Raw genomic sequence first — 534,711 nt, forward strand, 5'->3', positions numbered from 1 at the left:
AAGAAAAAATGGCTTTGAATGACACACTGGAACACACAGATTTAATGGATACATTTGGAATATTCCATCCTAAAACAGCAGAATACATATTCTTTTCAAGTGTACATGGGACGTTCTCCAGAATATATGACAGATTGCCACACAAAACAAACCTCAAGAAATTCAAGAAGATTGAAATCATACAATGAGTATTTTCTGAACACAATGCTATGAAACTAGAAGTCAACCATGAGAAAAAAATTGGAAAGACCACAAATACATCAAGGTTAAATAACATGCTGCTAAACAATGAATGAGCCAACCAGGAAATAAAAGAAAAAAATAAAAAGGTACATAGAAACAAATGAAAATGAAAACATGGCAATCCAAAACCTCTGGGTTGCATCAAAAGCAGTCCTAAAAGGAAATATATAGCAGTTCAGGCCTGCTTCAAAAAGGAAGAAAAATCTCAAATAAACAACCTAACCTTACAACTAAAGGAGATAGAAAAAGAACAATAACTAAAGGAGAGAGAAAAAGTACAACAAACAAAACCTAAAACTATCAGAAGAATGGAAATAATAAAGATTAGAGCAGAAATAAATGTTATAGAAACTAAAAAAAAAAAAAAGGTTGATGAAATCAGGAGCTGGTTCCTTGAAAATAAATCAACAAAATTGATAAACGGAGGTTTCTCAGTTTATCAGTTTAATCAGACTTATTAGGGAAAAAAAAAGGACTCAATAAAATCACAAATGGGAGAGGAAAAATAACAACCAACACCACAAAAATACAAATAATCATAAGAGAACCTTATGGAAAACTATATGCCAACAAATTGGGCAACCTTGAAGAAATGGATAAATTCCTAGAAACATATAACTACCAAAACTGAAACAGGAAGAAATAGGAAACTCGAACAGACCAATAACCAGCAAAGAAATTGAATCAGTAATCCAAAAAATTCCCAACAAACATAAGTCCAGGACCAGATGGCTTCACAGGTAAATCCTACCAAACATTTAAAAAAGAGTTAATGCTTATTCTTCTAAAACTACTCAAAAAAAAAAAAAAAAAGGAAGGGAAACTTCCCAATTTATTCTATGAGGCCAGTATTACCCTGGTACCAAAATCAGATAAAGACGTCACTAAAAAAGAGAACTACAGGCCAATATCCCTGATGAACATAGATGCAAAAATTCTCAACAAAATGCTAGCAAACAAAATTCAACAAGACTTAAAATTCAACAAGATTTTAAAAAATCATTCACCACAATCAAGTGAGATTTATTCCTGGCTTGCAAATGTGGTTCAATACTTGCAAATCAATCAACGTGATACATCACATCAATAAGAGAAAGGTTAAGAACCATATAATCATTTCAATAGGTGCAGAAGTAGCATTTGACAAAGCACAACATCCATTCATGATTTAAAAAAAAAAAAAAACCTCAACAAAGTAGGTTTAAAGGGTACATACCTCAACATAATAAAGGTCATATATGAAAAACCCACAGCTACCATCATCCTTTTTCCTAAGGCCAGGAAAAAGACAAGGATGTCCACTTTCACCACTTTTATTCAACACAGTACTAGAAGTCCTAGCCACAGCAATCAAACAAGGAAAAGAAATAAAAGGAATCCAAATCAGTAAAGGAGAAGTAAAACTTTTACTATTTGCAGATGGCATGATACTATATATAGAAAACCCAAAAGATTCCACCAAAAAACTGCTAGAACTGATAAACAAATGCAGGAAAGTTGCAGGATACAAAACCATTGTACAGAAATCTGTACACCATACATATAAATAAGTTCAAAATGTATTAAAAACCTAAATGTGAGACCTGAAACCATAATAATCCTAGAAGAGAACACAGGCAGTAACTTCTTTGTCATTGACCATAGCAACTTTTTTCTAGATATGTCTCCTGAGGCAAGGGAAACAACAGCAAAAGTAAACTTGAGACTACCCCAAAATAAAAAGCTTCTGCACAGTGGAGGAAACAATCAACAAAATTAAAAGGCAACCTACAGAATAGGAGAAGATATTTGCAAATGATGTATCTGGTAAAGGTTTAATATTCAAAATATATAAAGAACATAAAACCCAACTTTCAAAAAACAAGTAGTCCAGAAGACATGAACAGACATTTCTCCAAAAAAGACATACAGATGGATAACAGACATATGAAAAGATGCTCACCATCACTTGTCATCAGGTAAATACAAATTAGAACTATAAGGACATATCACTTCACACCTGGCTAAAACCAACAACACCAGAAACAACAGGTGTTGGCAAGGTTGTGGAGAAAAAGGAACATTCTTGCACTCCTGGTGGAAATGCAAACTGGTGCAGTTTGGAAACAGTATAGAGGTTCCTCAAAAAGTTAAAAATAGAACTACCTTAGGATCCAGTAATCACACTACTGGATATTTAGCCAAAGAATACAAGAACACTAATTCAAAAGGATACATGTTTATAGCAGCATTATTTACAATAGCCAAGATATGAAAGCAGCCCAGTGTCCATTGACAGTGTGTGTGTGTGTGTGTGTGTGCGCGCGCGTGCGCACGTGTGTGTATGTGTGTACACATACTGGAATACACACACACACCAGAATATTATTCAGCCATAAAAAGAATGAAATTTTGCCATTTGCAACAATATGGATGGAGCTAGAGAGTATAATAAGCAAAATAAGCCAGTCAGAGAAAGACAAATACTATATGATTTCACTCATATGTGGAATTTATGAAACAAAACAAACCAGCAAAGGGGAAAAATAAAAGAGAGAGGGAGAGAGAAGACAAGAAACAGACTCTTAACTATAGAGAACAAACTGATGGTTACCAGAGGGGAGGTAGGTGAGGGGAAGGGTTAAATAGGTAATGGGGATTAAGGAGTGCACTTGTGATGCACTGTGTGCACTGTGATGAGCACAGTGTGATGTATGAAGGAGTTGAATCACTATGTTGTACACCTGAAACGAACATAAAACTGTGTGTTAACTAACTGGAATTAAAATGAAAACTTAAAATTAAAAAAAGTTTTAATTAAAAATGATTTCTGAAATTGATAAGTGCAATGAGGAAAATACATCAGGGAAATATATTCCAATAGAGAGGTACTGGGGAGTGTGGAACAAGATGGAGAGGTCAGAGGAGGCTGAACTGCGACCCACATGATGGGAAGGAGCCAGCTGCAGAAATGCAGGGAAATGTGCTTGAGGCAGAAGGGATTGGGGTGCAAAGGCCCTAAGCAGAAGGGAGGCTTGGCCCACCTGAGGACCAGAATCAAGGCTTGTGTGGCCAGAGCTTAGTAAATGGAAAGAGATAGGAGGTGAGGTCAGGGCAAGCATGGCCAGATCATGAGGAGTTGGGGTTTTATTCTGAGTGCTGACACTTTTATTTCTGGGTGATGTTGACGTACTCCCACTCAGATAAATTAGCATTCTAGCCTTAGCAGATCATTTGGGTAGAAACAAGAAATGTACTCAGCAGTGCAGAAAGATGAGGAGGGTTCTATGATTTCTCAAGATTCCAAACATGGCACCTTATTTTTCTAAAAAGAAGAAAGCCTTCAAATACACAGAGCCCCAGACTGAAAGTAAGGAAAGGAACAACAGAACATACCAGGTGAAGAGCAGCACCAAGGCAAGAGCAGTTTATCCTGAGCAGAGAGGCTTCAGGGGGTGGAAGTGGGCCCACACAGGTGTGAGAGATGTGTGTGCTGGGAGTTGACCAGGAAGACCAGGGGTAGGGAGTGGGCTGAGGGTGGAGGACGAGAGTAGGAATTATAGTTAAATGGCTGTCATGGACCCCATGTGGCCCCATCAGCTTCTACCCTCCTAGAGAAACCTCAACCCTGGGCCCAGGGTAGGTCAGGGCTGTGACAACCATCAGGTTGGAGGAAGACCGAGTTCCCAGACTTATAGCAAACTACACATCTAGCCCTCAGCCATAACTGCTGTGTTTTTTGGCAGTGGGAAAAACATGAAAGAAGTTCATTTCTCTGTAGCAGTTATAATGATGAGCAGAGAGAAGTAACTGAAAAGGTCGAACATGCCCTTCACCTACTCAGCTCATAAACCAAGGGAGAGGCTGAATGCTGAGACTTAGGGAGGAGAGTAAATCCTCCCCTGTGCTGAGGCCTGCAGAGCTGGGGTCAGGGTCAGCCTATCCTGGGGGGGATGGTTGCTCCTGCCCCAGCTCCCTGGACCCTCTGGCTTAGCTTTCTGTATAGAGTGGGCTAGGAGGCACTATGCCTCTAGAGTTTAAAGTCAAGGCACCTTAGAGAAGCAGAATAGGGTTGCACTGACTGCAGAGAATAGGCTCTGGACTCATAATGACACCAGTTCAAATCCAGGCTGGTTGTCATTCTAACTTAAGGATGGCACTATTGGGGCTGAAACCAACCAATAAAATATTCCAAAAGGAGTCCATCAGCATGAGGAAGGGACTTGTTCTCCCCTGTGCCAGTGCTACAGGGCCACCTCAAGTTTTCCACCATACTAAAAGAACAGACTCTTGGCTGTTACTAAACCCTGAAGCAGGTAAGAGGCGCAGCAGCTTGAGTATCTCAGGTGGGCCTCTTGCTAACAGGCACAAGTCAGTGGCAGAGCCCAAAGGTAAAGTGTTAGTGATTGCTTCCAGCATTATCTAGGACAGAGTGGGATCATCATTCCTGAAAGGGCCTGAATAAAACCTCTAGGAAGTTATATCCCAACAGCAACCACAGTTTGAAGACCATGTCATTAAAACTATCCAAAAAACTCCTTAACTCTAGTTTTGTGCCCACCAACCATTTGTCTGGTTTCAAATTCGTTTCCTATATCATGTGCAACAGGGAGAGAGGGTGTTGACAGAAAAGAGGCCAAGTGACTATTTCCCTTGGCAGGCATGTTTTTTGTTAATAAACCAACCTTCCTTTTCTCTCTCTCTCTCTGTCTCTCTCTGTCTCTCTCTGTCTCTCTCTCTCTCTCTCTCTCTCACACACACACACACACACACACATACACAGAGACATATTCAGAATGCTTCTCACTGTATTCACTGTGGAGGGAGTGAAGGGGATTATTAATTGTCTTTTGGGTGTGGATTAAACCAAACACCAGGGGATGTCTCTATGATTCCAGTCCCCAAGGTAAATGTTGCTGGCCCACAACCACCTCATCTCCTTTCTCTTCTGTTCCCACTCTGCTCCACCCCTCTTGGTACATCAGAGCTCAACAGTATCAGGTGAGAGCTGCAAGGATCCAAGAGTCCATTGAAAACAATGATTCCTGCTCTGATGTTCACAGAAGTAGCACTGGGTTCTGTGAATTCTTGGCAAAAATTCAGAAAACCTAAGGGAATCCACACATTAGCTGATAATGAGGCCACACAGACTAACTAAAGCATCAGCCACCTCATTAAACTGGGAAGCTTAATACTATTTTTATTGCACAATCACTTCTAAATGTCTTTTATTAATAAAATTTGGGGAATGAATTTGTTATTCCTTAATAAGTGCAGTGTGTTTAGTTGACAAAATCATTACAAAAATAGGGATCAATGAGTGTTGAGAAGACTAAAAGGTACTCTTGTTTTACAGGGTTGGAAACAACCAGGCCACCACCCCCCTACCAATCATTTTACAAATGAAGAAACCAGGGGGTTAAAAAACTCATATTTTTACTCAAGCGTCAATTTGTCTTAAACTGTTAGAGTATTCTGTAACCCCATATAGCCAATAGCAGCTTTAGTAATTAGAGTTAATGTCTCTAGAATCTGTTTGCTTTATTCTTTTAATTCACTCAAACCTCAGCAAACAATTGGCCCTTGAAGTCAACATTACAAATAAGTATAAAATTGTCATCAATTTACCTGCTACTCTTGGTAAGAAGGGAAAGGAGAAGGTTCAATATCTGTTAAAAGTGGGGGAGAGGGGGTGTAAAAAAACACCTCACACTTATTACACCAATAGTTTCTCCACATTATTTAATCTCCACAACAATCTCACAAGGCAAGTATAATTTTCCCATTTTACAGATAATAAAATTACCATTGGAGAGGTTAAAATACTTTCCAAGGGAACATATGTTTAGAAGTAAAATCTAGTTCTGTCTAATATTTGAGTCCACTCTGTGAACGCCACTGGTTTCAGCACCACGGACAGAGGCAGAGTCCCTAGAGTCTTCACTGCGGAAGAAATAGGGGCCGCGTGGGTGAAGTATGGGTGCTGAATCCTGGGGGAGAGCTCTAACTACAGAAATGTCTGAACTAATAGGAAGGGGATCAGGGCCAAGGAAGGGCTCACCATCATAATCTCTTCACAATAATATCAAACTGCTCTTTTTAGAATGGATTTCTATCCTCCCACCAACTAGTTAAGCTAGGACAAGCATTTTCATCTGTAAAATGCCATTCCCAGACTGCCACCCAGAGTTTTTGTAAAGAAAAGATGAATGAATAGATGGGAAAGTTATCTGGAAATTCATAAAAATTCACTGGTAAAAAAAAAAAAAACTGTAACAAATAAACCCCAAAATTCCAGTGGTTTAACACAACAGATATTTATTTCTCACTTATGTAGTACTCCCAAGCAGGGACTCCTAATTGTCATGAAGCTCATCTCCAAGAGCGATTCTGGTACCCATAGTCCTTCCTCCTTGTGGCTCTTCCCACTTCCAACATCCAAAATGGCTTTGAAGGTCCTCATGTTTACCTGCATCAAGCTAGAAGAGTAAAAATCATGAAGAATATCTAAGAAGATTTTTTATAAGCCAAGTCTGGAAGTGGAATATATACCTTCTGCTCACATTCTATTGGTTAGAACCCAGCTCATGGCCACACCTACCAGAAAGGGTCCGGGAAGTATAGTCTCCCTGTGGGGACAGGAAGATAAGGAAATGTTTTGATGAACACAGATCAGTCTCTTGCTCCTGTACAAAGCTGAGAAGTCACAATTACATGATTCTTAGCCCCATTTGAGAGCTTGAGAGTGGGAATAAACTAAGGACCAACCATGTAAAATATCTTGACTACTGGGCTTTCACTGGATGCATATGTTGGTAATCTGGAATTCCCCAGCTGAGCATCTTCCATCCTTCCATGGTGCAAAACTGAGTAAGCTTATCACAAGCTAGAGCTGTTAGACCATTAGATTACCCAGAAAGATCTACCTACCTACCTACCTACCTACCTATCACCTCCATATTCCTGGAAATTATAATTCAGTGGACCTAGTAATGTGTTTTTAACACAGGGAAATCAAGATCCTTTCAGTTGCAAGCGACAGAAATCCAATTCACATGGTCTTAAGCACCAAAGGAAATGTACTGGTTCATGTAACTGTGCCAGGGGTAGAATAAGTTGGGGCATAGTTAGATATAGACACAAAAAGTCTCATTGGGTCACCCCCACTCTCCATCTCTCACCTGATCTCCTCAATAGAGGATCCATTTTCAGGCCATCTCCCTCATGGGTCAAGGTGGCCACCAGCAGCTCCAGGCATACTCTTTTATGAACAGCCCCATGAGAACTACTCTTTCTCTGTAAAAGTCCCATAATTTGTCCATCTGGCAGTAATTGTTCTGGCTTGGTTCCTATGCCTATCCCTGAACCAATCACTGTGACCAAAAAGATGGTACCCTCTGATTATCTATGTCTGGGTCATGAGACCATCCTGAATCTAGGGGTGAGGTTCAATCCATACCATGAATATACACCAATGTGCATTAGAGGTGACTCCTCAAGGACAACTAAGGTGCTATTCCCAGGAGAATGGGGACAGGGAAGGGATGTTAGGCAAGCATCAACAACAGGATTCTCATATACTAGGCTATGGGAGGCTCCAAGAGAGGTAGGAGCTCTGAGCTTGAAACTCCCCACAGGACTGGGAAGGAACACTCCTTCAGACATGCAAAGGGGTCTCTGCTCACCAAGCTGCCTGATGCCTCCCACCCCCATCCCAAACCCCAGTGGAGTGCCCCTTGCATTGAACACATGAAGCTGAAGTGACTCTCAGGGCTTTCTTTGTCAGCAGGCCAGGAGTCTACTTGGCCTTTTCACCCAGACCCTCTCAGTGGCTCTACCCCCAGCATGCTTGCACCCTCACCCCCAGCCAAGGCCTAGTGCTTGGCTTCCAATAACATCAAGGACTTAAGCTGATAATGACTTAAAGTTTAGTGACTTGAGGCCCATGAGAAAAAAATGGCCTATGAATCCTTAAATCTGAGTTCAACATTCTGTGTGTGTACACAATACATGTGAGTGCTTCTCCTCTTCACCAAGGAAAAGAAATCCACAACTTTCATCAAATTACCTAAGGACACTTCACCTAAAAAACACTAAGAACCACAAATGTCGATTGTGGCTTCTCTGGGCACCTGTTTCAAGTATTTAGTGGTGAAATTTCATGTTCTGTAATACTCCTTCTGGAGAAGCAGGAAGCTATGTGCCAAACTGAAATGATACTCTTAGATCAGTGTTTCCTGAGATTGGCTCATTGGAAGATGAGTTGATGTGATCTCATGTCCAGTAGGAGAAACAAAAACATTTCCATGTTCAAATAAGTTGGGGAAATGTTGGGTTAAACAAACTTCTTTTCTTCAGGACTTGTCATAATGTTCTTTAATATTCTAACATGTGGAGTGACTCTCCAGGAGGAGTTGTGGTAGGTAGGTGGAGTTTCCCAAAGTTATTTAACACAAGCACTGTCTTGTATGGGGGTTTGCTTTGTTTTCAGCATCCTGTTCAACATTTTCCTGAACACAGATTCATGGGACTAGCAATTTGGGAACGCCTTTGTCCTCAAGGGATGTATATTTGTGGTGGCAACTTTGTGTTTGCAAGCATGAAAAAGCTTCAAAAGGGGCAATATTTAAGAGAAATAATTCCCTGTTCTTTGCTTGAATTAGAACAAATGAGGTGTCTGTATGTTTGCGAGGCTCCAGGGCATCCCTGGGTGTCTTTGAGCTGTGGCATGTCAGGTAGAAAGAGCAAGGGACCGGGGTCAGCATGCCTTGGGGCAGACTCGTGGCTCTGTCACTAACTGGCTATGTAATTAAGGCATGGACTTGACCCCTTTGAGTGTCAGCCAGTTACCTGTAAAAGGGTTTGATGTGAGGATTAAATAAGATTGTGAACTAAATGCACAGTGTCTGGCACTCAGAAATGCTCCTCCATAGCAGCTGAAGCAGAAGACTGTCTTGGTTTGGGGTCTGCAGAGCTTCACCCTTTGTTCTGGCAGCCCCAGGAAATTCTATTGTCCTTACCTGCCTTATCCTCTTGCCTCAACCTTCTCCCACCTGCTCTTGACAGCTCCCCATTCTCTCCTCTTCAAGCTGCTTTGCTGGTGCTCCAAACATGTCCAAACACTACTGACCCTCTTCCCTGCCCTCTGAGTGGGGAGATGGGTGATGGCAATAGGACCACAACCTCCGAGGCTGGCTCCCTCCCACCTGCCTCAGCAACTACCCTGGCACCACCTTGGGCCAACAAACCACAAGGGAATGGATGCAAAGGCCTCACTATCTGCTGACGCTGGCAGACTGTCCTTCAGGTCACCCTTTATGGTATGTCACCAAAAGCGAACAAATCTATGCCACGTCTCTTCTATCAGAGCTTGTTTCTATCTGCATCTGTCATCGCTGATTGCATTTCAATGGGTTTAGTCTCTATTTTAAATAAAAGATTTATGCCTTAGCTGTCAGAGCCTGCTTTTATTTGAAAATTTAATCTTGTTTCTGGGAGTCTAGATTAACTTATTAGATTTAGGCGTCCCTCGTGTGTCTCTGAGAGAAAAGGAGTAGATTCTCCCCTCTCTGCATATGGCCCTGCACATACCACACAGCAGAAGCCAAGAGCTGGATGGACTTCACTGTGAGTAAACCAAGACAGGACAGAGGGACAGAAGCTACCTCTTGGACACCTTTCTTTGGTTACCACATGTCCAGGGAGTGTTTCTCCTGTTTCTGGGCCAGTTTCCAGGCCATTCCCCGGGAGGCCTGTGTTCCCTGCAAGGGCCCTCCACCAAACTTGCCCATTCTCAGGGATTTTGTGGAGGCTCCAGAAGAGGCCCCCATTTGTCAAGCCCAGCTATGCCAAGGAGTTCCCAAGTTTCCTTCATACCTATACTGTATCTTCTACCCCTCTCAGGTCGCTCACTTGACTGATTAAACCATGGGGTCAGAAGACGGGTTTGAGTCTCAGCAATGACCTCAGCCAAGCCACTTAACTTCCCTGACCCTTGGTCTCTTCATTTGAAAGATGAAGATAATGGTAATGCCCATCTAATAGGGTTTCTGAGTGAGGAAATGGCGGGGGGGGGGGGGGGAAGCTCTTGACAGGCCCCTTTCTGTGAATTTGTTGCTGCTTCAGTGTGTATGGGGGTGTGGGGTATACCACTACCCCCTTTGGAGGTGAAGATGTGGCAGTCCAAAGGGAAGAGTGGCTTGCTCAAGGTCCAATAAGGTGAATGGCAAATCTGGCTCAGAACCAGGAATCCCCACCCAGTGCTACAGGCTCTTCCCTTCTCCCCTCACCCCACCCCACCCCTTGCCTCTCTGTCTGTCTCTCCCTTCCTCCTTCCCTCTCTCTCCCCCTTTTCTCCTCTCTCTCTCTCTCTCTCTCTCTCTCTCTCTCTCTCCCTCTCTCTGCACTGGGCTGAAATGTTTCCCCCTAAAATTCGTATTTTGAAGCCCTAACCTCCAATGTAACTGCATTTGATTTCTGGAGAGAGGGTCTTTAGGAAGTAATTAAGGTTAAATAAGGTCATAAAGATGGGGCCCTAATCCAGGAGGACTGGTGGCTTTACAGGAAGATAAGATCTGTCTGTATGTCTCTCCCCTCTCCTCCTCCCCTACATGCTCTGAGGAAAGGTCATGTGAGCACATGGTGAGAAAGCAGCCACCTACAAGCCAAGAGAAGACACCCAGAATGAAGCCTACCTTGCTGGCACCTTGACCTTGGACTTCCTCCCCTCCAGAATTGTGAGAAAGAAATATGTTGTTGAAGACAGCCAGTCAATGGTATTTTGTTATAAAAGCCCAGTGCTTTTGTATCTGTCTGTCTGTCTCTGTTCCTTTCCCCCTCCGCCCCCAGCGATTCTTGACTTTCCCGTAGCATGACTGCCATCTGCTGGTCAGTCTAAGGATAGCAGGCAAGTGCGGGCCTCAGAGAGGCGCAGCCTCCTCCAGGGCACCCCCTCCCCGCCTCATCTATGCCTGCACTCTGCGTGAGCAGCACAAGTACACTCAGCAACCAAGGAGGAGAGCTGGGAGAGCTGAGATGGCTTCTCGCTCCCCTTCGTTTGCCCACTCTCCTACACAATAACTTGGTAGTCCTCAACTCTTATGAACACTTCTTTTTAGTTATAAGTTCCTTAGAGTCAGGGCCACAACTGACCCATCTCATTCCCACCTACTAACTGGCTGGCACACAGTAGGTGCTCACTAAATGTTCCCTGAATGACTAAGGGGAGCCGCTGTCATTTGGGGATTTCATTGGTTCTCATCTTTAAGGGGCTGGGTCTCAGGAACCTCTATTGCTCCTGGTGGGGGCCACTGCACCCAGGCTCACATGTGCTGCACCCAAACTCAGGCTCCTGCACACAGCGACAGGTGCCCACCTGGCTGGGCCAACAGGTCACAGATCAAGAGCATCATCTCCTATCTCATTAGAAAGGCTTCAAACCCAGCTCTGTGGGCCAACCCTTAGTGGGGACATGTGTCTCCTGGTTTGTCACTTGGCAAAACAACTCCAAGGGGAGGAAGACAGTGTCTTCATAAGTCAGCTACCTCGGCCTCCAAAAGAACTGTTATCTGAGGGGGCTAATTAAGATGAATCTGTCCAAGGGGAGAGGAAGCCCCAGCTCCAGCGCGAGCTTTCCAACCTAGAGGCTCCTCTATCACTCCAGTTCCTAAATCAGCCCAGGGTAACAGGGGGAGAGGAGGCTCCCTGGGGCCCAGTATGCTCAGCCAGGCCCCAGTCACCCTCATCAGGGCTAGGACTCCCCATGAGGAAGCGAGGCGCTCACCTGCAGTGCACGATTTAAAGGAGCAGCTTGTGCCAGGTAAGAAATGTACCCCCTCTCTTTGGCCTCAAGAGTCTCATGTGGCTCAGCACAGTGCTGGTCCTGATCTTGTCTTTCCTTAACATTTGGGAAGTTTATTCATCATGGACTTTCTTGCATGAGATTTAGTTGCTATAAAATATTGCGCTAGTGAAAGTGAGGGCTTAAACAGTATCTGTGCACCCATGTCCATAATAGCATTATTCACCATAGCCAAAAGGTAGAAAGCAACCACCCCACGTGTCCGTCGATGGATGAGTGGATAAGCAAAATGTGGTATCTCCACAATGGAATATGAGTCAGCCTTAAAAAGGAAGGAAATTCTGGGGCGCCTGGGTGGCTCAGTCGGTTAAGCGGCCGACTTCGGCTCAGGTCACAATCTCGCGGTCCGTGAGTTCGAGCCCCGCGTCGGGCTCTGTGCTGACAGCTCAGAGCCTGGAGCCTGCTTCCGGTTCTGTGTCTCCCTCTCTCTCTGCCCCTCCCTGACTCATGCTCTGTCTCTCTCTGTCTCAGAAATAAATAAACATTAAAAAAAATTTTTTAAAAAAAGGAAGGAAATTCTGACACCTGCTACATATGCATGAACCTGGAGAACATCACACTAAATGAAATAAATCAGATACAAAAAGAGAAATACTGTATGATTCCCTTTATACAAAGTACTTAGAATAGTCAGAGTCATAGAGATAGAAAGTAGAATGGAGGTTGCCAGGGGCTGGGTGGCGGGAGCAGGGAGTATGGTGTGAATGTTTAATGGGGACAGGGTTTCAGTTGGGGAAGATAAAAAAGTTCTAAAGATGGAGGGTGGGGATGGTGGCACAACAGGGCCAATGTATTTAACACAACTGAACTGAACACTTAAGAATGGTTAAAATGGTAACATTTTATGGTATGTTTCACCACAACAAAAAATCTGCATGAAAATAGTATTGATCTTAATTGCTGAGTTTTTTGGTGTCCTCTGAAATTTTGTGCCTGGGTCGAATGTGTCTTGCCTCACCCTTGCCTGACCTTGAATTCTTTACATTGTCCTTATCCTACTGACCATGGGACCCAGCCTGGGGGATGTTAGAAGTTAACAGGCCTGCTCAAGGTCACCTAGGAGATTATTGGTGAGCCGGAAAGTCAAAAGCCGAGGCCCTGGCTCCCAGCTGAGGACTTCGTTCCATGCAGCTCTTCCTGCCTAGTCATTCCCAAGGTGCTTCTGGGCAGCTCTGTGAACACCACTGTCCTTTTGGAGGCAGCTATTCCTTGGTCAGAATCTTATCCCACAAATAAGATCCTCAGTGGACCCAGCCCTAGCCCACCTCTCCTATTATGGGCCCCCCCCCCCCCCGCTACAGCTACAACTCTCTGCTCCCCTTTCAGAGAAATTTCTAGGCAGGGGCAGGATCATGGGGCCAATAGGGTAGGCAAAGGGGCCAAGTCCATTTTCACACTCCCTAACTATGACCATGGCTGCTACCTTTCCCCCAACATCCATCCGCCCTCCTGCCCAGGAACAGAACCCAATCTTAGCTGGGCACAGGCTGACTGGAATAAAGCTTACATTTCCTAGCTTCCCTTGCTAGCTGGGTGTGCCCACAGACTTTAGATGTAGACACACTAAACCCTACACATGGAAGCCAAAGCCAGTCTATGGTATTTTTGTTATAGCGGCCAGAGCTAAGACAAGGTACTTATTTGTATTATCTGGTGAGTGGCCAATCTGTTAAAACCAAGAGTTCCCCCGAAATCAATGATCATCTCCAAGCTCCAGATATTTATTTCTTTTCCAGCAATTCTGGCTGAGATATTGGGTTCCTCAGACTTTGCTATAGGGAATGTGACCTGAATGTTGTCTATTCAGAGCACAGCTGTGGGGACCAGTCACAGTGGATGAGAACCTGCCCCCATCCTCCCCGGCTCTCCCCACATCACCTCCCCAGGCTCTCTCCCAGTCCCCACCCTGGGGCTTCCTCGGCCAGTCAGATACTTCTGCTGACTGCACATCTCCTCTCCAGGCTGGGGAGAAGGAACCAGGCACTGGGAAAGGCTCTCAAAGTGGCCCCTTTGGCAAGAACACAGACACATGTCTCAGCCCCAAGGGTGGAGGCCGGGAGAAAGCAGGGGAGGAGGCTGGAGGGAGTGCTGATGGTTAGAAGGCCGACAGGCAACTTCCTCCTAAGTCATGACCAGAGATAAAAGTGGTCGCGAATAGCTTCTCCAAGCACTTCACAGTCTCTAAAGCACTTTTCCTTCCATTATGCTCCTTATTCCCAGTGGGGAAACAGGTCAGAGAAGGCAGAGAGCTTGCCCACGGTCACACAACAGTCAGAGATACTGTGTTGACCCACCTTAAACATTCCTCAGAATTTGGAGAACATTCCAGACACTTGGGCCCTTAGCAGTGGGCTTGGGGGCACATGAAGAGACACTCACCTGCTGACTGTTTCTGAGCCTTGGTCTGGCCTTTAGGGAAGGACCTACAGATGTGGGGGTGGAGGGAAGGCATCTTCCTGGGGGTCCGACCTGGCCTCCCCTCACAGGTGTGAACAATAACATGCCTTTCTCAGAAAACCTTGGGTTTATTCACTTAGTGTCCCCTCCTCTCTCCTTTTTTTTTAATGTTTATTTTTGAGAGAGAGAGAGGGAGTGGGACAGGAGCAGAGAGAGAGGGAGTCAGAGAATGTGAAGCAGGCTCCACGCTATCAGCACAGAGCCCAATGTGGGGCTTGAACACAGAAACCATGGATCATGACCTGAACCAAAATCAGATGCTCAACCAGCTGAGCCACCCAGGAGCCATCCTCCCCTCTTCTGATACTAGCACCCCAATAGTGCTTTGGAGAGCCATCCCTCCTCACAGGATACACTCTGAGTCCTTAGTCAAGGGTCCCACCCGGCTTCTTGGCAGAGGGGTGACTGTATAATGGTGGCCCAGACAGCCAACTCTGTTTCCCCTGGAATCTCAGACACACAGATGGCAAGGCCCCAGCAGGCAGACAGCATGGGGGTCTGCCTCCATCTCGGGCTCCGCAAGACTTTATTTTCCACCTTTTCCTCCTACACCGAGAGCTACTCCAGATCCTTCCACTATATGCCTGCCTCATTCAGGTTAGCCAGAGACACTTGTTGGGGCTCCCAACTGAGATGCCTGCCTGATTACCCAGCTGGGCCCAGCAAAGGGAGACTCCCAGGGGTCTCTGTCTAGCAGGAACTGCCCCCCTACCTCAGGGCAAGTCTCTCACTGTGCAGACCACTCCCCAGCCCCTATTGTGTTTTCTGCAATTTCCGATTGATTACTTTCATAGAGTCCTGGATGCAGGTCTATTTCTGGGAACCCGGCCTCCCCTTCACAGACCTTATGATGTCCGGCCGGGTGGCAGCACAGCAGGCCTGAGGCAGGTGAGGTCTCCCACCTTGCACCATGGAGAAATGACACCACCTATGAGCCCTCGCTGCCCTGCTGCTGGGCATGTTACTCATGTCAGCTCACTCCAGCCTCCTCCACTTTGTGCCTGCTGCACAGGCTCCCCCAGCCCCTTCCCATCGTAGGACCCTTCCCAGAGCCACACAAGACTTGCTGCTCTTGTCCACCCTTTGGGTGTGAGTTCCAGCAACGCCTTCTCAGTGAGGGCCTCCAGGACCCTGGAGAGATGGAACTTTACCGAGCCACCCCCGGGGCTGCTTGAAAACCACCACCAGAGACAGATGCAGGTGGAAGGTGTCACCCTGCAGGCTGTACTCTGGAATCAGAGGGGAAGGAGGAGGACGGTAGAGAAAGCAGCTGTGGGGACCTTGGGCAGCATGGACGTAAGGAGAGAGGATCTGGAACAGACTGCGGGGGACATGAAAACCAAGTGAGGATGTGGGAGATGCTCCTGTGGGGTAACTGGGCACCCGGAGACAACATTAAAGAGGGCGAAGTCCCTGGTACTTGCAGTACCATAGGGTCACCCTAATGGGCAGGGTCAGAATCAAGAGCCAGGGCTGGACCCAGGAGCACGACAGAGAGAGTAAAGTGGCAGCTCCTGGGGTGCCAGCTCGGGGCTCTTCAGGGAGACGCATGGAGCTGTTCTTCAGAGCTCCACTTACACAGAGTGCAATTGCAGTGCAGTTTCGCCTGTCTTTCCATGCCTCCCCCAGCCTCCCGGCCCTAAGGCCTCCCCAAGCTTCTTCTAGGGGCAGTGGGGGAGAGGGAGTTCCTGCCACAGTGGAGCCAGACTCACTTCTCAGGGTATCGGCCCTTGTATCTTTCCCAGAGGAAACAGCCCTCTTCTTTGTAAGTTAATAATTTAGTATTAATAGTGTTAATATTTTTCATGTGCTAATTGTGTTAGGGAAACTTCACATGGATGAATCCTGGCTGGTAGGAGTGGGGGGGAGGGAGCGGGTAGGTATGGTTATTAATCCCAGATTTTACAGGGAAGGACACTGGGGCAGGGAGATTGAAATTCATGTCCACGGTCACATGGGCCTTAAAGCGGCAGAGCCATGACTTAACAGCAGTCTGGCTCTACCATGCACCTAACCAGGCACCATGCTGCCCTGAAATGAAGGGGGCTTCCATCCTCCCCCTTGCCACTGAGGTATACCAGGCCCCTGCCCGGTCCCTGTGTCTGGCCCCCTCCCTGCCTACCCAAGGTCCCATCAAGCCCCCACCAAGTGGCTCCCATTCCTGAGAGCCTCCCCTCCCTTCCTTCCAGCCCCACCCGACACCCAGGCCCCCCATCCCCCCCCCCCACAGTGGTTTCCCCATCTTCACCCTCCCACCCGCGTCCCCTTTCAACTGTTTCTCCTAGAAGCTTCAAGCAGGAGAGACAGCTGGGGATCTGCTCTGCAACCTGCTTGGGATGGCCACACTGGGGCCACCCAGGCCTCCTGCTGCCACCGCCGCCCAAAGGCAGACATTCGGAGCTTCTCAGCTGACTCCAGCAGAGAATTCGCCGCACCATCACCGACTGCCATCATGCTGTGATTAGTTAATCACTAAGTGCATGGGGCTTTTAATTAACTGCCAGCCCTGCGCGGGCGGGCAGCTGTTCCACGAACCACATCAGCTCACGGCTCCCCCAGTCCAAGCTGATGGAGCACTTCAATCATGCACTTGATGCTTGGATATTTGGATGCTGCGGAGATGCAGCTGCCCTTTCTGCAACCAGAGGGGGACAGAGCTGCCAGCCACAGGAAGGAGAAAAGAAGGTGACTGTCAGTTGGGGGTGGGGGTGACCTCAGATGTGTAAGTGTGAAAGGGGAAGTCTGCATAAGATCTGTGAGTATGCAGATGTAGCTGTGGTGTTTATGTCAAAAGTAACTCAACTCAAATAAGTGTAGGGAACAAAAAACAAAAACCTATAGGTGCCACATAACCAGAGAGTATGAGACTTCAGGGATGGCTGGATCCAGGAGTATGAATGAAGTTGCCAGGGCAGATGGAGCCTGAACTATCAGTACAGCAGCACTTGTATCCCGGGTGAGTCAACTGAATACAGGGAGCTTATGTGAGGCATGAACAAGATAGCAACGTTGTTGCTCCAAACAGGGATGTCCCCTGCTCCTCTCTGATTCAGTTATTCCCTCTCACCTCTGGGCCTCCAACTAATTCTGGCCCCATTTCTATTACAGCCTTATTACATTTAATTGTAACCATTTGTTCACATGGCTGTGTTGCCCAGTAGACCAAGATTCCCCAACATTAGCACTAGTGACCGTTGGGGTTGGATAATCCTTCAGGGGCTGTCTTGTGCACTGTAGGACGTTTGGCTCTGCACGTGACAGAGGGTGACCAGTGTGGATGTGTCCCCATCTCAAGGGGGAAGATGCTTACCTTGTCATACCACATCCTTCATTTATTAAACAGATCAGAAATCTGAATTTTTTTATGACATGGCCTGACTTCTAAAACACTTAGCAGGCTGAATAAAATACATCTGTGGGCCAAATATCACTGGCACTACTTTGCAACTCTTCATTGAGTCCTATTCACTGTAAGACGAAAGAGGTCAAACAGCAAACCCAAGGTCACAGAGCCAAAAGAAGGAGAACTGCTTGGGCCTCGTACCTGGGCCTCTGGCTCCCTGACCAGCCAAGTCTTCCTAGCTCCATGCTGCTCTGTGTTTTACCTCACCCTCAGAGCCATCCAGCCCTGAGGCCTGGCCCCTGGAAGGCCCTGGCAGCCTCCTTGGGGCCCTGCTGAGCAAAGGAAGGACACTTTCAGGACCAAGGAGACTGCAGGGCCGTGAATATGTAAATCACAGCCCACTCCACAGTACATCCATCCTGCAGCCTAATTGAGACATTTGCTTGGAATGTCCTGGAAAACTAGGGCAGATGTGGTGTTCTGAGAATCAGAGCCACCCTCCTCGGACACCCTGCTGAGACTGGGGACCTATGGCTGTGCTCTGGAACTTGGTTGGGCCAGCCACAGTAAAGCAGTTCTTGCTAATAAGATTATATATATTTTTTAAATGGCCCTTGAGTATTGCAATGATACTGGGTATTAAAATGCCAGAAAGGAGGGCAAAGTAAAAAAGACAGCCCATCACTACATAAACCGTGCAGCACCAGGTGGAAAAATCCGCTGATTTCATCCCCATATATCCCCACCCCCAGCCTAAGCCAGAGAGGTTGGAGGTATGTTCACACTTTTCTTGACACTGGAGGCTTCCTCAACTTGCAATTCATTTCAATAGGTACCACTTGGTGATGGGGGTAGGGAAAACACTGTCCGCAAGGCTTCATTTCTTTCTTGCAACAGAATTCCAGGCCCTACTCTGGACTTGGGATCCCAGCTTATCAGCAGCCGTGGTCTATTCGATGCTGCCTATACGTATGCATGGTGTCTTCCCGGGTCTCTCTGGCTCAGCGTGCCCACTCTCCTCCCCACCCACCCCCATTTCTGCTCACATCACTCAGAGGTACCTGGCTGGTTGGAAGCATTCAAGAGCTGCTTGTTGAATGACTGAATGAGCTTTCTAAAGCAGCAAAACATTTCACCACCTTCATTCTCTGGCTCTGTTCCCTGTCCCCATGCCTCCCTGTCCCCATGCCTCCTCCCTGTACACCTTCATACCTTGGTAGGTGCTGTTACCTCCAAAGAGAATGTAATTCTCCTATTGTCGAAGCCTCTGATTCCTTCAAGACCCAGCTTGACTTCTTTCTCGGTGGAGTCTTCTCTGATGGCCTCCCCACCCCACTCCCCCCACGGCCAGGAGACTTCACCATGCCCTCCATCACTATTACATGTTACCATCTCCCCTGTATTAGCTATTTGTATCACCTGAAAGATTTTTATTGCAAGTAAGAGGAAACACAACTCCAGCTCATTAAAAGTCTGAAAAGTTCAGGGGTGCCTGAGTGCCTCAGTCGGTTAAGCATCAGACTCTTGATATCGGCTCAGGTCATGAGATTGAGCCCCGAGTTGGGCTCTGCACTGAGTGTGGAGCCTGCTTGGGATTCTCTCACCTTCTCTGCCCTCCCCCACTCACACACACACACACACACACACACACACACACAGACTCAGTAAATAAGTAAATAAATAACTTTTTTAAGTCTGGGGGTGCCCAGGTGGCTCAGTCAGTTAAGCTTCCAACTTCAGCTCAGGTCATGATCTCATGGTGCATGAGTTCAAGCCCCGCGTCAGGCTCTGTGCTGACAGCTCAGAGCCTGGAGCCTGCTGTCTCCTCTCTCTGCCCCTTGCCCATTTGCACTCTGTCTCTTTCTCTCTAAAAAATAAATAAACATAAAAAATAATTTAAGTCTGAAAATCTCAGACACTGGCTCAGTTGTTCAGTGAGACTCTTGACTCTTTGAATGGTGTTTTATCTTCACTCTAGCTTCCCTCCCTCACAAGACCAAAATGACCACCACCATTCCAGGCTTCACATCCATACACCCCACCATTCACAGAGGAGTCTTCTTCACATTCCTAATGAAGCTCCCAATTCTATACTGATTGGGCCCTTCTTGCATCAATCACTCTAGCCTGGGGAACTCAGGGTATTGATTGGCTTACACCAACCTGATCCCGTCCCTCAAATTGGAGTGGTGTTTGTTCACCCAAACTACAAGGGGGAACAGTGGAGGGGAGAGTGGGAGACAAAACCATGCTCACAAGGCTTTGCAGGTGTCTCCCCTAGGAAACAATAAGCTCCATGAGAGCAGGAACTGACTATACTTAATTTTTTTAATGTATATTTATTTTTGAGAGAGAAAGAGCATGAGCAGGGAAGGGGCAGAGAGAGAGTGGGACAGAGGATCTGAAGCAGACTCTGCATGGACAGTGGCAAGCCTGATGTGGGGCTCAAACTCACAAACTATGAGATCATGACCTGAGCTGAAGTCAAGATGCTCAACTGACTGAGCCACCCAGGTACCCCAGATTTCTACACCCCCCCCTCCCTCACTGCCCAGGACAGTGCTTGGCACCAGAAACACACCCATAAATGCTCCTTGATTTGAATTATCTCCTGTCCCATGAGATGATCCTCTGGGTCCTGGGTCTCCTAACCTCTGGTCTCTTTTAAGATGGCTGTAGCCGAAAGAGAATGCTAATACTCATGTTCACAAACATAGAGTTCTGGCAACCCAATTTCCACCCCAGAACAGGTCTTCTAGAAACATGTGGACACTGATTTCTACTGCAGATTTGGGGATGAGAAACCTGGGGTGAAGAGGCCCGCATGTGTTGTCCTGTCCATTCACTCTCTCACTCATTCACTTACCTACTCACTGTATCAATGCCTATTAATCATTGCCTCCCACCCTGCACACATAGCCCCTGCTCAATGGGGACAGACCATGTGACTGTACACGGCCTCCACCCAACTACCCTTGATTGATTACAATCGATTTTTTCATTATTTCATTAGAGAGGTTGCAACATTCCCTGAGAGGCATTTGAAAAACTTGGAGGATTTCCTTCTATTTTACTTGTGACCAAGTATTAAAATATTGAGATGTGGCGCACCTGGGTGGCTTAGTTGGTTGAGCATCTGACTCCTGGTTTCAGCTCAGGTCATGATCTCACAGTTTGTGAGTTCGAGCCCTGTTTTGGGCTCTGAGCTGATAGCACAGCCATCTCTTTCTGCCCCTCTCTTTCTGCCCCTCTTCTGCTCCCACTCTCTGTCTCCCAAAATAAATAAATAAACTTTAAAAAATAAAATATTGACATAGACCCAAAGGAAGACTGTATACATTTTAAAAAATTTCTCCCTTATATTAGTTTGGAGGACTAGTATGTGTATGCAAATAGGCTAAATTATATATGAATTTTATGTTAACACAGTAAAGGGGGTCTTACAAAATGTATTATATAAAAGGTGTATTGACAGGGGACTTCCACCTACGGCTGAGGAGGGACATAGCAAATCCTCTCCCCTAAAAGCAATTACAAAGCTGGACAAAATTGATCAAAACAACCACGTAGCACTCCGGACATCATACCACAATTGGAGCAGTATCTGTGCTTGCAAACCAGAAAGTTGGGCAATAACCGTGAACATCTGTGGCATTCCTGCCCAAAGCTGCTCCCGGCCCCTCCTCCCAGCTACAAGCACAGAGGTCCCACCAGTGTGGGGCAGTTTCTCTGCTTTGGCTAAAAGGGAATCACTGGATTGGGGGCAGCAAGCGGCACCCACCCTTGGCAGCCTTGTAGGCTTCAGGGAAAATCTCCAAGGCAGAAAAGCACAAGAGCCACCAGCTCCACCAGACCGAGGCTGCCAGTTGTGCTTGGGGCAAACATACTCCTGGCTAAAGCTGCGTGCACGCAGTGTGCAAACCACAGAAGGCCCAAGCCAGCCACACACTCCAGGCTAACCCCTAGGTTGTGCGTGTGTGCAAAGATGAGAAAGAGTCCAGCGGAAAGTAAACGACAGAAAACACATGAAAATGGCCTGAGTTTTGAGTGGGTTCCTGTTATCAGCTGCTTCTAAAATGGCTCCCTGTGATCCTCACCTCCTCGGATTAGTACCCTATGTAATCCTCCCTTTGGGTGAGGCCAGCACATAGTGACCTGCTTCTAATAAACAGAACTCAGCAGAAGTGATGGGTGTCACTTCCGAGGCTAGGTTTTAAAAAAAATGACTTCCGCCTTGCTCTCATTCTCTCTCTGGTTCTTCTCCCTTGCTGCCCTGATGAAATGAGCTGCCATGTTGTGAGCTTCCCTATGGAGAGTCACATGTCACAAGAGACTGAAGGTCTTTGCTGCCAATGGCCAGCAAAGGAAGAACTCAGGTCAATGAGCTGCAAGGAACCCAGTCCTGCCAAGAACCAGATCAGAAACTTGGAGGTAGAGCCTCCCCCAGTTAGTCCTTCAGATGGTCCACCGTAACCTGGCTCACACCTGATTTTAGCCTGAGTCAGAGGACCCAACCAAGGTACACCCAGAATCCTGACCCACAGGAGCTCTTCAATAATAAACTGTGCAAAAATAAATAATAATAATAAATAAAATAAATAATAAATAAATAAAATAAATAATAATGCAGTCCTAAGAGAGCTGACACAGCCCCCCTGTCCACACACAGATTCCTCAACAGAGGACAGATTGCTTACTGGCTGGAGGTATTTGAGCACAATCTCTGTCCAGTCGGATATGCAGATATGCAGACACAGAAGCAATCAGGAAGCTAGGCTTAAATATAAAAACAAAAATACAAAAAATTTAATCAGAAACTTCAGGGACTTCACACCATCAGGAAGACAGGATTCCCAGATTCCCAGACAGGGATTGTCTGATTCACAGAGCCTAGCTAAGTTATTAAACAGATAAATAAATGGGAAAAAAAGCAACAATAAACTTGGCAGGAATCAGAATCCAAAGTTGCTACAATTTTTCTTAATGTCCAGTTTTCAGTAAAAAATTACAAGATATACAAAGAAACAGGAAAGTGTGACACATACGCAGGAAAACATCTGTCAATAAACACTGTCTCTGAGTGTTTGCAGATGTTGAATTTAGCAAAGGCCTCAAATAGCTACTACAAATATGGCAAAGAATTAAAACAAATCATGTTTAAAATTTTAAATGAAAGTATGACAACAATGAATCAACATAAATTCTAAATAAGGAGACAGAGATTATTTTTTAAAAGATAAGTGAAATTTAATAGAAGAATTTTGCAACAAAGGAATATTATATCAAGAGACTCTTATAATTTTTAAATGAACCAACTGAAGACAGCTAAGTATATTTTTTATTTTTTATTTTATTTTTTCTAACAAAATAACAGTTACTTTAATTTTGTAGAAATGCTAATTTTATCTGTGCGATTTATACAAGTGTGTTTTTTTGTTTATTTTTTTGTTTTCAACATTTACTTATTTATTTTTTTAATATAATTTATTATCAAATTGGTTAACATACAGTGTATAAAGTGTGCTCTTGGTTTTTGGGTTGGTTTTTTGGGGGAGAGGGGAAAATGGGTGATGGGCATTGAGGAGGGCATTGTTGGGATGAGCATTGGGTGTTGTATGTAAGCGATGAACCATGGGAATCTACCCCAAAAGTTATTTATTTAAAAAGGAAAATTCTGGGGTTGAAAGTACAATTGAAATGAAAATACACTATAAAGACTCAACGAAAGATTATATATGGCCAAGGAAAGAATTAGCAAACTTGGAGATAGATTGATAGAAATTATCCAATCTAAGGATCAGGGGGAAAAAATGATGGAAGAAAAATGAACAAAACTTTGGAGCGCAGTGGTACAACATTAAGCATGTCAGCAGATGCGTGATGAGACTCCCAGACATAGAAAGAGAAAGGAACAGAAAAACATTATGGAAAATATGGCCAAGATATTCCAGAATCTGATGAAAAACATTAAATACATTATCCCAAAAGTTCAAGAAGCTTCAAGGAGGATAAATACAAAGAGATCCACACCCAGACACATAATAGCAAACATTTAAAAGACAAAAACAGGGGCTCCTGGGTGGCTCAGTTGGTTAACGTGTTGGACTTCAACTCAGGTCATGATCTCACAATTTGTGAGTTTGAGCCCCACATTGAGCCCTGTGTAGGGCTCTGTGCTGACAGCTCAGAGCCTGGACCCCGCTTCAGATACTGTGTTTCCCTCTCTCTCTGCCCCTCCCCTGTTCACACTCTGTTTCTCTTTCAAAAGTAAAGAAACATTAAAAAAAAATTTTAAGACAAAAACAGAGAGAAAAAAAATCAGCAAAATAATAATAATAATAATAATAATAATAAAAAGACTCATATGTGCAGGGGAGCAATGATGTGATTACCAGATGATTTCCCATATAAAACAGTGGAAAGCAAAAGGCAGTGAAATGGCATATACAAAATCCTGGGGGGAAAACTGTTAACCAAGAATTCTATTATCCAGCAAATGTTTCTCCAAAAATGAAAGTAAAATAAAGACATTTCCACATACACAAAGACTAATAAAATTCATTGCTAAAATCCTGCAAATATATTTGTAAAATGAATGAAGCCAGATATGAAAAACTGTATGTAATATGATTCCATTGATATAAAACTCTAACAGACAAAACAAACCTATGAAATTAGAAGTTAGAATAGTGTTTACCCTCAGAGGGAGACCCTGACCAGCAGGAGCTGTAAGGAGGAATTCTGGGGAAATTGTTATACAGATGTCTTCATTTGTGATTCTGGCACATTTCTTTTCTTTCTTTCTTTCTTTTTTTCTTTTTCTTTCTTTCTTTCTTTCTTTCTTTCTTTCTTTCTTCCTTCTTTCTCTTTTAATTAGATTTCTTTTTTTAATGTTCTTTTTTAAGTTTATTTATTTATTTTGAGAGAGAGAGAGAGTAAGCAAGGGAGGGAGGGGGCAGAGAGACAGGGGAAGAGAGAGAATCCCAAGCAAGCTCCACACTGTCAGTGCAGAGCCTGATGCGGGGCTCAAACTTACAAACCGTGAGATCATGACCTGAGCTGAACTCAGAATCAGATGCTTAACCGACTGAGCCACCCAGATGCCCCTGGTACATTTCTTTATACACAGTTTCCTTCAACAAAAGTTTAGTAACACAAAAAAGGACGCTTGATTGTGTCAGTCCCTCCCCTCTTTTTGAATCGCTTTATTGTTTTCCTCTTCCTTGTGAGTCTGAGCAAACCTGTGACTTCTAAGGTCCTGTCTGGTCTGGCCTTAGCCCACCTCTCCAGCATCATTTCTCACTACCTGGTACTCTAGCCTTTGGGCTTCTGTTATACTTCAAGTCTGCTGTGCTTCCATCCTGCCACAGGGCCTTTGTACATGCTCATCCCTCTGGTCCAGAGCCCCACTGAGACCTATTTACCCTTTAGCTCCATGCTTGAGTCAGTCGCGACCCTCCCACAACCCATCCAAATCTAGTTCTTTCACAGCATTGTATTTCTTTCCTTCAGAGCCCTCATTTTTATTTGCCCTTATGGACTCATAGAACAATTATTTGCTGCTTTGTCTTTCCCACTGGCCCATATGTTTTAGGAGGTCTGGCTATGTCAGTTTGTACTGTATCCCCAGCACCGTGCCTGGCACCTAGTACGCATCTGATAGCTATCTGTTCAATGAACATAAAGTAACTGAGGCTATAAAAAATCTTCATTCTAATTAGAGTACATTGTGGAAAGCCTGGATACCAAACTAAGGAATATAGATTTTTTTTGTAGGCTACAGGGAGCCATTGAAGTTTTGTGAGAAAGGGAGGTATGTGAACTGACCTTTGTTTAAGATCTTCATGGCAGTGGAGGAGGAGAGGCTGTGGCAGAGTCCAGATAAGGGACAGTGCCTGCGGAGAGGCAATGGCCGTGTGTGGAAGCCAGTGCTGCACCCCACCCTGACCCCCCAGGCCAGCCTAACAGTGACCTCACAATCACCCCCTAGACCTCCCACCTTTGAAGGCCAATATCCCAGCTGCTGGCCTATGTTCACATCCGAAAGGCCATACCTTTCCACCTGAGAGGCCTTTCCACCACCAGGCCAGAACCCCACCGGAGACAGGGGGGTTCAACTAAGTGACAGTGCCATCTGCCCACCCCAGGCACAACCAAGACCTCAGAATGACAGAGCCATCCGAGTACTTAAAGGATTCAATGCCCACAGAGAGGAAGTCCATGTGGAGGACCTCGGAGGAGAGGCGGATGTCCGACCTCACGCGGGTGCTGGAGTGGCTGCAACGCAGGCAGGGGAAGAAAAAGCAAACTTTCCAGGTGTGTACTTGGCCGAAAGACTCTCCGGGGAGCCGGACTCAACACTATTACAATAGGGAGACATGGAACTGAGCCTCCCAGGAAACAAAAGGCGGGAGGAGCTTTAAGCACTGGGCCAACTAATAGAGAAGCACTCGGGGCAGAGGGGAGGTTGTCCAGGTGGTTAGGCCGGCTGTGCCAACTGTCACTCAGGTAGTTAGCCTCCCACCCTCCCACAGAGACCCGGAGGAGGGGGTGCTATCTTTCCAGATGATTTCATTTCAAAGGGATGGCTTCCAGGTCCTTGAGAAAAATATTCCTGGATTCTGAAACTGGCAAGAGGCTGGGAGAAGAAGATTTACATCTCAAAGGGGCAGGAAAAGAATTTACAAGTGCTGGTTTTCTGAAGGAAAAGGAAAGAGAGGTCCTGGGCCCAAGAGCCAGGAAGGAACCTCTCTAGTTTCATCGGGGTGAGGAGGGCGTTAAGGTTGTCTTGGTCAGTGTTCTAGAAGAGCTTAGGGACAATAGCTTCTAAGATCTCCAGGGTGGCAGAATGGGCCCTCCCCACTGTCCCCAGAAGCTTGCATCTTTATGATGGCTCCAGGGTCAAAGTGCATTCAGTCTCCACTGTTATCCCACTGGGACTCCTGCTAACATACCTCCTCCTTTCTACCCGGTATCCCAACGAGTTCTAATCTACCCATCTTGGTCCTCTTCAGCTGCTGTGATAGAATACCATAGACTCGGCTTATAAACAACAGAAATTAGTGTCTCCCAGTTTGACAGTCTGGGACGTCCAAGATCAAGGTGCCTGCAGATTCATTGTCTGATGAGGACCCGCTTTCTGCTTCATAGATGGCCACCTTCTCGCTGTGTCCTCACAGGAAGGAAGAGATGGGAGAGCTCTCTGGGGTCTCTTTTATAAGGGCACTAATCCCACTTGTGGAGGCTGCACCCTCATGACCCAATCACCTCCCAAAAGCCTCACCTCCTAACACCCCCATCACACCAGGAGTCAGAATTTCAACATATGAATTGGGGGAGGGGAGGGGAGACACCATTCAGCCTGTAGCACCACTAGCACCACACTCCCTCTCTCTCCAGGAACTATGGCAACCAGTTTTGCCTCAGTTTCCCCCCAGGCCCACCATCTATGGAAAATCAAGCCATGTCCTTAGAAAGTGGTCTCCTCTGTAGAGGACACCCCATGATCTTGAATTTTCCGGCCCCCAGAGAAAAACGGGTGGAAAATGGCATTACGTAGGATGATGCTAATGCTTATTAAGCATTTATTGTGTGCCAGGCCCTGTGCTTAGCCTTGCACTGCCCCCAGCAGGGCCACACGGTGGGCACCATTCTTACCCCTCAGCAGAAGTGACGTAATAAGGAAGCTGAGTGAGGTGCAAGGAAGCAATTTGCTTGAGCTCACAGAATTAATGAAGGGTCAAGCCAGGGCTCAAACTCAGATTAATCCAGTTCTCACTCTCAGGGGCTTTGTCAGGTCAACTCCCCATAACCACCTCCACTTCTCTGCTTCAGCCTCTCTAGCGGCCCCTGCCTTTCCAAAAAGTTCTCGTCTGTGTATGTGCTTGCTCCTCATTCATATGCAGAAAGATCCAGAGTGCCAGTTCCACCAGACATACTAAAACACGTCTGAGAAACATATTTTACATTAAGATGCTAAAGATTTATGGATTGTCTACCCTCCTGGCCCCCCTTTTTGACTGCTGGGCCGCTCAGAACTCAGTATCAATCACAGAGATTTATATTCACTTCTGTGATCAACATGTGTCCCTTCTCATGAAGAGTATATTCCAGTGTTTTCACAGCTTTACCTTTTATGTGGCTTTTTACTGGAAATAATTTTGGACTCAGGGAGGGAACAAATTTAAGTTGAAAATACACTGAAATCTTCAAGCATTCTTATCCTTCCCAGAGGCACGCGGATTTTGAAGAAGCTCCTGAGAAAGCGATGCTTCCGTGGCAGGTCCCAGACAGCACAGATTGAGGGTCGGGGGCGGGGGGGCTTTAGTAAAGGCGGTTGGAGGGGGGCTGTCTGTGGCCTCCCCTCCCTTCCCCTGGCACCACACAGTCATTCATTAAGTTCTCAAAATAACCCTAGGAGATAAATCCTACTACTGCTTCCATCTTCAGATAAGGAAACCAAGCTGCCGAGAGAGCAGTCGCTTGCCCCAGATTGCTCAGCTCCCAGCAATAGAGCAGGATTCCCATGGGCGTCTGACCTGGAAGCCAGCCCCAGCCACCGTGTCCCCACAACCACAAGCAGCACACTGCAGGTGCAGACCCAGCCAATTCAGCTTTCCTTGAGGGGCTCCAGCACCCCTACTCCTTGTAGGCTGGCCTGGATGCCCCTCTGTGGGGCCCTCCCCACTGGACCCCAGAGCTCCCTGTTGTGTCCTCCCCAACGCCCCAGTGGGGGTAGGAGCCTAGGCATGCGCACAAGGAAGTCCACAGCCACCAAGAGGAGCGCCCAGGGAAGGAGAAAGGCGGGATGAAGTCATATGACGGAATGGGGAAGGGTTGGGACAGAAGGGAGATCTGCGGACAGAGGGCATGTTCTGGCTGGACTCCAAGACAAGAAGGCCTTCCTGTGGCTTCAGACTGGAGGCCATGGCAGGAAAGTCACAACTACACAGGTCATTTGGGGGCCAGGAGGAATTCCTACTAGGCTGGAGAGAGGGGCCGTTGTGTAGAGGGTAAGAAGGAGCTAGTGATGGGTTCTGAGGTGGGGGGGACAGCCAGATCCGGGAGTTAGGTCATTCTCTAGGAGCAGAGTGTCGTGGACAGCAGGGCGTGTCTGGAGGCAGAAGGACAATTGTGGGGGGATCCGGGGGGGGAGGGACAGAAGTGGCAGAGTGGGAGCCAGCCAAATCTAGAAGTGGGGAGGGTGCAGCCCGCTCTCCACAGAGCCACCCCTCTGTGGGGGCAGCCACAGTGCAATCCTGTCTGTCTTTTCAAAAACAGAAACCCAACTGGGCGGTACCCCCTAAAACAACTGGGAAGGAAGAAAAGAAAGGCCGAAGCATCCCCAAAAAGCAGAAAGGGAACCACCAGGCAGCCTTCTCTGAGAAGGTAACACGGGTTCCCCGGGTTGAGAAGGGGTATGCGCTCCACCCCTGCACAGTACCTGGCTACATTTTTTTTCAGTTTAAGGTTCTAAAATTCACCCCTGCTCCACACTAACACACAAATGAATCCCCTCCCCCCTCCCCCCTCCAGACCCCACCAGCCCCATGGATGCTGGCACTCCTGTGGTAGAGGGTCATTCTTGCCAGGTGCCTTCCTCTCACTGCCGTCCCCAGACCATTCAGGAATGCCATCTGAGAGGCTGAGAGATGAGAACAGCCAGGCTTAAGTGCCCCCCGTCCCCGACGGCTGTGGCTTCTGTGACCCCTTATGGACTCCCTCTGAGGTAGCAGGGACCAAAAGTCACGTGTGGGTGAGCAGGTGCCAACTTACCACCCCAGCCCCTTCACCTGCCTCAGGCCCAGAGCAGTCTCTCCTTTGGCCCCTTTGCCTACCTTTCTGCGAACCCCTGAAATCACTCATTTTGAGGGTGGAGGAGGCCACGCCAAGCCCTGTTCTTTGTGGAGTGACTTGTCTCCCGCTCCCCTCCAAGACCCCCGAGCAAGGCATCAAGAAGGACAAGGACCATGTCATGTACCAAAAGCTAAAGGGAAAACGCCTCAGCCTATTTCCTGGCAGCTACTCCAGGGACAACCCCAAGAAATCTGGTAAGGGGAGCATCCTACCCTAAGACGGGAAGATGGGATGCCAGAGTCGTCCCTCATAATTGCCCACCTCTCAGAGTTACAGGAAGCCCACACTGTTGTCAAAGCAGCAGGTTCCATGCCAGCCCAGCAGCCCTGGACCGTTGTGGAGCCCCACGTGGCTCTTTAGGGATCACACCACAAAAGGTGCGACGTGGACGGCAAGCGAGTGGATGTCCAGGCTCTGCCCACCCCTGGGGGTTCTCTTCTCAGGGTGCCAGCAGAGTGTACCCCAGGTTCCTAAAAGCCAGTATGATGATGGCAACCTCGTGAACTCCAGATTATCTCACTGGTTTAGGTACTGTGACAATGTCAGTGTGACATACGAGGCACCACTCCTGCTGGCTCAAAACCCGCCAGGTGTCACTCACACCCAGGAAGAAGTCGGCTTAGGTAATGCCAGATCCTCAGTTCCCAAGGCTCCCTGGGTTCTAACAGCTCTGTAGTGAACTTGGAGTTGTATAATCCGGGGTGAGTCTCTCCATCTGCAGGGGCGAGTTTTCATATCTAGAATGTGCAACAGTAACATGACTTGCCTCACAATAGAGTTTTAGTGAGATGAGGCATATAAAGCATGTAGCCTGATACATAGTAGGTGGTCAATAAATGGTGGTGGCAGCGATTTCTAAGGAAAAAAAATGCTAAAATTCTCAGGTGGGCTGTACCACGGTGTTGGAAAAACAGTTGCATTTATTGTGCCTGGCTTCTTGGAGAGGAGGTGTCTGGCAAAAGAAGTGGGAGGAGTGGCCGAAAGCTTTTGAGTAGGGGATGGCAGGCCTCCCGTCCAAAATTACTCCCATCGTGCCCAGCAAAATGCCCTCTTTTCCTTTTCATTGAATACACCAAAGCCGTCGCAACCCAACTGCGCTCACTTGCCTGTCAGGTTTCAATATGATTGGCTCTAGATGCCGTGCAGAATCCTGGACTGAATTCTAGAACAACACTTTGGTGGAAAAACTGGTGAAATCCAAAGAAGCTGTTATGTGCCAAGGTTAACTTGTTAATTATCTTTTGACAAATATTCCCTGCTGGTGTGAGATGTTAACATGAGGAGAAACTGAGCAAGAGTGTACAGGAACTCTGTGTGCCATCTTTGCAACTAGATTGGCATAGGCCCTAGAGTTTTCTGTGACTCCCAGAGTCAAGTCTGGCTCCCGCTGAGCCCCTGAGCATCTGCAGATCTCCATTCCAGTGGTTGTTCCCTTTTCCCTGCCCCTTGCCAGAGCAGACACAGCCCCGTGTCCTTCATTTCCCCCAAAACCTCTCACAGGAAGCCTTTGTGTGTAAACAGACTTTACTGAAGTTTAGGGCAACAAAGGAAAAGAATTTCATGGCAGAATTCTACAGAAAACAAAACGGAAGTTGATTACAAAACCCTCTTAAGGGTTCGTCCAAGTCCTTTGTCCCCAGCCACCAGGAGATGTCCCCTGGCTACCTTTCCCTACTTTTCCCAGCTGTTCCACTCACCCCAGCACTGGAGCTAAAGTGAGCCCAAGTCTGGCCCCCAGATACAAGATTTAAGGAGGCACTCACTCTCTGGTATTGACTCTACACTTGCGGGAGCCTGAGACTGAACACCTCCTTGAATTGCACCCTTGCCCCGGGCACTTTGCTGTCCTCACTCTACTCCTGGGCCTTCCTAGCTCCCCTCTCTTCCTCTGTTTTTCCTCTCCCTCTCCTCCATCCTCTGCTTTCCTCACCCCACAATTCCCATTGGCTTTTTACCTGGAAGGATCGCTTAATTTCCTTTGTTTCACTGTCTTATTCCACACTCAAAAGGAGTCTATCAAGATAATTTCCTAAACAAAGGCAGTTCCTTCCTTAAGAGAAAATCACTACCAGCTAATAAAATAATCCGTTTCATAACACTGCACAAAAATGCAAGCAGTTCTTTGGTTCTTTGCAGTACCCCCGCCCCAGCAAGACAAAATCCACCCACTTCAACGGGGGACATTTTTCTCCCACCTGATGCAATACAACAAGTGGCCACTGGGGGGCAGCAGGTGCTCAGTTGCAGCAGGTGCTCAGAGGCACCCAGGAACCACCTTGGCATCCAGATGTGGCACCCAGGCACTGAATCAGGACTGAGCCTGAGCACAGCAAGGGGAGCTTCCAGAGAAGGCTAGCAAGAGGCCTGAAATGAATGGGCAGGATCTGCTTTTGGAGTCAAGTTCAAGACAAAGCAGCCCCTAGGAAAGAGGTGGAGCCAGTTATGGGCTATGGCAGGAGTCCAAGTGGAGAAAAATATGGATGAGGTAAGGACCAGGACTCCTGGTCCTGGCCTCCCCTGGCCCCACTCAGCACCTGGATCATTGGTGTCCTTGTCAAGAGCCAGATCCCCCGGGTGTCCCGGGTTCCCTATCTGCAGAGTGAGGCCTTTGCACTCTTGTTGCCACATTTCTGTGTGATCTGCTGAGCAAGAGTCTGTGGGGAATGGCCATCAGATGATCCCCACCACCTCCAGAACTAGAATGTGACCACTCTATCTGTACAGATACAACAACTCCCACTCATCCACGTTTTTAGTGTATGGTGGCCACAAAATCAAAATCTGTGACACACAGTGTGTTCCTTTTTTTTTTTTTACGTTTATTTATTTTTGAGACAGAGAGAGACAGAGCATGAACAGGGGAGGGTCAGAAAGAGGGAGACACAGAATCTGAAACAGGCTCCAGGCTCCGGGCTGTCAGCACAGAGCCCGACGCGGGGCTCGAACTCACGGACCACGAGATCATGACCTGAGCTGAAGTCGGATGCCCAACCGACTGAGGCACCCAGGCTCCCCAACACACCATGTGTTCTGAATGAGTGACACAGACCTGCCTCCAGCTCCAGAACCCCACAGCCAATAGAAAACATCAGTGATGACCCCCACGGGGAGCACTGTGCTTTTCAACGCAGACCACTTCATCTTTGTCCGCCTCAATTTCACAAAAGCTCCCATTCACTCCTCCTAACAGCTGAAATGCCACCTCCATCCCACCAATGACCACCACGCTGTCGCACCCAGGAGGCACCGGCCTGCTGCCACGCTGCTGCTGTGGGCCACGGGCCACTCTCTTCTCCCCACACTTGAACTCCCTGAAAACACTCTTTTCTGTTTCCCCTTTCTCACCAACCCCTTGGCCCGCGTGGAGGGCCACTAAGTTGGTTTTGAATTTGTAAAAGGTCATTCTGGCTATGGTCCCATAAAAGACCCTGGGAAAGAAATTGGAGCCCATTTCCAAAGTAAATCTTGGCAAAGTCTGAGCCGGCTAAACTAGAAAAGGGACAGGCGGCTGTCCCTGAATTTATATAACTGTTGGAGGTCTAGACTCATTCCCCCTAGACATAGCCCGGTAAAATTCCCAAACTTTCTTGATGAAATCTTGCAAGCTTACAAGGAGAACAATCTACTTACAAAGGAAAAAAGAAAATGCCCTAGGTGAGAGCAAAGACCCCAAACTAGCAAATAACTGGTTTACAGATCAGAATCTAGATACACTTAAAACTGGGTTTAATATGGAAAGACAACAAAAGAATAAGCCAAGAGATAACAAGAAAGACAAACAAATGAGGTTGGAATTAAGGCTAAAAAGAAACATGTCAGGTAAAAGAGGGATATTTTTAAATGTTAAAGAGAATAAGTAATAAACCTAAACCTACACACACCAAAAAATATAGTAGCTGAATACATAGTTATTGAGAACCACAAAGAGAATCTAACAAAAATACAAGTATAGTGGGAGATTCTAATATGCCTCTTTGATTTCTTTATATGCCTCTTTTTGAATCAAACAGATCAAACAGACTTAACTTTATATTTGAACAGAGAATGCGTTTTTATGTGGCTAAAAAATATCTACAAAACTCATCTGCATTTTCACCTCAAAGAAAACGTTAACATTCACAAAGTAAAGATCCTAGGGCCATGGCATTATCCTAAAGCAATAATTAGAAATAACATTTAAATTAAAAGATACTCCCAACTCAGCAGTCATAAATGAACAAATACACTCCTAAAATACCCTGTATCAGAGGGGGGATAAAAACTCATGAAAATAAGCCCATTTCTTACGAAAACCTATGGGAACAAAGGCGGAATCTAGCCTCAGAAGAAAATTTATTATAAAAACTAAAACTAATAATTCTTACCTTTATAACACAAAAAAAGTAAGAAAAAAACTAATACTTGTAGCAATCCATTATTTACAAGAAGATAGAAGAAACAATTTATGTGAAAAAGAGAGCTTTAATACATTAAATAAATACCAGCTGAGATTAATGAAACCCAAGCTAAAAAATAGTTAAAAGGATCAATCCAAAGCTAGTTTAAAAAAAAAAAAATTTATAATGTTTATTCATTTTGAGGGGGTGGCAAAGGAGGGGCAGAGAGAGTGGGAGACACAGAATCTGAAGCAGGCTCCAAGTTCTGCACTGTCAGCACAGAGCCCGATGCGGGGCTCGAACCCAGGATCCTTGAGATCATGGCCCAAGCTGACGTCGGACGCTTAACTAACTGAGCCACCCAGGCGCCCCCCCCTCGCCCCCCCCCCCGCCCAAGCTAATTTTTTGAAAAAGCAAATGAGTAGTATGAACTTTTCGTGACCATCGTTAAAAAGAGTAGGGGTGCCTGAGTGGCTCAGTCAGGTAAGCGTCCGACTACTCTTGGTTTCTGTCCAGGTCATGATCTCGCAATCGGTAAGATCGAGCTCCCCGTCAGGCTTTGCACTGAGCACGGAGTCTGCTTGGGACTCTCTCTCTCTCCCTCGCTCTGGCCCTTCCCTGCTTGTATGCACACACTCTCTCTCTCTTCAAATAAATAAATAAACTTAAAAAAAAAAAAAGAGCAAAAATGTCGAAGATTTTGTATGGAGAGAATGTATAAGCAAAGATGAGAAATACATGAACTGAGCTGTAATAGAACACTATATACACCTCTCTCTGATACATTTGAAAACCTAGAAGAAATAGATCATTTCCTCTCGTACTTTAAATTATTAAAATTGATATCATAGGCGCCTGGGTGGCTCAGTCAGCTGAGTGTCTGACTTCGGCTCAGGTCATGATCTCACAGTCTGTAAGTTCGAGCCCGGCATCGGGCTCTGTGCTGACAGCTCAGAGCCTGGAGCCTGCTTTGGATTCTGTGTCTCCGTTTCTCTCTGCCCCTCCCCAACTCATGTTCTTTCTCTCTCTCTCTCTAAAAAATAAATAATAAGCATTAAAATTTTTTTAATTGATATAATAAAGAAACATTGAGGAGAGCAATTTCTGAAGTAAAAATTGAAAGGTGGTTGACACTTTCCCACTGAAAAAGTCACCAGGACAAAAGGCTTCACATTTGGTTCTATCTAACCTTTTCAAGAACAAATGATCTCAATATCACTTCAACTATTCTGGACCATATAACATACAGATATTCCTGCATTAATCCCACAAGTCACCATAACCACAATATTAAAATATTTGCAAAGAAGTAATATAGATGCAAAAAATTTAAAAATTTTAGCAAATATGCCAACTGTATGAAAATAGATCAACTATTTCAATGTGTGAAATTAATAACACACCATGACCAAGTGGAATTTCTTGTAGTGGTTAGGAAAGGTTAGATTATCAATATCAGAATATCTAAGAACATAATTTATTCCATTAGTAAAATAAAGGAAAAACCATAGGAGCATGTCAGTAAGTGACAGAAAAGCAGTAAGTAGAGTCAAGCAATAATAAAAACTCTGTGTAACCTAAGAATTATTAAGCTGATAAATATTATAAAGCATATCAAAAATAGTGGCAAGTATCATTCTAAATGACAAAGTGCTAATTATTTTAATTAAAAGCAGGAACAAAATGAGGCATGACTGCTCTCATCATTATTGACATTGTGTTAGAACATCTGTCAAATGCAATATGTCAAGAAGAGTATATACATTTTCTAAATGTTACAAGGAAGCTATTTTCATTGTTCCCCTGGTATGATTACGTACCTCTAAAACTCAAGAAATTCTAGTAAAGAAAGAATAGAATGTAGTTTTGTTGTTACTGGACTAGAAAAAATACATTGTGAAGCAATAGTCTTTTCTCTATACTAGTCATACCAGTCAGAAATGGAAATGGGGAGAATATATTCCCTTCTCATTAGTAAAAAAAAAAAAAAAAGCTACAAAATACTGAGTGGTAAATTTAGCAAGAAGAAAAAAAATTAAATTCTCCAAACACTCGCCCCCACAGTATTTAAATTCAGTCCAAACCACATATTTGGGTAACATCTGACACTCACCATTTAATTTCATACATTTGTTCTTTGTGCATGCTGTTCCTCCTTCCACACATGTTGTTCCTCCTGCTCGCACATGCTGTTCCTCCTGCTGCACATGCTATTCCTCCTGCCACACATGTTGTTCCTCCTGCTCACACATGCTGTTCCTCCTGATGCACATGCTGTTCCTTCTGCCTGCACATGCCGTTTCTCATACCTGCACATGCTGTTCCTCCGGCTCGCACATGCTGTTCCTCCTGCTGCACATGCTGTGCCTCCTGCCTGCAATACTTTTCTCCCCTTTTCATCTAATAATCTGTTTTTCCTTTAAAAACCATGTCAGAGTTGATTTCAGATAGCTTCCCCTACCTCCTCTAGGCTAAGCTTCCCTGTAGGTGAGGAGGGAAAGAAGAGAAGGTCTAGAGGGGGACTAAAGACAAGAGGGAAGGGGAGGGAGCTGGGGGAGGCAGGGAGAAAGGAGGGAGGAAAAGACAAGTGAGAATTCAGCCAATGCCAAGAAGAGACTGCAAACCTTGAAGTGACCTCGTATCTCACAACAGGCAATCGTTTGAAGCCCGTGCAGACTCGCCAGCCTCACCCCTTCCTGTCCGCCCTGCCTCTCACCTCTACCAGGCTCTAACTCCCTGCTGTGCCATCTGTCCAATTTCAGAACTAGACATCAAGGATGCCATCGTCCTGGAGTCCACTCAACGGTCCATGCCATACCATCGACAAAGCATCATCGACCCCATGCTCCAGGACCCTCTCTTTAGCACTCGGAGGTCGACGCTCTTGAGAGACTGGGTGGTAGGCAGGATGCCCGAGGTCTCCTACGAGCGCAAGCTGAAGAGCCTCATGGAGAAGGGCGCCGAGCCCAAGGTGGAGACGGTGAGAATGCTGAAGCCGGAGGAGGTGCTGAGCTGCCGGTGAGTCTCCACAGTCTGGTTCAGACACCGGGGCTAAGCCCGGGGGAGGGGAGGGCGGCGGTGGCAGGACGGGGCTCCATCTTTGTGACCTGAAGGGCTGACCCAGGGCCGAAGCCGCTGGGTTTCCAGCAGCCCCAGCTGCTGGGGTACCAGCTCTTGGATGAGGCACAACATTTAGGTGCTGCCATTTTGATGCCACGCCTCTGGACACCTTCACCACCCCTCCAGTATTTCTGTACGTTTCACAGTACAAACCATGAATTATCCACAATGAAAGAATGAGTTGTCTGTGGCCTGGTTTGAACAGGAAATCCCTCTGAGGGCCTTCACACGGCAGTGTCACGTTGCTGGTGATAGGAGCCACCCTCCCTCCTCAGCTGGCTACCTACTGTATGTTTGGGGTTTTAGACTCCAGAAGGTACTATGAATAGAGTGTGAGCCATTTGCTGTTTACTGTTCTCACTAAAGGTCTTCTTTCTCACTTGTTCTTTGTCACATTTATCAGGACCTGCTGGTTTCCGCCCCCAGATTCAAGCGCCCCTCCCAAGCCCTTTCCTGTAAAGATGTAACTGATAAGATTCAGAAACTTCAGTAGGGGAAACGGACGACAGAATAATGTGGATGTCCTGTAGACTGAACAGCAGTGAACTCATCTGTAGAGTTAAGATTGGCCTCAGATGCCTGGCACGCAGTGACCCCATTCCAAAGTCCTGCTCTGCTCACTGACTGGCTGAGAGATGGATGGGTAGAATGGCAGCCTCCCCCACTGAAGGGGGCTTCTAGCTTGACCTCTCCACGGATGGGTGACTTTGGCTATGGCTTTCAGTCTGACAGGGTGATTCTAGTGGACTCTGGCCAACAGACAGCTACCTGGGCTCAATACTGGGCAGAAAAGAGATTTGGACAGGGCCCCTACCCTCCAAGGAGGGAGAGAGAATATTTGGAGAGATGGCATCCAACAAGCCATCCAAGAAAAAGATGAAACTGTCCATAACGGGATCTTAGTGAGTGCTCACATGTACATTTGTGTGAGATCTTCCAGAGCTGTGCTGGTCACAGACGGAAGGGGCAGACCCTGACTGGTGCTGTCATGGAAAAGTAGTCCCGACATGGGGCTGGAGAGTGGGATCTAAGGTGGCTATAAGACCAGGTAAGCTCTGGGCAGATCTTGAAGGAGAGGGAGACCATTCCCAATGGTTATATCAATATCCAGCTCTTCCCCCATCAACTGTAGCAAAGAAACCAGCAGGTGGCCTGAGTAGGGGGACTACCTCCTTTACTAAAGCTGGGAACAAGGTCAAGATTGCTGGTAGAATACAGAGCTCTCAGGATATGACAATAGAGATACTCTCTAGACCACACAGCATAGATGGGACCAATTCCACTCTCCAGTGTAAGTTAGAATTGTGGAGCTTTAGCTAAGATTTTAAATCAATGGCCAGACTTTTAAATTGTTTGAATGATATTATAAGAAAATACTCCCCTTTCCCACAATTTTACTCAGCTTTTATTGCCACCGTTCTGTATTTGGCCCAGGCTTTGGCATCACTGAGGTTATGCACACCTGGCAGTGATGGAACCCCTGACAATTGGATCTCTCCCCACGTGGCATAATGTATCATGACCACCATATTGCACCTGCTTTCCTAATGGCATGTTAGCTTTGGCAGAAGAGTCCTTGAAATGGATATTCTGTTATTTGCTTAACCATTCCTCTGCTGATGGAATTTCTTCTTTTCCTGTTGTTGCTAACCCCAGAGTGAACACTTTGATTTATATAGCTTTTTATCCCCCTTGGCTTCTCTTCTTGGGATTCGTTGAAGGCCTGAGTGGATGGAGTTCTTGAGTCAAAGATCATGAACTGTTGGCAGGGAGGGACTTGGGGGGACAGGGGCGGAGCTTGGCATCTATGTTGCCAAATTACTTTCCAAGAGTTATACGAATAAAAACTCCCATCAGTTCTGTGGGGTGTCCCACTCTCTCATAAGACCTCTGTCAGCTCCAGAATGTCCACAGAGCCCATTCCCTTTAGAGATCCCACGCTGCCTAAATCTAAGCTCTTGTCAATAAAGTTTGAAGCTAGAGTGACTCCACCCTCAACTGACCTCTTTGGCCCTTGTCTCTCACAGATATCTGAGGTTGTCCAAGAACAACATTCGAACCTTGCTCAAGCTGTGCAAGGATGCAGGCATGAACGTGGACATCCACCCCCACATGGTCGAAGGGGAGATAGACGCTAAAAAGGTGTTCGCGCAAATCCCCAGCGTGGCCCTTTAGGCAGCTCCTCCCCCAGGCCACTGCAAGCTCCCTCTGCTGTTGGATCCCTGCCCACCCCCCAGGTGACATCTTCTGGTACCCCATGCCATCAGACCTGGTGCATCTCTTTTAGACAGTAGTGATCAGAAAACAAGGCCAGACTGCATGAATCATTGTACTGATGTAGCATTTGTCCTTGACCCAAATCAAAACTGATTTGGGAGAGACTGTGGATTTTCTCCCCACCAAAAGAAAACTCTTTGGAAAGGGCTTGTTAGAAAAGGAGTCTTGGAAAAAGTGAGAACTGGAGACCCAGAGTCCCCAGAGGGACATCAGGAGGGACAAAGGGCTGAGGGGCTGGTTGGGGACACACACACATCACAGGTCTTATACACCACCCCCCAACCCCTGCCCTTGTGGAACTTCATTCTGTGGGGAGCTGAATGCTACATCTTCAAGGGACTGCTTGGTGCTCCCAGACCCTCAAGACAGGGGCTACCCTGGGACCCTCACCTCTCAGACCCCAGGTGCTCCAACAGAGGTTGCAAGCTTCCCCTGGGGTTCAACAGGGACTGGAAAAGAGAGGGGTAAATGAATGCAGAGGAGAGGCCTCGCCCCACCCCACAGCTGCTACGGCCACCTGGGTGCTCTTCTGGGGTCCACAGTGCTTTTCTCTGGGAACTCCACAGGCACAGGGAGTCTCCAGTTCAGCTTCTTGACATTCTAACCAAATGAGCTACAGTGAGCCCCAAGATTCACAGACAACATTGAGAAAAGAACATTTATCAGCAGCCCCAAACCAGGGTCCATTGGCAGAGAGTGCCATCTGTAGCACAGTGTATTTTATAAACTGAAGTGGCCTCGCCATTACCTTTTTAACAGTTATCACCAGATACAGAAACACGCACACACCAGCAACAGAGTCACACAGGTACAGCCCCCTGGTTTATGGCAAAGGTGACACTGTGGTGCAGTGGCGAAAAGACAATCTTTTCAATAAATCAGGCTGGTCAATTAAATGTCCATATGGAAAAAAAAATCAACCCTCCGCCTCTCACCAAATGCAAAAATAGGTTCCAGATGGATGCAGATTGTGAAAGCTTTTAGAAGAAACATAGAAGACAATCTCCATAACCTTGGGATAGGCAAAAAAAAAAATAAATAAATAAATAAATAAAATAAAATAAACACAAAAAGCCTCAGTAAGAAAATAAAATATTAATAAATTATATCATATTGAAAGTAGAACTTCCACTCATCAAGACATCAGTGAGAGAGTGAGAAGGCAGGTGACCCATGTGGGAAAATACAGATCTGACAGAGGGCTCACACTCAGATGAGCCCGTATTTTAACTCTGATAAGTCAATGTGAAGAAGGCAGGCAACTCGATCAAAAAATGGGCGAAAGTCTTATGTAGGCACCTTGCAAAAGTGTTAGCTGAGTGACCGATAAACATAAGAAATTGTATTAGTTTTCAGGAATGCAAATGAAAAATACAAGGCAATACCACCAACACCACCAGAATGGATGATCCCAATTATAGTGGAAAGTGTAGAGCAAAGAGAACGCCATTGGGATGGGTACAATCGCTTTGGAAAACTGGCAACATCTACAAAATTTGTTTACACACTGATGCTGTGGTCCAGTATTCATTCCTAGATACGTACTTCACAGGATTGTACAGCTATGTGCACCAAAAGACTGTCCTAGAACGTTCGCAGTGGCTTTATTCAATGCAGACAAATACTGGATTCAACCCAAACATCCATCAGCAGTAGAAAGATTAACTAGCAGTGTATTCATACAATGGAATACTGCATAGAAACGAGAATGAGCAAATACGGATGAACGAAGCACGCAATATCACGCAAAAGTAGCAAGACACAGAAAGGAGGACAGCTGTATGATTCCCCGTATACATCAGCACCCCCCACCCCCACCCCACGCCAGGCAAGACGAATCTACCGTGGTAGAAGCCAGGATAGCGGCGGCCCCTGGAGGAGGGTGTGTAGTGCCTGGAGCGGCACCTGCCGTGCTGGTCACACGGGGGTCCATTCACTGTACACTTCGGAGTGCTGCCTTTTAGGCAGGTATACGTACTTTAATTAAAGTACATTTTTAAAAGTATACGAACAAGAGTTCTGGTTTTGTTTGCTAAAAACAATAACAGCCTCAAAAGCGAAGCAGTTTGGGTCCCCTCCAACTGAGAGGCTAAGGTGACCAGGGGATAGAGGCTTCCAGTCCTGGGGATGTGGTGTACATCTTGGTGACTTTGGTTAATAATGGAGTGCTGTATATTTGGGGGTTGCTGTATGTTTGGATCTTGAAAATTCTCACAAGAAAAGCACCAGAAACTAATATGTGATGTGTTAATCATGTCTCGATACAAAAATAAAATTAGAAAAATTACTTTGAAAAAACAACAGGAGCCTCAAAACTGAGGTGGTTCAGAGTCCCCCGCGTCCCCCTCGCCCTCCCCCTCCCATCCACAGCGGTAGTTCCCTCTCAGCGCCACCAGGTGGAGCTCCACCACAGCAGAAGACCTGCACCCACAGAGTGGGGCGTCTGCGGGGAGAGCCGTCAAGCCCAGGTGAGGGGCAGCAGAACCCCAGGTGACTGCAGCCTGAGCTCAGAGAGGGTGGCAAAGCCCAGCCATGCATACACCAGCTGAGGACCCCCGGGCACGTCACTTCTCTGAAGCGTCCATTCTTCCCCCAAAATGGGGACAAGAAACGCAATTTAAAACAACAATGAGGTATCACTTTATACCTAATTAGACTGGAAAATATTAGTAAGCTGGGGAATGCCAGTGTTGGCCCAGATACAGAAATAAAGGAGTTTCAAGCCTCGCCAGTAGATAGTGCAGGCTGTTGTGGCTTTCTTGGTGAAGTCACACAGATATCAGAGACTGGCAATTCCACTCCTGGGTATATACTCCAAAGAAGTTCCATCACAGGAGACATATTGGAGGGTGTCCCCCCCACACACACACCATGTTGAGAGGTGGTTGGGTGCTGGAGGCAGTCCCATGTGTGGGAAGGTGGACGGCAAAATGTGGTGGATGGAAACAATGGGAAACGGGATGAAATGTTACACACTGACCTTCATACAAAATAAAAATACATGCATGTAAATAATACATTGCTTGTAAGAACATGTGTAAATGTATTAGGACAGCTGAAGTGGGAGAAGGACGGAAGGAAAGGAAGGAGGGAAAGAGAGAAGGAGGGAGGAAGGAAGGAAGGAAGGAAGGGAGAGAGGGAGGAAGGAAAGGAAGGAAAAGAAAATGTGGACAAGAATACCAAGTTTCTAGAGTGGTTGTGAAAGAAGAATCTAAGGGAAGTTTCTATAGCATCTCTAGCATTTTCTGAGCACCCAATTATTTTCTACTTGTGCCTTTATACGTTAATATTTCTTCAATGCCTATTGTGTGTTAGACAATGTACTAGGCTCTGTAATACAACAATAAAACAGACCAAAAAGAAAAATTCCTGCCACTGAGAGCTCTGAGCCTTATTCCACAAACCTGGGTATGGAGAAATGGCACACCTTCCTAAATCAAATTACTGCCAGTCCGATTTTGTGCCCCCACCATGCTGCACTGGTGAGGAATCCAATTTCAGTCATGGGTGGGGCTCCCTCTGTCAGAGCCCCAGGCTCTGGGATATAGGAGCAGTATGCCCAGGGTGTGTAGGATTCCCAGTCCCTCGTGTCAGTCTACACTGGTCACTGCTGAATCACTGTGAGTCACAGCCCACAAGAGCCCAAAGTTCTGGTTCCATTTGGTGAGGCACCAAGCTGGCTCAAGGATTTCTGCAGGGAGGCCCCAAGGCTGTGATCCTGCCTTCTGAGAAGGGCCACATAGCCATGGCTCCCAGGACAGACTGTCATCTCCAGGACGCTGCCAGCATCGGAGATACATCTCCATCACAGCTGTGCTGGCTCTGTTTTCCATGGATTATGCTTCCTCTCCCCCCAGGACCTAGGCTACCAGACCAAGGCAGCTGGGTTGTCCACAGACACCTTCTGCCCCTGGCCTGGCAACAGAAATGTCCTGGGGGTGGTGAGAGAGCTGCTTGCTCTGCGAAGGGAGGGGAGGGAGGGAGAAATTCGGAGAACCAAGCATAAAGAATTCTCAGGCTTTTAAATTCTTCTCCCAGAGTGCAAACAAAACACAAATTTAAATCACAATAAAGAGCCCCTACATCGTTCCTATTTCTGGGTTCTTATGTATTCAACACAGTGGTTGAGTGCTTACTGAATGCTGTGTGTTCTAGGCACTTGGGGGGCCTTCAGTGACTGGTGTGATGGTTGATAGTACAGTGTGGATGGCGATAGGGAAGAGGCTGTCCCAATTCAGTTTATTTGGTTGCCAGAAATAGTTAATAGGCAAAAAAAGAAAACGCATGTCTGTGTGTGTACATGTGTATATAATACCTGCATGTATGTATATGTATATACACATATGCATGTATTTGTTCACACATACATGCATATTGTGTGTATACATGCATGTATACAATGTGTGTGTGCACCTGTATAGAATGCATGCATGTGTGCATATGTTTGTGTGTATGTACATATGTGTGTATGTATACGTGTGTAAATAATGCATGGTGTGTGTAATATCAAGTAGTTTCCAGAATCAGCCTAACCACTTCCTGGACTGTATCTGTTGGAGACACAAATTGCAGGGAGAGGGTCTGATTGCTGCCTCCGGGTCAGGGCCCCATCCCTTGGCCCAGGGAGGACAGAGTGTCATGAGAGGCAGTTCCACCAAAGCCACACAAGGGGAAGCAGGGTAGTCCCCCAAAGGAAACTGAGGTACCTGTTGGTTACCCACCGCCAGGTGAGAATTCTCCCCCAATAACAAGAAACACTGACCATCTCCCATGGTGTCTGTCGGCTGGGGGTGGAGGGGCAGCTTGGCAGGAGGTTCTGGCTTGGGAGGGCTCATGAGGTGACAGTCACGCTGCCTGTCATCTGCAGGCATGGCCAGGCCCAGAGGACACACTGGTTCATCACAGGGGTGGCTAGTTGGCTCTGGCTGTCTGGCTTTGGGGAGGCGGCCTCAGTGCCCCACAGACATGGGCCTGTCCTGATGACATGGCTGCTTCCCCTGAGCAGGCCATCCCAAATACAGCAAGGCGACGCTTCAGGGCCCTCCACGCTCCTGTCTCGAAAGTCCGAGACAAGGTCTCGCCGGTTACACAGCTCAGCCTCATTCAGCGTGACAGGGAATAATGGCACGAAGATCAGGAGTTGACTGTCACTGGGAGCCATCGTGGGGACTGGCCACCACCTGCGCTGGTGGAAAGTGGGTAGGAACCTAAAGATGTAGCGAGTAGCCTTGGCTGAAAGAGTCAGGGGAGGCCCCTCCGAGGAGGTGACATTTGAGTCAGACCTGGAGGGGAAGTAGAAGTTCACCAACAGAGATGGGAGGAAGAGCACTCGGGGCGGCTCAGGGGTCAGTTCCGCTGCAAAGACTGGAAGCCTGGACAGAGAAGGCCTCTGAAGCACCTGAGCACTGCCTGCCTGTGTGGGGCCTGCTCCCAGGCCTGCCCTTGCTTCCTGCCCCCGAACTCCAGTGTCTGGCTGCTAAGGGGGAATGGGCTTGCTGTCTCTGCGGGAAACACCCACTCCCCCAGCTCACTGGCCTCCTGGGAGGGTGAGTCGTGAAGCCTGTCCTTCTAGGAGAAAGGCTGGACTCCTGGAAGACCCTGCCCTGCACCCCCACTGAGGGCCAGGAGGCAGGGTGGAGGGGTGGTGAGCAGGGGCTATCACTATGGCTTTCCATGTCACTGGGCCCAGGCCAACTTCACCACGCCCTGCCCCTTTATGGGGTTGGGGACAGCCGGTCAGAGACTGACAGATCCATTTGATCATCCCTGAGGCCCCCACACCCCGGACACACACAAATTCCCACTGGCTCTGGGCCAGCGGGCTAGGAGCTTCAGCAGGGCCAGGGGAGCTGCCTTGCCTAAGGCATCCGCATCCCCTAGGATGCATTAGGCAGGCTTCACTGGCCAGAGCAGGACGTCTGCAGAGAAACAGACTCATGGGGGCTCAGATCCCCAGAGGGGTGGGGGCCGTCTGGCCCCAGCCGTAGAAGCAACAAGGGGTGCACACAGTGCCCTTCTCCCTCCTCTCCCGTGGTGGAAGACGGTGAAGGAGGAGGGGAATAAGATACGGGCAGCAAAGCCACTGCCGCATCCTAAGTAGTCAAGGCCAGAGACAAGTCCACACCTCCAGCCACAGAACCCAGTGCCACGGAGCCAATGTCCCTGCCCCACGGGCTCCGGGGAGCTACAGAGTCTGTTGCCCAGGACCCAGCTGGGAGGGAGAGTCCTGCAGCTCTGCCCACCATGAGGCCACCAGCTCCAAAGTAAACCACACCCCTCAAGTCCAAAATAAAACTCCTGGTGGCCACCAAGCTCAGAGGTACGGGCTTTGTCCCAGACCTGCTGGGACCTCTGACGTAGGAAGGGAAAAACCCCACTTAAACAGCTCTGGGCACTGGTGTGAAAAACAGGAGGGGCTTGCCCAGCACACCCAGGTGGAAAAGTGCAGAGCCTGGACTCAACCCAGGTATGTCAACAAGGAGACCCAGGTTCTCTCTTTAACTCATTGACTAAAGTGTTAAGTCCATTTGCAGCAAATATTTACTGAGCTCTTCCTGTGTGACCAAGACTGCTCAGCCCCAGAGATTCTGTGATGAGCAAAAACAGACATGATCCCACTGCATGGAACTTACAGGTTAGTTGGGGAAACAGCTCTTGAAGAAGTCTTTAAAAATACAGAATTACTAAGTATGTCGAGTACTATCAAGAAAAGAATGGATTTAGTCATAGACAACCTCCTTTAGAGGGTGGCCAGGGAAGATGCTTCTTAAAAGCAAAGGTGCTTTGAAACCCTGTCCAAGCACAGCAGAAGTGAGTGCAGGGATCGATTAATAATGTCTGCCATGGCCACTGGATTAGCAAGTGGTCGTGGTATGCATGCCAGATACTTGCTTCAACTGGTTTATGCACTCATCTAGGATCCTTGCTACCCAAAGAAGAACTACATATGATCCTTTTCTTTAAATTTTTTTAATGTTTATTTATTTTTAGGGAGGGAGAGACAGAGCATGATCAGGGGAGGGGCAGAGAGACAGGGAGACACAGAATCTGAAGCAGGCTCCAGGCTCTGAGCTGTCAGGACAGAGCCTGATGGGGGGATTGAACCCCGGGACTGCGAGATCATGACCTGAGCCAAAGTTGGACACTTAACTACTGAGCCACCCTGGCACCCTGATCTAGATGTGTTTCTAATTCTCCTGGAATTCATCGTGGGATCATGTGGATGAACATTTGCAGAAGCAGCCATGATACATGACAGCTCACTAGCTTTAATTAGTAGAAAAGCCAAGGAAGTGAAATAGAACCTGTAAGGGAATGACTGGTAGCCACTAGGGTGATGTTAGTGAGGTCTTGAAGGACATGGGACTTGGGAGCCTGTTGAAAAGAAGGCCCTCATTTTAAAGAGCAGAAGGCACTTAGCATCAGAGAGTGTTAGACATTCTCTGGCTATGGCTTCAATGGAGGGACAGCTGATTCCTGCTCTGGTCCCATCCATATTCTTAACAAGTGCATATACAATCCTTGCCTGAAGATATTTCTCACCTATGCTCAGAGAACCAGTCTCACCACAGGCCTTCAGTGAGAGCTGACCTTCTATAGGACCTCCTACCCTCAGCTTTCCATCAGGTGGTCCATCCAAGCATCTCAGGGCTCCCCTCACACACTGCAGTGGGGCAGCCTGTTCAGACCCCACCAAATGGGAAACAAATCCTTGAGAGGCAGTGCTTGCATCTCTCCAAATGCTTTTAGAGCAGCCTACACCTACCCTTCACTGCGTTTATCACAACTGCAATCAATCCTGTTCGTACTTCTTGATTCAGTGTAAGCCTCAAGAGAATGGGGACAATGTCTGGCATATTCACCACCAAATCCCCCATGCCTGGCACATCACGGGTGCTCAGCAACCATTTAATGATTGACTGAGCTGTTATAGAATAGAAAGAGTTGGAACAGCATTGAGAAGCTGAGAAGTTTTGGCCTTTTCCAGGGACCAGTGGTCCTCCAGGTTTTAGAGTGGTTCGCAGAGGGTAATGGCAACATGGCGGCCATTCCTTGTAAGTCCTGCTCCCCAGCTTCAGGGAGGCAAGATCCCCAGAAGAAGGTAGTGAATCCATATCATTCTGTCTCTCTGGTCCACAGCCCGGCTACTTCTCATGGTTTAGAAGAGGCCAATGCTTCGTTCACCCTGGGTCATGTGCCAACACCTACAAGACAGGTGCCCTGGGAAGCTGACAGACCTTTGGGGAGAGTAGGCTAGGCTGTCAGTCAGTGAGGTGGGTCAAATGCACATAGAAGCAGTGTGTGAGAACCCACAACAGGAGCTCGGTGAGGATGGGCTAGTCTCAGAGGCACCCAGGAGCCAGGTCTGTCAGGACAAGTAGACCTTCGACAAGATGAGGAAAGACTTTCAGAGGAGAGGAGAAGAAGAGTACAGCGGAATGATGAAGGAGATGGCTGTGTTGGAAATAGGTGTGGGGACTTAAGTAGGCCAAGTGGAGCCAACCCATGGTAGACCTTGCTTGATAACCTAAGAGTTTGGAGTCATAGTCTCAGCCTATGGACAATGGGAAGCCACCACGACTCTTCCAGACAAAGAGCCCAGGGCTGGCTGTCTGGGGCTTCAGAAGTAATGGGCAGAAGACACATCCATGCCCCCTTGGAGGCCAGATTTTGTAGACAAGGGGAGGAAGGCCTCGGGGAGCCAGCAATGGATGACTCCTCCAGAGCTTGGTTTTCAGAATGTGCCTCATCAAAGGAGCTGGTTGCCTTATTAGTTCTCCAAACAGCACGTCTTCCCCAGATCAAGAGTCCAGTGGAAACACAATGGCCACAAAAGTGGTTTTTGTGCCTTGGTTTTCTGGGTCTCCCCTTCCCCCCCTCCCGCCAATATCTATTCCCCATTATTGGCCAGACAAAGCCCATCCCAAGATGCCCACGACTCTGTTGTCGTGAACATCCGTCTTTCTCACCTGCGCATTTACCCATGTGCGTCTCCACAAAATCTTTCATCGCATCCACACTGTAAGGATTCAAAGTAAGGAGGTTCATGTCGTCAAAGAAGCCTTGAACTGAATGCCTTCCCCCCACTTTCTCCTTAAATGAGTTGTTAGCAGGAACCCAAGTGTCTGTTGAACCTAAAATACTTTTTTTTTTTAAATATAACATTTCAAGGTAACTTACGGCGCGCACTTTAAGAAGCGAGGGCTCAGCGTGTCCCCGCAGATTCCTCCTTGAAGCTCTGGTCTTCAGGGCTGTGGGAGGCATCCAATCAGACAGGCCGCCGCTGAGGGCCAGGGGAGGAGGGCTGTGGTGGTTTTATTTCAGATTTGAGCTAAGACCATGAAATGGAAGGCAGGAGGAAACGTGAGCGAGCGAGCAAATGTGTGTGCGTGTGTGTGTGTCTGTGTGCGCATGGCCAGAATAATGAGTCGCACTAATTCATAGAATTCCATTTTGGCCATCACACACGGCTCCCTTTTCTCTTGAAGGCCACTTTGAAAAATCCCGTTTTCATAAGTCATTTACTTCCCCTAGGAGGGCAGGCCTTCTAAAAATATTCCCCATTTCTTACACCTCAGAAGCAAATTATTTATGTTAAAGCAGCTTCGTTATCCTGGCCCCACTGGGCCAAGCTTGGAAATGGAGGTGACTTTAAGAAGGCACCATTGTCAACAGCAAAGTCCTAGGAGGGGGCCTTTCCGGCCAAGCAAGGCTTTCTGTGGGGCCGAAAGAGCATTTATGGGTCAAGAAGAAGTTGTGTCCTATTTTTCCACAAATATTTACGCACCAGGCACCGCACTAGGCACTGGGGAGACCCCAGTGGACACACAGGTCTGCTCGTGGGAGCTTGTGTTTCAGCGAGGGGAGACCGACACTTGATAAGTACACCAAGAAATGAAAACTGAGACAGTGCCCTCTGAAGGGTGTACTTGGCCTTCTAGAGGGTGGGTCCTCAGGGTCATGGGAAGCAACATCCCGATGACAGGAAGGAGTGAGTCACACAAACGTCTGGGAGTTGGGGTTTGCAGGGAAGGGGAATGGGCAAGAGGGAAGCCCGAGGTGGGGGTGAGCTGGGGTGTTAGGAGGAGGGCGAGGGGGTGAGCAGGGAGGTGAGTTTGACTGGGAGGCAGGAGAGACCAGCACAGTGAATTTTTGTGTTGCTGTTTACGCTTCACTCTGACCTCACGTGCAAATTTACCAAGAATGCAAACCCTGCAAGATGTACGCGCCCCATTGAGAATGGGGTGCCGGGAAAGTGGCTGAGACAGGTTCCTGGTGCTGAGGAAGTCCCTGGCCCCAGGTACCTCTTCCTGATTCTCTCCACCCCAGAAAACACAATTAGAAATCACCTCTGAGAAGTCAGCCAGAGGAAGAGTGGAACCAGGGAGGGTGCAAGCTCTCAGTGTTTGTGGAACCTGTCACGGCCCCCAAGAGGGGGCCCGCCTCCCCCTTTTATCACTCACAAGCTCTGTCATTATCCAATGGGGGAGAGAGAAAGGCAAGGAAACCACTCCCTGGAGGCGCCCCTCCATTCTTTCGGTGTCCATAAGGCAATTAAGTCTTAACGTTTCTAAACCTGAAGGCTTTCAGGGGCTGAGCCAATTGGTGTCTCCGTAATGAGGGGAGGTTTCTGCTCAGAGAGACACATTTCCTTTCCCCAGAGTTTGTCCCAACCCAGCCTCATAGAGAGGCAGAGGGGCAGTGAGGCCCAAGCAGCCCGGGGGCCCCCAGCACTTACATGGCACAGAACGTGCACAGCCTGGACGCCAGAGGAGGCCAGAAGCAGGGTGGGCCTGGCCAGGATGCAGGTGAGGAGCCAGGCCCCCCATTAGCAAAAGTGGGGACTCTGTCACACAGCTGCCAAGGTAGGAGCTCTGGAGCAGTGGGGCCCGTATAAAGGCCTTCTGTGAACAGTCTCGTTACCAATGAGCCTTAGTTTAAGACTCTATTACGGGCCTAATTGGAGAGTTCATTATTAGGTGCCATTGTGTGCTGCTAAGGAGCCAGGATGTTTCACCCAGACACTGGGGCCAGGTTCTACCCTAAAAGTAAGGGATACTGTACCCACCACCCTTGTGAGACCTATAATTTCAGGAGCTGGGAGGATACAGGGGATAAATAACCCCAGGTAACAAAAGATAACACACCAGAGAGGGAATACCTCTGGGCCATGCTGAGGGCAGTGATAAAGACCCCTGCTTCAGACTGGGAGCAGGGACAGCCAGGGAAGGATTTGTAGGAAGAGATGTTGAGATAGAAAGGAGACACGGTGATGGGAAAGGTGCTCCAGGTGGAGGGAACAGCATGTGCAAAGGCCCTGGTGCAAAGGACGTGGAAAATGAGGCTGGAAGGGCTACTGTGCTGGGCGTGAGGGTAAGACCCAGAGACTGGTGGGGAGCAGATTCTGTAGGCCTTGAAGACACGGCAGGGATTTTGAAACTCAAATCCATCCCTGCCACCTGCCCCAAGTCCCTTCCAAGGGCCAAGAGAGCCAGACACACTAGCAAGGACAGAGGACCCACGTTCTCTAAAACCCACCTCCACTTGGCTACTTAGGGCTGGCAAAGAGAGAGGCAGAGAGCCTCTATGGAGCGGACAGACCTCAACTTCCACTGTCAGGGACCTACCTGGAGGAGGTGACAATCAACAGGAGAGAGGCACGATAAGATTTTCCTGGAGCCACCCGAAGACCAACCCCCAGCACCCCAAATTTTCAGTATTCACAGGGACTGAACTTTCACTGGGGCTCAAACCCATGTGTTCCAAGGCAAGGCTAAGTGATCCCAGGAGTCAGCATTGTCTGGGGGTGTTGAGGGACCCTGAAGACCCCAAGGACGCTCCCAGTCCTGGAGTCCGGAACCGCCCTGAGTCCACGGGTTGAAAGTTCTGAGTGGGAGGCAGGCTTGGGACAGCCACTCCCATGACTGGGGAAGCAGCTCTGTGATTGCTTCCCCTTCACAACAGTGGGGACAGCCCTTGGCAGGGAAGGACAGCTTCCAAGCACCAGCTCACGCATCCTGGCGCCCTGAGCTTTCCCGTGACCATTTCCGTGGCAAAATTGGTCATGTTGTTCTTCTGGGACTCCTGGGGTGGAAGCCTGCTCTTCATTAAGGACATTAGTGGCTAACACAGAGAGGCCAGACGTGCTGCTGTCCTCTTCACGGACATCTTCAACCCCATTTTACAGATGAGAACCAGGAAGGGGAAAGGGGCATGAGCTGACAACAGCTACAGAATGATGAAGCCATCTGATGCCAAATGCTAAGCTCTTAGCCTCCTCATTATGCCACCGCAGAGAGATGGCATTCAGTATTTGGTGGCACGTGTGGAAAAGTCAGAGGTGTCCTTGACTGGCATACCCCTGAAGGCAGCAAGGAGCTGGGGCCCCCCCTCAGGTGGTCTTCGCCTGAGAAGCCCCAGGCCTGGCCTCTCCGCAAATCCCCCCACCACGGACCCGGGCTCTCATCTCTCATCACACCCACCAAACACCCCTACCAGGCAGAGGGCGGGGCCGGGCTGGGCTGGGCCTCACGTCTCTAACAAGTTCATCGCAATGGTGGAATGTGTCTCCCCCACTCCCGCCCGGCCCCCCGTCAAAGCAATCCCATAATGACATGGGACCATGAAAGGACATTTGCAGGTGGCTAAATGAGGTTTCTTGCCTTTGCAAGGCAGCGGGGAGGGGAAGGGCTGTTTTGTTTAAGGAAAGCTGCCGAAGCTCATTCTCTCACAGAGCAGATGCTTGTGAGGGGAACCAGTGCCAGAATGGGTAGACGCTCAGAGCATCACTCTCCATGGCAGATGGAGGCAACAGGCAGAGAGACAAGGCGGCAGAGCCAAGTCAGGATGAGTGTGGGCCAGGTTGCTCTCTTGTCTTCCTCGACGTTGTCTGGAGAGAGGTTCAGTGCTTGTCACTCCTCAGCTCCAAAACCTACTATGGCTCCCCATGGCCCCCCAGATGGATTTTCAAACTTCCAAGGAGCAGATATGTTAGAGCAGTTAGGAATCCTTTGGTTGCAAGTGACAAAAACCATAACCCAAAGTGGCTAAACTAAAAGGGCACTATGTTAACTTTTCTCAACGGACAAGTCCATGGCCAGTTTGCCTTCAGATACAGCTTGATCCAGGATCTTAATGGTGTCATCAGGACCCAGGTGATCTCTTCCCACCCCTCAGCTCTCCTTCCTTGGTGGGCTTCGTTCTCTGGCAGATTCTTCTCTCAGGATGGCAAAGTGGCTATAGCTGCTCCAAATTAATCCTCCTGGCTTCCTCCTGGCAGGAGGAAGACCGAATGCCACTTCCTGGTCACTCAGGCAAACACTTGTTGATGGGCTCTAACAGGTGCGGCTTGGATGGCAAGGACCCTCCAAACCAATAACGTTGGCCAGGTCAGTGGGGGCTCCTAAGGGCTTCAGAAGCTTCAGAACTGGGAGCTGAGCTTGGAGCTAACAGCTAGCTCTCTCGTGGGAACGTCCTAAGCCACAGCCAGGCCACGAGTGAGACCGCTCTTAGTAGGGCACCAGGAGGAGACGTCACCTGATGCTAATTGCAAGCCAGTGGATGCTTGCAGCCGGAGCCACTGCACCTGAGGATACTGTGATTTTCCACTGGGTGAGGAGGGGTTCTTTCATGTGTCTTGACTGGTCCTCCTTCCAGCCTCCCAGCGGCGTGGCTCCGGATCTGCAGCAGGCCGGCTTTCATGCTTTTCACTCTCCAAGCTCCTGGGGGACTGACCCCCACAGGCAGAGCGGCCCCTGCAACTTAGCCTAGAAGAGAGAGGACCAGCAGTCGATGGTTCAGACTCCAGGGTCAAGTCTTGGTTGTAGCAGGAAAAGTTATCTCACCCCCAGAAGCCTCAGTTTCCCCGTTTCTAAACTGAGGGTAATCAAAATATCTATTTTACAGCATTGTCAGGAGAACTAAGTAGAGTCACCCACAGAAAGTGCTTCACCCGGCGCTCGCCTGGGTTAAGTTCTCGAAAGCAGTGCCACCGTGGAATACCCTGCCGTGCCTCTCAGCAAAGAGGAGCGGCCGCGGGTCATGGTAGGGGTGGGCTGGCCAGACAGGGCTGGACGTGGGCTCTCCATGGGACAGTGGGCCGCAGGCCAAACAAATGGGAGTGTTTGGCAGATAAGTGTGAAGTCCCCACCCCAAACCAACAGTAATAAGGAACTACTGTCTACCAGGCTCCTAGCATGGGCCAGGCACTGAGCTTGGCATGATACACACATTCCCTCACATCTCCCCACCACGCCTGCTCAAGTGGGTGTATCACAAATCCCACCTTCTAGGTGAGGAAACAGGTTCAGGGAAGCGGCTTGCCCGAGTCACAGAGCCAACGCGTGGCAGAGCGGCATCCCCACCCAGAGCTGTTGGGCTCGTAACCATCAGTGCTTCACTGCCAAACAGGACATCCACACAGAGGTGGCCCTGAGCCGTGTGGGCTGTGTGACAGCCACCTCGCCCTCTGCCCACCCCCAGGACCATCGCCCCCCGCCCCGTGACCCCAGATCACAAATCCTGCCCCTGTGGTTCTGACCTGCAGGGAATTCCAGGTGGCTGGGCCCAGTCCTATTTCACTGGCTTCCTTGGCCCACTGGGGCTCCCTCTGCCCATCTGACCACAGACAAACCTGACGTGCTGGCCTCCCCAGGGTGCCTGGCTCCAGGGCTTGGGATTGCACCAAGCTCCCAGACCTCCTCCACTCAGTGCTGCATGGGCCTCTGCATGCTGCTTCTGGAGCCACCCCTGCCTCCCCTGCCCAGGGCCGGGGCCGTTCCGTGCCCCCCACCCCCAAGCCACCCATAACCGCTGTGCCACGAGTGAGTCCATGTGGCATGGGCTGCTGGACAGGCATTCTAAAAGTTCCCTCTGTTTTCTGCCCTCAAAGCCTGCCTGCTCAGCCCTGCCCGGGGCTCAACCTGGCACCAACAGCAGGGCCAGCACATTCCAGGACCTGTGGAGGGTGATCTGGCCACAGGCGCCTGATGCGGTTCCCCTGTCCTGCCCAGGCCCCGGTGTGGAAGGTGGCCAGCAGAGGGCTGCTATCCAAAGGCATCATCACATCTGTAATTCCCCCTCCGAGTTCAGCGTGCTCCCTCATCCATTTTTATTGATAATTTTGTGAGCTAATAGTACATGTGTACTATGTGCTAGGCTGTGGGCTGAGTGTGTTTTATACACTAGCCATTCACTCACCGATGGGGTCAATAAACATGTCTAACTCTTTGTTACAGAAATGTTCAAACCCACCCAAAAGAAAGAGGATAATATGATTAACCCAAATGCAATCATTTTCTGATTTTAACAGTTATCAACGTTTGGCCACTCTTGCTTTATCAACTCCCACTTTTTTCTTAAACTGGAATATTCTTAAATTTTTTTTTAATGTTTATTTTTTTGAGAGAGAGAAACAGTGAGTGAGCAGGGGAGGAGCAGAGAGAGAGGGAGACACAGAATCTTAAGCAGGCTCCAGGCTCTGAGCTGTCAGTACAGAGCCCAATGCGGGGCTCGAACTCACAAACCATGAGATTACGACCCAAGCTGAAACCAAGACGCTCAACTGACTGAGCCACCCAGGCATTCCTTAAACTGGAATATTCTAAAGAAAATCCCAGGCATGCCACTTTATCCACAAATACTTCAGCTTGTGTCTAGCAGTTAAGGCCTCTTGCTTTTCACCCTAACCTTGATGCCATTATCACACTCAACTGAATTAACAGCGGTTCTTCATGTGGTCTAATCCCCAGTTCTCATTCAGTTCTTCTTAATTCTTGCCAAAATGCCTTTCACAGTCAAGAAACATTTTCAGGCACTAACACATTATTTACACTAGTGAATAAATAAATACTGTAATTTCAGATAGCAATAAGGACATGGAAGAAAAATAAACAAGAGGCAAGGCATGGGACACACAGGGATGTTCCAGGCAAGGGCGACAGCAGCTGCAAAGGTCCTGAGCGGCAAAGGCTCTGTGAACTCCAGGAAAATGTGGCTGGAGGGACTGTGAATGGAGCCAGGGAACATGGTAAGTGAGGACAGAGGAACTTGCAAGCTGCTGTGGGGTGCTAAGTGGGACACGAATCACAGAAAGTTCTGGAACAGAGAAGGGATTTGCCTGGGATGGAAGCAGGATGGGGATATTAAGAGTTTCATTTGGGACAGATTACGTTTTTAATGTCCATTAGTCATGGAGGACGAGGCATCACGTATTTTTCTAATTCACACAGTGGCGCTTGAGGAATATGCATCATGAGCCCATTTCATGGATGAGGAAACAAAGGCTCTGAGTAGTGAAAACCATGGTCGTACAGCAGGTATGCGTTAGAGCCACCCTAACCGTGCTCTGCAAGCTCCCAATAATCTACGAGGCAGGTGGCAGGGTGCCGATGGAACCCTTCTACAGATGGAAAGACAGAAGCTCAGAGGGCTTAGGTGATCACTCAAGCTTACATAGCAAGACAACAGTAGAGACCAGACCAGAACCCGTGCCTGCCGCCTCCTCATCAGCACCTTTGGGAATGGCTGGGATGGCCCACTGTGTGCGTCTACACCAAGAGGTGCTCACAGGTTGGGGCACCGCTTGTTTCCTGGAAAGCCTGATCTGGTCATAGACGGGAATGGATGGGCACCTGGGTTTGTTTCTGTCAATTCTTAAATTCCAGGAAGCTGCCCCTCACTCCAGATGGATTTACAAGAGGCATGAAGCATTATCATGAGGACTGGCGAACGTTCTTTTAGGTCCCTGAATGGCTGGGGCGGTGGGTGTCGGTGGCAGTGCCCGCCCATGGTCCAGCAGTGAGCATGGGGACTCAGAGAGCCCCGGTGGGGATGGTCAACCCAGAGAGACCGGGTTCAGAAGGGAGGCAAGGAATCAGACTCGTCTGGGTTATCCCTGATCAGCACTCTTAACCTGCATCCACCTTTGCATTTTGCACAGATTATGTCAGATCTTCGAGGCGAGACGTCACATCGGGTTTGTTCTCTAATCTCATAACATCCCTTGAGGTCGGTATCACGACCAGGACCTCAATATCAGGAAACTGAGGATCCGTATCCTGGAATCTGTGAACGTGGATAGAAAAACAAACGACATCTTTATTTTTACTCACCTCTACCTAAACTCTACCATCCCTTAAATTATAAATGTGGGCAACAAACCACAGTAGTGTGAGCAGTTCCCGTGGCTGTGTCACCATGAGAAAGCACAGGTATTCTTCCAGTCACGGATGCCCTGTGGCAGATGCCCCGTGACAGGATGTGTCACTACCGTGGAAGATTTAGTCATTCCACCCACCGTGAGCATTGTGCAGTGTGCTAACAGACAAGCATGCCACTGAATCACAAGTGTAAAGAGAAATTTTAATAATTGCACTTCAACATAACTGGCTTCCTTTGCAATGCTGTATTGTGTATTTTGTGCAATTTTAAAGCACTATTCTCAGAGTGCCAAGAGGTCCATGGCACCATAGAGGTTAAGACCCATCCCCCACGAGGTGGGCACAGGGCCTGATGCCAAACTGGAGAGTTCCAGAAGGAAGGGGGAGGAGGGGGAGGACATTGGGGTCGGGCAGGCAAAGGCGTCTACCCTTCAGTGAAGAGACCAGCGGAGCATCCATGAAGCCGGCACTTGCCAGTCCTTTCGCTCATACATCCCGTAATGTTCATAGTCCTCTGACTAAGCATGTGCAGGCCCCCCTTTCCTCCCCTTCACTCTGGGCTTTCCCTTCTATTTCTGTTCTGTTAAAATTACCCGACACTTCCTGTGCTATTAGTTGACCCATATCCTTTTAGGAAAGTGATGGAATCTTTTTTTTTTTTTTAACCAAACTTGTAAAGAGGGAAAGGCGTTTTTAACCTGATTTTACTCAGAAAGGAACTGACAGCCAGGACGTACGAAGTGACTTGGCGAAGACCTCACATCAAGTACGGGCCCCTGCATCTCAGCGCACCTGCTGTTGCGCCCGCCTGGGAGACAGAGGGTCCCTCTGGAAGCAGAACTCCTGTCCAGGGTCTAACTCAAAATAGCATGCTCCATGTGTTCACCAAGGTTGAGGTCCCCAAGCATCTGGGGTGTGAAGAGCCAGCCACCATTCCCACTGCTACCACCAAATTCATCCTCCTGGCTAAAGGATCACATATTTCTAAATCACTTTCCACTTCTCACTTTTAAAAGTCATTGAGGAGATCTGACGTTAAATGCCCTACGGTTCTGGGAGTTATTGTACCTTTTGCCGTACTTTCGCCTGGACTGCGAGGGCAGGTGGGGACACAATGTGAGGATCGGGCATTGGACTAGATTAGGCAGACTAGGACACCCCGAATCGCAAGGGGGCAGAGTATCTGCTTACGAGGGGAGGCATCATCTTCACGAGCATGGTCTCCTAAAAGCTTTGACAATCCCCTCTGTCTGAGCTCACATTGGGGAAGTCTTCTATATTACCAAGATAATACTGTATTAAGAGAGATTTTGTATTTGGTGTATTTAATGAGCAAGCAACTCCCAGAAGACCTTTCAATAAAGCCGGTAAATTTAACAGGAGAAGTGCGTCAATTGGCTTTGCTGCTCTGGTTAAGAGGGCCGCCACTTTCTGCTTTTACAGACCCTGGCATGTATTATGCAAAGAAAACCCTGGAATCAATCTTCGAGAAGAGGGCTAAAAGGTGGGTGCAATTAAGCAGCTAACATTCAGCCCCAGCTGCCCCAGCTGAAATGATTATTTTAATGTAAAAGCAATGAACTTGATGAGAAGTCACCCAAGTTAGGAAACGGCCTGCTCCCCATCAGAACGTCCCTGCTCTGAAGGGTCTCAGAGTGAGGCTGCTCACAAAGGCAGGCCAGAAACCAAATAAAGGACTAAGTACATAAAGGCATGCCGCACCCCGAACACACTGCCCAAAGGACATTGACTAATGGAAAGCAATATTGTGGATTTTGACAAGAAGGGAGAGAATATAAAATATTCATATCCAACATCTCTTCAACATGATGGCGTGCCACCTTGGTCCCCCTGCAGAGAGGACTGGACAGAAGTTACATGTGGGGATAGAGATGAGGGCTGATAGGGAAGACCCGGGTCTGGTCCAGTCTTTACCCATAAAGAATATGGAAGCTCAGCCAGTCACATACCCCACCCGGCCCCCAAAACTCAGCTGGAAGTTCTGGTGGAGTGTGGGTGTATGTGTGTGTGTTGTGTGTTGTGTGTTGTGTGTGTGTGTTGTGTGTGCATGTGTGTGTTGTGTGTGTATGTGTGTGTGTGCTTGTATGTGTGTTGTGTGTGTAGGTGTGTGTTGTGTGTATGTCCAATTAATAAACATTTTAAAGAGAAGGTTTAGGTTCCCAGCAGAATTGAGCAGAAAATATAGAGACTTTCCAGATACCCCCTGCCCCTACATATGCACAACCTGCTCAACTGTCCATATCTCACACCAAAGTGGTACATTGTTACAATCAATAAACTTACATTGACACAACATTATCACCCAAAGCCCACAGTCTGGTGGTATGTTTGTAAACAATGAACTCACTCCGTCTTTCAACACTTACTAAGCACCTACTCCATGCCAAGCCCCAGTTTAGGGGTTAAAGAAACAGAAAGAAATAGTACTTAGTTCCTACCTAAGAGTAGTTATGATCACAGACATTCCAAGAGGAAAATCTCATGAACTCAGGCCTCCAGTACAGACCTGCAGGTAATCTGCTCATTGCTATAAATCTCGTTATATACAGTGTACCACTTAGCTTTTTTTTTTTTCCATAACAAACCACCCCAAAACTTAGTGGCTTAAAAAACCATTCATTTAGTTCATGATTCCATAAGTTGGCATTCTGGGCTGGACTCAGCACGGCAGGTCTTCTGATCTTGGCTGGGCTCCCTCGTGCATCTGTGGTCAGCTGCCGATCGGCAGGGTGGTTCTGCTCCTGGAGGTTGTCTGGCCATTGACCGGGGTGATGGGGAGAGAAGGGGGCAGCTGGCTCTTTCATCACCCAGCAGGCCAGCCCAGGCTCGCACACAGGCTGTCCCAGGGTTCCAAGAGCAGGGAAAGGGCCAGTCCTTTTCCGGTTCCTGCATCAGGTTTGCCCCTATTTCACGGATGAACAAAGTCCAGGGCCAGCCTGATTGGAGAGACAGAGAAAGAGTCTCTGTCTTGTGGAAAGAGCTGCATTTTGGAAGGGTGTGGATACAAAACCAGGAAGGATCTATGGCCCCTTTTGCAATCTGCCACACGTATGCGTCCAGTTTAAGAGAAAACACAGAATGGGCAAAATCAGTGAAACTCCTCTCCTTTGTTCCCCATTTCTTTCTGGCTGCCACCCTTCTCCACATTGCAGATTTCTCACAAACACTTGACGCTTGCTGCCTTTGTCCTGGCTGCTTGCCTGTCCCTGCCATGGGGAGGACAGTGGACATCCACTAACCACCAGCTCTGGATGGTGCTCTTCGGACCTTATCATCCTGATTCTCTCATGTTGGTCTCTCCTTTCTTCTGGAATCTCTATAATCTGTGGTCAAGAGCATAATTGTTCAGTATATCTGTGCCTTCTTTCTGGGGAGGATTTTACTGCCCAGCCTGTTGACCTCAAGCTTGTCCTGGGGCAGACTTTGGCCAAGGAAATGTGAGGAGTGGTGTCTATCACTGGAGTGAAAGTTTCAAGAGGCGGTGCCTGGTTGCAATGTCCCCTTTTACCTCTGCTACGAGACTGGTAAGGTGGGAGGGACAGGCTTCCCCATCAGCTGGGGTCCTGGCAGAGGGCAGTAGCTGACCGAGATGGTTATGTCGTCTATGCTATAAATCTCTGTTGTGGAAGGCACTGAGACTTGGGGGTTGTTTGTTACTGGAGCATAACATAGCATATCCTGACTGATACATGCTTTCCCTGGCTTCCATAGCACCACACTCCTCTTGCTTCCCACCCACCACTCTTATGCTCCTCCCCCTTAGGCTCCTCCTCCCTTTTCCTCTGCCCCATGGTTCTGCCTTTAGCCAACTGTCTCACTCACTGTGCCCCTGGTTTCTCTACCTTTGCAAAGACTCCCAGGTCCATATGATCAGCCCAGGTCTATTACTCAAGCTGCAGTCTCATAAGCTCAGTCACCCACTGGGTATATGCCACTGGATGATCCACTGGGACCCATAACCTACTCCTTCCCTGCACCCTAGGTGTCCACTGGTGGCTCCTTTGTCCATTAAGTCCCCAGGTTGTCCTTAACTTCACACTTTCCCATGATACATCCAACAATCGAGCACCTTAATCAGTACCTTTCATGTCCCCAGTCGATTCCCTCCTCCCTTCTAGTGATTCTGCTGGCACTTCCTTGGTTCCAGCCACCAACCACTGTTCCCTGGATGGTGGCCACAGCCTCTGATAACCTTAACTGTTCCCTCCAGTCTCATTTCCCCACTCTCACCCGCTGTCACCCAGCCCAGACCATAGCTCATTTTAGCATTTGCGAGCTATCAAAATATACATCTGGCCAGGTGGGTCTGCTCATAGCTGCCAAGGCTTCCCATTGTCCACAACACAGTCCAAACCCCTCACTGAGATTTACAAAGTCCCCTGGTGGGGCCCCTACCTACCCTCAGTCCCCCTCATTTGCGCCACTGCACAGACATGCACATGCAGGAACCCTTGTCCATTGTCCATGGCCTCAGAGATTCCACTGAGGCTGGGCCCTCTATTTGGTTTTTTGCCAATACCCTTCCTCCTGTGCCCCAGGCAAGTCCTACTTGCTCTTTAGCACTCAGCCTAGATGTCCTCTCCTCCAGGAAGCCCTACCTTGCCTTACACACACACACACACACACACACACACACACACACACACACACACTGGATTGGACACCCATCCTCCCCAGAGAAATCTCCATATTGCACCCACCTCACTGAAGGCTACTTAGATGCTAAATGCCTTTCTCTCCTTTGAAATGATGAGCTTCCCCTGAGCTCCTGGGGACTTATGATGTGTCTGTCACGTGGTAACTACCATGTAGAGCTTGTTAAATGTATGTCTGAGGGAGTGAATAAAACGATAACCATTTGCTACAATGTCTTGTTTTTGGCCAATCTGTGGACCCGTTTCTGTCTCTACTTACCACTCTTTCCATACTTCAGGCCGTTGTTCCTGCGGGGTGGCAATGCTATGCCAGGATCCCCAAATCCTGTCGGAACCACTCTAATCAATACTTCCAAGCATCCTCACCCACATGGCCGCCAGGACCTGTGACCACACGCACAAATGGCTAGAGAGGCCTCAGCACATGTGTGAGTCCTCCTTCCCACGCAAGTGCTGTCCTCTGCAGGCTGCTGCATCCCGCATGCACATCTGGTGCCTGGTCAGAGCCACATGCATGGAGAGCTTTCTATGGGCAGCATTGTGTGGCTTGTTTCATTGAATCCCAACAATGATCCATTGCACAGGACCTTTTTACAGGTTAGGAAACTAAAGCACAGGGAAGCTAGTTAAATTTCCCCTGGTCACACAGCTTCTAAATGGTTGAGCCTGGGGGCACCTGAGTGGCTCAGTTGGTTGAGCAACCGACTTCGGCTCAGGTCATGATCTCACAGCTTGTGAGTTCGAGTCCCACGTTGGGCTCTGTGCTGACAGCTTGGAGCCTAGAGCCTGCTTCGGATTCTGTGTCTCCCTCTCTCTCTGCCCCTAACCAGCTCGCATTCTGTTTCTGTCTCTCTCAAAAATAAATAAACATTAAAAAATTTAAAAAAAAATGGTTGAGCTGGGATTCCAACCCATGTGGTCAGCCCCCAAAGAATTTGCTCCCCACCATGTCAATGTGCACATGTATAAATGCAGAAAACGTCTGAGGACTCAAGTCAGGGACAGATTGGTTATTTAGACTTGTCCCATCATTGTAGCCTAACATCTAAGCAGATCATTCTTCTAAACCTTTGGCCCCCACGACATGGGTTGTGATGGAAGGACCTGGAACTTGGAGTCAGAAGAGGCAACTCAAGTCTCCACTGGACCAAAGGACCTCTCTGATCCTGGGCTCCTGACCTGTAAGGTGGGCTGTTGCTAGAGATGCCACACAGAGAATTTCCAGAAAGATGTCAGGTGCCCTGTCAGGCACCATGCAGCCCAACCCCGGTTCTCTTGGGAGAGCCACTCTCCATTTCCACTGAAGAAAATGTGGTGGCATAATGCACTCACCTTACCTGCGCTGTGTGTGACGCCCACAGCTAGAAGGCAGCTGAGGAGAACAGTTGACCCGTTGTTCAAGTCGACAGAGCACTGCCAACAGACTTGGCCATTCTGTTTTCTTCCTCGGCTGAAGTGATTGACTGTTTTGGCACCATGAGGACAACCCAGACTGGATGCCAAAATATCTCATCAGTTCCTTCAAACCAGGTGTCAGACTGCCAGCCACCAGCACTCAGATTGTCCCTTTCGTCACGACTGGGTCAGGATATGGTTGAACTGGTTGATCTCAGTAACCAGCCACTCAATGGGAATCAGCTCTTTGGTTGTCGTTTTTCATTCATCTTTGCAAGATATTTTATCATCCCACCTCTGTGCCTTGCACTAAGGATTCAATGTCAAAACCGGTTTCTTTCCCCAAGATGCTCACCGTTCAGGGGGAAATTCAGGCAAATAGAAACGTGGCTGATGTGCAGACAATGGGAAGCATGTGGCCCAGCCTTTCCCAGCTCCAGCCTCCTGCTCTGATCAGCCCGGCATTGACGCTGAGCCCGGACACAGACACATAACCCACGACTCTGCTTTCTGCCCACCTGACAGCCTCTTCCCACTGCACTCAAAGCCTCCTTCTCCTTCCAAGCCTGCCCTGAGTCCACCCCCAACCCAAACATTCCTGGGCCCCTGCCACCCACCTAAGTCACCGTCCTCTTGAACCCTTGGTTCACAGCACCCTGGGTTTGGCCAGTCGTTTAGGAGGAGACACACACTGCCCTGGACCGCAGGCTGTGCTGTATTAAAGCAAACAAAACTTGGGGCACCTGGGTGGCTCAGTCAATTAAACGTCTGACTCTTGATTTTGGCTCAGGTCATGATCTCACAGTTCGTGGAATCGAGCCCCATCTAGGGCTCTGTGCTGACACTGCAGAGCCTGCTTGGGTTTCTCTCTCTCTCCCTCTCTCTGTCCCTCCCCTACTCTCTCTCTCTCTCTCTCTCTCTCTCTCTCAAAAAAAAAAAAAAAATCAAAAAAGATTTAAAAAAAATTTTTAATCTTTTTAATATAACACAAATAATGCATGTTTACATTATAGTATGTAGGTAAGCAAAAAAAAAGTCACCTGTCACTGAACATCTCAGTGTCTATCCCTCCAGTTCATTTTCTTGAAGACACATTGGCCAGTGTGGATATTGTCTTTGTCCTGTTGTTTTGTAACTGCTTCTCGAGGGCAGGAATCCTGCCTTCCCATCTTTACTCTGCACAGGACCTCACCTCGAGCAGGTGTCACGGCCTGCTGGGTGGTTGTTTGCAATGACAAGAGCTCACAAGGCCAAGGACTACCAGATCCCAGGTTCGCTGCCCATTTTGGACTCCAGAACCCTCGTGAAGGAGCTCGTTTTAAGTGGGTGGCACAGGTTACGCCAGTGAGGGGCCTGCTGAAGGCCACTGAGAACCAGTGTCCCAGAAGGTCTCCTCCTGGAAAGACCTCTCCAGGTAGCTGGTCAGTGGGACCCTTAGCTCAGACATCCACTCTGCGCCTGAGCCCATACGGTTGGACTAAATGAATTGTAGCCCTTGATCACCATCTCTCAGGAGACTCACATCTTACAGGTGATGAGAGAAGCTCAAAGGGGGATGCCAAGTGAAAGAGAGAGACCCTCTGGTTTCCACCCATGAGAGAGTGATAGTAAAAATCTACCTGCAGATGCGTCCTGCCTGAGGTCAAGCCCGCTCCTACCTTGCTATCTTACATGGCCTCTTTAGAATCAGATCTTGTTCATTCATTTGTTCTCACTCTACAAATATTCTTGGAGGACCTACTGTGTGCCAGGCATTTTTCTAGGCTCCAGGCATGCAGCAGCGAGCAGCGCAGATAGAAGCCTGCCTTCATGGTGCTTATAGTCTCATGGGACAGAAACAGGCAATGAACAAGTAAATAAGGAAGGAAGTAAATAAACCAAGTTCCAGAGAATAGTATAAACAATAAATGGGGAGACAGGATAGAGGGAGGTTTGGTGGGAATGGGGTAGAGGCTACTCTACTTAGGATGGTCAGAGAAGTGAGATGTGAGCTGAGACCTAAGTAATAAGGAGCATCCAAGCAAAGACCTGGGGCAGAAGGAACAGCAAGTGTAAAGGCCCTGAGGCAGGAACCAGCTTTGTATATTTGAAGAAAAGAAAGCAGACTCCTTTGGCTGGAGTGGCATGGGTGGGGGGCTATAAGAGGGTACCCTGGCATATTAAAAGGTGCCCAACATCACTTACCATCAGGGAAATGCAAATCAAAACCACGATGGGCTATCACCTCACACCTCTCAGAATGGCCAAAATCAACAGCACAAGAAACAACAGCTGTTGGCAAGGATGTACAGAAAGGGGATCCCGCAAGCACCATTGGGAATGCAAACTGGTGCAGCCACTGTGGAAAACAGTATGGAGGTGCCTCAAAAAGTCAAAAATAGAACTGTCCTACAATCCAGCAATCAAACTACTAGGTGTTTACCCAAAGAATATGAAAATACTCATTCAAAGGGATACATGCACCCCAATGTTTATGGCAGCATTATCTATAATAACCAAATTATGGAAACAGCCCAAGTGTCCATCGATAGATGAATACATAAAGAAGATGTGGCATATATTTACAATGGAATATTATTCTGCCATAAAAAGAATGAAATCTTGCCATTTGCAACAACATGGATGGAGCTAGAGAGTATATTGCTAAGTGAAATAAGTCAGAGAAAGACAGATACCATATGATTTCACTTATATGTGGAATTTAAGAAACAAGACAAATGAGCAAAGGGGGAAAAGAGAGAGAGGGAGAGACAGAAACCAAGGAACAGGCTCTTAACTACAGAGAACAAACTGATGGTTACCAGATGGGAGGTGGGAGGGAAAGGGGAAACAGGTGATGGGGATTAAGGAGGGCCCTTGTGATGAGCACCTCGTATTGTATGGAAGTGTTGAATCACTAAATTGTGCACCTGGAACTAATATGACACTGTGTGTTAGCTAACTGGAATTTAAATAAAAACTTTAAAAAAAGAGGGTGTCAGTGGGGTCAGGGACAGTTCTCAGAGGGCTCACAGGCACAGTGAGAACCTGGATTTTATCCTAGGAGACAGAGGACAGGATTGAAGGGTGTCTTTCGCCAGGGTCTTTATGAAGCAGAACATCCTAGAGCTGGGCCAGGGTTGAGTGTGGGCCCGGGACAAGATCGAGGTAAGACAGAAGCGGGGACTGAACAGCTACAATTAGTTCACCAAATACTTTTATTTCCTTCCTTAAAAAATGATACCACAACTAGAAATCTGCAACAGCGTCTTTCCAGAACTGTGCTCGCTGTCCCCCGGAGCGTTCTAACACATGGCTCCCCATTTCTTCCTCTCCCCCACCTCTATGCCACCCACCTCCACTCCGCAGGTCTGGACAGAGGGACTGTAGCTCATCAGGCCAGTGAGTCCTTACTGAGCATCCACAATGGCCAGACCCTGTACAGGGGTCCACAGTGAGGACACACCGTGGCCCCTGACCTCATGGGGTCATGCTTTGGCAAGACAGCCAAATACTGAACAAATGATCACACACATATCACTTCACACTCATTAGAGTGTAAAGAGAAAGATCAGGATGATGGGGGAGTTTTTATGGGGCCTCATGCACATCGGGCCTCAGGAAAGGCAATGAACTAGTTGAGACTAGAGGAGTGGAGGGGGTAGATTCCTACGGAGGACAGGCTGCATCAAGCCCAGAGCCGAAAATGTGTTGAACAAGATACACATTTCCTGCCTTCATGGAGCCCGCATCCTACCAGGAAGAGGAAATGAGCTGAAGTTTGGTCCAAACGCAGCCCGCATACCACCACTGTGGAGGCCCACAGCTGGCCATGATTCAGTCAAGATTCTTAAAAATATATTCCTCAAAACAAAACAAAACAAAACACCAACACGGGTTTTTGTTGGGCAGAGAGCTGCCGCAGCACCGAGAAAAACGTCTCCCAGAGGTTTGACACAGAAGTTTCTTTTCAGGCTCAGGCTTTTCCTTCCACTCAGAAGGTAGCCCTTTCTGGGCCTCAGTCTCCCCGTCTTTCAAATGGATTACCCTGACCTCCTCCACAGGCATTTCATGGGGATCAAATAAAGTAATAGCCACGAACACACTTTGAAAAAGCACACTGTTCACAAACAGCCTGCAGCTGGAACCAGGCACACATGAGATTATGGCTCCCAGATCTTCCTGCCCATATCCACTGAGGAAAGAAACTCCCAATGGAAACAAAAGTCAGAGGTGCCTGGATGGCTCAGTTGGTTAAGCATCTGTCTCTTGATTTCAGCTCGGGTCATGATCTCACATTTGGTGAGTTCAAGCCCCACGTCAGGCTCTGCACTGACAGCGTGGAGCCTGCTTGGGATTCTCTCTCTCTCTCTCTCTCTCTCTCTCTCTCTCTGCCCCTCCCCTGCTTGTGCTTTCTCTGTCTCAAAAATAAAAATAAGCGTTAAAAAAAAAGAAACAAAAATCATTTCAACATAGACCGTTTAGGAGTATAGGTTTTAGAATCAGAACAAGGTGACTTTGGGCAAATGACCCCACCTTTCTGAACCTCAGCTTCTGCATCTGTAAAATGGGAATAGTAACAGTACCGATCTCATGAGGTCCTGGAGTAAATAAGATGATACATGAGGAGCCCTGTGCATTCGGTGAGGACTCATTCATACCGGCCATCACTATTGTGATCTGATTTCCCCCAGATCTGACATTTCTGAGCCTTGCACAGGGGTCAGCCTGGAGCTAGCGAAGTGCTCGCCACCACCTCCCCCGACACTAACCCCCCTGCATCCCAGTGCCACAGGTGAGGTCATCAGGGGTCAGGGTGGGGGTGAGTAAGGGGTTGCAGCAGGGCCCAGGCAACCCAACCTCAAGAAAGCCGGAGGAAAGAGCCCATTCCAAGGTTTGAGCTTATAAAGAGCCTTCATGCACTTCATCTGGCCGAGCCTCATTGTGATACCCCAGGTTCTGGGCTCCCATGGAACCAGCCTCAGGCTAAATCTGCCGCAATAATTCCAGGAGCTGGAACACGGAGAGAAATGGTGGCGGCTGTGGCAGCGGAGCTGGCCCCACGGGTCTGCCTGCGGAGGACTGCCCCAGCCAGCCAGTCGCATGCAAACCCAGCCAAGGCCGCACAGCAGGGGCAGACAGAAAGACTCCAGGACCCAAGTTCCTGTCGTTTGCTGAAATCAAACTAAGAAATGCAAAACTGCATTAAGGAGACTGCACTTGCTCTCCAGACTCTCAGCACATCGGTTTCAAATGCAAATAGCACAAAGGAGGACATGAAGGGAGGGAGGTGAACCTGAGTGTGGGGGACAGGAATGTGACTCAGAGAGGTTGGGGTGCCACGTATATGTGCAAGCACGCTGGCTGGGAGAGTGCTAGGTGTGCCCCAGAAGCAGACTGCACCTTTTATTTTACTTCCCCCTTGGCCTCCTCTCCCCAGGTATGTCTCTGTCTAGTTCTTTCCCCAGTCTGTCCCTTTCTGTGTCTCTAGGTCTTATATTCTCAGTTTGTTTCTGTTGGTCTGTCTCTGCCTCCCTCTGTCTGCCTCTCTCTTTGTGTCTCCCAGTCTCTGCCCCATCTCTGTCTCTCCATCTGTGTGTGTCCCTGTCTCTCCTGGTTCATCTCTGTCTCTTGTGGACTCTGTTGTCTCTCCCTCCAGGGACCTCATCTCATCTCTCCCCCTGACGATGAAGTATCCTCCTCCATCCCCATCGGCTGCCTCCTCCCCCTCTGTGCTGGGAGAGGTGCTGTTTCCAAAAGAGCAGAGCCCTTGGGAGACGCGGGGTTTCCAGCTCTGAATGCTTCATTTCACATTCAGGCTCCACAAGGGCAAAGCTTGCAGCCACGTTGCATTCTGGCTTATCGCACACGCCCCACCAGCCCTGGTTCAGCTGCTCTCCCTTCCTCCCCAAGTAGGGGCTCCGCAGTCCCCCGAGGAAGAGACACATTTCAGTTGTTCTGACCCCCCCTCCACCCCCCCTCCCACAAGGGACACTTGGGGCAGGAAGTCAGGAAATTCCAGGGAAGACCTGTACCCTCTCACCATCCAGACAGTGAGTGAGCCTGGGGCTCGGGAAGGGGAGTCAGCTCAGCTTTTCTGAGACTCACATCCTTGCTATATATTCTATTCTATTCTATTCTATTCTATTCTATTCTATTCTATCCTATTCTGTTCTATTTATTCCATTCCATTCCATTCCATGAACTAGTGCTTACTGGCTTCCAACTGTATTTTGTTCTGTTATAATTTGAAAAAATGAAAACCTGCATGAAACAGGCGAAAGTTCCTTGACCATTCAGGTGAATGAATGCACACGCATAAATCCAAACTGGCTTACTCCTTATAATATATCCCCATTTTACAGATGAGGAAACAGACATGGAGAAGTTAGATGACTTGCCAAAGTCACAGCCTGCCTTCAGGGACACAGGTGCGCCCTGGGCAGAGCCTCCCACCTCAGTATGACACAGAAACACCCCCTGTCGGCTCTTATGTAACAACCTTGCCCTTTCCCTTCCCTGGGAACGTGGACCTGGGCTATATTTCCCTTATGTGTCTGCGGGGCTGCTCCTCTCTGATCCTTTTGGTCTCAGCCCAAACCTCATTCTCAGGCATTCCCTGAGCCCCCTCAGTGCAGGAGCCCCCAAGTACTCCAGGACATCACACTATTTTTTCCTTCCAAAGTTTATCGCTTTGGCTATTTCATTGTTTTTTTTTTTTTAATCTGCATGCTTAGTTACTGTCTCTCTTCCTTCCCCAGCTTAATCCCAATATCCAGAACAGAGTCAGAGCTCCAGAAAGATTTCATAAACAAGTAAATGCAAAAAGAACAAGATTTGGGCTTGTCCAGATACGATGAGCAAGGTGGTCAGGAGTGTTTCGGGAGGAGAGGACAGGTGAGCAAATGCACAGAGGTATAAAAACATGGTGTACCAAGGCACACAGACGTTCTGCACCCTGTGCTTCTGGGTGGTGTTGGCAGGAAGGACTGGGCTGGCTGGCTGGGCTGGAATTAAGCGCCTTGAATGCCAGGTAAGGAGTTTGAACTTTACCAGCAGGCAATGGGGAGCTAGTAAATGAGCCAAAGAAGTGGCAGGACACCCGCTCTGGTTTTGGGAGATTCACCTGGCCAGATGGGGCTGGGGGAGACAGGGAGAGGCGAGGGCAGGAGGCCCCCATAGGACCTATCTGAGGGCTCATCCTGTCAGGGGAGATCCAGGGACCCTCTCTAAGAGGCAGGGGCAAAGGAGGCCCAGTCTTGATCATTAGCTGGCAGTACATGAGTGCAGGGAAAATGCCAGCTGCTCATGGTGGCAGAAGCAAGACTGAGAGAGAAAGAGCCCCCCATGATCTGAAGGAGCCCCCCATGATCTGAAGGAGCCCCCCATGATCTAAAGGAGTAACACATGATCTGAAGGAGACCCCCATAATCTGAAGGACCCTCCCACCCCCACCCCATGATCTGAAATGGCCCAGATGCATTTTCTACAAACCAGAGCAGCTCAGGATCTTTGTTTTCTATTTTTCCCTTGCCCACTTCAGGGCAATGCGGAGCAGATTGTGTTTCCAAACACATCACAAGAATCTGCAGTGGAAGTTGGAAGAATAACCCCAGGCTTCTTGGTCTAATTCTCAAGGTCAACTGATATCATTAGAATAACATGAACTCAATTTGAGTTACAGCAGGGAAATCATGTTAGGAAATATGGGTCACTCATCACTGAGTAATGAAGCTGCTACCTCGCGCGATCGCAAACGCGCTCAGAAACCTGTCAACCGTCCTCGTCCCATGGTCGGGCTGCCTCCTGACAATGGAGTCGCCCACGAAAACCAAAGCCCATCTGGAAAGGGAGGGGGACGTGTGAGTGAGCAGGGACCGACTTCCTTACCTGCAGCCTTGGAGCCAGCCAGAAGGGCGGGGATGTCTGGGAACAAAGGGCAGACTTGTTCCACGTTGGTTTGCATTGAGAATCTTTCTCTGTGATTTTTGAGATTTTCCTTAAAAGCCACAGTGGGACACTGGCAGAGGGAAAGGCCCCCAGATCACTGAACAGGCAAAACCCAGGGGTCCATCTGCTAGAGAGGACTGGGTAAGGGGAGAAACGGCCAGCGCTTGCCCAGAAGTTGGCTCCAGCAGTAGCTTGTGTAGAGAGTAAGAATCTTGACACAGACATGTAACCGAGGGTCGTGGGCCACGTGTATAGCCCGGGAGTGGCAAGACTGTCCGCTCTGTGATGGGGACCCCAGCGGCCCGGCGCCAGCCCCGAGCTGCCCAGCAGGAATGTGACCCACCATTGCACAATATCCCCATGTTTTACTGAAAACTAGAGCTTCAGAGCTTTGTATGAAATCTGCGTGTTGCAGAATGGTGACAACTAATCAAAACAGTTTAGTGCCCTAGCGTCTACACAAAACCTGTCCTGGTGTTGCCAGTTTGTGAGTTATGGGGCTGAGAAAAAGCTAACTCACACTCCGCCGGGGGGTTAAGGCCTGGGGTTAGACCCAGGGCTCCATGGACTCCCCATGTCACAATGAGGGAGGCACTGTGGCTCGGCTCTGGAGCCAATCTGGACAAGCGCTCAGGCCCTCTGTGGTGGGTGCCTCGGTGCCCCCTCTAGAGCTGAAGCACTTGGCAGACAGCAGCTAGGAGAGTTGGGCCTCTGCTCTCCATGGAACTGCTACCAATGCTCACCTACCAAAGAGACATTTCACACACAGACACCCCCTCCCTGGAGCAGCCCACATCTGATGGTTGACGTTGGGGGCCGGTGGTACAATGGCCTGGATTCCTCACCCCAGTTGGGAACATCCCTAATAAACTGTACTGGCCGCGGGGTTCCAGGAGGATCAACGGAGGCCTTTGTTGTGACTGCATTGTGGCTCAGCTTCTCCCCACCCCCAGTCCTGCTTCTCTCCCTCCCTACAAGTGCCCCTGAATGCTACCTCACAGAAAACCCAACTCTGATGCCCTCTGAAACCCCAGTTTCCTCATCTGTCCCACGGAGAGCATCACTCGCCTTACCGTGTCTTATGAAGATGTGCCAGGATGCTGCTGGTGGAGGTGGAGAGGGGGGCCGGCACTGCTCATGCAGCACCATGCGTGAAATTCCATGAGTATGTGCTACCCATCGCAGACTAAGCACTTCGGGAAAGGGGGCCACGTGGAGTTCATGCCCCTGAACCAGGGTTTCTCAACCTCCACACTTGATATTCTGGGCCCGGTGGCTCTCTGTCGTGGAGTAGAAGGGCCTTGTTCCGTGTGTTGTAGGATGTTTAACAGCCTCTACCCACTAGATGCCAGTAGCAACCCCCAGTTGTGACAACCAAAATGGTTTCCAGACATTGCCAAATGTCCCCCAAGAGGCAAAGTTGCTCCCATGTGAGAACCATTGCCCTAAACCATTAAAAGTCCCTTGAGCCACAGCTGGGGGGAGACCCCAGTCTGGATCCAAAAGTTGACTGCATCTGGGCCTCGGTGTCCTCGTATGAAAAATACAGATGTCAATTCTGTTCCTACCAACCTCCCAGGGGGGCTGTGAAAACATTTGGATTTGTGGGTGTGAGAGTACTTTGACAAAAGTGTCGTGCAGAAGTTCAAGAGAATTGATTCATACTTCAGCTAGCTCTTACCCACATTCAGCTAAGTGAGCTCAGCCAGAAAGAAGGACAGAAAAGCAGGCAGACAGACAGAGGGGCCTTTATTCACAATGTCACGCTTGCTGTGCTCCCCTCCCCCCCCACCCACCACCCCAGGGAATGGGAAGCCACAGCTAAAGTGCCCGAGAAACAACATGAAATTCTCAGGACCTACTAGATTCTAATAATTGACAGGATTTTCAAGGTGGTAAAATTTACAGGCGATGTTGCCTTATATGGCAACTTTCCTAACCTTGAGTTGAATGTGACGAGGCTTTTTAAAATTTTTTTACTCCAAAAAAGTGAAGAAAAAGCATATCAAAGAAAGTTATACTAATGCGACAAACGCATTCCACCAGCAGTGGGCAGCAGAAACGGGAGAAGAAAAGTTTGCCTCGGAAACACCTGGTGAAAGCCGACACGCTGGCTCCGCCTTCCTCCGCTGCCTGCCCTCCATCCTTCCCTCCCTGGAACAGACGGGAAGCAGCAAGATCCTGAAATAGCCTTACTCCCAGCGGTGAGGCAGGAAGCCACCAGCCCCACGAATGAAAGCCATCATGCAATTGACACAGAGAGCTCGCCACTGCCCGTGTCATTTACCTTCGGGGGACTGGCAGCCTCCCACACGGCCAGGGAGGGGAGGCTGGCAGGGCTCTGCCAGGGGCGTGCTTCCCAGGGGCATCCCAAAGAAGGCAGGACGAAGCGGGATGATCAGTTGTTCGGGGGCAGCTGGCTTCCTCGTACCCACCCTGAAACGCCTCACTCTGGTCCTTTCATCCCAGACCCATGGGCTCAGCTTGGTTTACCCTGTGGTAAGCAGCGGAATCTACAGATTTTTCAGGGGCCATTAAACAATTTTGAGATCCAAAACAAAAAACAAAAGCCCAGGACATTGGACCAAAACATGAAAAGAGAATTATAAAATCAAAATCACCAATAATCTAATCATTTCAAAGATAGATTCTAAAACCCTTCTAACATTTTTAAAGCAAAATAATTCCACAGAATCATTTCATTCAATGTAAGCTGACTACATTTTAATATATGGATATAATATGGAGGAGGGCATAAAGTCAACCTCAAAACATGCTCCTATCACCTCCTGGGGGAAAAACTCTCTTACTTTGCTGTATCTAAATGGGACATGAAGGCAGAAAATCTCTGAGTCCATACGGCACCCTTCTTGAATCTGCAAGATAGCCCCAGAGACCACAGGGCACACAGTGAAGCCAGTGTTCTGAAGCTATGGAGGGTGTTAGCACAGATCTGAGTTCCTGGGAGCATCTCCGATCGTGCCCCCACCTCATCAGGGCCTGTGTAATCACCTGCTTTCACCTCTGCAAATTTGGTGGAAGGTTCTAGGCTAGGAGTTAGGAGCAGGGTTCCAGCCCAAGCCTCACCCTCTGACTTATAGGCAAAAGAAATGCAATACTTTCTGCCTCAGTGTCACTACAAAAATAGAGAAAAACAGGATAGACTGACAGGGCTGTTTTTATTAAGAAAAAAAAAATGGGAAAGGCGCATTTCCTTGTGAAAGAGGCCCAGTTCTTTGTAAAAGAGAAAACTCTTCTTACTGATCCCAGATGCAAGTAAAGTGTGCCTGAGTCTCCATTCTGACCTCCTGTTTCACTCAGTCCCCTTGCCGGCCAGCCCCAGGGGCACCTGACTCTGCCCTAACCTGGGTGCTTCCCACCTCTGACGCTATGCTTCTCCGAGGTCCCGAGGTCCTCCAGGAAATCACACGTGACCAACGGAGGGCAAATACCGCCAGAACTGAAGGCAGCCCCTGCCACTGCCTGCTGGTTACCCTGGTTGGCAGAAATCTCCTTCCACAGTCGGTGGGCAGGGTTGTGTTTATTTTGCAATTAACAAAGAACAAAGGAAGTGGCAGGGGGGCTTGGGGGGTGGTGCTTGCGACCTGCTTTTGGGGACCAGAATCCCTGTCCTGCCCCTGGTTCTGTTGACTGGAGGTCTGGGGGTGGGAGGAATGTCAACGCCCTCAATCATCTCACAGCCGGCTGCGTCTCTTCTGGCCAGGTCACCAGCTGTGGCAGATGGGCATGCTCTCCAAAAGATGCAAGGGGCAGGGCACTGCTCAGACAGGCCTCTGGGCCTGCTCAGGTGTGGGGTGACGAGTATAGGTGCCCCTTTACCCGTGGGGGTGCCTTTGGGAGACCAACGGACTGGCCTCTGGTTCGGCAAGTCTCAAAGGTCAGCTGGTTCTTTGTCAAGCAGTCTTCAAAGTGGGCCCGGGTCCCTGTGCCCTACATGAGGATGTGGCAGACCCCTGCTTAACGAAAGCAGGGAGATTTGGGGGGTACGGGCGGTGCTGGTACAGAAGATAGGGCTTCAAATTACCCACAGTAAACAAAGCAAATTATATTTACTTCCACGGGAGCCTGAGATTTTGACAGCAAAGAGAGACTTATGCTGGAGTTGTTGCTGCATTTATATTTAATAAAGTTAAGAGAGAGATGAAATAGACTTTAGCAAGGCTAGTGAAATATTTATAAAAGCACACCGAAGCCATGTAAGGGAGAGAGAGGGAAATAAAACAGCTCACATGTGGGATCAAATCGAGCAAGCCAGCTTTTAACCTGACAGCTCCCTAGCACTGCGGGCAAGAAAGCTGCCAACGGGCCACAGATGCACCACACCTGAGCTAGCCGGGAAGCAGAGGGAGGTTCGGGGAGGGGAGGTGGGATGGGACGGTGGTGTGTGCACAAGGCATAGCCAGCTCCATGCGATCCAGGGCATCTGTCACACCTGCCCGGCTGCTCAGGTGCGCCTGGCACCTTGCGATGCCAGCCCGAGCAGGTTCTCCCACCTCTGGCCTGTGTCCAGTCAAGCCTATGGCCCGGTAGGAGCATGCAAGGCCCCCGGGAAGCCCTGGACAGATGGAGGCTGGACATCCTGTGGGCTTGCAACTCTCAGGGAGAGCTGGTCTGTCCTCCACCTACTGTCCCAGAAAGGCCTGGTCTTTTCTTAGGGTAAAGGGAAACGGGGTAGGTTTGTTAGTTTGCAAATTCATAACATTTTTTTGAAATGCACAAGTAATATACACGCGTGGTGAAAAAATCACTAGAAAACACATTAACAAGCTTGCAAACCCTAACACCCATAATCTCAACCACTGTGGGCCTTTCCAAACTGGCCGCATACCATTTTTCAAGCGGCGGTTTTAATATTATTCAGGACCCTTTGGAAGTGAGTTCTACCAAACACTGACATGATACAGAACATTCTGGCCATTGTCTGTCTCATCCCTTACCTACAGCTCGGAGCCTTTCCCTCTGCCTGGAATATCCTTCTTCCCTGTCCTTATCCGAATCTAAATTCATCTGGTAGGCCCATTTCAATCTTCTTTCCCCAAAAAGACGTTCACAGAGACCTTCCCCCTCTGGCCCAGTTTTCCCTCTGCTAACCCCCCGTATCATCTTTTATGTTGCTCCACTGTGGTTCATTCTTAGGCCATCTTGTTTGCTGACCATATTGAATATTGACTTTCCTTGTCTTCTCAGCCCCCGTGCAAGATCCTGCCTTGTCCTTTTGCCCCCTCTCTCTGCCTTCATCGGGTACCCCCAGCACAGCCTAGGCCCACAGTGGGCTCCAGATGATACCCCACTCCCAACCCTGTCCAGGGGATCACAACGCTTGTCAGCTCCTCCCAGGGGCAGCAGGCTGATTTGCAAAAATCAGGTTGGGGAAGATCAGCCCAGTGAATGATCAACTAACTTAGCTACTGAGGGATGTTCTGGAAGTTTTAATTCTCCTATTCTACTCTTTGCCCTGCTTCAGCCCTTCTCATGCAAATGCATGGCTGTCTCAAACTCTGCTTGCTGAGTGCCTCTGCGTCCCCACTCAGCCTTTGCACTTGACATAGCAGCAGAGAACTCTGCTAGATCACTAAGATGTGTGTCCGACAATTCATTCAGCAAATCAGACCTGGTTCTGCAAATTCTCTGCACCTTGGCTTTTGCGAATTGATGAAGACAGATCCCCACGGAGCTGGGAAGGAGTCTCTGAAGCAACTCTGGAACGTGGTCAGGGGTCCATTTCCCTAACCCCCCCAACTAACCCCCTCCAGCCTCTGAATTCATGATGCTGGGCACCTTCCCCCTTCCCCTTCCAGCTGACAGCCTCCTTCCCTCAAGCCCTGCCTGACCATTCCAAACCCCGACCTTCAGGAACGGGCTCACTTGAACATCTCCATGAAATGGCTGAATGTCATGGGAGCCTGGAAGAAGCAGAAAAAACAGGATCACAGTGGGGCAGGCCTGGGTACTGTCCAAAACTTCCCAGAGAGCCTGAAGGAGACACAAAACAAATTATAAGCAGATCACAAGGGACCAATAATCAGCTTCATGTCTCCCCACTCTCAACTTCCTGCCATGTTCTCCAGCCATGCAGAACCTTCTCGCTTCTTAGAACCCCTCCTGTCCTCATCTCTGGCCCTCTGCACAGACTGTTACCTCTGCCTGGAGCACGTTTCTGTCCCTTCTGCCTCACTACCTTCTTTAAAAACACACACACACAACTGCTTTATTGAGGTGTAATTTAGACACAGTAAATCACATACATTTGAAGAGCATATTGTGCTAAGTTTTGACCCACATACACACCTCTGAAACCATCACCACAGTCAAGGTCGTGAGCCCATCCACTGCTCTCAGAAGTTTCCTCCTGACTCTGTACTTCCTCCTACTCACCCCTTGCCCCCGTACCCAGGCAACCACTGATCTGCTTTCTGGCTCCACAGATCAGTTTACAGTTTCTAGAGTTTTGTATACATTGACTCACGTGGGTCTTATCACTCACCTTCTCTTTTTATGTCTGGCTTCTTTCACTCAGCATAATTATTTTGAGACTCATCCATGTTGCCATGTGTATCAGTAGCTCATTCCTTTCTATTGCTAAGTAATTAGCAATTGTCCTATGGATATACCACTATGTGTATCCACTCTCCCCTCCATGGACATTTGCATTGTGGTAGGTCGGTTGCTATTCAACATAAAGCTGCTACGAACATGCAAGTACAGGTTTTTTTGGATGGACATATGCTTTCATTTCCCTAGGAGTAGAATGGCTGGTTTGTACAACAGGTGCATGTTTAAATTTTTAAGAAACTGCTAAACTATTTTTCAAATCAGCAGTGTAACAAGAGTTCTGGTTTTACAACATCCTCACCTACACTTGGTATGGTCAGTCTTGTTCGTTTCGACTATTCTAATGGGTGATTAGTGCTAGCTCGCTGTGGCATTAAGTCCCATTTCCCTAATGACTAATGATGCTGAGCATTTTTTCATGCGCTTATTTGCCATCTGTGTATCTCTTTTGGTGGAATGTCTCTTCAAATTACCTGCATTTTCTATTGGTTGATTTGTGTTTTTATTACTAAAATTTGAAACCTCTATATTCTAGAAACAAAGACTTTATCAGATATGTGATTGAGAGTGCTCTATCATACCCTGTAGTTTGTCTTTTTATTGTTCTAATGGTGTCTCTCAAAGAACAGAAGACTTTAATGCTGATGAAGTCCAATCTATGGGTTGTTTTTGTTTTTTGTTTTTTGTTTTTACTTCTAGGGTTTTGATGTCATTTCTAGAATGACATTTTTTATTGCTCTAATGGTGTCTCTCAGAGAACAGAGGTTTTTAATGTTGATGAAGTCCAGTTTATGGATTTTTTTGCTTCTAGGGTTTTGATATCATTTCTAGAAATCTTTGCCCAAACCAAGTTCACAACTTCCCCCCCTGTGTTTTCTTCCATGTTTTCTTCAGGAATTTGTATGGCTTCATATTTTGCATTCAAGCATGTGATCCATTCTAGGTTACATTTTGTATATGATGAGGGGGATAAATCAGAGTTTTGGTGTTTTTTTGTTTTTTGTTTTTGCTTATGGATATCTGATTAGCAACCCTATTAAAACAACTTATCTTTCCTCCACCTTTGCCTTTTGCCAAAAGTCAGCTGTCCACATATATGGAGAGAGCCCCATTTTGGGGTTCTCTACTCTGTTTCATTCATCCTTGATCTTTACGCCAGTACCACACTCTCTTCATGACTGTGGCTTTTTTTTTAAGTCTTGAAATCAGGTCATCTTAATCCCTAAATCTGCCTTTTGCGAAGTTGTTTTGGCTGTTCTATTTCCCCCTTTGCACTTCTGAATGAATTTTAGAATGAGTCTGTCAATTTCAACAAAAAAATCCCGCAGGGATTTTGATTGGGATTGCTTTGGATCTGTAGGTAAATTTGGGAAGAGCTAACATCTTAAAAATACTGAGTCTTCTGACCCGTGAACAAGGCATAGCTCTCTATTTATTTAGGTCTTCTTTAATTTCTCTCAGCAACATCTTGTAGTTTTCAGCTTTTGCGTGTCTTCGTCAGATTTACCCCTAAGTATTTCACGTTTTCTTGATATTAGTATAAGTGGTATTTTTTAATTTTAGTTTCTTATTGTTCCTTGCCATATAAAAATACAATTAATTTCTGTATATTGATCTTGTATCCTGCAACCCTGCCAAACAGTCTTATTAAGTCTATTGTGGCTGTTTTATAGATTCCATCAGACTTTCTACATAGACAACCATGTCATCTGCAAATAAAGATATTTTTGCTTCTTTCCCAATATAGATGCCCTTTCTTTTTTCTTTCTTTCTTTCTTTCTCTTTCTTTCTTCCTTCCTTCCCTCCTCCTCCCTCCTCCCTTCTCCCTCTTCCTTCCCCTATCCCTCCTCCTCCTCCGTTCCTCCCAATCTTCTTCTTCCTCTCCTCCTCTCTCTCCTCCTCCTCCTTTTCTTCCATTCTCCTGTTTCTTCTCTCTTCCTTCTCTCTTTTCTCTCTCTCTCTCTTTCTCTTTTCCTCCCTTCCTCTTTCTCTCTCTCTCCTTTCCCCACTCTCTTCCCTATTTCACTGGCTGGAACCTCCAGTACAGAATTAAATAGAAGCAGTGAGAGTGGACATCCTTGTCTTCTTCTTTATCTTAGGAGGAATGCATTTAGTCTTTCATCATTAAATGTGATATTAGCTGTAGGTTTTTCAAGTTAAAGAAGTCCCCATCTATGCCTAATTTATTGAGGATTATTTTTTTTAATCATGAAATGATATTGAATTTTATTAAGTGCTTTTTCTGTGTCTGTTAAAGTGATCATATAGAGTTTTATGCCTAGTTCCTGAATATGGTCAATTGCATTGATTAATTTTCAAATGCTAAACCATCTTAATCATGATGTATTATCCTTTGTAAATGTTATTGGATTCAATTTCCTAAAATTTTGCTTAAAATTTTTACATCTAAACTTGAAGGATATTAGTCAATAGCTTTTGCATGTCTGAAAAAGTCTATTTTGCCTTCATTTTTTAATGTGGCAAAATACATATAATTCATGAAGGAATTGGTCGGTAGCCTCCTTTTATTGCAGTGCTTCTCTCTGGTTTTGATATCAGGGTAATGCTAACCTCATAGGATGAGGTGGTAATAATATTCCCTCCTCTTCAATTTTCTAGAAGAGTTGTGTAGAATTGGTGTTATTTCTTTTTTTAATGTTTGATAGAATTCACTAGTGAAGCACCAGGGCCTGCAGTTTTCTTTGTGGGAATGTTTTTAATTACAAATTCAATTATTTTAAAAGATATGGAGAAATTCAGGTTACCTACTTCTTCTTGGATGAGATTTTGTAGCTTGTGACTTTCAAGGATTTTGTTCATTTCATCTGAAATATTGAATGTAATGACAAAGTTGTTCATAAGACTCTTATTGTCTTTTTAACATCTCCAAAGTCTGTAGTGACATTAACACTCTCATTACTGATATTGGCAATTACTGTCCCCCCCTCTTTATTTTTATCAGTCTGATTAGAGGTTTACTATTCTTACTGATCTCTTAAAAGAACTAGCTTTTGGCTTCATTCATTTACTCTATTTCTAGTTCATTGATTTCCACTCTGATGTTTATATTTGCTTTATTCTGCTCACTTTCAGCTTAATTTGCTCTTCTGTTTCTAGTTTTTTAAGGCAAACGAGGAGATCATTGGTTTGGGAACGCTCTTCCTTTCTGACGGAGGCATCTAGTGCTATCAACGTCCCTGTAAGTACAGCTTTGGAGCATCCCACAAGCGGTGATGTAGCATTTCATCATTTTCATTCAAAAAAACACCTTAGTGATTTTTCCCTTTTTGATTTCTTCTGAGGGTTACTTCTAAGTAAGTCATTTTGTTTCCAAATATTTGTGGTCTTTCCAGATATCTTCCTGTTACTCATTCCTAATTTAATTCCATTGTGAGCTGAAAACATGTAGTATGACTTAAATCCTTTTAAGTTTATCCAGACCCAACCTATGGCTCAGAAGATAGATTAGCATGGTCAATATTCCATGTGCACTTGCCCTTGAAAAGCATGTGTATTCTGCCCTTGTTGGGTGGAGTCTTCTGTAAATCTCAATGAGGTCAAGTTGGTTAGCAGTGCTGCTCAAGCCTTCTACACTCTCACTAATGTGTATACCTTTCATTAAGTGCTGACAGAAAGGTATCAGAACCTCTGGCTATAATTGTAGATTTTTCTATTTCTCCTTGTAGTTCTATTAGTTTTTGCTTCATATAATTTGAATCTCAGTTAATAGGTATATAAAAATTTATGATTGTTATATCCTCTTGATGTATTGAACCCTTTCTTATTATAAAAGAACCTTCTTTATAGTTGTGCTCATTTTGGTGTTTAACCTACTTGTGTCTTTGTATTGAAAATGGAGTCCTTAGGCTTTTGTATGTCTAAAAAAAGTCTATTTTTGCCTCCATTTTTTTTATTGTGGTAAAATACCCATAACATGAAATTTACCATCTTAACCATTTTGAGTGTTGAGTGTACAGTTCAGTGATATTGAATACATTCAGGGGTTGTGCAACTGTTTCCACCATCCATCTCCAGAATTCTTCCACCTTGGGAAACTGAAAGTCTACACCATTAAACAATAACCTCCCATCCCCTTCTCCCCGAGGACCTGACAACCCCATTCTACTTTCTGTCTCTGTGAGTTTCATTACTCTAAGTACCTCATATAAGTGGAATCATAGAGTCTTTGTCTTTTTGTGACTGGCTTATTCTACTTAGAATAATGCCCTCAAGGTCCATCCATGTTGTTGTTTATATCAGAATTTCCTTCCTTTTTAAAGCTGAATACTATTCCACTTTATGTATATACCACATTTTGCTTACCCGCTCATCCATTGATAGACCCTTGGATTGCCTCCCTGTTTCAGATACTGTGAATAACTCTGCACTGAACATGCGTGTGCAGATGTCTCTTTGAGATCTTGCTTTCAATTCTTTTGAATATATACCCAGAAATAGAATTGCTGGATCATATGTAATTGTATTCTTAGTTTTTTGAGGAATAACCATACTGTTTTCCACAGTAGCTGAAACACTTTGCATTCCTACCAGTATGCCCAAGGATTACAATTTCTCCACATCCTCACCAACACTAGGTGTTCACTTTCTTTTTTTTACAGTAGCCATCCCAATGGGTGTGAGGTGTATCTCATTGTACTTTCGACTTGCATCCCTCTGATGATTAGTGATGTTGAAACATCTTTTTATGTGCTTATTGGCTATTTGAATACCTTCTTTGGAGAAATAACTATTTGAGCCCTTTGTCCATTTTTTAATTGGGTTCTTTGATTTGGGAGGCTGAGTTCTCTGTTCTGGATATTAATCCCTATCAGACATATGTTTTGAAAATATTTTCTCCCATTCTGTGGGTTGCCTTTTTACACTGTTGACGTTGTGTGTGTGTGTGTGTGTGTGTGTGTGGAATCAACTTCCAAAGAAAAGCATCATTTTATTTATATTGAGTTTTTTATTTTAAGTTCTTATTTTAATTCCAGTTACGTAACATATAGTGTTCTATTAGTTTCAGGTGTACAATATAGTGATTCAACACTTCCGTATATCATCCAGTGCTCACCATGACAAGTGCACTCCTTAATCCCCTGTTGACTGTGTCTTTCAATGCACAAAATTTTTTTAATTTTCATAAAGTCTAAAAGTATCTATTTTTTCTTTTGTTGCTTGTGCCTTTGGTGTGATATCCAAGAAATCATTGCCAAATACAAGGTTGTGAAGCTTTTGTTCTGTTTTCTTCTAAGAGTTTTATTGCTTTAGGTCTTACATGTAGGTCCTTCATCCATTTTGAGTTACTTTTTTTTAATATGGTGTTAGGTAGATGTCCAACTTCATTTTTTATGTGTGAATATCCAGTTTTTCGAGCACCATCTGTTGAAAAGACTGTTTTTCCCTATTGAATAGACTTGGCTCCCTTGTCAAAATTTATTTGAGTATACACGTGAAGGTTTATTTCTGAGCTTTTTATTCTATTCCACTGACTATATGCATTTTTATGCCAACATCACACTGTTTTCATTACCATAGCTTTGTAGTAAGTTTTGAAATAAGGAACTGTGAGTCTTCCAGTTTTTTTCTTCTTTTTCAAGATTGTTTTGGCTACTCAAGGTCCCCTAAGATTCTATATAAATTTTATGATGGGCTTTCTTTTTGTTAAAAATGTCATTTGATGGAGATTGCATTGAATCTGTGGATCATTTTGGTTAGCACTGACATTTTGAGAATATTAAGTCTTCCAACCATGAATACAAGATGTTTTTCAATTTATTTATTCTTTAATTTCTTTCAGCAATGTTTTGTAGTTTTCAGCTATGTTCCTAGCAGTGTTTTGTACCTCCTAAGTATTTTATTCTTTTTGATGCTACTATAAATAGAATGATTTTTTTCATTTCCTTTTTAGGTTATAAATAGCTCGTGCATAGAAAAGCAAGCGATTTTTGTGTGTTGACTTTGTATACTGCTACTTTGCTAAATTCATTTATTAGTTTTAACATTTTTTGTGGAATCTTTAGAGTTTTCTACATATAAGATTGTATCATCTGTGAACAGAGATCATTTTACTTTTCCCTTTCCAGTTTGAGTGTCTTTTAATTTTTTTCTTGTCTAATTGCTCTGGTAACTTCCAGTACTATGTAAAATAGAAGTGGCAAAAGTGGACGTATTTGGCTTCTTCCTGATCTTAGAGGAAAAGCTTTCAGTCTTTCACCATGAATTAAGATGTCCACTATGGATTTTTTATATAAGGCTTTGTACTATGTTGAGATAGTCCCCTTCTATTCCTAGTACAGTATGTTGAATGCTTTTATCCAGAAGCAGTGTTGAATTTTGTTAAAGATTTTTTCAGCATCAGTTGAGACGATCACGCAGCTTTTCCTCTTCATTCTGTTAATGTGGTCTATCACATTGCTTAATTGTCCTATGTTGGATCATCCTTGCAATTCCGAAAATAAATTCCATTTGGTCATAGGGTATAATCCTTCTTATTTGTTGTTAGTGTTGATTTGCAAGTATTTTGTTGAAGATTTTTGCATCAGTGTTCATGAGAGATATTGGCCTATAGTTTTCTTTTCTTGTAGTGTGTGTCTTGTTCTGGTATCAGAGAAGTATTGGTCTCACAGGATAAGTTACGGAAGTGTTCCTCACTTCTTTAATTTTTTGGAACAGTTTGAGAACATTGGTTTTTTTTAAGTATTTGGTGGACTTCACCAGTGAAACCATCAGGTTCAAGCCTCTTATTTGTCAAGAGATTTTTGATTACTGATTCAATCTCCTTACTTGTTATAAGTGTATTCAAAATTTCTTTCTTCATGTTTTAGTCTTGGTAGGTTTGTGTTTCTAAGAGTTTGTCCATTCCACCAAGAGCCAAAAATAAATGAGAATTGAAAAGAAAAAAAAGAGTTTGTCCATTCCATCTAGATTATCCAGTTTGTTGGTATACAATTATTCATAGTTCTCTTATAATCCTTTTTATTTCTGTAAAGTCAATAGTGATGTCCCCATTTTCATTTCTGATTTTAGTAATTTGAGTCTTCTCTCTTTTTTTTCAGTCTATCAGACTAAACTTATCAATTTGTTGATCTTTTCCAAGAACTAACTTTTGGTTTAATTTATTTTCTATATTGTTTTTCTGTTTTCTTCTCTATTTATCTCTGCTGTAATCTTTATTGTTTCCTTCTTTCCTAGATTTGGATTCAATTTCTGTTTCTTTGTTTTTTCTAGTTGCTTAAGGTGTAAAGCTAGGTTGTTGATTTGAGATCTTTCTTGGTTTTTAATGTAAACATTTATAGCTACAAATTCCCCCCTTAATGCTGTTTTCCGTGTGTTCCATAAGTTTTGATTTTTGAGTTTTTATTTTCATTCACCTCTGTTTTCTAATTTCACCTGTGATTTCTTTGTTTTTATGTTTATTTATTGTTGAGAGAGAGAGAAAGAGAGCACAAGCAGGAGAAGAGCAGAAAGAGAAAGAGGGGGACAGAAGATCTGAAGCAGTCTCTGCACTGACAGCAGAAAGCCCGATGTGGGGCTTGAATTTATGAACCACAAGATCATGACAGCCAAAGTCAGACACTCAACCGACTGAGACACCCAGGTGCCTCTCCCCTGTAGTTACTTCCTTGGCCCATTGGTTGTTTAAGAGTATGTTGTTTAATTTCCACAAGTTTGTGAATTTTCCAGTTTTACTTCTGTTGTTGATTTATAATTTCATCTTGTTGTGGTCAGAGAAGATGATTCGTATAACATCCATCTTTTTAAAATCTACTGGATTCAATTTGTGGCCTAACATATGGTCTATCCTAGAAAATTTCCCATGTACACTTGAGAAGAATGTGTATACTATAGTTATTGGGGAAAGTTATTGGGTAAACATGTCTGTTATACCTCATTGGTTTACTGTGTTAAGCTCTAAATTTCCTTACTTATCTTTAGTCTGGTTGTTCTGTCCACTATTGAGAGTGGAGTATTGATATTTCCATCTATTATTGTAAAACTATTTTTCCCTTCAATTCTGTCTGTTTTTACTTTGATATTTTGATGGTCTGTTATTAGTTGAACATGTGTTTATAATTGTTTATCTTCCTGATGTATTGAACATTTTATTAATGTATAATATCCTTCTTCCTCCCTGGATCTTTTTTGTTTTGAAGTCTATTTTTTCTGATATTAGTATAGCCATGACTGCTCTCTTTTGCTTACTATTTGCAAGGAATATCTATTTCCATCCTTTTACTTCAATCTATTTCCATCTTTGGATCTAAAGTGTGTCCCTTGTAGAGCATACATCATGTTTTTATCCATTCTTCCAATTTCTGTCTTTGGATTAGAGAGTTTGATCTATTTACATTTGAAGCAATTACTGATAAGAACGAACTTCTCTTGGCTTGCTATTTGTTTCCTATATTACTTAAAGTTTGTCTCTCATTTCCTGCCCTACTATCTTCTTTTGTGTTTAGTTGTGTCTTCTTTTTTTGTTTTTTGGGTTTTTTTTTGTAGTGAAATGTTTAAGTTCCTTTCCCATTTCCTGGTGTTTATATTCTATAGTTCTTTTCTTTGTGGTTATCATAGGGATTATTTTTAATATCCTCAAGTTCTAACACTCTAGTTTTAACTTATACCAGCTTAACTTCAATCATACAAAAACTGCCATTTTGCAACTCTGTCCCCATCCCTTTTCAGTTGTTGATTTCACAAAATTATATCTTTGAATAGCATAAATTAATTATTCTTTTAACTACACTAGTGTCTCAAGTTATGTAGAATACAAAATGTGAAGTTACAAACTAAAGTTAAAATAACACTTTTAGACTCTTAGTTGTTTTTAATGTACTGATCTTTTAAATCATGTACCAAACAAACAGCTGAGTTAAAAACCATTGATACAGTAATACTAGCTTTTATAATTTCCCATGTATTAACCTTCATTGAGATCTTTATTTCTTCATATGGCTTCAAGTTACTATCTCGGGTCCTTTCATTTCACCTGAGCATTTCTTAGAGGACAGGTCCCGTGGTCACGAACTCACTCAGTTTTTGTTCATCTGAGAATTTCTCCCTCACATTGGAAGAACACTCTTGCCAGATATCAGGTTCTTTGTTGACAGTTTTTCTTTTAGCACTTTGAATATACTGGCCCATTGCCTACTGGCCTCCAAAGCTTCTGATAAGACATATGCTAATATTCTTCTTGAAGATCCCTTGGATCTGATGATTCACTACTTTCTTGCTGCTTTCAAGATTTTCTATTTGTCTTTGGGTTTTTGTAAGTTTGAATACAATATGTCTCTGTGTGGGTCTCTTTGAATTCATCTTACTTGGAGTTTGTTGAGCTTCTTGGTCATTTATATTCATGTATTTCATTAAATTTGGGAAGTTTTCAGCCATTATTTCTTCACCTTTTCTCTCTGCCCCCTCCTCTCTCTCTCTTTCTGGGATTCCCACCCACAATAATTATGCTTGCACTTGATGGTGCTCCACAGGTCCCATAAGCTCTGTTCACTTTCTTGATTCTTTCATCTTTCAGTTCCTCAGACTCAATAATTTCCACTGTCCCATCTTCAAGTTTGCTAATTCTTTCTCCTACCTGCTCAAATATGCCTTTGAATCCATCCAGTGAATTTTTCATTTCAATTATTGTACTTTTCAGCTCCAGAATTTCTTTTTGGTTTTCTTTTTAGGTTTGTTTTGTTTTGTTTTGCTTTAAATATGTGAGGTGATGGATGTGTTAATTAACTAGATGAGGGTTGTCCTCATTTTTTTGTGTTTATGTACCTATTTTTGAAAAAAAGAGAGAGAGCATGAGCAGGGAGGGGCAGAGAGAGAGGGAGAGAAAGAGAATCAATCCCAAGCAGCTTTCACACTGCCAGCACAGAGCCTGATGTGGGGCTCAAACTCATGAACTGTAAGGGGCTCAAACTCATGACCTGAGCCAAAACCAAGAGTCAGACACTTAACAGACTGAGCCACCCAGGCACCCCTCTTTTTAGGGGTATTTGATATTTGATATTTGATATTTCCACTTTCTTCATACATCATTTCCTTGACTTTCTCCACATCTTCTTTTAGTTCTTTGAACACCTTTATGACAGTTGCTTTAAATTCTTTATTTAGTAAATCTGCCTTCATTCCCTTTTAAGGACAGTTTCTGTTTATTTATTTAATTTTCCCTTTGAATGGACCATATATTCCTGTGGTTATTATTTTTTTTTTGTATGCTTTGTGATGTTTTTGTTGAAAACTTGGCATTCAAATCTAATAATGTGGTAATACTAAAAACTAGATTCTCTCTCTTCCTTATGGTTTGCTGTTTGTTGCCATTGTTCTGGTTTTGCTTTTTTAGTATTGTAGACTGTCTTTGTACTAAGCATTAGCCTGAAGTGAAAACTTGATGTCTTTCCAGGTTTTCTTCCAAGCTTATGTCTTTCCCTAGGCAAGTGTTGTCATTTTGTAACTTTCCCTGTATGTCCAGTTGTTGCTTATGGATGTCCTAGACTCTAATGGCTGGCTTCCAAAAGGGGGAAAAGAGAAAAATGAAAAGGTGGGGAAAGTGTGTAAGCTTTTAAATCTCCTGGAAGTAACTTCAGGTAATGGAGGAGGTACTTTTCACAATGAGGAGAGGTGCAACAAAAAATGTTGTCCACTTCTTGTTTGTACCTCTGTGAATAAAATCTGCAATTAGCAATCAGAGCACAGATTCCAATATTTGGAGGACAGGGTCCTGTCTGCCCACCCTGGCTCCCATAAGCTGAGTTCAAGCTGCATTGAAAAACATGGGTATGACTGCCTGCCACAGGGCTGAAAGTGAGAGATGGATAGCTGCTACCATGCTACAAGCTAAACTTGGCCAAAGTTAACTACAATTTACCATCTGAGCCTTCCCTCGGAAGTAGTAAGGCTTCAATAGACTTCAGAGTTCCAAAATAGTTGTATCAGAAAGATTCTGCTGGTGTAATTACCATCTAGGTGGGGAGACAGATTCCTTGTGCTTCCTACTTCACTGTATTTTCAGGATTCATTCTCTCTTGCCTTCATTTTTGAAGAATATTTTCACTAGGTATAGAATTCTGAGTTGACAGTGCTTTCAATTTTCTTTCAATATTGGCATACCTTGTTGTATTGCATTTCACTTTACTGCACTATGCAGATGTTGTGTTGTTTTGCTTTTACAAATTGAAGGTCTGCGACAGCCCTGCATTGAGCACCATTTCCAACTGCATTTCCAACTGCATTTGCTCACTTTGTGTGTCTGTGTCACATGTCACCATATCTCACACCTTTTCATTGTTATTATATTTGTTATGGTGATCCATGATCAGTGATTATGGCTTGCTTAAATTTCAGATGGTAGTTAACAATTTTTAGCAATAAAGTATTTTTAAACTGAGGTATGTGCATAACGCTATTGCACACTTAATAGACTAAACATAACGCTATTGCACACTTAATAACGCTATTACACACTTAATAGACTACAGAACAGTACAAACTTCCAAACACCCTGGGAAACCACAACCTTCCTTTGACTCACTTTATTGTGATATTCCCTTTATTGTAGTGATCTGTACCTGAACCCACAATATCTCTGACTTGTGCCCATTGTTTTGAAAGATGCTGCTCCACTGTCTTCTCATTTGTATTGATTCTTGTGAGAAATCTGCTGTAATCCTTTGTTTCTCTGTACATAATGTCTTTTTTTTTTCCTCTCCTTCTTTAAAACTTTTCTCTTTATGACTGGTTTCGAGAAATTGGGTTATGGTGGTTTTGGAGGTAGTTTTCTTTATGTTTCCTGTGGTTAGAGTTCATTGAGCTTCTTGGATCCATGGGTTTATACCTCTCATAAAGTTTGGGAAAATTTGAGCCATTATTATTTCAAATATGTTCACAGCACACACCCTCTTCTTAAGGCACTCTCATTACAGGTGCATTAGGCCACTGAAGATTGTCCCACAATTCGCTTATGCTATTTACTGTCTTGCTTTCTTTGTATTATTTTTTCCCTCTTTGTTTCATTTTGGATAATTCCTGCTGCTTTGTCTTCAAGTCCACTGGTCTTTCGTCCCACAATGTGTAATGTCCTGTTAACCCCATCCACCATGCTTGTCAGTCTCCATCGCTGGAGCCTTCATTTCTACTAGTTTGATCTGGGTCTTCTTCACGTCTTCAGTGTCTCTAACTTTTTGAACATATGGAATCGGATTGTAAGAACTGGTTTAATGTCCTTGTCTGCTAATTCTAACATCTGCATCAGTTCTAGGTCAGTTCTGACTGAGCCATTTTCCTTCATCCTGGGTCATACTTTCCTGCTTCTTTACACACCTGGTAATTTGTAAATGGATGCCAGACATAATGTATTTTACCTCTCTGGGAGCTGATATTTTTCTGTCTCTCTCTCTTTTTTTTTTTTTTTTTTTTTTTTTTTTTTAGAGAGAGAGAGAGAGAGAGAGAGAGAGAATCCCAAGCAGGCTCTGCAGCATCAGCACGGAGCCTGATGCAGGGCTCAAACTCACGAAGTGTGAGATCATGACCTGAGCCAAAACCAAAAGTTGGACACTTAACCAATTAAGCCACCCAGGGGCCCCTGGATATTTTTCTACTCCTGTAAATATTCTTGTGATTTATTCTGGATGCAGTTACTCTTCACTCTGACCCTTCAGGTGGTTCATTCCTGGGCATCACTTATTTTCCCCACACATGTGGGCTGGCTGATATTCTTTGAATACTTGAGAAGGGTATCCCTTTGCATATCTGCAGAGTTTTCTCGGTGTTGAACTTTCTCCTGTCAGATCCCCTCCCCTGCAAACTCTAGCCACCTAGGTCTCCAGCTTCTCAGCTCTGTCACCTCAACACAGGGGGTCTACCAGTCTCCCCCTACATTCTCCTCCCCAATGCTGTGGCCTGGAAACTCAAAGCAGTGAGCTGGAGCAGTCATAAGGCTCATCCCATCAGATTTCCATTTCTCAGGGAACACTGCCATTCATATCTTGATGTCCAATGTCTCCCAAACAATTGTTTCATATTTTTTTATTGTTTCGGGCAGGAAGGTAGGTCTGGTCCATGCAACTCCATCTTGGCTGGAAGTAAAATCCCCCTCCTTAGCAGCTAATGACTCTTCCCAACTCAACTCCAGGGTCCCCTCCTCGGGTAGGTTTCCTTGATGGTCCATAGACCAGGTTAAACAGCCCCCACAGCCACCAGGCTTCCTCTGCCATAGTTCTTCTTAGTCTGAATTGTTTTTGCTTATTTGCTCACCTTCCCATCTAGACTTCAGGTTCCTAAACGCAGGGATCTAGGTCTCGCTTACTAGACTTTATCTGGCACATAATAGGTGCTTGATTAATGTTGACAATTATGAACATGTTTCAGTTCCAGGAGATGTTATCAGGGATATTCCTCTTGTCCAGTCAGATAATGGGAACGGAGAAGTTTCATCTGGAAAGGTGTGGGTGTAAGATGCACCTGTTAGCATAGGATGCTAACTTACCTGTGTTTATCTCTAGGACCACAGAAATCACAGTTAGTAGCAAGGAGGACAGACAGAACCAGCCAGGAGGTTGAACAGAGACCATGCTTCCCTAGGAAGCAGGGAACCTGTCTCAGAATGAAAGACCTGTGCAGATGCAGCCATGTGGTCCCTCCAAAAGCCCCAGCTCCCCCAGCCTCCAAGGTGCTAGAGAGGACTCCCAACCCTGGGGAAGTTAGGGAGTGAAACAAGTTTGCAAATAGAAGAGATTTCACATGACATTCAAGTCTGCACTTGCTGAGTGGAAAAAAAAAAAAAAAAAAAACCTCACTCTTTTCAAAGAATGAAAAGGCTTCCCCCACCCTCCTCTTCCTTTCTCTTCAATGATGGCATTTCCATAAGAGAAACTGCTTGATAAGCCTGTTCCCTTTAAATTATTTTCTAACGATCCAGGCAGTCACACACGCCGGCTGCCTCTCCTTGCCTCACCTTTCCTTTCAATTACTTTCCTTCTTCAGCCGAACAATGGGAGCGTCACAGCCTCTCCTTGCTGGGACCGCTGCAGCCGGGTGCCTCTGCGGCCAGGTGCCCGGGCTGGGCTCCGGCTTTGTTCCCCTGGCCAGACGGCCGTTGTTTCATCTTCCCGTCTCCCCTTTCTGTGCCATTTAAACTTTAACCTGGTAGTAACTTTGCCCGCCTTGATTCCCGATTCAAAGGCTGGCAGATGAAAAGCCCTCCCCTTGGATGTGGCTTGAAACCTTCATCCCCAGTCTCTCTCTTCTTTGAACTGCCTTGGAGCCTTTTGCCCAGACTCTTTTATTCTCCCTGGTCCTCTAGCTTTCAGGCCTGGGGGCTTGGGAAAGGCAACAATGGAGGCTTCTCAGTTGGGGCCGGAGAGGACCCCAAGTGCCCAGGGTGGGCAACTCTCATGCTCCCCGACATCGGGGAGACTGTCTCTGGCCCTCGGGGCCAGTCCGCTGCCTTCCCCCAGCCCTCCCCCATCCCAGCTTTCCTTCACAAGCCCCAGACCCACAGCACTTCAAGGCTTCTGGCTCCAGGTGCGTCCTCCAGAAACTTTTTCCTTTTCAATGCCAGGCAGGCCACTTGCTGTTTCGGATGTCGGCAAGGCACAATGAGAGAATTCTGTGATCGCAGAAAAATTCAGATAATCAAGACCAAATGGGACAGTGGGGAAATGAAGCAGATAGAGGTTAGAAGTAAACCCAAAAGCAGACCCCACTTTTCCTCCTCCTCCAGGCAGGTCCTGCACAGCCGGTCATGCAGCCTCCTCACCCGCCAAAGCCTCATAGGGACCCTGCTTTGTTAGATGCTCGGTGTCTTGCCTGTTTACCAAGATGAGTTCCCCCACCACCCTCATCTCTGCTGACAGGAGTAAAAAATATTAAAGTGGGTTGAATGTGGCCCTCAAAAAGGTATGTCCACATCCCAACCCTTGGAATCTGTTAATCCACCTTATTTAGAAAAGGGCCATTTATACACATAACTATGTTAAGGAGCTTGAGTTGAGATCATCCTGAATTAAATGCAATGACTAGTGTCCTTACCAGAGACACAGAGGAGAGGTGGAGGCCATGTGACCACACGGGCAGAGTGGAGGGATGTGGCCACAAGCCAAGGAACACTTGGAGCCACTAGAAGCTGGAGGAAGCCAACCAGATTGTCCCCCAGAGCCTTTGGTGGAAGTATGGTCCTGCTGACACCTTGATTCCGGACTTCTGGCCTCCAGAACTGTGCAAGAACACATTTCTGTTGTTGTAAGTCATAAAGTTGGTAGTAATTTGTGACAGCAGCCTCAGGAAACTCATACTAGTATGCGGAGGTGTGGGGGTGTGTGCAATTTTCGGGGATATTCACCCTGGTGCTGGGGGGGCAGCTCAGCCCATCCTCTGCCTCAGAGGATGGGTCACCATAGGTGTCAGCTGATCGCGATTGTCCCATGACCCTCACCAGTGACTTAAAGGTGGGCATTTGACCTTATACTGGCCAGTGAGGTGGGAGGGGAAGTCATGCCATGCCATTCATCAGCAGCATTAATTCAGGTTGAAGCTCCTCCCTTTAACCACCCTGTGTAACCACTTGGTGGTTCTCAACCTTGGTGCATATCAGTGTCACCTGGAGGCCTATAAAAGATGCCCGTGCATGGGCCCCACCCAGATCAGTGACGTTGGGATCACTGCACAGGGCCCAGGCTCACCTTTGTTCAAGGCTGCCCAGGAGAGGCTCATGTGCAGCTGGGGTTGAGAACCACACTCCATCCAGGTGCTCTGTGCCCACCCAGCCAGGAAGCAGGACAGAACCCTGACCTTCTCCCAAACCAGGGAGCCTCCGCTTCCCCAGCTCTAATGTGCGAGGTTGGACTCAGCCGCTTCCCAGGACGTTCTCAGCTCAGCTTTACTGTGGAGCAAAGGGCTGCAGAGCATGAGGTGCGCCCCCACCCCCAGCTGAGCTAGAGAGAGAGGAAGAAGGCCAGGGAGGCGGGGGAAGGCAGGGGGAGGCAGGGGGAGGAAGGGACTGCAAAAGCCCTTCCTCCCAGGCTCTATGGCAGTCACTCCCCATGTCTTCTGACGCGAAGGTTGAACCTCCGTCAGTGTCCCGGCCCTGGGTGGGTGTGGGGAAAAAACATCCCCACCAGGAGGAAGAGTCACCCTGGAGCACGCCTGTGCACCAGCCCAGGAACGGCTAATGGATCTGCACAGTCGTTAGGCAGAGGACAGACCTAGTGGTGCCATCTAAACCCCATTTAACTCATCATTTAAATTTACTAACAGATGTAAACTACCCTCAATGAGAGAGAGATGGGCCATAAGCACCCTTCCTCTGACCCACTCTAAGGAGGCTAGGTTTTCATTTCAGGGTGGATGGCTTTCTGGAAAGCTCTGGGCTCTGTAACAGCCATTGGTAAGTAATGGCTGTTTCCTGATAATGACAGGAAAAATGGAGGGCAGGTGGCCCCATGCTCTCCTCGTGGGAGGCATCCACCATCCAAAGGCTCCCTTGTCCCCTACACAGGTCCCAGTGCCCTTCACCACCCCATGTTTGTGCCTCCTCATGAATCACAGCAACCCCGGGTTCAACAGCTCAGAAAGTTCTCTGGTCCCAAGGCAGAGAGGGTGGCATTCAGCCCTCTGGAGCAGACGCTGAACCATACCTGATGGGAGAACTGAAGGCTCAAGGGAGGCCCAGGGAGGCGGCCTGTCAGCTGTGTCCTCAAGAGGCCTGCTCACTCAGAGACTTGGCCTGTAGCCCCAGGGCCTGATCAGGCAGAACTTTAAGAAGAAGCTCTTTGCAAGCTGCTGAGATGCTTCTCTGTCAAGGTGGAGCCACTAGCCATCTTACAGCCTTCCCTGTTCACAAAAGGGCTTTTTAAGAGGCTTCCTTGAGTGGGCAAATAATCAGCAAGCGGGCACCCATGGCTAGAGGAAGAATATGGCCACACTTCCGGGGACCTGACCAAGTCTGCCTCTCCACAGCCCTCACCCTCACCCCCCTACCTCCCATGCTGTGGACACATTTGTCCTGAAGCCCCGGAACCTCATGGGAGGAAAATTCACACTTGTCCCCTTGCTTACTAAAGCACAGCACTTTGTGAATTGGTAGAGTCTTGACCGCAAGTCCTGGGTGGAAGGGACCCTGAAGGCCCCAAGTGGGCTCACCCTAAGGAAAGGGGAAATCTGGACTGGGGAAGAGTCTTCCTTGTCTGGATGGTCAGGAGGGGAGTTGGCTCTGACACAGCCTGGGCCCACTTCCGGCCCAGCCACGTGGCTTAGAGGGTGGCCTTTGGGAAGCACAATTGGTCCTGTGCTGGAACCAGAAGAGGCCAAACATAGGCAAAGGGTAAGTAGGAACCCTTCTTTGAAGAGCCCTGTCCACCTGCTGGAGCTGAGAACATTTCTACAGCACTCAAGTGGCACAGAAGCCCAGGGAACCTGTTCCCACCAGATTTATTTGTCCTTCTTGCTGGTCCTTTCCCTCCATGGGGGTCCTGTAAAAACAGGTACCTGGTCCTGTTAGCCAACACCTAGCACATAACTGATAATTCATAACTGTGGATTAAGGAAATGAATAAATAATACATCTAAACCCCATTTCATGTGTGGACACACCTTGCTACCCATGTGCTTCCCCACTCTGTGCATTTTCCACAGCAAACACCTCCTCCTGGCTCCTAGCCCTCTTCAGAGCCATCCCACCCTCATTTTCTGTGAGCTCAAGGATTACAAACTAATCCTAATATATTTGCCTGAGCAAAACCTAATTAGGAAGGTAAATCTGAAAAAAATAAAAGGTAATACAATATAAAAACCCAAGGAGTGTGCCCCCTACCCCTCAGAGCAGAAGAGAAGGTGGTTTGTGCTCCCTCATTCTGCAGTGTCTCTCTCTCAGCTTAAAGAGAAGACAGGTCTCCTCTCTCCACCAGGCAAGGTCAAAGGAGGATAATTTGTTTAAAAAGGCAGCTGGGTCTGGGATCCCGCTGTGGAAGGGGCCTTGGGTGGGGGAGGGGGGAGCACTTGACCTGTCTTCCTGCTTCCAGGGCTGGGAATTTCGGATCCACGGGAGGCTCTAACGAATGGTTAGATATTTCTATTGCAAGAGGTGAAAATCCAATTCCAAGTGACTTTTAAAAAAAGAAAGGTAGGGTTATGTGTGTGTGTGTGTGTGTGTGTGTGTGTGCGCGCGCGCGCGCGCGCGCGCGCGCGCTCATGCACGCATGCGCATGCACACACATGCAGCATTCATTGGCTCATGTCACTGAAAGTCCAGAAGTAAGTAGGACTGGCAGAATACAGTGACTTAAACAAAGATCTCTCCATGACCCCTCTGTCCTCCATACTGCAAGCAGGCTGTCCCCAAACAGTGACCCCACCCCCTGACACCCAGTTTCTAATCTCCTCTCTCTAGAGCCAATAGCGGGCAGCGGCTCTTTCTAGTCTATGGAGTGGCAGTTATTGGACCTGATTGGCCTCTCTTTGGCCACATGGATATTCATGAGCCAATCACATGGTCAGAAGGGTTTGATACTCTGATTGGTCAGCCGTGAGTCACATGTTCCATGGCTTCAGGGGTATCTTCCATGCCACTTACTTCCAAGACCTAACCTGAGGGAGGATGTTGTTCCCCAGAGAAAGGTGAGCAGAGTGTGCTTGATCCCATTAAGGAGAATGGAGGCTGCACAAGCAATGGGAGACGTCCACTATTAATTTGAATAATGAAGAGGAGAGGGAGGGTTTTAAGTTCTCTGGGCAGGGCAGATAAGGACTGGAGAGTGAAAGAAGCAACTTGTGCTGGAATGGAACCTAGGGGCTGGGCTGAGTACAGAAGGGACTTTCCAAATGCAGACCCATCGGTATCAGGGGTTAGGCTCCATGGACACATGCTCAGGTGCTCTTGGAGGCCCCAGATGGTGTTGAAAGGCCTGAGCTGGCTGTTGAAAGAAGCACCTGAAAATCCTCACTTTGGGGACACCAAAGTGATGTATTATTAGCCTTATGTTCTGCTTTGTAGGGGGAATAACATTATGCAAAAGGGGAAAAGAGAAGAGGAAGCAGCAGACAGACCATCTGATGGCCAGGAGCTGAGAAGTTGTTACTGTGCATCCCCCCAAAACCCAAACCAACTTTGGGTCTCCTGGGGCAGCTGAGCTTATTTAAAAAAAAAAAAAAAAAAAAAAAAAAAAAAGCATCATGGTAGAGCAGAGAGCTGCCTTAGGCCTCTGGGAACTGGGATTGGCTAAGTTGAGCAGTAGCCCAACCTGGGGCAGCTTTCAAGGGTTGGTCTTCTAAGGATCACTTTTAATTCAGTTCAGGGCGTTCACCAGGCATCTAGTGGGTGTAGGACATGGGCTGTGTCTTGCAGAATCAATGGACAAGAAAAACCTCGAATGGCCTCCGAACCTCCGGTCTGGCCAGTTGCTGCCACGGCATCATCACTGTGTCTCCTGATCCGTCTCCACAGCGAGAGTGCCTGCAAGAGCAGAGATCTCACCCGTTCCTCTGGAGGCCTCGTGCCTGACTCAGGGTCCTGCATATAGGACCACTCCATTCATTGTAATGGATGAGCAAATGAATGTTTCTCGATAATAATGGACATAATAAAGAGGATTGCCATCTATCGAGCACGTTTATACGCCAAGTAGTTAAGAATCCTATCAACCCAGGGGCACCTGGGTGGCTCAGTTGGTTAAGCGTCTGACTCTTGGTTTCAGCTCAGATTATGGTCTCAGGGTTGTGAGGTCGAGCTCCACACTCAGCGTGGAGCCTGTTTGAGATTCTCTCTCTCCCTTTCTCTCTGCCCTTCCCCCACTTGCATAAGCCTTTGCTCTCTCCTTAAAAATAAATAAGTAAATAAATAAATAAATAAATCTCCATTCTAAAAAACTTTTTAAAAAAAGAATCCTTATCAACCCAGTGGTCACCCTTCCTACTAACTTATTTGTTGAGCACCTACTGTGTTCTTCCACTGGAAATACAGCAGAATGTAAGAAACAGACATCCACTCTCTCATGGAGCTCACACTATGGAGGACCTAGCCATCCGCATCTACAGATGAGGAAACTGAGGCTCCCAGGGATTGAGGAGTATGCTCATGGCAGCACAGACAGGAAATGGAAACCCTAGCTTCCCCTGCTTCTAAAGCCAGACCAAAGTCAGCGCTTGCTACATCGCTAAATAAAATAAAAAACCAAATTCAATCATACTCGCACGGAAGAAAGTATGATTAATTTTTATTGGGTTGAGGGAGGTGAAGAAAGATGTCCCAAAGTAGGTGGCAGTGAGCTGACCCTTGAAGGATGCAGGAGACTTCCAGCCTGAGGAGGAGGCTGAAAGAGGGAACAGGGTCAAGAAAGATTCAGAATTGGGAAGGTGCAGGGTGAGTCTTACCACCGGGCAGGTGCTTTGTGGACAGCAGGTGTTTCAAGTAGCTGATGAAGCTGCGTGAGAGATAAGTGCCACCTCTCGGATGTCAGGGAGACCAAGCGTTTGCCCTCTTGTAATAGGTGCCATTTGTGAGTCCTTCACTATGTGCCCGTCACTGAGCTAGGCACTTTTCACGTACCGTCTTACAGTATTACTTATACTATCTCTTTGTAAGTACTTATTGCTAATATCTTAGAATACAAGCAGTGTTCCCAATGTACAGATGTGGCAGCTGAGGCCCAGAGAGTGCAAGTGCCTGCCCAAGGCTGGAACACAGGCAGCCTGCCTCCCACCTCAAGGTCTCCTGCTGTGTGGAGAATGGGGAGTCCCAGGGAGGCAGACGGCTGGGGCCAGGGCCCTGGTCTTCCTTCATCCGTGCTGGCCCAGCCACAGGGGGGCTGAAAAGGCCGCTGCTCCAAGGCCCCAACCCATTCCAAGCCCACGAGCAGAGCAAGGAGCAGATGGGAAGTCGCCCACCCAGGGACCGGCTCCAAACCTTCCAGAAACCTGCAAACATGAAACAATCACAGATGAGAGGAGGCTTGAAAGCCACCGTTTTTAAAATAAAAGGAAATCGCATTGTAAAAGCCCTGGCAAAGATGACAAAAAAAAAAAAAAAGAAAAAGAAAAAACTTGTTAAGATCAAAACTGCAGCCGAACCTCAAAAAAGAGGCTTGGGATAAAGGAAGGGAGCGGGGGTTTACCTGGGGGCTTCCAAGGGGCTTCTGAAGCGGGTGAGGGCGGGGCTGTCCCCAGCCTGAGCTGGGGCAGGGCTGCCCCTCCGCCTCCCCTCCGAGGGCCCCTTTCATGTACCCCCCGACCAGGCCTTCGAGGCTGGACAGCAGCGCTGACACATCGGACACCCATCAACTTCTCCAACTTGAAACTCATTTCTTTCCCTTTAAACTGAGGAAACTTGGAGTCCTTTCAAGACACAGAGAATGGCAGGGATTCCAGTATACCTGAGTCCCAGCCTTCCCACCACACCTCCCCTGATGGGGGTGGAGGGGCTCTTCGGGCCCCCCTGGGAGAAAGTTAACTCTTCACCCAGGTGACAAAGGGCAGGCCTGGTGGGATGGTCTGTGGCCGGGGTCAGTTATCTGCCCCTCAGAACGTTCCTTCTTGTCCTCAGGCCCCTGAGGAACAGATGACCAGACAAGCCCCCAGCACAACTCTGACTTAGAGCAGGTAGTCTATGGGGATTTATGGAAAAACATTTCTCAAAAATAATTTTGTCCTGCCACACAGCAAAAGGGGAGCAGGGAAGGAAGAAAGCAGGCAGCAGCCTCAAGGCTCCCCAAGACTCAGCTCAGCCTTTCAGTGTCCTCTCAGCCCTGCCTGAGAGCCAGAGGGGTGGGCAGGGGTCCCTGTGGCCTCCGGCTTTGATGGCGGACAGGCTCGCTAAGACTTGCATGTCTGTCAGCGCGGAGAGGAGCTTCTGCAACACCCACTCAGGGCCAGGCCCCATGGAGCTGGCTGGAGGGGTCCCAGAGGACACAGGCAGAGTGGAGTTGGGGCCTCCGCTGTGTGTCTGGCTGTAGGAAAGCTGGGGTTCAGTGGCATAGGAGGGGCTGGGAAGGTGTGGCAGGATCCCCCACCTCAGGGCAAACTTGGCCACAAGCACAGGGACCTAGGCACCCACACTCACACAGACCACACGGGCTGGGGTCCTTCCCAGGCTCCTCCTCCTGCAAGCCGGTGACAGCCTGCATGTTAAGGCACACCTCTGGGCCTCAGACTTCCCAGCTGGGGCGGGGACCAGGCCCTGGTCCTGCCTGCTGCACGCAAGGCTGTGAGGGTCACACAGGGCCAAGTCTGCCAAAGCGTGCCACAGACGATGGCACGCTGACCACAGACGATACGTACTCTGACAGGGCTGGAGGGACAGAGATGGGTAGAAAAGGAGAAACAGAACTGAAAGAACATCAGAGAAAGAAAAGGAGGGGGGAAGACAAAGAGAGACAGGGTTAGTGAGAAATAGTAAAACAGGCACACCCTGAAGCAGAGAGAGAGAGGAGCTGAGACCAATGTAGAAGACAAAGGGAGGGTGGGAGAGAGAGAGAGAGAGGGAGAGAGAACTCCAGCAAGAAATAAGGACAGAGACACACAGTAAACAAGAGACAGAGAGAGAAACTGAGGTAAAGGCAGAGAAAGGGAGAGATACAGTCAGAGGGAGGCCCACAAAGACAGAACGACAGAGAGAGAGAGAGGCAGAGCTAGACAGAGATTAAAAAATGAGAGACATCTGAGAGAGAAGGAAATCTAAAGAGACAAAGGAAAACAGAGACAAAAAGACATGGACAGAATGAGCTAGAAATAAAAAAAAAAAAATGGAGAGAAAAAAAGGGATGAGACAGCTAGCCGCAGAGACCCAGAGAGAGAGACAGACCAACTGACAGGAGCAGAGAGAAGGATCCAGACGGCAGGCCTCCCACCCCCAGACACACACTCACGGAGACAAAGGCCCAGGAACACACAACACATGCATGTGCTCAGTGCCCGTCCGTCCAACCATCCGCATACCTGGTCAGGGCGTCCTGGCACAACCTCGCGCCTTCAGGAAGACAGTACTGGTCTGACAGGCCTTTGCTCAGCGAGGTTAGATGCAGAAGCAGCTGCAGGTAAGAGCCCAGGCCCTAGGGTCGGAATGCCCTCATGGAAAACTAGCTGTGAGCCTTGGTTTCCTCACCTTGAAATGGGAATTATAATACAACCCACTTCATGGGGTCACCATGAGCTTCCGGGTGACACTGAAAACCCCTCAACACTGGCCAGTCCCCTATGAACACAGCCTCCTTCCTCAGTGGCCTTTGGCTTCTGTCCCTCCCCATCAAGGCTTCCCTTTCTCCATCTCTTCTCCTCTTCACTAGGTTGCCTTCCAGCTCTGGGACCCCTCTGCCTACTCAAGGGGCACGTTAACACCCAGATTAGCAGCAGTCTCACGGGGACCTGGGCCCTCCCAGCAAGGGACCTTAAGACCTTATTCCCAGGAGAGATACTGGCCCAGGCCGTGACATGCTCCACAGTTCCAGCCTGTCAAAGTCCAAGGAAATAAATGCCAAGATTCATATTTCTTCCCTTTAAAAAAATTCCTACATTAACCGCCAGGAAGTGGGGGGTGAAGTGGGGCGGGGGACGTGTGGAGCAGGTGGGTCTCACTAAAGCTGACAAGCTGCTTTTGCACAGGGATTTCGATGCTCCAGTTACTGGACAGTTGTCAACCTCAGGACTAAAACCTCCCTGGACCCACAGCCAAGGAAAGGGCCAAGAGGTCAGCCTGGCACAAGAGCATAGATTCAAAAAGGTAAGGTCAGTAGTGAGGGCCCTGCAGGAGGTCGCAGCTTAAATGTCACCCCCCGCAGAGAGGCCATCCCTGCCCACTCTCCCCGAGGAGGCCCCATTCCCATCCTTCTCAGAATCGCACTGTTGGAAGCGCATACATTTAGTTACCTACTTGGTAAGTGGACAAGACTCTGACCAGACCGTGGCTGGGACTGCCCTCCACTGTGTTCAGTCTTGATGCTCTGTGCCTGGCATGGCACAGGTACTCTTGTGATACTCTTTGTAAGAAAATGTGAGTTACTTCCAGTTAACAAAGGAGCTGGGCTGGCAGCAGAGGTGGAGATGGGGTTCTGGGAAGGGAGAAGAATTTGGAAGCTGGGGAGGTAGGTTACTCCCCCCCACCAAAAAAAAAGGGCTGGGGTCTCAGCCCTCTGTCACTGCCCATGCAGCCTGGGAAGTTCCCCTCCCCACCTTGTGCCTGTGTCTCCCCACCTGTAGAATAAGGGGGTGACACATAAGTAGCCGTGAGTCACTGGTCACGTTCTGGCAGCTCTGGGGTTGGAGGGACTGTCACAGGTACTATATAATTAAAAAGTAACATTGTGTTGACCCAACTAAAATGGACTTTCTTGTAGATCAGAAATGGCCGAAAATTGGCAATTCATATGGTTTGGCCTAAAAATAGTAAGAACCACAATAATAATAATAATAATAATAATCAAGTTGTAAAGGGACCATGATAACAGAGTGGATCTGAGGCCCATGTAGGACAAATAAATCAGGGGTTGGGGGAAAGGATCCTCGAGTTCCCTGTTCCCGCCTGGTACATTTCGAACCAGGCGTGTGTGACATTAAACAACTCCTCTCCCTCTAGGAGATGGTCTGCACACCCATCTTGGTCCAATGGGCTGTTCCCTGGTGACAAAGGGAGAAGTGCCTAGAAATTAGAAGAGAGGTCTAGGGGCGCCTGGGTGGCGCAGTCGGTTAAGCGTCCGACTTCAGCCAGGTCACGATCTCGCGGTCCGTGAGTTCGAGCCCCGCGTCAGGCTCTGGGCTGATGGCTCGGAGCCTGGAGCCTGTTTCCGATTCTGTGTCTCCCTCTCTCTCTGACCCTCGCCCGTTCATGCTCTGTCTCTCTCTGTCCCAAAAATAAATAAAAAAAAAAAAAAACGTTGAAAAAAAAGAAATTAGAAGAGAGGTCCAAATGTAAGGCAAAGCCACCTTTGTTAAAGGTGAACACCACTAACTCCACCTCAGGGGCAAGCAAAAATTTGGGGGTGCAGCTTAAAGAATTGAGAAACGTGTATTGTACAGGAGAAGAAAGTGAAGTCTCCACCAGCTACCCCAGGCCAGTGCTGCCAAACTCCAACTGTGCTTGCCAAACAGCACCAATTATTACGAAACACACACACACACACACACACACACACACACACCACTAATAAATGAATAAAGAAAGAAAGGACAAATGTGAACAGACTTTTAATGGAAAGAGCACTGGTGTGACTTCGGGGAACTTATTAACCTCTCTGACCCCCGGTTCCCTTACCTGTGAAATAAGAATGAGACCATCCCTTTGGCAGGATTGCACAATACCTTCAAGCCAAAGACCACCAAGAACACACCTGTAGTCCAACAAAGCTGGATTTACTGACAGGTTGCAGTGGTGGAGAATACACATCCATGGGCTATATGTTAGGACAAGGACATTAGAAACTTAATTCTCAGACTTTGACTTGTGTTAAGTGATTCTTCAGGCTTTTTCTCTGGGTCGGATGCTGTCCAGAAGCAGGAGTAATTCTATGAGTGGGCACCTTGATGATTCTTATCTAGAAGGCAGGGAGAACAAAGCAAAACCACAACTACAGTTGGTGAAGAAACAAGTTAGCCAGGATGGAGGATGTTTGGGCAGTTTGTGATTTGGACAAAGTTCACATTCTGTCTGTGTTCAGACACAATTGTGGAGCGGCCTTATCTTTGAGTGCTTTGTGGTGTTGCATGATGTTGGTGTTCTGTGGAACTGTTTATGGCCAAAGGACCCAGCTGACCATCAGGCGGCTCTTTTCTTAGGCTAACGTGCGGTGCCCATACTCAGGAAACCTGAGGCGTGGTTTCAGCTCCACTGGAGCAGTAATGGTCCGGAGGTTGACGCATTATGCGGCGCAGACTGCCTATAGCACAGAGGCTCAAAGGAGGAGGACGCAGGTGTTCACTGGGACACTTCGAGCCACAGTTAGGGCTTGAGCTAGGTTTTTAAGGATGGGTAGAAGATGCAGGGGGGAGGAGGGATGACTCCAAAAGTCAGAGAGCAGGGGCTGGATTAGTCCAGTGTGGTGCCCAGAGATAGGAGCACCCTTCCCCCATAGTCATCTCCCCTGTAGTCATCTGGGATCAACCCCTCCCCTGCCTCAGACCACAGAATCTGCTACACCTGGCTCTGGGAGGAGCACATGACCTGTATTGGCCAATCAGCACATCATATGTGGTGGCCACATGACTGTTTGGGGCAGGCTTTGTGAAGGAGCTGGTCCAATCAGAGAGCATCTCAGAGCTTTGCTGGGGATATGGAGCCAGCCCTCTGTCCTTTTCTGTTTGGGAGCCAGAGCTGCTGGTGGTTATTCGGTGAACTTGAGGGGAACACTTGCAAAAGCCAGGCTCCAGCCCAGGGAAGAGGTCTGAAAAGAGCAAAGGAAGAGAAAGAAGCAGAGCCTCTGTGGCCATCTGACCCCTGTGTTGAGCTGCTTCTGAAGTGACTGGCTGAGAGTCAGGAAGAGTAATGGTTCCCTTTCCCCTGGGCCACTCATCCCCCTTCAGCCCTATCCCAGCACCCTCTATGCCATTAACCTTCCAGTGGCTGGTGCCTAATCCTGTAGGAGGCCTTTGGTGGCTACTTCCCCCCTCCAGCCCCACTGGACCGACCCAGTAGGACTTTAGGTGCCGAACGGACGGGGCAAGAACCCAAGGCAAGGAAGCTGGTACTCTGGGGACTGACCATGCAGGCGCCGCACCCCACAAGCCTCCCTCTGCCTGCCCAGGACCCACTGGAATGGAAGTGCCAGGAGGGTGGGGCTTCTTGACCGTTTGGCTCCTAGACCCATCCCAGCACTTGGGGCAGGGTCTGACAAAGAGCAGATGCTCCATATAGATGTGCTTCATGAATGAAGGAATGACCCTCCCCTCTGGTGGGAAGGGGGCTGTTTAGTAAGATCAAGAGACAGAAATGTTGTTAGCATAGCTGCACACCAGAGTTTTCCCGTGAGAGGCCATCACAAGGTTTGTTTTGCATGTAGAAGACTCTGTGAAGAACTTGAAGTTGCTAAAGCAAAGAGCTCCAAAGCAAATGCCTTCCAGGTAGTGGAAGGGGGCGGGGGGGGGGGGGGTGGCAGGTGTTCACCGAGAAGGATGGGTGGGGACTATGAGCAAACACAAAAGGCCTATCGCGCTTATGGGCATTCAGACCACAAAAGCTCACCACCACTTATGCACACCAGAGAGAGGCCACCTGAAGGCCACATACAGCTCAGGGCCTCCAGTGTGTGGTTCTTGAATCCTGTGTACATCGAAGCCTACAGGGAGGCCTTCTGGGATGATAGTGCCTTTCAAGTGCAAGCCAACCTTTCCAGTGACATCGTGCTCTGTCCATATTCCCTAAAACCCCCTCCACCTTCCTTTTTTATGTTTATTTTTTTAAATTTTTTTAAAGTTTATTTATTTATTTTGGGAGAGAGAGCAAGCAGGGTAGGGGCGGACAGAGAGAATCCCAAGCAGGGATCCCCAGTGCAGGGCTCAAACCCACAAACTGCGAGATCATGACCTGAGCCGAAATCAAGAGTCAGATGCTTAACTGACTGAGCTACCCAGGCGCCCCCATGTTTATTTGTTTTTGAGAGAGTGTAAGTGGGGAAGGAACAGAGAAAGGGAGACAGAGGATCCAAAGCGGGCTCTGTACGGACAGCAGTGAGCCCGATGTGGGGCTTGAACTCATGAACTGTGAGATTATAGCCGAACTCAGACGCTCAACACACTGAGCCACCCAGGTGCCCCCAAACCCTCCATCTTCTGACAAAGGACAGTCCCCTCTTTACTCCTCTTGGCGCCTTCCGCACCTCAGCTGGGTCCTTGGGGCATCTGGTAACATTGTGTCCATGAGACTTGCTTCCAGGTCCACACAAGTGCACTAACTTTTGGGACTGACTGTGCACATACATGTACAGGTATGAGTATCCAGGCACCTGCCCCTAAACACATGCAAAAGGACTCCTGGGCACCTGCTACTCTATTCAGAGATCCCCTACTCCAGGAAGTCCTTCCTGACTGACCACTGCCCGTCATCCTGCAGGCCAAGTCTGCCCTCCCTTCTCCAGACCAGCATCCCACCTGCTCTGACTTGTGGCATCCCCTCCTCTTACGGCAGTTACCCTGGAGGGAGGAATTGCATACGACAACATAAGCACAGGCCCTGGGTTCAAATCGCAGCACTGCTACGGCCCGGCTGCGTGACCTGACTTGAGCACGTTTGCAAACCTCTGTGTCCTCAGTTTCCCCATGTGTGAACTGGCGGTGATCATCATGTCTATGTTGCCAGTCTGGTGAAAATAACCTGCAGGGGAGCTTCCACAGCGTGTTCAGAACTTGGTGGTATGTATGAGTGTTTGCCATTCTTGCTGTACCGGCTCCAGCTGGCCAAGGTAAGACTGAGTAAAGACATGGAATACTCCTTGTGTTCTTTTCGGAGAGATGCTCCAGCTGTGGGGCAAGACAGCCACCTCCCAAGTGTGCTGGCCCGGCCAGCCAGGCTCCTCCAGACTCAGTATTGACCCGCCTGTCCTGGGGCATGTGACCTCTTCTCTGATCAGCGCGTGTGGTGGGGATGGGCAGGCCCCACAGGCCGGATTGATTTTGAAAACTTGTCTCTTACACAGGAAAAGGTCATGTTTGCAGGTGGGCATCCCAAGGCCTCTTTCCAGCGGGGTGCCCTGGCCGAGCAACAGGACTTCCATTAGCATTAACGGGGGGCTTTCGGCAGAGGACTCTGAAGGCCGGACCAAGTGTATGTCAATGTGGAATCACTCCAGAGGAAGTTGCCCAGAGAGCCGGTCTCCAGGACAGGCAGGACCATGGGGGCAGACCCAGCCTGTCGTGCCTGAGCTTGCCAAGAGAAAGTGGGGCTCTGATGGGGGAGGGGGGTCTCAGGCAGCAGCAGGGGCCACAAAAGAGCTGGAGCAAAAGGCCCTCCATCGTCACATTCTCAGGAAGGGCTGCATCTGGCTGACTGGTGGACCCTGTCAGGTGCCAGAAAAAGAGGTCTCCCCCCTCCTTGGAGCGGAACGTAGTTCCTGCCCCTCTCCGCCAGCCTCTCTCTCACTGGGGCAGGCCTGGGAGAGGAGTCCCTGAAGACAGGTATTTGGACTGGCTCTCCATGCCCCTTAAGCTCTTGCCTAAGAGCCCCTTAGGCTCTTGCATCAGAACCGGAGGACCCCCTGGCCCTGCCCAGACCCTCACCCCTGAGCACCTCAGGGCCCCTTCCGGCTGTCCACTAGGGCTGGGATCCATGATTCAAACTCATGCCCAGTTGAAACCCCACAGATAACTGAATGCAAAGCTGCCAACCAGTTGCTCACAGGCTGGATCTGGCCTGTTTTGTTTGGTGTGAGCAGGGCTTTAAAAAATATTTTCACATCAGCTTCCAACACTTCAAAGTTGGAAGATTTCACATTTTAAAAGACCAAGATTTTAGCTTTGCTCGAAACACTAGACGCTCTGGCTGCTCCAGGTCTGCCTTGCCATGTCACCGGCTGGCTGCCTGCTGTAGACCTGCCTTATCTTCCACAGATCTCACCACTCCCTGTGACCTCAGTGATACCGACCTAGTGTCACTTGCATTTGCCATCACACTTGTGCCTGGCTCACCTCTCCTGTGATCATTGCCTGGAGCCACGGGCCGCAGACACTGAAAGTCATGAGCCCTGTTTGTTTCAGTGACTGAGATCTAGAAAGGCCAACCCATTCTTGTCTCAGAGGCTTTGCATGTGCTGTTCCTTCCATCTAGAATGTTCTTCTCCAGGATGGACACACAGTCACACTCATTTTCGTTCAGATCTCTGCTCCAATGTCAGAGAAGCCATTGCTGTCCACTCCCATCTCTCCCTGTGCCATGCCTGGCTTTGTCCTTCTTCATAGCTCTGCTCCCTCCACACATGTAACACATCCACCTGTACATTTGCCCTTTGTTTCCACTCAATCCACCAATAGAGGGTCAGTTCCATGAGAACAGTAGCTTTGTATTTTATTCATTACCTTGTCCTCAGCCCCTGGATAGGACTTGGCACCTGATAGGGGCTCAATAAATATTTTTAAATGAATGAAAAGCAAAAAATGGTAGAGTGCAAGACAAGACTGCAAAAAGCTTTGCATGGAGGACTGAGGAGTAAGAAGGGAGGCCCTCTGGGGGCTGCAGGCAACAAAGTAACGGGGTTGGGTTTGCATTCCTGAAGATCTTCTCTGGGAACTGCTCTCTGGGCGTGTTTATGTGACCTTTGAGGGAACCACATTTGCATACTAGCCACGTGATGGATATAACAAGAGCCACTATGTGGCCGCCATCTTAGGGAGACAAAGGGTACGGCCCCTGCCTTCTGGGGGGGGGGGGGCTTCAGTGAAATTGGGAAACAAAGTACTGCAAAGTACACAAAAACAAGGGTGGGAGGGAGCACGAGGGAGAGAATTACCATGAGATTGTAATATCTGTGAGGACAGGTTCCCCTAAATCACTTAACAAAGATTTATGGAGCACCTACTACATGCCAGGACCCCACCCTAGAGGAGCTCAGTCTGGCAATGGACATAGGCATTTGTCCAACAACCACACAAAGGCTGATGAGGGCTTTGAAGGAAAGCAAAGAGGCTTTGAGGGCCTCTGTCTTCCTCCTCACTGTTTGGCACATAGTAGGTGCTCACATCTATCTTCCGAATGAATGCAGGACTCTCCTGTGGACCCCTTCAGAGGGGGGAGACAGACCTTGGAGAGCTGCAGGAAGGGTGCCTGAAGAGAGCAGAGGAAAGAGGTGGAGGAGCAGAGAGGGTGGCCCTCCCACAATCAGGTTTTGCCGTTACTTGCGTCGGGCACCATGCTGGGTACTGGGTGCCGGTCGCTGGGCAGGACACTTCTTCTCCTTTTTCAGGAATGTGCACTGCCCCTTCCCCAACCCCAGGTGGGCCAGGCGCCACTTGGTCTGCCATTTTGATGCTCTCGGCGGGACCAGGATGCTGTAAACACCCATACGCGACTCTCCTGCAGGGTCTCCGGGTTGCCAACAATCACGGCCATCTGCTCGCATGGCATCGGGCCCAAGCCCAGCGCCCAGGGAACCGTGCCAGGCAGCGATTGGTTCTGAGGCGTGCCCCTTAAACCGGGCGGGGGGCCTCCTCTTCTGAGGGGCCCCTGGGGGAGCAGGAGAACAAAAGACAGATTCTCTTTCCTTAAAAAAAAAAAAAAAGATCAATTTCACTTAAGACTCAGCACAAAACGAGGAGCGGGAGAAGAAACAGAGAACAGAGTCTATGGGGTCCTGAATATTCACGAGCTGGCTTTGCACAGCTCAGAGTCCTGGGTGATGGGGGAGGAACGAGGGCGCGCTCCATATTTAAAACATCCTTCAAAAGTCACCCCTTTCTCCTGCAGGCACCCCCTTCTCTAGCCTGAGGCTTAGGGCAGCAGCGGGAGGGAGGCCAGGAGGCCTCCTGGAGAAAAGCCATAGCTCTGGCCTGGGAGTCAGGGCTGAGATCCCCACCCAATGGGGCTATTCAGGAGCTATGTGGCTTTCGGCAGTCCAGTTGGCTTCTCTGAGACCTCATAAAACAGAGGCAAAGGATAGCTGTGCATATTAGATAGCATGGAGGACACAGGAGCAGGTGTCTCCGGAGCAAGAAAATGTCCCAGCAGTGGGTGATCACTAGGTGCTGTGTGTCTCCTGCACATATGCACACAGTTGTGTGAGTCTAGTGAGCTCAGATCTCTCTGTGTCTCTGGGCATGCGTGTGGTTGACCGTGTCCTCATGTGGGGCCATCTGGGTTTGCACATGAGACTCCAGGAAATTATGTGGGCTAGTCTTGGCTCTTGTGTCAGGCGCATTTGTGCTTGTGGGTACAAGGTTTGAGTGGGCACCGGTGTGTGTGTGTGTGTGTGTGTGTGTGTGCGTGTGCACGCGCGGACAGAGTCAGCCCTGCCCTGGCCTCACCACCTCTGGGAGCCAGGCCCCCAGTGAAGATCGGACTGAGAGCTCTTTTCCAGCCACTCTCCCCTCCGCACCTCCTTGGTGGCTTATCCTCAGCCCACCCCGCCCACTGTCCAGCTGGCCCACACCAGGGGCTGGCACTCGCTTCAGAGTCCACACCGGAAAGGGGCTGTGCATGGTGAAATCATTCTGGACACCCAGCACCAACTAAGCCTAGGTCAAGGGCTCTGGGATTCTCTACACCAGGTCCTCCCTCCTGCTTTGAGCCGAGTGGCAGCCCCATCCCTGTGCTCCCTGGAGCTTTGGAAGGGAGGGGGCTATGGCTCAGGATCCCAAAGGGAGGTCTCAGTAAGAGGAGGGGGGAAGGGGCCGAGCTGCCCTTGTACACAGCACCCAGCACTTTGTCACATTCTTTCCCGTGCAGGAGCCCATTCCATTCTCGCCCCCCTGCCAGGCCAGAGTGACTGGCAACCCCATTCTACAGATGAAGGAATTTGGGGTCGGAGGGGGGTACTGAGATTGCAGTGCGATGTCACTGGCACTGGATCCACAACCTCACCTTCAGCACGTGTATAGACATGGCCCGGGTCACCTTTGTGGGACAGAACCTCACATGCAGGGGGTGGTTAAGTGCTGGCCAGGTAGCTAATGTTTTTGAGCAGGTACTGTTTTAAGGGCCTATTTAATCCCCATAACAGTCCCATGAGACGAGGACACCTATGAGCCCTGGTTCACCCGCAAGGACACTGACACACAGAGGTCACTGACACACTCTGGGTCCCGTAGCTAGCAAGTAGTACCCATGTGGGTGATCTATAGTCACCATACCAGGCTGCCTTCCACAGAGGCCAGAGGAAGTCACAGACCCATTTAAAAGAACAGAGAGAGGGCAAAGTGGAAGCACTTCTTGCCTCCCCTGCCCAGAAGAGGTGAGTACTGTGGCCATTCTGTTGGACAGAAGGCCTCTCCAGCACCCAGAGGCCCTCCTCAGCACCTGAGGCCTCCCAGATGGGAATTTCATCCCCACAGGAGCGGGGGATACATGACTCCTAAGCCACAGGACCACAGGACGGCACAGGGGTCTCCCCAGACCACCTTCCAACCCCCATCCTCCCTCAAGGTCTGACCAAGGGACTCTGTGGCCAAGGGTTCCTCTGTTCTGGAGCCCTAGGCAAGGGGGTGGCTGGAGAATGGCGGGCAGGGAGGGTGCAGGACTAAGAAAGACATCCAGGGCCCTCTTCCCCCAGCCCACCACAGCCACCACTGAGCCCGCGCTGGATTATTCAATGTAACATTTAATTACACTGAGAGTCTAACGAACACAAGGAAAGTCAGATGTGGAACTCGCACCCCCCACTGAGCCTCCTGGAAACCATGGGGGAAGGCAGGGTTGCTCCATATGCTGCTGTGTGGGTGTGTGTGGTTCATGCACGTGTGTGCATGTGTGTCTTGGCGGGGATGGGGGTGGGGGTGGGGCTGTCTCCATGTGTGCACGTACATCTGAACGGGCAGTCTCTGTGTAGCTGCCTGGTGCGTGCCTCTGTGTGTGTGCTTGTGTGCGTGCATGCACATCTGGCTGCATCTGGGCTGTGCGTCTCTGTATGCCTGCCTTTGTCGTGGCTGCAGTTTGCCTCCAATAACAAGTAATGTTTTCAGGCCCCCAGTAAGAGTGGGCTGGTCAGATGTCCTTCTCCAACATCGACCATCCCCCACCTTGGAACTGCCAGGATCCCAAGTAATTCCTTCCAGCCCCAACTCTCTGTGCCAGCCTCCGCAGGTGACAGGCATGTACACGTGCTTCCCCTCGTCCCCTCCTCATCACTTCCCTTCCTTCAGGGCTTCCCTGAGACTTAGGTGGCCCACTTTCTGGTCATTTTTCCCTATATATACTCATTCCAGAATGTTACTTTGGACCTGAACTCCTCCACTGACTTCAGGCTTCAGAGCCAGACGCCCAGCGACCGAGCTCTGTGTCTGTCCCTCCCTGGTGTGTGACCTTAGATGAGTCACTTCACCTTGCTGAGACTGCCTTCCCACATGGTGGAGAGTGCCAAAGCAGATGTGTATTAAGTGTGCTGTGTGCGGCATGGTGCAGCTGGGAGCTCCATCATAATAGGAAGGAAGCACCATGAAGGAAGATACTCTTCAGCCCTTCCCAGAGCCATCCCTCTGTGGGCAAGAAGGGGAGAAGGTGGCAGAGTCCCCAAAACTGACCTCGGGGAAAGACGGCAGTCAGAGGGTGGTGCCTCCTGGACAGCAGGACCAGGCTGGGCCAGGGTCAGCTAAGAGTTTTCCTGAGACCTGGGCAACACCTCTGATATAAACTGGGGCGGTGCTCTCTCTGATCACCCCACCCCACTCCCCCCTCCCCACTCACCGACCATTTATTTCCCCACCCAAATCTTCCACCCTGAGAGCCAACTTCCCTGTGAAATCCAATCTGCTCAGTCATCAAATTCCAGAATTGTTATATACTCCTAGATAGGCACAAAGACCTGTGTATAAAAGCGTTCACAGTAGACCTGTTTATAACACAAAGGCTCTAAACAGCATAAATGCCCGACAACAAAAGGGGGTCAGTTCATTCAATTATCAGTCATTTTTCTAGTGGAATCCTTTGTGGCCATGATAAAAGCAATAGAACTGGGGGACCTCCAGCAAGATGAAGACATATTTTCTCTATTTCTCCTAAGTACTACAACACCACCACCCACAAAAACCCAGATATTATATATTTGTAAAATAGGAAGACTCAGAAAGGTGACAAAGGCAGAGTGGCTAGGGACCTTAGGACCCAGTTCACTGGGTTTTCTTTCTGCTTCATATATCCCAGACTTGGAGCTGAAAAAAGCCACTAACAGGAAACACTAATGGGCAGGAAACACTAATGGGCACAAACCAAAAGAAATAAATAAATAAAAGTCCCCCAATAGCCAAAGAATCAGTAAAGGGGCAGCCTGTTAAGGCAGAAAGCTTTTAGACAAATCACCACTCTACTGCAGCCAAACACCATGGAAAAAACTGTGGCCTCACCCCCACAGTTTAAGGTCCCTAAACTTCCACTCTCCCCGGTCGATGATGACATCCCCTGGTGCTCCTGACAAGGATAAGGAGCTGGAGAAGGCTGCGTAGGAAGGCAGATTTTCATCCTTACTGTTCAGTACAAGGCCTCCTCCACAGTGCTGGGGGAGCTTGGACTTCCATCGGCCAGCCAGCATTACTGAGGCACTCCACCACCTCCCTTCCCACTGGGGTGGTATCAGAGGAGGCCTAGTGGGGAGGCAGGACTTGTGCCCCTGCCCAATGGTAACGAAGCCACCCACTCTTCTGTGTTATCAGTGGACACTATACCGGAAGCAGTAACTAGGCATTCCTACCCTTTCCACTCAAGGTATCATTGTACACCTAGTGGGAAGCCAGAACTCCCACCCTCGCCCACTGTAATAATCCCCTCAAGCATCAGTAAAGGGGAAGTGGGGAACTTGGCATTCCAATCCCACCTGGCATTAATGAGGCAGTGACATGCACTTCCACTTTCCCCTCCGGGGGCAGTATCAAAGGAAGGTAGCTAAGAGAGAAGGCTTAAATGAGATCCAGAGTTTCATTCCTTAATATGCAAAACGTAGAAGTTTCAATAAAGAATCAGTTGTCATACCAAGAACTAGGAAGACATCAAACAGAATGAAAAAAGTCAATCAATAGATGGAAAGTTAAAATGTCAGAGATATTAGAATTATCTGCCTTAATGAGCACTTACAACCTGCTTAAAATAAATGAAAAAAGTAGAATGTCTCAGCAAAGAAATCAAAGCTATAAAGAACCAAGTGGAAATTTTAGAACCGAGAAATACAATAAGTGAAATAAAACATACAATCAATGGGTTCAATAGCAGAATGGAAATGACAGGGGAAAAAATTAGTGAAGTGGAAGTCCAACAATAAAAATTACTGAATCTGAACAAAAAAAAATTTGGAAAAAAAAAAAAAAAGAAAAGAACCATAGAGACCTGTGAGACCATAACAATAGATCTAACACCGGTGTCATCAGAATCCTGGAAAAAGAGGAGAGAGTAGAGTCAAAAAATACTTGACTGAAAAAAATCTGAAATTTAGCAAAATATATGAATGTACAGATTCAAGAGGCTGAGCAAATCTAAAATAGGATACACCCAAAGAAATCCATACCAAGAGACATTATAGTCAAATTTTCAAAAATTAAGGACAAAGGAAAATTCTTGAATGCAGTAAGAGAGGAACAACATCTTACCTATGGGGAGAAGGGGGAGAATTTGAATAAAACTGAATTTCTCGTCAGAAATCATAGAGGTCAGAAGGAAGTGGCACAACATTTTTCAAGTGCTGAAAGAAAACCGTCACCCCAGAATCCTATATCCAATGAAAATATTCTCCAAGGATGAAGAGGAGATCCAGATATTCTTAGATAAAGAAAATCTAAAAGAATTTGTAGCCAGCCAACCTACCCTGAAAAATGGCCAAAGGAAACTCTCTAAACAGATAAGAAGTGACTTAAAAAAAAAAAAAAAAAAAGAAGTCCTGGAAAATGAGGAAAGAAGTGCAACACATAAGCAAAAATATAAATAAAAATACGTTTTCCTTATCATCTTGAATGATAAGGAAATCATCTGGTTGAAGCAAATTTTAACACTGTCTGATGTGGTTCTAAATGTATGTAAAAAGATTTAAGACCATTATAAACAGGAGAGGACAAAGGGGCATAAAGAGAAGTAAGTTTTTTATGTTTCACTAGAACTGGTAAAATGATGACACCAGTTGATTTAACAAGCTTTGTATTAATGTTATTTCCAGAGTCACCACTTTAAAAACTATGCAAGGAGATATACATAAAATTACCATATATAAACCAGAATGAAATTCTAAAAAAAAAAATGTTCAAGGTAGAAAGACAAGGAAAAGAAATCAGAGAAATGAAAAACAGAGCAAATACGAAAACAAAAAAAAACCAAAATGGCCAACACAAACCCTAACACATAAATATTTACATTAAATGTAAATGATATAATACTCCAATTAAAAGGGAAACATTGGCAGAGAGGATGATTCAACATATGTTGTCTACAAGAAACTCATTTCAAGTATGACATAAATCAATTGAAAGTAAAAAGATGGAAAAAGATATATGATGCAAATATTAATCCAAAGAAAACGGAAGTGGCTCTATTAGTATTAGATTAGTATTAGATAAAGTGGACTTCAGAACAAAGAAAATTACCAGAAATAGAGAAAGAGTTTGCATAACAATTTAAGGATCAATCCATTCCATTGTTAAGACACAGAATCCTAAATGTGTGCATGTGCCAAACAACAGAGCTGCAAAATATGTGAAGCAGAAACTAAAAGAAATAGACACATCCACACTTATGTTTGGATACTTCAACAGCATTTTCTCAATAATTGATAGAACAACTAGACTGAAAGTCAGCATAAAAAGAATTCAACAACACCATCAATCAACAGGCATTTATAAAACACTCCATAAAACGATAGTAGAATACACATTATTTTCAAATCCCACAGAACAAGATACTGGGATAAGCCATATTATGGGCCATAAAACACATTTCAACAAATTAAAAATAAATTTAAATTACAGAGTGTGTTCTCCAACCACAATGAATCCAAACCAGAAATCAATCACAGAAAGATAACAGGGAAATCACCAAACACTTGGAATGTAAACAACATTTCTAAATAATCCTTGGTTAAAAAGGAAGTCTCAAGAGAAATTTTAAATATACATTGAACTGAAAGAAAATGAAAAAACAAAAAATTTGGGAACATAGCCAAAGCAGTAGTGAGAAGGAAATGTATAGCCCTGAGGGTATATATTAGAAAAGAGGAAAAGTCTCAAATCAGTACTCTAAGCTTACATCTCAATAACCACGAAAAACAAGAGCAAAACAAATCTAAAGCAAGCAGAAGGATGGAAAAAATAAAGAGCAGAAATGAATGAAAGTGAAAACAAAAAACAACAAAGAAAAATAATGAAATAAAGACTTGGTTCTTTGAAATGATCAAAAAAATTGATGAACCTGTAACCAGACTGACAAAGTGGGGGGGGGGGGGGGGGGGGGGGAAGAGAGAAGACCCAAAGGACCAATATCAGGAATAAAATATCTCTACAGATCCTACAGCCATCAAAAGTATAATAAAGAAATACAGTGAAAAACTCTGCACACACAAATTTTACAAATTAGATGAAATGAACAAATTCCTTGAAAAGCACAGATTACCACAACTCACCCAATATAAAATAGACCATTTGAATAATCTTATATGTAATTTATAACTGTTTAGGAAATTGAACTTGTAATTGAAAAATTCTTCCCCCAAAAGAATGAGAACTGTGTATGTTAACACAAAGAGAAAGGATTAGTATATTACTAAAGGAATGAAAAATATGTCTGAAGACAATGTACCCAATTAACATATTTTTGTGAAGGAAAAATAGGGATATATACAAATGTGTAATTTCATGTGTACAAACCATCTGTAGAAGGAATGAGGCTGGTATACAAAAATAAATTCAAAATGGATCAAAGACTTCAATGTAAGACAGGAAATCATCAAAATCCTGGAGGAGAAAACAGGCAGCAACCTCTATGACCTTGGCCACAGCAACTTCTTACCAGACACGTCTGCTGAGGCAAGGGAAATATAAGCAAAAAATGAACTATTGGGACTACATCAAGATAAAAAGCTCTGCACAGTGAAGGAAAGAATCAACAAAGCTAAAAGGCAACCAACGGAATGGGAGCAGATATTTGCAAATGACATATCCGGTAAAGGGTTAGTATCCAAATGTATAAAGAACTTATCAAACTGAACACCCAAAAAACAAATAATCCAGTGAAGAAACGGGCAGAAGATATGAATAGGCAGTTTTCCAAAGAAGACATCCAGATGGCTAACAGACACATGAAAAGATGCTCAACATCACTCATCATCAGGGAAATACAAATCAAAACCACAATGAGATACCACCTCACACTTGTCAGAACGGCTAAAATTAACAACTCAGGCAACAACAGATGTTGTTGAGGATGTGGAGAAAAAGAAATGATCTTGCACTGTTGGTAGGAATGCAAACTGGTGCAGCCACTGAAAAAACAGTATGGAGGTTCCTCAAAAAGTTAAAAATAGAACTTACCTTATGATCCAGTAATCACATTATTGGGCATTTACCCAAAGGATATAAAGCTACAGATTTGAAGGGGTACATGCACCCTGATATTTATAGCAGCACTATCAACAATAGCAAAACTATGGAGAGGGATCAAGTGTCCATGGACTGATGAATGGATAAAGATGTGATATATATAAAATGGAATATAACTTGGCAATCAAAAAGACTGAAATCTTGCCATTTGCAACAACGTGGATGGAGGTAGAGTGTATTATGCTAAGTGAAATAAGTCAGCCAGAGAAAGACAAATATCATATGATTTCAGGCATATGTAGAATTTAAGAAACAAAACAGAAGAACATAGGGGAAGGGAAGGAAAAATAAGATAAAGACAGAGAGGGAGGCAAACCATAAGAGACTCTTAAATACAGGTAACAAACTGAGGGTTAATGGAGGGGAGGTGGGTGGGGGATGGGCTAAATGGGTGATGGGGGCACCTGGGTGGCTTAGTTAAGCGGTGGAGTCTTGATCTCAGCTCAGGTCATGGTCTCATGGTTCATGGGATGGAGCCTTGCGTCAGGCTCCGTGCTGGCAGTGCGGAGCCTGCTTGGGATTCTCTTTCTCTCGCTCTCTGCCTCTCCCCCTCTCAAAATAAATACATAAAATATACTTTAAAAAATAAACAAACAAGTAAATAAACCAATGGGTGGTGGGCATTAAGGAGGGCACTTGTTGGGATGAGCACCAGTTGTTATATGTAAGTGATGAATCACTAAATTCTAGTCCTGAAACCAACACTACGCTATATATTAACTACCTTGAATTTAAATAAAAAATTTTTTTAAAAAAATAGCAGGAATGAGGCTGGAAAATATGACTATATGTAGGAAGAATAGTTTATATTTTTTAGTGATGTTCATTTCCTATCCTTTTGAATACTTTAAACTTTTTTCTATTATTATTTAATCACTACGTTTTAAAAAAATCATTTTATTTTAAACATCCACATGGTTTGTCTGGCTGGAGCCGAGCCTTACACCTGGCTTCGTGTCTCGACTTCACCACCCACCAGCTGATACAGCCGAGCCCCAGCTTCCCTTGCTGTAAAAGGAGAATGAAGAAAATGAGAAATAACCATCAGGACTGTGAATTCAGCAAGCAGCCCCCGTGTGCCTTCCACTGTGCTAGATGTTGTGGGGATTGAGGAGCAAGGGCAAATCCAGGCAGGTGCCTGAGGAGTGTCAGTGGTGGCATTTGAGCTAAGCCCCAAAGAAGCCTGTAGGCTCTGTTTGGGCCCAGGAGAAGGAAGAATGAGATTCCGGAGATGCCAGGAGGGAGCACAAACCCACGATTCCTAAGGTACAGGGTGCAGGGCAGAGCCAGGAGCCCAGCCAGGAGCCCTCGGGGTGCCAGGGAAGAGGTTCTCCTGGGGTGCCTGAGTGGCTCAGTCGGTTAAGCGTCTGACTCTTGGTTTCGGCTCAGGTCAGGATTTCACACTTAGTGAGTTTGAGCCCTGCATTTGGCTTTACGCTGACAGCACAGCTCTGTGCTGTCCTTTGGTGCAGAGAACCGTCAACTGCAGCATGTCCCCAGATCCTCTTTTTGGCCTCGGGTAGAGTTGTCTTTGTCCCCATTTATGGCTTCAGAAGCCATCCTTGAGCTCTGCTCCAGGCCCCAGCCTTCCCAAGGAAGTTCATAAGCACAGGGAGCTCTAAAAGCAAGATGAACTCAGAGAGCTTCTGATTCAACACTGTATGTCACAGATGGGAAAACTGAGGCCCAGAGTAGGCAAGGAATGGACCCAAAGTCACACACAGAGATGGTGACAGGAGCTCGTGGACTCGAAGCCCAGTGCTTGCTGCCCTGCACGAGAAGCACACAGCAAGGCCCCAATCCATGTGTGCTGTTATGATGCAGGCAGTATCATCCCAGAGCTCTGAAACTCCCTCTATTTCTGGGGTTGTCTGTTCCACATCTGTAGCCCGGTCACCCCTCAGAAATTCAGGGACAAACACTCATTTCCACATGGCCCCTCTCTTTCTATGAGAGTCCTTTTGGTGCCTCTGGAGCCCTCAGCCTGCCTGTAGGGATGAGGTTACCATCCCTTTTTATGCTCACCTTGCACACAACCAGCCAGGAACTGTGCTAAGTGCCTACTGGGTCACCCCATCAAATTCTCACAGCTCCAGGAGAGTTTCTTTATCCCTGTTCTACAGATGAGGAAACTGAGGTGGAGAGAGGCCCTAGAATCCAGCTCTGACTGCCTCCAGGCCCTGACGTGGGAAAGGAAAATAGACAAATCATCTGAGGACGAGAGAAGCAGGGTGTGTTCTCCGAGTTCCATCTCTGGCCCACGACCCAGGACAGGGGCTAAATCCCCCAGCCTTCGAACCAAGTGCTTAGTTCCTCTCCAGCTGATCCATCTCTCTGTGACCTAAGAGGAGTTGATCATACGTTCCCCTCTCTCTTATTTGGTGCCCAAAGATTCAGCCCCTGTGGCATTGTCTCACGTGCTCTCTCATGAGGCCTCAAACCTGTGGCCCCATGACCAAATGTATCCCCCGGAAGTGTTTTCCTTGGCACACATGGATTTTGTGGGGATTTTTGTGTGTGTTTCTATTTTTATTTTGAAAATTTTTAATGTTTATTTTTCAGAGAGAGGGACACAGAGTGCAAGTGGGGGAGAGGCAGAGAGAGAAAGAGAGACAAAGAATCTGAAGCAGGCTCCAGGCTCCGAGCTGTCAGCAGAGAGCCCAATGCGGGACTTGAATTCACGAACCGTGAGATCATGACATGAGCCAAAGTCGAACGCTTAACAGACTGAGCCACCCAGGTGCCCCATTTTGTGTGTGTTTTTAAATTTCACTCTGAGGTAATTACCAACAGGAATAAATTGAGATGTTTTCACAATAAAAGCTGGATTTCTTCCTCCTGAAAAATCAGAAAATCTAGCAACTTGTATCTGCATTCTTGGCCACAAGCAGCTGGACCTCCTTGAGAAGGACATTTACTGCCCTGCCGTCCGACTGGCCCCTCTGCCCCATTCCGCTCATTCACCTGGCCTGCTTGGTCCTTTTGGCCCTGCTGCAGGCCGCAGCCAGTCACTCGATAAATACGCATTGAGCACTTACAAGATGCAAGATAGTGATTTTAAAGGGAGTGGGGGGAGGGGAATTCTCTCCAACTGATCTATCAGAATCTTCTGGGTGTGAGGATAGCTAACGGGCAAATGCAGTTTGAAAAACAATTTTCTTTATTCTGACCGAATTTTACGTTTGGGAAATTAAAAAAAAAAAAATCCTACTGCAATACCACTACTAGTAATAATAATGAAACAATGAAAGTTGCGTCCCCCCTCCCCCATGCACAGTTTTGATTTCTGTGGTTTTAGTCACCTGAAGTCAGCCAGTCAACTGCGTCCGGAAGCAAACGATCCTCCTTCTAAGTACTGTCAGGTCAGGTAGCCTAACGCTGGGTCCCGATGCCTGTCATTCACCTTACCTCATATTTTTCCTCACACAGGCATTTTATCGCCTCATATCATCACAAGAAGAAGCATGAGTACATGGGTACAATAAGATATTTTGAGAGTGTGCGAGAGAAACTATATTCACATACCTTTTATTACCATTATATATTACAATCGTTCTATTTTTATTATTGTTGTTCATCTCTTACTGTGCTTAATTTATAAATTAAACTTTATCATAGGTATGTATGTATAGGGAAAAACCTAGAATATATCTGGTTCATAGGATCTGTGGTTTCAGGCATCCCCCCGCCCAGCGGATAAGGTGGGCCTGCTGGGCCTGCTGTTGTACTGCATTCAGCACTTTTAATCCATTCATTAAATCAATAAATATGTATTGCGCATCAGCTATGTTCAGGCACTGTTCTAGGTGCTGGGGCTACAGCAGAGGCAGACAAAACACTGCTCTCTCCGGGGCAGACCCCCAGGATCCACATTCCATCTTCACAGCTGCTTGGGGTGGGGGGGGTGGAGAGCGGGCAAGAGGAACACAATCTCCACCTTCAGACGGGGGCACCCAAGTCCAGAGAGTCTGAATGGCCTGCCAAAACTCACACTGCCGCTAAAGGCGGGCAGGGATACAGACCAAGGGCCCCTGTTCCTGCCTCTAAGCCCCATACTCCAGGCAGACCACGTGGGACCCCCCCCCCCCCCCCGCAAGCGCATTAGAGGTCTGGGGTGTAGGGCAGGGAATTGGACTACAATACTGGCTCAGCTGAATGTTCTGGAGCCTGCCTTGCTGCGAATCCCTCCAGAGTGAAGTGGGTGGTAGAGAGCGATAAGCAGGCACCTGCAGGTCAGGTGCCTCAGAAGGGAGCCTGAAGGCTGGGCGAAAATGTTATCCGCTGGAGACCCTCCCTAGGTCTCCCAAGAATTCCCAGGCCCTCCCACTAGGGAGCTGTCCCTCTCCTTCCAGTGACCTTGACCGAGGCTGGGCAGGCCCCTCGGGAACTACCTTGCCCGCTACCCTCAGGGCCGTTTCCCAAGGTCGTGGAAAGGCTGGGCTGAGGAGAAGACTGGCCAGCATGGGCGGACAAAGCCTTTGCAAGGATCTGTTTTCCTTCTTTCTGGGCCTGGGGCTGGGTAGGGCCCGTGACTGGGCTTGGCGTTAAACTAGGAGCGGCCAGGGCAGGTGTAAATTATGCATAGCTATTTCTGGAAACTTCTCAGATTTCTCAAGAGAGAGAAATTAATTTGCCTGTTTGGGCAAATAACACCAATTTTTTTTTTCCCCTGCTTAAGGTCATTTTGTTAAGATAAAATTGATTAACGTTCTCTTTAAAGTTTAAGTAGAAACTGCTCAAACATATTTTTATGCACAGAAGCACGGTTTGCGCCCTTCAGTAATTAATAACTCTACAAATAAGTTCACAGCGCGCGGCTCACGCTCAGCCCACTGCCCGAGGCGGAAGCCGGGTGGGCGGGGCCGGCACCCAGTCTGGCCAATCATGGATCAGGGAAGGGAGGGGCGGGCCGAGCCGCCTTGTGTCAGCCTCGGGTCCTAGAGCTGGCTCTTGGAGAACCCGAGCGCGCGGACTTGCCGGGTCCCGACTCCTCCTGACCCGACCCACACCTAGAATCAGCTCCAGGAACGAGAGTTTTAGGTGCCACCATTCCTGTGCGCTCTGCCGAAGTGCATCTGGGGCTGAAAACAGGGCTCTGGAGCCTGACTGCCTGGATTAGAATCGGAGCTAGCAAGTTACTTATGCTCTCTCTGTACGGAGGGGATCACAGTCCCCACGTGATAATGTTGTGTGGACTGAAAGAATTAATACCTGTGCCGGCTGCTTAGAATGCTGTCAGGCACATAATGAATGCTCAAGTGATAGTATTTAATGTCACGGTCATTCTTATCTCATTTCAACTTCACATTAATTTGCGAGGTAAGACTATTTACTATCTGTCCCATTTTGTCAATGAAAACACCGAGTCTCAGAGAAGTTAAGTGCCTTGCTTGGGATCACACAGCGAATAAGTAGTAAAGCTGAGGGTTGATCCAGGTCTGACTTACTCTGCAGCTTTAGGCTGTACTATGTCTTCATATGCATGCTTATCTTCCTCTAGGCCCTTTAAAGTGTCATTTATCCACTTTCACAATTTCTGCATACGTTCAGTGAATACTTGTCTGCTGAAGATCCTGTGCAGGCTGCTGGATATACCCAGATGTACTAAGAGTAAGCCTCTCCCCTCAGAGAGGTTGTATAGTAAAGGATAGGTGGAGAGGAAGACAGTCTGTGGTAGTCATTAGTGTAATTTGCCAAACGTTGCCTGTTCTTAGTTCTGGGCACTGGCAGGGTTGCACTTCCTGGTTCCTTGTGATGGGGTAGGACCATATGACAACTACTGGCCAGTGAGTTGTGAGTTGAAGGGCTCTGTGTGTGTGTGTGTCTGTGTGTGGTGTGTGTGCCTGTGTGTGGTGTGTGTGCACGTGTGTGTGACTCCCAGGGCAGAGTATTGAATTGGCACTATGAGACCCTTCCAAGTTCTCTTTCTCTGGCTTGGTTACAACCACATTTATGGTGGTGGCTGCTCCCAGAGCAGGACTTACTGAGTGATGAGGATAAAGAAAGCTCCTGCAAGATCCAAGATGGCCATGTAATATGAGTGAGAAAGAAATCTTTGTTGTGTTCAACCATTATAATTTGGGTCCTTTTTGTTACTGTGTCACAACCTCACTTATACTGACTGATACACAGTCCAGAGACAGTGGCAAAAGTGTGTAGGTGCCTAGTGATAGGCCTATGCATTGGGTATTATCAAGATTCTTATATCAGAATATTTTACCTGATTGTGGGGGTCAGACTAGGTTGCCTGGAGGATGGATACATATCCAGACCAGGGTACAATGAGTGAAGCAGTTTCCTTGGGCACAAAACTGCAATGAATGCCAAACAACTCAGAATAATCCTTCAATGCAATGTTTTTCAAAAAATCAAAATCGATGCAAAAAGAAGTCCACAAGGAACAAACTAGCAACATTTTTTTTTTTTTTTTAATTTATTTTTGGGACAGAGAGAGACAGAGCATGAACGGGGGAGGGGCAGAGAGAGAGGGAGACACAGAATCGGAAACAGGCTCCAGGCTCCGAGCCATCAGCCCAGAGCCTGACGCGGGGCTCGAACTCACGGACCGCGAGATCGTGACCTGGCTGAAGTCGGCCGCTTAACCGACTGCGCCACCCAGGCGCCCCCAAACTAGCAACATTTTAAAGACAGGATCTAATGCTGCATTTGCATGACCCTACCTCAGTGGCTTCACCCTAACCTAGCCCTGGTTCCTATAAATCTTTTTCAAAAACGGGCAGCTAGCCTGCAGGTCGCAGTTTGACAATTTGATTTTTAAAATATTGCATTAACATATTGTTTATCTTGATTACTGAGCTTTTTGGTTCTCCCTGAAATTTTGCACTCAAGGTGGATGCTTCCCTCACCTCACCTCACCCAGGTCTTAGCCCTGGGAATTAGACACCTAAATTTAATGAGCTTAATGAGTTCAATGAGGTGAGTTTAAACCTTGGGAGCTAACCAGGCAAAACAGAAGGGAGGGGCATTCTAGGAAGAGGTGGCAGCATGGGGAAAAGCATGGAGGAAGGGAACAGCTGGGATGTACATGGCAAACCATAAGCCATTTGATGCTTCTGGAAGGAGATTGCACAAGACTGTGTTGCAAATGTTCAGCTTCTGTTAAGTGTTGTGAGTTTTCTCTCATTCCCTGAAATTGAGAGTGCTGTGCAGAGTGTATAATCCTTGGTCAGTCTACTAGGAAGCCTCGGTGAACCAAATTCAGCCATAAATCATAACAATAGTGGTCCTGTGAACTTGCCTTGATGGATAACAAGCTTTGGGAGACAAATCTTTTTAGGGTGCCTCTCTTCTCCAAAAACAAGGTCCAACAAATCAAGGCTAAGCTGGACAACCTCAATTTGCCCACTTCCAAAACTGTGGTCACAGATGGTACCTATTAATTACCAGGTTTCACTTTGGTAATTAATAGGAAGAGAAGGGGGCCCTTCAGCTCCGTGGTAGATTAGCTATATTAATGACCCTAATTCTCCATCCTTCCCCGAGTCCAGCCCCTTTGTTCTGAGATTTTACAGCTCCTCCCACCAGAAGGTGAAGTGTATTTCCCTGCCCTTGAGTATAAGTTTCACCATGTGATATCCTTTGGTCAATGGCACATGAACAAGCATGATACACAAGCAGAAGCTGGAAAACCACTCCTTATTCTGCTCTTGCCCTTGGCCAATGCCATGAGAAGAACGTGCTTGGCTACCCTGTGAGAGGATAATGAAGAGCAAAGTTGCCCCAGTCATCCCAGCCAGGGCCATCCTACATTAACCAATAGCCAACAACCCAGTGCAGATCAGCCAAGTTAATCCTCCAGCCCAGATCAGCCCAACCCAATGTATTTATTGGCCAAATTGATTACAGTATATCATTGAGGTATATCTCTTAACCTTTAGACATTTTCAACCATCTCATGTCCTTAAATCTTCTAAATTTGCTCTTGCTTGGAAGCTATATATGTATATATTTTAATTTGTAGTAGTTAAGAATTGATTCAACTGCAATAGAAAAACACACATAATAATGGCTTAAGCAAGAAAGAAGTTTATTTCTCTCTCAAGTTCAAGAAACCTATTGGGAAGCAGGACAGAGTTAGTAGGCATTTGGCACAGTTGGAGCCCAGGCTCCTTCTATATTGTTGCTCAACCCATGTATGTCTTCCATTTCCAGGTTACCTCATGGTTCAAAATGGCTTCTGGAACTCCAGCTGTTACATCTACATTCCAGCCATCAGGAAGAGAAAGGGATGAGCTCATTTCATTTAGAATGTACATATACCACCTTCATTTACATCCCATCATCAAAACGGTATAGCTTTCAATAGTAATATGGCTATGCCTAACTTCTAGGAAGGATAGGATGTATAATCTGACCCTCTCCAAAGTAACATTTGCTCAGATAAAAATCACAGTTAATTTATTAAGGAAAAGGAGGAGAGCTAGCAGTCTCTCCTACACAATATGCCATTTTATTCATAATAATAATAGTTATTCAGTTTGACTTTCAACAAATAAAAGGTGGCCACAGAAGGAAATCAGACACCAAGGCTAGAAGGCAGGACACCCAAATTAGAGACTCAATTCTATCCTGAACCATGTGGCCTTGGACAAGACTGACATCCTCTGGGCTTGTTTCAAACCATCTGAAGTTGAAACCCAATACAACTAGAGACCCCTGAGGGTACTTCTGGTTTCCCAATTGAGGCTTCTCATTGCCTGGGTCCCTTCCTTCTTCAGGTGTCATCTGACTTCACTTCCTCAGCACAGCCTTCCTTCCTGCACCCCTGCTTCTGACGTGGTCCCCACTCATCTTACACAGTTCCAGTCCTTGTCCATCACAGCACTTGTGACTGTGTGTGGCTAGGTATTTACTGACAGGCTTGCTTGCTAGGTGGCTGTCACGTGACTGTGAGCTCTGTGAGGGCAGGGGCCACATCGCCTGTCCATCTCTGTACCCCCAGAAATCCCCAGTAAATACGTGCTGGCTGGATGGCTGATGGCTTAAAGTTTGGTTCTACCTACTAAATGCTTGTAGGTGCAGAACCCACCCCCAAGAATGCACGTTTTAGAAGGGAATTAAAAAAAACAGGTGAAAAACTAAATATTAAACATGCTGTGAGTTTAGAAGAGCATCGTCTGTGGCTGGGGGAACTTCAGAAGTTTTTTTCCTACAGCAGCTTCTCCACTGAGACCAAAACCCTTATCCACCTGCTTCCAGAAGCTCTAGGCAGGTACCCAATGACAGGAATCTGTGGCCCAGGTGTCCTAGTCCATTTCTTAGCCTGGGCAGAATTCCTGCACCTACAGAGCCCCTAGAAACCGGTAATTTGTACATGCAAATGCAGCAACAATGAACCTTAGGTTTCCAGTCACCTTGCCCACTCAAGCATCCAAACTGCCAGTGACTGATTCCATCACACCCTCCAGGCTGAAAGGGGGCCCCTCCTGTGTGAGAGGCCTGGCTTCATCATTTTCCTAACAACCACCATTCCACTTCCGGGTCTTCAGCCCTTCAACAGGCATCATGGCATTTAAGCCTCCCAGTGACCCCGCAAGGTCCGCCAGACCTGAGAGGTAAACTGGCTTGTCCCAGCTTCAAATCCTTTGACTGGAGAGAGGTGGGGGCTGGTCTCCAAAGCACAGGCTTATAGCCCTGCACAACCCCCACCCCAGTAGTGTCTGATGGTAATGAATACCAATCCCAGTAAAGGCCCCTGTGTCCCCCTTTGAGCCCCCTCCCCTCAAGAAGTCACGAGGGGCTCTCAGCAGAAGGGCGGGGGCAGAGCCAGCCAGAGAACAATGGGCCCAGGCGAGGGGGGAGTCGGTGGGGTTCCCTGGCTGCCTTGTCATCGCCATAAACCTCATTACCTCCCGGTCCCCTAGGCCGCCTCTCTCCTTACCCAAGGCATCCGCCGGCTTCGCTGCTGATTCCCACATGGCGTGAAAAGCTCTTAAACCCCCCGCTGTATTTTTAATGGGGGCAGTGACTAATTTAGCCCTACGCCACCAACCGTCAAATCAAATCTTCTGTTGGTACTTACTGAGGACTCACCTGGGCTCCATGGGGTTCAGGATAAATCTGGAGCTGGAGAGGGCCCAGAGACGGTGATCTGGCAAGCCCTGGGACATGCTGGTCCTGCCCACAGCCTTTGGTGCTGTCTCCAAGGCAGGCCTGGCTGTGGATGCAGGGCAGACTGTGGCTGGCCACACTTTGGGGAACACTGATACCTACCCTGAGGTCTCCCCACTAAAATGGCCAAGTCTGTAGGGTACTGACAATTGAAGTTTGCTGCCTTGGACTTCCAGGAGGCAAGAACCCCGAATTCTAGGGGCGACTGCTCCATTTTGCCCAGCATTGGCGGGAGTCTGTGTGTCCGTGCAGGTGTGATGTGCATTTTGTAAAACTAAACGTCCCACCCGCTTACATGGGGATGCTTTTTAAAGGGGAACTCTTACAGGTCACCAGAAGCCCCTCGATATGGGAGTCAGAAGATGCTGGGTATAATTGCTACAAATTCCACGCCCGGACTTAGTATTACATTGTAATTAGGTGCAATCTGTCTGCCTGTTTCATTTCCGCTCTGCAGAGGGTAATAACCAATTTTCTTGCCCCTTGTGAAAAGTTAACAAGGAAGGGCTTCCCCGCGCAGGTTCTGAAGCCCTGGCCTCTGATTGGCAAGTCAGCCAGGAACCAGCATGACGGAGGTGTGGGAGCCTGAGGTTGCCGGGTGGGCCCTGGGGTGCCAGCAGGGCCAGGGGGAGGTGAGGAAAGCAAAGCAACCAGGGTGTAGAGTGTCAGGAAACACCCCTTCTTGGGGTTTGCAAGTGCAGGGGTGGGGGGGCCCTGAGATTTTGTGCTGTAGGCACCTCGCTTGCCCCACTAGAGTCCTGGCCCCGGCCACGGGTCTCAGCACTTCCACGTCTCACTGATGTCTGTGATTGGGAACCTGCTGCTCCCACCCGGCTCCACTCTGCAGCCCCCAGCCCTGTTATCTCATGGGGTTGGGGAGTCACCCCTAGCTCCTGTCACATCCTCATGCCGTGGCCACAACTAGAATCCAAGTCCTGCCTGAAGTCCTGGGGAGGTAAGGGTTAACCGTTTGACCACCTGCATGCAGCATGTGGGAGAGCCATCCCCAGGGGGAGAAACAAGGGCCCATCATGGATAAGCCCACTTACGCCTGAGCTTCTCCCATCCACAAATGAAAAGATCAGAGTATTTCATCTTTAAGGATCCCTTCTGTTCTGACTTCTATGACCACTGCCACCTGATCCAGACTGCATGTGTCAGGTTACTATGTGTCCTCCTTCCTGAGGGAAGCTGGGTCTATTGTGCGCAGGTCCCCACAGGCACATGTGATCCCAAGGGGACTCTTGTAGGGACACACCCTATGGGTGACGACAGCCCCCCCCTCCCCCCCAGAGCCCCAAGCTGGGGAGGAGAGAACCAGGCAGCAGATGCTAATCGCATGGATTCCCTTTATTGAACTGTACTAGTTACTGCAGTCAGATTAAGTCACATTTAAAAGCAGACCATCCAGTTGCACTGAAACCGATTATATTCATTACATAGTTTTAATCACTGTCCGGTGAACTGGCAAATCCAATCAAAGCATTAGTCTTTAATTAAAAAATTAAAAGGAAATATTCAGACAATAGCCAAGCAATCACATCACGATGCACAATTACCTAGAATTGCAATTAAAAAGTAGTTAACCAAAGGGGGGGGGGGGGGGGAGGAAAGAAAAACAAGAAAGAAAAAAAAGAAGCAAAGGAAAAAAAAAATCACACTAATCCTTTTTTAAAAACTATCAATATAATACATGAAGGAACAAAGGACAATAGCCTCAAAAAGCGGGTTTCTCTAACTCTAGAAATGTAGTCTTCGGCGGAAACTCTAAAAGCACACTAGCTGTAGCAGGACAATAAAAAATACTGAGCATGGAATACTTTTAATCTCTGCCATTAATATTCATTTCCAGCTGCTTATAATAGCAGCGCCTCATGGCCAAATCATTAGAGTTTTACATCTGGGTTGCAAATGACACTTTGATTGGATGTAATGTTCAAATGGCCCTCCCCACGGCGTCTCCGGCAAGCCTTCTGCGGAGAGGCGTCCTGTCGAGCGGTCCCTCACTGTGCGTGCTGGCTCATCGTGTGGTTCTGCAAAGGCGAAGAAAGGAGACACGCATGAGGGCAGAAGAATGGAGAGCAGGCCCGTCCCCTCCCACTCAGTGCATTTACGCCGGGAGCCACAGAAAAGCGTCTCGATTATTACAAAACAAAATGCAACAAGGAAAAAGTGCTCGGGGGACACAGCTGCCAAGACGCCACGTTGCTCTGGGGCTCGGGGATGAGTTCCTGTTGCTGCCAACCTGGGCTCTCTATAAATTGTTTTTTTAAAGACCGTTCAGGCCTTAACCACGGGGGCTGGCTATAGGGAGGGCGAGGGGACATGCCAGGAGGAGACTGGCAGGAATTAAAACCTTCCTTGCTCACCTCTCTCCGTCTCCCTTTTGCTCTGATGAGGAGGAGCACACTCTTATCTGATTGCCTGCAGGCTTTCCCCAGAACCCCCTGTCGGTCCTCCCGGGGAGCTGCTCCGAGCCTCGCGGAGGGAGACAGCAGATGTGCCGTGCGGCTCTCCGGCCAAGAAACACCCGAGTGGCACAGACGTGCTGAGGCAGTGGGCGGCAGTGGTGCCTGCGGCCGAGGACGGGTCACCCAGCGGGAGGGCGCCGGAGGAGGCAGCCTGCCAGTCGGGTCACGTGACAGCGCTGCGGCCAGAAGAGTGTGCGGTTTGCCCGGATTGCCCGAAACCGCCTGGGCGTCCAGGGTCCAGGTGGGACCCTCTGGCCAAACGCTTCCCTCTCACCATAGCCCGTGGCATTTCTTCCCTGATTCCAGACGGAGCAGGCCAGCGGCGCTGATCTGTTTTCAGAGGAGCCATTGGCCTGGGGCCGGGGGTGGCATTTGGCTTCCAAGTGTGATTTTCTTTTCAATGGTCCCTGTTCTAAATCCAGACCCATCTTATCAAAGCCTCAAGTAGTGTCCAACCTCATGCCACCTGGAGAAAGGAAGCAATATCCACCAGAGGCAGAGGAGCCCCTGCTTGGGGGCAGCACTGGACCTCCAGTCATGAGGAGCAAGGTCTCAGGGGTGCCCCTGCCTCCCCAACAGCTGGGCGCCCCAGCCCGCTCAGGGACTCCTCTGGGGCTGGGAGCCGCCGGCCTGCAGCTCTGCAGATGACCACCAGAGGTCAGACGCAGCGCTGCGTCTCTCTCCCGGGCTCCGGGTCTGAGCTGTGAGGGCCACCAGAGAATGTCGGACGCCCACAGCTTTGCGGGGGGGCCTGGAGCCACCTCTGCTCCCTGGCCCAGGGCCCCCGTGGCAGCCCCCTTCCCACAGTCGGCACTGCTGCCGCCTTGGTGGTGATGTCACCAACCCCTGCGGCAAGCCCACCGCCAGGGAGGGGCAGTGCCCTGTCCGCTCGAAGCAGATGCCTGCTGATGCCCGCAGCACAGAGCGCCAACCACTGCTGTCCTCTTTCCTTGGGCTCCTGGGTACAGGCCACATGGCTGGTGCTTGGCAAGCACACGTGCTCTGTGCTGTTAGAGGTACATTTCTTTCAATCCCCACAATAGCCTTACAAGGTAGGACGTGGTTAAGATGAGGATATGAGGCTCAGAGAGGCTCAGTTACCCGTTCAAGGTCATCCAGCTAGGAATCAGGCAGGGTTGATCCAGGCAACTGGAATCCAAGAAAGCAAGGGCCTTGGGTGGGAAGGCAGGCTTCCCAGCATCCCACAACTCACGGGCATCCCAGTCCACAGATCATCCACACTCCACACCAGGCATGAGGACAGACTCTGCCAGCGAGGCCTGGCACCTCGGTGGGGGTGCCACGGACCCAGAGGCACAAGGCAGGTTGTCTGAGGCCACAGATGGGATGCGGCGGTTTCCATGGGAACGCCCACCCTCCAGCCCAGGCACCTCTCCCTGCACTTGTGCACGGACAGGCAGCCAGTCCTGCAGGGAGCCAAACCCACCCTACAGCAAAACATCCTCCTGGCTTCCAAGCCTTTGCTGATTCACTTCTCACTTCCTCTCTCTTTCCTCCCAACCAGACCATGCTTGAGGTCCTCCGGGCACCTAGTCACTTGCCATCCCTCCCTGCAGCGCCCCCAGGCCTTCTGACCCACCTCCCACACATCTATGTGCTTCCCAAGCGCAAGACTAGCCTCCTCTGCTGAACTGCATCACCTCCTCTCCTAGCCCCACAGTGCTTGGCCCAGGGCTGGGCATGCAGTGCCCAGTGGTGACATGACAGGCACAGCTGCCCAGGAACGATCGGGGGTCTCACTCTGCCACCCTGCCAACAGCCAGTCAATTAACAGTGCCACGTGGCCAGGGTACCTGGGTGTGGTCAGTCCTTTATTTGTGGGGGGATGGGGAGGAGAGAGGGGAGGAGGGAGGTTAGGAGGATAAACATATACAGTTCTTTTTCTGTCCTCAAATTATGGTTCCTGGCACGAAGTAGACACTAAGTAAATATTTTTTAATGAATCAATGGAAGGATAAATAAACGGCTAAGTGTACGGGTAGGATGTTGAAACATGGAAAGGGGAGAGGGCGCTCTGAGTGGAAGACACAGCACAACACAACACAAAAGTGTGGAAGCTGGAATAAGCCTGGCAAATGCAGGCACCAGAGGGATGATCCCAGCAGAGAGGTACATGGAGGACCGGGAGGGATTTAGGCCCTGAATGTCCCTGAATGTAGACTCTGTTCCATAAGCAACAGAAAACCAGACATGATATTTGATCTCTACAAAATCCTCAAGGACCACCCACCACTACCATGGGGGAAAGGGGGGTGTCCAGGGATCTCTGGATAATGAAACAGCCTCTTGTCAGGAGGCAAGCACAGGGCCAAGAACAGGGCCAGTATAACACACGTGGTCCACACTGGCTCATCCACAGGCTGCTGGCACAGAAATCCAGGAGGCAGGAGCCTATGCTTAGGACCACTGGTCAGGAAAATAAGAGAATAAATGCCACCTGTCAGACGAAAACCACAGTGGGCCTTTTCTCTTAAGGAGCAGGAGCAGGTAGTTCTTGAGTGAGACTCAAGAAAGAACTTCCTCAGAGAGAGTTCTGAGACCGAAGGGTAAAACTTCCTTGAAGTTCTACAAGAACAAAAGCCCAGGATGTCATAGCAGATGGAAATGTCGAAACTTGATGCCCCAAGGGGACCGGGCACCAGAATTCATGCGGCACTGCGTTATTAAGTACCTGCTGGATACTCTGCTCTGGGTCAGGCACAGAGCAGGGTAGGGGAAAACTCCAGCTGGGCCCACCCCTCTCAAGGGGCCTGCTGGGGGGGTGGGGATGCTCAAGAACACAGACACCCAAACGTTTGTGCGGGATGAATGGTGCAGATGGTGGCTCAGCGAGGGAGAACAGTCCATGCCACCCAACAAGGGTGTGTGTGCTGGGGGTGCTGAGGAGGCCAGGTGTTTGGCTGGGGAGGGCATGGGCTCCTCCACAGCCTGAGGGCACAGTCTCTGGAAGGGCAGAGGGGGTGGCGGGGACCCGTCACCAGGACTCACCAATCACCCAACACACCTGTGCGCTGAGCGGCTCCTGGCAGAGCCACTGCCGATCGGCACAGGTGAATACCGAAAAGCCTCGGCTCCTTCCCCGAGGCTAGCTGCTGTGGTTCGAGGGGCGGGGGCTTCATCAAGCCGTCTTAAAGAGCCCCTTCCACCCGGCATGGCTCTCACAAGGGCATTTGGCTTAATGTCTATTTCTCTGTTTATGCCTGTACTATATTTAGCCCCTTCAGAGAAGGAAGAAAATCGTTTTTTAAAGATACTACCAACCCTGCAGATAAACACTTCCCAGCACCATAAAGGCCGGGGGTGGGGTGGGGGTGGGAGCCAGGAAGGACTGGAAGGCACCCAGAGGGGAGGCCTGGCATCCACAAGGGCCTTTCTGCCTGCCAGGGAGACGCAGGTGTGGGCAGAGAAGCAGGTGAAAAAAATAAAATGGGGGTGGGGGGAAGGGAGGGAGGGGATAGGGGCACTGGTTTGCAGCTGAGATGCATTCACTCTGCAGAGTGCACGCAGCTCTCAAGGAGAGAGGTTTCTGCTAGGACCTGTTTTGGGTGCCTATGCCTGGTGCACTGGGTCACCTGCCCCGGGCACATAAGTTCCTGATGGGTGAGAGTGTGGCAGGCTGGTGGGTGCTATAGGTGTCGTGTCTGGGGTCCCGCTGAGACCTCTATCCGCGCAAGTTGTCAGCAGAGCGCTTGGGGCCAAGGAACCTTTTGTTACACCCTTGCCTTCATTTGTATGGCCATTCATTCATTCAACAAGCCTTCATTCAATCTGCTGGGTGATAGCCACCTTGCTTGTTGCTGGGATTCAGCAGCCAAATGATCCCAACCTAGAGCCCAAGCCAGGGTGTGTGCCGAGCACAGAGGAGAGTGCTAGGAGCACAGAGCCTGTTGCTGGACCTTCCTCCCTAAAGCACTGACACACACCTAAGTGGTCCAGTCAGAGGTTCTGTCGTGGGCCCCTTCTGGTCTCCCCCAAACCAGGAGGCATCCCTGGCCCAACACACACTGTGCACCTCAACAATCACACACACACATGGACACAGTGTGCCCCTCCCTAATCTGCAACAGGGGTTTCTTCTCAAGGTCTTAGCTCTGCTTTCTGTCCCTTTCTCTGGGACCCTTATTGGTCTCCTTATGGCACCCACCCCCAACAGTGTCAAGTGGGGGAGACCAGAGGCACTGGCTACCTGCTGGCCTGGAGAGTAGTGTCTGTGAAGTAACAAGGGACTTCTCCACACACCCCAAGATGCACAGGCACAGGCTGGAGAGTTCTCTGCACTGCATGTCCCTCTTGGACTGCATTATTAGCTGCAATTCCTGTGCTCCAGCTACTTTGAGGACAAAACGTAAAGTCCTAGCACGTCACCTGGCCCTTAGCAAGTGCCCTGTTCTCAGTCACCACTGCCCGGGGGATCGCAAGTAGCCTTAGTGGGCTGAGACAGGCTGAGTCCTGGGTTTGAATTCTGACTCTGCCACTTGATAGCCATGTGGCCTTGAGCAAGGTCCTTGACCTCTGGACTAGGGGGAGGGGCAGTAATAACAGAACCCTCTTCCCAAGCGGCCCTGAGGACTCCTGAAATCAACATCACGCACAGCTCCCAGGCTTGGCCAAGACAAAGTGCTCCATAAATGGTGTCCAGGAGAGTCTTCCTGAGCAGACAAGGATCTCTGTGAGAGAAGGGCTGTTTGTTCCCTCCTTGGATCCTTGGACCCCCTTGGCACCAAGGGGTTCAGGGCTTGCAGTGTGGGCCACACGGAGTTTGGTGATCCGAACAACTATGCCTCTCCCAGCTCCTCCTCCAAGGGCTGGCAGGATCTGAGGAGTGCCCCAGAGATGTCAGAGTGTAGGAGGCTCCTGTCTCTGGAGCAGCAGAAGGAGCAGCAGAAGTCTGCTAAAGCTACTGTCTCCTCCCCATAACCCCCTGGGTATAGCCTCAGTCCCACAATTCACTGCTCTCCCTCCCGCCCCCCTCCCCCCGGGGGCAGAGTGAGGTATCTGGTGAGGAGGGGAGGCTCAGGGAGACTCTGTGGGGGAGAGAGGTATGCACTCATCCACTCATTCAGCCACTCATTTACTCATTTTTTCCACAGCTGTTCACGGACTCCCTGTGTGTCAGGCCCCCAGCCAGGCACTGGCACACGGAGTTGAAGGCTGGGCCCTCTCTCTTGAGGAGCTCACAGTTCCGTGGGGGCGGGGGAGCCAGACTCACACACCCTCACTCTTAAGGGCCACCAGAGAAGGACTGGTCCCAGGGCTTTGGCCCTCACATCCCTGTGGCAAATTAAGGGTGCAGGAACACTTATCCCCCTAACACCTAGAACGTCTTACCTGCCCTCACCTGCAGAACCCACCTGGTTTCACCTTGACCCCACATCACCTCTCTCTGGCTCTAGGTTGGGAAAGAGGCTGTGGTGGATGGCCTTTCTCCCCACTGCCCACCGCTAGGCCACTCCCTGGCAGGCTGCAGCCACGGTGGCTCTCACAGGCCTGGTCCAAAAATCTGCCTTAACCATGGGAAGATATTCCCTCTGCTTCCAGGGGAAAAGGTAGACACTTCAGGTTAACACTGAAGCCATGTTTCAGCTAAGTGAGATTCTGATGTTTGTTCATTGAACAAACATGGAGCCTGGCCCTGTGCAGTGCAGTAGGCATAAGACAGAGAGAGAATAAGGTACATCTTGGCCATTTACAAGCCCACGGCCAAAGGAGGGGACGAGATTTTGCAAAAAGGGACTACGGAAAGAGGACTTCTGAGAGGCAGGTGCTTAAGGAAGAAGCCAGCCTTCCAGCTGCCCATTTGAGGATGGCCTGGTTAGGGTTTGCACTGTGTGTGTGTGTACGTGTGTGGGTGCATGAGCACAGTTTTCCAAGGAGAATGATCCCCCCGGAGAATGGCACAGAGGTGCCAATAAAACTCATAATGATCACAGCTAACATTTATCATGTGCTCACTGTGTGCCAGGCACTACTCTCAACCCTTGATTATACTAACTCATTTAAACCTCACAACCCTGGGAGTTAAATACAATTGTTATCCCTATTTTACAGATGAGAAAACTGAGGCACGAACACAGAGAGCATGGAGATCCTGCAGCTGGTGACAGCCGAGCCAGATCCGCACCCATGCAGTCTGTGTGCAGAGCACACTCTTACCCATGGCGCCGTTCTGCTTGTGAAATGTGGAAAGCACAGCATATGCTGAGGGAACAATGAATAATTCAGCTTGGCAGAAGCACAGGGTATGTGCCACGGAGACAAGCCTGGAAAGGAAGGTGGGAGCCTTATTGATGAGGCTCCGTGATGCGAGACGAGGCAGTTCGCCCTTAAATCTGGGCCATGGGGAGCCATCGAAGGTATTTGAGCTGTGGAGTTACATGAAAGGGACGGAACAGGGAAAAGCTCACACCTCCAGCCAAAAAGGGGTACCAGCAGGGCCTTCATGCCCCCCACCTCCCTCTGCTCCCTTCCTGGGTTCCACCTCCCCCCTACCCCCAACATTCAAGTTATACTTCTCCCTTTGGTGAGGGTACAGACACAGACAGCCCTGCTTCCCTCTCTGCTGTGTATCACCTGGGCAGCCCCTCTCTGCTAGTGAGCACTTATTTTTAGAAGCGTTTGACAATCGTCCAAAGGTCTAAGACGAACAGATGGCCTGTCTTAAAGGCTCGTATGTTCGCTAGTTTGCACTTCTGACAAACGGTAAGCGCACTCGAGAGCACGCCATAAACAGCACTGAATGAATACTCAGAACACAATTTAGCTAATGCACGTCATTAAAATTAGGAGTGAGTGATGGCCAAGGTTCCCTCTAAATGCCTGCCCGGTGATGCAGCCGCTTCCCCGGGGGGCCCAGGCTGTGACGTGCATGCACCCCGCATCCCCCCCGTGGCCCCCACCCAGCGAGCCACCATTTACACAGACAGCAGATCAAGGTTTGCCGTATGAAGTGATACCCCTCCTTGGCATCAGGGTCCGGGGTGAGGCTAGGGACCCACCGGCCTGGGACAAAGCCCTGGAACATCCTCTGAGGCAAAAGCAAGCCCCCCAGCCCCATGCTCGGGGATGTGTGCAAGGCTTTCCCAGTCCCGTCTCCCAGACAGCGAGACAGGCTGTCGTCTGCCACTCTAGAGCAGCAGGAAGTGAGCGTCGCACCCGCTTAGCCGGGGAAGTCTGTCTCTCGGGTGAGAGCCTCAATCCATCCGGAACTCCTGGCCTGCAGGGAGATTCCAGCTTCCAGGGAGCAGCACGGTTGGCTTTGGCAGGGGGATTTGCCACTTTCTTTCAGAGCCAAGAGCAGGAGCAGATTCAGGGCCCTAAATGTCACCTGAAAGCTTTTGTTGGAGGTGTGACCGTTGGGTTTCCAGAGCCCAGGCGGGGAGGCAAGGGGCCCTCTCTAATGCCCCTCTCGCCAGTGCCCTGCAGCACCCAGAACACAAAAGAGCCCAGCGGGTGGCCTGGCCAACCGCCGGTTCCATGAGGTGGGAAAACATCTTTCTTTGAGTGAAAATGGAGAGAAAAGATTGTTGTAGGGGAAAAAAAAAAAAAGCCCAACGAACTCCCAAAGGGGCAGGTTCTGTACTGCTGTGCTTTGGAAATAAAACCCACCAGAGAATAGATTTTAAGGAGGGAAACTGCAGCCTTCTATTAGGAGTCTGGGCCGTAAACAGGCTCCCATTTGGAGGCACCCAACAAAACAGGGAAACTAATAATACCCGTCTGGAGGGACAGTAGAGTCAGGGGAAGCACACTTCAGAATGCAGTGCTTTCTGCGTGCAGAGTGTCACAGGCCAGCAACCAGGTGACTTCAGGTAGTGGCTGCATGAAAGGCAGCGGGAGTTCTGTGGCTGGCTGCTTAGAGATTTGCCCCACCTTAGCAACAGAGGTCACCCTGACCCCGAGTCCTGCAATAATTGGGCTGAGGCCAATGTTGCTATTTCTCCAAAGGGAGGAGGGGTCCCCCGTGGTTGGGCCCCTTTGGGTTGGGGTTCCTAGCAGACTCGGGACTAAGGAGTGAGAATCAAGGGTTCTGGCAGTGGTGCACCAAGTGACCATAAATCCATCTATGGACCTTGGCTCCCTCCTGGTGAGGACACTGAACTGGCTGGTGTCACCTGTAAGTCCATTCCAACGGCATCAGCCAAGAACCTGCTTGGAACCAGGCCCCTGGGCTATACGTCATCTCGAATAGGAATTAAAACACACCCTCAGGGGCGCCTGGGTGGCTCAGTCAGTTAAGTGTCTGACTCTTGATCTCGGCTCAGGTCATGATCTCACGGTCCGAGAGACGGAGCCCTGCATCAGTCTGTGCTGACAGCGTGGAGCCTGTTTGCGATTCTCTCTCTCCCCCTCTCTCTGCCCCTTCCCTACTCGTGCTCTCAAAATAAAAAAAAAAATAAATAAATAAAACATGCCCTCAAAGAGCCTGAGTCTTTGAGACTCAAAGAACCAGACCCCTAAAAGATATGATTGCAGCCTGATGGACTCAGGGCAGGGCAGGGCAGTAATCCAAGCACGCACCTCAGAGCCTGGGGAGAGATCAACCAGACCCCCTGAAACTCCGGTAGAATGGCACTGGGTGGATAGGTTCCCAAGGCCAGAGAGGGGTTTTTCTCCCCACCTCAAAGTGCATCTGTGGTTCAAAGAGAACACACAGAATACTTTGGGGAGACTGAGGCATCCTATCAGTGTGGGCACCAAATTCACAGTAAATGTAGACGTACTGGAAAAGAACAGCTGAGATCCAGTAGACCCAACTGTGGTGAGCAGGGCTCCTCTGACTGGGAGCAGCAGGGCCTGGACAGGGGCCTCCAGCTCCGGGACCCAGTGCTGTTGAGTCCACCCTGCAAGAGAGTGCAGCCCAGGCCAAGTGCGAGGCAGTCAGGTGTGGTGGGGACTGTGTCATCCCAAGAACCCAAGCCTTGTTGGAAAGGGGTAGTCCTCCTCAGATCCAGGCTAGTGTTTTTTTTTTTTTTTTAAAGAGTATTTATTTATTTCGAGAGACAGAGAGAGCACGAGTGAGGGAGGGGCAGAGAGAGGGGGAGAGAAAGAATCCCAAGCAGGCTCCAAGCTGTCAGCGCAGAGCCTGATGTGAGGCTCGAACTCACAAGCTGTGAGATCGTGACCTGAGCGGAAACCAAGAGTTGGATGCTTAACCTACTGGGCAACCCAGGCGCCCTCAACCTAGTTTTATAATGAAAACTGAAAAGTACATTTAAAAAAAATATATATATATAATGTCTCGATGTTTAAAGCACCATGCAGGCCAATCAAACAATGTTTGCCAGAGCCACACAGGAGCTCCAAAATGGCCATCTCAGACAGAAGGGCCAGCGAGCCCTCCCTCAACCACTTGGAGAGGCCAGACCACGTGTGTCCTATCCATCCTCTGAAGGGTCTAGATAATCATCCCTTCGTACCTTCTTTCTCCCAAAGAACTTAGGAACCCTTCCACCCATCACCCACTGACTGTGTCTCAGGCATTGTGGGGTGGCTGCACCTCGGGGTGCTTGTGAGTGCAACATGGTACACAGAGCTCCTCCTACTTCCCACACCCACCTCCGAACACAGACACACACACACGCACTTCACAGAACCCCTGGTCACACGCACGCACACTCACGCTCACTCACAGATACCCCACAATCCCATGCACACATATACACACACACTCATGGATAACTCTCAGTTACATACGCACACTCATAGCTATCCCATGCGCACGCTCACAGATCCCCCACAATGACTTATACACACATATACATGCACTCATGGAAAATTCACAATTACACACACACACATCTATGAATATCCCATGTACAGACTCACTCATGGATGCCCCATAATCACATGCACACGCACATATACACACTCACGGATACCCTACAATTGCACACACACAGAGTCACATATATTCTATATGCATGCATATACACACACATGCACATACACTCACAGATATCCCACAATCCTCAGCACACACATGTACATACACACTCACAGGCACACACACACACACACACACACATAGACATTACATCGACAACGTGCCACAGAGTGATTGAGAGGTTGTCACATTTGGCATTTTGTCTCCCCTCAGTGTGCAACTAACCTGTCCACACTCACACCACCACTAGGACCCTCTGGAAGCCCCCATCTGCCGATGACCCAGGTTCCCTCCAGGGCTCCCTCTTCCTGGCAATGGAAGCTGAGAAAATAAAGTGCCCATGAGAGGCGCAGCCTGCATTCTGTCCTCGAGGGGCAGGGATCGGCAAACTCTCTGATTAATCTCCCAGCGGGTTCCAAACACACCTAGAAATCCAGACCCCTGGACACTGTCCTGACAGGCCTGCCAGGGCTCCCCAGACCTCCTTTCAGCTCCCCAAATGGGCCAGGCGCTTTCTCATCCTTTCGTGGCTATTCCCGCCGCCCAGCCTGCTCCCCCAGTTTCTCAGGCCCCTTCTCATCTGATCTGAGTCCCCTCAGAAAGGCCTTCCCGCCCACTCAACGAGGGGCTGCCCATCCGGCGCAACGATGCATCTGCACAGCTGTCCTTCCGGCACTTTCCTCAGGCTGCAGACCTGCCTGTCTCCCTGTCATGGCAATGCCTTCACCAGGCCGAGCGCGGCAGGCAAGGCCCCATCTCTCAGTTCGCTGCCGTTCCCCCCACGTCGGCTCAGAGCCTGCACTTGCTACAAACTCGGCGAGCATTTCTGAAATGACAGCCAGCAAGCAACGGTGGCGGAGCAAAGCCTCCACTGACAGGGTCAGGGAGACAAGAGGAAGCAGAGCTGCCCTGCTCCTCCGCGTCCCTTGCCCCGCCCTGCCCAGGGCATGTTACGCTTTTTTCTTAAAAGCGGACGGATCCTTTGAAGATATTATGCTAAGTGCACCCAGGCAGTCACAGAAGCACTAATACTGTGTAATTCCACTTCTGTGAGGTTCCTGGAGTAGTCAAATCCAGAGAGACAGAAAGGAGACTGCTGGTTTCCAGGAGCTGAGCGGGGGGGGGGGGGGGCGGGGGGGGGGGAAGTGTTCAGTGGGGACCGACTTTCTGCGCTGCAGAAAAGTTTCCTGGATGGTGGAGATGGTTGCACAACAAAGCAAACGGAAGTGTTCACTCTGAAATGGTTAAGATGGTAAATTGTACGTTACGTGTATTTTGCCACAATGAGAGAAAACAACAACTGCTTTTACCACCTACAGGCTAGGTGGGCAGGTGGGAAGGAGTGAGGTCCCATTCCACACACACAGCCAAGGTGTCTAGAGCCGTTCCTGAGCTGTTGCCCTCGCACCTCTGGCTTGAGGGTTGGAAGCTGGAGTTTGCACAGGCTGTGGTAGTGAGACACAGCCTGTGGAGGCCTCGGCTGGATGGTGGGGCGGGGGGAGGACGGGGTGGTGAGTTGCGGCACCATCCAGGGGGCACGTCACCTGCCAAGCACCGGCTGGCATTGGACGCCAGACCTTCTCTGCCTCCATGCTGTACGGGGCTTCCCCTGCCGTGACTGAGTCTAGGCTATCGTCAATGGCCCGGTTTCCAGGGCCAGGCCACGGAAGAACACAGGACCTCAGGGGGCTATATAAGCGGGGGCTCTTTCCCCCGAGCAGAAGGGGATGAGGCCTGCTGCGGAAAGGCCTCCCCAGAAATCTCGTCAGAGGATTGGGGCTCTGACAGCTTTCAAACCTTGCTGGATGGAAATGACCATGCTCCCCTGGCTGGGGAGGTAGGAGGGTTAGCGTGAGGCACACTTACAGGCATTAAATATTTTGCCACGTTGGGAAAAAAAAAAGTAGGAGAGAATCGTTCCCTTTAATTTTTCCAAAATCTTTCCAGGCCTTTACAACTTAAATTTTTATTCATTAAAATTTGATGAGAGGGGCGCCTGGGTGGCTCAGTGGGTTAACCCTCCGACTTCGGCTCAGGGCTTGGGTTCACCGTTCATGAGTGCGAGCCCGGCGTCAGGCTCTGTGCTGACAGCTCAGAGCCTGGAGCCTGCTCCGGATTCTGTGTCTCCCTCTCTCTCTCAAAAATAAATAAACATTAAAAAAATTTAAATTTGATGAGAAAACCCAGCTCTAGATATAGTCACATTTCACAAGCCAAAAATCAGGACAAATAGCCAATGACTGGGATGGAATACTTGAAATCCAAGCTGTCCTGGAAAATCTAGGTCACACGGTCACTAATTATACAGAACACATATGTCCAGGTCCCTAAACTAAGCCAGTGCTTGTAGGTTTTATAAATAATATTTTAAGACTTTGATCATGTCCATTTCTACTTTCCTCCAAATTTTTGCTAAATAGGAAACTTTCCTGTGTCATTGAAATTTCTAGAAAATTAACTCCTGTGGATGGAGAGCTGTTCTGGCAGATACTCTGAGAAATATGGCCTATCACCCCACAAAATGACTTCCGGAGCCCACAGAGCCCAGCTCCCCTCACTGACAGACCCCCCAGGCTGCAGGGCCAGCAATTCTGAAGGTGGACCTAATTTGCTGTGATGAATTGTAGGCATGCCCCAGCAATCAAAACTGCAGCTGAGACCGATTATATTTAATGATTGCAATGGTTCTTGTGGAAACATGTGGGTGTATACCTTTGCCCGTTTGAAAAAGTCCAGCCTGGCACAAAGGAAAGGGCAAATGTGATCCCTGCTACCCAGAATGTCAGGGGCTGCCCACTACTCAGGAGCTGGTCCCCCTGATGGGGCTGACGAACGTGGTGGCCCAGCCTGCAATACCTTGTCTGCCCTTCTTGTCTATACTCAGCTTCCAACCAAACTGTGGGCACATCATCACTGCCCACACACCTGCCCCACCATGATCAAGTAGATCCGCGTTATACTTTCGCTCCCACTACCAGGCGGAACTAACTCGCCGGTTTCCATGAGGCAAACCAAGAATCATCTGTATCCCCAATCTGTGTGTGTGTGTGTGTGTGTGTGTGTGTGTGTGTGTGTGTGTGTAAGTCCATTTGCAATTTTAGGGCAGAGGGAGAGGTGGGTAGCAGGTAAATATGGAATTCAGAGCATATCAGGAAGGTGTCATGAAAGCAGTGTAGTTCCTGGCCCTTTCTTAGCACTCGATACTAATGGATGTATAGCTAGCTGGTTCGCTGGCTGGTTGAATGAATAGATGGATGGATAGATGGATGGATGGATGGACAGTTAGAAGATGGATAGCTGACTGGTGGCTGGATACATGGATGGATGGTTGGTTGGTTGGTTGGCTGGATGATGGATGGAAGATGGATGGATGGATGGATGGATGAGGAATGGATGGATGGATGAAAAGATGGATGGATGGGTGGATTAGGAATGGATGGACAGATGGATGGATGGTGAATGGATGGACAAATGAATGTATGGATAAGTAGATGGGTGGCAGATGGATGACTAGTAGGAGAAAGAGGAGAGCATGAATACAGAAGTAGGTAGTTGGGTGGATGGGTTGGTGGAAAGACAATGGGCTTTCAAGTCCAAATCCCACTTTAGTCACTTACTACATATGACAAGTCACTTCACTTCTCTAAGTTCATATTTCCTTGCCTAAAAAGTGGGATGAATGATACCTACCTCATAGACTTGGTATGAGCTCCAAATTAGATAACACATGTAAAAGGTTTTACAACATGTAAAATGATATACAGATGTTCAATATTATCATAATGAATACTAACCATGAAGTTCTGCCATCACTGTCAACTCGAAAGCATGGATGACCCTACATTTTTGATGTGGCACCTTCAGCAGGAAGGATGGGGGAGACTAAGGTAGTGCCCCAGGTCAGGGATGCAGCTGTTGGACTGTGCATCTAGGTCTGGCTTAGGTGGGGACTGGTCCCTGAGCCACACGTGCCTCCCCTGCTCAAACACACAAACCACATAGGTGGAACACACTTCCCATTTCCCCCTGGGCTCCACTTCTTCCTGAGTATTATCCTTTCCCAGCCTCAGCTATCAGGTCTGCAAAATGGCGAGAGTAAAGGGCGCTTCTAGTGGTCCCAGGTTGTTGAGGCACCAGTGGAATAACATTTGCAAAGTGTGATGTGTTGCAGCAGAGGACTCAAACTTGGAGCTCAGAGGGTGAACCAGGTGGGGCAGACCAGGTGTGGTTGTGTTGAGCCAGGGAGCACATCCTTGTGTCTAAAGGGGGTAGCTGATTGCTGTCACCAGAACTATGGTCCAGGGGTTACTGGGTCTGATTTGTAGAAAAATCAAGAATTCTAGTGTAGTGGTAAAGAGGACAGAACCTGGGGCCGATAGCCTGGCTCCAGCATTGACCAGCTCTGTGGTCTGGGGAGTTTGTTAGACTCTTTGTGCCTCAGTTTCTTTATTTTAATAATAGAGGCATTATGAGAATTGAATATTTAATGCTTAAAAGTGCTAAGAACACTGTCTGACACTTAATAAGCACTACCTATATTTAGCCACTATAATTATAGGAAATCTCCATTTTGAAACATAGACCACCATTTAAAGACCCCGATGTCCCTGGCTGTAAGTTTTCACCCTTCACACTATAAAAATGGTCAATGTTACTACGTAATAACTTTTCCTTGTGTGTATCTCCTCCCCTTCACATGACAGGAGACTGGTGGGGTCCTTCTCCATCATTCTGGAGCACCCGATGGGAAGGAAGGAGATGGTATACTCCTGTATCCCACTGGGAAGCCCAAACCCTACCCCAAACAGTTTCAGCATCTTGTGGCCTCCTTACCTTCTACCATACCTCCGATCAATGCTATATTTTATCCAAGACCCACAGAATATAAGATGCTCCAGTATTTGATGTATCACAGCAAACAAACAAATTAAAAAAAGACCAATTACAGCGTAACACATGGGAACTATTCCAATTTAAGAGATGTTATCATGAGAAGTTGTGTATCTAAAACATGTCAGTGAAATACAGTAATACCTAACAATATATTGAGCTCCTACTGTGTGCCCAAACTGGGCCGGCTCTTCTTCATACATACACTATCTTTACATCTCCGATTGTCCCCCGTCTTACTGATGAAGAAATGGAGGTTCAGCAAGGAGAAGCAGCTTGCTACCTCATGCAATGGGTAAGAAGTGGTGCTTGGATTGGTGCCCGAATGGTCCAGTCTTCAGGCGGCTTCCTCCCCTCTTGCTGTCCCCGGCCCACCCCTCTGCCTCCTGGTGCCACCGAAAGGAGACACCAAACCAAAGCTGTCACCTGCCTCCATGCAGAACCTAGTACACAGGGGATCTCACTGCAGCCCTGGACCGGCCCCAGCCAGTCCATGTTTGATTTTGTCTAAACTCCAGAAGCAAAGCGAGTGGGGCCATGTTCATTATTGACACAGCAAAATTAATTTCTGCCATCTCCTCCCTCTCCCCTCCGCGCCCGCCCCCCTCCATCCCTGCCTCTCCTGTGAGTGCGGACGCGCGGCTGCTGCCTGGCGCTCCTGAAATGCCAACTTGCATTTCTCATCATTAATTTCTTTCTAAATGTCATTAGTAATTGTTCCTGCTCGACCAAAGAGTGCAATCCAGGCTCCCGCCAAGAGCACCCGGTTCTTGTCTCTCAGCTGGTGGGGGCCAAGCCTCCCCAGCCATGCCTGGCCCCGGTACCTTTGCAGGAGGCAGCCGGCCTGGCTCCCAACGAGTTGGGAAGACAGACTGCTGCATCAAAGGACAAAGCAGGCCTCATTTTTAACATGGGCGGACTCAACAACAGGAAAAAGCCTGCCCATGGTATTCAGTGGAGTGGTTCAGTACTCAGCCTCTGCAGCCAGGCTGTCTGGGTTCAAGCCCCATCTCTGCCATTGCCTAGCTATGCCTCAGTCTCTTTATCTGCAAAATGGGGAGAACAACAGCATTGGTTTCATATAACTGTCCTGAGAACTAAATAGGATAATCGATGCAGAGGGCTCCCCACAGTACCTGGGGGCTGTTTCTGTCACTGCTGTTCCATACCAGGGTTAGGTCAGCTCTTACTAGACGTGTGACATGACATGATATTGTGTCTCCGTCTGTCAAGGTGGGACAACATCACATCAGTTCTATGTCAACACCATCCCCTCCGTTAGGCCCCCCTTGGCTGGGCACTATGTGCCTTGTTTCATAAACACTATGCTGCACCCCCATAACGAGCCTCCAGGAGAGACAGCACTAGCCCAATGTCCATGGGAGGATGGTGAGTCCCAGGAGAGTCACATGCCCAGGGTCTCAGTTACAGCAAGAAGCAACTCTGAGATTCACACCCTCCAGACCCCAAGGCCCGTGTCTTTCCTGTAAGTCGGGCTGCCTCTTTGTCTAAGTCAGTGGGAGGTGGGGAGGCAGGGCTTTGTAAGGGGTCAACCTCTGGGAGCTCTGGACCAACCCGACACCCCATTATGAGTATTACTATTGTTTCTAAGAAACTGAAGGCATTTGGTCCGGGCTGGGACAGCTCTGGCAAGGGGCTGGGCTCCCGGCACACACAATGGCCGCTGGCTGGAGGCTCCTGGCAGCTCCCCCGTGCCCATCTGTCATGATGGCACGGTGCCCCTCTTAAGTTGGTTGGCCCCCCGCCCTAGGGCATGAATGACAGGCTCTGATGGGCAGACAGGCAGCCTGAGGCCGATTCCAAGTGCCATCTCTGCCCGGAGCCGGGCCTCGGGGGGAGCCCCCCCAGTCCCCACCTGGGCCTCCACACACTTCATTGCTCAAGCGGGCAGAGCCCCAGGTCTCACGAGGGCATCTTCGCGTATCCCGGCACAGGCTCCTCCCAGGGCCTGTTTCTCTTTTGCTCCTTGTACGATGACCACGGTAGCCACTGCTCACCCACCCTGCCCAGAGAGGGACAGTCACTTGCCCTGGACCCACACCACCTATGAGTCATGTTCTAGAACTCTTGCTCTCTTGGGAAGGAAGACTTGCCTGCCCCCAGCACCTGGCCCCTGGCACCCAGCCCCCGGAGGCCTGCGCTTGGCTCCTAAGGGGCGGATAGTCACCTTCAAGCCCACTGCCTCAGCCTTGGAGCTAAGAACACAGATATTAGTGTCAGCCTGCCTCGTTCACAGCTCTGCAACTCTAGCAGCTGTGTGACCCTGGGGAGCCTCAGTTTACCCATCTGTGACATGGAGATCATAGGATCCCACACTTGGGGGTCACTGCGAGGTCTCAAAAGACTACATGTCTGAAGGGAGGGATTCAGGCTCCCAGTAAGCACTCACAAAATGCTGTCTCATTTTTACTATGTTGGGGTGAGGGGCTCAGGCCTGTGCTCCAGGCTCGGGAGGACAAGGAGCCATCTGTGACCACTCCTCAGTCTTCTCCAGATGCAGACCCTGAACTGCCACACACAGTCCCTCAGGAGGCTCAGCCGCCCCAAGTGGTAGCAGTGGTAAGAGATGATGATGATGCGGATACACTTTACTGTGAGCAGGGAAGGCCGTGCCCCCCAGAAGAGTAAATAGATCAAGAGACCCAGTGTGTGGAGGCACAGTGAGAAAGAGGGAGATCCCGGGCCCCCACACCTCCTGTGCATCACAGGGACCCAGTTGGCACAGCAGTCGTGTTAGGTTATGTTTAGTTTACGATAAAATTGAACGACACACAACATGTTACAGTATCTTATGCCGCAAACATATAACAGACATTCTTTCTGTTTGTCCTCATCAGTTCTCTGTTCCTCTCCCCACAACAGGTGAGGGACTTAGACCTCTGTGTGTCTTCGACACCTGCACACACCTGGCACAGAGAAGGGGCTCAGTAAACACTCATGGGCTACACTGAGCACATCCATGCACGACGCACTGAACAAACGAGCGAATGAAGGGGTGAACCAAAAGCCCATGTAGTGCTGATGCTTTTACCAAACCTCAAGCTGGTTCTGGAGGCTTTTCAGGCACCACTGCCTGCACTCTCCCTAACACCCACGGGAAGGGGCTGTCATTACCCCCCATTTACTGAGGCCCAAAAAGGATTAGTGACTCGCTCAAGATCACATAGCTGCTCCCAGGCTGCCTGTCCACAGGTGTGGGCTGCATAGAATTCACACTGAATAGAACTCAAGCTGTGGAGGGCTCTGGTGTCCTGCCCTCGTGGGGAAGGCAGGATACACAAAGCGATCCTACCCTGTGGTTCCTGCAGGAAGCCTTATATTCTAAGTGCTTTTCACACATGAGGTCCCATCTTCACACCCACCCGAGGCAGTGGGTCTTACCCCACTTTACAGATGAGGAAACTGAGGCTGGGAGGTACAAATGTCAGCAATGGAAAATAATGGAACCAACTGGGGGCTACTCCAAGGCAAGCAACAGGTTCTCACTCCCCAGAACTACTGTCACCAGGCACCTCCCTCTCACTCCCCCAGGCCGAGCCCAGCTCAGCCCTGCTCTCCCAGCAGCAGTGAGTGGCAGGGACTGGGCTGTCTTTAAAGTGGGACAGAGGTAGATGCTGCTACTCACAGAAAATTCAGCCAAAGAGTCAAATGCTAAGTATGTGCCTAGAGCACTTTTAATTTTTAATTATTATTAGTTATAATTATCTGGCTGGATCTGACGGCACGAGGACGCAGGCAAGGAAACTGGCTCGTCGGTTACCCATCTTATATCTTATAAGGACCAGGAATTTAAGAACTCAGCTCCTAGACTCTGCAACCCTAGATTGCAACCCTCCTGCTTTTTCTCCCTTCCTTGCTTGTGTTCTCTTTATTTTCCTACTTCCCAGGGGCTCAAAAAATATGGTAAAACATGTGGGGATGGATGGATGGATGGATGGATGGATGGTTGGATGGATGGCAAGCAGAGGAGTTTTCACGTGCCCAAAACTCACATTTGGGTGGGGATTCAGGTGTAGACCTAGTTATTATAATCTGCATTGGCAAAGGGATCAAGGGGTTGAACCCAGGGCCAGAGAAGACAAAGGAGGGGGAATCAGGGAGGGCTTCTCAGAGAAGGGACCACTTAAGTTGGACCCTGAAGCCCAAGAAGAGGAGAAGGGAGTCGAGGTTCTTCTTGAACAGAAGGATCAGCAGGTACAGCACAGACAGGAAGCATCCAACTCACTGAACAGGCTGGATAGGAACAGTCCAGAGAATGAAGCAAGAAGGTGTTCCCCCACCTCCAGCCCCACTGTCCTTTTCTCTGCTCCTTGGACGCCCCAAATCTGTCCATGCTTCTGAGTCCTTACACTGGCTGTTTACACCACCTTTCCTGGAAGGTCCCCAGCCCTTCCCCCCACTGGCTCCTTCTCAACCTTCAGGACTCGGGTGAAATGCCAGCCTTCCTTGGCCACCCAGTCCAATTTCTCATCCTCAGCATTTTCTCACCCTTGCCCGGACACACACACGTGTGAGCACACGTGTGCGTGTGTGCGCGTGCGCGCGCACACACACACACACACACACATTTTCCACCACCATACAGTGTTTTACCGTTCTCAAAATTCTACAGTCTAAAATGACCTGGTTCATGTGTTTATTGACTTATCATTGTTGTCTCCCATAGACCGTCAGTTGGGGGAGAACAGGGACCACGTCTAGGTGTTCACAGTCGCACACTGGGCCCTGGCAGTGGTGCCTACCTATGGTTGGTACTCCATAAATATTCTTAAGTGAAAATGGAATGAGGGTGGGGCACCTGGGTGGCTCAGTCGGCTAAGTGTCTGACCTCAGCTCAGGTTATGATCTCACGATTCGTGGGTATGAGCCCCGCATCAGACTCTGTGCTGACAGCTCAGAGCCTGGAAACTGCTTCAGATTCTGTGTCTCCCTCTCTCTCTCTTCCCCTCCCCACTTGTGCTCTGTCTCTCTCTCTCTCTTTTTCTGAAAACTAAATACACATTTAAAAAAAGAAAAAGAAAAGAAAATGGAATGAGGGGAAGGGTCAACTCAAATGTTCTCATGAGCGAAGGAGGAAGGGTCCCAACGGACCTCAGACCATACCCCTGGCTCACAGACACCTCCCCCTGGCCGGGTACCAGGATTCAGCCTGGCAGGGCCCAGCTCACCCCATTGGAAGGGCTCCAGGTTGCTTGTTAGAATACCTAGCTCTGCTTTTAATCAATTGTAATCATTTAGCTGGAAGCGGCATGATTAGGCACACACAAGCAAACAGCGTGAACTAATCCTTTAAATGCGCCCGCTCGACGCAGGCCTGGCCGCTTTGCCGCTGCAGGCCCCGGCTCACGAAGCGCTTCCTGCGGCCCCTCGCTTTGTCAATAAGGGAGTCTAGATTCCAGGGTGCAGGGCAGGCCCTCCGCTCCCCCGCAGCCCAGCCCAGCCCAGCCCAGCCCCGTCACAGAGGCCTGAGGAATGCCAGACCTTCCTTCACTGAACAGACCCTTCCTCTGGCGCGAGGCTCCCTGTGACAGCACCCGGCAAGGCTGCCGTAAGGGGAGAAAGTGGTGACACTAGGAGGCTTGAGGTCTCCTGAGGTCCCTGTCTCCACAACCAGATCTCATCCTGCCTGTCCCCAAGCCTAGCCTGAGCTGAACGCACCTCCTTGCTTGTCACAAGGTCAGCAGGCCCCTGGCCCCAAGCTCCAACCTCGAGAACACCGCGTAGAACAGGCCCGGCCCCACGGCCCCACACGGGCCCACCTGCGAGCAGGTTCCCTCGAATCCCCTGTTACTGCTACTTGTGCTACCTGCTTGGCCCAACTACTAAAATAGTTTCTGGGTCCCCTGACATGAAGGCTTTTTATAGTTCAGCACTGCAGGCCTCATTTAAATCTATTAGCTCATATAAATGGCAATTCATTTAAACTTTGGAGGGTTTCTGTTTGCCTTGGTGGCAAAGACAATTTGGCTTTGCATGTGTCTCTGCCATTTGCTGGTGACCTTGGACAAACCACTTAAGCTCTTGGAGTCTCAGTTTCCACATCTGTAAACGAGCAGAAGAGTACCTACGTCATGGGGTTGTGTTGAGACAAGCCATGCAGAATGCTTAGGTCATAGAGTGGCCCACGGGAGGGAGCCACCCAGGGCAGGGGGCTGTTAAAACTATTTCTTGGGCAGTCTCGTGGGGAGCTTGCCCTCCATGTCCGAGGCCAGTCCTACACAGCTAGTCATTCATACACTCCCTCATGCATTCTCTCGGTGACAGTGAAGAACAGGACACGGTGAGCCTCAGGAAGGACACGAGGAGGTGCATCCCTGCCCAGTGTCTGTGGGCACAGAGGTGTCCACAGGGATTCAGAGACAGCTGGGCTGGGCAGCTGAGCCTGCACCCTCCACTCGGGTCCACTAACCCTGGCAAGGGGCCCACAGGGCCCCAGGCCCTCATCTGCTGAGGCCTGAGGCTGGAAATGCCAGGCCAGCAGGTCTGACAGTTTTGGGGTCTGTGGCTTACAGAGCTGTCTCACAGCCCCCCCACCAAATGTTCACATTGCCCTCCATGGGGCTAAGGGCAAGGCTGAGGGGAAACCATCCAGAGGAAAGGCCTGGAAAGGCAGTGAAAGGCGGGAAGGGGACTCGAAGCCCTGGCCTCTGTGGCCTTTCCACCTTGCCTCACTGCTCTGCATACCCAGCTCCTCCCGGTGCCCCAGTGTGGGTGTCCTGTGCCCGTGGCCTTCGCACTTGGCTGGCCACCACAGATGGAGGGACCCAGCATCTCACTATGTTCAGACTCAGGCCAGAAATCATGAAATCACAGCAAATCCCTAGCGGAGGAGACCCTGAAAAGTCATCTGACCCTTAAATGCCTAATAATATGCCAATAATAATGCTAAAAATAATGGTAACTGCTAATAATAACAACAAGTAGCACATACTAAGCTCTTCCTATGTGCCAGTCACGGTGCCCAGGGCCTTTCACAATACAACTATGAGGTACAAACTATTAATACTCCCATTTTACAGACAAGAAAGCTGAGGCCTACAGCTGGTAAATGACAAGGCTTCAAATACAGAGCTGCTTCACAAAGACTGTGCTCCCTGCCTCCTGCTCTGCAGCATTTCAGACCCCTCTACTGACAGGGACCTCACTACCTTTCCTTTATTTCCATCTGGACAGTGTTTTCCCACATAGTGGACATATGCAGTGCCTACCAGCCTATGCTCCCTTCCCCACCACAGTTCAGTGGAGCAGGGTGGGGCAGCTGACCATCAACCATCAGAGCTCAACCATCAGATTCCCTCTCCAGGGATCTAGAACCTGTTGCCTGCATGCCCTCTGTTTTCTGCAGTCACTATTTCTGGGTTGGCTGGGTGTTCCATCTGGCTACTTGTGTAACCAAATCCCCACACTAAATCCCCTCTGTTGAAATACCCAGTTGTGTCTGTCTCAGCAAAAATGATAGAAGCCACGGCAACACTGGCCACCTTTTTCCTTGTATGGACAAGCCCAGATAGTCAGGCTTCAGAAAGAAAAAGAACACAGTATGAACCAGGAAGAGGCAGAAGGCACAATGTCACCGCCTTGAGAAAGGAGTACTTGATTCATAAGAACAGGGCCACTGAAAACCCAACAACACTGCCTGCTCTTGGTAACCAAAAGCAACTCCTGTGTCCTTACAACTTAATTCCCCATCCTGCGTGAGCTAACCCCAGAGAGCGATGCCTGAGCCATGGTTCTCAGAGAGCAACGTGCCTGTCCCGAGTTTCTGCCCACTTCCAGAAGTCTTGGGTCCACTGGAATCATGAGAGCAGAGCTTAAAATGCTTGAAGACAACTGTCCCCTCTTTCCACATCTTCTCCTGGCAAATGGTCCCCTGAAAGCTACTTGGAGTCAGGCTGGATCCCCACAGCCTAGCATGCTGCCTGAGCTCCCTGGGTACGTGTGTGTATATGTACACAAACCTTATATTGTCTCCCCCGTCTCTTCCCCCACCTCCAGCCCCTGGCAACCATTGGTGTTTTCCGTTCCAATAGTCTTGCCTTTTTCTGGGACGCCAGGTAATAGAGCCATGTTGTATGGAGCCTTTTTTGAATCTGGCTTCTTTCACTTGGCATTTGTGATTCATCCAAGTTGCTGTGTGAATCAGCGGCTGCTTTTTATTGCCAAGTAGTGTACCACTGCCTGAATGTACCACATCTGTCCACCCGTTCCCAGGTAAGGGACAATTAAGGGGTTTCCAGCGGGGGGCCACCATCCACAGAGGTTTTTGCGGAAGCATGCTTTTAGTGCTCTGGGGTAAACACGGCAACATGTGGGGGTTTCAGCCGCCCCTCCACACCCTGGCCAGCACTCACATTGCTGGCTTTTTGCTTCTGTTTCAATCATCCTGATAGGTGTGCGGTGGCATTGCATTGTGGTTTACGTTTGTGCTTCCCTAACTATAATCGCGTTGAGCACCCCCACATCTTCAGTGTTGATATGTTGTGCTTGTTTTACAGTGGATTTCCCCTCGTTGTTAAGTTCTGAAGGGTTTGTTTTTTTTTTTTACATGCCCTGGATACAAGTTATTCATCAGATATGTGATTTGTACATATTTTCTCCCAGTCTGTGACTTCTTAACAGTCTTTTTTTAATTTTAATTTTTTTAACGTTTATTCATTTTTGAGAGACAGAGAGAGACAAAGTGCAAGCAGGGAAGGGGCAGAGAGAGAGGGAGACATGGAATCTGAAGCAGGCTCCAGCACAGAGCCCAACACGGGGCTCGAACTCACAAACTGCAAGATAATGACCTGAGCCGAAGTCGGTTGCTTAACCGACTGAGCCACCCAGGCGCCCTTTAATAGTGTCTTTCAAAGACCAGACTTCTTAAATTTTGATTCAGGGTGGAAATCAGATAATACCTCTTTCCTGCTTGGATTCCCATCACAATGGGGATAAAATCCAAACTCCTCTGCTGCCTTACAAACCCTGCCATGACCTGGCCTCCACCTGCCGGCCCTCTCCACACCACCCCTCCCCACTCACTGTGCTTTAGCCACCTTCCACTCCCAGCAACACACCCGGATCACACGGCCACAGGGCCTTTGCAGTCATGGCTCTCTTCCACATACTCTCTCCTTCTCACCAGCCAAGTCTCAGCTCAAATGCCACCTCCTCAGAGAGGCCCTCCCTGACCACACTCACCAAGGATTATCCAACCTCACCCCCATCACACTCCCACCTACTACCTGGTTTTATTTTCTTTGTGGTGACCACTACAGGACACTGTCTATCGATCCCTTTAGAATGCAGGCCCTGTGGGTGTTTCTCTGTCTCACTGACCACAGTCTTGTCAGTTCCTGGGTCTCGTGCCTGGCACACAGTGGGACCTCCATACACATACTCTGAACAAATGGATAACAAAGCTGAGTTCCCTCTTCTGCTCCTAATCACTCTGTTATGAATGTGTTCCCGTCTGTCTGAAGTTCTTAAAATTAAGGTCAGTCTTGGCAAAGCCACTTGAACTCAGAACTAAACAGGACTTGCACCTCATCCTGGCAACAGTGCTCCTGTCAATGCATCCTAAAAGAACATTCTCTTTGGAGGTAGACACGTCACTGTGACACAGCCCAAGCCTGCCAGGGCCAGACCCCATCTCTGTCACCTCTGGCATTCCGGTCCTACAATGAAAACAATCCTAGGTCTTATATCTTAAGCCCTCTCTGCCCAGTCACTTGTCCCTACAAACAGTAGTTTCCCTGAGCCTTCCCAGCAGGACTCAAATGACAAATGGCCAGCAGAGCCAGTCAAGGCTCCAAAAAGGACCCTGTCTCCTGCTGTAGACACGAACCCCCACATGTCACCCCTGGGAAACAACATACCTGCCCACTGGCCCCAGATTCTGCGTAATGACCATGAAAACTTCGATGCCTGAAAAACCCTCCTCTTAAAAAAACCCAGATAATTGCTCTTTAAGTTACTTAAGGAGAGCCATTATTTGCATACATTTGGTGTTGCTATAACACTTCCACATTTAAATGGGCTATAATTAAAATCATTAATTGCAGAAAATAGTCACTGGTTAAGGCTGTAATGTAGCGAGGTTCTCAGCATTTGAGGATCTCCCTTAAAGGTTGACGGGATGACCCAGCTCATGTGAACCATTCTTGATGCCCGGGACAGTCTGCAGCCCTGGGTGAGTGCAGCCAAAGCGAGAGCCAGCTTGAAGCCACAGCTCCCTGTGCCTCTGTGTCACGAGGTAGGCCTGTGGCACAGTGACACCGATGAAGTTCAAAAAAGGCAGGACTGGGCAACTTCTCTGGGGAAACCTTCAGGCCAATAAGGGAGGAGAGCATCCATTTCTTGGCACCCAGGACAATGGGGGAGGACCAGAGGGCCAAGCACGTCCCTAGTTCAAGTAAATCAGAGTGTACAGGAGCTAGTGGGTTTAAAAGAAGCCTGCCGTGTTGAGCCATAAAAAGCTTCAGTTATCTGGGGACTCGGGGTCTATTTTGGTAGCTGTGCCAGGCAGGTAAGGCAGGTGGGAGGTAGAGTATGGCGACACACAGGCTGCACACGGAAGGATGCGTGGCCAGTGGACGTGCAAGGGTACTTCCTGGACAGCCCATCGGTCAGGTGCTGGCACTAATGTCCCTTGGTCAGTGGGGAGAGGGGAAGCCAGCCGTCCTTAGCACAGAGGCTCATGCTCAGTTTGTGGATCAAGGTGGGGATAGCGGTGGGCCCTGGGCAGGGTCATCACCTTGCTGGTGGCCCTCGGAAGTGGAATCCCCTCTCGGGTCCTTAACTTTGCCCCACACCGTGACAGGGTGAAGTCAGCTCTGCCCACCTTGGCACGGGGCCAGCCCACAGGAGGGGACCCTGACTGCCTGATGATGAGTCCTTACTGTGTCCTCCATGGCCCCTTTTTAATTTCCTCTGGATGACGGTTGTCACCACCTGTGCAGACAGGATGGGCCCAGGCCCGGCTGTGCGGGTGGGCTGCAGCACAGTGAGAGGCGGTCTGCCCTGCAAAGGCTACCGCTGTGTTCCTTCAACCCCAGAAAAGGGGGACCCCAGTGCTGCCCCGTGACTTTATGACTCAGCCCTGTTGCAGTGGCCTCAGCCTCATCCCCAAGGAAGGGTGTGACTACTGAGGGCAGGGTCCATCTTTGCATGGCTGTGCAGGCAACGCAGGTTTCCAGTGGGCAGATGCACCCTGTGGGTCATGGTGTGCACAGTGCTTGAGGGTGTGGCAAACACCAGCTCTCTTTTCCTTCTGGGCACAGGGCAGATTATCTTCCTTTGTCCCCTTTGAAACTGGGCACGGCCACATGACTGTATCTGGCCAAGACAACATGAGAGGAGATGTGTGTCACTGCCCAGTGGAAGCTTCAAGAGCTGGTGTGTGAGTCCCTCATGCTGTTTATTGAAAATGGTGCTATTTCAATATATGGCGTCTCAGCATGTCTGCGTGTACTACGTGTGGTGTTTCTGGGGATGTCCATGTGGCACTTTTTCTGGGGTATGGTATTGTGTGTGTGTGTGTGTGTGTGTGTGTGTGCACGGTATTTCTGGGTGGACATGTGACCAATCTAGTGTAACAAAAGCCAGCTGGCAAGAAGGCGGCTTCACCTGGACACAGATCTGTGTCCTCAGAAACCAGTAACAGGTGGGACAAGAGGAGTGGCTGCAGGGGCCTACGGAGGACAGCCATCCCTCATGAGGTCCCTCTCAGCCACTGCAGGCCCCGGATGGGGATTTGAGGAAGTTGGTCAAGGCCACCATGCAGCACCTGAGGGCTACATCAGCCTCGGGGCCCGTGGGGGGTATCCCTTCCTCTGAGTTGGGGCCCAGCCCGACTGCTGTCACTTTTCTGGATTTCCTAGGCAGAGCTGGAAGCTCCAAGACCCCAGACCCAGTTCCTGGTCGCATACAGCCCCAGGATTCAGCCCTGTGAGCCACAGGGGCCACCAGCCTCAGATCCAAAGCTCAGTCGAATGCCATCGTGTAAGATAGGTGGAGAAACAGAACCCCCAAGAGGCAAAGGAGCTTGCACAGAAACACCGCAAGTGAGAGCCTTCTGACTCCTCTCCGGACTCAGCTGCTACAGCCCGGCTCATCTGAGAATGCTACCAATGGAGGCCAGGAGACCACCCCCACTCCAGCCTGCAGGAGGGCCACCACCGGCCCCTGTTGCTTTTTTGGTTGGGGTGATGCTAAGTATAAGACCCCACCATCGTGGCTTCACCCCAAGACCCTTGGTGCTGATGGAGGCCCCCAAGAGCAGCAGGAGTGGGGGGTGTGGCGGACAAGCACTCACCTGCAGCTCGGTCTGGAAGAAGAACTTCTGTGGGCACTGTGAGCAGTCGTAGATCTTGTCTTCCTGCCCATGCACAGCAAAGATGTGCTGCTGCAACTTGTTGGCCTGGACAAAGACTGGACACAGACACAGCTGTCAGGGGCCAGACTCCGGGGACACCAGCCCAGCCGCCCGGAGCAGCCGCCCCCACACCATTCACAAGCAGGGATCACCCAACCATGGACACAGCCAGCCCAAAGCAGGCTGTTGGGAGCATCGCTGGCAGCTCCTAGAGGGGGCTCAAGCCAGTGGAGCTGAGCTCTGCCACTTACGGACTGTGCAACATTGGACAAATCACTTAACCTCTCTGGGCTTTATTTTCTCCTCTGAAAAACGAGGGTCATTAAACTCTGTAGCTTACTGGATGGCGGGGAGGATCAAATGGGCTAATACTTGCAAAAATGCTTAAAAGATGGCTTGGCACATAATTAGTCCAGGGAATGTCATTGCCACCACCGCCACCACCACCACCGTCATCATCATCATCAATCATCATTACTTGCCAGCAACTGTCTGTGGGCTCCTGACTCTAGCACAGGCCTGTAAGGCAGGACAACTGTTACCCCCGTTTTACAGAAGAGAAAACTGAGGTACTGGAAATGTTAAATGGCTTGTCCTAAGTCCCACTGCTAGCAAGTGGCAGAGCTCAGATTTGAATTAAATAAACTCAACACATTGTCTGGTACAAGAAGGTGCTCAATAAACACAAATTGCTATTCTTGTTGGGGTTGTTAGCAGCATCCTCACATCTCCACACAGGGGTCCCCGTGTCCTGGATCAGCAGACCTGGCAGCTGAGGCCCCTCGACGCCAGCCTCCACCCAGACTGCAGAGTGTGATGGCAACAGATGGGTGGGGGCTCCCGAGACTGAGGGGGAAGAGGCACCAGGGTGTTCTAAGACTTTCATGCACCCCAGAGAGGTGTGAGTGTGCAGGAACTTTCCCCATAGCAGAGCCCCTTCCTTAGGCCTGTCATGGAGCAGGTCACAGCTCCCGGTGACAACGGTCCGAGGCAGCCCTGGCCCTGGGCACACACAGGAGGTGGTCCTGAGGCAGCTGTGTGTCTGGGAGGTGAGCACTTCAGAAATCCCCTCCCGCCAGGCACCCTCCCCGGGGTGGGCTTCCTGCTGTGGCAGACAACAGATGTCGGGGGAGACAGGGGAAGGCCAGGGCTCCCCCACGCACACCGGCTGCCATCTGGGCAACAGGAGGGGGGATGGCCGAGCCCTTGAGACTCGCCTCAGGCTGGGACAGCCGCTCGCCTGGGCGGGCAGCCAGGCTGGGGGCTGGGGGCCAGGGGCTGGGGACTTGGCCAGCAGAGCTGCCCTTGACCCCTCTAGCCTGGAACACGGATGGAGCATGGACTGGGGCAGACCCAGGAGGAGGGGAAGCCAGGAGGTGTGTACAGAGAGAGCCCACTGTTCTGGACAGGCCTTCCAGCTCAGGGAGCTGAGCCGGGAGCCCACCGAGGGCAACACAGGGGTGAGGCTGAGCTGGAAAAAGCAGTTGTGCACAGAGGTGAGGGGTAGGCTAGGAAAGGGGGCCACTCAACCTGCCTAAGAGGAGGGGCCAGAGAGTAAAGCCTAGGAGGAGTGCCAGGGGGTGGGGTCAGCTCTGCATGGGGCAGGCAGGGTGATGGGCTGTGGGTCCCTTGGGGACTAAGTCTATGTCAAGGCAGGAGGATATGCTGAGGTCCAGCAATTAAAGGGCTACGCCCCTGGATCCCTCCCCCTCCCCCACTGGGCACACTTACCTGTGAAGCACACGGGACATTTAAAGGTGCCGCCCATGCCCTCGAAGCTGTGCTCAATGAGGTGACAGAGGAGCTTGGCTGGGGAGTCGAACATCTGGTTGCACAGCTTACACTCATGGTTGATGCCTTCCTCTGCAAGGAAAACCATGGCCAGTCAGTGACCCTACAAACCCCATCCTCTGGGCAAGAGCCCAAGGGCCTCCACTAGACCACAGGCCAGCCTCTCTCTGGTCCCCAGAACCAGGGCTGGTGTGGGGGCCATAGATTCCGAGACCCATCCCAGCTCCAGATGGTTCAACCCCGGAGGCTTATAGACCCCAGGGGCCAGCACCAAATATCTGGCTCTGGAAGGTATCCTGTGCTGTGATTTCTCTTGCTGGTCAGGCCAGAATGTGCACAGGCCACGACCCACAGCTCGAATCTCTCACCATGTCACAGTGGAGAGGTGCCTAGGATGAGGTCTGCACCAAGAAGGGAGTCCAACCAGAATTTTTAAAAATCCAATAGAATATTTACTGAGCATGTACCTCATGCCAGCAACTTTGAGCTGGGGCTTCTGTGGGGAGCTGAACAGGTAACACGCTTGCCCCCATTCCAATGGTGGGAGAGACAGATAACAAAGACGGCCAACACATAACAGCGTCAGGAGGTGACACGAGAACATGGGGAGCCTCCTAGGTGACAGTCAAGGGCAAAGGCCCTGAGGAGGGCCCGTGCTGGGCTGGCTTGCCAGCAGCAAGGAAGCCGTGGGCCTGAAGCCCGGAGGCCAGGACTGGGGTGGGGTGAAGTCAGAGGGGATGCAGGGATGCACATCACCCAGGGCCTTGCTGGCCACTGGGGGGCTCTGGATTTTACTGTGAGGGTTGAGCAGCCACTAGAAGTTATCGCTAAAACAACAACAAAATGCTCTTTTTTTAAAAGTTTGGAACAGGTGGCCTATGGACAGTGGCTGAGGGGCAAAAGGCAGACACCCTGTCCTTCTTCCAGATCAGAACATGGCTTCATCTCCCCACCTGGGAGCCTCTATGACTCAAACGCTCACTCAAAGGTGCCCGGGGAAGAGAGTGTGTCCGGAGCACCAGCTTCTCAACAGTTTCAAGGGGTGCAGAGTGGAGCTCTGGCACCTCGGCCCAGAGTCGGCAGAGCAGAATTCAAATCCTGGCTTCTCCACACTCTGCGGCCTGGGCATCAGTCCACTCAGAGTAAACGAGGGCACCCTGAGCCCCTGTCCCATGAGGCTGAGTGAGGATGGAAGGGGCCAGCATCTGCCACCAGGGGGACCCACGGGTCAGCAGGGGGTGTGGCGGGGAGCCACCCTGGCTTGAGGGTCACATCATCCAGGGTTGACCAAGCTCTGCACTCACTGCATGATCTTGGGCAAGTTACATAGCCTCTGTGTGCCTCAGTTTCCTCTTTTCTAAAAGACCTGGTCACTGCCTTCCTCACCGCTACACACCCGTGAGAACGGCCCAAATCCAGAACACTGATGACACCAAGTCCTGACAAAGATGTGGAGTGACAGGAATTCTCACCCACTGCTGCTTGGGAACGCAAAATGGCCCAGCCACTTTGGAGGACAGTTTGGCAGTTTGTCGCAAAACTAAACACACTCTTACTATATGATCCGGTAATCTTGCTCCTCGGTATTTAAAACCGGCACACAGATGTTTACGGCAACTTTATCCATAATTTTCAAGCCTTAGAAGCAACCAAGATGTCCTTCAGTTGGTGAATGGACACATAACCTGTGCTACATCCAGATGATGGGTTATTATTCAGCGCTAAAATGAAATGAAGATACAGAGGAATCTTCAATGCATACGACTAAGTGAAAGAAGCCAATCTGAGAAGGCTAGATACACTGTACGATTCCAACTATTCTGGAAAAGGCAAAACAATGAGGACAAGAAAATGATCAGTGGTCGCCTATGGTGGGGGCCAAGATGCACAGGCAGAGAACAGAGAATTTCTGGGCAGGGGAAGCGCTCTGTGATATTACAATAATATAATAATATATAATAATATATAATATAATATATTATATAATAATAATAATAATAACATGTCATTGTACGTTTGTCCAAACCCATAGAATGTGCCACCCCATGAGTGAATGGTCACAGAAACTATAGACTTTAGGTGATTACGATGTTTCACTGAAGGTTCACCTTGGCAAAAAACACACGGACCTGGTCATTCTGGCGAGTGACACTGATAGTGGGAGGACAGGCAGGAAATATAAGGGACATCTGTATCTTCCTTAAATTTATTTTTTAAAAGTTTATTTATTTGTTTTGAGAAAGAGAGAGGGTGCAATTGGGGGAAGGGCAGAGAAAGAGAATCCCCAGCAGGCTCGGCATTATCAGTGCACAGCCCAACGCAGGGCCCGAACTCACAAACCGTGAGAGCATGACCTGAGCCCAAATCAAGAGTGGGAAGTTCAACCAACTGAGCCACCCGGGCGCCCCCTCTCAATTTTATTGTAAACTTAAAACTGCTCTAAAAAGTAAAAGTCTTCCAAAAAATGTCAACTCTCCCCCCGCCAAAATAGTCTTCTTCTTATGGTTAATGTGTCAATTAAATAAGTTAATACGTGAAGTGGGATTTTTGACCAGCCCCTGGCACACAGCAAGTGCTCAATAAGTGTTTGTTGTCAGGTACGCCAGTATCAGTGAGTATTATCTGGGACAGCCGAGGACACAGGCTCCCTCTCGGGCTCCCCCAGGGAACCAGCCTCACCAAAGGTGCCAGGTGCTCTGATTTGCCCTCAAAGGCAAGAATTAGGTAGCAGAGGGGCTCTGCCAGTGGCAAGGCAGGAACACAGATGGGCTGAGGCTCCCAGCGAGTCCCTGGGTCCCCAGGCCCTGGCAGGGGCTGGCAGGGACAGCATGCATCCCCCTGGCCCCCGGGGCACCCCCCGCAGAGGCACACAGACACACGTGCGTGTGCAGGTGGGCCTGCCCCACATAGCCCACTGGCTGGAATCTACCGGGTGTTTGTCGTGCCCCTGGAGCCCCAGCAACTAGGCCACATGCACCCGACAGAGATTCAGGCAGATCTTCCATTTATACTGGCAGAAAAGGAATTCATTGACAAGTTTGGGGACACGGGGCAGGCTCAGCACGCTTGCCACATAGGCTCCACTCACGTCTTCCACTTCCCTTGGGGAGACTTTCATCATAATTAGAGATGGCCTCCTGTGTGGGGGCTGCCTCAGAAGGCCCCCAACATCCCCCCACCCCAACATCCCCTCCACCCCAGCACTGAGAAGCACAAACAATGCTTCTCAGTGCCCGGCACAAAGTAAGGAATGAATGAAGGAATGAGAGATACCACCCTTGTAGATGGCCTCCCTGTTAGAATGTGGACACCTTTTGGACATTAATAAGGCAGACAGTATGTGAAATAACAACTGTACAGAGATTTCTGTTACAGTTTATAATATAACTTAAGTTTAAACTTGTAACATAAATTAACCCTGCTTGGTGGTAAAACCACATTTTCTAGGGAAGGGAATTAGACCACTTGCTAAGGTAACAGAGCCAACTGGGAATGGTTCTCTGAACAGGATACAAAGCCCTCCCTATCTGTATGGATTCCACCTGCACACCACCTCCAGGCAGCCTCCCCTGACTATGCCAGCATGCACAGCTGCACCAGCCTGGGCACGGTGACCCTGGATTCATCTAACCATATCCTATGAGTCTTTCTGATCCTGGCAAGTAAGTGATGGGCACAGATCATGGCTTCTCCTCCTCCAGCCCCCAAAACATCAGGCCCTGTCTGGGTCTACAGAAGGGGCTTGGGAAATGCTCACAGAGGAGAGATGCCCCTGGCTGGGCCCTCTTCCCCCCGTCCAGCCAGAGCCAGCTCCCCAGGCTGGGATGGCTAAAGAGGATTTACTGCTCTCTGCCGAGCGGGGCCTTTATCCACTTGGCTGTGAATGGAGACGTGCCGTCTGATGCACAAACACCAAGAGGACAAAGAAGGCTCCTGCAACTTATAAATCAGAGAAATCATGTCTGACAGTCACTTTCCGTTCTCCGAGTGCCGGGCAATTCATCAGCCGGTCCCCTCTGATTCATAGACGCAGCTACACCCCGCACCCACGTTCATAAATATGTGCACAGTCAGGCAGGCCTGGAGCCGCAAACCGGTTCCAGGCCCTAAACAGCTGCCATTTAAGCAAATCACACCCCCAAACCAGTGTCGATGTGAGGTTGTGGGCTAATTAGATCAAGCGCCCGATAGACACAACTGTGTGCCACTGCTCCCTTTCCTCGCTCCGCCCCCCCACCCCTATGTTAAAGAGAGTCAGACCTGGGGAGACGGGGCGATGGAGGGAAAATAAAACAAGCAGAAAGTGAAAGCAGAGTGAAAAATAAGGAAGCCGGAGGGGTTCCCACAGACCTGAGAATCTCTGTCACTCGGGTCAGGCCTTCTGGTTTGCAAGCCTTCTTTCTGAAGGACGAGGCCCTCTCCCCACCAGAGGGGGTTGGAGATGCTCCCTGGGGTGTCCATAATGTGTACCTCTGCCTAAAAAGCCATCCAGGAAAATGGGGGGCGGGGAGCTGCCCTAGTTAGTGTGCAAACACTCCTCTGCGTGCCGGTGACCCAATACGAGCCAGCCCACGGATATTGACAGGATCGGCTGCCACCATGGTTCTTACCGCACTGACGCTGACAACCTCTCGCTCTGTCCCAAGTCATGGGGTCCGCAGAGAGCGGCACCCACCGAGAATAACTTTCCTGAATTATATTAGATCACAGAGCCTCAGCAGACACCTTGGAGCAGGATGACAAAGCTGTCTGGGAGCCTGCAGGCCCCTCCGCCCCGGCGCGGGGGCTGAAGGGTTTTGTGAGTTAAGACGCAAAATCACTTCCTCTCTTTTCTATTCTTTTTTTTTTATATAGCACATGACAGGCATCCATAAGAGAGACCCACACAACTCCAGTGAATTATGCAGCCCTGCTCATTTGTAAAGTGAAATGCAGATTTTGCCTGCTCGCTGTGCCAGATCTTTCCTCCTAGTCCCCGTAAGTCGTGGCTGGCACGGGGAATCTATTGATTTATTATGATTTTTTAAAAAATAAAAATAAATAAAAACCCAAGCTGCCAAAGAAACAATCCAGCAAGCACGAAAATCCCAGAGTTCCCCCCACCCAATGCTCTTTTTATTTTTTTTCCCTCTGCTCAGGAATAATAAGTGTTAATTTTACACTTCATTTCTCAAAAAAATAATAGGATGTGCTTTTGCTTAAAACCAAGTCAGCCTGCTGGAACCTTTCAGGCTGAAACTGTGTCAGCCCAAAAGAGGAGCAGAGGGCTTTGTGGAAGGGCATCGTGCCGAGATGATAGCTCCCTGTAATGTCCTCGGTACCGACTTTTGTCTCCAAAAGCATTTGATCCTGGCAGACACATACTTATTTCCATACAGGTCTTGGGGGAAGCCAGGAGGAGAGAGAGCTGATTATCAGAATCCTGAAGGTGAAACTCAGGTGGGCCCCACTGATGTCAAAGGCAGGCCTGGGCACACATTCGGAGGCCATAATTTGCTGCCTGGGAGGGAGGGGCAGCAGGCTGCGGCGGGGAGTGGACAGGGCATTGTTCTCGGGCTCTAGTGCGCTGAGTGTGACCCGCTCCCGCCATATCGCTGGGCCTTGCCTGGGCCTTCTCTGAGCAGGGACCGCACTCGGGAAAGCTGACCCAGGAGTGGTATCATTACGCATAGACCCCTCTGAGAGGACAGGACCAGCGACGGCCACCTGTGTTGACAGGGGGCATAATTAGCCACCTCCATTCAGGAAGCAGCAATTAAGGACACAAAAGTGAGCACCAGAAACACTTGACTTTGAGTCGCAGTTCCAGTCATTCGCTGTGTGTACTTGGGTAAGTTACCTAACCTCTCTGAGCTTCAGCTGCTTCTGCTAGAAAATGGGAAGCATCATCACAGGGTTTTTGGAAGGCTGCCAAACAGGCTTCTTCTGCCACAGGATGTCTGCCCTCGGACAAAACTCTCTTCCCCCAGACCACCTTCTTGTCCTCCTTCCCTCACTGCATTCAGAAGTCTGCTTAAATGCTACCTCCTCCCAGAGGCTGTTCTGGATGCCCCCGGCTAAAGCAGCATATACCCACATCCTTTCCGGCACCTCTCACACCTTTAACCTCCTTCACGGTGCTTACCACCACTGAACATAAACATATCAGAGTTGATTGTTGTGTTTTTTTTAACTACTTTACTCTCTCTCCACCCCCCCTCGCACATCTTATGAGCGTGCACATATACACGGAGTAATCCAAGTTCCGAGAGGGATATTTTGCTCATTGCTATGTTATCAGTGCCTAGAACAGGGCCTGGCACACAGCAGGTGCTCAACAAATAGCAAGTGAACGATTTGTGTAAAGCACTTAATACAGTGCTTGGAACACGGGTAAGGTTGCTGGTGAACGCTACTTACCACACAGCAATGGGCCCCCAACTCGTAGGACTGGTGGCTTATAAAATCTGTGCTTGCCTTCAGAAACCTGCAGTTCAGATCCCCACAAAATGGACTGCTCCGGGACTGCAAGCATGGAGGGTCTCCTTCAATGAACAGAAAAGGGGCAGTGCCCCCACCAGCCAAGTGACAAAGCTGGGGGTGGGGTCATGTGGTCACCCCAAGCAGCCCTCTATTCCTTTAGAAAATACCAAATTGGGCCTGGGATTTGAGACCTGGGACCCAGCAAGCCACCTTCTGCTCCTTGATCATCCAGAATTTTTGACTGAGAAGGAGGAGAGACAGACGTAGCCTCCCAGTCTCCACGTTTGGGCCTGGTAGCCCCCTTGTCGGCAGCAGCTCCAGGTGGCAGGATTTCCGGAACTTACCCCAGGTAAGCAGGGGAGGCAGCGCCCACAGTGACAGCATGGGCCAGTCCAAGGCTGCAGCACTGCCCCTGCAACAGCATTTCTGGGAGTGGAAGGAAGGCAGGGGACTGCCTCGCGGAGCTGAAATCCTCTATTCCCAGCTCTGGTAATAAATTCACCAGCCTTCAATTCTATCCCAAGGATCAAGTCAAGTAAAGACCCCTGAGAACCAGGGGCCCGATCAGACACACACGGGGCACACGGAGATAAGGAAGGGGAAGAACAAGGAGCCCAGCATTCATCCAGGTAAATGAGCAGCTAGAGGGGGACCCCGGGAGAGGACCCCTCTGATGCTGCCCTAATAAATAACCAACGCCAAACAGGAAAGAGAAACATAGGCCAATGGGGGACACAGTCCTTTGTTCTCTGTAAGGAACAAAGAGCTTTGGGTAGAATAGAAGAGGGCATAGACTAATATCTGGGCAGCCAGATCAGGCTGTTTACCTATTGATTTGTTATTAAATGCCACAGGGAAATGAACCAAGGCAGACTGTAAGGGAAAGGAGAGGGGGGATATCTGACCTGGGAGTTGGCAAGGGGCAAAGAGGGAAACAGGGTCTGAGGATAAGCCAGAGGCCAGGCAGAAATCAGGGAGCATGGAAGTGAGGGCAAGGGCTGATCGTGGGACCCCCAACACCTTAGGCCCTGGCTGCCCTGAGTATCTACAACCCTGATAAGGAGGGCGTAGTCCCCCAGACCTGCAGCTGTGGCACCCCCTGGGAGCTGGTTAGAAATGCAGGACTCAGGCTCCACTCCAGACCTGCAGAATGAGAATCTGCCTTTTAAAAGTGCTCTGGCAATTAGGGCACACATTCAAGTTTGAGGAGCACTGAGCTCTATCCAAGGCTTTTGGGGATGCCTATCTCCTTGGAAGCCTGATGTCATGAAGCTGTGTGTTCCTAGTGATCGCTTTTCTCAAGATTGTATGCTTCAGTCTCTAAAAAGGAGGAAAGTTTTCTCTAGTCACTTGTTGTCCACATTTTACAGAAGACAGAGAAATACATCCACAGTGGGAAACCGTCCCTCTCCTATTATCACAGCCGGAATGAGAATGGTGTGGGGTATCTTTGGAGGGGCTGTTGGAGACACTGGGGGTGGTGTCTGACATTCCACTGAGGACTCTGGTGGCCCCGCTGCCCCACACCCCAAATGCTGGGCTGCTTAGGGCCCCCCATCACTGAAGAGCACTCAGCTATTGTTGGAAGGTAAGCCCCACCACGGCTGCCCCCACGCCGGGCCCCCATTTTCCTAATTAATCCTGCAGGATGGGTTGTGCCCTTCCTCCTCCCCTCGGGGGCACCTTCCCAGGCCTCGATGGCCAGGAGGGACCCATCTCGTGGTCCCCTGTGTTTCAGAGAGGCTTATAAATGAGTTCTGGCAGCCTGAACCAGGGCCCCACGGGGGACCCAGAGCCTCTTCAAAACAGAGCCTTGACAATTAGGCAGTCTGAGTTTTGAAAGGCTTGGGATTGATGGCGTGGACAGTAAAAATATCACCTGGGGAGCTGGGTGTAGTCCTCTGAGGGTTGCCTGAGGTCAGTTGCCATGGCAACGGAGAATGAGCTCAACCTTGTAACTGACCCTTATCTTTTTTTGATCTGTGGGCCACTTGGGGCCAAGGCTTGAAATCAACTGGAAAATAATCCGGTCACATATCAGAGAGAAAACTATTTATACTTATTTACCCAGGTATCCACCAACATCCCCGTTCGGTGATGATGAGGACGCCACAATAAACCGATATCGCACGTCCAAACGGAGGCTAACGGACCGCAGGAGAGAGGGGAAGACTGAATCCCCCACCTCAGCAGGATGCAGCTCCATCCACGTGTGGGCAGGTGCTCACCGTGGGAAGGGTTCTCGTCCCCCGGCCCCTCACATCACTCCTGCCGGAAGCTCTGGGCCCTCTTGTAGGCCAGCATCCGGTGGACATCCACCAGAGGAGTCAGACTCTGATTTCTTCCCTCATCTGCTGTTCAGGCGTGTCGGTCCAGCCTGGCTTGATCACTAGGCTGCTTGGCTTTATTTCAGGGTCGGATGAGACTCTCCTCTTCCAGAGGCACCTTCCCAGCCGAGAGGCTGCAAAGAGATGCCAGCCAGGCAGGTGTGCATCGGGGAGGTGTGCACGTAGGGTTTAGGGGAGGCAGGCTGACAGGAGGGACAGCTTCAGGCCCTCCCTCCTGGTCCCACACCCCGGGAAGGCCTGGCTGGCTCAGACACCCCCACACTCACCCCGGGGTTCCCATGGTAAGACAGCCATCTGGCCAAGGCCCGTCTCTAGGACACTGCTATCCTAAGTTACAAGTACTCGCACACTCTCTTCTCCTCTGAAACTCAAGTCAGAAGACTCCAGACGGTTCCCTGACTGACTGCTCCCAAGAGCCACGTCACATGAATGTTAGTGAGGGGTCAGTTAAGCTTGAGGATGATTCTGGGTAAACGCCCCTTGAGCTCTGCCATCACTGCAAACAGGACATCTCAACAGACTGCCCCCCGCTCACCCCTGTTCCATCAAGACGAGCTTCTTTGGAATGGAGGGGAAAACATGGCTGAGAACCGGGCAGCCTGTAGGCTATTCCTGGCTCTGCCTCAGACTCCATAGGGTGAGTGGGCTAAGCACGTTCCCTGCGCCCCTCAGTCTTCTCGCCTGTGAAATGGGGAGAAAGTCATCTCCTCACAGGGCTGTTATGAAGAGGGAGTGAGAACAAGATGAAGAATACTGATCATAGCACTATTGCCACAACTGTGGTTACTTTGGACAGGATTCTGCCCCGAGGCTCTACGTCCAAAGCCTGTCATGCGGCGTGCACTGTGGGGGTCACCAGCACAGTGGAGCCCACCCCTGGAAAATGTTTAAAGAGCCCAGACATGGCATCTGGCTTGTTGCAGGTCCTCAATCCATGTCACGTCCACCTGGCAATGCCTCTGTGTCAATTCTCCTTGTCTCCATCCTCCTCCACCTCTTCCCCACTCCCCATACTTGTGATGGCAAAAGTTGTATCCATTTCCCCACCCTTTCTTCAACTGTGGCTCTCTGCAGCTTCCTACTTCCGGCCACAGGAGTGGACTCCTCTCCCCACTCCCACCCCCACCATGCTCCTGCAACCACCGTTTCTTACTTCTTCACGGTTCCTCTCCTTGTTCCTCTCCCTTAAAACTCAGTGGGATTTCCATAGAGGTCCCAACCAAGGCTGGGGACGAGGGTGTGACAGGTTCATGTGTCCCCTGCCCCGGCCTTGGCCTGTACAGGGGGGCTCCACATGAGCACCGTACCCGTGCTCCAAGAATCTCGAATAGAGATCTGTGATGGAGGGAGTCTCCTTCCAACTTCATGACTTGCTTCCACACTGCCAAGGAAGCCTGCCCCGGAGATGCCAGCGGTCCCTGGCGGTTCATGAGAAAACGCACCACCTTTGCCAACAGCTCTGCTTGCAACTTGGGTGATGACAAAGCCATGGGTCCCTCAGCAGTCTGAGCCACCTGGAATCTTTAGGACACGGTGACTAGTTGTCTTTGGTGAAAACAAACTCACCAACCAGGCCCTGGACAGGTCACACCAAGAGACACCTATCTCAGCTGCATAACGGAAAGAGAGTGAATGATCAAATCAACCACAGTGAATGATCAGTGGGTCTCACCGGGGACTAAAGTTCCACAGATTCTAAACTTCTAGAACTCAACACTTTAGGGGCTCGAAACATCCTGCTGATGAAGACATTCCACTGCCGTCCTCACACAGCCCCCCCCCCACCTGAAAAACACAAAAGCCCTAGGAAAATGAAGGACCTGCTGCATCCCCTAGGTGCCCACTAAGTGAAAACAAGGAACCAAACACCTACTGATGTGTATCCCTGATCTTCAGATTCACGTTTTCCACAACAAGGTGACTGCTTAAAAGTCCCTCATGTTAATAATCCTCAGATTAACGGCCTCTAATAACATGCAATTAACGTGACAGGCAGGCTGCAAAACCCTTACTGTCACCGACCCAGCCAGGGACACGTGGATTACCTCTGCTTTTACTACAAGGGTTTTCTCTGCTGCTGACATCATTTCCCCCTACCCATATCATGTTTCTAAAGTCAGCAACAGGGGCGCCTGGGTGGCTCAGTCGGTTAAGCGTCCGACTTCAGCCAGGTCACGATCTCGCGGTCCGTGAGTTCGAGCCCCGCGTCGGGCTCTGGGCTGATGGCTCAGAGACTGGAGCCTGCTTCCAATTCTGTGTCTCCCTCTCTCTCTGCCCCTCCCCCGTTCATGCTCTGTCTCTCTCTGTCTCAAAAATAAATAAACATTAAAAAAAAATAAAGTCAGCAACAGCAATGTGTCAAAAAAAACCCCCAAAAAACAAAAAAACAAGCAGCTATCCACGGCACACCCATGTAGAATGCAGGTAGCACCATTTCTTCAAAAGTTTTCCAACCAGGGAGACACAGATCTGTCCCTGCAGCTCCTAACAAGTTAAAGCTCAGACCAGAAACAGTAATTCACCACTACTTCCTCCCCTCTGACTGCACTAATTGGACACGGGGCATCCCTACTCCTCAGCAACATTCTGAGCAACGATAAATGACAAGACTAGACTGGCTTCTAGGGCAAAGTTATAAAACGTATGCACCTGCTAGATCTGCACAGTCCAATACGGTCATTGCTAGCCAAGTGTGGCTACTTAAGTCTCAATTAATTAAACTTAAATAAAGTTAAAAATGCAGTTCCACATTTCAGGTGCTCAACAGCAATGTGGCTAGTGGCTACTGATTTGGACAGCACGGAATGTTTCCATCACGGCAGAAAGTTCTACCGGACAGTGCTGTGCTAGAATGCATTCAGCTTAAGGGTAAGGGCTCTCCTGGTGTTGTTCAGCACTGTAGTCCCGAGCCTACCACAGCGCGTGGCACACAGCAGGTGCTTAAGAAATGTTTATGGAATTGTGGTATACGTGTTTCGAAACGTTTTAAAGAATGCTTCATTCCTTTTACTGGTTAGCACTTGCTGGGATTGCTCTTCATGGAAAACTGCCCAGATGTGAGCCTCTCTGACCTTTGACTTAAACCTCCAACCCAATAATTATGGGGCAACTCTGCCCGGGGCAGATAAGAATATGGTGAATGCAGGGAACATTCAAGAGTAATGAAATTTCTCTGAAGGGGCATAATCCAAATAATTGGGTAACTTTGGACCAATAGGTTCTAAAGTAGATCAGTAACAATTGGGTCACTAGCTAGTCTAGAAGCCCACTGGCTACACGAATGGGCCACCTCTCACTGAGCTCCCTGAGAGGTTTCGGGATGTCAGCAAACAGGACACCTGCTAGAGGTCAAGGCCAAGAAGAGAGATCAACAGGTCAGGATTTCCCACCTTTAAACTGGCTTAGCCCTGTTGCTTGTGAAGGAAGTAAATGCTTGCATTTGTAATGCTTAGCTAAGTGGTTTGTGTGGTTTCTTATTCTGCTTCTGCTGGCTACGTCTCAAAGAACCACGGGTTTGGCATGACCCAAGTAAAATGAAAATTGAACTAAAATTGAAAAGTCAAATGCAACATGGAATAAATGAATACATTCAAATCAATGATACATCCTTCAAGTTGTCACCTGATCCCAACCATAACACCAGCACTGAGCCTACTCTGAGGGAGAATTTCTTCCTTCAGTTTGGCTCAAAAGCCAGGAGGCAGAGCAAAACTTAGAGCCACACGCCCGGCCCTCCAAGGCGGTTTCTGGGGTCACGCTTTCTTGTGTCCACTCTAGTCTCCAGTCCCTCTCCCTAACCAGCAATCAAAATAGCACCTTCTTGAGGGCTGAGGGCTGCCATCTTGCTTTCTTCCTTCAACACACCCAGGACTGAGACTAAACAAGGCCTACTAGATGCCTCAAGCCCATAGTCAACATGAACTTACTGATTTATTCAGCTCCCAGAGTTGAGTTCTCCCAGATGGTTGTCTAGGATGGCTTGGGCCCGGCACCCAGAGACCAGATGAGGGGGGTCTGCCAACTCGGGGCAGCTTAGACTCCACAGCCAGCTCTGTCCATCCCCTGGCTGTGCCTCTGCCCAGCCACCACCAGGCCTCTGAAATCTGGGGCCCACTCACATCCCACTTACCATTCCTAGCCCAAGGAGGCAGTTCATGGACAGCCATGGACAGGCCCCCACCCTGCACCCACAGAGGACCAGGAGACAAGCAGCCTAAGCCTAGAGGAGGGGGCAGGCTGCCTGGGGGGAGGCTGGAATGGGTGGAGCAGCCCCCATGCAGCCCTCCACTCTCCATGCTGGCTCAGCGAGCAGAATGGCTCCCATTAGCTGGGACGCAATGCAAGCAGTCGAGACCCACGCGCTGTGACAGGAGAAGGCCCTTCCCTACAACTCTGGGGTTGGCTGGCACTTGCCTTTTGCCTTCTTGGGAAACGGCAGCTTCATATACCTTCATGAAAAAGTACATCTAACACCTGGCAATTCACCCTTTGCTGCCTACCTCCTGGCCCCACCTCTCTATGCCTGCTCTCATCTCCCAATCTTCCTCCAGCACACACTGACCAGACGGAGAATACCCTCCAGGCTCTGTGGTCATCATTTCACTCTCTTCCTCGAGAGCCTGCAGTGGCTCCCATTCTCCCACAGTAAAGCTACATCCTTCCGCCACACCTAACCAGCACCCTTGCTTTCAGCCACACCTACTCCCTCCTGCCCCACTGGCTTCCTCAGTCCCAGGACCTTGCTCATTCCTGGCTCTACACCTTTATTCAAACAAGTCTCGGTGCTTTGCCTCTATCCTTCCAACCACTATCTGAGAGACAGTCCTGTGCTGGCATTCAAGGCTCTGGTTCCAGATGCACCTAACGCTATCCAGAGTTACATGAAATAAAAGGCATCTTTCAAAAATTCTCTCTGCTTAAGGGAACTGGACTTTCTGTCATTTGCAACCTAAATGGTCCTACCTAATAAATTCTCTGTGGAAAAAAAGCATTTACTCATCTGTTGTTACTAATAGGTCCAGACAAACATGAGGTGCTCAATAAGTGCTAACAGTTCGATTGGTTAATAGATTCACACCCCCGACCCCACGGCTCGGGACCCCATCCTGGGCATTCAGGCGGGGGGGTTCCAGTGCTCAATGCTGTCCCAGACACAGGAGCTCAGACACGTGGCCCTGGGGCCACAGTCCCCCTAATGTGTTGGATGGTGACAAATAGGACTGAGTCAGCCCTGTGATTCCCCACCCCAAGCAAAATGCTATTCTCAGGGCTGGACCCGGGCCCTTGCTTGGGTACTCACGGCCTTCAGTGCATGGAGAGAAGCACAGCCTCAGGGTCAGGGTTCAAATCCCCCTCCCGCCCCGACCAGCTGTGGCATCTTGGGTCACTGGCTGTCCCCCAAGATGTAAAATGAGAACTGTCACAGTGCCTACCTCATCGGACTGCTGTGGGGTAAGCGGGCCTCAAAGCCTCAGTGCCGTTGTCACCACTGTCACTGTTACTGACTCTGCGCCAGGCACCGGGTGAGGCACTGGGTTGACAGGTCAGTGAGATGCTGTCTGTGGCCCCCAAGTTGCCTAGAGGTGAGAAACCTGGGAGGCCGGGTAAAGGGATATGCTGGGTGTGACAATGTGTGTGACAGTACTGTCACCCAGAAGCTCTGAAAATACCCCAAACTAGACCCTTAAGGACACCCAGGGTGGGCGCAGCAGAGCTCTAGGGAGGACAGATGGTGGGAGGCCCCTGTGGATGAAGGAACCAGCAGGCACCGGGTGCCCAGCAGCCCAGCTGGGCCTATACCAGAGCCCTTGGTCTCTGGGCACCACAGCCTTGCTGACCCAGGGCCCAGGACACAGGAGCCACTCCACTGGAGGGCAGGCAGAAGGGCCAAGGCCCGGTGCGAGGACTCAGGGTCCCTGCTGTCATTGTGAGGGTTGGCCTGGCAGGCTGACACCTCTGACCCCATGGGGCATGACCAGGAGATGGACACACACACACACACACACACACACACACACACACTCCTCTAGAACCCATTTTGAGGTCCTGCAAATTAAAAGAATTTCTCAGTACAGAATCTCTCAGTGGCCCCAATCCCATCCACAATATCAACCTTAGATTCTGGGTAGGGAGGCACCCAAGATGATTTCTCTGTCTCTACTTCATGCTTTAATCATGCCCTGAATGCACAAGGGCTTGAACTTAATGGACATTTAGAAACCAGAAGCCAGATTCTAGTGAATTACCTTGAATTCCAGTTCCAAAATCGAGAGCATGTCTTGGCTTCCCCAGCCAAGGACAGTGCATGGCCCTATCCTAGCCTCCCTCTGGACGACTCCCTTCTCCTTGTCCAGAGTTGAGAAAAGCAGAAATCCCAGGTACCTGCAGAGGGCTGTGTATGTGTTGCTGGGGCTGGGATCCAGCCTGAAAATGGGGGTCCAGGTGGCCTTCTGTCCAGTTCACAACAGAGGATACCTTATGCCTCCCCACAGGCTGAGCCCTCCCCAGAAATGCCCACTGTGCCTTCCTGCCAACAGAGAGATGCCTTTAGAGTACCACTTATACTCCCACCTCAACAGAAACATGTCTTGCCCTCCTGCCCTCATCTCCAGCCCGATAGGGAACCTCTACTCTTCTGCACCCCAAAACTATCCTTCCTGCCCTTGGCATACTCACACCTACTCAGCACCTCTCTCTCACACAGCCGAGGCACTACACAGTGCCCAGCAAGGTGGCCAGCACAGGGTGGGAACTCTATGGAGTTCCACAGAACTCCATGGAAGGGAGCTCTCTAGAGATAAACAATATTTAGTCCCTGCCCACAGGACCAGGTACCGGGGACAAACACCAAGAGGACATGTATAGCTTTACCCCATCAGTCTCCCACCTCACATACAACTAAAGTGGAAATAAAACCAGGTACTCGACTCAATCCTATTGGGGTGTTTCTTAAAAAGAGGGACTGTGTGTAACTCCAAGTGTGTGTGCCTTTTGGAAGAACTGGTGGCAGCCTACACAGGAAGGCAGTAGAGGGTCCTCTCCGGCCAGCAGGGCAGGCTGCTCTCTGTAGCTCAGTAGGACCAGACAAGGCGGCCTGCAAAGCACTGATTTGCAAGCAACCATCAGCCACTATTACAATAATATCATCATTATTCTTCAGTCACACTCATTCTGGCTTGGCTGGATTTTCTAGTTTTCCTGCAATAAGCATGGGCAGCTTTTGAAATCATTACAAGAACAGCTTTCGTTAAAAAAAAAAAAAAAAAAAAAATTTAAGCTACTGATTCACGATGAAGACAATGGCAGCAATGACAGCACGCCCTCTCTGGTGTCCCTGTGGAGAAGGCGAGGTGGCTGGACCGGAGATCTCCATGGCCCCACTCCCTTGCTCTGGGGTTCTTCCCATCAGAGGCTCTGGGTGGCAGCAGCATATGCCACACTTGGCTTCTCGCTGCCTGCCCGTCCCTGCCGGGTCCCCACCTCTGTCCCTGTCACCTGGGCTCAGTTCTGGCATCTGTCAAGTGGGATGGACAGGCCACTTTGCAGGTCTGGGCTCTGCCACTGTGTGTCCTGGAAGGTCACCTCTTGTGTGTCCCTGTCTCCCCTTCTGTCAAATGGGGATGGAGTTATGATCCATGGGCATGTATCACCTCCCGGGCCCTCACGGGCACCAGCTACAAAGCGTGGTTGGGAAGGTGCTCTGGGAAGGTATGAGTGACCGTCCATTCCCACACCGGGTGTCCGGCCGCGTGTGGGCTGGCGGGATTTGTTGCAGGCTCGCGGCTCAGAGGCAAGCGGAACATGCCTGACAGGACCCACGACCGCAAGAGCAGAGGCCAGGAGCTGCGGGGGGATGGAAAGTGAGGTTCCGAGTGGGGGAGAGAGGTCAGGGAGGCCATGACCCCCCGTGAGGAGGTTGGCGTGTGGCGGCCCCACCACCAGCCCAGACGTTCTCAGCCAGCACTGCCTCCGACTGGGTCCAGGCAGGGCCCGGCCCACGGCGGGAGGCAGCAGCTCCAACGGCTTGACAGGCCAGATGCAGTGTGCCCGGATCCGCACCCTCCTCGAGATTGGAGATGACAGGCTCCGGAGGCCGGGAGGAGCTGGGTCACAGGAGACTTGGCAACGAGAAGGGCGGGAGGAGCATCTGGGCTCACAGGACCTGGAGGCCCTCACCCTCTGGAGGGCCCAGCGAGGGGCTCTCCCCTCAACCCCTCAACCCCTCAAGCCTTGAAGTGAGACCTAAGTGCTCCTGGGCCGAGGCTGGGGTCCCACTGCCGCCCCTTCCCATGCCACCGGCTTCCAAAGAGACGGCAGAAGGTGGTCCAAAGACCCAATATTTGTATTTCGCATGCTAATTTGACATAGAGGAGTGGGCATGGGGGAGTGTTTATAATCAGCACTCCAATAAGCCCGCAAATGACGCCAGTATTTTATAAGCTTGTTAGAAACAAATCACCCCTCAGCTGATATTTACTTACTGATGAATCATAAAAGGGCTCAGTACACAAAGGGTACATCCAAAAAGAATGTCTTTCTCCAGTCCCGTCTTCCGCAAGAATGCCGGGAGCCTGAGCCCGCTGTCCCCCGGCACCTGTCCCCAGCACCCCCCACTCCTGCCAGCTTCCCTGGGGTGGCAAATCATTGGCACTTGCCCCCATTCCATGCCCCTCCCCTGCCCCCACCCATCAACTGGCCTAATCGGAGGCTCGATCGGGCGCTCCGGAGGCAGCTCTGTCCTTCTGCCGCCCCCGGAGTCCTCTGCGGGAGCAGATCCAATCCAGCTAATTTGCATAATGATGAAGCCCTCCAGTGCGGGCTGGGTCTTAGGAGGGTTGGGAAGAAATATGCCCTGTCCTTTGGAGAGGCACACAGAAGGCTCGGTGCAGCCCGGGAGGAATGGGGCGCCTGGCAGGTGGGCGGGCGCGGTGAGGAACCGGCAGCTGGCCCGCCAAGGACAGCTCAGCTCTGTTGCCCGCTGAGCCTGTGTCCAGCTGGCCCAGCGAAGGAAGCACTGCCCAGGGCTGTAAACCAGCAGGAAGGAGGTTCAGAGTGCCAGCTCCAGACTCAGGCCGGACAGACCCAGGTCACAGCGACCGCCACTCATGGGCTGGCTGACCTTGGGCAAGCCACTGACCTCTCTCTCTGAGTCTCAGTCGGGCCAGACAAGGCAGCCCGTGGATTCCAAAGCGCTGCTAGAAGGCAGTAACCATCAGCCATTATTTTAGTAACATCATCATCCCTCCATTTGTTTATTGAGCAAATGCCAGGTATCGTGCTAGGAAACCCGGGAGACACAGGGACACATATCCTGCCTTTAAATCACCTCTGGTGGCAAAACCATTCTGCAGGTCCAAAGGTGAGGGAGTGTGGAAAGGGGGCGCGTGGGAGCTACTGGAGGACCATCAGGTTCTGCTTCTTAGTCTGGAGGCGTCCAGTTCCTGAAAACTCATCAAGCTGAACGTCTATGATTTGTGCATTTTTCTGGACATACATCATACTTCAGTAAAGTTTTTAAAAAACCTCATCTACTCGAAGAGATCAGACAGGTGTGTACCTAACACCAGGTGGGAAAGATCAGCTCTTTTAAGAGGGGTGGATAAAATATTAGGGGTGGGAATTGGGGCAACACCAACAGGGAAGAAATTCCTTCTATGCGAGATGAGGTTCACTTTGGCACACGTCTGGCGTGTAGTGGGTGCTCAACAGATACTTGCCGAAAGAATGAGTGAGTGACAAATGACTTCCTGGAGGAGGCAGTCTTGGAGGAACAGGTTCAGATAAAGAAGCAGGGAGGGCATTCGGCAGGGCACCGTCTCCAGAGGCAATGGCTCTGGAGCAGCTTTGCTCCAGTGACAAATATTCACTGGGCGAGGTGCCACCTGCCCCAGCGATCCCGGGCATGGGGCGTCTGCCTTTGACGGGCTCACAGTCTGACGGGAGCCAGACATCCAAGAAGCAGTTCTAGGGGGATCAGATCCTTCTCCTGTTTTGCAAGTACTGACTGGGCGTCCAAGTGCAGAGTATAGTGCTGGGCACTGGTGATACGCAGGTGAAAAGGATGTCAGGGCCCCTGACCTCACAGTGCTTACTGCCTCTTGCAAGAAAGTGGTTTTTTAAAAAGTCCAGTGTGAATAACATATCAAATCTAAAGCTGAGCAGCTTTACACAGAGTTAGTCACTAATCATCACAGCCATGCTATGAGGCTGGTGCTATTTTCATTCCCATTTTACAGATGATGAAATTGACAATGAAGTTAAGCAACTCATCCAAGGTCACAGCGCTTACCGATGAGACTGGCACAGGGCTTATCCTGTGCCATGTAACATGTAACATAGCGCTTACCCTCAGCACCGTCTCTGGGTGCTAGTCAAGGAACCAAAGATGACCTTCCCCCTTGGCCTCTACAGAACATTTTATGCCCATGTTGCTTTCACAGCCCTGGAAGTAAGCTGAATGGAGGCACCATTCTTAGACCCATTTTACAGATGGGAACACTGGTTTTCGAAGTATTGGGCCACAAAAGGTGGTGACAATGGAAGTAAACCCCAGGGCTTCAATTCCTTGTCCGTGCACTTTCCCCTATCCGATGCTGTTGGGCGGGTCAATGAGGTTGTCCAGAAGAGAGGGGCCGGGCCGCCTTGGCAGGGGCCAGCCCAGCATGCTCAGATGCCCCGTGTGCAAGCTGGGGCCCTGGACCCCACAGGACCACCCCATCTCGTCGACCCTGCTCAGAGCCTGCAAGCTACGTGGGCATCATTCCCAGCCCTGCCCACCATGCACCAGCCAGGGGGACCCCCATTCCACCCACTCACTGCCTGCAGCCCCAATGAGAAAAGCAATCACAGCTGGAGCAATGGTTCATGCTGTAACAATTCTCCAAAGCTGCCTGTGAGCAGACATCGCTGCTTTAGATGGCGATTTTTCAGTTTGGGGTGCAAAATTATTTTCCATGGCACACGGGGAGTGGGCAGAATGGATTTGCCTGTGTGGAGCTGAGGTCCTGCATCCCAAGCAAGCCTGTACAGACGCTGGCCATGACTGTGCTCACCGAGCCTCAGCTGCTACAGCTCTGAGCTAGGACAGGAGGACTAATAATTATTACCATTTACTAAGTGCTGACTATGTGCCAGGCATTATGCTAAACACTTTCCATCTGGGATGAGCTCATAAAATCTCTAAGAGGAGATAACAGTAAGTGATGGAGCCCAGGCATTCCAGCCACAGAGCTGTGTTCTTAACCCCTGGGCTGCACTAACTTCCTTACCATTATTAATTATTACCATTGGTAATAGAGGGATAAAGGCAATTAAATTCAATACTTAATTTCGGTTATGTGCAAAAGCATAGAGCCGGGTGTTAGGAATATAAGCACGACTAAGAACTAAACTATCTACGGGAAGTTTCAAATTATTACACCCACCAATACAGCAGTCTTCTCACTGAGATTGTCCTTTTAAGTTTTTTTTTTTTAGTGTTTACTTATTTATTTTGAGGGGGTGGGCAGAGAGAGAGGAAATCAGAATTCCAAGCAGGCTCCATGCTGAGCATGGAACCTGACGTGGGGCTCGATCCCACAACCACGAGATCATGACCTGAGCCAAAATCCAGAGTGAGACACTTAACCAGTTGAGCTACCCAGGCGCCCCTTCACTGAGATTATTATTTTTTTAATATAATTTATTGTCAGTTTGGTTCCCACACAACACCCAGTGCTCATCCCAACAGGTGCCCTCCTCCGTGCCCATCATCCACTTTCCCCTCTCCTCCACTCCCCCATCAACCCTCAGTTTGTTCTCAGTATCTAAGAGTCTCTTATGGTTTGCCTCCCTCCCTCTCTAACTTTTTTTTTCCCTTCCCTTCCCCCATGGTCTTCTGTTAAGTTTCTCAGGATCCACATATGAGTGAAAACATATGGTATCTGTCTTTCTCTGCCTGACTTATTTCACTTAGCATAACACTCTCCAGTTCCATCCACGTTGCTGCAAATGGCAAGCCTTCATTCTTTTTCATTGCCAAGTAGTATTCCATCATATATATAAACCACATCTTCTTTATCCATTCGTCAGTTGATGGGACATTTAGGCTCTTTCCATAATCTGGCTATTGTTGAAAGTGCTGCTATAAACATTGGGGTACAAGTGCCCCTGTGCATCAGCACTCCTGTATCCCTGGGGTAAACTCCTAGCAGTGTTATTGCTGGGTCATAGGGTAGATCTATTTTCAATTTTTTGAGCACCCTCCACACTAGTGCTGCTGCTCAGGAAAACAGTGTGGAGGTCACTGAGATTGTTTTTAATGATCAAGCCCTTGACCAGCCCATAGTAAGTCCACAGCATGTCTCTTTTGACTAAGTTAAAAAAAAAAAAAAAAAAAAAAGGATTTTTTTTCAGGTCATATTTTCCTTCCCTACTGGCTATCTTCCATTCCACTTCAAACCATGCCCCCTAACTAATAAGCACACACCCACTCAAACAGTTACTTCCCCACTTTAAACGGTGACCCTTTAATGAAGAAACCACTGGCAGAGTGACCTGGGGTAAATTGCTCTCCTTCTCTGAGTGCAGAGCCCTCATTTGTGAATGAGGTCCCTCAGGGTCTAGAATATTAGGGCTAAGGGCGAGTCCCCACTCTAATTGTGAAAGCCTTTATCAGACAGTTGGAGGATATAAAGGATATATATAAGCCTGTGAGAATTTCCTTCAAAATTTCAAGATTCAAACCCAAGGGCCAGAAAGAAATACTCATAACGAACACACAGTAGCAACTCGAGAAATGTTTCTTTGGAAGCTCAGGATGTCGGGAGTACACAGAAGTAAATGCCAAAGCTGATAGGCTGTGGGAAAATGCTAAATGTTAATGCTTCTGGAATATTCCCTGCAGTTCCTACCACTCCCTGCTGTTTATATCCATAACCCCACCCTCATCTGCCTGATCTTCAAAGGCAACTGCGTTTGTGACTTCTGTTCAAGAAAATTCATGCTTCGAAGGCAAGAGGGAGGAAAGAGCATATTTGTAACTGCGAGGCATGAATGCCTGATGCCTATAAAGCTGTGTGACTTTAGGAAAATCACCTAACTTCTCTGAGACTCCGTTTCCTTACTACCAATAGGTGGGCACACATCTGTATCTACTTGATGTTCTTTCCAAGAAAAAAATCAACCAGCTTCCCGGCACTCCCAGCACCCTTAAGAAAATTATGAAGGTTGGGGGAACCAACAGAGACCTGTATCAGTCAGGGTAGGAAGGGAAACATGGTGGTAACAAGAAACCCCAAAGCTCAAGGGCTGCAAACAACCAAGGGCTGCAAACAACAAAGGTTTATTTCCCATTCACCCTTTACGTCCATGGCAGGGGGCTCTGCTCATGGAAATCACACAGGCCCCTAAGGTAGGTGAGCCCCTTCATCTCTGATGTTGACATCTGCTGGGCCTAAGGAAAAGACAGGACTCTGAAATGTGTCACCCTGGCAGTTCAGTTCAGTGCTCCTGCCTGGAACTGACACAGACTACCTCCACTCGCGGCTCTCTGGGCAGAATTAGCCACCAGGCCCCACTAAAGACAAAGGGGCCAGGCTGCGGAATCCTACCACATGGCAGAGAAGACACTACCCCCTGCCTCGTTCACAAGAGCAACGAGGCTCACAAGGGAAATCCAAGAATCTCCAGACAGGAGTCAGGAGTATAAGAAATAAAATGCAACCTGAAAACCCTCCATGGTGACCAAGCCTCTCAGAGAAAACGTTCCAGCTCACCAAGGCCCAGGATTTGGAGGGGCGAGAAGCCCATACCACGCTCTCTGTCTCCCCGGGTCTGCTCCAGCGTGGCGAGTGGGCCCCGACAGAGAGTCTCCAGTCCCCACGCCCTCTCCTGAAGGCAGAGGTGATACGCTCCTTCCGGCCACCCGGCTCTCCACAGAGCACACCAGGTAAATGCCATGTGCTGTCCTGGGGCTTTCCGCAAAAGTCGCTCTTGACGATAATGGCTTTAGGAGGCTATGCAGCCGCACGCCTGGCATCTAAAACGTCGTCAGAGGCCAGGTGTTGCATCTCTAATTAGGATGGGGATTTTTTTCACCCCACACAGAATTTACATAATTGGGAAGGAGGTTACAAGGAGGACCCTCCCCGCCAATTGTGCGTTTTCCAGGCCCTCCTTCCACTTCCCCTCGCACACTTCAAATTTAAGGGAGAAATGAATCGATTTGAATTTTTTGAAATTAATTATCATCATCGCCATGGAAAATATATCCGCTGCCTTCCTCCGGGAGTTCGGGGTGGGGGGTGATCTCCTGTGGAGAGGAGCCCTGGGAGGTGATACGCGGGCCCTCCAGTCGTACTCTTAAAGAAAACCCTTGCCTCACCCTGCCTCACCCGGCCGGTTCTCAGAGCACCTCCCAATTTGGTCTGAGCATTCTTCAGAATTTTTTTAGCAACCAAAATTAATGCTTTAAAATGTCACTTGCTACAGTAAAATTTATCAACATTATTATATACCATAGAAACTGCCATCCCAGACAAATGCACGACATTAAAATTTGGTCTAGAGCTCCCCAGAGGAAACGTTTGCTGCAATTTGTATAACAGTTTATATATTTATGCTATTTAATGGTACAAAGCAATAATTATGACTTCATTCACTGATAAGCAACGGCATTCCATAAATCTGATGCGGATTTAGAACATGCCGGCTCTGACACCAGCACACTAGTTGTAAATTATGTTGCCGTTAAAAAAAAAAATCCAAGCAAATATGAAGGAGCAGCGGGAAACTAATAATGCATCTCCAGCTGTTCCAGTTAACCTGCAAATGTGGCCATCTGCACCTCGGGAGAAAGAGAAGGGGAAGGAGACGGGAAGGCGGAGCAGAGAAAAGGGAGAGGGGGAAGTAGGCGCCTTCTGGAAGCACAAAGCGTTCCCCTGACATCCAACCAATGACCTTGCTCCTCGCGACGTGGCAAACTGCGCCCAGATCGGGAAAAGTTCCCCAAGAGTGGAGGGTCCCCTCTCCGCTGCTCCTCTGACACTCACACCCAGCCCCACATGCTTGTCCCCTCCACAAAAATACGTCTCTGGGGTCATCTTTCCTTTCTCTGCCCTTGCAGGAGGCCGGGCTTCCACCTCTGAGTTCCTATTTCTTCCTGTAGCACCAGCCTGACCAGGCAGCTTCCTGGACAACTTTTTTCATTTCATTTCTTCTTTTTTTTTTTTTTTTTAACACTTCTTCATGAACCCATCTTGCGTTGTTAAGAAAAGGCGGGGAGGGGGGAGGGCGGCAGGAGAAGAAGTCATTATTGGCATAGATGTGTGCCCGCTTCACGTGGTCCACCCTGGAGTCACAGGCACAAAGGTTCACACTAGCAAAAAAGATTAAAAAAAGCCTGCAGGTGACAGGTCTGGTGCCCAGTGACCACCGGCCGGGCTTCCGAGGGCTGGGGCATCGTCAGTGGCTCTCAGCCTGCCCAGAGAATGGCAGGCAGCAGAAGCAGCTCTTCGAGCCATGGAAGGTTGACCCACCCATGCCCTGCCCCGGCCGGGCCCACTCCAAGCTCCCCCCACAGAGGTTGGCTGAGGGAGACCCAACCAACTAGCATCTCACCCTCTTCTCCACGTCTAAGCATGTACCAGCTGACAAGGAACATGCACTGCGCACTTGTGGGCTGAACACTTCACAGGATTCCCTCATCAAATCCCCCTAACAGCCCTTTGCACTGGATACTGAATCATCCCCATTTTACAGATAAGAACATTGAGTCATGCAGAGAATATTATAACTTGCCCAAGATCACCCCAGATAGTGAACTATGCTGAAGAACCATAAGGTTTAGGGACGCCCGGGTGACTCAGTCGGCTAAGCGTCTGATTCTGGATTTCGGTCCAGGTCGTGTTCTCGAGGTTCATGGGATCCAGCCCCACATTGGACTCTGCACTGGCGGCACAGAGCCTGTCTGGGATTCTCTCTCTCCCTCTCTCTCTGCACCCCCCAACTCTCTCTCTCAAAATAAATAAATAAAACATTAGAACAAACAAAAAAACACATAAGATTTAGAAGACAGGTTGTCAGCCAACTAACCCGTGCTTTTCAAATTTTTAAGCTGCAACTGACAGCAAGAAATGTCTATGCCATGACGTAGTCACATATTAACACACACACAACACACATGTGAACCCACCCCCAAATTAAGGTAACTACACTTAAGCTTACTAACTGTGATGTGTTCTGGCATTTTGTTTCCTTTTGCATTTTCCTCTCCCTTCCCTTCCCTCTAATCCATTGCATTCCATTCCGTCCATCCCATGCTCTGCTCTGCCTTACTAATTCCTTTTTCATTTTGTTGGCTGTGACCGTCCCAAGTTGATCTTGTGATTTGCTAGTGGGTTACAGCCTATAATTTGAAAATCGCTCGCTGCTTCAACTCCTTCATTTTGCAGAAGGGAAGCTGAGAGTCAGAGAGGGCAGTCTGTTTTGTGAAGATCACACAGGTTTGTAGGCTAGTCAGAACCCAAACCCAGGCCTCCAGCCCTCTCTCCACCAAACCTTGCAGTCTCCGTCATCCCTAAGCCCTTCCTGGGCTTCCCTGTGCTCACTGCTGACTACACTGGGGACAAGTAGGTCCCTGGCCCCTTCGGGTGTCTGCCTGTAGTTGGGCACAGAAAAGGGCACTGTGTGCGGATGAGGTGAGGCATAGGGGACAACAAGGACACAGGAGGAGGACAGAGTCCTCAGATGGGGCTCCCAATTCATTCAGCCAACAATTCTGGAGTGGGGCTGACCCAACCGGTCTACCCCTGAGGGCTACAACCGAACTGCCCCACAGCTGGCAGGGAAGAGTCCATGTGAGAGTCCACAGACAGGGCTGGGCACGCGGCCTGGCACGGCAGGGTCCTCCTCTGTGGTCGGCGCTTCTTCTGGCTCCTGCGGGGAGCCCCTCAGGCCTGGGGATGTGGGGGGCAGGCTGTACCGTCACAGACACCGAGGGAGGACAGAGCGGGGTGCTTCCCGCAGCACCATGAGCAGGATCAGCACAACCTCCCTGAGGCTGGGGCTCTCTGTTGACATCATCACGTTCCCAAGAGAATGGCAATCCCTGTCCAACTGTCAGGTGAGTCCCTAAAAGGAAGGCCCTTCTGTCAGGACTATGGGTGAGAGACATGGTTCCCACCACCCTCCTTCCTGCTCACAGCCTCCCATCTGTGACTAAACAATTTTGTAACTAAGAAAACAGTGTTTCTTGGCTGCTCCAATTTTCACAGACCTTCGACAACCTGAGTTCAAACATCCAACCATCAGCTGCCCCCCCTCCCCCCAAGAGCCCTTCCCTTCAACTCCGGCGCCATCCGTCACTTTGGCAAGCTATGGGGCACCGGTTCCTATCAGGACCTCAAAACAAAACTCCTTCCATCCCCCTGCACATCAGCTTATTCACAAGACAACTCTAAGTATCGAGGACACGGTCTTTTTATTTTTATGGTCTAAGCAGCATCAATTCCAAGAACTAGAAAAACAATCCCTCAGTGGGAACCTATTCAGTGACTCGCCCGGAAGGTCCTGGAGGCCAAGCTAGTAGCTCTGTCTTCTTAACAGCACGGGGACAAAGGACAGCCAGGCCTGAGGGGTGGGGTCAGGCCTGTACACACTTCAAAACGCACAGGGTGCATTTAGGCCGGAATCCAGAGAGCCCGATTGGTTAGGAAAAGCCGGCACTTTCTCCACTGGAAGAGCAAGGAGACCCCTTGAGTAGAGGAAGGGGCTTGAAAACCAGGAACTGGGAGGGAAGAGGGGGGTGGGCCCCTGATTCTGGAACAGAGAGGTGTTCAGACGGGCAGATCAACCGAGTGGCCTCCCACTCTGGCTGGGACACAATGCGTGGCCAGTACCGCCCTCAACCCATAGCTGTGGTTTTCTTTTGGGGATCACATTATGTGGGTGTTTTGTTTTTTTTTTTTTGGTAATTAGTTGCCAACATTTAAAACAACAAGAAATTTTATATTAAAATCTGGATTTCAGGCTTCCGTTGAAAACTCAGAACATCTGGACTCTCCAAGATGTAATCCCCCAGGAGAACAGTGGATGGGCATGGGTTCTCTGCTAGGACACAGTACCCCCGCTGTCCCCATACAGCCTGCTTCACTTGCTTTCATTAGTGCCCAGGCCTTTGTAGACACAGAGTCGGTGGCGCCTGAACAACCAGGTAAGAGAAAGGCAAAGGAGGCCCAGGTTACGGCTCCAACTCCCTGTGTGACCTCGGCCAAGCCCCTGTCCCTTTCTGGGCCTCAGTGAAAGCTGTGTAATGAAGGGGGTAGGAATCCACCCCTCGTGCACTGGGTGCCCCCATGGCCCAACTTTAGGCTCCTTTAAACGGTGAGAAGGCTGGAGGGAGAGGCAGGTGCTGGTGTGCCCTCGCAGCCAGCCCTGCCGCCGTCCCCAAGGCTGTGCTGACGCCACTCCTCGGCAGCTTGATATGAATATTGTGTCAGAGACTGGAGATATTAAGAATGACAATGCATTATTACTGCAGCGGGAAAATCTCCTGAGTCCTAGAGATAGGATTTCGAAATCCTCAGCCAAAAATCAATAGTAATGCCCAAGAATTTATAAAAGAAGCACGTCAGTCTGCATTTGAGAAGACACACTTTCGGCTTCTGGCTAAACCAAAGGGACAAGTGCGAGTGAGCCGTTCTGGAAGGGCAAGAAGAAAAAGAGAAAACCACATACGCGCGATCCCAGGTGATGGAAGGCAGCTGGCAGACTCTCATTCGGAAGCCAGGCCAAGATCCTCCAAGGCAAAAGAGAAACCAGGAGTACCCCCAGCCAAGGGCTCCCTCTGACGCCTCGAGGATGGGACAGGGATGCAGGAGAACCCACTTCCTTGGCCACTCCCGGACCCATTGTGTCCTGGAGAAAACGTTTACAGAGCGTGCAAGGACAAATAGTGTGGGGACCTGAGACACCGTTAGCTCCTCTCCCAGCTATAAAATGGGTAGAAAACAGTGGCTCTCCCTTTCTCTGGGGATTGGCGTGAGGATCAAAGCTCATTTCACAAAAGCAAAGGTACTTAAGGAAGCATTAAGATCAAACACAAAAGGGCATTGGCTCTGAAGGCAGAGGCGCTAGGTTCAAAGCCCATCTCCACCACTGGAAATGGACAAAATTACTTGGTAGGGACATTCTAAGGGTTAGAAATGGTATCTGCCTGGTGCCTGGCACAATCTTGAGTCTCAATAATTGACCGCGGTTTCAATGTTACAGTCATTATTAAAAGTAGAAACAAATACAAGGAATTCTGGCATTACAGTCTGATACCTATTTCTTAATAACAATCACTCTTTGCAGATCACCCGATGGTTTTAAGTCTTCATGAAATCTTGTTTTCCACTGGTACAAAGCTCCTCAGTTTCGAAAATGCTTCCTTAACTTTTTTCTTGAGTGACACTCACAAGATGAAGCAAGAGAAAGATTCCCCATTTGACAGAAAACTGAAGCCCCCAAAGGTGATGGGAATGGACCAAAGTCATGTACCAAACAGCAACAGCAAAGGGTGATGCCTCATCCTGGCACAGTCCCACGCTGGAGGCAGGAGAACCCCCCCGACCTATTCCCGGTGCCCATTCCATTTCTGGGCTTCCTGGTCCCCCCCAAAACAATCCTATCTGGCTCCCAAACCTAAGGCCACAAGTGGGTAGTAGACACATCACCATAATCACCGACTCCAAATTCCCAGCAAGTGACAAAACGTTGCATGGCTTGGCTACTTCTTCCTCTCTTCTCTACTCTCAGACTCCCGCATCCCACAGGTGATGCAGCCCAGCCCAGCACCTTCCCTCAGCTGGGTAAGCAACTTCTTCTATGCGTATCAGAAGGGCAGGACCCATGCCATACATATCAGAAAGGCGGGACCCATGCCACCTCTGACCCCCACAGTCTGCCTCGGTGGCCATGCTCACTGCACATCTCTGAACAGGTGACTGAGGACAGAGCTCCCCAAATCCCAGTTATTTCCCAAACAGGTTGGCTGAACTTCCTCTCCCATGGGCAATTTAATTGACTTTGGATGGGACCCTCCGAGTGCCAAGAATCAACTAGGCAAAGGCTGGTGTGTGCCCGGGTGTCCCCGAGGGCCAGCCATTCAGAAAATACTGACTCAGTGTGGTCCATCTACTTTCAGAGAGTGCAGTTCCATTAGTACGATCCTACGGTATCACTTTGGCTGGCGTAAATGGTGGTTTTTCTTCTTGGCTGTGAGCTCTGTGAGGGCAGGGACTCTGACTTCACTAGATTGTGTTTAGTTGGATTTTCTGATGATATGAAAGCATTGTGTGGTTATTACAGAAAACTTCCAAAGTACAAAAACAGATAAAGATCATCCTCGAATCATCCCTCATGGAAAGCCATTGTCAAGATCTTGGTCTATTCCCCTCTGGAGATAGAAATTTTATGTGAAGTTACACGAGATCTTCAAGACAACAACCACCTAGCACGGTGCCTGGTATACAGCTGGCTCTCAACATGTGCCAGCTGAAGAAATATGCCAGACAACAGTCAAAGAATGAACAAATCAGAATGAAAGTGGTATTGAGTCTGTGTAGTCCAAATGGCATCTTCAAAGTAAGGGCTTTGTCAAGATGGCAGCTGGGGTCTCAGACACTTCACCAAGGAGTTTCGTTTTCTTTGGTATTTTGTATATTAATTTCATAATTAATTGCTAAAAAAATTTAAGAGATCTCATGGATTTGGGGCAAACATGTCCATATTAAAAACAAGGTAGGGACAGATATAGGAGATGGGAATTTCCCTCAAAACAGCAATAGAAGCAAAACACACCGGCCATTCCTTAATAGTCCTTAATGTCCATTCCCTAGGCCCCTCCTGCTCAAATGCCAGCCCTTGCTATGAGACAGAAGCCCCTCGTTCCCAGGAGGAACATCTCCAACCTATGCCTGGGGCACTAACGAGTTCAGTGCACACAGGTGTCACTCAGCAAACAAAACCAACATTTACAGAGGTCTTACCACGTGCCAGACCCTGTGCTAAGCACTTTGCGTGTAGTATCTCATTTAATTTCTGACACACTTTTGCTATCCTCCATTATTTTCCCCCATTCTACAGACGGAAAGGGTTAACTCACAGGTTAAGGAGCTTGCCCAAGGACATAAAGCCAGTAAGTGATGGGAGCTTGGATTTGAATTCAAGAAACCTAACTGTAGAACCTCTGCTTTTAATTCCTACACTAATGTCTCACAGATTACAGATGGATAGATGGTGGATGAACAGTTAACATGGATGGTAGACAGACAGACAGACATATGGTGGATGGTAGACGCACGGCTAAATGAGTAGATAGATGGATAAGTGTATAGGTAACTAGACGGGTTGGTGGGTGGAGGAATGGATGGATGAGAATAAATGAATGGTTAAATGAATGGATGGGGGGGTAGATGAATACTTTACTTTATGGGCTGATGTCAGATGGATCATGGTCATGGCCCCTTCCCTTAACCCAATGCCTCAGCACTGGAGCATAAACCAGGAGATGACCCAAAAGACTGCTCCCATCAAAACTACAATAACATGACAGCCACAGACCGACTCCTCTTTCACCCTCAACTACGAATTATCTTCACCCGACCCACCCCAGGGCTGGGTCTTCAAATCCACCAGGCCATGAACATCTCCCTGCCCCTTGGAGCTTTCCAGTTGTGGGGTGTGAGGGGCCTCAGGGGCATCAGGAAGACAGCAAGCCATGCACAGCAGCCGATTCAGTTTGTTCAGAATATTTGCTTGCCCGCTGAAGACGGACTTGGGTTTTGTTCATTTCCGAATATTCCCTGCGGCTGTTCTCACCCTTCAAGACCGAGTGTAGCATCACCTCTTCTCCAAAGCCCTTCCCTTTCCCCAGACAGAGTGGGACCCCCCCCCTCTTTAGTGCTCCCATACACATCGACTTGCTGGTTGTCCTCTCCTACGGGACTATAAACGTTGAGAGGGCTCTGAGGCCCCCATAGCCCTCAGCTCCCTATGCTGCACATAGAGGGGCTCAATAAATACATGCGCAATTGATTCCAATGCCCCAAAACACAGATTTCCAAGGACTCCTCCCCTCCCTTCCTGGCCTGAAGTAAACAAAAGTCCGGCCACCACCGGGCTGCAGAAACTGGCCGCATGCAGTTACTTCTTTATCCACAAGAGAGCACAGTGTCTTGGAGCTAAACACAAATTCTTTTGTAAATGCCTGGTGTACTTACAGAACACTGTATAACTCAAAAATTATAATTAAAATGTCTTAGCTCCTGTATTTATAGTAACATTTAAACTACTGTGCTTTCTTGAAGTCAGTCATTTACTTGAGAACAGCACACTTTATGGTGAACAGATCTTTGAAACAGTACCGCGGGGATCTAGCCCAGGCACATGTAACTCAATATATGTCAACAGCTGTAAAAATATTGGTGGGAGAAGCCAGGAAAAAAAGCCATGAGCCCAGATCAAGTGCCCTGTCTCTCACATCTGACTGTTTTCAGCTGCTCCCTCCTACTCCAAATAATTGGGCCATTTTGGTGCCCGCTGTCATACAAGGCGGGCCCTCTTTGAGGCCGGATGATCAAAAAGGTTATAAATGAAAATGATTTCGATGTCGGCGGCCTGGAGAGTGACCAGGGCGTGTGCAGCGGCAGAAGGGCCTGTTCTAATCTTACCAACTGCACGCCGCCTTCGGAGAGCATTCCTAGGGCGCGAGCAGCTCCCCAGGGTGAGGCCACGGTAAATTCCGCCTAATCCCTTCTGCATACAAATGAGCGCCTGGCAGGGGGAACGGGGCCAGACACTGCAGCCCAGAGCCCGCTCCTCCTCCCCGGGTTGGCTGTCTTCGCTGAACAAACAATCAGTGACAGAGGAGAGGGCTGCAGGCCGGGTGGAATGAGGCGGAGGAACGGGGCGCTGGGGCGGGTGGGGTCAGGGTGTCGCGCTGGCCCTCTGACCCCATAGCCCGGCAGGGGGTACACAGCAGCTTGGGTGGCCAAGGGTGGCATGGCCAGAGGCTGGGCCTGACGAAGGAACAAGATACTCCCCAACCTATGGGCAGTGGCAGGCACATCCGTTCCAGGGCTGGGGGAGCTGGACAGTGGTGGGGCAGTTGCTGGGCACCCAGTCCTTCCATATGCCCCACACTGGACTCCCCTCATCCCCCAGGAAGAGCACACAGCTCCAGAAGGGCTCCTCCTCACCCAGCGGGATGCACGGAGACCGCAAGCAGGGAAGGTCAGGAGGGAAGAGGTTCTACCCTGATGCCTCCCAGCCCCAGCTTTTCATTACCACTCAGACAGTTCAAGTAAATAAGTCAAGTGCTGGAAGCTAGGTTTGAGGAAAGGGCCTGAGGTTGGGAACCTGGGGGCCCCAAAGCAGGAGAGAGAAGGGGAATCAGCCCAAGGAGGGAAGGGATGTGCATCTGGTCACAGAGAAAAACAGAGCAGCTGGGACCACAGTCACGGTGACGCTCCACAGCACACGGGTCTCTGAAGTCAGTTTGGCCTCCATAAAGTAGAAGCAAGGACTGTTTTTGGAATCAATTCCGAGCCCCACGGTCAACTTTCTAAGGCAGGTGTTCATAACCTGGGCTCATGGATAGATCCCGAGGGACCTGGACCCCTGAAATAGTGGGCACAGCTCACAGCTGCAGTGCATTTGAGGCTTACAACCTTGAGTAGTCCTAAGGAGTGATTTAAATGAGCTAATATATATATATATATATATATATATATATATATATATATATATAGCTAATTTATATACATATATATATAATATAAATATATATATAAAGCACTTAAACTATTCTAAGCACATAGGCCCTCGAGAAGTATTAACTGATGTTGTGATGTTCACTCCGGTGGGGGAGAAAATCCCATGGCATGAGAAATGGTTCACGGTCATTGTTCGGGCTGGTCTGTCAAAGGCTCTCGGTCACTTCTCAGTTTGGGTGATCCAGGATAATAGGAGTAGGCCCAGAAGTGGCTGAGGGGACCGCCCCATATGGAGGGGACATCATGCCCTTTGCTCAAAAGGGTACCTATCAACAGATCAGGCACATGTTCACATCTACACACCTTCAAAAGTTACCATTTGCCCAATTTTCCCAATGATTCTCTCTCTCTCTCTCTCTCTCTCTCTCTCTCTCTCTCTCTCTCACACACACACACACACACACACACACACACACACCCCTTCCATGAAAATCAGCAGGAAATGCACATTTTGAGGACCCAATTAGGCTCAGTGTGTATTTGACAACCTTTCAACCTCCAGAAGACATTTATTTTTACAACGCTCTCCAGCTGAGAAATTACTAGGTTTCTGATGTTCCCTGAATCGTCTTGGCATCGGGAAGCACCAAGGTGTATCTGGGAGTGAGGAAGGGGGACCCACTTGGCCAGGCCCAGCAGTGCCTGTCATGACCACTTGGAAAGTGGGTCTCGGAGGTGAGGACTGTTCAAAGTGGGGCTGAGGAGCCTCAGGAACCCCCTCCCAGCCCAGGCTGCCCCCGGGGTGGATAATTCTGGAGATCCAATAACATCTCCCACTTTTCATCCTCCCCTGTGCCCTTCAGCTCCAAAGGGCCACTTGGAGAGGCAGGTGTGTGTGGGTGGGGGTGCTTCCTGTCTCACACATAGGGCAACCGAGACCCACATATAGAGAAACTGAGATCTACTAACCTCACCTGTAACCTCACCACACAAAATAGCCAAACACAGGGCTGCACCTCTGGGTATTCCTACATCCTGCTTCGTTCCTCCCCACTTGGCCACACTCTGTGTCTGGTCACCTGAGAAAACTAGGCCAGATGAGGTCAGGGGACCAAGCAGAGCATGGGAAATAAAAAGAAAAATAGAAAAGAAAAGGAAGGCTTCTTTGGTAAATAAGGTAAAGTGGGTGCAAGCATCAGCCTGGGGTCACAGGGCAAGAGCTTTCCCCCCAAGTCTTACCCGGAGGCCAAGAGAACTTCCTCATAGGCTCCATCTATCTGCAGAAAGTATTCCAACCCAATCCTATCTCAACATCACTGTCTTATCTCTCTACCAAGAGTGTGAGTCTCCCCCCACTTAAAAGACTAAGACTTAGGACTTCACATCCTTGTCGAGAAAACAGGGTGGACAATGATGTTTTTTCCCACGGACAGCAGACCATGACTCCTGGCTCCGTTGACCTTTGTCAAGCCTGGCCATTTGTGCATCTGAACCAAGGTCTCACAATCTGCATCAACATCATCACGACGTCCTGGGCAACGACACCAAAGATCCTTGAATTGCATGGGTACGTCCTATCATGGTCCCTCATTCGCGAACATCTTTAAACAAAGATAGTGAAATCCAGGCACTATCCCAGCGGAGTGAACTGGTGGACATCCTCCCAACAGAGACAGTGCCACTGCTTGTGGGTTTACCAAGCATACGGCCATGATTTCAATGTCAGCGTCTCTTTGACCTTTGGGCCCCTAAGTGACAGGATGACTTAGCAGGGGGGTGAGAGATGTGCCCAGAACAACACCTCCCTGTCACAGCAGGCTGGGGTACCCAGGGAGCGTCTGCTCTGTGTGGCTTTGCTTGCATATCTGACTTTGCTATCTCACAAGCAGCAGGTTGGCGATTAGCAAAATAGCAATAGCATTGAAGCCGGGCGACAACTGCCATGGTCGTGACAGTGACAATAGCTGTCACCCTGAGCCGTCAAGCCTGTTTCTCCGCCCCCCATGAGAGTCCCCACGTAAGCGGGAGCTCTGAGCATTTTAGGCAACCTTGGCCAATCATTTCTGTGAATCTTTACTGCCTGGACAGATTAAACCCAGGCCCCGAGTGGCTCTCCCAGTTGACAATTTTTCTTTCAAAAAGGCAGAAGTTGCTGTGAGCCAAGTTCTTGCAGCCGAATTCCTGGACACAGTTTCCAACTATTCCAATCAGCCAGCTCTGCGGTTGGGCTGGGATTTCAAGCTTGCCACAGTATGAAGTCCAGTTTGGGCTATATTCCCTTCCCTCTCGCAGCGTGATGAAGGTTTCCCCGCAAAATCAAAAGGCTTACTGTCAAGTTTTCGATTGGTCTGGGCTCCGTGCTATCATGTGTGTGGTGATGGGAAGGAATATGAATGTGGTCCCGGCTCTACCATGGGGCCTTGAGGCCTCGTCCGAGCCGTCCAGGGACCTTATGAAAGTGGAGCGGAACTCTTTTCATGTATATTCCAACTGCTGAAATTCCCCAGACGCGCCACAGTGTGCAAACGCGGTGCAAAAAAGAACAATGGCTGGATAAAAACCGAGGCAAGTCCACCGAGCGCCCTGAAGACGAACCAGAGCTGCTAATATGAGGGGAAGCGGAGCCCGGAATCTGCCCCTCCTTCTTCACCGTCGCTTTTCCACTTCTTTCCCTTTTTCCTCTGGAACTTAATGGAAATCAAGTCACCATGTTTCCAGGGGAGGGGACCTGCTCTTCACTTGCATAAAATATACGTGCAAATTCACCAAAGCAGGTTGACACTTGGCAAAAACACACACGATACTCAGGGCTCAAACTGATGGAGGTAATTTACATCTCCTTCCTCTTTTTCCTTAACCACAATATACGATGTCTACGTAGGTGTACAAAATCATGGTGGTGCAGCCAGCTGGGACTGGCGAGTAGACCGTGGGCCTCTCTTCCCAGCCTCATTCTCAATGAAGTCATATTGGGAGCTCAAAAATCAGCCACGGTGGGAAGCATTTACACCACAGAAATTGGCAAATGCTACAAATAGAATTCTTTTTTTTTTTTTTAGACAGCTAGTTGTTAAATATTTACCAGCACATCGCATCACTCTGCGTGTGTGTGTGTGTGTGTGTGTGTGTGTGTGTGTCTATATAGATGTAGGGAGAAATATACAGGTAAAAATACAAATCTCACAGATACACATATATGCGTGTATACATATATACAGAGAGACATTACATACACACATTATTCACATTTGTATGTTCCCCCTGATTCATGCTTTCTCATTAAATATTTCTTTGAAAGCAAGACTAGAACCAGGGATCCAAGTGAATCTGTATGCTTTGATAATAAGAAAGAAAAAACCAACCTGCTCTCCCCAAATATAATAGCAATAGCTAAATTGATTTCTTTTTGCCAGGCATTAACTTTCTCCTATTATGGCAAATTTGCTGCACTTGTATTTTCTTCCAAACCCAGAATTAAACACACTTCTAATTTCTCACTTCAGGTGCATTAAGTGCAGTATAGGGCACAAATGAATAATTTTATTGATAATAAATTTTATAATCCATGCAGCACTTGCTGAAAATGGATGTGTTCTGGATGCATTCATTATTTCTCCTAATTTGAAGACCACAGGATTGCAGCAGCCCTGCTCGCTGAGCCTCTGGTAATTGCTGGCTGTTTTCTACTGGTTTGAGACCCGACCGACAAATTCAGGCACATGCTCTGCTTTATGTGGATAAATGACAATAACCAGTTTATCAGATTATTACTTTTATTAATTTAAGAGACTATACAACATTAGTGAGTGGTTTCTGTCTCCTGCAGACAGAAGTTATCCGACCAACTTAATGGTGCTGTGAGACCCTGGATATACGTAACACCTTGCTAAAGGAAACAGCCATACATACTCTCCCTAAATCATGCAACTAAAACATCGATGAGAAGAGACCATGGTGGGAAAGTCGGCTCACTGGGGTTGAGAGGGAAGAGGCAGGGAAAAAAGATCAAAGGATTGTTTATTGGTTTCGAGCTTGCTTAGAAAGGATAATGGGTAAGAACAAGGACTTTGACATCAGACAGACCCAACCTCAGCCCCAGCCAGCCCACCTAGATCCATGTGACCCTTAAACAAGTTGACTCTCTGACCGTCTGTTTCCTCTTAGGACTTGGGAAGATGAACGAGATAATGTACAGTCAGCGCTTGGCACAGCGTCTCGCCCCTAGTAAGCACCCAATGGGTTGCATCTATCGACTCTTCTTGGGCCATTAGGGTTCTACATCTCTTGTCAAGCCATTCTAGCTTGAGGAGGAATTTGACCAAACTGCTCACATTCGTCGGGTACTTAAAATGCCCAAATAAAGTTGTAAGCATTTTACACGTCACCTCTTTTCAGCTTCGCGACAGTTCTATGAGACAGCTGCTATCATTATCCTCATTTCATAGAGGAGGAAACAGGGGCACAGGGAGGTTAAACGGCCTGCCCAAGGTCATGCAGGCAACTAGAGACAGAGCCAGGACTCCACCTTAGGTCTACAACCTGCCTCCCAGAGCTGCGTCCTTGGCCGCTGCACCTGTCTGAACTGCTCTCACCTCCATCTGTGGCCCACACCAGCAGCACCTGCCAGCACTCCTGCCTCACCGCCGCCTGCCACTAGCACCCACCCAATCCCACCAGCTGGGCCAGCTCAGGAATCCAAGCAAACACCTAAAACACCTAAAATCTGATTGTGCCCATCTCCATTGCAGCCATCATCTCCACGTTTGCTCAGGAACCTCAAATCATGCCGCCCACAAGCCAACCTCATTTCCCGCCATCCCATGGGCAGAGGGCATGCATGGCAGCTTTAGAAACCATGCCTCTTCCCAAGAGCGTCCCAGTGGATGTGTGACACCAGTGGCATTTATCAGCAGGCTCACTGCCTGCGTTTGTGCCTCCTGAAAAATCAAGTGCACCTGATACGCAAGCTCCCACACACACCGCTGACGGCCAGCCTGAGTGAGAGCACAATAAATGTCTGTGAAATGAATTCACTGTGATATTTACGTATATACACAATTGAAATTGAATCACGGGCACATGCTGTACTATTTATAATTATAACAACAGTAACAATTTAGTTAGATTTAGTCTCCCCCCCTCCCGCCGCCCCCCCCCCCCCCCCCCCCCCCGCAAGGAAAGACTCACCTGGCCCTTCCAGGGGGAAGCATTTTGCTTCTTTGCAAAAATAAGGACATAACCAAAAACAAAAACAAAAACAAAAGAAACAAAAAAACCATACCCAGACTTCTGCCTTGGCATTGTGATTTTTCTAAGAATGGGGTGGTCTAGATGGGCACTCAGGTGGCATCTTTGACAACGGTAAGTGCCCACCCCCCCAATCCCCAAGTCAGACTCATGGGCCAAAGCCAGACCCCCTGCCAAGAGCCTTTCTCATCATAAAAAGAGAAGACATCCCTTAAAATACTCAAAATTGAAGTCGAAAAGCCTGGGCCTCTGTGCTGCGGCTAGGGGGAAATTAAGGTCAGCTGGTGGCAGGTGACTGACAGCTCATTTTTCCTGGGCACAGGTAGACCTGTGCAGTCCCCCAAATCCAAGAGCCACCCTGTTTTTTCAGCCAGGGAACCCTGAGCACTTGGGGCCCTGTGGGCAGAATATGGAAACACCTAGATGTCTTTCTTAGTCCCCCAACTCCCAAGCCAGCTGTCTGAAGCACAGGGAGAGGCCGGACGCCGCGGCCGTCTCTTTGCTCCTGGTCCTAGGAGCCCCAGTTGGGTACAAGGTTCTCGGTCCCGGTGGGACACCCCCAGCCACCCCCTCCCCCTCATCTTCTAAATCTCCAGCATTCCGCCGGTCCCGCTCCCCCGCCTCCTGATTAACAGCCGGCCACCTCATTTAGAAAGCGAACTTTTCTCAGAGTTCCATCCTGTTCTTGAGGCTTCAGTTGGAAACTTGGCCTAGATGACAGCTGTGTGGGCCTCTCCCCAGCTCGACCCAGCAGGAGTTCTAATACACTTCATTCTGGGGCTGGTTGCTGCTTTTAATCTATCAGCACGGTGCCACAGCTGCTGTAAGCTAGCTGAAAATTGTCTGCATACGGGGCAAACTGTTTGTAACCCTTTTTAGTGCAAACGTGCGTTTCTGCCCCTGCCTAGGAAATGTGCCGCCCCAGAGCAGCCGAGGCCTTCCCCTGTCCCGGGAGACTCCCCACTCTGTAAACCTGGAAACGGTCAGAGGCCTAAACAGGTTGCTGGCTTGCAAATTCTACCCTCCTGACTCAACTTCTTCACAAGCTTTGGCCACAACACTGTGGGCCCCCGTAACTAGGGCTTGGCCCCCTCTAACTGGCTCTTTGCTTTGATTCTTGAGAGAGGAGGGACTTTTCTCCCCAAGGCTCAGGTCCGCAGAGGACCTACCAAGGGCTGTCATCCCCAGACCCGAGGAGGGCCTGACCCAAGGCAACACCACCTGACTCGCACATCAGCTGGTGCCATCAACTGTAAGGGGCCTCCAGTGGATCCACTCGACGACATCAGACCCAACGGGGCTCCACCAACATGGTAGGGAGGGGGGAGTTGAAATTCTTCCCAAATATGAACATTTCCAATTCTTACGAAATAACCAGTACCCTTCAGGCATTAAACACAAGTTTAGATGTCAATGGGGAAGGAGAGAAAATGGGAGAAAAATAGCACAAAAAAAGAAAGTCAAAGGATGGAAGGAGAGCAGGAAGGGAAAGGAAGCAGGGAGGGAAGGGGAGGGGAGGAGAGACAAGAACCGGAAAGCACCATCCGCACATCCCTCCCTAATCTGTCCTTGCAAACCCCTTGGTGGTCAGTGGGAGGAGGCCCAGACCTCTCTCCATCTTCAGTGGGCTCTTGCCCCCAGACACCCATCACTAAGGGGGAACAGACTCCCTGGCCTTCCACCTGCCACGGCAGCTCAGACAGCATCCCCAGCCTCCTGTGCCCCCTAGAGCGGGCCCAGAGAGGGGCCTGCCCCTCTACCACCCAAGGAGGGCCCTAGACTCCTCCCTCCCTGCCCATCGGCCATTAGATTTCTGTCTGCGGCACAGCACCGCCAGAGTTGGGGTCACCAGCCAGGGCAGGCCCCCAGCTCTGCTCCTGCACCACATGGATGCAGGCTGCCCGGCCTCTGCACTGCTTAGGGCACATGGGGCTCTGTGGCCTGGAGAAAAGAAGGGCAGCGGTGGGGAGACCCACCTCCCCAAAACAGTCCAACTCCAGACCCAGTCTTCCCTCAGCATTGATCCGGCAGCAGCTGTATCTCTTTCATTTGAGTAATTATCATATAATTAAGTGCATGAATTACAAGAGAGCCAAGGCATTAAATTAAAATATTTAATGCTTGTAAATCTGAAAATGATTACTGTGCTGATGTGCAGCCAGTGAGAAGTGAGGCTAATGGCTCAGCGGCCAGCACGGGGAGGTGGCGGCGGGGACCAGCGTCACCTCAGAAGGCTGGGAGGGTGAGGGGAGGGCTGGGAGTGGGGTGTGGGGGGGGACTGAGGGGGCAGCAACCTGGAAAGGGAGCAGCCAGTCCACAGATCTCAGAGCAGATCTCCCAGCGGAGAGGTGCGAGGTCCTAAAATGAAGGCCACGTGTTCTAAGCGCCTGCCCCCCACCCCCAACAAGGTGACAAAAGGGGTTAAGACCGAGTCAGCTCCCTGGGAAACTTCACACGGAGTCTGAAGTCTCTGGGGGCAGAACAGAATAGGGCCAAAGTTGGTGACATCACTCTTGCGTACACTTTGACCCTTTGGAAAGTATTCACATTCCTGTGTGACAAATGAGGAAACCAAGGCACAGAAAGGAAGGGAAACTTGCTGAGATCATGCAGCAAGTTGAAGCAGTACTGGGCCGGGGGCCAACCTGAACTTCCCACACCTGGGCAGCTGTGACGAGCCAGCTGACTGGGCTTTGGCTGGCTTTGATGTGACCCAGAATGGTATCAGCTGATTCTTTCATTTCCCAAACCAACCTGTCTCCCTCTCGGGACAAAACGGAGGTACAAAGCTCCCAGAGCGATCCCCCACGATGCCGACAAATGGCTCCACAAAGCGGGAACGGGGGCGAGCTTTGGGTTTCTGCCCAGAAAACACCACACACTACCCAGACAGAGGCCGGCCAGACAGATGCCGGGAGGGTTCAAAGGGAAAAGCGAGACCTGCCATCTCAATCACCATTTGTGGTGGCCGAACGGGAATCAGACCACAGGTGGCCTGAAGCAAAAGGCCCCATTCCCGTCCTGGAACGTTCTCAACAGGGACAGCAAAGCGCGAGTGTCCAGGCCAGGTGCACGGAAACCAAGCACATGAGATGCTGGGAAACTGGACAGGATGAGGGGGCCCCTTTGCCCATCCCAGCCTCCACCAGCATTCACATTCCCTTGGCCTAGAAGACCCTTTCCCATACGCCCACCTCTCTGTGGGGAGCCAGCCTCTGTCGTGCAGGAGAAAGCTGTTCCCTTCTGCTGGGGTGGACTTTCGTTTTACACCTGCTGGCAACAACCAGCCAGGTGTCCTTTGTGGAACTTCCACCAGAGGTTGATACCCCTCCTCTCCTTGCCCTAGGTGAGCATGTGACCCAGGTCTGGCCGATCAGAGCCAATCTTCAGACATCTTCAGATGATGGGCTAAAAGACTCTTGCCCCTGGGGTTATTGAGCTAATAGGATGGGAGCCTGGAAGGGCTGCTGGCCATTTTTCCTTAGAGGAGCCCAGGTCCTAATGGCTTGCCCACCTGGGCCTTGAGAACTTCCCATTTCTGGCCCAGTGAACCCGTTCCCTTGGTTCCCTAAGCCAGCTGGAGACAGGGTCCGAGCCCTTGCAACTCAAAAAGTCCCAATAACCGAGCCCTCCTAAATCTTCGATTTGTCCTTTACTGCCCCTCTGTCTCACCCTCTTTCCCTCCCTCTGCTCTCCTGCCCTATCGTATTGAGTACAGTGATGGTTTAAACAAATGCACAAATGGATGACAAATGTTTCCTGCTCAGGACAGTCCTTTGGGTCCGGTGTGGGTTCCCAATCATTCCCACCCCCACTCCTATTTCCGGCAGCCTCTCCTGAGCACCAGAATTTCCAGCCCACCCAACTCTGTGCAATAGCTGGAGTTAGATGTCATTCTACCTGAGCCACTATGGCCCACAGTCCCAAAACACACACTCCTTGAAGTCAGGGACCTCATCACAGGCTCCTCCTGTAGTCCCCATAGCTGGTCACAGGGCTCCCCACCGCCAAACCTTTGCTCTCCATGTCCCCTCTGTCAGAAATGACCCAGGCTTTCCTAGGGACTCAAACCAAGCCCCAGCAGCCCCCACAAGGAAGTCTTCCCAGAATCCTATTCCTTCAAGGACACTGCCCCCTCCTCCAGCACCTACCATGTGCATCACTGGTGATTAATCATGAGTTCTCCAGAATTTGCCCACTGCTTTCCACCCACACTCCCAGCGCCCCCCTTCAGGCCACCATCTTTTCTTGTCTGCATGTCAACAGCCTCCTAACCAGTGTCCCATCTTCCAGGGAGTGTGAGCCTGTCCAGACTGAGCCTTTTCTGGACTCCCAGGGAAAGGGAATCACTAAGGATCAGACTACTCCACTGGGGGTCACCACAGAAACCCTCCCAGACCTGCAGATAATCCAGTGAGAGTGCAGATAGGAAAGCGGCTCACACAGAGCAGAAGACCAACGAGGGTCAGGTTCACAAGGCGCGTCTGCCTGGGCGGTGGCCTGGCAAGTACCAAGATTGTTGCTTTAGATTCCCACAGGCTTGGACACAAACCCCAGCCCTACAACTTTCTAGCTGCCCATATGGCTTCTGCTGGGGGACTTTAAGAGCCTCAGTGCCTTCACCTGAAGTTGAAAGTAACAGCAAGCTTGTTGACAAGTCATAAAAATCGGATGCTAAGCACCTCTTCTGGGTCTTCTATGACACACAGTAGGCACCTGATAAGTGGTACCTGCTGTCACTGTGCTGGTGGCTGGGAACATCCCCAGCCTGATGAGTCAAGTGCCCACAGAAAAGAACTGGCAGCTCAAATGGGCCATTTCTGAGCTGAAACTGTAAATAAATGAAAAACAAAAACCAACATGTTTTGGGAGCCTACTATGTGTCAGCATTGTTGAGCGGCTTGCCAAGACTCACTTCATACTAGGAGCTCAGTAGCAATTCTTATGATCCCCATTTTACAGAACAGAAAACCTACGAAGCAAGAGCTTCAGCAACTTCCCAAGGGACCCAGAGCTGCTGAGGGGCAGGCCAGGATCTGAAGCCAGAGTCCGTGCACACTGCCCCCCTCTCCTGCAGGGCTGCCCTGAGCTGTGGATTATGGATAAGAATGTGAAATCAAGTAGGCGGCTCCTCACCCCTGCTCCTGGGACCTTACAAATATGCGAGGAAGAAAGAATACTGAGATCCTTTTCAGGCCCTACCTTGGTGGAAAAAGGACTTCTGATCTGGCACCAACCAACGGAACATAAATCTTCGAGCCTCAATGTACCTTCATGCCCTGTAGACCCTTTCATGAAGGGCCACTGTGTGCTGGGAGCTGTGTGTTTTCATTCACCATCTCACTTAACCTTCACAGTGGCCCTGTGAGATAGGTATTATTATCCCCATTTTACAGAACAGGCAGCTGAGGCTCAGAGAGGTTAAGTGATTTCACTGTGGTCACATAGCACGAGAGAGCTGGAAATTGAAGTCCGTAATGGTGGCAGTAATCATGCTATCTGAGCAGGAGGCATTTAGCTCCTTCCTTCCTGCCTTCCTTCTTTCCTTCTGTCCTTCCTCCCTTCCTTCTTCCTTTCCATCCTTCCTTCTGTCCTTCCATCCTTCCTTCTGTCCTTCTTTCCTTCCTTTCTCCTTCTCTCTCAGCTCATGGAGAGTCAAGAGAGGTGCCTATTAACGAAGAATGAAATAGTTTGCTACAATTTGCCCCAAAACAGTATGTTTAATTACCACAAACCCTTCCCCAACCAAATCACTTAATTGGATTCAGATAGCATGTCTGATGTTATATATAATATTTTGCAACTTGGCCCTCTTTGGGGAGCGTATTGATTGAGGAGGAAAACAGATGTTCTAGAAGATGTTTTCAGATCAGGGCTGGACCGGATGGCTGCAGAGTTGAAAGAATTATACAGGTGCACAGACAGTTGTGACACCAGGGGCCAGAGGCCAGGGCAGGCTCCATCCTGCTTCCCACCAGAGGACCACCCCAACCCCATGACCACCCCTGACCCCGGCACAACTGTCTGTGTCGACCAGCGGCTTCCAGGGCCACTGTCTCCATCCATCCTCGCACAGCGTCCGGTTGGCGACAGGCAGGCACTGGGGAGAGACGTCTGGCAGAGCAGGGTCTCCTGGAGTTGATGGGTGAGCACAGGAGGGCTGAGGGAATGGATGGGACAGACAGTCTCCCCGGTCTGAAGGGGGCCTAACTGGCCAGAGCTTTCCCAAGAAAGCTCTGAACTCATTTGTTTGTTGATTCAACAAAGATTTGCTAGGCATCTACTGCGTGCCATTCACGTACTCACTCAATAAAATTCACTAGGTGCCTACCATATATCTTTTTTATTTATTCATCATTCAAAAAACAAGTATCAGAGACCTGCCATGTGCAGAGCCCCAGGACTTGGTGGTGCCTGCCCCCTTGGGGCTCACAGTCCAGCAGGGGAGGAAGATAGTCACCACTGGACACAGCCTGAGGGGTGGAGGCACATGAGGGCAGAGAAAAGGCATCATGCTCATATAGTCAGGATAGTTAAGGCAAAACGTCCAACGGGGGACAGGTACCCAGAACAGAGGAAACAGCACGTGCCTGGGAGAGGAGAGAGGGCAGTGTGGCTGGAGCATGGAGGGTGAAGGGCAAGTGCTGGAGACAGAGCTGGTGGCGGGAGGGGAGCACTGACCTTGCAGGGCCTCTGGGTCTCTGAAGGTCTCTACCTCGGGGTGATGGGGAGCCACTGAGGGCTCTGAACGTGGGAGACAGACTCAGAAACCACTTCGAGTCCAACACAGACAACAGACTGGGGGTGCGGGGAGCAGAGTAGGTTCCAGAAAGCAGGAAGGATGCCAGGTTCTGTACTTGGCACTGGGGGTTCAGGAATGTGTAAGACACAGCCCCTGCCCATTAGAACCCACAGGCCACTCCAAAACCATGGACAAGTGAGCAGGCAGCTGCAATCCTACATGACCAGCACCTCATGGGGCAAGTTGATTTTTGAATTTTTAATGTTACTCCTGCTTTATTTGGTCAATATTTATTTGGAAACTATAAACGACATTAAAGGGGAGGGTGAATGTTTTGTTTATTCTTTCATCCAAAAAATATTTGTTAAGCGCCTACTATGTGCCAGGTCCTGTGTGTGCTGTGGAGGAAAAACAATGTTTAAGGCTGGACCCTCATAGACCTTTCTAGGCCGCTCCTTTGTGGCACGTGTGCTAGACACATGTAAATAAGCCCCAAACTTGCCCACCTCAGAAGCAGCACCTACTGTGTGTCAGGCGCTGTGCTGGAACTGGACAGACCTGCGGCTGTCTATAGTGTGGGTGTGAGCCTTGCAAACGAGAGCCAGGTGCATGATAATGTGGGACCAGAGACATCACACGGTTCTGCAGAGGGACATCCCATCCCAGTAGGGACAAGAGCTGAGCTCATTTGTAAGGTTGGGGGAGGGGTTGCACAGAGGAGCAGGCCTATGGAGCAGGCCTTCAACAAGAAGAGTGGGGAGTGTGGGGTGAAGGCATTTTAGACAAGAGGACCACACGAGCAAAGAATGCACAATAACATCTGGGGACGGCAAATCACCTGCTTAGGCTGAAGCATAGGCTGGGAACCACAGGGTCATAAGGTTGATAAATAGGCTGAGAACAAGCCCCGACTGCATCAGATGGCAAAACAAAATTGCAGGCTTTGTTCTGTAGGCAATGAGGAGCCACTGGAGTCTAGGCAGTGAAATGGCACCATCAAGCCCTACACACTTCCAGAATGTGAATTACAGCACCCGAGTTGGGGAAGGTGGGTTGAGGGGTGACCAGGTGATAGGCCACTACTATAGCTCAGAGGAATGGGGATGAAAATGTGGATGCAGGCACACTGAGGAGGGAGCCTGGTGCTGGGGTGGGGGTTGGGGGCACAGGCAGAAGGGCTTAGGCAGAGCTGTGGGTGGACCAGAGTACAGTCATGGTCGTAGCTCAACAGTGTCTTATAGAACATGACTAGTTCACATGACCTGGGTAGCTTAAGCTCCTATCAGTTGAGAAGGACATAAAAATGCCTAATACTTAGTAGGCTCTTTGTAGGGGTGGGAGGGAGAGGGGGGAAGGTTTGGTTAACAAGTGGATGGGCAAATGAGTGAAAAAATAGATGATGCACGGGTTTGGTGGGGGGCAGATGGTGAGTAATGCCCACTTGAATATTTGGATGGATGCACGATGATGTGAGCATAAGGGGGAGTGAGGGTAAGTGGACCGATGGGAGGTGGGATTGAGCAATAGAATGATACAGGGCTGGAGAGCAATAGAATGATACAGGGATGGATGGATGGATGGATGGATGGATGGATGGATGGATGGATGGATAGGTGGGTGGATAGATGGATGGCTAGATGGCTGGATGGCTAGATGAATGCGTAAGTGGGTAGGTCAGTAGGTGGGAAGGTGGGTGGATAGGTGGATAGCTGGATGGCTGGATAGGGGGGTGGATAGATGGATGGATGGGTGGGTAGATGGATGAGCGGGTGGGTGGATGGGTAAATGAATGGGTGGGTAGATACATGGGTGGGTGGATGAGTGGGTGGATGGATGTGTGTGTTGGCAATAACTCCCAGAAGAACATGACTAGAGAATGCTGGCCGACTCCAGGCAGGTAAATATATTCTGGGTTGAACCCTTGGCCCTCTCATTGGCTTACCTCATCACTTGCAACTGAAACCTCTTCTCTCCCAGCCCTGCCCTTAGCATTCAGAAAGATTAGCTAATAGAAAGATCTGCAATCAAGAAAGCTGGCCGATTTACTAATTGCAGTTTTGCTCTAATTTGCTGTGTGGCCTTAGATAAGCCACTTCCCCATTCTGGGCTTCTCTTTGCCACCCAGCACAATGAAGGAATAGAATTAGATCAGGGATGCCTATGTGCTGTTCATCCCCACATCTTCACCCACACCTTACTAACCAAGCTTTACCCATAAGCTAAGGGTTCATTTGCAAGCTGAGCCCCATTTGCCAGGTGACCTGTTAAGATGGTGGTTCTAGAACTAAACAAGCATCAGAATCAGCTAGAGGATCCATTAGAACACAGACTGCTTACTGGTACTCACCCCCAGAGTTTCTGTTTCAGTAGGTTAGGTGGGGCTAAGAATTTGCCATCTCTAACAAGTTCCCAGGTGATGAAAACGCTGCTGGTCCTGGGACCCCACTTTGAGAACCACTGACACAGGCCTCCCCGTCAGCTACTTCTCTGACAGTTTGTGCCCACAGCTGGTCAGTTTCTTTGTATGTGTTGGGGGGAGTGTGGGGGGGTGCAACTCACCCAAGCCCCAGACAGGGGGCCTCCTGGAGCCTGTGTGACCAGAGGGCACAGGGAAACCCCAGACCTGGTTAGAGGGGACATGGGCACCCCTTCGACCGGCCCCACCCCACCGCCCTGTGTCCACCCTCCCTGCACCACGTGCTTCCCCGCCTGCTTTCTTTCTCTTGCAGCCTGTGAGAGCACCGTGCCTTCTGCTGCCTGTGCGCCGCCTGCCCCTGCCGCCCTCGGAACAGCTGTGGGCTTAATTATCAAAATAACATTTTAATAGTCTCATAACTGAACTCCCTTCAAAACATGCCAGCGGAGGAGGCGGGAAGGATTCTTTTTAGCACCTCTTCCCGCCCGACTTGCTAATCGGAGGCATTTAAGCTGCCAGGAGGCCCAGATGCCCGGCCCTGCCCATGGAGCGCCTCCTCCCGCCCACAGTGGCCATGGCCTACCCACAAGGAGCAGCCGGACCCACACCAGAGCCAGGAGCCACCGTGGGGGCCTCGCTGCCCCCTCCCCACAAAAGGAGAAGCCATTCACCCCTGCAAACCCAGTCATCGCTTCCGAAAGTGGATCTGCTAAGAGAACTTAGGCAATTCATTTGCGATCACCAGGGGTTTTACTTGCCTTTAACACTTTTTTTTTCTAATTTAAAAAAAAATTGCTATCACAAGCAGTAACTCTGGCTCCCCCTTTCCCTACTACTCCATGTAATAATTCTACAGGGAGTCCTAGCTGGTATTTAGCTCCTGAGTTAAGCTCCACTAAACAAGCCCCGTGCAAAACTAGCTGCACAAATCACAGTGTTTTTCCCTCCCACTCACTGAAGCCCCCTTCACTCTCCCGTTCTTCAAGCTAGCTAACATCACATTTATCCGGGGCTCGCTCTGCCTGGGCCGTGCGCTAAGTACGGAACATATGTTCTGTGTTATTACATCTAATCCTCGTTCGGCAGCCCAAGGAGAAAGGCCCGACTGTTTCTATGATCCCGCTTCACCCAGGAGGAAACGGAAGCCAGACAGGCTACAACCCCAAGTGTTACCTATGGGGGGAGCCCAGATGGGAAGCCAGGAGGGTGTGTTTTCAGCAAGGGCACCAGCCTACCTTCCTTGGTGCTTGCCTCGGGGAACCCGTCTTTCAGGCTACTGCTTCTCAAACTTCAACAAGTATGTGAATCCCCTGGGGCTTCTGGTTCAGCAGGACCGAGGTCTGGTAGTCCATATTTCTAGCACACTCCCAGGTGATGGGGATGTTGTCAGTCCCTGGGCCACAACGTTGAGGAGCTAGGCTATAGGAGGCAGGGCCTGGACAAGGCCTAGAATGCTGCCACCACCCACCCCCCGCCCCCCGCCCCCAGCATAATTAGATCAGATGGACCATGAGCACCTCCTGCAGCCCAGTCTTGGGCCAGCAGCCCTGGTTCTCCTCTGGCCTGCTCACCACCAGCCCAGGTGGAGTGATGGGAAGAAGTATTATTTCAGAGGCCTACATTCTCAGCCTACCTGTTCATTTGGTTTCTGAAACTCCATACCTAACCATGGAACAACAAGTGGACTTTGCTCTCTGGAGGAAATTGCTAGAACCAGGCAAACTCCTTTGGCCCTCAACATATTCCCTGCTGCCTCCATTGAATACCTCCTATGTACTAAGACAGGCATTGTGGGAATATGCAACGAGACATGGTGGGCGTGACAAGCAGATGTGAGGTCTACCCTCTGAGGCAGCTCACGGTTCCATGCAGGCCCACGGTGGGATTGAGGAGACACACAGAGGCCAGAGCAGAAGCTACGCTGGCTGGGCTCTCTAGTGTCCCCGAGCCCTGGGGAATTCAAGTCTATTTTAGTATTAGCCCACATGCAACTAAATTTACTACCAATAAGAAAGCAGGTCTTCATGCCATCCCCGCACACTGGCGGGGGGCAGGCACTCTGGCACGGACTTGGGGACTCAGTAGTCTGTCACGCTTTTGGAGAAAGGGGCTTGGGCATGGCACCCCACGGTCAGCCCGTAAGTGAAGTGGCCACTGCCCGTCAGAAAACCAGTCCTGTTTGAGAATGCTCAGAGACCACGCAGTTCTGCTCTAGTGGGGGTCAAGAGTTCTGTATTCAAGTCCTGCCTCTGCCCTTCTAGCTGTGTGAACTTGAACAAGTCCATCCTCCTCTGTGAGCCTGATATTGGCATCAGCAGCAGGAACATAACAACAGCACATGACTTGATTCACAGGGTCAAACAAAGCAGACACTGTATATGTACACATCTTATTATCTATTTCATTTATTGAAGGAAAAGGCCTTAACCTTATTTTTTAATGTAGTTTCATATCATTCAATTAAGTGAGGCATTCTGTAAATCCAGACCTGGGGTGGGACTTGGTGGATGGACAAGGTCCCGTTCAGAACTTCACTGAGAAAATGTGCCAAATGCAGATGATGTCGTTAAAGACAGAGGACAGACAATAAGGTAGTAAGTGACTAGGGGTGTCAGACTCCCCAGGGAAGACAGTGAGAGACCCAGGGAGGCAGGGGTGGGGGCAGGCCAGCTGGGAAGGCTCTCTGCAGAAGGGGTGCTTTGGAAGATGTGTAGAACAACAATAACCACGGCAATAATATTATCAAACCTTTACCTGCTCACTACTCCTCTGTGCCAACAGGGTTCTAAGCTCATGTAATTCCCACGACCACCTGAAGGGGAAGGTACCACCCTCACCACTGTTTTCCTGAGGAGGAAACAGATGCAGAGGATCCATGACTTGCTCACAGTCGCCCAGGTCATAGAGGGTGATGCAAGCCCAGAGTCCGTGTTCTCAACCACTTCGTTCTACTGAGGCCAGGACCCCGGGAGGCCAGGCGGGGACCAGCATCTCCCCGCACACGGAGGGAGGAAGGGCTGGTACCTCACGTGGCACATCACGTGCCACGAGCAAGGGCAGTGGGGGCAATACCGGAACTATTGGAGAGGTACTGGCAGGCCAGTCTGGTCACTGCAGAACTGGCCGCAAGTCAGTGCAGGGAGCCAAGACCCCAAAATGACTGGGGGCCCACCAGAAAACCTTGTCAGCAGCCTCCTGGCAGCCCCTGACCCTCTCTGCTTGCAGGGGCAGGCTCTCCCTGCACCCTGCTGGGGGCCCCCCTGTATTTCCCATCTACCATGCAGGCACAAGAGGCCCCTCTGAGGTACAACAAATCCTCTGGTTTCTAGAGACCCAGTTCCGAGCTGCCCTGGACCGGGGCTGGTTCTGAAACCCGGTGCTCACATGGCAGCAAAGATCTGTCCCTGCTTGGCCTGGGAACAGGCCGGGCACACACACACCCTGGGGGGTAAGGGGGGAGAGCAGGAGGGGATGGGTGGCCAGTGCCTGCATTCCAAGGAAAGGCCACAGCAAGAACTACAGAGACAGAATAACAGAGTTCCCAAACTCTAGCCTCTCTAGGCAGGGAGCCGAGCATGCCATTGTCCATGGCCTCTGAAGCCACCCAAGTGGCACTAGTCCCAGCAAACACCCCCAGAGGCAGGACAGGAACCAGAATCTTTGTCTGCAAGTGGCCACCGCCCGGGACCCCTTCTAGCAACAAGCTCCTCTAGCCCAGAGGCGGCCTCTCTCCAGCTTCACCATCCAGCTCGACCGACCGAGGCTCTCTTGTTTCCGGCTGGGGAAGGGCCCCCTTCCATTTGTTAAGGATCTTCATTTCCTCCACTTCTTACAACTGCACTTTTCAGAACAGGATATTAAGGGCAGAGAAACCGAGGGCTTTCGGGGTTTTTAGTCTCCGCTCCAGGGAAAAACAGACACTCATCCCTGTCTGAAATTGCTTCACTCTGCGAGCCTGTGGGCCGCAGGAGCCCTCCCGCCACAGACGAGCAGAAAATAGAGTTTGTTTCTCTATCTCCCAGCCCCCCTGCCCCAGCCTCTCACCAGCTCTCCCTCCTCCCACCCTCCCTCCTCCCGCCTTCTCCCTCCTTTCTGCCTGGCGCGCGGCTGGAGGCTGGGGCCTCGTGGCCCCACGCGGCTGCTGGGCGCCAGGGAGCAGGGCATGTGCTCCCATAGCACCCAGCCCTAGAAAGGGAGGAGAAGCAGCAGAAACCCTTCCAGCTGCCTCCCTTGCCTCCTGGACCGCTCGGCCTTCAAATAACCCTGGACTGAGGCCCTTCTAGGGAAAGCAGACCCAAGGACCTTTTGTTCCCTGAAATATTCAGGTTTCCAGGTCATCCTCTGGCCTTGCCCGAAATGCAGTGTGCTCCTGACTTGAACAAAACACTCTGGTGTTAAAATATTCATCTGGTTTTGGTTGGGACTGAGGTAGGGGTGTGTGTGTGTGTGTGTGTGTGTGTGTGTGTGTGTGTGTGTTTCAGAGAAACAAACACATTGTTTTCCCCTCTTCCTCTGCTCCCTGGCACTTGCCAGGTTCCACCTTGATTTTCACGACAATGTTTTAGATTTCTTGACGGTTCCCCAGAATGCGGAAAGCTAGGGAGAAACACAGATGGATGGATTCAACTAGTTGTTGCCCTTCCAAAGGAAAGAGGAGAGATAGTAGATGTTTTCTTGGAAGCTAATTCAACCCAAAGCTGGGCACTAGGGATATTCCATGCATGCAATTAATCCCTCCCCCCCTCCTACCCACTGCCCACCACCACATCAGCAGAAAGGCTGCCTACCTTCTAACCCGCCAGGTGCACACACGCCCTCTGACCAGGCCCCACTGGGGAGGCCCCCTCTTGGGCCAACTGGACCAGACTGGGGCCCTCAGGATGCTTTAATTATCCATCGCTCCACCTCCTTTCCCTTTGCTCCCCTGTCCCCATCACAGAAACCTGTCAAGCGTCCACCCTGAGGACTGGGAAAATCAGCTACCTACTGGCCCTGGTCTTTAACTAAAGGCTCAAGCTCAATTATGCCACAGACTTTGGGGATCTCTGGAGTGGTGGCTGGAGGAAGGGCTGTCAGTGGGTGTGGGAGGAGGGGAGCAAGGGTCAGACATGCTGAACACACTTCTATCCCCTTTCCAGCAGGATCTGGGGAAACTGAGGCTGGAGAAATGAGTAACATAATGCATGGGGGCAGGGGAGGCAGGACATCCTGCCAGCCCTGCCCCATCCTTCCTCAGGGGACTGCCACAAAGTATTCCAAACATTCTGAGGGGAGAGAAGACAGACACCAGAGGGGGCAGTCCTGGGAAGCCACAGGACACAGGTAGAGGCTGACCAACTAACTGTAGGAAGCAGTGGCACAGACATATTCACGCCCAACACCTCTTCCTGCCTGGCACGTACTTGACCAGAGGGGTAGGTACATCCATCTCCTTTCCAAATGTATCTTGAATCAGCCTGTCACCCACTGCCACCACCATGGACCATCCTCTGTAGCCTGGATAACAGCGGCTGTCCACGGACTCTGACCTTCCACTCTTATGCCCTGATGGTGTCCGATCCCCCCAGCAGGCAAAGCAATCTTTTGACAAGCTTAAAATGGGAAGATGTCATTGGCCACCTAAAGCTCCACACTGGCTTCTTAACTGCAGAGAATAAAATCCCAGCTCTTGACCGCACCCTGCGAGGCCAGACACTGCCAGGCCACAGACACTGCCAGGCCTCTCTCACTTCACTGGAGCCACGGTCCTGGTCCCGTGTCACACCCCAGGCCCCCAGAAGATGCTACAGCATTTCTAACCTCTTCACCGGCCTGGCTCCTTCTCAGCCTTTAAAGCTCAGCTTAACTGACATCCTCCCGATCTTCCTCTCTGTCCCCACACTAGTCACCCATCGCCCCATCTGTAATTACACACTGGCTTGTTTGCCTGTTCAGTCTTGGCTTCCTCATCTGGAAAACTAGCTACGTGAATGCGGGGGAAACACATTCATTCAGGTATTCATTCACCCGAGCCCAGCACAGTGCCTGGAGCAGAGCAGTCTCTCTGGTTGTTTGTTGAATGAATTTAAGCACACACGGCTGTCAGTTAGCTCAAAGCAGAACTTCCCTATAGTCAGAGATGAAGAAAGGAGGGCTCTAAACACTCCAGACCAGTAGAAGCAAATACTCTTCCAACCCACAATGAATATCAAGCTTCCCTGCTCCATCTGAATTCCTGATCACATTTGGATTCAGATATCGAAGAAGCCATAGAAGTCAATGTTATACAATGCCCCGAGAAAGCCCCTGAGGTTCTGTGTTCCAGGGTAGAAAAGTTTCGCTTTCATGAAGTGTAATAAAATCTCGCTTCTACCGAGCAGGCAGTAGAGAACACACCCAGAGAGCCTACGGGCACCCTGGATCCTGAGAGCACCCAAACTCAGCCTGTGACCAGAATACAAGAGTCCAAGGCACCTGCCAGGAGGAGGGCTCCACGCCTGGCTGTCCCGACACATGCCCCGAGAAAGGGCAGATTTACACCACGGCTGGGATATTTATAACAACAAATGATTTCCCCGACTGCCACAGCCCATAGCAGCCCTCCTTAAGATCCGGGGACAAAAAGCAAATGCAAACACACCAAAAAAACAAAAAACAACAACAACACAAACAAACAAAAAACCCAAACCAAAACAAAACGAGAGGGGAGAGCGGCGATCTGTTCCTCCAGCCCCACTGATGAGGGCTTACCCATTACTCTAATGTAATCAGAAGAACATTAAACATTTCTAAAGTCTCCTCTCTTCCATGGCTGATTAAGCAGTTGGGAGCAGAGAGTTTACCGTGAAAAAAGCAAACAATTATGTGCTATCCGAGGTAAACATTACCTTAGGAATGGAAGCTGGGATGTACGGCTCCATTGTCAGTAGGGATTATCATTATAATACTTAAAATAACATTTATAACACTTACTGAAATTACACGAATGAAGTCTGCGGAGACAGGGAAATGAAATCAGCTCAATGTGTTTTTATAAGAATACTGAAATCTCTGTCCCTTGGAGGGAAGTTATAGGCATTAGCAGTTTTTGCTGGGCCTCCATTAGCTGGTAAAATTTGAATACTGTTTCTTAGGTGAGCTCTAATCTTCTTTGAATCCTCCCAATACATTTTATCTGTAAAAAATTGTAGTTAAAAATTTAGTTTGATGGAATGATATTTAAGTGCTTTTCTTCATCTAACTCCCTGAAAGGACCCCAGAGAGTCTCCCTGTAATTTGTTCAAACGAAATAATATTTTCGTTTCCCCGTTTCTCTTTGTTGTCTTGTGTGATGAAAAGTAACATTTCTTTTCTTTCAATCCTATTAGGCGAGGCTCGAGGAATGCCAGCCACTCAATCCAAATGCGATCTGGCAGACAGGCACTCAGCTTAAAAAACGGGGCCTGCCAACCCAGGTTTCCGTCAGGAGTTGACATGTCACCAGGCGTGGGTTCCCAGCAACATTTCCTGAGCAATGACTGGGAAGCAGGCTGAGTGGGTTTGCTCCCCTTCTCGTGCTTTTTTTCCCCCCAGCTGACACACTGGGGTCTTGGCTGGAATATTTGGCCATTTGCATACACCTTGTCTTCCCTCCTGCCGCTCCCCCCTGCTCGCATGGCCCCCTGAGCCTGCCTGACACCTATACTCACCTGCAGACCCAGGAAATCGGCCAATTTTCTGCCTGCAGGACTCCCTGCCTTGAGCAAGCCCCTCCAAACAAGAAGGGACATGGCAAGATCCTGGTCTATTGCCTTCCTGAATCCACTGAGGCTCCCTTTCTCCTCTCATCCTGCACGACTTCCCTCCATAGTGCAGCCATCAACAAAAGCAGCTTTGCAGTACACAAACTCCTACTCACTCTCCAAAACTTATTCTCCAAAGCCCTCCCCAGCATCCCAAGGTACCTGTACTCCAGTCTGGGAAACTGGGGGAGGAGCCAAGAGGAAGGGAGAATGTATATTTAAAGTTCCATGTAATTTGAATCTTTTCTCCATGCCAGGGATTAATTTTGATTTAATAAAATAGTAAAGGGGCGCCTGGGTGGCTCAGTCAGTTAAGCATCCGACTTCAGCTCAGGTCACGATCTCGCGGTCCACGAGTTCGAGCCCCGCGTCGGGCTCTGGGCTGATGGCTCAGAGCCTGGAGCCTGCTTCTGATTCTGTGTCTCCCTCTCTCTCTGCCCCTCCCCCGTTCATGCTGTGTCTCTCTCTGTCTCAAAAATAAATAAACGTTAAAAAAAATTAAAAAAAAAAAAATAAAATAAAATAGTAAAAACATGTTGGTGAAAAAGACTTAGTAGTGCCATCTTGAATTTCTGTATTGACTCACTGCAATGAATCCATCATAAGGACCAACTGCCACCACTAATTATCAGTCTTATCAAACAACTTTCTCAACAACTTTCTCACTCCCTATCTAGATCCATCCTGAATGTCTTGCCAACATTCAGCTATTAATTTACTGTATATTGAGAAATCTTATGAAGACAAAATTATTAGTGTCCTGCTCAAAACAAAGCTCTTACTTCCTCTTTCTTTCCTTAGCTAACTGAAAAACAGAAAGAAAGGCTAGCCAAGAGGAATTACAGTGTGACTTCAGAGGCCATCCCTGGACTACAATCTCAGGCAACAGCAAAGGAGCAGTACCCTTAGGGCCTTACTGGCCTGATGGCAACAAACGGTCTTGTGTTTGGGACATCTGACTTACTCCAGATGATAGGCTTTCTCATTTCCTGTATGTTCCCATCTTTGGAGGAAAGATTAGCTAGAACAAAATGGCCAGGTCCACTGACAGCACACTCACATTGTGCTTTGCATAGAGCTAGTTGATATTGGAAAAACATATTGTGGGACACCGGGTAGCTCAGTTGGTTAAGCAGCCGACTCTTGATTCCAGCTCAGGACATGATCTCACAGTTTATGAGATGGAGCCCCGCATTAGACTCTATGCTAACAGCGCAGAGCCTGCCTGGGATTCTCTCTCCCTCTCTCTCTCTCTCTCTCTGCCCCTCCCTGGCTCGCTCTCTCTCTCAAATAAACATTAAAGAAATTAAAAGACAAAGAAAAACGTAGTGTGATTAGCGAGTCATGCTGTAAGTGGGGAAGGGAAAAGAAGTCACAATGGCCACACACACACCATTTCTGTTCTGTATGAAATGTCAATGGATTTAAAATTATTTGAAAACAAATACATTCAGGCACAGAAACATTTAAATCTCTCAAACTTATTCTAATGACATTACCTGTCTTTACAAATACGTTAGCTGCCAAAAAAAAAAAAAAAAAAAAAAAATTAGCCACCTATAAAAGTGCTCACACACTGTATATACATTTCACACACACCCACATCATCATCATCATCATCCTCCTCCTCCTCCTCCTCCTCAGGCTCAACTGCCCAGACAGGACGGCACTCAAGAGTGAAGAATGCACCAGGTCTACACCCAAGGCGCCAAGCTGCCTAGCATACTGTGACACAGCACCAGTGAATAATCAATAACATATATTGATCGCGTTTAGGCCATTTGCCCCATAACTACATACAGCAACACTGGAAACAGCAACAATTTGCCCAGAAGTTGACAATCCAAATGATTTCTGCTACTTTGTTTTCTAAGTCAAAAGAAAATTGAATTCCCTTACGTTATACACTGGAGGAACGGGCGGGAAGAAGGTAGAGCCTGAGGTGCTAAGGAATGTGTCTGTCACAGACCTGGCTTGTTCACTGAGCAGATATGAGGCCTAAAAGTATGTTGGAATGAACTCAGATGCCCACAGGCGTTGTCTTCCAGGCTTAAAAAAGTCTCTTTCTTTGATGCTGGTTTGCAGGTACCAACACTCACAGGCTCGGTGGAGGCAGACATAGGAATGCAAACCTCTCCCATGCCTGCCGTGGAGACGGGGGCTATGGAGGGTCGGCGCAAGAGGGTAAGAGGCCTCTGTGCAGCCCACTTCAAAGAACAAACGAGACGCTTCCCCCCGTGACTCCTGCATCCCTTAGTAACTAACCATGGGCGTATGGAACAAGGTCTGTTAACACCATTTTAGGACCCAGGTCTCCCCTATGGAATGAACTCTGAGTGGCCATTATCTACTGCATAAACCTGGGGCATCCTTTTCTTGGTCCTAAAACTCTATTTGTCAAGCTTGACAGAGGGCTGCTCACCTTTGGTTTTCTGAGACTTTTCTAACAAGACTGTACCACACACTTACCTCATTCTGACAGAACGAGCCGGCATTCTCTGTATTAGCATGCTCGGGGCCGCCGTGACAAAATACCACAGAAGGCATGGTTTCCATGACAGGAATCTAGCTTGTTCTAGAAGCTAGAAGTTTAAGATCAAGGTGTCCACAGCATTGGTTTCTTCTGAGGCTTCCCTCCTCAACATGCAGATAGCGTGCTTCTCACCATGTCCTCACGTGGCCTTCCCTCTGTGTGCACATGCCTACTGTGTCTAAATTTCCTCTTCTCTTAAGGACATAGTGAATAAGGGCCCACCCTAATGGCTTCATTTTAATATACCTGCCTCTTTAAAGGCCCTATCCCCAAATACAGTCACGTTCTCAGGTAGTGGGGGTAGGGGCTTCAACAGACAAATTTGGGGGAGATGCATTCAGGTCTCTGGCATTCCAGAAGGAAGGAGCTCATCTGTCTCATCCGTGTCAGCCCCTACACAACCCACCATTATGACTTAATTAACGGTGTGCCCCTTCCCCAGGCCTCTCCGGGCACTGGTCATGCCTTTCTCAAGGTGGGGGGATCAGAAACGGTCATGGGATTCCAGGGAGGGATGACACAGTAGCTAGCCACAGCCCCGACCACCCATTTCCAAATTACCTTCCGGCTGTGGCGAAAGAGACTCCAAGATAACCTCACCCAGTCCAACCCGAAGAACCCCTCAGGGTGACAAGGCCCAAATGGAAGACTTAATGCAGAAATAATCTAGTTATGATCAAAAGGCCAGAACCACGAGTGTCCCCCAGACCACAGGCAAGAGGTTGGGTGGGAGGTCACTCAGGACATAGGCAGGAGCTCAGCCTCTCTGTCAGCTCCTCAGAGAAGCAACCAGAACCTTCCCACCCACCCCCAGGTTTTCCCCACATCTCACATCCTTCAGATTCACGCACCCACTACCAACCTGTCGCCCCAAACGGCCAACCATTGCTGTCTAGTCCTGGGGTGGAGGGAAGAATTTGTTGTTGTTGTTTTTTAGTTGAATGCGTTTTTAAAAATCTATTCACGTGTGAAGTGCAGCCTGCCTCTGCCACAGAGGGCATGCTTTGCAATCTGAATCGGCAAATTTGTTAACTGACTGTTGAGCCTAATGTTATACCACTATTCTGCCTCTCGTTAGCAACACAAATTACGGGCAATTAGCCGGCTGACTGTTCAAAGGCAGTTCAATTTCATGTATAAAGAGAACTATATAATGCTTAATGTATCTATCAAATGTAATAGCCCAAACAAAATTAATGATATGAATACAATGAGTGCTTATATGGGATAATTACAAGGTGTCCATCACGAGGAGTGTGCCACGGAGTCAGACACACAATTCAGGCAAACAGTCACCAAAGTTGTCGAGGCTGGCCCAGGCTATTTGGAGAGAAAAGTCACCGTGAGGCAGAAGGCGGCTCAGCCGCTTCCAGCGACAGGGCAGGAAAGGCAGGCCGCTGGGGTGGCTGAACAACACAAGTTGTGGCTTCAAGCCCTGAGTGCAGTGAGACGGTAGACAAGTCCCCGAGACTCCATTTCCTCATCTGTAAAATGGGAACAACGGCATCTACCTCTCAGAGCACTCACATAGCACAACACAAGCAAGTGACAGACAAAGAGCTTGGCGAACTCCGCAGGCCTCGCCCAGAGGAAGGCGGTGATGCTGTTGATGTTACTATGATTACATAAGAATTTCCGAGGTGAGGCCCAGCAGACCTCTTCCCGCCCGCGTCGCTGACTGGAGTCGCGTGGCAGGATACAAATGACACTCCGATTTAATTACCACCTTCTTTTTTTTTTTTTTTTTTTTTTTTCCTCCGGTAACTAAACATTCTCCTCTGCTCAGTATCCCTGGAATGGCAGGGCCATTCCCAGCGTATTACTTGCATATCTATAATTAAATAATTAAGAATTGTTCAAGCCCTTCCAAACACAACAAAAGGCGATGATTATTTCAAACCCACTTTAGGAAAAGTCAAGCCCCTATCAGCTCCATTTTTTGCTAATAGTTATGCAAGGCTGCACCGGCACCATTCCCTCTTGCATGCCAGCACACCAATAAATTAAGATATTCCTGGCCGCATCTGCACGAGGGAAATTAGAGCATTACCTGGTCCCCGCCAGTGTGCCAGCTCCGAGCGGCAGGCGCAGCCCACGCTGGGCGACCAGCTGTCTGTGAATGTGGTGTGTGGATCACAGCTCGGAGCCAGGGGATCTCTTAGGAGGCCTGCGCTAATATCACAACTGCCTCGCTGCAGGACTGTTCCCTTCACCGCACAGTATTCAAACACTCCTTCCGCCTCTTTCTTCCCAGCTCCGGACCAGGGAGAACCAGGACCTGGGGCCTCCGAGCTGCTCCCCGATGCCGATACGTGCTTGGCTGAGTTTTCCTGCTCGCCCTGAGTCCTCACCGGTGGGGAGAGCAGTGAGGCACTTTGTTTGCTGTAAACCCCAGCCCCGGCTGCCCGGGAGGAGGGGTGACCTCATTCCTGGTGGGCGTAACATCGCCAGGCACAGCGTCTTTGGCTTTGATGGGGACAAGTGGCCAACGCCGAGGTTCAAACGCCAAAATGATTCCAAAATCATTTACACGGGCACGAGACGACTGTCCCCAAAGGAGGCGAAGACCTCCTTCAAGGCTTCGGATCCAAGTGTGTGTGCGTCTCAGGAGACGATATTCAGTGTCCGACACGTTCCTTTAAGTCTGAATCCCCCTCCCCCTTCCGAGACCCCGACCACGACAGACAGGCCCTGGAAGCGGTCCCTGGCTTTAGACAAACAAAAGCAAAGAACGGACTGCCGCGGGCCTTCAGTTTGGCAAGTGCATGAGCCATCCAGGATGCAGCCTCTGTGGCAAACAGAGCCTGAGGCGCCGCAGGCCCGGACCAGAGCTGGAGCCTGGCTGGCCAAAAGCTACGGGGGTCCAACAACCGGGTATGGGTTGTGGGGATGGACAGAGGAGGTGCTTCGGGAGCTGCCCTGAGGCAGAGGACTGAGATGTGAGTCCCTGACACCGGGGTGTGGGAGAAGGTGAAGACGTGTTCAGGGCATGTGGAGTTGGATGGCCAGTAGGCAACTGGCTGTGAGGGTGAATGTAAGAGAGAAGGAAGCCGGGCCTGGAGACCACCAATTGGGGGGTGCTTAGATATGCATGCGGACAAGTGTTCAGAGAGTGCTCAGTGGGGTCCAGTGGCCTAGGAGGACCACGAAAGCCACCAGCTTCCACAGTCAGGCGTCACTAGTGACCCCGGCAAGAAGTGTTTCAAGGAGCATCATGCTCTCTTTAACGCCTCCGAGTTCCCGTTGTGCTCACCACCTGGAGGATCTCTCTTCCCTCTCACGAACTCCTACTCATCCTTCAGAGGCCCAGCTCAAATGACCTTCTACTTTCAGACTTCTGTTGACCAGTCTTTAGCCTCACCTACCTACCCTCCCCACACATAACCAGGACAGGAAATCACTCCCTGACCCATTTGTACTACACTTAGGAACCTGCACATCCACATGTCCACCCCTCCCATCAGACTGGATGTTCCTTTAGAGCAGGGGCTTGGTTTGCTCTGGTTAAGGATCCCCTACACTCGACTCAAATCCTGGGACAGAGTTGACAGACAAAGACAGAAGGTGTGAGGGGGAGTCTATTCCAAGTCTGGGGCAGAGTCTGAGATCCATGGATGTTCCCTGTGGCCATGAAGCTGATCCAGAGGTTGTATCTGGGGTCCACTCTCCACACCAAAGGGGCCAGTTACCAGAAGGCCATGGGAGTCCTGCATGATGTACTCGGGGCACTGGGATGAACTCTTCCTACCCTGGGCACACCTGAGGCCTCTGCACAAGTGGGTGGCAGCCAGCTCCGATCTTACACACACGGAGGCTAAGCCCCACCCCCAAAGGACAGAGCTCCCTTAGGGTTCCATGAGAGCCACACAGAGTGAAAACTGGATTCTTCCCCCCTTGCCTCCATCTGGGGACCAGCTGTAAATTGTGCTACACCCTTCTTGGGTTCATGAGCAGGTTAAACTCCACCCAAGCTGCCTTCATCGGTGCTCAAATGTGCTATATTCTTCTGGATATCTTTTCGGATTACTCCATTCCCTGCATTCTCTGTCCTGACCAAAAAGTATACTCTAGCATTAAGCACAAATTGCTTATAACATGAGAGAGGTTTTTTGTAGCTATGTTTTGCTCCAAAATAAACAGAAAGCTTCTAGCAGGCAGAAACAAGTCCTACACCTTTCCAATATCTTCCTTGATCCGGAGCCAAGTACGGGAGCTCAGTGAGCCTATCTGACAGACTAGTGCACTTAAAGCACCAGTTCACCACCCGTGGCAGACATTGCTAATTAAGCACCTATCTGCTCTCTCTGTGATGGATGATTCACTCCTAGAACCTGATTGCTCCTGCCCGTCTTATATGGTGGCTGTTCCCCATCAGCAATGAAGAAGCTGGGAAACGTGAGACTTCCAGGAGGCCCCAAGAAGGGGCTGCTCAGGGTGGCAATGTGCTTGGAGGGGGCCCCTTTCTGAGGCTCTCCCAGCCTCCATCTGTGGAAAGCTGACGAGGTCGCAGAAAATCAAGAGAAACAAAGAGGAGAACCACCATCCCCAGTTCTCAGTGTTTCTTCCAAGAGTCATGGCAACCACTCTTCCCCGCTCACCACCCCAGCCACCAGCCACTCAAAGTCCAGAGCAAAGGGAGAAACCCACTGCCCTACCTACGACATGCCCTTCTCTAGGCTTCTGGCTGCCCACCCAGCAGAAACCAGACAAAGGGATAAGACGAAAAGGTGGGCAACTCGGATGCAGCTCATTGGCTGCTTTTAATATTCCTTTATAAACATTCTTTCTTCCTCCTTTGCTACTTACTCTTCTCTGGGCTAAGAAACGTAGCTCAAGACCTGATCGGGGTATCACTTTTCAAATGCCCAAATCCCTGTAAAGGTTTAGTGTCTGGCTGTGTGCATTTTGCTCAGTATTAACATGTTCAATGGAGTACTTTGATATTTTTTTTATCTAGACGCCAGAAGCTGGTGAATATATGCTTCATAGCTTCAGATAAACCTTTTGTTCTTCTGGGGCTGATCAGCTGGTAGAGCAGCGAGAGGGAGAAGGGGAGGGGAATTCACAGGGGCTCAGCGGTTTCAAAAAGTCAAATTACCTCTGAGCCATAGCAAGGCTGATAATTTAAATGAAAAAATATATATACAGGCTGCAGCACACAACACCGTCTCTGGTAGGACTTTTAATGAAGCCCCAGTTGTGATGACACTGAAGCCGGAACGCTACAGTGGGATAATTACTTGGCTCCCACACAGCTGAGTTCCATAGATGCATTATTAACGGCACATTCCTCGCCATAACGAGAGCTGAACAGAGGTAAGCTCCGCAGACCTGGGCGTCCGCCATTAGCGGCCTGGTGCAAACACAAATGAGTGTTTTCACAAAAGCATGCAAAGGTTGTGAAATTCCAACGAATCCAGGGCTTGGAGGTGGGCATGGGGTGGGGGTGAAAGGGAAGGGAGGAAAGGGTACAATATAAATATAAACATGTGTGTGTGTGCGTGTGTGTGTGTGTGTGTGTATTTGGTCCACGCAGACGTGGCCAGAGATGTCACCTTTCCCTGCACAATGTACTTGGAGTAAGGCAACCTGGGAAATTATGGAGTCAGAACACATTGATTTTCCCGCAACAGATCCAGGCGGCAGCCCTGATGAAGAATTACGGAGGAAATGCGATAACCTAATTCTCCTCCAACCTGGCCCTGCCGCTCCTGCAGCCGGGAGCTTACCTGGCTGGGGCCACGGGGCGGCGCCTCCTGACCTGGGCACGCTGCACAGCCGGGCTCCCATTTGGCACTTCCAGGCTGCCCCCTCCCCCTCCGTTCCCAGCCCCGGTTCCCCTCCCGAGCCCCCCGGCGCTGGCTCAGGCCACATTTTCAGGACATGCAGGATCACCAGCTGCCTCAGAGTCCAAGGGCCTTCCGGAAAGGGGTAAGCCACGGATATGGGTATTCTTGCTCCCAGCTCACCCCAATTAAAGCCAGGGACAAAGACACACGTAGCATTGTTATGCAGGGCCAGAGGGATCCTATGCACGTCCCGTACAGAGGCTCTAGAGCACTGGGGTGACTTAGAGGAGACGGTGGGAAGCCGGTGCCCGGGCCCTGTGCTTCCCCGCGGTCCTCTCCTCGGTTTCGCTTCCCCTGGAAGCGTCTGTTTCAAGGTGACCCTGTTTCGCGAGTTAGCCCCAGCGTCCCCCGCCTGCTCACAGAACCAGGGGCCTCCCAGTAATTAACACCCGTACTTGATGAGGTCCAGCTGGCAAACTGAAGCGATGCCAGCATCCTCCACTCAACAACCTGGGCTCCTCCAGCCGGGCCCCAGTGAGGGCCCCTCCCTCCATGTCCATTCTGGCCACCCTGTCCCTGGAGGACAAGGCAAAAGTCACCCATCTAGCATGGGTGTGCAGTAAGAAGTGGTTTATAACAGTGAAAAGCTGAACACTCCAACGGGTAATTTAAACTGTAGCAGTTCTGAGAACGAATCGGCAAGCAGCCACAGAAAATGATGGTGTAGACGTGTGTGTGCTGACATGGGAAGCTGTCACCATATACTGCTGGAGGGGAAAGGTTACAAAACAGTATGGATATTGTAACTCCATTTAAAACTAAACACTGTGTAAAAGAGTACACAGTGGTTCCATTTGTACGAAGGAACAAAACAGGCGCCAGTATCTTTGCTGTCTGAAGTCAAGATCATGGTTACTCTGGGGGTGGGACTAGCACGGGGTAGGACGTGGTCCCCTGGGGTGCAGGCGATGGCGTGTCACGATCCAGTGCTATCTGCACTGATGGGTTCGGTGTGGGAAAGCTCAGCGAGCTTACGCTTATGACTTTGGAGCTTTTCTGTATGTAAGTTATGCATCAATAACAAGTCATTACATATTTATTGATATGTGTGCTTTTCTGTATAAATATCAAACTTCAATAAAATGTTTTTTAAAACTGTGTTTACACGTGTATGAACACACAGAGTCAGGAAAGGTAAACAACAAATTGTTAACAGCAGTTTCCCCCAGGAGACAAGATTAAGGGTGATTTCTATCTTTCTATTCATCAGCATTTTTTTGGGGGGGGGAAGGAAAATACATTAAGTTGTGTGTGTGCGTGTGTGTGTGCGTGCGCGTGCACGCGTGTGTATGTTTTTAAGATTTTTTAAACAGGGAGGGGCAACTTGCCTGAAATTATAAGGAACACGGTCAATTAGCAAGATGAATAATAACACCCACCACACATCATCATCTATTCAACAAATAAAAGCGCTCAAATGCAATTTAGGACCTGTTCCGCCTGAGCCTTCTGAATGCGGGCTCTCCTAGAAAAACCGAGGCAGAATTCTTCTGCAGGAGTCCCTGGCCCATGAGCAGTGTGAGCCAAAACGTAAACAAACAGCTCTGTGTGGCAGTTCATCTCTGCAAAGCTTAAGAGCGGTCACCCACGCCGCCAGGAACCGGCCACGTGCACCCAGAGAATAGTTAGACAAAAGAAAAGCACGCGAGAAGTTCCGACCCACTCGGAAAAGGTGTGTGATCCCCTCCCAACCTCAGCCACAGCCCACCCACCCACACTGTTCCCCTCCCCTCCCCTCCCCCACACCCTCCTTGCTCATTTCCGATCACTTTCTGACACATCTATCTTAACCCCGCAAATTCCCACTGATGCTCAAAACACAGGTGAGAAGAAATAGAAGGTAAGCAAGATGTCAGAGTGGGAAGAGCTCGTGGGGAAGAAGTTGGTCATCCAGGCAGATTAATCATCTGCCCCCAACCCCAGACCAATATCCTTTAAATACCTAATCTAGATTTATTTAGAGGAGACGGGAAGGTTGTCGGGGGTAGCGAGTAGAAGGGGGGACCCCTGGTGGCGGCTGCAGGCTGTCGGATTCTGTCCCCAGCAATCCAGCTCTGACCCCAGACTCCTCCTGCCACAGCAAAACAAAAGCTCCGCAGGTTTATAGACCCCACCCCTTAAAGAGTGTGCCTCATGTTTGGACCCTGCCCCTGCCGGGCCTCCTTGGAACTGGCCCTCCAAGAAGTCCCGCCTGGAGATACTTCCATGGGGTTGTAGCACCTCCCAAAGGTTTGCTACCAAACTCAACCAAGTCACTGTCCCTCCATGCTTCAGCTTCTTTGAAAAGTGGAAAATCGAAATCTGAGCCCTAGCCTCTTCACAGGGAGCGGGGATGCCCTGGACCTGAGAACCCGTGAGACTGCTGGTGTGGCACCTAGAAGCAGGCCACTTCCTTCTGAAAGGGGACAGAGATTATTTAGCAAAGCACAAGGCAAAAAAACTATTTCCTACCAGAGGGAGGACCAAGAACTTTGCTAGGGGCTTAGGGGCAGCAATTTCTATCTGTGATGCTCTCCTAGGTCCCTGTTGGAGGAGCAGAGAGCTCAGGGCCAGACCAGCAGAGGAAGGAAGGCCTCCCACAGTCACCGAGGGGCCCCAAGATGCAACTCCCTACACCCCTTCAGGAGACCTGGTATGAAATGTCCTAGATTACTGGGGATGGGCCAAGTCAGCAGAATAGACCCCGAAAACAACACCAAAAGCAGAGCAAAGCAAGTTCTTGAAAACTCCCTCCCCCCAAACTGCCCGCCCCTCAGCTGAGGGGTGGGGGCCTCCAGGCAGAGGCCCTGGCACTGGCCTCCCCCAGCCATGAAAAAGGGATGTTTTCTGGATTGAGAAGCAAACTTCCTCTTACAGATTGCTCTGGGTGTTCTGAGACCAGGGTCCAGTTGTCTCTCTCTTTATTAAAAAATACCATACTTCCCTTCCCTTTGGAACCTCTTTCCTGACTCCTCTTTCCTCCTCTTTCATCAGAAAGTTTGGTGGGAAGAAATGGCCATGCACACCTGCACTACCATGGCCAGCAGTCTCTGTGCTGGAGAGCCCCCAGGTCTCTCCCAGTGAAGAGGTCAGCTGTTCTACAGAGAGGATGCTCCTCTGTCCCTCTCTCCAACTCTCTCTCTCTCCTCTCTCTCTCACACACAGATCCAGAAACACACAGGCACATAGAAGAAGGGGCTGCCTGTCACGCACACTCAGACACACCACACACACACACACACACACACACACACACACACACACACATCAGAGACATACACAGAAGTGCACAAAACAGAGAAATAACCCGATAGATCCAAATACATAGAATCAAACAAATATACAAGGCCACAAACACTCCCAAACCCAAACCCAAAACAGACACAAACCCACAAACATCAAATCTAGTGACCCGAAAAAACCCACACACACACAAACACATAAATAGAAGACTCAGCAACAAGCCCACAGGCATGCAAATGTAGAGACGCAAATAAATACAAATTACACACAAACTCCCTGCTACAACAACAACAAATCAAATAGGCAGAAACCCACAGCCAGGCTCAGGGACAAACCCCCAGATAAGGTTGTCAATTCAGATATCTCGGGATTGAGCAAGGAGGGCAGAAACAGGCTGGTTATTGCAAAACTGGACCAAGCATGCAGGCGAGACCAGAACAGACTCTTCCAGAACTCCCTGGCAGCCTCTTTCTGGTTGGGGTCCTTAAACTCCTCCCCCTCCCTCCCAACCCTGGCCACTTCCTGAGACCCCAACAGGACCCTCCGCAACACAGCTGCAGGCTGGAGGGCAGGGAGTGATTCAGGGGTTGGGGGTGGGGGCTCTCTCTCCTGTCTCCTAGAGCTCCTTTTCCTCCCAAATTAGGGCCGTACAAAAAAGGGGCTCAAGAAGTTAGGGTATCCTTGCACCCAAGATTCAGATGGGCTCTCTCAGGGGCAAACCAAGAACAGGACACGCCTCACGGGCTACAGACAGAAGCTGAGCACAGAGGTCAAATCTTTATAAACCCCAGGACTAAACTGCCCTCCCCACAGCCCCTCGTCCTGCTGGTATCTCCATTCTGCAAGGTGCTCAATAGCATCTTCCTGCCACAGACCCCTTCCGCCTGCCTGACTTACACCCAGAGTAGCAACTCTGATATTTAGGATTCACAGCTAAGAATTCCATTTTAAAAATATCGTTATCTACCGATATCCCTACCCAACAATAGGTTAACAAAATATTAATTTTTGCAGCTGACCAGTTCTCAACCAGTAAATTGGGGAGAATAATCTCTAAAACCGAACCCAGCTTCACTAACCTTGAAACGTCCACCAAAATTAGCACCAAACTTTTATACCACACTCGCTTCCTGGAAAATAAACATATCAATTGTCTTTTCAAACCTCTATAGTATTTTGTCAATATTTTTTTATTACAGCAGAGAATGTATAAATATTTTATTATAAACCAAAGGCCTAAAATAAACAGTTTAGTAAATAGTTATTACATTACAAGGAAAAACATCTGTGGAAACTGCTTTCCATGTAATTATTCTTGCTATTTTACATTAGCGCTCAACGTGAATTTCTTTGGCACTAATGTTTCACTTGTTCTAAATCTTCCTCCTTGTTGCTATTATTAAAATCTTAAAAAGGTGCCAAATCTTAAATGAAGAAAAAAAAATGATTCACTAGAAATTATTCATATCACAGTGAGTCGCTACTAAACCTGGCAGGGGTGCAGTATTTTCGGTGAAATTAACATAAAATATACAACTGCAAATTATCCAGGAAATAGCTATGTTCTTTACGGCATGCTTTTACATTCGGAAAAAAATGTTCTCCTTCTCCATCTCACACAAAGCCACAGACAGCCCCACTCCGGCAAGTTTTAAAGGGAAAGTAATAGATTTGTCAAAGGAGCACGGGCTTTGAGAAACAGACTAACAAATAGCTCGTGGGTGGATCAGCCTTAGGTAATTACCAGAGACAACGTCAGAAACGTAGGGAAGGCAAGAAAAACAGCCGGCAGCTTTCTTCCCCCTCGATTCCAGAGAATGTATTTCCTCTCACAGGCCTCAGCTCTGTCTCCTAAACACAAGAAAAACTGTAACACCATGTAAAATGCAAATCTCGCTGTAAATATTTTATAAAATTGTTGCATACATCCCAAAAGCTATAGGTCTTAATTGAGAGCAGGCGATTTTTCTAGTCAATATATGGAAATGGAAAATGCTAATTTGTGTTTTTCTACTTATGAAACACCCTGGAGAACAGCAAGCCACAAATGCACTCACTTTAATATTATAAATATAATTTGGCTCCCTCTTTACCATCCCCACAGCCCTGGCTTTTATCTCCCTGTGGCTGCAGGAGGAGAGATGGAGAATCGCTTTCACAGCATCAGCCCGGGAAGGCGGCCTCGGATGTTGGCAGGGGGGACATGAGGCACAGAGCTGTGTGCCCCCTCCCCTACCATCTTCACCCCCTGGGGAGTGGCAGGCAAGGGCCACAGGCCAGGAGGCACTGCCCAGCGTCTGTTCCCGAAAGGGCCGGAATCAAGAATGAAGGTGGGAGCTGTGGCCACGTGGCTCCTCCCTCCTCCTCTGTTGGGCCTGTTTGGGGTCTGTGCTCCTTCTGACTGCCTCAGAGCTCCCTCTGGGCAAAGGAGACTTCTCTAAGGGCCACCCCTAGAGCAGCCAGGATGAACAGGGGTGACTAGTGACTAGCAAGATGGTCGAGCGATGCAAGTTGGAAATGCCTATTTCCAAACTCCCAAGAGAGATTAAGGCCTCTGCCAAGGATCCTGAGAGCCTACCCCTCCCAGCAAGGGGAGCCCTGCTTCCTCAAGGGCCCACAGGCCGCCCACCCCCACCCCCCTGCACCCCCATCTCACAGTACACTTCCCATCAGGAACACAGGCTTTCCCACCTAGAGCTGCACAACCCTAATCACACGCGGCTACGGAACGCTTGAAATGCGGCTGCTCCACACGCAGCGCAAAATACACATCAGATTCTGCAACCTTAGTAGGAGAAAACAAATATGAAAAATTTTCATTAATTACTTTTTAAGCTGACTGTACAGTGCAATCATAATAGTTTGGATATATTGGGTTAAATAAAAATAGTTCATCTGTTTCCTTCTACTTTTTTTCAGTGCAGCTAGTAACACATTTAAAATTACACATGTGCCTCAAATCTTATGCCCCTTGGACAGCGTGCTCTAGAGTACGCTCTGGTTTGCTGTGCAAAGCCTGCGTCGTGTGAGTGTGTATGAGCATGGTTCTCTTAGACACCGTGCAAATAGGAGGTCCCCAACATTATGATCCCAGAGCTTTTCAGGTCTCAGAGTCTGGGATCCTATGATTCTGTAAATCCATACATCTACAGTTCAAAGAAAGCACTACATGGTAAAGAGATTCTATTACTATTGCTTCCCAGCATTTAACAAAGGTTTTACAATGATAATCATGAAGAAGGCAGGCCCTCTGGCCCTGGTCTTGCCTACTCCTCAATCAAAAAGAGCTCAAATACTTGGTGATCACAGTCCGCTTCTCCCCGCCTCCCCCCCCCCCCCCCACCCACCCACCTCCCCGGCCGCCTGCTGGCTCATGAGCTCAAAACATCTCAGCCCTTCTGACTCCACCACCACCAGGAGGCTCCCCAGTGACTCCTGCCCATGCTGACTCTCCCCCAGCTCAGAATGCAGAAGGGGCCTGTTGAGAGAGCTTGTCAATCATGCACAGCCTTTCTCTGAGTGTTATCCTCTTTCTAGAAACTGTTCTTCAACTTCTCCTCAAATTTGAGTAGCAAGGAAGCAGAGGGACTGGTGAGAAGGACACAGTTAAAGTCGGGTAGCCTGGATGTAACTCCAGGCTGCGCCTCTTCCCAGCTGTCAGAGCTTAGGTAGGTTCCTGAGCCTCTCCTTGCCTCAACTTCCTAATCTGTCAAATGGGAACGACAACACCGACTTTATAAAATTTAGGGGGAGAGTTGAAATAATGCATGTAAGGTGCCTGGATGTACTACACACTCCATAAATAGCAGCTCTTGGTATTTTTACTATTATTGTCATTTTTTGTCATTCCAGAGCCGTCCCATGACTCAAAGCCAAGTCCTTGGGTGTCTGGACCAGCATTCCCGGAGGGGAGAAAGGACAGGGCCTAGAGGACTTTCCAGCCCCTTACTAATGATAGATAAGGCAGCACCTGGGATTGGGTGCCGGGCCAAGCATTCCACTGCACAGAAGTCCAGGGGGTGGGGCCCATCCCCTCCAGAGGTCCAGGCCTTGCACCGCTGCATGTGCAGGCACTCTCTGCAAGTCCAAGGTGAGGGCTGTTTGCTGAACAACCTCCCTGCTTTACCTCCAGGCACTTTTGGTCATGCAAAAAAATATCAGGGGGTGGGTGGACACTGTGAGGACTGGATGGACATTATTTATAATTAACATAGGAACTGTTTACTATAAATGATTGCTTCTCAAGGCCCGAAAATTGTAGGCTGAACCATATGAAACTGCCATTTCTGTAAGCTGAAAACTGGATGCTCAACCTAGTAGCTTTAACACCTCAAAGTAGGGTGGCCCCTCTCTGGAGTACAAGGCTACACTGTGGTTAAGGGAGCCCCAGCTACTGGGGTGCCTGGGTGGCAAATAAACATCTGACTCGGTTTCAGCTCAGGTCATGATCTCATGGTTCATGAGACCGAGCCCACATTGGGCTCTGCGCTGTCAGCACAGAGCCTATTTGGGACTCTCTCTCTCTCTCTCTCTCTCTCTCTCTCTCTCTCTGCCCCTCTCCCCCTTCAAAATAAATAAATATATAAATTTTTAAAATAATAATAAAAAGGAAGCCCCAGCTTCTGAATTCCACCCTGGGCACCTGGGGCTGAGAAGAAACCTCTCCCCAAACATGCACATGGTGTGTGAACACACAGGCATGCACACATACATGCTTCTTTGCCTTTGAATTTGCTTACAAATCAGAAAGAGGAGGTGGGAGGGATGGGAGGACGGAGAGAAAAGAGGAGACAACAGACCCATCCTACCCTGTAAACTTCAATGATCCAAAGAAAAAGACAAATCAAGGGAGTGCTTTCCCATTGCAATCAGTGCACAAAAGTGCCTGTTGGGGAGAAACCGCCTCACAAGGCTGAGCACTTGATCTTAGACACTTTAACCACACACCCGTCCCCCCCCCCCCCCGCCCCTTTCACAGACATGTAAATCAAGACTGAGAGAGAGTGATGAACCACTCACAACAAATGAGTGGCAGAGTCAGATCTGAAGCCAGACTCTGAGACTCCAGAGCCAAGACTCAAAAACAACATGCCAGACAGAATGCGGGAGTCATGCCTGGAGTCAGGGGTCCCGGTCTGGGCTCAACTCTCGTTCAGGCCTCACTGCCTTCACCTGTTAGATGAAGACAGTGATCCTGACCTCATTGTCCTGGCAGGGATGCGGCTAAGATGGATACATGGACATTTGGGCTTGCAAAGCTCCGGTCCGTTCATTCTTCTCATCCCCGAAACCCACTAAGTGCCTGGCTCCGGTCGAGGCACCGGGTGTGCTGGCCAGGACAGGAGAGACAAGGTCCCTGGTCCACTCTGGTGGGAAAGGCAAACACGACACAAAACAAGTGAGTAAGGAGATGGCAGCAGAGGCCGAGAAGCGCTATGAAGGCAATAAAACAGAAAGAGGAAAGAGTGCCGAGGTCGGGGTGGGGTCGTCAGCCCAGCGAGGGGTGACACACGAATGGAAAAAGGCAGCTGAGTGAGAGCTGGAAAAAGAATGTTCCACACACAGAAGGCATGGCTGGGCAAACACCTCAGGATGTTCAACAAGAAACAGATCACGTGGCTAGAGCAGGGCATGCAGGAGGAGTGGGACGTGAGGCCGTGAGGTGGCAGGGCACCGCAGGCAGGTCAGTACAACCACCCGGAAGAACTGTCTGGCTGTACGGCCTCAAGCTGAACAAATCCCTACCCGCTGAGCCAACAATTCCTCTCCGGATGATCAAGCAAAGGCATGGGCACGCACGACCACAGAAGACCCCCCCCACGAGGGTGAGACCCCTCCTCTCCGAGAGTGAGGATCCCCCCCTCGCCGTGGGTCACGGGTGAGACCCCTCCCCCCCCCCCCGCCGTGGGTGACATGCCCTTCGCGGGTGAGACCACCCCCCCCCCCGCCGTGGGTCACGAGTGAGACCCCACCCCACCCCCCTCGGCATGGGTGACATGCCCTTGGCGGGTGAGACCCCTCCTCTCCGAGAGTGAGACCCACCCCCACCACCCCCCGCCGTGGGTCACTGGTGAGACCCTTCCGCGGATGAGATCCCCCCCCACGCTCCGGTGGTGACATGCCCTTCGTGGGTGAGACCCCGCCGCGGGTAAGACCATCCAACACTCCGCGGGGGAGACACTCCCCCTCCTCGGGGGAGACTCCTCTGCAGATGCCCTTCAAAGCGCCATTCACAACAGCCCCAAATCAGGAACGACGGAACAACCGGCAGTGGAAGGACACACAGCAAAGTGGACGGTGCCCATGCAGGAGCATACAACTCGGCGATAAAAAGTAACAAACCACTAGTCCACAGAGGAGATGTACCTCGTGAACATTAACACTGAGCTAGAGAAGCCAGACACAAAGGCGACAGACTGGAACATTTCGTTATTCGACACTCAGAAGCAGGGCAGACTAATCTGGCGGTAGAGGTCAGAGCGTGGCTGCCCTTTGCGGGGTGCTGGCTGGAAGGGAGCATGAGGCAGCTGCAGGGGGCAGGGAAATGGGCTGTTTGTGGATGCTGGTGCTTGTTAGGTGGGTACACATGCATGAAAGTGCCGATCACATACATACGTACTTACACAGACATACTTCTGCGCCCTTATGGAATCCAAGTTCAGCCTCAGTCTACTGGGGGCAAGGCGGACCGATCATCCCCAGTTGTGGAGGCAGCAAAGACCCCTCACCTGGGGCGGCTCTTGCCCTGCCCCTGTGTCATGCAAGTCCCCTCCATGGGGACATGCTGAGTTCATGAAACCCTACAAGAAGACACCCAAAAGCCAAGCCAGCAGGACCCACAGCCCCTAAACCAACCTCAGGCTTCTAAAATCTGGGTCAGATGGAGGAAATTTTGGGCAACAACTTAGCCCCAGTTCTCCCGATGGCGGGGAAGTGGTGAGAAGCCCCAGGGCAGTGGAGACAAGGCCAGGCTGGTCAGAGGCCCAGCAGGCAGTCACGAGCCGCCCCCCCCCCCCCCATGGGGAGCAGGAAGGGAGCCGGCCGACGTTTATTACCCGCCAGCAGCGAGATTGACTGCAGGCCTCCTTTGCCCACACTGAGCCATTAGCTCGTAATGGCCCCGAAGGCTCCCTCGGCCACAGACCCAGGCCCGAGCGCTCGGGCTCCGACACCAAAGATACTAATGACTACCACATTGCCGAAATAAATCATCATCGCTCAGAAGGGGCTCCGGCCGGCCGGCGGCTTCCAAACTTCATTTCACGAATTTCCCCCTTAATACTCAGCTGCCATGGCGAGGGGGTTCTTGGGTGGACACGTCACCAGCCAATTTCTCTGCTATGGTATTTATAAAGAAAAGAAGAAAGAAGAACATGGGGGGATATTAATCTATGCAATGCGATAGGATCTTACATTGGTGGGAATCTGGAGATTGGAGTAAAATCCCGTTTGAGACTCCCTCGAGAGTTTAATGGTCCAGACCTGGCAGCCAAAAACACCCATGAAAGTCAGGTGGAGAGTGTGTTTCAGGGAGCACTGCACCCTCTGGAGAGATGCTTCATGAATACGGGGGCTCCATGACCACGTGGGGGCAAGTTGGTGTGGAGGTTGAGTGCATGGGGCCCAGAGCCACACTGCGCAGGCTCTACCCCTGGCTCTGACTCCTGCTGGCTATGTGACTTTGGGCAGACTGCTCTGCCTCTGTGTTCCTCAATTTCCCCATCCATAAAATGGGAGAATAGGGGAGTTGGTGTGAGAATTAAGTAGGACAGTCAATGCGAAGTGCTTGGACCAAGGCCTGGCACGCAGGTAAGTACCCTGTGATTGATCCCCACAGGAATCGTCAACGGGTCCAATCTCGGTAAAGACGTATAGGAGGAAACCTGGTTAACATGGTGATACGCCCACTTGCTCCCATCCAGCCATGTTATAGTTGGAGTGAGTGATGGAAGGTGAAATGATTTGCTCAAGGTCGACAAGCACATGGGGAAGGACAGGCTGGAATCCAGGCTTTCTGTTTCCCAGGCTGTATCCTTTCCCCATAAAGACCCTAACCCACAGCCTCAAAAGGCAACACTATCTACAAACATCAGCAATACAGGAGCCTGTCCAGGGCAGCTGTGAGAGGGCTTCTGAGTCCCTGGCTAGGAATGCTCCAGGCTTGTGTCTGGACCTGCTGCCCTGTGCGTCCACCCTCAGGCTTTGGACCTAAAGATGACCAGGATCACAGAAGCAGCTGGAGAACATCCTCCCAGCCTGCCTGCCTTCTTGGAGGAGGCAGGAGCCAGAGTCTTGCTCCTTGAGGCTCCTGGGAGCTCCTCTAGGCCCTAGCCTGCTCTCCTCTCCCTCCTTGGCATCCCCTCCCCTGACACTCAACCTACCTCTCTGGCTAATCTAAAGTTCTCATTCCACAAACTTCAGCTCTGGCCATGAAGTCTTGTGCTCGCTCTCAATCAGCTCTGTTCCTGGTAGTGGGTCTTACACACAGTTGGTGTTTAATTATTGTTTGGGTGGGATGAAATTTCCAGCCATAATTTTATCTCTGCATAGGTTTTCCCAGCTTTCTGTCCTGGAATAGAGGTGCTCTGTTTTCAATCTGACTCCCTAGAGGCTCCAAAAATAACAGAGGGAAGGGCTAGAGTCCAGTTCATCACTGCCTCTGCCAGGAAGCCCTCCCTGACTTCTCCAGAATGCCTGTTTCAGTACCCCTTGATCACTGTTCCCTCTGACCACCAATCCCAATCCCGCTGCCTGCACATCAGCCAACCACCCTCACCCCCAGTCCCACTGGGAGGGTCTGATGAGGACCTGCTCATCTTTTTCCCTCCCCTCTGGCATGGGGTATGGAGCTGCGCACTGGGCGAGTCACAAGGCTAGATGCCCAGAAGCGCAGCAGCCCAGGGTTGGATGGGAGATGGAGGTCAGGAGCACTCGTGCAGGACCAGCCAGGTCAGCTGGCAGGCCAGGACCCAGGTCCCCAGACCGTGGCAAACCCAGCAAGGCTCAGGTGGGTGCCAGTTTCAGCTGGACCTTCCCTTTCACCTAACATGGAAGCAGAGGCAAAACCCAGCAGCCCCACCCAAGTGCCACCTGCGCAGGAAAACCAGGCCCCAAGCAGAAGCCTCCTCAGGCTGGGTTTGGACCAAATTCCTTCTCAGCGGCCGTACATTTCCAGCATACAGGAATTGCTCCTGCCGATTCAAAACCAGGTCAGAGAAAACCGTCTCTCGTTTCCGGCAGGGGTGAGCGTTCCTCCCGGGGAAGGGCTCCGCAAAAGTCTCCAAACCGAGCACGAGAGACAAGTGGGAACCAAGCCTCATTCCCTCGGTGGCCCCGCGGCTGCCAAAATTACTGACAAACTGACCTACAAAGAGAGTTTCTATTTTATGAGCAAACCCCAAAGGTTAACAGCGGAGCCGCCGGCAGGCGATGAGCACCGAGGAGCGGAAGCTTCCCCAGCAGCGCCCGCACGGAGCCCGGGCACCTCAGCTTCGCAGAGAAACGTGTCCCTGAAATGCCAAGGAGAAAGGGAGGATGGAAGGGGGAGGTTCCAGAACCCTGGCCAGAGGGAGGAATGGGGACATGAGGACACTGCCCATTGCCAAGTGGCCTCTCTGTCTCAAAGTTCTGGATGACTGCCACTGCCAGGGGCTGGCTGTAGTGACCTCTCTGGCAAGGCTGCCCCGTAGACCACAATGTGCATGGTGTCCCCTACAATTGTGCAGTCTACAACCTGCACAGCCATACCCTGTAAGCCTGAGTCCTATGGGGTTCCTGCCACATAAAGCATCTTGCCCCTCCAGTGCTGGTTTCATGAGCATATGACCAGTGTGGTAGCACGAGGGCCTGAATTTAGAAGGGCCCACGCTTGGTTTGTATCCTGCTATTGCTGTCTTAAAATTCTTTTTTTTTTTTTAATGTTTATTTTTATTTTTGAGAGAGAGAGCATGAGCAGGGAGGAGCAGAGAGAGAGCGAGACAGAGAAATCCAAGCAGGCTCCCAGCTATCAGCACAGAGCCCGATGCGGGGCTTGAACTCATGAACCATGAGATCATGACCGGAGCTAAAATCAAGAGTCAGACGCTTAACCGACTGAGCCACCCAGGTGCCCCAACATCTTGAAATTCTTAATTTTCTAACAAGGGGCCCTGCATTTTCGTTTTGCACAAATTACATAGCTGGTCTTCCCTCCCTGTTTGAGAGCACCAGGCCAGTGTGGACATAGAAAGAAAGGATGAGCAATTATCCAGAGGAATCATCACTGAATAATTTATACAAAAAAGTAAGAAAATTTCCAGCCTCCATCCTTCCTCATCTTCCAAGTCATCCCAATGTGGACCTACTTCTAAGGCCTTCCAGGAACAGGGGGAGGGCTAGAGGGGCCCCAGTGATGGGCAAGGGCATGGGGGTGCCAGAAATCTCCAAGGCTTGCACCCTAATGCAGGAAGCAGCTTTTGATAGCAAGAAACCCACTTGAGACTAAAGGCCCTTGGGTTTTCTCATACTGATGTCGGAGCTGCAAGAAAATCTCCTGAATTTTGGCAGAGGGTAAGTAACAAAAAGCAGGTCAGAGAATACACACAGGCAGGCAGGAAACAAGGCCGCCGTTGGCAACCCAATGACTGGGTCCTCAGGCCCCTCACCACTGACCCTTAACCCAGACCCGAAACACTGATCCGTCGCCAGTGACATCTCATCAGATCTGCCAGCGACCTGGGACAGAGCCTCCGCTCCATCTAGAAGATGAGCCCAAGATTCACAGAGGTCTAGAGACTGCCCAGAACCTCCCACCAGGCCAGGCCTGACCTACAGTTCTAACCCTAACAACAGGGCAAAGTGTGAGGACAGAGGGGACCGGGGCAGCGTCTTCTGCCTTTCCCAGTGAAGTCTCACACAAACACCAACTTACACAGGAGAACACTACAGGGCTGTTCTCAGTCCCCATGTCCCACCTTCTGGGCCTCCCCCCACCATCCAGGTAGCCTAGGGGAACCTGCATGGGATGCCAGGGTGCTCAGATTGCACTCAGAACCAGTGATCTACTGGCCTCTTTTCTACCTTCCATCAATAGTGAATGCCCGTGACACCTCAGGAGGTGTCCTGAGGCTCCCAAGGCTCACTCCATCTCTGCATCCATGCAAGGAGCATCCTGGATTTCTGCAGGGGTTCAGCTGCTTTGAAGGACACATGCTCTTAGTCAGCAGCCCTCTGACCCTGCAATTTGACTTTATCCCGCCATCCTCAAGCCTCAGAACACCGTGTAGCCACTCCCCTATGTCTGACCACCACCACCGGTGAACACAGGGCATCCACCCGATTCCTAGGTGCCCATGACCACTGCACTAAGTGGTCTGCGTAAAGTAGGAGCCTCTCCCCACCACTATCCACCAGCTTCCCTGCTTGTCCTTGTCACCAGTTCCTGGGACGATAAAATCAGAGTAGGAAAGAACAATGAAGGTAAAGCAAAACAAAACCACACGAATGAAAGCAGGGAGAAAGTATTATTAAATGTTTCTGAAAAATTATCATGTTTACCCTGGATGTTGCCTGGCTTGATTTATGCCCGCCCCCCTTCAGTCCCTCAACAGCCCCCTTTTCTCCTGTGCCAGCAGACTGGAAGGTTCCAGACACAGCCCTGGCCCCAGGGCCACAGGCCACAGAGGCCCAGCTCCAAGGTTCCTGCCAGGCTCCTGGACCCACCACCAGTAGAGGCAGTATAGACCAGAATTCCTCCAACTTCTCTGGCGATACAAATCCTAGGGGATGCTCTTCATCGACTACAGACTTCCAGGTCCCTCCCTTGGAAAGTCTCACTCCAGGGGCCAGCTGGGGGGGCTTCATGTGTTAAATGAGTGAGAAGAGTAATGAAGGGAGATGAAACTTGAGTGGACACCAGTCTGGTTTGCATTCACCCCAGCTCTTGGCCATCTGTGTGATGTTGGGCAAGTAGACGTCTGCCCCTCTCTGAGCCTCAGCTTCCTGATGAGCTAAATGCATCAGGTGGTCCAGAAGCTTCCAGCTCTGACCCCTTCTCAGCTTCTGCAGAGTAACAGCAAGATCCCCCTAGACACCATTCCTAACAAAGAGGGAATTCCGTTCGCCCTCCTAAAACAGAACTGAGCCTGCCCCCACTCCTTCCTGGTCCCAGAGCAGACCCTCATGGACCAGGAAAGAACAGACCCACTGGCTCACCCCAGGAAGGTGGTGGGACCACCAGAGGGAAGGGACCACAGACCCTCCCTCGGGACAAGGATGAGATTTTTAAATAAATGAAGCCCTCTGCTCAGCACCAAGCCTGGAAGCCGGGAGCTGGGGCCAAGTGCCTTCCTGCAGACACACACTCGTTAATAAATTGCCATATATCATATCCTGCAAAATAGGGTTCCTGTAGGGCCAGGGTGGCCGCTGGGGGGAGGGGCCGCTGATAGGCTGCAGAAACCAAACTCAGAATTGACCGACAAGTGTCAGTTTTTAGCTCACTGCTTCACACAAGCCCACCTGGCTGTGAAGCAAAGCAGAGATACGCTAATAACAAAACCTCCAAAGCTGCCTCACGCCAAAACCACGAGGAGCGGATTCTCCCGAAAGGTGTTTCCTCAGCCTCCACCCAGTGATGGAATAGATCAGAGAAAACACCGGCAGAATGTGGAGCCGGTGTCATTACCGACCGTGAGGAACGTGAGCAGGGGCCGAATGGGGTCTGAGCGGGGCAGGGGAGGGCTGCCGTCACAGCCAGGGGTTGGGTGCCAGGACACTGGCATGATTGTCACAGCAGCTATGAAAATGGTGGGGGAAACCAAGCAGCTTTTACCCAAGTTGTAAACAGAATGAAAATTACAAATAGTTAAATGTGAGTAACACTTCCTAGAGAAAGTCCCTTCATTTGGGGGGCAGAATAGAGCAACATAAGGCCCTCTTTGAGAGCATGGGTAACACTCAACACCACCACGTCAAGGGGGGTCATGGTGGGGGGACAGGCACAGAAGGAGCCTGAGTCCATGGGGTAATCAGGAAGAAATGAGACCGGACCGAGAGAAGCTGGCTGAGGGGGAAGGGGTGGCATCACGTCAAGCACATGGCTAGAATCCCGTAACTGCTTGCTGCGGGGCGGAGGGAAAGAGAAGGGGTAAAATATATAGTCGCAAGCAGAGCCGATGTGCAAAATGTATTGACAGCTGGTGCACAGGGGCCCCACCAAACTGCGTCATTCCTGGTGTCACCTGGTGGCCCCTGATGGACCAGGAGTTACCTTCTTGTGCACTGGATCCAGAGGAGGGGTCCAGACACAGGGAGAGGATCTGTGGGCAGGGGACTCATGGCAGAAACTCTTGCCAGATGGTTAGGAACATTTCAGTATTTTAACAAACCGCCCGGTGCTATCGGCACATGGCCGCTAAATATCGACTTGCTACCGAGGGCCCTGACACAGGTTGATTTATAGGCCCCCCGGTGCCCTCAACAGCCCCCTCTTCTCTCCCCGTGCCAGCAGACTGCAGGGTTTCAGACAGAGCCCTGGCCCTGGGGCCACAGGCCACAGGCTCCCAAAGGCCCAGCTCCAAGATTCCTGCCAGGCTCCTGGGCCCACCACCAGCAGAGGCAGTGTAGACCAGAACTCCCCAGACTTCTCTGAGGATACAAATCCCGGGGGGGGGTTGGAGAGATGCTCCTTGTCGACTACAGACTTCCAGGCCCCTCCCCTAGGAATTCTCACTCGTGTGTTGAGTGAGTGGAGTAATGAGGGGAGATGGAACTTGAGTGTGCACCGGTCTGGTCTGCACTCACCCCAGCTTTTGGCCATCTGTGTGACATTGGGCAAGTGTCTGCCCCTCTCTGAGCCTCAGCTTCCTGATGAGTTAAATGTGCCGGGTGGTCCAGAGGCTTCCAGGTAAGAAAAGGGTGAGGAATATGCTCTAACTACCTTTTTATTCATCTGTTCATCTATTTGGAGGAGCAATGCTCCCGCCATCCCAGAGTCAAGATTCCCCGAGCCCCTAAGCAGACAAGCAGAGATTGCGCAAATTCTGCTAGCACCGTTCGAACCCGAGCAGGGCCCGGGCAGCGGGGGCCTGCGGTGGGTGCAGGCTGCCAAGAGGTGACCGGAAGGCAGAGCTGAACTGCCCCAGGAGCAGGAGACAGAGGCAGGTATCTGAAACCGGATGTGGATCCTGATTCTGCAGATAAAAGCCCCAAAATGTTTTACACTGAGATGCTAATTTTTTTTTTTTTTTTTTTTTTTGTAAAACAAATCTTCAAGGCACATGCTGAGATAGTTGAAGCTCTTCGTGTAGGCTACAGCTGAGGGGGGTGTGTGTGCATATCTGTGTGTGGGTTTTTAAGGAGGATACCCCTTATTAGAAATCTTTCATGAAAAGCTCACCGGGTGAAGTGCTTCTGCGGCTCGCATACATGTGAAAGGTGCCTTTCGTGGCTCACTGCAGCCCTACGTGTAGTGAACAGGCCACAGAACTCCGAGTCTGTGGACATAGCAAGATAAACTGGGCCTGCGTGGACCTTGACCTCAACCTCAGAATCAATGACAGATGTTACCAATGGAAACATTTTTCCCCCTAAAACTACAGGTCTTTTACAGTATGTGTTAGCATTTGGTAGGAATCCAACCCTAACCGAGACTATGGGTACAGATTATCAAAACCCAAGTGGCTGCAGGGAAACCAGGTTTGTACTATGGTTTCTTGCATTTCCACCAGCCCCTAAAACTTTAAAAGAGCAGCCCATGAAATCTGCTTCCCAGAGAGGAAGGCTTGGGCAGCAGGGCTATTTCAGTCACTGAAAGAAAGAATAATTCTGCATCCTAAGAGGTCCGTAATTAATTCACACATTTAGCTGTTAGGTCCAGAAACATGTTTGTGTTGACAATTTGCATTTGATGCTTTGAAAACAATCTGTCATGTTTTTATTTACCTCCTTATCCCAGAGACACCACCACTTTCCAATATCCATCCAAGTGTTACGATTCCACTACAGTTTCCCGAGACCCTGCCCGTGGCAATGAGGGAGGGGACCCAGAATCCCCACGTGGGAAAAGTGGGGTTTGTGCAAGAGCTGTCCTCCTCTGAAGGGATGAGACAACCTGATGGCCAGTCAAATCTTGGTCTGCCCCCTCCCAATTCCCATGCCAGCTTCTGGCCTTCAGTACACTGATTTGACATCATTCTTCCAGCCGACCTCTCCAGCACCAGACCGCTGTGTCCCTCCTTCACACTGAAGAATCAATACTACTCACAGTACCCCTAGCTGATATGTCAGGTAGGGCCCCACCCTGGCTTGTTGACATCATCAGCCCCTATGAGGATAAATCCAGAGTGAGAAGGATCACTGGAGGGGAGAAAACAAAAAGCAAGGCTAGAAGCAGGGACAAGGCATCGTTAGTATCAACTTTTACATTGCCAGGCTTGGTTGATGTCACCAACGGGTGAGTCAGGGTCTCACAGAGCCACTGTTCTCTCCCCTTGCAAAGAAGAGGAGGGGAGGGAAGGAGGAGGGTCCTCAGAATGGTCCTGACCCAGGTCTGGACTACAAGTCTAAGCTCCAATATCCCCACAAGCCCTTGGACCCAAATAGTATAGAAGTTGCTGGGGAATAAAGCAACTCCAAGTCCCTGAGACCCCTTAGACACCCATTCAGCTTACAGATTTCTCCCCTGGGCATAATTTTCCCTATTCCTCTAGCTAAGTACAACTAAAAACCATGGACATTATAGATGAAAGAAACATAAGAAGATTCTGAAAAGTGGAGAGAAAACGGCGGAATGGCCAGGGACCTTGGGACTCAAGAAATGACATGGCAGTACAGACCCTGGGTTTTCCTTTTGCCTCATACAGCTCAGATTGGAGCTGAAGATGCTGGAAACCAGGAAAAGCCAACAGGTGAGATTTTAAAAGCCCCAAGGAAAGCCTGCTCTCTTCAGCCAAAGGACAAGAAAAGAGACAGCCTGACAAGACAGAAGACTTTGAGACAATAGCAGCTTTGCTCAAGCCAAACCCCAGAGAAAATGCTGTGCCCCCTCGTTCCAGCAGAGGCTGAATGGGGCACCCAGACTTCCATGTTCCCAAGGCTATAACAAGGCACCCAATACCCGCTCCCTACTCCATGTGGAAATGGTGTCAGAGAAAGCCCAGTAGGGAGTGAGGACCTTCAACTTACTGGGCAATAACATAGCTCTCCCCAAGGTGTCAGGAGAGACCATCTGGGGAGGTGGCCTCCCACCCACACCCAGTAGTAGCAAGGCGTCCCTACTCATCTGCCCAGTGTCAGTGGAGGCCATGTGGGGAACAGGAACAAGACACTCCTCTTACCAGTCAGAGAGATATCAGTGGAGATGTGGTAGGAAGACAAAACTAGAACTCTTTCCACTTCAATCAAAAATCATTCATCCCACCAAGAACCAGAAAGATCTCAAACTGAATGCAAAAAGATAATCCACTCATGCCAAGCCCAAGGTGACAGAGATGTCAGAATTATCTGTCAAGGACTCTAAAGGAGCCATCATAAAATACTTCAACCGTTATGGACACATGTTTAACAAATGGAAAAAGAGAAAACCTCAGCAAAGAAATAAAAGATATAAAAAAGCTCTAAATGGAACTTCTAGAAATAAAAAAGTAAACAAAACTTTAAAACTAAGCAATGATGGGCTCAACAGCAGAAAGAAAAAGATGGTGGAAAGAATCAGTGCACTGGAAGATACAACAATAAAAATGACTTAATCTGAACAAAAGAGAAAAAACAGGTTAAGAAGAACAGTGCCTCCGGGGTTGGTGAGACTTTAACATTCATGTGATCAGAGTCCTGGAAAGACAGGAGAAAAAGGACAGGCTAGAAAAGTTCTAAAAAATAAAAGGCAAAAGAAAAATTTTGAGAGCAGTGGGAGAAAAATGGCACCTTACCAGAGTGAAAAACTAATTCAAATGGCAGTGGATTTCCCCTCAGAAACCAAGGAGACCAGAAGAAAGTGGCACAAGAAGTATGAAAGAAAAGAAATGGCAACCTAGAACCTATATCCAGTGAAAATATCCCTCAGGAATGAAGGGGAAATCAACATCCTTGGATGAAAAAGACAAAGAGAATTTGTCACCAGAAGACCTACCCTAAAAGAATGATCAAAGGAACGTCTCTAAACAGAAAGAAAATGATAAAAGAAGGAATCTTAGAAGATTAAGAAGAAAAAAAAGAAAATACGGTAAATACAATAGTTTTTCTACCCCTCTGCGTTTTCTAAATTGTTTGATGGTTGATACAAAAATTTCACACTGATGTGGTTCTAAATATGTATAAAAGTTGGGGCACCTAAGGTGGCTCACTTAGTTAAGCTACTGACTCTTGATTTCAGCTCAGGTCATGATCTCACAGTTGTGGATTCAGGCCCACACTGGGCTCCATGCTAACTGTAGAGCCTGCATGGAATTCTCTCTCTCTCCCTCTCTCTCTCTCTCTCTCTCTCTCTCTGTCCCTTCCACAATTGTGCATTCTCCCTCCCTTCCTCCCCCCCAAAATAAATAAACTTTATATATATATGACATATTTAAAACAATTAGATTATAAATGAGGGAGAATAAAGGAAGGTAAGGTTTCTACACTTCACTCAAACTGGTAAAATGATGACACCAGAAGATTTTGAAATGTATATTTAATGTAATATCTAAATAATCACTTTAAAAGCTGTACAAAGAGAAACAATACAGATAAACCAAAATGAAATTCTTAGAAATGTTCGAGTAACCCACAGAAAGTTAGGGAAAAGAAAACAGAAATAAAAAAAAAAAAACAGAACCAACAGAAAACAAAATACAGAATGGCAGACTTAAGCCCTAACATTTCAGTTACATTCAATATAAATGGTCTAAATACAAATTAAAAGACAGAGATTGGCAGAATGGAGTGGTGAAGGCAAGGGAGAATGATCCACCTATATTCTCTCTATAAGAAATTCACTTAAAATGTAACCACATTGGCATATTAAAAGTAAAAGTATAAAATAAGATATATCTTGCAAACATTAATCAAAAGAAAGCAGAAGGTGTAATATTAGATAAAGCAGGCTTTAGAGAAAAAAATTATGAAATAGACAAGAAAGAAGTTGATCAACCAAGAAGACATAGCAATCTTAAATGTGTAGGCACCAAACAATAGAGCTGTGAAATATATGAAGCAAAAGCTAATAGAACTGAAAGAAGAAACAGACACATCCACAATTATAGTAGAACATTTTAACACCTTTCTCTCAATGATTGATAAATCAATTAGAGAGAAAATCAGCAGGGACTTAGAAGAATTCAACAACACCATCAACCAACAAAGTCTACTTGACATTGATTGAACATATCACCCCAAAAGAGCAGAATATACATTCTTTTCAAATGCCTGGAGAACATATACCAATATGGGCCATATCATGTGTCATAAAACAAATCTCAGCAAATTTAAAAGAATTGACATTTGAAGTCATACACGGTGCTTCTTCCAATCACAATGGAATCAAACTAGTTATTAACAAAAAAGAAAAGAGAAAAACCTCCAGACACTTGAAAACTAAACAAAGCACTTCTAAACAATGAGTCAAAGATGAAGCACAAAGGAAACATTTTATAAAATATAATGAACTAAATGAAAATAAAACTACAGCATATCAAAACTTGTGGAACACAGCTAAATCAATGCTAAGAGGAAAATTTATAACACTAACTATATACATTAGCAAAAAGTTTCAAGGGGCGCCTGGGTGGCTCAGTCGGTTAAGCATCCAACTTCGACTCAGGTCACGATCTCAGTTTGTGAGTTCAAACCCCACATCGGGCTCTGTGCTGACAGCTCAGAGCCTGGAACCTGTTTCAGATTCTGTGTCTCCCTCTCTCTCTGCCCCTCCCCCACTCACGCGCGCACGCTCTCTCTCTCTCTCTCGCTCTCTCTCTCTCTCTCTCTCTCTCAAAGATAAACATTATAAAAATTTTTTTAAAAAAAGAAAAAAGTTTCAAATCAGTCATTAAGCTTCCACCTCAAAGACTCAGAAAAACAGCAGCAAGATAACCCAAAGCAAGCAGAGAGGAGGAAAAAAATAAAGATAAGAGCAGATCATTAAATTGAAAACAGAAAACCAATACTGAAAATCCATTTTTAAAAGTTGGTTCTTTGAGGGGTGCTTGGGTGGCTCATTAAGTTAAGCATTCAACTCTTGATTTCGGCTCAGGTCATGATCTTGCAATCATGGGATCGAGCCCTGCATCAGGCTCTGTGCTGAGTGTGGAGACTGTTTGATCTCTCTCCCTCTCTCTCTCTGCCCCTTCCCCTCTTACTGTCTCTCTATAAATAAACAAACAAATAAATAAATAAACATAACAAAAAATTTTTAAGTTGGTTCTTTGAAGAGATCAATAAAATGGACAAATCTCTAATAAGACTGACAGAGAAAAAAAGTGGGAAGGCGGAAGTTCCCAATATCAGAAACGAACCTGAGGATATCACTATAGACCCTACAGACATCAAAAGAATAAAAAGAGAATATTGCTGTGAAAACTATGCACACATAAATTTGACAAATTACATGAAACAAACCAATTCCTTGCAAAACACAGCCTCTTACAACTCAACCAACATGAAATACACAATTTGAACAGTCCTAAAACTATCAAGGAAATCAAATTCATAATTAAAAACTCCCTAAAAGGAATTCTCCAAACCCAGGTTATTTTACTGGAGTATTCTAACAAATGTTTCAATAAGAATAAACACCAATTATACATAATTTCTTTCAAACTATAGAAGAACCACTTCTCAAACTTATTTTATCAAGTTAATATTGCCCAATATGAAAATCAGTCAGATAGGTCAAAACAAAACTGCAGGCCAATGACCCTTACAAATACAGGCAAAAATATATACATTTAATGAAATATTAGCAAAGAGAATTGAGCAATATTTAAAAAGAATTGTACACTATGGCCAATTGGGGTGTATATCAAGGATGCAAGACTATCTCAATATTCAAAAATCAATATAATCCACTATATTAACAGAAGAAGAAAAATCACATTATCATATAAATAGATTCAGTTTTTTAAAAAAACATGGATTTATTTGATAAAATCCAAAACCCATCCATGATAAAACCTCTTAAAAAAAAAAAAAGAAAGAAATAGAGGGGTAGTTCCTCAACTTGACAGAGTTATCTACAAAAAACCTGCATCTACTATTACACCTAATGATAAAAGACTGAATGTTTTCTCCCTAAATTCAGAAACAAGATAAGGATATCCACTATCACCACTCTTATTCTGCACAATTCTGGAAGTTCTAACCAGAGCAAAAACAAGAAAAGGAAATAAAAGGAACATAGACAGAAATAAAACTGCCTTTATTTGCAGATGACTGGATTGTCTATATAGAAAATTCCATGGAATCTACAAAAATTAAAAAAAAAAACTTCTACAACTGAGTTGAGCAAAGTCAAACAGTACAAAAATCAACATTCAAAAGCCAACTATATTTCTATATACTAGGACACCAATATTAAAAATGAAATCCCATTTATAATCACTAAAAAAAAGAAATATTTAGATGTAAATCTATCAAAATATGGACAGGACTAGCATGTTATAAGCTACAAAAGAGCAATAAAAGAAACTAAAGAAGATCTAAGTACATTGAGAGATATACCATGTTCATGGATTGAAACCCTCAACATAGTAGATGTCAATTCTCCCCAAATCAATATGCAGGTTTACACAATTCTTTTTAAAATTATAGCAAGAGTTTTTGCATGTGTAGATAAGATTATTCTAAAATTTATGTGGAAAGACAAAGGACCTAGGATACCTAAACAATTTTGAAAAAGGATGATAAAATAGAAGGACTCAGTCTATCTGAGTTTAAAACTTATATAGCTACAGTAATCAAGACTATGTCATATGACAGAGGGATAGACACATAGATCAATGGAACCCAGAAATAGATCCCACACAATATGCCTTTTCAACAAATGATGCAAGAGCAGTTGGACATTTGGAGGGTGGGGAGTAGGAAGAGGAGGAGGAGGAGAAGAAGCTCAACCCAAGACTCACAGCTTATGTAAACACGAACTCAAAACAGATCTTAGACTTAAATGCGAAATGTAAAATTATAAAAGTTTTTTGGAAAAAAATAGGCAAAATATCTTTGGGATCTAGGGTTAGGCAAAGAGTTCTTAAACTGGGCACCAAAGGCATGAGCCATATAAGGAAAAAATGATAAACTAACACTTTACCAAATTTTAATCTTTTACCCTGCAAAATACTCTGTCAAGAAGTCTGTCAAGAAGATGAAAAGACAAGCCTCAGACTGAGAGGAAGTATTTGCAAACCATGTAACCAACAAAGGACTAGTATCTAGAATATATAACGTACTCTCAAAACTTAACAGTAAAAAAGCAAACAGTCCAATTAGAAAATAGGCAAAATATATGAAGAAGCATTTCATCAAAAAGGATAAACAAATGGCAAATAAGCCCATGAAAAGAAGTTCAACATCATTAGCCATTAGGGAGATGTAAATTAAAACCACAATAAGATACCACTACAAATCTATCAGATTGGCTAAAATATAAAATAATGCCGAACCAAATGCTGGCAAGGATGAAGAGAAACTGGATGTCTCGTAGGTTGCTGATAGGAATGTAAAATAGCACAGCCACCCTAGGAAACAGTTTGGCAGTTTCTTTAAAAGTCAAACATGCAGGGCATCTGGGTGGCTCAGTCAGTTGAGCATCTGACTCTTGATTTCAGCTCAAGTCATGATCTCAGGGTCATGAGATCAAGCCCTGCATTGGGTTCTGTGCTGAGCATGGAGCCTGCTTAAGATTTGCTCTCTCTCCCCCTCCCTCCCTCCCTCCCCCTCCCCCTCTCTCTCTCTCTCTCTCTGCCCCCCCCCCGCCCCCCACTGCACAGGCTCTCTTGCTTTCTCAAAAAAAAAAATTTTTTTAAGGGGCGCCTGGGTGGCTCAGTCGGTTAAGCGTCCGACTTCAGCTCAGGTCACGATCTCGCAGTCCGTGAGTTCGAGCCCCGCATCGCGCTCTGGGCTGATGGCTCGGAGCCTGGAGCCTGCTTCTGATTCTGTGTCTCCCTCTCTCTCTGCCCCTCCCCCGTTCATGCTCTGTCTCTCTCTGTCTCAAAAATAAATAAACATTAAAAAAAATTTTTAAAAATTGTTTTAATAAAAAATTTAAATTTAAGTTAAAATGAAATACTTTTAAAAAGTCAAACATGCAAGTGCTATAGACCAGCACCTGCATGCCTGGGCATTTATCCCAAAGGTAATGAAAACTTATGTACAATTCCATTCCTATAACAGTCTTGCAATGTCAAAACTACAGAAACGGGGAACAGATTAGTGGTTTCCAGGGGCTGAGGAAGGGGCTGGGGCAGAACAGAAGTGGCTATGGCTATAAAAAGGCAGCATGAAGGTGTCGGTGGTGATGGGAACCCTCTGTAGCCTGAATGCATCTATCTCAATATCCTGGTTGTGCTACAGACTCTCCTTTTGCAAACTATTACCCTTGGGGGAAACTGGGTAGAAGGTACAGGAGATCTCTCTGTGAATCTCCACATCAATCTACAATTAACTCAAAAGGAAAAGTTTAACTTTTTAAGTTAAAAACTCTTTAAAGGATGAAGAAAGAACCATGAAGAGCTTTAAAAGAAGAGAAGGTGGGTGGGAGCACCATGTTCCCCAAGCTAACGCGCTTGAAGCATGGGGAGTGTGGGGAAGGAACAGGGTTGCCACGTAAAATGAGGTATGGCCAGTCACATTTAAATGTCAAATAAACAACAAATAATTTTTTAGTATAAGTATGCCCCATGCAATACTGGAGCCACACTTGGACTAAAAAATTACATGTTCTCTATTTGGAATTCAAATTTAACAAGCCATTCTGTGTTTTTATTTGCAAAATCTGGAAACCCAGTGAGGGAGGGATAGGACACAGGCATCTGGCAGGGTGGGCACAGGGAGTTGTAAAAGAAAGACTGTAGGAGAGAGGTCAGAGGGCAAGCAAAGGGATGCCAGGGACCATAGACACCACAGGTCGGGCAATGCCTTAGGGGAAGGGGAGGCAGAAGTTAGCTCGGAAGGGCCCCCAGCTGCTGGGTTTATGGGCTCCTGCTGGCAAAGTGACCCTCTGTGTGCGGCCCACACAAAATCCAGAAAGAGGCCAAAAGAAAGAACGTTTGAGTCTCCAGGTGCTGTTCCAGGCTGGAGGGAGTCTGATGGCGTATCCAAGAAGGGGCCTCTAAGAGGCACTGGGGGCTCCTCTCACCATGACGTGGTCCTAACCCCTTAAAATCTCCCCTTCCTCTAGGGGACAGACAGGCAGACCAGCGGGCCCCAGCGTGTAGGCCAACGGACTATCACACCTCTGACAGGAGCCAACGCTCTCTAAGCACTCAGCTCGCAGCTCAGAAGTCACCTCCTAGCCAGGCTACCGCCAACCGGGTGTTTTTACCCGGCTCCCACGCACACCACGACTCTCCCTATGTTCCTCATGGAACCTATTACAACTTGAAATAGCCAGGATTTCTTATCTGTTTGCTTCTTTAACACCCATCTGCTCCCCACTAGCTCCAGGACCACAGGACTTTGTTTTGCTTGCTGTGACATCCATGCTTAGTGCATAGCATGCAGATGGAGCTCAAGCAAGAAAAAAAGGGCTGAATGAATGAAGGAGTAAATGAATAAATCATTCCGACTGGAGCTACTCCTTTGGGATCTATCCTGCAGGCACAGCCCCTTAGAGCTTGACAAAGGCAGAGAACCAGTCTTCCTCTTCCAGGAAGCCCTCAGCAGCATCCTCTGAGCTGCCATGGGCCAGCACCTAGGATGTAGGCTTAGCATGGCCACAGAGTGGCTGTTTATCCTTTCTAAACAAGGGCTCTAGTATGATCTTCATTATCTTGAGCATTATCTTTAATGAGTCCCTGCCACAGGGACTACTAATAATATCAATAATATTAATGTTAATAGTTACCACTTACTGAGAACCTACATGTGCCAGGGAGTGTGCCAGGCACTTTTCATATATTTTAATTCATTTAATCCTCCAAAAAGTCCCCCAAAAGTAGGGGTTGTGACCCTTTCTTTTTGTGCCGTCCCCTTCTTGTAGAAATAGATACCTCCTTTCTTTTCAAGAATACCCTCCCTGCTCCCATTCTTGGGGCTCAGGGGACTGACACTGACCCACCCCAGCGCCCAGGAAGGGCAGGTGGGGCTAGCCTGAACGATCAACTACCCCCTCTCCCTGGCTACAGCAATTAGTTCATGGGCAGCTTCATGACCCTCAGGAGGCAGTCAGCCTTGGTCCTGCCTGAGACCTTTTCTGCTGATGAGGAAGCACATGCCCCTCTCTGCTGGGACTGCTGGACCAGGAGCTGCTGGCTGTCATCATGCACCAGGGGATGAAGGCAACAAAGAGGAAGCAGAGCTGAGAGACAGAGAGACTGGTGATGACTTTATTGCAACCCCTGGATCCAGCCATGCCTGAAGGCTCTCACCCAAGGTATCCTGGGACTTGTCAGTTACATGAGCCAAAAATTCTCTTTTTTATGTGTTAGTCAGTATGAGCTGGGTCTGACTTGTCACTGAATGAGTCCTGTCTAAACTACTGCATATCATTAGGATGTGGTTATTTTATAGACAAGGAGCTGAAGCATACAGAGGCAGATAACCGTTAGCTATGAGCTGGGAGTGCTCTTAACCACTGATTGACCGTAGAGTTCTATATTCTGAGTGTGTGTGCATGCTCCCACCTGCGTACTCTGTCTCTCATTATTATTCACAGCTACAGCAGATTGAGCAAACAGTTGGTGCTTAATACAGATCGACTGGATAAACTAAAATCAATAACTTCCAAAAGGAGTTTTTGTTTAGCAAATGCTGCCATCAGTGACTTCGGGTTCTCACTCCGAGTCAGGCTCACAGTACACTGTGTACCTTCGTGGAACCACTTCCCATCTCCCCACACCCCTTCCCCAGGCAGATGAGCTGGAAACCAGAACAGGCTGATCAGCCAGCGAGGGCCACCCCGACTCCCTCAGGAGGGGGGTCTACAGTCAGAAGAGGAGGTCTCCCACTCCCTCCCTACTGGGCCCCAGAGACACATGACGAAGGGGGTCCAGTGTGAGGCTCTAGCACCTACTGGGAGCTCAGGGCAGAGGAGGCCAAGCCCTGGGGCCACACTGGCCACGGGGACACTTGTTTTCTGCCATCACTTCAGTAAGTCTCAGCCAAAATCAGATGGAAGGGAAATCGCTCATGTATCAGCTGCTCCCACACAGCCAAATGACCATAAAGGGCATTCAGTAAAGTCCACCCAACAGTACAGGCCACCAAGCCCATGGCAACGGAGAGCAAGAAGAGGAGGCCGTGCTTGCGGGCTGGTCCACACAAGATGGTGCCCGCGCCCTGGTCCCTGGCCTGGCTGCATTGGTATCTCCTCTCCATCCTTCCTCTTCCTCTCCCCGGTGGTGCTCTCCCGTTAGCCTAGAAACGTACTCTGGTCTCTCCCTCTTAAAAATGAATGCAAAAGCTTCCTGGGATCCTCGGATCCCTCTAGCTCCTGCTTCTCACCCTCCCTTCCAAGCCTGGAGCCTGGCAAGTCGAGGCTACACTGCTGGTCTCCCCTGTCCCCGTAACTCATTCCTCCATCTGATTCCATTGACCCTGCTCTTGCCCAGGACGGTCCAGCAGACCCTCTTCAGCCTCTCTGTGGCTTTTCGCACTGCTGCCCAGAAGCACTGTGCCATCTTGGCGTCAATGACGCCACGCTCCTCCCAGCTGCCTTCAGCAGATATGCTGATGCTTCCAGATCCCTTCTCCAGCCCAGGCCCCTTTTGTGAGCCCTCGGCCCACGTGGCCAACTGCCGGCCAGACGGCAGCCCACAGATCACCTGTGAGCCTCTCGTGCAAGGTCACATAACGCATGAACTTGAGCCCACCAAGTGTGATGAACATTCAGGTATAGGAGTTCAGAGGATTCCAGGCCCTGGAATCACACTGCCTGTGTTCAAATCCCCCCTCTGCAACTTACTGACAACAGACAAGTCCCCTGAATCCCCCATGTGAAAAAGGGGAGAGACAGCAGTGCCCCCTCATCAGCTGTAGGGGTGGGTGTGATAGCAGGTGTAGATATTGTTAGCTGGACCTGGTACTCAGTAAGCCTCACCTCTACGATCGTTATTGGGGCCATCTTCTTTGCCAGTCCCACAGCAGCTAGCTATTCCCCAGGCACAGTCTCATCTTCTACCTGCCACCCAAAACCTGACCCCTTGAGAACTTAAAGTCAGTCCGAACTTCTCCCCTTCCCATAGCCATTCAAATTTGCCCAATCCTGCTAGCTTTGCCTCTTAAATGTTTCTCGAACCACACCCTCCTAACCAACACCTTCATCGTCTCTCACCGACTCCACTGCACTATCTTTTCTATGATCCACCCACCTCCTACCTCATGATTTTTCCTGAAACAACACTGCATTGTCTACAATTTCCCAACATACCACATGGATCTCTTCTCTGTGGATTGGCCTATGCTGTTTTCTCTGTCTGGAATGCCCCTTTCCCCTTACTTCCCAACTTCTTAGGTGTCACCTCCTCCAGGAAGTTTTGCTGGATACCCAGATTGAACAACACACACTTGTCCTTTGCGTTTCCGTATCTCACACTTGTGACATTACATAGAACTTTTCCTTTTGGGTTATTAACTCCCCATCTGGATGAGAGGAGAGGTTCCTCACCAAACCCCCCAAGGATCTCAATCATGTTTACTGAAACGCGGTTATTATCAGAGGAAGCCCCACCTAAAGAGCCTTTCCCTGTCTTTAAAAAAAAAAAAGGGGGGGGGGCGCCTGGGTGGCTCAGTTGGTTAAGCGTCCGACTTCAGCTCAGGTCACGATCTCGCGGTCCGTGAGTTCGAGCCCTGCATCGGGCTCTGGGCTGATGGCTCAGAGCCTGGAGCCTGCTTCTGATTCTGTGTCTTCCTCTCTCTCTGCCCCTCCCCCGTTCATGCTCTGTCTCTCTCTGTCCCAAAAATAAATAAAACATTAAAAAAAAAAAAATTTTAAAAAAAAAAAGGCAAGAAATCTATGAAAACGAAACATTTCAGCTATTTTAAAATCCAGAAGCGATGGGTCCTTCGTAAACCAAAGTGCTTGATCAACAGCTTCCTTAAACCAACCACTGAGGTTCAAAGTGAGGGAAACTGAGTCCTCTCACCCTTAGGGGCTGCTAAGGGGATTGTGCGAAGCTAAAAATTAAAAAGGATGGGATGATAACCTGTCCATATAGGCTTGCTATTCTGACAGAACAGTTCCAGAACTTGAAATGTAATCTCCTGTGGGGAAAGGAAGACATTTTTAACACGTATTAAGGTTAGACAGGTGTTTTAAGTCTGGCATTACCAGATCAAAAGCACCATGGAAGAGCCTAACACAGCCCCGTTCAGCAACATGTGTTCACGGTACACGGCGAACAGGAACCCCTTCTCCTCGTCCTTTTCATATGTTTTTCTCTTCAGTTATATTTGAGGGGTTTTGTATTTCCCTGGTGTGAGGGCGACACACTGATTTCCACCCCAGACCTTCCTTCCCCTCCTAAACACAGGTCTTCACTTGGGTCCTGGGCATGCAAGCAGCCACAGAAAGAGTAAGTACCTGGTCTGCAAGGTGGCTTTTTCAATATGTCTTCAAGGATATGCTTCTTAAAGACTTAGAAGACAGAAGTCCCCCCGCCCCCCCTCCCCACACACACACTCCAGATGGACCAGGGCTTATCCTGCCACAGCAAGGGGAAGGGCTAGGGAGGGGACAATAGACAAGGACCCCAGCCCAGCATGTTGGGGGGTATGTTAAAGGCTTAAGCAGGAGGTGGGAGAGGCTGATCTTCCAGATGTACCTCTGTCCCATTTCTTCACCCCTCGATAGCAAAGCTCAGCCCCTCCAGAGGTACCCAGGGAACAGGGCTGATGTGACCAGGAAAACAACATCCCCAAAATGCCTAATGCCCCACTGGGCCCCAGGCTCTGGCCTGGCTGCCTGCCAGAGGGTCCACAACCACTTTCCAAGGACATAGAGGGTGAATGTTCCTGTCAAGGTTCCCTGAGGACTGTCCCTTCCCAGCGCTGACCCTCCCACAGGGACCCATGATGCCCCGGATAAGGACACAAGGGCCTAGAGGCTGAGTCACTCCGTTAGGGCCGACCTGGGTCAGAGCAAGTTCGTTATTTCAAGGACAAGTTCTCAGACCTCTTATCCAGCCACACCCGGCAGGAACCGAGAGGAGAGACACCCACAGGCAGTTGAGAAGAGGGCAGGCCTGCCCTGGCAAATCAGCTTCCTTGGTGTCTGAGGCCTCAGGTGCCCCAGGAGGGCTACGCACGCTTTGTGCACACATGTTCAACTTATAGAGGAAGACGCTCCTCCCTTCCCAGCCACTGGAAAGGGCCCCTGTCTTTGGGCCAGGCCACAGGAAGCCCAAGGCGGGGGGCCTCCTACAGAGCCATTTTCAGGGAGGGGGGTCACCCTTCCAGATGTGGGGGCAGTGGATGGTGGGCAAGGGCAGCAGGGCTGGGCCAGGTCGTCTCTACAGGAGGCCGCAGAACAGGGCTGTGGCCTGCTCCAAGTTTTTGTTGTGCCTGCTGGGGGAGGGGGCGTCTAAAACCATTTCAAAACCTGGAAGAAGCCCAGTGAAGGGGGCCTCATTCCCTGTGGGGAGGGGGGGGATTTCAAAGGGGACCCTGCTGCTGAAAAGGTTTCAAAAAACCCTTGCCTTTCTATCAGCTCCAAATCACTCCCTCGCCAGCAGCAGCCGGGAGAGGGTGCCGGGAAAATGTTTCCAAGGAGATGTGTCCCTGAGTCATCATAACTGCCAGGGTCTGGAGGCTGCAAAGCCACGAAGAGGCCCCCCGCTATAAAAAGGCCGTTTAGCATCCCCCCAGGGGGAGGTCTCCAATAGTCAGGGTCCCCGGGGAGGCCGGCCTCAGACCCCCCCCCAGTGCCCCGAGTTTATGAGAAGGCCGCCAAGCTGAACAGTGCGACTTCTACCCGCCAAGTCCCCTTGGCGCCACGAAGGGGGGCTTTTATCCCCACCAGCTCCAGGCATCCACTCTGGCCTTGGGATATTTAGCAGGGGAAGCTGTCCACAGGGACACTGGGCCCCAACAGTTTTGACCGGGACTTCACAGCCAGCCCCAGCTGGGGCTCTGGTACCTACCACTCTTCCACTCATATTTCCCACGGTTGCCCTCTGGCACCTTCCCCAAGTCACCAAGGCCAACCAGGCCCACAGCACAGACCAAATCGAAGTTCCTTCACCTCCTTCCTCTTTTTTCTCCCAGCCTCATCCCTCACCTCTGGACCAGACCAGGCGGGTCTCTCTTCTCTTCCATCTTCTTCCTCCTCAACACTGCAGCCAGATTAATCTCCCTAAAGCACTCAGTGACATCCAGGCCATTCTCTGCCCTAAAACCTTCAATGGCTCCCTAGTGCCTAAGCCCAATGTTGCACATTCAGGTGCCCACAGGGATGAGGCTGGGGACACAAATGAACAAAGCACCCTAAAATATAATAAAGATGGGTGGGACCATGGTGCCTGGAAACACACAAACCCAGCTGCTGCCGAGCTCGTCAGCTGTGCCACATGGGAATTCAGGGCCCTGGCTGCCACCTCTTCTGGTCTTCCAAGAGAAGCCCAATAAAACATCAGCCAACGGACCCCCAGACTTGGACCCTGGCCCTCAGGGTCAAGTCTAAACCCAAATCCCTTAACTTGGCATTCAAGGCCCTCTCTGGCTTGGCCCCAAGCTACCTCCCTACCCTCACTGCTCACAATGCTACCACATGCGATGCCTCCATCCCAGCCAGGTTGAGCTCCTCCAACCCTCAAACCCCCTCCTCTGCTTCTGTCTCTGAGCCTTGTTCACCCCACAGTCGTCCCACAGACACTGCTCTCCACCTTCTGGGTCCAACAGCTCATCCTTCAAGGACCTCCTTCTGCTGAGCCCTCCAAGGCCCTTGTCCTCTGGTGACTGTCCTTCCTTGTCAAGGCTGTTCCCTCTGCCAGGGACAGGCCTGCCATGGAGAAAACTCCTCTTCATCCTGTGACACCCAGGCCATTCTGACAGGCCTCTTTGGATCCAGCAGTCCTTGGTCTCTGTTCTCAGTTCTCATCAACCTCCCTGCACCTGGATGCCTTCAGCTTCCCCTGCGGGTAGGGGACCCAAGGGCAGTGCTGGGTCTCTCCCACCACAGACCCTGGCAGGGAACCACACACAGCAGAGAGAGCCCAGCTGTATTCAGACCCTGGTTCTGCTGCTTCCTGCCTGGAAGAATTCGGATAAGTCATTAAAGCTCCTCTATGAGATGAAGGATGAATACCTACACAGAGTGCCTGCCACACGGTGTGGCTCAGTGCATGGTGGCTGCTCTAGTGCTCTCGCCCAGGAGACCCCCCTTCGCTGCGTGATGCGTGTGCTGCGGGGTCTCCCACGGGGTGCCGTAAGGCCTCTGTGGATGGGGACCCTGTCCCCTGCTCCCTCTACCACCTGAGGCACCGCCCCAGCACTCGACACGCAGTAGGTGCTCAGTAGTCAGTATTCTCTGATAGATGGGGGTGATGAGGCCAGGGGAGGGCAAGCAGGTGGGGAGGGCAGGTTAGAGCAAGAGGAGGTACCGCCCCGCCAGAGGCAGGTCTCGCATCGGGGTCCCCAGCCCATGTGGTCCTGCACGATGATACTGTTCGTTGCGTGAACGTCTCACTTGGGACTCCCAGGCTCGGAGACCAACAGCTCCTTGCTGCTTGCTCCCCACATGTCCTGGGAACCAGGCCAGCTCGCAGCGCTGCAGAGTCAGGCTCGGGTGAGGGGCCCTGTCCAGCCACCAGATGGGACTGCCTCTCTCCGGAGCCTGGCCCTCCGCTCACACAAAGGCCCAGATGCCCCTCAACCCCCCCCTTTCCACTGCCCACCTTCTAGTTAGAAGCATCCCCCTCCTCACCTTCCACCTGAGGACACACAGCTTCCGGGCTCAGCACAGAAGGAAAGGTGGAGGGTGGGGGGAGCACCTTTGAAATCACTGTGGTCCAATTAGCCAGGTTCTCGCCCTTCGTGCTTACAAACAGGCACACACATTAACACCTGCTACAAAGGCAAACATTTTTAGATATCTTCATCTTTACCTCCTTGACACTCCCATGAAAGCGCTCTCAGCAGCCAGTGACTGACAGGCTAGTTTCCTTCTTCTACTTCGGCAGGGGGCTTTCAAAGAGAAGAAATTAAAAAGCCACCAATCTCCCTGTCAGGCTGAACTCCCAGGGCCTCACGTGCCCTTCGTCAGCTCCTGGTGTCCCCTCACCACTGGGAGAGCCCCACCACGCACACAGTCAGGGCCAATGTCTTCAGGGGAACCACCCTGAATCACTGGGACACTGGATCCTCACGCCCACAGAGCTCACCAAGGCTGCAGCTAGCTAGGATGGCTGCGGCATCCTCTCCCTGAGCACAGCTTCACTAAAGAAGCATCTCAACAGCGGTCCTTGTTGCAGAGAACGTGGATGGTGGCACGGCTGTGCAGAATTCTCACATTGCCCGCGGGAGCATAATTTCATACGACTACCTGTATCTACTGAAGGTGAACCTACTCGTATTCCATGACCCACCAATTCCACTACCAACATTCCCATTAAAATCATATGCACGTGTTCACCAAAACCCATAGACCAACAATGCCCATAGCAGCACATTATCCGAAACAACTCCAAAATGAAAATGACCAAGATGCCCATCAAAAACAGAATAGACAAGGGGTGCCTGGGTGGCTCGGTCGGTTAAGCGTCCAACTCTTGATTTTGGCTTAGGTCACGATCTCACAGTTGTAAGATCGAGCCGTGCGTCGGGCTCCATTCTGGGCGTGGAACCTGCGTGGGATTCTCTGTCTCCCTCTCCCTCTGTCCCTCCCCTGTTCATGCTCATGCACGCATGCTCTTGTTCGATCTCAAAAAGAAAAGAAAGAAGAAAAAAAAGAGTAGAACAGACAAGATAAATGGTGATGTGTTCACACAACAGAATATCATACACCAGTGAGAAGGGGCGATGTCCGACCACAGGCACTAACGTGAATGAAGGAAAGGCACCCAACACAAAAGAGCAGAGACTGTATGCTCTCATTTATAGAAAGTGCAAAATGGGCAAAAAAAGCCTTATGCCAGCGACATCAGGATGGTGACATTTCATTGCTGGGGGGAGGGGCTGGAGGGGCCAGGAGGGGACTTCTGGGATGCAGAAATGGTCGGCTTCCTCGGCTAGGTGTTGATTACACAGTTGCACTCGGTTCCTGGGAATTCATTGAGTAGCACAGTTAATGGGTGTTTTTGAATGCATGCAATTAAGAGTTTTGTAAAACAGTACTCGGTCCGCAAGACTATAATAAAAAAATGTTAGAGGAAGTGAAGGGTCAGGATGCCCAACACACGCTTGAAGCCTCACTGCTCAGACTGCAAGGGTCTTGGAGAAGGTGATCATACTTCCACCAAAGACCCAGGGCATCAGCATTCCAGAAGCTCCCGAAGCCCTCACTGCCAAATCCTCCACCCACCCTGGGCCAGCTCCACGCTCACCAGAAATCCAGCCGTGCTCCCTCTGACACGTAGGGCATCCCCGGCTGCTGGCAAGACAGCACCCATCCAACGGAAGGCACGTAAGACCTCACAATCACAACTTCCCCTCCCCACCTCGGACCAAGAGGGAACAACACGAAGGCACTTTGAAAGTTCCCCTTCCAGAAAGGCTGAATTTTCCAAAGTCCAAAACCACTTGAAGAAGAATAGGAAAAGTAGTGAAATACCTTTGTAAGCATTCTGTTTTGACAACGTGCCTGAGGAATTCACCACGTTTAGTGGGGAAATGTGAGCAGTTAAATCTATTCAATGTCATGACATATAAAATTGAAGCATAATTGCCCCTGAGTGCTTGACAACTGGAAAGCACTTCGTTTCAGAAATGGAGGGAAATTTATGCTGGGAAATGGAAGAGATTGTCAAAAGTTTGATTGTAATGTGAGTAGAGCTCCAGCTCTTACATTTTACTCCCATTTGAAATGTCTCGGAAACAGCAGCAGTGACTCCATCTTTTGCCCTAAAAGCAGCAAAATGATGATTGGAACCACAAATTTCAAAGCCCGATGAGTGGCCCCAGCATGGGTGGGAGGAAACGCTCTCTTACCAATCATGTGGTTGGCAACATGGATTTGGATCTCTCTCTCGTTCTCAAAGGTCATCTGGCACTTGATGCACTGGTATGTCTTTTTCTGTTTGGAAGCCAAAAAGAAAGGAATTAGATAGTCAGGAAGTGGAAAAGAGCAGAAAGCAAAAGTGCCTGGAGGTCCTCACTCAAGACTTGCCAGAATGGCTCTGGTCCCCTCCCAGGTCTCTTCTGGCCATTCTCTCCTCACCTGCCTCCAAATCCAGCTCTCCAGCCTGGGGCAGGGGACTAGGCTGCATTCCAAAGGAGGTGCTCCTCTGTTACATCTGGGGAAATTGCCATGATGGGAGTCACCATCCCAAGGTGAGAGCACACAGTATAACCATGGAAAAGAAGTTGAAGGAGGCTGCCCTTCTAGGAGCATGCTCAAATCCATCCATCCATCCATCCATCCACCCATCATCCATCCATCTACCTGCTTACTGTCTACACACACACACACACACACACACACACACACACACACCCATCCGTCTACCCATCAATCCATCTAGCTATGTTATCAGCCATCCAGGTAATACACACCTACCCATCCACCTATTCATTCATCCACCCTCCATTTATCCATCCTCTGTCTACTCATCCTTCTGTCTTCTCCTACATCCATCTACCAGTCCAACCATACATCTATCTTTCCACCCATCCAACTACTCTATCTCTTTACATAAGAGATAAGGGCCATGTGGCCGAGCAGGGGATACTGTTCCTGCCAGTCCTGGTGCTTACAAGTAACTGAAGAATTCCTCACTAGGCACACAAGGTTGCTGGTGATCTTACAGCTGGCTTCCACGCACAGGAAGCTAATACCAGCTGCCTTTAGGAGGTAGAAGGAGGAAAATGGAGATCATCAGAAGCTTCAGAGCTTCTTGAAGACCCACTCCAAAGAATCTTCTCAACAACTAAGCCTAGGTGGGTGATTGTGAAAACAGCCCCCTCTGGACAGGGGTGGTATTGCCTGTGTGGGGGAAAGTCTGTGGCTGTGAGTTTTTATGAAGAGGGCAGGGTCGTATTGGGATCCAAAATATCCAAGCTTTTTGAAGACCACTGCAGCTCAGGGATGAAGGGACCTCCCCTGACCTCTGGAAAAGGGGGCAGGGCTTTGGATTTCTTGGTGGAACACTCGGGCCAGACCCTCAAACATGCAGCCAGGATAAACCACCAGGGGGCTCAACTGCCTCAGTTCCCAGGGTGGCTCTGACCACATCTGCAGTTTCCCTCAAGGGCCTGGTCCCACCTCCAGGCCTTTGCCCACACTGTCTCCTCCACTCGGAGTACCCTTTCCATCCTGAGGACTCTGTTCAAATGTCACCTCTGCTGAGAGGCCTCCTCTTCCCACCCCAGGATGAGTTCAGGGGCTCCCCAGGCCCCCAAGCTTATGCTTAAAGCATCTAGTTAATCAGCACATGGATTCGTCGTGGCTAATTGACTTGTTTGCTCCCCCACTGCATCGTGAGCACCCAGAGGGCCAGGATGCGCTTTGTCCACCTGTGAGGTCCCACGGCCAGCAGAGACTAAGTACATGGAAAGCATTTGTTGAACAAATGAGCCAAGTTGCAAATGTTATCTTGCAAAGCACTTTACTAGGGCAGGAGGAGCAAAGAGAACCAAAGATGCCTTCTGTATCCTGGATCCTCACCACCCAGCACAGGACCTGGCCCAGAAGGAGTGCCTAATAATGACTTAACTTTTATTACAATTGTTATTGCTGCTGAGCAAATGCTTGTTGAACGAATCAATGAGGAAACAGCTGTCCTAGCTGGTGCTGGGAGCTTTGGTTCCAGAGGCAGGGTCCCCCCTCAGGTTCCAGAACCCACTCTGATAAGACCAGGGCCCTTTCCCCCAGTGTTTCAGAAAACCTAGGGGTTCAGAACAGTGGCCCAGAGGCAGGCATTCTGCAGGGAAATGCCCAAGAAGTAGGGCGTGAGGCGGGGGGTCGGACAGAGCTGGGGTTTCTGGCCTCACAACAGACAGAGGAGAAATTCAGGCTAGAAGAGACTGTGGGGACTGAGGCCTTCTGGGGGTACACAGTCCCAAAGCCCCCATCTCAGCTCAACTCCACGTCCGTGCTCATGGAGAGCAATGATCTTGGGTCTTCCATTGTCAGAATCATTCATTCCTTCCCACATGTGTCCCCTGCCCTCTTGCCATCACATAGGAAGGGAAAGAAGAAGGAAGAAGTCAATACAAGAACAAAGCACACCCCAGGAAGCTCCATACCAAGGACGCTCAGGGCAGGCCTGCTGGATGGAAGGCTGTGGAGGCCACAGCCATGGCCAGTCCAGACCAGTGCAGAGGACTATCCATGATCAAAGTGATTTTGATTGTTCCTCCTAGGAGCAGGTGAATGAAGTGGGTTGCTGTGCTTGGAAAATAAATCACCAGGGGCTAGGCAGGATGAGAAGTTACCTCCAATACTCCTCCACCACATGGCCACCCCTCAGTGGCAGGAAAAAGACTGCCCGATAATAGGGCCCCTCCTGATGGGGAAAATGCTCCAGGGGATTCCCAAGGGAGGTGACATTGCTGACCACAAGAGCCTGGGTGCGCACACACACACACACACACACACAGACTGCATGCACAGGCATGGACACGCCCATGAGGACACACACAGACATGCAAACAGACACATGTACACTCCCTTGTCGCAACTCACTGTCAACACACAAGACCCCCAACCCCCACCACACACACGGCAATCTGCTCCCTCTAACACAGACACACAGGTGCAACACCCTCAGAGCAGTGGAGGCATCCTCATGGACCACACATTCACACAGGTTGACGTATCCAAATTCATCCCGGGACATGAAGGCTTTCAGCTCTCACTGGATCCATCATGCCCGAATGTACCCACAGCTGCACAAGTAGCTGTGACACAAGCACACGCACAGACCCCACCCCCAATACACACCCTTGGGGACACACGTGTAGACCTCCAAGTGCCCACATGTGCATCCACGCCTTGCCACACACATAGGTTCACCAGCACCAACATTCATTAAGCATGTGTATTATACCCAGAGCCCCCTCCTCCAAAAGACGGCCCTCCCAGCCTTGCATGCAAGGCCATGGGTGCCCAAGGCCCAGGGCAGCAGGCACCCGGCCAGCGCCATCTGGTCCTCCATGTTGGTGGAACATGAGTTCAGGCACAAGCAGGTGAGGGCTCTCTTACTCTGCCTCCCTCCCGCTACAACCTCGTCCTCACCCCAACACCTCCTCTTGGGCTGTCTCCCCTTCTCTGTCCCCCAAAGACCCCCTCCTCCTCTGGAGCTTCAGCCCCCACCAGGAGACATAATTACAGAAAGACAGAACTTGGCATTCAAAGCACCTGCTCTGCCATAAGCCCCTTCTCCAGGGTCCCTCCCATGGTTCTCCTGGGCCTGTGGCCAGGGATGCCTGCCCCTGTGTGGCCCCCAGCAACCTCAGAGAGGAGCCCAGGGTGGAGAGAGAACACGCTTGAGACCAGCAGAGACAGGAGATGAGAAGCGAGGGAGAGACAGGAAAGACAGCCCATAGCTACTGAATTTCCACGATCATGACAGCAGCTCACATTTACTGAGCACCTACTATGTGCAGGCTCTGTTTATTCTGAAGACTCACAATTACTCTGTGAACCCCACTTTAAGGGTGGAGAAAGTGGAATTTGAAGAGGCCAAGCCACTTGGCCAGAGCCCCGCACTACTGGGCAAGGGGACTGGGGTTTGATGCCAGGAGGGCTGCCTCTGGAGCCCGTCTAAGCAGCCTTTCTCAGCCCCGTGTCCCAGAACACATTCGACAGTCCTGGGCCAGGGGACAGAGAGCTGGTGCGGCCTGGCCAAGGCCTCTAACCAGTGTGAGAGCACCCAGTCTGCCCCATCTGGCACTGTGAGGACCTGGGGAGTCAATGGAGGGCTGGTGTCTGCCCACAGTGGCCCAGAGTTGGGGTGATGTTGTTATTACCCATAAGCAGAGCATGGGCGGGGGGGCGGGGGGAGGGAACCTCAATGCTTCACGCTCCAGCCAACAGCAGCCTCAGCCCCACAGGAACCCAGTCCTCCGAGAACTGGTTGCTATGGATACACTCCCGAGGGTCCCAGCCTGCCAGCCCCCAAGCCCTTGCATAGCCCCCAGAGTCTGCTCTTACATGCGTGAGTCCTGGGGGAGGGGGGGTGGGTGAACAGACAGCTGGGCCCCTGCCCCCAGGCGTGCCCAGGCAGGGGGCAAGGCCCCAGAGGCTGGGCCTTCACTGGGGAGGTTCCGGGCTTTGTCTAGCTCCTTTCTGCAAACGGCCCATCTGCCCAGGTCTCTAGATGTGATTGCTCCTCTCTTCTCTCGCAAGGCCTGGGATGGGGAGAGGAAGGTCTGTCGGGCTCCCAGAAAACAAGGCCCCTCGGGTGTGAATCCCTGAGCTGCCATGCACAGCTGTGCATCCCTGAGTATACAGTTCCACCTTTCTGAGCCTGGATACTGCCTTTGCCAAAACAGAGGTCACAGCAAGGCTCCCAGGTTGTTGCCGTGGCCCACACAGTAGGGGCTTTATGAAGTGGTACTGACACAGAATCCAGAGCAGAGACTGTGGAGGAGGAGGAGACTCTAGAAGCAGCCCTGTGGCTGCCAGGAGCCCCAGCGCCGTGGTGGGCAGCGTGGGAAGGCAGGGATGGGGCTGGGAGCACGTGGAAGGAGGGTGTACAGGGCCCCAGTCCCGCCACACTGTCCCGTGGTCTGAACGAGAGGGGTGACCACCCTGGAGCCCACCCCAGCCTGCAACCAGGATGGGCTGCAGAGGTGATAGGCAGAATGTGGGTCAAGAGGTCGGCTGTGGCACCACACTACCTGGGTTCAAATCCCTTCTCTGCCTCTTGAAAGCCGGGGCCTGAGGGCAAACTGTTCTGTATCTCCATTTCTTCATCTGTAAAGGCAGTATCATAGTATAGAGATAAAGTGCTCAGCACATCCTTATCCCCCCGTAAGTGTGAGCTGTGGTTATAAACGGGATAAATACCAAGTGATGTTCACTGTGTGCCCAGCACTTCTTCTGCTCACTTAGGCCTCAGGGCAAAACACAAAGGTCCGCCCAGAAAATAGTCACAATGTTTAACAACGGGAGAGGGGCAGATGCTGAACAATCAGAGCAGATGCTCCTTAAAAACCCAGAATGGGGGGCGCCTGAGTGGCTCAGTCAGTCTTGGTTTCGGCTCAGGTCGTGATCTCACGGTTCATGAGTTTGAGCCTTGCATCGGGGTCTGTGCTGACAGCATGAGCCTGCTTGGGATTCTCTCTCACTCACTCTCCGCACCTCCCCTGCTCACTTTCTCTCTCAAAATAAATCAACAACAACAACAACAACAACAACAACAACAACAACAACAAAACCCAGAATGGCCCCCCAGTGCCTCCCAGGTGATGTCAGCTCTGGAGATAGATACTGTTGCTGCTGCTATTACTACTCTCTGGCTTTACAGGAGAGGGCAGAGGCCTGGAGAGATCAAATCCCTGGGGGGGTCCTGGAAGAAGGAGATTTTAACCCAGCCCGTCTGATTCCAGGGCCCAAAGGCTTCCCGGCCCACCCACACTGGCCAGCCAGCAAGCCGAGGCTGAGCAGAGCCGAGCAGTGGAGACCAGGGCCGGTGCACAGAACCTCTGAGGGGTGACCTATAGGACCCTTCTCCAGACATCCGGTTCGGTCAAAAGGCCTTGAGAGGGTGAGGTGTTATGGGACCAAAAGGGAGCTCTCTGCTCCAGACAGGCCTTTGAGAACAGGCCTCAGACCCCCAGCAGAACACTCCGCTCTGCCCTCATTCAGGTGTTTCTCCAGCCAGGGGGAACATGGACAGGCCGTTGGCCTGTTGGACCTCAGTGGAGAGCGGGCCAGTGGGCCTCAAACGTGTCCCTTCCACTGCAGATTCTCCTTCTACCCTCCTCCAGGCCCCCTTCCCTCTCCTCACCCTCAAAATCCCAGAGTCCCAGGAGCCAGTTCTGATCCCAGCTCTGATCCCACAGTGAAACACCCTCAGCTACACCCCTGTCTTCCAGCAAGCACGCACAGCAGGTGGTCCTTCCCCAAATTCTGCCTTCCGCCCATGGCGCCAGCAGCCGGCCCTCGAGGGAAAGACACTCCCGAGATCTGCTTGGCACCTCCTCAGTCTGGAAACAGACAATAGACTCAGTGGGAACCCCGGGCCCGACTGTCAGACATCCAAAATCCAGGCAGGCCCCGGGCCCACCATCAGGTGGCCCTTGGCCATGGCACCCAGACCCACCTGGACCCTCCCAGAGCCTGAACTTCCCCTGCCTCCCTGAAACCTACTAGTTATGGGCCTGTGGCCTCCCCTAGTCGGGAAGCCCCCAAGGTAGGGTCCGTTTCTGACTCTCCTTGACTGCCAGGCACATAATGAGTGCTCAGGGCAAATCTGATGAACAAATGAATGGAGGAATCAATCCATCAATCAGTCATTAATGAGAACAGCAACTGAATCCATTCTTAGGCTCTTCCATGCACAAGCACCTGCACTAACTATAAAGATGTGCTGTTGATGATAACCTATCAGCCGGTGATTACAGGCTGCATGATCAGGCCCTAACTAAGTGCAGGTCCTGAGCCCTGTATGCGGATATTATCTCTACGGATTACCGAAAAGAATCCTAAACCTGAAGCCCAGAGAGCAAAGGGACTTGCCCAAGGAGACTCAACAAACAAGTGAATGCGTCCACCTCAGATCTGTATGAAAGACGACAGCCACCATTTATGGAGCGTTCGCTGTGTGTCAGCTGGTGCGTCGGGCCCTTTACCCATATGACACCACAGGTCCCTGAAAGCGATCCCATGAAGTCCAGGCAATTGTCATTCCCCTTTTACAGATGAGCACTTGACAAACGAGGCCCGGAGAGATAAACAACGTCTGCCACGTCACACAGCTGGAAGGGAAATGGCAACCCTGGGGATCACCCCGGAGTCTCCCGCAGAGCGGACGTGCCCGGCGGCTGCACGAGAGCGCTGCTTGTCTGGGCTGCTAAAGGGAACGCCACCGGGAGGTACAGAGCTCAGGGGGAGCCCCCAGGAGCAGGGACAGCCTCTTACCCGGGGCACTGGCGACGTCTGGGCGCCTTTCCGGGGCCCACTGGTCTCTGGCGTGAGGTCACGGTGGTCCACCTGCATGTGGCTCTCCAGGTCCTCGGCACTCTCGAACTTGACGCTGCACTCGGGACAGCGGAGGCCGGCGCAGGGCCGGTCGGCAGGCTCGGGCGGGGCCAGGCCGCCCACCTGTCCGTTGGCGCTACGGGCCATGCAGCCGGCACAGAGGCCGTAGGGGAGCCCGTTGACGTCAAGCTTCACCAGGTCCTGCTTGCTGCGGAACTCCTTGAGGCACAGGGCACACTTGTAGAGCTTCTGCAGCCCCTGGCCGTTGGGGGAGGACGCAGCCGAGCTGCCCGCCAGCTTCTGCATGTGGAAGGTGCCGTGGATCTTGAGCTCCAGCGTGGAGGTGACCGTCTGCATGCACACCACGCAGCGGAAGCCCGTGAGCGAGTTGCGCAGGTCGGGGTGCATCTGACAGTGCTCGATAAACTCCTCCTCGCTCTGCAGGGGCATCTTGCAGATGCGACAGGTGCCCGTGTCCAGGCTCTTGCTGTGGGTCACCTTGTGCTCGGTGAGCGTCAACAGGGAGGGGAAGCGCTCACCGCAGATGGGGCACATGTAGTGCTTGGCGGGGCCCCGGTGCGTCTGCAGGTGCTCCCGGAGCCCGTTCTCCGAGAAGAAAGTCCGCGAGCACACGTTGCACTTGTGGCTGCCCTTGATGAACTCAGCCTTCTTGCGCGAGCCGTCGTCCTCCCCGGGCCGGATGTTGTGGTCCCGCAGCCGGTGGTTCTGCAGCAGCACCTCCATGGTGTAGGCCGCCCCGCAGATGTCGCAGCCGTACATGGGCTCCGACGCATCCACGTCGTCCTCGCTGGCCTCGTGACTGTTGGGCGCCTCGGGGTTCTTCAGCAGCATGCCCTGCAGGTCGGCCGGCTCAGCCTTCTTGCCGGCAGCGGGGGGCACCCCGTTGGCCGTGCCGTTCTCGGTGGCGGCGTCGAACACACAGTGCTTCTCCCGCAGGTGCTTCTCCAGCAGGATGATGGCGTGGAAGGCCTTGCTGCAGAACTTGCAGTTGTATTTCTTGCTGTGCGTGGTGATGTGGCACTGCAGCTCCACCTCGGTGCTGAAGGTCTCCCCGCAGAAGATGCACTTGTGCGCCTTGGCCGGGTTGCCCAGGTGGCTGTGTTTGACGTGCACCTGCAGGTCGGCCTCCTTGCGGAAGTCCCAGTTGCAGGCCGTGCAGCGGTACATCTTCTTCTCGTTGCTGTGCTTCACCGCCAGGTGCACCTGGATGGACACCTTGGAGTCGAAGACCTCCTGGCACAGGGTGCAGTGGTACAGCACGAACGTGTGCATGTCCAGCAGGTGTTTCTGCAGGTCGTCCACAGAGGAGAACTGCTTGTCGCAGCTCTCGCACACGTAGTGGGTCGACGTGGTCATGTAGTGCACCGTCAGGTGCTGCAGGAGGGACTCCTGGGAGTCAAAGTCCTCTTTGCACTGTGGGCACGCCTGCTTCCGCAGCAACAGCTCCAGGTGCAGCTTCAGGTGGGTCTGGAAGCTCTCGAAGTTGGAGAACTTGAGGTCGCACTGATTGCAGGGATACTCGCCGTTGGAGATGGAGTTGGCGCTGGCCGAGAGCCGCTGCCGCTTCGGGGAGGACACCTCCACGTCAGACGAGACCGGGCTCTGCTCCGCCTTGGACTTCTTGCTGTGGGCGAGCGGGATGTTCTTGTGGTTCTCCTTGATGTGCTTGGTGAGCTTCAGGATAGAGCCAAAGATGGGCGAGTTCGTGCAGTAGGGACAGGAGTAGACCTCCATGAAGGACTGCGCGGGCTGCACGACCGGGGACTCCAGCTTGGTGCTGCCGACACCGCAGTGGGCCTGCTGGATGTGCTCCGTGAGGGAGGACTCAGTAAGGAAGCCCATGGAGCACTGGTTGCAGAAGAAGGCGTTATTGCCATCAGGCGGGTTGACGTTGGGGCCGCAGTGGGAGACGCGGATGTGCTCCTGCAGGCTGTTGATGTCGGCGAACATCTCGGGGCAATAGTTGCAGTGGAAGGCGGAGATGTTGCCAAACTGCATCACGGGGTAGGCGTGGTTCTTGTGCAGCTTGCGGACGTGCTCGTTGAGGTTGTACAGGGTGGGCATGGAGTCCAGGCAGATCTGGCACGTGTGGCTCTGCTGGGGCTTGTCCGCGTGGATGGTCTTCAGGTGGATCTCCAGCACGGCCAGGCTGTTAAAGTCCCGCTTGGAGCAGTAGGGGCAGCTGTAGACCACCTTGGACCAGCCCTGCCCATCATCCCGCATCTTCTTCTGGCCCCTCAGTGGCTTCAGGGTGGAGTCCGGGGTGGAGCCGCGCTCCACGGAGGCGCTGGAGTCTGGCGTGGCGCTGCTCATGGAGGCCACGCTGCCCAGCACGGGGTCGGGGCTGACGCTGTGGTTGCTGGAGTCGGGCTGCCGGTGGCTGTCCAGGTGGCAGTAGACGCCCTCCACCGAGGAGAACTGCTCGGGGCACATGGGGCACTTGTGTTTCTGGTTGGCGTGGGCTTGGTGGATGTGGGCGAGCAGCGCGTTCTCGTCGACGAAGACCTCCGGGCAGTGGATGCACTGCAGGTCGGCCTTCTCGGAGAGCTGGGGGTGGCGGGTGAGCACGTGCTTCTCCAGCTCCTCGGTCTGGCTGAAGGTGTCCTCGCAGTAGTCGCACATGAAGTCGTCCTTCTTGGCCTCCTTCTCCGACTTGGCCAGGTGCTCCTTGTTCTTCTTGTGCGCCTGCATGTGGCTCTGCAGCGAGCTGGTGGAGGAGAAGCCGCGCTTGCACACGGTGCACTTGAAGGGCTTGCTGGAGCTGTGGGTCTTCAGGTGGATCTTGAGGTGGTCGCTGCGGGAGAAGGCCGCCTCGCACTCGTGACAGTGGTACTTCTTGTCGCCCGTGTGCAGCTTGATGTGCCGGTCGCGGCTCCTCTTGTGCTTGAAGAGGCGGCTGCAGTAGGTGCACTTGAACGGCAGCTTGTCGCTGTGGATCTGCTCGTGCCTCTTCAAGTAGCTCAGGCGGATGAAGGACTTGTCGCAGAACTGGCAAGGGTACGGCAGGCCTGTGCCCCCTTCCTCCTCGCCCAAGCCAAGGTCACACCCATCTCCGATCATCTGCGTGGGTGACGCAACATCCTTGCTGGAGGGAGACGAGGCCACCCAGGAGAGTTGTGGGTCGTCGTCACCATCTGCGGGGGGAAGGCGGAAAGGAGATTAGAGGCAATTCCCAGGGCCGCCGAGAAACAAGGACAGAGCCAGCTTCTCGACAGCTCGCGGGCTGAGGCTGTGCAGCTGGCCAACGGCTGCAGGAGAGTCAGGGGAGGGAGTCCGGGGGGCCGGAAGCAAGTGGACGCGAGGGCCGTCGGTCTGCAGGGGAGTGGCAGGGTGGGGGCGGCAGGATACGGAGCGGACATGCCTTTCTCCTCAGCAACACCTGCCTGGGCCTCGTTGGACGCCATACCCCCCACGGGAGGTGAGATCCCAGGCACTTCCCTGATGGGCCACGGGGATGCAGCCTGGAGGAAGTCACCAGAAATGACCTCACAATCCATCAGTCCCGTAGGCCAAAAGGAGGCAAGTCCTCACCTGATCAAGACGTGGGGATTGACTCCCCCTCCAGCCCCTAGTCCTGGTGGGAAATTCCACTTATCCTTAGGGGCACAGGCAAAACCTTGCAAGAAAATAAAATGCACCTTATTGAATGCTGCTTCACCACATTTGGGGAGGGAGCTGGGTCTGCCGCTTCAGGGAGCAGACAGACTATGAGGCCCAAGTCACGGACACGTGGCATCAGACCCAGCAGCACAAGCAGGAGTAAGCAAAGGGTACTTGAGAAGGATCTGCAGGGTTCCCAGCACAAACCATCCCAAGGTGGGGGTGCGTGCTCTGTTCCCAGGGCCCTGGGAGATAGCCTGATGTGGGGTGATTAGGGGATGGGCCAGGGCCCAGATGGCCCCAGAGCTCAGAGTCCAGTGGGCCCTTCAACCCACCTTGGCAGGTATGGGAGGCCATCCTTGCACAGATGACCCACCCTCCCCGGCCTCCACTGGCCCTGTCCAGCCTCAAAGGAAAACTAAAGAAACAAGGGGCTGGCTGTTTCTGGAAAAACAAAGGCACACAGGACACCGTAAACAGAGCCAGTGAAGTTCCCTGAGCCTCAAGACTCGGTGGGGGTTGGACCGAGCCAGCCCAAGCAGGGAGTGAGTTCCGAGGCTCAAGTTTCGCATCAGGTGGATTTAAAACTTAATAATGAATGAAACGGACCGCAGGCTGCTACGGGCAGGGGAGAGACAAACAAAAGCTCAGATTCGGCTGCACTGACCTTGCTCATGTAACCCTGAGGAAATAAACCACTGCCCCCGCCAGCACAGCTTAGTCTCCAGAAAAAGCCTCACAGACGTAACCCAGAAAGTCTGGCCCGGAGGCAGCCCAGATCGTCCGGAAGGGGAGAGCAGGGGGCCCACGCTCCCAGGCACAGGCACACATAAACACACTCACACACACACACAGGCACCACGGTCCGCACACACACATCCGTTCACACACCATGTTCCCCCCATGGCTCGCACACACGCATACATGCACACATGCTCACTCACCTGCAGACACGTACGCTCACACATGGTCACACTCACCGCAGCCACAGGCATGGCCCTGGCCCCAACGGTCCCGGACCCCCAGGCGCTCCCAGATGCCTCTGCTGTCCCAGGCCAACCCCAAGACTTTAAGAGACCGTAAGCCCAGCGGCAGGGTCTTGAGAGGTCCCTCAGGGCTAGCTCTGAGTCTGTTCCTAGACCCCACCCATCGCCCTGATGTCCACCCTGGCCCCTGGCCCTGGCCCTGACCGTGTGAAGATCTGCCTGACCCCAGCTGGCCGCGTCAGCAAAGCTCTGCCAGGGAGGATGAGGCTCTCTCCAAAGCTCACGGCCCCGAGTCCCATACCTCCTGGCAGCCTCTCCACCCCTGAAGCCCAGCCGCCCAGCCCGGCACAGGGAGCCTCCCAGAACGTCCTCCTGGGGTGAGGGCGCCTGCTCCCCTGGGCGCCTCCCATTTACAGGGCCCTTCGGACGGGAAAGATGCAGCCGCTGCCACGGCTCCTCCGATTAGACGCGGTGGGAGATGCCCCAGCCCCTGCCTGGTGATTCCCAGCTCTTGCCAGCTGGGCTCCGCGGGGCACAGACAAAGGGACCCAAGGGAGGAGACGGCTGGGGCTGGGGCAGCTGGGGGACCTGCTGGGCCCCCGCCCCCTGGCCAGGCTCAACCGGCTTTTTATTATTTTGATGTCTTAGCTCAGACACACTCAAGCTGCCACGGGGCCCTTCCTGTGTGCCTGGTGCTCTGTTAAGTGCTTTTCTCACAACCACCGCTGAGGCAGGAGCCAGGGCCCCTCCCACTGTACCGGCGAGGAAACTAAGGCACAGCCACAGAGACTTTCCCCAGGAAAAGACAGCACGAGGACCGCCCACAGGCGGCCCCTTGCCCAGGACATGGATGTGGATGGATCTCCTGAGGTCAGTTAGAGAAGACTGCCTCTGCATAGGGGAGAAAGTCACAGGCTGGATCTCCATTGAGCCCTTCCGGACAGCATGACCACAACCAGCCCGCTCTCTGCGTTCAGGGAGGGGCCCTCAGAGACCAGAGAGGTGCAGGTGCTCACAGGGCTGATGAGTGGAGGACACAGGCTTGAACCGAGGTCAGCTCAAGGGTGAGTGAGACAGGAAGATGCTTCGCCCAAAAGACCTAGCCAGGACATGTCTTTCTGCCAGCGTTCATTTGCTCCCGAGCCCTGTCCCCCGACCCCCAAAACAGAACGAGAGCAGATTCCTGCATTCAAAGCCCCTCTCCTCCATTTATTCATCAGCCCAGGAGAATTCCTCTTAACCTCTCAGACTCAGTTTCTACATGTGAAAAAAAAGAATCATTGTGAGAAGCAGATGAGAAAAATTAATGTGAAAAAGCACTATTTGGGGCGCCTGGATGGTTCAGTCAGTTAAGCGTCTGACTCTTCATTTTGGCTCAAGTCATGATCTCACAGTTCGTGAGAGGGAGCCCCGCATCGGGTTCTGTGCTGACAGCTCGGAGCCTGGAGCCTGCTTCGGATTCTGTGTCTCCCTCTCTCTCTCGGCCCCTCCCCTGCTGGTGTGCACTCTCTCTCTCAAACAAATAAACAAACTTTTAAAAATGTTTTTAAAAATAAAAAATAAAACTTAACTGTTTAAAAAAAAAAAAGGAAAAGAAAAAGAAAAAGAAAAAGCACTTACATGAAATGTCCAGAAAAGGCACATCTGGAGAGACAGAAAGCAGATTAGTGATTGCCTGAGGCTGGAGCAGGGAGCAAGGATGACTGCAAATGGGCAAGAGGCATCCTTGTAAGATCACGGAAATGCCCTAAAACCAGACCGTGGCAAGCGCTGCACAGCTCTACGAAGTTGCTAATTGCTCGCCTAAAACAAGTTAAGTTTATGGTACGCAAATTACACTTCAACGAAGCCATTGACACAAAAACACTATTTGGCCAATAAGAATAATAATTAGCACTAATTAGTGCCACGAGTGCTAATGACATCAGTAGCTACGCTTCTTGTGCACGCCTCTTGTGCCAACACCGTGTTAAGGGCTTCTATGGCCTCGGTTAATTTCGTTCCATCCTCACGGCCATCGGTGACATCCCATTTTTGAGATGAGGAAGCTGAGGCTCAGAGAGGTGTGTGCCTTGCCCTCGGTCACGTGACCCGATGCCCCAGTTGTGTCTGGCCAGAGCGCCACGTCTCCCGGCAGCCCGGGATCTATTCCCCCAGTGGTAGAGCAGCCCACCCGGTGCCACAGTCCCCAAGGCCCATTGCCGGGCTGCCTGGTGGGCTTTCTTTTTCTGCAAACGAGTTTCAGAATTAAAGCAAAGCACGTTATTCTGGGAGCAACAAACTGCACAACTGCTGAGATTATAATCACCTGACGGGAAATGACAATAAGGCCCCTTACGCTGAAAAGGCCCAATCAGGGGAAGTGTGTATGTTGACATATAAAGTCCCAAATTCAGACCACACTGTTTAAAGCCTTCTGTTCTAAAAACATTTAACCTTGGCTGCTGCCGGCCCACCCCTTCCAGTACACTTTGCTTTGGGGACGCACAGCTTCGTGCTCTAGGAGCAGGCCAGAGAGATGTGCCGGCACCGGAGCGCCCAGGGTGCCGGCAGGGACGCCGGCAGAGGATGAGGGCTCCCTCCCTCATCCACAGCAGTAACGCTCCCCTCGCAGGTGCACACACACCACACACATGCGGCCGGTACAGATGTGCAGAAAGGGAAGGGGTGCAGAAGTGGGGCACAGGCGATCTCAAGAGCCCCTTCGGCTCGGATGGTTCAAAACTCAGGGAGAAGGCAGGTGCAACAAAAGTCCAGTTCAACCTGCTACCTTTTGATTTCCAAGTAAATGCTTGTCCAGACTTTACTATTGCTGGGTATTCTTCTGAGAGCTTTGCATGTGTTAACACATTCGATTCTCTCAACAGCCCAATGAGACGGCGCTATTATTATCCCCATTCACAGGTGAGAAAACGGAGGCCCAGAGAGGCTGAGTAACTGGCCAGCGGCAGTAACAGCTGGCAGGCAGGGGAGCCAGGGTCCAGTTAGCCTGGTTCTGAGTTGGTGCCTTCACCCTCAATTTCCCACTGCTTCTCTCCTTTGGGAGGGATGCTGTCACACGAGAAGATCAAGTGAGAAGGGCAATGACTAATGCAGGCCCTCGGCTTCCCCTCCCCCTAGAATGAGTACAAAGTAGTATGACAAAATGAGTCGAAAAATCACTTACAAAATGAAGATTAAAGTCATTTAAAAATGACTGATCCTGCAAAAAGGCCTGGTAGGAAATGGGTTATATGAGGCTTTTGCTGTCTGCTACAGGAAGAGAACCAAAACAAGCGTAAAAGAGGGGAGAAATTTCGATAAAAATTCAATTAAGTAGCAGAAAGAACATTAACTCGGCTTCAGGACACATCAGTGGCAGAAAGCGCAGGGTGGACCCCAAGCTCACGTGGCCACGCTGGGTGCCAGACTCTGTGGCCGGCAGAGCAGAGTGACTGCCACCAGAGATGGCTGGGAGCCTCGGCCCCAGGGCTCCTCCGGTCACAGAGAATCAAGGTCGCAGCTGCTGAGGAAGTACCCAGACAGAAGAGGGACCATGACCGGCCCACAGGCCACATGACTGAGCAGAAAGGGGGACCTTCTACTGTGGCGGGGAGGAAGGAAGAAGCGAGCCCCTGCTACCAAAGTCTCCAAGAGGAACAAATGGTTCTGAAAAGAGCCCTGGGAGGTGCCCTGCATCATATGGGAAGGGGAAAAGAATGGATATCCAGCAGCTCCAGGTTTCTAGGACATTCCTGGGCTAGACAGAGCCATCCAAGTGGATGAAAATGACCAGATATTCCAGACCACGAAAGAAGGCACCAGCAAGCAAGGTGCCTGGGGGAGAATGTGCTGGGGGCAGAGGAAAGGGAGCAGGACAGAGAAAATTCTAGGCCTTGGCTCCCTGTGCTATAATATGGGAAGCTGGAATTTTGGTCTCCAAGGTCCCTTCAGGATGAATATAAAGGTCATTCGGACAAGATTCCAACCACCCAGATTCTCTCCATGAGAGCCACAAAAAGACCCGACCATTCTTTATGAAGCCCCAGAAGGTCTCCTCGCCACTGCCCCATTTCCTTAGGAAAATGAAAATTGCCAAGGAGACAAGTTCCCCACCGGACAAAGCTCTATGACGCTCCATGGACAGCCTCCCCTGTGCTTCCATCAGGAGCTACAGGAATGAGAACCGTCGTGACCCTTCTGCAGCTCAGAGAAATGGGAACGCAGACTCGGGAACCATTTATGCCAATCCTGCAGGATACCGAAGGACCAGAGAGAAAAGGGAACTTCCAGGGACGATCAATTGGAAGCGGTTGCCAAGGGTACTGTGTTCAGAAGGATTATAAGGCCGTATCTGGGCTCAGAAGAAATAAGTGCTGAAATCAATTGGTGATGTCTGCCATGAGCACAGGTCTGTGCAAGGGCATGCTCAAAGGGCACTGAGCAATTGGAGGAAGGAGTCTCCTGACTCCCAGTGCTACAGAAGAGTCATCTAGGTTTCCTCCTCCAGGAAAGGAGCTGCCCATCCTCTCTGAAAAGGGAGACCTTGGGGCAGGGTCCCAAAAATCCTGTCATTCAAGCAGAGACCACAGGGCTTGCAAGATACTATGGTGCTGTGTTGTGATCTGAAGGTGGTCTCTCACCAGAGAGAAGGGTCAGCTCCACCCCTGGCTGATGAGGAGGCCTGGCCACAGGGGGAAAAAGCAGCCCTGGTGTCCTAGGATTGCAGATCGATGTTCCCAGAGCCCAAGGTGGTAAGAGCGGCAAGACATCTGAACAGACTTCAGTGCACACCACAGACTGCACTCCCCATGGGGCAGCCCGAACCCAAACAGGTGTCTTTCTAGGCCTGCAAGGATACAAAGTCAGCCGAGGGGGCATCTGGCCATATTCCTAATCTCTTCTTGGGAAACTTCAAACCTACCCATCTGTGTCTCTGCACCACCTGGAAGCCCGGTGCAGCACACAGGTACACTGGGCAAACCCTGAGGCCCTCTCCTCGGGCTGCTTCCAGCAAACTGTGATGTGAGCTTCCCCCTCAGCTAGCCCCAGGCCCATGGGGGCCTGGATATCAGAGTGTGAAGGAGACAGAGGCCGTCAGGCCAGAGCTCCCAGGCTGGGTGGGGCATCCTCCCATCTCAGTGCCTACCAGGGACTTGGCCCCCAGAGACACAATCGACCTCAAACCAGGCCTGAGGGAGCAGGGGTCACAGACAACAAGGGGACCAAGTGCCTGCCCTGTTCCTTACCTCCAACCAGGTGCCAGAGCTGGTCATCCATCCCAGAATATTCCTCAACTCAACGACATCCATGCATGTAGAGTCAGCACCAGTGCAAGGGGAAGGGGAGGGAAGCGAGAGGAAGTTAACAGACCATCACTCACCTTATTTCATAGATGGGGAAACTGAGGCCACACAGCAAAGAGCAGACAGATGCAGGACCAAACTCAGAACAACCACAGTACTTACTGTTTATGGAACATTCTCTGCAAGGCATTTTCTCTGCCAGCATTTTCTCATTTGATTCTTGCACATACTAGGAGGTAGGTACTGTTACTGTCCCCTTCTTTGTAACTGCAGACTGAGGCCCCAAGAAGGGAAGCAAGCCCTGGGCACACACAGCTAGCGAGTGGCAGATGTCCCTCCACCCCCATTCCCATTCACTCACTAACCACTAGACTATCCTGCCTCTCCTGCCCCGAATGCTGGTTCAGGCCTGACCCACTGCAGAAGCCGCTCCCTCGTTCGAGGCCCACCATGCGTCAGCGCCAGGATCTATGGCTCAAGGAGAGCCTGCAGGAGCCACACGCTGCAGTCCCACTTGCCACAAAGGCCAAGTCCTGTCCTGAAGTGGAACAGCAGGCCAGGCTGGCTCTGAGGCCAAGCACCAATGAGTGTAGCTGGCCTCTTTCCTCCCTTGAAGGCAGATAATGCAGGCTAGCAGAAGTGTGCAGAGCTAAACCAGGAGGTTGTGGTAAGCAGAAAAACTCCATGTCCTCACCCCCCAAAACCTCTGAATATGTTACATTACAAGGCAAAAGGGAATTAAGGTTATAGGTGGAATTAAAGTGGCTCATTGATCTTAAAATGAAGAGATTATCCTGGATTATCTGGGTCGGCCAAATGTAATTGCAACCGGTCCTTAAAATGTGGAAGAAAGTGACAAAAGAGGAGGTCGAGATGAGGCAATGCCACAAGCCAAGTAATGTGGGCAGCTTCTAAAAACTAGAAAGGCATGGAATCAGACTCTCCCCTACAGCCTCCAGAAAGGAACACAGCCCCGCCGACGCCGTGAGATCCACGTCAGCCTTCGGACCTACAGAACTGTAAGAAATTAATTTTTGTTGTCTTAAGCTACTAAGTGCATGGTAATTTGTTACAGCAGCAATCGGCAACTAATACAGATTTTGCCTCCCAGACAGCTGTTGCTATAACAAATACCTAAGTGTGGAAGTGGCTTTGGAATCGGACACAGAGCAGCAACCAGAATTTCCAGGAGCATGGTAGCAAAAGCCTACACTGCCTTAAAAAGATTGTTCATAGACATAGGGATGTTAATGACTCTGCTAATGATGACGTAGAATGAAGGAGTACGATGAAGAAAACCTAAATCGCCACAGAAAATACCTGAATCATCGTGACCAGACCGTTAAGAGAAATGTGTACATTAAGGGCACGGATGGTGAGGACTTGGAAGAAAATGAGGAACAGGATACTGGAAACTGGAAGGAAGAGATCCCTATTATATAGTGGCAGAAAGCTCGGTGGAATTGTGTCCCACAATTATGCGGAAAGCAAAACTCGTAATGGATAAAAATGGATATTTAGCCGAGGAGATTTCCATGCAAAATGTTGAAGGCATGGCCTGGTTTCATCTCACGGCTTATAGTAGAAAAGAAAGAGCTAAATCAACAGAGCTGTTAAATAGAAAGGAAGCCAAGAATTGATAATTTTGGAAATTCTCAGCCTACCCAGATTGCAAAAGACATTATAATTAAGAGATTCTCTAACAGGAAAGCGCACTCCAGAGAGAAGGCTGAGGGGACGACTGTACATTGTGCTAACATCTCAGAAAAATCAAAAGCTCAGAGTATTCAGTCACATGAAAGGTTCTTTGAAAAGATTAAGGGTGTGACTCACAGATGCCCTACATCAAACCAGAGAGCATCTAGGAAATTGGGGGGGGGGGGGGGGGGGCGGGGATTTCTCTGGAACCATCTCAGTATCTCAGTAGAAGCCAAAAGTAGAGACAGGAGTATCTAGAAAATATCTGCGGAAGAGCCTGATATCTAAGAGTAGATCCCCATGACATACACAGGAGACCCACAAGGTTCTTGAGAACTTTGTATCTGCAGAAACACAGCCAGCTTGGACCAAAAAAGAGATGAAAGAAGGCTGTCAGACTCCCAAAATTCCACAGCAGAACACAGGCTAATAAAACTACTCGGCTGCAAACATGTGCTACCTTTCATTTAAAAAAAAAAGAAAAGAAAAGAAAAGAAAAGATGACTCAGAGGGCGGAACCTCATGTCCAGAAGGCAAAGCCGCAGCCAGAGGGTAAAATTTTGAGGCCAGAGGGTGGGGCTATGAGCCCAGAGCATGAAGCCTTGAGCCACTGAGAATGAGATCATATGGGACTAGGTTCAGATGCTAGCACTGTATAACCACAGGCAAGCACATCCCCTCTTTGTGTTTTCATTTCCCCAACACTTGAGAGAAGGAATCAGATAAATGGGGTCTCTGAGAGCCTTTGTAGCTCTACGAGTCTGTGATCCATTAGTGATGTCTGCCCTGGGCACAGGAATGAGGAATGGCAGATAGTAAGCATCCCAGTTTGCTGCTAGTTTAGGCATTTTTTTCAGTGAGCACATGTTTGTCAAGCCTGCTGCATATGCTTGGTCCTCTGAGGGGTACAGAAAGCACTCAGCATTCTTAGGTGGTGATGCTCTTGTCTGCCCAACTTGTCAATCAGTCACTTGTCTAAAGTTGCAGCTCTAAACCACCACTTTGCCACTTTGAAGCACTTAGAAAGAGAAAAAACGAAAAACCCCTTTGGTCATAGCAATAGTCAGTCCTGCATGCAGATATTTGGTTTTCCTAAAGGGACAGATGGGGGTACGGTGGAAGGGATCGAGGCCCAACCCCTGGGAAATCAAGAGTCCACCCCGGGAAGGAAGGGGACCAGGAAGCTGGAGGGTCTTTCCTCAGAGGTAGGGCAAGGAGCCCCACAGAGGCTACCAGAGGCTGACGTGGCTCCACCTGAAATCTTAAATTAGAACTGTGCTATTAGCAAAGATAATAGCAGCTCATATTCACCCTCCCCTCCTCCAGGGAGCTCAGAGTGCCTTTGTGGATAGGATCTCAGCATCCCCAGTGAGGCAGCATCAAGAGGAAGGGGGATCGTTCTTTCAGTTTGGGGATAAAAACTAAGTGGGTTGGGGCATCAGGGGGTCGGCGGGCAGCATAGGGGCGGGGACTGGCATGCAAAGGTCATGGCCCAACACTGAGAAAAGGGGGAAGGTATTCTTGCCCTCGGGGCTGCTTCTCCAGCTGGGGGGCGAGGAGTGGGCCCCTGTTCTCTGCCCTGCCTCAAAGGGGCACTTAGCACACATCCTCTGAGGGGCTGCAGACTGAAAGCCATTGACCAGGTATGCCTTTGCCAGCTGGCTCTGGGGTGTGCTAAAATACCACCTGACAGCAAACAGTGGCCATCAAAGCCCTTAGTGAAACTTCCGGGAGCCCAGACCATCAGCATGATCATAAAGAGACTCAGTCCGTTGCAGGGAGACATCACCAACAGAGCGACAGCAGAGCCATGGGGAAGAGCATGGGCTCGCTCAGACTGAGCTGCCCGCCGCTCCTTGAGTGCGTGACTGCGGACAGTTTACTGCACCTCTCTGAGCCCCCATTTGCTCATCCACTGGATGGTGATCACAAGAGCAGCGACCTTACAAAATGGGTAATGTGTATGTGCTAAGTACTCAGTGAATGTTGGCTAAAGAAAATAAGGCGATTGCCGGTATAACTTTAGCATGAATTGTAAATGACCTCAAGTGTGTGGCATTTAAAGTTTTGCACGGAAGCTTCACACCCATTATCCCATTCGACACTGAGTAGCTCTGTAAGGTTGTAGAGGTGGTGGTTATTCCCCTACGACAAGCAGGCAGGGTGACAAACACCCAGGTATCCGGAGCGAAGCCCAGCATCCCACCCACTCTCTCATACTCCGAGTAGCCGGGTTTACACGCTAAGCTGCGTGGTCACCCTACGGATGAGGAAACAGAACAGAGAGGTGAGGTCACATCCCGATGTCAGAAAGCAGACAGTAATTAGAAAAGCTGGGGCTGGACACCCAGCCCAGGGCTCTCAGCCAGCTGGACTGATGAGCCACACAGCGGGACACAGATCATCGTGGCTGTCCTCCCCCCGGACGGTCTGGGGGCCACCCAGCTATCAGTTATTTCGTAAAAATGTCAACATTTCTAACTCAACTCAAGAACACCCAAAGTTTTTTAAAACATCTACTTTCACTTCTGGCTTTTCTTTTTTGCTTTTTAGCACTTTTTTTTTTTTTTTTTAAGTTTGTTTAGAGAGAGAGAGCATGAGCAAGGGAGGGGCAGAGAGAGAGGAAGAGAGAGAGAATCCCAAGCAGGCCCCACACATCAGTGAGGAGCCTGATGTGAGGCTCAAACTCACAAACCGCGAGATCATGACCTGAGCCAAAACCAAGAGTTGAATGCTTAACGGACTGAGCCACCCAGGTGCCCCCATTTCTGGCTTTTCTTGCAGCTCTACATCTGGCACATCCACGATGGAGCTGAGCCACAGCTCCCAGCCTGGACCCAGTGTGCTCATTCTCCTGTTTGCCCAGACCTGAAGGGCTCCTTTCCTCAATACAAAGTGTCCTAGGCCAGCAGCTGGCCTTAGATGTTCAGCCCCCTCGGTTTTACAGATGGAGAGACCGACCTCAGTTTCTCCATCTATAAAATGGGAATAATAGTCCCAACTACTGAGATGCTATGCAGACAAAAAAAGTGAATATCAGTAACATGTTACATATGGGAAATCCTCCATAATGTATAAAATAACAATAGTCACTGGCTACTGGCTCCCAGCTCAACATAAGATCACAGGACAGAAAGAGAGAGAGAGAGAGAGAGAGAGGGAGGAGAGGAGGCAACAGCCATGTTGGTTTGAATGGATACAAGACACTGAGTGGTCCCATGTTCCTGAGTCCTGGTAAACTACCAGGAGGGTCTAAGTTAAGGGCCAGCAATTAACCCTATAGAAGATGGTTTTCAAAGCAAAGGACGTTTGACCTGCAGAAAGGCCCACAGGGCCCTACCATTTACAATCCCTGGGCATGAGAGAGAAAGGAGCTTTCCAGAGCAGCCAGCCCACCCTTCTCAAACAGATGGAGAAACTAAGGCACCAGCAGCCTTGCTGGGGCACGGACCTGGGCCTCCAGGCTCATAGAGGGGGTGGGGTATGAGGTCTGACTCCCCTGCACCCACAGGTGCTGCCATCCCAAAGGGCCACCGGCACACAGGACAGGAAGGAGGCATCCACCTTTCCCCTTGAAGTCTATGACCTCACAGAACGCACAGCCGGTCTGGCCGCTCTATCCCTGAGACAAATTTACTCGGCACAGATATTGAAAATCCAACTGAGTTTGAGTTTTATTGCAGAAATTAAACAGACCAGAAAAAAAAGGAAAAAAAAAAAAGAAAGAAAAGAAAAAGCCAGCCTTCATCAGCTCACCCGAGAGTGAACTGTGATCAAACTAACTAGTGTGGAATGGCACGATCAGGTCCTGCCAGGGAAGAAGAGCCCCCCAGTGTGCCCCAGCGAGAGACTCCCCGGAGCTGGGCACTTGTAGCTAGCAGAGGGGCTGTGGAAGCCTCCTCCATCAGCCGCCTGGCCCGCGGCCGCCAGGGCGCCCCGACTCAGCCCTGTCCTCCTCCCAACGCCCCCGGTGGGGAGGACGCGGCGTGTGAAGTCACCTCCGTGAGCGTTCACGAAACAGCACCGCCAAGGGCCAGAGCAAGGGCTCACTGCTCGACTCGAGAGAAGGCAAAATGCTTTCGGGGTTGAATCACTGTTTTTCTTTACTCCCTTTGGAGATCGGCAGAGCCCACATTCGGCCGTGTTCGTGGACCTGGGACTGGAAACAGCTGCGCTCTAATTACATGTAAAGTGTACCAAAACATCCCTTTTATCACAGACTGGAAATCTGTTAGCATCTGTCTCTCCTTTGTTTCTTCCACAAGATACAAGCTTGTTTCTACATTTTTTCTCACCTGTAGCGGTGATTAAAATTCATTATAAATGAAAGGAGTGAACAGAGAAACAAGTTCCTCTGTGTACCGTTCTAAACTCAAATTAGAAACAGCTGTTTGCTAATTCATGCAGCGATGTTTTGCCGTGCTCTGTGAATCAATAATAACTCACCCTATTGCTGCGGAAATTTTGGGATAATCCATATATTTAACTCGGCGTTGGATTCTCCAGGCAGGATTGCCGCGGCGGAACCTCGACCTGCCTTCAGGCTGGCAGGAGGGGACTTGGGTTCGGCACTCTGGAGACAGCCACAGCTGCCACGACAGAGAACCCCCAACTCGAGAGGCGCCCGAAACACGGGCCCTGGCAGGACCAGAAGGAAACCCCGAAACAGTATCCTCGTCTCCTCCCCTCCCCCGGAACCACCACTTTAAAAAAAAAAAAAAAAAAAAAAATCAGCTCTGATTAAACGCAAACCACACACATCCTCCAGCCGCCGGAGGGAACAGCAAAATTAAAAGTCTAATTGGTACCCGGAACAATTTAAAACTATTAAGTATAGGTGAAGCTTTTCTGTAAGAAAATAATCCTTTGATTGGGATTAAGCTTGTTTGGATAGCATTCTTCCCTTCCCTACGTTTTAGCTGTAGAAGTCTGAGCTACGGACTGGAAGTCCTCGGTGCTTCTTAGAAGTGTTCAGCCATCTCCTCCACCAACTTCAGAGAAAAGGGCATCCAGAGCTGTGTCTGCATCTGAGGCTTTGAAAGGGAATGGGTGTTCTTTCTCTTTTGTGGGGAGGGAGGCAAGCAACACCTTTGTATGTGAGCAACGCATACTGTTTCATCAAACCTGCTCTGTCCTGGCTAATAGGCACTGGCCCCTCAAGACACTGCCTCCAGGGAGCCCTCCCTGATTCCCTCTGCCACCATCAGTACCTCTCCCTGACCTCAGGACACTGCCGTGGGGCCACTTGTCACCCTGAACTGTGGCTCTCGGTATCACTACCTATTTCTGAGTCCTTGGGGCACCCCCCTGTCCCTGACATCCTTTCCAGCCTGGGATATGGTCTCATTGAGCCATTCTTGAACTTCACACTGGTATTACCTCCCACCACCCACGTCTCAGCCCCACCATTCAACCACCAACTGCAGGGCCCTCTGTGCGTGCCTGGCATGATGCCTGGCTCTTTGTAAGCTTTAAATCCTCACCTCTATCCTATGTGGTGAACACCACAATTTCTCCCATTTTACAGGGCAGATACCTGAGAATCAGAGAGCATAAGTTCCCCAAGTTTCACAGCACTTTAGTGGAGGGAGTCTGGAGTTATCCTAGGTTTCTCCAGAAAGCCATCAGAGCCACCGCTGTTATCAGAGAGCGTGCCTTGCCCGGCCCAGCCTCTGAGGCGTTCTTCAGGCAACTGTGTTCATCAAGGCTGCCTTCCCCTGGTCACAGCTCACCCAAGCCGAACCCGTTACTCAGGACCCAACTCTGCCCACCTCCCAAGCACCTAGCAGGGCTCTCCTGTGCGGCTAACAGTCAGGCAGGCCCTCATTTTCTGATGTCCATCGGGGTCCAAGAAGATGGCAGTCCAGTGCATCCTGCGGTCTGTAGGGTGTAGGTGAGGACACACAGCTCATGCTCATCTGTACGGTAGGAGGGAGCTTTCCCTCTGGAAAGCCCAGATGGCTCAGTCCTGGGCAGGATCAGGAAAGAGTGAGCACGGTGGAGGTGCCTGGTTGGGAGGCAGGGGGCACTCAAACTGAGCTTTGTGGAAGGAGTCAGATCTCCACTGACCGGTGATACCCCAAACACAGGAAACACACCGTTGCTGGAACCCAGGATGATTTTAGGGGGCACCCAAGTTGGCCTCAAATAACATTGACCCACAAAGCAAAAGAGTCAGTGCCCCCCAAGCCCCTTGCAACCTTGGCACCAGGCCGAGGAGAAAGATTGCATTGGGTGCTGTCTTTAACTTCCAACGTTCCAGCAAGGAGAGAGCAGACCCCAGTCTCAGCGTTTTCAGGATTCCACAGCTTCTGGCTAGAACAGCATGAGTCAGGGGGCTTTCTCCTTACATTCGTTTTTTAATTTACTTTTAAGGGTTACTGTCTATTTACAGCAAAGGATACTGATTTTCCATTTGCAGAATTAAATTAATTAAGTATGAAAACAGACCTGACTAAACAGAAAACACTAGGTAAATCACAGCACCAGGAACACACTCAAATCTCACAAAACTCATGGCAGAGGCTTACGCAGGACCGCAGACCAGCACCCGCCCTCCCAGCGCTGATGTGAGCTTGAAAGCCTTCATGGTGAGGTCACTGCGGGGCTTCACCTGGACCCGCGCCCATGTCTCTCTTCCCTCTTCCCTCTCAGAGTACGTGCAGCTGGAGCCCAGAAAGCCAAGAGGGTGAACGAGGTAGCCCCAGGGGGGTTTCCGTTCATCTGACCCAGGGCAAGTCTCCAGGCCTCCAAGTGCCCCGCTGCACTCCCCGCTACCACCACCCCCAGTTAGCTGGGGCCCTAAACAAAGTCTTCCGACGTGGAACCCCACAGCCATATCCACAGCAAACCCTTCTGACAGGAGACCAAGTAGAACCTGGTCAGACGAAGTGTGGGTAATCAAACCTCCGCCCCATTCTCTCCTCCCCACGATGCCCACATCTGGGGGGTTTTCTGAGCTCTGAATGGGCACAAAGAGCCGGGGCTGGGCCCCTGGTCCTGGCATAGAGTGCACCAGTCCAGGTGTGCCAGGCCCCCCACCCCATGACACCCCATGCCCACACCTAGGGAGCCAGGTCCCCAGGGCCCTGGGAGATGTCACAATGAACTCAGCCTCAGCTCCTCGGAGAGCAGATGTGAGAGAAAGTACCTGAGAGCTGCGGCTGGGGAAACATCTGTCCTAGGAGCCCTACTGCGACACCAGGCCCCGCCTTGGCCGCCCTCCACCCCTCAGCCCTTGCCCCCAGTCCCCAGAGACCATCACTCAACTCCCCGAGCTCATAGCAACCAGGGCAGGTGCAAGGGTCACAGTCAGGGCATCTGGGCGGGGCCTGAGCCAGGTTCAGATGTTTTCTGCAATTCAGTGCTCCCTTAGGAAGGCCCCTTAGAGAATCAGAACTCAGAGCCCAGAGGCTGCCACCCTCCCCTCCCGGTCTGGCTGGCCACAGGCAGAATGCAGCAAAGCCCAAGAGACTGGCCCAGGGCCTCTCGCGGTGGGCAGGACCAGGACTGGACCAGCACCTTGGTTCTGGGGCCGGTTCCAGCCCCCAGCAGCTGTGTGACCTTGGGAAAACTCCTGGCCATGGGCTCCCCTTGCTTCATCTACAGAATGCAGCTGGTGTATGTGACTTTCTTTCTGGAGGTGCGGACACAGGAAGTGCACAATGAAGATAAAGAACGAGCAAGCAAATGAACAGATGACCAGATTTTCACCAAACCCAGTATCAGAGAAAACCACACGGTGCTTCTAACCTAGAACTCTGAGCTTAGAGAAGGCACTGAAAAATGATTAATACACAAGCTATATCTTACATTATATATGTACAGTATATGCTACATGTGCATATAAACTATGGATATAATAAGTGACATATATTATGTGCTAAACATTTCTTGAGGATTTGCTCCATGCCACACATGCGGTCTCAATATTCACAATAGTCTGACAAATCATTACTGCCAACCCCATTTCACAGATGAGAAAATCAAGGCTTACAGAGATTAACACCTCCAGAGGCTTCCGGGTCAGAAATGGCAGAGCTGGGCCTTGACTATGGGTCACCTGACCTCAGAGTCTGTGCTCTTAGCCACGCTGAGATGCTTGTGTGTGAATCATGCCACCTATACCTGCGGGATAGAAACAGTGAGTGACACCAGCTCAGGAGCAAGAACATTTCCCCCATGGAGACGGCTTCACATAGAGCCCAGGCTGCACGCCCAGCCAAGAATCACTGGAGGAGGTCTGGACCATGTCTACATTCTCAGCCCAGACACCTCCACGGACAAGGCACGCACACAGTCCAACCTCGAAGCACAGACCTACTGCTGAGGCTCAGTCCAATCCATCTTAGGCCCAGCTCAAAGGGTCAGCTCAGCCCCCCAGCACTGGAGAGCCAACCGGCCTCCCAGCATCTGGAAGGACCGAGGCATCCCTCAGCAAAGCACTCGCTCTCTTTGCACTGACCTGTGCCAGGTACCCTCTCGGCCACTCTGTGAGATAGTTACGAGCTTGGTTCCATTTTACAGAGGAGGACACTGAGGGTTGGAGAAACCACAGGGCTTGCTGTAACAGGCATTTCTGTTGCGCACAGCACAGCTCAGCCCTGGCACCTGGTTCAGCCACAGCTACAGTGGATGACTGGAGTCCCAAGCCTGAAGGTTCACCTCAAGCTTCCACCCCAGGTCTCCACCTCCAGGTCTCACTCCTGCTCAGCCTAGAGTCAGGGAGCCAATGCCCCCTGGGATGGCCCTCAACTGAAGGGGGACCAGAGCCAGTGGCACCCTGCACATGCATGGAGATCCCGGCAGAATCGAGGCTGGGGTCTGCAGCACTGACCTAGACACCCCTCCCCACTATGGACCTCTCCCCCTTCTGGCCTCAGTCTGTCTCCTATACCTGCTTCCTAGGAGCACCTCCCCATCATATAACCTGGACGCAAATCCCGGCCTCAGGCTCTGCATTCTGTCATGCTTACCTGAGGGGTGGCACCACATTCGGAAGCCAAGTCCATTCAGCCCCTCAGCCCACCTTGTATCCTTGCCAGGGCTTGCCACACTCAGGTCACTGAGAGGCCCCCTTCAAGACCTGTGCCCCAACACTATTACTTCGTCTCGCACTTGCCTTGAACTTGACAACCCTACCTACCCGAGGGTAATCCTGGATAACTGTCTTGACGAAATCATGGGTATGATGTTTTTGTGACACCCGTTAAAATAAGCATAATTACTCAGAAAAAAAAAAGAAAAGACAAGAAGTTCATGAATCACCTAAAATCGGGCTGTGTATCCCTAAAAGTGGCTCAGGTCCTCACTGTGGAGCCCCTGCCGTAACCTAAGCTTCGCACAGGCCTGCAGCTCTCGGTGTGTCCCTCTCGCACCCCAGGCTGCGAGCCTCAGGGGCATGGCAAGCCTTCCCGGCTGTGTGTGCCCAGCACAGCACCTGGCCAGAGGCAGGCTCAGGACAAGAAGTGGACTGAGCCCCGCAGGGAGGGTAGAGCCCTAGGATCCTCGCTGATGTGCTGGTGCCAGAGACGCAGCCACTCTGCGAGTCCCACTCACCCTTTATACTCATCCAAATCTACAACTCAGCAGAGAAAATTTCAATTTTCCCTGGATTTTCATGTTTCAGCCTCCAGAAAAATTGCCATCATGGGCTTTGTTACCGAGCTGTTGAGCCTCAATGACTGAAGGCTGCCCCAGCCCCGCCTGTGGTGGGAAGCAGATTAAAACAACCTGTCAGGACTGGGGAAGGCTCCAGAGGGGCAGCAGCGGGGAGGTGGCCACCTGGCCCAGGACCACAGTGAGAAAGAGGAGCCCCACGCAGTTGGCCTGGCACATCAGGTTCACACCCCCTAGAGGTGGGTATGTGTCCTGGGGGATTCCCCTGCGGGGGGGTGGGGGGGGTGAGGGGAGGGCGCTCAAGTCCTGGATGTCACGATGGGGGTGCGTCCCCTGTTCCCTTCTTGGCATCATTGACCCTTCCCTAGGTTCCCCTACACTGCCGCCTGCCCCCTGCTCCTGCTTTCTCAGACTGAATGGGCCTTCATCTGGCCCCATGCTGTGCCTACTCTAATGCACAGACTTGAAAATCATAAACTAGATTCACTGAGCACTTACTATCCACCATGCTAATTTTTATGTTAATTATTTAGCTACTTAAAGTGTTGGTCATAAATGTTTTGCTTGTATTGATGCATTTTTTAATGTTTATTTATTTTTGAGAGAAAGAGAGAGCAAGTGGGGTAGGGGCAGAGAGAGAGGGAGACAGAGAATCCGAAGCAGGCTCCTTGCTGTTAGCGCAAAGCCCGACATGGGGCTCGAACTCACAAACCATGAGATCACGACCTGAGACAAAGTCGGATGCTCAACTGACTGAGCCACCCAGGCGCCCCTGTATTGATGCATTTAAACCACATATAATCTTTTCACCAGACACACTTTACAGATGAGGAACCGGAGGCTCAGACTGCTGAAACAGACCTCAGGACTGACCAGCTAGCCACTCACTGTGCATGCGGGGACAGTGAGGCCCTTGACATCTAAGAAGGCACTTTTGCCCCAAGACGAAATCCTGCAGAGCCAGTAGGATCACCCTGAGAGCCACGACATCCTCCTCCCAGGGTGACATCTGGAAAGGGGGCGGGGGGCTACACTGCCCCCAACCCAGCTCAGGTGAATGGCACCCTTGAGGATAGTGTTAGGCCCACTGCCAGCCCGGGGCCACCGTCCCCAGCAGGGCTGGGTACCAGCTCATCTCAGTGCTGGACACAGAGTAGTCCCCATGAAGGAATGAATCAATGACAAGAGGTTCCACACTACATCTGAATAGCACTTCCCACATCATTGTTCATCTTCCACAAATGTTATTGGGGTTTCCCCACAGGTGCACTTGGCTTAGAGCTGCCTGGAGACAACTCCAAAAAGCCTCACATTTCTGGATCCCTGGGAGCCTCCACAAGGTGCCCAGTGATAACTATCTGCTTGATAATTGAATGAACGAATGAATGAATGAATGTTGGATGGCTAGATGGATGGGTGGATGGATGGACAAAATATTGAAGCCCCAGGACTTGGGCTAAAGAGGGCACTTTCTGGGGCACCTGAGTGGCTCAGGTCATGATCCCATGGTCATGGGATCAAGCCCCACATCAGGCACCACACTGAGCATGGAGCCTGCTTGAGATTCTCTCTTTCCCTCTGCCCCTCTCCCCTGCTCATGTGTGCTTTCTCTCTAAAAAAATAAATAAATAAAATAAAATAAAGAGGTCACTTCCTAACTGTGGTACAAATGAATACCTGAATAAGAAAATGAATGAATGAACGAATGACAAAGCTAATCACAGAGAAGGTGCAAGGAGCCACTCGAGGAGGCTCCTGTCAGGTGGAAGCCAGGGGTGGTGGGGTAGAGGCTCCAGCTGGAAGCCAAGGAGTTAATGAGCTTGACCACTAGCTTGACCACCTGGGCCCAGAGGGGCTGCCCCCTGCAGAGCCTGTCCAGTGTTACTGAGGTCCCTGGGGTGTCTGCACATTGTGGCAGAATGCAATTATTCCAGTCTCTAGTGCGGCAGGCATTTGTCATTCTTTTATTTGAAAGAACCTCTTGGAACCAGGGGGAGAGCAAGGGTGCGGGGAGGGGCCGGGGGGTGCAAGGATGGAGGCAGAGCTCAGCTACCCTGCCTCGGCCTGCATCCCTGGAGGACTGGCATTACAACAAAGGAGATGCCGGGAGTAGAGGGGAGGGAAGAATTGGGGTGGGGGTGGGGGGCCTCCTATTTATTTAGACCACAGCAGAACACATGGTTAGACTTAATAACATAATAGGCTGAGATTTCACGTTCTTGAAGGTACAGGCTCAGCAATGTGATGTGGGGTGGGGGGATGCATTTTTGTCTGGTAAAACCCCTCCAATGGTCGCCTCTTTCCACACAACACAATGGAGGCTGGGGCTGAGGGCACGTGCCCACACACCCACCACATGCCCACACATGTATGAATGTGCGCACATGTCTTCCCCACCAAGGACCTCCAAAACCTTCCCACTAACTACCAAACACCCGCAAAGCAGTGTGCCCTCCCATTAGGAACACACAGTCAAGCAGTCTCCCTCACAAGTTTTTCTGGGAGGAGGTCACGCCAGCCAAGCACATGTAGGTGTCACCCCTTCCCAGACACCATTGCCCTGGATTTCCCCTTCCCTGCTGCCCAAAGGGGCCAACAATTAAAAGTGATCACTTCCTACTCATCTTAGGAAACTCCTTGCATTCACTGTTTCATTCATTCATTCTCCAAATATTTACTGAGCACCTACTCTGTGCCAGGCTGTCTAAACATGCTGGGGCAGCCAACACACCCAGTGAAACCCCACTCCATGAAGCCTGCATTCCAGGAGCATCAGGCCCACACCCTGGAATGCTCCGGAACCAAGACAGCCTGGGTTCACATCTCAGCTCCACCACTGACCAGCTGTGTTCCTGAACTTCTCTCGGCCTCCTCTGGTTGTGGTGAGGATGACATCAGATAATCCAGGTTAAGCACTTTGGCCCAGGGCCGGGCACACAGGAAATACTCCATGAACATATCACTGCGTATCATTTCCAGACCTGGGGCAGCAGGAGTGGAGGCTGCCAGGAAGCCCCTGGCTCACCGCACGGCTTCCTCGGTGAGCCCTACTGCCCACTCCCAGTTTGCTCATCCCAAGAGCATCCTTAATTTCCTAGGTGCTCACACACCCCTGGGTCTGGGACAAACATGTGACAGAGAGAGCCGAACCCACATCTTACCACTGAGCCCATCACAAAACCCCAAAATAGAAAAGCCTCCAAGGGGACACAATCCACGCTGAAACCAGTACTTAAATCCCTCTGCAACAAGGTCTGTCCCCTTGGTGGGGAACTCATTCCCTCCTCAGCTCCCTTAGCAAGAAGAAAGGATGTCAACATAAGTCCTAAGGGAGGACCTGCTGACCGCCTCTTAGGGACAGGAATAACAGGATTCTCCAATACCCACTGTCCTCCAAGAGGAGAGAGAAACAGTCATCTGTTACATGGTGGCCATTTTTTTAAATGACATTGCAATTTACATTTGTTTAATTCCTTCAATAAATACTACCAAGTGCCCATTCTAACCAGCCCTGTTCCAGGCTGGAAGCATGACAAAGTCCTTGCCCTCAGAGAGCCTATGGTGTGGTGAGAGAAGACTGGTAATAAAGCAATAAATCATCTATAATAAGTCAAGTGACACAATGAAGAAATGTGGAGCAGGATGGGTGAGGTGCCACTCTAGACAGGTGACAAGGTGATACTTGAGCAGAGACCTGGAGCAAGCAAGGAAGCAAGCCAGGGTGAAATCTGGAGGAAAAGCATTGCAGGCAAGGGGACTAGCAGGTGCAAAAGCCCTGAAGCTGGAGGAGGCTAACTTGGGTACATTCCGAATCTCCATTCTCTGAGATGCCAACACGAGGCTGAGACTGAAGGCACTTGTCCTGCCCTCAGAGATCACGGGCTGAGCTACTCATTCCCACAGGGACCTAAAGTCCAACCCCACATTGACTCACTGTGTGACCTGATGCCGGTCTCTCACCCTCTCTGATCCTGGTTTCTTTCGGCAACGGCTACTTGGGGCTGAGCATCCTCCAAGAAGGCACTGCCTCTGGGGTCCTCCCCAGTCTGCCGCTCTGTGCAAAACACACCAACCATTCTCCTCTACCCCACGGCGCCATCCTCACACCCGCGCCAGCAACGCCACGCAGGATTGGTACTCCTGCCAAAATAGCTATTAACCCAGTAGCCAATAATAACACGTTATCCTATCAATTTGCTTCTGAAACGCTGTGTAATTGCAGAACCCAAGTTTGCCACCTCGGTAGCTTGGTTACGACATAAACAGAAAGAAACTCACCAGTTCCTTCCCCAGGAGAACAAGTGGTTGGCCACGACAAACACCCACTTACCACCCAGTCCCCCCACCCCACGGGGCCCCACGGAATCCATCAGGAATCCTAGTCTGCTGATCAATAGTCCGGAGACTTGTCTCCCTGTGCTCTTGGCATGTTATCTCTGTGTTGGAGAGGAGACCAGAGCCTGGGAGGTGATGGCTCGGGGCCATGCTGGCTTTGTGGGTGGCAAGGTCGGGCCCAGAAGCCAGCACTCCGGCAGCCTCCCGGCTCCTGGCTAGAAACCACATGGCAGGAGAAGAGGGGCAGACGTGGGTGGAGGGGGGAGGGAAGGCGGGGAGAGCCTAGGCACCTAGGGGCCAGCAGGCGCTCAGGGTTACACCAGCCCAAGGGACACACCGACCATCATCAGAGACAGACCCAAGCCAGGCCTCCACACAGGAGACAGAGAGGCCAGGAGGCCACCGGGTGGGGCAGGGAGAGAAGGGCAGGGGAACGAAAAGAAAGCCGCGCCAGACCCAGAACTCAGGGTGCTCCCCGAGGAGCCCCCCGCCCCTGACGATGAAGGGCCCGACTCAGATCTGACACACCACCACCGATGCCTCCTAGGCCCTCACTTTTCGTCGTCCACTCCAGGAAAAGTTTCCTTCCTTCTGGATTAGATTCCACTCTGAGCGAACATTCCACTTCCCAGCGAGCTGGAGCCTCTAATGGGACTCTTGGCGGTCAGTACAGACACCAACTGGCCTGTTTTATTCATTCTTCCCCTCCAACCCCACCCCTCCGCTTACCTCTCCCCCTGCTCACCAGGGCACCCCAGGACAAGTTGGTGGATGCCCTTGTTCCCGGCACCCAGCGGCAGGGCAGCTGAGGCTAGAGAGGCACTTCCCGCTGCCCCACTGGTGACCTCAGCCCCAGGACACATCCCCACCCTCGGCCTCAGCCGGGAAAGGATGGGTCGAAAGTGTGCTGCTCCAGCCGCGGTGCTTGGCGGAGCATCCAGCAAGTGGGGAGAGGAAGGGCCTCGGGGAGGGTGGGGAGGAGGAGGCAGAGGAGGCCAAAGGCTCGGCCACTCAGCCAGATGTTGACCCAGTTGAGGGCCCCAGGCCCCAGGGGCGCCGGGAAGCTCTGGCTCCCCACCTCCCACCCCCTGCCGCCAGCTCCAGGATTCTTGCAGAGAGGGGGGCCCGGGACAGCACCGCTCCCATGCCTGTCCCTGAGGTCGGGGTTAAAGAAGGAACACAGAGAGACGCTCAGGGGTTGCCAGGACAGGGTGGGGGACAGCCCCTCAGGGGCCCCTGGGTGGGGTGGGTGGGGTGCCGTCTGCGGGAAGGAGCTCTCAGCAAATGGAAACCAGGCCTCGGAAACTGGCCGGACCACAGCCACTGCACAGCTCCAGGGGAAACCCCGCTGCTCGCTCAAAGGTGCCCCAACCCAGCAAAAGATGGTGTTAAAAATGAAAGGGCAGGGAGGGGGTCAGGCAGCTTAGGAAAGATTAGGGGGTGACAGCTGGAGGCACCCACACAGGCCCTCCTGTTCTGTGCTCTGAACACCCTTCATTGTTGGCACGCTGGCCCCCAAGGCCTGCTTGCCTGTGACTGCTGTAAAAAGTCAACTCCCGGAGCAATTACCCCCCTCTGCTTCCCTCCGTGGGGCCTTCACTCAGGTTTCCAGCAGCGTTGAGCTGAGCTGTGTCCCGGGCCCGGGGCTCAGGCTCACAATGGGCCAGGCAAGCATGAGTCCCCAGCTCCCACGACATTCATTTTGGGGATCCAGCCCTCAACACTGAATCCTCACTGCACATGAGTGAGGAAGAGAGATCGGGGGGTGAGGAGGTGGCCCAGGGCCCCACGGCTACGGCTGACCGTCAGGGATCAGTGGGACCCCTGGGCCCTGACATCAAGAGCTTGGGGTCTAGCAGACTGCACTGAGTGTAAATGCCATCTACCCATTCACTCACTCATTCAGTCATTCATTCGATCGCTGGTTAGGTTATTCGACAGAAGTTGGTGATGCGCTTCTGACCCACCAGGCACTTCAGAGCTTGGGATGCAAGGGGAATAGGCAGGCACAGCTCTTGCCCCACAGGCTTCGTGCAGGAGGCAGAGGTCCTACAATCTGTGATCCTTGCTACGACTAGAGAAGTCCCGTGAGGGAACGGGGCTTCCTAGAACAAGGGAGCTGGAGAATCAGCCAAGGGAAGGAAGCAGGGATGCAAAGAGAGGCTCAAGTAGCAGCACAGCATGTGCAAAGGCCCGAGATGGGACTGAAGTCTGTGGTCGTTTCCATCAAACCTCTGCCCCTCAGCCAGCTCCTCACTCTCAGCAAAGGTGGGCAGCCTGAGCCCAGCAGCCCCGCCCCAGCTCACAGACTCGGGGAGCCCCCCAATGGCACCTCTAGCCACTACGCCCATACTGGAGCATGGCTTTCCCAGCCAAAGTTCTTGTTAAAAATGTTTCATATGTTTATTTTTAAAAGGGGGGGGATGGAAAGAGAAAAGGGAGTCCTGAAGGTCTTTTTCTTTCCAGAAAAAAAAAAAAATTAATAAATAAATAAAACCTCAGGAAAAGGGCATGGAAAGGCCTCTGCATCTGTAACCGCTGAACAAATGAAAATTAGCTCATTTAATCAGCTCCTCATGGCCTGGCTGTCCCGAGTGGGCCCCGGAACACAGCGAACTTCACAGCAGAAACTCGCCAGCCAATGTCAGTTTATCCTACAACAAAGGGATTTTCTAAATAGCGCGATCAAACGCAGTGAAGGCCGCGGAGAGCTGGGGACCCAGAACTCGACCCCCCAGATCCTGGTGGGCCCCCACCTCCCAGCTTCATCCCTTTGAATGGAATTGTTCTTTTGGCTTTTGTTCTAATTATCTAAACATGTGTGTAACTCTGTTCTACAAAGACTGTTTTAACCGGCAAAGAGGGTAACGCCAGCATCCCCTCCCCATCCACTGCTGCGGCCCCTGCCCCAAGCCCCACACCATCAACCCCTCCCCCTCGCCCACCACCACCAGCCTCCAACCCACGCATAAACACACACGCACAGACGCCCGCACACACCGTGGTTATACCACACACGGAATTACACACACACGCAGTTCTGCACACGGTCACACGTTCACACGCAGTTACATACGCATAGTTACACACGCACAGTTGCACGCACGCACAGTCACATACAGGCGCAGTTACCTCCACCACACGCAGGCACACAACACACACAGCTCTGCAGTTCCTGCCTAACAGCTGGAGGTGGGGGAGGCGCAGCTCGCCAGACCCCCAGGGAGGGCCGCTGTGCACACACCTGAGGCCCAGGCTGGTAGCAAGGACTCTTATTTCCCTGGAGTACTTTTTCCACGCAACTTGCCACCTGGGCTAAGTCATTAGGGCAACTGAGGAGGGGGGAGCAAAAGGCCACGGAAGGGGAGCGGGGGGCCAAGGGGAAAAAAGGCACGGGGGTGCACGAGGCCACGGTGAGCACGAGCCAGTGGCCGCTCCGGGGCTCCACCGCCAGTGCTGGGTTCACCTTCCCTTCCCAGTCAGCCCACCTGCAGTGTGTCCAAGCCCTAGGTGCCCAGTCCCACGGGGAAACAAGGCAGGCCGGATTCAAGTCTTGGCTCTAGCCCTCACCAGCTCGGAGACCTCGCCTCCCCTTCTGTAAAATGGGAAATGACGGCAGCCTCGCAGAACGGTCGCGTTGATTAGAGATGCAGGCTGCGTAAAAGTTTGTGCTGGTTCCGTTTGTACGTGCGGACACAGAGGCCCAGAAGGACGGTCACACACACACAGGATCGGTGACACAAGCAGATGACAGCTAGTTGTTCGGTAGCTTTCAATTTCTTACCCAATCCTAATCCCCAGTGTGAAGAAGGGGAACTGAAAAAATGAAAGAAAGAAAGGAAGGAAGGAAGGAAGGAAGGAAGGAAGGAAGGAAGGAAGAAAGAGAGAGAGAGAGAAAGAAAGAAAGAAAGAAAGAAAGAAAGCAAGCAAGCAAGCAAGCAAGCAGGGTGTGAGGAGCAACCGACCAGGATGATGGGAACGTCCAGAAGGTTTCTGACCCAGTCTGATGACATCTTCCAAACGCCTTCTCTATCTGATTTTCACAGCAACACCCTGGCTGAGTGCAGTTATTATTCCCAAGCCACAGACATGGAGACTGAGGCTGAGAGGGCTGAGAAGCCGAGGCTGGTGTCGCAGCGGGGGGTGGGTGGGATGGGGGGTAGGGGGCAAGTGGGCGAGCAGGCTGGCAACGGAGTCTGCTGGGCACGAAGCTGCACACTCGTGCCCTGGCCAACTACGTTGCCCAGCCTGCTCTGTAAACTGCAAGCTTTCCTCTGGCAGGAGGGCAAGCTTTCCTCTGGCAGCAGGGGCTGGGGCTGGGGAGCAGGAGGAAATCCCACCCAAGGAACTCTTACGGTGCACAGGGGCCAGCAGCTTCCCTCTGGCTCCCAGGGGTACAAGAGCCACAGACCACCCAACCCAGACCCAGGAGGAGACCCAGACCCTTTCCCACACAGTGGCTCTCACAGGCCTTAATACCCCACACCTCAGTGCTGGGGAGGCAGTAGGCAGGGACTCATTTCCATTTCAGACTTGGAAACCGAGGCCCACAAGTGGTAGGTGTGGATGGCTCCAGGGGCCACAGCCTTCGGGCCAGCTCTCAATGGGAACAGAGTCTGCGATTCCTGAGTCCTCCCAGGCTGGCAGGCCAGCCAAGACAGAGTCAAGTGGCAGGAGAGTCAGAGCCACCTGAGGTAGCCTTGGTATGTGCAGGGGGACCTGGGGAAATGGCTCCTTTGCTAGCTCATCAATGTCTGCAGATCCCACATCCTGCAGGTTCCCCCAGCCCTGCCCCCAACAAGCACTAGGCCACAGGAGGAAAGAAGCATAGGCAGTGGAGGTTAAGTGCATGGACTTGGATTGAATCTCGACCCTGTCACCTACGTGCTGTGTGACCTAGGGAAAGTAACCTCCCCTCTCTGAGCCACAAACCTCAACTGTAAAATGAAGACAGTAACAATGGATGCCTCCCTCCCGGACTTGAGGGTTGAAGGGGATGATGTCTGGGAAGTATTTAGCTCAGTGCCTGCCCCAGCTCCCCAAATGGGAGCCCTCAGTAAGCACGGGGAATAGGGCAGGAAGAGTGAAGAACGCTCTCAAATCTACCTCATCTCCCCCATAGGCTTCCCTAGAGGCCCAGGCCATCATACCCAGTGGGCAGAATTCCTTCTTCTCTGACTCAGGAGGACCGTTGCCCCGATAGACTCCTTGTAGGCTCACACTCCACTCAGCTGTCCCTGAACCAGCCCAGCAGGCAGCTGATGGGGCAGCTCAGAGCATGTGGAGTGGCCAGACAGACCTAAGAGGGTGCAGAACCTTCCTTACAGTGTCTGGGCCCAGGAGGCAGGAGCTGGACCCGGAAACCCCTCAGAGAGCCCCAAACTTCACTCTTACTAGAAGGATTCAGAAGAGACCACAGAAGGAATCAGTGGTGGTGTTGTCACCCCCCACCCTGGCCATGTCACCCCACACACAGAAGCCTAGGCCACATGGCCCTGTCCAGCCTCGCTCCTGTTCTGAGCCTCAGTTTCCACTCACTGGGGCAGCAGTGAGGGTCAGGGGAGGGCGTGGCTGTGAAATGCTCTGTAAATGCAAGGTTCCCTGGCCACAGGCAGGCTGACTGGGCACGACTGGGTAGGAAGGGGAGGAGATACCAAGGGCAAGCTCGACCCGCCTTCTCCCCTAAATCCGGGCAGTGGCCACAAGGAATAAAGAGGCTCACCCTGGAGCTGGGTGAGCCCCCACCCGCCATGGCGGGAACCCCAGAATGCAGGCAGCGGCTGCTGCCACTGGGCAGCAACCTCCTTTCTCTCCAGCACAGAGAGGGGTGGCCACCCGACATGGCACACGGCGCATAGTAGGTGTCATCAACTGGCTGACGTCTTGCTTTTACAAGACACCAGTGCAGACGCTCACAGATCACAGCCAGGGAGAAAATGATTGCTCGAAAAGAAAGTGGACTGTGTCTGTGCTTGTCAAGCTCCAGCAGTTGGCCCCGCGAGGCATCAGACCCCTCAGTGCCATGGCCCAGGAAGGGTGAGAGGGGGGATCTGCCCATTTCACAGGCCACCAGGGGCTGTCCCCACCTGTCCGAGTGGCCGCAGACAGGCTCCTTCCGAGGCCTGTGGGAGGCACAGGGACACAGAGTCAGGCGCCCTGATTTCCAGTCCCGGCTCACTTCTGCCCCTCTGCCGTCCCCAACAAGGGACTTCCTCTGTCCAGGACCCAGTTTCCCCAAGTGCTCCAACTCCCTCTGCCCCAAATGCTGGGAAACAGAGTGAAATGGCACACTGCCTCACTCTGAGCCAACAGAGGCTACAATTAATCTGAGGCAGGGATTTTCCTAATTGCGGACTTTTACAACCCAAACAGAAAAGATGAAGTACAGCTAGCTAAAATGCTGGCTTGAGGCAAGACATTTAAAGCATCTTTTTAAAAAGTCGGTGTGGTATGAACAAAATTGCTCCTAGAGGACATGAACAGAGTCTTTGCCCAGAAGAGAGTGTCCAGCTCCCTTAGGGGTCAGGCCAGAAACACTGGGAGGCAAACATCTCAAAAGAGATGTCTTAGTGGCGGGCAGGGGGTCAAAAATAAATATATAAATAAAGGGAGGCTCACCTCCGATTTTCCTAATTGCCTTCCTTTGCAGGCAGATGTGGTTCTACACCCCACAGCCCCTCTGGAAGTTGGTGTCGGAGCCAACAGGATTCCCATGACCAGGAAAGCCAAGCATCCCTCACTAGCTGGACCCAGCCACCCAAGGGGAGCGGAGAAATGGTGTCAGCATGCACTGGGTGGTGCCCCTCCAACACAAGGATGCCTGCCCCCTGGAAAGGCAGGACAGGCTTGGCAGCAACCACGTCTGAAGCAGACAAAAACCATGGGCATCGAATTCTAAGGTCAACCCCCAGGGCCCAGCCAGGCGTTGGCCCTTCCTCCATGTCCCAAGTACAAATCAACCTGCCAAGAGGCACCCCACGTCCTGCCCAGGAGGAATGAGACCGTGGATACGCACACATGCACGCGCTTCCCGGGACAGCTTAGAGGCAAATGAAGGGCCCCACCCTGCACAGCCGAGAGACAGGAAGGAAGGAAAAGGCAGCTCGGTGGGGTCAGAGGGCATCTCCACCTAATGTCTACCGCGCATGACCGTGTGAGTCTCCCCAGACGCCTTGCGTTTGCCAGTCCACGACCCCTGCCCTAAAGCCTCAAAGCCAGATGTGTTCCAGAATCCAGACTCTTTCAGCTTCTAGAAAGGTAATACAGTGGATTTGCTGAGTCTCTGGGAGCACCTCAGAAGCAATGAAGCATACTGATGTCAGCAGCAAACACAGATATTCACCAACGTAACTTAAGTAAAGGCTATAAATAGCTTCACATCAGCCAGGTCATATTTTGCTGCCAAATGAGCTACCAGAAAGAAAACAAATTTCAGATTTCAGGCTTTCTGAAATTGAGGACTGTCAATAAGGGATATATGGAACTACACTGTCTCTTTAATCTTCCCAGTGACCGCACAGGGGAGGAAGTTAAGAAGTACTTTCCCTGCAGTCACACAGCACGACTATGGGGGTGGCCGTCTGGCCTGAGGGACTATGCGCTCCGCCCAAGAGTGTCCTGTAGTTGCCCAAAGTACTGAACCGCAGTTTAAGAGCTTCCTGAAGAAACACTCAAGCATCTGTGTCTGACCCCACAGCGTCCACAGCCCACACCACCACATGTGCGGTGTTCAGGCCAATCCCCGCCAGGAGGCGCCCTTCAGACCCACACAGACCCAGGTGGCGTCCCCACACCTGCCTGGGCCCTTTCAGGAGCCCAGAAGCCCAGGGGTGGATTTCCACCAGCAGGTGAGGCTCCCTGCTCCGCCCTGATGCCCAGGTAATTACTCCCCACCTGACACGGTCTGCACAGATTATTTTACCTACAACAAATACGCTCGGCACATCCGCAGTCTGGGAGAACAGGCACAGGTAATCCCATCTGACGGAGGCCAGGGGTTTCCAGCAGGACTCCCGGAGGGCTGGGACCCCATCCTGTCCAAAAGATGTGGGGACCCCACAACTCCTCGGACGTACTCCTGGTCATCCCTAACGTCCCTTCCTCGGCACGTTCTCTTAACTGCAGGGAAAGACTGTGGCATGGGCAAAATCCTGATGCTTCACTACCAAACAATCATACCAATAACTTCATAGGCATCAAGACACTCCCACCAGCCAGAGCAGCAGCGTCCAGCCCTACCAGACATCACCCTGGACCATGACCTTGTTAAGGAGAAGTACAGCATTGAGAAAAACCTCCAGCTGCAGTGCTGGCCCATGCTGTCACTGCTCTGATTTCTAATTAGAACTTGAAGCAGGTGCCTTTCTTCAGAAACCCAATAAGACAGAAGCATCAGGTCGACGGCTCCAAACGTGGGTACGCGTGTGTGCTCACATACATGCCCACACACACCATGCATGCATGTACACGTTCTGCTTCCTACCTTTGCTGCAAATCCCACACTAACACCGGTGAGGACTCACCAAGTTCTGGGCACTGTGTGTGGCCAAGGAGGAACCCAGAACTCTACATCCAGGGTTTATTCTCTGGAGAATAAGAAAAATGCACAAACCAAGGCAGACTATGGTGGGACCACAAAAGGGTCCTCATCAGGTCCAGAATGCCCAGTTCTGGGTGGCCTATGTGGGACACCAAGAGGCAGATACATCTTGTGTTAGGTCTTCATTTACGGTAAAAAATTAAAGGTCAAGGAGAGGGTAGAGAGAGCGTTCTGGGCAGAGGAAATAGCAAGAGCAAAGGCAAGAAAAGGCAGCTAACATGTTAATGGAAATTTTTCCAGTTGATAGATAATAGGTAAATGTGGATACAATGGGAGTTCCATTATGTGCACTTTTAACTTATGCGAATTTAGCTATTCGTTCAGCAAAAGACGGAGAAATGGCTGTTTAAATAATGTCTGTGATTCCCTGGTATTTCCCTTCATGAGCAGGTGTCCGGGAGGAGTATGAAATGAGGAAAGAACTTTGCTTTTCCTTTCACCATTTATGTTCCATTGGCCTCTCCCGCTGCAAGGGTCTCAGCATGCCTAGGGACTTCTAGTGTGTTCTTGGGTGACTGGTAGCCCAGTTTATGCCTCCACAAGAGTCTGTGATTCTGGCCATGTGTAAATGACAAACTGCAGCTGACACGTACACGTACGTTGTCCACTTTATGAGTAAGGAGAATGAGGCTCCCAGACATGACATCACTCTGCTGGAATCATGAAACCAGTAAGGGACCCAGACTACACCTGACCCCATGCAGTGCGGCCCCAGAGCCCACCCCCTGAATCACTAGGAGAGAGATGTGAACACAGCTGTATTTCAGCAAAATAACCAGGCAGGAGCCTTTCAGTGAAATGGGACGAAAAAAAAGCAAAGGCCAGAGGCCCAGTGAGGAAGCCACTGCAGCAACCCCCCTGTGGAGGAGCTAAGGGGTGGACTGTAGCAATGGGTGGCACTCCCAGCCTTGGAACAGACTGGAGGGCCTGGCAGGGGTGCTCCAGAGAGGAAGTCCAGCACTTGAGAGGTTTTCTGTAATAACTCCAACCTGTGAGCTCCTGGCGGCCAAGGGGTCTTGGGAAGGGACAGCCCCAACCCTTCCCATCCTTCATCACCTCCTTCCCCCCACCCCTCTCTACCACTCCAAGAAGCCCTGGCAAGACCATCTTTCCCACCACCCAGTGGGACAGGATGGTGGGTAGACAACTGGAAAAGCACTGAAAGTGGAGGGTGAGGCCCACCACCTGTGGTGTGTATTCGTCTGCTCCCAAAATGATGCAATGCATTTCTTCACGCCAGCATCACAGGGTTGTGGAGAGAGTACCAGGAACAAAATCAAAACTTCCAACTAGTCTACCAGCATGCTGTGAGACTCTGGAGACATCACTTAACCTCTCTGAGCCTTAGTCTCCTCTATCATCTGTTGATTCATCCATGCAACAAACATATACAGAGGCCCCATTATATGCCAGGTGCTGGGGTAGAATAGAGGTCAGTCAGCCAAGCTTGAGTGGTTCAGGGGTCCAAAGCCTGCATGGATGCATGTCAGGAGTTGCACACTCCCACCCATGTGCTGGAACCATTACCCTGGCCACCTTTGACTAGAAGAGGAAGAGTGTTGGGAATTCTAGAGAGTTGAGCCACTCCCAGGATGCCCTGCCTGCCGGGCCTGCCGCCCCACCACTCCACGGTACCATCAGCCCAGACCGGGCCCAGGGAAACTCAGGAGCCTGGCTGCCATGGCCTCCGCCACCACGGCTGCCACCGCCCCGCCCCTCTCCAGCTGCCTTTGAGCCTGCTGCTGCCTCTGCTCATTTCCAGGCAAATGTTCTAGTTAATTAAAACACACCCAAGTGCTCACACGCACATGAAGCCAAGCTACAAAATCGACTCTACCAACAGCAGCTTCTCTCCTCCTGCCCGGGATCCACACAGGCAAGGGAGGTTTCCAAAGCTGTTGCTCCTGGCACCAAGGCTATGCTCGGGCGATCCTACAGTGCACACACGTGTTCATGCACACATATACATACACGAGTGTTCCACACAAATCTGTGTGCAGGTGTGTGACACATATGCCCATGGACACGTGCATGCACACACTCACACACACCACAGTACTCCCTCCTCCAGGCAGTCTTCTCCAGCTACTTTGGCCCTCCAGCTCTGAACATTAGCCAAGATTAGTAAATAAACACTTGCAGCACAAGGGAATTAATGACTTAACAAATGAATCAATTGATCATTGATGCAGTCAGCAAACGGGAACAGCACAGCTCTGGCCCCAGGCCCAATGTCGTATGCTCACTGGATCCACAAAACAGACTGAATTCCCCAGGGAACAGGAAATGCAGGTGCACTGGGAACGGGGTTGACCTCTTGTCCTTCCACCTATGCTGTGGAGCTCCGCCAGGCACTAAGAGGGACACGTACACGTGCAGGTGCGTGTGCACCTGTGATGTGCACTGGTGCATGTAACCAGAAAACTCCCCTTCCCAGATCTGGACATCTTTAACCACCAGTAGCTGGCAGGAGAGGGCCCTGGGCATCGTGGTCAGGAGATGGAAAGCAATCACTTCAATGGGATCCAGCTCCCAGAAGGGAAGCAGAGCATGTCTGATGGTCCACTGGACCTCCTGGCCTTCTTGGCCTAAGACAGATACATAGCCATCGCAGGGCACAAGGCAGGTGACTCTAGGTGATAAAATAGCCAAGAGAAAACAGCTAGCCATCCTGCCCCAGCAAGCATTTCTCACACACTCCATGTCCACCAAGACCAGCAAGATGGTAGGAGCCATGAACAATCATATTCTTGACAAGCATTTGACACCCATGCAAGAATCCAGCCACTCACAGCCCCAGATAAGGCACGGCAAGGATTTCCACTTATGGAGATGGGGGGGAGCTGTGCTGGGCACCTCAAGCTGTATCACACAGACAACTGACCTCTAACTCACGCTGTGGGGCTGGTAAAGTTTTCTGCAGAGAGAGAAAGACGTGGGAAGGGATATTTAGAAAGCAGTAGAGTCAGCGGACTCGGAGACATCCCTGTCACCCACTCAAAAGGCAGTCTTGCACCAGCAGCTCAGCACTGCCTGCGAGTTTGAAAGAAATGAAGAATTTCAGGCCCCACCTGGACCTGCTGACACAGAATCTGCATTTTAACACATTCCGTTAGTAACTGTGATTATTCAAGAATGAAATGAAAATTTTTTTTCTTCGAATTTATGTCTTTTACTTTTCAAAAGCCACTAAGCTGTTAGGACATGTTGTCCGGTTCTTTGGGCCTGATGACTTTAACTTAGGTATTTCTCTTGGCTTAGGGGTGCCCAGAAAAAATCACCAAGGTGTCACGAACCAGGAAAGTTGGGAGCCTCTGAACTCTGTATGAGGCATGGTCTAGGTGACGTGGACACAGCTGAGAATAAGACAAAGTTTGTGTCCTCATGGAACTGACAGTCTGGTGAGGGAGCTGGATAGTAACCAATTAATCAAATGATTACATAAGATGTTAGGTAATCAGAAATGAATGATAAGAATAAAACAGGGTGAGGTAGTTACCGGCCATCCATTGTGTGTGAGCCCTGCACTCCTACTCTGTCTTCTCCATGTAACCCTGTCCCCATGCCAGACACGTTTCCTCCCTTCCACTCCCATATTCGGCTAGTCACCACGTCTTGTCCACCCTGCCATCAGCCAGGTCTCAAGTCTGTCCACCAGACTCCCTTCCTTCACTGCCATCACCTGAGTTCAAGTCACTGTGGTTGTTTGGCTGGTTGACTGACTGGCTGGTTGGTTGGGTGGGTGGGTTTGGACCACTGCTGTCGTCTCCTAACATGTTTCCCCACTCTAGTCTAATCCAGACATAGTAGCCCAAGGGCTTCTTGCAGAACACAGGACTACTCACCTCACTGCCCTGCTTAAAATCTCTTTGAGGCCTTCCCACTGCTCCAAGGTAAAGCCCCTAATCCACCCTATAGGTCTGAAGTCATCTTTCCCTTGGGCAACAGGAGACTTCTCCAACCTTGGAATTAGATTAGATCTACAAGCCTCATTTCTTTTTCCATATTGACTTGCATGTAGTACTTGCTTTTTATCCATAGCAAGCACCAAAACCTCAGTTTTGCAAAGCTATGATGTCATCAAAAGGAATATAGACCAATCTGACGTTGAAATGGTGGACAATCCTGGACTAGCAGTTCACCTCATGTCCAACAGATGCTAAGTATCGCTATGTTTCCCTTGAAATTTTAAAATATATCACAGAGCTCCTGTGGGTTAGCTGTGACGCCCTGAGGTACCTTGACACACAGTTTGGGGGCCAATCTCAATTATATATTGAATGAATGAATGGATGGATGAATGAATAAATAAATGAGAAGCATCATGAGAATCTGACGTGAGACATGAAAATCAATCCTCACTCCACACACATGTCCAGACACCTGGTGAATGCTGCTGGCTCAAGAATACCAGCCCTGAATGCTTCAGAGCCCATTAGGTCCTCTCTTGGGTCTTAGTCTTCCCACAGTATTCAGGTCAGGAGCCATCAGGTACACAGGTCAGGAGCCATCAGTATATAGGCCAGAAACTATTAGTAAGCAGGTCTTGAGCCATCTGCCACTTGTAAAAGCACAACCTTTAAGCCAGACAAGCACCTGGTTCATGAAGGCCAGTGCAGAGAGACAGGGAGGGAGAATTTTCTAAGGAATGTTCATATCCCACTGCACATCAGTCAGCTCCATGGAACCCCAGAATTGGAACAGCAGAGCCTAGTCCAGTGAGGTGACCAAAAGGCTTCCCCAAATTTGAGGGTCAGAGGCTCAGGTCTCAGGTGAGCAACGCAGAACAACCCATGGGGAACCTGGTAGGAGTCCCAGTAGGAAGGGAGGTGAGAAACGAAAAGTACGTTTGGAGGTAATGGCCGAGCACCAAAGGCTTCCTTTGTCCTGAGCAGTAGGGGAGGCTGCACCAGTTTGTGGAAAATGAAACCCACCAGCATCCAGACTAAACCACTTCCAAGTTTAAGTGCAAAATAAAACATGGGTTCTCTTTGGGCAGCTTTCTTCCCCCAGGCAGCAGACGAGCGCTTCTAGGGGTGAGGAAAGGGGAGGAAAAACTCTTGTGTATGAACACTGTCAAGTTTACGTTGGCAAGAGATTTCAGAAAGCAAGCAGGGTAGATTCACAAACCTTGGCATTGGAAGTTTGGACGGGGAGATTAAATGGCAGGGTGTGTGCGGCAAAGCAGAGGCTAAGGAGACCTCAGACCAGATCATTTTTGCCACAAATGTCAGGGACTTCAAAGTAACAGTCCGCCAGTGAGGGGAGCCCGCGGGCACGCCCAGCCCCACAGCCTCCACCACCGCCTCCAAGCACCTGCCTGCTCAGGGTTCCTGGAGGCCCCTTCCACACGTAATCAGCTTCCAACATTGGGATTCCTTCTGTACCTGACACGGGTCCTGTGCCCGCCTCCCATCTCCTCACTGGTCTGCCTCCCCTCCCTTCCTGCTCCTGTTTCTACTAATTCCCACCCCTTCCGCCCCCTTCTCTTTCCTCACCCCCTTCCCAAGTCTGCTTGCTCTTCTTTCCATCTCCTTTTCTCTTTACCCTCAGGGGGTCAATCCACCTCCCTGTCCGCCCCCACCCTCACTCCCCAATCCTGCCTCGTTTCTCTCAATCCCTGTGCTGCCCCACTCCTCAGGCCCCTTGCTCAAATACAAGAAAAAGGAGCCAGGAAACGGCCAAGTTGCTGGGCTTGTTGTGACCCACGGGGCTGACTGAGCAAATCCCATCCCACCCGCACAGGGAAAGGAGGGTGGGCCAGCAGGGGCTCCTCCTGTGCACAGAAGGCCCAGCCACAGGGAAGAGCCTAGGGCTGCCAGACCCTCCCAGGCCGCGGATGCAAAGCCAGGGTTTGGAGCAACGGGGAGACCTGGGAATTCCCTTCACCTCCCTCTGTAGCAACTGCCCCGGCCTGGGGTCCCAGGAGGGGCATTGCATCTGGCCAGAACAGAACCTCTGACAGATGGGATGTCGCTGAGCATGGCAGGAGGGCCCGAGAGATAGGAGGAGAGGGGAGAGCAGGCTTGTGGGGGTGCTGAGCTGACAGAAGCAGTGGAGGTCGGGTCACGGAGAGTGTGAACTCCAAAGGCATGCCACCAGCTACAATATCTCCATCACTTCCTGGCTGTGTGACCGTGAGCAAATTATAACTTCTCTGAGCCCCAGTTTCCTTGTCTGTAAAATGGGAATGATGGTCACTGTACCCACCACACAGGGCTGTTGTGATGAAATGGGGTGCTGCCTGTTGTAAGCACTCTACAGCTATTACTGCTGTGTCCTGTGTGGTGGCTGAGTGGGTATCAGGGCTTCAACAGAGTGGCCACCTGCATGGCCCACCTTAGGATGCCCACCCCTCTGGGAGCACCCCCTCCCACTTGGACACCTATGTCAGGCAAGGGATCTCAGGGCTGAGGGAGCACCCAGCAGCTTGTCTCCGGCTTCTGACCCTGATAAAGAAGGGACCGTTCTCCAGGCCACAGAGCGGCTGTGCCTAGAGGACTGAGGACTTGCCCCCACCACCTTCTGTGCTCCTCACCGATTAGAATCTGTGGACGGGAACAGAGGGAAGCCTGGCACCTCCACTAACTGTGCTCTCTGACCTTTCACTCAACAACACTTAACTGAGCTCTTCTGTGTGCCAGCCAGCAGCAGCTGTGGCTGAGGCCAGGGTGACCCTCATGGACCTGACCATGGCATATAGAATGCAGACAATGATCAGACACACACCGAATACGTGTAACATCACCACTGGGGTAAGAGCTACAAAGAAGAACTTTTTTTTTTAATATGTTTTTAATGTTTGTTTATTTTTGAGAGAGAGACAGAGACAGAGTGCGAGCGGGGAAGGGTCAGAGAGAGAGGCAGACACAGAATCTGAAACAGGCTCCAGGCTCTGAGCCGTCAGCCCAGAGCCCGACACGGGGCTCAAACTCACAGACTCTGAGATCACGACCAGAGCCGAAGTCAGACGCTTAACCGACTGAGCCACCCAGGCATCTCCAAAGAAGAACTTAACATAAGTGTATTCTTGTAAATCATATTCACACTTGATATAAGTAGATTCCTTCTTTTGAATCCCAAGTCTTGGAATGTCAGAGATGGATGAGATCTACCCTCATCTTCAGATGGGGAAACTGACACCCAGAGAAACAAAGGGCCAAGTTCACTCATAGCAGGTCGGTGGCAACCCAGCACTAGGACTCAGTTCTCCCCACCCCAAATTCAGAGCTCCTTCCTCTCTACCACAAGGCACATTGAGAACAGTCCCCCAGGGAGGCCCAGGGTCTGAAGGAAACTTGGAGGAAGAAAAGCCTGGGAAATCCCAGTGTGCTGGGAGTGATGCCGAGTACTTTAGCCACATAAAGTGGATCTTCATGCAGACGTTAAGAGCAGCTATAGGGACCACAGACTCTAAAGGCGAGTCAGACCATGACCTTACTGGACAAGAGAGCAGAGAATAGCAGATTCCCTCTGGTTATAATCCTGTGAACCCACATGTGTGAGGACAAGGACTAAGAGAAAGGATAAAAACAGGAAAATAGGGTGTTTGAATAATGAGGATTTTTTTTCTCAAAATTCAACTAACTGTTGCCTTTCATTCACCTACTGAATTCTCAGGTTATAAAACTATAATAACATGGCTAGATATATCAGGAATATTTATTTATTTATTTATTTATTTATTTATTTATTTGAGAGAGAGAGAGAGAAAGAAAGAGCGCACGCATGAGTGGGGCAGTGGGGGGGGGGGGAGGGGGGAGGAGAGAGAGACAGAGACAGAGAATCCCAAGCAGGCTCCACACACTTGGAGAAGCCTGACATAGGGCTTGATTCCACGACCCTGGGATCATGACCTGAGCTGAAACCAAGAGTCAGATGCTCAATGAACTGAGCCACCAAGGAGCCCCATATTATAGATATTCAAATTCTCCAATTACTCTAGGGTGAATCAAAGGGATTTTTGTAAACTATCATGAGGAAGTTCATGCCATTAATCAGCCCAAAGGTTGGGTGGTGAGAGAAATGGGGCAGAGATGAAAAGACCCCAGGCCGCAAGCAAGAAAATCATCCATATACATGGTACACTGGCCTCCCCATGGTCTGCCCAGACCTGGTCATGCTTCTCTTGGAAACTCTACTTTGGGGATGATGATGAAAAAGAGAAGTTGGGCCTCTCAAGGTGCTGGTCAGGATATGAGTGATCCCTTGACATCGGCTGGACTCCACGGAGCAAATCTGGGGGAGCCATCTTGAACTGACAGCAGAAATTCAGCTTGTGAATAATTGAAACCCATCTGGGAGCCCCGTCTTCCCAGAGGATCCCACTACCCAGAAATCCTTCCGCAACAGGAGCCCCTTCTAGGCCCCGCCCACCAGGCTAAGCAGGATCCCCTCCCACTCCACCCCAACTGCAAGAGGGAGCTGCAGAGAGCAGTGGGTCATAAATGGAGGTGTCCTGTCAGGTGGTGGAGAGTCAAGGGTCGGCCACCAGGCTCTGTACACACCAGGCAAAGCAGATTTGTGTGCAGCTTGGACGGCAGGTGGAAACATACAGCTTTGCTGCATCAGCCCAGAAAGGCACCATCAACCCGGCGGCCTGCTCTCCCCAGCCTCAGAGGCCTGGCCTGGCCCGCCAAGAGGATTTACAAGGGAGCAAGGAAACCTGGACAGGCCGCTCCCATCCGAACACCATGCAGCCCAGCCAGCCAGGTACACAAGCTCAAGGGCCAGCAGTGGGCCTCCCTCTAGAAGGCGGGGAAGGAGGCAGCCCAGGGCGAAGTCTTCGAGGGTCAAGTAGCACCTGGTCCCAACATGTCTGAAGTGCTCTGTGGCCTCCTGGTGCAGGCTCCCCAACACACACTAACTGGGCTCAACTGGGGACAGAGCAGGGGCAGTCCCGGCCCTCAGGCAGGGTGGGGTCTTGCGGGGCAGCCAGCTCTGGCTCCTTGGACTGGCACCACGCTGTCCTCACCAGCTTCGCCTCCAGGACCCTGGCCTGGTCCAGTGCTGCCAGAACAGGGGACAGACCCCTCCACCACAGTCCTGCTCCTCCTCCAGGCCTCCCCACTTCAGGGAAGACCTCTCCGTTCACCCTGCCCAAGCAAGAACCCCAAGAGTCTCCCTAGCACCCCACCCTCCCTTGCCCCCAGCTTCTAGTCCATCCCCAACTCCTGTCGATTTTGCCATCTAAAAAGCTCTCGAATGTGCCCTTTGTTCTGTCTCCACTTCCACCACCTGCACCATCTCCTCGGCTTCCCCACGCAGCCCACACCCATCTTCCTCACCCCCCAGCACCCCTACCTTGGCCCACAAGGCCGTTCAGGGGTCAGCCCCCACCCCTCTCCATAGAGCACCCCATTGCTCACCACGCTTCCCAGTACTGCCTGCCGACGGTCCTCCAACTTCCACACGCCCGCCTGCGTTGGGGTCTTTGCAGCTCCTCTCTGGACTGCCATCCCCGTTATTTCTGTGCACTCTCCCACCTCACTTCAACATCACTTCTTCAGAGAAGCCTCTGCTTCTCTCTCGTGTCTCACACTCTTCCTTCCAGACACCCACATGCCTCTAATGCCACATGTAGCGATGTGACAATTTGTCCATTGTCCTCCCTTGTGCACTAGGCCTGACTTGCTGACCATTGTATGGTCACAGTAGGTGCTCAATAAATATCTATGGAAACATCACTGTCTGAAGAACCTGGGACTTAAGCCTGGGGTAGGTAGGCAGGAAGGCCAGCCACGGACCCTCGGAGGAAATGCACCATGAGCACTGTCCAAAGAACAAGGCAATTCTTACGAGGGTCTGTTCCATGGTAGCAGGATGTGTCCACACCCTCACGAGCACCAAACACTCGGTGGCAGTGACATGCGGCCTCAGACACCGTGTGCAGAACCTGCCCAGCCCAGCGGAGCTCACTGCCAGGAAGGCCTCCTGCAGCCATTCTCAGGCCACCAGCCCCCCAGTCTGTCCCACGAAGAGACTGTGGAACGATGGTCAAGCCCCTCCCCGCCTTTCCGCCTAGCTCTCCGTGTGCTCCTACAGCCCGGTGCCCTGGGCACCCCCTCCCTACCTCTCCACCCAAGGCTGTCCCACCTCCCAGGCTTTGCCTTCACTGTCCTCCGACCAAGAAATTTTCCCATCTCATCTCAACCCGAATTTCAACCCTTGACAACCTGAATTCCTGGCTTCTCTTGGAAATATGGAAGGAAGCTTGGGCAATAGCGGGCCCAGCCCCCAGCCCAGCAGTGAGCACCAGGAGCTGAGGCCCAGCTGTACCCCCAGCGGGCACGCAATCTCCATCGCCCCGTCCCGCCCTGCCCAGCCCCCACCACCACCCCAGCTTGCAATCCCCAACTTAGCCACACGCCAGGCCCCGGCACAGACTTCTCCCAATCAGGGCCATCTCTGCCCTGTTCTCATCTCTGCCCAGCCCACAGGGCCTACTCTGGGAGGTTCTCTGCATCTGCTCAGTGGGAGCTGAGGAGCTGGGATGGGGGTACAGACATTTGAGATGGTGACACCCGCCCCCCCACCCCCCGCCGCCCACCTCCCCCATCTGCCCAGCATCTCCATTTCATCCTGGTTCATATACCTTACTGGTTCATATACCTCCTCCTGCGGCTTGTCCCTTATAGTTTATTAACATCCACTAATAAACAGTGTGTGGGCCTCCCACGGTGTTGCCGAGAGAAGCCCAGCTACGCGGGCTAAGCCTTCCCTGTCCTGCTCACTCTCAGCACATCTCCGGCCATAAGGGAACAATTAGGAAAAACTCCCTCCAGGTTATATTTAGAAAGGGGTGGAGGGGAAAACGCTTCCTCTAGTAATTTTCATTCAGTTGCACAGGACTGCCTGTCCCCACCTACCCCCGGGCCAGCACCGCAGGGCAGGCGACCGCCTCTCCCTGAACACGGGGTAAAATCAAGCCCAGCCTCAGCCCAGCCCTGATTATGCCCGTGTTTAAAAATAAGATGTGAAAGATGCATTATGTAAGACCTGTAACACTCTCCTGCCCACCTCCGACTCTGGAATCAAAGATCATCATTTCTGCCATCAAAAAAGAATGAAAGAAAAGCAGGAACAATGAAAATAGCCGCCCAACATGAGCCAGATCAAAGCCATGGGCACAGAAAATGAGGAGCCAGGGGGGCCTTTAATTACTGCCTGCCTCCTCCGAGTCGTGTGGCGAGAGGGGAGAAGAAAAGTTTTGAAGGCCACCAGGTTCCGTCCTGCTGCGGCTCCTGTTTCCACCACCAGCACCAGTTCCCGACAAACTCACGCCTTTCATTTCCCTCCCTTTTTTCCCTCCTTTTGCTCGGCCCCCCACATGCCAGACAGGACTCCCGGACTCCCCAGGGCTCGCTGTCCACCAGCAGCGAGAGCTCAAAGGGGCTCCTCGGAGACCCCAAGGAAGGGGCACTGGCCCCCTCCGGAGGCCAGAGGCCACAGGGACTCCGGGAGGGACCCAGGGACCCACCGTGGGAGCGGATGCCGTGGACCATGGTGACTTTTTTTTTTTTTTTTTTTTTTTTGCAAGTCTCCCTGGTTGAGAGGGGGAAAAAAAAAAAACTCTTCAAATTCACATTGGGCAGGGCTCCGTGGGGCAGCAGATCAAACCTGAGGACCGGCTGTTTGAGCTCAGCGGCAGAAAAAAGGATTGCCCAGGGACTGAGCTTAAGTAGAAGCTGGATTAGACTTCAAACGCAGACTCCCCCTTTTTCTACACAGCAGACAGTCATGGCTAATATTGCAATATGGACTCTAAAAATGCATTACAAATAACTTACTCTGGACCCAGACTTGGGCCTTTTGTATCGAGGGGAGGAGCTAGGGAGATAATTTCTACAGAAAAGGCACATGGGAACCCGCCCTCTTTCTCAAAAGCGGAGGGAAGTCCATCGAGTCTTGGGCCCAGGAGACCACCTACAGGCCCCATGCGGGAGCCCATTCAGAAGAGGCCTTGCTGGCGGCCCGGGAGGCTCTCTCGGAGGCTGAGGGAGGCTCGGGTCTTCCCCAGTTAGGAGAATCCAGGTGTGTGTCATAAATGAAGAAATGCCAGGACAGGGTGACAAAACAGCGGCACATTTAAAACATCTAATGATTTAAATAAATCACTGACATTCTTAAAACACATACACAAACCATGGGGTGTAACTGTGTTATTCACGTGATAAATGAGTGACTCATTGAAAAAAAAAAAAAACTTGCAAATTCACAGATGGCGGGCATGGGAACAGGAGACAAGTTCGACGTGGTAGGATTTTCTACTTGCAAAGCCTTCAGGATAATCCTGTGGCTCCTGGGGGTCCGGAGGCCTGGGCTGCTGGCAAGGGTGCTCCAGATACCAGGATGAGCCTGGGCTGGGCTGGGCTGGGACGGGCCAGCCCTAACTGGGCTCCCAGGGCCAGCACGGCAGGGACCAAGAGAGATCCTGGCCATGCACACAGGCACAGAGGTAAGGATCTGGAGGCTTGGGTGCAGGATAAGGGGCATACGTTCCTGTTTGTGTACGATGGCGGGGAACACGGGTCCAAGATGGTGAGGTATGACAAAGAATTGGGGCAAGGATATGCTGCTTTCCTAGAGAATTCTCCTAGAGTGTTTCCAGAAACACCCAAAGCCCACCTCCCTAAGATGACACCTCCCTGTGACCGTCAGGGGTTTAGCAATGCCTACTACGTCCGTGACATGGACAACGGGCCTGGGTCCCCTCCCTTCCCTCTAGAATGCCCAAGAAGAGGTCAGTATTCCCTCAAGTGCGCATCCACCATGGGGCACTCATGGGGGTCCCAGAGGCATGTGGCGCCATCGCTGGAACGTCCAGCGTAACTTTACAAAGGGCAGCAATAGGCTGGGTGTTGCCAGGAGGCGGCCTGGCTGGAGATGGGTCTGTGAGGAGCAGCTGGGAGGGCTGTCCTTCCCCAGACAGCTGGGAGGGATCCTCCCTTACAATGGCCACATCTCTGGACCCTACCAGCCCCCAAGGGACTCAGCTCTGTCACACAAGGTAACTCAGCAGTCACAGCACTGTGGGCAGCTCCTCTCCTGTGGCCTGGATGGCTCCATGCAGCTTCACCTACCATCCACTGGTGAAGGTTCTCTCTTCACACCCTACTGTACCCCCCATCTCATCTCTTTGGGGTGACCTGTTCCATGCCAAAGGAAACAGAACCACAATTCACCGACTGCAGCCCCAGTGTGCCAGGCAGGGTGCTGGCCCTTCACACTCACCCCGCTGAATCTCCCATCACCATGCAAGCGAAGCTTCAGCGGCCCCATTTCACAGAGGGATAAACTAAGGCTCACAAATAGGTTAACTGCCAAAGATCACGGACATAGGGCAGAGAAAGAATTTGAACACAGAAGCGTCAAGATCTGAATCATCTGCTCTTGTTTCCATGGTATGACATCATCTCCCAAAGACTCTCTAGAGCTCCCACCCTATCAATAATAACTATTATATTATCAGGGCGCCTGGGTGGTTTAGTTGCTTAAGCATCCGACTTCAGCTCAGGCCAAGATCTCATAGCTCGTGAGTTCGAGCCCCGCATTGGGCTTTGTGCTGACGGCTCAGAGCCTGGAGCCTGCTTCAGATTCTCTGTCTCCCTCTCTCTCTCTGCCCCTCCCCGGCTCGTGCTCTGTCTCTCTGTATTATTATTATTATTATTATTATTATTATTATTATTATTATCTTTGATAAAAAGGTACAAAAAGGTTCCAGAGGAGGCACAATAATGTACTGATGGCTAAGCAAACAAGTTATTCATGCCCCAAAAAGAACTCAAGACCATGCCTATTAGAAGCCTCAATGCAAACAGGGGTCAGGTGGAAGAGGGTGAGAGGGAGAGGGAGACTGTCAAACAAGGAGATCGAAAGATTGTGCCAATTTTCCTCCTTTTCAGAGGACAGGACAGACACATCAGCCACCAGCTTTCAAAGCAGAAAAATAGAAAATCTAGGGGAACTTCCTCCCTACGCTCCCCACGGCCCAAGACTGAATTATGTGGCCGGGTCCAGGCCCAGAGAAGGCCCAGCAGAACTGCAACCAGCTTGGGGGGTGGGGGACAGTCAGCCCCAGGGGTCTGGCCGTGGCAGCACCAGGAGGCTGGAAGTGGCAGGCTGGGGGATGGAGCCATCGGGCAGGGGGAGGAGGCTCCAGAATGGGGCCAGGAGGTCTGCAGGCAAACTTAATGAATTCCTGTGAGCCGATTCCTGTCTGGCTGGACGCAGACCCTGGGGACTGTGTGGAGACGGGGCGGGGGGGGGGGGGGGGGGGGCGACCTTCCCCAGAAGCCATCGGCTCCAGCCTGAGGCACAGGCATCTGATCAGGGTCATTGATTACTTCCTTCTCGAAAACAGGCCCGAGGCTGTTGACTTTGGGCCTCCAGTCACCATGAGGGGGTCTGCAGGGGCCATTCCTTAGTGGGGAAGGATTTGGCCAGACCAAAACAAGGGGGGGTCCTTTAGAAAGGATGAATACAGCTCACAAAGATATACTCAGGGTCGATACATATGTATATAAAGAGTATGTACAAAGATATACTCCAGTCTACCAAGGTTCTTATCTCTTGGCAATTCTGGTCTCTGAAATTTCTAACTTGTAGAAAGAAAATGCCACCTTCTGGGCCTCTCCCCGCTGCAAAGATGCCAGAGTCCGTGCACATCTCACTCTGCGCAACTGAGGGACCACGACCTTGGGTTTCTGCCATGTCCTGGCTACGCCTCGGTTTCTTGATAGGCAAGAGGATCCCCAAAGCATGTATCTAAGACAGACACTGAGGGCATTAAAGGATGAGGTATCTGAGAAAGAGTCAGCAGGGCGGCTGGCACAAGGTGAGTACCAGTAAGTGGCCTTGTAATGATGATTAGCCTGCAGCAGACACAGAACAATTGCTTAGCTTTCTCTTGATGTAAGGAATAGGCACCTGCTGCCCCACTGCCCCATTTCTCATGCAGAGTACGTCACCTGTGAGTATACGCACCCATGGGCCAGAGGGAGACAATAAGGAGGTTTTCTCCCTCCGTATCCGGTCCTCCTGCAGAACGCTGGCATGCATCCTTGGTGCGCAGAGCTGCCAAGCCCAAGACCCCTCAAGAAAGCAAGGCTCAGTGAAGCCAGGGAATAGGAGCCACTGGACCCAGTGGCTCCCACCAAGGACCACCAACACCTGGACCCAAGCATGACCTCCCTCCTCCTCCTGCAGCCAGGGCATAGAAGTCCTGAAGCCACCTCTCCATCTTGCTGGCAAGCAAGTACAGACCAGCCACACAAGGGAGAAGGCTCTAGAAAGGGACACAAGGAGGGGGCTGGGCAAAGTTCGACCCCTGGGGTAGACAAGCCCCGACAAGCAAACAGATACCCACCCACTGGCAATATGCCGGATTAATATGCAGTCTCTCTGCGGAAGATCTTATTATCCCTGCTGTTTAGATGAGAAGCTAAGACTTAGGAAAGGTATCTGATCTTTATGTCCTGAGCACAGCCCAGGACTGTGTCTGGCATATAGTAAGTGCTTGATAAATAGTTCTTGAATAAATGAATAAAAAATAATCGTAGACTCCCTCTGTGAGTTCCATAAGGGCAGAGACCACGACTTACTTATTCACTTCTTGTCTGAGGGCGAGCGTTCAACGGACAAGTGAATGAATTAATGAAAATAGTAACAGCTAACATTTACACAAGTGCTTCTCATGTGCCCAGCATCACTCTGAGCGCCTTACACGGGATCCCTCCCTCGATTCTCACAACAAACTAAGTGGTGTGGACTACTGGCCGTGTCATTTTGCAGATGAGGAAAGTGAGGCACGAAGAGTTAAGTGGCCTGCCCAACATCACACAGTAAGTGTGAAGCGAAACTGAAATTAGAAGCCAGGCAGTCAGGCTCCCGAGCCCATATGACACACGAACAAAGTTCAAAGGATGCTTCCCAATGCTGGAGGTGGAATACATCATGCTTTTCAGCCCGTGCACCGTCCATCCCACCTTCCGTAAAAGCAGTCCTGTCTTCTTCGACTGAACACTCCTCTCTGTGTGATTCAGATACCCCCAGGGCTGGCCAAATGGCATCCCCCAGCCACCAGTCTGGCCTGAGGTGGGCACGTGACCGGTCTGGGCCAACCAGAGTGAATTCAGAGGCTTTCCTAGTAGTAGTCAGAAAAGACAAGCTCTATCTTAGCAAGGAAGATGTGAGGTTGGAGCCACCATGGGGAGGGAGATTAACTGCCCCTCTTAGGAAGAGCCTGGCTCAGAGTGAAGCCAACAAGAGGACAGTGAAGACAAGAGAACATGGGACGTGAACTCTCAAGGATCCATCCACCAAGGTTTGCTCTTGGGCCAGTTTGAAATGTACTTTTGTGCCTCAAACTACTTCGCAAAGCACTTTTTTGCCCACGGGTAAAAGCATCCAATCTCTGCCCCTCTGCAAGCATGTCCCTTGGCATGCCTTTTCTTCCCATCTCCTTACACCCGTCAGATTTCCAAGGGTTGACTGACCTACGCTTTCCTCTCCTGCAAAGGCCACTCCGCACACAAGACCCTAGCTGGCCTCCGAGCCAAGGGAGTGGAGGCCCTGCCCTCGTTCCTTCCAGGAAGGTCGCTGATGCCTTCTCTCCAGGACAGGCACCGCCACCCCCTCCAGGCCACGGTGGCGGTGAAGGGAACCAGGTGGCCAGTTTGGGGTGACCCCAACAGCCTCTTGGGGCAGTGCTGAAAGGGCCTCTGGAAATCCTCATGAACATTTCCAAAATACAAGATATGGTCCAATATCATGTGAAGAAACGAGTCTCCGCAGTTAAGCAAAAGCTGGCAAACACCGCCCACCATGTACGTGCATCCCACACCTGCTGAAGACAGGAGGATACGGCCCTCCGAGGCATGTCTGGCTCCCAGCCGGGCATCCCACACACCCACACCTGCGGCTCAGACCATCCCTTCCCCTCTCTGGGCCTGTTCCCCACTCTACACCAAGCAGGTCGGACCAGTCATCCCTCAGCCACCTTACAGAGTTTTCTTTTGTTTGGGGTAGAAGCAAAAAGAGCACTGGCTTTGGACCCGAGAAGTCCTGGCCCAGACTCCAGACCCGCCGACTTCAGCAAGAACAGCCACTGCTTTATGGGGTGCTTACTGTGCATACTCCAAGCCCTTGACACGGTGTTTCACTGCATTCCCCCCCCCCCCCAGCACTCCCATGAGGTAGGTACTGTCATCAGCCCCGTTTTACAGATGAGGAAACTGAGGCACAAGGATGTTCAGGAACTCCAGAGGAGTCACAGAGTTGGCGAGTGACAAAACCATGTGGTCTCGGAAAGGCTTGCTTGGTGTCTCAGTGGAGTCATCTGTGAAATGGGGACTGACTGATGCCCAGCTCTCAGTGTTAAGGGGAGAAGGCATGGGTCTGCAGGAGAAAAGAGCCAAGCTCTGAGCCCCCAGGACTGGTCTTCCCCTTCCTTCCTCCCACCTATTCATACCTGCTCACCCTCCCACCTCATCAAGCAGATAGAAAAGTCACTCAGGAGTGATGAGGTCCTCATACACAGGATGCCATTTTTGTTGTTGCTGTTATTGATTTGAAAGGCTCTGATTTAAGTAATTGGGCCATATTGAGCTCTGGCTCCAAACAAAGAAAGTGAAACAAGGCTGCCAGAGAAAGACCCCATATGAAGGGCTCCCCACAGCGCCAGATTCCTAAAACCTGACTCCATGACTATGTTCTCAAGGTGTTTTTCCACCTCCAGTGGCAGCGTTGGGAGCAGGAGGCCCAGGCCCGCCTGGCCGGGCTGGCCTCTCCCCTCTGCCCCTTTGAAGTGCCCAGCATGGGGTGGGCTAGAAGGAAACCCTGGGCCGCAGAGGCCGGCTGTGGCGGCACCTACCCGCCCCCACCCGGCCACCTCCCCCCTCATTGTGCAGCCTGACTGGGCCTTTGTTGCAGGAGCCCAGGCAGGGGACAGCCAGGGACCTGGCCTCATTATGTGCCTGACCTCAGGCAAGCCCCCTCCCCCCAGGGTGGAAGGTTAACGTGGCTGCCCGCCATGCAGGCCTGGGCCTCCGGGAGGCCTCCTTCCAGGGACAAAGAACCAGCCCCCTTCCTCCTCTCCAGGCCCCAAAACAGCTGCCGGCCTGCAGAGCCCATTCAGGAGGGGAGCTGAGGGGCCTGGAGGCGTGCTGTCCCAGGCTTTGATGGCTCAGAAGTCACCAGGGGGCCTCCTTTCCAAGCCTCCTTCCTCCGACCCTATAGGGGAGACAAAGCTCTGGGGGAGCTGCCGAGGGCTGATGCAGGAATGCAGCCAGTCTTGGGGGAGGAGGCTGGCTCGGGAAGGCCGGCCCACACCTCTCTCTTGGGCCACACTCAGGGCCCTGTTTCCATGGAAGGCTAACGTCAGCCCCTCACCCAGGCAGGGCAGGATGGACCTGACAGGTCAGAATAAAAGCAGAAGCCTCTCAGTCCTGCCCCACTGGGTCCCTCTGTCACCTGGCTTCTGTCACCTAGCCCGAGATGGGCTGGGAGCAGGGCAGCTCCCAGAGAGACCGAAGGTGAGAAAATGTGTGGGAGTTCCTTTCCTCCCTAACACCTACCAAGTAGGATCCTGGTGTATATACCAAACACAAGGTAGACTGCTCCGAATTGCTTCCCTTATAGGATCTCCAGTTGTTCGGAAGCTTGCACCCACACGCCGGACTGACACGCCGTTTTACTGCACACTGATTTTAATTTCAAAAGACTCCAGGGAAATTTTTTGGAGTGTTTTATTTGCTTACACGATCCTGGAGTCGACAAGGGCGCTCCCTGGGGCACAGCCGAACCCCGGCCGGAACCAGCAAGCCGGGACTGAGCAGCAGAGTGGGTGGGAGCACCAGAGTTGTGCGTTCACGCGTGTCTGCAAGCAGGTGTGTCCCAGCGTGTGCACAACAAAAGGCCAGCCGATGGCCTTACCTACGGAGCAGGCGGGCAGCGTGAGCCTGCGGAAACAGCCTGGCCAGCCTATTGTTGAGAAGGGCTGCCTTTCAAGGGACAAAAGGTAGAGGGGGGCAGGCCGACACGCGCAGAAGAGGCAGGCACATCTGTACGCGGCATAAGCATATAAACTGCTGTCCCATTATCGGCCCAGTCTCCCCGGCAGCACCATGTGGGAGGCGCGTGCGTGCGTGTGCACATGTGTGCGCGTGTGCAGGGACTGGCCCCACTCGCATTGTCCTGCCCAGCCAGGAGACCGGGCGCCCCGCGCTCTTACAAAGACATCGATTTTCCTCCTTGCCTTCCAGAGTAAGATCAGATGAGCTCCCGGAGTGACACATCCCTAACTTTTCAGTGGGGCTTTCTTTTCCGACTTGTTTGTACCATATTTTTTTAAAACGCAGTCTCTCTAATTGTGTCTGTGCCCGGCCGCATCTTCCCGGCTCCCATCCGCCAAAGAGAGGAGGGCATGCTGATTATCTGAGCACACAGGCTGCTCACGGGGCATCCTGGGCTCCGAGAATGCCAGGGGGTTAGGAACAGGGGAGGGGGGAAATTAATTGCCAAGAAAACACAAGGCTGTGTTGTGACTTTGATTCCATCAATTACCATTATCTTTCTCCGCAGGTCCGCCAACCATCCCCCGGAACCGGCCGCGTTTAACTTTCTTTGCCAGTCCTGATACCCCGTCAGATTTCTGGCGGTGCCACACCGCCCGCCTGGGCTCCTTCTGGACCCTTATCAGCCGCTCCCAGTCAGCCTGGCCCGGCACAGCTGTTCCAGGCCCTCAGCCCCTCACTTTATCTGCTCGCGCAGACCTCGGCCTGGCAAGCGGCGGGCCCGGCGCCTGCTCCACATTCCCCAGGAAGCCGGCTGGGAACACAGCCGCCCTGCTCCCAGAATCCTCTGGGAGTTCATTACCAGCCAGGGTACCCCAGCCCGGCAGCCAAGGTGCGGGCCGCGCCGCCCAGCCTCGCCGCCGGCATCATTAAAACTCCAACCTTCTGAAGAGAAGAAAGAACAAAACCACAAATTTAGATTAATAAAGCATTTGTTGATTCTACAGCAATTTAGCAGGCCCCTAAGAAACCCACCAGAGACCCGCGGAGCTCCAGTAATTTTCTGTTATATTATCTTTCTTGTAAAATACTTCCCCAGACAGAGTCCCCAAAGGGGCTCAAATATCACTGTGACTAACCAAAATCAATGTGCACTCACCTATTGACATTTTTACATAGTTTTTGGATTTAGTATCCAGCCGAAAACACAATCAACTCCTCTGCCAAGGAACCGACAGGCACTTAGCTAGTCAGCTATTAGTGTTACAAAGGAAAAAATGCAGGCACCCAGGGGAGCAGGGCGAGGAGGCACTGACGTCAGGGGGTAATTGGGTGTCTGAGAGAAATTGCCAGCGGCTGGCCGGCTCCCCCGGGGCCGCACAAAGCTGAGCTGTAACTCTAATAAAGGAGAGGAAATTCTAGAAAAGGGGGCTTTGCTACAAAGGAGCCCGGGCAGACGCCAAAAATAGCCCTTTGGAAATAAATAAATAAATGTGGCCAAAGCATATAGATCTAAAAAATAAAATAAATCACTGCACAGAGGAGACTTTCTGGCCTCCTCTCCCTGGACATCTGTTCAGGGGCTCAAGGACTCCGCTTCCCCCCAACCCTGCCTTTCTGGAACCACACGGATTTTAGTGCCGGAAGGAGGTTGGCCATCTATTTTGGCAAATAGGGTGGGTTTTCTAGAGAACCTAAGTTTGCCATCCCCTCTTTCCCAAAGGCAGTGTCTTTGCTGTTCACTTTGTGGCACACAAGGAGAAGGAATTTCTATCGTTCGGTTTTGGTTGTCTTCATGGTTTGGGTTTGGGTTTGTTCTTTTCCACACCACCCCCACCCCACCCAGGGACAGGAGGGTGAGGGGGTAGCTCGTATAATGCCACCTCATGCAATGAAAACTGTAGAGGTTCTTGCCACATGGCTTGGGCCTCCCCTGGAAAAAGTCTGTTTTCTTGGAAGTGGGTTGAATTCTCCTCCTCTACTGCTCTCCCACCCATCACCGTGGCTCTGAACCCTGAGGTCGGAGGCTATGAGTGCATCTGAGCAGACTGCACTGCCTCCCCCAAATGAGGCCAAAGTCTCCGAGAGGAAGGAGGACGGGAAAATGGCGGCTTCCACCCTGCAGCTCGGGAACCAGGCCCCAGGCTGGGATACGGCCTCCCATGGGAGTCTGCAGCCCTCAGAAGACCCGAGGAGGGGGCAGGGAGAGGACCGTCTGAGACCCAGAGGCCGCTGGGAAAGTTAGACCTTCTTGGTCAGGCGGGAGAGGGTGGCTTGGGGAAAGAGATGGCAAGAATGGGATCCCCGGGGTCAGACTATTTCATCGCTTTGAGAGAAAAAGGAAAAATAGGCCCAGGATTTAAAAAAAGAAGAAGAAGAAGAAGAAGAAAGGAAGGAAGGAAGAAAAAGAAAAAAGCAGAACGCACTCCAACCCAAAGCTACTTGGAAATTGGTCTGAACAAAGGTCTTCAGCTAAAAATGTCAAATCAGCGCCACGGGGCTCCTTGCCCTCAGTCTCCTGCTGAAGCCCATGGGGCCTGCTGGGAGGAGAAAAGTCCCCTCCTGGGGTCTGCCCAGGGCTGTGAGCCCACAGCCCCACCCATCAAGACACCACAGAAGCCACCAGAGCTTCCTGGCTGGGGGCTGGGGGGTGGCTGACACACAGGGGCTCCAATTCCTCTCCTCACCAAGTGCCCAGTGCGGGCGCAAGGAGGAAATTCCGGCCGGAAAAAAAAAGAAAGGGATCCTACAACTGACAGCCCAGGGGAGGGAAGCAGAGCTCAGGAATGCGCCAGCCAGCGCCCTGGCACCAAATCACAAACCTTGAATCAATGATGCAATTGCTTAATTAATCAGCCCGCTCAGGGTGGGTGCAGAGGATCTCTGTGAGTGTCTGACCCAACCAGCTCCTGATGGGCAAACCCCCCTCCTCGGGCCCTCTCTGCTGGACCCACGGGACCACAGATGGTTGAGCACCGTCTGGGATTCTCACCGAGGGGGGAAAATGTGAGTTCCTGAGTCCCCTGTGTGATCCAGTCACTCTGGCAGAAAGGAGGAGGGAGGAGGGAGAGAGAAGGAGGGAGGAGGAGGGGGGAGGAGGGGGAAGAGGGAGGAGGGCGGGTCTTATCAGCAACTTAGAATTTCTTGGCCTTGGCTGCTGCAAGTTAGCTCTCTCAGTGTTATTTTCTTGTCCCAGTCAATGAGACTGTAATAGAAATAGAGAGAGCGAGAGACCTCTTTTCAGCAAGCCGGTGACTGCCAGATTTAGAAAGGAAAAAAGAAGCTTAAATTAACCCTAAGGCTTAACATGTTGAAGTCTTGTAACTTTTAAAAAAACAATACCGAAGGTGAGTGTACAGACAAGAGAGGCTGGAACCAGTGACACGCAGAAGCTGGTGTGTGTGTGTGTGTGTGTGTGTGTGTGTGTGTGTGTGTGTTGAGGGACAGGAGAACATCCCTTCTGTCTTTTTCTGACTTCGGCAACAAAATGCTTGCAAAAAAGTAACAGGCAACCTCGCTATTTCCTATTCTGCTGGCCCCGACTGGGAGAGAGGGTTTGAAACCAGTTCGCACAGAGGGTTGGACCATCTCCAAGGTTGATTTTCTCATCTTTAATGCACAGAAGGGAGGGGAAGGGATGGGAGGGGACGGGAGGGGAGGGGAAGGGAGGGGAGGGGAGGGGAGGGGAGGGGAGGGGAGGGGAGGACAGCAAGCGGGCCAATATCTCACACCGACCCCAAACGGTTAATGATAATGAGCCGGCGCGCGCCCCAGGAGTTTAACAGGCTCTGAGGAAGAGGGGAGACCTGGGAGAGGGGCACGGCAGAGGTGTTTTCAATTACCAAAAAGAAAAATAATTTATTTTTAAACAATACCCCCTCGACACTGGGTGTTTAAAGAGAATATGCTCTGGCCCCTAAAATATCAAAGTGAGATTTAAAAATAGAAAAGTCATTTCCCCCCTTCCCCGTTGCAGATTTTACTGTAGCGTTCTAGAAGGCAGATTAAATGAAGGAAGCTCAAACACACTCAATTTTGTCCTTTAGCAAATTCTTCTCTTTCACTCTTGCATGAAGAAAAAAAATCTCCCCACAGAGTTTTTCTCTTCTTCCTGGTGTGGATCTGGGCCCCTGCAGTGCCCTGTGTAATTTCCAGTTCCTCAGAATTCAGGTATTAATAAAGACCCCATGGGGACTTCCAACAATATAACCCTACATTTTGAGGCATTATGAAAGGAAACCCCCAGGGGTCTGTGGCTCAAATTTCTGAAATGTAGGCATTGTAAAAGGCACCCCAGGGGATGCCCGCAATAGAAATCTGCTGAATTCAAAGCATTTTGGAAGTCCTGGTGGGAGTCATTACTCCCACTGGAAGCTTTTTACAAAACATGTGTTGCTGACATGTTGACAGATTGCTCAGTGAAGTGTTTAGGTGCCTGCACAAGGCGGGCCTTTGGAGACGCTCAGCGCTGCCAGCGAGTCTCCCAACGCTGGAACCGGTACCATCCATATTTCATAACAGGGGAGGCCGAGGCAGCCGGGGACGGGAGGAGTGTTCTCCGAACCAGCAGCGAGCCTCGCACCCCTCCGCCACGGAGCCACTTCAAGTGGGCCGGCCCAGTCCTTGCCTTTGGAAGCCGGTCTGTGCAGCACAGCTGTGACGGCCCTTGTATCCCTGCCAAGGGCTTTACTGAAGGAATCTTGAGGCGACCTCACTGATCACTGCAAGGCGTCGTCGGGCAGACCGAACCGAGGAGGGGGCCGGGCAGGGGAGGGGGTGGGGGTGGGGGTGGGGGGCTGGCAGGACCCTCACCTCCACCCCCAGCCCTCCAGGAAAGGCTGCGTGGCAGGGAGGGGTTGGATCTGGGGCGCACTGGTCTTGACAGCGTTAAGCTCGCGAAAGTGATCTGTGACTTTAATAAGGCAGAGGGGCTCAGAGGAATTAGCTGCCTAGGTGATGGGGGCCGGAGATGGATGGAAATGTATTCATGGCCTGGTGGGCCAAGGGCCAGGCAGGGGCCCTGGGGAGGTCGGCTCACCCACAGCCCAACAGCCCCACGCGCTCCAAGGCTCTCCTCTCCAAAAGACTTTCTCAGCCACTCGAGGAGCGAGGGCCAGGCAGGGCCCTACGCCTGTACACACACACGTATATATACATGCATGCATGCGAGCGAACACACACACACACACACACACACACACACTCTCTCATAGTCCGTGGCAGGATAATGCACCATATGCCCGTGTTCATAAAATTTTAAAGGTAAAAGCAGATGTAATTTGATGAATGTATACATGTGTTGATAGGAACACACACACCAGTCCATAGGCATGCACATTCCAATGCCGGGTCCTTTCCTTCCTCTGCGGCTCTGCTTTTGCCTTCAGGACCTCCCCACACGTGCACCAGAACGAGAGAGGTGACCTGGCTCCACCACGCCGTGGCCACTGGAACACACAAAGAAACCTTCCCTAGAAATGTTGTCGCTTCTTTCAAAATTCTCTTTGTACCGTGCTATTACATTGCCAGCTTAGGGGTTTTCCTTCACTGATTTTTTTTTAAAGCATGCTAAAAGGTAAGAATCAGTTCTGCTTGGCACAACAGCATTTAGAATCCGGGGTGGGGGGTCATGGGGAATGGCAACCACATGTCTAGCCCAGCCCTACACGTTCCCAGAACTTCACCTCCATGTGAGAAACTGACTTCGGAGTTGGCTTATAGGAAACACACTCTCACCCTGGTGACCTTCCTACTCTTTCGCCTCTTTTCAAAAGCAAACTGCATTTCAACAGACAAATGGCTTTTCCAAGAGAAGGGCCTTTCTCCTTTCTCCCAAGCCCCCTCACAGCCTTCTGGGAACAAAGGCTCCAGAGACGTACTGGCAAGGTGGCCTGCACCCTGGGTGTCAGCCCTGGGGAAGGCCCGCTAGGGATGGATATGGCTCTACTGACTTAATGCAGCCCTTCGAACCAGCAACCCCGGTTGGAACCGGCTGGCTTGGAGACTACCCCAGGCGCTGGGGTGGCGGGGATTTTCTATCTACCAGCTCCTATGTGTCCAGCCCTGGGATCAGTGCATCGCAAAGGCATGTAATAGATGATCAGTAATAACCATGTGTTGAGTGAAGAAGTGAATGAAGAAATGGACGAATGATAAGTAAGCCCAAGTCATGGATGAGGCTGTCTCAAGAGTCAAGCCCAGTAGGTAATGTAACCCCGTAAATAAACTGACAAGTAATCTCCTAGTCCCAAAGGAAAGAATGGGAGCCCTCTTCTTCAAAAGAAAAAAAAAAAACCTTGGTCCTGGAGGCTGAGGAGGCAACTGAACCCAGGCCCCCAGGCATGCCATTTCCAGAGAGCTGCTTTGCCAACACCTGGCTATGCTGTGCCCAAGGAGGACCACCTGGGTAGGGGGAGCGGCACAAGGAACTGAGAAGGAAGGGAAGAATCTTTGGTAGAAACTACTTCTAGGGATGGCACAGATCCATGTAAAGCTCCTACTAAGCATTCTAGGCCTGGAACATGAGATTCCCTCCTTAAGTCCATCCCCCTCCCCCTCCCTCCGTCCCCCTAACTCCCCCAGTCCTGCTCGCAGGGTTCTGTCCACTTCTTAGACAACATCTGACTAGGGTGACCAATTTGCCCCCATCTGTCTGGGACTTTCCCAATTTTAGCACTGAAAATCCAGTGTCCCAGGAAGCCCCTCAGTCTAGGGCAACCTGGGACAGTCGGATACCCTATACCCTTACCCCTAAATTGTGAGCTCCTTGAGGGGAGGGACCAGCATAGAGCCTGCTACATAAGAGGTATGCAACAATCATTTGTTTAATCCATGCATGAATAAATTAAGGCTTTTGATCCTAGGTTCCATTAGGCCTGAGGGGGGTACAAACGTTTGCATCTCATCACAAGGCAGAGCTCCACTCCCAGGTAATCTCAGAGCACGTGCACCAGTTACCCAAGGCCAGCATGCCTTGCTGCACTGGAGGCCTTCAAACATGGCTGCTAGAACTTGGAGGTCGCAGGGACCTCCACGCCCCACTGGAGATCCTCTGCTCTCAACCAGCAGCAGCCCCTGGGCCACCTAGAACCTCCCAGCTCCCTCCAGGCCTGGAAGTCATGTCTGAGCAGGTAGCATCGCTGCTGACCTCCAGGCACTCACTCCAAGCCCAACCCCTCCAGCCTCTTAGGTGCCCAAACCTTTGGGCTTGACTTTTAAAGGTTCAACAACAGCAGGCTGGGTCGTAGAGTGTCCTCTCCAGGAGAAGGTGGGTAGATACTTGAAATGGGGAGAGAAAAAGGCCCAAAGTACAGGCTTCCCTAGTTCTGGCCATGTCAGGAGAAAGAAGAGAAGGCAGGACCATTCATTCGTCTGGCGAACACATCCCATGAACCTCCAATGAAATGCCGGCCCCTGGGTGAACAAAGGTGAAAATCTAAGGTCCTGCCCTTCACAAGACCCGTGGGTAGGATGCTGGCGTGAGGACTATTATACACACCTGAACACAGTGGGGCACTATGAGGCTGGTTAAAGGAAGCTTCAGGACAACATTTAACAGTATGACAAGCTGTTCACAGTCTATAGATAAGTGGTGAGAAAGCAGAATCTGGAAGGAAAAATGCCAAAGGACTACCTTGGCTCTCTGGACTATGGCTAGGTTTTATTTTCTTCCTTTGGCTTGTCTTGATTTAATAGATCTTCTACAACGAATTCATCTAATAAGCATGAAGCAAGAAAAATGTATTTGGAAAATAAGGGCACGGACCAAGTGCTCCTGGGAGTCCCAGAGAAGGAGCCCGGCCTGCCGTCTGCTCAGAGGTCAGAGATGGCTTCCCGGGAAGGATGGAAGGCCGGGTCTGGCTTTGCCAGAGAACCAAACAGGGGAGTGGCGTTCCAGGCAGAGAGAATGGCACGGGCCAGCACACGACAGACTTCGAGGACAAAGGCAAGGTGGAGAGCAGTGATTCAGGCTGGAAGAAATGGACAGACTCAACCACAAATGGCCACTAGAGTAAAGAGCTGAATTTTGGTCTCAAGGGCATCAGAGGCTGGCGTCCCTCAGAGCTCTGGCCCATGACACCACACATCAAATGTGAGGCCACATTTGCCTTTCGAGAACTGGCTTCCATCAAACAGTTAGTTAGCAAGATGGGTGGGGCTGCAGTCCCAACTGAGGTGGAAGCCTCCAGTTCTCACCTCCAAGCCAGCCATTGCTACAGCGTCTGGCCACGCAGACGCTCTGGAACCAGTCCCATCCTGTCCAACAGCCACTGAAACTCTGGCCCCACGTTCTAAGGAGGCTGGCTGTCTTACGAGGGCTAGGGCCGCTGTCTCAGCTGCTCTGTTCCCAGCAGAGCCCGGTGTGAACGGGCCCAGGGCCCCACCGCCTAGAGGTGGACTTCCAGCCGCTAGAGGGACAGCTGCCACTGAACGCAAGGTCCAGGTGTCGGGAGGAAATTAAAACAAACGACCCTGCCGCATTTTTTATCATCCATTCATAAAAAATACAAGAGCAAGATGGGAGAAAAATAGGTCACTTCAGTGAGATTTACAGTGACTTAGAAATCTAAACATCACGCAAAGGTCTTTGGACTCCATCTGGCTTCTGAAGTCCAGGCCTGCCTGACCCAGAAAGGGAAGAGAGAGTCCAGAAGTGCAGCGCACAGTGGGGTTATGACCTGGGCACCAATGACGCAATGGCACCTTCATCCTCACAGCACGAGGGGCTGCAGGCCACATGACTGCTGGCCCCAAGGGAAAAACCCATCAGCAACCCTCCAGGATGACCCACAGATGGATGCACTCTCCACATGGCAGTCACAGTGACCTTTTAAAAACACACACCCAATCATGTCACTCCTTGGCTTAGCCCTTCCAACAGCATCCAAGGCCCTGAAATCACCTGGCCCCAAAACACTCTCAGCCCGATCCCCCACCCTCACGTCACTGTCCACTGAGTACCTACCCTCCTGGCTTCTTTGCTGGTCTTCCAACATTCTGTATCACCTCTGCTTCCCCAGGGCCTTTGCATACACTCTGCTTTCTGTCTGCAGCACTCTCCTCTGGAGTCTTCTCCCACTTATCTCTTACTCATTCCAGATCCAGAGCCAAGACTTTTAGAGGCCCTGCATCTAGAAAAGAGTATGCTCTCCGCTGGCATGATTCAAAATAGAAAAAAAACCACTAAACTCTAAAATAAGAGTAATGAAGTCTCAACAAAACTTTTTTATTGATTCATCTCTACAACCTCTAATGCTTTTTGGAAAATACTTTAAATCCAATTCTTGCAAAAGAATTTCTCTCTCTCAGGTGGGAGTGACCCTGCCTCACTGGTACCCTGAACACTAAGTTGGATGCAATACAGTTGCAGATCTAAGTTGGTTCAGCCCTCAGCCCCAGTTTCACCACCTCTAGAAAGCCCTCCGTGACATCGTATTGCTACCAGCCCCACCACAAAGACCAGATGCTATTTTCACAGCACCACATACCTTCCTCCAGGAGCCCTTACCGCAACTGTGACTTTCCCGTTGTCCGTCTGATTCCCCAAGCACACCATCAGTTCCACCTTGCTCACCATCACGGCCTGCCTCAGCACAGTGCCTGGCACACAGCACGTGTTCAAGCAACAAATCAACAGACTAATAACTGCATCAACGACTCGGATGGGGGGGGGGGGCAGCTCCCATTACAAACACTCTCTCCTCAGAGAACCACGAGGAGCCGTCCCTGAGCTCCTGAGATGGGCCGGTTCCCCCAGTGAATTCAAACCGTTCTTCCAGCAAACAGTGACAAGACGTCTACAACGTGCTGGGCCTCGAGGACACAAGGATGAAGAAGACAGGCCTTAGCCTCCAGCCTCTCTGCCCAGAAAAGGCAGATACATCAAAAACCCGCGAGGAAAGGGAGCCTCAAGGAGGCAGAGATGAACTTCGGAGTGCTCCCTCACTTCCGCGTCTTGTCTCCCCATGCTATCCCTCCGGTCAGGATGCTGCTGTGCTCAGCTGATGCCACCCTGCCGGGTACAGCAGAGGCACACAAAGTGGCTTTTCCTTGAAGTACAGGATTATTAGAACTTGCATCCTCCTTAGTGCCCAGCATGCTATGTTCTTTAATGAAGCACACATTGATCAAGCTCCTGCTCCGTGCCAGGCATGGTGCCAGCTTCTAGGGACATGGAGACCAGGCCACGGTCCCTGCCCTCCACAAGGGCCTTGTCCGGCTCGATGGCCATCAACCAGGCATGGCACCGGCTCTTCAGGGGCATTTTTTCACATGCTACAATATCAGGGAGGTTGCTACTGGCATCTAGTGGGCAAGACCAAGGGTGCTGAATGTCCTGTAAAGTAAGGGATGGTCCCTCAGAATGAAGAATTATCCTACTCAAATGCCACCCAAGGTTGGAAATTCTAGCACAAGTCTATCAGCTGTAAACAAGCCAACAAACTCTGCCTTGACTTGGATATAACAGCTGGACACTGGTGTGCCGAAAGTGCAGAATTAAAATACGTATAATCCCCCAAGGTGAGACCTGCCACGTGTCCAGCCTTGGTGCCAAGCAAACCCCAGCGCCCACCAAAACGCTCCTTCCCCTATCCCCAGGTCCTTCTTGCCTCCACATTTGCTTAGTGATCCCAAAGTCATTGTTACTCAAAGTGCAGTCCAGGAACCGGGAGTATCTGCATCCCAAGAGCTTGTAGCAAATGCAGAATCTTGCCCCTCCCCCCAGACCCACCAAATTAGAATCTGCATTTTCACAAGATCCCAAGTGATGCAGACTCACTCACGTAAAGTTTGAGAAGCACTGCCCGAGGCTGTCCCAGGACACCCCAGGGACACTTTCTGCTCACAAAGTCTCAGGTAGCAGAGTTGGAGACGGAGGCTCCAACCACCTCTGTCACCTCCATCCCCCCACCCCATGCTTCCCACATCCTCAGTGAGAGCTGGCAGAGAACCTTCATGGAGAACAGACCAGGTGTCACAGGACAGGTGGGCAGCTCTTTTCTCCCTACTCAGCTCAAAGGAGGGAAAACAAGAGAAAGACCTTGTCCCCAGAACAATCCAAACACACATCAGCCTTAAGAACACAACTGGGGAAGATTCGTACTCATGCCCCAGATAAGTCAAGGGGTAACATGTCAGTGCAAGGGCATTCTTTTTGTTGTTCCTAAGGTGACTGCTGGCCTGAGAGGACCCAGACCGAGTATAAAATGAGGGCTGAAATGCCTTCCTCAGAACCACACCAACACCTGTGCTACTATACCCAGGCTGAACTTGGGGATGCTCTGGAATTTTGATCCAAGACTCATCTTATGCTTACTCTCCCAGCTAGACAGGATCTGACTCCCTTTTGTAGACACCTCAAACCGCAAAACTGGTCCAGGTACAGTCTCTGATACCAAATAAGTACTGGGGTTATGGGTGAAGGACAGGGTGGGTGGATGGGATGGCATGGATGGTGTGGGATGGGATGGGATGAGATGAGATAGTATGGGATGGTGCGGGATGGGATGGGATGGGGTGGGACAGGGTAGGACAGAATGGCATGGGATGGGGTGGGATGGGATGGGATGACTTTGGATGGGATGGTGCGGGAAGGGATGGTGCGGGATGGGATGGGATGGAATGGGATGAGATGAGATGAGATGGGATGGGATGGGATGGGAGGGGATGGGATAGGGTGGGGTAGGAGAGTTTGGCATGGGATGGGATGGTGTGGGATGGGATGGGATAGTGTGGGATGGGATGGGATGGTGTGGGGTAGAGTGGGATGGGATGGGATGGGGTGGGGTGGGGTGGGGTGGGATGGGGTGGGGTAGGATGGAATGGGATAGAATGGGATGGGATGGAATGGGATGGGATGGGATGGGATGGGATGGGATGGGATGGGGTGGGATGGGTTGGATAGGATGAGACAGAACACATGGAATGAAATAGAATGGAATGCAGGAAAGGATGGGCCCAGCAATGCCTCCTTCTCACTATCAGCCATGGAGAAGGCGCTCATATAGGGAGACATGTACAAGAATGTTTACTGCAGCAAACACCTGGAAACAACCTAAATGCCCATCACCACGGGACCAGCTGCACAAACCATGGTATATCCATGCTACACAGTGCCACGCGGCAGTTAATAAAGAATGAGGGAGGTCTATATACCAACATGCAAAACTCTCCAAGGCATAGTATTATGTGGGGGTGTGTGGGGGAGAAAACAAGTTGCAGAATGATAGATCCAATATGTTATCATTTATTTTTTAATAAAAAATCAATATGACATTGTTTCTATGGATACACATACACCATAGTTCATCAAATCTAAGACAGGATGGTTTGTAAAATGCACCATTATTTTACATACCACACACACAAAACTATCAATTAAACCACGAGCAGCCATTCACTCTAGGATTCATCTCAATTACAGAGATGTTACAGTGTGTCTTAGCATCTATGAAATGTGGTATTAGGTAACTTTGTAGTAGAAGATCTTGAAATATGCAAGCCAAAACAGTGACAGCAAATCAACCGGGGGTGGGTGGTGGTGGCGGGCAGGATTGAGATGTTAGCCTTACCTGTATCTGAGATTTTTACAAGTAGATACATTTATGTGTTAGTGACATTTAATAATCTCTAAAAATGTATTTTACATAAAGAGTAACTGAAAGGCTCATCTGCCCCTCACCAAAAGGTAAAGCAATGCTAACAGTATTGGACCAGTCTGTGAGTCATAGGAGAAACGGGGACTTTCCGAGGTGATAAGTCAGGGTGGGGCTCGGGCGGGTGGGCGAGTGGGATGCCGCAAAGCTTTGTAAAGAGGAGAAGGAAGCGCTTCGGAATGTCCAGTGGGGAAGTGTCATGGAAAAAAGAAACAGCAGGAAGAGAACTGGACTGGGGAAAACAATTCACAGTCTACTCACAGACTAACATCAAGGCTACTTGGGGCCTGGGGGTGTCCCCCAAAACGGCTCCTTCGTCTACCCTTGCTGCTCTCCACAGAAGCAGTCTGGAAAGTCATAATGCCATCCGGAATGCATCACTCACAAGGGATCTCCTTGGACTCAAGCTTCTAATTCCACCTTAATATCCAATTCTGTGTGTCAGGGAGAGCTGCACCTCGGCCTGCAGCAGCCGCGTCACCTTGCCCTGCGCACAAATAAAAATAGCTTTGGTGCTCAGGGCGCAGGTTTCCTTGCCTTATCCTCTGGGGGTCCCGGGAGCGGTGCAGCCGGCGAATGGAAACCACGTGCCATATAAATACATAATGAACAAAGAGGCTCCTCAGAAGCATCCTTGACCTTCCTGCTTTCCTTGACTTCTCCCCTGCCATTGTCCCCAGCGAAGCCATAAATGGAATGACACCGTTGAGGGGGACGACGGCCACAGAGTGCCTTCCTTGCCAATTTCTCCAGTAGTTAAGCAGTAAATGGTGTTAATCGGAACGATAACCTATTCCGTTCTCCATTTATGCAAATGACAAAGTTTTGGCAGCTCGGGCCGTGATCTGAACAGCTATACCTGCCAGGAGTCAGGCGTCATGTCTGACAAATCTGCTCCTCTGTTCCCCTAATCTGTGGCATTACAGCGGAAGACCAAATCACAGACCAGCGCCGCGGCCCGGGGAAAAGAGAAAACCAAACACCGAACCCCCCACCCCCACCCCCACACCCACCCCGCGGCAACCTGACGAGGCCCCAAGCCCCGAGACAAACCTGTGGCTCCAAGACCCCCCAGACAGATTTACACAGGAAACTCCCCCTTTTATACACTGGGGTTAATCTCCAAAATTTGAATTCTTTTTTTTTTTTTATTTTTTTTTAATTTTTTTTTTTTCAACGTTTATTTTATTTTTTGGGACAGAGAGAGACAGAGCATGAACGGGGGAGGGACAGAGAGAGAGGGAGACACAGAATCGGAAACAGGCTCCAGGCTCTGAGCCATCAGCCCAGAGCCTGACGCGGGGCTCGAACTCACGGACCGTGAGATCGTGACCTGGCTGAAGTCGGACGCTTAACCGACTGCGCCACCCAGGCGCCCCCAAAATTTGAATTCTTCAGCAACACCCAAGCCGGCCCCAGGGGCAGGGGTGATACGCAGGGCGTTTATCATCCGCCTTTCCAGATCCTCCCTCCTCCACCCTGCTCTGCACCCTGGGGAGCTGACCGAGAGGCTCCAGTGCTTTGGGGCTCCCGTTAGGTTTAGCCAGTGGCTCCGGCAGAGACTGGAGGTGAGGAGGGGACAGTTGGGGTATTTGTGCTCCTGGCACTCCCTGGGTTACAGCCACAGCTTCCCTCTCACCAGGGCGGTCTCCTGCAGGGCTCCCAGCAAAAACTCCTCCTCCAACGCTGCCAGGATGTCCCCAAAATGCTCCCCCATCCCCACTGGCTTTCCTCCACCCTACCCACCTCTGCCCTATCCACCTCTGCCCTACCCACCTCCATAAAGGGCCCTTTATTAAAAGCTCTTCAATTACCTCATTTGAATGTACCATCTGTTTTCCGTTGGGACCCTCACTAAGGGGGTATCTTTTAAACAATTTTTAAGTAAATGTGTCGACACAAGGTGTTTGTTAAGATGGTGATAAAAAGACTTTAGAGGATGCAGTGGCATCAGAGGCAGTGATGAGAGATTAAAAAGAACAAAAACAAAATCAGTGATGAGGCAAGCGGCCTGCAGCAAAGGTGGTCAGAGGGCAAAGCCTCTTTGGTTACTCACTCCCCTTCCTCCCCAGGCCCCCCAGGCCCTTCCCTCTGTGACCGGACCCCCGCCCCCCCCCACACACACACCGCCCTTCCTTCTGTGACCGGACACCCCCCTTCCGGAGGGCCCTTCCCTCTGTGACCTGGCTGCACAGCTCTCAGCGACTTGCACTTCTCCCTACAACTCTGCCACTCCCTCCGCAGGGAAAACAAACCGCCCTGGCGGACCCCGTGAGATGCAGACACTTCCAGAATCCACCTCTAGGTCTCTCCTTTGCCGCTCCACTGGTGTTCCTCAAATCCCACCCCAGGGACCTTAGGGTCTTCCCATGCTCCACAGGCAGGGGGCCCCTGGGGGCAGCCATTCTCACATGCACCCCAGGCGTCTGTCTGTCTACCACTCTATCATCTCTCCTGCCGGAACAAAAGTTTCTGGACGGCAGGGACCTGCTATATCCCTGACACCTCCTAGCCAGGGCTTGGCACCAAGTGGGGACTTCATAAAAAACTAAAGGTCCAGAACCCAAAACATCCCTATCCCCTGGAAGAGCAAAATACACCCTCTGGTTTGCTTTATGGTCCCAGGAAACAGGTGGGAAACACAGTTTGAGGCAAGAAGGGAGGTGTGGCTCAGTGGCCTTTGAGGAAAGAGGCTCCTCTCCAGGCCTCAGAAGACTTAGCCACCCACAGGAGTGACAAACAGAACAACCAGACACCACCTGGGTCACTGCCAACAAATCATTCAATAAAGATTTCCTGAGTACCTACTATGTGCTAGGCCCTGTGCTAGGCCAGAGACAGACACAGGCATGAGAAAGAGCAGGACATTGTTTTCAAGAGGTCACCCTCTAGTCGCAAAGACAATAAACAAAAAGCAAATCAAAAAGAAAATCTGAAATGACAAGATCTGCCAGGAAGGAAATCAAATGGGATGATTTGATAGACAGCAAAGAAGACCAGCTTTAGCTGGGGAGAGGGAGCGTCCAACTGGGCCACTCCGTGTAAGTGACATCGGAGTTAAGATCCAAAAGGAAATGAAGGAGCTGTCTTTGTGAAAACCTGAAAAAACATCCAGGTGGAGAGGAAAGGTGGAGCAAAGGCCCTGCGGCAGGAATAAGCACAGCCCGTCCAAGACTCAAGAGGAAGAACCGAGCGGGAGTAAGAGAGGCCAGGAGAGGCAGGACTGGGTCAATGCACCCGGACAGGGGCACAGCCAGGCAGAAGCTGCCCTGGGAACAGATGTTGGGCTGCAGCCGGAAGGCCACAGGCAGACGCCAACCATCTCTCCTCCCCAGCCCCCCTACCACCTGCCCTCAGCCACCTTCTTGCCACCTCCTCACCACTCAGCCCCTACCAGCCCTCGGAGGGGTCAGACCCGCTCCAGTGCATCTGACCTTGTCACCCTCCAACATTCGGCAATGCTGACACACACAGCCAACCACGTGGCAAGGCCAAGGCCTTGGTGGCGGGCCTCCAAGGTGGTGGGGTTGGGGAGGGGCTGGCTGTGTGTGTGCTCCCCCTACCCCAAGCCAGTGGCCATCCCCCCCACCTGCACAGCTGCCTCCCAGCCTCAGTCTTCCCAGATGCACCCCCCTCCCCAGAGCAATGATGTCATTTTCAAAGGCAGCCAAATTCTAGCCAGTCAACTCCAAAATAAAACTGTTTAACACAAAATGAAGCATTTTACAATCCCCTGTACGTTTTTTCCCTGAGCTGGCACACACAGGGTTTAAAAACACTGCCAAAACACTCAACCAATAGTTTAGCTTTATTTTAGACCAGTGCCAGAGTTAAATTTCAGATTTCCTTCCTCTTTCCCCCACCAGTTCTGAAACCCCCTCCCCCAGCCCTATCCCACCCCACCTCCTCCCCCACCCCCACTCCATCCCTTCCCTTACCCGCACCCCAAGCCTTTGCCACAGCACCACAAGCAGTTGCTAACTCCCTCTCTAAGGCTGGGCCCGTGGATCCCCTGCTGGCTGCACTCCTTGAACCACACGCCCCAGACAGCAGGAGATACATTTGGTTGATTTCTCATTTTGTTTGGGGACGTTCTTCATTTTTCCATGCTTAGGGTGTCATTTTCAGGATGCCAGTCACAGGATCTCGCGGTTCAGAGGAACCTAAAAACTCACTCGGTGCCGGCCCCACCCCCATATGCCACTGCCCTCCCCTCTTGCCATTTAATGTGTCATCTCCAGCCTTTTAAAGTCTCTTGCCACCAGGAAGTTAGTCCTTATATGTGGGCCAGAATGGGTGTCCCGGGGGCCTCTAGAACCGGTCTTGGCTCTGTCCCTTGGAGTATCAAGACTAATGGAGGGATGGCTTGGGGCGCCTCCTCCTTGCTCCCCCACGGCTTTGGGGCACAGCTTTGACCAGACCTTCTGCTACTCAACCATTCCCCCTCCATTAATACATTTTATCCAAAGGCGACAGTAAAAACATCAACCTCTGGATCACCAGCCTAGGAACGCACACTGGCTGTGTGGGCAGGCCTGGCCAGGCTCAAACCTATCCGAGGTCAGGTCACCTACTCGGGACTCTGGTTAAACGGCATTAACTCATTCCCTCTTTGGGCCGAAGCTGCCTAACAGCATCCATTCCCCCTTTCTTCTGCCGGCAGCACCCTGCTTTCCTCTGGGGAACGGCTCTGGCTCTGCCATTCAGAGCACTTCATTTGGCCTAAGCCTAAAGCCAACACAGCATTCATCAGAGCCAGGAGATGTAGGAAAATCAGGGGCTCCAAGGCCTTCACCAGGGTGCCTGGAGTTAGCCGCACCTGAAGCTAGTGCTGACTACTGGAATTTCTATTGACCTGAGCCACTAAACTCCCCCACTTGACTGAAACAAATTAGGGTTAATTTTCTGAGAGCAGCCACCGAGAATCCTGCAAGTAGGGCTTTGAGGCCTCCCCTCTCCGTCTTCCCCTGAACCCCTCTCCAGCCCTGGTCTCTCCAGCAACACGTAGAACAGAGCGAGCACCTCCCTCATCCTGCTTCTGCTGACACAGACTCTGAGCACACTACCGTTTTGGCAGGAAAGCCACTACGCATTCTCCCCGCTTGTACTGCTCACATGGGCCTTGGCCAGCACTCAGCTACACCACAGAAGGAACCAAGCGGTTCTTTAGAACAAAATCACTACATACAGGTCAGTTTAAGAATCTCGTGACCAAAGCCAGCGAGGGGCGTGATGCTATAAAAGGTAAGCTCCAGAAGGGCAGTAACTATTGTCTGTTTCACTCACTACTCTCTGTTCCACGTCTAAAATAGCTCTGAGCTCATAGTAGGTGCTTTAAAAAGTCATTCTATGAATGAATGAGTGAGTGAATGAGTGAATGAATGAATGAATGAATACCAGGGGATGCTGTGGTTCTAAGGAACACGTTTTCTTTTGACCAGTTGTTGGCTTTGTTCTTTTGGGTGCTGGCAACTGTAGCCTAAGTAAGGGACACAGGAATAGGCCATCAATAGCTTTCAGCTATAATAAAGGACTCTTGGAGAACAATACTTTCTAGTTGCCCCTTTGACCCCAGAACCAGGTCAGGATCCAGCTGGAGGCTATTCCGAACTTCACCTACAGGCATTTCTCAAAGCTTTTCAAACCTCAAATTGGAGGAAACCAAGATTGATGACTCAGGAAACACAATTTTCAGGTCTTTATGGCCACCAGAATGAGGAATGCACAGGCTCACCTCCAGGAGAAAAACAGGGCCTCTCTGAGGGCCTCTGGTCCCTGTGCATCCTGACCATCAGTGACAGACACAGCAGGCAGGGACAGGGACAGCTGGACTAATGGAACTAGAACCTTGAAGGGAAGGGATTGACCAAAGCACCACATAACCGACCCTGCGTTTTCTCGGTAACACTGAGATTTTGGAGCTATACGTGTATACATTGGGGGAAAACACTTATTACAGAAATACCTATAGACGAAAGAAAAACAAAAATCTTGTTTTTGTGATTTTGGAATACTTTATCTGCGCCCCCTCCTTCCCCGTGAAGCTGATGTGGTGGATGATGTGACTTTGGTCACCCTGGGTTTCGCAGGAGCTGGCACAGCACACTGATTTCACAGATGCTTCTCCACACCATCTGGGCACCTCAGCCACTCAGGCCTCAGGGCCAGACCAACCCGATGGTCGCCCAGCCTCGCTCCAGCCTGGGCCCAAGGCCTGGACACGTCATCCTGAAGGCCCAGCAGCTGGGGGATGCCCCCAGGGCATGACTTTCCTCTCCCAGAACTCTGCCCCCAAACCAGGGGGCAGAGGATGGGGGAAGGGTGGGCCAGCCTCTGTGGACCCCCTTAAGGTAGGAGCACAACTGCCATGAAGTTTATAATTCAAGAGTCAGAGTCACTCCTCCCCAAGAAGCAAAGAAAAAGTCCAGTCCAAATGACATGAGGTTTGTGGGCCCGGCACCAGAGCTCTGTCCATCCTGGTTGCTGCACTGCCTCCCCGGTATTACCAGCTACCTCTTCGGGACGGGGGGACAACACCCACTAAGCCACCACTTCCCTGCGTGACTTTGGACTAGTCCCACCTCACTGAAAAGCCTGGCCCAGTTCCGGCTTTCAGACTGCCTGAGGGGCTCCTGAGCAGCTGCTCTGAGGGGCTGAGGGGGTGGGGGGAGAGATGTAGACAGAGTTCAAAATCTGCCAAACCCCATAACAGAGCGCACTACATGTATTGGCCTTATACATGACTTATGTTGAGAATAAGGTTAGAAGGTGCTGCACGAGGTGCTCTTGGAGGAACCTGCTTCCCTAAAATTCTGAAATGAGATGGCTGTATCCTATCAAGAGCCAAGTGAATGGACTTGACCATGGATACCCAGCAATATGGCATTTGATTCAATATTGTACTCCTGCACATTTGTTTTAATGCTTGCTTATTTTTGTGAGAGAGAGCAGGGGAGAGGCAGAGTGGGGGGGGGACAGAAGATCCAAAGCAGACTCTGTGCTGACAGCAGAGAGCCCGTCGCGGGGCTCGAACCCACGAACCATGACATCATGACCTGAGCTGAAGTCGGACGCTTAGCTTAACCCAGTGAGCCACCCAGGTGCCCCTGTACTCCTCCATATTTGCCTGTATGTCACTCCTTCCTCCTGCAGAAGGCATCCACAATTCCTGGTACCGTCTGGGAGCCCCTCCCTCCCCAATTCTCAGTCCCAGTGGTCTGTATGGAGGCGCCCCTGATTCCCATCATTCTGAGCCTAGCTACTATGTACGTCTGTCTCCACACCGCCCCCTCACCCCCCACCCCACCGGCTTCAGTGATGCCTGCGGGAATGAGCCTTGGTCACCTCTGCTCTTTCTCTGCCTCAGGAGGGTAGAAGCCCGGAGGTGGACCTCTGCAGCTGAACACCTGGGGATGGGGTTTGTAAAGACAGCCTTAGAGCATGTCCTCAAAGGGCCATGCTGGCAGCCAGCCTCACTTCTCAGTTCCTTGAGCCGATGACTCTGCTTTTGTTCTGCTTGTCAGCTGGAGTCGAGTATGCAGACAGCACGTTCACTGAGGACCTACTATGTGCCAGGCAATCCAGAGGCTCATGGTGACTTCACTTTCCAGGTAGATTATACATTCCTTGTTAATAGAAACTCTCTCTCAATCTCAATCTCTCTCTCTCTCTCTCTCTCTCTCTCTCTCTCTCCCTCTCTCATACACACACACACACAGCCCCAATCTTAAAGTAGGTATGGTATTACATCTTGCTGGTGTAACATGTGCCTTCTGGAAACTGCCAAGCAGTAATGGATAACAGCAGGCTGGACCCAGAAATACACACTCAACCAACCTGAAGGCCAGCTTGGGGTTTGTGTTTTCCTTCCAGGACCCTGAGGTCCCGCTGGGTGTACATCCTGGTCCTAACAACAGGAAGCCAGCAGAAGGTTTGGCTGCTGCCGGAAAAGGAGTAGAAACCAGAATCCAGACTGCCCCAGTCCCAGGCCAGTCCCCTTCACTCTCAGCCCCAAAGGCTCTCCAGGGTCTCCTCACTAAGGCTCCTCCCAGGACGTGTTTGTAGCAGACACATTCCTGGTGTCAGACACCACACCTGAATTCTGTTCTGGTCCACCCCTAGACACAAAAGAACCCACCGCTGGGCAAGTGATTCAGAAAACCATCAAGGTAGTCAGGCTAGCTGGGGGGGAAAGAAGGAAAAGATCCTCTCCACTTTGGGGAGAGCCAGAATCCTCAGAACACACACATGGACACACCTTTTCCCGTGAAAACCAAGAGAGACGTGGATTCTTCCCACCGCGATCCCTGCCTTCCATCCTGTTAGATTTGGTGTCCAATTTCTAGAGACCTGCAGGCCCCGCAATGTGACGGCAGCATTCGTGCCACATAATCAAGCCAACAGGGACACATTCTATGGACCCGCAGGCTTCATAGGAGGTGGCTAATAACACCAGCATCTGAAAGACAACTCCCCTCCATATGACCACCAGGAGCCAGGGCTCAGCTGCCCGAGCCCAGAGAGAGTCACGGTCCCACACAGCCTACTGGTGTCCCAGGCACCTTCTAATGGGGAACTCGGAGGGCAGGGAGCAGGCAGCTTAAGGGAGGGCTCTGATCTCACCACGGGCCAGGCAGACCCAGATGGACAGTTACTCGTCCAGCCCATCCACTTCCCTCCCAGCACACTAACAGGACATTAGCATCTTCCAGAGATGCTGTGGGGCATGATGTCTCTGTGCATGGAAGCATCTCTGTATTTTTTTTAGTGTTTATTTTTTCGAGAGAGAAAGAAAGAGAGAGAGAGAGAGAGAGAGAGAGAGAGAGAGAGAGAGAGAGAGAACAAGCTGGGGAGGGGCAGAGAGAGAGGGAAACACAGAATCTGAAACAGGCTCCAGGCTCCCAGCTGTCAGCACAGAGCCCGACTCGGGGCTCAAACTCATGAACCGTGAGATCATGACCTGAGCCGAAGTTGGACGTTTAACCAACTGAGCCACCCAGGCGCCCCCCTGGAAGCATCTTTTTAAAGGCAGTGGGGAAGCCAGCTATTTAAAGGCCACCTACGGCATTATTGCCTCACAAGTTACAGAATGCTTCTGTGAAGTGAACACCTTCTCCACTGAGTTACCTTTTATTTAAATCAACAGGTCCCACAACCCCAGCACCCAGAAGGGCCCTTACACAAAGCACATGCTCAATAAATAGTTATTCAATGAATAAACCATCTCTTCTGTAACTCCCCCTTCTGATTATTCATTAATTGAAGACCTACTATGTCCAGACACAGCATGTGCAGCCTTTATTTTTGCTATCTCACAGCTCTTACCTCACAGGGGCTGTGGCCTCCTTGGGGACAAAATAAGCAAACTTTTCTTGAGCACCTACTACATGTTCTAGCCATAGGCCAAGGCCACCCCAAGGACAGAGAGGAGAAGACCCCAAGCCTTGGCATCAAGGATATATATCCTCACGAACACTATGGGCTGGTAAACATTTTGGTCTTTGCCAGTCTGGTCGGTTAAAACTGGTAAGTATTTTCCTGTGATTTAAATTTACAGTTCTCCTACTCTAAAGAAGTTTCTTACCCTTCCCTAAATGTGTGAGATCCCACTAGCATATCTTTTTCTGGTTCCATTTCTGTCCTTTGCACATGGGAGGTATTCCAAATATTTAAAGACCAGTGTGGCACAACCAATCTGAGCAGGTGCTGGCCTCAGGCAGCCCAGACTTTGCCCTGCTTCCCTGTTGATTTATTGGTTATTTTCTTAGTGTTGGTAGGAGCTCCTTACACACTAAGGAAAAATAGCTTTTGCCTGTGATATGTGTCTTTGGTTTGATTTATTGTGGTTTTGGCAATGCAGAAATGTTTTATTTTTATGTGGTTGAATATTTGTCTTTTGTTTTATGGCTTCTGGGTTTAGGGTTATATTTAGAAAAGGTTTCCCCACTCTGATACTATTATGTTTTTTAAAAACTCACTTATGTTTTCTTTTAGTATTTTTAAGTTTTCTTTTTCTGTTTAGATTTCTGATCCATTTGGGATTTGTTCTGACGTTAGGAGGAGAGAGATCCAATTTCCTTTCTTTGAGACGGATGCCGCATCATCCCAGCCCCGGTTACTGAGTGATCCATCTGTGTCCCACGGGCACACAATGACACCTTTCTCATACACTAAATGTCCAGTTCTACTGAGGTCCCATTTCTGTGCCCCTCATCTGTTCCACACCACTTAGATTCCTACAGCTTCAGAATGTGCTTTAAAATCTGATCTGGGGGGTACCTGGGTGGCTCAGTCGGTTAAGCGTCCAACTCTTGATCTCACTCAGGTCTTGATCTCAGGGTCGTGAGTTCAAGCCCCGTGCTGGACTCCGTGTTGGGCGTGAAGCCTACTGTAAAAGTGAATGACTGAGTAAATAAAAATAAAAATAAAAAAATGAAATCTGATCTGGTTACCATCATTCCTCTTGTTCAGAATTTTCTTCCCTTTCCCTGCATGCCTATTTTTCCTTATGAATGTTAGAAATCAGCTTGTCTATTTCTAACCAAATCCCATTGTTACTTTCACAGGCTAACATAAAGTTAACAGTTAATTTAGGGGAAATTGACATATGTACGATATTTAATCTTTCCATCCAAGAATAAGGCCCGCCTTTTCATTTATTGAAATCTCTTATGTGTCCCTCCATAGTTGATTTGGCTTGTTTGTGTGTCCTCTCCAAACATCTGAATGTTGCTTCCTGGGCTTGCTCCCTGGTCTTTATGCATTCTGTGACTACCGTGAGTGGGATCCTTCCTTCCTCCGTGTTTTCTACTGGATGCTGTTTGCATGCAGGAAAGCTCTTGATGTGGGGGTATTAATTGTGCTCAAGCCCCCAAGCCTTTTGCACTGCGAGACAACGGCTGACACCAAGGCGCAGTGCACACTCCCCACGGGCAGAAGGAAACTCGCGCCCTGCACCTGTGCACTTGGCAGTGCAATGCCCAGCGGCTGGCCCGTGCCGACTCCTTTTTGCCCAAATGGAACCAGTACGAGAGGCGCCCCGAGCAGTAAGGCAGGGAGGGCCCCCACCCATGCTGTCGGAGCGAGAAAGGGCCTGAGCCTGCACACAAAGGCAAGATCCCGCCAGCCGGCAGACAGGAACGAGGCTGGCAAAGGTGCCAGCCTTCACGCAGCCCCAGCCCTGTAATTAGGGCCCACAGGTCACTCTGGCCACAGCTGAACAAACCAGGGTGTAATTAACTTTCCACCCGGCTTTTTACACAGCAGCATTTCACCTTCGCCAGAAAAGGCGGGTCTGCCTTTCTGAAGGGGCTAGGGAAACACTCCTCAGTCCCAGTCCTCAGGAAGTGGGGGGCAGCCAAAGGGGGAGCAGCAAAATTAACCCACAGGGAGCACATTTTTTTGCTGTTGTTATTTGAACAAACCCCTCCCCATCTTTTTTTTTTTTTTTTCAGTTGAGCATTCAAAAAAGCTATTTCTGTCTGGAATTTAGGTGGAAATTGCTCACTGTCCCCGGTTTATGTTCTCTCCATGAGCTGTTTGGACCTCAAGTCTTAAATCAAGCTCTGTAACCTTCAGCAAGAACCTGTAACCCTCTGAGCCTCAGCTGCCCAATGTGTAAAATGGGGATGAATGGTTAAAAAAAAAAAAAAAAAAAAAAAAAAAAGGATCTCCATGCTGGGACTGTTATGAGGACTACATAGAATCATTCCTTGATCCAACAAGCACATATTAAGCACTACTGTGTGCCAGGCACTGGGCTAGGACATGACTCTTGTCCTTAGGAAGCTGAACAGTAGTGCGGGAGACCAGCAATAAACACATTAAAAACTATGACAGAGGGGCACCTTGGTGATTCAGTCGGTTTAGCCTCTGGCTCTTGAGTTTGGCTCAGGTCATGATCCCCCACGTCGGGCTCTGCACCGAGTCAGCTCGGGATTCCCTCTCTCTCTGCCCCTCCCCGCCTCAAAAATAAATTAATTGATTAAAAAAAAAAACTACTGCAGAATAACTCCTGAATCTGACCAGTGTTGTGCACTGTCAGGGGTGGGGCTTCAGGGAGAGCAATCAGGGAGGCTGCAGCCCAGACTTGGAGCCCTGGGGGGCAGCAGGGACCCCATGTGCTTCAAGAATGCCTCTCTGTGCTCAGTGAGGAGCATGGTCTGAGTCACAGACCAGGAAATGGCACCTGTAGCCAAGAAACCAATGCTCAGCTCCAACCTGGTCCTACAGGCAATTTCTATAATGGATCAAGTGCCCAGACAGGCCCAGAATCGGAAGCCTCAGTCCTTCTAAAGAGACTCCATCTGCCTCTCCCTACCTACGATGAAAACCCAAACCCCACCAGTGATGCCTATAGCAAAGAGGGTAGGGATCTCCAGAAGCCGTCGGGTGCTCTGGCCCCGGGGACCTGCCACATTCCAGGACTGGCACAGTGCACACCCCTGCTGACAGCCCAGTCCTGTCACAAGGAAGAGCATCCCTATGAAAGTCGGATCTAAAACATTACAACAGCACAGATCCAGCACCCAAATGTCCTCGGGCAGTCAGCCTCATTAATTTGGGCCAAAGCAGCAGTCAGTCTAAATCACAGAGTATCCTTAAAAGGTAGTATTTGTACCAGAAAGCCGTAAAACATTCCACCTGAATCCAGACTGAAGGTCCACAGCTGACCTGCTTCAATGAGCACATAAAAAATTGGAATCAGCCCCTGGGTAAATCAAACCTCTCGTACCTGCTTCCATGGTGCCCCAGGAAGTTCCCAGAGATACTTTCTAAAGCAATTGAAGTCCTCTGGGCTTCTAGAAGATGATGAAAAACACCTGCCTGCAACCGTTTATAGGGTCCAAACGTGCTTGGCCAACACTTCACAAACTGGGTCAACGTAAACTTCGGCTCACTCCCTGTTCTGACATCATTCAAGTTAGTAGGGCCTGAAGTAATGGAGACTTTCTGTCATCAGTGCAGACAGCCACCAAACGTTCTGGACATTTCCTCATCTGTTGCCTACAAATGATGCTCCGTGAGGAACAGGCAAGCCCATCACAGGCATCAAGTCAGCCTTTGTGAACTCTGTTGTAGAAATCCTAGTCTTCTGGCAGACTGGTCTAAATCTAATATTTTTGTAGTATATAGACACAGTACCAGCAACCCAAGTTTTATCTGCCTGAATGCTGCTATGTTAAAAACAGAGGGATTCCCCTACACCTCACCCCCAAAAAAGGGATAATGGAGAAGATCATGTCCCAGCATGGAAATCCATTCAGAAAATGCTCGGTAACAAATGCAGAATACAAAATGGCAAGTGCCCCCGACGCCAAGCCCATGAACATAAGTCACCCTGTGGGCAGGGTCTGGCGGGGAGCAAGCAGGAATCAGTACTTGGGGTGTAAGCATCAGCAGAGTGGATGGCTCTTTGCTGATCTCACTTCGTGTCATAAGGATGCAGTGTTTGATGCCTTGTGGGTTTAAGGCTGGTTTCTCCTTGGACACAAATGAGAGACAATGAGGCAGAAAGATGGAGAGAAAGAGGGAGACAGAAAGAGATCTAGGTTCTTTTTTTTTTTAATTTTTTTTATTAAGTTTATTTATTTATTTTGAGAGATAGTGAGGGGGGAAGGGGCGGAGAGAGAATCCCAAGCAGGCTCTGCACTGTCAGCACAGAGCCCGATGGGGGCTCAACTGATGTACCGTGAGATCACGACCTGAGCTGAAACTGAGTCAGACGTTTAACCAACTGAACCACCCAGGCACCCTGAGGTCTGGGTTCTTGAAGTTCATGCTTCAACAGCCTCTCCTGGTCCCAGCAGAGCCTCTCCTGCTAAGGGACAATGGAGAGGGTGCCTTCTCAAGTTCCAGGATCTCTGCAAGTGAGGGTTCTTCGGTGCAGAGTTCCAGGGGCCTGCTCTCCCTATGAATGCCACCAACGCCATCCTGGCAAGAGGCCCTTCCACCTTCCATGGTGAATTCACAGCCCCCTCAGAAAATCTCCAAACCTCAGCTACTCTCCCAGATTCTGATGGAACAAGTCACTGCCCCAACCCCACCCAAACATCCACAGAAAGACACAGAAAGAGCCAAGAGGCCACCCTGCTAAAGCAGTTTTCAAGAAGAACCACACTCAAGACGCTCCCCCCAAATCCCCCCACCCACTCCACCGCGCCAGACGGACCTGCTTGGCGAGGGGTGTGCAGCCTCCAGGTTCCAGCAGTAACAGCCCTCTTGCAGAACATGAGTGGGGACGAGTGTTGTTCACACCCAAGGCCTAATTCCAGCTCCAGGAGGAGAGGACAGCGGGATTGACAGGTGGCGCTGCCCTGAGGCCCCAAATTCACAAAAGCAGAGAGCGCCCCACCTTCCCTCCAAACAAGACTTGTTTGCTCCCTCAGAAACATCTGCCCAGCACCCAGAGCCCGCCCAGTCTCAGCAGAGCATGGCCATCTCTGAAATGGTCTTCGTTGTCTGTTGAGGGTCCACCTTCCCCTCCAGGATAACAGAGTGGCCACGCTGCCTACCTGCGTCATCGTCCCTAGTGCAGGACTAGAAGACCAATGATGAGCATCCAGCAGACCCGTGAGTCTAGCCTGGGTGGACCTGCTACCACATTTTGGGCCAGTTCAAGCTTTTAAAGCAGAAGCCAATTTTCACACATCTTCTGCTAAAGCCCAATGTATAAAAGACTTTTTAACGTGGACAGCTCTGGCTGGAGTGGGTGTCAGAGCCCCCCTCGGTCAGATGGGCCCCAATACCCACCCCAGGAGCTCCAGAAACTTCTCTGGGGATGCAGTGGGAAACCACTGCAGCTCAGAGAGTGTGCAGGTGGCCTAGAGAGGGACTCGCTTTGAAAAATATGCCCACAATTCCCAGTGATTGATCCTGTCACTGGGTAATCCTCAGAACCTAAGACCTGGGGGAAAATCGTTCCTCACATATTTCTTCCACATCAGGGAGACTCTCCCAGACTGGGTCACACCTTTACTGGGCGGTAATGAATTTCTCAGGGATGCTATTAGGCAAGGTCGTTACCCATACTCTTTTAAGGAATTTCTGACTCCCTTCCAATGCTCCAGGGCTTGGGGATATTCCTGGCTCCCGCGTCCCCGTGGAGGTCGTTAGCGGGGTCCTGTTCAGAAGCAGGCAGGAGTATCGGTGGCTATCTGCAGCATCAGTAAAGATGGCTGAAGACCCTGTAGACAGAGCTACTGTGATGTCAGCCCATCTGAGGCTACGGAGAGAAGAGACAGCCATCGGGAAAAGAATCCTGCCCAGGACCGAAGCACAATTAGCTACTATTTCTAGCACAGATCCCCTATACACAGCCTTGAAGCCTCACATTCGTCCTCTTCCTCCTAGAAACACCACCATTCTCAGAGGTGTGGAGAGAGACAAGAGTACCTCCTTGGTTCTGAAGAATGGAGTAGTGCCCGGGATGGGGCCTCAGTCCACGAGCCACAGAGACTCCACGAAGCAGCACTCTGCAGGGGTCCGCAGGGGGCCTCAGGGGCCCCACATCAATGCTAATTGAGACCCACGTGTTCTTTTACACTTAGCAAATAAAGACAATCACTTTTAATTAGAAGATCAATTAATTGATTGTTTTCAAAGTCAGTGACAATATTTCATCCTCGTATAGTTAACATCCCACCTCAGTTCTTGGCTAAATCAAGAAATACACAGGCATCTGTTGTTTTCTCAAGGATGAGAGAACACAGCCCAGGGTCCCAGAGAGGTCCTGGCTCAGCCACCGACTCACTAGCTGACCTCCATCAGTCACCTTTCCCTCTCAGTGCCTCAGTATTCTCCCTCAGGAAATGAGGGCACTGAAAAGCCAACCCCATACATCCCTTCCAATTCTGATTCTGAGCTTCTAAGGTGGCCATCGCCTCTGCCTATGGTTGAAATACCACAAGTTCCAAATGACTGGCATTTGGTTTGCTTAGCCCCAAAAAGTCCAAAACTGTAAGAGTCCTCTTGGGTCCACTGTTTTTGGGATCTGTTCCCTCCAGAGGTTGAGAACGAGGGACTTGGTCTAATCAAGGCTGTGCAGGTACAGGCGTCACTAGAGGGAAAGTCATAGCTCCCCAAACACTTGGCTTTCAAACTTCTACGAAGGCATGAAAAGTAGAGGAAGCAAGAATTTTGAGTCCCAACATACTTCCTACCAACCAATTTCCCCCCAAAAACAGGTGACAGGCCCCTTTGGAATACTGTCTGAGATTTTAGTTCCTTTCCCCCACAAACCAGCATCCAAAGTGTTTCATCAACATGCATGGTGGAGAGAGATGCCAGGGATAGCTATGTAAGGAACACAGATGCTCTGGAACCCTTGCTCAGGGCCTGGAAATATGTCAACCCCCTACCCCTGGAGCATGGCTGCCACACCCCCATGCAATCCACATGCCCCCATTCTCCCACTCCATCCACCCACATGACCCAGACACACAGACACACATGACTCATGAGGTCTTAAATAGCTCCTGACAAACTGTGGCCTTGGCCACCTTCTCTGAGGCTGCCACAACACAGGAACCAGGGCCACGGTCTTGGCTGACTACAGGTTTGACAGGACAGATCCCAGCCACCCCCGTCCTCCTCAGAGAAGCAGGAGGCCGAGCAAAGAGGTGGAGCTAGATGCCTTTCTGCCTGTGCAGACATTCTGCCTATTGGCCTTTGAAATTCTCCCTGTCCCATACAAGCCCTGCCTCAGAGCACACTCCTTCACGCAGCTTTCCACACTTAAGCTACTTAACTTTGCACTAACAACCTCTTAATTGCTGGGTTTCTAAAAGGCCTTCCAGAAATCCAGGGTGCAGGCCCCACCCACTCATGGCCCATATTCTATAGACTGCAGTTTGGGGAAGCAGAGACAGGGTGTCTCCACCAAATTCCTGACTGCCAGAAAGCTGTTGCTTTTATTTTTAATTTTATTTAAAAGGCGGATACAGGGTACCCAAGGCACCACAATAAAATGACATTAACTGTAAAATTACATTATTAATTCTTTAATCTCACTCGAGGCTTCAAGCTGTTGCTATGTCCAATTATCCGTATAACCACCTGTCAGAATCCCAGTGTTATTTAGCATTACCTCCAGGACAGCGGTGGGCCCGGTGGTCCGTCAGGTCCGCCAGACACTCAAAGTCCTGCTGACAGTGATCGCAGGTGTAAATTGACTCCTCCTCCACGTCTTCATCGTCCTCATTTCTCTCCTCTTGACTTGTCACGCTGTTCCTGTCTTCCAGCGCACGGCTGGTTTTCCGATCACACTCCGGCTCTCCTTCCAGGCCTCCTGCCAACAGGAAGAATACAGTCCATGTCAGCTGACGGGGCCTTGGGAAGGGGTCTTAAAAGGATCGCCCAGCATTTATTAAGATACGTTTAATTACTCTACCTCCCAGGGTCCATTATTCTTGACACCTCTCAGTATATTAATATATGGGGGTTTTTTGTAGCATGTGGTGCCATAATTCTCAACTAGATTCTTTAATTCTTGGTGCAAATCTTCTAGGGGGACGTCCTGTCATCTTCCTCTGTGCACGGATGCTGGGGGTCATGACCTGTCGCAGAGGTGAAGATGCCTTAGCGTTTTGTCTCCTGAAAACCCAATTCTCTTATACACTCCTCCAGAGCCTTCATCAGCTGCTCCTAACGCGCCTGAGCTTTTAGTCTCTCCCAAAGCCTTGCAATTTAAAGCAAGAGAGATCCCTTAGCCAAGTTCACCTTCCACACAGCATGCCTCCCAATGCGGGGATAGTGGCTCGGTTCTTTGCAAAGAGGTCCTGATTCTGGAATCAAGGAAGCACATGTGTTTGTGAGACCACAGATAGTCAAATCACAAGCTAAAATGTATCTGAGCCCTCACCCGTGCCCCAGGATAGGCCTAGACAGTGAGAACCAGCTTTGGAATCACCAACCAAAGTCTTTACTTATTTATTTTTTTATGTTTATATTTTGAGAGAGACAGAGAACATTTTCACACACAAGCGGGGGAGGGGCAGAGAGGGGGCAGGGAACAGAGGATCCAAAGCAGGGTCCTCACTGACAGCAGACAGCCCGATGAGGGGCTCAAACCTGGGAACAGCGAGATCGTCACCTGAGCCGAAGTCGAACACTCAGCTGACTGAGCCACCTAGGTGCCCCCCCCGGCCAATTTCTTTAAAATAAACTGCCTATTCTGCACTTAGCACTGTGCAAATGGCTAAACTGTACAGAAAAGTGAGTTAATGATCATGATAATGTGATGCGTTTCATTTCCTGTAGTGCCATACTTTTTCAAAGCCCTAACTCCATATGCATAGCCCCATTTCACAGTCTCTCCCATCCTACAGCTACAAGGGGGCTCAAGCAATCATGTGGTCCTGCCCACAGACGAGGACAGGCTTTTTATCCCCATGTCATAGGTATGGCATCTGGCCTCCAGCCAGGGGGGCGCAAAATCCCCAGCACCCTACAGATGTTTAACTCCTAGACATCCTAACTCCTGTGTAGTGCACTTCCCCCCACAGCCAGGGAAAATGGAGCACGGCCTCAATCTGAGAGATTAATAGGGCACATCAAGAACTTGTAAATCAAAGTGCAAAAAAAGCATGGTAAATATAACACACAGAATGTATCAGTAATCTCAATAAGTGTCAGTGGATTAAACTTCCTCATTCAAGTACAAAGACTCGAACTGGAAAATCAAAGCATGTGTTATCCCTTCCACGGTCTGTCCTGGAAAACAATCTACCCATCCAGAAACTAGCACCGATTTGAATTAAAGAGAGAAATCTCTGTTATGTGTAAAGACATTGATGCAAACACATACGCAGATGCAAAGATGTGCGTGTGCCCGCATGGGTGCACACGTGCATGTAGCATATAACACTGCAGTTACAGAGAAAGCCTTCAGCACACAACCTTTAAACCCCCGAGGACTAGTCGCCAAAGCCAGAAAGAGAAACGAAGCAAAGAATGCATTCGATTCGAGGTGGAAGCCACAGTCCTATAAATATTTCAATTTAGAACCAGATAATGTTATAAGGGCTCTATTTCTCCCATCTGCACAAAATGCGCACTTCCAAAAGCACCCGACATCAAGAACCTGTGAACACAAATCAGCTCATTGGAGAGCCAGCTGCCGCCTTCCGTGGCGGGGAACGTGGCCTGACACGCTGCTCGCAACTGCTCGGAGGCAGTAAAAATCAATGTTTCCATTTGTGGCCCATCAAAACATCTCTCTTCTTACCAATTAAGGGATGTACAATTTTTAGGTTCTTTTATTATCAGAACATGCCAACTCCCGGCAATACAGAAATCCCATTAAAAGCCAGGCAGCATATTTATCTCAGGAAATCTGATCAGCCGCTGTGGTGGCAACAAGAAATAGAAAGCAAAGAAATGAAAAATATCATTTGGAGCCTTCAATATTATAAGTCATCACACAACCACAGTTACACAGTCAAGCGCCCGTCTCTGAAATTCCTAGTTTACAGTCTCTTTCCTTAAAAAAAAATCTTCTGAAGGGGGGGAAGAAGAGAACTATCACTCGAGCTTTATCTATCACACCAACTCTCCAGATAGTTAAGTTACATTCGGCACCACACTTGTGCTACTTTACTTAACACACAATTTAATAGACATATTTAATTTTGCCATATTTACTTGGCAGCACTTTCCATAATAGCTCATCTAGTCCACAACTGGAGCCACAAACATTACAATGCATTTGATCTCTTTAAATCTGGTACATCCTGTCGACTCAGTAGTAGATAAATCAGAATGTCAACTCTTAGGTTTTTATAAGGCAAAAACCCATAAAGTCATCCAAGAGTATAAATCTGTTTTAAGGAACTGTCACCTCCCCTGCCACTGTCTACTAATGGAAAGGCAAGGTGGCCGCTCACAAAGGGGCAGGGGAGGGGAGGCGGGAAGAGGTGGGGGGCCCCATCCCCTGACGTCCCACGGGGTCACAAGGGCCAGCCAGCCTGGCCCTCAGGAAGCCAGAGAGGAAAGATGACGGCCTGAAGAAGTTGGGGAGCAGGACCCCCCCTGAAGACCCAGTCCTGAAGGGGCCCTCTGCTGTGTCAGCAGATTCAGGACCTCAAAACAGGAAGCCCTCCATCCGGCTTGGGCTTTACTCCCTGTAAGACACTTTCATTGCCCGCAGTCTCTGAACCTCACACTAGGGGAAAAGAGTAAATGATGCTATTTTTCCAAGTGCAGATGAGGAAACAGAGGCTCTGAGGGGTCATCCAAAGCCATGCAGGGGATTGAACCTACAAGTTCTCGTGTTAAGCAGCACACCCTTCCCCCAGACCCAGGGCCTGTCAGAGCCCTAAGCTCTCTAAGGCGCAGGAGGGGAAGAGAACAGAGAGCTCTGAGGGGCCCCGGCCTCTCTGGAGCACTCTTGGGGTCTCCTCATTCCCGGGCACTCTCAGTGCAGCTACTCAGGAAGCCCTGGGGATCGAATGAATGGGCCTTCCCTCCTCCACTGACTCAGCTCTAGCTGGTCAGGGGTGGCCCTGCCTATCCCGTGTCCTGTCTCCATCCAGTCCCGGAGGCCCCGTGAGTCCTTGCCTGAGCGAGCAAGGAGAAGGCAGAGCTCAGAGGCCACCACTAGCCCTGGGTCCCCAACCCAAGCGCTGCCTTAAGTTTCTGACACTGTGATCTCAGTGTCTGCACCTGAACTACAGGTGACCCACTGGTCACTCCAACCAGCCCGGCTGGAGGAAGCAAAGTCAGCAGGCCAAGGAGTGCATTCTTCTCCAGGGAGCCCTCGGGGGGCTGGGAAGGACTTCTAGGAAACAGGCCCTGGAGCCTATCCTCCTGGGGGCCACCTGGAGCAATCAGAAGCCATGCTGGGAAGGCCCTGGCTGAACTGAGCAGTTGTGAATAGGGCCCTCTCCCTGAGGATCACCGAGCTCTGGACTCTCCTCCTGTTGACAAAGCTCCCCACCTCCCCAGCCTCACACACCCCTCTGGACAATTCATAGCCTAGTTGTTTTCAGATGTGCGCACCTGCCTTTTGGCCAGAAGTCCAAGAGCAGCTAGCGTTTACAGAGCACTTGCTGCGTGCCAGAAACCTTCTGGAAGGACACTGGTGCAAAGCAAGGCCACCAGCGGTAGGTTTCAAATACAGTTGGTTCTGACTCTCTAACAGCTCTGCTACACGGTCTCCCCACAGTAGACACTCCATGAAAACGATGTTGAGGAATCTGTAAACCCTTCAAAATCCCATGTGGGGTCCTTGTCCCAGCCCCGAAGGTCCAGGAAAAGTTCTTCTGGCCTCGCCGACTTATCACTTATGTCACGGCCACACAGACCTTCTTTCAAGCCCTCGAACTGCAAGTTTGTTCTGCCAAGGGCTTCATGCTCCCGTTCCCACGTGACTCTTCCCCTGCCTAACAGGTGTCCCCGCGACCCCGAGCACCAATGTCACATGGGTGACACTCCTTCCCCATAGGGCCCTTCCCTTTGCCACCAGTGTGCTTGGCACAATGTTCACTCATGCTTTTGTAGGTTAATTTTTTTTTTTTAATTTTAATGCTTATTTATGTTTGAGAAAGAAAGAGAGAGAGAGAGAGAGGGAGAGAGAGAGACAGGGCACAAGCAGGGAAAGGGCAGAGAGAGAAGGAGGAAGACACAGAATCAGAATCCAAAGCAGGCTCCAGGCTCTGAGCTATCAGCACAAAGCCCGACACGGGGCTCGAACTCACGAACTGTGAGATCATGACCTGAGCCAAAGTTGGACACTTAACTGACTGAGCCACCCAGCGCCCCTGTAGGTTAACTTTTTTCCTCCCTGCGGCTCCCCGCATTTTCACACAGACATCAGCAACACCTTGCATCCCATGTGCTCTTCTGTATTGAGACCCCACACTCACCCATCAAGAAGAGGGGTCTAGGGGCACCTGAGTGGCTCAGTTGGTTTAAGAGTCCTATGGTCTCACAGTTCGTGAGTTCAAGCCCTGCATCGGGCTCTGTGCTGACAGCTCAGAGCCTGGAGCCTGCTTTGGATTCTGTGTCTCCTGCTTTGGATTCTGTGTCTCCTTCTCTCTCTGTCCCTCCCCCAATGGTGTGCCCTTACTCACTCTCGCTCTCTCTCAAAAATAAATAAACATTATAAAAATTAAAAAAAAAAAAAAAAAAGAAGAGGGGTCTAATTCCTGTCCACAATGGCCCTGTTGGGCTGGCTGGCTGCAGTAATTCCCTTGATATTAGAATGTAACGGAAGGAGCTCCTGAGTGGCTCAGTCGGCTGAGCGTGATTTCAGCTCAGGTCATGATCCCAGAGTCATGGGATCGAGCCCCACATCAGGCTCTGTGCTGATTGTGGAATCTGCTTAAGGGTCTCTCATTCTCCCTCTACTCCTTCTCTCCAACTCATATGCTCACTCTCTCTCTCTCTCTCTCAAATAAGAAATAAAGAGAATGCAATGGAAGAATGTTCTGGGATATCTGAGGCTAGTTCAGAAGGACTGCACTTCCACAGGGTCTCCTGATCTCTTGGGACACTACCAGGTAGAACCCAGCTGCTATACCATGGGAAGTCCATGCCAGAGAGAGAATGCAGGTGCTCCAGTGGACAGCCCCAGTGGAGCTCCCAGCTGCCAGCCATGGAGAGCACCAGCTTGGACATCCAACCCCGATGAGCCTTCAGAAGCCAGCAGACTCAACTCACTTGGCAACTACACAAGAAATGCCAAGTGAGACCACCAACCGACTCCACTCAGCCCACAGAGCTGTGTGAAATAGGAATGGTTGCTTTAGGCCACTGAGTTTGGGGGTGGTTTGTCACAGAGCAATAGACAGCTGGAATGCTCCCCTACCAGACCACAAGCTCCATGAGGGCAGGAGCTCGGTCGGTGCTCAGTACTGTCTCCCCAGCCCCTGGTACAGACAGACACATGGCAGGGGGCTCAGTGAACGTTCAATGAATGAACAAATTGGTTTCAAAGAAACATGTCTCTGAACATCAATATGGCGATGATAAGTATTATTAGGTTGAACCACATGAAGTTGCCATCTTCCTAAGTCAAAGAAGTCAACTATTGTCCACCTCAAATGGTTCCACCTAAAATACGATGGGGCCACTCTGTCCTGCCAGCTTCTTCCTCACCTAGACTGGTGGACCCCGCGAGACCACATCTGTATACCTCATAGTCCCTGAGCCCAAGATACGGGTTTGGGGAACTTTCTATGAGCAAAGAGAGGCAGTAACAAAACCCTGTGGATTCACTACTGTTCATTAGAAAGCAAAAATAAAACCTTTTTTAAAAAAAGGTGGGGGGGAGGGGGGGACTCTGGCTGGCTCAGTTGGTAAAACGTGTGACTCTTGATCTCGGAATTATGGGTTTGAGCCCCACACTGGGTGTGGAGATTACTCTAAAAACTAAACTAAAAGCTTTAAAAAAAAGAAAGAAAAGGAAGAAAGTGGTGAATTGTCCCACCCCAGGCCTAAGCAGCCTCACTGAGCCATTGCCCATGAGAAAGGACTTTCAAGGTGATTACACATGAGGGACAGCGGGCCCTGCAGAAAGGGTGTGCAGCAAGAGACGCTTGGCAAGAAAAGTGGCCTCACATCCTCTTGAGGGAAGAGGTGGCTGAAACCTAGCCAGGGATGCAGGGAGGTGACCCCGCCCACCCCCGCGCCCGCCCCCACACCCTGACTGATACCACAGCGGGAGCACTTGCTGGCACTGTTCTATGTTCACAGCCCATGCCCTCCTCACGGTCACCCTGTGCAAAAGGTACAGTTGATGTCCCCACTCTGCGGATGGGGAGGCCAAGGCTCAGGACTACACACGAGCTGTAACACTGGGAAGCGCAGAGGCTGAACTCAAACCCAGGTCTCCTGACTACAGATCTCGACTCTTAACCACTGCATGGGAAGGCAAAAGGGGAATGTCTGTGAAAGAAAGGGCTGAGCAAGGGACAGCTGGCTGAGCCCAGTGCCAGGAAAAAGGGAGAGGGGATCAGCCCCAGGGTGGGGGAGGCTGCCCCACAGGCTGCCAGGGCTGGGAACTGAGCATTTCCTACCTTCTCAGCGAGGCTTCTGGAGCTCATGAGTCAGGGCTGGCGGGGCCTCACCACTCCCAAGGGCCAGCTGAGACAGGCTTAGTCTGAGAACACCAGTGAGGGTCTCCTCCCTCTGGCCCCGGCCCCCAGCCAGCAGGAGAGCCAGCAGGGACCTCAGTGAGAAGGCTGTCCCTTCTCTTCCTGGGAGGGACCATGGGGATCAGCCAGCAGGGAGCCCTGGGCACCCCTCAGAACCGACCCAGGACCACCGGGGGTCCCACTTCTGGGGCCCCAGTGCTGAGGACCTGCCCAGGGGAGGCAGGAAGCCAGGAAACGCCCCATAAGCCCAGGATAGACAGAACAAGGGCAGAGCTTGAAAGGCGAGAGATACACCAGGGCCAATGATCACACACATTGATTCATTCTTCATTCCTCCAACAAATATGTACTGAGGATCTACTTAGTGCCAGGCGTAATATACACTGATTTGCTAAAACATACAGGGTGCTCCGTGGTCTCATTCACCTTGAGAGCCTCAAAGCCCCTACAAGGCCCATACAGAAGGATGCTCAACAAATTCGGGGCTGGTGAATGAGTGAATAGATGAGGCAATGAATGTCAAAAGGGAGGCGTAAGTGGCAAGTGGCAGCAGCCTCAGCCAGCGTCGGTTAGGGACCCAGGTCCCAGTCTTAGCACCAGTACACCCACCACGGCCCCTGAGTGACCTTGAGCAAGTCCCTTCCCCTGTCTGACACTGATTCCTTATTGTCTGTAAAGAGCCTCATCGTGACAGCTGTGACAGGTGGGGGCGAGGCTCCCCCCGAATGGACGGCCATGGATGTAAGGACTGTGCACCCGGCTAGACACGAGATCCACGTGAGGCCAGGAGCCCTGCGGGTGGAGCCCAGAGGCAGCTGCGGCCCCGCAGGCGGGAAGAGGCAAGGGTGCAGGGGAGCAGAGAGCAAAGTGAAAGCCAGGAACGGTGCCGGGGGACAGTGGGGATGCAGCCAAGACAGCCCCTGGAGGGCCGGGGTCTGGGGAACGCCTCCCCCACTCCTCATCTCCTCTCCCCAGCAGACTTGGATGGGAGGCGGCCACATCCGCCTCCGCAGAAATCAGAAGCACCAGACAGTGAACTCTAGGCGCGTCCAGGGCTGGACTGGAGAGCCCGGCTGTACGGGAAGCTCGGGGAACGGCAGTGCACAGGAGTCCAGAGGGGCTGACGGAGCCAAGTTGCTGCAATAAAGGCGGTCATCAAGCAACGACACGCACCAGCAGCAGACAGCTGGAGTCACGTTCCAGGGACTGTCAGGATGACAGACAAAGAACGGAAAAGAATCTCAGACTGTGGAGCCAGCCTGTCTGGGTTCAAATCCGCATGCCACCACTTAACAGCTGGGGGACCTTGGACGAGTCACTTACCCTCTCTGAGAAAAACTGTAGAAAGTTTAAGTATTTTAACGAGGTAATAATAAGCCCGATACCTAGCCTGCAGGCCTTTTTGAGAAAAGCGTAACCACAATGACTATCTTATTTCTGCTGTTATCACTCATTCAAACCAATGCGTGCAGCATCGTGACTTCCACAAGAGTTGGAGATACTGTTCCACAAAGCAAGCTCTAGCGGACCCTCACAGGCTCCTGAGGATGGAGAATGTCCATGCACTATGCCTACCTGAAGGCACGAAAATGTCCATACAGACAAGAAAATCCCCTGGACCAGGAGAAGAAAGTCCTGGGCTCAAGTCCAGGCTCCCCCCTTCCACGCCCTGTGACCCTGACTAAGTGACAAGCCCACCTCCTCCAGGAAACAGCGTGACCTCTGTCGGGGGGTCTGTCTCGGCCAAGCCCCCGGGGCAGACGGTGTAGACATGCTTACTTTATAGCTCACAAGCCAGTTTTCCTGCGCTCTCCCCCTGAATGTAGTCGGGGGGCTCCCCATAGAATTCATAGCCAAGAAGGTGTCTACCATTTCCAAAGCGTTTTTCCTAGAGCGGCGTTTTTCTTTAATAGAGAACGCATACTCTGTCCTAACAGACTGCCTATTTCCTAAAAAAAGGGTTTTACTAGCAGCGTGTTCCCGAGGGCCAGAGTGGGAGGGAGCACTTCCAGAACCTGGGCGCTAGGTCAAACCCCTGGCTTAACCTCAGCTCGGCGTCTGGGCTCTGCCTATAGAGAAGGACACGGCTCTGTGAGCACTTTCGCATGCACGCCTGGGCTGGTGGTATGGAGGACGGGAGGGGCGGGGCCGGGGCTGGGCAAGGAGCCTGCCAACCCCAATTAGACACTCTGCTTGTGCATCCATTGCTGGCCCCAAATTCCACGAGGCAGCCACTATTTATCTTCAGATTTAAAATATCTGCAGTGCAGGCAGCAGGGTAACATTTAACACTCAGCCTAAAGGGTCCCCTTGGCAGCAGACCTGTAGGCAAATATTTTAACACATAATTTGCTGTCCAAGTTCCGTTTCTTAAATAAGGAAACAACTTCCGGATGGCTGGGGGGAGGGGGGCGGGGGTGCCTGTTGCTCCCCTGTCAGCGCTGACGGCTCTGTGAATGGAATCGCAAAGCCATGCTCAGTCAGCCGCTGAACTTGACCTGGGCTGCATCACACAAACCTCACTAGGATGCTCCGCCCTGGCTGATGATCCAGGACGGGGTACAGGGTCTCCCTCTCCACAGGCCCACGGCTGACCGCAGAAATGACTGAATCTTCCAGAGGATGTCTCTTTAGTTGTCAGGAATTCTAGAACTGAGCCCAAAATGATAAGCAGCATAGAGGATGGCAATCCCTTCCGTCAGACCAGACCTTCTAATTCATTTGTACCCCTTACCCATGGCCCCACAGGGGAGATGTTACCATTACACCTATTTTACAGAGGTCAAAACTGAGGCTCAAACAGGTGACACAGCTTACCCACTCTCCCCATCACTCAGCCCATGAATGGACCAAAGCTCACAACTCCAGTGCCCTCTACTGTCCTACAAATGAGTAGGTCAGGTGGGGAGGCTGGGACAGACAGACACCCACCCAAGGGGGTGGCCCCTGCTCAAATCCTCTACATGGTCACCATATGGAAAAGTGAGGCCTGGTACAGATACATCAGCTGACTTTTTTTTTTTTTTTTAAGCTTATTTATTTATTTATTTTGTTTAAAAAAATTTTTTTTAATGTTTATTTATTTTTGAAAGGGACAGAGTGCAAGCTGGGGAGGGCAGAGAGAGAAGGCAACACAGAATCTGGAGCAGGCTCCAGGCTCTGAGCTGTCAGCACAGAGCCAGACGCAGGGCTTGAACCTACGAACTGTGAGATCATGACCTGAGCTGACGTTAGACACTTAACCAACTTAGCCACCCAGGTGCCCCATTGTTTATTTATTTATTTTGAGAGACAGACAGACAGAAAGAGAATACACACACACACACACACACACACACACACACACACACACAAGAAGGGCAGAAAGAAAGAATCCCAAACAGGCTCTGCATGGTCAGCTCAGAGCCCAACTCAGGGCTCAAACTTGCAAACCCTGAGATCATGACCTGAGCTGAAATCAAGAGTCAGATGCCCAACCGACTGAACCACTCAGGTGTCCCTGACTTTCTTTTTCAAAGAATGAAATCCAGGGGCACCTGGGTGGCTTAGTCAGTTAAATGTCCGACTCTTGACTTCAGCTCAGGTCATGATCTCACAGTTCTTGGGTTCAAGCCCCACATCGGACTCTGCTGACCGTGTGGAGCCTGCTTAGGATTCTCTCTCCCTCTCTCTGTGTCCCTCCCCTGCTCACACACACACACACACACACACACACACACACACTCTCTCTCTCTCTCTCTCTCTCTCTCTTGCTCTCTCTCTCTCTCTCTCAAAATAAATTAAAGAAGGAAATCCATATTTTTTTGTGAAATCTCTGGATTTTTAAATGCTGATTTCAAGTTTTAAGAAGTACAACAGAAACAAAACAACAGACCTTGGAGGACTGGATGCGGGGGTGGGGGCCAGGGTGGGGAAGGGGGGTCCTTGCCATGAAGCACGCCCAGCAGGAACCATAGACACACTGAGCCCAGGGCAATCTGCTCGTTCCTCACCAGACAGAAAGGTTAGCTGGGCAGTGATAGAAGTATGAAAGTGTCCCTTCTTTGGAAACTTAGAACCTGCGTTCAAGTCCACTCCTGTGTGACCTCGACTGCTTACATTTCTGGGCCTCTCTTACCTCACCTAGAAAATGAGGATGATATCACCTCCCCCTGCTCAGGCCGCCCCAGGTCCCTGCCACCTGGGCCCCAAGAGCTGGAACACAAATGCTCCACACATCAAGTCAGTCAACAAACACTTCCTGAGTACCTACTACGTGTCAGCGGCTATTCTAGGTGCTACACACACGTCAAAGAACAAAAGCAGAGCTGTTTAACAGGGCGAGGCTGACATTCCATCACAAGCACCTTGCCCTTTACGGGGAAATGTCCACAGAACGGATGCAAGACTACCCTCCCGGAGGGTGTTCAACTGCTGAGCCCAACCCCAGAGGCAGAGAGAGAGGCCGCGGATGCCCCCCTGCCCCAACCCCCAACTACAATGGGTAAGGAAGGAGCAGAAAGAAAAGATGGTAGGGAAGGAGGGAACGAGAGAGGGGTGGAGCAGGAAGGGGAGAAAAAGCAATCACAAACACCCTCACCGAAAGGGGGAAAAAATTATATTTTTGCAGCGAGTCGTTAATGGTGTCACTCCTCTGAGTCTCACCATCTTAATAAAATGGATCTCGCCGCATGCAGTAATGAAGAGCAGTCGGACAAAGCCACCCTGGAACCATGAAAATTGTGTGCTGCTACCTCCTCGTGACCTCCTGAGGCTGTGACCACTCTGCCCTCTCCTTGCTGTCACATTTTGTCTCTGACGGCCGTTGGGAGGGAGGGGATGGAGAAGTGGGGCCAGAGGTAGGCAGGGGAGGGAGGGCGGCAGGGCAGCGTGGGGAGCTCGGTAAATCCAGCTAATTTGTGGCCAGCACCGTGGCCTGGCGTTCCTAATTGCTCCCGAGCCTGGAGCGGGACTCAAGGCAGGGATGCTGGGGCACAAATCACCCCCTGGGGGCCGCGGCAGAAAGAGGAGCCCCTTGTGGGGGAGGGGAGGGGGCAGGGAAAGGCTGTGTACCCCAAAGCCAGGACCAGCGGCCAGGCTGAGCAAGTGACTCAGGGTCAAAGACAAAATCACAAGCGGTACAGACAGAGCCCAGAGCCCTGGGGCCACACTGAGGTCACTGGGGGATCCCAGCAAGTCGCACCCTCCCTGGACCAAAGCTGCCCTCATCTGTAAGCTAAGGCATGGACCGTGGAGCAGTCATTTTCAAAACAGCACACCTTAGTGACTCATCACTGTGCCAGGGGCAGACCCGAGGGCAGAACTCTGACGCAATCAAAGAAGCCCGCTCTTTCCGCCTTGGACCCGGGGACCCCACAGAACGGTGCTCTCTGGGAGGAGTCCCGCTGTAAAACCAGAACATGTGCAAAAAGTTCACCCAGTGATTCCTCCTCACTGTCCACGTCCCAACTCAGTGAACCTTCACCCCCATGCGACCAGCCACCCATAAGCTCGGGGCGCTCCCTGGGCACCTCCCCTTCCTGCTCTGGTCACAACAGCCATGGCCCTTTCGTTGCAGGCCATCTGACCGTCTCCTGTGCCAGTGAGCAGACCCCAAGCGGGCAGGGCCAACACCAGTCTTGCTCATCTTGCTCCCCCTTCCCCCACCCAGCACCCAGCACAGGGGCCGGCACATGGCAGGCGTTCAATAAATATTTGTGGAGTGGACACACCTGGAAAGGCCCTTCCTAATCTCACCCTCAGAGATCCAGCCACAGGTCTGTGCATCTCTGGGGAGGGTTGAAAACGGGCACAAAGCCAGGAACAGGCCCCTGATCCTACCCAACGGCCCAGAATGCAGAGGGCAGCAAGGATTCCCTGCCCTTGGTCTTCAGGAGCTGCCCTCCCAGGCTCCCAGGCTCCCAGGCTGCTATTGTAACCCAGAAGCTGCTGCTCCCCTCCCCAGTGACCCTCCCACTCCAAGCCTCCCATCCGGCCCCGGGAGGCCAGGAGCCACAGTGGAAAGGCTGTGGAAAGCCTTTAAAAATTAACAAGTTTCTGGGCATGGAGACAGCCTGGTGTGCAGTGCGTTCCAGGGAATACTGAAGTAGCGCCTGGAGAACAGGGAGCGTGTCTGATGGAGTGGTTCTCACCATGTTGTTGCTACTGAGGGAGAAGCCAAATGGTGGCAATGCTCGGCTGGCAAGCAGCAGGTTCCCACTGAACCCCCCGTTCAGGCCCCCCACTCCTCCAGGGGCCCATGCGAGCAGTGGGCTTCTTCAGGAGACCAGTGGGTCCCTCCCCGCTTAACCTCATCCACTTGCTAAGGCCTGCCAGCTTTCCACGGATGTCCCTCGGGCCCACAAAAGGGTATCAAGTGCCACAAGTGGGCTGCAAGACATTCCAGAAGTCTCCAGGAAAACCGGATCCTAAGACAGCTGATAGAACAAAGCCAAGGGCCCACACAACACGTTTGAGGGGCCTCAGCATGAATATAGCTAACCCTCAGGCAGGGAGTCCCCCCGACTCAGGAGACAGATTTAAGCGGGCAGTGCACTGGGCCCACACCCGCCAGGGAGAGCGAGGCCTGCCTGGTGCCTGGGACTCGCAGAGAAACCTTCCCACACAATGAGGAACGGAGACCTGGAGAGAATTAACCACAGAGCAAAGGTCAAGTGGGCAGCGCAAAGGAAACTTCCAGACCCACCCCAGGGGCCCGGCTGGCTCCTCCGCCATGGCCAATATCCGCGTGATCTATATGCACACGCACACCCGCACCCCGTCACCACCCCCCGCTCCTCCTCAAACTGTCACTTAACTCGGATTTCAAACTGCTTGCGATGTTCTTTAGTCAACATGAAGCAGAAACCTTTTATTAAATGCTGCTAATTTTTTATTGATCACACTGTGAATCATTTCATTTTCCATTACCGCAAATGTCTCCTATCAGGGCTCCACGATTACGCCGCTTTATTCCGTCTCCAGCAACTTGTCACTTTTTATCAGTTTTCAGTTTCAGTATTGCTCGAAAATTAGCAAGCGGGCTCTCTGTATCATTACTGCTTTTGTTTAAAAAAAAAATTTTCCATACAGGAAAGGTTATTATACTTGGAATAAATATACATGAATCAAATTCCAATGAAATTCCTCCCTGACTCTAACCAATTTTAGCATTAGCTTTTATAATTTTTTTAGCTTTATTTCCACGGGAAGACTGTTCATAATTATTGCTCGTGCTCTCCCAAAACACTTATGTTACTAAAGTGTGAAATGTCTTCTAACACAAAGACAGATCTCTGGGAAGTAATTACAGAAATGCATTCAGGGGCAATAATTCTATATTAGCCGTCAGCAGCAGACATCCTCTGAAAGGCACTTGTTATGAAGGAATTATTTGTGTTACCACTGAAGGCATGGCAGGCAAGCCCAAACTGAAAGGCTGCGTCGGACCAGAAACATGGGCTTCCTCATCAAGGGTCAAATTAAGTTTAAATCATTACCTTGAAGCCAAGCAAACGCATACCTGACTGTCTATTGTGGAGACGTTTTTGAGATGCACTCAAGCACAACGTGGTCTTCCCGTTCCCAGCGTGGTGCAATTACCCTGAGTCTCAAAAGGATTCTGCCAGGAGCTTGTCACAATAGGGAGAGAGGAGGTGGCAGGGCGTCTATTAAATGCTAACTCATGTCACCAAACAGAATTTTCAAGAATTATAAATTGCTGAGATGCCTCGCAGCTGACCCCCTCGCGTTAAGAAGAGCCCAGAATATTATCAGGAAAGTGCAAGAATTTGCATCAAAGGCAGGAAAGGACTTTCTGTGGGGAGCCCAAGGGGCTGTAGCTGAGGAGACAGGGACCCAGTGGACTATCCCTCGCCCCGTGGAAGGTACAAGTAGGGGTCTGGGCAGCAATACCGGCTCCATCTGGGGCAGAGAAACAGCCTACGATAAGGACAGGTGGAAGCAGCAGTGGAGGGGACTAAGGAGATGCCTCCATTGTTGTCTGAGTTTTGTCCCTAAATCTCAGCATGACCTTGGGACAGTCCAGTCACCTCCCCTCTCTGAGCCTCAGTTTCCCCACCTGTAACAACATCTTGCATCGACATTGTGTGGGGGGTATTAGATGAACAACTGGAAACAAAGAAGGTGCAGCATGGGGAGCCTGGGTGGCTCAGTGGGTTAAGCTCAGCTCATGATCTCGTGGTTCATGAGTTTGAGCCCTGCATTAGGTTCAGTGCTGACGGTACTGGAGCTTGCTTGGGATTTTCTCTCTCCCTCTCTCTCTCTGCCCCTCCCCTGTTCTCTCTCTCTCTTTCTCTCTCTCTCTCTCTCTCTAAAAATAAATAAATGAACTTTAAAAATTTTCTGATTAAAAAAACAAAGAAGGTGCAGCATTAGCCCCTCCTGTTCCAGGCGAGATGCTCCCACCTGTAAAATGGCAGGGTTGATTCTAGGAGCCATTGAAGGAACCACCTGGCCTCTGAGAGCTGGGAGAAAGCTTCAGGAGAAGAGCAGAGTATCTCCCCAGGTTCAGTGGGTCCCAGGGACACATCAGGGGATGTACGGAGACCCTTACAAGCCTCAGTTTCCCACCTCTAAAAAGCTCACGCAGATCACTGTCCTGGGTGGTACTCATAGATCAAACAGTCAGACAGAGACATGGGGCTCTTTAATCTGCTCACTTACCGTTGTTTCCAGAGACTGGTACTTTCTAGGGCAGCACAGGGCAAAAGGCCACTTGCTCTCATGGCACAGGGCCAGGCTACCCTGGGCAGTGCCAGCAGTTAGCCATCCCACCCCAGACCACGCACGCTTACCTTCCCAGGGGCAGCCTTCCCATCACCCTTTGGGGCTCACTGGGGGCTGGCCCCACCCCCAAGCTCCAGGATCAGGCCCATGGACCCAGACCTGGCCAATCAAGGATGGACACGTGACCCAAGAGGGGCTACTGAGACAACACAATGTGACAGAATCTCCTATAACCACAGGGAAAGAAGTTACCCAAAGTGACAGCGGAGACAGCAGAGCTGATGGATGGACGGGAAGGGGACAAAAGGTGTGTGAGTCATGCCCTTTGACCCACTCATTCCACATCAAGGTTTCTATGCTAGAAACTTCTGTATCTAAGTTCACTGTGAGGATAGCCACCTCAGAATGATTTATAGCAGCTGAAAGAATTAGCATCTACATTTCCATGGAGGAGATGGAAAAAGTGTAGAACATTCATGGAGTGGACTCCATGCCACAATTGAAACTGTGAAGAGATGTGTTTCCCTCTCTCTCTATCCCTCTTTTACTCGCACTCTGTTTCTCTCTCTCAAAGATAAATTAACATTAAAAAAAATTTTTTAGACCTGTGAAGAGGGCCACGTGTATCAACAAGGATTAATCTTCCAAACATGATGTCAAGAGAAAGAAAAAAACGAGATGCTAAAGATAAACTATGGTAATACCGTAAAATACAGCAATGTTCATAGAAAGTTTAAAATGTGAGCCAACAGCATCTATGCATCATTTACCTGTATTTCAAGAAGAAAAACATGCAGGGAAGTGGTAAATGGCCAAGCCCTGGATGGAGGGAAAAGACTAATGGGGAGCCCCGCTGGGGACTGGTGTCTGTCCCCCAAACAGAAGGGTACATTCCGGGTGGTCATTATTATCTTTTACATACCCGTAATACTGTATAATTAAAAAAAAAACTATTGCTGGGGCACCTGAGTGTCTCAGTTGGTTAAGCGTCTGACTCTGGATTTTGGCTCAGGTCATGATCCCAGGGCCATGGGATTGAGCCCTGCATCGGGCTCCGCACTGACCATATGGAACATGCTTGGGACTCTCTCTCTCCCCCTCTTTCTGCCCCTCGCCCGCTTGCAAGCACATGCTCGCTCTCTCTCTCTTTCTCAAAATAAATAAATAAACTTAACAAAAAAAAAAACTATTGCTGAACCACTAAAAACTTTTAAGTGCTAAAAAAATTTTAAAGGACAGATATGGTGAATGGATTGGAGAATTTTAGGCAGAGAAGCCTCCTGAGAAAGGAGTCGATGCCATCCACAGTTTTTGCAGAATCTAACATCCAAGGGATTGTTTCCAGGTCACGTGGCAAGTCAGTGCCAGAGCTGCAGCTGGTCCTCAGGTCTGTTGGTCTGTTGGTCCTACCTCAGCCCTCTGCTCCTTCCCTACACTCAGTGTGATGAGGGGGTGGAGGGAGTTTCCAGCTTGAGCAAATAAATGGCATGTAAGGACTTGGTTGTACTGGGGCAGGAATTTCTGTCTTGCTCCCTGTGGAATCCCAGCACCTAGACCAGTGCCTGGCACACAGTAGGTGCTCAACAACTATTTGCCAAGTGAATGAATGAATGAATGAATGAGACTGGGATGAATGAAAGTCATGCACAACCATTCCTTAAAGTAGACCCTCTTGGACAAGACCCCTTTATGGGGCAACAACAAGTTAGTCATTTTTAAACAAATAAAGATTTTCCACCTTCATGTCAAAAAAAAAAAAAAAATCAATGCTCCAACTCTGACTTCTCACCAATTTTCTGACCCTCCTATGGGTAGGCTGAGATTGTGAGTCACGGCTGAGTCTGGAAAACCACCTTTGGGGAGATGAGAATGGAAAACAGTCTAATTTAAGGAGGAGGCAGGTACTGCCTAAAATGCATCCCTGGCCCCCTTCCATGAGCACACATCGAATGGAAAAAATTACTCGAAGTCTCTCTATAGGAGAGCGTCTGATGGCTGGGCCGACCAAAAGGAGCGGGTTGCTAAGAAATCACACCAGGCAATGTCAGATGATCACTGCCACAGTCAAGATATGGTCAGGGTCAGAGTTCAAAACGGTTTCTGGAAATCTTTCCAGCAAAGCCCCTTTTCTGTGCAGGAAGAAGAGAAAAAGAAGCCATCTTGTCGGGCATCCACTGTGACCTCTACCCTATGAGATAGGTACTATTACCAGCCTCAGTTACAGATGGGAAAACTGAGGCCCAGAGAGGGGAAGGTCACACAGCTAGAGGGGGGCAGAGCAGGGATTCCGATTTCCAAGAGTCAGGTGCTCCATTTGAGCATGGACAGTCTTTCCTGGGATACTGGCTTCTGAGCTCCTCTGGGTTCAGCGCTCTAGTGCTTTTTGCACTAGAACAGTGCAAGTCTATGCCACGGATTGGCCACAGCCTGGCCACAGCCTGCAGCCTTTCCACACGGACGGTGCCGAATTTCCATAGGGTCCAGGTGCTGCTGTCCAAGTTCCATGGCATTAAATTAAGAGATGAGGGGGCACCTGGGTGACTCAGTCGGTTAAGCATCCAACTTTGGCTCAGGGCATGATCTCACGGTTCGTGAGTTCGAGCCCTGCATCGGGCTCTGTCAGCACAGAGCCCACTTGCTTTGGACCCTCTGTCTCCCTCTCTCTGCCCCTTCCCCACTCCTTCTCTCTCTCTCTTCTCTCTCTCTCTCTCTCTGTCTGTCACACACACACACACACACACACTAAAAAATTTTAATTAAAAAAAAATTAAGAGACAAGGCAGGTGGATTGTCACCTCCTTTTTAAGCCAAGGCACAGCCCAGCAGGGTGACCAGTAGCAGTTAGATCCACCAAAGGCACGGGCCCCAGGGAGTGGGGTCCCACAGAGACCCCAAGGTGGAGGAAGGAAAGACCAGGGCAGCCCAGAGATGCCTAAGCCAGGACTCTGCCCAGACTTTGAACAGGAACCCATACTTCCTGACCTTGGGGCTAATGCCAGGCAGGTAAGCAGCCCAGCCAGTGTTCCCACCTGGCTTTCTCCCCAGAACTGTGTCTGTATTTCCAAGCATCTTTCCTTCCCATAAAAATGAAGCTTTGCTCTTATTTCTGATTACAAAACCAACTACAACTGATGTGAAAGATACAAGTCATACAGACAAGCATTAAAAAAAACAGTAAAAATCACCTGAAATCTCACCACTCGAGGTCCACACCGGGACCACTCTGATGAACAGGGTGTGCCATTCACAGACAGACACAGCTATCACCCTGTAAGAATGGGATCCCGAGCCGCACACTGATGTGTAACCTTGTACACTGTGCCCCACGGACCCCTGTGCTGCGGCCTTCTCTTCCAGGAATCGTCTTCAGAGTCTGCCTCTCCAGCTTCATCTAGAGGGAACTACTCAGGTTCCCAGCCTCGTTAAATACCAAGTCCCAGTAACTGAACCTGGGAGAAGAGGGGAGTTTGCTTAGAAAAGACTTCCTTGCTCTGCAAATGGGTTCACCGTACCAGTCCGCGTTAAAGGATTCTTACGAGTGTGCAAAGATTCCTGGATGTGCATGTCAAAGGGCCACCTGGGTTGGCATCACCTGGAGGGAGGGCCTGTTAAAATGCAGATGGCACTGTCTGGGTGGCTCAGTCAGTTAAGCGTCCGACTTTGGCTCAGGTCATGGTCTCTCAGTTCGTGAGCTCGAGCCCCACATCAAGCTCTGCCTGAGCTGAGCACAGACCCTGCTTCGGATCCTATGTCTCCCTGTCTCTCTGCCCTGTGTCACTTGCAATCTCTCTCTCTCTCTCTCTCTCTCTCTCTCTCTCTCTCAAAAATAAAATTAACATTTTTTTTAAAAGTAAAAAAAATGCAGATGACATATACCAGCAGCCACTCTCTGAATATGGGGCTCAGAAATCTGTATTTCAAGAGCCTCTGTATGTCTGTCGCTAAGTACCATCCAAGTATATTTAAAATAGAATCGAAATAATAATGATTCTCCAACATAATTTCTCTATCACCACGCTAGACCAGAAGGCTGACAGTGACTCCCAACGAAAAGAACTTGCTTTATGCATCAGCCACGGAGTCAGGTCTGCAGGACGCCATGTTCCCCAGCACTGGGCCTTCTCTCTGAAACCTTCCAGGCCCAGCACTTCCCGCCGCACCTGTGCAGGGGAACAGGGGCGTGTGGTGGGCGGTGTGGCCAGCCAAGCTTGAAGGGAAGGATGCCCTCAGCCCGTGACCCTGCAGAGGGGCCCGAGAGCCCCAGCCGGCTGTCACTCACACGTACGCACACACACGCATGCTCTATGGCTCAGGGGGAGTCCGGCAGCCGGACCCTCTTCCTCACACCCACTGATCCCAGGGAAAGACTAGGAAATTCCTACTCTGGGAATTCTCAGTTGGCGGCTTCCTCCCTCCTCTCCTCCACCAACCAGCAAAGGAGGTTTCCCCTCTCCTAGGCATGAAACCGGGATGCCTCCTGGCTTTCATCACTACCAGCCACGCACGGGACCCAAGTCATTCCCACCCTCCAGGGGCCAAGCCAGGGAGTTTCCAGGAAGCCCCTCATTGTCCTGTCCTTGGGGGAGCACAGGTGGGGGAAGTGAGCTGGATGTTTCTGGGAAGCGGACTCCTCTGGGATTCGCCTTCCCCTCTCTGCCAGCTGCCGGCTCTGAATCACTGAGGAACAGCACGGACACCCGCAGCCACAGGAAGGAGGCCGCGGACCCCAGGGCCAGCCTCATGCTCCTCTCCAGCAGAGACACATAGGAGCATTTGAGACACATCCATTTATTCACAAAACATTTCCCGAGACCTATGATGTGCCAGAGACTGTCCTCAAACACAGCAGGGAAAGAGGAAGGCATACCCTCTATCGGGAGAAGGACTGCAAATACATACGGAAACAATCAGTTCTCCGAGTGATCAGCACTTTGAAGGAAACGAAGAGGTGGGGTGGGACGGGGAGAGGCCAGCTCTAGCAGGGTGTAGGGCCTCTCTGAGGGTTGCAAGAGCAGAACAGCCAAGGATGAAAAGGAACCAGCCGATAACCATTGGAGAACATTCTGAGGCAAGAGAAGTCGGAGTGTGATAGAGAATCGGGTCCATTCCCAGAACCAAAAGGAGGCCCGTGTATCAGCAGGGCAGAGTAGGGGGGGCAGCCTTAGGCCTGGGGAAGGCCCAGGACACGCCATCAAGTCCTGGATCAGACAGTGACCAGGAAAGAACCCAGAACCAGCGCTAATCCCTTGATTCGGGATAAACATGAAGAAGAATGAAGATAGACTGAAGGTGCATGTGGGCAAATGGAAGATCGAGACCCTCCATACTATGATTCGACTTGGTTCTATCTCATCGGCAAACATTTCAAACACCACAATGCCATGTTAGCCGGACACACTCTGTGCAGGCTGTGTGCAAAGTGCCTCGGCCTGGCCGCAGGCTGTGAGGTCAGGCCTCAGTTCGAAACCCACAGCCAGGCGAGTCTTCTGGCTCATCAAAAACGGGATTATATTGAAAGCCATGCTGGTATTCCAAGGGTCAGGAGAGAAAGTAACAGCACCCCGCATGTATGGCCTCTGCTTAGCAAAATAATGACGGGATCAGCCATAACAGTCCAGACTATGGGGTGGGAGGTGCCTATCCAGGCAGGCATTGGAGTCACAATCTTGAAACTCTTAAGCCACTGACCTTGGCCTTGGAGAGATAAAAGTGCCACCCTAGTGGGACAGTGAAGAGGCTTCTGCAGCCCCCCAAGGGCAAGGATCTTAGCCAAGACCCCAGAGCAAGGAGGTAGCAAATTAAGAGCAGCAGGCTCATCTCGGGACCCCCTAGCCCTGCCCACCCAGGTTCTCAGAGCCGTGTCAGGGTGCTTACCTCCAAATCGAGCTCCTGAAGAAAAAAGCTGCCCATGACGCATTAGCCTGGGAATCCAAGAACTTGGACAGCCGTGGCAGTGACATAGCCCAGGAAGGCATTTGAAACAGGTGGCCTGGTGCATCATCCGGCTTCTGCGGACCCCAGGCCAACAACAGTACACCAGGGGGGACCACATCAGTGGCCGTTCCCCACCCCACTCAGCCGAGATCAGGCCTGGTGGGCATTCGGCAGCCCTGCACGGCGGCACTGCAATGTTCTCTCCTGCCCGCACAGCTCGCCCTGGCCTTCCCAGCCCCAACACCAGCTGTCTGGCAGATTCAGGGGCCCGGGGGTTCCCACCCCTGACAATGGCAACACCATCAGAGAATTCTAGTCCTGGACAGCTCTCTGAGCAGCCTGTCCTTTAAAAAAGGGAGCAGGGAGGAGGGCAGGAAAACGGTGCATAGACACTGAGGCTCTGAGCAAACAGGCTCGTTCTGGAGAACGACAGGCACAGGACCAGAGCCTGTGCGGCCAACTGGGTGGAGAAAAAACCTGCATGGACTCATCACAAGGTCAGAGCATATGGGTTTGACCGTAGATGAGCTGGCGATGCAGCTCTGCGTCACAGCTCACAGGTTATATAACCTCTCGGAACCTCAGTTTCTTCCTCTGTAAGATGGGAGGACAATAGTGCGGGCGTTGTGAGGACAATATGAGGTAATAGAGAGAGCCGTGGGCCTCACGCATCCTCATACGCTCCACGGTTCATGACTCTGAGCCTACTGTGTGCCAGGCAGTGTCCTCGGGCTTGGGACATAGCAGTCAACAGGACTGATAAAAGCCTTTGGTAACAAGGAAGAAAATCTCAGGTAGTGATAAATGCAAAGTGGAGAATTAAAACAGGGTCAGTGGGGTAGGAAGAGATGACAGGCAGAGAGGCAACTTCACCAAGGGTATCACAAAGGTCCCTCTGGGGATGGGTGTTTGAGTAAATGCTTACATGGCAGGAACAAGCCAGGCATGAAAAGGTGGAGGGAGGCCACTGCAAGTGCCAAGGCCCTGGGGCTAGCAAGCTGAGAGGCTCAAGGAACAGAAAGGTCAGCATGAACAGGTGAGGGCCAGGTCAGGTAGGGTCTTATAAAGACAAGACCAGAAGTCTGGGTGTAATACCTCCTCCTTATCTGAACAAGACAGTGACACTGCACACCCCACCCTTCCCCTAACTACTTGTAGTTTCCATAACACTCACGACCTTACTGTGTTTATTGTTCATTGTCTCCTGAAACCCAATCCAATATAAGCTCCAGGAAGGCAGGAATCTTCACCTTGAGTCACTGAGCAATCCCTACTGCCTGGCCTAGAGGACCGTTTCAACAATATTAGTTTAATTAATTACTGGCACTCGGTAAGTGCTCAATAAACGTGATGATTCGGGCTGCCACTAGGGCCCCGGCTGCTTTGCAAGGAGATGAGCCTCTCAACCTTGGGGGCATTCAAGCAGAGCCTGGAAGAACACATGGTGAGGACCCTTGACACCAGGAGGGGCTTGGATGGTCAGGGCTCCAGGTTCTCTCCCCTTCCAACAGCTGCTGCCAGATCTGCCTTCTGCCCATTACCCGGGGACAGACATCGTCCGAGTGGCTGCGACACATGTGACAGAGCTTGGGCAGCGCCTTGATTTCTGGACCACTCATGGTTTACTAACACCACCAAGTGCAGCCCCTTATGCTGCTTAATAGGAGACTGTCATCATTATGGGGGCTGCAGTGGGGGCAGGGGTGAGAAGGAAAGAAAGACTTTTTTCTGCCAACATTGTACACTGAGTGCCAGGGGGAATGGACTTAAATTCTCCCTCAAAGGCTAACCCCCCCACCCCACCCCCACCCCAGGGCAAGGGCACTTCCTGCAGACAATTGGAACTTGTCCTGTAGGGTTTGACTTCCTTTGTGTCAACTAATTTCTGACTTGGGGTTTTCAGCTATTTATTTCTAGAACAATACGCTCACTGCAACAGCCATCCAGAGAGGCAGTCTTCCTGGCGGTGACAGCGTGGTCTCCCCCTGCTTTTCTCCTCGGCAGGAGGACGAGGGAGGTGTGAAAAGCCTTCTAAAGAGGTGGGTGGAAGTGGTCAAGCCTGCCCCCACCCCACCAGGGGCAAGTCTCATTTTTGGAACCAGCCAGCCGGAATAAAGTGAGGACCCCAGGGTGGGGGGTCCTGGAGACCCAAGATTTTGGGGCAGGCAAGTGGCGACATTGGGGGGGGGGGGGAGGGTGTGGCCCCCACGAGGAACTCTTCCTCCACACAGTAATTAACCGAGGCTCCCAGCACCCTTCCTCGCCTCGGCAGCCTGCCCGTCCCCTTTCCGTAATCTTTTTCTAATTTGTGTTGCCGCTTCCTGCTTCCTCCAAGCCACCTTAATTGGAAACTCTATAGTTCACACGGAAAGTTCCTCTCTGCTCTCTGAGGACACCTATCGAGGGTGGAACCAGGCTCTTCACAATAATTCTTACCAGACACGGCTAATAATGACCCTCTTTCGCTAATGAAAAAAACACACACATGCACACATTGTGGCTGCTGTAATTAAGCTTGTGACGAGTTGAGTTGGAGGGAAATTAGATTTATTTACATGCTGTTCTGTTGCTGATGAAGCACTAGCTATCGGGAAGACTTCTAATTAACCCTCGTTTAGAGGGTGTGCTCTTTTGTGCCTCCTTCCCTCCCTTTGTAAATTGCAGTTGGTTAAAAAATAATAATAATAATAATTAGCCATTCTTCGAGTTGAGTTCTCTCCTGCAACTCAGTTTAATCCTCAAGCTGCGTTGCCCGGATGCTGATGGCAATAGAATGCCTGAAAGCTTCCAGTTCTGGGCTGTAGTCACCAGCCGGCAAGTGTGGCCGCAGTGGCAGCCACTGGCCAGGCGCTGTCCTCGACACTGAGACGGTCAAAAGCCAGAGACAGCCCGGCCTCCGAAGAGATCAGGAGGAGCAGAAAGGCATTGGATGAATGGCCAGTCGGGGCACCAGGCACCAGGCTGGAAGCAGGCTGCATTCAGGTTTGTGGTGGACGAACTGGGGGTGCAGGGACGAACTGGGGGTGCAGGGTTGGTAAGGGAGGGAAGAAAAGCAAATGCAAGATTTCAGCAAGATTGGGGCAGAGCCCACAGAGGCGAGTGGAAGGTCTAGACGTCCAGGGTTTTCAGAACAGATTTGCCATCCATGGCTGACTGCCTCCTCCGTCTGTCTGTGCGCAGCTGTGTATGGAAAGGAAGCAGACCCAGGATGCCACGGCCACGAGCACACAGGTCCTGGGTAGGTATTCTCACCCTGGGAGTCCTGGATTCTTCAAACCTGGTGCCCAGGAGGCAGCGGCATCGGAAAAGGGTGCCCATCCCCAGTTACTGCACCCCCTCAGATCTAAGAGGCTGCAAATGCAAGACATCCACCAACTTAATGCTTGCTTGTCCCAAGGGGAAGGGGGAGTCATTTCATTAGGCAGATGCATAGACCAAAAGGCTGCTCAACTTCAGAAATGTTGGATTCTGACAAAATGCACATCTTAGAATCAAAGCAACACGAGACAAAGTCTTCAGAAGAGAGCTAGCCTTGCAAGGCCAGACCCTGCATGAGATATAACAGAATCAGGCAAGCCCCCCGCGTCCCATAGGTGGCCAAAGTAAGGAGCATCTGAGCCGTCACAGCCGATTCTATGGTGCTGCCATCTCTTGGGGTCACCTCCCTCACCAGGTGTATGGTTCAGGTGGTCACAGCTTTTCCCTCAAGGCACCCAGGGAAGCCTCCAGCTGGAAGGGACCTCAGAGAGCACCTCATCCAGCCCGTCTCTTACCTGGTAAAGTCCCAGGGTGCTGCCAGGCCAGGGAATTCGATGATGCGGGAAAGGGAGCACGGACAGGATGGGCTCATGGGGACAACCCCCATCTGGAGTTTGGATACTTGTGAACACCTCTGATAACGAGGGTGGACGCGAACATGAACGGGCTTCAGAAGCCACATCCAGGTAGCTGCGTGGTTACTTGAGTTTTCTTCTAAAGCACATGGGACTTTTTAAAAGCCTAAGTCCTGCTAAAAGAGAGCACAGCTCCAGACTCAAGGGGAAGGTCCATGAGACTTCTCATCCCAAGTCACCACACACAATAAAATACTCACCTCATGGGTGGGTGTTTCATCTTTCTTCTAAATCTCTCTCCCCACTAAACAAGGAGAGTTATTTCTTTCCCGTTAGATTGTGCAACACCGGGCAACACGGCCCCTCGAGACGTGGGACCGAATCCAGCATCTACTACCCTCCATGCCAAAGACACAACAGACTTCCCATCAATGTGTGTGTACATGAGGCCAAAAATGTCCAATGTCATAAATCGTGATTCCAGGGGTCTCTAATGCTTGCCACTCACTCAACGGAATAACTGGCTATATTAACATCTCCCATATTCTCCTTCTATTTTCCCTCACTTGGAAGTTAATGAACTTGTAGCTAAGGGAATCCTTTAACATGCTCACATCATCACTGCCACCTCCCCTGACCCAGGGAAGGGGCTTCATAAATGCCTGGCAGGTGAACAAGGAGACCAGCCCCATCAGCTCCTGCTAAGAGGATGGCTTTGTCATCCACCTGCTTGAAGCAAGTTTCCAGGACACCAGGAGCCCCTGTGTGCTAAGGACTGCATGGCCCCTGCCAAAGGTTAACACTGCTTAATTACCCAGCATTTTAAAATCACCATGTCCCAATCCCATAGAACTCAACTGCCCATAACTTCCAGAATTCAACACATTTCTGCAGGTTGTTGGGGCCCCTGGGAATTTGAACCAAGCCAGACGTGTGGCCACCTGCCTGTGAATCCCCCCTTGGGTGGAGTGATGAGGAGCCTGACTCGGCAGGAAACACTCCCCTTGCCATCAGTTCTGAAGAACAGCCTGGAAGACGCACACGCATGCCCTAGACGGTCCCAACAGCAATCTCTGGTTTACCTGCCATAGCAGGTGCGAGGAGATTAATTTCCCAGAATGCTCTGAAGGGGAAATATGTGACCAACGACAAGTCAAAGAAAGGCTCCTTACTCAGAAGCACCCATGAGCTGCTCCCCTCCATGCCCTCGGGTCCCTTCCAGCCGCCACCACCCTGGTTCAGGACTGCCACCTCTTCTCCTGATGACCGTACAGCCTCACTGGCTTGTCCAGCCACCTGTCAAACCCTGAGTGGATGCCTGCCGTGTGGTAACACTAGAATGCCTTCCTTGCCCACCTTCACCTTCCAGCAGTGGAAAGCAGTATCCAAGAACCTCCACATCATAAATATCCACTCCAGGGATTTGTTTTAAAGCATTTTTAAAATAATCATCCTTTCAAAAAGGATTTTTTTTACTCCCTCATACTTCTTTTTTTAATTTTTTTTTTCAACGTTTTTTTTTATTTATTTTTGGGACAGAGAGAGACAGAGCATGAACGGGGGAGGGGCAGAGAGAGAGGGAGACACAGAATCGGAAACAGGCTCCAGGCTCCGAGCCATCAGCCCAGAGCCTGACGCGGGGCTCGAACTCACAGACCGCGAGATCATGACCTGGCTGAAGTCGGACGCTTAACCTACTGCGCCACCCAGGCGCCCCACTCCCTCATACTTCTTAAAGAATGACACGCCAGGGGCTCCTGGGTGGCTCAGTCGGTTAAGCATCCAACTCGATTTCAGCTCCTGTCATGATCCCAAGATGGTGGGATCGAGCCCTGCATCTGCATCAGGCTCCACACTGAGCATGGAGCCTGCTTGGGATTCTCTCTCTCTCTCTCTCTCTCTCTCTCTCTCTCTCTCAAAGTAAATAAACAAAACAAAACAAAACAAAGAATGATACTCCAAGACTGAAGTATAGTGGCAAGGAATACACACTTGGGTAATAGAAATTTATTTTATTTTTTTTTAAACTTGAACTTTTAACGTTTATTTATTTTTGAGACAAAGAGAGACAGAGCATGAACGGGGGAGGGGCAGAGAGAGAGGGAGACACAGAATCAGAAGCAGGCTCCAGGCTCTGAGCCATCAGCCCAGAGCCCGACGCGGGGCTTGAACTCATGGACCGTGAGATCGTGACCTGAGCTGAAGTCGGACGCTTAACCGACTGAGCCACCCAGGCGCCCCGGGTGATAGAAATTTAAAGAAATGCAGGGGCGCCTGAGTGGCTCAGTTGGTTAAGTGTCCAGCTTCAATTCAGGTCACGATCTCACGGTCCGTGAGTTCGAGCCCCATGTCGGGCTCTGGGCTGATGGCTCAGAGCCTGGAGCCTGCTTTGGATTCTATGTCTCCCTCACTCTCTTCCCCTTCCCCACTCATGCTCTGTCTCTCTCTGTCTCTCAAAAATAAATGAAACATTAAAAAAAAAATTTAAAGAAATGCAAAGAAGGATTGCTCTAAAAGTCAGGCAAGTGGTTATTTCCGGAAGGAGGAAGGGGGCTGTGACTGGGGTGGGGCTTCTGGAGCGGCTGGCAAAGTTCCATCTCTAGACCCAAGTTATAAGAATTCACTCAGTCCTAAATCTGGTTTGTGGGGCGTCTGTATCTGTTTTTTATTTTACAGTAAAACAGTCCGCCCCTTAGCCCTGTTCTCTTTCATTGTGCTGAGCCTGTAAAGAGAGATTTCTGGTCACGGACTCCCCTACTGGGCTGTAAGCTCTACGAGGGCCAAGATCACTTCTGGCTTGTTTACACTACAAACCGAATGCCTGATGCTGCTGAATGAAGGAGCAAATGAATGAATGGCCCTTCACAAGAGCTCTCCTCTCCAGAGGTCACTCCAGGGATCAGGAACCACATGTGCCCCACTAACCATAGCACCAGAGCCTAAGCACACCTAAGACCATCAATATATTTTTATAAAATAAGTGAGTGAAAAAAACCAACTGTGCTAAGCATAGAGGACACAAAAGTTACTAAGCATGGTCTTTCCATCAAGGACCTCCTCATCTAGCAAGAAGAGGCACACACCAGACCATGTGATGAAGGCAAAGACGGAAAATGTGCAGGGGGTGATGTGAGCACTGTGACGGGGAATCGGGATGAAAGGACATGGAGCTGGTTCTTGAAAGAAAAACCAGAAAGTCCCTCCACTGGGAGGCAGGACAGCACCTCCTGGGAGGAAGTTGGGAGCTCCCCAACCCCACGGACTTGTCTCCAAATCATCTGCCATATCTGCTGCTGTGGCCAAGAGTCATCTCCCGAAATCCCCCAAGTCGTGCCGTTACCACCACCTCCCTTCTGGTGCACCTGCACACGCGCACGCACACACACGCGTGCACACACCCACACTCTGAGAAAGTGCCTCCCACATACAGTAGGACCTGGCCATGTTACATTACTTGTGCACACTCCCCAACCACCCTGTGAGGCGTCTCTGCATCCAGACCAGAGGACAGAGGCTCACCGAGGTCAAGGGATTCACCGGAGACCAGGCCGAGAAGATGTGGAAAAGAGGGGCATAAGAAGGGCTGTACCTCACTTTCAAAGCATGGGGGAGTGAGGGGCTCACAGCACCCCCACACACACACCACTGTCACTGAGAACGTCAAGATGACACTTGGGGTTCCCCCGATATTCTCCACCCTCAGGAACTGCGTGCATGGACCCTTGTTTCTTGTCTTCGTCATCAGTCTGGAACACTGGCAGAGCCCAGCCCAAGACTGCCCTTGGAATACATTACTCTGATAATTTTGGAAGAAACGCGCCATGAGCCAAGATCCCCGCACCTCGGAAGTGGACCCTTTGCTTCCCGTGCTTCTTTTTATGTCCCTTTTCTGAGTTTTCACTTTTTTTTGTTTTTTGTGTTTTTAGATTTTTAAGTAATCTCTACACCCAATGTGGGGCTCGAACTTGCAACCGCAAGATCAAAAATCTCTTGCCCTTCTGACTGAGCCAGCCAGGAAACCCTTTAAAGGGCTCGAATCTTAAGTGACGTGGGTGGCGAGTTTCTCCAAAAGACATTCCCAGCACCCACGTGCCCCTTCCCAACCACGCCCTAGGTCAACTCAACACTAGGTCTGTGAGATCCATCCAATCCTTGGGGGTGGCAGCAGGCAGTTCCTCTTCATCACTGTGTTCACGCTTTTCTTTTAATTTTTGCTTTCTTCAAGGTCAGGTCCAATGCAACCCTTTTTTCCCCCTCGATGTCACTGACTAGGGGCAGATATATTAGATCACAGGGCCAGTGCGTCCCATATTTCTGTTCCACCATCTGTGCGGTTGCTGGTTTCAGGTTGAAAGCATCTCTACTCCCATGGTCGGCAACCAAACTTCACTTGAGCACACAGCTCCCTCTTCTCCTCCAGGAGCCACTGGGGCTGGAGGAAGGCAGGGAGGGAGCTGTGTCTGCAAGTCCCAGGGCCAAACTGTGGCGGGAAGGAGACTAAGGGCTCTTGTCTTAGCCGGAGCCTCACCACACCCCCCGCCCATGCCCAGCTTCAGAGAACCTGAAAGATACACCTGACAGGCCTCAGCCTCTGACCACAAGTGTCCTTCATCCGGGTCGAGACAGGAAAAGATCACGCTCTCTCCACGTTCCTACTCGCTCCACCAGCAAACAAAGCTCATACGAAGGGTTGTAAAACGGTGCAGTCACTATGGGAAACAGCATGGAGGGTCCTCAAAACATGAAGCAACCCAGGGGTCCCTCATCGGGTGAGCAGATAGCAAAATGTGACCTGTCCATCCAAGAGAATATTCTTCAGTCTTCAAAAGGAAGGACTTTCTGACACTTGGTACATTATGGATGAATCATGAGGACAAGATGCTAAGTGAAATGAACCAGCCACAAAAGGACCACTACTGTAAGATTCCACCTCTGTCAGATACCCAGAGTAGTCAGATTTGGAGAGAAAGCAGAATGGAGGCTGACAGGGGCTGGGGGACAGGGAAATGGGGAGTTAGTATTTAATGGGAGTGGAGTTTCAGATGGGGAAAACGAAAAGGGTTCCAGAGATGGCTGGTGGTGTTGGTTTGCACAACAATGTGAATGTCTTTAGCGCCAATGAACTGTATGCCTGAAAACGGTTAAGATGTACATTTTATGTTATATGTATCTTACCCTCATTTCTTTTAAAGCTTTAATGGGGGGGAAAAATGTAAAATGCCGAGACAGGGAATAGCAGGCAGAAGCAAGAAAAACCAAAACATAAGTCATGATATTAATAAGACAAAAATGCAATTCAAGGCAAACATCGTCAAATACGATCATGAGAATGGCTCAAATTTTTTTATTTTTTTTTAATGTTTTTTTTTATTTTTGAGAGGGAGAGAGACACAGTGTGAGGAGGGGAGGGGCGGAGAGAGAGGGAGACACAGAATCCGAAACAGGATCCAGGTTCTGAGCTGTCAGCACAGAGCCCGACGCGGGGCTCGAACCCACGAACCGTGAGATCATGCCCTGAGCCGAAGTCAGACACTTAAGCGACTGAGCCACCCAGGCGCCCCAGATTTTTTTAAAAAGTGAGGTTTGCAGCCACAGTAAGTCCAAAGAGGGAGCAAGATGCAGAAGAGTGTAGAATCTCCAGCCAGAGAGAAAAAGGGCACCGCAAGCCTCCTGTCCTCTCTCGCTTGCTCCCTGCACCCCAGCCAGAGAAAGCAAGATTGGAGGCGGGCAAGAAAACACGCCAGCTTCTGTCTGACATAGCAAGACCTGACGTGAAGTTGGTGAGACACCCTCTTTGGACATGGTCATCCACACTTTTCTCAAGCAAGACCCAAGCTCTGAATGACTCCCCTTTCTTTGGCTTCTTTCAAATGAGGTTTTATACCGGGAGGGCCCAGGAAACTCAAAACGCTCTCAGGTCTGAGCCTGAACCATGAGGCGGCTGCCAGCCTCCTACCAACGACCCGTCTGGAACAGACACACAGATTCCCCCACTTCTTCGCAACAAAAGCAACAGCCCCCCGCACCGCATCCTAAGCCCACCACCTCGGAGCCCAGGCTCATTACAGCATCATCCCCGTGCTTCACAGCAGCACTAGGAGGCAGGGGCCACTGGCTCCATTTTACAGAAGAGGAAACCAAGGTTTAGAGAAATCTAGTGACTAAGCTCAGATCCCAAGCAGGAGGCAGAGTGGGATTCGGTGTACGACTGGACACACCCTAAAGCCCAATTCTTCGCGGGTCAGGCTATTGTGTCCTTCCGAGACATTCAAACAACCTGGGGGATTTCACAGGCTGGAAGCCAGAACTCAGAGCGGGCCAAGGCTGCATCGGGTACATCACGACCAAACCATCCCTTAGCAATAATCTCATTGATTCCCACAGACAGTTTTGAGTTTGCAAATCATATCTAAGAATCCATTTGATCCAACAGACTAGGGAGGAGACAGAAGTTTTATCCTCATCCACAACTGATAAGAAACCATCTGAGGAAGGACCAGAGAGGGGCCTGAACAGTCAAAAGTCACACAGCAAGTTCCCATGGAGGTAGGCCTAGCATCCAACCAGGCCTCATGCAGCAACAGTCACCCCACTAGGCCCCCCAGGAAGACACCCTCAGACACTCAGACACAGCATTCCTGTGGGCACCAGGACACAGATGGAATTCTCTGGAACCTGCGCAGCCTTTCTGCCAGGCCACCGCACGCTGCCTGCCTGCCAGTCTGACGCTCTGCCCTCCGTTTTTCATTGCTAATTAATTTGGATGGAGATGTCTTTAAACCGAGACTTACGTCGGGTCCTCCCCACTGTCTGTGAACCAATTTCATTACAACAGAAACCATGTTGCCAAAATGAGAAATCCCCTCCTTTTCAAGCCTGTGCCCTTGAAGGCATCTTATTAGAAAAGACCATTTCTTAATTAACATTTTTGATCTTTAATCCATTACACATCCCTCTAATCCTGTACGGAGGTGCGGCTGGCCCACTTCCGCGGGCTGGCTCTGGGCTGCGCGAGGCTGGCAATTTCAGCGCTGAGGGCTCGCTCACAGCTGGACTCCACCGCGGACAGTCGGCGGCTCCCAGACACCACCTCTGGTCCAGCCGCGGGTGCCTCTCCCGAGCGGGAGCCGGGGAGGGGGGCCTGGCGCAGACACCCCCGGATGGGCCAGTCTGCAGACGAGAGTTCATTTCATTAACCCCTGAACCCCATCTCTTCTCTCCCCAGAACGGTTTCTAGCAAAGGCTGTTTTCACAGATCTGGCTCGCGCCAAGCGTGAGGGCCGTCAGGCTGGTCTTCCTTCCCATTTGCACAAACCTCAGGCAACCTGACCTCATCCACACAAAGAGCCGGTCCCGTCAAGGTCAGAAGGCCCCACACTGGAAAGCCTCGGACCTGCCCGGTGACTCCCTCCTTCCTGAAAGACTTTCTTCCCTGGGCTTGAGGGGTCCCGTCTTCTCCCAGGTTTCCTCCCACCTCCCTGACCACCCTCGACCTCTCCTCCTCATCGCAGCCTTCAATACTGATGCCTCTCCAGACAAAGACCTCAACTTTATTCTGTCTGAGCTCACTCCTAGCTTTGAGTGCCAGCTACACACTGGAGACCCAAATACATCCCCAGGCCCATCCTTCCCCCATCACCAGATCCTACGTTCAAGTGACCACTCAGCCTCCAAGAGGCATCCCAAACTTAGGGCCAAAACCAAGCTTGAGCACCACCACCGCCCCCAATCATACCAGAACGACTGCTCCCAGGACGTCATGGCACCCAGCTGCTCGCCTCCAGCCACCCAGCTGTCTTTGGAGCCTTGGAATCACGCTTCCTTCCTCTCCTTTCCTCAGCCCAACATCCAACCAGTGACACATTCTGTGGGACCTACCTCCAAAAGAAATCCTAATCCAGGCGCACCCGGGTGGCTCAGGTGGCTAAGCGTCTGACTCCTGATTTCTGCTCAGGTCACGATCTTGTGAGTTCAAGGCCCACGTGGGGCTCTGTGCTGACAGTGCGGAGCCTGCTTGAGATTCTCTCTCTGATCCTCCCCAATGCACGTGCACCCTCTCTCTTTCAAAATACGTAAATAAACATTAAAAAAAATAAAAAGCAATTCCTAATCTGACGTCTTTTTCACCTCCTGGCCTGGGTCCCAGCCCCCATCACCTCCCACCTGGGTGAGGACATCTGTCCCCTTCTCTCTTGCCATTACACAGCTAAAGAGATCCCTCCTCCCGTCTGCCCCCAGCCTCCCTTCAACTCAGAGTAAAATCCAGGGTCCACCAGGATTCAAGGACCTACATGAGCTGCTGCTGCTTGCCTCCCTCCTTCACTGCCCTGACCTCCCCTCCCCTCCCCACCTCTCTGGTCCTACCTCTCCCCACTTCCCCCACCTCCCTCACCTCTCTGGCCTCACCTCTTTCCCCCTCCTGCCCTGGCTCACTCTACTCGGGCCACAGGGACATCCCTTCTGTCCATCAACAGGCCCAGATCACCCCCACAGCCAGGAACATCTGGAATGCCCTCTGCATGGCTCACACCCTCGCTTGCTCAAATGCCCCTCCTGGGCACAGAGGCCTCTCTGACGCCCCCTCCTCCCCACCACTCCATCACTCTGTAAGCGACCACCCTGCTGGTCATGTCCCAGTGAAACATATTATATATCTGTTCATAGACTTTGCCAGCACCGTGCACACCAGGGACTCTGGTGGCCCCCTTCGCCAACTAGGACGGCGCCCAGCACTTCACAGGCACACAGTAACACCTGTGACTGAAAGAATACAAGCTGTCAGGATCTTGCCAGCAGTGATGCAGGCTCCCAGCCATCACTGGTATCAAGGGGCAGTCCTGCAATGCCAGCACTGATGCTCATCCAGCAGCAACTGAGCAGGGGGTCAGACGTGCAGTAGAACTTCCTGGTGGTGTACGTTCTGTGAAACTGCCCATCAGCGAATAAAGCAGAGCTTAAGCCTCGTGTTGGATTACTAGGGGAGGGAGGGAGAAAAAAATGGTCCATAGTGGCAAGGGAGGTGGAACCTATGAACAGTTAAGGGGCAGGGACAGGCTGGCACTTGTTCCTTCACAGACTCTGAAGGACAGGACAGGGGTTTGTGGAAACGGGAGACACGTGTGCAAAGACTGCGCAAAGGGCAGGGATGGGGACACTCTAGAGCAGGGTGGGGACATTCTGGGAGGAGGACACAGCCCCAGACAAGGCACCGGTTAGAATGAGGACAGGGAACACAGGAGGAAACTCCAGGAAGAGGCCATGTGGGGACTTGTAGAGTCCCAAGACCGCACCTCAACTCTTGAGCTACATGTACCAATAAGACCCTCCACGGGGACCACCCTGCCTCAGGGCACCATGACTTCCCAAGGCTGCTGGTGGCCCCTGAGTCTGGCCAGCCTCAGAGCTGGGCCCGGAGCATGGGGCTCCAGATTCCCCGACTAGTGCTCCTATCGTCCCTACTCCCCAGGCTCAGTCTTTGTCTGCTGCCCCAGCTGCTACCAGCCCAGACCTTGACCTGAGCCCTGAAGGCCATCATGCTGCAAAGCCTGAGGTCAAGGGCCCTTCGCTGCCAGCAGCAGGAGGTTAAGGCACCCAAGTCCCTGCCTCCACACACACCCCCAGGCCGGGGGTGGGGGGCGCTGCCTGGTTGGGGGAGCCATGGGGCTGGATGGGGAAGAGCAGACAGGCCACTCTCCCCAACACCAGACAGGCTCCTTTTAGGGAAACCCGCCTCGAACAGAATAGGCGTCCCCCAATGGGTTCACCCCAGGATCCGGGCTGGGGGTGCTGCCAGGGGGAGCCCGAAGGAGAACATCCAGGATGGAGACCATTTAGCACCCTTCACACACCGCTGCCCTTGCACGTGGACCCGCACACCACCCTTCACGCTTGCGGTCCCTTGACGGGTCCGTGCGTCAGACATAGGCCCTTCCCTGGTGCTCCGGGTGGGGTCCCCGGTTGGGGGTGGGGTGGGGGGGGGTGTGTGGCAGGTTCTAGAGTCAGCCTATGAGGCAAATATGTCACCTGCCCCAAGATACAGCTGCCATGGCTTGGGATACACACATGAGGATAATGGCCACAAGGTGCTTGGCTCCTGTGTCAGGTGTGAGGGAGGAAGACACCCATCCTAAAACCCCAGAGTCACAGCCACCCGAGGGGCCACACACACCCCCACCTGCGGGAGCAGCAGATTCTCCCCCACGTCTCAGGCTCACGCAGGCAGGCCCAGTGACTGTAATTGCCAACTCTCCTTAAATTGTTGTTGCCTTCTTTATTTGGGCAAATGTGTATCCTGATTGGGAGAAGTTAAATGAACCAGTAATGACCTATATGTATGCACATACTGCTGTCAACAAGGTAGGGAGGTGGGATCAGGTGTGCTGTGCTACAGTGCGGCTCTACCACAAACTTGCTGTGTGACACTGGGCAAGGCCCCTAACCTCTCTGATGCTCAATGCATCAGAGAAATGCATATGGGAAATAGGTATGCTAATACCACCTGCAGTCAAAGTGCTGCTTCAAGGACTCAAAGACATAATGCCTGTGGAAATGCGGCTTGAGGGAGGTGAGAGGGCACAGTGACCAGCACACAGGCCCTGGGGACAGAGAGAGCCAAATTCAGATCCTAGCCAGGCACTTTTACCAACTGGCTGACCCCAGTCTCTGCAGGAGAATGCACACAAACTCAAGGCCAGTGCCACCGGGGCACATGGCAGCCAGCCACCCAAACGACACCACGGTATCTAGCTGTGGCCTTCCCTGAGGGGTGGGTCCTCAGCAGCCCCGCCCCAGACCCCTCGGGGTCCGCAGGCAATGCGGCTTTGTAGGAATCAGGGGTTCTGGCTGGAATCCCAGGCTGGTCGTCTCTTTTCTTTCTCTCTCCACATTTGGGGAAGGCATTTCCTCTTTCTCGTGGCCTGCGGGTCAGGTTTCCACCCAGATGGAAAGTCCCACCCAGGGGCCCCCAAAGGAGGGCTTACCACGGAAACTCCATGGGGTGCCTGCCAGACCCAGGAGCAAGTGACCACTGGCAGGCCTTCCTGGGGCCAAGCCCACAGTCCTGCCAACCGGAAGGGGGAAGGGACAGGAGGGAGCTCCAGCTGGACTTTATAGCTCAGGCACAGAACAGTGTTCATATATACAAAGAGTGGGTTAAGTGTGAATGCGTTTGGGTATGCATGTGCGCATTTAGGCATGTGTGTCTACAGAGAGACCCCAAATTAGCCCCAGCCCTCGGTCCTCCTAACTCTCCTGCGCCTGTTTTCCGGACTGTGTCCCTCCCGGAGGCCAGATTCTACTCAGATAAGATGAGTAAAGACAATAATCCTATAGTAAGGGAACAAAGGGTGGATCCTGCTGGATGAAGCCCTGAGCAGCCACTATACAAACCATGACCAGATTACAGTCTGGGCGGAGGGGACATGGTAGGTGACGCCGTCTCCCGAGCTGGTGAGCTCCAAACATAAGGATATGAACAGAGCTTCCCAAACTGTGTTCCAAGACTTCATGAGTTGGGGACAGGTGGTCCTCAAAAATAGGTAAGGGGTAGTTTCTGACGTCAAAAGTTCGAGGAGCCCTCCCAAAGGCTCACAGCAACCATGGGCGCGTCAAGGGCTATTCAAGGTCCTGCTTTGAAGAACCCTCATTGAATTGCATTTAACCAGGCACTCGGGAAAGTGACCTGAGCAGCTGCCCCAGGATGCAATTTGGCTTTGCCCAGGTCCCTCCAGGCTGTGCAGCACATAAGTCCACGGCTGTGCTGTGTACTTAGGCCCTGAGCGTTCTTCTGGGGTCAATTTAAGAAAGAACTCTAGGAAAGTTGTTTCTGTATTGTGTGCCAAATTGTTACTGAGACAGTGGCTGTTATTTGTTCAATGATTAATGAGGATCCGCACAGTAAATTCCTCAGCATTTAGTGCCAGGGAAAAACATTCATCCGTCCCCAGTACATAAAATCAGAAAGCATGGCCACCCCTCATCCTATTTCTCTTTTGGCCTAACCTGCCAGGAAGCTCACCTGCATAGTGACCCTCACCTTGGGCTTCTGACATAATTAGTTCTTTCATCTATTATTTTAGCTGCTCAGTGATGTAAGGGCCCCCTCATCTCCTCTCCTTAATTATACCCAGAGCCAGCATTTATGGGTGCTTGCTGAAGGCTGGCCACCGTGCTGAACACATCACATCTACGTTCTCATTTACCCTTGTAACGATGCCACAGGGTGGGGCTTCGGTATCCCCACCTTACAGATCAGGAAGCCAAGTCTTGAGAAGGTGAATAACTTAGTCAAGTCCACCCTCACAGCTAATTGGTGAAGAGCACTGCTTGTTTTCTCCTCACTCTAGAATGTGAGTCCTGGAGAGCTGGAGGCCAGCGCATCCTTGGGGCCCTAGTATGGCACAGACACCTGCTAATCAGGTACTGAACAAACAGGTGGGGAATCCAGCACTGAAACAAAGGTCTGTTTGCTTCAAAACCCATGCCCTGACTCCTGGTTTTTTGTTTTTTGTTTTTAGTCTTTAGGGCTTGGCAAACCTAACCCTGACCGTAGCCTTAAACATAAGGCCCCAGGTCCTGGGGCGCCTGGGTGGCTCAGTCAGTTGAGCGCCGGACTTCGGCTCAGGTCATGATCTCACACTCCGTGAGTTCAAGCCCCGCATCGGGCTCTGTGCTAACAGCTCAGAGCCTGGAGCCTGCTTAGGATTCTGTCTCCTTCTTCTCCCCCACTCGCACTCTGTCTCTCTGTCTCTCTGAAAATATAAACATTGGGAAAAAAATAAAATAAAATAAATATGTAAACATAACCCTACTCCTAACCCTCATCCTGACCCTAGGCTTAAAGGTAACCCTAACCGCAGTACTAAATCTAAACTCCACTTCTAGCACCATCCCAGATGACTTAACTAACAACCGATACAATGCTCCCTGCCCGGCCTCGTCCCCCATTCTGTGGGGCGAGCGCTCTGGCCACAAAGCCTAGGGGTGGCAGAAACTCGGCTTCCAGCGCAGATGGTGGGAGCATGTGGGCTCTGCAGCAGGGAGAGGTCGGCAGAGCCGGGGGTCAGGTCTCCCCCCCTGGGAAGCCCGGGCAGACCTGAGCAGAGCAGACCTAGCCTCACAGGCCTGGAGCAGCAGACGGTGCAGCAGGCACGTCGCGCTGGCCCCCTGCTCACAGGAGCGGCTACTCTGGCCTATGAGGGCCAGCCCAGCGGGTGGGGAGGAGATGCCCTGCCCCGCTTCCTGCCCATTTGCGGCTGGCGAGGAGCCCCGCAGCCAGCACAGGAAATAACAGGGGCCCCCAGAGGCCGCCCATGCGGGCCCAGCTCCGAGGCCGCCCAGGGAGGGAAGGAGGCCATTGTCGGTCTTTGTTTCAGTTTCCCCAGCATTGCCTGGGCTCCAAGAGGCCCCTGGGAGCTAACAAAGCTTCTCCCCCAGCCCGCAGCTGTCCAGCCTCCCTCAGCCCGACCCTGGGGACAGGCCCACCAGGCCCCTGGACTCTTAAAGTGGCAGGTGCAGGGTGGAAATGAAGTCATGTCCAAGTTGGGGATGCGGGGGGTGGGGGCGCATGTGGGCCAGAGCAGGCCAGGCAGGCGAACAGACAGATGGGCACTGGGGTCTGTGTCTGCACCCGGGTCAGCCCAGCACCGGGTCCAACAGCAGGGGTTCGAATCTTTGGACGGAAAGTATGTCTAAGGCACTGAGGGTACAACAAAGAAACCAAAGAAAGAAAACAGAGAGCACGAACACCGCCTGAGAGGGGCACTGTCGCCATCCCTGAAGAGAGACACCCCAGACGCAGGACGTTTCTGTTCATTTGCAGGCCCAGGGGTGCGGTGCCTGTGTGTGCATGTCTCTCTTTGTGCACATGTTTTAAGTGCATGCATCTGTGCGCTGTGTACGTGTGGGCATGTGTTAGTGCACTCATATGTTCATGTGTGTGGGCACACCTGTGTTTGTGTGCACGTATGGGCATATGTGAGGTATGGAGGGCCACATATATGAATGTGTGTGTGCACCAGGTGCAGGGGGGGGGGGGGGAGTAACGTGCATGTGTGTGCATGTGCACCGATGTGTGTATACATGTGTGCTGCGGGTACAGGTGTGTGTGCAAGCATGTGCCTGTGAGGTGTGTGCACATGGGCTTATGTCTGCAAATAAGTGAACATGTGTGCTCTGTGGGCACACACCTGCACCGCAATGGCTGGTGAGCGAACACATCACTGTTGAGCAGTCTCAGCCTTGTGCTCATCAGCAGTCACTCCTCCCCACGCTGGCCCTGGCACCCCCTCACTAGTGATATGCCACATACGGACCTCATTAGGGCTCTTAGCACATCCTCTTGTGTGTCTGCACAGCACACGTTACACCTCCAGAGTCCTGGTCACTGAATTAGCGACAACAGAAGTGGGCCCTAGACTCAGATGAAACCAAAGCAGGCTCAAATCCCTGCTCTAGCCCCACCAGCTCTGAAACCCTGCACCCGTGTCTCAACCTCTCTGGGCCTCAACTGCTCATCTGCGAGATGGGAACGGTAGCACTTCCTACGACTTATGGCTCAGGAGGGCTAAATGAGCTAAGGCATGCTGGCGCCCAGCCTTGTGCCTGGCTCTAGTGAAGGCCCACCAGATGGTTACATGTTTTACTGTTAATGTTACTACAGTTGTTGATGGTAATAGTGAGTTGCCGAAGATACAACAGGGAGCAAAAACAGGCACTGCCCTGCCTCCCCCAGCTTGCAGGTTTTGCAAAGTATTTGTGCCCTGTTTACTGTCCTATTTACTGGATTCGGTATCAGTCTAATGGGCTAACTACTACCAAGTGTGGCCAGCAGCCATCAATTAAAGCAATCAACCACAACGAAGGAAAAAAGAATTATCGGCGTGGGCAAAATCATGTTTTTTTGAACCAGCCAGGTTAGGCAAGTACACACATGGAGGGGTGTGTATGTGTGGTGCACATGCAAACAGACACACCAACACCTGCCTGCACGCTCAAGGACTTTAAGAGAACGGCAGCTGAGAGGACAGCAGTCTAACCCCCGTGGGCCATCGCAGCCGACAGCAGGACGCTGGCTGATACAGCACTGACCATACCCAAGCCGGGAGCTGGGCCCTGCCGAGTGTCCGCCCAGGAAGCCAGGAACAGCCAGGCAGCATGACTGGGCTGACCTTGGCCATTTCCTACTGGGCACTGACCCATGGCTGCACATTTGGTGCATCAAGCCCTGCCCAGGGAAGGAAGCTGATCATAGGACATCCTCATGGCCTCTGCCTTTCAGAGTAGACCCTGACTACCAAACCCCCGCCAGCACCCAACCCCACCAGAGCCTTCTCCACTTGGGAAACGAGCAATGCCCCGCCAACCAGGGTCAGCATGAGTGACAACGCAGCCCTGCCCACTGTGGTGATGCCTAGAGACTACCAGTTAAGACACCGGGGTGGCGGGGGGGGGGGGGGAGGGAAGGCAGGGAGAAGGGGGCAGCTGGGCCTCCTCTACCACCCTCACAGATCCCAGCTCGAGTCCGAGCTCCCATCAGTGTGTTACCAAATCTCAAGAATAAAAGTACAGAGACCAGGTGCCACCCTAGAAGGCTAAGGCTAATCCATCCTAGGAAGCTAAGGCTAACCCATATGCATTCCCTCACACGGTCCTCACAATGGCCCAGGAAGACGATCATCCCCATGTTAGATGAGTAAATGGAAGCACAGAGAAGTCAACTAACTTACTCAAGGCCTCACAGAGCCAGAGTATCTGGACCTCAAACCCAATGCCTGCCCTTAACAACGTGAGCAAATATCAGGCCCTGGACGGCCAAGGGCAAACACAAAGAGGCAGAGGTGAAGTTCTCCACCTTGGCAAGCATTCGCCAGGGACCTGCCAGTAACCAAGCCAGGGCTGGGCCCTGAGAGCACAGAGAATGAGACACGGTCACTGCCCGAAGGAGCAAGCAGAGCAGCAAAGGAACTGGGCATCTACAGAAGGAAGGTCACAACCAAGCAAGAGGCAGTGAAGGCCAGGATCAGGGCAGCCCCCAAGGCTGAAGGGCACAAAGGAAGGTGCAATAATTACGGCAGAGCTATCATGGCATACTTCTGGGAGGAGGTGTCAGACTGAGCTTTGAAGGATGAGCTCCATATGCAGAGGGCCCGGCTAGACTAAAAGTCAAAGGGAGCAGGCAAGAGGACTTCACTCATCAAACGCTCTAAATCTTCGTTGCTCAGACCGGTATGTGGTCCAGCAGCATCAGCAGCACCTTGGGGCTGCTTAGAAATGCAGAATCTCAGGCCCCACCCAGACCTACTGAGTCAGAATTCACATTTTCACGAGATCACCAGATTGCAGGCAGAACTACGTTTTAGAAGAGCTGGGGTTCACCACACCGGGGCAACACAGGGAGACCTCCCCAAAGTCACAAGGCCCAATGTCATCATCAGGCCTACCTGTCCACACCCACTTACACACCTGCCTGTGACTCTGGTTTATAGCCAGGCTTCAAGTCACCGAAGAGCCACTGGCTTCCACTGTCTACCAGCGGGGTCTTTGGGACTAAGAGTGTGGCTAACATCACAGAGACTCATCCTGGAGTGCACCCGGACCTCAGGGCGCACCCAAGCATGGAAAGTAGGACCGGCCCCTCCCTCATTAAAATCCTCATGACCGATGCCACCTGAAGAGCCCAACACCCCAGGAGAGGCGAACAGGACCCAGGGTTTGCTGGGATGGACAGCCCCAGACCAGCAGGGCTGGGAGCAGCGACCACATGGCAAGGAGCAGGGGGGACGATGGCAGAGCAACCGCTGCGGGCCAGGCTGCAGGTATGAGACAAATTACACAGTCCCTGCCTCTGAGAAAGCCCAAGTCTACCCCAAGAGGTGAAAACCAGCAAGACAAGCCCCACTCCATGGCTTCACTCCAGCAAAACCATCAGCCAGGCTGGAGGGGAGAAGAGGAGTCCAGAGAGAGATACCACACACACTCCCTCGCACACACACCCCAGGCACGGGCACACACACGTACACGCGTGCACGGGCTCCACAGACGCGTGTTCACAGAGGAAGTCGTTACAGTACAGCCCAGCAGGGGCCCCCGGCTGGCCCAGAGGAAAGGGTGGGCAGGAAACGCCACATCCTCCTCAGCCCCAGGGGTCCAAGATGCCGCATGGAGGGGTGCAAAGGCCCCGGGGTCCCCAGGGGTCTGAGTCAGGGCTGTGGCACCTGGGCCCAACCACACACACACACACACACACACACACACACACACACACGTAACACGAGTACATGCCTCCACGTGCACGCGGCGAACAGATGCCCCACACCTCGTGGACTGCTCACCATGGTAACAGAGTGGCCACCTCTCAGCTCTAGTCACCCCCCGAAGGTTTCTAGGCCTCCTGTGCTGGGGGACGCAGCTCTAACAAAGGCTCAGGCCCGCTGGCCTGGCCGGGGGTCCAAGGAGCACAGCAGCCGGAGCATGCCTGCCACACTCCCCTGGTGAGCTCGGGGCCACCGCGTCTTCCTGCCCAGCCTGCCTGGTTCCACTTAGCTCAACTCCCCACAGACGCCCCGGCCGAGCTAATGAGAAACTCCCCAGCTGGCCCCACATAAAGCCGCATTTCACAAGTCTTTAAAATGCTGGGAAATTATACATCTACTTAGACCTTTTCTGCTCCTTTAAAATGTCCCCTGGTCCACATCGAGAAGATGACTAGGTTGGGGGCTCAAGCTCTAGAGGTGGACAGCACCAGCCAATAGAGCTAGAGCCAAAGAAAGCCTGGGCCTTTGGTCATGGGCCACGGTATCACCGCCAGGGGGGCCGGGACAGGCTCACTGACGAGCCCAGGCAGAGGGTCACTCAGGACATAATTCAAGGGAGGGATCCTGGAGAGGGGTGGGGAGAAAGAGCAGGACAGTTGCTCGGGCATTGATCTGAAGAGCAAAAGAAAAAGTTAAAAGGTGCCGGGAGCCCCTAAGAAAAACTGCAAAGGAGAAAAAGAGCCCCTTCACAAAGATCCTAGTCATAGTACTACTTGTAAGAGCCAAAAAGGAAAAGTAGTCCAAGTGTCCAACAGGGGAGGGGCAGTTAAGAAAATGTATGCCCACTCACCGATGACCCTGACGCAGCTTCTCAGACAGAAGGTTATGGGGGCCTGGGGGTTGCGTGAAGCTCAGGCCTAATGGGCGGGGGGACGGGAGCGACCTGGAATCCTCGGCAGTTCATCCTGGATCTCATCTAGGTAAGTCTGTTTACACGCGACGGAGGTGGAAAAGGGGCCGAGAGAAGTACAAACAGCAGGAGTGTGGAAGCACAGGGTTGTAGGTGGGGTTTCTATGAGGTAGTTGAAATAATAGATACGCACTCTAAGAAAACACAAGTGGGGTGGGGAGGCAGCTCTGAGAAGGCTCAGAAGTCCAGGCTGGGCTGCCTGGACGGGCCTCGACTCCCTGCATGCCAGGCCCAGTCTTCCAGACATTTCCGTCCACTTCACTGCAGAGGGGCAAGGAGGCCGCTACCTTTGTCAGGAGTGGGGACCCTAACCACTCTCCCAGACCCACTGCTCACCCAGTGCCAGTCTGAAGGAAAACAAAGGGCTTCAGCACCCCTCTCTAAGGGGCCCCCAGATACCAACCACCCAGATGCTACTCTAATTTGCCGCCTGAGCAGGTCCCAAAGCCTGCAGCCCTAGTACCAGCCTCCCCTGCAAACTGTACCCATGCCCAACACCCAGGTATAGGTGTGGGGGGCGGGGGGGAGGGCAGAGAGGCGGACTGCGGCCAGATGGGTGGGAGTCTGCACAGAGAGGCTGGCCCACAGCATTTGCCTGGCCTTCGAGACGGCAGATGCGTCCAAGGCCTCCAAAACATGTACCTTCTCTCCTTCCAGGCAGCAAACCAGGAAGCCTGGCCCTAGCTACACCCTTCCACCTGACCCAGGAGGGACCCGGGCACAGAGCTGAGCCCCTCACAAAGCTTCTGGATCCCCTCTAAAAATGAAGAGCCTGGACGACATCCTCACAGGCAGCTCTGCCACGTACAGCCTAGGTGCTACGTTCACGCCTGCACTGCCAGGGTTCAAATCCCAGCTCTGCCACTTCCTGGTCGTGTGACTTTAAAACGAGTCACTAGCATCTCTGTGCCTCAGCTTCTGTATGTCCAAAGCACCACCAAGGAGACCCGGTTCCTAGAAGTAGCTCGTAAATGAGATGGATGGTTCCATTAACCAGGACAACGGGACCTATCACGTGGCAGGAGGGCCCCCAACTCCAATCACACTGATAGAGTCTGGGGCCATCACAACCAACTAATTATATCAAGTGTTTCTCTCCTGACACAGGCGTGTCTGTCACCAGAAATAAACCTGGTGAACCTGCCCAAACACTGACAATGAGCATGTGTCAACAGAGTAACTGTTTCCCACTGCAGACCACCCCCCAGACCCTCCTCCCACTGCACCCCCAGCTTGCTCCACAGCAGCCATGTTGGAAGGAAGCCCAGCCTGTCCAGAAACCCGGCCTGGAGAGGTGGGAGGTTCCAGTGAGACTGTGATCAGACAGTTATACAGAGATGAGTCCCTTCCGCCCCCGATCAAACTCGGTGACCAAACAGAGCAAGGGTGGCAAAGCTCCATTTGTTTGGGTTGGTTCACTGAAAGCCCACAATGATCACGATTATCCTGGCTCCTGCCACTTAGAGACCACGTGCAGAAGGGCTTGAGGGAAGAGAGAAAAAGCACTGAAGGGAAGGCAGGCGTCCTCACTGTGCTTGCTGGATTATTCAACAAGAGGGGAAGTTGTCAGGAGAGCAGGGAAGGGGACAGAGAGGCCCCCTGGTAAAGCCTCCTACTTGGTGACCAAGCTGAAACCATCAGGCAGAAGGCCTTTCTGTGGCCTGGACACTTTTTTCTTAATATGGGTTGTCCAAAATAAGATACCAGTTGACATTTAGGAAGGCTAGAATAAAAAATTAAAAATTAAAAAAAAGGGAAAACAACAAGTGTTGGTGAGGATGTGGAGAAAATGGAACTCACACATTACTGGCAAGAGCGTGAAATGGTGCCACTGTTGTGGAAAACAGTCTGGCCGTTCCTCACAAAGTTAAACATAGAATTACCACATGACCCAGCTATTCTGCTCCCAGGAATACGCCCCCCAAAACTGGAAACAAGTATTCAATCAAACACTGGCACACAGAAGTTCACAGCAGCACTATTCACAAAAGCCAAAAGGAGGAAACAACCCAAACGTTCATTAACAGATGAACAAATACCCAAATATGGTATATCCATACAGTGGAATATTATTCAGCCATAAAAAAGAAGGAAGGGCTGATACAGGCTACAATTCAGATAAACCTTGAAAATATCAAGATGAAAGAAGCTGGTCAGTAAAGACCACACTTTATATGATTCCCTTCTACAGAGAAAGTAGTTCAGTGGGTGCTTAACGGCTGGGGGTGATGGAAGGATAGAGGGGACACCCAAGGGGCACAGAGCTTTTCTTTGAGGTCATGAAAATGCTGTAAGTTGACTATGGCGGTGATGATACATATCTCTGGATATATGCAAATCCACTGAATTATGTACTTTCAATGAATGCATTATATGATTTATAAATTGTATCTCAATAAAGCTGCCTTCAAACAACAGGAGTTGCAGGGGCGCTTGGGTGGCTCAGTGAGTTGGGCATCCAACTTCGCCTCAGGTCATGATCTCACGGTTCGTGGGTTCGAGCCCCGCAGAACCCATGAACCCCGCAGAGCTGGAGCCTGCTTCAGATTCTGTGTCCTCCTCTCTCTCTGCCCCCCGCCCCCCACTTGCACTCTGTCTCTCTCTCAAAAATAAATATTAAAAAAATGTATTTTTTAAACGATGGGAGTTGCTACATTTTTTTAAGCTAATGATTTCATGTGAAAATTCAGCTCTCTGTTCTGTTTCTTAAAAACTCAGATGAGGGGGGGTGCCTGGGTGGCTCAGTCGGTTAAGCGGCCGACTTCGGCTCAGGTCATGATTTCGCGGTCTGTGAGTTTGAGCCCCGCGTCGGGCTCTGTGCTGACAGCTCAGAGCCTGGAGCCTGTTTCAGATTCTGTGTCTCCCTCTCTCTGACCCTCCCCCGTTCATGCTCTGTCTTTCTCTGTCTCAAAAATAAATAAACGTTAAAAAAAAAAAACTCAGATGAGGGGTGCCTAGGTGGCTCAGTTACTCAAGCTGTCGACCTGATTTTGGCTCAGGTCATAATCTCACAATTCGTGAGTTCGAGCCCCACATCAGGCTTCAGGCTGACAGCTCAGAGCCTGCTTGTGATTCTTTCTTTCTCCCCCTCTCTCTGCTCCTTCCCTGCTCGTGCTTTCTCTCTCTCTCAAAATAAAAAAACTTTTAATAAATAAATTAAAAAAATAAACAAATAGGGGCACCTGGGTGGCTCAGTCAGTTAAGCATCCAACTTCACTCAGGTCATGATCTCACGGTTTGTGAGTTAGAGCCCTGCATCAGGCTCTGTGCTGACAGCTCAGAGCCTGGAGCCTGCTTCGGATTCTGTGTCTCCCTCTCTCTCTCTCCCCCTCCCCCACTCGTGCTCTGTCTCTATCTCTGTCTCTCAATAATAAATAAACATTAAAGAAAAATTTTTTAGGGGTGCCTGGGTGACTCAGTCGGTTGGGTGTCTGACTTCAGCTCAGGTCATGATCTCACTGTTTGTGAGTTCAAGCCCCACATTGGGCTCTGTGCTGACAGCTCAGAGCCTGGAGCCTGCTTCAGATTCTGTGTCCCTCTCTTGCTCTGCCCCTCCCCTGCTCATGCTCTGTCTCTCTCTCTCTCTCTCTCAATAATAAATTTTAAAAAAACATTAGACTTTTTTTGAATAAAAAACATTTTTTAATAAACAAATAAATAAAAACTCAGATGACCGGGCAATTCTGGCCCCAGTGCCCTGGCACAGTCAGGGGGCACTAAGGGACTGCTGTTCCTGTAGAGGGTCTGTGTCACAGTTTACCACAGACCCTCCCCAGCCTCCCCCTCTCACCTGTGCCACAGGCCAGCCTCAGGACAGATAGGACCCCTGTGGGACTTTCACAAAGGACCCTCCCATCCCTAAGATATTCAAACCCATGGCCTGGCAAGGTAGGGGAAGCTGAGGTTAGAGTAACCCATGAACTCCCCTGAAATCACATGTAACATGTGCCCACTGGATACTGAAAAGCATCTGTGGCTCAAAACAGGTTAAGAATTTCTCTTGCTTTAATTATCTCATTATAAGGTATCATCTCCCTCATTCCCCATTTTATGGGTGAGAAAAATCAGAACGCAGTGGGGAATGATTTAAAACCCCACCCCTACTATGCACCCCATACCCAGGCTCTGAATGCAGGGCTCCATCCCGGGGGCCATGCTGTCAGGAGCCCCGTATTTGCCCGCCGAGAGGCTGGCCCTCCCCCTCCCATGAAGCCCCGGCCAGGCCAGAGAAGAGTGCTGTGAGCCCATCTCCCCGCCAGGCCAGGCCAGGCTCTCCATCACTGTCAGGGCCCCAACACGAGGGCACGGACAGAGCAGGCCAGGTTGTTCCCTGGGTGGTGACCACAGGGTCCCCACGGGCAACGAGGGCCCGAGGAGGCCAGAGGTGAGCAAAGAGCACACTATGCATTCTGCTTCTTTATTGGAGCTCTCCATCACGCTCCCACAGCCAGGGCAAAGCGGGCAGGGGGCAGGCTTGCAGCCCAGCCGCCGAGGCCCCCCACGGAAGAGGAACTACCCTGTGCCCTGCAGCCCTGCGCTCCTCCTGGTAAAATGCTCTCTGCTCACCCTGCTCACCTCACCCTGGGTTCCTCCGGTCTGATGAGCCAAAGACCCTCTGTGGCCTGTACCGCCGGGGACTTTCCTAAAGCCCCCACGATGCTTCGGGTTCTGCTTCGCTGCCCATCTCTATGTCGGGCTGCGCAGAGGTGAAGCCACACGCTGCGGCCGAGGGAGAGCTTGGGTTTGAGCTCCTTCTCCACAGCTCTGAGCCTCCTTCCCTTGGCCGCCGAATGAAGATGGCAATTCCCAGCAGCAGTGCCAAGGGTGGCTTGCAGAGGCTCTGCTCCCCCATAATCTTCCCTGGCACCTGCCCCCCGTTCTCTGATGTGGCCAAGTGACATTTTCTCAGCTTACTGAAAAGCGTTACACCAAAGGAGCTTTAAGCAGGCCTCTGGCCCTGTCCCCCACCAGATGGCTGTCCCTAAACCAGCCTACAGAGAAACTCTGGAGCTGCTGCTGGAAACAGCACCCACCTCCTGGGGTCGTCATGATAGTGCATTGAGATAGTGCAGGTAAAGCGCTTGTTCTGGGCCTGGCGGGTACCAAGTAACCGCTTGATAAATGACACCACCCATGTCCAGGGCTGCCTCCCAAACGGACTTGGTCCTGTCACCCAGGAGCCACGACACCTCATAAGCCCCATGCTCAGGGAACACAAGCTGACTTTAACAGCCCAAGCCCAACAGAATTGGGAAGGAAAATTTATCACATGCACACACTGTAAAAAATCATCAGAAATGGGCCAAAGAAAACAAAACAAGGCACTGTTTGGCTGTGACTTATCCAATGCCCGGGATGCTTTGCCTTCCCTCTCCCTGTCTCTGAGCAGACAATCCAAAGCTGACAGGCGCAACGGTCCCTGAGGGCTGGAGGGGACTCCCAAAGAGCCATGTACCTCTCCCTGCACACGCATGCAGGGCCTGCTCAGCTCTTGGCTGGAAACTGACAAATCTCACAACCTCCTCTCTGCCCAAGTGCCCCAGGGAGGCCGTAAGGCTGGCCCTTCCACTACGGCATCAGAGAACTGCAGACCGGCAGGGCCCCCACACAGCCCCCTTGGCACCCCAGACTGAGCGACATCTCACCCACCGCCTCAGGGATGCGGTCTGAGCACCTGATGCCCTCTGCACAGGGCTGTCCAACCACCACGACCAGAGCCAGTGCCCTCCTAGCACCCCACTGCTATTCTTGTCTGTCCTCATTGCCTCCGGCCCCGCTGGGAAAGCAGCAAAGAGGCAGGACCTTATATGGACACTGAGCTGGGTGCTTTCCTGGGTCCGGGAGCTTGGAGCACCGTGAGGGTCCTCTTCAGTATTGGCAGAAGCCTGAGCTCATGCACCCCCACATGGGTCAGGATCCCTGGATGAGACACAGAGCTTTACAATCTCACTGCGTTTTTTCCAACCATGAGGAATGCATCTCCCCTGTACAGAACGACACAGGACAGGGGCTATGCAGTCCCTTCCTCCAACCTAACCAGTGTGGACCCCAACATCTTTCCTAACCCTGGACTCTTCTCCTAGGAAGGTGAGCACCACCGCCTTCATTCTGGTTTCAGACAACACCTCTCCCATGGAGGGAGCCCCTGTCACCAAGGGCCAGGCACCTGCAGACACAACAGTGCCCAAACCTGAGTCAGCCAGGGTCCAACCAGGACCTTTGGAACTCTCCAAGCAGCGTCCCGATTGTGCTAGAAAGAGCGCTGGACAAGGAGTGTCCATTCCCCTTCTGGCTCTCCATTCCCCTTCTGTCCGACCTGTACCAACATTTCCCAGATTTCATTATCTGCAAACCATCTTCATGATTTCCGCTGAACCCAAGCATTATGTACTGTTACTTAAAACTGTCAACACAATGTTCTCACTTAAATGATTAGCACCATCTTAAGTCACAAAGAGCCATAAAATCACAAATCCAATGTATAACCATTCAAGTGTTAAATGTGCATATGCCTGATGCCTGATACCACATCTTGGGAACTACTGACCCAGAGCAAAGCTCTCTCTGTACCTCAGTTTCCACATCTAGAAGACAAGGAGGTTGAACAAGATGATTCCCTCAGAGTCTCTTCAGGCCCAACTTTCTACGAGATCAGCCTGGCTCCAGCTCCCCCATGAATCCAGACCCAGTTGGTCAGGATCCTGGGACGGGGACTAAGCAGGAGAGGCTCTATCTGCAGGACTGGGAGCCACGGCCGCTGCTGAGAGGTGCCGGCTGGACTCAGAGCCAACAGGAGCGAACAGCACCCCCCCAGGGGCTCCCAAGGACCCCAAAGCCAGGTCTAACCCCAAGCTCCACAGACAGCTCCAAATGACAAGACTTTACAGTTAGAAAACTTTATCCATCCACCTCTTTTTATAGCTGGGGAAACTGAGGCACAGAGAAGGAGCTTACACAAGGGCAGAAGTCAGCCGAAAACCCAAGTGCCCTAACTGCCAAGCCACCCCGATGGCGGCCACACATTACAGAAGTCTGAACTTCCCCCATTACCTCCCCCTGGAGGCACAGGCTCAGGTTGCTGGCCTGGGGGTGCAAAGCAGCCCCCTCTGGGAGGGGGAATATGGGAACTGAGATTCCAATTGGAGTTTAAACGTCCTATTAAAGAGGGTTTTATGCAATTAGACCGGAATGAATGTACAATGGCACCCATGGCAGGGAGCTTCAAAGCCTGTGTAGTGGGGGTATCGTGGCCCATCTGAATGCGCCCACAAGAAGGAAACGTGGTCCCCCAGGAGAATAGGGCAGATTAGTCTCCGTATGTAATAGATTTTATTGACCATATGGAACTGATATAAAAATCGTGTTGCACAGGGTAGTCTGGCCTGGAGACAGGAATGTGACATGAAGAATAGGATTTCTATAACCAGCTGGGTGGCTTTCTGAGTTCCTGAGCCCACCCCACCCCCCCCCAGGACCCCCAGCAACTCCCCATCAGCCCCTGGGCATTTACCTGATGCTGTCACGGAGGAATCCCAGGCCAGCGAGAAGTCCGAGGCCTCCCCCTCTTCAACTGAAAGAGAGAACAGAGATGGGCCCGTGAGTTTTGAAGTTGTACAAACAGGCCATCAGGGTGGGGAACAGGGCAAGGAAGAAGGATCACTTGTGGGAGTCCTTATAATACCCATGATCAGGAGCAAGGGGGTAAAGCCTACAATGAGGCCTTTGTGGGTTTCACAGAGGTGTTAAATAATTGGAATAAAACCTGAATAGCAAACAAGTGCAGTATCAGTATGGTTTCCCCATCCCTGTGTCCCTAGCAGACGTCACGAATCAATCACAGCACCGCCTGGAGCCAGAGGCAGCATCAGAACCTCTACACACTTCTACAGCCCACTACTGTCTATAGTCCGAGTTTCTGCTTGAGATGAAGCCATTTGCGACACCCAGGAAGACGGCAAAGATTCAGACCTCTCCCCGATCCCACACATACCATCCTCCTACCAAGAGCCCCTTACACCACCACTGAAATGTGAAAGCTTGTTTTTGCAACAAACAAAGTCACTCTCAGAGGTTGGAGAAGCATGGGGTGCTATTCCACACACTGAGACGTAACCGATAGACAGACCCTGGGATATGCTGAGGGCCAGTGGTCAACAGTCACGGGATGGTAACATCAGAAAGCAACTCACCTCTCCATCCTGCCCCTGGGCCCACTGAACAAGGCTGGGTAGGGATGGGGCACCTCCAGCATCCCGTACCCCTGCATGTAAGACCAGGCTGGTGGAGACGGAGGCCATGTACTTAGGAGAACACAGGAGAAACTCTATACAGCATAATAAATCTCTTGTCCTGGAATTAATCCCAGTCTGGGGCATGTAATAATATTAAAGCTGGGTTATGGACTCTGTAAAATGGAACTTTGTTTAAGTCAAAAATGTGCATACACAGTATTTTTCAGATTTAACGGGCTCTGAAGCTCTACACATGCGCAGGCTGAAGCTACCAGGTCCCACCCAGTTCCCTTTTCACCGTCGCCGTCCTACATGGGCACACACTGTCAGCCAGGCATAATGCTGAGTGCTTTTCAGGCATTACTGAATTTAATCCTCATCAACAGATTCCCAGAGAGGCCAACTGACGTGCCTGAGGTCTTACACAGCTACAAGCGTGCAGAGTTTGGGCTGAAACCCACAACTGCGTGCGGAAGGCAGACCGATGCATACTGAAACCACTGTATACAGAGGCACAGAGGATGCTGTCCAGACACCTAGCAAGTCGGGACTGGTAACCCCACCCCACCCCACCCCACAGAAGGCAGATACACAGTGTGCTGGGCAGCGGAGCAGTGAGAGGAGCAAGCAGGCTAGGCTACAGTCAGATACTGGGTTCAAATCCCGATTCTGCCTCTAGCTGTACGATCTTGAGCAAATTATTTAACCTCTAGGCTTCGGTTTTAACATTTCAGAAATAGATAATAATGGTACCCAAGACATACGGTAGCAGGGAGGAGTCAATGGGGTCATCTGCCAGAGCAGAGGCCCAAGCACTCGGGGGATTTGGTGGCCAGGGCTGGACCAGCTCTGGGAATTAACAAGTCCGGCTCTGCATGGCGTGGCCCCGCTTTATCATGTATCTGTCCCCGGTCTCGCTCCCCTACCAGAGCCTCCCAGACCGTACCAGAGAAGGGACAATCACGACAAGAAGCAACAGGCCAAGGAATGCTAACAGAGTGTTTGCTCTTTCCCAAGTTTGCATCCTGAGAGTACAAACTCAGAATCCTAATGAAATGCAGAGGCGATCTGGGGTGGGGCCGAGGCTATTGTTCTACTTAGCTAGTTAGAGCCAGGGAGGGTTTTCAAACATGCAGCTTTGTAAATATGAATCAAGACCTCGCATCAGACAAAACTGATTATTACTCACTAAGCTGATTCCAAGCAGACAGCCCCTGAAACACTGGCGGATAATGCTTACGGCGATCAGAAGTCAGCCATGCATGAAAGCAGCAGTTGTTAACAGCTTTCATTGCCACACCTGAAAATCCTCTTCCTTCACATTTCGCCTTTTACTTACTTTAAGATCTACGTGTTTCGCTTCTACTAAGAAGTCACTCCCAGCTTGTAAGGTCACCATGCGGCCCTTCTGTTGGACAACTTCAAAAAGGTCGACCTCGTTGACCGTGGCTACCATGACATTAATGCACGACCCAGTTCTCCCTTTGTCCACGGTGTGCTCCAGATACCAGGACAAAGGGCCCCACTCTGGGCCCACCCAATGTTCTCCAGGTGAGAAGGGTGACCTTCCAGATCACTGAACTGAAGAATGTCCCCAGAATGGGACCAAATCCTTCCCTCCCTGAGATCTGGCTTCAGGCATCATGGGAAGGAGATCAGGAAAACATCTGCCATTTTGGAGCTCTTAGGACAATTCAAGGTCTCTTCCCCAAGTCCGACAAGCCTGTAAAGTTGGGAAGAGGGCAGTGGCCTGATGCCAGCTGGCTGGGGAAGTTCAAAGTGGCAGACGTCACCACAGGCAAGTGGCCACATCACACACCAGCATCTCCAGAACCACATCTCTCCCAGTGAGGAAGGAGCCCACGGGCCAACCCACCTAGTGCCGTGGGGCATGAACGCATTTTCCTACAACTGCTGGCATCCACCCGGCTAACATCCCATTCCCCACGTTTTGTTTAGTGAAGGCATAAGCGCACCATCCTTTATACATTCCTGATGAGAAAAAGTCACGCCCAGTGTTCCCAGCATCAGCACGAGGCTCCGTGCTCCCTGCTGCCGTGAACGTGCAGGGGCTCTCCTCTCCTCCAGTCTCACTCTTACTCTTCCGTCCGGACTGGTCTCTTCAACAGCTAGATAACTAGCAGGGGCAGCAGGCACAGAGGAAGGAAGGCCTTCCCGACAGCCAGAGCCAGCCACTTGCTGGGGGTGCGGAGTCTACACTGGCAGCAGGCGCCGTCTGGGAGCCCGAGCCATCCCCAAGTGGACTTCTGCTGGAGGCGCAATGGACACCAGGGGTTGGGCATCTCAGAGAAAACTCAGTCGGCACAGTGGTCAATATGGATAGCACCTACAGGGGCTGCCCAGCCAGCCGGAGGAGTTGGGTGCTTTCTGGAGACTTGCCCAGATTCTACCTCTAACTTTTCATTTAAAGATGTTTGGCACCACTGAAGCCAAGACAAACCCTCACCCTGCCCAATCTCAAGGGGAACACAGAGTCGTCTGCTCCTGTGAACGATGGCCATTTGTATGTGCAGGGTGGGTGCGCAAGGCCAGTGTGCACACAAAGGAAGGGAGTGTGGGGGGCGAGTGTGTAAGCACGGGGAGAAGGCACAGTGAGTCTGAACACACAGGGTCAGGGCACAGCAGCAAGTCTGTATACCTGGACAGGGGATGCATGGCCACGTATAATATGAGGGGAGGTGGTGCAGGACCCGTGTTCACACTGGAGAGTGCACAGTGTACTAACCATGGGTCTTAGGGTGTGTTAAGAAGGATTCTGAAGCTCTGTTGGGCTCCAGACAGAACTCTGGGTTCTCTCCCTGCTCTGGGATCACAAGCTGTGAGTGGCTGATTCCCATGGGAGTGTAGAGCTCGTGAGCCTCACCAGACACTGTCTCCCAGCTCAGCAGCGGGCTTGTAAGTGATGACAACTCCCCTACTCTGAAAGTGGGCACAGCTTGCCCCCTGTGCACTGGGACGGCCTTGCCATCAACGACATGCCAGTAAGACCCAAAGCCTGTGTGCTGGGCCTCTGGACATTGGGAACCCAGTGGTGCTAGGCGGGCAGCTGTGTAACCCACCTCCCCAGTGCCATTTGCTCTGGGGGGTTGGCCAAAGTCAGGCAGGACCTGGGCTGGCAGACAAGGTGCAGGCCAGAGGTAGAAAAGCTCAGGGGACAAGTTCTAAGACAGTGTCAGGACGTGAATGAGACAGGTGGACAGAGGCAAGCACTGACCCAAGGGCCAAAGGAAGCCTCCAGCAGGGTCAACAGGGCCCAGAAACCACCTCCCCTACTCCAAGATTCATACCAGGGCCAGTTGCTGGGCCTGGCTTCAAGGATCTGAGAAGGCCCTGCCCCTGGCTGTAAGCCTCCAGACATGTGTACACACAGGCATTTTTCTGGGGAAAGGATATGTGGTTTTCATCAAAAAGATCTAGAACACCACCACTACCTCCTGCCTGCCTGCCAAAAAAAAGGTTTAAGAACCACTAAATTAATGGCTTTTATTTTGAGAGCATTTTCATCTGGCCCCACCTCTGGCTGGTGTTCACAATGTCTTAGGGGACTTTTCCATGCTTTACTGGCCTTGGCCCCGGGAGTCATCTCATCCTTAGGGAAGGGTTGAGCTCACACTGGCCTGACAGAGGCTCCCCCTAAAGGCATCCCTGTCCCAATGGAGGTAGTGAGACAAGCCAGGGGCACATGACTGCCTCTCCTGGGCTCATCCTTAAAGAAATCCTCTCACTTATACCAGGCCAAGGCCAAGGAAGGTATAGGATACACCTAGAGTCCAGACTCTCATTGTCAGGCATGAAATGAAGTGTCATCATTCAGTACTAAGCAATTTCAAGGAGTGAAAAAGTGTAAAGCAAGGAAGACTGCTGTGTATGGCTGTGCAGGTTGTGCACTGCACAAGAGGCCCAACAGAAGTAGTGAGAAAGGGTTGAAATTTAGCCCACACTCTGTCCACTAAACAGTGTGTCCTGATACAGGGCTATCCCAGAGCAAGATGTACCCATCCTTTTGCACATAGGCATGGCCAGCCTTTTTTCTAACTCACACAGATGTGCCATAACGTGTAGCCCATGACCATCTCTGCCATCAGGCTTCAGGGCAAAATGACCAGGGTCAATTGCAAACAAATCCAATCACTAAGCCGACACCCTCCAGGGCCCTCTCAGTGGGGATGGGTTCCAGGCGGTGGGTTTGGTCTGGGGGAGTGACAGCATGGAAAAGCAAAGGCTCTCTCTGCAACCAAAGCTAAAACTACCCAAGATCCCCCCCTCCCCCCGCCCCCAACGCAGCCACTCAGCACCAAACCCAGACCCTCAGAGGATCTCTTGACAGGGTCATATCACTGACCCCTGTATTTTACTCTCATGATTCTCTGACCACTTGCCAAAAAGAGAATAAACTAACAATTGAAATGGCTCCGTTAAGACCGCCTGCCATTTTCCCCAGTGAGCACAGCTCTACGGCAGGGGCAAGAACTCTTCACCCCTCCAATTGGTCTGTCTGCACCTCACCACCTGGAGGGTGGGTCTAGGATTTAAAGAAATCTATTTTTGGGGAGCCCGGGTGGCTCAGTCGGTTAAGCATTGGACTTGGGCTCAGGTCATGATCTCACGGTTTGGGAGTTCAAGCCCCATGTCAGGGTCTGTGCTGACAGCTCAGAGCCTGGATGCTGCTTCGGATTCCGTGTCTCCCTCTCTCTCTGCTCCTGCTCTGTCTCTTTCTGTCTCTCAAAAATAAATAAATGTTAAAAGAATTTTTTTAATAATAAAGAAAGAAATCTATTTTTTTATTTATTTTTTTTAATATATGAAATTTATTGTCAAATTGGTTTCCATACAACACCCAGTGCTCATCCCAAAAGGTGCCCTCCTCAATACCCATCACCCACCCTGCCCTCCCTCCCACCCCCCATCAACCCTCAGTTTGTTCTCAGTTTTTAACAGTCTCTTATGCTTTGGCTCTCTCCCACTCTAACCTCTTTTTTTTTTCCTTAGAAATCTATTTTTTTAATATTTATTTTTAGAGAGAGAGAACGTGAGCACGAGCACACACACACACACACACACACACACACACACACGCATGAGTGGGGGGTGGGGAGAGAAAGAGGGAGAGAGAGAATCCCAGGCAGGCTCCATGCTGTCAGTGCAGAGCCCGACGTGGGACTTGAACCCGGGAACCCTGAGATCATGACCTGAGCCAAAATCAAGAGTTGGATGCTCAACCGACTGAGTCACCCAGACACCCCTAAAGAAATCTATTTTTGGACACCGTGGCTCCTAACCAGAAGCTTTCTTCCACCTGATACACTGCTAAAAAAAAAAAAAAAAAAAAAAAAAAAAAAAAAAAAAAGGCAGTATGTTCCAATGAGGGAGGCAACAGCTGATGCATTAGACCCATCAAGAGAGTGTGGGTGGGTCGCCAAGTCGGCAGCTTCGCAGTAAGTGCTTACAACAATTTTGGCAATGCCCGACTTTCCCCTTAAACACTGGCTTTGGAACAAGCACCTAGGAAAAGATGCAACTTTTCTGAGAATTTTTTATATATTGTTCCCCTGGTCTACCCTGGGCAGATGGGTCAGAAGCCTGGATCTTGCTCGGCCACTGTCTTCCCTTTCACTCCCTGCCTTGCTTACCTATAAAACACTCAGAACACTCAGAACGGAGAGACATCCAGTAAGAGTCCAACAACTCCAGAAGAGAAGTTGGTCCATCCTTACCAGGAAGATCAACCTTCCAGAAGTAACCCAACAGAGCTCACTCTAGCAGGACAGATGAGGGCACCAGAGAGAAGCTATAAAATGGAGGGGTTCGGGTAGGGGGTCCTAAATAGGGCTCCCCAGGACCATCCCCCAGCTTTGCCAGTTTCAGGCCATCAGATCTGGGGCAAGAGGCTTGATCCACCGTGATCTTCCGTGTCCTCCGTGAAAGGAGGACACTACTGACAGGAGTGTCCAGAGGCCTCGATGAGCAGGGATTCTTAATGCACACTGCCCCAGGTAAACGGGCAATCAACGTGAGCGTTCCTGGGGTTACCCAAGCTGCCCGTCCTCCCTCAGGTTCCTGGCGGACCGCTAAGGTCTCACTGTGCTTGTGAGGACAGGAGGGCTCCAGCAGTGAGATCAGGTTTCCCGAGAGACTCGCCCCACCCCACCCCCCAGGAAGGGCCCAGGGACAGCCCTGGGTCCTTCGGCATCACCGCCTCCCAGTCCCTGTCACAGTGCAGGGATGGTGTCCCCAAATGTGCAACCATCCAGTATTCACAACCAAGGGGTTGAGCTTCCATGCCAGCTCATGTGCCTCCACGAGCACCCCATCCTCACCCCACACACCCCAAGAGAGGAGGGCTGGGAGACATCTGCAGAAGGAACAGAAGCACCAATCCCAGGAGAGTCTAGATCTGGGGCAACCTTGCAGAAACGGGGGTCCTCTCCTCCACGCTTCCCTAAAAAGTGACAACGATGATGAGGATGATGTGAAAACTGGGTGATGAATGTGACGCACTTCAAGTATGCTTTAAGTATGAGAGGAATGGCTTTTTCACTAGACCAGAGACAGAACGAGTGTCAAACCTGGCCCAGCTCCCCTGTCCTGCACCTGTGGCAGGCATTGCTAATCGATCAGGGCTCTCCTTCTTGCTGGGCATGGGTGCAGTTCCAAAAGGCTCAACAAGGTGGATTAAAATCTATTGGCACTCTGGGGCGCCCGGGTGGCTCCGTCGGTTAAGTGTGCGACTTCCACTCGGGTCAGGATCTCACAGTCTTTGGGTTCAAGCCCCGCGTCGGGCTCTGTGCTGACAGCTTGGAGCCTGGAGCCTGCTTCGGAGTCTGTGTCTCCCTCTGTCTCTGCCCCTCCCCCATTTGTGGTGCGAGCTCTCTCTCTCTCTCTCTCTCTCTCTCTCTCTCTCTCTCTCTCAAAAAGAAAAACATCTATTGGCCGTCTCCATCCTGGTCCGTAGAGCCTCCCCACACCCCTCAAGCACCAACGCATGGCGCGTGCATAAGGCACACATGCGCGCTTGCACCCACATGTGGGTGTTGTGTCCGACTGGAGCAGATCTGGGCCAGGGTGAGGACTACTCCCCCCCAGGAGAGCAAACCTCCACCGGGCCGCTGTAGCACCAGGCACCGGGCCGGGCGTCCCACCCACTGGCTCTCACGTAATCCTCCCAGCCTCCCTCTGAGAAAGTCTTCAAAGTCCCCACTTTTCTGATGAGGCAATGGAACCTGCGAAGCCAGAGCACTGGTCCAGAACCCAGCCCATAAGCTCACAAGGCCAGCGGGGATGTTTCCGAGTGCGGCTTTAGCTCAAAGCTGGGAACACCCAGCTACTCACCCCTCACTCTCTCTGCTCCATCCCAGCCACGGGGCAGGAAAAGAAGAGGAAACTGAGTATCACAGAGACACATGACGTGTCCACTGTAGTGGATAACAGAGTCGGGAACTGAGAAGCAAAGACAGTACCACAAAGGCCAGGCATCCAAGTGAATTAAAATGGAAGAGTACATCATAGCTCTGTCGGAAGAGGAGCAAGGACCGGGCAAGTCAGCAGTGCCCCGGGACCGGTGCCACGGCCTGCCCTCCCGTGCCTGTCCCTAGTGGGTGAGGAGGCAGATGTCAGCATGGTGGCCCAGGGTCCCCCAAGGCGTCCCTGCCACTCTTACCAGAATCACCTGGCATCAGAGGGCTTTTGCAGATGCTTCCTCAGCTGCTACCTGAAAGTCAAGCTTTTACTGACCCACTTCACAGAAGGAGAAATAAAGTCCCAGAGAAGACAAACAGCTCACCCATGGGGCAGCAGAGGTGACCAAAGCAGACCTGGAACCCAAGCACCCTAGCTTCCAGACCCCGGAGTCCGGATACACAAAGTCCCCTATATGATGTGATCCTTAGCCCTCACCAGGCACGAACCTCTGTAACTTCTCTGACTGGAGTCCCCAGACCAGCAACGGCCGTGTCACCTGGCAGCTTGTCAGTGATGCATAAATTTTATTTTATTTTATTTTATTCCATTCTATTCTAATGTTTATTTATTTTCGAGGGGGGCAGGAGCAGAGAGAGAGGCGGACAGAGCATCCAAAGCACGCTCCGCTCTGACAGCAGAAAACCCCACGTGGGCTCGAACTCACGAACCATGAAATCATGACCTGAACTGAAGTCGGACGCTCAACTGACTGAGCCACCCAGGCGCCCCAGACATGCAGAATTTTAAATAGCAGAATCCCTGGGGGTGGGGCCCAGCAGGTGATTCTCATGCATGCTAGAGCTTGAGAACCACTGGCCTGCACAATCCTATAAGAACATGTATTAACCCCATTTTACAGATGAGAAAATAAAGACCAAGCAATTTGCCCAAGGTCACCGAGCTAGGTCGGACTGAAGCTGGGGCGGGATTCTTAACCCCTTTTTTCACTTCCACCTTCAACAAACAGAAGCTGTGGCTCCAGACTGAGTGGGGTCAGCCAACAAAAGGAAGACGGATTCTCTCTCTCCCCGATGATTCAAATTTACAGAAGATTCCCCAAGTTCCTTCCTGTGCCAGCACCAGGGGGACCTAAGAAGAGAATTCATCCTCTGGGGTCTCCCCAGGCACCCAGGTTCCTTGGGACGTCAAGGGGAAACCACGTGAGGTGGTGCTGTGTTGGCAAAGGTTTAACAGGTGGTTCGGGGAGAAAGGGCCCTTGGTTTGTGGCATTTGCCGCTAAATACTCCCACCAATTGGCCAGTGTCAAGGCACCAAACAGGAAACTTGCTGACGTGGATCTGGGAAGAGATGCGTCCAGTTAACACAGCACTGGATACAGGAACCTGCCCCGGGAGGCGCAGGGAGGGGTGGAGCAGCCGCTGGGGGATGGAGCCAGCCCTGGAAGCCACCTTGAAGCCACCACACATCGCTGCACCTCCCGGCTCTCCCCACGACCCCACTTGCCCTGCCCAGGCTCTGCCCCATGTCCCATGTACGTAGGAAACCCAGAACTCACTCGGAGTTGCCCTTTTCTTATTGTTTCCTACACGAAGCATCTTTCTCTTTTTTCATAAAAGTCTTCCACACAAGTAATCCATGTACAACGTAGAAAACGAGCAAATACACATGAGTTCAAATTGAGAAACACAAAGTACAATTTTCTGGTTGCAAATACGTTGTCATAGCCTTCCAGAAAGTTGTTAACAATATGTACAACTGAACAACACAAACCGTTCCAGAACCTGCTTTTCCAACTCAGCCATTTACCAAGAACAACATCTTTTCGCATAAAAATCGTGGACGGCCACTGTCATCGCAGATGCCGGTCCTGTAGGAGGCTCCAGGAGTAATTAAACCAGTGCCCTGGTGCTGGCCACCCAGGCTACTTCCAGTTGTCGTCCACTGTAAGGGAGGTCGTGGTGCAAAACACGTCCACACACTTTGCCCACGGCCACAAGCCTGGTCAGTGATTTTTCTCAGAGTGAGTTCCCCGAAGCAGGATCGCTAGGACAAAGAGTTCGCTGATTTTTAGGCGTCAAAGACATACGTCCCATGTGTATTTGGTCTTTTTCCCCTTTACTAAGCACTCAGTACCTCGAGTGACCTAGGACTCTGAGCTAGGTACTAGGAGAAAGAGTTTTTGATCTTCAGCCATTAGACTGTGCTCTCTATGTCAGTAAGTGTTACCATGGCTGTGCCCCTTGGGGGCTGGCACCTAAGAGCTGAGTGACTGAATGAATGAATGAATGAACTAGGAATGATGGAGAAGTTAAATGAACCCCACTCTCAGAGTGAGGCAGAAACAAGTGGAAACATGAGAACCCAGAGTGTAGATGTAAAGAAGAGGGTAGGAGCTAGGGAAAGTGACAAGCAGACCCCTGGACAGTGGGGACCACCCACCACCTACAGCTCAGAGGCCAAGCCTGTCTGCCCAGGCAGGGCCCCAGAGAAGGCTCAGGGCTGGGGGACCAGCCTGGAGTCGGGATGAATTTCTACCTTAACCGCAGATAAAATTCTGATTTCCTTTTAGACTAATGTGCAAATCCCATTTTAGGAAGAATGATAAAAATCACAGACAAAAACCTAACAGGTCTGTGGGTTTCTTGTTTAATGTAAATAAAAAGTTTCTTGCTCATTGGGACGCCTGGGTGGCTCAGTCGGTTAAGCCTCTGACTCTTGGTTTTGGCTCAGGTCGTGATCTCACCGTTCACGAGTTCGAGCCCCACACATGGGACTCTGTGCTGTCTCTCCCTCTCTCTCTACCCCTCCCCCACTCACACTGTCTCTGTCTCTCTCAAAGTAAATAAATAAACTTAAAAAAATTTTTTTTAATTAAAAAACGTTTCTGCTCACTGATGAAGTTCAGGAAAATCAAATCAAACTGCATTTGCCTGAGCAAGGAGATATAAACAAGGGGAAATCTGAGGCAGCCCGGCCCGGCCCCGCCCCGCCCTCCTTTCCATTCTGACTGTGGGAAGACCTGGACACAAGACCAGGGCTGCGGGCTTCTCGTCCAAGCCCCCTGGGCTGACCACCGGCTACAGAGACACCCCTCTCCCTGGTTAGAAACATTGTGAAGGGCCCAGGCCCACCTCCTCCGGAAATCTCTCCCCGACCCCCGGGCCCTGGACTTAGGTTAGTCCTCATGGGCAGCAAGGTGTGGCCAAAACAAGATGCCTTAGGCTCAACTCCTACCCGCCATGGTTGGCTGTGGCCTGGGTGAGTTAGGTAACCTCTCTGGGCACAGCCATCCTGCAAGGTGGCTCTGAGTGAGGGTAAAGGGAGAAGCTGTTATAACGTATCTGGTCCAGAGCCCCCTCCACACCCAGGTGCCAGGCAAAGGGAAGCTATGATCCCACAGCATAACATGTTGCCCCCACCTGTACTCTCAGCCCCTGTAGGGAGACCCTCTACATCTCTTTATCACACCCTCCAGTTCACTTGACTGACACAAGACTCCACACGTCAGGGACACTGGGGACAGCATTCACGGGCCTCACACACATTATAACTTTTATGTGTAATCCTCCCAATGGCCCTGTGAAGGGACTGAATGATGGTGCCCATTTTACAGATGGGGAAACCAGGACCTAAACGAATTTTCTTAAGTAGGTTGAATTAGATGAGCGACGGGAGGCACGGCTGAGAGTTGAAGCCAAGTCTACATGGCCCCAGAGTGCACGCACCTCCTGCCCACACAACCCGCCTCTCTCCCCTTATGCTGAACAAACGGTACTTGATGGCCTGAGCTCTCCCAGCCCTCCTGAACTGTCTCAGAAAAGCCACAGCTGGATGGGGAAGCTTGGGGTTGAAGTGACCCCTCTTTGTGGAAGGCCCCAGAGCTGGGTCTAGGAGGTCAGTGTTGGGTGTCCCAGGCTAGTTGGATCACAAGCTCTCCCTTGACTCCACCTTCTAGTCTCAGTTCCTCATCTATAAGGTGGGAGTGGGGACAGCCGGCTGGCTCGGTTGGAACAGTGTGCGACTCTTGACCCCAGGGTTGTGAGTTCGAGCCCCACACTGGGTGTGGAGATTATAATAAACAAACAAACAAACAAACAAATAAAGCCATTTTAAGAATACATAAAGTGGGGATAATAAAATCCCCATTTGATTTGAAGACCAAGTGAAGTAACACATGTGAAGAGCTTAGTCCAGTGCCTGGCACATAGTCGTCAACATGAAATAGGATTATTGCGTCTGCGCACCCAGTAAATCTGTTCAGGGTTCAGGGGTTTCCCGCAAATTCCCTTTCTGGGGAACCGCCTGCCTGGGTCTTAACACTTGGAGGGCCTCAGGCCTCCCAGGCTGTCCTTATGTTTAATCTCATCTCCCTGAGGTTAATCTCCTCGTTCATATATATATTTCATTTCATACAGTCACCCCTGCACGGTCTCGTTAACCAGCAACGTGCAGCATATAAATGTGGATTTACAACAGGGTCTGGCTCCCACTTCCTGTTTCGGTGGCAACATCGGGTACTCAGCCACCAGCCGTCCAACTCTGACGGGAGGTGACAGAACCGAGGGCACACTCTACCATGCGCGGAGGGGCCATAACAACCCCTCACAAAGGGATGGACAGAAGCAGCCCCTGGGTGCTAGCAAACTGAAGGTGGGGGCCGGGACCACGGGAGTCAGGCAACATGGCCTGGGCTCCTGGCCCCTCGCTGAGGGGAGAAACGGACAGCACCCACCCAGATCTGTCCACTGTTTGAGGTGGAAAGGAAGGAGGGGGTGAGACCAGAGTCCCACTCTCTTGCCTTGTTTCCAATTTCATTTGCAGAAAAGCACCATAGAGTAGAAACTAATATTTTTTATGACTCCTGAACCACTTATCCTCTGTGCTAACATCCTGTAAATAAATGTCACTACCTTATTATAAGTGTGGTTTATCTTATACAAGAGCAAAGTGGAAACTGAGTCTCTTATTAAAAACTGATGTGTGTGTATGTGTGCCTGTGTGTGCACATGTGTGTGTCTAAGTATTTTCATCTGGTTTGGGGCACAAGGACCAGCCTTCCATATCATTCTTCATATCAAAAGCCCCGAGCCTTCCACAGGAATGAACTGTAAGGACCATTTCCAAACATCAACTCCACATGGATGCCCCAGGGGTAGGGGCAATCACGATAAATACTTTACAGTTTCAGGAGTCAATACTTCTAATAAGTCTGATTTGGGAGGGGGGATTTTCAATGGCACAGATGCGTCCCCCAGCTCAGCTCCATTGCCCACCCAGGGTGGTTAGAATGCATGTGGGGGCCTTTAGGGGCCCTTGTGTCTCCACCTGGCAGCTGGCCCCACCAGCACAGGACTGACATCACCCGACTCGCCCAGTGTTCGTGAGATGACGACTGTCGAGGCAGGTGTGGGGAGTCCTCCTCGGCATTCACCCCGAGCAGTGACAGGGCATCTCCGCCGACCGGTCTCCAGGGCTGGCAGGGCCTCCCCAGGCCTCCCAGGAGCTTGGCCAGGAGCACAGACAGAGAATGAGGGGTGCCTGGGTGGCTCAGTCAATCAAGCGACTGACTCTTGATTTCAGCTCAGGTCATGATCTCACGATTCGTGAGTTGGAGCCCCACATTCAGCTCTGTGCTGACAGCACAGAGCCTGCTTGGGACTCTCTCTCCTCTCTTCCCCTCCCCCACTTGCACTTTCTCTCTCTCTCTCAAAATAAATAAATAAACTTTAAAAAAAAAAAAAAAAAAGGTACAGAGGAGCACCTGGGTGGCTCAGTTGGCTAAGCGTCCAACTTCAGCTCAGGTCATGATCTCATGGTTTGCGGGCTTGAGCCCTGACTTGGGCTCTGTGCTGACAGCTTGGAGCCTGGAGCCTGCTTCAAATTCTGTGTCTCCCTCTCTCTCTGCCCCTCCCCTGTTCATACTCTGTCTCTTTTCTCTCTCTCTCAAAAATAAATAAACATTAAAAAAAAGTTACAGTCGGGGCGCCTGGGTGGCTCAGTCGGTTGAACGTCCGACTTCAGCTCAGGTCATGATCTCATGGTTCGTGAGTTCGAGCCCCATGTCAGGCTCTGTGCTGAAAGCTCGGAGCCTGGAACCTGCTTCAGATTCTGTGTCTCCCTCTCATTCCGCCCCTCCCTCGCTCTCATTCTCTCTCTCTCTGTCTCTCTCTCAAAAATAAATAAACATTAAAAAAAATAATAAAAAAAAGTTACAGAATGCTTTTCTTTACCTCAGCTTCCCCCCTTTGCATAAATACCTTTTCTTCTCGCCTCCCAAGGACACTCTACGTGAAATCACACATCTGGTGTGCTACTAACAATTTTTCTAATAGATATTAGAATAAACATATCGAGTAACATTTGCCTAATAGACAGTAAAATAAACAGAGAAGTATGGGGGAAAACCCCTCATTTTGCCTATCAACCACCTGAATCACTGCAGGATTCAGGAAGATGGAATGTGGAATTGTCACACTTGGGGGAATGCAGGCACTCTGCACTCTGATAACTAGGTGATAACTCTTCACTTCCTCCCAGCCCCAAGTTCATACAGGTGGTCCTCTGAAGCCATCCAGCCCATTTAAGTTCAGTGAGGGCTGCATGTCAGGTGACAAGAACTGAGGAAGATGGCAGGGGACATGCCAGCTACAAACTCTCCCCCAGCATGTGGCTCATCGGCCCACCATGGCCTTGAGCCAGGATGGAAAGTCCTGACAAGCAGGGCTGCTTCCCAAGTGCGCCCGGTCACCTCCCCACACTGGGGCCGGGGCACGGGGGCCTCACCAGCATGGGCCCATTTCACAGGCTGCACATCCGTTGCAAGCACCAGGATGAGCCCGGGAGAACTAGCCTCAGAAAGCCTAAGGGGAAGGTCCCACTGAAGGCGAAGCCCCAAAGGGCCTGTCAGCAGCACCACCGCGGGCCCTGAGAAGGCATACAGGCATGGAAGGAGGAGGCACGTCCCTGGTGTCGGGGCGGCTGGGGGGGGGGGGGGGGAGAGGGGGGATCACGAAGGCCTTCCTACCATCAATCACATCTGTCTCATCCCACAGCCCAGAGAGGCCCAACACTGGCCAGATGTGGGCTGCCCGTGGGGACGGAGTTCATTTTCCTCGAGTCCTGTGATAATACTTGGCTGTGTTTATTTAACTTTCTGCTTTGGATGGGCCGGGAAAATCAGTTTGGCTCCCTTCGATCAAAACATAGCAGCCCACACATCATGCGAGGACACCCACACAGAAGACGCTCCCCCTACACCATCCGAAAAAATACATCTGGCTTACTGCTGGCAGGGGCCGGCCTCGGGGCCCCTGGGACGCTGCTTGGGTGCAGCACGGGACAGGCCAGGGTTCCTGTACATGCTCCACATACCATGCCCAGGGCCGGGCTCCTCCTGGGCCGTACCTCAGTCCCTCTACCGAGCCGAGGGGCCTTGGGGAGGGTGCAGGTGGCACAGGTGTGGTTCAGGGGGAGTAGAAACAAAGTTCACACCCAGATCCCCTGCCCCCAGAACTTAAGAAGATGACAGAAGGATGAAAAGAGATAAGGAGAATCCATGAGAAAGGATCCGAGGCCCAGGGTCTCCCTCCAGCACCTGCAAAAGCAGATGTGGCTGCCTTCTTCCTGCCAGCTCCCACATCCTGGCTCCCAGAGGAAAAGGTGGGGGCCCCCGGGTGGGTTTACACAGCTGGGAAAAACCACTCATGCTCCCTGTTCTAATGGACTATTTCCAGTACCTCTATTTAGCCCCATGGCACCTGAAACATGCTCCTAAGGTTGGTGACAAGGACCCCAGGGCTCTGGGGCTGGAGTGCCCGTCCGGGACCACACGGCAGGGCAAACACGGGAGCTCACGGCACCATCAGGCAGCCCCCACCTTGCACCCTTCTTTCCCACCCTTCTTTCCCACCCTCAGCTCCTTCCCTCGCCGAGAGGGCACCCGCATGTCCAAGCTCTGCCCACGCCCTCCTCCCCACAAACAGTTCTCCCTGGGAACGTACAAGGAGAAGCTCTGTCCACCCTTGGGAAACAAACACGGGAAGAGGCCCACAGAGACCCAGGGTGGTCTAGGGCCACGCAGGCAGGGGGTTCCTGGGGGCCTGGAGGCTAGCCCAGAAGTGGGGGCACACCCTGGCCCCTTGCTCACAGGCTCCTCAACCTCAGCCATCCAGCGGCCTCTAAAGCACAGAGCTCAGGTCCTGCCCTGCCACGTCCAGCTCTCAGGCCTGGCATGCCTCAGTTTCCACTCTTCTTCATGCTTCCGCAGGGAGGCTCATCAGTGTATTTGGCCTGTAAGATCTCCCAGTCGGGGAGCTCCAACAGCTGAGAGCACCAGGTCTGTAATCTGGCAGACCCAGGCTTCAAGCCCTGGCTTACCCAGCTGTGTGACACGGGGCACGTGGTCTTTCTCTGTGACTCAGTTTTCTCGTAGGTCCAATGGGGCGATGCAAATATCGACCCCTCAGAGGTGCTGTGTGGAGGCAATGAGATGATGGGGTAGGAGACAGAGCTCAGCGTCAAGTGCGCCGTGAGAGCCCAACAGATGGTACGCGGCGGAGGGCGGCCGCGGCGGTGGTCCTGGCTCAAAGAGCCAGCCAAGGTCCCTCCACCAACAAAGCCGCTGGCATCTGTATGCATCTTCACTGCATTCAACACACTTTCACACCCTGAGGGAATCACATTTTCTGATGGGGGGGGGGGGGGGGGCTGGGGTCAGGACAGGCGACACCATGTCATGTGTCACAGAGGAGAAGGCTGAGGCCCAAGAAGTGAAGCGCCTACTGAACGTGGGGGTCCAGCCCGGCCCGGACTCCAGGGGCCAGGCCCTTTCCCAGTCCTACCAGATCTCCCTGGTTGTCGCTGCTGATCACACACCCCACAGGGCACAGGCAGGTCCCCGAGTCAACCGGGCACTTCCTTACGGAAACAGAGTTCGCAGCAGCAACGCCCCTCTGCAGACTGAGGACCCCTGAAACACAGAAATCCCCCTAGAGCCCAGCCTGGCCCTGCCAGAGAGATAGATGTGCCACAGCCACTCGGACCAGAGGGCCAGGCCAGCACGGAGGCCTCAGCCCCTCCTCCAGCTATTCCAGCCCAGGTGGCCCCACCCCCCCCCCCCACAGGGGATAAGGACCTGACTCCCCCCTCACCTGACCAAGCTGGATGCTAGAGCCCCTGACAGGAGGCGCCCATTCCCCACCTGGGCCCGGCAGCCACCAACAGAATCCCCCAGCCCTGCAGCCTTCCTCATCAGGCTAAAAAGTATTCTCTGGAAACCTTGAAAGACATCTGCGCCAGGCACAACCCCCCCGGGCAGGCCTCCCACCCCCTTTCACACCTTCTAAGAGGCAGACAGTGGAGTGGAAAGAGCCCAGGCATGGAGCCCAGCAGGCCCAGACAGAAGTTCTGCACCTCTGACTCAGTGTAGGCATCTGTACAGTGGGAGAACTAACAGCGTGTGCTCACCATCGGGCACTGGATAAGGTCTGCATAAGCTTACAGCGCCCACCAGCACGTAAAGGCTTGAAAACAGGAAGTGACCTGCCCAAGGTGACACAGCCACAGATTGGAAAAGCCAGAATAACCCAGCTCTGCCTCCAGAGACAGCACACTGATGCAATTACAGTTATCGTCACTCCTGCTGTTGGGCTCGTCACCTTCAGAAGCGCCTTCGGACTCCTCTATCCGGCCCCAAGCTCTCTGTCCCCGAGGACCCTTTCCCGGCTCAGACACCTGCTGTTCCAGCTCATGCATCTGTACCCCGGCCTTCCAGGCAAACACTTTCCCGCCTCAGTACCTTTGCTACAGGTGCCTCCATCACCTAAGATGCCACACCTGACCTCTGGTATCCAAAAGTCCTGTCCATCCCTGGAGAGACAGACCCCTCCCCCTTCTCTGCTTCCCATAATCCTCTCTTAGTGTGAGGCTCAGCTGGGCACACGAGGCAGTGAGCTCTCCAACGCAGGGCCCCATCCTGTCCCTCCTCTCCTCATTCCCAGCCAGGGCTTTGCCCCAGCAGGCACCACTATCAGCCGGTTCAAGTGAATTCATCCCAAGCCCTTTGCTTTTTCACCTTTTTTTAAATCCCCTAGGGAGAAAAAAATTTAAATACAGGCGGGCACACAGAGAAAAATAAAACTGACCCATAAGGTCCCACTTGGAAATGCTGTAGGTATTTTGAGGTGTTTGGCCTTCTGGAACACTTTCCATTCGCTGCATTTCCCTTTTTTAACAGAACTGGACCCCAGGCGTGTCCTCATGGCCCCAGGGTGTGCAGGGCAGTGCTGGAAAGTCCAGCTGCGAGAGGTTCAGGGCCACACTGGGAGGCGGCCAAGGAGGGGCACCAAGATAATGGGGGATCTTGAAACCACATCTTAGGAGGGAAAGCAAAGGAACAGACACTGTTGAGCCCAGCAGGGCAGACTCAGGGCTGTCTTCAGGAATCTGAAGGGCTGTCATGGGGAAGAGGGACTGAGCATGCTGTGTGGCCCCAGGGGGTCAGGCCGAGACAAACCAGTGGAAGTCACTACAGGGAGATTTCAAGAAGGAACAGATAGGATTCTACCAGCAGAGCCTCCATGGAAAGGTACACTCAGGAGGTAGTGAGGCTGTTGGCATGCGAGGGGGTCAAGTAGAGCTAGAGAGACCCTCCAGGGAATTCAAGGCTCAGCTAGGAGGGGAGATTACAGTTGACCTTGACAGGCTTCTCTAGGCCAGGATCTCAAATGACCACCAGAGATATTGGAAAGAGGGGGAGACAGTTGGGTTGTGAATGACCCACCCCCACCCCCCACCCCCCAGCTCAGTCAAAGCTGCCGCCCGCCCGGAAGGGTCAGATCCTCTGGATTTTCCCGGAAGGCCAGAGATCTGAATGTTTATATAAATCACTGCAATTTTTAAACAGGTCCAATAAACTTCTCACAGGCCAGATACAGTCCGTGCACTGCATGCTGGAGACCCCCAGTCTAACAGGGAATTCACAGGGCAAATGAGGCAATCGAAAGAAAAGAGGAACCATGTCAGGCCCTGGAAGAGCAACCATCCCTGCAGGAACAGAATGGGTTAAGTGATGATTTGGCTGTCTGCTCCACTCCAAGGCTGCAGCTGGCCTCCTAGGCCCCTGGGGGGCTCTGTCAGCTGCCCAGGCCCCCGCCCAACCTGCCTGCCTCAGCCACCCAGCCTGGAACCCTGGATCTGGGAACAGGACAGCTGCCCTGGGGCTGGCCGGCCACAGCCAGCCAGGGAGAGATTCCGTTCCCCATGCCCCGCTGAGAGCATTTGCTCATTTGGGATGGATGCCACAGGGGCAGGCAGAGAAGCAGACCTCTGTGCCTGCTCTCCTTTCCCACTTCCCCTGCAGCTCCAGGCCTAGGGACAGGGAGAAGACCTCCAAGTAGCACAATAATTGAAACTGTGACAAGAATGACCGTCCACTGAGCATGTACACCAAGTGCTGGGCTGGGTGTTCAACACACAGTGGGCTCATATAATCCGCACAGGAACCCTGCAAAGGAGCGTTTAACCATCCTCACTTTATAAGTGAGGAAACCTATGCCCAGACAGGCTAAGCCACTCACCCACAGTCACGCAGCCAACAAGTGCCGTAACTGGGATTCAAACCTAGGCCCATCCTGCCCTAAACACCCCCATACACCAAACCTTTGGGTCAGAGGGTCCCAGCTCCCAGGTCATCTAAAGTACCACCTGGTGCCTGACCAGACTATGAGAGGAGAGAGGGGCAGAGAGAGGGCAGGGCCAACGTTACTGGCGTAGGCTGAGCCAAACTAGGCCAGCAAATATGGAGGCATTTCCCTAGGTTTCCCCTCTTGTCCTACAGGGGTGTCCACTCCAGATGAGCAATGCCTTGTAGGAAATGGAGGAGCCTGGGCTTGAGGGCCACAGCAGGAGGAGACAAGGCCCCCATGGCCCCAGGGGTCACCCGAGGCTTATCCCACTGTCATAATACAAAAGAGCGCCCCAGGCAATTCTGATGTCTCCCCAGATTAAGAGCCTCACACCTAGGACTACCTAGGACTATGCTTTTCATCCTAAGCAATAATATCTGGGGAATCTCACGTTGGATGTGCTGACTGTAACTTTTTCAAAAACACAATAATATAAACCCAAAGTGTGCGTGGGAGGACGGGTGTTACCCTTGTGGGGGGTGGGGAGGGGAGGCGAGGGGAGGGGAGGCGAGGGGAGGGGAAGGGAGGGGAGGGGAGGGGAGGGGACGGCAAGGGCGCGCCAGGCTCTGGGGGAGGCCGGACCTGATGTCAGTTACACCTACGTGTTCCTGTCGTCAGACTGCATCAGGCTGCACACGTAAGGCTGGCTGGCATGTGACACCCCAAGAATACCGAGCTAACATACAAGGCACAGAAGCAGCATGAATCACCTGGTTTGGAATCGCGTCTAACAGATTGGAGAGTAAGAAAATGGGAGGGATTGTAGGCGTGCTTCCATGTCTACAGGGGAGGGAGAGAAAATATAGACATTTGTCACATGTGTGCACTTACACCGAACTGCTCTGGAACAAGAAACCAATGACGCCAGTGGTCTCCAAGGAGGGGCAGGGGATGGCTGGCGGTGTTCTGATTTTTGGGCCTGGTGTATCCATTAGCAATTAATTTTAAGTTTATATGTGTTCTCATTAAAATCCCCTGCCACACCACCAGGGGTACCCATGCTGCACTTTGGGAAACACTGCTGTGTCCTCCTCTCCTTGCTGGTCCCCCACCCTGGACTGGCCCTTAGGCTGCAGGACTTTGGGGAAGCTCCTGTCACTCCTGCCCCCAGGCTGCTGGCATCTTCCAAGATGGACAACCTAGCAGGGCACCATGGCAGGCGGATGCGTTGGCCACCAGGTGCCCACTGGCCAGCTTCTGATATCAGCACCCTGCTTGTGCCCAAGGGAACCACTTCTCACCCACTTGGACCTCGAAGGACTGTCAGTCAAAATGCCTCACCCTCCCCTGGCACCCAACCTGGCTAGATGCTCAGATCTTCCGGGACATTAGTCCTTGAGCACTGCAACACAGGAGAGAGAGGAGGGGGCGCTCTTTGACCGGGGCGGGGGCAGGTCCTGAAGACAAGAGCCACTTCCTCATGCTCCACTAATCTCTGCAGGTGCCCTGGGTCCTGCTTCACCTTCTAGTCATTCCATCAGCTCCCCCTTCCCCTCACACTAAACTCCCTTTTGGCCTGAGTTGTCCAGATTTCCTTTCTATGGTGAGCAACCACTGAGCCCCAATGGACAGGAAAAGCAGCACAATAGCTGAGCCCACAGGATGGTCCCACGGTCATCCCCCACGCAGGAGCCCATCTCAGGCCAGGGCCGAGGGTCCACACCCCTCTTACCCACATAAATGCCTTAGAAAGTCAGGAGGAGGCCTCACTCAGGCTTCCCCAGAAGAAGCTGAAGGAAGAAAACAAACACCTCCTTACTCAAGGAAATTAGCAGGATTAGCTGAACCACCACCTCTCTTTCCTGGAAACCCCAGACAACTCAGGAAGCAACAATGCAAGGAAAGCACGGGGCTGTGCCCAGGTCCAGCTAAAGGCTCCCAGGGGCTGAGAGCTGGCTCGGAGAAGGCCCTGGGTCACAGTCACAGACCGGCCCTCAGCAACTGTGGGACCCCAGACCAGACCTGTAACACCACCTTTCCAAGCACCACCTATAAACTGGATGTGATTAATCTACCTTCTCATGGGGCTGCCCACAGGGTAAATGACGTGCCCAGCACGTTGGTGTTGTTGAGCGCTGGGAAGTTATACTCAGCCTTGGCAACAATGGGGCAGGGTCTGGAGGACAAACAAGGACAGAGGTGGGATTCCCTCTCTCAGGGGGGCAACGTGAGGCTCAGATAGGAAACGTGCCCATCATGAGAACTACCCAAATTACTCCCAAATCTCCAAGTTCCTCCGAAATAACCAGATTAACTGGATTGGCTATACCATTTGATCCAGAGAGATTATTTACATACACATATATTTAACACACACACACACACACACACACACGTATTTTTTTTAAAAACCATGGCTGGCTCAGTTGGTAGAGTATGTGACTCTAGATCTCAGAGTTGTGAGTTCAAGCCCCATATTGGGCACAGAGCCTACTTTAAAACACACACACACACACACACACACACACACACACAAAGAACGCACAGCTTAATGGAGCAGAGCACTGGCCTCCCCTCTGCAGCCAGCTCTCCCCACACATGTACATGAGAATGGCCCCCTCTCAAGCCACCCCAGGGGGAGCAGCATGCTGTCAGGGGCTCAGGGTCGGGAATGAAACAAACCCAGGCCCATAGCTATGTGACCCTTGGCACTCATCAGCTGTGTGACCCTTGGCAAGTTATTCAACCTCTCTGAACCTCAGCTTCCTCGAGTACAGACTGGGGAAGAGAGCATCTGCCTTAGTGGGAGAACAATGCTGTTCAGTAAACGTAGCCATTATCATCATCATCATCATCATCATCATCACCATCCCTTCCCTGCCCTGACTCCCTCAATCACTCGTCTGGGTGGGGGGAGAACTCCCCCAAGAACCCGCCCCCCCCTCACCGGGCAGCAGCAGGACAGACCGATCTTGATACGGGCCGGAGCAGGAAGTGATCTTGCAGTTTCCCGGACTTTGCTAAGCACTTCCCTTACCTTTCCAGAAGTCCAATGCAGAACCTTAATTCATAAAGGCAATAAGACACGGGGCCCAGCGCCCCACCTCACAGCCTCTCCTGGCTAGTTCATCCAAGCACAGTGGAAAGCCGCTGATCCTGTCCAATGTCCCACTGGACAGATGGGAAACTGAGGCACAGAGAGGTGGTATAACTGGAGCAAAGTCACACAGCAAGCCGGAAGCAGGGCTGGAGCAGGAACTGTCACTGACACATCTCATTTATCCCTTGAGTACTGGCAATGCTTGAGAGCTCTGGGGCCAGGAAGCTAACACAAAATGGACAGCAAGACCTAATACGGCAGGGACAAGCGGAACCGTGGCAATCGAGAGCGTGCACGCCCTGGTGTAAACGGCCAGCCCCGGCCGATCCCAGGGCAGTCAGATCTTCTGATTCCTTTGAAAAGAAGCTAGAAATCTGGATTTTGCATGTGTGCAATGTTTTCTGAATTTCACGTATGACATTCCAATTCCAAACAAATTTTAATCCCAAGTGGCCCACAAAACAAAATATTCTGGCATTGGACGTGGATCCTCAGATAACCAGTTTGCAATCTCTGTTGCCGTATTTCAGTGGAGGTCCTGAGTATGTTCATTGGCATTGAGTCAAAAATGACATGAGCGCTGCTAGGAAGGTCTCTTCCCTTACAACTCAGTGTCTTACCCAGGTGGCTAAAATTCTACCATTAGCTATTCATTCATTTGAATCAAACAGTACTTTCCTAGGATGTTTAAAAAGAAGATTCCAAAGAGATCATCGTAAGTGCCTTTATCTAGAGAGACACCAAGGCAACATTTCAGTCCTGGAAAAACAGAAATTAATAACAAAAATAGCCACAATAGCAAAAAACGAGCAATGACTACACTCGAGGCGCTCTCCCAAGCACTGAGGACACAGTTGACAGCAAAAGTTTCTGAGAAGGAAGAGAAGCACATGTCTATTTTAGATAAGAAGCTGCTAATATCCCCCCCTCCAAATACCACCCCCCAGCTGAGACCAGACACTTGGTGTTTTTCCAGCAGAGAAGCATCCACCACATTTGCGATCTCAAAATAAAGTCTGGCATCTTCCAGGGACAACCTTTCAGCTGCCAAATAGCTGGGGCTCGGCCGAGGATCTGGCCACCTGACGTTCTGGGGGCAGGGGGGGCGCACAGAGTCCTGGCAGTGCAGAGGGAGGGCAGAAGGGAGGCAGGGGAGAGTTTATCTCGACACTTTTCCCTACAATGCTGATCTTAGGTCTAGACACCAGAAAAGATGCTGCTAAAATTACTAGGAAGCCTTTCCCCAAAAGGCAATTGGTTACATCTGATTTTAAAAGGCACTTGTAGGAGCTCACCCTCTTGGCCCAACCGGGAGTTCCGGATGAAGTCTCTGGAAGAGGCCTGCAAGATTACAGACTCAGTAAAAGAGAAATGGAGGCCCCAAGAGGATTTCCCAGGAGGCAGGGCAGGAACTGGAACATGGGTCCCTGACACCAATCCAGGGTCTGGGTCTGAGAGCCACAGGGACAGCCATGTGCCTCTGCCTGAATAAGGCCCAGGTGTCAGCACAGAGCCTGCTTCAGATCCTCTGTCCCTCTCTCTCTCTCTGCCCCTTCCATGCTCATGCTCTCTCATGCTCTCTCTCACTCTCTCGCTCTCTCTCTCTCTCAAAAATAAACATGAAAAAAATTAAAGCATGGGGGCACCTGGGGGCTCGTCGGTTAGGCATCAGACTTCGGCTCAGGTCATGATCTCACAGTTCGTGGGTTCGAACCCCGTGTCGGGCTCTGTGCTGACGGCTCAGAGCCTGGAGCCTGCTTTGGACTCTGTGTCTCCCTCTCTCTCTGCCCCTCCCCCACTCACACTCTGTCTCTCGCTCTCAAAAAATAAATAAAACATTTGAAAAAAAATTTTTTAATAAAAGAGAAAAAGAGAAGAAATTAAAACCCACCCCCCCCCCCATGGTTGTTTCCTGCACATGTATGCTCGGTACACACACTTCTATTCCAACTGTCCTTTGGAACCTATTAGATAAGTGAGGAGCAAAGTATGGCATCTCCAGTCTATCAAAGGCCCAGAGAGGTTAAGGCACTAGTCCAGAATCACACAGCTGGAATCCCCCGGTCTTCCATCTGCCAACCTCTGTAACCTCAGGTCACAAACCCCCTTCTCTGTGCTCCAACAGTGGCCCTTCCCAAGTTCATCAAGTGTGCCAAGCCTTCTGGGCATGGTGAGCCGTGTGCCACCATCAACACTACTAGTGTCCTCCCCCCGCGCCCCGGCCAGGCCCACAATCTTCCCCAAGTTACTCACAGTTCAGTCTCAGTTCTATCATCCCCTTTTCTGGGAAGCTTTCTATTCATTTGAAATCCAATTCCCCTACTCCCTGACATCTCCACCCCCCAACTGAGTTGCAATATAGCATCACAACCAGGCCTACCTTCCCTCTACAGCAAGACTGCACAAAATCACCGGGAGGCATTGTGAAAACCCAGATTCCTGAGCTCCACTCACAGACTGGACGGCACAGATATAGAACATTCTCTTCATCAACAAGAGGTCTGTTGGACCGTGCTGGTCTAGACCCCAAAGAGCACATGTCATTGTTGGTAATCACAGGCTCATCTGTGTGAGGAGTTGATGACAATCATCTCTTTCACAAGATTGTATACTCCACAAGGATGGGGCCTAATATTGTGCCCAGCTCATAGTAAGCCCTCAATAAATATTTGTTAGATGGATCATGGACGGACGGACGGATGGATGGATGGACGGACGGACGGACGGATGGATGGACAGATGAATGGTGAGGATTCTGGAAGAGGCAGGGATCCCAGTGGCCTCACCCCACTCTAGGGGAGTACACCCCCATCAGCTGGTGAAAAGGCAAAGCTTTACACTTCACCTCCCCGGACAGTCCTGCCAGAGCATGAGCCCTCCACTGGATCCCATAGCCCCTGTCCCCAAATAGGAGCAGAAGACTGTCCCCCAGGTGCCCAGTAACCACACCCTGGCTGAGAGCAAGCTGCATTGGAAAAGAAAGTCAATTCTCAAATGCCTTTGCTATTTTGAGTTCTTGGACACCTAGCAAACAAGAGCTGACAATCTGCCTTAATAGCTCCAGTTCTGAGTGTCTTAAAGAAATTTCTTTCCAACTAAGTAACCCAAATAAATTTAGCGACTTTTTTTTTATAAGGAGAAATAATTAAAGAACAGATGGTGTTGCTTACTTTGAAATTTCTGCTCTAAAATAGATTTTGTGTGCACCCTGGTTGGGGTTCAACTCCCGCGCCCCCCCCCCCATCCATGTGTCAGAAAAGGAGATCAGCTCACTAATTACCTGGCTGTCTTTTCCCTACAAGATCCCAATTTAAGAATCTTGTTTCATTCTAAGAAAATTAATTCAAAATGCCAAATAATTTAAAAATGTATTAAGATTCCCCTTAGACTAGAAAGCAAAAAGGAGCTTTCATTTGCTAAAAAATCACCTTGGGTAGTCAGATTAAAGTTTAGCGCTTAAGACTTGATCCCCAGAACTGAGCTTTTGGCAAAGCTATTGGTTCCATATGTCCACACAATGTTTCGTTTAAAATATATGTGCTTTTAAATTGGTCTCCAACCATTTCTATGCCATGGTCTCTAACCGCCCCATGCATTTTCCCAACCCTTGGAGCCTTGTTCTCCTCGGAAGCTAGACTGTTTTATTTGCATTGGAGGTAACCTATTTCCAGCCTGCCAAAACCTGTTCACTTTCAAAGCCACTTTTGGAGATTTTATAGCCTGAAATGGAATAAAATTTAAATTTAATAAAATTTGAAACCCGAACCAAAAAAAAAAAAATGAACTGGTTTAAAAGCCAGCTACCCAGACGTTGAGGAAAATATTCTGAGAAAGCCCCACAGGGAGGAGGGGGAGAAAACCAGACCATCGTTAGCCTGCCAAATGTCATTTGGGGCTGGTTTCAGAGGAGAACCAGAGCTGGGGATGCAATGCAATTATTTAAATCCAGAAAGAAAAATGTTTGCTCCCAAATTTGGCAGCAGCTGATTGCCTCTGATCCTTCTCATTTCAAACTCATTCCATGCATGGGTGGGGGAACCTTCCAGGACCAGAAGAGCGTATCAGATAAGGGGTGTTATCGCACCCGGCCTCGAAAGTTGAAAGGTCCTGGGTGGCTGGTTTTTTTTTTTTTATTGGGTGAACTGAGAGTTTCACTCTAAAGCATTGTGGGGTGGCAAACCACATTTTTCTTTAAACCACAGGTTGTATCAGGAGGGGATTTTCTCTTTTCCTTTGTTTCTCTCTGTCTCTGCCTTTGTCCCTGGCTGGCAGCCCCCCTCTGCCCCTACCGTGCTCGCTCGCGCTCTCTCTCTCTCTCTCTCTCTCTCTCTCCCTCCCTCCCCCTGGCACCCGGTGTGTGAAGGCCCTGTCTGGCTGTCACTCAGGCCCCTTTCTGGGCTCCACAGGCCTCAGGGTATTACAACCCCCAACTGCCCCGGGTCCTCTGCAGCCTGGGAAGCTGTGCTCAAAGGCCGGCCGCGGGAGTCTGGTTTGACACCCATAAAAGGGCTCTGGAGGATGCACCAAATGCCCTCTGATGGTTTTCTCCCTCCTCCAGAGATGGTTCCTAAAGAAAACCACATCGCCTGTCCTGTGAGGGGGAGCCAGGAAGGTGAAAGAAGGGTCCTCCAGCGGTCCCTGGTCAGGCTCACTGATACATCGGTTCCAACAAGAGCGTGGGCAGCAACCCCAGGGTGTGGGGGACAGCCCCCAATACCCAAAACCGTGAGTGCGTGTGGGCTGGAAGGTCACTCGTTTGCCCTAAGTCACCCCTGCAGGAGTTGCTGAAGACGAGTCATTCAGCCAAAAGGACGCTGCTCCCTCACCCTCCCTCCTGTGAATACATGTCCCACTGCAAGGCGCCCAGCTGCGTCAGAAAGGATGAGACACACACTGCTCTTCTAGCAACTTCCATCTCCTGCTTTCCCTGCCCCCACCCTTCGGCCCAACGCCTCCCCTGCTCTCCCTTCCTCCAGCAGGAAAGATAACAGCACCGCTCACCGCAGCCAGTGAACCACACGGCATCCTCAAAGCAACCTTGAGAGGTGAGATACTACTGCTACCCCCCTTCAGCAGGTATGAACACTGAGGCTCAGATTGCTTAAGTGCTTTGCCCAGCTAATCAGTGGCAGAACCAGGATTTAACTGCTTTTAACAGATCTGTGAGTGGATCCTCGTCTCTGCAGGACTATGGCCCTGGACCCTCTGCCAGCAAGGCCTTGCCCTGGGGTGTGGCCCAGAAGTCGGGATGGGTGGTGCTGAGTCACCCCCACTCTCCCATCAGGCCACCCTGGTGACTAATGACTCTGGGCAAAGCAGAGAGGCCCGTGTGGGGGACAAGGCCTGTGACCGACCTTGAACTTAAGAGGCTCCAAGCTCTGACCAGCGTCGCTAATGGGCCCGGAGTAACCTGAGCCAGGCCTTGGATGGAGGCTTAAGGCATTAAGGCTGGCTGGCCTGCCGGCCGGCTGGCACCACTACCTGGATAACAGCCGGACTTCTCCATTTCACGGGGCCTCTGTTCAGGGCAACCTTTTCTCATACGGCAACAAAGCAGTCCCATTTATCAGGCGCTGACTAAGCGCCAGCGCTCTCCCAAGAACTCTACACACATTATCTTGTTTAATCTTCACCACTGCACAGAAAAATGGCATCGATGCTGCATTCGAGGCAGCTGAGGCTCAGAGAGGGCAAGGCGGTCGCCCAAGGGCACACAGCCAGGAAGCTCTTCGAACAGGCCTGCATTCTTAACCACAGTCCTGAGCTGTCTTTGGAAGGAGATTCTCACTTGAGATTATTGGTAGCTTCTTTTCATTTTAGTACATTTTCAAATGCTCTGCAACATTCCAACGGGGAAAAAGAAGTTGTAACTGGATAGGGGAAAAAAAGGAGGGAGGAAACACAGAAGGTCGGGGAAGAGTATTAAGGTGATTACGTTTGATGGGAAAACTTCACACACACACACACACACACACACACACACACACACACACACCTTAATCTGCTGTTTATTTGGCATTTTGTGATCATCAAAATAAAAAATCCCAAAGGCTCATTTTTCTTGTGTAGGGCTTAGATCTTTAGTTTCAAACTGGGCAGAACGCTCCAGACACAAATTCTTCCCTTCCAAGCTACCCAACAGGCTTCTGAGCCCAAGACAAGGCACCAGAGCCCCCAGCCCAAGCCCAGGCAGCTCCTTCACGTGTTTCCCGAGTCCTCACGGCAGCTGGGGAGGAGAGACTGGTGACCCTTTCCCGATGAGGATCCTGAGTTCACACATGGCACACCAAGTTTCCAACATGGGTCAGCCTTCCAAAGCACTGCCACCCTGCTTCCAACATCCTGTCCCCCCAGCCCTACGAGAGGTTTGCCACTGGATGCTCTGGGGCCCAGGGAGCACCTGCAGAGATGCCCACACAGCGCTCGAATGATGGCACAGCTTCACGGAAGCCCTGGGCCCCGGTGGGATGGCAGGCAGGCAGCATTAGTGGGCTGGAAGCTGTAGGAGACTCACTTCCCCTCTCTAAGCTTTTCTAGTCATCACATCCTATGTTTTCCTGCAGAACAGGAGCTTTTCTGGGTCCCTGGAGCAGAAGGAAACCTGCCCCCTTGCTGCCTCTCTCTGGCCCCCACGTCTCCAGCAGACACCGAGCCGCCTAGAAAAGGCCACTGCTGAAGGGTGCCCCGGAGCACAGGCCTGAGAATCTGCCAGGCTGGCACCCTCACCCACTAGCAGCTGCCCTTCTCCCAGAAGGGAAAGAAACTCGTGGGCGGGTTTTTAAGGCTCGAAATAAAGTTTAAATATTACGTGGAAATTACTAAACAAATCAAATCACTGTTAAGTGGATGTCACGGGCTTCCTCTAGACAATACGTTTAATGAAGATTATTGTCCTCCTGGTTATAGTTTGAGATTTGCATTTTATTATCAGAGAACCACTTATGCATTACTCCAGGATTTTCATTAGGTAAATAAATTTTTATGTGGATTTCATTATATTCCCTTGGCTGAGATCCTGATCACTTAACAGCAAGAATGCCGCTCCGACATCCTCTGTGTCAATCAGGATGTAACAGTTTCCTCTGGTTGTTGAAAAGTACTTTTTAAAAACTCTGGAGTTGATGGCCAAAGGAAGAGGGACAGGGTCAGAACTCAGGGTAGAGTCTGTGTCCAGTGCTTTCCCTGAAACAGACACACAGAACCTAAAACGAAATTTCCTATTTAAAAAGGTCCATGTCGTTACGTATATATATGTGTGGTCTATATAAAACTGAGATTAAGATGCTTTATGTATAAAATTTATATGTCAGGTATAAATTTTTTTCCTGGTGTTTTCTCCACCCTGCTTTGGCCACCGCAACACAAACTGATGTAATCGCCCGGGGAATAACAGGGCTGAGGTGTGGGCCAGTCCCGGAGAAAAAAAGTTGAAAGAAACAGGAAGAAGCAGGAAGGAAGACGGTGGGGGTAGACATTCCTGGAACCACAACCATCAGCCGGAAAAAAAAAAAAAAAATCTTTTCTAAGAAGTATAATATGAAGCAATTAAGCTAATTGGAATCTAGATTATACCAGGCGCCTCCGGAAACTTGAGACCAGGGGAATCTCCTTGCTGGAAAAATCACACCTCGGTATGAATGAGTGAGGGAATGAATGAATGAATGAATGAATGAAGCTGCTAAAAGTAGACCCTAACATCCAGATCTAAGCCACGCGGCCCTGTAAGACCTAGGTGGTTCCAGGTGTCCCTTTTCTAGGGCCTGAGAAGGTTTCAGAAGAGTTTGCTATAATAAAACCTCCTGGTTGTTGAAAAGGGTTGCCGCACGCCAGGGACTGGGCCCCATTTGATGCGGATATGGCATCCACCTCCAGGCCACGCAGCCCAAAGGACCAACAGAGAACCTCTCCAGATGTCTTGCCTGAGAGTTCATCATCAGAGAGACAAACACCTCGAAGAGCACAGGAAAGACAGCAGCGAGGGTTATGCGACGAGCAGCAAGCCATTGAAGGAGGGGGCGAGTGAGTCAGGCTCATTGTCATAACTCGCCAAATGCCCTCACTGCCAAATGTCCTCACGTGCATTTCCATGAGGATGGCCTGCAGCATCTAACACCTTATGTGCTGTAAAACAATGAGTCCCATCACCAGCTCTGTCCTGGATTATCTTCCTGATTTGGAGAAAACCAACCACCTCCCTGATTTATCATCAGTGATAATAATGGTAAGGTGCTTCCTTGAGTTGTGTGAGATTAAAAGAAAATTGACACAGAGCAAGAGAAAATATTTGCAAATCATAAATCCAGAATACATCGAGAACTCCTACTATTCAACAACAGGGCGCCTGGGTGACTCAGTTAAGCATCCGACTCCTGGTTTTGGCTCAGGTCATGATCTCACGGCTTCGTGGTTTCAAGCCCCACATCAGGCTCTGCACTGGCAGCTTGGAGCCTGCTTGGGATTCTCTCTCTCCCTCTGTCTCTCCACCCCTCCCCCACCCAGACTGTCTCTGTCTCTCTCAAAAAATAAACTAAAAAACAACCGCAAAGGGGCGCCTGGGTGGCGCAGTCGGTTAAGCGTCCGACTTCAGCCAGGTCACGATCTCACGGTCCGTGAGTTCGAGCCCCGCGTCGGGCTCTGGGCTGATGGCTCGGAGCCTGGAGCCTGTTTCCGATTCTGTGTCTCCCTCCCTCTCTGTCCCTCCCCCGTTCATGCTCTGTCTCTCTCTGTCCCAAAAATAAAATAAAAAAAAAAAACAAAAAAAAAAAAACGTTGAAAAAAATAAAAATTGGCAATGGACTTGAACAGACATTTCTTCAAAGACATGCAAATGGCCGCCATACATGCAATGAGGCTCTACATCACCGTAGGGAAACGCGAACCAAAACCACAGCGAGATATCACCTCACACCCACAAGAATGGCTACTATCAAAGAAAAACAGAAAATAACAAGTGTTGATGAGGATGTGGAAAAATTGGGACCCTCGTGCACTGTTGGTGGAAATATAAAACGGTGCAGCCACTACAGAAAATGGTTTGGCAGCTGCTTAAAAACTTAAAAGTAGAATTGCCATTCGATCCAGCAATTCCACTTCCGGGTATAAATCAAAAGAGTTGAAAGCAGGATCCTAAAGAGAGATTTGTACACCCGTGTTCATAGCAACATTCTTCTCAAAACAGCCAAGAGATAGAAACAACCCAAGTGTGTACCAGGTACCCACAGACAAATGGACAGACAAAATGTGATGTATACATATAACGGCACATTATTCAGCCTTGAAAAGGAAGGAAACCGGGAAGCCTGGGTGGCTCAGGCGGTTAAGCATCCGACTTTGGCTCAGGTCATGATCATGTGGTTCGAGAATTCGAGTCCTGCACTGGGTTCTGTGCTGACAGCTCGCAGCCTGGAGCCTGCCTCAGGTTCTGTGTCTCCCTCTCTCTCTGCCCCTCCCCTGCCTGCACACATGCTCGCTCACTTTCTCTCTCTCTCAAAAATAAATAAAAACGTGTTTTTAAGGTTCATTTATTTTTGTGAGAGACAGACAGAGCATGAGCAGGGGAGGAGCAGAGAGAGAGGGAGACACAGAATCCGAAGCAGGCTCCGAGCTGTCAGCACAGAGCCTGAGGCGGGGCTTGAACTCATGAACTACGAGATCATGACCTGAGCCGAAGTCAGACACTTAACTGCCTGAGCCACCCAGTTGCCCCAGTAAAAAAACATTTTTTTTAAAAAAAGAAGGAAATCCTGACACCTGCCGCAACATGGATCAACCCTGAAGATGTTATGCTAAGTGATACCACAAAAAAACAAATACTCTATGATTCCACTTACATGAGGTACTTCGGGTATCAAAGCCATACAGATGGACAGTAGAATGGCAGCCACCAGGGGCTGGGAAGAAGGGGGAATGAGGAGTCGGTGTGTAATGGGGACAGAGTCTCAGTTTTGTAAGACCAACAGAGTTCTGGAGATGCATGGTGGTAATGGCTGCATGAGAGTGTGAATGTGCTTAATACCACGACACTGCACACTTACAAGTGGTCAAGACAGTGCATTTTATGCTGTGTGTATCTTATGACAATAAAAAAAAAAAAATGAGAGGTGGGGCACCTGGGTGGCTCAGTCAGTGGAGCATCCGACTCTTGGTTTTGGCTCAGGTCATGATCTCATGGGTTCAGAGGCTCAAGCCCCACGTCGGGCTCTGCGCTGACACTGGGGAGCCTGCTTGGGATTCTCTCTCTCTCTCCCTCTCTCTCTCCCTGCCCCTCTTCCGCCCATGCATGCACTCTCCCTCTCTCAAAATAAATGAAATAAACGTTTTTTAAAAACGTGAAGAAAACATTTTTCTAAACGCGGGAAAGGAAGAGACGTGGATGCAGACGACTCTCGTCCAGCACCCGGGACGGAGTAGGGACTCAACAAATGCTCACTGGGACCACGGAGTGTGGTCCGCACAAAACCCTCAGTCCTCCAGTGGCTCCCGTTCCAACAGTTTTTGTCAGCCATCGACAACTTTCCCAAACTACCAGCTCTTCAAGTTCAAGTTTTCGAAGGGCACAACAAACACCTCCTTAATTTCAATCCCCAAACAACTCACCTGTGCTACCCACGTAGGGACCTACCTGGGAGTTTCCCTGTGCCCTCTGCATGGGCCAGGAAGGAGGGACATGATAAATGAAGGTCCCCGAAGGGAGGGTTCCCCAAATGCAGCAGCGGTCCTGCTCAGGTATGTGTGGGCGGGGGGAGGGGAGGAGCGGGGGGGGGGGAGACATTGGGAGGTTTTTTTATTTTCTTCTCTATATTTTTATGCATTATTCTCATCTTCAATAGAGCAAGTGTCACAAAATGTTCAAGACGTTTTCATTCTTTTTTTTTCAATATATGAAGTTTATTGTCAAATTGGTTTCCATACAACACCCAGTGCTCATCCCAAAAGGTGCCCTCCTCAATACCCATCACCCACCCCCCATCAACCCTCAGTTTGTTCCCAGTTTTCAAGACGTTTTCATTCTGATAATAAGGGCAATAAAACAGAGAACTGCCAAGCAGCTCAGGAGCATCTTCTTGCATCAAGTAAAAGGGTTGTTTACACTGCCCTGCCCTCCAATCAGCTCCCTGGTGTCATCACTCACCTCCCACCCATCACCTCTCAGCCCCAGGCGCAGGGGCCTCCTGGCCTCCCTCAGACACGCACTCACTCTGCTGCTCTGGGCCTTTGCACGTGCTGTTCTGCCTGGAGAGTCACATCACCCCCCTTCACATCTGCACTCCAAGTCACTTCCTCGGTGAGGCCTCCTCCTCCGACCCAATCTGAACGTACACCTTCCCAGCCCAGCCCAGCACCCCACAGTTCTCTTTCATTGTCCCCGTCAGCCCTGACCACTAACACCACACACAGGTATACAGATTGAAGGAAGGAAGGCTAGTTTTAAATCATTCTTACCCACTCAGCAGAGCAGCCCCAAGCCTGTCCTTTGTCCACGCTTTCTAGTAACCCCAGGACAAACTGCTGAAAGGACTTGACAGAAACACGTGGACTCTTTTCTAATTCAGACCTTTCACTAATTCCGAGTGGCCTCCTGCCCACGGACATTAACAAGAGCACCATGAGATGGCCCATCTCCAGGGTCCTGACCCCGCATTCCAAGTCTGGGGCATTTTTCTCGAAGAGCATTTATCACTCAATCAAACCACCCACCCCGCCAGTGCTCTCGTGAGCGCCACTTACAAGAGGCTCAGCCATCGCTGCTTCAAATCTCACTTGTCCTCGGTATCTCCTGTTTATCTTGGGAACCGTCGACATGAATAGTCCGTTTGTTGGAAGAACATAATATTTTCCTTGGCTTTTAGGCAACAGTCTGGCAAGTGAGCTTTCCCCATGTAACTTTCTGATGGCTTTATGCGAGCAGTTAATTAGAATTATACAGACATGTTTATAGAAGTTTAAATGAAGCATAGTTCGAGTTTGGGAAAATATATATAATTACTCACACCGACACTTCCCACTGAAAGAGAAAAAGCAACATAAGCAAGAACACTGAAAGCAGCAGCAGGAGTGAGGAAAGCCTCCACCAGCTTCAATGGCTCCACCTCGGGGGCCTTGGGGAGACCGAGCCCTGGAGGGGAACCCACAGCCCCACCACCTAATACTTTGCTCATTAGGCTCATACGGCAGCCAACGCTCTCCCAAAAGGGTCCCCGGGGCCGGCGCCAAGCACCGGGCGAGGCCCACGTGAACCCATGCACACACGCGGCAGTCCCGCCCACGCACACCGCGCAAGGCCATAATCTGCTGTGCAACCAGCTATGGAGAAGAGGTCTGGAGACCCAGGGAGGCGCTTTCTCTGCCCTGAGGGAGAGACCTCAGCCCTCGGAACTGAGCGATGCTTCTGGCAGCCGCGGACCCATAGGCAGAGCTTTGCGGCAGCCTCGCCTAATGGGGCTCCACCCGCCTTCCAGCCCGACCCCCACTCCCTCTGTGACCCCAGTCTGCCTCAGCGCGGCCCCACCTGGCCTGGGCTGCCCCCGTCCTCTCCCCTCCCCACTCCCATGCTGACAATGCGGCAGCGGCCCACAGGATGCGGGTGTGTCCCAGAATCCACTTCCCCTGACCCCTGCCAATGGCCAATCTGACTCCCCCGTTCAAGAACTCTTCGAAATGATTCTGATCCCTCGTCTTTAAACTTAAAAGAGCCACAGCCAACTCTCCCCACCTTCATGCTGTCTAGAATGACCAGTTCGCTCCCACTCCAGACCCAGGATTTGGCATCCGCAAGGCTGAGTACTGAACTGCTTCCCCAGGAGTGAGATGGAGTCAACACCCCTGATGTGGGCCGACCCCACTGTCACGTGGGCCGAAGGAAGGAGTCTCCAGCAGCAGAAAAGAGCTGTCTTCAGGACAAAGCGACCCCACCCGTATGGCCAAGGGTCAGGTCCAGACGTCCGGGCGGGCACCCGTGCCGCCACTGGCCTTAGCCAAAGAGATGAATCCACAGCCCCCCTCCTCAGCCCACCCCCCACAGACCCTGCACAGGTGCTGACCTCCAGAAGCAGGTTCTTCCTCAAACCAGCCCTCGGTGAAGCCACTGCCAGCAGTCTGGTCGCCGTAAAGAGAAAACGGGTCCAGCGACTCAAGAGGCAAGACCTCCCCTCTTCCTCAAAAAGCAACGAACACAAAAAGGAATCTGGATCTCCAGGGGAGAGGCAGACAGAAGCACAGGAGGCAGAGGAAAGCGACAAGGAGTCCAGGAAGGGTAGCAGCAGCTTCTTCACTCAGCACAGATTTACCAAATGCCCATGCCAGGTCACATACTTTCTGAACCCCTGCCCTCCTGCCCTCCGGCCTTTCTCCTGAAGTCCAGGGACCCAGGAGCGGACGAGTCGAACCCAGTCCCTGTCCAGATAGAGCCGGGAGCCAGTGCAGAAGGCTGTAAACAAGCAAATGCTTGTTCCTACCAAGAATAACTAACAAGACACAAAAAAGAAAAGAAAAGAAAAGAGTAACAGCAGTAGGCCCACTTTGGGGGAAAGGCAGTCAGGAAAGGTAATGCTGAACCTGAGTCTAGAAAGATGAAGGAGCCAGTGGAGGCAGGAAAGGGGGCTAATTCAGCCAGGGGTGAAGGCCTGCAAAGAAACGAGGTACTCCTGGGGCACCCAGGTGGCTCAGTCAGTTCAGCATCCGACTTCGGCTCAGGTCATGACCTCGCGGTCCGTGAGTTCGAGCCCCGCGTCGGGCTCTGTGCTGACAGCTCGGAGCCTGGAGCCTGTTTCAGATTCTGTGTGTCTCCCTCTCTCTCTGACCCTCCCCCGTTCATGCTCTGTCTCTCTCTGTCTCAAAAATAAATAAACGTTAAAAAAAAAAAAATTTAGAAACGAGGTACTTCTGGAACACGAGGTGAGGAAAACAGGGACCAGAAAGATCAAGATGTGGGAAGTGGCCATAGGAAATGAGGGACATGTTCCAGAACCTTGCCTAGAAAGAGAGACAGGGCCTCGAGAGCTGCCTGTCCCCACACAGCGCTGGATAACTTCCAAGCAGCCTTTCCACCCATGCTTTCTTGCTGACCCACCTCAAATTGTGTTCAGATATCCCCAGAAGCCACTAAATGCAAGGAAAGCTGGGGTTCTCTAAAGCCCCAGGAGTGGTGTTCCCTACCTGGCCCATGATTGGTCTAGGATGTGCAGGGGCTGCCACTCTCACCAATGACACACAAGGGAGGGACTGCAGAGCCATGTAGGGAAGCTATACTTCCCCTAACAGCAGGCCGGGCCTCGGTAAAGGAGCTTCTCTCTCCTGGTCTTTGGACAAAGACATGGCTGGGAGTGGGGCGTGATGTCTGGCACCACAACAGCCATTTCTTCCCCATGAGGAGACAAATCCGAGGCCAAGAGCCAATGTGGTTGAGCAGGACAGAGCAAAAAGATGAAAGGCACCTGGGTCCCTGCTGACAATGCTGACTGCTCCACTAAAATACTCTGTACATGCACCCTCCATGATACCTCCCCCTGTGCTGGAGCTGTTTCCAACCTGGACTGCATGTCATGGTGTCGCGCAGCCCAAAGCATCCCAACTCACACAATCCCTTGTCAGCCAGCCAGTTCCATCAAAACTGAATGTCTGGCCTGGCTGCTTGCTCTTCCTCTTTCCAGAAGAAGCTTAAGGTTTCTCTGTGCCATCCCTGCCAAGAGAGGCCCTGATCAGTGATAGATGCAATCCTCTCCCCAGGGGGATTTCACAACCTCAGGATCCTGGGGGAAATCCAGTCCTAAGCAGTCAAATGGTCAAAATACAGATCATAAAGATTAGAGGAGGGAGGGAGGAGGAGAAAAAGTTATTTTTAATGACCCCATCCAGTCATAAAGTGCTAAAGAAACCTCAAAGTGCCTGAGTCCACATTCCTGCTCTAATAGGCAGAGGTCCAAGGTCACAATGAACTCTTTCTTTGCTCATTTCATCTTTGTAATGCCCCTCAGAGGTGGGGACGTTTCCCCTATTGTATAGTTGGAGAAACTAAAAGCAAATAAAGTCACAGTTACGAACACAGGCACTGGAGCCAAGAGGCCTGAGTTCAAATTCCAACTCCTCCATTCACCTGCTATGTGATCTGGAGCCTCAGAACTTCAGTTTCCTCATCTATTAGATGGAGGATAATGTTGTGAGGATAACATGAGACTGCGGTACGAAGGAAGGACAGACACCAAGCCCTGCGTGTGGTTTCCAACCAGGGCTGTCCATGACGAAGTCCTGGGGTCCGCAGGAGCTCCTTTCCTAAGGGACGCCCAGGCTCCAGGGTGGTTTGACTTTTCCTCCTACAAAGTGGAGGTTCTGGAAGAGCAATCAGATACCTATAGCTGAGGGCTCTCTGGCTGCCAACGTCAGGTTGACTAGGATGTGGGGCAGGTACCATTCCTTAGCTCAAAATTCAAATCCAGCCGGGATCTTTTGTCCAACCATTCCCTTACTAAACGGTATCAATCCGGGCCCACTCAACACGAGAAGATTTTAAATGTGTCAGAATCAGCTACAAAGTCATTCCGGCCAAGCCTGCTGACCAAGCCGGGCGACGCCACTTGGATCTAAAAAACAGTCTGAGATCATGAAACGCCTGTCTTCTGGGGGCAGTAGGCTCTAAAGGGAGCCGCTAAGGAGGAGGCCAGGAATGCTCTGAGCAAAGCCAAGCTCCTGGGAATAAGGGTGTGACCTCCCAAAGTGACTCCTTTTCCAGATCTCTGCCCTTGGCCAATATGGACATCAGGAGGCCCGGAACCGGCAGCCCCTGGGGCAGAGCCATTGGGCCCAGGGGAAGCCCCTCAAATAGGCAGGGCCAGAGCATACATCTCGAAATAGATGAGAGCAGGGCACCCAGAGAGCTTCCCAGCAAATCACCCGGCCTAAAGCCTGCAGCACACTGGATGAGACCCACTGCAACCAGGATCCCCAGTCCCCTGGGGGCCAGGCAAGCACATACATGAGTGACCTTTGCACAGGGGACCATGATGAATACACCCCACCCGCTGGAGCAGCCTCCACCCCCACCACCGAAATTGTTGCGAGGCAAGGCAGTGGGCCCAGCAGTCCCAGACCTGCCCATTTGCGAAGAGTGCTAAGCAAGAAATCGGAATGAATTTTTTCCGTGAAATCTCCAGATTTTCCATTGTTGGTTTATTTCTTTTAAACACAGCACAACCCAATCAAAACGTATCTTTGGGCGACACTGGGCCTCAGGCCACCAGTCTGCAACCTTAATCGAAAAGGCTGGAACAGCGACGTAAAGGGGTAGATGATCAGGTCTGCAGCTTTCCTCCCACTCGCCGTGGCGGCCCCCCACCTCCATCCCCTTCCTCTTGACCCCTTTGCCAACCCCTGATTGATTGGAATGGGGTTCACATGCGTAGGAGCAGTTTATCTGCCTCCACAAGCTCACCCATCAGGCAATACCCACAGCCCAAGACTCGGGAAACACCTCTCCACGGAGAGAATACCCTCTGCGCTTGGCTCTTCTGGAGGCTGAGGTTTCCTCCCCGAACAGGATGGATTTCCATGCCAGAGTAAAGGTCTGCGCATGCTCCCCGCTCCAGACCACGGTATTTATACAGTTTCAAAACTACAAGCGATTATTTTGTTTCATAAGAACAATCACTATGCAAATGAAACCTCCAGCTAATACAAACAGGGCTGTTAAATTCATTTGCCAATGTTTATGAAAAGAAATTCGGGGGGCCCTGACCAAGCAGCTAAGAAAATGTTTAATCACAAGATACATTTGAGGGAGGAAATTAGGCAAATAAGAAAAGATGCCCAGACTTGGCTCCCTGAGCACCCCCCTACCACCACCACCTCCCAGCCCTCCTTTATTCAGCAAGACAATCACAGTGAAATAAAGAGGTTCCCAGAGGACAGGCGGATGTCAAGACTCGAGGAGGAAAAGCCAGAGAATGCAGATGCGAGGCAAGAACCCCAAGTTCCCAAATTTGGACCGTCCCCTCTGAGTCTACCCACCCCATTTTTTTCATTTGGTTTTTGTTTTGTTTTGGTTTTTTTGTTTTGTTTTATTTTGTTTTTGGCGGGGTTGTGGGAAGGGAGGAGGGAGAGAATGTGCAGGGGCTTTAGCCAGGCTGGCCGGGCGGGTGTGCACAAGGTGCTTGCTGATCTGTGGCTCCTACCTTTGTCAGCACTGGAAGCCAGAACACATCCTGTAGGGGCTCACACACGTGGCCAGGCTCTGAACCACAGGACTCGGGGTCAGCATGGGGCCACAGCCTGTGACAGGGCAGGGGGCAGGCTAGGGGACCCAGGCAACACCAGAGCAGGACAGAGTGGCAGGATGTGTCAGAGGGGAGCATCTCAATTCCTGGGAGGGCCATGTTGTAGCCCCAGAAGAGTAAAGAGCCCCTGTGTCAGGAGGGATTCTAGAATGTTAGAGCAAAGAGAAAATCATCTCATCAGGCTTGCTTGGGCTCAAACCCCCATGTGGAGCCTGTGTGACCTCAAGTTACTGTCCCTTCCTGTGCCTCAGTAGCCTCCTCTTTAAAATAGGGATTAGGAGGGGCGCCTGGGTGGCTCAGTCAGTTGAGCGTCCGACTTTGGCTCAGGTCATGATCTCACAGTTCGTGGGTTCGAGCCTCGCATCGGGCTCTGTGCTGACAGCTCAGGGCCTGGAGCCTGCTTTGGATTCTGTGTCTCCCTCTCTCTCTGCCCCTCCCCAGCTCGTACTCTGTCTTTCTCTCTCTCTCTCAAAAATAAAATAAACGTTAAAAAAAAAAAATTTTTTTTTTAAATTTAAAATAGGGATTAGGAAAGCATGCCTCACAACACGGTTGTGATAATACAATGAGATCATACATGTAAAATGCTTAGTTGTGTCCCTTGGAACTTAGTAAATGCTCAATAAAGGGCAACTGTCAGGCCCAAATCCCTTACTGCCCAAAGAGGGCTGCTGTATTTCCCTCAGTCACACAGATTAACCTCAGCTCCAGTGGGTCCAGCAGATTTAAGGGAAGAATGGGTGGAGGCTAGGGCCTGGCCATGCAGAGGCCCCTCTGGGAAGTACACTCAGCAAGGAGGCAGGAGGCGGTGGTGGTAGGAGGGACCTCTGGAGCCAAAGCTCCCTGGGGCTGGGGGAAACCGGAGCCTGGCCCTGGCAGGGCCTCCCAGGGGCCCGGGCAGGGGCAGCTGTCCAGAACTGTCTGTCCATGGAGGGGGCAGGGAGGCCGCCACTCGGAGCACGCCGTGTGCCAGTCCCTGGGGCCGGGCCGGCTCAGCCTGCTGGCTCCATCCAGAGCCCGCCCCAAGGGATGCTGGGGGAGGCAGCCAGGATCAGAGCCGCTGGCTGCGCACTCCCCTCCCCCAGCAACAGGGGACTAAAGTGGGTCAAGGAGGAAGGAGGGGGCCCAGGAGGGCTGGGGGAGGGGCCCGAGGAGCTCAAAAGGCACCCAGAGGGAGGGGACCAGGGGAGGATGCATGGAAAAGCAAAACCATGTGTGCAGTGGGCCTTGGGGGGCCAGGGCAGAGCAGAGCAGAGGCTGCCGAGGACTTAAGGGTTCTCAAAATCACCTCAGGATTAACTGCAGGGGGACCTTAGCCCTGGCTCCTGCCCCTAGAGCGTTGGTCCTTCTCTTTCTCCCACCCCCTGGCTTTGAGGGCTCCATTTCCCCCAACCCCTCAACCTCTTCTGGAGCCCCACACCCAATAGCCCCCAGCCAAAGGGTCTGTGAAGAGCTCTCAGTCAGTCAGCTTTGGCCCTCTGGCTCAGACCAGCCAGGAGGTGTGGTCTGAGGAGGGCGGGGAGAAGCAATCTAGCTGATCCCACCCTGGGTCCAAGCTCAGCAGGATGGTGGCAATGCCAGGCCAAGTCAGGCCCCAGTCACCAGGGAGAAGAGAGTGAGCCCCATGTCACCCCAGGGGTATCCTTGGGGGACCTGGTGCGAAATAAAAGGAAAAGAGGCATGAAATGCCAAATAGGGCTGTTCCTCTGCCAGAAGAGGAAGCCAGGCCCCAGACCCCTCAGGGGCAGGGGCTGGGGGACCACAGTTCAGCCCAGGGAGATGAGGACTGGCGGTCAGCCTCCACCCCTGGCTGGCCCTGGCCCAATTATCGGCTTCTCTCCCAGCTCCCCCACCCTGCATGGCCCAAAAAAAAAAAAAAAAAAAAAAAAAAAGGAGGAAACAACCACCCAGGCAACTCGATATGGTCCAGAAACCTCCAGGGTCCTTGGGTTCCAGGAAGCGAGAGCAGGAGGGGGTGGAAGGCAGGGAATGCAGAGGGTCGGTGCCCAGGGAGAGGGATCTGAGGAGGGAGGAGAAAAGGAAGGCCTGCTTCCAGGCCTCTCAGCTAGGAGGAGTACCCGCTGAGGGGCAGCCTGGAAACCTGGCCCAGGAGGGGCATGTACCCTTGGGTTCAAACTCAAGCTCAGGGGAAGATGTTGAGGGGGAAGAAGCTGCAGGCAGAGAGGCCAGGCCTTGGGCCCACAGGGCAGTCTGAGTAGAAACAGAGACCCAGAGAACTTTAAATCTCAGAGTCCCTCCGTAATGCCACCCACCCCCAGCTAGCACATCGAAGATTCCTGGGCTGAGCCAGCCGGTTTCTTGGGGCCTGGTCGGGGGGGTAGGGGCACAGGAGAAGGAAAGACTCCCCACCTAAATGCAGCAAGCAAGCGCCTCCCCTTCCCACCTAGCAGAAAAGAGGAGCAGGCCTGGCAGGGTGTGCAGTTCCCAAGAAACAGGGAAGCAGGTCTAGTCCTGTGCACTGCCCACCCCACATGTCCCAAGCACCTGGCCTCACCCTCCCAGCCCCCACCTGTCCAAGCTGCTTCTCACCCCAAGTTAACTTGAGGAGCAGACCCAGGCAGACAGGAAGGGGGGAGGGTAAAGGGGTGTGAACTTGGCCACCAGATAGGTCCTCAGGGGGAACTTGGCGTTACCAGCCTCAGAGTTCATAACTGTTTATGGGTCTGTCTCCCAGCCCAGCGTGGGTTCCTGAGGGAGGGGAGGCCTGCTCCTTCACCAGGCTGGGAGAAGGTGGCCCTGGGGGTGACTCAGGCAGGCACCATGGTGTCAGGCAGCCTGGCTGTGACATGTGACTTTGGGTCTCAGGCTGACCCTCAAAGTTTCCTCACCTGCAGGATGAGCAAACATAATGGTACCAACCTCAGAGGGCTGTTGAGGGGATCCATGAGAAAATGTGTAGAAAGCTTTTAGCATGCACTGGGCACACAGTCAGCCGAATAAAAATGATCAGCAAAAAGCCTTACCCCTTCCCACTGCCTCTGCGGCCCAAGCCACACCTGTCTCCAAAAGAGAAGAGCAAACTCTCCCAACAAAACTAAGGCAAGACATGATGCACAGAGACATCCGTGGACAGGCCCAGCCTCACCCCATATGTCTGCGTGGGGGCCTGCACTCAAACTCAGAACCCATGACAGGCCTCGCAGGGCCCTGGAGAGTCTAGGCAATGGGTAGTTTGAGGCAATGAAAAGAGGAAATTCAGAAAAAAGCCCATTCAGGCACCCAATCCAGAATGAACTGTGGATATAGCAGGCACACAGGGACAGCTGTTTTCTCAGTGTCCTGGCTGGAGGTGGTGAGAATGGGAGCAAGGGCTTGGGGTTGGGACCCCTGTCCATAAGACATGGGGCCTTGGAGACGCATAGCCTGGTTGATGACTGGACACTGGCTGTGCTACGCATGGGCTGTGTGGATCCGGACCTCCCTTTCTCATCTGGCTAATGAGGGGGACCCTGTCCAACCTACTCCCTGGTACTTGGAGGTGCCTGTGAGAAGCTGTGCGACTATGTGATGCTCAGAGGTTGTGCAAATTTGGGGAATATTCATGTTCGAGGCATGGGGGCCAGTCCTGGGACGAGCAGGCCACCCCAAACCCAACAACCTCTGTCACTCCCCTCCTTTGCCTCCTTCTTCACCTGTGTCCCGGCCCTTCCAGGAAAGCCCACCACACATGTCCCTGCCCCTGCAGGCACACATACTCTAAATTCCCCCAGATTCAGTCCCCTCAGGTCCTCATGGACTTTCCTTCTCCCTCCTCCCTGCACAGGGCTGAGCCCAAGGCAGGGGGCAGGCGCCCTGGGAATGAGTTCAGAGCCCAAGGGCACCAGCCACCCGCCTCTGCAGTTCCTTCCCCCGTCATCCTCCCAGGCCAGCTGACACTTCCCCTCTTTTGAAATGCCCTCCCAGGACAATGCTGTCCAAGGCCGACAAGCCAGAGCAGTCTCTCCAGAAAAATATTTGACACTTAACTGGTGTCAATCTTTCCCACTTTATTGTCATCCTCATTACCTGCCCCCAAATAAACTGTAAGCTCCCTGAAGGCAAGGACCTAGCCCTTTTCACTCCTCTCTGTGCACCCAGCTATAGCATAAGACCTAGCACAGACTCAGAAGTATGCATCCAGGGAGCACCTGGGTGGTTCAGTCAGTGGGATGAGCCTCGGCTCTTGACTTCAGCTCAGGTCATGATGCCAGGGTCGTGGGATCGGAAACCACATCGGGCTCCGCGCAGAGCCTGCTTGGGATTCTCTCTCCTTCTGCCCTTCTCCCCCACTCACACTCTCTCTCTAAAGTTAAAAAAAAAAAAAAAAAAAAAAAAGCATGCACCCAGGGAATGAACGAAGTCAAGAAGTATCCATCTAGTCAGTGGATGAGTGAATGTTAAGTGGCAAACACAAGAACCATTATTCACATCTGTTTGCCAATCTTCCGTCTATAATGTCTTGAACATAAATGCACTCAAAGTTGCACTCCGGGGCCATATGTAGGCAGAGTACCTGTTCAAATCCTGTCTAGCCCTAGCTGTGGGACCCTGGGCAATTTACTTCGCCACGCTGTGCCTCAGTTTCCTCCTCTGTAAAACGGGATAATCACAGGGCCTACCTCAGAGGGTTGCTGAGGCCCGCAAATGAATTAACGAGTGTGAAGCGCTCCGAAACAAATCAGTGACACTTCTTACTATTATACAATCATGGCCGGCCCCAGCCGCGATCAGCTGCCCTCCCCGAGTCCCGCCCCAGAGCTAAGGGCCAATCAGCGCTCCAGTCCCCAGAGGGCCCCCCGGGGGCACATCTGGCCAGCGGAGCCCCGCAGCCCACCCACGGGCTGGCCGCCAGCTGTGGGCTAGGCGCCGCCGCCTCCCGCCCGCCCCCGCCCCAGCCCCGGGCCTGGGGCTCAGGAGTCCCGGGGGCGCCGGCTGGGCCCCGCCAGCCCCAGACTCGGAGGGGCGGGCGGCGGGGGCGGCCCGCGGTGCAGAACAAGCCCCGGCCCCCCTCGGGGCAGCGCGAGCGAGCGCCGCAGACCGCGCCTTCCCAGCCGCTCCCCCGCCGCGGCCGCTTTGTGCCCAAACCTGGGCCTGAGTTATTGCGCCGCAGCCATGGAGCCCTCCCGGGCGGGGGCCGGCCCGCCGCGTTCCCAGGACGGACGCCTCAAAGGGGTCCGGGGGCGCCCCCGCGGGAGGGGCCGCGTTCCCAAGCGCCCGGCCGGCCCCGCAGGCCCCGCCCTGAGGCCCCGCCCCCGGCCCCCTCCCCTTGTCCTCCCCCTCCACCCACCCGGGCCGGGACCTCCTCTCCCTCCGCCATCGCTTCTCCGTGCCCGTCTTCATGCCGGCTACCCCGGACCCACATCACCCCGGGCGGCTCCGTAGACTGACCCCAGGTGGGCCCCAGGGGCCCCCAGATCCCACCTCTGCTCCGGGAAATCTGGGCTCTACCCATCCCACCAGCCTCGGGTCAGAGCCCTGGCTTAGAAAAGGGTTGGATTCTGGGCTGGGCCTCTGAGGGAATGGGTTGTGGGAGCCTCCTGGCCTCATTTTCCCATCTGTCAGATGGGGGGGTGGGAATGTAGGTCCAGTGCCAGGCACTGGGGACATGGCAGTGACCGACACAGGCAGGGGCTCTGCCGTGTGGTGCTCAGAGCCGGCTGCCCAGGGAGGAACCATCCCTAAGCCCTCCACTAACTTGCCCAAGCTAACACGGAGATAGGACTGCGTGGTTTGGGGAGCAGGAAAGAGCCAGTGAGGCTCCTAGGGCAAGATTGGGATCCAGAAACGTCCCTTGCCCCATCAAATTGACTCCTCACCCAGAGAAGCCTGTCTCTGGGGCCTGGACTGTGCCATAGAAACCAAACACTGGGCCAGCGGTGGATCCTCCCATCGTGCGAGCTAGAGATCCAGAAAGGACCCCCATCTTCCACAACCCCCCACCCCTTCAAAGCACCAAACAAAAGGCTTCCAGCCCCCAGCTCCCCTCATGCCCCCTCCCCATCACCCTGGGCTCAAGTGTCACTTCCCAGATGGCCCTGTCTGGACAGCTTCCCCCATCCCTCCCTGCCTATCCCAGGATCTGCTTTGTTTCCCAGAAATTGTGTTACTGACTTGTGTACTTGTAGATGGCACCTCACTGCCACTGCAATAAACTCTCGCCTGTCTACTGTTGTGGCCTCAGCGCCTTGAACAGTGCCTGGCACATAGTAGGTGGTCAATAAACATGTCTGAGATGAACAAGAGAACAAATGAATGAACAAACAAAGAGATAAAGAGAGTAGCTTTTAAAAGCCTAGAAACCCACACTGTACCCGGATAAGAGGATACCATGACTGGTGATCAAGTAAGTGTGGAAATCAGAAACTGTTAACATCGCTGAGAGTCCCACATTAGCATTTTAAAGGCTCTGAAAAGCCCTGAAAGTTTTTAAAACTTTTAATTCTGTTTAATGCAGTGTTGCCAAATGTGTTTGGCCACAGAAAAGATTTTTTTTTTTATTCTTTTGGTAAAACCCCAACCAAATCCTGGAATACATTTTGGGAAACATCAATATAAACTCACTTCCCACCCTCACAACCATGACTTTACAGATGGTAAACTGAATCTTAGAAAAAAGACTTGCCTCTTTCGTTCTGTGAGGTCAAGTCTAGCATAGTGCTCGGCACATAGTAGGTGCTCCAAAAATATCCAAATGAATGGCTATAAAGTAAATTCATGAGTAAAGTTTACCACCCATGTGTATTTTCTTGGCCCCTGTACCAATAGTCTGAATCACGCAAGCAATGACAAGAGTCTCTTCCCCTGGGAAGCTGGCACTCACACACCTACGTGTACACACACACATGTACATACATGTACCCACACAGACGACTCGAGCCAGTACACACATGCACACATACAAACAGGCACACACAGTCATATACATATACAGACACATACACACAGGTACACCCATGCTGGGGCATATGCCTTCCACACAGTCCCCTTTCCTGTGCCTGGCCAGTGTGCCCCTTAAGGAAGGCAACTGTCCTTGGTGGGGAAGAGGGGACATAGGGCTGGAGAACTTCATTCACAACCTGGCACTTCCCAGAGGGTAGAGTTACTCCAGCAGGTGACAGATTTAAACCTAGGTTTTTTTCCCACCCATTTTCTCTGGCACAAATGTACAGGCGAGAGAGACACAGAGAGAGACAGAGAATGACAGAGTCAGGCTGCCCCGAGTATGACTCCCACTCCAACCCTCCAGATGGCCATTTCGGTTTGACAAAGCCCCTCCTCACTGCTCCTGAGATTTCACCCACACACCTCTCCTGGGAGTGGAGCCCCCATTTCACAGAAAATGAAGCTGAAGTTTATCATTAACATGGTGAGGATGTGGTGGGATAAGGGTGGGAGCCCAGGTACACTTGTTAAGAAACCCCCAACACCCAGAAGCTTGAGGGTCCCAGGTTGTTCCTTAGGTAGGCTCTGCTCTGGAACAGTGGCAGCAGCAAGATTGACCTCCAGCTTTGCCCTGCCCTCAGGCATAATTCTGCTACAAAGTCATTGTATGACCTTGGACATCTGACTTGCCCTTTCTGGGAAAATCTGATCATTCACATGAGACAGGAGCTCAGCTAGGATTCTCTAAGATCCATTATTGCTCATGAAAAAGAAAGCCTGAAGCTCCCACATGAGTAGTCAGAAGTGAGTGTCCAGATTAAATGAGATACTGCCTGTAAAGTACATTGCCCAGTGACTGCATACAAGGAGTGTTCATTAAATGTTAGCTGCTCTTGGTGTTGTCTTTCCATCCTTCTGGGTCCAAAACAAACATTACCCCTCTTCCAAACCTTGCCTGACTCCCTCCATCAAAAAGAATCCCTTCAGGGGTGCATGGCTGGCTCAATCAGTAGAGCATGTGACTCTTGATCTCAGGGTCATGAGTTCGAGCCCTGGGTATAGAGAATACTTAAAAAAAAAAGGGGGGGGGGGGAATCCCTCCAACGTCTCTTAGCCCTCAACATGCACCTCTATCTTGGGCTGCTCTATCTAGTCCTGTGGTTAGAGTCTTATGTCCTCTCCAGGCTGTGAACCTGGTCTACCTGATGGCATGGCCTCCATTTGGTTCATCTCTGCATCCTCCCTGGAACACAGTCTATGAGTCCCACCTGGATAAAATACTCAGGATTTAGATGGAAGGGCAGGGAAGGAAAGGATGGATGACAGATGAATGAATGGACGATGGGTAGATGATGAATAAAATGAATGGATGGATGGAAGGATGGATGGATGGATGGATGGATAGATGATGGGTGGATTGATGGATGGATGGATGGATGGATGATATATGGGTGATGGATGGATAGATGATGGATGGATGGATGGATGGATGGATGGATGGATAGATGATGGGTGGATTGATGGATGGATGGATGGATGGATGATATATGGGTGATGGATGGATAGATGATGGATGGATGGATGGATGGATGGATGGATGGATAGATGGATAGATGATGGGTGGATTGATGGATGGATGGATGGATGGATGATATATGGGTAATGGATGGATAGATGATGGATGGATGGATGGATGGATGGATGGATGGATGATGGTTGGAAGGAAGGAAGAAGAGACATGAATAAAGGACTTAGGGAAAGAAATGCCCAAACCTCCAGCTGCCCCTTCTGAAGAATAAATAAAAACAGTCTATAAGCATAAGGAAAATGGCCAACCCTGGTAGTAATTAAGGAAATACAAATTAAAAGATAAGCTGTTTCTTGTCTATCAGACTGGCAAAAAGAGGAAGGGGGAAAGAAGAAAAAGACAAAGGAGAAGAAGGAGGAGGAAGAAGAGGAGGAGAAAAAAAAAGAACACATCAGTATGTGGGCAAGGATTAAGAGAAACCTACATTCGCACACTTATTGAAGGATAAACTGGTATACCCTTTGTGGAGGGCAATGTACAAATATCTATCATATTCTTCGAGTGACTACCCTTTGACCTGACAACTCCTTTTCTAGGAATCTAGCCTAAGAAGCACAAAGATTTATAAATAAGAAGTCTCCCTGCATCATTGTTTTTCACAGTGAAAAACTGAAAAACAAATAAACGTCCATCAATGGAGAACTGTAGATAGACTGTGGTGCATCCGTTCTATAGAATGATGGCTGCTGAAGTGGAGTAGATCTACAACGCGAACATGATGGTCTTTCCCAGACGAACAGTTCTTCAGCCTGGCTGCACATTCATATTCCCCCAGGAAGCTTTAAAAAAGACAGAGGGGCGCCTGGGTGGCTCAGTCGGTTAAGCGTCCGACTTGTGATCTCAGCTCAGGTCATGAATTCAGGAACCGTGAGATGGAGCCCTGTGCTGATGGCACAGAGCCTGCTTGGGATTCTCTCTCTCCCTCTCTCTGCCCTTTCCAAACACTGTGTGCGCATGTGCAGGCTTGCTTTCTCTTTCTTTCTCTCTCTCTCTCTCTCTCTCTCTCTCTCAAAATGAATAATTAAACATTTTTAAAAATACAACAGGGGCGCCTGGGTGGCTCAGCCAGTTAAGCATCCAACTTGTTAACAGGCAATGTTATTCCTTGAAGTGCCTAAAATGATATTGAAGTACCACCAAGACTGGAAACTCACTGCTACTTGAAAATAGCACATAACAGAAAGTAGATCCAAGCAGTACATGATACTATCTAGGGTTAAAATTATGTATATATGGATACATATGCATGTGTTTTTGTGTAAATGCACCACCAAAAAAGTTCTGGGAGAAAAGATAACTGTGGAGAACAGTGCTTACCTCTGGGGAAGAAAGGCATTAAATTATTTTTTAAGATGTGTAAACCTTTTTTTCAAGATGTGACTATAGGGGCGCCTGGATGGCTCAGTCAGTAAAGCGTCCGACTTCAGCTCAGGTCATGATCTCACAGTTCACGAGTTTGAGACCCGCATCAGGCTCTGTGCTGACAGCTCGGAGCCTGGGGCCTGCTTCGGATTCTGTGTCTCCCTCTCTCTCTGCCCCTCCCCCACTCATGCTCTCTCTTTCTCCATCTCTCAAAAATGAATAAGTGTTAAAAGATTAAAAAATTAAAAATTTTAAAAATAAAAAAACAAATAAAAATTTTAAAAGATATGACTATAGATCCCCAAAGGGCAGGTTACACAGGCGGGTGGCGAGCAGAACACAGCTCCTGTGCCTTCACTCCCGGCCCCCTCCCCTAGCCCAGAGTCCGGGGACCTCTCCAGCCCCGGAAGAAAGCATGAGCTTCTCTGCTGCCTTTTCTGGCCCATTGGGCAGTTATAAATAAAGGTAATGGTCATTGACAGGTTTGCTACCTCCAGCCGTGTGACTCTGGGCAAGGTAGTTCTGTGCCTGTCTGTACCTCTGCGAAACTGAGATCAGTCCGAGAGCTGATGTGAGAACTAGAGGGACAGGCGGGATGAGCTGGAGGCAGGGTCTGGTACAAGTAAGCCCTCCGTGTGTCCTCCGCAGGGATCAAGGTTGGCCAAGCTGCTTGCTTTGAATGGGCACACCTGGGACCCGGTCATCCTCTACCCACGGAGTCCCTGGGTCAGAGAAAGACCAGGGAACCTGCTCCAGTGATGTCTGGCAAAGCCCCTGGAGCCAAAAGAGCCAAGGACACCGCCAGTTGAACTCTCCGACACCTGAAAAGACACCAACATCACAGTCAAGCCCTTGACGCTTCTCTTACCTGATTTTTCCCTCAATGTTCAAAAGGGCCACAGGAGCAAGGGAGCAAGAGCCCAACCGCCCTGCACAGGACTCCCTAGAGCTGCCTCTTCAAACTTCTCACTCCGCGGATTGGTCACTTTACAGAGTAAATTGAAAAGACCTAACAATATCTTTCTAGCCCGTATTATTATTTTTCCATACTTTTTGCTTGTTTCTTTGTTTGTTTGTTTTTAGTAAACTCTACCCCCAACGTGGGGCTCAAACTCACAACCCGGAGATCAAGACTTGCATGCTCTACCCACTGTGCCAGCCAGGAGCCCCGAGCCTGTATTATTTTTTTTTTTTTAAGTTTATTTATTTATTTTGAGAGAGAGAGAGTATGTGAGCAGAGGAGGGGCAGAGAGAGGGGTAGAGAGAGGATCCCAAGCAGACTCCACACTGTCAGCACAGAACACAATATGGGGCTTGAACCCATGAACCGTGAGATCATGACCAAGCCCAAATCAAGAGCCAGATGCTTAGCGGGCTGAGCCACCCAGGTGCTCCCAGCCTGTATTATTTTAAAACCAAAGCTTCTTGTGTTTTCCCCTTCTTATGTTCCAGGAATTAAAATCCTAAACTACTGAAGGCAGGTAGCTGATCCAATCAGTTCCATCCCATTTCATAGACAGGGAAACTGAGGCCCATAGAGGGAACTGTCCTGCCCAAGATCACAGAGCATGTTTCCTCCAGCCCACAACCCCCACATCCCCGGAGAAAAATAAATCAAACTTGACTCAGGCCTTCAGCCAGAAGGGAATCTTTCTTTTTCATTCTGAGTTGTTGGGTTTTTTTAATAAATTTTTTTAATGTTTATTTATTTCTGAGACAGAGCATGAGTGGGGAAGGGGTGGACAGAGAAGGATACACAGAATCAGAAGCAGGCTCCAGGTCCTGAGCCATCAGCACAGAGCCTGACGCGGGGCTCGAACTCACAAACCGTGAGATCATGACCTGAGCCGAAGTCGGTCGCTCAACCGACTGAGCCACCCAGGCGCCCCTCATTCTGAGTTTTATTTAACTGCCAGGTTCTCTTACAAACACACCTCATCTTCTCCTTCCTGCAAACTTCCCCCAACTCCATCCCTCACTCCTAGTGCTGTTCAGGGGCAAAGGATCCCTGAAAGACGAGGAAGGTCCAGAAGGCCACTTAATAAAAGCTGGGCTGCACAGGCCTGGCCAGTCCTGAGCCGGCTCAAAAACGTCCAGTCCGAAGCCCCCTGGGGCAGGAAGGGACAGGAGGAGCGTGCGGTGGGGAGTTTATTCAGTGAAAAGCTTGTTTTATTTAGAATTAGCATTCGAATTTGCTTAGCATTTTTATTGAGGATTTAGTATGAAAGTCTCCTGTTGCTTTTATCACTCAAAAATGATGTTTTACAATCTAGCATAATGTTTGGCACCAAGCCTTGAGTCACCAGTAGCTCTAATCTCACCGCAGAGAGCTGCACCCCCAGTGTGGGTGAGGATAGAGGGAGAGGAGGCACAAGCGATCCCCCACCACAAGGGGCAGGAGGGCTCCAAGACCTCAGCGAAGGGGTATCTCTCACTTCTTGATGCAGAACGGGGGCTGGGGGGAGCTGGAGGGGGCAGGAGAGCCCATCAAAGATGGCGAGGGGAGCCCCAGTCAGATCCCCCACTCTCCTTCATCTAGGGGTGCATCTGCTCAGTCATTTCCTCACTACTCCCTCACTCACTTGCCCACACATTCACTTATTCCCCTAAAGTCTGCACATCCACTCGCTTAAGAAATCCTGGATAAACACAAGGACCCAGAAGCTCAGGTCAACACCATCAACCAGTGAGTGTGGGGTCCTGGAAGCCCACCAGGTTGACCACATCTCATACGTGATTTCCTGCCCCCCTGAGTGAGGGGGGCAGGGAAACCTTTGCCAATTCTCAGTAGGGTTGTTCTGGGAACTGGAGATCTGAGTTACTCCCTAAGGCCCTGATCCAGGACCAACATACCTACATTGTGGAGGCAGATTGCACTTTAATGGAAAGAAAACATCTGAACCTCAAGCTAAAAATACATATAGGTAGTGAGCTCCCAGAGAGTGGAAGTGTGCAAGTCCAGACTGGATGAAACTAAGGATGCCACAAACACACCCAAAGAGATCTGAATGAAGTGACCTCCAACCTGGGACTGGCAGGATTCTGAGAAGTTCAAAGGCAAAAAGAGCACAAGTCGAATCTTCCCAACATGCGTGCCAGGCCCTTGGCTGGCCACTCTCTCCCTGAGGGGCACAGGGCATCTGCAGAGCTGTCCTGGACACCAAGGACAGTCCTGGACACTGCTCACTGCTCCCCAGAGAACCCGGTACTCTGCAGCCTCCGCCCCAGGTGACAGGAGCCTGCCCCCTCTTCCCATCTCCCCTCCTCTGGGAGCCCACTCTCCTCCCTCACCCTCTCCCTGGGGACTCCCTAGACCTGGTGATTGTGTCTCCTCTCCCCAGGTTCAGACCCCAAGCCCCAGGCGGCTAAGAACCAAGCCATACCCCTGGCTCAGGGACCAGAAATTTGCTATGTGTTGCTGGTGGCTTCAGGGTCCTGCAGCCCCCCAGAAAAGGGAGTCACACCCAGCCACTACCACCCAGCCTCCTTCTCCGGCCATGCCCTGATCCCTAACCAAGCCCAGATGGCCATCACTCTGCCTTCAGGCAGGTAAAATTCAGTGCAACAGGAGTTAGGTGAACAGTATGTTTTATTTAATTAGGATCAACAGAAGAGATAAACCTCACAGCAGGACAGGGAATGACAACGTTGCAAAAAAATAATTCATGCCCAGGTAATGAAAGGGCGAATTTCAATTACAGAGAAAACCGGGGGAGAGACAAAGGTGCCTGGCACCTCCAAGGAGGAGGAGAATAGTATAAGCGTCAGCAATGCCCAGACCTGCGGGCAGGGGTGGCTGGCACTCTAGGACTGGAAAGGAAGGCAACCAGGTGGCCCTTCTGGAACAGCTGTCCCTCCCTTTCCTCATCACAAACAAACCGCCCTGCAGGGGGCAGGGCTGGGGGAGCTGTCTGGGTTCTGGCCGGCAGGCCTGGGGGCCATGGGGATCTGCCCCACCAGGGTCACCGGGCAAGCTCACAGCCAACCAGGCCCAAATGAATGGTGTCCCCAAGGGGAGAGAACAAACGTTCTAATCCTGACACTGGTCACCAGGTCACTCAGCTGCTAGCCCCCCCAACCCTGCCCTGCCGCCTGCCACCGGCCATGATAAGGTCACTCATCCAGTGCCCTGCCCTACCTTTGGACACGCCTATCTCGCTTCTCAGGCTAGAGCAAGGAAACACACCGCCAGCTCTCCAGAGTCCCTCCACCTTCTGAGCCTGCTTCTCACGTCTACCCTGGAAAATGGAGGCCTTGAACTGGGTGACTTCCTCCAAGGGTTGTGGGCTGAGACCCCCAACCCACCACCACCTAGGTGCCGCCTGAAATCGAAAAGTTCGTGATGAGGATGGCTGCAAAACAACGTGAACGTACGAATGCCACGGAACCGTACCCTGACAAATGGTTACGATGGTAGATTTTTAGGTTATGTATATCTTACCTCGATTTTTTAAAAGGGAAAAAAAAATGAAGAGTTCTGGGCCCCTCCTTAGACCAGCTGGGTGCGCATCTCTCACACCTGAACTGGGGACATGCAATTCTTTTTCATTAATTTATTTAAGTCATCTCTACACCCCACGTGGGGCTCGAACTCACAAACCGGAGATCACGAGTCGCATGCCCTTCAGACTGAGCCAGGCAGGCGCCCGGGGAGGTGACGAGCACACAGCTGAGAAGCCACTCCTCTGCAGGAATCCATGCTCTCCCCACATCAAGGTTCCCCTCACCTTTTCCAGCATAATGCCATGAATTACCTCAATAAATACTTCTTGTGTAAAGGAGTATTCGAACCAATGAAGCATCCAAGTTTCACAGCCCAAGGAAAAATCTTTATCGACCTATTCTCCCTCCAAAATGAGCACACCCACCATGCTGTCCTTCCCTTGGCTTGGCCCCCCTGCACCTCAGACAGCAGAATTTGCACAAGTGGGCTCGGCACGTTCTCCCTCTCTCTCTCCCTCATGCCCTCACCCCGTCCTTCAGGTGACGGCAGCCCCAGCACCCCCATTAGCCGTGAGGAAAATTGCTGTTAAATTAGCGAGCCCATCTACAGAGCCCCATTTTATATCCCAATTCAGAAGATGGCATGAACATCTGCTTTCACTTCAAGACATTAATTTTCAATTATTGGAGAAAAACAAAATTAGTCCTGACAAATTGCTGGCGAGCACAAGCTCTTGTCTGGTGGTTCATAATAATAACTTCGGGGGCCCACAATTAGTGTCCTCGGACGGAGTTTCCTGATGGGTCCCTGTCATCTGAAGCCCGCAACAGCAGCCTCCTAGTGCCGGACCATTCTCGGCCATTCTCAGGGAACGGCCTCTTCGGGACAGGCTCAAAGAACTAAGGAAGTTAGAGGTTCTCCTCTTTCTGGAGAAGGCAGGGCTGGGGTGGAGGGGAAGGGAGAGGTTGAATAAGAAACACCCACCCTGACCATTTCCAGCTTCAGATGGTTCAAGCCTTGCTTCCCCTCCATGCACTTATATGGGAATGCAAATCACTCCTGAGTCCAGGGGCACCCAGCAATGACACACACATAGACCACTTTATAATTCCAGTCTGCCATCTTCAATGGGGGAGGGACGGGTGACATGATTCTCTTACGAGACCCCTTCCACCCCTGCCGTAATGTCATCCAGGATTCTCAGTCCAAAACTCAACAGCTCCAGCCTCTGAGATCGGAATACTTATGAATCTTCTAAGACAACAACAAAAAAAAACCTGTTTGCTGGGGTCCCATCAACCCAGGAACCTGGTTCAGCCCGGGCCAGAGTCTACAGGAAAAAAAAAAAGAAAGAAAACTCTGACTTTGCCAATCTCAAGAACCCCAAATCCAGAGAACAACCCACTTGATAAGATATTATCAACACTGTAATCTCATTTGATGGGTTTTTTTATGTATCTTGGCTGCTGTAATCACTATATCAATAAGAAGCCACTGAAATGTGAATGAGCAGAAGAATTCGGAGATAATGACGTGGCAATCTTTGAATGTGACTTGTCACAATTGAAAACTAGAGTGTGTTTGCCTAGCGAACAGTTCAGACTCCTGCGGGGGGGGGGGGGGGTACTGGAGGGGTAGTAACCAGAGGGAGGCAGGTCAAAAAAAAAAAAGAAAGAAAGAAAACAAAACAAAATAACAACAACAAAGGAAAATTATATCTTTAAGAAGAGAATGAAAGCCGCTGCTACTTCCAAAGTCAACTGGGTAACTGAGCTCCAACATTGTGTAATTGACTTTGCAAGTAGAACAACAGCAACGTAACAAAGAAAATGTCAGTGTTTTCACAGCACTAATCTATAACGCTGGGAGGCCCTCCCGCTGTCAGCCAGGGCTGACAATACAATAGCTTTCAAAGGGATATTACCATCATGCTTTTATTCCTGACATCAATCAAGACAAAGAGAATCCTTTTCACAAGACATTAAAAATCAAACCTTTGTACAAGAAGATAGGTAAAACAGCATTCTCCTGTCTTTAGACAGCCACACAGCGCAATCAGCTAATTGGCGCTCCTTAAAAGAGGTGAAGTATTTGTATTTACTGAGTGTACAACCCCAATCGTTGGCTGCCACCGATCCTGTCAGGTAAGCTATGAATCAAAACTTTCCATCAGCATGGCCCCCACTCCACTGCACCCTCCCTCCCACCGTAGGCAGAGGGAGCTGACAGCGCTGTAAACTTCAAACGGGATATAACTGATCCAGGCTTAATTAGTCCATTTTGGGTGCAAAACTACTCTGATTCCTGACTAACGGGGCACAAAATGCCCTTGCAAGCTGAGAGGAACCTGCAGAAATTGTCAATTTCACCAATCCAGGTTTTCCCTGGCTACCCACAGCAATGGGGTGCCCACTAACAGCTTTCAAGGTATTATTCTTTTGCAATTACCCTAGACCCACAGATAGAAGCCCTGATATCTATGGGAAACGTTTTCAAGACGTTAAGATAATATTCTTTGCAAACACCAGCGTACCATAGACAAGGTCCAGGAAAGGTAAATCCATCTCAACCTCGACCAAAGGGTTAACTGAATCTACACATTGTTTAGTTAAAAAAAAAAAAAAAAAAAAAAGACGCGGTGGGGGCTGGTTGGAGTTGGGGAGGTATTCAGGAAAGCTAAGTCATCTTCTGCTAGCTTACCAACAAGAGTTTTCGATGACTGCGTGTCAAAAGTTGGTGCCACTTACAGAACCCTGCAGGTCCAGGAGCGGGGAGTTGTAAGAGGTTCCCGTGTTTGTGAGAGGTCATTATCTGCACACTCCAACACACCCACCGGAGTGCAAGGGGTCCAAGATGCCAACTCCCCATACCTCTTCGGGGCTTGATGGATCCACTGGTCCGAGGCCCCAAACTATTGCTAAGGAGGAGGGGGTAGAGAACTCACTCAATTTCCAGCAGGGGGTCCCTTTGGAACCCAGAGCCACGGTGTTGTGTGACTTTTTCCTCCGGTACCTAACAGACCACCTGCCAAAAATACAGGAGTCCAGCCACTCGAAGACAGAGATGCTACTCTATAAGCATCTGCAGCAGGAAAGAGGTTTTCCTTTTCAAACATAACACAAACAGCTTTCAGTTTATTCTTTAATTGTTTATTTTTAAACAGTATCTGAACAACAGGTGCTGTTTGTTCACTTTACAAGCAGAAATTTTAAGGGAAGAGGGACCTGGCCTCAAAACCGCGCTGAACAATCCTGTGCTGCTACCACCACCTACATCAGCCTTTTTCCAAGAGCCAGGCAGCAAGCACGCCTGTACAATCAGCCTCAGTGGCGGGTTCCTTTCGTTTACACATCCAAATGAACAGTTAAGAGAAATCAATGCATCTAATTGCCAGACTATTAAATCCTACATCAGGGGAAGAATTCCACAGCCACCAGCTTAAGAGTTGGCTACCGATATAGCAATTATTGCAACTTTCTATTAGATTGAACCAGATCCCCCTTTGGTCTCCAGCTAGCAACACTGTGCTCAAAGATGCTGCACTTCTGTTTCTTCTCTCGTTTCTCCCTCCTCCTCCTCTGCTAACACACTGTAGCATGCTACAGCAGTGCCAGGGCTGGCTGGTTCTACTAAGTTACTTTATGACTGTAAAGTCACCAGCATTTTGCACCTTTCTGTTATTAATGCACTGCTGGGCACCTTATGGTTAAACGTTTAGCGCGGTCCTCCTGCCAGAGGCACATAGTTATCTTATTTTATTGCTTATTAAGTTTTTGCAAGGAAACAGGTGTAAGAATCTAAACAGCAATTACTAGACATAAGGGATGTTTTCTAGAGTAAGACAGGCTCTTCCAGTCACTGAGAGGTCGGGGACTTAAGAGAGGCGGGGGGGACTAAATATTAGGATTAAATGTTACTGCCCAATCCATACAGAAAGCTAAAGAACCTATAAAGGATTTGTTTTGCCCTTCCTACAAGATCATGTACATTTAGCCAAACAAATCTCGGCAATTTACACTTGTATGTGGTCTCAGCTGAATCAAGAAACCTGTAACCTCAGAACGCCTCTATTTATTACATCTCAATTATTTCCATGGAAACACAAGCAGTGGCGGACACTGTTCCCAAGTCCCTAGACCACCAAATTTCTAAGATGGACTTTTGAGGAGCTAAGAGCTGGCAGGAGAGGAAGACAGAGAAAAGGAGAGGAGTGCAGAGAACTCACTGGGGGTGGTTTTGGATGTTGGGGGCGGGGGGGGGGGGGGGGGGGGGCGGGTACATGGACACAGCCTGAGTGCTAATTAATATTAAGAACTGTAATTAACAAGCAGTTGTTAGATGGAGAAAAGCAACTATTAAAATTATTCAAAAGTTTTAAAATGAGGCTGGGAAAAAAGATGTATTAATTCTCCATATACATAAATAAATAGGCTGTTTCGTGGATCTGAGGAGGCAGTGTGGGTGAAGGGAGACAGGTTACCAAGTCACCTGATATCATCAGCCAAAATAACATCAGTGAGATGTGATGAGAACAGCCCTGGAGAATGAGGCCAAAATTATCAAAGGAAACAAATCATCTCACAACTGCCACACCACACCACCAGGAGACAGAAAGGGAAAGGGAATGGTGTACAGAGGGAAAATCGGTCAGAAAACATGACTTTTGTAACATTCATGGGGTTTTGGTGTGTTTTGTTTGTTTGTTTGTTTTTAATCAGAAGGCTTTTGAAAACCAATGAGGCTATTTCCACCCCCCACCCCCACCCCACCCCACCCCCCACCCCCACCCCCGTCCTAGTGCCCTGGCCCCCTTCCCTATTTGCTGGGTGTCCTCCCTGGGAGATGGGTTTTCCAAAGAAGGACAAACAGCCACAGGGACAAGTGACCCCACTCCAGAAGGAAGAATGTATCCATGAGTGGGAAGTGAGAACCCCTCCACATACACACCCCAGGCCTGTTTGATTTTCAGAGCAGCAAAGCCGGGGCTTTCAAACCACACTTTCTGAGCATCCATTAGAAATTGTTATATTTCTGTCTTTCCTTCCTGCTATGGGCTTTCACATTTCCGAGATCAATTACGAATTACAGTCAAGCGACTTTCACAGCAGAATGCGCGGGCTGGGGAAGTCCACAATGCCTCCACGTTAGCCCTGACACACAGCAGTGGAGACAAAATAAAACAAAATCTAAAAGGCACCACTGTTCCTTAAGAAGCACCTTCAAGCATCTTTAAAGGTGAGGACCTTGTCATTTTAAACACTTGGTGTGGAGCTGTCCACACTCAAGCACACACTCTGAATATTGCCTGAGAAAGGGGGGGGGGGGGGGAGGCAGTTCTTGAAAAGCCATAAATCCATCACCTGCTGAAACTCTTATCTATTCAAATTATCATCTCTCTTAATTCCTCCCTTGATAAGTGGCCACATCTCCACCTATCCACCCCAGTAAACCGAATAAAAGACAAAGTGGTGAGAGACCAGGGTTGTAGCCGCTTTTGGAAAATGCAAAGAACCGCAGGGAGAAACAGAGGGTCTCAGGCTCCAAGGGAAGAAAGACGCTGCGTGGTTGATATTTACAGTACTTCTCAAAATGCCTACACTGGTCTCGTTCCCACTTTGCTGTCCTTCCCCTACCAATTAGCTGCAGTTGTCGGCTATACATACACACATATAGATTTGGAGAGAGACATTCATTAAAAACCATGTCAAGTCTCATTTCATGAAAGACTGAGACCAATTCTTGAGTCTTTCTCAGAGATACACAGAGTGGCTTTAGAATCAGGTTCGAGCAACTCTGAAACACCCACCCATCTGTTCCCTGCAAATTGCTCTACCTTTGCTTTCTGTGTCTCACCTTCTAAAATAAGGAGGTTTGGAGGCAGAGATTGAGGTTAGAGGCAGGTAAACTTTGCATCTTCCTTTATGAAAAACCTGCTCCTAGCCATAGATTTAACTCAAAATCAACTATGGGAGTTAAATAAAACTGCTTTACCAACCACAGATTCCGAGTCAACATTTTCTTTTGGGCCATCTTACGTGGCTCTTGAAGGAGTAAGGACTGAGCAGTGAGCCACGGAAAGAGAAAAGAAATCAAGTATTAATTCAAGCCATAGAGCCCTTCTATTCAGCAAAAGGACGAACATCTACCATTTGCCTGTCACCTTCTTGGGTTCTCTTCTGATTTCCTTGCACCTGGATCAGAACACCCTCTGGATCCCCAATTCTGGGCAGCAGGCCACGTGATCCCAGGTTGGGATACCCGCCCTGGAGAGGGGAACAAGACCAGCTTCTCCCAAGGAAACAGAGGAAAGGGTGCAGCTGCCTTGCCTAGAGTTTGGACTGAGTTTGTCTGCCTCTAAGATGACAGGGACAGTCTCTGCTCAGCCAGGCGCCCTGGAATCTGCTGGGACTCTAGAAGGACAGCAATGGCGGGTGTCTCACGACCTTCCTTGCCAGATTCAGTCCCAGCCTTTCCAGCCCGGAGCAAGGCTGGCAGGAAGGGAGCGGGGCCCCAGCGCCTTCCCGCGCAGGCCTCCAGGAAATGAACTTTTCAGAGCAGAACTGGGCTCGGGCCAGAGGTCATCAGGGGAGTTGGGAAAGGACAAGGGCCTCGGGACTTTTGGCTCCAGAGACGTAGCAGCTTTCATCCTGTCCCTCCTCTGTCATCTCTCAGCGCGACGGGCCGGCCGGGCACCCACCCGAGGCGCTGGAATCGGCACAAAGCAGCAGGCAGGCCTGGAGAGGCCAGCTGTGGGGGGAGAGAAGGGCAGGGGAGGGGCTCCGTCGCCTGCGCGCGGCCTCTCCCTAGGGCCTTTGCTCTCCAGGGGCCCACCAGAGCCAGGGGCCCTTGATGGAAATAGAAAGCAAAGCAAAGAAGACGAAGGAAGGGGGGGGGGGGGGGGGGGGTGTTTGTGTGTGTGCGTGTGTGTTGTGTATCCTTACTAACGTGCGCACTCCAGGGACCCGACACAGGAAGCTGGCCTAGGTGTCGAGGATGTGAAGCGCCCAATGCCCGTGGTTGGGTCCCGGGCGCCCTCCACGAAGGGGCGCGCGCGGCGGCCGCTGCGCTCCCCTGGGGACCCGCGTCCTGCCGGCGCTGCGCAGACAATGAACTCCTGGCGGAGGCTCCCGGCCCGGTTGGCCTCGGTGGAGGAGGCAGGAAGTGCGGGGGCCCGGGCCGGGAGCGCGGCTCGGGCAAGGGACAGGGAGGGGGCGCCTGGTGGCCGGGGCGGGGACGCGGCGCCCAGGGCGCGCGCAAGCTCTGCCCGCCGCCCTCCGAGTCCCGGGGCGACAAGGCGCGGGCCGAGGAAAGGCGGCAAGGCCCGGGGCCGGGCGAGAGCGGCCTCGGGGTTGCCGGCCTCCCGGGCGCCCGTGCTCACCGCCTCTTCCTTCCTCCCGCCGCCCGCCCGCCGCCGCCGCCGCCGCCACCGAGATTCGCAATCCCCGCCAAGTCAGGCCCGCACCCCTTGATTGGCCACGCGGGCCCGGGGCCCGCACAGAGGGAGCGGCGAGAGCCCCTCAGCGGCACCCCCGGGCCCGGGTCCCCCGCGGGCGGCGGCGCGGAGCCGGGAGAGGGTCTGGGCGGGCAGGGTGTCCGCAGCGTGCCCCCTCCGCCGCCTCCGCCTCCCGCTCGCGGCTTCCTCCTCCCCCTCCTCTTCCTCCTCCTCCGCCTCCGCCTCCTCCTCCGCCGCCGCCTCCTCCTCCTCTCGGCTCGCTCGCGCGGGTCCCCGGCCGCCCGCCCGCTCGCCGGTCCCTCCTCCCTCGCTCCCTCCCTCCCCGCTCGCTCGCGCCTCCGCCGGGCCTCGCTCGCTCACCTTTCACCGAGCGCGGCTTCGCCTGCTTCCGCCTGGACATGTCCGGGGCTCCCGGCGCTCCGTCGCCCTCCGCGGCCGGCTCCCCCCGCCGCCCCCCGCCGCTCCGGGCTGCCCTTCTCCCCCTTCTCCTCCGCCTGCCTCTCGGAAACTTTTTTTTTTGCAGCCGGGTCGGCGGCTGCGGGGAGCGGATCGCAGGTCCCGGGCGGCCTCCCTGGGGGGGACGGCCCGGGCCGGCCGAGGCCGCTCGGGGGCGGGGGGAGGCCCGGGGGCCGCGCCGGGGCCCTGCCTGTTGCAATGCGGCAGCCGGGGGCTCTCGGTCCCAGCGGCGGTCCCAGCGGCGCGGGGAGTCCGGAGGCCACTCGGCCGAGCCGAGTTATGCAAAAAAAAAAAAAAAAAAAAAAAAAAAAAGCCGCCCCCCTCCTCCTCCCCACCCCCCGCCGGCCCCCGGCCCCTGCGGCCCCCTCCCTCCCTCCCCCACCCTACCGCCACCCTCACCCTCCTCCTCCTTCTGCTCCTCCGCCCCTTGCCGGATTTTTGTGCAAAGTTTGCAGGCGTCCGGCCACGCAGCCCGGTGCGGAGCTCACAATGAACCCATCTGAGGAGGGGGGAGACGGGGCTGGAGTCGAGGGGGTCTCAGGGGGGGTGGAGACCGGGAGGCGGTCGGGAGCGCGGAAGCTCAGCACCCCCCGGAAAAAAAAAAGCCTTCAAATTAGCCCCTGCCGCACACAAAAAAAAATAATAAATATTAATGGATAAAAAAATGTCCAAACGCCTGGTTTGGAGATTATGATGGATGGGGAGGGGGGTTCCCTCAACTCAGCCTACTTGGGAGCGGGTGGGGGGGGGAGGGCTCGAAACGGCCGCAGTGGCTCGGAAGCCGCAGCTCGGGGCCCCTGGCTCACGCCCCCTTCTCTGGCTCTCGGCTCGGTCCGGCGCCGGCCCCCCGGAGGAGGAAGGGGCGCGCGGGGGCGCTCAGGCGGCGGCGGGCAGGCGCGCCCGTGCCCCGGGCATCGCTCAGCCCGTGCGCCGGGCCGCCGCTGCCTGCCCTCGGGCTGCGGTGCTCAGCGCGCGGCGCGCAGCCGATCCCCAGGCCGGTGCCAAGTCGCCGGCCCCGCTAGCTGCCTCCATGGGCCAAGGGCTCGGAGAGGGGGGAGGCGGCGGCCGCGGCGGCGGAGGAGGACGAGCAGGCGGCGGCCGGGCTCCCGTCCTCCCGGGCAGCGGCGGCGGCGGCGGCTGCGCCCCGGCTCCTCCGCGCTCCAGCCGGCGCCGGCCCGCCCGCCAGCCTCCCTTGCGCTCCTGTCTTCTTTGTGGTCGCTGGCTCTCCTCCTCCCGATCCGGCTGCTGGGGCTGCACTGCAGAGACACATAATAAAGCCAGGCTTGGCTGGAAATGTAGCCGGGTCCCAGCAGGAGGATGTGAGGAGCGGAGTCCCGGCGGGGGAGCGCTCTGATCCCGTGGGGCGCCCCGCACTGCTCCGGCTCGGATCAGACGGAGAGAGGGCCAACAGCACCGAGCGATGGACAGCGCTGGAAATACAGCTCCGGCCGCCCGCAAAACCCGGACCGCGGCGGCGGCGGCGGCGGCAGGCACGGCGCGGGCGCGGGCACCGTACCGGCACGCGGGGCCCCGACTTGGGCGCCCGCGGCACCCGGGGAGGGAGGAGGAAACAGACACAGGGCCCACGCGCGCTGTCAAGCTAGCCCAGATGCATTAGCGTCACAAACTGCAAAGGGGGGCGGGGGGGCCAACTGGGGTGAATTGCCCTAGCACTGCCTCTTCTGCAAATTATGCCCCTCGCACATGAATTATCCCCGAACTTGGCTTCTCCCTCTTGAATTCTGCCCACTGGTCGGTGTTTGAAGACCATCTCTACCCCACATCGGCAAACTCTTCCACCACTGAGCCAACTCTGGCGCCCCACACCTGCGTTTGTAGGGTTCCTGCCTCTGGTTGCGCACTTCTTAGTTAAGACAATAAAAGGAACATCTCCGCCCCAGCACATTGCAGTTGCGCTGCCTTCCCCGGCGGTCGAGAAAAGAAACCGGCTCCTACTTCCCACCAAGTTCTGCCCCAGCCACTAGGGGGCGCCTCGCGTCCCTGCCACTCTCGAGACGGTGGAGGTTTGGTCTCCGAGACTGCCGGGGAAGCGCTCGGACTTGGGAAAAGTCTTCCGCAGGCGACTCCCCTAAACTATTCCTTTGAAGCCTCCCCCTCCCCCTCCAGCTGCAGGCGGCCGGGTCCAGGGTGGGGGAGAGGCCCCGACATCGCCCCCCTCCCGGGCGAGTGGCGCCACCTTGGGCCGGCTCGCCCGAGAGCTGGGAGAGAGAAGCGGGTGCGCGGCGCGGCGCTGGGGGTTATCAATCTCGCGGATCGATAAGTTGCCACTTGGAGAGGGGAAGGCTGTGTCCCCTCGGAGACGAGTTACCCAGGGCAACCTTTCAGGGAAAAACCCGCTGCCCGCCGAGAGCCGCGCCGGGGCCGGCCGGGCAGAGGCGCCCGCCCCAAGCAGGGCGCCTGCGCCCCGCCGTTCCCCAGCCCTCCCGCCAGCCCGGCCCGCGCCCCCCTTGGCTCGCTGCTCGGTCCCACCCGGCCCTGCTCGCCTCTCAGGGCCTGCGGGCTCCCACCCCATGCTGGGCTGAAAGCGGAGGTAGATGCCGCCCCCGCACCCCTGCGGCTAGGGAGCCCAGGCCGGCGGGTGCGGGGAAAGGCCTGAGGCGGGTGGGGGGCGGGTAGGATGGGGGGAGGCCAAGCTCTCGAGCTCAAGGCTGTCTCCGAGGTGCAGTCGGATGACCGGCGAAACGCGACGGAGAGGCGGACACCTTGACTCGGGGAGACAGAGAGGATCCCCAGAGGAGCCAGGAGCGGGACAGAGATGTCCCCTAACTGAGATCCAGCCCTGAGAGCCCCCAACCCAAGTTAGAGCTGCCACCACCAATACCCCCACCCCCCCCACCCCCCCCAGGTCGCCTCCCTCCCCAGCTCTTGTGTCACGGAGTGTGTAACGTCTTGGCCTTCCCGGAGGACGGTGGGAGCCGCCTCCCGAAGATCGCGGATGGCCTGGGTAGCTGAGAGGGGGTGCCTGGGCCAGAGCGAGGGCAGAGGCCGCGAGGCGCCTGGGAAGGAGCCAGGAAGGAGGGGCCGAATCAGCAGCTCCCCCACCCCCGCCGGCGCCTGGGATCGAGGCCCGCGGAGAGAGGCTGACAGGCGGCAGATGGCACACGCTGGGGGAGGGGGCGGTTGGCCTCAGCTCCGGGGTGCCCCCGCCGCGGGCTCCCTCTCCTAGGGGGAGGGGGTGGAGAACAGCCCCCGGCTCGCCCGCCCTGGCTCTCTGGGGGGCTGAAGACTCGCGGATCTCGCCCAGCCGGGAGCCGGAGAGAAGGGGCCAGACAAAAGGAGCGCCGTGGGGTAGGGGTGTGCTGGAGGAAAGGAGGGGTCAGCGGGCGGTGTTTGGAGACCCGCGGTGCTGCCTTTTTTCCACCCTCCGGGAACTGCGGAAGGACCCAGAGGCCAAAGGTGGGGATAACCGACTGGCGGGTGGGCGACTGCGTATTCCGAACTGATCCACAAGGGCTGGGGGTCCTGGAGAAGAGCACAAAGTTTTCTGGAGTCCTTCCCTGCACGTCGCAGCCACACACGGTCGCGTCCCGACGCTCATCCCTCCCCTGCGAGACCTGTCTGCTGTCTCCCAGCTCGGTGGCAGTCAGGGTGCAGAAGGAGCTCGACCTCGTCCCCGCCTCAGCCCAGCCCCGATTTCTCTGAAGCTTGTTTCATTTTTAACTCCTTCTAGAAAAACAAAAAAACCGCTGTTTTAAGGAAAATTCCAGAGCAGCAAAAGCCAGTAGCTCCTACCAAAAGGGTCTCAGGGGGCACCGGGTGAGGGAAGGCTAGCCTTGTTTCTCACCAGCCTGGTGACCAGGGACCAGAAAAAGGTCATTTTCGGGTGGTGTTTCACATCCCACCTGCCTGCTTCCGTCAGTGTATCCAGGGCTCTGGGCGCCTCCCCTGTGAGAAAGTCCCCCTGTGGCCCCTTCTTCCTCATCGGCAAATTACAGTCGCTCCTGCCCAAAGAAGTGGCTGCAGAAATCCTTTGTAAACTGAAAGAAGTCACCATCATAAATACAAGAGAAATTACAAATTGATGTTTTTGAAAACAAATGAGACCTTATTCACATAAATGGTCATCTTCCTTTCAAGTCAATAACTTGGCTGTAGGAGGGGCACCTCCCACCCAAGGAGCTGCCTCCCCACCATTTTCTGTATGCTCCTAATGATGAGTCCCCAGACACACAACAAGAGAGGCTTCTTTTTTGAGCTTCAAAAAGAGGCAAGGTGTCATCTGGTGAATTCAGGAGTGGCGCTGTGGTTGACAACAACAAGGTAGGACAACGAAGTAAAATAAGATAGGGTTCCTTTTGTGGCCTCTAAACTAGTATCTCTTGAAGGGTCAAGAGGTGCGTCGCAGTAAATCACCACCCGCGCAAACGCACACACACTTACTTTAAGTAAACAGCAGTCACTGGAATATGGAATTCATGATTTTTGTTCACCTTTTTATTCCCGGAAAGTCACCCTCTCTACTGGGAAAACTTGCATCAGCCTATAAAGAACCGCCATTTGGGGGCGCTGTGTGGCTCAGTAGGTTGGGCCTCCAGCTTCTGCTCAGGTCATGATCTTGTGGTTAGTGAATTCCAGCCCCGTGTCAGGCTCTGTGCTGCCAGCTCAGAGCCTGGAGCCGGCTTCAGATTCTGTGTCTCCCTCTCTCTCTGCCCCTCCCCCACTCATACTCTGTCTCTCTCTCTCTCAAAAATAAATAAAACATTAAAAAAATATTGATAAGGGACAACCATTTTGGGGAAAGAAGGTTAACCCCCCAGTCTTCCCCCAGAAAATAAGTTCATTCCTTTGTTTATCTGTTTATTTAACACGTATTTATTGATTGTGTGCCTACTGTGTGCCAAAAGTGAGCGGGAAGCAAGGAGCAAGGACCACAGGCCCTCCCTGCTGGGGCTTGTTCTCTGGTGGGGAGGCTGACTTTTAATAAATGGCCATATAAATAATTATTTAATTACAGTTTTGAACAATCCTAAGAAGGAAAAATATAGTGTAAAGGAGGCCAAAAAACAGAGGGTCACAGTGGTGGTCTGGCTGAGAGCCTGGAGGGGGAGGAAGGAGTCAGGAAAGAGGAGAGAGAACAGAGTTCCTGGCAGAGTGAACAGTGTGTGTAAAGGGCCTGAGGTGGCAACGGGCTGGTGGTTCTGAGGACAGGCTGTCACAGCCAGGCTTAGAAGCCAATCTGATCCATCTTCCAACCCAGCCTTCCTCATTGCCCCACTGGAGAACCTCAGGCAAGGGACTTGATGTACCTCCATTTTCTCATCTGCGAAAGGGGGATACAGGTCACATGGATCTCGTGGGGCTGCCCTGAGGATTTCATATTCATAAGCACGACCTGTCAGGCCCAGAGCAGAGCCACCAGGTCTGACAGCTATTATCAGGCCTCCACTTTCCTCCCTTCCGGTCTCTCACCTTTACCACCCACCAAGGCCAACCATGTCTCTAAAGGGAGATGCCCGTCATGCAACTGCACATTCCCTCCTCATACTGACAAGTCCCTTCCTCCCCTGGTTGTTCCCTTGAGATAGGACAGACATGCCCCTGCTTTCTAGAAGCTTTCTAGCAGCTTTAGGTCTATGGAGAGGGAATCTGTGTTTGAGTGGATTTTTCCTTTTTCTCTTTTGCATTTTTGTTTGCTTATCATGATCCATCTATTCATGGAATCCAGGCTTCCCCGGGCACTCCTGTCCGGGAAGTACTAAGGTTGAACCACCAGGAGATGGCCTGGCACCCAGATGACTAGCCGGCAGAGGCCCACCATCCAGGTCCTCCCTACCTCCACACCGGTATTTACGACATTGAGGCCTGGTCTTGAAGCTTCTGAGGCTTCAGAACCCAGTAAGACAAGAGAGTTCCTTCCTCTGCTCTCAGTTCTCAGCCTGGCTTTTTTTGGGGAGGGAATTCCCTGCAGATGCTCCTGAAGTTCTCCAAAGGTCCCCAATCCCCCCCGCCCCGCCCCATGACCACGACTCAAAGAGACCAGCAGCAGGCCCAGACATCTGCCTCCCAGGGGCTTTGGGAGTACAGTGCCAAAAACAATACATCGGGTGTGGGAACCTCCTTGTGTTCAGTTTCTGTTCAGCTGGGAAAGCCATTTCTATTTTATCATCATTATTATAATTATTTAATTCTTCAAGTGTCAGCAGGCTTTGTAAGGAACACCCACAAGGCAGGAAAGAAACCAACTTGGCGGGACGGTCCCAGTGGACTCACACCCTCAGAAAGCTTGAAACTCTTGGCCTTGGCCCTGAGAGTCTCCACCCAGACCACCTCTAAATGCCCCGGTGTGTGGCACACACACGCCTGAGGTCACTTGACTCTGGGCCACTTGTTGCTTTGTTCTCTTGAAATACTTCTCTTACAGTGCCTGTGGTTCTTTAAAAGGAAGAACAATTCAGTCTATAATGAATGTGATAAATGCCGAGTTTTCTAAGTTTTAACTAGGAGCGATTGTAACAGGCAGGGCACTCTCCAGAACTTCGGCCATCGGTAGGTCATCGGCCACCAATGTTTTGCTAATGAGCAAACTAGATATCTATCACAAAAATGTGATAGATTTAGACATGAGCTCTCTGTTGGTGAAATTAAAGGTATTCAAATTGTGGTTTAGAAAAATGGTCTGGAGACACTTCCACCTTGCCTAACAAGGAATACACATCCAGTAAGACTGGAGTGACCTGTCCCCTTAAGACCTCCCACTTGATCCCTCAAGGGTCTGGGGTCCAGACAGAACTTCTGCTTGCATGGTGCCCAGCAGAGGACACAGCATCCTGCTCACGAATGTGACAGGATCTCACCTAGAGTGTGCCTTTCACGCAGGAAGTGGTTAGATAACCCAAAAGGACAGAATGCTGGGACTTTGTTGACCTGGCTGTAGGACCTGTTTTGTCCCTGAGGTAATAGCGCTTTAATAACTACCCATGCATGTGGCAGGATCTGCCTTCACTCTCACTTGGTAGAGTGAAGGATCTGCCTTCACTCTCACTTGGTTACGTGGGAGTAGCAAACCCTCTCCCATCTCTTTTGCGGTCACAATTAATTACCAAAAAGGACCTAAGAGTGTGCAGGACCAAACCGGCTAGATCATTTTGCCAAAAAATCTGATACTTGTTTGTTGTCCTGTGCATGTATCCTTTTCTCCTTCTACCCCCTCTCACCACCCACCCCGTCCTAAAAAGAAGCTATGAGGGGCTCAGGTCCGAGAGAAATGCCATGGAGATTTCAGAAAGTACATGTATGTACCTGTGCCCCGCACATGTAGTTGGGGACCCGATGTCCATGGGCAGGAAGGAGAGAAGCAGGATCACCAGAGCTGTCTACTCCGGTCCCTGCTGCATCCCTAGTGTCATGCGGATGCTCAGGACTTAGTGACGGCCTTGGGAGAAAGACCATCAGTCTGCTGTTCCATGCACAGAGGAACTGTCTAACATCTCTTTGCAAACAGCCGTCTTCATGCAAAGGGTTTCCGGTGGACAGCACTCACCAATTGGTACAATTCTTTGCCCACCCAGCTACGTTGGAAGCTATTTCAAGGCAGACCCCCGGAATTTGATATGTACCCCCCAACACTCCATGGTGTTCCCTTCATGCCCAGTGAATGGCTGTGGCTGGAGAAGGAAGCCGAGCAGAGAAGCCAGAGTCAGGCTCTGGGCAGACGGGGCACAGTACCACAGAAAGGACTTGCCCTCTCCAGCCAAAAGGGCCTGGCTTTAGGCCCCAGGACAAAGCAACTTCATTGATAAAATGAGGAGAATAATGCAGTGGCATAGGATGGTAGTGAGAAGTCAGAGAATACCACCACTGACCTGCTCGACGATGGGTGAAGGGCCTGGAGCTGGCACACAGCCCTTGGCATGTAGTGGGTGATTGATAAATGTCACGTTTTGATTGTGGTCCTTCTCCTAGTGATGCATATGGTGTGGCCCTGCTGAGGGGTGGACTGACAAGGAGGAGGGCTCATTTGCAAGGAACGAGTGGAGGCCCAAGGAGATTGATGGTAAGACAGCTTCCCTCAGAGGAACCTCAGGACACAATCGTCTTTCTATCTGCCAGGTCCTTGGATTCTTAACTGGCTCCTTCTATACTATATATAAGGGCTTAATAATATTGGCTGTTGTTAGTATTTATAGGCAAAGCACACACAACAGCCATTCAAGTTTAGGTTCCCTGGGTGGCCCCAGGCAAACCCTCTCTGTGCCTCCGTTTCCCCATTTGTGAAATCCCTCTAGTTCTCTGACTACAGGAAGAAGCAGATCTGGGTTTATTCCTATCCTCTGGCCCACCTAGCATCAGGCCAGCATTGAAAGCCAGAGGGAGCAGAGGAAATTCAGGTGAAAGACCACCAAAGAGGGAAGGTAGGGTGTGAGCTGGGAGCAGAGGGGGGCCGGGCTGGGGCCCCAGCGGACCCAGCCTGCTGCAGTATTTCCCAGGGCCTGCTGCTGCCTCCCAAGTTCCCTGGGCCCCATCCTGGCCATGAACATTGGGACATGCCAGGGCCTGGCTTCCCAGGGGCCAGAGGGAGCTCCCGCAGGGGACTTCAAAAGCCCAAATGCCTTTCAGAAAGGAACTAAAACTTTCTGCCTAACCAAAGCCTCCACAGGAGAAGAACAGCCTAGCCCTTTTCTTTTTAAGTCTCTTTATTTTCCAGCCGGCTGGCCTGGTCATTCTCTTTTTTTCCTATTATAAACGGTCCCAGCTGCAACACACAGGGAAAAAAACCATCTCCCAGGCCTGGGCAAGGGCCCACTGCAGCCACAGCCGCCTGGCTGGCCTCCTGCGGCAGACAAAGGCGGCTCTAGCCTCCGGCACCCACTGGGAGAGGCCCTGGAGCCCCCACCCAGAGCCAAGGCCACAGCAGGAGCTAGGGGAAAATTCAGGAAGTTTCTGCCAGCACTCCGAACCTTCCTCGGCCCCTGGGAGAAGAGCCACCATCGGGCTGAGCCAAGGACTCCTAAAGAGACTGCCAAGGGCAGGAAATGAAAAATCAGCAACCCTCTCCTTATAAAGGCCACACGATTCCAGGCTTTAGAGATGATCTCGTCCAACCACATATCTCCAAAGATGGGAATACCTTTCTGATATCTATGGGGGAACAGACTTGCCCAAGATCACAATGCCAACTAATGGCAGAGCAGACTCTTGAAGCCAAGTCTCCCAATTCCAACACCAGGTAGCAGAGAAATGTTGGGGGAGCAGGGGAGGGGCCTTAACTTCCTGAGGCTGCTGGATGGAGCCGGGATGTCATTTCTTTTAGTAATAGGGAAGACTGACATGGGACATCCCGAAAGCAGACAGCCAGCTTTGTATTCCCAGCTCCCCTACATTCCAGCAAATTGCTTCATTTCTCTGTGCCTCTGTTTCCCCATCTGCGAAAACAGAGATAAGCTTGTACCTACCCTAGGGAGCTGTTGTGAGGATTGAATGAGCCAGTATGTAAAGCACTAAGGACAATGCTCAAAAATGTTACCTCTTACCTCTATAAATGTAAGAATTTGTTTTCTTCACCCAACAAATGTTTATTTGCAACCTCTGGGGTCCACTCTATGAAAGGCACTGGGCCAGCTGCTGGGGATCCAGCTGAGCAAGGCAGAAATGTCCCTGGCCTGCTGAAACTTCCAGTCAAGGGGGATAAGGGGAACTGAGGGATGTGGGTTTTCTAGCCCCGTGCCTGACTTGGGGCACCCCAGTTCCTCAGATCTGGTAGGAATCTAGCAGGGCTCACAAACTCAGTTATCTCCAAAGCAAAGCTGACCAGGCAGATGATGCCAGGACACTAGAGAGGCTCCAAGGAGAACACCCTTGCAAAGAGGTGGGAAGCTAGTGTGCAGCTCTGTGTGCCTTTGTATTTTAAATCCTGGCAACCGGCTTAAGTATTTTTAATTATGTTTTTAAGTGGGACTGGGTTTGCGACCTCCCCCGCCTGGTGGGTCTGGTTCATGCTCTGAAGAGCCCAGGTCCCCTGGCCGCCTGCCCATGGTACGAGGGAGGCTGGCGGTTGGGGTGGGGGTGGGGGGTGCCAGCAAGAGGGAGTCGGTCTTGTGCGCCTCATGGCCCTGCATCCACCCCTCCCAAGCCAGCTTCCCCACTGGCCAGGTCTGCTACCTCTGAGCACTGGGGGCAGGAGTAGCCGGGGGTGTGGCCCGTGAGCTCTGGGTGGAGGGCTTAGCGCCAGGGGAGGGTTGGCCCTCCCAGCGCCAAGCCCACCAGGCCCAGCGGCCAGCGCTGAGCCTGACCCCCACCTTGGCCCATGAGGACACTGTCAACCATGGAGCTCAATCCACCTTCAAAAAGCCAACACACCCACAAACAAAATCCCCTCCTCAGCCTTCGGAATCCCCACCGACTTCCCAGGAACTTTGCTTCAGTTGGAAGGAATGGGGGTGGCGGGGGCGGCAAAGCCACTCTCCCCTTAGCAGTCCTGGCCAAGGGACAAGTGCCCTCCTTTCCACATCTCTCTCCCTGGCACACCACCCACAAGGCCCAGCCTCAGGTCCTGCACAGAGCTCCTACTGCGTCGACTAAGTTTTTGCCCATAAGCTGTTATTATTTCCATTTTACAGATGAGCATTGAAGGCTCAGAGGGACTGTGTTACTCACTAGCCCAAGGTCACACAGCTCTTAAGGGTTGGAGCCAGGATTGAAATCAAAGCCGACCTCCCCCTAAAACTGAAGATTTTCCCCTTGCACAATTTCCGGTTCTACACCTTGCCTGAAGCATAACCTTGATGTATTGATTTTAGGTGGATAAATGTTTAGATACACAGGGATAGACAGATGGATCAAGATGGTGTCTGGGAACCAGAAGGCACTGAGCCTTTGTATTACCTGTCGATGGCACAGACAATCGTATTACCTGTCAAGTTGGTGGGGAGGAATGTCCTCATCCCAAATCTCCATCAAGTCCTGGATTCTTTTGCTTTAATTTTTTTTTAAGTTTATTTTATTTTATTTTGGTGAACTCTGCAACCAATGTGGGGCTTGAACTCACAGACCCTGAGATGAAGACCTGAACTCAGATCGAGTCGGATGCTCAAATTGACTGAACCACCCAGGCACCCCTCACCACCTTTTGTTTTAATTTTTAATTTTCAATTACAGAAGATTTCAAACAAGCACAAAATAATAGCAGATACCTGTCTGCCCCACCCCCATACATGTAAAATTGTACCACATTGAGGAGGGGTGTTTTCTTCCATACTGACAGTGGATGTTTTCTCAATGTTACTCAAATGTAGCAGCTTCAAGTCAAATCTCCTAGGTACCCTTTCCTCTCTCCAATGAGACCCAAGCCTGTCTTATTTTAAAATGCTGCCATAGGGGCGCCTGGGTGGCTCAGTCGGTTGAGCGTCCGACTTCGGCTCAGGTCACGATCTCGAGGTATGAGTTCGAGCCCCGCGTCAGGCTCTGTGCTGACTGCTCAGAGCCTGGAGCCTGTCTCAGATTCTGTGTCTCCCTCTCTCTCTGACCCTCCCCCGTTCATGCTTTGTCTCTCTCTGTCTCAAAAATAAATAAACGTTAAAAAAAATAAAAATAAAAAAAAATAAAATAAAATGCTGCCATAGGGGCGCCTGGGTGGCTCAGTCGGTTGGGCGGCCGCCTTCCGCTCAGGTCATGATCTCACCGTTCGTGGGTTTGAGCCCCGCGTCGGGCTCTGTGTTGGCAGCTCAGAGCCTGGAGCCTGCTTTGGATTCTGTGTCTCCCTCTCTCTCTACCCCTCCCCTGCTCACGCTCTGTGTCTCTCTGTCTCTCAATAATAAATAAATGTTAAAGAACAAAAAATTTAAAAAATAATAATAATAAAAAATAAAATGCTGCCGTAGGATCGGGGTACCTGGATGGCTCAGTTGGTTAAGTATCTGACTTTGGCTGAGGTCATCATCTCTAGGTCTGTGAGTTCGAGACTGCTTCAGATTCTGTGTCTCCCTCTCTCTCCGACCCTGCCCCGCTTGTACTCTGTCTCTCTCTCTCTCTCAGAAATAAACATTAAAAAAAAAATGCTGCCATAGGATCAAGGGGGCTGCCCTGAGTAACCAGCAGGCCTAGACAAGCCTCCAGGATTTAAGTATTCACACATCAGGAGGGAAGCTACGGGAGCCTTAACTGAAATATGGGGTTTTGAACAGTACTCACTTGTCATTTGACCCTGGGGGAAGGACCCTGTGAACAGGCAGGGGAGGTAGCAAGGGGTCAATTTTACAGGGGTGCAGTCTGAAGCTCAAGAAGCGGTCCTCTCAAAACTGAGAATCTCTTCTCTTCCCTGGCCCTGCCTCCCTATTTTCCTGCTGTTCTCCTTGGAGCAGTGGGTGCAGAAAGGAAGGGGTGCCTTCAGCGGGAGGGGCTGAGAAATCAAATCTCTGGGCAAGAGGAGAGTGGCCAGGCTGTGCCCAACCTCCAGGGGAGGTTGTCCTACCTGCTCCACAGGGGCCTCAGGGTGCTTGGTGGGTCCTGGCAGAGGGTGAGCAGAGACATCCAGCAGGGCATCTGCGGGCTGACGAGGTGTGTCCACAGGCACCCTCAGGAATGACAGGTAGCATGTCGGGCAGGCTTGTATCTCTAGGCATGCGGAAGAGTCCACCTCCCAGGAGGGACCCTCCACCTGGTCACATGCTAGACTGTGGCTCTCATGCTTAAATGTCTTTCAACGTCCAGGAACACACAGAGAAAGACACACACCTTTTTGGGGCCTTCCTCATGCAAATGTATCTGTCACACTAATCCCAGGGTTTGGGGACACTAAAGCCAGAAGTGCTGCATCGTCTCTCGGGCAGACCCTTGGCCTCACTTGGGCTTTCAGCAAAGTCACAGAGTAGAAACAGTGGAATGATAATGGTAATAATAATATAATTAACTAATTATAATTAATAATAATAATACCTTACGAATTTTTCTATTGCAAGTGATTTTTTTTTAATCTAGCTTTAACAAAAAGGATGTGGTTCCAGCTTCAGGCATGAGAAGATCCGGGTGTTCAAAGAATATCTCCATCACTCTGCACAGTGGTTTCTTTAGACTCCATACAGTGACAATATGGCTGCCAGCAGCTCTGCCTACCCAGCCAGTTTCAAGATCAGTGCAAAAGGGACAGCCTTTTCCCCCAAGTCCTTACCTTGACCACCATGACTGGACCAGCCAAGGTCAGGTACCTACCATTTCCTGTGTGCCAATCACCATATGGCACCATCTACATCGTCTCATTTTATCTTCAAGCACATGCCATCCACTTGATTTTGTATTTATTTGTTCTTTCTTTAAGTGTATTTATTTATTTTGAGAGAGAGACAGACAGGAGAGTGAGCACAAGTGGAGGAGGGGCAGAGAGAGAAGGAAAGAGAGAATCCCAAGCAGGCTCTGAGCTGCCAGGGCGGAGCTGGATGTGGGGCTCAAACTCATAAACCGTGAGCTCATGACCTGAGCCAAAATCAAAAGTCAGATGCTCAACCAACTGAGTCACCCAGGGGCCCCTGTATTTATTTGTTCTTGTTTAATAACTATCTTTCCCATTAGACTATAAGCTCCATGGAGACACGGACCTTGTGTGTCTTATTCACCACTGTGTCCTCAGTGCCTAGAACAAACTAGAAAAGCCTAGGCACTAAAATAATTACTTATTGGAAAGAGTGCACTTTTACCATTCCAGAAGTAGGGAGTGGGTGGGGGGGGGGGGTAGACAATTATTCTCACCCTCTGACCAACTTATTTTTTTCTCTGTTTTTTTAAACACTATATAAGTGGGGCGCCTGGGTGGCTCAGTCGGTTAAGCGGCTGACTTCGGCTCAGGTCATGATCTCGCGGTCCGTGAGTTCGAGCCCCGCGTCGGGCTCTGTGCTGACAGCTCAGAGCCTGGAGCCTGTTTCAGATTCTGTGTATCCCTCTCCCTGACCCTCCCCTGTTCATGCTCTGTCTCTCCCTGTCTCAAAAATAAATTAAAAAACGTTAAAAGTTAAAAAAATAAAAATAAAAAAATAAACACTATATAAGAAACACTGTAATGGAAACTACAGAAATCCAGAAGAAAAATTGTCCACAGACCCACCCAAGATTAAAGCAATGTTTTCCTTTGTCCACATCACTAGTTTCTCTCTTTCCGTGTGTCAATCTGTTTTCACAGATAAACAATAGTATCCCCATAAAACATTAGGTTGCATATTTTCAATACATACTTTCCCAGTTTTGTCGGAGACGAAGCTAGCTTCCCCCTTACTTATCTACTTCCTTCCCAGGCCCCACTTGCAAGGCTGGCAGTTTAGTGTGTAGCCTTCCAGAAGGATTCTCCCTGCTCACAGGTCATATACAAACAAAAAGTACGTGTATGGGAAGGAGCGGGCTGGTATTAGTGTTAAAAGATGCATCATATTATAGACACTAGATGTTTGTCCTCCTCCAAACATATCATGGAACCCCTCCAGGGCACTTGGAGTAATGCCAACGCATTCTTTTTCATAGCCACATAATATTTTGTGTATAGCTATAGCATCACAATTGAACCTATCATCCTGGAGATAAATATTTCCAGGTTTGTAACACTTCAAAAAACATTTTAATACATATCTTGTCCTTAAGTCCCCGGATGGAATCTCAGGAGCATGGCTGTGAGACAGAGGCTATGTTTTTTGTTTTGTTCTGTTTGTATTTTAATATATATTGCCAAATTTCTTTTCCCGCAAGGCCGTAACAATTCATATTTCCACCAACTATGTATGAGACTGCCTTTCCCCCACCCCTTATCAACCAGAACTATATGACATCACCCTTTTTTTTTTTTTTTTTTTTGCTAATCTGATAGGCACGAAGAGGCTTTTCATGTGGCTCTACTTCACATTGGTTGGGACCAGGAATCATATTGAGTATCTTTTCATGTGTTTTTGACTGTTTGGGTGTCCTCTCCTATGAAACGTCTGGCTGTATCCTCAGCCCATTTGGGGGGCCCTTTGACTACATACTTGTCTCAGTGCATCATAATTATTTATGGTCCCAAGTGCTGTGGGTTCCACCTGGGAAAGAAGAGCTAGATCTTATTCTTGACAAGAGCACCAGCACCTAGCACACAGCAGGACTTCAGGAAACAGTGAATCAGTGCTGCTCACCCTGGGAGTCTCTGTTCCACACCCCTCAGGCCCAGTCACCCAACAGGAGGACCCAAGCTCCCCACTCTGGGGTTATGTGTTTATTTTTCCCAGCCAACTGTCACAGGAAGCTCTCACCAGCATCTCTGAAGAGCCCCCTGGCAAAGCTGAGTGGCATCTCACCATAAAAGCTGAGTGGAATATCACCATAAATGCTCCCAGCGTGCATTGGGGCTTCCCTACCTTGTTTCTCCCCAGGAGGCACATATCCACCCACAATCCCTTTGGCATGGAGCCCCTGGCCCAGGAAGGTCAAGTTCTTCTCCCCAGGAAGCTGTTCTCACAGTCCTTCCTGCTGTGAATGGGTCAGAGTGGGAGGCAAGGGATGGGGACCTCCCAACGATGACCCCCAAATTGAATTGCCCATGTTGTTTGGCTGAATAGAAAAGAGTAGACTTTTCAGCCGTAGCAATCTCTTACTCAACACATCCCCAAAGGCAAGGGAATTAAAAGCAAAAATGAACTACTGGGACCTTATGAAGATAAAAACTTTCTTCACAGCAAAGGAAACAACCAACAAAACTAAAAGGCAACCAACAGAATGGGAACAGATATTTGCAAATGACATATCGGACAAAGGGCTAGTATCCAAAATCTATAAAGAACTCACCAAACTCCACACCCGAAAAACAAATAACCCAGTGAAGAAATGGGCAGAAAACATGAATAGACACTTCTCTAAAGAAGACATCCGGATGGCCAACAGGCACATGAAAAGATGCTCAACGTCGCTCCTTATCAGGGAAATACAAATCAAAACCACACTCAGATATCACCTCACGCCAGTCAGAGTGGCCAAAATGAACAAATCAGGAGACTATAGATGCTGGAGAGGATGTGGAGAAACGGGAACCCTCTTGCACTGTTGGTGGGAATGCAAATTGGTGCAGCCGCTCTGGAAAGCAGTGTGGAGGTTCCTCAGAAAATTAAAAATAGACCTACCCTATGACCCAGCAATAGCACTGCTAGGAATTTACCCAAGGGATGCAGGAGTACTGATGCATAGGGGCACTTGTACCCCAATGTTTATAGCAGCACTCTCAACAATAGCTAAATTATGGAAAGAGCCTAAATGTCCATCAACTGATGAATGGATAAAGAAATTGTGGTTTATATACACAATGGAGTACTACATGGCAATGAGAAAGAACGAAATATGGCCCTTTGTAGCAACGTGGATGGAACTGGAGAGTGTGATGCTAAGTGAAATAAGCCATACAGAGAAAGACAGATACCATATGTTTTCACTCTTATGTGGATCCTGAGAAACTTAACAGAAACCCATGGAGGAGGGGAAGGGAAAAAAAAAAAAAAAAAAAAAAAAAAGAGGTTAGAGTGGGAGAGAGCCAAAGCATAAGAGACTGTTAAAAACTGAGAACAAACTGAGGGTTGATGGGGGGTGGGAGGGAGGGGAGGGTGGGTGATGGGTATTGAGGAGGGCACCTTTTGGGATGAGCACTGGGTGTTGTATGGAAACCAATTTGACAATAAATTTCATATATTGAAAAAAAAAAAAAAGAAAAGAGTAGACTTTAACAATGGGAATGTCTTACCTAAGGGAAGGCTTAAGTGGGAAGCAGTTGTTTCCGTCTGAGAGGGTGGGGGTGGACAGACTCTTCCTGCTGATCTCCAAAGAAACATCTACTTAAATCACTATGGACTCCCATTCCAAGCTGGAGAACATCGGGCCCCAGCCCCATCATTACCTCCGGCTGATCTCATTCATGCAACTTAGTGAGCATCTGATATGTTCCCGGCACTGGAGATACACTGATGATCAAACAGGCAAAAATCCTCACACTTGTGGAGCACACATTGTCACCACTACTTACCTCTGCCCTTGAAGTGTGAAAACAACCACAGACAGCATGTAAATGATGCCTGGGCTGCGTACCAATAAAACTTTATTTGTGGACACTGAAACTTGAATTCCACATAATTTTCATGCATCCTGAAATATTAGATTTCTTTTGCTTCCCACCCCCAGCCATTTTTAAAAATGTATAAACCATTCTTAGCTGGAGGGAGGGCCCTATAAAAACAGGTGGTGCCAACGTGTGTTCTAGACAATAAACAGTGAAAATTGCACAGCGCATATATGTGCCAGGGGCTGTTCATGTAAATCTAGCATTCACGTAAATTACTTCATTTCACCCTCATAATACCCCTAGGAGGCACACCACCATCACCACCAGCACTGAGGGTTCTTTCCCAAGAAGGAAAGAGGCACACAGAAAGGAGTAAGTTCTGCAATGGTTGAGGTCAGGATTTGAATCCAGAATCTAAAGTGTATGCCCTTTGGCACCATCTCCGGCAAAAAACAAATGCAGACTAATAAGTCATCTTTTAGTACCTACTATGTGCTAGTCTTTGTTTATTGCCTACCATGTGCTAAACAGGCCTAGCCACAAAACATACAATAAAGGAATTAAACTCCAAAACAACCTTAGCCGACAGGTGTTACCACCCCCACTTGGGTGGGGTTGTCCCTCACCTTGAGGGACTCCCCTTTGCTCCTTTAGCCCTCAGCTGCTCTGCCTTGCCCACCCTCCCCTCCAGACGCCCTCCAACCACACTGCTGCTCAGCGGACCCCACGTGCTGGCCACATTTCAATTGAAATTCCACAGCCGGATAGATGTCGGCATCATGTTAACACTCCCAGATATTCGAGGGGGTAAGATTCAGAGTTAAACGGCCCCAGGAGAGAAACAGTCTGGGGAGCTCGTGAGGCAGGAGAAAGCCTTGAGGGGCGAGGGACGAGGAGGGGTGGGAGGACATGGCCCGAGGAAAGAACCTTTTCCTCACTGCAGGGAAGCCGCCCCCCACCAAAGCCTCTGCCTCCAGGTCTTTAAGCGAGGAGGAGGGAAGCAGGTGAGTGTTCTATGACTCCCAGAGCGTGGGGGAAATGCTTCTGGCATTAAACAAAGCCTTTTTATATTTAAACTGCCAGCCCAGGATTTTCAGAAAAGTTTCCCCAAGCGTCACTGAGTGTGTGTGCACAAAAAATTATACACCGGTGTATAAACACAGTTGGATGCAGAAACACACACGTGTGCATGTTAAAACACCCCAGATAGGTCTAGGCGCGGCACGACCGCCCGAGAGTCCCATTCATTTAGACGCACCCTGCACCCTGTCCTACAAACACAGGCCCGCACGCTGCGCGGTTTTTGCACACCCCAATGTAGGATGCAGGGCCGGCCGGGCCGGGGTGTAGACTCCACCAGGAATTCCAGAGCCACAGCAGGAGGGAGGGGGAGGAAGCCGACGCAGTGGGGGTGGGGGCAGGAGGGGGAAAGAGGAGGGGAGCCCCCGAGCTAGGACAGAGGGCCAGCGGGGCGCGGGGCCAGGGGGGCCAGGGCTGGATAGAGGTCGCGGTGGGTAGGGCGGCAGATCGAGGCCCCGGACCCCTACTGAGAAGCCGACCAGCAGGCGGTGGGGGAGGACCAGGCTGCGGGAGGTCAGGCCAGATCTGAAGGTATTAGGGCCAGCAAAGGAGGACTTGGGGCGGGGGGGGGGGGGGGGGGGGGGGGGGGGGGGCAGGAAGGGAGCTGGGCGGAGGAGGGGAGAGGTCAGGGTGCGGCCTTGCCTGCCAGGGGCGGAGAAATCTGCCCAGGGTCGTTACGACCGGGAGCCCAGAGAGATGTTCTCGGTTCTCAGGGCGCAGGCTGGGGACGCGGGGAGCAGGTTACTGTGCTGGATCCGGGGCCCTGGCCGGGACTCCGCCGGCCCCTGCGTTGGGAGACAGGAGAACATGCAGGGTGGGTTCAGCAGGGGTTGCAAGGGCTCGAAAACTAGGGGCCCTCATTGGGCAGCCGACTTGTGTACAATTTTATTTTATTTTATTTTATTTTAAATGTGAGTTCCTTTGGCTGAAGTCTGAGCCCTTCAGACGAACACAGAAGGCCAAAAGTTACGGCCTGGTTGAAAAAGAGCCCAGAAGAGCCTGGTTAGGGTTTGGTGAAGGAGTCTTTGTTCTCTCCCCTTGGCTGCAAACCTACCCTTGCCTCTTTGCTGGCCTACCAGCCCAGCCCCTAATCTTGGGAGTCAGAGATGCCTGTGTCCTGGGTTCCAAAACTAGTTGTGCTTCTCCTAGCCTGTTTCCCTGAAGGAGTCACAATACTTGACCCTCAGTTTTTTCATCAGTCAAACGGGCCAATTATATTTACCCTCTAAGGCTGCCTGAAGATTCTGTTGGTCAGTGTCCCTGCTGGGTACATGTGGAAGCTGTTAATTGAGTCCATCTATGTCCCATCCCTAAATAGGTTTGGGGTGCATTTTTGGCATTCTCAATGAAAAAAAAAAAAGCCTTGGCCAGTACATTGTTCAAGAAAATAGGTGATACTGAGCTCAGGAAACTTCTTCTCAAGCTCCACAGTGGGCCAAAAGTAGACCTGAGCCTCATGTCTCTCAACCCCCAACCCTGAGCACCTTGACATTTACTCAGTCTCTTATTTGTTTTATTTTATTTTATTTTATTTTATTTTATTTTATTTTATTTTTTAAATAGAGAGTAAGGAAAAGTGAGTGGAGGAGAAGGGCAGAAAGAATCTCAAGCAGGCTCCACACTCAGTGGAACCTGACGCAGGGCTCGATCCCACAACCCTGGGATCATGACCTGAGCTGAAATCAAGCTCAACCAACTGAGCCACTCAGTCCCTTCCATTTACTCAGTCTTATAAGCAAAGGGGTTTATTTTCCAATGCAGGATTCAAGCCCCCAAGTCAAAAGCATCTACCAGTTCCTTTTTTGCCCTTAATTCACCGAACACCATTTATGTGCCAGTTCCTTTATGTGAACGAATTCTCCCTGCACTGCCTACAAACTCCACAGGTCCACTCTCAAAGACAACACCCAGTGATGTGACAGAACTGACCAAGTCACCTAGTGGGTCCATGGCACAGCCAGGATTCAGCCTTACCCCGTGGTGTCTCATGTTCACTAAGATGCCTCACTCTCGGGCCTTAAGTCTGGGAGGTCAGCTTTTTCTAATCCCCAAGTGATTCTGGTGTGTAGCCGGGATGAGAGCCATAGCACTAAATGTCAGACAGAGATTTTTCCAGTCCAAAGTTAGCAAGCAGGGGGCCCTGGGCCCGGTCTGGCACACTGGCATGTTTTCTTTGGCCCCCACAGTGTTTGTTTTATATAGTTTTGAATTCATTGCTACGAGGTAAAAATCAGGAAATTTCACACCAAAACCCAGATTTCTGACATCTTCTTCAATAGCTGGAGAATTAGACGATGTAGGGTGGATTTACACGAGGCAGCCAGTGACAGTTGGCTGGAGCGCGGAGGGACAGCATGGAGCTGCTTAGGCCTGGCGCGAGCCACCCGTGCAGGGCCCCCCCCTTTCACTCCACCACTCTGGCTGATGCTCCCTTTCTGCCCTCGCTCATTACACAGATGAGGAACCTGATGTCAGAGGGGGCAGAGCTTTGTCCAGACACCCACAGCTCAGGTTCAAGGCACAGAACCGAAACTGGGAAGAAAGCAGATCTCCCAGCTGTCATTTCTCGCTCCAGAATTTTACAGGATGGTGTGGCTCAGACTGCTGGGAGGCTCCAGCAGATGAGTCAGCATCGGCAGAGATAGTTTAAATATCCCAGCAATTACAGGTGGGTACATTATGAACTGGATTTAGCTACCTGTTGAGAGCTGTTAAGGGTTACAGTGGAAACCCATAGGTAGAAGGTAATGAGCTGGGGCGGAGCTGGGGCAGACCTCGAGGAGACAGGTGCCCCAAGTGAAGACAGTCCGATTCACACTCTCAGCCCCTTAGAATGAGGGAGTGGGCAGGGGTCTGCTCTCTCATCCTGCAGAAGGGCAAACTGAGGCTGGAACCGTCTTCGCAAGCAGAAGGTGGAAGCTGGGAGAAACCTTGGGACTTGAACTTGTTCTGGGGCGGCAGATGGGTTTCATCTCATGTGCCATCTGTGATCAAGTGGTCCTGCTGCCTGGGGCCTGGGGTCTCCAGGTGGGCCCAGCAGGAAAGAGGGCCAAGATCTGTCGGTATGTCTGCCACGGGCTGGGTATGGGGAACAGGGCGGGGAGATGGGAAGGTCTTTCAAATGGAGAAGGTGTGCCAAGGCCTGCAGGGCCCATAGAGAGTCAGATACACACAGATTTTACAGGGGAAGGACCAAGTCAGGACAGAGAGCTCACACAGGCTGCAGAGAAGGGACAAGCCTGGGGAGGAGGCTGTCCCAGATGCCTAGGCCAAAGAAGATGGTTCTGGCACGTGGGGGGGGGGGGGGGCAAGGAGATTCAGACACATGCCCCATCCCACCCCGTGCCCAGTACAGGCCATATTAAGGAGGCCTATGGGTGGTCAGCTGGGAGTGGTAACGTCTATCTTCGCAAGTAAGCCTGGGAGCTGCTAACCCTTTACAGGTCCCCAGCTCTCTTTCGAGGTAAAAAAAAAAAAAAAAGACAGCAGCTCAGGATACCTGAGGGCAATGTGGGTATGAAGAGTCAAAGGATGCACCAGGAACACCCCAGGCCCATTTCAGTCGGTCTTCTAGGGACCCACGTCCCCACCTTGCCCACCTTGCGGGTTTTAGGGGGTAGAGTGCCGACAGTGTGGCTCCTACGCCCGGCCAGATGTGCTGAGTCTTTCCACCTCTGAGGCAGGCTGAGAGAGCAGGTTATGACTAGAGGCTGCAGAGGCTGCCAGAAATGTGGGCTGCACCACCGCTTACCAGGTAAAGACACAGGTCAAGGATTCCTGTTGAGTTTCTGGATATGCGTCTCTCCAGCGAGGGCCACAGAACCGCAAGAAGTTCCTCCCACGCAGGCTTCTGCACTCAGGAGATAGTTTGCAGGTACACCTGGCTCTTAGCATGGAAGAGGCAGTGCTGTGGCAGCATCTGCGGGAGCTGATACAGGCCTATTCCCACCAGACCACTGAGGGTCCAAGGCTCTGCCCCCCCCCCGCCAACCAAGACCCCGGGCACAATCTGGTCTCCCTCTGGGGCTGCCCGGCATGGGGAGCCCGAGGACGGGACCTGGACTGTAGGAAGAGTAGGTGCCTCCTTGCCGCTCTTCCGCTGCTTACCAGCTGTGTCTCCTTGGACAAGTTGCTCACGCCTGTGAACCCTGCTTGTCCGCTGCCCAGGGCTGCGGGGAGGGCCAGAGGAGGACACAGACCAGTAGGAAGAGCCCACGGACAACCTTAGGCTAAATGCAGCTTGAACCCGGTTCCCAAACAAATATCTGCGGAGACCCGTGTTCCAGCACACGAGCCAAGGCCAGCCCCAAAGACAGGCTCAGTGTGGCAAGGGGGCAATCCCAAACAGGCCACTTTGGTAGTGTGGCACGCTTATTTCTGGCAGCATGGCAGCTAAGTGGCAGAGGTGGCCATGTGTGCTCTGGGCAGCAGAGGGGTAGGAAGGGAGGAAGCGGCACAGAGGAGTTTGCTTGGAATCAGCTCTGCCTGGATTTGAATCCTGGCCCTACCACTTGCTGTGTGACCTTGGGCAAGTTACCGAACCTCTCAGAACCCCCATTTTTGTATCTGTAAAATGAGAAGACTAGTAATAGGCAACATTTGGTGAACACCAATTATGTTCCAGGAAATGGCCTACACCCTTCATACATTTTGAGTCATTCCTTAAAACCACCCTAAGATGCAGGTGCTATTCTAGTGCCAGCAGACAGATGAGGGAAGTAAGGCCCAGAGAGGCAGAGCACTTTGCCTGAGATCACATAGACGGCAGGGAGCCAGGTTGATGCGACAAGGTCCCTGATCTCCACCTCCTGGGGTTAGTGAGGAGAACAGGGACACACGGATAGGACATGGCACCGAGCCTGGCATACAGGAAGCTCGCAGCACATGTTGGCTGCTACCCGATGGTAAGTGTGCGAGGGCTAGGGCCGCTACAGGCTGCACGGCTGAAACATCCAAAATGTATCTTCTCCGGGCGCCTGGGTGACTCACTCCGTCAAGCGCCTGACTTCTGCTCAGGTCATGATCTCGCGGTTGGTGAGTTCGAGCCCTACATCGGGCTCGCTGCTGTCAGCACAGATCCTCGTCCCGTCTCTCTCTGCCCCGCTGGTTCTCTCTCTCTCTCAAAATAAATAAATAAACTTTTTTTAAAAAGCAAAGAAGTGTATTTTCTCACAAATCTGCAGGCTGGAATCTGAGACCAGGTGGCAGCAAGGCTGGCTTCTTCTGAGGTCCTCTGACCTTGGATCCCACATCACGTCTTCTCCCCGGAAGTTCACCTCATCTTTCCTCGGTACGTGTCTGTGTCCAGATTTCCTCTTCCTGCAAGGAAATCAGACACATTGGATTAGGGCCTAATGATCTCGCCTTACCTTAATTGTCCCTTTAAGATCCTGTCTCCAAATGCAATCGCATTCTGAGTTACCAGGGGTTAGGACCTCAAATACTGAAGTTAGAGGGGACACAATTCAGCCCATAACAGTGGGAGATGTGGTTGCCGGTAACTATAGCAGAGGCAGAGAAGGACCAGGCTGGAGGAGAGATGGTGCTACCCAGATGCCCCCTGGCCCTGTGGGCCTGGCTGTCAGCCCCCCGGAGTCCTGGCCAGTGGTAAGAGGACCAGCGCAGACTTGGGCCCTGGACACCATGTCAGGGTTACTTTCTGCAGGTGGTGCCAACGGGGTAGGGTCGCCTCCCCCAGGCTTCACACACTCAACCCTCTACATGGGAGTCAGTACCCCAGTAATGCGGGGCCAGTCCTCCCAAACCCTGCTTCCATGAAGACCTTGTTCCCAGGGCCAGAAAGGGCACGTGGGCCCCACTTGTCACCTGGACACTTTGCTTCCATCCCTCTTGCCCAGCTGGATCGTGGACTAAGAACACGCTCACGGGGCCAGGAAGCCTCCCCGAGTACTTGCTTTCCCAGGAAGACTTTGTCAAACTTCTTTGAGAATTCTGCATGCCAAGAGACATGACAATAAAAGGATCCCTTAAATTCACTCAGGGATTCAGGGCTTTTCAGCATTTGTTTTCTGGCCTTGCACTTGGCTGGGTTTAGCCAGGCCTGGAATGTGTGATGACCGCAGCCCCAGATGTGGCCTTAATGCCTTCAGGAGTCAAATCCTGGAGCCACCATCACAGCTGGGTCTAGGCTCATCCGGGGGCTAGGGGGCTTCCTGCTGGTGTCAGCCACCCCCTCTTCTCCCTAAGATGCCCCCTCCTCTCCAGCTCACTGCCACCACCATTGCTGTCACCTGAACAACTACAATTTGCCTCCTGGGTGGTCTCCTGTCTTGTTCCCCACAAAACAGCCACAGGGACCTTCCCATACATCATTGGGTCATATCAGTACCCAACTTAAAGACTGTTAAGAAAGCCCAGACCTAGGGCGCCTGGGTGGCTCAGTTGGTTAAGCGTCCGACTTCGACTCGGGTCATGATCTCATGGTGCCTGAGCCCGAGCCCCGGGTCAGAGCCTTCTTCGTTTTCTGTGTCCGGAAACTCAACAGGAATCCTTGATCTGTGTCTTTACATGGTAAGCGGTGGTGCAGCCCACATTTCTGGCAGCCTCTGCAGCCTCTAGTCATAACCTGCTCTCTCAGCCTGCCTCAGAGGTGGAAAGACTCAGCACATCTGGCCGGGCATAGGAGCCACACTGTCGGCACTCTACCCCTTAAAACCCGCAAGGTGGGCAAGGTGGGGACGTGGGTCCCTAGAAGACCGACTGAAATGGGCCTGGGGTGTTCCTGGTGCGTCCTTTGACTCTTCATACCCACATTGCCCTCAGGTATCCTGAGCTGCTGTGTCTTTTTTTTTTTTAACCTCAAAAGAGAGCTGGGGACCTGTAAAGGGTTAGCAGCTCTCAGACTTACTTGCAAAGATAGATGCTACCACTCCCAGCTGACCACCCACAGGCCTCCGTGGGATGTGTCTGTGTGGCTTGGGCTTCCTCACATCATGGCAGCCTCAGGGTGGCTGGACCAGAAGCTCAGGATTCCAATAATGACTATTCAGGTGGAAAAGATAGAAGCTGCACTGCTTTCTATCACTTGGCCTCAGAAATCAAGAAGCATCATTCCTACAGTATTCAAGCGGTTGAAGCAGCCTTAAGCCCACCCAGATTCAAGGGGAGGGGCCAAGGACCCTGGCTGTTGTGGGAGGTCACGTTGGAGAGCTGCTCCATGTGTTCAGGGAATAATCACAAAAGGAAGGAGGGTGAAGCACCTTACGGAGGCATCGAGTGCTTATGATACTTTACTCCAAAGACCATTCTAAACTCTCTTCATATATTAATTCAGAGTTCCCACCCACCCAAGCCATATCACTACCCTTATTGTCCAGCTGATGAAACCTGAACAAAGTCAGAGAGCAGGCCTGTAGAAGAGCTGAGATTTCAAGCCAGGCAGCCTGGCTCCAAGGCCCAGGAACTAACCACTACACGGCCCTGCCTCCCATCAGCAGAAACCAGTGTGGCTGGATCCTGGGATGCCCATGGGGAGGGGCTGGAGCTAGAAGGCCTTTGTCAGACACATGGAAGAGTCTGGGGTTCATCCCAAGAACAAAGGGGAGCCAGTGAGGAGTCTTAAGCAGGAAAATAACATGCCCAGATCTGTGTCACAGAACAATCCCACCACGGACTGGTAGAGAATGGATTGGAGGAGGTAAAGCCACAGATGGGGACATTAATCAGCAAGCTGGTGCAAGAGCTCTAATGAGGGTCATGATGGGGAGAAGAGGGACAGGCTCAGGGGAAGTCAGTAAGTGCCAGTCCTTGGAATGTTCCACAGCTATTAAATACCATGATTTTGAAGACTATCTGGCCACTTGGGAACATTCTTACAATATATAATTTTAAGTTTAGTTTAAAATAAAAAGAATGCAAAATCACATGAAAATAATTCAAATTTGGGACACCTAGGAGGCTCAGTGGGTTAAGCATCCCACTCTTGATCTTTGCTCAGGTCATGATCTCATGGTTCCTGAGTTCAAACCCCATGTTGGGCTCTGCGCTGACAGTGTGGAGCCTACTTGGGATTCTCTTTGTCCCTCCCCCACTTGCACTCTCTCTCGACCTCAAAATAAATTTTTTAAAGAAGCCCCAATTTATAGACTGCAATTATTTAGGTGGTAGAATTAGAGATGTTTATCCCTACTTTCTACTTTTCTATGCTTTCTAAATTGTGTGCAATGGACCTGTATAACTTTTATAATTTTTTTGAGAGAGAGAGGGTGTAAGTGAGTGAGGGTCAAGGGGGGAGAGAGAGAGAGAGAGGGAGGGAGAGAGGCGGGCCTCCCCTGAAGGGGGACTCAAATTCAAGAGCCATGAGATCATGACCTGAGCTGAAGTCAGGTGCTTAACTGACCGAGCCACCCTGGTGCCCCACTTTTGTAATTTTTCAAAAAAGACTTGTTAACCATTTAATGTTTGAAGCTAGATTTGAAGCTGGTCAGATGTAGAAAAAGACAGAAGTGGCAGGAAGCATCTGTGACGGTTTTAAAATCCGTCGGTTAAACCCTTCGACACCCCTCCCTCCAAATGGTGAAGCTAATTCCCTCCCCTTAAGTGTGGGCTGTCCTTAGTGACTGGCTTCTAATGAATCAAATATGCTACAAATGATGATACATGTCTAGATCATAAAAGGCCTCACAGCTTTCCAGTTGCTTGCTCTCTCTCGGATGACTGGCTCTCGGAAAAGCCAGTTGCCATGTCATGAGGACACTCAAGCAGGCTTCTGGAAAAGATCCTCATAATGAGGAACAAAGTCTTCCTGCCAACAGTTGTGTGAGTGAGCCAACTTGGAAGAACTTCCTCCAGCCCATCAAATCTTCAGGTGACTGCAATCCTGTCCAACATCTTGACAGCGACCTCGTGCAAGATCCTGATCCGGAACCAACCAGTTCAGCGACTCCCAGATTCCTGACCCTCAGAATATGTGGGAGACGACAAATGTTTACGTGTTAACGCTGCTAAGTTTGAAAGGTGATTTGTTGCTCGGCAGTAGATAACTAATACAGCATCAGGATGGTTCCCTGGATCCCAGCTTGGATATTAGGATTGATGAGACACAAGGTAGGGGAGGTGACATGGGGGAAGAGGGTAGTTTCCACTGGGGGATGTTGAACTGGGGGGTCCTGGTGGAGGAGGCCCATGTGCACTGGGCATAAAGTTTTGGGTGAAGGATCTCAGTAGAGGAGGGAGATCTGGAATCATCAGTAGAGGAGGAGGTAAAAGAAGAAGCTTCAAGAATGGAAAAGGTCAGGGCTCCTGGGTGGCTCAGTCGGTTGAGTGTCCAACTTCAGCTTGGGTCATGATCTCCAGTTTGTGGGTTCAAGCCCCGCGTCAGGCTCTGTGCTGACAGCTCAGAGCCTGGAGCCTGTTTCAGATTCTGTGTCTCCTTCTCTCTCTGCCCCTCCCCAACTTGTGCTCTGTCTCTCTATGTCTCTCAAAAAATAAATAAATGTTAAAAAAAAATGGAGAAGGTCAGGGGCGCCTGGGTGGCTCAGTTGTTAAGGTTAAGTATCCAACTCTTGGTTATAGCTTAGGTCATGATCTCACCATTCATGGGCTCGAGCCCCATGTCAGTCTCAGCACTGCACATCTCTCTCTCTCCCCCCTTTTCTCAAATAAATAAACTTAGAAAAAAAAAAAAAGAATGCAAAGGTCACCAAGAAAGAGTGTGCAGTGTAGAAAGACTAGAGGGCTAGGTTGAAGCCAAGGGAAGGACTGTCACTGGAGGGGACTGCCGAGGAGAAGCCATAGGATGGGGAGGCAGAGACCAAGGGAGAAAGCAGTATTTGGAAGGCTGAGAAAGAGAGCTTTTCAAGGCCATGAGAAATGGGACCAGGACTATGATGAAGTCCCCAGGCCTGGCCAGAGTGTCCTGGGTGGCCTTGCTGTGAGAGAGCAGTTTTCTGGCTGAGGCTCTCCATGTGACATCCTTACAAGGGTCAGGGACAACACAACCCCATCCTGGACAAGCCTTGTTCATCAGGTCCCCAGAGCTTGGGACACGAGTCACTCCAAGCTTGTGGGAAAGAGGACCCTCATGTTTGTGGCTCCAGCTACCAAAGCTTACTCTGCTGAGAGTGCTTGTTTTGTTGTGTGTGTGTGTGTGTGTGTGTGTGTGTGTGTGTGTGTGTTTTCCGTTCCTTTCAAGAGCTTTCTTAATTTCCCCTTCCTTCTCCATGCTCCTGTCGGGGACTGAAGTGTAGAGAAACCCACCTCTAAACATACACTCGACAGAAACACAACACTCACAAGTCTATGCGTTCAGACTGAGGAGGTTCCTCTTAAGATCCTGTGTCTTCTCGAGTAATTTCAGAGGCAGCAGCTTCTAGGGGAGGAAAAGGCTCCTTGAACACCCTACACAGCGTCCATGTGGGACTAACTCCGCCTCCCTGGGTTCTCAAAACCCAATTTAATCCAAGCTTATTAACACATAACATTTTAATTTGCCTTTTCAATATGCTCTGCGCTGTATAAGCGGAACAAATTTAATAACATCAGAAGTAAGGATTTCATATGTTAATTACAATGTTTCCATTTCTTTGAGAAGCTCTATCCAGTTGGGGTAACCCCTGCGGAAAACAGACCGCTGAAAGCTAGACTGTTTCTGACCCTCCCCCAGCCCCACCCCAACTGCTGTAATTGCAAGCAGTCAGTAAGAAAAGAGTGTGTTTCTTAGGCGTGGAAACTTCGCTGCCCTGTAACGTCTTCCAGCGTGCTAGCTGATGCTCCCCCGGATGTCCAGGCTGAGACCAGGGTTCCGGTGTAAGTTGTTTACTTGGGAGGTGGTCTCAGGAAGTCCCTGTGGGAGAGAGGGGATGAACAGGGAGGAGACAGTAGCCACTAAAGGGCGTGTTATCAAGTGTGTTACCACCCAGGGCAGCTGGGGTTCAGTCCTTGCTGGGCAGCCAGGGTGGAGCACACCCCACTAAAGAGCCATCCCACCAAGGCCCGAGAGAGTTGGGGCGTTACCTACAACTCCGTCAGGCATTGGGTAAGGGCTATTTGCAGGGACCGTTTATTCTCGGGCACTTCCAGTCTGCTGTATGGCTGGCAGAATGGGCTCCAGTGCCCAGAGAAAGACTGCAGGCAAAGGAACTCTGGGGCTGGCAGCTGGAGGTCAGCCTGGGGTGCTCCAAAGCGTTAGGGCGAGGGAACATGGCCGGGTGGGGCAGTGGTGATGCACCCAGCACGCAGATCCCCGAGCCCCAGCACAAGCTGGTGGGGATAGGAGTTCCCGGACTGTGCTGGGTGGTTGAAGACACACAGCTCTGGATTTTTCGGGCCAAATGAGACTCTGAGCCTCAGGCTGAAGCAATCAGCAAACAATTTGAGCATCTACAAGGCACCAGGCTCTGGAGGAGGAGGAGGCTTGCTTTTGTCCTGTAAATTCAACAGTGTTGCCCAGAGGGGCACGTGAACCCCTGGTGGCACACTTTTATTCTCTTGCTTTGTCAGCTATAGATTTAATTTCATGGGCATTCAAAACAAAGTTTACCATCCAACTCTTGTTTTCATGGATATTACTAGTTAGGACATAGCTGAGTTTAAAAAGTAAGCCAAATCCAATATGAATTGACAAATATGGTATATACATACAGTAGAATATTAATCGGCCATTTAAAAGTTAAATTCTGGGGGCGTGTGGGTGGCTCAGTCGGTTAAGCTGCTGACTTTTGATTTTGGCTCAGGTCATGATCACATAGGTTGTGAGTTCAAGCCCCTCATGGGGGCTCTGCACTCACAGCCAGGTGCCTGCTTCGGATCCTGTGTCTCTGTCCCTCTGCCCCTCCCCCACTCATCCACACGCACCCGCGTGCTCTTTCTCTCTCTCAAAAATAAATAAATATAAAAAAAATGTTTAAGTTACATTCTGACACATGCTACAACATGGATTGTACCTTGAAAACATTATGCTAAGTGAAGTAAGTCAAACACAGAAGAACAAATATTGTATGATGCCACTTCCACGAGAAATTCAGAGACACAAAGCAGAATAGAGGTTACCAGGGGCTGCGGGGAGGGAAATAGGGGGAGTTACTGGTTATTGGGACAGTTTCAGCTTGGGAGATGGATGGTTATACGCTTAAAAATTATATGCTTAAAAATAGTCTAAATGGGGGGATGCCTGGGTGGCTCAGTCCATTAAGTGTCTGACTTTACCTCAGGTCATGATCTCACCATTCGTGAGTTCGAGCCCCAACGTCAGGCTCTATGCTGACAGCTGAGAGCCTGGAGCCTGCTTCAAAATCCGTGTGTCCCCCTCTCTCTCCTCTCTCTCTCTCTCTCTGTGTGTGTGCCTTCCCCGCTCGTGCTCTCTCTCTCAAAGATAAATAAACATTTAAAAAATTTTTAATAAAAAAATGGTCTAAGTGGTACATTTTATGTTATGGATAGTTTACCGCAATCAAAAAAACAGAGTCAATGAAAACATTGATTTATTTTTTTAAATTTTTTTGTTTATTTATTTATTTTTGATGGGGGGGTGGGGCAGAGAGAGAGAGAGAGGGAGAAAGAGAGAAAATCCCAAGCCTGACGCGGGGCTGGAACCGATGAACCATGAGATCAAGACTTGAGCCCAAATCAAGAGTTGGACACTTAACTGACTGAGCCACCCAGGTGCCCCGAAAATGTTGATTTAAATAAAAATATCAAGTGAGCAACGATACATCCATTTGTGCCCGAAGGCGATGAGAAACTGTCAGGTAAGTGCAGGGGAAATGTGACAGGCCGCGAGGTTTCTAGAAGCAAGCAGATCCATGAAGTTTGCCAAGGGCAGGAGGGGGAAAGACATTCCAGGTAGAGAGCACAGCATGGGTGGAGGTATGAAGAGCATCACTGAGCATAACTTGACTTTTTGGGGGCCCCATCTGGGTCTCATGTGGCTGATGAAGGGGAGGCGTGAAAACAAATGAACGGAGGGGACAAAGTCAAGTCAGTGCCCCCAGAACTCCTGGTTCTGTTGTTTTAGTTTGGGTGCCTGGACCCCAAGGAAATCCCAAGATAAGGATCCCAGGGCAAGTACATTATTTAGGAGGCAATGCCAGGAAGCACACCAGGGGAGGAATAGAGAAGTTAGATGGGAAGGGGGGGCAGCCCTTAGAGGGTATGTCATGGTGCAGGTGACTGTGGTGGTGGGGGCACCTCCTGGGGACTGCAGGGAGCAGCGAGAATGCCAGGGTTATCCCACGGAGGCATGAGCTGCTCCCAGGGACAGCTGACTCCTCACCACCTTGGCCTGCCTGGTCCGCAGCCCAAGTGGGCTCCAGGGGCCAGAGAAAAGTCAGGGGCTGGCAGCTGGAGGCCCTGAAAATGCAGACCCACGATGGTGGGTGTTGAGGGACCGCAGGCTGGTGTCCACAGTGTCAGCTGCAACACCAACCCCTCTCATTTCATGTATGAGACCGGCTCTTGGTGAGGGAGGCAGAGGAGGAAAGAGAGGGATGTCATCTTAGCGGAGAGGCTGATCTGCCCACCACTGTCTCCAGGGGTAAGTGTAAGTGGGACTCAGGCCTTCATTTTTCTCTCACAAGATCAACTTGTCCCTGCACTGGGAGTAATCTAGGGTTTCAAGATTCATATTTCTCTTACCATATGATCCCTAGACAAACTGAAAATATCACTCAGTCCAAAACACTGGCCATGTTGGGGACAGGAGGGCAAGATGGCAGCAGGGGAGGACCCTGGGCTCGCCCCATCCCATGAATACAACGAGATAACGATCAAATAACCCTAAATACCCTGCAAAACTGGCCATGTTGAATCCCTGGAAGACACTGGGGCGGGTGTGGGGTCTCCAACATGGCACCTTCCTAAGGTTTAACGGAGGCCTTATTTAGTGCTCCCATGCCGATCCCCCTTGCCCTACAATGGCCCTGTCACACCTGTCCTTCTCTGGCATTCCTTGTCACTGCCTTCCTGGTGAGGTTCTGAGCTCCACGGTCGGGGATCCAGGAGCCAATCAGCGGGGTTCACATTGTATCCCTACCTGCTGGCCCAGGGCCTGGCAAATACCCGTCACCTCAAGTAATGGAGCACCCAAAAGCAGAGCACGTGCATTCCCTTTACAGCATTCCCTCATTAACCCGCACCACAACCCTGGGACACAGGGCTTTGTACTGATTCTGCAGAAACAGCGTTGCGTTGCTTTTATTCCAGTTTTACAGGTGAGGCCACGGAGGCTCGGCTGAGTGATTTTGTAGCAGGCTCAAAGGGTGCGTAACCACCCCGTACCACTTCAGTGCCCGAAGGCCTGACTTCCAACAGCCAGCAGCTCCTTCTCTTTGGGGTCTCCTTCTGGTCACCCAGGAGGACTGTGCCCACGGCATGCCTGGCTGCTGATCAGCCGTCCATCAATGGCGGTGAGGGTTGGTGTGCAAATATCCCAGCTCCCCCGTCCTCGAGTCCACACTGGGCACTGATTCCCGAGTTCCCCAGAGGGATGAGCTCCACCTGCTCAGAACCCCAGTCTTTATGGCCTTCCCCCCACTTCCCCGCCTCATTCCGTGCTCCCCTTCTCGCGTTCCCCGCGATCACCTCTAAATAAACACCTGCACTGGGGTCCTTGTCTCAGAGTGTGCTTCTGACCTAGCAGGTCCTCAGACCCAAACATTGGGGTGGGTGCCTTCCTTAGCACCCACACTCTTCATCTTGATGCTGCCCCAAGACCATTAGGGACCCTTGGATCTCTCCCGGAAGGCTTCAGGACCCCCGACGCCTGCATCCCTTGGAGTTCCCGCCTTGGCAGCCCGCCCCCCACCCCCAGCCTCATGAATGGGGAAGCCCAGCGTTGGGATCTGAAGCAAATGTAAAGGACTCTTTCTGCACCTTTGCTACTTTATCCCGATATTTCCAGAGCTTCTGGAAAAGGGAAGCCTTGGTCTACCACACCACTTTTGTCAGCCTTCTCCCCCACCAGCTCTACCTTTCACCAGACCAACCTGAGATTTTTCTCTCTAGAATTTGCAACTGGGTATTTCTTGCCCACTGGCAGTGAGAGGCTGCATCATTCCGGTGACCGGTCCTGAGACAAGCAGGGATGAGCTGTTGCCCTGAGTGCATCCTGCAGAGGGGGATTATTTCCAGCAGAATAATGGTCACAGCAGCAAGTTTCCACCTCACTGCACTAGCTCCAGGTAAGCGCCCTCTTTTCATTCCGAGGAGCCGTGGGAAAACCATCCTCCTGGGCTTGGCCCCCGGGGGTGAGGTCAGCCATGATGCCTACTGACCAGGGGCCAGGCATTGGTCTGGACTTTTCTGGCCGGGGGTGAAGTCCCACCCCTTCTTGCGCCTCACATTCTGAACAGCAGAACTATTTTTTAATGATTGCCTTGCCCGCCCCCCTTCTAACCCCACAGCAGCCACAAAGGTGAATTAAAAAGCAAGGTAAATCTCAGCTACAGGTGCCTCTGAGGGTCGCCCTTTTGTTACCTTGAAGCCTGAAGTGGAAACCCACCCAAGCCTTGCCCCAAGCACCTAAAGGACCTCAAGGGTCTTCAGGGAGCCCCCCCCTCCATCCTTCGTCCTAACAGGTGTCCCCCACCTGCTCCTCCAACCTGTTCCCCCTCGTAATCTCCGGAACAATGTTCTCCAAATGCCGGGATGGTGACGTCAGTCCTCGGCTAAAACTTTCCAGTGGCTTCTCTGACAATGAGAATAACAGTCCTCCTGCGCCCACGGCCAGCCCGGCCCTGCTCGATGCAGGCTCCACGCACCTCGCCCATCTGACACCCCCTGACCACGCCATCTCCCTGCCCCTGGAACTTCTCCAGCACTTTCTGCCTCAGGGCCTCAGTCCACCCATCAGGCCTGTGGAAACGCTCCTCATCAGAGATGGTCCCGACAGCCCTGTTTCCTACTCCTCCCTCCCCGCTTTCTGCCCGGCTACCCTACCACCGTCCCTGCAGCTCCTACTGCTTGTGGAGGACGTTTTGTTTGTCTGTCTCTGGCTGGCTGGAGGGTCCCTGAGATCAGGGCCTTTGCTCCCCTTGCTCAGCGCTGTGTCCCCCAGCACTTGGCGTGTGCCTGGCACAGAGCTGGTGCTTGGAATAGACGTGCTGAAGAAATGAAGCCCAAGTGATATGACAACCAAGATGAGGTGGGTGAGGTGGACGAAGTTGTTGCTTCCTTGCACGGCGTCCCTCAAGGAGGGCAGGCTGCCTTCTTCTGCTTGGAAATCCAAAGGACCAAACGTGCTTAGGAGGCACCTGTAAGATCCTTCCTGCCAGCTTGAACTGCATGCATGTGTCATCTTCCACCCAGGCCGCTCGTGGCCCCAGGGGGAGGCCCCACCCTCCAGGAGCCCGGGGAGCTCAGCTCCAGTCGTGGTGTGGGGGGGCCTGGCAACCACGCCCTGGGAGCACCAGACTTCGGGGCATTCTCCAAGCTCCTCTTGGTCCCCAGGGTCTTTGGTGGCCTCTGCTCAGCAACCTGGGTCCCGGCCTGGGAGGGGACAGGCCCCTAAGAGAAAGGACTGGAAAGTGAGGCTCCAGGGTCAGGAGTCCTCCTGGGAAGGAGCCCTAAGGGATGCCTAGTTTGCTTGGAAGTTGCCAGGCTCCAGTCACCCACAGCCCCCTCCCCAGGGCCCTGCACCCACGGGAGACAGAGCCCAGAGAAGCAGCAGGCCGTGTCCTCAGAGGAAGCCGAGGCCAGGAAAGTTGCTTGGAAAAGTTTGTCAATGTTCTCTGTCTCCCCACAGGTAGCCTCTGGGTCTCCTGGGCTCCTGCTGCACTGGGGAGCAGAGAGATGTGGGTCCCAGGAGGCCTAATGCAGGCTGGCCTCACTCTTTCCGAGGTGGGTCTTAACAGCCAGGAGCTCAGGGAGAGTCAGAATCTGGGCCCAAGAGACCACACACCTCGCTGGATCCAGGCTCTGCTTTCCGCTCAACCACATCAAACCTCCCCAGAACAGTATTGTGTCATATATGGTCAGAAAGTGCTCTCTTAGGTCTGACTGAAGTCTCTCCTGCTTTCATGTAAGCATATATTGAGAATCCAAAGGTCAGATCATATCTATATCTTGGATGATAAGGAAATCCAATTTAAAGAGTAGACATTGGAGAGCGCGGCATATGGAGGTAAGGAAGGGTTGGGAGACTGGGGAGAAGCCGTCTTCTCTTCTCTCAACTTCCTGCTTGAGCAAGACTGAGCAGGGAAAGTGAGGGCCAAGAGTTTGGGCTCTGGAGGTGGGCAGACGTGGGTGCAGCCCCAGCTCTGTGCCCGCCCTGCCCTCGTGGCCCCTGCAGGTGAACACCTCTAACAGGGTGCAATCCAGGTACCGGCCTGGAGGGGAGGATCGCCCTGGCGGACCCGTGAGCAAGAGCCCACTAATGACGTTGTAGGTAGCACATCCCGTGTGGGGTGTGCTGGGACACTGCTCTTCTGCCTCTCCCACCGGGATATTCACGCAGCCTGGGGCAAGAATGCGCATCCGCCCTTGTTCCACCTCCCACACTCAGTGAGTGCTTATTCATTCAACAAACACCACCACAGGCAGCCCGTGTCCCAGGCGCCCACGCTGGGAGAAAGTCACCCGGTAGGAAATGCTGAGAGGGGAGTACTGAGTGGGGGGCAAGTGGGAGCCTAGTGAGCTGGGGTCAGGGAGGAGGAGGCAATGGAGCCAAGTGCAGGCGTCCAACAGAACGTCAGTAGATGAGGAAGACGCGGAGGCTACGAGCAGAGACACCACCTCCTGTCCCAAGGCCCACTTATTTATTTCACATATATTATCTCCCTTTATTTTTTAAGTGTTTATTCATTTTGAGAGAGAGAGAAAGAGAGAGAGAGAGAGAGAGAGAGAGAGAGAATCCCAAGCAACTTCTGTGCTGTCAGCACAGAGCCCAACACAGGGCTCGATGTCACAAACCAAGAGATCATGACCTGAGTCAAAATCAAAAGTGGCTCAACCAACTGAGCCACTCAGTGCCCCAACCCTTTATTTCTTATTTTTTTATTATTATTTTTTTTAACGTTTATTTATTTTTGACAGAGAGAGAGGCAGAGCATGAGCGGGGGAGGGGCAGAGAGAGAGGGAGACTCAGAATCCGAAGCAGGCTCCAGGCTCCGAGCTGTCGGCACAGAGCCTGACGCGGGGCTCAAACTCACAAACCGTCAGATCACGACCTGAGCCGAAGTCAGACGCTCAGCCGACTGAGCCACCCAGGCGCCCCAACCCTTTATTTTTTAAACTGGTGTGGCTTACACACAGTCAAGTGATCCCTCTTTGATGTACAGGTCAGTGAAATTGTACCCATGTGTATACCCACGTGGCTACCTCGCAGGTGTAGACATAGGACACCAGCCCCAGCAGCCTGGTCTATACCTCCTGCCCCAGACCCTGGTTCTGACTCTGTCACCACCCATGATAAGAGGCCTTCTTTTATAGCACATATTTTATAACACCCCTTTCACCATCCTAAAACGAAATCCATAAATCCCACCTAAATTAAGAAGGGAAATCCAAGAAAGCATAGCATATGCCTATGTGTGTATAATACAACAGCAAGTACGGTGGGGCAGGATGTGAAGGTTGCCATGAGAATACCCCAGACATAGACCTTCCTCGGGGAGCACTTGCACCCCATCGAGAACCAGCCCCTGGATCATCAGAGCTGCGAGGACTTCGGAAACACTCAGCCAACACCCCTTGGAGTGAGAAGGGCAGGTTCCTGGCACTTGACCAAGGTCACAGACTCAGCTGCTGGCTGAGCAGAGCCAGAACCCCGGTCTGAGGGACAGTGTCACACAGTGTTCAAGAGCATGAGCGGTGGAGACAGACATCCTGGTTTGAATCCTCAGAACTGCAGTTTACTTGTCTCCGTAATGGCGATGGAAAAAGAGTCTTGTCAATATCAAATGAGATAATACACAGAGTGCTCAAGATGTCACAGATAAGCACATTTGTTCCCTTGACAGATATCTGTTCCAGGCCCTGGGCTGGATGTGGGAGGTGGAGAAAGATGGAAAAAGCTTCAGGAAGCTTGCACTCTGGTCAGGGAGACACAATACACAGGCGACCAGTACTTGAACAAGAAAGTTGCTGATGGTGAAATATGACAAGCAAATATTAAAAGAAATACTCAGTAAGAAGTAATTTAGGGTTTTTTTTAAGATTGAGGGGCTAAAAGAGGAGGCACCTGTACTGAAACATGAATGATGAGACATTGCCTGCATAAAAATGGGAGGAAACAGCCTTCTAGGTAGAGGGGCAGCCAGTGCAAAGGCCCTGAGGCAGGAACAGGCTTGCTTCTAGGAAACGAAAGAAGACATAGATGTTAGGAGTGTTAAGACATGAGGTTGGCCGGGGAGATGGGGGCAGATCACACAGGGCTTTGCAGAATTGCTTTTTGGTTGCAAGGGAAGCCTGTCGAAGATTTCAACCAGAGAGACGGTATAGTCCTGATGTACTTTGTTGTTGCTGTTTTAAGTAGGCTCCCCGCCCAGTGTGGTGCTTGAACTCACAACTCGGAGATCCAGAGTCACATGCTCAACTGACTGAGCCAGCCAGGCACCCTTGATGTACTTTTAAAAGCTCCCTCTGGCTGCTGTGTGGAGAAAGGATGGAGAGGGGAAAAGGAAGGAAGGAGAGTAGTGAGCCGGCTACTGTGGGTGTCCAAGTGAGAGGCAATGGAGGCCTGGGTCCAGGAGGTGGTGGGTGGACAGAACTGGACGGATGTGTGCTGCTCATAACTCAATCAACGTTGGGGTGACCAGTATTTCCACCCAGCGCTCTTGTGCATTCAACAAACTTTATCCTAGTGCATCCCAGTACTGCCTTGTTTATTCAATGCGATCTTTATTCAGGACCTACTGTGTGCAAGGTTCAGCACCAGGATGAGCTGAAAGGGGGTGGTAGAAGGAAGCAGAGATCCCCTCCGCCCCACCCTGCTATCAGAGACCAAAGAAGCGGAGCCTTGCGTCCAGGGTGTCTGTCAGTCCTAGCTCACTAATGAAAGCACCTTATCGATTGCACACTCAGTCCATGCCAGACCTTACATTTAACCTCACACTCCGGGAGGCTGAGCCCTCCTGCCTCCAGAGGAGAAAGTAAAGGCCTGGGGTTCACTCCATCATCTGTCACTAGACCTGGGCTTACACTGCCCCCAGGCAGACACCCAGCCCTCCTCTGGCCTCAGTGCCGCTGAGCATCCCCGCCCAGCCCCTGACTCTCCGGAGCCCATCTCCCTTTCCACAGCCCTCCCCACCCCAGCTCCACGGGCAGAGCCTGTGCCCAGTACTTGTTCCACACACATCTATGAAGCAGCACCCCGTGGTGCAGCCACAGACCCAGCTTTGCAAAACAGGTGCACCCAGAATTCCACCTCTCACCACTCTGGCTCCCAGCTGGGATGCCATCACCTCCCGCCTGGGTGTGGCTGTGGCCCCCTGTCTCCCAGGTTCAGCCCTTGGCCTGTACTCCCCAGAACAGTGCCGTCCAAGAGAAATACAGTAAGAGCCACGTGTGGAATTTTCACGTTCTAATGGCCCCATTTAAAAAGGGAAAAGAGAATGGATACAATTAATTGTAATAATTTATACTTTACCCAAACGTATCCAAAATATCATTTCAACGTGTAATCAATGTTTTAAGACGGTTGATGAAGTAGTTTGCCTTCCTTCTTTCAGGGAAAGTCTTTGGCACCCATATGGCACATCTCAATTTGGACTGGCCACATTTTAAGCCCTCCACGGCCACATGTGGCCAGCCAGTGGCTTCAGTGATGGACAGAGCAGCTCTATTGTCAACACAGCAGCCAGGTAGTCCTTTTTAAATTTTTTTTATGTTTATTTATTTTTGAGAGACAGAGAGAGACAGAATGTGAGAGGGGGAGGGGCAGAGAGAAGAGGGAGACACAGAATCCCAAGCAGGCTCCAGGCTCTGAGCTGTCAGCACAGAGCCCGATGTGGGGCTCAAACCCACGAACCATAAGATCATGACCTGAGCTGATGTCGGACGCTTAACTGACTGAGTCACCCAGGCGCCCCAGGTAGTCCTTTTTTTCTTTTTTTTTTTTTATTGTTTATTTATTTTTGAGACAGAGAGAAAAAGAGCATCAGCGGGGGAGGGGCAGAGAAGAGAGCAAGACACAGAATCGGAAGCAGGCTCCAGGCTCTGAGCTGTCAGCACAGAGCCCAACACGGGGCTTGAACTCACAGACTGTGAGATCATGACCTGGGCTGAAGTCGGACACTTAACCGACTGAGCCACCTAGGCACCCCTCATTTTTTTTATGGCTGAGTCATATTCCATCATGTAAAAATACCATTTTATCCATTCATCAGTCAATGGACACGTGGGCTGCTTCCGTATCTATTCCATCTACTGTAGATAATGCTGCTATAAACATAGGGGTGCATGTATCCCTCTAAGTTAGCGTTCTTGTATTGTTTGGGCAAATAGCGGTGCAATTGCTGAATCATAGGGCTATTTTTAACTTTTTGAGGAAACTCCACACTGTTTTCCAAGTGGCTGCACCAGTTTGCATTCCCACCAACAGTGCACAAAGTTTCCTTTTTCTCCACATCTTCGCCAACACCTATTGTTTCTTGTGTTATTGGTTTTAGCCATTCTTTTTTTAATATTTTTTTTAATTTTTTTTTAACGTTTATTTATTTTTGAGACAGAGAGAGACAAAGCATGAACGGGGGAGGGTCAGGGAGAGGGAGACACAGAATCTGAAACAGGCTCCAGGCTCTGAGCTGTCAGCACAGAGCCTGACGCGGGGCTTGAACTCACGGACCGCGAGATCATGACCTGAGCCAAAGTCAGCCGCTTAACCGACTGAGCCACCCAGGCGCCCCGGTTTTAGCCATTCTGACAGGTGTGAGGTGATATCTCATTGTGGTTTTGATTTGCATTTCCTTAATGATGACTGAGGTTAAGCATCTTTTCGTGTGTCATTTGGCCATCTGGATGTCTTCTTTGGAGAAATGTCTGTTCATGTCTTCTGCCCATTTTTTATTGGATTATTTGTTTTTTTGGGCATTGAGTTTTATAAGTTCTGTATATATATTTGAATATTAACCCTTTATTGGATATGTCACTTGCAAATACCTTCTCCCATTCAGTAGGTTGCCTTTTGTTCAAAGGTTTTATCTTTAAGTAATCTTTACATCCAATGCGGGGCTCAAACTCATAATCCTGAGATCGAGATTAAGAGTCACATTCTCCTATCCTGGGTGGGTCAGTTGGTTAAGCATCTGACTTCGGCTCAGATCATGATCTCTCAGTCCATGAGTTCGAGCCCTGTGTCGGGGTCCCTGCTAACAGCTCAGAGGCTGGAGCCTGCTTCAGATTCTGTCTCCCTCTCTCTCTGCCCCACCCTGCTTGCGCCTCTGTCTCTGTCTTTGTCTTTCTCTCTCTCTCAAAAGTAAATACACATTTAAAAATTAAAAAAAAAAAGAAAGAAAGAGTCACATGCTCCTCTGATGGAGCCAGCCAGGTGCCCTCCCCCCAGAGGTTGCCTTTTAGTTAGGTTGAGGGGCACCTGGGTGGCTCAGTCAGTTAAGCGACTGACTTTAGCTCAGATCATGATCTCACAGTTTGTGAGTTCCAGCCGTGCGTCAGGCTCTGTGCTGACAGCTCAGAGCCTGGAGCCTGCTACAGATTCTGTCTCCCTCCTTCTGTGCCTCTCCCCTGTTCACACTCTGTGTCTTTCTCTCTCTCTCTCTCTCTCTCTCAAAATAAATAAATATTAAAAATATTTAGTTTCATTGACCAGTAGTCCTTTTAAAAAGCAAGCCGGGAGCACCTGGGTGGCTCAGTTTGTTAAGTGTCCAACTCCTGATTTCGGCTCAGGTCATGATGTCATGGTTCATGAGTTCAAGCCCCACATTGGGCTCTGTGCTGACAGCAAGAATCCTGCTTGGGATTCTCTCTCTCTCTCTCTCTCTGCCCCTCCCCTGCATTCTCTCTCTCTCTCTCTCCCTCAAAATAAATAAATAAAAATTAAAAAACAAGAACAAAAACAAGCAGGCCAGCACATAGCCTTCCTCTGTTCAGAGACTTGCAGTGGTTCCTTGCTCCTCTCAGGGTCAATTCAAAGTCTTTGTGGATGACCAGACCTGTCCAGCTGCTCCTTCCTCCTTGACCTCCCTCAGGGCCTTTGCACTCTCTCTTTCCTTATACCTGTAACACCTCCACCTGAGACAACCCTATGGCTTGCTTCCCAGCTTCCTCCAGATTTTTGCTCAAATGTCATATTCTCAAGGAGGCCTGTTGCCACCATCCCTGTTAACTTGCAGCCCTGCCCCCACCCTCTCCTTCTTACTTCACCCCCCTCCTAATTAGCTTTTCTCCAAAGTACTTATTACCTTCTAAGATACTGTATAATGTTCTTATTTATTGTGTTTGCTCTCTTTGTCTCCCTTGTGAAAACATCAGCTCCAGGAAGGGAGGGATTTTTGTCTGTGGATTTTTGTTTATGGCTGTGGGCATACCCACAGCTTGGCACATAGTAAGTACTCAACAAATATTATCTGATTGGTTGGATGGACAGATGGACAGATGGATAGATGGACATGTAGATGGATGGATGAATGGATGGTTGGATGGATGGATGGATGGACAGATGGATTGATGGACAGATGGACAGATACAGACCTGCCTTGTGCCAGGCAGGCAGAGCAGGTGGAAAGCAAGCCATTAGTCACACACACACAAGCAGCAAAACTTGGAACCCTCCAGTGTGGCCCCCCCTTCCTGGAGAATCCCAGATGTAGCAAGGGCAACTGTGGGGGTGGGTTTCTGTCTTGGCCACCCTCTGGAAGTTTATTTCCTCAGGCCCGTTTCTTGTGGTCTGGGAGGTTTTAAAATAGTCTGTGACTTAAAGACAGAAAATCTCCCAGTCTGCTCAATTAATGTTCACAGTTCATTGTTTAGAATTACACATAAAATTTTATAACGGGAAATTACGAGAATTCTCTTTGAAGACGTCCCCCCAAGGAACGGATTTAGGAAGAAAAATCCCATTTCTGCTTTCAAGGGATAGGTCCTCTTAGCAGAGTCTGAAACCTTCCCAAGAGATGAGCTTATGGGGGCAGAGGGATGTGTAGAAAGAGCAGGCGCCTTGGGGTTGGATCACAGCTCTGTGGATCCACATTTACCGCGGGGGTCATTCGTCACTCCTTCCAAAATAAAACTGTGTCCTCTTCCTGTTGACACTTGCTCGCTCTGTCCCTCTGACTTGCCCATTTTGTCAGAATCAGAAGAAGAGATATTTCACTTTCCCACTAGCCCCGCTATGAGCAAAACGACAGTGCAAACCCGATAATAAATGGCCTGTGACATTCAGACAGGCCATAGGGAGAGGTAGGGTCTGCGGCAAATCAGAGTACGCAGCCTCTATCTTGAGGGGCTAGGGGGCTACTTCTTGTTTCCAGCCAATTTGCAGTGAAAACGTCAGCCTGTGTAACCAGAGGTTCCGATGTTCCAACAAAAGCCAGACTTCCCAAAGTGCCTGGGAAATCTCCTAATTTCTTAATATGAGCAGCCAGTTGAGACATTGTACAGTCATCGCCCAGGCCAGAGAAAACGGTTGCGAAAGCAGGACTGGTTTCAGAGTACAGAAGGAAGGGTGAGCTCCCTGGGACCTAACAGGGAAGATTGAGGCTGGAAACCAAAGGTCGAGGGAGAGACTCTGGCTGGTAAGATGGCGTGTTGGGAGATGGGGACCAACTGAGCACAGGCCTGGTGGCCAGACCACATCTGCCGTGGCCAGGGCTGGCCAGCTGGCCATCAGTGTGGCTATGACACCGAGAGCGTGCCCAGAGGAACTGGCCCCAAAGACAGGCCCAGGAATCCAGAATTTACTCTGCCTGGCTTTTGCCTTCCCTGGGAGGGTTTCTAAATGTTTAGGTTTGAAGGAAAAAAAGCCTAGTGGACTTTTGCTAAACCCTTAGCCATGCCCCTCCTTTCTCCACCAGAAATCCAGGCACCCCTTCCCTCTGGTAATCTCCATAGCGCACTCATAAATTATGAGCACGTTCATTTGCATGTCAGAAGCTCCGCCAAGAAATTAGATAAAATTGATCCGCCACAATTTATTCTCTCTATTTTTCCAAGAAACGGCCTCCCTCCCATGTTTTATTCATGGAGACACCCAGCTCTCTCTTTTATCTCCAACTCTCAGTAACATTTTCAATTTACTCAATTTATAGCTTGCAAGACACCCTTGGGCTGGGCGGGAGGGGAGGCCACCCACAATGGGCGTTAGTGCTCCTGCTCCGGCAGCTCACTGCTCCGGGGTTGTGTCAGCCGGTGCGCTCTGAAGCGAGACGGAAGGGGGTTCCAGCAAGATCTCGCCAGCCCTGGGCTTGGAGGAAGGTTTCGGGGGGGGGGTGGGGGGGTGGGGGGAGCAGCCTGTACAGACGGCTCTGAGCACTAATGAGGAGGACCTCTGCTCCGAGGTGAGCCGAGCAGGGAGCCTGGGTCCCTGCTGACTTCGGAAGAGTTTCCAGCAGCTGCTGGGGCCTCAGGGAGGTAGGCCCACCTTTGGCCTGACGCAGGGGTCATCTGCTGGGGAGAGAGAAACGCCTGCCTCTGACAGCCTTCCCTGTCTCCACAGGCCGCTGACGCCTTCACAAAGAAAGAAGTTGAAAAAGGATATATTCATATCTTCAGCACCTCCTTTAGAGAAGAGCAGGTTTCCGGATGGCCTATGGGTTTGCTTTACTATCCCCCTCCCCGAGGAGCACAAGGACAAGCGAGTTCACAACTATGAGTGGTTTCAGCAGTGTCAGCTTGCTGTCCACACAGAGTCCTCTGACACCTGTCCAGCGACACTCCCCACCCCTGCCTCGGCCAAACAGCAGGTTCCCTTCTTCTTTTTTTTTTATTTTTTACTTTTTTAATGTTTATTTATTTTTGAGACAATGCGAGAGACAGAGTGCAAGCAGCGGAGGGGCAGACAGAGGCAGACACAGAATCGGAAGCGGGCTCCAGGCTCCGAGCTGTCAGCCCAGAGCCAGACACGGGGCTCAAACTCACGAACCGTGAGATCATGACCTGAGCTGAAGTCGGATGCTTAACTGGTTGAGCCACCCAGGTGCCCCCCTTTCTTTTTTTTTTTTAATTTTTGCTTAAGTTTATTTATTTTGAGAGAGACAGAGACAGCACAAGTGAGGGAGGGGCAGAAAGAGAAGGAGAGAGAGAGGATCCCAAGGAGGCTCCGCACTGCCAGCACAGAGTCCAACGTGGGTCTCGAACCCACAAAGCCACAAGATTTTGACCTGAGCCAAAACCAAGAGTCGGATGCTCAACTGACTGAGCCATCCATGCACCCCCAGCAGGTCCCCATCTGTAAGCAGAGGCTGCAAACCCAAATCCCCACCGTGGCCATGCAGGAATGCATGGGGTGAGGCGACAGGGCCTGGTAGGGACTGTGGCGAACAGGAGAGGGGCCCTTCGAGAAGGACAGCCCCTTCTCCAGCCAACTGCTGCCAGGAGGAAATAATGCAGGCCCGGTGTTGTCAGAACATCAAGTGTTTCAAGAGACTCCAAAAGTCCAGATCATATGTGAATTTACCCAGGTTTCAAGGATGGCGATTTTTTTCTTGCTAAACATTCTGTTGCCAAAACAACTCTTAGCTCCAACTGCCATTTCTGCTATGGTCCACCATCCACACTAGGCTTGAAATAGACCATGTCCGGGGCACCTGGGTGGCTCAGTCTGTTAAGCGTCCGACTTCAGCTGAGGTTGTGAGTTTGAGCCCCTCATCGGGTTCTGCCCTGTCAGCACGGAGCCTGCTTGGATTCTCTCTCTCTCTCTCTCTCTCTGTCCCTCCACCCCCTCAAAAATAAACATGTTTTCAAAATGCCATGCCTTATTTATCTCTGTATGGCACAGCTTCGCTATGTGCCTGGTATACAACAGGTGTCCCCCTAAAAATAGTGTCAATGGAGGTTGAACTCCTTGTGGCAGAAGTTGCTCTTTACTTTCCCCAACATGGGTTCTTCCTTTAATCTTTGAAGTTATCAAAGCTTCATTTTTAGCTGGCCATAAAAATCGTGACCTAAAGGACACATTTCACAGCTTCTCAACCAGCGACTATGTTCCAACCAGTGAGAAGGGAGCATAACTGTTGAGTGGGGTTTCTGGGAAGGATATTTAAAAGGAACTGAGTGGCTCAGTTCTTTGAGCTCCCAACTCTTGATCTTGGCTTGGGTCTTGATCTCAAGGTCATGAGTTCAGGCCCCACTTTGGGGTCCATATTGGGCATGAAGCCTACTTAATTAAAAACAAAAAAGGAACTGATAGAGTTGGGAGGAACGCCTTTTTGCTCTTCTGCGTTTTCATCTTCCTATGGACCTGGCCACGATGACTGGAGCTCTGGCAGCCATGCTGGACCATGCAGTGACAGGACGATGCAGGCCCATGCCGAGGTTGGCAACGCAGAGGAGGAGAAGGAGTGTGGGTCACTCACTGATGGTAGAGCTGTTCTGCCACCACGGGCCGTTCACATTTGGACTTGTTTTACAAGAGAGACATCACCTTAATCGGCTTTAAGCCGCTATCATTTTGAGGTTTTGTATTATATGCAGTTAAGCCTAATCCTAGCTAATGTACTTGCTTCCCAGGTCTGACTGACTGCTGGGTACCACATCTGCAACCCCCACCTGGGGAAAGCAAGGGGGAATATAATCCTTTAGATTTACCCTTTGCAAGCAAATCCCACGGGATGGGCTGAAGACAAGGAGACTAAAGATAGTCTGTCGACCCTCTGGGATCCTTCTGGGTTCTCTGTTCACAGGAGGCATAGAGAAAGCACCGTCTTTGGTGGGAACGCTATGGTGACCTTAATTGCCTTAGGGATCTGCCCGGGGTGGTATGTGCCTACGTGCAGGCAGGGGGATGGACCAAATGGCTCTGGGCAGTCCAGGTTTGATGAGAATGGAGACAATTGTTGGGCAAGACTGCCTTCATCTGTGGCATCCCCCTATGCTTAGGACAGAGCCATTGCATGGGCCCTCTTCCCCAGGGAGGTAATCAGAGGAAACTGGCCCAGCTTTCTGAGTCCCGAGCCTTCCCCCCGCAACGCACAGGGCTGTGGGTAGTGCTTCAGAAGAGCTGCTCCAGGATACAGCCCAGAGCCTATGTCTCTCTCCATTCTGGCTGGGCCCCGTGCATGGCTACCCTCCGTATGGCCTGGGACCGGAGAGCAGGAGGCTGATAGCCCATGCTCTGAAACAGCAAAGGCCCACAGCACAAAGGCACTGCAAGACGCTCAGACCCAGAGTCTGGGGTCCCGTCCCCGTCTCTGCTCCACCACTTTCTAGCTGGGGGATCTTGGGCATGTGAGTGACTTTGGCTGCAAGTAACAGAAGATCCAACTGGCTTCCACAGTGAGAGCTTTGTTTCTTGAATAACTGTAAAGCTCCGAAGTAGAACGCTCCAGGCTTGGCTAATTCGGCAACTCAACCACACCATCAGGGAGCACATTCCTTTTCCCTTGCTGCTCTGCTTTTTGTGGTAGACAGGGGCAATGGTCCCATTCTCAGCCCCTTGTCCATGACCTCTGCCCCGTGACCTGGTGGCGGCCATGTTCCCCAAGGAGTCACCGGCTCTGCCCCCTTTGACGCTGGGCTCAGCCAGGTGGCTTGCTCTGATAATAGCACATGGATGCAGGCACAGGCTTGAAATGGGCATGCACATTGGGGCATGTCCTTTGCAACTTTGCTGTGCCCCGAGAGCCTGTTGGAGGATGAGAGGTGAGGGGCAGATCTGATCCAGCTTAGATCGGCCCACTTCGGTCACACGAGCAATAAACGTTTCTTGCTAAATGCCTCTGAGGCTTTGAGGTTGTTTGTTATGCAGCATTATTTTGGCCATAGATTACTGATACACATTTTCAACACATCTACTTGCACTTTATGCTGACTCTTTTCATGGCTCTAATGGCTACCATAGTTTCAGAAATTACATGTAGCCAACACAACCAGAGGCGAAAGATAAAAGGGAGTAACCCTAGCTTGGAGATTTTTTTAAACAGATTTTTTAATAAGTTTTTTTTTTTTTTTTAACGTTTATTGATTTGAGAGAGAGAGAGAGGGAGACACAGAATCTGAAGCAGGCTCCAGGCTCCGAGCTGTCAGCACAGAGCCTGACATGGGGCTTGAACTCAAAAACCACAAGATTGTGACCTGAGCCTAAGTCGGATGGCCAACCAACTGAGCCACCCAGGAGCCCCTTAACCGATTTTTTAAAATGTTTTATTTATTTTTGAGAGAGTGCAAGTGGAGGAGGGGCTGAGAGAGGAAGACAGAGGTTCTGAAGCGGGCTCTGCCCTGCCAGCCTCAAGCCCGACGTGGGGCTTAAAGTCACAAACTGTGAGATTGTGATCTGAGCTGAAGTCAGACACTCAACCGACAGAGCCACCTAGGGCACCCCTTGGGTCTTTTTATCAAAGCAAGCAAAACCTCTTCACCAGCCCCCACCAGGCTTCTCTACCAGCCTGCATCTCATGCCCGTGCTGAATGCCGGGAAAGAGGAGGAGATGGACATGCCTTGGTCAGTCAGAAATCACTCCCCTGGCTGTGGAATGACCCACTTCCCTCGGGAGGAAGGATAAGCAAAACGGAGGTGAGGAAGGGTATGTGTTGGTATGAGGGGTGGGGATGGCTGTGGGACAGGCAACCAACAGCATCTCCCACACACAGTGTGTTGGAGACTCGGTTTTCCCATCTGTGAAATGGAAATAATACCTGCTCTACTACCTTGAGTGACATGTGAAAACAGCATAGCAGATACTATGATTGTGTCACTATAATAGAGATAACCTCTAAGTCCATCAAATATTAATCTTATCCCTTGAAAGAGTTCCTAATGGGGACTAGAACCATTTCCCCAGCCTTCCCCCCGCACCAGTGGTGAAGACTCTCATTTGGTGACAGTCTGGTTGTGTTGCCGTGTGTCCAGCGGGACCTTGGGGGGGGGGGGGGGTGGGCAGGGGGTGAGGCCACACCCTCACTGGTGAGGCCCTTCTCCTTTGGGGAGGACAGCTCACTGCGGATCATCTGCAGAAGAGTTGAGGGCGCCCAGGGAGGAACCAAGAGCAGGCTGGCCTTGGCTGGTGGGGACTGGTCTGCAGACTGAGACCAGAAGAGGTCTCTTCTCCAGAAGAGGGCTCTGGTGGGGCAGAGCCCCAGAGGGAGCCCTTAGGAACTAGGCCCCTCCGGCATCCGTCCACAGTTTCCAAAGGAGAGGGAATCCCAGGCACAAATTCCCAGGAATTCTCTAGGCTCCAGCAACCCCACCCCACTGTCCCTCCGGTGTGGATCCTTGGGAATCCAGAAGTCTTTTCACTAGGGTGATGGCAAGGGCTGAATGTCTGCAAAATCCATTTTCGTAGGTGCTTCAGGTCACACCACGGTGCAAAATAAGGTTAGGGCTGAGGAAGATGATTCGTGGATATGTTCAGCAAAGCCGAGCCCTGAAACCATTGCTACAGGCCCCAGTCATTGCCCTACCCCCCCTACCCCCCCCCCCACCCGCCACCTTCGTTATGGCTCAGTCAGGGACAAAGGCATAGGCTTTTCAGGCTGCGAGGGTTGTTTCTGCAGGTCCCTGAAGTAATACGTGAGTTTATGTGGTGATTTCCACCCTGTGAGCAAGTGCACACACGAACACTTTGGGGGCACTTAGATGTCTGTCGGTCGGTAGGGGAGTGGCTCACAGAGCACAGACCATCAGCACAATGGATTTTTTGTTAAAAAATAAAAGCTGCTGTCATCGTTATTATTCACAGTATAGCGTGTAAGTCTCCCTTTTCTCTCGTCCCAGCTCTGAAGGATCTACCTCTAGCGAGATAAACACAGAGAAGCCCTTCTTTTTCTTCCTCTCCTATCCACCTTGCCCTTTCCTTCCCGTCCCGTGCTGCCTGCGTTCCTTAGCCCCGCCCCTCCTTCTGGCCTCGCCTCTGGCCCCTCCCCTTCCCTTTGCTCCTCCCGCGAGCCCTGTGGTGGCACAATCCTCCCTCTAGGTGGAGCTCTGTGGGTTGGTGGCGAAGCCCACGTGTTTGGGGGTAGGCACCGAAAAAGAAGAGGCCATGCTCTAGGAATGGACATGTTAGAGCTCCAAGGTGTAGACCTAACGGGGCAAAAAAAGAAAAAAAAAAGTCCAGAACAGTGCGTGTGCGGATGCGTGTGCGCATCTCTGGAAGGATACACATAAGAAGTTGCTAGGAGTGGCTGCCTCTGGGGAGAGCAAAGAAGGAGCAAGGGTCCAAGGGCAGGAAGGAAACTTACTCTCTATCTTAGAGCCTGTTTTAGAAAAGGAATTATTTGGAAAATGTTGTCATGTGAGGATTTTCCGTGTTTAAAATAAATAGATTCACTTTCGAAGTGTTTTCACCACCCCTGATCTCATCAGACCCTCCCTGTGGGTACGTATGGTTATCCTTGTTTAAAAGAAAAGAAGGCTGAGTGCCCCAGGAGCGAAGAAGACTCCAGTCAGTCCTGGACCAGCACCAGCTGCCTCCCTCTCCTTCCGGAAGGGTTTCCAGTGAGAGCATGGCAGTTACCTCGGGCACAAGACCCTCTCTGGCCGGCTTCCCCAGCTGCCAGCAGCCTGGCTTGCAGGCGCCCTCCAGTCTGGGCATCAAGGGGCTGGGATGCGGAGCCAGGGACCATTGAGCCCCTAAGAGGGTCCACATCAGACCATACTGACCCAGCACAGTGGCAAGGCCTCAACTAGCCCGCCAACCCTGCTCCCATCACAGTGCATTACTTATAAAATACATTCTTAAAACGCCTGTCACATTTTATCTGATGTTTAAAATTGATTTTCTTTTTGGATGACACACAATATGAACTGGCTGTTCAGTGATCTCTTTATCAGCCATAGACTCCAGCATGATGCTCATCATCCATGTCTGGACACTGGGAACAGGACTGGAACTGGCCCAGACATGGGGTTCCGGGAAGCCTTTGAACCTGGTGTAAGTGTGGGGCCCAGGAACTGCCCAGAGGGCTTTCCGATGACAAACAAGGCTCCCATCTGCTTGCTGAGGCTGCTGGAACATTCTTACTGTAACACTCACACAAGATAGGCAGCTCAGAGCCCTAACAGAGAACAAATTCAAATGTGTATTGAGCAGCTACTCAGAACCGGGGTCTGTGCTTGGCCCAGTCACCTGTCACTTTCTTTACTCTGCATGACAGCCAGTAAGCCAGTAAACTTCTTTTGATTGCTAGAATGAGACTCCCGGAAGCTAGCACAGTCAACTGGCGGTGGGGGGGTTTTGGGAGGGACATCCAGGAGTGACAAGGAAGATAGACTGTCATGGGAACTCCCTGGTTCCTTCAACAAATATGTGGTGAAGGTCTGTGATGTGTCAGGCACCAATCTGGGTGCTGTGGATACATCAGAGAACAAAGTAAAAACGAAAAAAAAATCTGCCCTGGAGTGGTGGGTACTTTGCTTTTTAAAATTTATTTATTTTGGGGGGGCGCCTGGGCGGCTCAGTCGGTTGAGCGGCCGACTTTGGCTCAGGTCATGATCTCACGGTCCGTGAGTTCGAGCCCCCATCGGGCTCTGTGCTGACAGGTCAGAGCCTGGAGCCTGTTTCAGATTCTGTGTCTCCCTCTCTCTGACCCTCCCCTGTTCATGCTCTGTCTCTGTCTCAAAAATAAATAAACGTTAAAAAAATTTTTTTAATTAATTTATTTTTTTTAAATATCACAGCTGAATTTTACTTTTTTAATTGAAGTATAATTAACATACGGTGTGATGTTAGTTTCAGGTGTACAATTTAGTGATTCAACAATTTTATACATCACTCGGTGCTCATTGTGATAAGTGTACTCTTGCTTCCTCTTCATCAGTTCACCCGTCCCCTCCCCCCGCTTTTCTCGTTGTATTTAAGAGTTTTGGTTTTCTGTTTGTCTCTTTTTTTCTGTTCATTTGTTCTGTTTCTTAAATTCCACATATGAATGAAATCATATGGTTTTTTTCTTTCTCTGTCTGACTTATTTCCCTCAGCATTATACCCTCAAGGTCCATCCATGTTGTCACAGATGACAAGATTTCATTTATTTTTGTGGCTGAGTAATATTCCATTGTGTGTGTGTGTGTGCGTGTATCACATCTTCTGTATCCATTCATCTACCAATGGACATGCGGGTTACTTCTATATCTTGGCTATTGTAAATAATGCTGCAATAAACACCGGGGTGCGTCTCTTTTCGAGTTAGTGTTTTCGTTTTCTTTGCGTAAATACCCAGTAGTGGAATTACTGGATCTTATGGTAACTGTATTTTTAATCTTTTGAGGAACCTCCACATGTTTTCAACGGTGGCTGCACCAGCTTGCATTTCCACCAATACAGCAGGAGAGGGTTCCTCCTTCTCCGCATCCTCACCAACACTTGTTATTTCTTGTGTTTTGATTTTGGCCATTCTGATATCTCACTGTGGCTTTGATTTGCATTTCAAGTGGTGGGCGCTTTAAACAGGCTGCTCACAGAAGGAGGCAGTGTCAGATCTGAAGGACAGCAGGGGCCAGGCTGAGAAGACCTGGAGCTTCAGCAGTGGAGATGGCAGGGCCAAGACAGTATTGTCCCCAAGTCACAGCATAAATTGTTGCCGGCCTGTGACTGGCTGCCCTGCATCAGGAGTCCATCTCCGATCCAATCAGCAATGGCCTGGGGGCGTGTCCCCATTGGGAGGGGCTATGGTGCCCCCCTCCCCCCAAGTCAGGAAAAACCACCTTCCTTTACAAGTGGACCCTCCTAGGGCTTAACTCAGAGCTGGCCCCATCAAATGTGGCCCACGGAAACATTTTCCTCGCCTTTCTTGTGTGTTACTTGAACCAACACTTAAAATGGGAATCTCGGTGGTTACGCGTTGGACTTTGGATTTCGGCTCAGGCCGTGATCTCACGGTTCGTGAGATGAAGCCTCGAGTCTGGCTCCGTTCTCACAGCGAGGAGCCTACTTGGGATTCTTTCTCTCCCCCTCTCTCTCTCTGCCTGAGACAGCCCGTTTTCTGTCTCAAATAATATATATTTTTTTAAATGAGAAATCTCATCTAACGATTCAGATTTAAAAAAAACTCTCCTGAAAATAGCACCTGGGTGGCTCAGTCGGTTGAGCACCTGACTCTCGATTTCTGCTCAGGTCATGATGTTGCAGTTGGTGAGTTCGAGCCCCATGTCTGGTTCTACACCGGCAGTGCAGAGCCTGCTTGGGATTCTCTCTCCCTTCCTCTCTGTGCCTCCCCTGCTTGCATTCTTGCTCTCTCACAATAAATACATAAACTTAAAAAATATTCCCCTAAAAATAATTACCAGATGTGACAATTCTGGCAGCTTGTTTTCCTGCCAGGTACCAGGAGGCTGAAGAAGCCAACCCTTCAGGTGGGGCTTCAGGTGGGGCTCTCTCCGTGCTACACAAGGGACTCGTTTATGCTGCCTTCTGCCCCTTGTGGCCATTTGATCTGCAACGTTGACCCAACGGTTTGTCCAGGGTAACCGAGGGGCTGCCGGGAGCCAGGACAGGGCCTCTGATCTCCTGGGGCCATGTTTGACTGCTACATCCTGCCGTTGCTCCCTGTCAGCTCTGGCCGCCAATCCAGGGTGCCCTGACTTGGTCCTGCCACCAGAGGATGCCCTCAACAGACAGCAAAAGGACAGGCTCCCTTTGGGCTCCCCACCCGCTTCTGCCGGTGACATGTCATTCTTGCTGGCTTGGAGTTGTTTTGAGCCCTCGAATCCCTTCTCCTGAGCCACTAAAAAACTTCTTCAGAAGTTTTTCTGAGCAGAAGGCCTACAAACTCTTGGGATAAGCTTGGGATTTGGAGAGCAGGACTATGTTTATTCCTCCTCTTGGTATCCCCCAAGTCTGAGCACCGTGCGTGGCTCAAAGGACCAGTCTGAATGGTGACCGGGTAATGGGCCATTGCGACATGCCAAGTGCAGAGACCTCACCGCGGGCCCCAGGCCTTGTCCAGAAGGGACATCCTTCCCTGGAGCAAAGGGCTTCCAGCAAAAGGCTAGAGGTGGAGTTCAGGGGAATGGTGGGCTTGGGGCAGGGGGTTGACGAAGGGGGTGTGGGTGAGGTCAGAGAAGCAAAGCCTGCCTCTGTCAGGCACGCTCCTGACTATGACCATGGCAGCTCCCTGCCCGGGAATTTGCAGGCAGCCGAACAGCTCAGTTCCCGCGGGAGGCCCTGGATCTGTGGTAAATGAGCAAGGTGACTTTCCAGGGGAGAAAGGAGCAAGTCATGGGCAGGTGGCATGGCCTCAGCTGCCGCTCGGACGCCTGCCTGTGCACCCTTGGGTTTAGAGCCTCGCCTCGCACTCAGCAAGCCTCTCCTTGAAGGAGCAGACACCTCAGGGCCCATATGTGCCCCTCATTCCTTTCTGCTTGCCCTCAGGTATCATTTGTTAAAGCACCTATTAGGGATTTGGCCCTGAGCTGGGCTAGGGGACTCAGAATTGCCCGTGACCGGTGGTGACACCAACAGCAATGAGATTTAGAACAGAACAGAGCTGGGGACACGACCGAGTGTCCTGGTGGTCAGGGAAGGCCTCACGGAAGTCGCATGGAAGCTGACGCATGGAAGCTGACACGAAGGTTGAAGAGGGGTTGGCTGCAGAGTAGAGGAGGATCAGGTCAAGCAGAGGCACAGCAACACACAATGGTCCAAAGGCAAGGCAAGGGTTCAGGAGACCTGGAAGCAGTCCAGGCGGCTGGCCGCACAGGGGAAGGGGGAGGGGGAAGCAGCTGACCACAGGCCAGGGAGGGGGGCGGGGCCTCACCGAGGTAAAGGCCCGGACTCTGTCCGGAGACAGCAGGAGTCGTGGAAAGCCTTCTTGCCGGGGGGGCTAGCCTGGTGGGACTGGAAAAAGGCCCCGGCACTGCAGGTGGAGGACGGGCTGGAGGAGGCCAGCGTGGGGTCAGGATCCTCAACACAGAAACCACTCGGGGAGTCCAACATTTGTGCCACCACCTGGGGCAGCATGTGCAGTGAGGATGTGAGAAATAATCAGGTGTCCCCGCAGCCCCAGGGGACACAGTGAGCCCTGTCCCAGCGGATGAGTCAGGGTTGGTGGGGCTTTTCCTAATTCTGTTGTGAAAATCCATCATCACCCCAGGAAATCAAGGGCCCTTCAAAGGCCCAAGCTGGAGCTTGCCTTAATCTGGGCAGACACCCTCTCGTGGCTGCGTGTCCAGCTCGTGTCACTTTAAAATTCTCTTTGTTTGAGCCATCTGAGAGCCTGGGCTGCTGGGCTCGGGGAATTCACAATGGACTCAATGCAGGCAGGCACTGAGGTCTGGGACGCTGGCTTCTGGGCCCAGAGAGAACCTGCTTCTGAAGGGCCGGTCCACAAGGAACACCTAGCACGTCCCCGGCCCTCAGTGGCCTGCTGACCACCAGCACTGGTGGTGGTGGCTGTGGAGCAGGGGGCGGTCATTTTGGGGAGGGGAGGGAGGCACTACATCTCCCAGCACTGCCTGCCTGGAACCACAAGGCACAAGGACATTTCAGAGATTTGCCTCTGGTCCTTCCACATAGGGCAGCGTGGTGGCTCCAGAGGTTTCTAAGGTCTGAGGGGTTTCCCTGAGCAGCGGCGAGGCTTAGGGATGGCTTGAGGGAACTTTAACTCCCTCAAAAATCTCTAGCAGCCCCTCCAGCCACCTCGACTATAAATACACAATCCAGGTAAAGATAGTGTCTGCGTTCTCCAGCTTCAAGACAAGCCCCCAGCCCCCACTCAGTCACATGGCCAACCCCAAGCCTGTTCTGGCTGCTCTTTGCTGGATGATCTGACCCAAGACATGGGATTGGGTGGGTTCCTCTGAGCCAGACCACACCTGAAGTTTTTATGGAGTCAGGCCCAGCCTTCGGGTTCCTGGCTTGTCCTGAGGTGGTCACAGTCATGGTGGCAGCCTGGCACCTCCGTCCCCCCCCCCCCCCCGCCAATGTCCTCATACACCCATTGTGTCCTGGCTTCAGAAATCACAGTCTGCCCCCTTCTGGTGGCTGGGAATTCTCAGGAAGCTGCTGGCGGGCAGAGGCTCCAACACAGGTGATGCTGGTGAAGGTGTTGGGCTGAACCCGCCTTCGCATTGCCTCCTGGGTGCCCCTGCGACGCTCTGACTGAGGGGAAGGGGGCTTGGAGCCATGACGAGGGTCTCGAACGTGTGCCTTTGACCTTCCCTCCAGATGCTGTTATGCATGGGTCACAGGAACGGGATGGAAAGGAGTGGCATTCTCCATCTTGAAACTTGTGTCCCATTACGAGGCCAGGCTGTCTTCAGTGACCTATAAATTAATTTTCAAAAAGAAATATGCTAATTACCCTGGCACAGTTAGATTGCACAGTCATGTGTGTGTGTTAGGAGCATTCATTTGTTAAATCTATCCATATTAAGCAGACTACGGTGGCAGAGATTTGTTTCCAGGCTTTCCCACTTTGTAACATACGGAAGCCACAACCCGGTACAACCGGGTAGTACATTGCGTGGGACCAAATACCAACTGAGCCATCTGGATGAGGACTTATATCTCAGGAAGGTCTGGAGCCCGGGGCAGGGTCCCATTTGTCTCAGAGACACCAGTGCTCTGGGGTCCACAGATCTGGGCTCAAGTGAAATCTTCCTGACCAGCCATGTGGCTTTTGCACTGTGCCTCAGTTTCCTCACCTGTAAATGGGGCTAATAAAGCAGCCTTATCGATGCAGTAGCAGAGCGGATTAGATGAAACTGCCCACATAAAGCAGCATAAGGCGACTGTCCAGCGAACAGGGCCCACGTTGGCTCCGTGTGCTAACCCGACCAGTGCTTTCACTGAGGGCCAGGCTTCTGATCTTGCCACAGGCGAGGCAGCTGGAGCTCAAAGAGGCCCAAGCAAATTGCTGGATAATTGCAGTGCCACAGCGCCTTCCTTTATTTCTGGACTCCAAGCCCAGTGCTCTCTCCCTGTCCCAAGCCTTCCCATGTCCAGATCTCCAGGTGATCCTGTCGCCTTTTTCCATTCAGCTCAGTGAGCACCTGGCGAGTGGCAGGCAGGCCCCAGCTCCCCCAGGACCCGCATTCTCCTGAAGGAGACTGACGGACAGACAGACGCCCAAGCAGCTACACACTTGGTGGGTGCTGCTCTGTGGTAGGAGGCAGAGCTACGGGCAGCGAATGGGGCTCAGAGGGCTTTAAGGCAGCCCCAGGTATGAATGTTGGGAGTTAGGAGGGAGTAAGGGGAAAGGCTCAGGTTTTAGGAAAGAAAGAGAAAGGCACAGACCCAGCTTGTCTCCTGAGAGTGTAGAGTCTGTCTTTCCAGAACCAGGTCTGCTGCATACAGCCCCCTGCTCTGCACAGTTCTTAGAGGATGACAGTTCGGGCTCTTCCAATTTTTTTTAATTTTTAAAAATTTATTTGAGAGAGAGAGAGAGCAAGCAGGGGAGAGGTGCAGAGGGAGGGAGGGAGGGAGGGAGGGAGGGAGAGAGAGAGAGAGAGAGAGAGAGAGAGAATCCCAAGCAGACCTTATGCTCAGCATGGAGCCCAACGCCAGCTCAATCCCAAGACCCTGGCATCATGACCTGAGCGGAAACCAAGAGTCAGAGGCCCAACCGACTGAGCCATCCAGGTGCCCCATGGGCTGTTTCACTTTTAAGTGACACACTCAAACTGAATTAAGTATAAAAGGGGATTTATGGGCTCATGTAACTGAGAGATGCCAGGGCATGGTTGCCTTCCAGCCCGGTACCACCCAGGCCCTCAGACAATCACATCAGACCCCACTTTCTCTGCCACCTCTTGCCTGTGGCTTCTGTGGTGGCTTCCTTCTCAAGCAGGCTCCCCATGTCCTCCTTCCAGTGCCTACTTCCCAATCCCAGCTCCAGGATGACATCCTACCTTGGGCAACTCCACCAGAAAGGCCACTCCATCCTGGTTCCCAATAAGAGCTCGTGAGGTCCTGGGAAGGACTCCCATTGGACAAGCTGGAGTCTCAGGCCTGCCCTTGAACCAATCACAGAGACCAGGCCAATGGGATATGCTGATTGGTCAGGCCCAGGTCCACATGACCCTCACCTGTGGTGCCCTACACTTGGGAAGTCAGCCCCTTGGGCTGGGAGTTGGGAAGGGGTTAACCTCAAAGGGTTTTCAAGGCACTGTAAGCAGATCTCCCAGGTCAAGGTAACAGATGCCTCCTACAAAGGTGATGCTTTGTTATCCCAGGGCTTTGTTTTTTTGTTTTTGTTTTCTCTATCTCTCTCTTTTCATGCCTGAAAGCTGCTATTGTATGCCAAACAGAGAAAAGGTACCAGTCCCAGTTTGGAAACCTGGTGGACTGAGGCTACCCATGGCCCTTGTGTTGGCTGCTGGGAAGAGGCCCCAGAGTGGAGAGGAGCTGTCACTGCTGAATCTCCAGTCCTAGATTACCAGGGTTTTATCTCACACAAATCTGAGGCAGCCATGACACCCCCAGCTCCCCAGACAGTGGAGGTCTTAGCTCCCAGTACCCACCCTTGGCAACCTGAGACCAAGCCCCAACATGGATATATCTTCTACTCCAAGAAGCAATTCAGGGCACACCATGCTTCTAGGAAAAAGAATGATCTAAGATGCATGTCTTCTCACAAGACACATTAAGTATATTAAGTTAGGATATGTTTTACATCATCATGTACCTTTCATAGGGTGATGGTTCCTTCCTTCCTCAGACCCTCCTCTCTCCAAATCTCTCACAAGGTAGATGAGCAAAGTAGGGTATAATTTTTTTTAAGTGTTTGTTCTGATTGTCTATGTGGAAAATCTAAAAGAATCACCAACACAAAAAACCTCCTGGAACTAATAAACAATTATAGCAAGGTTATAGGATACGAGGTTAACATACAGGTCAATTGTTGTCTTCTGTATCAGCAATAAACAAGTAGAATGTGAAATTAAAAACACAATAGCAATTTGTTAGCAATCCCCAAATGTGAAATATTTTAATATTTTTTAAAAGTTTCTATTTATTTTGAGAGAGAGAGAGAGAGCGAGTGAGCAGGGGAGGGGCAGAGAGAGAGGGAGTGAGAGAGAATCCCAAGCAGGCTCCACGCTGTCGGCACAGAGCCCAACACGGGGCTTGAACTCACAAATCAGATCATGACGTGCGCAGAAATCCAGTGGGATGCTTAGCCAACTGAGCCACCCAGGTGCCCCCAAAAGTGAAACATTTTGGGGCGCCTGGGTGGCTCGGTCGGTTAAGCGTCCGACTTTGGCTCAGGTCATGATCTCACGGTCCGTGAGTTCGAGCCCCGCATCAGGCTCTGTGCTGACAGCTCAGAGCCTGGAGCCTGTTTCAGATTCTGTGTCTCCCTCTCTCTCTGCTCCTCCCCTTTTCATGCTCTGTCTCTCTCTGTCTCAAAAATAAATAAACATTAAAAAAAAAAAAGTGAACATTTTAATATAAATCTAACAAAATATGTACAAGATCTATATGAGGAAAACTACAAAACTCTGATGAAAGAAATCAAAGAAGGTCTAAATAAATGGAAAGACAGTCCATGTTCATGACCAGAAAGACCCAATATTTTCCAGATATCAATTCTTCCCAACTTGATCTATTTAATCCAATCCAATACCAAAAAGCATTTCTTTGGATATCAACAAACTGATCCAGTTTAAATGGAGAGGCAAAAGATCCAGATCTTTTGATCTGTTTCTCTTGAAAAAGATGTTTTGATCTTTTGATCTGTATCTTTTGATATTGAAGGAAGAACAAAATTGGAGGACACTGCTCACCTTCAAGATGTACCACGAAGCAGCAGTAATCCAGCCAGTGTGGGATTGGTGACAGAACAAACAGATCAATGGAACAGAATAGACTAGACCCACATAAATATAGCCAACTGACCTTTGGCAAAGGAATAATACAATGAAGAAAAGATAGTCTTTTCAACAAACGCTTCTGGAATAACTATATATCTATGTGCAGAGAAATGCAACACAGACCTTAACCATTCACAAAAATTAACTAAAAATGGATCACCAATTTAAGTGTAAAATGCAGGGGCTCCTGGGTGGCTCAGTCAGTTAAGTGTCCAACTCTTGATTTCCGCTCAGGTCATGATTTAACATTTCATGAGTTTGAGCCCCACATCTGGCTCCGTGTTGACAGTGCAGAGCCTGTCTGGGATTCTCTCTCTCTCAAAAATAAACCTAAAAAAAAGTCATTAAAAAAATGGGGGAGGGGCAGAGAGAGAGGATCCAAAGCAGGCTGTGCATTGTCAGTGCAGAGCCCGAGGCGGGGCTCAAACTCACAATCATGATATCATGACCTGAGCCAAATTCAGACACTTAACAACTGAACCACCCAGGTGCCCCAAGCATCTGACTCTTAATCTTGGCTCAGGTCATGATCTCACAATTTGTGAGTTCGAGCCCCATGTCAGGCTCCGCACTAACAATGCAGAATCTGCTTGGAATTCTCTCTCACTCTCTCTCTGCCCCTACCCCATTCGTGCTCACTCTAATAATAATAAAAATAAATAATTAGAATAAATAATTAAAAATAAATAAATAAGGTACAATCCATGAGCGAAATAATTTATAAGCTAGATTTCATTAAAATTAAAAATTTCTGCTCTGTGAAGGACAATGTCAAGAGAATGAGAAAACCAGGCAAAGACTGGGAGAAAATCTTTGTAAAAGACACATCTGATAAAGACTGTTATGAAAAATGTGCAAAGAACCTTTAAAAGTCAACAAGGAAATGTACAACCCAATTAACAAGTTGGCCGGAGACCTTACCAGACCTCTCGCCAAAGAAGCAAATGGGAAATAAACACATGAAAAGATGCTCTATCACACTTCCTGATTTTGGACTATATCACAAAGCTGTAGTCATCAAAACAATATGGTACTGTCATAACTACTGACACACAGACCAATGGAACAGGATAAAGAGCCCCCCAATAGACACATGTGTACATGGTCAACTAATATTTGACAAAGGGGCCAAGAATATTGAATAAGGAAAGGATAGTCTCTTCAATAAATGGTGTTGGGAAAACTGGATATTTACATGCAAAAGAATGAAATTGGACTACTCACAAAAAGTAACTCAAGATGCATGAAAGACTTAAAAGTAAGACCTGAAGCCATCAAACCCCTAGAAGAAAACATAAGGGAAAAACTCCTTGACGTTGGTCTTGGAAACAAGTTTTTTGGACATGACATCAAAAGCACAGGCAACAAAAGCAAAAATAAACAAGTGAGACTACATCACATTGTAAAGCTTCTGCACAGCAAAAGAAACAATCAACAAAATGAAATGACAATCTACAGAAGGAGAGGAAACATTTGTAAACCACATATTTGATGAGAAGATAATATTCAAAATATATAAGGAATTCATATAACTCAAACTCAAACACAAAAACAAAAATCCAATTTAAAAATGGGCAAAGAACTGGAATAGGCAATTTTCCAAAAGACACACAAATGGCCAATAGGTACATGAAAGGTGCTCAACATGACTCATCATCAGGGAAGTACAAATCAAAACCACAACGAGAGGCACCTGAGTGGCTCAGTCAGTTAAGCAGTTAAACATCTGACTCTTGATTTCAGCTCAGGTCATGATCTCTTGGTTTGTGAGTTTGAACCCCTCATCAGGCTCTGTGCTGACTGCATGGAGCCTGCTTGGGATTCTTGGTCTCCCTCTCTCTCTCTGCCCCTCCCCCATTTGCATGCACACTCTCTCTCTCTCTCTCAAAAGTAAATAACTATTTAAAAACTACAATGAGATATTGCCTCACACCTGTTAGAATGGCTTTTTTTATCAAAAAAGTAGGAAATAACAAATGTTGACAGGATGTGGAGAAAAGAGATCCCTTGTGCCCCGCTGGGGGAATGTAAATTGGCGCAACCACTATGGAAAACAGTATGGAGGTTCCTTAAAACATTAAAAATAGAACAGCCATGGGATCCAGCAATCCCTCTTTGGGTATTTATCTGAAGGAAATGAAATCACTCATCTCCAAGAAGCATCTGCACCCCCATTTTCATTGCACTGTTATTCACACTAGCCAGTAGCCAAGACATGAAAACAACATGTCCCTGGCGAATGACCAGATAAAGATATAATGTAATATTCCATATTCTATATATATTGGAATATTCCACATAGATAATGGATACTACTCAGCCATAAAAAAGAAGGGAAAACCTGCAATTTGCAACAATATGGATGAAACTTGAGGGTGTTATGCTAAATGAAATCAATCAAAGACTATACAATCTCACTTATAATATGAACTGTAAAAATGCCAGATTCAGGACAAGAGAGGAGATTGGTGGTTGCCAGGGTCTGACAGCTGAAGGAAATGGAAGATCTTGGTCAAAGGGTACAAACTTCTACATATAAGACGAGTAAGTTTTGGATATACGATGTATAGCATGCTGACTATAATTAACAATACTGTATCGAAAGTTGCTAAGAGAATAGATCTTAAATGTTCTCACCACACAACACTCACACACACACACACACACACACACACACACACACACACACACAAAGGTAACTGCGGGAGATGATGGATGTGCTAAATAATCTTATTATGGTAAATATTTCACAATATAATGCATGTATCAAATCATCATGTTATACATCTTAAATTTACACAGTGTTATATGTCAATTATATCTCAGTAAAGCTGGGAGAAAAGAACAGATGCCCTACATCATAAGGCATTAGGGGAATGCAAATTAAAACAATGAGATACCACTACACATTTATAAGAATGATGGAGCACAGTGGAGGAAGAGAACTCTCTTTCATTGCTTGTGGGAATGCAAAATGGCACAGCCACTTTGGAAGGTAGTTTGGCAGTTTCTTACCAAACTAAACATACGCTTACCATAAAATCCAGCAGTCACGCTCCTTAGTATTACTCAAAGGAGATGAAAACTCTTGTCCATACAAAACACACACAGATGTTCACAGCAACTTTATTCAGAATTACTAAAACTTAGAAGCAACCAAGATGTCCTTTAGAAGGTGAATGGATAAATCAACATCCAGACAATGGAGTACTATTGAGCACTTCAAAGAAATGAGCTATCAAGCCATGAAAAGACAAGGAGGAAACTTAACGGAGGAAACTTACCAAATGAAAGAAGGTGAAAGAAGGAAACTTACCAAGTGAAAGAAGCCAATCTGAAAGGCTACATAGTGTATGAATCCAACTACATGAAATTCTGGAAAATGGCAAAATTAGGGAGATAGTAAAAGGACCAGTGGTGGTCAGGGGTTGGGAGGATGGAGGGAGGGATGAATGGGCAGAGCACAGATTTTTAGGGCAGTGAAACTACTCTGTATGATACTATAATGGCAGATACATGCCATTATATATTTGTCCCAACTCATATAATGTACAACATCAAGAGTGAGCCCTCGGGGCGATTGGGTGGCTCAGTCGGTTGAGTCGGTTGACTTCAACTCAGGTCATGATTTCATGGTTCGTGGGTTAAAGCCCCTGCATAGGGGGCTCACTGCTGTCAGCACGGAACCCACTTCAGATCCTCTGTCCCCCTCTGTCTGCCCCTTCCCCACTCTCACTCTCTCTCTGTCTCAAAAATAAACATTTAAAAAAAGTGAGCCCTAATGTAAACTATGGATTTTGGGTGATAATTATGTGTCAGTATAGGTTCATCAGTGTTATTCACCCTGTACTATAACAAACGTACCACTCTGGTCAGGATTTTGATAGTGGGGGAGGCTGAATATATGTGGGGGCAGGAGGTATATGAGAAATATATCTTCTGCTCAGTTTTGCTATGAGCCTAACATTGCTCTAAAAACTGAAGTCTATTTAAAACAACAACAGGCATTTGTGTTACTTAGTCCTGGGCTCAGCCAGGCAGTTTTCAGGATCTCACGAGTGGTTGCAGTCAGATGGCAATGGACTGGAGTCATCTCTGGGGCTTCCTCATGCTTGACACCTTAGGTTAGCCGGAACTCAGCAGGGGCTGGCAGGCCACACAGCCACATGTGGCCTCTCCATCGATCCTGGGCTTCCTTGAAGTATGGTGGCCCAGTTTCAAGAGTATCCCTAGACAGGGAGGGAGGGAGGAAGAGGGACCAGAGGGGAGTTGGCAGAAGCTTCCTGACCTACCTCCGGAAGGCATGCAGAGTGACAAGGTCATATTACAAGAGCACACAGGATGGGAGACTGTCATGGCTCTCTTTAGAAAATAAAACCTGCCACACCGACCTACCTTCTGGTCTGACTCCAAGGGCAGCTGGGAATTGGTCACATGCACGCTTCCTGCCTGCCTCCTGAGAAATGTGCATGTACTGTCTACCTGCCTCCAGCCCAGGCACGTCAGTTCACCAGCACTGATCTCATGGCACTCCCTAAGGAGGACCCCTTCTTTTCCAGATGAGGACACTGGAGCTGGCCCAGGCCAGGGCTCAGGCGTGTCTGCTGCCTTATTAGGAAAGCTGGCTCCTGAGCAGGAGGCCACTCTCCCCTAACTGCTGGGCTGCTCTCTGCCTCACCTGCTCTGAACAGGGGTCAGCCACCTCCCCGGAGCTGCCCACCTCCCTGGGTCTCTGTGCCCCCTTCAGCTTTGTCTGGGCTCCCCCCCACCCCACCCTGGCCACCAGCCAGGTGCTCATTTCCGTCTAGGGCCTGGTAACCACAGCCTCTCGCTCAGAGCTGGGGGGGCGGCGCTCAGGCTTATTGCCCGGCACGTTCTCCCATGCCATGCCAGGCGTGATCCCAGCCCGCGCTCGGCTCACGTGCAGAGGCCCCACCGCCCCTCCCTCTGCAGGAGCTGCTGTGTTCTCACCACGTGCTGGCTTCCTCTCAAAAACTCTTCTGCCAATGACTACGTATCAGCCAGGCCCACAATACATGGTAAGGCAGAGGTAAGCCATCTTCGTGTGTGCGTGTCCTCATGCAGGACTGCGAGCCTCAGGGGGGCAGGGACATGCTGTTGCCTGCCGCATCTCCTGGCACGTGCGGGCACTCACCTACTGAATTAACGGGCGGTGGATGAATGAGCAAACGAACAGACAAAGGTCTTAAGAGTTGAGCCTCCTCAGTCTGCCCGGTAAGGCAACTAAGGGTTACCTCCAACCCCAAGCACACCTCCCACAGGTCCTTTCCAACTGGGCCAAAACCTGCGTGCAGCTTCCTTTAAGGTTTAAAACTGTGGACTTGGCAGAGCTGCCTCCCTCCTCACCACCCCCACCCCTGTCTCCACGTCCCCCCCATTGTCATCCCCACCTGGCTACAGCACAGCCACGCGGTGGTCAAGCGGGTCATCTTGCAACTCGGATTTTAAAAGTTAATGTTTGCTTCTTAGGTATGCATATAATGGGCACTTTAAAATTAAAAGAGAGAGCAAGAGAAAGGAGAAAAAGAAGAAAATATACAGAATGAAATTCACCCATATCGCCATGACATAATTACTATGAACATTTCTGTAGTTTTCTTTCAGCGTTTTTCAAAGCATAAATATTTTACAGTGTAAAGCGTACTACATATGTACGTTGTAACCTATTTTTTTGAAAGCATTCTAGCACAAATACGCTCATTAAATTGTCTCCACAAACTTAATTCTAACATATGTTTTAATGGCTGCCTAATATTCCATCTTATGAATAAGCCACAATTTAAGCCATTCTTCCAGAGCGGGTCATTTGTTTGACAGCTCACTCTTTCATATGAGGCTGTGAGCAAGTCGTAAGCTTTGCAGTCTGCAAAGCCAAAACAAAACCCAAATCCCGGGAGCCCCTCCTGCCTCCCAGCACAGCACAGGGGTGGACGGCGTCGGCCCCAGCTCCGGGAGAGGACATGGGACTGGGGTCTTACCAATCAGCGTCTTCATCCCTCTGGGCCGTAGTGATTGGGTCCACAGTGAGCCTGTGACCCAATCAGAGCGCCTGAGACTCAGGTCTGGACAGCGTGGATTCTTGCGGAGAGGCTTCCTCTTTCGCTGGTGTTTCTGATAGGTTAAGGTGAAAGTCAGGGAGCAACCGGCGCGCATCTTGCCACGAAGAGAAGCGCAAAATGCAGCACATGGGCCCCTGGATCCAGCTGTGCCTAATGCTGGTACTTCTTTTTTTTCTTTCTTTCCTTTTTTAATCACAGGAGCTGGCTAATAAATTCCCATTCAGTCCATTTGAGTTGGGTTTCTAACCTTAAGTCCAACTGCAGATTTGTCAGCTTTTTGGGGGAGGGGGGGGGTCCAACGGTGTCAAGCCTTCATTTTCTTTTCTTTTCTTTTTTTTTTTAAATGTTTATTTATTCTTGAGAGAGTGCAAGCATGGGCAGGGGCAGACAAACACCCACACCCACACCCACACCCACACCCACCATCCAAAGTAGGCTCCAGGCTAGGAGCTGTCAGCACAGAGTCCAATGCGGGGCTGGAACTCAGGAACCACCAGATCGTGACCTGAGCTGAAGTTGGACGCTTAACTGACTGAGCCACCCAGGGGCCCCAGTCCTTCATTTTCTTAAGAGATGGACCCAAACGTGGAAATTGTGGATCAAAGCACAGTGTTTTTTATTTTTTTGTAATGATTTTTTAAATGTTTACTTATTTTGAGAGAGAGAGAGCGGGGAGGGGCAGAGAAATAGGGAGATAGAATCCCAAGCAGGCCCCATGGTGTCAGTGCAGAGCCTGACACAGGGCTCAATCTCACCATTCCTGAGATCATGACTGAAGCGGAAATCAAGAGTCTGATAACCGACAGAGCCACCCAGGGGCCCCGGAAAATGCAGTATTTTTAAAGCTCCTAATGTGCATTGAAGATTATTTTCCAAGCAACCTGATGATTGATCCTCCCTTCCCGAGTAGGAAGACATGCCCCACTGAGCTCCCAGCGTGCCCTCTGCATGTTTGGAAACAACCACGTTGGAATGCCAGTTGCCAAGGGGCCTGGGCAAGACACTCAGCGTCCAACCGTCCAGCATGTAGGTGATGCACTGTGGACACATGGGGCTGGGTATGGAGGGACCCTGCAGCCCTGGAGGTTGCTTCCAGGTGGACCTTGAAGCAATGCCTGGTTCACAGTATAATAAGAGAGACACAAAAGGCAGGCAAGCAGGGTCTGTACCAGAAGGTGACATCTCCCAGAAGCCATTCACCAAGTCATCCTGGGCTAACACTCCCAATATGGTTATTTCTTTTTCTACTAACCCCTCTCGCTTGTTTGGAGTGGCCCAGAATCCTTTTCTCCCTAGAATGGAGAGCCTAAGATGAATTCTCCATGAGCAAGGACATTTATTTCTAGGGAATTTCTAGATGCAGTAGTCATTCCACCAAATGTATCATGAAGGCAAGGATCCCAAGAAACGCTGAATGTGATTCAGAAACATCAGAACTACCCACATGAGTCAGAGGACTGAGCCGGATCGCTTCTCTGCCTGTTTTGAAAAGAAAAACCTGGGACATGGGGTGCCTGCTGCTCCCTTGGTCCTGGGGCGGGCAGCAGGGGGAGTTCTTACTGCTCTATCACCACTCAGCAGGTGCCCATCATTGTAACTGTACCCCTCCCTTACAGGACAGGCCCTGAGTCCAGCAAAATCCCTGAGTTGGTTATTCTCTGCTTGGCTCCTACACACGCCAGCCTGCTCTAAGCCCTGGGAAGTGAACACTGCATCCCTCCCCCAGATGTTCAAGTGCCCAGCCGCCATTCCTAGCTGTACAGTGCAGAGAAGACACGCAGAGCTGGGTGGGAGGGCCAGGGGCCGCTTCTGGGTTCTGATAGCAGCTGCCTCTCTCTTGAGGGCCACAGCCCCCAGCCATTTCTCTCCCACTGCTCCATCTTTGGCTGAGCTCCATTAACTCCACTGCCTCTCCTGGACCCTCCAGGCTGTGTGGCAGTAATGGCTTTGTGTGTTCCTAGTCCCTGAGCCCTCACTATGCTTTACTGGATCCCCACATCTCGGTAACTAGTCCCTTCATTAGATGCCCTTCAGTTAAAACCCTTTCAATATGCCCCAGATGTGTCTCCTGACATCAAAATAGCTCAAACACCCCAGAATTCTAACATGAAGGGCTCTGAAAGTCTCAGAGATGATATCTTCCCTCCCTGTTCAAACAGGAAAACCGCAGACCAGAGAAGGGACCAGCCCCTGGTCAGGCAGTATAATTTATAGGTAAAGCCAAAGTGAGAAGTGAATCTAGCCCCTCACAAAAGCTCCTTTCCCACGGCACAGGAGTGACACAGTGGGTTCGGTGTGTGACCTTGCCCAAGTGACCTAACCTCTCTGATAACATGTACCCACTTTAGAAAGTAATTGTGGGGATTCAGTGAAATGATACATGTAAGCACTTAACACCATTTATACACATAAGTAGTAGCTGTCCTTGCCTCTCGAGTTTGGTAATGAGGTCTGACAGTTGCAGGGTGACAATGACCAGGCACCTCCTCTGGCATTAGAATGGGCCACGCAACAAACAAACAATGAAGATAACATAAACTAGCCAGCCTGCTGCTGTGGAAGAACAGAATGGACTCTGAGGAGGCCTCCCTTCCTGGATCTGTCAGTGACCATGAACTCCATGAAGTTAGGGGCCGCTATCGTGGCAGAGTCCAGGTCAAGGACTTGTGGAAGGACTCTGCATCTGGTGGAGATGACAGAGAGAACAGAGGGGTGCTGGAGCTGGAAGGGAGCAGGTATTGACCAGTCTTCTGTGTTCTGGGGCCTTCTAGAAGGGGGATACAGTGGGGAACAAGACGAGGCGTTGACCTTGAAAGGCATGCCTGAGATCCTATAATTCTGCATTTTAAAAAAGAGGAAACTGGGGCCCAGAACAGAGACTGCCTCCCTTCAGTGACCCATAGCCAGTCAGCCAAGCCACCAAAATCTATCTTAAAATGTCACGTCCACCACATTCTGTTCCGGGTTGGGTCTGCATTTAGTGATGGGTACGAGACAAAGGTAATGGTTTCATTTAACATTTGTAGAACTTTGTTAGGATTGGCAGCTGGCTGGAAAATAACTGCCCCCTAAACGTTAGGAGAATCATATAGCTCAATCATATAGTCACCTGCTCTTTCACCACTAAAGTATAAATGCCAAATATCCATCAGAAGGTGGGAAAAATGAAAACCTTTTGTGCTGTTATGTGAAAAAAGCAAAGCACAGAACAGTGCTATAGGACACACTGATTCCTAGAAAAGCAGTAAAGACACAGCTATATGTTTGCACAGCCGTAGACTATTTCTAGAAGAACACATACACACAAAAACTGGTAACATTGGGTGACTCCGGGAGGAAGACTAGGGTCTGGGGGAGGAGGGAGATGTATTTTTCATTCTGAACCATTTTTTACCAGGTGCAGAATTTTTCCGTGAATTGTATTTCCTGTTTAAACACAGCAGGGTGGGCCTAGGTGGCTCAGTCAGTTAAATGTCTAACTCTTGGTTTCAGCTCAGTTTGTGATCTCACAGTTCATGAGTTCAAGCCCCACATCGAGCTCCATGCTGACAGTGTGGATCCTGCTTGGGATTCTCTCTCTCTCCTTCTCTCTCTCTCTGCCCCTGCTCATGCATGCTCTCTTTCAAAAATAAATAAACTTAAAAAAAATTTTTTAATAAAAATAAAATATAAAACAGGGAAAATTAGGACAGAAACAAGCAAAAGCAATAAACAGAGCAACCCCTTTGAATTTGAGTATAAGAGAGGCCAAGGTGGTGACAGGGACAAGGCTGTTTTGGAATTCCTGGTGATTGACAATGCATTTTGGCCTCTAATGGAGGCAGCTTTTCATGACAGCTGTGCGGTCTCACGTTCAAGTGTAACAATAAAGTCCACGGTCTCCATTGTTCTCCCAATTGTGTTTATGTCCAGGTGACAAGATGGAGCGGCACAGCAAAGCATGACATTCTTTTAGACCCAGTCCCAGTAAACACAGCCTTCACTGCTGGGCATGCTGGCTCCTCTTTCTGAAGATACAATTTGGAAATATATATACATATATCTAAAAGCCTTTAAAAATGAGGCCCCACAGGGGCACCTGGGTGGCTCAATCAGTTAAGCCTCTGACTCTGGCTCAGGGCATGATCTCATGGTTCGTGAGTTCAAGCCCCACGTTAGGCTGTGCTGACCGCACAGAGCCTGGAGCCTGCTTTGGATTCTGTCTTCATCTCTCTCTCTGCCCCTCCCCCACTCACGCTCTGTCTCTGTCTCTCAAAAATAAATTAAAAATGTTAAAAAAAAAAAAAAAAAAAAAAAGAGCCCCCATTAACTCCGGCTCTATGAATTTATCACAAGGAGATAATTAGTGGGGAGCTTGGCCAAGTTGGTGGAGCATGCGACGCTTTTATCTGGGGGTTGTGGGTTGGAGCCCCGTGTTGGGTATAGACATTACTTAAAAAATAAAATCTCTCGGGGTGCCTGGGAGGCTCAGTCGGTTAAGCATCCCACTTCGGTTCAGGTCATGATCTCACAGTTCGGGGGTTCGAGCCCTGCATCGGGCTCTGTGCCGACAGCTTGGAGCCTGGAGCCTGCTTTGGATTCTGTGTCTCCCTCTCTCTCTGCTCCTCCCCCGCTCCTGCTCTGTCTCTCTCTCCCTCTCTCAAAAATGAATAAACATTAAAAAAACTTAAAAAACAAAATGAAATATCTCTCTAAAAAAAAAAAAAAAAAGGAGATAACTAGCAAGAACACAAGACCAGTTAAACATACAGGTACATTCTTACAATGGAATACTCTTATAGTCACCAAAAAGAAAAATAGGATTTTTATTCACTGATACACAGAGTGACTTGTTAAGTAAAAAACTAGATAATAAAATAATAGCAAATATTTACATGGCACTTGCTATGTGCCAGGGCTATTCTAAGCACTTTACATATAGTAATTCATTTTTAAAAAAATTTTTTAATGTTTATTTTTGAGAGGGAGAGAGAGACAGAGTGTGAGTCAAGGGAGGGGCAGAGAGAGAGGGAGACACAGAATCCGAAGCAGGCTCCAGACTCTGAGCTGTCGGCACAGAGCCCGACATGGGGCTCGAACTCACGGGCTGTGAGCTGAAGTCAGACACTTAACCGACCGAGCCACCCAGGTGCCCCTAATTCATTTTTTATTATGACTTTGAGATGGGTACTTTTATTGTCCCTATTATATAGATAAGGAAATCTTAATGACAAATCTAAAGAAAGAGCTATAGTGACTTGCTGAGGTCACATAACTGGGAAGCAGTGGGACACAGATCAGAACCCCAGCCGTGTGGCCCCAAAGTTTGTGTTCTTAACTTCCCACTCCATGCAACACCCCATCCACAGCAAAGCAGAAAGCAATTTTACGGAGAGTTGCCCAGCTATTAACATTGCTTGTGCGACTGTAGATCAATCTTTCATTTTCTATATGAACGACATTTGATAAGTCAATCTATTCTTATTATGGCATTAAAAAATGTATATTTTTTAGAGTTCTGTTTCTCAGAATATATCCTCAGGACATGATAAAAGAAATGCCAGCTAAGACGCAGGACTAAAGATGCTTATCACAAGATAACTATAATAATAGAAAATTAGAATCAAACCAAATGTCCAACAAGGGACTGGTTAAGTAAAATGTGCTATCTACATATGGTAAAAGAATAAATATTGACATAGTGAGAGGTTTATGCTCTGTTGAGGAGCAGAAGAAACAGAAAGCTACATTTGTGAAATACAGCCATAAACGTACAGAGAAAAAGCGTGGGAGCCACCTCGGGGTGTTGAAACTGTGCCTTTTTTATTTGTGGTATTTCTGAATCTTCCAACTTTTCAGCCTAGAGTGTATATCACCCCTGTAATAGTAAAAAATGTTATTTTTATAAAATGGTTGTCACTATTACCCTGCTCAAGTAGCAGATCTGAGACAACAGAATCCCCAGAGGGGGTTACAGTGCCTTCACTGTAATTCTCAGGAGAGATGGTGCAGGGTTCCACCAGTGAATAAAATACCAATAAATGAAATTAATTTCTACCTAAACAGCCAGCTTCTGCCAGAGTAACAGGAAACAGTCAAGATACAGAAGGTGCTGTGGTGCCTTTTCAAGTAAGTACCTTCCACGTCTCTCCCTGCGGCAAGCCAGCCAGCAGCCCTCGCTGGTCCGACAGTGCTGGGGAGTGCAAAAGGTCGATCAAATAAGGATGCGCAATTCAAACATTTACTTTTCAAACATCTTCAGAAAGTTTATCATACACAAACAAGCGCCAGAGAGAAGAAGGGTTCAAGTTCAAGCCAATTCATTTGCCCAGCAGCCCCAGGGAACACGAGCATCATACAGTGAGTGGACCACGAAGGGCCACAGGGGTGGTTCCCCTGACAAGTCGAAGAGCTTGGCTGGCAGAACAAACATCAGCAGATTTGGTGGTTGGCTGTGAAAAATAGTGTCGAATAAGCCTAACCAGAGTCGTCACCATCAAAAAGAGTAAGATGCCAAGTGAGCAAGAGAGTAGTCCGTACTGGGAAAATAATTCAGGGAAAACGTCAGTGTGTCCAGAATAGTCCATAAGCAGCTCATGCAGTGTGTTTCAACAAACACTCTGATGTATAGCCAAGTGAGGCAAAGTTTAAGGCAAACTGCAAAATAATATGCGAGCAATCCTTCTTTGGAATCTTAATTGACAGATCCTATTTTCATTTTTTTTCTTCTGCAAAACATTTGCTCAAAGGGGAAGAAAATTACCCTCAATCCATCTTGAGCAGAGAAATCACGGAATGTTAATTGAGCTTCCACTAAATGCGTGGCAGGATGCTAGACAACAGCAAACGTCCCAGCAGCTTAGGACACATGCTCCAAGGCTAACCCGGGAAGAGAGCTAAAAGGAGATTTGGTGTGACCACAGCTCTTGGGCCTAGACAAAACCAGGTGACAGTATGTATTAAGCGCCTGTTGGGTTCTAGGCACAGGGAGGCAGAGAGCTCGGTCCTGTCTCCTGGGGGCTCATAATTCTGCTGTGGAGACAGCCAGGTGGGCCCTTGATGGCAGCAAGGAGATAAATGCCATCACCAAGGGCATTCCTAGAACAGAAACTAGGGAGGAGAGGTCACCTCTGGGATGTCTGAGGATGGAACATAGGGTTGAGTCAGGAAGGTGGAAAGGAATTCAGCAGGTACATTAAAGACTCCGGGTGGGGGGCTAGGGAGGGAGCCATGGCACAGGATTCACATGGGCAGAGACTGTGAAGGGGAACATGAGCCTGCACACAGAGGTCCCTGTGAGCTGGATGTAGGAGTCTGGCTTTAGCTCATTACCCAGTGCTTCTCGAAGTTCATACAGCTACACACACACACTCTCTCCCTCTCTCAAAAACACCACATGAACAGTTAAACCCCTATCACTTTGGATGTTCTCTTGGCACCAAAGCAAGCCAAACAGAAATGCAGGCACTTAAATCGCACAACAGGATCAGTTATAAAGTAGTGATCCAGATAATCTAGTGTAAGCTTATATTAAAAATGTCTTGAAGAATATCATTAAAACTGAAACACAAAATCAAAATATCCTCATGGAACTCATAGTCATCTTGGTACAATTTTAAAGACCCCCAGGGGGTCTGTGTCCCTAATTTGAAAAATACTCCTGTAGGCAATGAAAGGTTTTAAGTATATATTCGGGGTGGGGGAAAGCACAAGGGGGCCTGGATTAGATTTATGCCACTTCCCTAACACGGACTCAGCATTACAGAAAACTGCACCTGACAGCAGGCAGGAGGACCTGGACTGAGGGCACCACTGTGGGGGTGCCTGCAGCCCCACAGGCAACGAGAATGGGGAGGAGAGACTACATTTCCTACACACCTTCTATGTTCAAGGCCAGGAGCTCCACACATGGAGACTCTGAAGGAGAATGCGTCCCCCTGACTCCTGGAACATGGACCCTAGTTGGAGATCTGAGACAGGAGCCTCACCAAAGAAAAGAGCTGAAAAATCATTAAAAAACAAAACACTTAAATGTCCATCCATGGACCAATGGGCAAATAAAATGTAGCATGTACATATATATTTTTTTCCTTAAAAAAGGAAATTTTTTTTGCTACGATAGGGATGCTACATTTTTTTTGCTACAATAGGGATGAACTTGGAAGACACTGTGCAAAGTGAAACAAGCCAGACACGGAAGAGCAAAGACTACAAGATCCCACTTGTATGACAAATCTAAAATCGTGAAACTCCTAGAAGCAGAAAGTCGAATGGTGGCAACCATGGGCCGGGGGTGGGGGGCAAGGATCAGAGAGATGTTGGTCCAAGGGTACAAAGTTTCACTTAGGCAAGAAGAGAAAGTCCCGGAGACTTACTACACAGCACAGACCGTGTAGTGAAGAACACTGTGTTGTATACTTACAAACTTGTTAAGAGGGTAGATCTTATGTTAAACTTCCATACCCAAAAGACAAAAAAAAGAGGGAAGGAGGAAACTTCTAGAGGTGCAGGGCATTGTACATGGTGACAATTTCATGAGCATATACTTATATAGTTACCTTTAGAACCACTGAGATACGCACATAAATA

At 50.7% G+C, this 534,711-nt stretch overlaps 2 protein-coding genes and 2 long non-coding RNA genes across 10 annotated transcripts; 2 read left to right on the top strand and 2 right to left on the bottom strand.

The window, feature by feature from the left end:
* Positions 1-6,523: 6,523 nt before the first annotated feature.
* On the bottom strand, positions 6,524-25,885 carry LOC132690410 (uncharacterized). The gene is made up of 2 exons (XR_009615391.2): positions 25,710-25,885; positions 6,524-6,701 (listed from the first exon to the last, which is right to left on the bottom strand). It is a non-coding gene; the product is annotated as an uncharacterized LOC132690410 (long non-coding RNA).
* A 20-nt stretch (positions 25,886-25,905) lies between these two features.
* Positions 25,906-41,516, top strand: CE2H16orf78 (chromosome E2 C16orf78 homolog). Of its 3 annotated transcripts, none has more exons than XM_060650816.3 (6): positions 25,906-26,198; positions 29,163-29,270; positions 29,818-29,932; positions 36,877-37,132; positions 39,262-39,376; positions 40,861-41,516. In XM_060650816.3, the coding sequence occupies exons 1-6, from the start codon at positions 26,049-26,051 to the stop codon at positions 40,918-40,920; spliced, it is 804 nt and encodes a 267-aa protein (XP_060506799.1). In that variant the 5' UTR covers positions 25,906-26,048; the 3' UTR covers positions 40,921-41,516. The 3 variants fall into 3 exon arrangements, 2 of the variants coding, with proteins under 2 accessions (XP_060506799.1, XP_060506800.1); XR_009615390.3 differs by having other exon boundaries at positions 25,907-26,198; positions 39,262-39,471; XM_060650817.3 differs by lacking the exon at positions 40,861-41,516 and having other exon boundaries at positions 25,908-26,198; positions 39,262-39,558.
* Positions 41,517-127,877: 86,361 nt separating this feature from the next.
* Positions 127,878-461,459, bottom strand: ZNF423 (zinc finger protein 423). Of its 5 annotated transcripts, none has more exons than XM_060650812.3 (8): positions 461,070-461,458; positions 398,832-398,891; positions 347,597-347,797; positions 264,640-267,854; positions 257,541-257,625; positions 157,921-158,052; positions 156,130-156,245; positions 127,878-128,581 (listed from the first exon to the last, which is right to left on the bottom strand). In XM_060650812.3, the coding sequence occupies exons 1-8, from the start codon at positions 461,107-461,109 to the stop codon at positions 128,552-128,554; spliced, it is 3,879 nt and encodes a 1,292-aa protein (XP_060506795.1). In that variant the 5' UTR covers positions 461,110-461,458; the 3' UTR covers positions 127,878-128,551. The 5 variants fall into 5 exon arrangements, 4 of the variants coding, with proteins under 4 accessions (XP_060506795.1, XP_060506797.1, XP_078294740.1 ...); XR_009615389.3 differs by lacking the exons at positions 127,878-128,581; positions 156,130-156,245 and adding exons at positions 229,467-229,660; positions 230,918-231,632 and having other exon boundaries at positions 157,968-158,052; positions 461,070-461,459; XM_060650814.3 differs by lacking the exons at positions 347,597-347,797; positions 398,832-398,891; positions 461,070-461,458 and adding an exon at positions 290,972-291,131.
* A 63,611-nt stretch (positions 461,460-525,070) lies between these two features.
* On the top strand, positions 525,071-525,807 carry LOC132691358 (uncharacterized). The gene is made up of 2 exons (XR_009615706.3): positions 525,071-525,298; positions 525,554-525,807. It is a non-coding gene; the product is annotated as an uncharacterized LOC132691358 (long non-coding RNA).
* Positions 525,808-534,711: the final 8,904 nt, after the last annotated feature.

Source organism: Panthera onca, chromosome E2 (genome assembly GCF_046562875.1).
Source record: "Panthera onca isolate mPanOnc1 chromosome E2, mPanOnc1 haplotype 2, whole genome shotgun sequence".
NCBI classification, from domain to species: domain Eukaryota; kingdom Metazoa; phylum Chordata; class Mammalia; order Carnivora; family Felidae; genus Panthera; species Panthera onca.

Excerpts from the sequence above, each read along its gene's own strand:
- CE2H16orf78 (XM_060650816.3), top strand. The coding sequence starts at position 26,049 with ATGACAGAGCCATCCGAGTACTTAAAGGATTCAATGCCCACAGAGAGG. Across the intron at positions 29,933-36,876 it reads GGACAACCCCAAGAAATCTG|AACTAGACATCAAGGATGCC; the intron begins GTAAGGGGAGCA and ends GTCCAATTTCAG. Across the intron at positions 39,377-40,860 it reads GGGAGATAGACGCTAAAAAG|TTTTCAGGAATGCAAATGAA; the intron begins GTGTTCGCGCAA and ends AAATTGTATTAG.
- ZNF423 (XM_060650812.3), bottom strand. The coding sequence starts at position 461,109 with ATGTCCAGGCGGAAGCAGGCGAAGCCGCGCTCGGTGAAAG. Across the intron at positions 398,892-461,069 it reads GAAGCCGCGCTCGGTGAAAG|TTGAAGAGGGGGAGGCCTCG; the intron begins GTGAGCGAGCGA and ends TCTCTCTTTCAG. Across the intron at positions 128,582-156,129 it reads TCTTCCAGACCGAGCTGCAG|AACCACACGATGAGCCAGCA; the intron begins GTGAGTGCTTGT and ends TCGCCTTTGCAG.